Below are 576,716 nucleotides of genomic sequence, written 5' to 3' on the forward strand. Positions count from 1 at the left end.
CTTTTATAAATTATCAGAGAAACTAAACCCAAACTATGACCTAAGGAATCTGTTTAATTTACCTTCTCCTAAAAGCCTTGATCTGATAGTGACAATACTGCCCTTCCCTTACACAGCTAAGTTTTGATTTGCTACTTAGCTTTTTAAAACAAAGCAATGCATTATCCAGGGGTACATATGGAAGTGGCAAAACTCTAAAGAAAGATCAGCACAGAAATCAAGACAATGGTGATTTGTGGATGGTAAGGAAAGTAAAGGAAATAAAATTGGAAAGGGACAGATAGGAGGTCTTTCAAGATATTATAGGTTCTATTTTTAACTTGGGTGGTAGGCACACTGGTTTTTACTGTTTTATTATTCTTTAAATGATATTTGCATATTTTATAAAGTCTTCTGTATGATTCATTAAACATACGCACAATCACAGCACAGCCACGCAAAATAGAATTTCCCTCCCTTCACATTTTTGTTGATATACCAATGTCAGGAATATCCAAACTGCCCCCTACAATCCCCCAAAGCCTTGATTACAGTTCACTACTACCTGATATTGCTTGTGTGTTGGGCCACCATTTTCCAGTACAATGTGAAGATTCAGGTGACTGAAGCAAAGTCTACAGACCAGAGGAAGCCTATAGTCTATAGAGACATTTATTTGAGACAATCTGCTTTACATTTTTCAAAAACTGTTAAAAAATTTTTTTTGGTAGCAAATTGAAGTACAGAGTAAATGTAAGAAGGAGAAAATCAATCTGAAAGCACAGAATGTAAAATTTAAAAGATCTACTTAGTTCATCCTACAAAGATCCCCTTAATGGATGTAGCTGGAAATATGCCAACTCCAGCTTTGGACTTCTGAATGTAACCCAAATCATACAGATTCCTCGCAACCTGGTACCCTCTTTTGGTTAGTGGTGTGACCATCTCTCCATCATTAGGTACTCCCTAGAATGGCTGGTCACGAAAGATTTCTCTGTGGGTTTCCTCTATCAGTGTTTCCTGATCTCTTTCCCGTCGTGGCACTCACACGTGCTGCTAATTGTATGGCACCCTGACTGCTGGGGCTGCCAGGTCTCCCCGAGACAACCAACATCTCAGCACAACCCAGCCTATCTGCTCCTTCGTGGCCCATGAGGCTTCTCAGTTGGGAAGGTCTGGTCTGCACAACACAACAGCACAAAGAAGCATCTTCTGCTGAAAGCCACCGGAAGAGGAATTCTTGAGGATAGATAAGATGGGCTGACCTTCAGAGATGGCAACGACCGACAATAAAATGAATTTTTTTCTAATTTCTTCTTCTAACCCATCCTCCCTATTGCTGAAGATGTAAAATCAATGGAAACACCTGATGACTGTCACCACAAAATGTTTCAAATTCACATGCAATAAAATGGAAAAACAAAAACAAGAACAACCCAAGGGTCATCATCAAGTTTTCTGTTTTATTTAAGATTTTAGTTTTAATTCTGAAGAAAGAGGTACATTTCCTTTTTTTAGTTTTAGCATTAGGTTATAACCAGGTTTCTGTTTTCTTTTCTCCTGTCTTTTCAATACTGCACAAATGTCCAGAAACTACAGGGTTAAGTAAAAGCTGCAGGCAAGGTCGTCAGAGATTTGCTCCTGATGGTGATCAGATGGCCCCAGAGCAGTGCTATCTCAGAGTGCCCTTAGTCAGGTGAATTTAAGGTAAAAAGAAAAAAAGATTCTGACAGAGGAGAAAGATCGAAGAAATCACTTATATTTCAGCTCTTATATTATGCATAGGTATTACATCTGTGAATACTTTTTTTCTTTAAAACATTTGAATTTACTTTAAATCTAAAGCCAAAAAAATTTTTTTTCTCCTTTAAAAAATCACTTCTCCCCTCCTTATAAACTCTTTAGCAATAGGCCAGTTACTACCGCAGATCAATTTGTCTCTCCATCAACTTCCGATAAATTCTTTTGCTTAACAACACAATCAAGTCCTCTCCATCAACTTGCCAAAAGAATTAAAAACTAAATTAAAAGCATTTTCCCTGCAACAGTGATAAGCTGAAAACAAGATGGATGCCAGGACCACTGCTTTCCCCCATGCATTTAGCCATCTCATTTCAATCAACCTGGTTTTCAAACTTCTGCAGTTGATAATGCATTTACTTCACCTTCCCTATAGATTAATCATCATTTTCTGCTAAGCAGATTATGTCATTATTATGCGCAACAGACAAACAGTAATTTTCTAAGTATTGAGACTGCCCTTTGATTTCTTTTCTTTCCTCCTTAAAAAGGCATTTTTAGAAAACATTCAACAGTGTCACTCAAATGCTGGATCAACAGAAACTTTTACAATAAAAAAAAGATGGTAATGACCCTGCGATCGCATTGCATCTGGGGGTAGGGAGAAACAAAACTGACAGGAACTGGATTCTTCAGAACATAAGAGATGAGAAGGGAGCTGTGGGTCGGCTGAGAGGGCGAAAACAGGGTGGGACAAATCCTGCATTTTCTAATGAATTCTCCTCTTTCCCTAATGGCGGTCCAGTGTTGAACTCTGTAACAAATCTGTGGGGGTTTTGCTGGGGGGTCTGAAGGCTGTCTGAAAGCCTGGGGGTGGCGAGTGAAAGCTGGAAGGATTTGAAGGAGGAGGGTAGGGATTCCAACTGGCTCTGTGCAAAGGGATCTGTGTGCTGAAGGGGGCGCTGTGGTGGGCTTGTGATGGAGCAGCAGTGGGGCCGTCCATCTCTGTGAGGGCCTGAAGGGATTTGAGCCAGTGTGGAGGATTGTCATCTTGAAGAGAGTCTAAACTGTTTCCTGAAGACGCTGGAATACCTAAGGAGAGAAAAGAAAACAAGAAGGAAAATGGTGAGTTTGTGCAGAAAGCATAAGAATTTCATCAAACAAAAAATTTTAAGGCACTTAGTTTCTCCAAAAAGAAACAAAGAATTACAATTTTAAACTCCTTCCAAATAAGACCTTCTCAGTCTTATGTTCCTTTTATTCCCCACCCACAATGACCACGATTTATTGTCACACAAACCCATGCCTCCTCTTCAACTATACAGACATCATCCCCCACTGTCACAGAGGCAGAGTTGCCACAATGAGTCCCCAGGATTGCATGATGTTATTTCCCAATTGTGCTTCTCCTTCTCTAACAGGGATACATAAACAAGATAGCCTTATAATAGAGAGCTTTATTTTTTAAAGTGGAGTATGTTCCTTTGAGAGGATAAGTCAGATCCTTCTGTACTGTGAGACCTACAAAATACACACATTCTGTCAGATGTTAGCGCCTACTTACACCAAAAGAAGCAACCTAGGTACCAAATGCCTCGTTACACAACTAGGCCAACAGAGTTAACTGAGGCTACGTGACCCCGGAGAATGAAACAAGCTACTACACACTTGTGGCTTTGGGAAGATTACGTTGAAGAGACCTCTTGTTTTTAGTTAATCTGTGCTAAAAACCAAACTGATGGCAGTCAGTGGAGCTGAAGGAGTGAGAAAGTTACCTGTGATGATGGCTGGGTCTGTCCAGCTGCCAGGGCTGTCCCAACTCGGGCTGTCGGTGGTGGCAGTGTTGGACGTTGGTGCACTGTGGCTGGCGTTGGAGGGGGAAGAAGAATTGGGCAGTCCACCAAAGTTGATGTTAATGTTGGGTAGAAGTGCCCTTAGCCCGTCCTGCCATTCCTTCATATTTAAACTCTCTACAGAACTGCTGTTGTCTGGGAGATTTACCAACAAAAAAATGAAAGATAAAAAAAAAAAAAATAAAAAGCTGACGTTAGAAACATATGTTGTCCTTTAGTTGTTTAGCGGGAGAAGAATTATTCTTTCTTTATTGAGCATTTAAAATGGGTTGTCCTAGCAAGATAAACTTGGTTAGGATTTTGCTCATCAGCTCAGAGCCCCTGAAATAAGTGAGGAAAAAGTTGCTCAAGGATCAGGAGAGGGAGCTTCTTGTCCTTCTTACAGACTCTTTACCATTTTCATCTGTAAGTCAATAATCCAGTCTAAAGACTCAATGCTCCAGAGCACAATTTAGTTCCAGCTACATTATAAAGTTTCAGTTAGTGGGGCATTTAGCCAGCTGAGCTGATTTACGCTATAAAAAGAAGCAAGCCTGTAAAGTTCAATATAGGAGTGTATTCTGAGCCCATTAAATGAAAGAAAAGTCATTTTATGAAGAATAAACATAAGCCAATAGAAAAAGAAAAATAATTAAGTTCTTCCTGATTATAAAACTGATCATGTATTTCAGAGGAGAAAGGCAGTCATGTATAGGCTTTTGAATTTGAAAAGAGTATTTTTCCATTAGTCACAAAGGCCAAGGAGACAGGGGCGAAGCTACCTTTTGGATGGAATCATTTCCAGCAGTCTGCCCACTCTATTCTTACAGTTCTACCCATCATTTAAAACACAAGTCCTGGAGTCCTACACTTAGTTCTCTGGTTCTATTTACAAATAGCATCAAATATGATCAAACACTATCAAGATAAAAAGGCTTTCATAAATTGGGACTAAATTCACTTGATCTACTACCATCCAGAATCCACATGGTATATAACTAATTGGCTGGGGGGAGGGGAGGGGAAGCGTAAAGTGCAACTACTACTTAGAATAATTGTTTTATTGAAAATAGGACAGTAGGTCAAACTACCAACCGTGGTTTTTGAGAAGAGCATAGAAAATTATCTGGTTCTACAGAATTGATGAGAAATCACCACTGATGATGATGATGATGATGATGATGGCGACGATGGTAACCATATTCTATCAGGTACAGTCTATGCTATTTGGTGAATTCAGAGTTTTCTTTTTATAATGTTTCCTTTGCACCAATCACTAACCTATGCCAAATTATAACATTTCAGCAAGTGAAGCTTTTAACCCTATTGATGTTATTTATAAAAAGACAAAAAACTACAATCAAATGCAACAAAAGTCATCTCTGAATTTACTTAGATGAAGAAAAGACAATCTACACTCTACAGACTAGTCAACAGAAAGGAAAATAAATTCTTCAAACCAAATTCCAATTCACAATCAGTGTAATTTCCTAAAGCTTACCCTTCTATTTGCATCCTATCTGACATTTGCATTGTGTTGTACAATTCACGAAGCACTCTCATAGTCCATTATTATTTCATTTGATCCTCATGTTGTGAGGTAGGCAGAGCAGGGGGAATAGTGTGCATTTAACAGATAAAGAAATAGACTCTAGAATAATTTGCACAAGTCACATGACTTGTACCGTCAAGACCTGAAACCCAGACCCTGAGTTGTTTTTTTTTTTAGTAACACCAAGCTCTCACTCTTGTATAGACTATTTACTTTATATTTGTATAGACAATTAATTGGCTTTTTAATAGGTTAAATGTTTAAGGCAAATCCCAGGGGCTTGTGAGACCCATGATGAAAAGGAAGCAAAAAAGAAACACGGAAACATTACAGTATGTCCATCAGCCATGACTAGTAGGAGAAATATTTCGCTAAAGGAACAAACTGGAATTTGCAGCCAGGGGAGAAAAATTCTAATCAACAACACAATCATCAATTCCCCCCACCCCCTAATCCACTCCAGCTGCATGAGGCATTAACAAGATGACACTAATAAAGTCCTAGAATACCCTCAACTACAGGAAGGTTCGGTGGCTACATCCTAACCTTTAAAGTAGTCACACTGTCAGACTGAATAACTTAACTTGTTTTCAATTAACCAAAAACTGATCTCTAAACAAGGAAAACTTCACAGGAGGGAAATAAAATCTCCCTGATATAAAAAGGTGATGTACAACTACATGGGAAAATTTTAAGGAAGATTAATGCTCTTGAACTTTAGGTAGACAAAGTCAATTAAGAAGCCTATGCAGATGATTTGAGGTTCCCTCTTTCACTGCACAGGGAAAAAGAAAAAAACCCATAACTTAGTAAAACCCATTTTCTCCTTACTTTTGCTTTACAGTTAGTGAGAACTGGAACTAAGGAACTTTGCATTAACAGAATAACATTTGCATTTATATAAAGTTTATCTGAAAATCAGTATTACAATAAAATCGAAAGACATTTGTTCACAGGCAGGGGATATATGGGAACTCTGTACTCTCCACTCAGTTTTGCTGTGAACTTAACACTGCTCTAAAAAAATAACATCTATTTAAAAAAAAGATATTTGTTTCTCTGATTTTAGGCTAATGAAATCAAGCAAGAGTATGTTAGCCAAAGACATTCACAGACGGCGCATGATACAGAAACAGTGAGAAACTTAGATCCTCCCAGGTGAGCTATGATTATCAGATACCTTGGGGAATAAATTAGCTAGTTTGTAATTCTCACAATCTTGCCAAAAACAAAGTCATGTGCCTAGACATCTTGGGAGCCTGATAGCATGGAGGACTGGTTTACAGTGAAGTTGCGAGTGTCACGAGGAAGTGGACTGACTCATTAGCTCTGGGAATGGGACCACTATTCTAAGTAGTTTACAAGAAGAAAAGAAGTTTTCTTCACTGTTTTCTCTACTACTGCTATGCCAAGTGTTGGCACAAAGAAGGGGCAAGAAAAAGGAAATCAGATAAATGCTAACCCCATGAAAAATTCAATAGCCACACTTGAAATCACCTCCTCTACCTCCCTGCCCACCCTCCCACCCCACCTCTGACCCAAATTTGTTTTGGCTGAGAGGGCTTCTGGTAATTCCATTCCTTGCAATACATACAGCAGGGTTGATGAACCTGAGCACTACTGACATTCTGGACTACGTAATTCACTCCCCGTCGTGAGGGGGCCGTTCTGCGCACTGCAGGATGTTTAGCAGCACCGCTGGATGCCGGCAGTGTGCGCACAACTACCCCCCACCCCCAACTCTGACAATGACAAATGTCTCCAGACATTGCCAAACGGCTACTGGGGGGGCGGGGGCAAAATTATCCCTGGCTGATAACCACTGACACAAAGGAAGCTGATTCCTTTGTTTCTAGGGCTCTAAATAATTCCACTCGAATACACGTTTCCTTTTAAATAGTACCAGGACAGGACACTTGGATGCAACCTGATGCAACTTCATTTCCCTTTATTTATATAGGACTTCACACTGGCATACGATTCACTATGTACAAGTCCGTAGGTCTAATGGAGAAAACATTGGGCTGAAAATTGCAGATGGACTGTATAAGGCAACCGTAATTAATATAACCTTGAGCATGTAAGTAAGTCTCTTAGTATGCTTCATAAGAATAACATCTGCTTTCTTCTCTCGTAAGGATAAAATAAGAGAAGGGAAAGCAATTTGAAGACCATTTATTACTTGATAGGTGCCTAACAACAATTTTTTTCTAATACTCAATACTGAATAGATAGTAGTTTCCAAAAAGCCAAGGTAAGAAGATTTCTCACTTGCCAGGAACTGGCTCGTGCACCACAGTCTCCTCCTAGCAATGGAGGGATAATAGCCGGTATTCTCACAGAGGTACTGTGCAGTCAATCTAACTAACAAGCCTTCTCACCACCAACACAGTACAAAGACAAAGAAGACATAGAGAGCCCTTTAAACTTTCCATAAGCAAACTACAATGAAAATCAAGTCACTGAACATACTTTATACTAAATGATACTAATTTTATTTTTAAAGTATTTAATTAGTGGTAGTGTAATACATTATTAGGGAAGGACTGTATATTTTTAAAGGATTGCTAATATGTTTAAAGATGTTAAAAAATTAATTTTAATTTATAATTTCCAAATATGTACAAAACCACTGTTTCGGTTCTAAATAATTTGAGGGCAGGAGAGCGGGTGAAGTTGTTTGTAGTAGTTTTATTTTTCAGAGTGGAACTCAAAGACAGAATTTAAAGTACTTTCAAAATGCCATATACCACACTCTCATATTCCATTGTGTAAGAAGTACCAGTATACTTCAGTTTACCTAGCACAGAGCACATTTTATTAAAGAAGAAATTATGGTTAAAATTCTGCCAGTTTGCTGGTAGTCTAACACCCAGTCCATAACAAGTCAATCATCGCTCACTAAGCAGCTGACAAGTCTAGATTTTAGCAACAATGGCAACAACAAAAAATGTATGTGTTAAAGCTGCCGAGATAAAAGTCAAAGCAACTATTTATTGAACGCCTACAGTGTCTAAGGAGGACAAAGCCCTTAAGCCATGACTCCTGTTCTCAAGGAGCTTAAAGTCTAGATGGTGAGACAATGCAAATATGGGAAAAGCTCAATAACCACAACCTGAAAAACCAACAGAAGAAATGTCATGGGGTTGTACATGATTAACAAAGGCTATAAAAGTTTAGTAAAAAGAGAGGCCAGTTAGACACACGTGTGGAAATGTGCTGGTGGGTGAACAAGAGTTGCAGTCTTTCATTCATGGAGTTAAGTTCATGCAGTTAAAATTCATAGATGCCCTGAGCCTGAAAAACCCACGACAGGTTAAAACTATCTTTGGTATTTTTACATAACACTAAACTAGTCTAACTACTTACTAGGAAATACACATACACATTTTATAAGCAATGATTATATTACAAAATAAAATTAAGCTGTGTCTGATATCAGGCCTTTCACAGAAAATCATAAGGCAGGAAAAGATGAATGGCTTAGGCAAGAGCACACATTATAGCGGTCAAGTGGATTTCCTTCCCTTCTATTCCTCAGATTAACTGCAATATATTGTTATAAAATGTAAAACTTTGCTACAGAGAACAAGACTGTGGAAAATCTGCTCCTTATGATAAATTGTCACTGGTGACAAGCCAGTGAGTTTTTCTGGCTTGCATAAAATCTTCACCTAAAAGAACACTTTTCAAATTGGTTTCACGGACTGCAAAACCACCTCAGGAGCCACTGGGGAGGAAGGGGACAGGGTAGTAGGATAACACATCCCTCCCACCTCCTGATTTCATCTATTTCCATTTTAGGGTAGCACATAAGATTCCATTTGAAAAACAAGATCTGCTAAGAGGGAAGACAGAAGATCTATGTATAATGACAACATAGTGAAATAAAGCACACTTAAGGGGGAACCCTAAAACAAAAGGCTATTCCAAGTTTTTGTTTCCTCTAATACAGTTTATACCACCAGGTCGGGATTCTGTCTCCGCTTGGAATTTTGCCTCTACCTTCTTTTTGGTACCCCTCCACAAGGTCTTTTTATTATAAACACATAGGCCTTATTAATTAAACTAGCTAGATGTAACTACAGTCACAAATCCACCAATTTGTCCACTTTCATGTTTGGGCAGGGACAACTGGCTCACATATTCGGCCCTGATCCTTAGGCTACTCCATTCCCGACTGCAGTCCCTAGGACCAGAGACCGCTTATTTCAAGTTAAATTTCTGGTAGCAGTCTACGCCAACTGGGAAGTAGTCACTGAGCGTTCCAGTCACAAAATATTCCTAAAAGAGTTTCTTCTGTTCATCAGTTTTTAATCCTTATCTCATAGCTACTTTCCAAAGCCTCAGCCTTCAATCTGATCTTTTTTTCTCACAAGCTTTTATCTTCCTTTTCTTCACCGCTGTCCTTTACAGTTCAAAGCCAGAGGTTACTTCCAATAGGTAGGTTGCTTAGTGAAACAAATCTTTCTTGGTACAAGGGGTTGTCCATCAGAAATCTAGTTCCCATTATGGTTAATTCTTACCAGTGAGACTCTCAAATATTCATGCATTTTTAGAAGGACACACAGTACAGCCTGTCTCAGCCACTCTACCCCTCACTACACTCCCCACTCTGCCCCCAGCCCTGTTAGATACTAATTCCTGTGAGTTTGGGGACGGAGTCCATCTCCACCAGTATATGATTTCAAGAAAGCCTAAACTTTCTCAAACTTCAACATATCTCTAAGCAACTCAAATATAAATGAATTATGCTTGTCCTATATGTAAAACCAAACTTTAAAGAGCACACAAAATTTCTCCTATCAGAACTTAAAGCCTTCATGACATAGGCATGTTGTTCTTTAGGACAGTCACAAAAATCATTTCAATTTATTAACTAAAATGTGAATGAATTCTTTCAAACAGATTTATAAAATCAGTTTGTTTATGAAAAAGTGTTATGCTACTTAAACAAAAAGAACTGACCCTCAAATTTCTAGGATTATGCTTTATTATAAAAAGCAAGAGAGACCACTACTGCAGAGCAGATTTGCTGGGGCACAAAAACTTAAGGGTTTAATAGATCTGAAAGTAGAGATTAAACTATGTGAAAAATTCTAAGAACTCAATGAAAAAGAGTTCTGAGAACAGAAGAACTTGAACAAAGTATTAACAAAAAACAGTCAAATTTTATTCCCACTAGCAGAACAAGTAGAAATGACATAAACAGGAAAAGAGAGGCCTTGAGGATTAGCTAAATATGATTTAGGCTTTCTGGACTCTGTCTTTACTTCCTGCCTTTCTCTTTGTCTAGAATGCTTTCCCAATCTCTTTGACTAATTTTTACTCAATCTTCCAAAAGTCCAAGTCTTCCACTCAGATCATTCTGGATGACAGCACTGTGGTCTGAACCGCACTCATGTGGCAGCACACTGTGCTGTGACATCCAGTATGTACACCCTTATGTGTACTCACATCTTCTCTCACAACTCTAAGGAAAGGCCTGCAATAGGCTATTTTACAGATACTTGAGCATGCAGCTCAGTGTCTTAGAAACTTGATGTGCTTCAAGATATCTGCTGAGTCAAAGATCCAACTTGAGAGGAGCTGAAAAACCACCTTCCCCAAAAAATCCTATTTATTTCACATCTGTATAATGCTACGAATCAAGCTGTTCTCTCAAAAAAGATGCAAATCTTTCTGACGGCAGGAATGAGCTAAATTTGGGGGCCCAAAAGGCCTCTCTGAAAAAAGAGGCCACTAAAATGATATGATTTCAATACTGCTTGAGATGCCAAAACACAAGCAAATATAATTTTTAAAATCCAATGCACCAAAATACATAAGGAATGCTTTTAAGAAAAGATATTCTAATATTATGTGTACAGGATAGTAAACAGGCCTATTAGCTATATTCTATCCATTTTTCTACTCTAGACACTATTCACTCACTCACTATGCACCTGATGTACTTGATTACCTTAGTACCAACAATCCAATGAACTAAGTAGTAGTTTCATTTTACAAATGAGGAGACTAAGTAGACTCTGGTAGTTTAAAGAATTTGCCAAAGTTCAAAAGTGCTGAAGTCAGTAATCATACCCATTCTGACTCCAAAGTGTTTGCTCTCACCACTGAGCACACTACCAACTAGTCCGTGTCTTGGCAGGACTCATGGGCCAAGAGAAGGGGAGGTCAGACGCATTTAAACAACTACACCATGTGACAGTAAGTGTTGTTCTGGTATGAACAAAGTCCTGTGGGGCACAAAGAAGGAAATGAACAATTCTGCCATTCTGCATACAGGATAAATGATGACTGGAGAAGCTCAAGGGAAGAGAAGCTGATATGGAAAAGGGAAACGGCATTCCATACAGAGAGAGCAGGAGAAGCAGCTAATCACAAAATACAGTAGGAACACTGCACGATATATGTAGATGTGTTTTACACAATGTGTACTTTTCTCTTCTAGAATGTTCCTACGAGGATCTATGTTTGTTTTGGGGGAAGAATCAGACCATCTAATGAGAACCAGGAAAACATCTAGATGTTTGCTTTATGAAGGATCTAAGGAAGTAAAATCTATTTAAAAAAAAAAACAGGCAAAAATACCTATGGAAAGAAGTCTATATATAAAGCTGTACATCGAATGAAGAAAAAGTAAACTTAAAAGTTAATGCTGGGCTTCCCTGGTGGCGCAGTGGTTGAGAATCTGCCTGCCAGTGCAGGGGACACGGGTTCGAGCCCTGGTCTGGGAAGATCCCACATGCCGTGGAGCAACTAGGCCCGTGAGCCACAATTACTGAGCCTGCGCGTCTGGAGCTTGTGCTCCGCAACAAGAGAGGCCGCGATAGTGAGAGGCCCGCGCACCGCGATGAAGGGTGGCCCCCGCTCGCCGCAACTAGAGAAAGCCCTCGCACAGAAACGAAGACCCAACACAGCCAAAAATAAATAAATTTAAAAAAACCCAAAAAAACACCAGCTTAAAAATAATGATAATAATAAAATAAATAAATTTAAAAAAAAAAGTTAATGCAGAAGATAAATACATCTTAGAAGCATTATAAACTGGATTAGATGGAACCAAGAAACAGAACTAAACGATGGGGAGGGACAAAAATCCATTATAAGAAATCTATAAAATCTGAAATTGGAAGCTTGGAGGAAAGCATTTAAGTGAGCACAAAACTGAGAACTATGAACAAAAGCCCCGTGAGGACATCCAAGGACGACTGAAGGAACTTATCATCCAGGAGAAGATATACACATCCACCAGAATATGATTTCACTGAATTATAAAACTGCAGAGACCTGGAGGATGTCAACCACCCTGACATCTCTGAGATCTAAATCTACCAGAAGAAAATAAATCTGAGACAATTCACCTCCTGACCACCCCTCTTTCCCAAGTTGGAAACAAGGAGGGAAAATTTTATTCTGGACTTCTGACCAACAAAGAACAGGTTGGCTATTGTGAATATAATAGAAGCCCTAAGGACTTCCCTGGTGGCGTAGTGGTTGGGAATCCGCCTGCCAATGCAGGGGACATGGGTTCGAGCCCTGGTCCGGGAAGATCCCACATGCCGCAGAGCAACTAAGCCCATGTGCCACAACTGTTGAGCCTGCAGTCTGGAGCCCGCAAGCCACAGCTGCTGAGTCTGTGTGCCACAACTACTGAAGCCCACGTGCCTAGAGCCCATGCTCCACAATGAGAGAAGCCACCACAATGAGAAGCTCACGCGCCACAACGAAGAGTAGACCCCGCTCACCGCAACTAGAGAAAGCCCGCGCATAGCAGTGAAGACCCAATGCAGCCAAATAAATAAATAAATAAATTTATTTTTTTAAAAATAGAAGCCCTAAGAGTATGTGACATAATTTTAGGACTTTAAGAAGCAAGGAATGAGACTAACTAGACTGAGTTCTTGGCTGGCTGGCATCCTGGCTACTTTTGCAATCACCACAGTGTATTGCATTCACCTGTTTATATATTAGTTTTTTCGCCTAGACTGTGAGCTCCTCCAGGAAAGGGCCTTGATTTAATCCTCTATGTATATAGTGAATAGTTCCTGAACCTGAACCTCAAGAGGTATTTAATGTTTCCTAAATGAACAGCCCTGAACATTTGCTTCCAGGTTTTTTTTGAGAAAACATCTTTCCAAAGAAGGTTTAAAAAAAAAAAAAAAGGAAGGGTAGGTCAGGATGGTCCCCTGGTTACAGGAGGCAGTGATTCATAGGCTATAGAAGATGCTAAAATAATGAACATTCTGACTATGCAATAAATAATTCTAATAAGGAAAAGAAATTGGGGCGAAATCTAAAGAAACCAGTTCTTGTGCAGGGAGAATCTCATGGGATAAGATGTGAAAAGAAAGCTTAGAAAAGCTGGATAGAGTTATGTAACCTACCTGTAGATAAGAGTATCGTAATCCTTGAGGATTAAAATCAGAATCCGTAATGATCTGAAGCTTGTGAAAAATGCTGAAGGCAAAAAAAAGCTAAGTTTGGAACAGGAGAAAATTAGGAAAAGCCACTGCTCAGCCTGTCATAATGCTAAGTCCTGAGAAAAGCCAGATCTATGTAGTTCCATCTTCATTTTGCTTCCTTCCATCTTCTTTATAAAACAGCATGATCCTCAAACCAGAAAGGACAGATTAAGTAATGTGGAGAGAGAATAGTAAGTCAGAAGAGATGCAAAGACAGTAAAAGAACATCTATTCAATTTAAATAAGTTTAAAATTTCCAGGTGCAAAATGGATTCTATTCCAGGGTATTAATCCTCACAGATGTCATCACAAAACCACTGTTAAGAGAAGTTCCGGGACTTCCCTGGTGGCGCAGTGGTTAAGAATCCACCTGCCATTGCAGGGGACACGGGTAAGATCCCTGGTCCGGGAAGATCCACATGCCGTGGAGCACCTAAGCCCCTGTGCCACAACCACTGAGCCCACGTGCCACTACTGAAGCCTGTGCGCTCTAGGGTCCACATGCCACAACTACTGAGCCCACGTGCCTAGATCCTGTGCTGTGCAACGAGAAGCCACCACAATGAGAAGCCTGCTCACCACAACTAGAAACAGCCCGTGCACAGCAATGAAGACCCAACGCAGCCAAGAAAAAAAGAAAGAGAAGTGCCGGGAAAGGAAGAAAAGGCAGACTCTAGAAGCTACATAATTATAAAATGACTTCTTGGGAAAATTCTGAAACAGATTAGAAGATGGATGGTTTCTTTAGAAATGAATATGATAGGCTTAGCAAGCACTGCTCTACTGCTTACGTTTGCAGGCATTTTTTGTGAGAAATAATATGTAGCATTTTGGCTAAAACCTCAGCTCCTTTCCAAATGAAATACACAGGAAGTTTAACTTTGAGGTGGAACAGCAGTCATGGAGGCAGCTTCTACTGACAATTGTTTTCCACTGGAAATGTCCTCCTTCTAGATGCTACGGTCCATTTCCTTTCTTCTTCTAGTGCCTGCCCAAACTCAAACACTTTGCAGCTAAACTCCACTTCCATCCCACTGACACATCAATCCCATACAACAAATGGAATAGAGTGATCAATGAAAGCCAAAATGCATTTCCATAAAGAACCAGCCATATAAAAGTAATTTACCCTTTGGACAGGCTTTCTAGGATTGTCATAACTACAATAGATGTTGAATTCAGCAGTTGTTGGAAAGTTTTCTAGTGGTAACCTTTTGGTATACGATAGTAAAGTACAGCATGGATGACAGCAGTGTTTAGATGAACTGTCACAGAATTTAAGATACCGTGTGTTAGTCAAAAAAAAAAAAAAAAAAAAAAAGATACCGTGTGTTAGCCTGAAAGTTCCTGAGATAGTGCTTGGCTTATCTTTGACTCCATGCTTTTTATTATATTTAACAAAACCTACAAAGTTTATTTAAATATGCAAACAGAAAACCAATTCGAGATGACAGAATCAATAATTAAAATTATAACTATTCTTAAATTAAAATTCTTAAAATCTTCACACAAATGTTATTACTGTTACTAATAACATTTATCTATCACTTTATAACCACGTAGTTTTTCATATGATAAACTTGTAAGATGGTGATATACAACAGGATACACTCTAACTACACCAAATCCAAACACATAAAATTTAACATGTATACATTCAGATTTTAAAAAATTCATTACCAAAGTGTAGGATGGAAGAGATCTAACCAGTCATGTGTATGAAAAAAGGTTTAGTGGTTTTACTTATATCATTTGATATAACAATTGGGTAATGGAACTTCTAAAGAGGTAACATTAAGACCATGTAAATTGATGTGAAATGTCTAAATTAGCAATCGTATGACATTGAGCAAATCACAAATGATAACCACTCTGAGCCTCAGTTTTCTCATTTACAAAATAGGGATAATAACCCCACAGGATATTTTTATAAAAAGACTCTGTAAACTCTAAAGGAATATACAAACTTTAGTAATAAGAACAGTGTTAATGAAAAAGGAGATTATCTAATCACGTCTGGATTATTAAAGTGTAAGCTTCATATTTTAAGAAAGGCATTCAGGGACTTCCCTGGTGGTGCAGTGGTTAAGAATCTGCCTGCCATTGCAGGGGACACAGGTTTGAGCCCTGGTCCGGGAGATCCCACATGCTGCGGAGCAACTAAGCCTGTGTGCCACAACTACTGAGCCCGTGCACCACAACTACTGAAGCCCGCACACCTAGAGCCTGTGCTCCGCAACGAGAAGCCACCGCAATGAGAAGCATGCGCATCTAAACGAAGAGTAGCCCCTGGTCGCAACTAGAGAAAGCCCGCGTGCAGCCATGAAGACCCAACGCGGCCAAAAATAAACAAATAAAATAAATAAATTTATTTTAAAAAAAAAGGCATTCACTGTCATGCCAAAATATGTGTAGAGGAGAAGTGGACTACAGAGAGAACTAGAAACCATGTTAGGTGTGAAAAGGTTAAAAGGACTAAGGATGTTTCATCCATGTCTAGTAGTTACTAGACAAGTGGAAACTGCCTTCACATATTTGACAAGAAGTATAAATGGAAAAAAGATTTTGGTTTAGCCAAGAGAAAAAATTCGTTAACAATTATAAGTTCCCTAAAGAGAGCTCCCTACTTAGGAAAGTATTAAGTTCCCCAAACAGCTCTTCATTACCCACACAGAGAGTTCTGGAAAATAAGGTATTTATTTAGAAAGACTTTCTGAATTGTGTGCATACATATGTATGTATATGTATGTGTGTGTATATATATATATTTGTGAGTATCACAAATGAGAAATTGGAGGGTTGGAAGAAAAGTATTGGTTAGGTGAAATTTTTAAAGTTTGTGTGTGTGAAGGGAGGGAGCAATGTGTGATCCTTGGGAAAATAAGGATCAGTCAAGAGTTGAATTTCCAGAGTTCAGAGGTAAAGAAGATAGAAGAGAAGGACTGATCATGGAGTGGTGAGGGGAATCTTAACACTGAACTGAAGGCCACAGTTCAACCAAGAGGTGAGATAATTCATGTGGAAACGAATCTAATTAAGGTCTCCAGAAGTCCAGATTTAACACAAAGCAGATCCAGATCCAGGCTTTGCAGACCTCCAGAAATAATAATCAGACACTAACATTACTCTCTCAACCATGAGTTTTCATTCAACAAACATTTATCGAGTATCTACTCTGTATTATTTTCTCTGGGGCTGGATGCTACAACATTTGGCAGCAGCTTCCTAGGAGTCTTGCTGCTCTGCTTGTTTTGTATTTCTTCAACGGATCACTGGAGTTTGGCTATTCTGAACGAAGCAGTGATAGCTTTTGATCGTTTAGTGCCAATAAGATATTTTTATGCGAGTATAAGTTCCTCTTCAGGCCTGAAGAGGAACTTGCACTGAGACCAAAGTATTTTGCTGCCTATGCAGCAAATCCCCATATGGTTATACGTCTACTGAAAGTCCTAAGGTTTCTGATGTTCATAATTTTCCAAATTAAAAGATTTCTAAATTTTCTAAAAGTTATTAAAAAACATATAGCCAGTTTTTACTCCATTTGATTACACAGCTCACTTTTGACAGTGAAGATCAGTCTCATCTTTTTCTGAAAGATGGCTCCTATCTTAAGGGTTTCTATCAAAGACATAAAAATCCCCCAAAAAGAAGACTAAAATTATCCATGCTCTGAAACATGATTTTAATTGACAAATTCTTCATAACCCAACTCTGAGCTTTATTTTTAGAAAGTATGCTTTTAGGCATTAAAATAATCATTTGCTTTGTTTCTTAATTTTAGAAAAAAGATTATTTTTAGGAAACGAAGTAAATTCCTCATTATCCTGAAACTAAATGACATAGATACGGGTATAGTCATGGTAATAAACATTTCCAACCCAACAGACCAAGCATACATCTTTCTTCCTCACTATTTTCACAAACCAGAGATATTTGTTAAAGTTTGTTTTGAGGTTGTTTTATAAATAAACATTTGATTTTTCAAAACAAGAATGCAAATTTGAAATTTACTTATTTTTTAGCTATGTGAAATGTATGATTTAAAAAAAAATAAGACTATTTTGCTTCTTCTTCCTCCTTACTATTTATTCATATACTGGGGAAAATACAGAAATTTTTTGCTTCCAATTTTCAAATTATGCCTCAATTTAGAAAGACTTAGCGTAGACTGCATCCTTTCCAGACCTACAAAAGATGATACTCCTGTGGAGGAAAGCATTTCAAAAGGCCTATATGCTGATGAATTTAAAGAGCTATATGCTTACCATCAGTTCACTAAGGGGCCTTAGTTTAAAAATCATTTTTGAAATATACTTATTTAAGTGTCCATCCTTCGCTATGATTTATTATAGTTCAATTGCAAAAGAATGCCAGAGGTGGTCTTGACAGAACCAAATCTCAATCAGTGTAGAAGAAAGGAAAGCAAGAAGGAACGAGGGAAGGAAGATCATATGAATACAATCTTAAATATAAATTAGAAACTACAATTTCTATTTCACCATATCCAGGTTTATACTGAACTAGAACTAACATTTTACTGAAAAAAAAATTAGTTCTATTAAAAATCACACGTATTTGTGAAACACTGAATTTTAGTAGTATTGTCTAGAATGTATTTTTAAAGAGCCAGAATAACTTAGAAGTAGGAGAAAGTGAATAACACCAATCTTACAATGTCAAAAGTCTACCAATTTGACACTTGTTACTCAATCTACTCCAAACCCAGACTGTGCTTTCTGTTTAAATGTGCTGTTCTGATTTTAAAGAGAGAAGAAAAAAATAATATGATCACTTAAAATCAAAAGCTAGTTTGGAAATAAGACCAGTTACTGAGAAGGAAATTGGGAGGTAAATGACCAGAGACTCTGAGTAAACACTCAGCAGCCTGACAGAGCACTTTCTTCTCCTTTGAAATGGGAAAATTCAGGCCTGTCAGGGATCCTGTAGGGTAATCACATAGGTAGTGCACATTAAGATCTAGTCAAGACTGCCCCCTCTAATTGTGGTTAAATTACAGGGAGATAGAAACAATTTCTTCTTTGTCCAAAGAAAGAAAAAGAAACTGGATAGAGAGGTGAGTACAAACTATCAGAATAAGACTCCAGGTGGTCAGGAATTAAAACCTGAAAGCATGTTCTAAAACAAAGGTTGCAGGGCTGTAGGTATTTATTTGGAAGTTATGTAAGATCTTTGCTTATTTTAGTAATAAGCTTCATTCCAATCACCTACCATTTAAAATACAGGTGAGGTTTTGAAGCATTGACTACACTAAGACTCAAGAAATGTCATTCTTATTTGTGACTCTGGGGCTGGGGAAGGCCACTGTTAGGTTAATTAGTGAATGTTAATAGTTTAGATGTAAAAACAAAAACAAAAAAACAAACCAAAAAAAACCCATACCTGGTAGCAAATCATACCCTAAGTGAGGGATGAGGGAATAGGGCATATATATATCAGTAATCCATAATCACAAACTTCATAAAAACGTATTTTAATAGAGAAAACATAAGTGCAACAATGGTATGTAGCCCAACACTCAGCTTAAGGCCAATAAGAAACCTTCCTACTTTGCTGATGAAGTCATAACCCAGGGCCTCCTTTACCTTAAGCTGAATACTCAATTTATAGATGTAGTAAAGGAAAAAAATGAATGGTTTCAGGGTGTCAGTCTTCTTGCAAATGCCAACATATAAAACGACAATGTTTAAAAACATCCCAGTAATGTTCCAGATCACTATGTTCTGCTCCGTAGACACATTATTTCAGTACCCAAGACTGATAACAGAGTATAAACGCTAGTATAGTCCTTGGGAAGAGATCTCACCATATTAGGAAACATCACTAGGCTACAAAAGTTGATTGCAGTCAGCATTCCTGCATTTCTTCTTGGAGATGATGATGGTATTATCATCTTTAAATCCTTGTGGAGCTTTCCCTCTTTTTCATTATGCTGAAAACAACAACCTCCTTGATTGAAAAAAAAATCAGCAGATATGCTATCATTTTACATAGTGTAGCATATAGTAGCTCTTCAAAGATGAATCTAAAATCACCCCTTTAGTGTGGGTGTAGTACATCTTGGTGCCATTACTGTAAGCATTTTTTTCATTCTGTAATATTAGAGATATCACCAGTCTAGTGGTCATGCATGTTGATCCTTAAATGCTCTTTGGTACTGCAGAAAAATGCTGGGTTAATTTAACTCCACCTGTTTTACTGTTTATTTTGGTTCTGACATTTGTACTTTAAGTCTACATTAAGAGTACCTGCAAGTTTACAATTCCCCCCCACTAAAGTTACTCCAAGATCATTGGGCCACATTTAACACAAGGCTGTTTTAACAACTTACAGGATCTGTAATAACAGTTGCCAGCAGATACACAATCTGAAAGTCTTCAATTCATTACTTGCACTGATATTCACAGTTGAAAGCCCTTGACTTGTGAGAACTACTAAAATAAACTGTAAGACACAACAAAGTTTAGAGAAGAGATATATTCTGAACCTTGAAGTTTTTTTCTCCTTGAATTACATATACAAAAGCATATTCACAGGGTGAGGGCTAGGAAAACATAAAACTGTGGTTAGAATGTGATTATGGGCAATCACAATCCTTCTGAGCCTTGTTTATTAATAGCGTTATTATTATTTGGTCTTTAAAAGTGGATTGTTGAAGACTATATGTTTCATAGCTCTGAAATTTCATGATTCTAAAACGTCTTTTTCTTCTTCTTATCCTTTCCTTAGGTTTTCCAAAAGAGTATGACATGGGATGGATATGCTTAGTAGTGGAAGTGAAAATTGATGAGAAAAAGCTATGAAAATATTTGTTCAGATAAAGCATGACCAGGGGTGAAGTGGGCACCTGTACTGTAACCCTGCTGCATTTAAACAGGGTCTTAATTTCTTTTTAAAAACAAAAACCTTTAGAGAAAGTCACAGAGAGATGGTCTGAGATTTTTTCCTCTGCCACATTCACTAAGTGGAGGATTTAAATGAAAATTACTATATATAAACGAATGTACATGCACACACACAACACTCAACCTCACCCCAGACACAGAGCCAGGCTTATTTATTTCCCTTGCTAAGAAAGCTTTCTCTTAGGTGATGTGCTAATCAAATGTCATGAAGACAGAAGGACTATTATTACCACTAAAGAACTATTCAGACAGTTGCTTTAAACGTTTTTACCCCAGTCTAGATGCAGCTGTTACCACACAGCCCCAACAAGGACAGGCCAAAATTCTCACAGCCACAGTGGGTTATTTATTCAATTTTAACATTAAGATAATTAAAGAACAGTCCTACTGGGCCACCAAATTGTTCACTTTAAAGTAGTTAATTGTATGTTATGTGAATTTCACCAAAAAAAAAAAAAAAAAGGTACTGGGTGCTTTAAAGGCTTTATAAATTATATGGAGGGGAAAAAAACCTTTTGGGGTGTTCCACAACAGTGGGTCTTAGGACCAAACTGGAGCTGGAACAACAAAACTGTTCTAAGCACAGTATGTTCTTAGGGGTTGGGTTGGAGCTTCCAGGAACCTTGAAAATAACCATAAAATGTGAGGCGGGCTAAGAACAAAGTCAAGTCAATAGCTGCCTTATGAAGGCTCGTGTGAAGGAAGCTGGAGTAAATAGATTGGTTCTCAAGTACAATAATTTCCAGCTGGTTCATGGAACTTCTAGGTACTTCTGTACAATTCTCAAGCAGCTTATATTACTTAAGCTTGCCTTCAATTCTAAGTACCTGATAGGTATGAACTAGATTTTTATATAACTCAAACCCAGGGTATACTCTCCAAAGCACCAGAACAGAGTAGATTCACCTTAATGAATCTTGAATTCCCAAGAGTGATTCTTTAGAAAAAGCTCCTGGTTAAAGAAGCTGTGGTCTAATATGCCTAGCAATACAAGGTTGCTAACACTAATAAATCACAGGGCAGTAAGGAGATCCAAGGAGCAGCGGCTTCTCAATCCATCAACATGGTTCCACAAACTTAGCATTCTTAAGCAATAACTTATACTTTGAAGCATTATCATTTTTAAATGTCACAGGTGATATCTTAGCTGACATATACGGAACAAGTCCAGTGAATTTAAAAATATTTTAGTAGGACTTCAGGCAGGATTTTAATTTAGTCAGGAAATTAAGGATGCTTCCAAAGTAGGCATGTTTGCTATTAACTGAATGAGAAAAAAATATATATTATATATCTATATCTCCATCTCTGAGTTCAATAACTTGTAGGTTTGTGTCTATTTACAAAGCACATTCTCTTTTGGGGAAAGTTGTCAAAATATTTTTATAACCTGTTATAATAAAATTCTTAAGTTCTCTCTACTTTCACCAATCTACTGCTTTTAATTCCAATTTGTCATATAATTAAAGCAGAATGACCTAGTCCAACTAAGAAGAGATACTTTCCCTATGTAGGTGGAAAGCTGATTCTTTCCAGTTTGCATTTAAGCTTGGGAGAAACTAGTTCACACCTGTAATATGGGCTCCTCAAGCTACCGGACTCATCATATGGCACACCTACTCCCTGTCTAAACCTTTCATGTCATAAGTAACACACTCACTGGGCATACGTACACCCGTCCAATCTCATCTCTGGCTTTTCCCAGGCATTCCCTTGCACTCTGCGTTCACATTCTCCTACTGTGCTTTGAGGAAGCAATGTTTACTCCACTGTGGGACGTTTTCCTTTGAATCACCTTCAACTTATAGGAAACGTGATCCAAGTTCCCCCAGGCAATACCATGCTTTCTGCAATTCTCTCTCACACAGTCTGACTTCGTACTCTCAAAAAAGGACTGGAGGGAAAGCAGGGAGAGAAAAGACCACAGGGGTAACGAAAGCTTGCCTTCTTTCCAACCTCTAGCCCTAATGTTAGACATCTATCTACCATCCTTTCTCTCGTTCTCACTCGTCATTTAGCACTGAGTGGTCATCATACTGACCACCGTCTCCTAATTTGTCCTTCCCTTAACAATACTATACCTGTTCTTTGTCCTCATCAAAACCTAAAATCAATGAACTCCCTTCAACACACTCGCACCACTGGATATTTCCTGCTTTACTGGACTCTTCCTGGCACAAGATTATATCAGTTTTGTCTTCTTAAATATCTTTGTGTCCTTTCCTTCTTCACCCTCTAACCAAACTCTCATATTTGCTTTGTCCACTCCTGATGCTTTGTGTTGAATCACTGGAACATACAAAACCATATATATCTGGACTCTAAAATTTTAAATTTGATTCTTATCTTGACTCAGCAATTCTTAAATTTCTTTCTGATGCACTTCTAGGCTTATTCTCACAGACATTTAATTTCTTTCTTTTTTTTTTTTTTATAGGTTCCCAACTCCACTCTTTCACCCCCATTTTCTCACACAACATGCATTCAATAATTACTGATATGAGCACCTTCATCTATTCTCATTTTCTCTAATCTCACATTCTCTCTCCTAGATTTTCTGATTGTTTTTACAAATAACAAAGGAAGATATATCCCATCTCTTTTAAGTTAAACCCATAACCTAACTTGTCTCAGGAGTTTATCTCCTCCCAGCACCTACAGAAACGTGTTACTCTACTGGTTAGCCTATATTCTCTTCCGCACTATCTATGGTGTCCTCTCAATTGACTCTATGTGCTCTGCCTTTAAATATTTAGCTATCTCCCTTATCTTAAAGCAATGCCTTCTAAGATCTACCACCCATCTAATTAGCATCTTGTTTTTCTCTTCCCCTTTGTTGCCAAATGCCTTCAGTCAATGACTGCTGTATCCATATCCTTGATATTTCCTCATGAATCCTACAAATCTGCTTTCCATCTACATCTTTTTATGAAAGTAACATTTTTAAAGGTCACTAGAGACTTGGCCAAACCCAAAGCCGTTTTCCTAGATCTCATTCTTTCTGACTTCTAATTCATAATTTCTTCTCCAATCCTACTAGTTATTACTATTCCAACCCAGGCCATCTTATTTGCAATGACATACTGGAACTGCTTTCTAACTGGTCCTAATTTCAAGCAAACGTATTACAGAATTAATCTTCTTAAAATGCTACAATCAAGTTACATATTTGCCAAAGAACGTGTAGTTCTCTAACACTGACCACATCCACATCAAGACTAAACTCTTCTTCCTAGTTTTCAAGGCTTTTGCACACTTATCCCACCTTCCTATATGACCTGTAATACCTCAGACGAGTCCATCTCCTTACTATCCTTGCCTCCTGACCCTTAGCAGACCATGCTAATCTCCGTTCCCGATTCTTTGTTCAATATGTTCCCTTTACTGTATTTTCCACTTCCATCATTTAATTTCAAGCCATCCTTCAAAAGCAAAAAGCCCCACACTTTTTATGAAGCCTTTCCCTGAATCTGCTCACAGTAACTTCTTTCTCTAACTCCCATTTTTACTTTTGTATCAGCAAAGTGTCTGATTAGCTCACTAAACACTTCATGTGTGAATACCTGTATATACTACTACCATTTATTCAGCACAAGGAGACAACGTAGTAGATATTCAAATAAAAAGACTGAGAGAAGAGACGTAGCACTAATGGCAGAAGGACTAGCTTGAAACCAGATAATTGACTTGGTTATATTTTGTAGAAAAAGACATATATATCATAATTTTGTGATATCACCTCTTTAAAAAAAATTTTTTTTAAGTTATTGTGCTTTCAATTGTATGATATACATCTCTTAAGCAGATATGGGAAAGCTTCATGATCAAATAAACAAAAGAAGCTAAAACCTTACAACTCAATATAGGATAAAATGTCCCCCCATTTTTATATATGCATAAATAACATGGTGGTCTTCATTTCGTAAGATTTCAATGCACCTCCAATTCGTTCCTTTCTCTTGGCTTTCTGAGGTAAGGCCTCTGTGGGAGTAGCTCCCTATGTACCTGTATCACAGCAGAGGAGAGCTCTGTCAGTCTTGAAGGTGCTTGGAATACTGTACAAATAGGAGCCATGTCAGTAAAAATGTGCACACAATGCATTAAAGTTTTCTTTAAAAGAACATATATAGAGGAAGCTGTACTTAGTCGCCACAACACTAAGAGTAATAAGACATGAGCACACACACATGACTGAGAAATACTTAAATTAGAATAATGAATGTATGTCTCTCACGTTAAAATTTTTTTCACTCTCTCCAAATTATCATATATTTAAAAATTTCAAGTATCAGTATTCAATACCCTTTGTTGCCACTGTCAGAGCAATGAATAATGAAATGAGTCTAGACTGCTCTGGCTGTTCCTGTGGTTAAAATATATCAAGAGCTGACGCTATAGAAATAATTGAAATAAAACTGTCACTAGACTGTTATCCTTGATAATAGGATCTATACTTTATTCAGCCTTGTATCCCTCAAGATCTAGCTCAAGTCACTACAAAGAGTAGGCACTCAAATATTAACGCTTTGTTGAAATAAGAGGAGAGTATACAAAAGCACCACCTGTAAAAACAAAATGCAACAGTAGAATGAAAAGGAAAGTATTATTTATCAGAAAATATTTTCTAATGGAATCTTTAAGAAATTAAAAAGAGGCACTTGACATTCATCATAAGATCAAAATCATTCAACCCAGGTCTATATCCTACACACTGGCACTAAGAACTGCTGCTCTGAAATGTTTTTTTAAAAGTTAAGGATATAAAAGCATATAAAGTTTCCCTTGTGTATGACAGATCAATCAGGCAGGAACTTATCAAAAACTAATTTGAAGTTTTTAGAATTTCTCATTCTTTACCGTCATTTGGTTTCATCAATTTACTTGCTAAGTGAAGCAGTACTTTCTTTCACGTGTTGTGTAACCTTTTCTGTGTTTTAGTATAATTAATTCTGACTGATTTTAAGACTTCACTTTTTAAAACCGTAATATATATATTAAGTAAGCAAAACAGCGAAGCTTATTTGTTTAGGCTTACAAAGTCTTGGAATTACAGTTAGTTAAATGATAATCTTTAGCTAGTCTATGTGAAAGTATCTAAGTTGAAGCCTAATTACCCAAGAAAGCATTTTTCCGATTATGGTGTGTATGTGGAAAGCGGGGGTGGTGGGGGTGGTGAGGAGGTGTTGGGGGTGGTGGGGGGGTGTTGGCGGGGGTGGGGGGGCAGGAGGGGAAGCAGGCAGAAAGACAGTCCTGGGCTCTAGCAAGTCTGGTAAACTACCTGACAGTTTTGTGGCAATGGCCAGGAATGAGAAAGGAGAGAGAAAGCTACCACAGGAAAAAAGCCTTGTTTAACAGGTATATCTCTCAAAACGGTAAGTAAATGGGAGCTAACCACCTCATGTTTTTGTAAGAAGATCCGAGTGCTGAAAGGCTTGCACTGAAGGCTGGAGAAAACTATGCGCTAGTAAGCCCTATTACAGGGAGCCCAAGTTTGTTCACAAAGCCAAGGAGCCTCAGCACCACAGGAGACATTAAGTGGATGTCTTGGCCTCTTACAGCAAAAATGAAACCATAATCAACACATACTAAAAGACTCCATATTCAACACATGCTAAAAGGCTAACAAATCTACAATATTTTATTTGTATTTTCTAAATTTCTCATAACGCTGTCCTAAAGTCACTTCTAAATAGATGTTAGAGATTGTCATTTATGCAGAATTTTACAAAAATAATTAAAATGGCTAGATAATTAGTTGTTTCTACACCCTCAGCTAACCAAATTGAAGGATATCTAAGAATAGATTTTAGTTTACCCACTATTCCTCAGGACAAAGCCATTTAACTTGTGTATTATATCTAATAGAAAGTTATTAGACTTTACATAGAGAGGTAACCCTGAAAACTCCAACTCCAACATGATATTAAGTATCGCTCCTAGTAAGGTATTTCATTATTATCATTATTATTATTTTAAATCTCTAGGCTTCCTTTTTTGGTATTCATGCTACTCTTTTAATATTTTTTTAAAAAAATTAAGGCATATCTTTTATATCACAATGGTTTTTTGAAAATCTCAAGAGGAGATCTGACTTTCCCCTTTTTTCCCAGATGCTTAATTTAGGCAGAGCATAGTCATGTTTTCTGAACCAGCTTTTGTCTAATGCTCAGAACTGAATTCAGTTTATTTTCTTTCATTATCAGCTTTAGAACTATTTCAAGAAATTGTCTATTATCCAAAAACATCACTTCAACATTATATCCTAATAAAGTACACCACTATTCTCTGTGATTAACTAAAATTACCTATGACAACTTACGTGGCCTAATTTTAGAGGATCCCCAATCTCTTCTCTTCCACCTTAGTCTCATTCTGGTCAGGTACTTGTAATATAGTTTTATTATCACACTTCAATTGTGAAACAATGAGATTTCCAAACAAATATCCCACAGAACTACCGTTTTTCCAATAAAAATGTTACACTACTATGGTTGCTTCTGACATACAATATTTACCCCATATTCAAGTTTCTGATAAATCAACTGTAAGTTGAAATTCTGTTTCTGAGGCATTTCCCGGTATACTAGGCAGTGCATTAGAAAAGAGATTATATTGCATTTAGTCTATAATAATTATCTCTTAAGCGTCTCTATATAATTAACAACCATTCAAAAAGAAAGTGCAAATGTGCAAATGAGAGAGAACAAAGACAGTTTCTAAACATGTAATGCATAATATAGGATAAATCCATACAACTACAAACAATTGCTGACAACATCCTTCTGAGCATTAAATGACACCACCAATTTTGTTTTATATGTATTCTTTCTTCTCAAGTAGTCAAAGAATGCAAGACATTATCTTCTTAACTTTCAAATTTTCATGAATATATTAGGATATTACCATTTTTTCACAAATCAGAAAACAAGGAACTACCATTATCTTTGAATATTTTCAATAATAGAGCCAAAATAACAATTCTAGCTAATCTCACCTGGGATCTTAATTAGTACTACAAGTTTATTTGTGTGAGTTAAAAAATAGTATCACTCATGAGAAACAATGCCAAAATTATTAAGCTAATAAACTGTGTTAAAGGCCTAATGAAGAAATACTTTAGCAACTATGAGGTAACACACTAGTTGTAGGCATGAGGAACGTTTATATTGGCTCTTTTGGGTGTATACATTAAATGCAAAATCAGAAAGGAATCATGCAAAAATCCGGTTGCCCATGCAAGCACCCCAGAGTCTAATCCTCTCCTCTCAGTTCTGTTGTCAGGCCACAGTAGTGTGGAGACTTGTAGGCTGCTGTCCTTGTTGTAATGAATGGGAAGAGGCTGACAGTGGCATGGTCGAAACCTTCACCTCTTCTTCCCCTGTGGAAAAGTCAGTCATGGTCTAGTTATGGGTGACTAGATTTGTTAACAGTCCCTTTAAAAATGATTTCAATATTTGGAATACTGATACATATATAAAATACATGCGTAATGGCTGGAATGCGGGTGTGAAACAAGACATGAATTTTAAAATATAAACTTATCAAGTACCTAGAAAGTAGTTATACTCCAATCACACCCTTAAATTTAACACTATGTCAGATTTAAGAACAAATATAATAGATTTAGAATTATAAATATACAGAAAGGAAAAAAAAAAAAGAGACCAGGAAAGCCATTCTTTTCCAAGCCAATTGGACCCCTTATATATTTAGACACTCCTAATAGTAAGCAGTATTTTGTGAAAAAATTAAAACTAAATTCTCAGAAGTGAAAATGTGATTTTTTAAAAGGGAAAAATGACAAATCCATGTTTTAAAAGCAGTAATTATGTTTAGAAAAAAGAAATAAAAAGACGTAAATATTAATTTAGCAAATTACCATACAGCATCTGAAAATTCAATGTGCACTTTTGAAGTAATCAGAAAATAGTAAAATGCTAACAATGATCCAATTGACTGAAAGGGAGATGACTACTTCTAGGTCAGAGAACTGTACATGAAATGAGATCAGTTCTCCCAATTATAATTGATAATGACTACAAGTGACTTGTTTCACACGTGACTCAAAATTCAATCAAGTCACTGTTAAAACAGCTAATTCAGAAACTAAGAATTTTTTTTTAAATGCCCTCTCTTAAGTAAAATTCAAATGAACAAAAACATGAACAAAAATCTAATCCTAAACGGTTTCAAATATTTTTCTAGGTATATTCTGAAACAACAATGTTTACAGACTTAGACTATTATTTGTTTTCCAAATAATTTTTAGCATTATGGAATAAAAACATCTTGGCAGGGAGTTCTTTGAAAAACAAATCTGCAAAGTTACACTTGGAAAGACAGCTTAACTGATAACATGAAGATAAAGACTTTCAGTCTTTAGAACAGGTTATTTCATAGTTTTTCAGTAAATTGGCAAAGATTCTATAAATCCCAAATACATAGCAAGGAGGCTGTGTAAAGGAAATTTTAGACTAGAGCTCTTGGTGAGAACGTGGTACTCATAAGAACTAAGCAAGAGATTAATTTTCATCAAGTCAATGAAATTCATTCTATTTTGTAACTACAGGTCATATTCCTGAGATGGGCCAATTGTCTCATGAATAGATACTGCTGATAAAAAGGGACCTCCCAAGTGTGTGAGAGCAAAAATCACTTACTATGGGAAGAAAGCCATGTTAAAGTAAATGCCAGTAATTTTCATTTATGAAGGAGAACATCAATGTTGTAATGAAAAACCATTTCAGTTACTAAATCTGAGATCTGGGTTCTTATCCTAATTCTACTACTAATTGAATGTGTGACTTTTAACAAATTATTTAACCTTTCCAGAACACAGCTTTGCCATTCCTAAAATGAAGGAGTTGAACAAGGTAGGTCACTTTTCAGGACAAGAAAAGTCACTTTTTAAAACAAAAGCACATGGTTCCAATAATAAAAAAGGTCTGAATGGACTTCACTGTTACTGCCCACTGATCAAAGTTTTCCCTCAAGAATATTTATTCCAAAAATCCTTCTAAATTTAGCAAACTGAATATGCAGCCAAGAAAATGCTGCTAAAAAGATTTCACTTAGTTAAGGAAATAACTAATTTTAAACACAAAAATGATTTCAATTTGGCAGAGGAAATGGAAACCATGTTTCTGTCAAACCTCTGGCAACTGTCCTTCCCATGATAGGTTTCAGTGTATCAATTTTTAATAATTAACTGAAACAAACCAAAACTTAAAATTTAAATACAAATATATAATAAATATAGATATAGTTTCTGTATGATACACAGAAGACTGACACCTCTGAGTGTTTACTCCTAAAGGTCAGGAGCCTCATTTTGCTCTACATATCTAAAGAATAAATATACATGCCTTTTCCAGTACTGAATATTGTCTAAGTATATCTCAAAGTGGCAGGCCTCACTAAAACAGTATGTACTCTCCACTATGTAGCACTTAACAGCTACCCTGTGTAAGATACCATGATATTCACTGCAGAATACAGAGTTAGGCCTTTTTCAATAGTTCAACTCAAGTACAACTGAGTTACAGCTAGGGGTGGGAGGCAGATATTGCCTACCTATTAAATTGCTTCAAATAATTCACAGTTAAGATGTACACAGTTTTTCAGAATTTTAGTTTGTCATTTCTAATTGTTACTGAAAATCCTCAATCATCTGGCTACAATTATAAAACTATTCTGTTTTGAGGCTCAGCACATTCAGCTTTCTGAGGTATGTGTCAAATATTTACAAGCCATGGAAGGATTCTATAACTCTTGATAACAATTTTAAGTATTTTGGTACATTAAAACTAAAATTTCTCTGGTCATGAGAGCCTTAAAAGTAATCTAACAATAAGCTTAATCATAAGTCACCATTTAAATACCAAGCTAGTATGCACAGTCAAAAACTGAAAATCTGAAATAACAAACTCTCCCCACCTCCCACAAAATACAACAATGATTCAGAACCTATAGTCGGTGACTTCATTCTTAGAATTTCTGGGAAAACAAATGTATTTTATGCTCTATGGTTGAGTATACGGTAAAAGAAAAGAAAAGCCCACCAAGATAGGACCATAATTTAATGCCACATTTTTTTCATAAAGCACCTACTTTAGATGAAGATTTCAAATGACTAACATGAGGACAACTACACTCAAAAATCAGTGATTACTCATCACCCTTGTGGCATTTCCAGAATATATACTGGCTTGAAATATTTGGTTTAAAACTGCTCTTTTTGTACTAATGGACAATATGATAACTATGAAATCAGAAGAACAGATAATTTTTGAAGATGGTCATGTAATAAGTCAAATAAAAGTACACAATGAAGACAGCTAAGAACTAGTTCCACAAAGGCATCCTCCTTCCTATCAGATCAAGTCCATACTGTTTTGCCTCACCGTCAGAGCTCTCCGTCCTCTCATCCATTCTATGTATAAAATATATGAAGGACCTCCTGGTATAGAAGGCAGTTCTAATGCTTCTTAATGTAATGACATACTAAATCCTGCCGCTATACCTTTATTCAGGAGTTTCCATCAACATAAAAGGTTTTTTCCTTTCCCTCCTGCTAACCCGAATCCAGGATACAGATCAATTCCTACTTCTTCAACGAAGCCTCCCCAACAATTTATAGGCTCCACTGATGTGTTTTGGATTCCAGTATCATATGGTTACCACTTTCATACACAGTCTTATTTTATCTCGTCAACTACACTGTACAGTACCTAGAAATAGTAGCCATATTTTATACTTATTCTGTATTATCCACATGGCCCAGTTCATTGTTGGGCAAACAGATACCCAAATACTTATAGTATTGGTTTAATATTTTATTGTTAAATGTTTAGAATATTTAGGGGAACTTAACTTTAACTTTTAGTGTTATAATGTTATGAGATACACTACTAGTAATTTAAATGCCACATTTCTAAATGGTTGAAACAAAGCAAAACAAAACACAATTACGTTCTAATATGCTGTCTACAGTGGATGAAAAAAAGAGTACCAGGAACTGAACACTTAGTGTTTCACAAGTGAATATCATGTAGAAGAGGAATGAAAAATGTCACTCTCGATTACCTACTAACTACCATATCAAATGAACAAATAACATGAGTCCCACCAATGTGCAAACCACTACATTAGGTGCTATCATGCTTATGTGTAAATTAACTTCACTGTATCAACAGCCACAAACCATACTCTCTTAACCCAACTACTTGTCTTGAAAATGAAATGTTGTTGGTCACAAAGAGAATAGAGCCAAAGAATTTTGACGGATCTCTGTAAATTTATCTATCAACCTTGCTAAAAACAAGAGAACGAACGCTTTGCTGGTAACAGCACATTATTACAATAATGCTGTGCCATGTCATATCACAAAGGCCATGAAAAGGGATAAAAATAAATTTTATAAGTTATATAACAGAGTGAAGGACTGTTCTATTCTACTTGAGAGAACCAGGAGAGAACAAACTCTTTTACCAGTCATATCTAAAGCCCAAATTAAATTTTGAAAAACTATTAATAAGAAAGATTCCTTTAGATATAGAAGTCACTTGATCTAATAAATATCATATGGGACCTTAAAAGCCAAAAGTTCTGAAACCTTCAAGGGTAGCAGTACAAAACCAGAAGTATTCTGGCATCACTTACAGGAACCTAATATTTACCCCAGAAATAAAAACATGACAGACCAAAAGGAAAAATATCTCTCCTTGAACAATTTCTTTTTCACAGAAAGTATACTTATACACATATGTCTGTGAAACATTAATAATGAGAGTTCTCAAATATTAAGTCCTTTATTAACATATAGCACAGTTTTGATGTATGTGTGTGTGTGTGTGTGTTTGTACATGTCTATCAGTCAAAATAAGTAAGTTGTCAAAAGGAGTTAAGAGAGTGGCTTTATCCCTCATGCTCTCACTAATTACCATCTGTAAAAAAATTTTTGAACCAGTTTACTTTTAGAATGTACAATCAGAATTTTTACCATGGTGTTGGACTTTATGGCACCATAATTTCAGAGCCCATTTTTTTTCTTTGTCTTTTTGCATTTATATGCCATAAGAAAGTCTGGTAACTATTCTATTAAGTAAAATGCTTCCAAGCAATAACTAGGTATAATACTCCACCATCCTTATAAAGCTCAATATTACAAGGCATCCATCTAATTAAAATTTTTTTAGATTATGATAAAGAGTTTTTCCCATTGAAATTTCCAAGACTGATGATAAATACTTTCTGTTACTCAAAAGTTCCCTCCCTACCCACCCAACAACCTGAAGGCATGAGTTATTCACAAATTCTCAAAGGCTATAAATGAACCTACCTGCTATAGGGATCCCTCCCAGACCTGTGTTGTGCTGTGGCGGGAGATTCAAGTCCAAGAAATTACTATTTGAGGTGGGATTTGCTGTGTGGTTCAAGTGCATGATGCTATTGCGTGGAAAGGCCATCCAAGGATAGCGGGCTGCCTGGCCTGGAAAACTGAATGAATTATAAACCGCTCGGTGCTGCTGAAATTGAGGGAACCTCTGTGGCAAGACTGAAAAGGTACTATTGAGACTCGAGTTGGCATTTGTAGGTGCAGCAGGATGTAGGAATCCAGAGCCCGGACCTTTGGCGGTTGTAGTGTGTGAAGAGGAGTTCTGAAGAGATGTGGGCGAAAGGGAAGGTTGGTCTTGGACTGACAGTTCCTTTTCAATCAGGTCTGCTAAGGCTTTTCGAGTGACATCAAAGGGATCAAAACCCAAGTCATCCTCTGGTTGTTTAGAAGAACCAAAGCCAAATGCTGCTTGCCAGTCTGTAGAAGACGATACTGGGATTGTTTCTGGTGGGAAAAAAAATCAGTGATGAATTTAAAATATATAGCTCACTTCCACACTAGTGCAACATCATACTATAACACAAAGGCAAATATATGCAAAATCTACGTAATTTCTTAGAACATTACGACTGTAAAATTACAAAAGGCCTCAGATACTTCTAGCAATGATTTCATCCATAAGTTACTAACTTCAAAAACTGAATGATATAGACTGATTTTGCTGATCAAAGAAAACAAAGTACTATTCGAAACCCAAATTATACTCTCAACTAGTCATCATCAAAACCCAAAATAAGTCATTTAAATGAAATAAAGTAATAAATATAACAGAATTCAATTAGTAAAGTTTATTTTTGAAATGTATTTATCAAAGACGAAGTATAATTTTGAATATATGCTTTACATACTACTACTATAACTTAATGAAAAAAGTATCCATTTAATCTTTGTATTTTTAAATTGTCTTGATTTTGTGTTATCCTTCACATTAACGAGAACTTACAATGAATGAAATTGGAAATGTCTCAAAATGTAACTTTAAAAATTAACTAACATACTTCTTTGTCAGCTGGGGAAACATTTTAAAATATATAACTATACAAACACAAATCTAATTAAAAATTGTAAGCCCTTAATACTTCCTAGAGGAATAAGCATTTGATTATTGGAAAAATGATCTAACCCTTGATTTCTGGAGAAATTTGTCTGTTAACATGGTAAGTTCTAGGTCACAGAACTACTTACCTAAGCATCCAATTCCTTGCCATTTAAAAGTTTACATTTTTATGAAAAAGGGAGTGGACAAAAAAAGGATAAAAACACATCCAGCAAAGGTCTCATTTTAGTCTGAGTATAATTACTAACACACACAGTATTGTTATATACCTGATGTGAAGAGGCTCTGTGGTTCTGGTGCTGTAGGCCAGTCACTGGATGTCTGTGGGGAACTGGGGAAAGGAGGAAGCCCACTTGGGATAGGGTTGGGATGGCGGAAATTGTCTGAGAATAACGACTGTGACTCAGTTACTGCCCCTTCAAAAGGAGACCGTGCACTGTGATTGGATGAACTGATAGGGATGACTGGATTGGATTTTGATAAACCAGGTGGTGGTGAAGGTGTATCACTGTTAGATATCTAAATAAAATGGAAAAAGAAAAGAATAATCAATATAAGTTTATACAATGTAATAAACCATAGTTTAAAAGGCTTGCAATGAAAGGTATTAGAATAGTGATCTTCAAAAACTGGGGTACTTAAAGACTTTTTTATGAGAGCATAAATTTTCAAAAAAATCCATCAACTTACATATGTACTCTTTTATAAAACTGACCCTCCTGAAAAGACACAGCCAGTATCCTCTCCTTTTACAACCTAATTTCTCTTACTTTACAAAGACAATACTATTTCTCACTCTCTGGGATCTAACTATAGTATCTTGCCCAAGTGTGAAAACTTTCTGGGAGCCAAACAAAACTTTATTAGAAATATTAAGATTAGTGATGACACAGTGACTGACTCTAATGACTAGATTCTTTGGCAAACTAGATGATTCCCAATACTTCAGTTCTGAACAAAATGGAAAGAAGATCTAATCAAGCTATTTCCAAAAGCATCATTAAAAATAGTTTTTATAAGAAATCTTAATATGATTCTTAGGTATTTAATTCACAAGGAGTTCAAAAATTTGAGTGATATTGATATAACTCTTTCTTCCATCTACTTATTTATATGAACAAGATGTTTCAGCACCTGTATTTAGAAAAATGAAAACATGACTAGATTGCTGCTGAAACATCTCCTTGTACCAACAGATAATATTCATCCATGGATACAAAAAAACTAATTTTAAAATGCCCTATCCACTTCATTAAGAGGTAAATTTCCAATACAATTTTAGTGTTTATGTTTAATTTTTTAATCAAACTCTATACTTATATATATATTGCTTTGATCAAATCAATACTATAAATAAAAATTCAGAAGAAAGAAGTTTGGCATGTGTCAACAAAATATTTTTATTTCCAATTCAAAATTTATACATCTACTTTTATTTGAGAGAATGTCTATCAAGCATAAACTATATATATATATATATATATTTTTTTTTTTTTTTAATTTAATTTATTTTTGGCTGTGTTGTGTCTTCGTTGCTGTGCGTGGACTTTCTCTAGTTGTGGCGAGCAGGGACTACTCTTCGTTGCAGTGCATGGGCTTCTCATTGCGGTGGCTTCCCTTGTTGCGGAGCACAGGCTCTAGCCACGCGGGCTTCAGTAGTTGCGGCACGTGGGCTCAGTAGTTGTGGCTTGCGGACCCTAGAGCGCAGGCTCAGTAGTTGTGGCTCACGGGCTTAGTTGCTCCGTGGCATGTGGGATATTCCCGGACCAGGGCTCGAACCCGTGTCCCCTGCATTGGCAGGCGGATTCTTAACCACTGAGCCACCAGGGAAGTCCCAAGCATAAACTATATTGCATTAAGAAAAAATTCTGTAATGCCAGTGAAAATTAAAAAATGAGTTCAAGGAATGATGTAAAATTTCTGATTGTTAAAGAATAGCTTGTGTAAATGGATGAGGGAGAAACAAAACATTCTGATACTTAAATCTCTCAGATACTTATTAAAACCCAATGTAGCATGTTTATTTAAAAATACCAAAATTTATAATAAGCTGGAAATTACATCCTTTGCAGCTATTTTTAACTTATTATGAAAAAAAATTTAATGTTAACTTAAAATATACAAGGGGATATACAGATTTTCAAATTCTTTCATGGAAACTGTGAACAACAAGTTTAGAAAAACAATGTATTTTAGATCTCTAAGTTTCTCACACTGTGGGGAACTGGCTGTTCTTTACAGAAGAGATTAGAACTACACTTTTTTTTTTTGAAACCAAAGTAAGAGGTGTACAGAAACTTAAGTAGTGAAAAGCTAGCAACTAGACAAGATGATACAAAGCATGGTCTAAAGATCAGGACCTCATTCTGTATCATAGTGGATGCAACTTTGAACTTAACTATTTGGTTTATCATTTCAAAGCCAAAAGTCATTTGAGGGAAGGGGGAAAGCTTGGGGGCAAGTTCACTGAGAGAAATAGAAAATTAAAGTTAGTTTGGGATTAGCAGATGCAAACTATTATCTATAGGATGGATAAACAACAAGGTCCTACTGTATAGCACCGGGAACTATATTCAGTATCCTGTGATAAACCATAGTAGAAAATAATATGAAAAAGAATATATATATGTATAACTGAGTCACTGTACTGTACAGCAGAAATTAACACAACATTGTAAATCAACTATACTTCAATAAAATTTTAAAAAAAGAAAAGAAAATTAAAGTTGACAGCAAGGGACAAGGGGAGCATGGGGCAGAGAAACAACTCAAAATCAAGAATGCAGAAGGCATGTTAGTCTGGGACCATTTCATGTAGGGTCAAAAAGACCAAGAATATCAGGGACTCCAAGGACACTAATGTATTAGCACACAGTACAATAACATATGGTCATAATGATAATTCTGAGTCATCAAGAAAGGGTTAAATTATGCTCTATTCTGTGGAGAAAAAGAGGGCTAATTATAATACATTTAATACAGATGTCCACTGAAAGTGTTTTTAAATTGTTTCAGTATTTAAAGTATTTTTAACTATCTAGAAAATTCACTTGCATAGAATGTCTTGTTTCAGCAGATGGCAGATAAATGAAGGAATACAGTATCAAAATCTTACCTGCTGGGAATTATCACCATTCCCTATGCTGAGAGAATCGGAAGGTTTGTCAATGGGGCTGTAAAAAGGAAAAAATAAAGTCAAATCAGAGTACATTTATTCCCCACAACCAAAGCCAGAAAAATAGACATTTTATCATCTAAACATTTATTGGAGCACTCTGATGTAAGACATTAGGTTAGATGCTGGGGACACAAAGAAGTATAAGATAAAATCTCTATCCTTGAGCAATTTACAGTCTGATTAGATTCTCAAAAAACAACGGGTGAAACAATAGCTTATGAAAAAAAAAGTATTGCTTAAAATGGATACTAATCTATTATTTAGTTTTGTGCCCATGATAAACACTTCCCCATTAAAATTCTTGAAATAATACTCACCTATTTTTCTAGGTGCTTAATGGAGAGCGTAAAAGTTACTGAAATGTTATCTACAGGTTCTTAAAGGCAATACCTTTTTTTAATACTTCAATATCCTAATCATAACCCTAGAGAAGGCGTATGTAAGTGTACACACACACACAAACACACACACACACAGGAGACTAACAGAAAGAAACTTTTGTGCAAACTATTGCCTCAAACTAAAACAGTAAAACTTGACTTCCACAAGAGAAAATGCAGTATCACAGTAAAGTAACACAGATTTGCTAACTTCAAGTCCATTTTAACTCATCTGACTTAAAAACAAAAATCTTTATAAACATTATAACACTGACCTAGCAAGTCATTTCTACAACTAACTTTAACCCAGCACATGAACAAAAGATAAGTATTAGTACCCATACACTAATACTTATTTCTGATACAATATTATAGCAAAAAAATTTAAGATTCCAAATTTCTCAAAATTATTTTATTGCCTGGAAACATATACAAAGTCACCTTACAAATAGACAACTTACTGGTACCACATTTAATTGTTCTAGAAAAATTTAACAAGAACCCAACCTGAATACCAAGTGTATCTTCTGCAGAAACACTGCCAGATGCTCTTGAATCTGATTGATAAGTCTGAAATTTACTTGAAGAGCATCTTTACTTATTATTCACAGTATATCAATAAATCAATTCATATTATTGTCAAGTGGCTAATACAAATAATTTTAAGATACAGCACTGAGCCCACTTAATTTAGAGGCAGTTGGGGAAACAAGACAGGTACACACCAACAAATATCAGCCAGTGTCAACTATTAAATGAACTGTTTAAACACTAAATGCCATAAATCTTTAGAAAAAAGAGGAGCCACCCCAAGTGGGGCAATTAGGAAAAGTCTCCTAGGGAGGTTCACATTTAACTAGGTCCTTAAAAAGATCTGCACATTGGGAGGAGGAAGGGAAAGCGGGAAAAACAGCATTAAATGTAGGAAGAGCAAGTGTTTCAAGAATCAAAAGGTCGTAGAAAAGGTTGAGAGAAAGGTAATTAGTTTAAGCTAACATATAGGATGATTTTAACAATGGGAGGTAAGGATAGAAAGATAAGACACCACAGGTCAATGGAAATTTTTTTGAGCACAGAAATGATATGTAATAAATAAAGTAGTGTTTTAGAAAGATTAATTTGGTGATAGCATGAAGAACAGGCTGGAATATAATTCAGATAATCTGAGATAAACTTGCAATATTTTTTAAAAATTTACTGTGGTAAAATACACTTAATATAAAATTTACCATCTTAACCATTTTTAAGTGTACACTTCAGTGGTATTAAATACACACACCTTGTTGTACAACTATCACCAACATCCACCCGCATAACTCTTAATCTTATGAAAATGAAATTCTATACCCACTAAACAACAACTCCCCATTTTCCCCTCCTTCCAGCATCTACCATATACTTTCTATTTAGATGACTTTGACTATTCTAAATGCCTTGTATATAAGTGGAATCAGAGTATTTGTCTTTATTGTGACTAGCTTATTCCATAAACAATAATGTTCTCGAAGTTCATCCATGTTGTAACATACTGCAGAATTTCCTTCCTTTCTAAAACTGAATATTACATTGTATATATGTACCACATTTTGCTTGTCCATTCATCTGTCCATGGACACTGAGATTGCTTCTACATTTAAGCTACTGTGAGTAATGGGGCTATGACGTAAGTGTACAAATATCGCTTCAATATACTGCTTTCAATTCTTTTACATGTATATAAAGAAGAATTGGTGGATCATATGGTAATTTTACTTTTAATTTTTTGAGGAACTGCCATACTATCTTCCACTACAGCTGTACCATTTTACATTCTCACCAACAGTGCACAAGGACTCCAATATCCCCACATTCTTTCAAACTCTTGTTTTCTGCTTTTTTGATAGTGGCTATGCTAACGGGTGTGAGGAGAATGGGTATGAGATGTCTCATTGTAGTTTTGAGTTGCATATCCCTAATGATTAGTGATGTTGTGCATTTTTTCATATGCTTATTGGCCATTCACATACCTTCTTTGGAGAAATGTCTATTCAAGTCCTTTGCCCATTTCTGAACTGGGTTATTTGATTTTTTTGTTGTTGAGTTTTAGGAGCTCTCTACATATTCTGGTTAATAATCCTTATCAGATATATAATTTGCAAATATTTTTTCCCATTCTGTAGCTTGTGGATAGTGTCTTTCGACTTACAAATATTTTTAAGTTTTCATGAAGTCCAATTTGTCTATTTTTTCTTTTGTTACCTGTGCCTTTGGTGTCATATCCAAGAAATCACTGTCAAATTCAATGTCATGAAGCTTTTGTCCTATGCTTTCTCTTAAGGTTTTTTTTTTGGGGGGGGGGTGTTTTAGGTCTTAAATTTAGGTGCTTGATCCATTTTGAATTAATTTTTGAATATGCTGTTAGGTAAGGATCCAACTTCATTCTTCTGCATGTAGATACCCAGTTTTCCCAGCACCATCTGTTGAAAAGATTGTCCTTTCCCCAGGAGTCTGGCCTTGGTACCCTTGTCAAAAGTCATTTGGCCATATTTGTGACAGTTAATATTTATGGGCTATTTCACTGGTCTACACGTCTATCTTTATGTTGATCCCACACTATTTTGATTACTGCAGCTTTGTATAAGTTTTGAAATCAGGGAGTGTGGGTCCTCCAGTTTTATTCTTCTTGTTCAAGATTATATTCGCTATTTGGAGTCCTTTGAGATTCTATATGAATTTTAGGATGGATATTTTACCTGCAAAAAATGTCACTGGGATTTTTGACATGATTGGGATTGAATCTGTAGACTGCTTTGGGTAGAATTGACTTTTTAATATTAAGTATTCCAATCCATGAACATGAGATGTTGTTTTCATTTATTTATGTGGCTTTTAAAATTTCTTTCAGCAATGTTTCATAGTTTTCTTGTACAAGTCTTTCACTTCCTTGGTTAATTCCTAAGTATTTTATTCTTTTGATCCTACTGTGAATGAAATTGCTTTTGTAATTTCTTTTCAGATTGTCCACTGTTCATGTACAGAAATGCAAATGATTTTTGCGTGTTGACTCTGTATCTTGTTACACTGCTGAATTCACTTATTAGTTCTAACAGGTGTGTGTGTGTGTGTATGATCTTTAGGATATTCTACATATAAAACCATACCATCTGCAAAAAGAGATAATTTTACTTATTCTTTTCCAATTTAAATGTCTCTTCTTTTTCTTGGCCAATTGCTATGGCTAGAAAATACAATACTGTATTGAACAGAAGTAGTGAAAGCAGGCATCCCTGCCTTGTTCCTCACCTCAGAGGAAAAGCTTTCAGTCCTTCCACCATTGAAAAACGACTGTGGTTTTTCATATATGGCTCTTACTATGCTGAAGTAGCTTCCTTCTGTTCCTAGGTTAATTGTTTTTGTCATGAAAGAGTGTTTAATTTTGTCAAATGCTTTTTCTGCATCTATTGAGAGATCCTGTGGTTTTTATCCTACATTCTGTTGATGTGGCATATTGCACTGCTCAATTTTCACATGTTAGACCATCCTTGCATTCTAGGAATAAACCACACTTGGTCTTGGTGCATAATCCTTTTAATGTGCTGAATTCTGTATGCTCGTGTTCTGTTAAAGACATATGCATCAATGTTCATTAGGGGTTTAAAGTTTGCTTTTCTTACAGTGTCTTTGTCTGGCTTCGGTTATCAGGGAATGTTGGCCTCAAAGAATGAGTTAGGAATCATTCCCTTCTCTTCAATTTTTGGGAAAAACTTGAGAAGGATTGGTATTAGTTCTCCTTTAAATATCTGGTAGAATTCACCAGTGTAGCCATTAGGTCCAGGACTTTTCTTTGTTGGGAGATATTTGATTACTAATTCAATCTCCTAACTGGTTATACATTTATTCATGTATTTTATTTCTTTGTAACATAGTCTTGGTAGGTTTTATGTTTCTGGGAATCTGTCCCTTTCATCTAGGTGATCCAATTTGCTGGCGTACAACTGTTCACAGTACTCTCTTATAATCTTTTTTATTTTTTGTAGAATCTGTAGTAATGTTCCCACTTTAATTTCTTATTTTAGTAATTTGAGATGTCTCTTTTTTTTCTTAGTTCACCTAGCTAAAGGTTTGTCAGTTTCGTTGATATTTTTGAAGAACCAACTTTTGATTTCATTGATTTTCTCTACTGTTTTTCTATTCTCTATTTCATTTATCTCTGCTCGAATCTTTATTATTTCCTTCCTTCTGCTTGCTTTGGGCTTATTTGTTCTTCTTCTAGTTCCTTAAACTGTGAGGTTAGATTGTTGACTTGGGATCTTTCTTATTTTTTTTAATGTAATGATGGCACTTATAGCTATAAATTTCCCCCTTAGCACCACTTTTGCTGCTTCCCAGAAGTTTTACTATGTTGTGCTTTCATTTTCATTCATTTAAGTATTTTCTAATTTCCTTGTCATTTCTTCTTTGACCCATTAGTTGTTTGAAAGTGTTGTTTAATTTCCACAATTTTCTAGATTTCCTTTTGTTAATGATTTCTAATTTCATCCTATTGTGGTCAGAAAAGATACTTGGTATGTTTATCTTTTTAAATCTATTGAATCTTAATTTGTGGCCTAACATATAGTCTATCCTGGAAAATGTCCCACGTGCACTTGAGAAGAATGTGTATTCTGTTGTTGGGTACAGTGTTCTGTATATGCCTGTTAGATCTAGTTAGTTTGTGTTGTTTAAATCCTCTCCTTATGCTTTGTCTGGTTGTTCTATCCATTGTTGTGAGTGGGATACTGAAGTCTCCAGCTATGACTGCAGAACTATTTCTCCCTTCAATTCTGTCAGTTTTTGCTTCATATATTTTGATGGTCATTGGGTGTGTAAATGTTTATCACTGTCCTATCTTCTTGCTGTAATGAAACTTTTATTAACGTATAATGTCCTTCTTTGTCTCATATAATCCTGTTTTATTTAAAGTCTATTACGGGGCTTCCCTGGTGGCGCAGTGGTTGAGAATCTGCCTGCCAATGCAGGGGACACGGGTTCGAGCCCTGGTCTGGGAAGAGCCCACATGCCATGGAGCAACTAAGCCCGTGAGCCACAACTACTGAGCCTGCGCGTCTGGAACCTATGCTCCGCAACGGGAGAGGCCGCGACGGTGAGAGGCCCGTGCACCGCGATGAAGAGTGGCCCCCGCTCGCCGCAACTGGAGAAAGCCCTCGCACAGAAACAAAGACCCAATACAGCAAAAAATAAATATAAATAAATAAATAAATATATATATATATATAAAATAAATAAATAAAGTCTATTACGTCTGATATTAGTATAGCCACCCCTGATCTTTTTTGGTTCCTATTTGCATGGAATATCTTTTCCCATCCTTTCACTTTCAACCTCTTTGTGTTTTGGGGTCTAATGTGAGTCTCTTGTAGACAGCATATAGTTGGATAGTGTATTTTTATCCATTCTGCCAATCCCTGTCTTTTGATTGGAGAACTGAACCCATTTACATTTAACATTAACTAGTGATACGGAGTTATTATGTCATCATGCTATTTGTTTTCTATATGCCTTATAGCTTCCTCCACACTCCCCATTTCTTTTATGTTTGATTTTTCTGTAGTGAAATGTTTAAATTCCTTTCTCATTTCCTTTTGTGTATATTCTAGAGCTCCCTTCTTTGTTGTTATCATGGGAAATACATTTAATATCCTAAAGTCACAACAGTCTACCTTAAATTTACACTAACTTAACTTTCATAATATACAAAATCTCTGCTCTTTCACAGCTTCATCCCTATCCCTTTTGGTTACTGATGTCACAACATTACACCTTCATACATTGTGTGCCCCCAATAATTCTTTTAAATGCAGTTTCTTAAATTATGTAGAAAACAAGATTTGAAGTCACAAACCAAAGTTACAGTAATACTAGCTTTTACATTAAAGTACTGGACCTTAAATGTACTAACCTCAAGTCATATAGAAAGAAAAAAGTATAGTGACAAACCATTGTTATAATAACACTAGGTTTCATAATAGCTCACTTATTTACTTTTATTGAGATCTTTATTTCTCCATACAGCTTTGGGTTACCATCCAGTGTCCTTTCATTTCATCTTGCAAGACTCCTTGAGCATTTCTTGCAGGGCAGATCTAGAGGTCCTGAACTCCCTCAGCTTTTGTTTATTTGGGAATGTCTTAATTTCTCCCTCACTCTTAGAGGACAGTTTTGCTGGACAGAAGATTCTTGGCTGGTGTATATATGTATTTTTTTCCTTTTAGCACTCTGAATCTATCAGCCCACTGCCTTCTGGCCTCCAAAGTTTCTAATGAGAAATCTGCTGATAATCTTACTGAAGATCCCCTTCTATGTGATGATTTCCTTCTGCTGCTTGCAAGATTCTCTCCTTTGTCCTGATTATCATGTCTCAGTGTCTCACTGTGGATCTCTGAATTCACCTTAATTAGAATTTGTTAAGCTTCTTGAATGTTTATATTTAGCAAATTGTGGAGGTTTTCAGTCATTATCTCTTCAAATATTCTCTCTGCATCTTTCTCTCTCTCTTGTCTCTCTGGAACTCCAGTAATGCATCTGCTGGTCCACTTGGAGTCCTACAGGTCCCTTAGGCCCTGTTGACCTTTCCTCAATCTTTGTGTGTGTGTGTGTGTGTGTGTGTGTGTGTGTGTGTGTTCTTCAGACTAGATAATTTCTATCACCCTATCTTCAAGTTTGCCGATTCTTTCTCCTGCCTGCTCAAATCTGCATTTGACTCCTCTAGAATATTTTTCATTTCAATTATTATACTTTTCAGCTCCAGAATTTTTTAGTTTCTTTTAAAAATTTCTACCTTTTATTTATTTTTTAAAATGTTTATTTGACTGCATCAGGTCTTAGTTGTGGCACGCGGGCTCTGTAGTTGTGGCATGCAGGCTCTAGAGCACGTGGGCTTAGTTGCGCCGCAGCATGTGGGATCTTAGCTCCCCGACCAGGGATCAAACCCACGTCCCCTGCACTGGAAGGCGGATTCTTAACCACTAGACCACCTGGGAAGTCCCTCTACCTTTTACTGATGTTTCCTTTTTCGTTCACACATCACTTTCTTGACTTTCTCCACATTTTCCTTTAATTCTTTAAGAATCTTTAAGAGAGTTGCTTTAAAGACTCTGTCCAGTATATCTGCCATTAGGTCTTTTCCAGGCATGGTTTCTGTTGTTTTATTTTCTTTTGAATGGACCATTCTTTTTTCTCTTTGTACGCCGTCTGATTTTTTGTTTAACACTGGCCATTTGAAATCTATCTAGTAACGTGGTACCTCTGGAAATCAGATTCTTCCCCTTCCCCAGTGTTTGCTCTTTTTGTTACTGGTTGTTGTTTTGTTTTTTTCTTTTTTGATTGTTGTAGGCTGTCTCTGTGCTGAGAATTGGTCTTAGGTGTAAACTTAAGGTCTTCTCAGGTCTATTCTGAGCCTTTCCTGGACATGCAGTCACTTTCTAATTTTCCCCATTACATGTGGTTGTTTTCGAATGTCCTAGGTCTTTAGTGTCTGGTTCCCAAAAGGGGAAAAAGCAAAAATTAAAGGAGTATGGCAGGAGGGTGTCAGTCCTTTAAATACCCTGAAATCACTTCAGAGAGGAAGGGACTTGCAACTAGGGGAAGGTGCAACAATGACTGCCTGCCTCTTTGTCTGCACCTGTGATCGGAAGCAATAATCAGCATTCAGAGCAGAGATCCTCAATATTTGAGAACATGGTCCTCTTTCTCCACCCTGTCTCCCGCAAGCTATATGCAAGCTGCTCCAGGAACATGTACATAGCACCTGCCGTGTGGCTGGGGGTGGGGGAGGGGTAGCTGCTACTGTGCTAAGAGCTAAAATTGACCGAAGTTAACTGCCAAGTCTTTCCCTGGAAGGTGCAAGCCTTCAAAAGACCTCAGAGTTCCAAAATAGTTACATCAGACAGATTATGCAAGTGCAACTGTTGTCCAGGTGGAGAGACTGATTCCGGGTGCTATCTACTCTGCCACCTTCCCCAAATTTGCACTATTCTTATAATAAGGGAATACAGGCTTCAAGTTGAGAGGAAGGAGCAGTCATAGAAACAGAAGGATGAAATCAAGCTATTACATAGGAAGAACTTCAGTGTCTTGATCTTGGTTCACCTCCTCAGTCACCACCATTAAAAAGCACTAAATAATAATCTTCAATATAGATGAGGTCAATCTTGCTAATGTCAAGGGCAATATATGAAAATATTATGACATTCAGAATTAAATCTTGAGACTGTTTCTGGATTACAACTAATTAGGATAACTTATATCATCTTTTCCACCATGCCAACTGCAGTTTCATAAGCAGTGATTCATTAACACTTAACACTTTACCTGGGAAGGTTTTTATCAAAGATCTCTAGATCAAAATTTCTAGATCACTGTCATCAATCCAAAGACGGCTGCTGAAAAATCAGGATCAGGGCAAGATATTAGTAAGCTTAAGTTCCATTCAGTTTTAGTATATTCTTCAATTTATTTTAAGAATAATTAACAAATTCAAGGAATAATAAATGAGAGCTTTAGGAATAAGGATATAACTAGAAAGTTTTATTTTTTAGGTAAAAGGTCAATTAAAATTAAACCTGCCACAGTAAGTGCAACTATAAGTGCAAAAACGGCAAATAAAGATGGGGGACTCCCTGCAAATGCATGTATAAACCCAAAAGAAAGAAAAAGTGTATTTCTGAAGTCTAATTGCAATAAATGTGAACTTCCTGCACTCTGATGGCTGAACAGAAAACACATATCTCAAAGCTACCACTAACAGGTCAGGGTTCTCACAACTCTCCTGGCATCAGGTGTCCAAATTCCTTCTTCATTAAGCTCTGTCATACTAACAAATTTGTTGTTTTACATTCAACATCCATCCACCCATTATCATGCCAAGACAGTTAAGAAAGGAAAGCAAACTTTAATAAATATCACATTTACTAATGACGATAGAGACCTATTTCCTGGGGTTCCCTGGGAATGGCTCTAGAACAGGATCCAGCTTTAGTACTGGTCCTGGGTTTGGTTCTGGCACTCTTTGTGATACCATGCCTAGTGTGGGCTCCAGTGCTGGTCCCAGATCCAGCCCTGCTCAAGCAGTGGCTCTAACTCAAGGCTTAGCTCTGGCCCCCTGTGCCAGTGTGGGCTCCAGCTCTAATGACTCAAGTTCTGGCTCTAGTGGTTGTTCTAGCTCATCCACTTGTCTGTTAGAGACCACAATGAGCCTATGTTTCAGGTTACTTCCTCTGTTCCTGAAGATTAACTCTCTCCTGGTAGTAGCACCCAAAAGCCTCATCCCTGGGGCTTCAGGAGTAGAGGAAGTACAGCAGGTTCTTGGGTAAGTCTGCCTCAGTAAGAGGTTGGTAGTGGTGGATGACTTCAGTTAGCACGAATGACTGCAGTACCTCCTGGTGCAGGGCTGTACTTCATCATCGTTCAACCAAGAACAGGTAATACCCCCTCCCAATGATTCACTTAAGTGCAACAGAAAGGTACCAGAGATGGTCTTCAGCAGCTGGCATTCCTGGCGGTGTTGGAAAAGAATTGCTGATTCTAGGGATGTGAGCTGACCAGACTGAACCAGAGAACCAAGGACCAGGCAATCAAGAGTAGGTTCATGTTAGAAATAATCACCACACAGAGGGTATCTGTCTTCAGATCCTGGTAGGTGCATCCGACCATGAAGCTGATAAATGTGTGGTTCCTGTTGCACCCAGCAGTCCCCTATTGTTGCCCTTTCCAGAACCACCTGCACACGGCTCCACCAGTCAGGCAGGCAGAGTCCCAAATTAAACCCTGACTCTGCTCCTTCTTGGGGGACAAAGTTTTCTGGTTTGAAGTCAGAATGCTGAACTTCTGGAAACTTTGTACAGTTGGCCCTCAACATCCATGGGTTCCACATCCTCAGATTCAAGAATATTCAGAGGAGAAAACATTTCAGAAAGTTCCAAAAAGCAAACTTGAATTTCTTTTGTGCCAGCAACTATTTACTTAGCATATACATTGTATTAGGTAGCATAAGTAATCCAGAGATGATTTAAAGTACACAGGAGGATGTGTGTAGGTTATGTGCAAATACTACACCATTTTATATAAGGGACTTGAGCATTCGAGGATTTTGTTATCCTAAGGGACTGATCCCCGTGAATACTGAGGGATGACTGTAATTGATGAAGCTTACAGTCAGTGGAGACTTTTGCAGTCAGTCACCCACTGTCAGATTCCACTTCCTGGAATCTCATCAGCAGCCTCGTCTGGACAGTGAACTTCCTCCCCGTCTTGAGGATGAGGGGTCAATGGGGAGTTTAGGAAACATAGGGCTGGGTTTCTACCACAAAGGCTAGGAACAGATCTAAAAGCAACTCTGTGTATGGGGCCTTCCACAGGTCCACCCCTTTAGTCAGAAGGTCATCCTGATAGCTAACCAGGCAACTGAGTTCCTTCAGCAGCTGATTCAGGTGAAACAACTTTGCTCCAGCTGTGAACACTTCTCCAGCTGATCCAACCCATCGTCCAGGGGGGCTCCAATGCAGGTGTTTTGCTGATGGACCTTCCATTAATTAGGGTGATTAATCGGCCTAGCAGTGCTTTGGAGGCATCTAGCACCTCCTTTCTCCTTTAGTCCAGTTCACTGAGAATTTCCTGCAAAAGCTGCTGCTGTCTGGTCTGACGGGTGTCCAAAGAGGGTATTCTCACTGGGGTCTGGGTCTTATATCAGAAGCAGAAGACATCCTGCTGGTCTTTCAGTTGGCCGATGGATTTCACCAGCTTCTCCATCATAGCCCTTAATTCTAGGGTCCAGGATTCAATCTCATGATGCTGGCTTTCCACAGGTGCTTCGAGGTCTGCCTCTCCTTGCTCCGAATGAGCCCTCTGAGCCTGGATCAGAATTAAAGAGATCAAAGATTGTCTCAGCCAATTAGGTATGGCCCCAAGGAAAGGCCAGAATGTCCCAACAGAATTTTTGCAAGTTGTGCTGTAGTAACAAACACGCAAGGTCCTGGCTGCAGCCACACTCATAGTTCAGTTGGTTTAAGAAGTGGAAGAATAGCATGTTAGCCTTGGAATCATCGCTGTCCAGTAATAATACGAAGGGAAAGAGAAATTGAGACACCTGTACCACACAGTTGACTGAAAAGCACTGGCTTCAAGTGGGATTGAGAAATTCTAATAGGTAGTTAGGGTTCATAACACAATCAAGATATTATTGCCAGAAGGTAATGCTGTGTGTATAAATCCTTGCAGACAAAAATTTGTAAACGTGTTTTCATACAGTCTCATTAAAAATCTTTTTAAAGTTCTAGTCCTAAATAGTTCTGAAACCTATGGTGAAATTACAGATTTCTCAGGATTAAATATTTTCCAATTAACCCAACAGTTGGAATCTGGTGCTATGGAGCTTTTCAAAATATAAATATTTACATTTATCTATTGAAAGTATAGAGTATATATATATCTAGATTCTGTCCTTGGAGATTCTGATTCAGTTAGTCCAAATTGAGATACCTCGTGTCTGATGATCACTGCACTAGTGGAAAAGGAACACAGTGAAAAGGCATCAAGTCTCCTCAAAGTCTCTGAAGTTATTAGACTTTAGAGCCAGAAGGAATCATTAATATCAAATTTAAATACTCTGTTTTACAGATAAAGAAACCAAAATTCACAACTATCTGAAGCAGGTAGTGTGACACAGCTGTGCCTCTGTTTGGATCTTCAGATGCTCAGCCAACTCTGCTACCTTCTAACTGGCCCTTTGGGCAGTTTTGAGTTTGATTTCCTTTTATTTCCTTGGTGGCGACAGCACCAAATTCCTAAATATAGTCTCTTGGCTGCTTTCTAAAATTTGCAACATAAAACAAGTAGTCACGTAGTAGAAGAATCAAAGAAAAAATCATTTTTAAGAACTGGGAGTGGGATAGGAAAAATACTGAGGAAGTCTAGTTCCCTTGTTTCTCACATTCACAAGATAAAAATAGTAGTCATGGTTGTACTAATTTTTGTTGCATTTTGAATATAAAGTAAAATTTAAGCCGGATGTCAATATAATGGACATTTCCAAATTTCTGTCATGTTACTATATACCCAAGTACATATTCACACCGCTCCGAAATATTCCCATATTTATTGAGAATAATTCATTTTAATTTTTCATGCTCACCAGAGTCTTAAATAACTGAGATAAACATTTGCTACTGCAAAGGACGAATTTAAGTTATAGACAGGAAGCTTGCTTTTATAGAATTTATTTTGATACAGGGGCTTCAAATATACATTAACATTGAAAATATCACTTTGCTACTAAAATATGGCCACATCTTAAGTAACATGACACAATTAACATGGCAAGAAAAAAATGCCTCAATAAACCTAGACTAACTGTAGTTGGCAAATATGATTCTAATTGGAATTTTCTCATAACTCCAGGACATACCAAATATGAATGAAAATAAATGTTCTGATTACTAGTAAGCACAAAAAATTAATTATCCTTAATATTAAAACTGAAAGATGGACATCCACCATCCTAAACATATCATAAGACTGTGGCAAGCTTTCAAAAACAACAGCAAAATCTCCATCTATTCATTATAATTTTGTATTTCAGTAATAAAGTTTGATCTTAAAAAGATACTAAGTTGAATTTAAACACACAATTGCTCATTTGATGTGCCTTTTCTTCTATTCTAAGAAATAAGGGCACCAAAAACTCTATCTCTAACCCTTTCCTCCCATCCCTCCCAACATAACCCTTCCCCTCCCTTCCCCTCACTCATTACACCCACCCTCTGGAAAAAATACCAGTAGCTCTCTATCCTTTTTGAAAATATTCTACTTAGGTGGAGCAAGATACCAGAGCTGACTTACTAGTTTTCCAAGTATGTATGTGTACATGTGCAGTAACTTTATATATCCAAATACATCATGGGAATAAAATTTAAGAAAAATAAGGAAAGACTGAGAAATAAGTTCAGAAAAATCTCAAAATTCACGAATTTTAATGTAAATATCCAATTTTAGCAAACTTTACTATCTACCTAATTTACTAGTAAGCAGCCCTTAGTTTTATACAAAAATAAAAGTAGGGAATTGCAAATCATTTACCTATTTCAAAAAAGGGAATGCCTTTCTAGGGATCCATTTTACAAAAAAAATATAGGCTACCTTTCATGGCACTTGGCCATACTTTGAGAATTACTGCTTTATACTGCTCCTCCTCCAGAAAAATTTACACACACACACACACACACACACACATTTTACATAAAATTTCAGAGTTCACAGATACTCAGAAGCCTATGCGTGATTTAACACGCTCTACTGAGACTATTTTGTACAGTCTTGGACCATATCCTTTCTAAATCTCAGGGATTTACCAAATGATGTTAGGACATAAGAACAGGATTTCACGCTGTGACTACCCCCATTCTGCTAAATAAATAAGGCACTCTGGCTATGCCTTCCGTCTATCAGAGCTTATATTTGACTTTCAATAAAAATATAGTTGTATATATTTTTTAAAGATGTACATTTTCCTTCAATGTGATAAAAACTGACAAATTTCTATAGAAATGTTCCTTTCACCTTTCCTTTAGCTTATCCTCTACTGCCACCAATCTGTGGTTTAGGGAAGGTTTTGCTTAACCTTCCTTGGAATTTATAGTACATCCACTATATTTAAGCCTTAAGTACCAGAGATCTTTAAGGTCAAACTATATATAGTTATGGCATAGTTTCATTTAGTTGATTTAGTTTGATTCATGTCAGAGTTTTTAATTCATGTTAGAGTCTTAAATTTCGCCTATTCTAGACTAAGAAATGGCAGAGTGGGAGAATGAGCTTGGGCTTAAAAGTGACAGAGACTTTAGGTCAGAATCTGGTCCATCACTTATTTGTGTAGGATACTGGTAAATTATCTAAACTCTCTGAGACTTGGTATTCTTGCCAGTAGTAAAATAACAGTGATGTCTACCACACAGGACTACTGAGGAGATTAAATGAACACAGAAGACACCAAATTTCTGTTCAACCCTCTTTCTACCTAAATCTAAAGCTGAACATCTCGATTCCTTCAACGGTGGCTTCTTTGAGCCACAACATCAAGTCAGAATCACTTACCTTGAGTGATCTGCACACCCCATAATCTGTCCCCCAAATACTTGTAGGTAGGCCTATGCACTGTCCTGGGCATATAGCAGCCATCTAGCTACTACTATTCCTGTCTCAGTCTTCAGTTGGTGCACAAATAGTGCCTCAATGTAAATAAAGGTATTTCAAAGCCTCAAACTTAAAAACAAAATATCCAGTCCATAAGCATCACTACTGCATGGCTCCTTTACTCCCCATTCTTTACATTTGTATTCATCATTTCAAAGAAACTTACTAATACAGAAAAACAGCATATCTACAGTCAATACTCAATCTGACTGATACACTCTCAAACTCATAATAATGGAGATGTGTGTGTGAAGAACAAATGACACACACCCTCTAATTTATTATTCATTTAAGTGAGATAGGAATAAGACATATTGTAGAAAATTTCACTTACTAACATTAATGTGTATCAGGGGACCATGTCAGGGTTCAGTGACGATTAGTAGCTATGATACTTTTAATATTTGTACTCTGGATTAATTACAAATGAAAAAAGTACATTTTAAGTTTAATGTCAATCTATAAAGTTCCAAGTTTTGCTTTCTTGCAATTCTTCTAAAACTGCTACTCACTACACAGGAATGCCAAGAAAAGAGGAAAAGGAACCATTCTTTTTCTTTGTGTCCCTGGAAAGTCTAATTCTCAATTTATCTTGAATAAGAAAAACGTTCTCTGTAGGGTAGGACCATAGAAAGAGTTGTACTGTTCATCATTCTAACTTGGCAGGTCTTCCCTGTGGGAAGTAGAAAACTTATCTACAAATTCATCCCTACCCCTGTACCTTGTATGGTGGCAACGTAGAAATGAAGACCAAAGCAGACTTTCAGTAATACTGACAGTCAAACTTACTCTCTTACAGGGGTTGGCATGGAAAGAAAACAAGCTATAGGAGCTGTCAAAAAAAACAAAACAACAAACCCACAACTCTCTGTAACCTGGGCCATTAACTGTCCTTAGTAAATTTGGGGGACTTGCATTAAACAAACAAAAAACAACCCTTTCTCCCTCCCCCAAAAACCTTCCTATATCATGTACTTATGAAAAACAAAGGTAACTATGTCAAAATTTATTCTGGTCCTAGCTGAGGTTCAGTTGCACTGGTTTTGGGCAAAGTTATCAAATGGACATACTGTTTTAAATCCCCCTTTTTCTTCTTTTTTTCCTCTACAACTTGTGGCTGCTATGACGCTCCTCTCCTGTTACTGAAACAGTTACAAATGTGCTCTGACTACACTTTATATGAAGGCAAAGTCAATAAAATATTAGTAAATCTATTAATAAGGGATCACAAAAAAAAAAAATTTAAAGAAAGCTAACTACTGTTAAAATGCTAAAAAGATATTTGGTAAATTCCAATTTTCACTTCCAATCTAAAGAGAAAAGCTCAATAAATTAGAAATAGCAAGGTATTTTCACATTATGATTAAAAATTTATCTCAAATAAATGGTTAAAATCATATTTAAGAGAGAATAAAACACTGGAGATACCTCTATAAAAGCAATGCAACAGGATGCCTGCTAGCACCACTTTCTAACACTGTTCTTTAATTTTTAGCCTAGGGATTCTCAAATGGGAAGAGATGATGGTGGGAGATCAGATTTAAAAATGCAGGGAAAAGACCAAAAAAAATCTTTCCTGAGAGACACAAAAGACTTAAATAGAGAGATATACCACACTAATGGTTGAGAGGATTCAGTGTTATACTGTAGAGTATAAATTCTCCCAAAATTGATCTATAAACTCAAGTATTTTGAAACAAACAGACTTGGTCAACTAATGGGGGAAGCCAGTCTATATACTGCACAGAAAACACTTAAATACCAATAAAACATGGCAAAGAGATACGAGTTCACAATGCATAAGTTCACTATATTAATCAACTATAAATCAAAATGAGATTTTTTGTTTATCAAATTGGTAAATGTGCAGAAAAAAATACTCAATTCAAGGAAATAGGTACTCACAATCATTGACTCAGCGGTTCTAAGAGCATCAAAACTATAACCAAAATGTTTACATGAAAAAATGTTCATCACAGTATTATAAATAATAGCACCAAAATGAAAGTAAGATAATATACACCAGCAGGAGATTGGTTTAATAAATTTTAAATACTCACATATAATGGAATACTACACAGTCATAAAAAATTGCTTTCATAACATGGGAAAATATTCATAATAATGGGTATTAAGTTTTAAAATGTAACAAACCAATGTATTTTGTGTATATATACATTCACAGGAAGGAAAAGGACTACAAGGAAATATACACTGCAAGGAAGATACAGCAAATCATTTTCAGTGAAAACGTCTGCGTATTGAGATCACATACAATTTTTACTTTCTTCTTTATGCTTTTGTATATTTTTCAGATTTCCTTCAATAGAAACATTACTTTTATATTCAGGGAATAACAAATGTAGCAAAGAGATCATCTAAATTTTACATTTCTGCTCTGAATTCTCTAGGGGCTATAAACCCAGAATATGACTTTAATTAGAATGACAACACTTTTAATGAGAATAAAGATGTGTATTTAAAAGCATCTGAAATAAATTTTTACTACAATAACCTCATTCTTACATAATGTACTACAGAGTTAGCAACCAATGAGGTAAATAATAGCATAGGTTCATAATCAAATAAACATACGGGGTGGGGACAAAAAGATCAACGGAAAGGGTCAAAGCTTATCAACCCAAAAAGAGTTTAAACTCAGCTTTTATTCTTAGCTTTGATAAAACAAATTTCACGTAGTTTATTATATAGTAATTTTATGTTTTGCTCTATGGCCTCATATATTTATATATACATGTACATATGTGTGTGCAAATAAACAGGAAGTATTTAAATTTGAATTGCCTTTATAAATAATCTTTACTATCAAAGTGAATAGACTTAACAAGGACTTCAAGAATTTAAATACAAGAATAAGTTTTGAAGAAACTGACTCTGGTAACAATCCATGTAGTTATTATTAGCTATGTTTAAAAAATGGCCCTTACATTATTTTAGTGCTAAATAAACATGGGACTACAATGGGACTATGTAATAACCAGACATTTAAAACATCACTTAAACGAATTTAACTTTGGAATAAATTTTTTTAAAAAGAAAATCGACCTATTTAAATTAATTACAGCTATTTACTTCAAATGAATTCACTTTACAAAAGTCAGACTTAATTAAAAAAAAAAAAAAAGATCCTGACACATCAAACTTAAGGTACATTCAGAATAAAGTATAACCCCAAAATTATTGTTTTATTAATCATACCATTTTCTCACAGGCCATAACCAAATACAATCCAAGATGTGAAGATCACCATATCAGAATAAGACTCAATACATAAAATTATAAATTTGTTTAAACATCAACAGAATATAGGTCTATGCAAAAATAAGTTGTCTCCAAGATGAATAAGATCTGAATATGGGATACCCTCCTCACTCAGAGGACATAAGACTTTGGTGATTCCTGAGACTAGACAACCATGAATACTTCTATCCCCAACAAAAAACGCTTCAGATAACGCCCACTGTCCCTTTTACAGTGTTTTCCCCCTCATTACATCAGGAGGGAAACCCCAATTAGGTGACAAGAGCCTTTTAAATAACCCACATCTCTTAATTTCCTTTTTATCAAGGAGAGTGTTCCCAGGGCTCAGGGTAGTCTGCAAATCAATGCAAAGGGGAAGCATCAAGAGGCTCATCTGCAGTATTACCAGGGAGCAGCAGGCAGCAAATATTCAAACCCAGAAATTGTGACTCAACATTTCCTATATAGTACAACAATTCTGCACAAATGACAGACACTGTCAAGAAGGATCCTGCCTGAAAAAGATGTAGAATGAAAAGAGAAGATTGACAGACATGAAGGTAAGGTATCTGGTTACACTAATACCGGTACTTACGTATCATACCTCTGCAGTGGTGTCACTTTGTTCTTATTCTTATCAACTGAACCCGTAGACAGTTGAAGAAAATTGGGGTTTAATTTATATAATTCTTGAAGTAGCTTCTGTTCATATTCTTGGTGTTTACCCGCCTAGTGGAAGAAGAAATTAAAACTGCAGTGGGACTCACAAAGTGGCTGGTATAAAATGCTGATGTACTTTATGAATTACTAAACCTATTCTAAATAAAACACATAAGGATTTGTCATGGCATCAGAGAAACCTGTGAGGAAAATGTCACAGAACTTCTAGACCAATGAAAGTTCTTGCAACAAAACTACATGAGACATATTCCATTACCTAAGGCATTTCATCAACCACTTTATGTGGAGAAAAGAATATTAACAGACAACATTTTTGCTAGTTTGAAAAACTAGAGGGGCCCTTTTAAACTTACTTCCCCATCTTTCACATAAGAATTAAGTCTTCTAACAGGTCATTACAGAATTTTCTGAAAATCACTGAAAAATCAGTCTCTCTTTTCAGAAGATTGATAAGTAACACACAGATGAAGAGTTTTACTATATTTTTCATTATCCTAACACTAATTAGCACATTAATTTGTTTTTACATAAAAATTAATATATTTTAAACTTTAGACCAGAGGATGGCAATTTAGAGCCAGCCACTTTGTTTTTATAAATAAAGTTTTACTGCAACACTCATGCTCATTCATTCATGTGTTATCTATGACCTCTTTCGTGCTACAACAGCAAAGTTGAGTAGTTGCTGCAGAGATCATATGCCCAGAAAACCTAAAACATTTACTAACTGGCCCTTTACATAAAAAGTTTGCCAATCCCTGCTCTATACACAACAAAGACAACTCTGTATTTACTGGAGTTGGTAGCTGTCTATCAGAAAGCAGTGTCACAAATGTGATGGAATAAATCAGACAAAGACTGACTGTGGAAACTAGGCACATACAAAAAATAAATTACAATACAATGAAATTACTCTGAATAACTTTTTACTATCTGCATGTATATTATGACTGCAATGACATTTTTTACTTACCTTCAGGGTTGTTAATTACTTTAAAAGTGTGGTCTAAATAGATGTTATGGGAAAACCAAAACCAGAACAGAACAGATCAAAGCAAAAATGAAACAATAAAAACAAGGGCAGTATCATCTAATTGAGCACAACTGTATCATATATGTTGCACAATGCATTGTTCCCTGTTCTGAGAGGGCTCTTGCCTGTTCACCTGGGTCTATAAATATTTCATATGGTACTAAATTTTGAGTTATGCAGTAACAAGGAAAGATCTGGTTTTGCCATGATATAATTTGCTCAAGTTTCCTTTCTACATTGACCAAGTGTTTTAACGAGGAAACCCCTTTTCAAAGTAATTTTAAACTAAGATAAAGAAGAGCGAGATGAATTCAGGACAACAATATGAAATCACTTTTAAATTGTTAAGAAAAAACACAGTTTAGATGTGGATTTTACATCTTTAAAACATAAAAAGCCCTGAAAATTCTTTATGCAAGCAATACTTCAGGAGATATTATGGCTTTCGTTAGCCACAAAGAGCTCAAATTGGTATTCAAATGATTTAACAGGGGCAGTTCATAGAGACAGGTTAAATCCCATTACAAATAAATTCTAAGGGACTGTCCATCCATTTCCTTTTACTCTTCAATAATACTTAAGTGAGATCAACTGGGGCTTAGAAATTCCTTGACAGAGATTTTCATTGTAATAGTACCCATAGGTAAAGCACAGTTCCCACTAGTCAAAATTCAGCATGAAATGGTTCAACCTTAGACTTCATCCAATAGAAGAAAAAAATCAAGATGCATTTATTGGATAAGCAAGAAATAAGTAAGTCATCCATCCCCGTTAAATATCACAGAGAACTTACTTTAACACTGTTTTTAGATCATAAAGACAATACATACTGTCAAGACATCCCAATGTATTTATTATAATGGGATTTAATCTGTAGTAACTCCAAGTCAAAAAAGGTAATATTCCATTTAACAATCTGCTCTGAAAGGAGCCCCTCCTAGACTGTCTCTAGTTTGACTTGGAGAATGAAAGGCAGTAATCAATGCCCCCCACCTTCTAAATGAGAAGTATTCCTGCAAAAGTCCACAGCAACAATCTGAAGTCCTCACCTATAACAGGGAAGTGCAGTATTGTGCTTTGGCATAATCCTCATTTAATATGCCGTATGGTCAACATTTTTACTTGTAAAGGCATGTTTATACTACAAATTGAAAGGAGACAGGAGAACAGGAAATGTAAAAAAGAACACAGGAAAATAAGCCTTCAATTCACCCTTTACAGGACACTGACTCACTGGATACTTTCATGGGAAGAATCATTTTATAAAAATAATGTTAGCTTTTCAGCAGCATCTAATAGAGTATTATTTTCTAGCATGCTCTGTGAAGAGTAGAGATGGGGTGGGGGACCTCATATTTACAATATCCCACTTAGCTTTCATTTTGCTGACATTCCCCCTAAAGTAGCATTTACCAAAATGCCTTCCTTGGTCAATTAAGTCCTGGTTCTACATACCCCTCTGGGATATGTATTAGCATATTAAAGACTCTAAGAAGTGTTGCTGGGGTGGGGGGGAATCTATTTATCTTCATTAATCAAGCATTTTCAAACTTAGTGGACCACAGACCCACTTTTATTGTAACAATATCCTGCAGAACTGATATTCCATGGAACACTACGTATTTGGAAAATGCTACTTTAAAGTAATACCAGTTTAAAGAAAAAGAAAATTCTTAGTTTTTGCTTTTGTAATTTTAACTTATAAAGAAAAATACTTCCTTTTCTGCAAAGTTGATAATTCACATTACTTTACTACCTGCATTTCCTCTTTTGTGAAGCTGGCCGCCTCGTCCCCCAATTCATGTAGGTACATGCAGTCAGGCTTTGGACACTGCATATTCTTTAAGAAGTAACTGCAGTATTTTGTTGTACCTAGAGATGCCTGCAGCAAGAGGAGGAAAGCGGGGGGGGGGGGGAAAGACCCAAAATGTGAACTGACACCACAATGAAAATTTCCATATTTAGTGTTTTCATTTCACCTAAAATGAGGCACAGGCACAACAAAACAAAGTATGGCTGTGAATACTAGAGAACTAAACTATTATTAGCAGGATTTATTAAAGATGATGATCACTTAAAAGAACTAAAAAAAAAAATCTCGGCCTATGGTTTCCAGAGCTTGGGCACCCAGATCATTCCCCTAGAGGTCAGAAGAGTAGAAAGACAAAATCTGTTCCATGTTTTAAGTGGTTAGGCACATAAGGCAAATTCCTTTTTCTAATTATGCCATCCTTCTTCCACTTACTTAAAAGCATTGCTTGGTGGGACCCTTCATGCAAACCTGAACTGTTCAATGCCCAAATATTTAAGGACAACAAATCAGAACAATTATCTATTTCTGACAAGGAGGGTAATAAATCCATTTTCACAAAATAAAATATGTGTAAATATAAGGATATTTTTCAAGATTATCCCCTAATAATGAATGTGTTTACTCCTAGCTGGTAAAACAGGACCCTACATAGGTCAGCTATAAACAAATTAGCTGTCATAGGTTGGAATGGATGCCTAAGAAGAAGCAATCTTCAAATTAGACTCCCTTCATGTAATATGTAAAAGCTATGCTCTTCTCTACTTAATACATGTTATCCCTTCCCCCTTTAAAAAAAAAAAAAATCAAGAGGACCATATTACCTTAAGTGTTCTGCCATCTACCACCACATTGTTGACACACTGTATGGCTCTGAGAGCATCTTCCGACCGGATATAGGTTACGTAAGCACTGGCGCTTGGACCCTAAAGTGAAAACCCACTGTTATTAGTATCAAATTCAACAAAAACTTAACAACAACAACAACAACAAAATTATCTTGCAACCTGCCTAAGGAATTCTAAAGGCCTTTACTACTACTTTCATTAATAATAATGACAATGATTAGAAGTAGTAGTAGCTTTGATTAAACCATATACTAGCTCATCTTAAGACAATCATACTTAATGACTTTTATCTGATTTTAAGTAGACTAAAATAAATATGAATAAAATATCATCTTTGGCTTGGCATTTACTTTTTAAAAAAGTCATCTGACAGGCTCGTCAAGGTTACAAAAAACAAACTTTGAAAGTTAGATTAAAAAAAAATAAGATTTGAAGACAGATTCAAACTATGTTCTCCCCCAAATAAATGCAATCTCTAACAGTATTCTATCTGCTAATACCAGCATAACAAAGACGCTCTATTAAGTTCACAATATCTGAAAACATTATTAGAAATCATTATATAATTTAACTGCCTGATAATAGACTCAATTCCCCCTCCCCTTCAGACCATCACTAGATCTTTGTTTTACTATTTCCGTCTTATTACTATTAATTCACTGTTAAGTCCTGAAAAGGTCAAATAAGCACCAAAAATTCCCCCACCCCACCAACAGAGGTCACTACACTGCTTAAATCTTTGACCCTTAAGCTTTCTAACCACAGAAAGCAAGTTTTCCTTCTGAGCAGCCCAGGTCAAGCCCAGACCATAGGGAGGAAAGGCAAAAATCCCTATAATTAGTTACCTGTGAGCCTGCATATGATGTGCTATTATTGATGACAACTTTATGTATTTTACCAAACTTCCCAAAATATTCTGGTCGTTTTAAAACCTATAAAAGAAGAAGAAATAAGGTATAAACTGTCCCCATTTCATCAACTTTATCCTTATAATGGGGACATACACCATCCCTCTTCAGTGAAAATAAAATAATTTTTAAAGTTTTCTAGTAAATGTGACTACTTCCTAATTACAATTTGTGTGGTTAACCTACAGGAAATCATCAACAAAGTCTAAAAGCTATTCTTTATTGACCCACTGAATAGAAACTGAGACTTACTAAGTTCAGTATTATCTATTACATTCTAATATCTATACCAATAATCTAAGGGATTTTAGCTTCACAGTATTCTTAAACACAAAACAGATCAAATATCTTAACCACATTTTCATTGACAGATGATCATTATAAGAAAGTAATTCTCAGAACAATGACCAAGATTATGTGTTAAACAGAAACAGAAACTCAAGAACAGACACCAGTAGAGACAGTCTTTACTCATAAATCTATTGTACATAATATTTTATATATTATATTAAAGCATTGTTTATAAGTTACGCATTCCAAATATGGTAACAGAATGTTCTTCAAACTTCTATGCTTTATGATTTATTACTCTGTGTGTGTCAATAAATTTTCCTTATGTCAATTTCACCATTTCTCAACTGTCTCCTGTTTTTTTTTTCTCTCCTTTTCCTAATAAATAACAAATGTGAGGTGATGGATGAAAAGAAAACTGGGGAAACAAATTTATACAATATTTTCTCTACTACCTGGATACTTCTTGGTGGTCATTTTCCCTCATACTTGTGTCATCTCCTTTACTATGTGATCACTATATGCATTCACTTAGCTTCTCTAAAACTTACTTAACCTTGGCTAACCTGATACAAAAACCTCTCCCATGACTTGCAACTACCTCAAAATTAAATTTTGCTCTTTTCCTAGAATTCATCTATAGACCTACTGTTCCTACAATCTGTCCAAATAGCAAGCTCTCTCTCAATGAAAGCTTTATGCACATATCTGTTCAAGTGTGTGCAAAGTATCCTTTCCAAATACTCTTATACTCTTGATAATATTCTCACACACTTACAACTTAGCTAATATGTTCTGCATCTGACAGAACCAAAGCTTTGTGAAACAGTCTGTGATTGGGGTGTCATTAATTCTTAACAGTTTTCAACTTGATTTATATAATTTTTTTTACCTCATTTTATTTTAGGTTTTTATAAGTATAGGGTTTAGGCCTTATGTTTTCTACAGCCAATTTTAATGGATTAGAAGGTGAAGTGACTACATTGGCTTTCAATCTTTCTTCTACCCAAATCCCCCGAGGGATATGGCGGTAAGTGTGGTAAAGGCAATGACTCTTGGGTTGTTCACAAAAAAGTCTTAGAATAGAGGGTTAGGGAAGAGTATATCTTGAAAAGCTTTCTGGCCAGTGGAGTACAGAACTGTGTTCAATATTCCAGCTTGATGCATACCAACTCAGCAAAAGGCCTCAGCCAAAATACCTGCTTCAAAGGATTCAGGCTGGTTACTACAAGTTGTGCTGCATCAGCAGCTCATATCATATCCAAGTTTACGGCAGTAGTTCTCAATAAAGGCAGCATCAAGGGATGCTGGAACATTTTGGAACTCTGTGGGAGCTTTTATTAGGGGAGGTTGTCAAAGTAACTGGGAGACACTATTCGTGTTCAGTGGATGGGAGCCAGGGAAAGCTTACAGCACTCAGGCTAGCCCTGCACCACAAAGAATTGTCCTGCACCACTTTTGAATGTTCTACAAGACATTCAACTAGCTGAGAGGCCTGTTTACGATTAAGTGAACCTAGAAACAAATTATAAACATAAAGTAGTTCCCCAGTTTTGACATATGTTGAATTTAAAAGCAAATACTGTGTAATTAAGAGACAACCACAAGTGCTTTGTTTGAAATTTTACTAAGAATTGCTTCAGAAAAATCACATCATTGGCACTTCATGGTACCTGAGTTGCCAATACATACACCTGTAACAATCTGCCTTTGTAGTTGTCATATTCACAGTGATTCTACAAACAGATGCAAACACCTATTTTATTACATACTGGAAAAAAAGTACTTTACAAACTTATATATGCATACAAGTCATTTGAGAATCTAGTTAAAATACATATTTCACACCCTGAGGGTCCGCATAATTAAGCTCCCAGGTGATACTAATGCTACCAGCCCAGCAGCCACACCTTGAGTAGCAAGGTTCTAGAGCAGAGGTACCCAAGTATTTACATGCAGAAACAGTCTTTTTATAATTTCTAATTTCTCCTTCACTTTTTTCAAATTATGTATCTACACAGACAGATTATATTATCAAGAAGGCATTGCATGAAACTTAAAGGGTGTTATAAAATATTAGTTTAAAAAAAAGTGGGTACTGGGTCTGAAAAGGTTAAAAGCTGGCTTATGGAAATAAATTCTGGCCAGTATTTGAGTAACACCTTTATAACAACATAAGATTTGTACATAATTACACTGAGCAGCCAGAATACTATTTTCAAAGCACAAATCTAGCCATGTCATCCTGTTCTTAAGAATAGTTAATAGCTTCCCATTGCCTTTAAGATAAAGTGCAAACTCGTTAGCATGTTTTAAAAGCCCTTCATTATCCCTTACCACTTACCTTGTCAGCCTCCTCTCTCACCATTTCACTCTAATTTTCCAGCCAAACAAATCATTTGCAGACTGAGCTCTTTCTCATCCAGAAGCATTTGTATAATTCCTGTGCCTGAAGCACTTTACCCCAGAGATAGCAGGAGAGTACACATCTTCCCCCCAAGGTCAGGTACCATCTCTTGTGCCTCCACAGCACACAACACTCCTCATAGTGTACTGTTGCTTTTATAAATAAACAGGGACTACCTTTTTATTGGTTTATGTTCAATGTCTTACACAATGCCTGGCACACTGTAGGTACTCAATAAATGCTTATTGAAAAATTAAACTGTCTTAGTATTGAACAAAAAGAGTAACATGGGGGACTTCCCCTGTGGTCCAGTGGTTAAGAATCCGCCTTCCAATGCAGGGGACGCGGGTTCGATCCCTGGTCAGGGAACTAAGATCCCACATGCTGCAGGGCAACTAAGCCCACACGCTGCAACCAAGACCCAACACAGCCAAATAAATAAATAAATACAGATCTAAATCTTAAAAAAGAAAAGAATAACATGGATATAAAACACTGGTGGGCCTTAATGTATTAGAAAGTGGCCTATGGCTGATAAGAAATGGTTTGCCCAGGCAAGGGAAATTTAAATAATGTAGACGTTCTATATTAAGTTGCACATTACAGATTCTGTCTGAACATAAGTCAACGAGCAAAACAATACTCTAGTAAATAAAAAAGGTAAAGAGTATGGGTAGTAGGCAGAACACCTTGCATATCACCACATTACCCATATATTTAATGTCCTATATTTACTTCACAGTGAGCCAACTTTAGTACTAACTACCATATAAAAGGCCACATGATAGGATTATAAATTCCCAATGGCATAACTAATGTGTAAAATGTCTTCCTGTATATTCTTTGGGAATACAGTCAAGTGTTCATGAACACCACAGAGAAAATAAAAAATGTGGTAAGCAGATGGAAGGATGGATGGATAAATGGACGGATGGAGGAACAACATACCATTCACTGGTGTAAAATACATTGGAATAGGAGCTCTAAGACCAGGGAGGTGGGGAGGATGGGGGTGGTTTCTAGCCCTGGCTCTGCTATGAAATAGCTGAGTGATCCTAGGCAAGTCACTCAACTTCCCTGTGCCTCGGTTTCCCGTTTGTAAAATGAAATGGTTGTGTCTTTAAAGTCTTTCAGTTCCTCAAAGAAGCTGCTCTTTCACGCAGTCACGAACCTGAAACATCCTTTTCCTTATTCGCTGCCCAGCTAATCCCTAATCATTTTTAATCATCCTTTCCTCAGGGAGGCTTTTTGTGGATCTCTGTACTAGCTAAATTCCCCACTGTTACATGTTCTCAAAAAGCCCTGTACTTTCCCTGTTTATAAACGCTCGGCATGCTTACAAGTACTTAATTCTGTCTTCTCCACTGTCTGTAAGCTTGTACGGGTAGAGACTGTCTGCTTGCTAAACCACTTCATCTCCAACATCAAAGTACCTAACAGATTGTAAGTATTCAAGAGTTAATTTACAGAATGAATGAATTAGGTTCTGACAATATAAATTTTTAGGATTTAGGAGATGATCACCTCTAATCATTACCTCTAATTACCATATCTTCTAAGATAGTTTTTTTTTTTTTCTATTGAGCGATAAATGAATACATTTGACTATCAGTCTTGGTATGAAGTTTTCAGATATACAAAAATTATTTTCAAAACAAGCTTTAAATTTTCCTAAATGTTCCTGTTTTGCTAATCAGAACTCAGTCAAATATCAAACTGTCATCATCCAAAAATAAGTAAATCACAGGGATCTTCTTTGCCTCAAAAGTTACCCTAACAATTTGAAACTTCAAGTTTTCTAATGAAGCTGACTTTAAGTTTTCCAATCTGAAAGGGTTAGACAGTTACATTAAGAAAAATTTTAAAGATAATATTTAGAAGTAGTAGGATTTAATAACTAAAACACTCATCTCTGGTCTTCCTAGGCTTTCAGGAGAAATAAGAGAGAGAAACTAATGTTTAAGAAAATTCACTGTCCTCTCACCAAGCAACAATGATTTCAAAAGTATAAAACCAGGACAGTGATTTTTAAGTATATTTAGACTCATGATAAAATGTTCTCACTAGTCACCCCCTAGATTAATTTCTTTCTGTGTAATAGTTCTTCAGATTAATCTTACTAACATCATGTTATTTGAAATGAAAATAAGAAATCTCTGTACATAAGTAAAAACAAACCATAGATTCTAAAGAAGAGGTAGGACCTATAATCCAAACATCAGACTGAGACTATGGCTTAATTTTATCCAGCCTTTGGGTGGTGCTCTGTATGCCTCCAGTACCACAGGTGACTGGATTTTGTATTAAGAAAATCAAGTACATCCATATCCAAGAGTTATAAAATCAAAATAAAAGTTCCATTAATTTACTGGAGTAGCAGGAAATTCCCTGGTCACCTAGTGGTTAGGATTCCGCGCTTTCACTGCCGTGGCCCAGGTTCAGTCCCTGGTCAAGGAGCTGAGATCCCACAAGCTGCATGGTGCAGCAAAAAAAAAAAAAATTAGTAGGAATAAATAGAGGTAGGTAAATAAAAAACTTGCAGAGGCAAGAAATGCTCTCTGGTTGGAAAAAAAAGTAGTGTTGAAAGAGGGAGACAGAAGCGTTGGGACAAAGTTTTGTGGCAGTGTTCAAGGGTGAAGTGGGATTCTGCCTGTCTGGGGAGTTAAGTACTAGATTTAGGAAAAAGGGAGAATTGGCTGCTGAGGTTAGTCATAGGCCTAAAATGAGCTCTCTCCTTATCATCTCTTATTAAAGAAGTCTTCTCCAGTATGAACCCTCTGACTTTGGAAAAAACGTCTCCGGAAGATCATGTAGCCCACTAATGCCAGCATCCCTGGACCTAGGTCCTAGTAATTCTTGAGCTGCCTCCACATTTATTACCAATGATAAAGCCTTCTTAGTAAGGTCACCCTGATTTTTCTCCTCTACTGATCATGAAGCCCTTCACAGCCTCAATACATAGTAAACTTATCAGCAATAAATATTTTTTATTGTCTCTAAACTGATTTGTACAAAATCAATGTATAGACACCTTAAATTTCCTCCTTCTGGGGCCTTTAGCCCACTTAGCCAAGTTCAAAGATTCCCACCTCCCTAATCATATTCACTATAATCCTCCCTCTGATTGCGACCATCATGAGCATTACTTCAAACCCTTCTCAAGGAGTACTTTTGACAGATCCCCCAAATTCGGCTCTCTCCAACATTCTGGCTGCCAATCACTTTCTCTCTGCCTTCCCAACAATCTAGTCAGCACCTCCTGGTATATCAGAAACTAAAAGTTAGCAGATGTGCATCCATGGGCATCAAGGAAAGTTATGAGTTCAACATTATTCTAATAAGGCTGGTGGAGGAAGGAGAGAAAAGAGTTAAGTAATAAACAAAAGGGTTAAGACCTCCCCTGCCTCCAAACGAATGACAAAGAACCTGGTCCATAGTTTCCCTTCATCAAATTCTCCCTCTTTCTCCAAAACTGGCTTAAAATGAATGAGTAAAGAATGATGATACAGTATAGCAACAGTTCTATCACTGTTCTATAACCGAGGTTCACTACTTGGGCACGATTTAAAAAAAAAAAAATACGGATCTTTGGTGGGTTCATGAAACTGCATCTCCACTGTTGGTCTTTAATATAGCTACAGAAAAGAGGAAACAAACAGAGTAGTCATGTCACATTAGCCTTAAGAGCAAAATAGAACCATTATCCAACTTTCACAGGTTATTAGCACTAAAGGGGACTTCAGAGATCTAGTTCAACTGCCTAGTTTTACAACTGAAGAAAATGAGCCAAGAAAGATTAATACACTTGCCTAAGATCACAACTGGTCATTGGTTTCTTAGTGATTATTAAAAAAATATTTCCCATTTTCTCCTAAGTTTTAATATTTTCAGGTAAATCCTGCAGTTGGGCAGGGTCAGCTATTATTTCCAAATAAACAAAAAGAAAAAAGGCCAAGTTGAGAAAGAAAAGAGACTTACCTCTGGGTCTGCTAGGCGCTGAGACAGACCTACAACAAAGACGAGGTTTTTTTGTACAACACGTACACTAGCCAAATGTTTGCGATTTTCTGATATTTTCTGTTTTCTCTCATTTTGTTTCTGTTTTTTCTCATTCTTTATCCTTTGCAGTTCTTCCTGGGAGAGTGGTTTATAAACTGCTGGGTCTTCTGGATATGGCTGTAGGCATAAAACAAATATAGAAGTTAGCATTAAATAAACAGAAAACTGTACGAATAACAATTATCAAATTCTGGATGATGTGTATGCACATCACATCTCCTTTTGTTACAACTCCCTTTTTCTGAATCTTTTCAGTTTTTATTTAATAAAAGTTAAATGTTATAATACTATTTAAAATACTATTTAAACCACTTTTTGTGCTGAAACTTGAAACATCACTAAAGGTTCTAAAATTTAAAACAACAATCTTGGTATTCCCTACAATGCCTAGCACACAGTTTACAGGAAAATTAGGCTTCTAAGGTACTGTGTAAGAGGCAAAGAGTATAAGTTCTCTCATCTAAATATGGGTTTATGTATTACAATCAACAAATATTTAATGAAAACTTACTATGTGCTTGGAGATTAATGAAGTACTTATTCTTTAATACATTCCCAGTCTAAGGACACAGATGGGCAAATAAACAGCAATACATAGATCCTCTGGCCCAGGAGTTTGAACTTAGCTTCAACACTTATTATCCACGTGGTCTTAGGCAAGTCAATTAAACTCTACACCTCCATATCCTCATAAGTAAAATGAAAATAATCTTAAAGGCTGGTGTAAAAATAACACTCATAAAGCAATTACTATGTGCAACTGGCACAAAGTAATCCCTCAACAAATACTAGTAACTACACTCTTACAATGGTTTCCTCTCTCATCATTATAATTTTGTTTTCATTCCTACTGCTAATGCCAAGACTACTGATGGCCTGAATAAGAGCTGTGGACTCACACTGTCTGGCTTTGAATCTTGGATCACTCTTTACCAAGAGACCTTGGCAAAGTTATGTAATCTGTCTGCCTCAGTCTTCTATTCTGTAAAATGGGAATCAGAGTACTTTATTCAGAGGGTTTCTGTGAGAATTAAGAAAGACAACACACTTATAAAGTAATTAAAATTGTGTTCTGCACAGAAGCATTCAATAAGTCAGTTATTATAACAGCTAACCCTCCATATCTGCAGGTTCCACATCCTCAGATTCAACCAACCATGGACTGAAAATATTTGGGGGTAAAAAATTCCAGAAAGTTCCAAAAAACCAAAACTTGAATTTGCCATGCACCCAGCAACTGTTTACATAGCATTTACATTGTATTTACAACTATTTATATAGTATTTACATTGTATTAGATATTATATGTAACCTAGAGATGATTTAAAGTATATGGGAGGATGTGCGTAAGTTATACCCAAATACTACACTGTTTTATATAAGGGACCTGAGCATCCATGGACTTTGGTATCTGTGGGGGTGGGGTGTGGTGTTCCTGGAAACGATCCCGTGCAGATACCAAGGGACAACTGTACTACTACAAAAAACAGTTAATAATAAATGGAAGATGGAACACACTAAATAATAATATCTAAAAGCTGAATGTGAAGAGATCCCAGAAATGGGAAACTGTGCTGATCAGAATATCAGAAGTGGGGATTAACAGAAATGCTGCCGTCAAGAAAAAAAGTAGGGGACTTCCATAGTAGCGCAGCGGTTAAGAATCCGCCTGCCAATGCAGGAGACAGGGGTTCGAGCCCTGGTCCGGGAAGATCCCAGATGCTGCAGAGCAACTAAGCCCGTGCGCCACATTACTGAGCCTGCGCTCTAGAGCCCGCGAGCCATAACTACTGAGCCCGCGTGCCACAACTACTGAAGCCGCGTGCCTAGAGCCCGTGCTCCGCAGCAAGAGAAGTCACCGCAATGAGAAGTCCGCGCACCGCAACTAGAGGAAGACTGCGTGCAGCAACGAAGACCCAATGCAGCCAAAAATAAAATATAAATAAATAAATTTATTTTTAAAAAAAAGAAGAAAAAAGTGGGCATGAGGAAGAGAGGAGGGAGTATCCACAAGCATGAAAACTTGCATGCCTTTAACATAAAGTTACTTTCATCTTTTCATACATAAATTTTTAAAAATTAATTAAAAAAACAAACACCCTCCAATTTGTGAGCACACTTTGATTAATGCTGAAGGCAATTAAGAAAGCGAGATTTCCTTTTATGTTCCTCAATGTCTACTAGTAATAACATAAAGTCTCCAAAAATCCTGTTCTTAAATATTCAGGCATAACTCTTAGTGGTCCTGCAGGATGTAAGCGTCCATACCATTCAATTCCCACATTTAAAAATTTGAATCTATTTGGCATACTCCAACTTACTAGTGAGTGGGAGGCACAGAAAACAGCGGACTCAGTAATTTCCCTGACTTTTGCATGACATGAGGGCTTTCTCCAGGATCAAATACAAAGTTTATGTCACACATTTTAGGGGTTCAATAAATATTTGCCACCTTAATACCAAGCTACTAGCTAGAAGCGGAAATTTAGCACTACTAATTTTCTTTTTTAAAAAAAACTTATGTCGGGCTTCCCTGGTGGTGCAGTGGTTAGGAATCCGCCTGCCAATGCAGGGGACACGGGTTCGAGCCCTGGTCCGGGAAGATGCCACATGCCGCGGAGCAACTAAGCCCGTGCGCCACAACTGCTGAGCCTGTGCTCTAGAGCCCGTGAGCCACAACTACTGAGCCCATGTGCCACAACTACTGAAGCCTACATGCCTAGAGCCCGTGCTCCGCAACAAGAGAAGCCACCGCAATGAGAAGGCCACGCACCACAACGAAGAGTAGCCCCCGCTCACCACAACTAGAGAAAGCCCGCGCGCAGCAACAAAGACCCAACACAGCCAAAAATAAATAAATAAATAAATAAATAAATGAATAAATAAATAGAATTGGCTACCATCTTTAAAAAAAAAAACTTATTTCAAAGTGTTCTTACATTTTAATTTGAGGAACCAAATGGTTAAGGATCTATTACAATAAATTCAATTCTTCAATCAATGATGTAATCTTCCCAATTTAAATTTTTTCTCTCTCTCCACTCACCCTTCTGTACCTATATTATCTCCTTTCAAATCTTAATCTATCTGCCTGGATGATTTTAATCCCATGAAACTATTCAAAGCTATATGGGCACAAGTATAAAAATGAACTACATACAAACCAATTAAAATATCTTTCCACAAGATCATTTAAAATTTTCATTTGCAAATGGAAAAGCTATTTTCTACCACAGGATTTCTGGGTAGCTCCTTTCGGAGCGTTTATCATTAAGTTTATTTGAAAGCTGTTGCCCTTCACTAACATCTATAGTGGTGATAGTCTACTCCCTGAGTGCATCAAGCATATAGATTGTTCCTAGTTCCATTTCAAAGTCTAATCCATGCACTGAATCTTACCAGTCCATGATAAGAGAAGTATAAAAATTGAGAAAAAGCATTTGGAAACTTTTATAGCAACTTAACATTGCCACAACATTCAAGTTCATCATCAGTGGGCTCTGAAGAATAAGGTAGTTATCTGTGTGGTTGTTATCGAACTTAGGTCGTAAATCACATGACACAAGCTGGGTACTAGGCATGCTTAATAGGACCCTGTATCAAACACCAACAGACTGTGGCGGGGCGGCGGGGGGGGGGGGGGGATACAAAAAATCTGGTTCTGCATCAGAGATAGTCTGAAAAACACTGATGTAACTTTTAACTCTTCTGAAAACATGAAGGATTTGACAAGCACTCTGGTTTTTTTCTTTGCTAACAATCTCTGACACTGTAAAATCCTGATAAAAGATGATGCAAAGTAATATAAATGCCAAAAAAATAAAAATGCATACACACACTCAAACAAAAAAATGGAGAATGACAATTACCAAAAATCGGGTTGCAGTATCAATTCTCATCAAGTATATTACTGATGCACCACCATGTTGAGTATATAACACTGGTTACCCCAATCTTCTTCTATGTTATTCCAAGTTTTTCCTATGGAAATATACTTCCATAAGACTTCAAAGTCAACTTTAAGTCAACTTTATTGGAATATAACTGCTACATAGTGATACATTACACATACCAATACAGAAAGATACCAACACAGGAGAACAAATTAGTTTACCATGAATTCCATGATGGTTCCTCCTCCACACACATACCATCATAAAAACCTACTCTACAAATCCAATAATAGAAAATTAATAAGCTAATACAGCAAGATGAGGAAGGGAGGTAGATTAAAGATGGGAGATGAAAACACATAATTTGAATAGCTGCAGAAAGAGACCGTGACCCACAAAGCTAGTAATAGTACGAAAAATGAATATAAAGAAAAATATATCTGGTCTACTTTTTGACTGAAACAGATAGGTTAAGCCTAATTTTCTAGGAATATACGATCAAATAAAAATTACAAGTAAAAAATTTTTCTTTAAAGGTACTACTGCATGTTACAAACTAGTGTTAAATAGGACACCTGTGGAGAAGCATTTTTAATGTGTAAAATATTTCTAATTGTGTTAATTTGTCAACAAATTGCCAAACTACTAATTAAGATGGTTTATAGTCTCTAATGTAATCATTTAATTCCTTTCATATGTGTAGTTATGTTTCCACTTTTATTCCTAATTTACATGTGTATTTACATGTGTCTTCTGTTTTATTTTCTGATCAGACTTACCAAGACTTTATTTTATTCGTTGTTTCAAAGAACCAGCTCTAACCTTTACTGAAATATTGCTTTTTTCCTATTTCACTAAATTCTACTTAATCCCTACTTTCCACTGTCGCAATGTTTATTCTTTTTCTGGTTTCTTAACCTGGAAATAAGTTCATCTATTTTTGTTCTCCATTTCCTAATTAATGCATTTACAGCTTTATATCTTCCTCTTGCTAAAGACAATGAAAAATACTGTATAAAACTTTTTTCTAACCAACATCTTAAAAACAATAATGATCTGCAGTGGGGAAGTCCCAAGACAATTTTTGGATAAAAGTCAAAACCCAGAGAGATAAGTGGAAAGTCTGAGTAACAACAAATGGGAGAGAGGAACAAATGGGGGAAGAGGGACAGCATTAAAAGTCCAAGGCCAAATCAAGGTGAAGAATTTTGGGGGAGATCACTCCCACGTTAAGCTGAGACCCAGCCCACCCCCAAAGAACTCATTTTGTCTCAGGGTAAGTACAAACTACACAGAGGTCAGTACAAGATAAGAAAAAAGGAAAAGGGTGTAGAAGAAAACCATCCTAGAGAAGTTGAAACCAACCCCAGGGAAGATGTGCACCCAGGAGAACAAAAGACCTTTATGGTTGGCCAGAGCGAAGACTTTTACACTTAAGGCATCCTTAATGGCAATGTTTACAGGATCCAGCAGAAGACAAATCAAAGCCTCTCTATAGGAGGGCAAATTCATCTTGGGCCTTGGAGAACCCTACAAATAATTCAATGACAACCACGAAGCAGATACAGACAACAAATCACATAAGGAAATAAAACAACATGAATGACAACCAACAGAAACATCCCTCACAAGACTTCAGCTTCTCGAATTATTGGACAGATTTTAAAACAATAATTCTAATCTGTCTAAACAAATATATGACAAACTTGAAAATATCTGCATGGTATAAAAAGCTTTTTAAAAAATCAAGTATCAAAAAAGAACAAACGTTACTTCTAGGAATGGAAAACACAATGGCAAAATTTAAAAACTCAGTAGACTAGACCTAAAAAAAAAAATTCTGATTGATCAGAAGAGATCATCCATTAATGCATGAAAGGAAGAAAAAGAAAGAAACAGAAAAGAGATTAAAAGACATGGCAGATAGTGAAAAGATCTGGAAAATATTTAATCAGAGTCTCAGAAAGAGAGGAAAGAGAATAAATGCAACAGCTGAAGAGATAACAGCTTAATTTTTTCCAGAACTAATGAAACTCACCAAATCCACAGATTCAAGAAGCCCTACAAACACCAAGAGGAATAAATAGAAATACACAAGTGAGTTCTACTTTCTGGAACTGATTAATATATCCATTGTGGCCTAACAGTCAATCTCTGTGCCCACTATACCTGTATTTTAAACTTTTGTACAAATTTATTTGTACAGACTTGTGTGCATGCACAAACACACACATGCTTGCTAATTGTGTTAATCAAAATTTCCATTTCCTTTTTATTGTGTACTTCATATATTTCTAAAATACAGAAATTAGAAGTCTCTCCATTATGCATGTGGGTGTAGTTTCTCCTGGTATTTACATCAGCTCAATATACTTCTTAGCTCTGTCAAGTAAATAAAAGTTTTGTGACTTTAGGGGACCTTTCATCAGTAAGAAAAATATCCTCTTTATCTTTTTTAAATGTGTTTGATCTTGAATTTGATTATGACTAACTAATATCAGTACTATTATACTTTCTTTCCTATGATTTCCATTTGCCCACTCTATCTTTTTTCCCCTAGTTTCCCTGATAATTTTCTTATATGTGTTCCTAGTCAAACAGTTCTACAAGGTTTATTAGGAAAAAGAGCAGTCCCCCATATCTTTCCTCCCCCTCAACAGTTGCCTCTCCCTAAAAATAATCTATTCTTTTAGATGATTCTTCTGTCATTTACTATCACATCATTAAATAACATGCTTGTATTGCTACTTCCTGATTTTTCAGCATTAAATATTATTACATTATGCAAATTGAAGATTCAGATTTCTTTCAGCCAGCCTAATCATACATTCCAAGCCCACTTTCCAACCTTCCATCCTAATTTTGGTTAGGTCAAGGGTCACAATTACATTATTATGAAGTTCAAATATTATTTATACACTTCGACCTCCAGCCATGACAGATTAGATGGTAACAGACTAGGGCTACCAGCATAAACAACTAGAAAACTAGACAAAATATATGAAATAACTGTTTTCAGACACTGAACAACAGACAGTGAACAGCAGGTCTATGACCTCTGAGAGAAAAGAAAGAAAAAAGATGAAAACCACAAGTGTCCCAGTTTTCTGCTTTTCTGGCACTTACTGGACCTTGGCACTGGGTCCAACGGTCACAATGAGCAGAGGGGGACAGTGTTCAAAATTTGAAGAGGTTGAGGGAACTGAAATTTATTGGGCAAAATACCACAAAGGGGGAACTAGTACAAAAAGAATTCCAGAAATCTACATACAGGAATCCTGTGGTAGCCAGTTTTCATAACAGCCCTCCTGAAGACACCCTGATAGAGGGAGTGTAAACAATGAATTTAGGGAGGAAATAAAAAAGAACACCAGTCACATGTACTCTTTCAGAATATAGAGGAGGAAACATTTCCTGAAACCAATATTTCTTTGGTACCAAATCTAAAAACAACATAAAAGAAAGCCACAGATAAATACCTCTCATGACACAGACGTAAAACTCCTCCTGAAAATATTAGCAAATTGAAAATAAAAAGGATAATACATCATGATCAAATGAGATTTACCTTTGGGAGGGAAGGTTGATTAAAAAAATCAACCTAAATCACTGTTTCTACAGAACAAAGGAGATAACACACGATCATCTCAATAGAAGCAGAAAAGGCATTGGATAAAATGCAACACCCACTCATGATAAAAACTCTCTGTAGGCAAAGAATAAAAGCAAACTTCCTCAACCTGATAAGGACCATCTACAAAAAAACAGTGACATACTTAATAGTGAAATACTCAACATCTTCCCACTAAGATTGGGAACAAACAAGGATATGTGTTCATCCCACTTTTATCCAAGGTTATAGTGTAGGGCTTACCCACTGCAATAAGGCAAGAAAAACAATTTAAAAAAATAAAGGTTGGAAAGAAATAAAAGTGTCTTTATCCACAGAAGATGTGATCATCTATTTAGAAAATCCTAATGAATCTATTTAACAAAAATTAATTATTCTACATAATGACAATGAACAACTGGAAAATGGAATTTTAAAAACAGTATCATGTGCCAAAGCTCAAAAAAACACAGGGACTTCCCTGGTGGTCCAGTGGTTGGGACACCACCCTTCCACTGCAGGGGGCACAGGTTTGATCCCTGGTGAGGGAGCTGGGATCCCACATGCCATGTGGCGTGGCCAAAAAAAAAAAAAAAATCCAAAAAAAATTCCCCCCCCCGGCAAAAAAAATAGTTATAGGCAAATATAACAAAACATGCTGTACTCTGTACATGAAAACTACAGAACATTGTTTCTGAAATGTTTAAAACCTAGAAAAATGGAAAGATAAAACTTATTCATGACCTATATGAGTCAACATTTTCAAGATGTCGTCTTTCCTCAAATTGACCTGCTTATTCAATGCAATCTCAACCAAAATTCCAGTAGGCTTTTTGTACAAAATGACAAGCTAATTAAAAAACTTATGTGGAAAGGCTAAGGTTCAGATACACAGAATAAATTCTAAAAAGAATAACAAATTTGAAAGTTTTTATTGTAACAGATTTGAAGATTTAGAGTAGTCAAGACAGTATGGCATTGACAAAAAGATAGACATAATCATCAGCGGAAGAGATACAGACTCTAGAAATAGACTGACACATTTATGAGCAACTGATTTTCATGAGAGTCCAAAACCATTCAAAAGTAAAGGGGTGGGGCTTCCCTGGTGGCGCAGTGGTTGAGAATCTGCCTGCCAATGCAGGGGACACGGGTTCGAGCCCTGGTATGGGAAGATCCCACATGCCGCGGAGCAACTAGGCCTGTGAGCCACAACTGCTGAGTCTGCGCGTCTGGAGCCTGTGCTCCGCAACAAGAGAGGCCACGATAGTGAAAGGCCCACGCACTGCAAAGAAGAGTGGCCCCCGCTTGCCGCAGCTAGAGAAAGCCCTCGCACAGAGACGAAGACCCAACACAGCCAAAAATAAATAAATAAATTTATTAAAAAAAAAAAAAAGTAAAGGGGTAGTCTTTTCTACGAAAGATGCAGTAACAACAGGATATCTGTATGGAAAAAAAAAATAAATCTCAACCCCTACGTCATATCTGAGCCATTGCAGCATAATATGATTACTTTTCCTTTTCTGTACAAGTTTTTGTTTCCCATAGAGTTAATAACTGTGTTTTGTCTGATTAGATCTCTATGTGTTTATTACTAATTCAACCATCAAATTTCCTCCAATTGTTGAAATGGCTTCACAAGACATTTCTCTTTAAAAACACCAAGTATTCTTTCATTTTGATCTTTTTGTAGAGATTCCCCTTGGAGCTTTCTGATTTGCCACATTCTGGATTAACTGCCCTCTACAGGTCACATCTTTCATCTTTCCCCATCATCCAAGAAATCCCACTGCTTCTTGCCTATGTTTGATTACCTATTTCCTCTATCCCATGTATTTTTTTTCTCTTCTTCATTGCTTTATATTGATGGGGCATATCTTCTAGTAAATTTCTGAGAAAGAATGCACAGAAGGTAAAATATTTTTGAGAACTTTCAGGTCTGAAAATGTCTTTTCATAACTCCCTCATACTTAATTAAGTCAAGCAGATACAGAGTTCTGAAATGAAAATAAATTTCCTTCTGAAGTGTCTTCTAGCCTTAAGACTTGATTCAGAAAAGTCTGAAATGACTGATTCCTGATCTTTTATGTGCAACCTACTTCTTCCTCTTTGGAAACTTGTAGAATTTCTTTCTCTTTGGTATTTTGATACTTAAAAATAAAAGTTTGTGCCTGGCACTTGACGGGCGTTTTTGCTTTTTTGGTGGTTTGGTTTTTTTTGTTTTTTTTGAGGTAACACTGGTTTATAACCTTCTGTAAGTTTCATGTGTACAACATTATATTTCTACTTCTGTGTACCCTACAGCGTGCTCACCACCAAAAATTTAGTTTCTATCTGTCATCAAACAGTTGATGCCCTTTATCTATTTCACCCTCCCCCTCTGCCCCTTCCCCTCTGGTAACCACTACTCTGTTCTCTGTATCTATGTGTTTGTTTTTATTTGGTTTGTTCATTTATTTTGTTTTGTTTGTATATTCCACATATGAGTGAAATGACACAGTATTTGTCTTTCTCCATCTGACTTATGTCACTTAGCATGGACCCTTCAAGGTCCATCCATGCTGTCACAAATGGCAAGATTCCACCTTTTTGATGGCTGAGTAGTATTCCAGTGTGTGGAATACACATCTTCTTTATCCATTCATCCATTGATGGACACAGGTTGTTTTCATATCTTGTTACTGTAAATAATACCACAAGGAACATAACAGTGCATATATCTTTTTGAATTAACGTTTTCGTATTCTTTGGTGCCTTTTTAATCTGAAAATATGTCCTTTGGTCCTGGGAATATTCTTCAATCATATATTATTGAAGACAATTTTCCTCTGTATCACTGTGATCTCTTTCTAGAATACTAACTTATTTGTTATGTGACCTCCTGGACTGATCCTCAAATAAAAGTTATCTCTTCTCTCAAACATTCTCCTTTGCCTTTTTGCACGACTTGTTAAGAGATCATCTCAACTTCATCTTCCAACTCTTTGCTTGAGTTATTTCTGCTATCATATTTAAATTTTCAATAACTGTTTCTTATTCACTGAATTTTTTATACCATACTGTTCTTGTTTCATGGATTCAATATCTTCTATTATTTCTGAGGTGAAAATAATACCCTTGTTGAAGTTTTCATTTCCTTGGCCAGTCTCTAATTTCCATGTGAGCCAATGTTGTATGGTGCTACATCAGTAAACCACCCATGTTCCCACATCTGCCGTTTCCACCAGATATTTTTCTCAGACATGCTGCACTAAAAGGACATGCAAAGGCAGTCTAAGGAATGACCTGCACCTGTTTAGGGAAGCACTAAGGTCCTTTTGACCCCACTAGGCTCAGCAACTAGGACCAAAGAGAAACATTCAACTTCATATGTTTTTAAAACCTGCCTCTCTCTCTGCTTTTCAAAGCTATTAAAACAAAAGAGGCCTTTTCTGCAAACAGACAGGTTTCATCTTGTGAGCCAAAATCAGGAGCTGGCTTCAGCTAGCGCCACCTGCATCTCCAAGTTTATTTAAATCATCTCAATTTGACATCTCACATAACGCCTTCTACAGGCTTCTCCCTGCAGGGTTGGGCTGTATCTAAATTGTAGCTTCATGGTCCTCTCCAGAAACACTTGTGGTTTCCTTCTGTGTTAACACAACCACTGAGGCTGGGCTCCAGAGATGTAAAGATCTGCTGGTCTCTGACTGAGATGGGCAGCTTCATAATTATGTGTGTTCAGCACTCTCCAGCAAAGCTAAGCCAGATTCCAAGACTTTGTGTGTCCTGCACTGTCTGCCTTCCGTGATACATGCCATGAGACAGGTATGAGCAAAGTCTGGTAGCTAAGAGACTAAGGAGAGGTTCTAAGAGTTGTGGATATTAAGTGGATATTAAGTCAACAAGAAATTAAAAAACAAAGACAAAAACAAAAAAAACTCCTGGTCTGACTATTAACAATAAGTGCCTCAGCTAAAGATTCTAACTTGGAGACCCAAAAGGAGGTTGTCTCATATTTCTTTAATCTGGATTTTTTTTTTCTTTTCTTTCTATAAATGTTGGAGAGCCTTGGTGTTCATCCTTAGACAATCTCTCATTTTTTCCACTGACCCTCTCTGTGATTTAATCCAGTGTCATTAATTTATAAAAATATTCTATATATTGATTAACTCCCAAATTTATATCTCCATGCCCAAACCAAAACTGAATACTCACCTGTCTAGTCAATATCTCCATTTAAGTCTCTAATAGGAATCTCAAACTTAACATGTTTAAAACCGAGTTCCTGATCTTCTCAAAAACCCTATTCCTAGAAGATGCAGTCTTCCCCATCTCAGTTAATGGCCATTCTCTACTTCTAGTTGCTCAGTTCAAAATCTAGCAGTCATCCTCAACTCTTCTACTTGTACTGTAGAGTGGATATTAAACCTGTTAATCTTTGTATGTCTGTAAAATGTTTTATTATGCTTTCAAATCTGAATGAAATTGAGAATTCTTCATTAAAACTTATTTTCACTCAAAAATTTGGAAAAACAAATTTTTCGTTTGTGTTCTCTTTTCTATGGTTGTAAAACAAAAACACGGGCATCAGTTTTATTCTTCTTCCTTTGTGATCTATGTATTTTTCTCTCATGGACTTTCAGAACTTTGTCTTTATTCTAGATATTCTAAAATCTCACAATTATGTAAATAGATGTTGATATTTTTCAGTCATCTTGCTTCATACTTACAGAACCCTTCTAATCTGAGGACAACTGCTTTTCATAGTGAGTAATTTTCTTCTATTAGTTCTTTCATTATTTCTTCTGATCCATTCTTAGCTCACTGCTTCTAAAACTTCTCTTAGCAGAGATTAGAACCAGAGGATCTCTCTTTTACATTGCTTAACTTTTCTTTCAAGCTTTCTATTTTTTATCTTTCTGCACTATATCCTGCAAAAAAATACTCAGCACAATCTTCCAACTCGCTAATTTGCTCTTGAACTGTGTTCATTCTTTTCTTCAACCTATCTATAAGATTGTTCATTTTGAAGATCTCTGTTTTTTTTAAAAAAAAATGTTCCTTCTACATGAATATGTCATTCTCTCTTACCTCTTTAAGAGGTACCAATGACACTTAAAAAAGTTTCTTTCTGTTTGCTTACTTATGTTAGATTCTTCTATATACTGATTTTTGTGCTTCCCTTCCATAATGTTGGCTTTCCTGAAATACCTATTGATTCTTGGTTGTTGCACATGTAAGAACTCTGTCAACCAGTCTATAAAATGCTATTTCTGTTTGCCGTAGGATGTTTTTTTTGTGACCACAGAGAGGAAAAACAGCTCAAAAGGGTATGTTAATAGTTCATCTTCTGAGCATAGGAGGTCCTAGTTCCTCCAGGGTATTTCTATCCCCTTTAAGGCTCTGACCTAAATTTATAATCAGTGTTCCAACTAGAGGGCATCTGTCTCTGCTACCTGGCATAAAAGTTGGACTGTTGCTCCAATGCCTCTGTACTCAACCAACCACACTGACAGTTCTCCTAGGATCTTGAAGCACCACTATTATTACCTTTTTTCAACAGTCTTCTCCTGAATATGTTTTGAGTTAACACTTTTTCTTTAAATTGATCCCAATGGCCTTCTGCCCTCCAGATTCCTCACACTAGTCCTCCCAGAAAGGAACCCTTTTACTAACAACCAGCTTTGCTGAAGTTACTCTGTTTAGTTTTTAATCTTAAATTTTTTTCTATTTTTTACTGCACTTTCTAAGGATTTGAGGTGATTCTAGGTAATCCCTTAAAACTGAAATGAATTTCTTTGCTATTTCCTCAAATAGTCTTAAGTTATCCTGAAAGTCACCACTTTCAACATAATAGTTCAATACAATTGTCCTCTAATGGAATGATGGGGAACTGATTTTTAAAATACAACTGAATGTTTTAAAATTCATTAACACAAATTTAAAAAGCTAATGTTATCGTTTTCATTTACCTTTCCACTCACATTCTTAAAGTATATGAACTATATAAAAAGATATATATATATACATTATAAACACCTACTGTTATATAACATATATATATATATAAAAACTACATTAATTAACATTTAAATAGAGCTCACCTTTTTTCATTCATATAATATACGTTAACTGCCCACTAGATTTAAAAAAAAAAACAACTGGACAACACATTGCCTTCTGAGATATTATTTTTTTAATAATCTAGGTATCTAAAACACATTTCCAATTCTCAAAATTTGGTAATAATGAACCAAGAGCTCTTTGAATGGGTAAACAAAAGAAAGTTTAAATCATATAAACAGATATTAAAGATAAGGCAAAAAACAGCTATTTGCATTAGTCCCTAAGGTGGTAACAAAGTCCTTCAAAACAGAGATGCAGCAATCCTACTCACCCTAATAGGTCACTTACTACACTGTAATTGCTGCATCTGCTTATAAAAACAACAAAACCCAGAATACTATTTTAAAAATCATAGATTTTTTAGATTTAGAAAGGATTCAAAGGACTTGCATTTGACCCCCAAACCTACTACCCATTAGTTGATGCCTTCGATAAGTTACTTAAAAGGCCTAGTTTCCTTAACCATACAATAGGGATAGCATTATCAGCCTAGCATTGTCATAAGGACCAACAAATGAGTAAGTATTACCTTCTAAACCAGGATTTCTCTTTTCATTTTAACTCATGATCTTTTTTAGTACACATCAAAACTTCTCTACTATTTTGTACTGGAAAACTAAAGCAAATTTCCCCTCAGATGTAATACTGATTGTGTTTTTCCAATTTCACACCGTCCTATCTAATCTACTGCCTCTCTCTACCCTTAATCCTATTAAACAGCCAGCACCACCAACCTTGTCAATCTCCTCAGATAAGAAAACTGAGGCCAACCAGAGAGGTTATGTGACTTCACCAAGGTCATATACTTAGTTAACAATAAAGCCAAGACTCTGACTCCCAAGGCAAGTGTTCTTTCCACTTCATTATATCTTAAAAATACAATGCTACACATTATCTCATCTGAGGTTTGTAGATTCTTTTAAATCTACTTACTCATAGGCATGGGGAAAAAAACTAAACACAAAGTTATTTTGGAGTATTTACCTTTCTGCATGCAGGACAAAGCCCATTTTCATCAGTGCGAATTCGATGCCAACAAAATCGGCAAATCTGGTAGCCACAGGTGCAAGGGAAAAAGTTGATATCATCTATCTCCAAGGGCTCCATGCAAAGAGGACATTCCACAGGGTCTTCCTTCACATCAGGACTGCGAGACATCTTCACGTTTATTAAACAGCAGCAAAAGTTTATAATAATTTAAGGGAGAAGGAGGTTCAGCGCTAGGAACTAAACTGTAGAACTTCGAAGACCTGCATAAGAAAAAACAAAATATACTGCTTACTACTGAAAAAAATGGCATATTCAATGATCAAGAATCAAATTTCATAAAAAATTTGAAAAATATTAATCAGATCAATTTTTGCTATCTCAGAAGATGGAATTCGGTATATTCTTCATGTCAAGATAAAAGGTGTGAGGTTGTTAAATTTTTTGATTCAACAGAAACAGAAAAGAACTTCCTTTTTTTAGCTAAAACACTTAATACTAACCAGTACTAATCATAGCATATTTTAGGGGAATAAATACTATACAGAAACATCTTCACCTTAAAACATACTCTAAACTGTCTTATCTTTCACCTAAAAGCTAGTAGTAATACTGCCACATAACTAAAAGAGTACTATAGTAGTCTAAAATGTGTCCTAATTTACAAAATAAAACTAATGAAGAGCAGTTTCAGTTACCTGTAATTACATGTTAATATCAAACCATTACCACAGAAAACATAAGACCTGAAAAAAAATGCCATAGAACCTAATTGTTTACAATTAAATATGTATTAATATGCCAATGAAAAATTCACTTCTGGGAAAATACACACGTATTAAACAAAATTAAAATATTCCTTTTTATTATAGAAATGCTACAAAAAGCCTACAGAAAGGGGGAAGAGAACAAATAGACCTCCATGCCTCAAAGTCTTTTTAAAAATTAAATAATTTATCTTTTTAGATTATGGAGAATTGAAAATTTTCAGGCTAAAGTCATTGTTAAATTAAAACGCTATGTCAAAATAACGGAGATTTTTTGTTTGTTTACATAATTTGACAAACTAACTCTAAAGTTTACATGAAAGAGTAAATGCATGAGAGATGCTTTGAAACTTTTGTGGAAGAAACGTGGGGATCTGCACTATCAGATACTGAACTGTACTACAAAGCTACAGTAACAAATAATTTGATATTGGTACAAAAACAGACAAAAGATCAAAGAAACTAAATAGAGAATCTATAAACAGAACCACGAATTAATGAGATTTTAATATTTGATAAAAGGGACATAACAAGGGCTTCCCTGGTGGCGCAGTGGTTAAGAATCCGCCTGCCAATGCAGGGGACATGAGTTCGAGCCCTGGTCTGGGAAGATCCTACATGCCGTAGAGCAACTAAGCCCGTGTGCCACAGCTACTGAGCCTGCGCTCTAGAGCCCGTGAGCCACAACTACTGAGCCCGCGAGCCACAACCACTGAAGCCCATGAGCCGAGAGACTGTGCTCTGCAACAAGAGAAGCCACCACAATGAGAAGCCCATGAACCGCAATGAAGAGTAGCCCCTGCTCATCGCAACTAGAGAAAGCCCATGCACAGCAACGAAGACCCAACGCAGCCAAAAATAAATAAATAAATTTATTTTAAAAAGGGGGGGGACATAACAAATCAATATGGCGAGGATGGGCCCAATTTAAAAGCAGTAACAGGATCCTGGTCTATCCATTTTAAGAAAGAAACAGTATATAGCTGTCTCACACTGCAATCAAAATAAATCCCATATGATCTGTCTGAAGAGCTATACATTGAAATAAACTATTAAAGTGTTAGAAGAAAATAGAATTTTTAAAAATCTTGGGATACAGAAAGTCTTCCTAAGCAGAAACAGAAATTCATAAAAGATAGATATGATCAACTTAGCAATGTGAAAAGAAAAAAACAGACAAATTAAAGCAACAGAGTAAAGCAAGCAACAGAGTAAAGGATATATTCACTGTATACAAGAGTCACTATCCAGAATATATAAAGAAATCTTACAAGCAATTTTTAAAAGGCAAACAAGTCAAAAGAAAAAATGAGAACAGAATATGATGAGTAGTTCACAAAAGAATTACAAATGATTACAACATATGAAAAGATGATCAACCTCTTTAGTTAGTAAACAGTGAGGTAGGATTTTTCCCCCACCAGCCTGTCAAAGTTAGTCTCCCCGCAAAGCAGAGATTATCACTGATCTAAGTTCCTCTTCAAAGGGAAATGGGAGCACAAAGAGTACCTTGCCTTAAATTGCACAGCTATTAAGTGGTGCAGCCTGGATTCATTCCAGGAAGTCTTAGCGCCACATCTGTGCTTTTAACCACTCCCTTAAACCACCTTAGACTCTATCCTACATAAATACTCACACATGTGCACCAAGTACTCTGCTGTATGTTTTGCAGCATTGTTCATAAGAGTAGAAAACTGCAAACAATGTTAACTATCCATCAGCTGGCAAATCATTAAGTAAATAATGATATAGCCGTAAGGTTGATGTGTGTTGAATCAGAAGATGTCTATTATACAGGATTTTTTAATTTGTAAAAGTAAACTGGAGACTAACGTAAATATATACTTCCATGTAAATATAAAAACTCTATGTGTATATATTTGATTTGTTTCTCGAAGAAAATAAAGCACATTGAAGGTTATACACCAAAATGTTATCCATATCACAAAAGACAAAATGGAGGTACTAATTTTATTTTGAAAATCTGTATTATCTGTATTGCTACAACAAACATTTTTGCAATTCAAATGGCTAAACTTAAAAAAAGAAATTATTTTCATCTTTTAGGAAAATTAAATCTGACTTTTGTTAATAATTAGAAGAAAAATAAAATGAAATATCTTCTTATGAACCTATAATTATTTCAAAGTATAAGTTTTTTAAAAAGAAAAAAATGGTATATGTATTTATAAACAATTCAGGAATCCTGGTCTGCAGACCCAGTTTTGCCACTATCAGTTTCCTCATATATAAAATGAGGGGTTTAATCTTATGGTTACCAAGGGGGAAAGGGGGAGAGGGATAAATTGGGAGATTGGGATTGACATATACACACTACTATGTATAAAATAGATAACTAATAAGGACCTACTGTATAGCACAGGGAACTCTATTCAATACTCTGTAATGACCTATATGGGAAAAGAATCTAAAAAAGAGTGGATATATGTATATGTATAATTGAGTAACTGATTCACTTTGCTGTACAGCAGAAACACAACACTGTAAATCAACTATACTCCAATAAAAATTTAAAAATAAACAACCAAACAAATAAATAAAATGAGGGGTGTTAAAGACAATGCAAAAGTAAGACTGCCAACTTCAAAGCCCATGTCCTTTCCAATATGGTAAGACAGAAGTTATGATTACTGAAGGCTCAGTCGCATATTCTTTGGTATATAGTGCAAATGTCCTGAAACTAAAAGTGACATTACTTTTTCAAAAATTTAAATTCTACAGGAAATCTCTACTTCATTATCTAAGTTCTTGTTCTCTATATCACCTGCAACTAATAACACAACACAGTATAAATTCTTTTTTTTTTTTAAGTTACAAGATTTATTACTTACAAATCCCAGAAATGGGGGAGGGGCGCGGGGGGACCACAATTAGCTTGGGGAAGGGCAGTCCTCCACTTCAGGTTAAGAGTGAGCCAGAGCCAGAGAGCAGGGTAGCAAGCATGTGTTGGTTGGGGCAGACTTTTCTTGAGCTCAACTCTAAGCGGTCATTTTTTTTTTTTAATAGATCTTTATTGGAGTATAATTGCTTTACAATACTGTGTTAGTTTCTGTTGCACAACAAAACGAATCAGCCATATGCATACACATGTCCCCATATCCCCTCCCACTTGAGCCTCCCTCCCATCCTCCCTATCCCAACCCTCTAGGTCACTGCAAAGCACCGAGCCGATCTCCCCGTGCTATGCTGCTGCTTCCCACCATCTAACTGTTTTACATTCGGTAGTGTATATATGTCGATGCTACTCTCACTTCGCCCCAGCTTCCCCCTCCCACCCCGTGTCCTCAAGTCCATTCTCTATGTCTACCTCTTTATTCCTGCCCTGCAACGAGGTTCATCAGTACCATTTTTTTTTTAAAGATTCCATATATATGCGTTAGCATACAGTATTTGTTTTCCTCTTTCTGACTTACTTCACTCTGTATGACAGACTCTAGGTCCATCCACCTCACTACAAATAACTCAATTTCATTTCTTTTTATGGCTGAGTAACATTCCACTGTATATATGTGCCATATCTTCTATATCCATTCATCTGTGGATGGACATTTAGGTTGGTTCCATGTCCTGGCTATTGTAAACAGACAACACAGTATAAATTCTGACATACATAAAAATGCTCCTGCATCATCAAAAACCTCCCATGTAGTAAGTGTACAAAATAAAAATCATACACTCAAAATCATGTTCAAAAGTTCCTTATCACTCATAAAGTGCTGTATACATGGTTTTGTACTTAGGACCCTGTTCAAAAGATTTGTATAAAATACACTATAGTGGGATAGGGAGGGTGGGAGGGAGCCTCAAGAGGGAGGAGATATGGGGATATATGTATACATATAGCTGATTCACTTTGTTATACAGCAGAAGCTAACACAACATTGTAAAGCAATTATACTCCAATAAAGATGTTTAAAAAAAAACCCAAAACATAGGGCCACTACTGTATAGCATAGGAAACTCTACTCATTAGTCTGTAATGGCCTATATGGGAAAAGCATCTAAAAAAGAATGGATATATGTATATGTATAACAGATTCACTTTGCTATACACCTGAAACTAACACATTGTAAATCAACTAAACTCCAATAAAAATTAAAAGAAAAGAAAAAAAACACTATAAAATGTCAAGAACTGCAGCTGCTATGGAAAACAGTTTGGTGGTTCCTCAAAAAGTTAAACATGGAATTAGCATCTGATCCAGCAATTCCACTTTTGGGGATATACCAAAAGAACTGAAAGGAAGGATTTGAACAGATACTTGTACACAAATATTCATAGCAGAATTATTCACGATACAACCCACGTGTCCATCAACAGATGAATGGATAAACAAAATGTAGTGTATACATACAATGAAATGTTATTCAGCCATAAAAAGAATGAAATTCTGATACATGGTACAACGTGGATGAACCTTAAAAACATTATGCTAAGTAAAATAAGCCAGTCACAAAACACAAAAACTGTATGATTCCACTGATACAAGGTAACTAGAATAGGCAATTCATTGACACAGAAAGCAGAACAGAGGCTGGGAGGGGGAGGGAGAATGGGAAGTTTTTCTTTAATAAGTACAGAGTTTCTGTTTGGGATGATAAAAGGATTTTAGAAATAGAAAGTGGTGATGGTTACGCAACATTGTGAATGTACTTAATGCCACTGAATTGTACGCTTAAAAATACTTAAAATGACAAGTTTTATGTTACAAATATTTTACAATAAAAATTAAAAATGAAAATATAACTATACACACTTAAATGCAATATGTAATAAACAGCACTTTCGAAAAACCTTAAGTATTTGGTTGCTTTATTTAATTAATCCTTTAATTTTCTGCCAATGTGGCAGTGAATTTGTGATAAGTTAAATGTGTGTATGATGCAATTCCACTGAATAGTTACATAGAAATTACATTCCTGAACACATTATACACCCCAAATTATATGTACACTATAATTACACATAAGAGAAAAGCTATTTATAGATATGAAATATACACACACACACTTTGAATGGTAACTAGAATAGCATCTTAAGTTTCCATAAAAACCATAAATTCAATATATACATAACTATAAACTAATATTTTTTAAAAACCTATAATAAATTTACGTACAATACCACACAGCTTATATTTTACTTAGCCAATGTTTTATAACTAGAAATTCTTGTTTCTTTAACAATCAGTCCATTCTCAATAGAATGGAAGCTCCAGGAGAGAAGTTAACTGGTGCATCACATTTATGATGGTATGCCAGGCAGCTACAACATGACTGGGGGTAAATAGTAAGCACTCATGTATTTGATGAATGAATAATAAATAAAAGGAGGAATGAATTATTTGTTATATGTCAGTTTTGACTGACAACACTCTTCAAAAGTAGGAAACAATGCTCCAGGTTGTTCACTGTTTCTGAATTAGGCACATACTTCACAAAGCATGTTACTCATATAAACTACACAAAGGCAAAAACAGATTGAATAGTGAAAGAGCAAGGTAAGTCAACTGACTAAATATCAGCACCAACACCTCTTCGCCTTTTTAAATTAAATACCAAAATACCAATATACATATACCATGAATGTACATTTACAATGGAACTTAAGACTGCCTATACCCAAGTTAGGAAGGCAGGAAAGCTTATTTATTTTCTCATAGAAATAAACATCTCGTTTAGACATTTTCTCATAGAAAAAAAATCTACCTAAGAATTTAAAGTCTCTCTCATAAAAGGTTAAGCTGCAGTTATACAAAAAAATTGATTATGTGGGGCTGCTTTCTACCTCCCCACCAATTTGTTCTTTATTCAGTAACTTATTTGTACTTTATATTCTTTTTTTTTTTTTGGCCGCACTGCGTGGCTTGTGGGATCTTAGTTCCCCAACCAGGAACTGAACCCGGCCCCCGGCAGTGAAAGCACCAAGTCCTAACCGCTGGACCTCCAGGGAATTCCCTGTACTTTACATTCTTAAGATGTAAATAAAAATCAGCATACAAGTCATCTCACATAATATATCATGTCCCCTAAGTATCTTCTGCAGGAGAAGGGGTAGATAAGGGTGGAAGGAGACAAACAATGTTTTTCCAATAGAAAGCAACCTCCATGAGGACAGAGACTGTTTCACTTGTTAGCGTATCCAAAAATCCTAGAAGAGTTCTTGGCAGATAGCAAACACTTAACAAATATGTGTCAAATGGAAGGAAAACAAGAAAGAAGGGATGGAGGAAGGAAGGGAGTGAAGGAAAGGGAAGTACCTATTCATTCATCCATAAATGTGTAAGCACATATTGTAAGAGTCACTGAACAAAACTGTGCTAATCTTTACAAGTCCACATGTAGCAAATACACATTAGACATAGTAATAGAGTTCTGTGAACACCTCACTGAAAAGGCAAAGGTTTTTCTATTATGATGTAACACTATTAAAAAAAGTAATTTCTAATTTGCATGTAGTATTCATTTGCATAGTTAGAGCAATGTGATGCTGATTTGGGAGAACTGTTCAACAAAATCCACCAATTTATCAGCTGTACAAAGACAACAAGATGACAAACCATTTAAATCAAAGCCATAAAGAAACGCAACTGCTGCATACAAATGTATTTTCAAAAAGCTAACACTATGAAAATATAAATGTATAAAAAAAATTGAAGATGATCATTTTGTGAAAAATCAATTTTAAAGAAAAAAGGTTTGTGACAACTTTCCTTTAAATAAAAAAGTTTTCAAACACATTTAAAATGGTTCAAGTAAAAATATCTAATTCAAGCCAATTTGGTAAAGATCTCTACTATGAAAAGCATAGTAGGCAGAACTTAACAATGATTAGTCTTTTAAAGGGGGAGAGAGTTTAAAAAAAAAAAAAAGAGCACATTTAGGCTCTCTTATCAAGAAAGCTAACTGGTTATTCTAATTGTACCCAGTATACCAATAACATTACTGATTATTCTCTCTAGGTAAAAAGTTTTAACTTTATTAGAAAACTTAGATGGCTGGCCACTGAAGGTTTTTGCCATCTAAAAGTTCGTTTTTACCTTCATTCACTCAGTGATTCAATAAATAGTTATTAAGCCCTTGTTTCAAATTCTAGTCTAGGTCTTTGGGATACTTTAGTGACCCTAAGAGGCAAATATCTCCACCTTTGTTTCCTGTTCTAATTCAAAATCTAAACAAAAATCATAATAAGTCAGTAAATTATGATAAAAGGTGAGAGAAGGTACCAGAGTCAGGCTGCAATTTAAATGGGCCAGTTGGAGATTTCATTGAAAAGGTAACATTTAACAGAGGAACCTGAGTAAGCCATGCATACACTGAGAACAGACCAGGCAAGGAAAAAATCAGTAGAGAGACCCCAAGAAGGGAGACTGCCTGAAATGCTTGAAGAACAGCAAATTCAGTGTTTGAGATAAGGTCAGAGTGATGTGGCGGTCCAGGAACTGGCAAGGGTTCATCATCGGCCATTGGAATAGCTTTGGTTTTTTTTGCGAAATACATGAAGAGGACCCGAGAGTTTTAGAGAGAGGAATGGCGTGGATTTGACTTATATTTTCAAAAGATCTCTGTGGGTTCCACTTCCAGTGTGACAGTGTAAGGAGCTCCATGAGCTCATTCCCCAGCAAAACTGCTGAAAACTATTTAAAACCAACCATTTAAACTATCCAGAAACGATGCTAAGAGCATAAGGCAAATGAAGAAACGCTTATTCAAGAAAATCTACTAAAACTCAGGAAAAACAACAATACTATGTGGTATCTGACTAAAAACTGTTCTCTCTCTCCTTCCCTCCCCCTTCTCAGTTCAGTGAGACTCAAACTTCACTCCAGGCTGGCGCTGCCAAGAACACAGGGTTACCACTCAGAGAGCCATCTTCCTGGGAGGGACAGGACATTAGCATTTCTCATCCTGCCCAAAGCTACCTGATGCTGAAGCTAAAGTTCCACATTAAGTGCAGCCGATAGATGGAGGCTCCCCTCTTCCACCCAACTGCCACTCATGGGAAAGAGGACCTATGTTGCTGCTGCATGTTGAAAATACTACGACCCAGACTGCCCTCCAACCAGCTACTTCATAAAGCTGGGGTCCTGCACCAGGAAAGGCAAGACAAGACTTGAGGTTACTGTATACCCCTCCAATGAGTGCTCAGTTACTAAACTGGGAGTGTCACACGGAGAAAAAAGTGCACCACTGCCCCCCCTACTCAATGCCAGAGCTTAGCCAGAGATTTTAACAGGAAGGTAAAGCAAGTCTTAAAACAGATAGCTCTGAATCTCTTCCCAAAAAACTGACTTCATTTGTAATGGTGTCTGAAGTCCAAACCAAAGCACAATCTCAAAACCATGAAGGCTGTAGTGAAAGACAACTGGGAGGAGAGTCAGACACAGGCTGAACTGTAAACCAGCTACTTTGCAGGAAAGAATAAGGAGAATCAGGTTCTTAACTGCTGGGATGAACCCTCCTGGCGTCAGAACAAATTTCAAGCTCTGACCTCAAGAACTATGCCTTCAAGTGAGCTCAATTTTTTTTTCAATCAGGCTGAGAAGCAATTTATGTCCTAGGGCATTGTTGAGCAGTCAGCGGGCAATTTGTGGAGTTTAACATCTGGGTGTGGTCAATGAAAGAGACAGTGGAAGAGGGCCCTGCCCAAAACACTGTCATCCCAGGATGCATGTGGACATACCCAAATCTGCACGCCCCAGGAACACCAACAGACACTTAACACTGCAAGAGGGAAACAGACTTCACTAAATTAATCCACCCAGTCACTAAACAAATAAGCAAATAACAATAACAAACCCTGGGAAGGGTAGGAGGAGACTAGTACCCAGAGTTGCTATAATATCATATAAAATGTCCAGTTTCCAACCAGAAATTACAACTGTGCAAAGAAACAAGAAAGTATAACCCATACGCCAGGAAAAAAACAGGCAACAGAAACTGCATGTGAGAGCCACCAGATGTTGGATTTAACAGACAAAGACTTCAAAGGAGCCATTTTAAGTATGTTCAAAAAACTAGGGGGCTTCCCTGGTGGCGCAGTGGTTGAGAATCTGCCTGCCAATGCAGGGAACACGGGTTCGAGCCCTGGTCTGGGAAGATCCCACATGCCGCGGAGCAACTGGGCCCGTGAGCCACAATTACTGAGCCTGCGTGTCTGGAGCCTGTGCTCCGCAACAAGAGAGGCCGCGACAGTGAGAGGCCCGCGCACCGCGATGAAGAGTGGCCCCCACTTGCCGCAACTAGAGAAAGCCCTCGCACAGAAACGAAGACCCAACACAGCCATAAATAAATAAATAAATAAAATTAAAAAAAAAAAAAAAGTTAAGGATGTACCTCACATATCTTAAAAAAAAAAAAAAAAAAAAAACAAAACTAAAGGAAACCATAATTAAAGAAGTAATGTATAATGACAATGTCACATCAAATAGAGAATTTCAATAAAGAGATAGATGCTCTTTTTTTTAATGGAAATTCTGGAGTTAGAAGTACAATGACTGAAATAAAAAAGTCACTAGAGGGGCTCAAAGCCTGTACATGTAGACTGGCAGAAGAATGAATTGGTGAAAGAGAAGATAGATCAATAGAGATTAAGCAATCCAAAGAACAGAGAGGGGGAAAAAATGAAGAAAAATGAACAGAGCTTCAGAGAAATGTAAAACACCATTAAGCACGTCAACATACACATCATGGGAATACTAGAAGGAGAGAAAAGGAAAAGAAGAAACATATTTGAAGAAACAATGGTATAAAAATGAAGAACTATAGCTACACAACAAAGATGAATCCCAGAAATACAGTATTGAACAAGGAAGCAAGAAGTAGAATATAACTGTGCTCATACAAATTTCAACAGATAAAAGAAAACTTTTAGAGATGCACATAAGGTGATTAAAAAGTCAGGACAGCGATTGCCTCTGGGTGAAAGGGAGAGGGTTATGAAGAGGTGAACAGGAAGACGTGTGTATGCTTGGTGGGGGGCGGGGGGGTGGTGTGTGTTCTGAAGTACTTGAAATATTCTATTTTTTTAATTCAAGTATAGTTGATTTACAGTGTTGTTAGTTTCTGCTGTACAGCAAAGTGATTCAGTTATACATATGTATACATTCTTTTTTATATTCTTTCCCATTATGGTTTATCACAGGGTATTGAATATAGTTCCCTGTGCTATACAGAAGGACCTTGTTGTTTATCCATTCTATATATAATAGTTTGCATCTGCTAATCCCAAACTCCCAATCCATCCCTCCCCTACTCCCCTTCCCCTTGGCAACCACAAGGCTGTTCTCTATGTCTGCAAGTCTATTTGTTTTGTAGATGGGCTCATTTGTGTCATATTTTAGATTCCACATACAAGTGATATCATATGGTATTTGTCTTTCTCTTTCTGACTTACTTCACTTAGTATGACAATCTCTAGCTGCATCCATGTTGCTGCAAATGGCATTATTTCATTCTTTGTTATGGCTGAGTATATTCCATTGTGTATATATATGTACCACACCTTCTTTATCCATTCATCTGTTGATGGACATTTAGGTTGTTTCCATGTCTTGGCTATTGTAAATAGTGCTGTTGTGAACATAGCGGGGGTGCATGTATCTTTTTGAATTATAGTTTTGTCCAGATATATGCCCAGGAGTGGGACTGCTGGACCATATGGCAACTCTATTTTTAGTTTCTTGAGGAACCTCCATACTGTTTTCCATAGTGGCTGCACCAACTTACATTACTACCAACAGTGTAGGAGGATTCCCTTTCTCTAAACCCTCTCCAACACTTGTTGTTTGTAGACTTTTTAATGATGGCTATTCTGACCAGTGTGAGGTGGTACCTCATTGTAGTTCTGATTTGCATTTCTCTAATAATTAGTGATGTTGAGGATCCTTTCATGTGCCTGTTGGTCATCTGTATGTCTCCTTTGGAAAAATGTCTATTTAGGTCTTGTGCCCATTTTTCAATTGGGTTTTTTTTTGTTGTTTTTGAGATATGTGAGCTGTTTTTATATTTTGGAAATTAAGCCCTGTCAGTCGCATCATTTGCAAACATTTTCTCCCAGTCTGTAGGTTGTCTTTTTATTTTGTTTATGTTTTCTTTTGCTGTACAGAAGCTTGTAAGTTTGATTAGGTCCCATTTGTTTATTTTTGCTTTTGTTTCTATTGCCTTGGGAGACTGACCTAAGAAAACATTGGTATGATTTATGTCAGAGAATGTTTTGCTTATGTTTTCTTCTCAGATTTTTATGGTGTCATGCCTTATATTTAAGTCTTTAGGCCATTTTGAGTTTATTTTTGTGTATGGTGTGAGAGTGTGTTCTAACTTCATTGATTTACATGTGGCTGTCTAACTTTTCCAACACAACTTGTTGACGAGATTGTCCTTTTCCATTGGATATTCTTGCCTCTTCTGTCGAAGACTAATTGACCATAGGTGTGTGGGTTTATTCTGGGCTCTCTATTCTGTTCCACTGATCCATGTGTCTGTTTTTGTGTTAATACCACATTGTTTTGATTACTGTAGCTTTGTAGTATTGTCCAAAGTCTGGGAGGGTAATGCCTCCTGCTTTTGGGAATTCTGAGTCTTTTATGGCTGCATGTAAATTTTAGGATTATTTGTTCTAGTTCTGTGGAAAACATCATAGGTATTTTTGATAGGGATCACATTAAATTTGTAGATTGCTTTGGGTAGTATGGCCATTTTAACAATATTAATTCTTCCAATCCAAGAGCATGGGATTTGACTTTGCTCACCTTCTTTGACTCACCTTCAATGAAATATTCTATTTTAGACCTGGGAAGTGGTTACAAAGATGTCTGCTATATAATTAAAGTCTACATGTTCTACATGTGCATGTTTTATGTTTCTGAATATACAGTTCTTACTTTTTTCAAAGTCTTAAAAGAAAAAGATAATAGCTGCAATTTTCCAAGAATGGTTAAAAATAACCCCCTGCCCCAGAAAGCACAACATAGCCAAGTGAGATCAATAAATCCACACCCAGACACAAGACAGTAAAACTGCAGAACACTAAAGGCAACAAGAATCTCAAAAGCAAACATTTAAAAAGCACCCTTCACCCAATGAAATGATAATTAGACTTTACAGCAGATTTCTCAATAGCAACAAGTGAAGCCAGAAGGGAAAGACAATATTCAAGATTCTGAGAGAAAATTACTGTCAATCTATAGTTGTGCTCCTTGAAAACAATAACCCTTAAGAATGAAATTAAATGATAAAACAACATTTTTTGAGATAATCGAGCTTTTCACATGGACTGGTTATTAGAAGACATTAGTTAAATATGATAATAGTATTGTGTTTATTTTGTTAAAAAGCTCTTCTACAGGAGATACATTCTAAAGTATTTACAGACTTCATGTTATGATATTTTAGCAGGAAAGGAGGCACAGAATGGGGAAGCGATGAAATTAGAATAGCAAAAGTCCGTAACTACGGAAACTGAGGGATGGAAATAATTGGGTTTCACCACACTATTTGGTCTACTTTCACATATGCTTAAAATTTTCCATGATAAAAATAACTGATTTTAAAATAAGGCTAAATTAAAATTAAAACAAATAAACAAAAATAGAGACAGTTTACCAGTAAGAGACATCCATTAAAGGAATTTGTGAAGATATTCTTCAGGAAGAAGGAAAATGATCTCAGAAGAACAGTCAGAGATTAAAGAAGATGGTGAGGAAAGAATATAGTAAAAATATATGTAAATTGAATCATATTGCTATAGAATATTCTATTTCTGTATAAAATAATATAACTTGTTGGATTTAACAAGGATAAAATAAAACATTAAACAACAATAACATGCCAGTTGAGAGAGGACTGATATAAGATAAACTGCTGTAAGATCCAACTTTAAGAGCAATACAAACAGTAAAATTTCAGGGATAACCACGTATTCTCTAAGATTTACTAATTGCACTTCCTTTTATCTTTTTTAGAGAAACCAGCGCACATTTTAATGAGGCACCATGTACAAATAGTTCCAGCACTGTTTGTAACAGCAAAAAAACTGGAAACCTAAATGTCCATCAAGGAATTCCCTGGCGGTCCAGTGGTTAGGACTCTGCGCTTCCACTGCAGGGGGCACGGGTTTGATCCCTTGTCAGGGAACTATCCGGCATGCCACAGTGAGGCCACATGCACAAAAGAAGTCCATCAATAGGAAATGGCAAATTTATGGCATATCAACAAAAAGAAATACTACAGCAATTTAAAAGACTAAGGTAGATCTGTACATACAAACATACTGAATGAAAAAAGCTAACTGCAGGTACTATATGACAGTTTTTATATTAAAAAAGAAACCATATGTTTTCTTTATATACAAACATACAGATGGTCTTCAACTTATGATTGTTCAACTTGCAACTTTATCATGATGCAAAAGCGATGTGTGTTCGGAGAAGACAAAACGTACTTCGAATTCTGAATTCTGATCTTATCCCAGGCTAGCGATATGCAGTATAATACTCTCCTGTGATGCTGGGCAGCGGCAGTGAGCCGCAACTCCCAGTCAGCCACATGTCCCAGTTAGCCACACCATCAGAAGGGTAAACAACTGATACACTTGAATCATTCGGTACCCAGATAACCATTCTGTTTCTCGCTTTCAGTACAGTATTCAATAAATTACATGAGATATTCAACACTTTATTATAAAAAAGGTTTTGTTAGGTGTTTTTGCCCAACTGTATGCTAATGTAAGTGTTCTGAGCACATTTAAGGTAGGCTAGGCTATGCTATAATGTTCGGCATGTTAGGTGTACTAAATGCACTTTTGACTGACAAGATTTTCAATTTACTGGAATATAATCCCATAATAAGTCAAGGAAAATATATAATTTTATATGCAAAATCACAGAAAAAAATTAAACACAAGGTGGTAATAGTGGCTACACCTATGAAACAATGGGATGAAAATGGGATGGATTGGAAACTTGAGCCTTGTCTATGATTTTTGTAAAGACAGGCTATATTTATGCATTTCTCTATAACAGCAAATTAATTTTAAAAAATAACTTTAAGGACATTAAACTTTGACTTCTTTCCGTTTAAAGACTGTGTCTATTGTGTTCAACACTGTACCACGGGCAAATGTATAGCAAATAATAGGTTCCCACAACTGGGAGAGGTGGAGGGAGATATGGAAGAGTGACTCAAAAGAAATATACCAAAGTAGCAGACTTTTATCACTTAGTAGAGCAGTTATAAGTAGCTTCTTTTCTTCCTTTTATTTTCTTCTATTTCCCAATTTTTAGAAAATAAACATTTATATTTACAATGGGAAAAGCTATTTTAAATTAGTTAAAAACTAGGTACAATTGACAAATAAAAAGAAACAAAGTGATGAGATGAAAAAACTTTTTAATGTATAATTAGAGAATTAGCATTAATGTGTTTCCTATTAACTTAATGCTCTCTCAGAAGGCTAGGAGTATAAAAAATTAAAGGCCTAATGAAGGTCTTATTAATAAGATAAAATCAAATCTGTATAAAATCAAAGCAGAGACTAATTAATGTGCCAATTAGTTCTCTGCCATACTTGGGCAGGTTGTCAACAGAAGTAGTTGCCTACATCAATGTATTTTCAATTCAGGACAAAGAACAGATTTATTTGGGGGAAGGTGCCTGGTAGAAGTGCATGCCTATTTTATAGAGTTTATAAGAACTGACCCAGAGACTATCTGAAACAAATGCATCCAGGTACCAAAAGCTTAAAACCCTCCAAGTCACTCTGGACCTATTAAATTAGTTCTTTTAGAGAGGCTTCTGTATATCAATTTACAATATACCAGTAGTAACAGATAAGATAGAAAAAAATTAATCCAAGGAGAAATACTAAACTGAAGTGCAAGGGCCAGTATCATCCTCCCAGAATTAAAATAATAATAATAATAATAATGTTTATTAGCATGGTTAAGTGTGACCTTTTCTTTACCCAAATCTAGATTCTACCATCTCCTCAATTCTGATCCCAGATCACATGGTGCCAATCAAATGCTCCTCTTTCACCATGAGATCATTTCCAATTCAACCATCCCTAAGTTCTTTTATCCTGCCAGCACTTTGGTGTTCCCACTTCATGTCAAGCACCGACTAATAAGGAAGTACATCCTTTCAATTTTTTGTCTGGGTGAGACATAGAAGGGTACAGTAGACAGGAAAGATATGAGATAATCTGGTTTAAAAGTGCCTTTTAAATGGAAAAATGAATTGTAAACATTAATTAAGGCCTAAGATACAGAAATAATAGCTAATAATTCTCCTTTAAAAAGAAGACAAAAATTAATGTTTCAATTTGTTTTCTTCCTCCCTTATCTCGAGGTGTGTCTTGCTTCTATTTTGACGCAGTAAAATCCAGAATGGTAACAGTTTTACACTATAAAGCCAAATAAAAATAGCACACAGTTCAGAATCCTCTGTACATGTACAACTAGTTCATTCCTACTTCAAACAGAAAATGTTAAGCAAACTGTATTTCTGGAGAAAGTCTCAAAGAGAATGTGTGTGTTGGACTGTTTTAAATAATAAAACATTTTATAAACAATAAAGGACCATTGTTACACGACATTAGATCCAATACAATAGTAAGACACACATCATTACCCCCCAAGAAAAGAATTATGTAAAAAAAAAAAAAAAGTGGCTTCAAATCTGCATAGAAATGGAAACTCATTCAACCAACTCAAAGGCTGTGTTTCCAATGTGCTTGTTTTAGTAATCTTTAAATTGCACATATAAGGGAATTCGCTGGCGGTCCAGTGGTTAGGACGCTTTCACTGCTGGGGCCTGGGTACGATCCCTGGTTGGGGAACTAAGATCTCACAAGCCGCACAGCACGGCCAAAAAATAAAATATAATTAATTAATTAATTTGCACATATAAGTATACTCTATACACATACTTTAAAAGTTCATGATCGACTACAAGTGAAGCAATTTAGAAATAATGTTATACTCATTTTTTGCAGCCAAAATGGTCTATTTAAATAATTATACATCTCAGATGGTTTCATGGAATTTAAACCTATAGGTTAAAAAAAATGACTAAAATGTATGTGCATGTAAATTCTGAGATGAAGGATACACTGTTTACTTAATTGTGGAATGGAAAACATATTAACTCATCCATACCATTGCTATCTTAGAAACTAAAAGCCCCATTAAAAAATGTAACACTAAAAGAGAAGAGGTGCTAAACTAGGGGTCAGCAAATATTTTTTGTCAAAGGCTAAATGCTAAATATTTTATGCTTTGTGAGCCATACAAACTTGCAATTACTCAACTCTGATGCTGAAATGCAAAGGCGGTTACAGACAATACCTAAATAAATGAGTGTGACTGTGTTCCAATAAAACTTTATTTATGGACACTAAAATCTGAATTTCATTTAATTTTCCCATATCACAAAATACTCTTCTTTTATTTTTTCAACCCCCTGAAAATTTAAAAACCATTCCCTTAGACCTTACAAAATTAAGCAGCATGGACCCCTGCTCTAAACTAACATGGAAACCTCACAAATTTGAACATGAGTCTTAAGTCTTGGAGTGCTTTCAAATCTATTTCTCTCAACCTTCTCCCTGAGGAAATCTTTTTAGTATTTTATTAGGCAAATGATTTCCCTCCACTCTAAGCATTTACTTTTACACGTCCTGCTAAGTTGGCCCTAGTATGCTGTGAGAAAGAAACTATTAGCCCTATTTTTAAGATATTACAAATTCTTTCTGTATCTTCATACTCTTAACTATAAAATTTCACAAACTTGAAATAATTTGAGGACACAGCCTTGTTTTCCAATTAGACAAAATTCAGGGAATAAATACAGTAACTGAGAAATACTGACATGAAATACTTACCTACCACATGACAACTACAATGAAACCAAGATCATTCTCAATAATACATGTTGAAGCATTAAGTAAAACTGTCCCTAGTGATGTTAACCAACACTTACTAAACATTTACAAAATGTTCCTGATGTTGAGGGCCCCAGTAAACTTCTAAAAACTCATACTATCTGTATATAAAAATACAAAAAGTGAGAAAATTATCTAGAAATTTAGAATTGGGTGCAGTTTCATATTTCATAGAAGGAAGAAATTCTGTTGGGGGTGCAAAAAGGAGTAATAATGAAAATAAAATATGAATACCGAAAAATGCAAGAGCAAAGAAAGTAAAGGTATGGAAGTGAGATAAAAAATTATTAGAGTCTAAGTAATGTTTTAACAAGAAAGGAGAATAGCCAAAGGTAGACTACTGAGTTTAGCATCACAAAGGAAGCAGCTGGGCTTTATTAAAGAGAAGAGAAAACAGTTTATATGAATAACAGTGGTGAGGGATGCAAGGAGAAAGAGGGAATAAAAAAGCAAATAATCAAAATAGAACATTAAAATTAAGTCACCATTTAGTTACAATCCAGCTCCAATCATTTTTGCAATAGAGTTGTAGTCATTATATAGAAGTATGCAACCATTATCTTCCAATTATTGTAAAAATCACAGTATACCTATTAAGGGGAAAGTTTAAGAATCAAGCTGGTAATACAAATAATATGCATGCATAATAAACTGCTGTAGATAACTGTAAACTCCGTTACTACATTTATAACCTGTGAAAGGGTCAACTTCGATAATGGCTAGAACTTCAGCACTTATCCACCAATTTGGGGGGACGAGGCAAATTACGGTAAACTGTTTGGAACACCTACAATGCTTCTAGAAGGTTTAACGCACAAAATAAGAATTGCTTTTAAAAAAGAAAATTCTGCTTTAAAGCAATAGAAATGTATAAGAATACATTAACCAAGCAGAAATCTACATCAAACTAAGAATCAGAAAAGAACTAGCTTGAAGCTTCTGAGTAGCAACCTAGACCACAACCTACTAGGTGAAAAAAAATTGCTCAAGTAGCAAAATTAGATTTATAAGATTATGTCTCCTAAACAAAGACTAATAAGCAAATCAGCCTTACAGTAAGGAACAAGTATAAAGTGCTCTGTAGGTATAATTGAACAGAAGGATGAAGTTCGATAAAATGGGGAGGGAAGGAGAAAAGGAGAGGAAAAACAGACAAGAGGGAACTATATCATAAGCTTAGTATCAAAATCTGAGTAAAGAAAACAACAGATCATTCTCATGAAAACATAAATACAAAAATCCTAAGTACAATATTAGCAAAACCAAATTCAACAATATTAAACTAAGTAGAGTTTTCCCAGCAGTGCAAGGACTTCATAATAGGGAATTATTTATCACCTCAAAAGGTCAAAACAAAAAAACTGTCCACCTCCAGAAATACTAAAAAGTCACTTAATAAAACCCACTATCTTGTCCTTATGAACTCTCTTAATAGGAATAAAGAGATTATTCTATAACGTGATAATGGATATCTACCCCAAGACATTCTAATGATGAAATGTTAAAGGGATTCTCACTAAAATCAGGAATAAGGTAGGATGCTGACTATCATTACTATTAACATTATTCCAGAAGTTGTAGTCAATACTATATAAAAATTTTAAATTAAGCAATATTATTATATGTAAAGAACAATTAAAAACAAAATGTAGAAGACTAACATGTATTACCAATATCATAATGAAATGGGAACATTATTACAGATACCATAAGAAGAAGTAAAAGCATAAAAGGAAATGCCTAGATTCTGTAAAAACACAAGTTTCTAAAACTGACCCAAGGGACTTCCCTGGCAGTCTAATGGTTAAGACCCCACGCTTCCACTGCAGGGGGCACAGGTTTGATCCCTGGTCAGGGAATGAGATCCCACAAGCTGCGGGGCATGGCCAAAAAATAATAAATAAATAAATAAAACTGACCCAAGAGGAAATAGAAAATCTAGATTGTCCTCTAAAGGTTAATGTAATTTAATATATATTTTAAAACCTTCCCAGATGGCTTCATGGGTGAATCCTCAAAATATTTTAAAAATAAGTAATACCAAACTTAGACAAACTCTTTTAGAGAAGAGTGGAATAGGAAACACTTCCCAAGGCATTTTATGAGGCAGCACACTGTTATCATAACCTGACAAAAACATGACAAGAAAAGAAAATTACTGAACAAGAATCTTCATGAACATAGACCAAAAAAATTTCTTTAAAACTTAACAAACAGGGCTTCCCTGGCGGCGCAGTGGTTGAGAATCTGCCTGCCAATGCAGGGGACATGGGTTCGAGCCCTGGTCTGGGCAGATCCCACATGCCACGGAGCAACTGGGCCCGTGAGCCACAATTACTGAGCCTGCGCATCTGGAGCCTGTGCTCCGCAACAGGAGAGGCCACGATAGTGAGGCCCGCGCACCACGATGAAGAGTGGTCCCCGCTTGCCGCAACTGGAGAAAGCCCTCGCACAGAAACGAAGACCCAACACAGCCATAAATAAATAAATAAATAAATAAAAAGAAAATAGTCACTTAAAGGACAAAATTTTAAAAAAAAAACAAAAAAACTTAACAAACAAAATATACCAAATATATTAAAAGAAATATATCATAACTGTGATTATCCCAGGGATGCAAAATTAATTTAACGTTCAAAAATTAGTCAGTGGATAAGTGTACAAACTGCCAAGGAGAGTATACCAGGATGCCAGTGACACTGAAGAACAGAATATAATGTCAAGCAGACCAGGTGTGAAGATGGGCCTGCACAACCCAGGGCCTCAGTGAGCAAGTTCATGTGAAGATGAAGTTGCTTGATGAACATGGAATCAGAATAAAGCTGCTTGGATATAAACCTTGAATTATCAGTGGGCTCTAATGACCCATTACATTCATCCTCATTTATTCATTCATATGTATATTTAAAATGTCTTATAAAGTATAAGACAAAAAGGTATTTAAAAACTACAAACAATACTTGTGAAATAAACATTACGAGTCCACACACACACCAAAAAAAGTCAGTGGAATTCACCACATTAACCAAATAAAAAAGAATCATGATCACCTCAAAAGATGTAGAAAAGTAAGAAAATTTAACATCTATTCATGATAAAAATTCTCAGCAAATTAGAAATAAAAGGAAACTTCCTCAATGTGATAGAGTATCTATAAAAAGCCTACAGCTAACATCATACCTAATGGTGAAACACTGAACACTTTCCCTGAAGTCAAAAACAAGTCAAGACAGTCTGCTCTCAACTTACCTATTCAAACATTTTACTAGAAGTCCTAGCCAGTACAGCAAGACAAGAAAAGTAAATAAACAAATATTGTTAAACTAAAACCAGTCTTTATTTGCAAATGATGTAACTTCATACGTAGACGATCCAAAGGAATAGAAAAATTACTTGAACTACTAAGTGAATTTAGCAAGACCGCTGGATACAAAAGGAATACACAAACATCTATTGTATTTCTAAATACCAGTAACATACAATAGAGACAGAAAGTAAAACCACAACACCACTTATAATAGAATTAAATAAAACATTACTTAGGAATAAATATACCAAGAGATGTGAAAGACATCTACATTAAATCACAAAATACTACAGAGAGAAATGAAAAAAGACCTCAATAAACGGAGAGATACACAATGTTTATGAATTGGAAGACATGATATTTTTAAGATATCAACTGTCCTCAAATTAATGTATATATTCAATGCAATCCAAATCAAAATCCAAATGGACTTTTTAAAAACAGAAATTGGCAAGCTGATTCTAAAATTTACATGGAAATGTAAAGGAAAAATACCCAAGCAATCTTGAAGAAGAACAAAGTTGGCGAACTTACACAACCTGATTTCAAAACTCAGTGTGAAGTTACAGTAAGTAAAAACAGTGCTGGCATTCGTGATAATTAATTTTTGGACAGACACCAATAAAATTCAATGGAGAAAGATAGGTGTTTTCCATATATGATATTGAAGAAACTGAATATCAATGTGGGAAAAAAGTGAACCTCTACCTAACATCATATACATAATTAATTTCAGGTGAATCACAGATTTAAATTTGAGTGCCAAGCTATTGATATATATTGCTGACAAAAGACTCATATCTCAACTGTATGAAAAATCCCTACAAAAAATAAAGGAACAAATAATTCAATTAAAAAGTAAATAAGAATATACATAAAGCTTTTAGAGGAATATTTAGGAGAATATCTTCATGACTTTGGGGCAGGGGAAAGATTTCTCAGCACACAAAAGGCAATAAACATCAAATTTTTAATTGATAAAACAGACTTCATCAAAATTAAAGCCTTCTGCACATCAAAAGATGCCAATAATGAAGTGAAAAGGCAAGCTAATATTGCAAGAATACATTCACAACACATCTAACAAAGAATCCATATCCAAAATACATAAAGAACTCCTACAAATCAATAATAAAAGACAATACAATTTACACAAATGGTCAATAAGCACTTAATATGTTCAACACCACTGGTCATCAGAGAAAAGCAAATTAAAACTACATTGAGACATCACTACACAATCACCAGAATAGCTATAATCAATTCCAAGTGTTAGTGAGGACATGAAGCAACTAGAACTGCCTATTTTGGGCTTCCCTGGTGTCGCAGTGGTTAAGAATCCGCCTGCCAATGCAGGGGACACGGGTTCGAGCCCTGGTCCGGGAAGATCCCACATGCCGCAGAGCAACTAAGCCCGTGCACCACAACTACTGAGCCTGCGCTCTAGAGCCTGCGAGCCACAACTACTGAGCCCAAGTGCCACAACTACTGAAGCCCGCGCGCCTAGAGCCCGTGCTCTGCAACAAGAGAAGCCCGCGCACCACAACGAAGAGTAGCCCCTGCTCACCGCAACTAGAGAAAAGCCCGTGTGCAGCAAAGACCCAACACAGCCAAAAAGTTTTTTAAATTAATTAATTAATTTTTTAAAAAACTGCCATATTTTGGTTAGAGCATAAAATGGGACAACTATTTCTGGAAACTAGCAGTTTTTAATAAAGTTAAACACACACCTACCCTATAACCCAGAAAATCCTCTCCTAGGTATATATTCAAGTGAAATGAGTGCACATGCCTACAAAAAGATTTGTACAAGAATGTTCATAGCAGCATTATTCATAATAGCTTCCCCTCCCTCCTCCACGAAAAAAGGAAATGATTCAAATGTCCATCAAGAGAAGAGCGGATAAACTGTGCTATATTCATACAATGGAATACTACTTCACAACAGAAAAGATACTACTAATATAAATAACTACTTTGATAAATCTCAAAAATATTATGTCGAGAGCAAGGAGCCAAGCACAAAGGAGTACAAGGTTTCATTACAGAAAGTCTGAGAATAGGCAAAGCTAATCAAAAGTCAGAATGCTTGCTTCTTAGTGGGAACAGTGATACTGACTGGAAAGAGGCAAAAGTGAACTATCTAAAGTGACTGTAAATGTTCCATATCTTGATCTGGGTGTGGAAGACAAGTGTGCATACATATGTAAAAGGTCAAATGTTTACTTTTATATAAACTGTCCCTCAATTATGTACTCTGCAAAGGAAAAGAAGAAAAGGGAGGTGAAGGAAAGAAGTGCCATTTTAATCTAAATTTCAAGGTCTAAATCAAAATTTTATCTCTGAAAGGGACACCAACAAATCTTTTGTGGAAGGGAGTGTTCTCTATGATACACAGTCCCTCAAACTGTTAGGAATATATCTCAAAATTGTATTATTTTCTTTGAATAGCCCATTGAAATGCCATTATTACATGTTCAGCCTACTGACTGTCCAAGGATAATATATTAAGAGGATTTTGACAGCAGATCTATTTTCTTTCATTTGTCCAAAGACTTCTAAGTTTCAACAGAGTATCCATACTTCTAATACTATGTTACATATTAATATATTCTCTCTTCTCTTTGTGACTTAAAACTCTATTCAAGTTTAATTTTTTTCTATACCAAAAAGTCAATTATTTAATTTCACTATAAAATAATTAGCAATTACAAAACTGCAACAATTAAAAAAAAAATGTGTAAGTCACTCACAATCCAATATTCTAGTATATAAAGTTTTCTGTACCTACACACCTCAAGTACATATTATAAATGTTTGTGTGTTTTGCAAGGGGGAGGATCATGCTGCACACTGTTCTGGAATCTAGCCCCCTGCTTAATGCAATTCATATCTTCCCTTGCATAAGTCATGGGTGATGTCACTCAATGTGTAATATTTTTCTACACAGATGTCCTGTAATTTATTTAATCAGTCCCGTCACTAAAAATTTGTTTCCAATTTTTTATTACTGTGAACAATATTGTAACAAACAGTCCATCTGTGTTGATTTTCTTCATTTCTATTATTTTTACTGTAAATCTGAATGGCTTAAAATGGTTCTTTATGACCATTTAGAGCCTTCTCTATGATTCTGTTCAGCTATCAACAATTGTTTTCTTCAAAGGCCAGATAGTAAATATTTTAGGCATTGAGGGCCACGTACAATCTTTATTGCATATTCTTTTTTTGTTTTGTTTTGTTTTTACAAACTTTTAAAAATGTTAAAAACCATTCTTAGCTCATGGACCTTACAAAAACAGTCCGTGGACAGGATTTGGTCTGCAGGCCACAGTTTGTTCACAGATGAACAATTTTAAAGGTGCTTATCAGAATCAGTGGTTTTGCTAATGTTCATAACTCTTCAACTACTTTTATCAAATATTCAGAAGATACTCTTTGAAAGGCTACTGCCAACAAACACTGTACTCCCAACTGTGGCTACATAATGATTCACAGCTATAAGAATAAACATCGTCACCTAATTGTACCCATCTTATTCCATAGTGTGTCCTCGCTTTACCTATAAAATCTTTATAAAAAACAGGTGGAAGAAATACAATAAAGATAATATTAAAAAGTAAGTTGTTTACCAGTGACCTTTCAAAGAATTAAAAGAATACCTGCCTTATGAGTATATTCACTTTATATTTTATGTTCCTTTGTAAAAAAAAAAAATTACTAAGCAAACAATGTTTGAAGAAGGATAAAAGGAGTTTTTTAAAAAAGAAAACATAGAAGATAGACTTTACAGGTGTAGGCTGGAAAACTAATGGAAAGAGAATTCAATACGTTTATAATACTGCCAGCTTTGGTTAAGTCGGGGATGCTTCTAAAAATCTGGTTTTGGTTCCTTTGGTTTCTAGTGACTGGGCTGGAACATCAGAACCAGTATGGAAAGTTACAAAACATAATTAACCTACTCCAGTTTGACCCTATCTCCCTAGGTCCAACCTCCCTATAATAGGTCTACTTTACAGTCTTGCTATCTGCACTCAAAGAGAGGAAGGAAAAGGGAGAGAAGGAAAAAAGATGGAATAATAAAAGATTGGATAATTATCAACCACATATCACTAAGACAAAGACTTAAGACTCTTTCTCACAGGAAATTTCACTCTTTCCCAAACTACTTTCGGCCGTTATAGGTTCTGGCAGATTTTCTTACCAATTAAAGAAACAAACATGCAAATATTGAGCTCATTCTCTATTTCAATTAAACTCAAGGTTAGAAAGGGTCAGAAAATAAGGTATATAAAGCAGGAGATCTAGGTTACAGTTCTGATTCTTACAATAACTAGTTTTGGGAAACTGATCAAGTTATTGACTTTCTAGGGGCCTGAGGCTTCTTTGTCTGTATTATAAAGGGATTGTATTAGATAAATCACTGAGGTCTCTACTGGTTCTAAAAATTCTAAAATTGCAAAGTGATTAAACCTCCTACAATTAAGCACAAAGTATTTTAAGGGGATTATATAATGGCCAACAATAGGAATAAAATAAAATGTTAGTTAGGAAACATTTAATGATAATCCAGCATCTTGTGATTCTAAAATTCAAAATTGTCACCATTCTCAAGAAAATTGTAAGATTTATTTAATAAAGCCCAATGTTTTGATATTTAATGTTAATAAATGGCTCTTAATTTTAGTGTTAAATAGCTAGAAAAATCTAAAAAGTTACTGTATAAAAAAAGTTTTTCCTAAGTTTTTCCTATACAAACACAGTTTTCCTAATTTAGACTGGAGGAGAGTCTGAATTAGCAGAGTACTTCTTTGTATACACACTGTATCTAATACATTAGATTGCTATTGATGGCATAAATTACCAAAGATGATATGGAAGACAGCTTGGCTACTAAAGCAGACTCTTAGATTAAGTCTGGCTTATTTTCTAGGCTGCTGCTCTCTAGTTTTAGTAAATTAATTTTAAATAAAAGGATAGGACTTGGTTACATAAACCAAGAGTGCTGTATCATATATGTAATAAAACCAGATGAGAAAGTGCAGAAAGCTTCCTAAAACTCACTTAAGGGAAACTATAATTTTAAACATTATTTCTTTAAGTGTATACATTTGTGTGTATGTATAAAATTTCAGAAGTATAAATGCCAAACTGACCAGAGGAGTTAGCTATCTAAGTGATCTGGATGGGCAGAGGGCAGTGGGGTTCAATTAAGACTTTATTTGCACAGTTTGAATTTTTCTAAAACTTCATAGCTTGTGTGACTAAAGATAAATTTTTTAATTTTTAAGAACAAAGTTTTTCAGAAAAATACACTTGAAAAAAGTTATATTACTACAATACAATGATCACTGGTTGGGGCAGGTTTACATGCTATATTTAAATGTCTAGAAAAACGATAAATGACAAGAAATAAATTCACATTTTAAAAAAAGAACTTTATATAGACTAGATATTTAGACCAAATTCTTACTCCTGTCTAAAATACATTTCCATTTCTAGGAGTGAGCATTTTTAGCAGTGTTTACTTTATCTTTCACCATCTGTGAATTTTCCAGGGAACTGAAGTTCATCACTTTTAAAGCAGCAAATCCTATGTACCTACTATGTGTCAGATACAGTGCTAGGCACTGAAGAAGATAATCATAATGAAGTTGTTGTTGCTTGGGGGAGAAAAATTAATGACTAATAAATTTATTATATACTCAATGACCTTTACTCTATTTACACAGGCAAATTTCAGGTTCTTCCAGATTTAAAAATAAATCAGCTATGTTCTAAACATAGCTGTGCAAACTACTGTGCAATTCTGTCTACTCCATGCTGCCGTGACTTTCCCCATCATCACTATGAGTCAACCTTTTTTAGTTAACAGTCTGTGATGTAAAGATGTAAACTTTCCAGAAAATCTGAATGTCTGAGGAAAATAAAGGGTGGAGTGGTAAGGATGAAGTCAAGAGCAAAAAGAAAGTATAAATGCTGGTACTTGAACTGATTTATGCTGCACACATTTTTTTCTTCATCTCCTTTACAGATTTTAAAGTCACTTATTGGCTTGGAAAAATAAAATGGTTACAGATTACTTGATATGTACATTAAGATTATATTTTGGATATTTAATTTGTAGACTGAAAGCAAAGAAATAATATATTTTCCCAATTCTCAAGCAAACCAGAAAGAACTCTACTAGAAATTTTCCTTCATATTTTACATATCTATTCCTTCCCTGAAGTTTTATAATAACCACTGGTATATTTTCTACTTTCTCCTTAAAGCAAATCAGTATGGAGTTCACTGTATATCACAATCACTTAAAACCCCATGCCTTACTCCGAATATCACACCTTTAACCTTCCTTTTTAAAAAAACTACCTTATACCCAGGGAAGGGCAGAGAGAAAGAAATGAGGACACAGGACCAAGACCAGAGTGATTCCAACCTTGCAGAGACTGCAGTGGAGAAAGGGATGCAAATAAAGACCATGAAGATACTCGAGAGAGAGGTAGGAGAAAAAAGGGCATAGTTACAGTAGAGACTGAGAAAAGTGAACAAGTTTGAGAAATATTCTGGCAGGAGGATAGACTAGATATTAGAGAAAGGAAGAGAAAGAGGTTTTAAGAATGACTCTCAATATGACTCTCAGAGATGCCCAAGAACATACATTCATTCATTAAAATATTTACTGAGCATCTAATATACATAATGCACTTTCCTAAGCATGGGGGTCACTTGAATAACCCTATCTGGAGTTCAGTGATATGAGGGCTATTGAAATTTAAATTTTTAATTCAGACACATATTTAATATTTAAGGTTTTGATGATACTACCTGGGCTTTCTCGTATATGTGACTCAAAATATTCTCCTTGTGTTTAAGCCAGTTTGGGTCAAGTTTTTATGTCATTTGTAATAAAAGAGTCCTCTTCACAAGATCTTCCTTCTTTAGCCTCACCTTTAATCCACTCTTCAAAGAGCACTCAGAGTAAAATTATACACTTGATAATTTTACTCTCTCCTCTTAAACCCTTCCATGGCTTTATACTGTACTTGGGATAAATCTTCTTTAATATGACCTTGAAGGTCATTCATGGTATATAGCCTTTTAAGGTGTCTCTCACTTCCATTCCCCTCTAAACACTGGCCTTGGGAAAACAGTTTTTAATCAGACACTTACCATATAACTTAGCAATTCCAATTCTAGATATTTACCCAAGAAAAAATGAAAACACATGTCCATAAGAGCTTATACATGAATGTTCATAAACAGCTTTATTCACAGTAGCCAAACTGAAAACAACCCAAATGTCCACCAACATATGAATGGATAAACTGTGGTATATTTATTCAATGGAATACTACAATACTACTCAGCAGTAAAAAGGAACTGCTGATAAATATGACATGGACAATCTCAGAAGCATTATGCTAAGTACAAGAAGCCAGTCACAAAATTATTCCACTTATGTAAAGTTCCATTAACAGCCAAAACTAAGCTCTGGTAACAGAACCAGAACAGAGATTGATTCTGCGGGACAGATACTGAGTAGTAAGGGGCATAAGGGATTTCTGGGGTGATTGGGATGTTATAGATCTTTTTTTTTTCCCCTAAATTTATTTATTTATTTATTTTTGGCTGCGTTCGGCCTCTGTTGCTGCGCGCAGGCTTTCTCTAGTTGTGGTGAGCGGGGGCTACTCTTCGTTGCGGTGAGCGGGCTTCTCCTTGCAGTGGCTTCTCGTTGTGGAGCAGGGGCTCTAGGTGCCTGGGCTTCAGTAGTTGTGGCACGAGGGTTCAGTAGTTGTGTCTCGCGGGCTCTAGAGCGCAGGCTCAGTAGTTGTGGTTCACGGGCTTACCTGCTCCGCGGCATGTGGGATCTTCCTGGACCAGGGCTCGAACCCGTGTCCCCTGCATTGGCAGGCGGATTCTTAATCAGTGCGCCACCAGGGAAGTCCCAGAATGTTATAGATCTCGATAGAGGTGTAAGCTAGACAGGTGCATGCATTTGTCAAAACTTATATATTTCACTGCATGTAAATTATACCTCAAATTAAATATCATTTTTTTAAAAAAAGCCATAAACAAAATCTCTACTTATCAGCTCTCCATGCCTGCAGGGTCCTTACAGTTAAGCCTCCACTATTAGAATTTGGTTCCACTATTCAGCTGGTGGTAAAGACTCCTAGCAGAGCAAAGTAGGGGACGGCGGGGGGGCGGGGGGTAGGGGTTGAGGGGAGGAAGAGAGGGAAGTCTTTTAGCTCTCCCCTAGAAGTCTGAATCCTGAAATATTCAAGACAATTATCCTAAATTACAAGTAAACCATTGGTCTGTGGACTGGAATAGAGACAGGGGATTCTAGATGATAAAAAGTCGCTATGCATGCAAAACCAGAGACCACTCAAACTACTGGAAAAACTTGATATTTTAAAGAAACTTTTCTATTATAAGTGACTTTATAAGACACCTATCTTATAAAACTTGAGATTCCTCAAAAAAAATTATTAAACTATAGAATATTTTGCAATTATGAATTATTATGAGAGTAGTGACACAAGCCTAGAAGCTGCACCTTCACAACTGGTACTAAAATTGTAAATAAGTTAAGTACTTATGAAAAAATCACGTTAAGACTAATTTTAAAGAGATCTGATAAAATTATGTTTGGGGAAGCAAAATCATCAAGAGATAAGCAAAGTTAAAGGTAGAAAATAGCCGTGAAAGTGAATTATTGATTATCCTTTTCCTTCTCTTTATTCAGCTCCTATGTACACAATGACTTGTATTACTCATAACTGTCTTACGTTATATATGTGAATCTTGTAATTCAGCTAGCCTACATGCCAGTGCCTTGAAGGCAGTGTCCCTACACCTAGCTCAGAGCTGGAAGGCACACTTAGTAGCCCAATGAGATCTTGTTACATAGTATATTAAAGGTTTGTCACTACAAGTAAGTGATGGCAGAAAGCATCTAATAGCACTTAAGCAACCCTTTCAAACTAGCTCTAAAGATAATGATTGGCTCCACAAGACATTAAACAGAGGGAAAAAAAAAAAGAAACTTAAGTATGCACCTCACAAATTATAAGAAATTCTAAACAACAGTTAAAAATAAATCTTTTAAAAGATGCAATTGTAATTTCTTATCTTGCTAATATTAAAAAAAGTGATTAACCTGCCTTAGAATCAGGTTTTAATAAAATTGTTGGATGGCTTGGAGGATGAATAAGAGTCTTAAAAGTATCATAAATGGGAAAGTAAATAAAAATATTCACTTAACCTATTTAAGTATTCCTTATTTTCTAACAACTGAACTAGTGATGTGCTGAATTTAAAAGATTATTTCTAAGTTTCTCTTAAATTACTTATAGTTTTAAAAACTACATTCAAAAACAATAAAAGTGGGGCTACACTAATTTTCTTGTTAAATAAAAAAGAATAAACAAGAAAAGCTATTAAAACATGACAAAAATAGTTTTTTATTCACTTCCTTGCAAATTATATTATTGCATTACTAACTTGGCAAAGAAACAAACAGTTATTTTTTAATTGACTGAACCAAGCAGACACACAGACAGATTTAAGCACAGTGACTGTCAAACTCCTGGATAAAAGAAGCATATTATTCTATTCTGAGCCTAGAGGGACATAAGACAAAAGAACTCCTCTGTTCCAAGAGTACAACAGTACTCTTTATGACTTTCATTCCAGGGACACTCTCTTTCATTATGCTAATAACCAATCTTAACTTTTAAAGCTGTTTTGATTCAAAACAATAATGTAGTGAAGGCTGCATAGCCAAATGCTCTAGTTAGGAGTTAACATTTTCCCAAGCCGCTTCTAATTTGTTGTTCCTATTGAATTTCTACACAAAGCAAATGAAAATATAACTCCACAAGACCATTTTATTCCTAGTTAATATTTTCAAATAATGATAACTAATTCTAAAGAAAATACATTGAAATTGAGGTGTTTATACACTGCTGATGGAATTATAAATTGATTCAATCCTTTTGAAAATAGGATTGAATACAATGCAAACACAATGCAAAAGCCTTATATAATGATGTCCTCTGCTCCAGTATTTTCATGTCTGGAAACACAGCTTCGGCAAAAAATTTAGCTAAAAGAAATGTAAGCTGTTTCGACCTTGCCTAGCACTCGAGAGTCCAGTTAATATAATTTTGCAGTCAATTTAAACCAGCTGAAGTCTGGTTTCAGTCAGTGTGAAGATCAGTATTTCCAAGATCGAAACTGTCTTGCACTACTCCAAAGGCTTTATCTTTGTGGCAGATTAACCAATAGCAACTACGGAACAAAACTTTATCAAAGATATGAATAAGTCACATGCAAACAGAATTCTACATTTTAAAATCTTATCATTGGAACAGGAAGCCTCTAAAATAAAAGGTCAAAATCATGTCCAATGCTTTTAGTGAAGAAGAGCTGAAATAACAAAAGAACTGAAAGAATTCTGAGACTCAGTGAACATCACAGAGTTAGCAGTCCTATAGTATCAAACAGAAGTTGCTTACAACTTTTTCACTGATTAGCTAGGAAATACAGCATCAGCTTTTTGCCCAATTCATAAAGAATATTAATGGCAGAGTTAATAAACAAAATTAAGCAGACCATGACAAAAACTGCACATGGTAAAACATCCTACTAAAAACTGATGGGTCAACTCTTCTTGACAAAATTTCAGTGTACAATATGTAGGAAAAGTGAATTTGGTAGAAGCAACTTCAAATGAAAACTAACAAATACCAAAGCTATAATCCTCAAAATTAAGAATAAAAATCTAATCAATAAATTGTATGTTCATTCTAAAGTGTAGAAGGAAAAGAATAAATCCCAGTAAAAATAATTTGAGTAAAAAAAAAAACCTAGAAAAAGAAAGTTAAACAAATTTTAATGTCACTATGTAAGAAACTGGCCAATAAATTTAAATGATTTAATATAGTTTTCCACAGAAAATAATCTAATTAAAATTCATTCATGTTGGTGTGACTGATTGAAATGCTTGCATTTGCAGTATCCTTGGGAGGATCAGTATGTCTACTGGGTCAAAATGATACTCAATTAAAAAGGTACACTCTTGATGAATTGGGCGATTGGGATTGACATGTATACACTAATGTGTATAAAACTGATGACTAATAAGAACCTGCTGTATTAAAAAAAAAAGGGTACACTCTAACATCAAAAACTGAGAAATACCCAGATGTCCAATGGGGGAAAAGTTTTCCTACCCAGGGAGGCTCTGTCTTCTTCAACCCACTAGGGAGCTTTAAGAGTGACATACATGCAACCATGAGGAAGACATTATGCACCCAACCCACCAAGATCAGCCATCAACCCAGGAAATCAATGTGGTAACATACACAACCACACTGCCTTCCCATCAGAAACATAATGGAATATTATGTTTAATACTGGCTCTTTTAAGTTTATTTTACATCTCCATCTTATTTCAGAAAGTATGGTAAAGAGTATACGACAGTTAGGAACACTAATGGTGCAGTAAATAAACTAATACAAATATATATATATATATATATATATATATATATATATATATATATATAAAATAAAAAGATTGAAAGGAAACACAGTAAAACAAAATTTTTAACAAGCGTCAGCTTTGGGAGACTTTTCTTCTACATGTCATTTTCACATTTTCTACCGTGAATATATGCCGTAAATGTTTAATTTTACTTTTACTAGTTAGTAAAATTGATCAAAATTAAAACACAATAAGGGTACCTATTAACTTTGTTTCCACCTTTTGGGGCCCTAGTGGCAACCACTGTAAATAATTCTTACGTATTCTTCCAGATATATTCAATGTATATATAAGCATATACTCATATGCATCTCCTTTTTAAACTGAAAATGAAAAGGACTGTGTGCATTGTTCTGAACCTTCTCCTTTTCACCTAACGTACACTAGAAATTCTTCTATCTTAATACATATATCTCTACTTCTTTCCTTTCCATGGCTACAACATATTCCATCATATAGATGCACACATAATTTAACAAGCCCTACTGACATTAATTTCAGTAGTTTCAGTCTTTTGGTATTACAATACTGCAATACACACCCTTGAACATATGTTCCAGCATGTTAGTATATCAGAAACCAACCAATTCTCCAAAATTCAGTCTGCTGAATAATAAATTCACTGAAATTGCCAAATTTATATATTCATCTCAATGATCTGAACAAATCAGACACATGACCCTGATTATATTTTATATTAATATATACCATACTGGTTGACTAATACATTGTTATAATATATGTATTTATAGTATCATCTGTATGTATAAATTATTTTTAATTTAATAGATATATCTGTACTTACAGTTATCTATATGTAAAAATATTTATATTTATTAATATGGTAATAAATATAGATATCTCATACTTATTTATAAATATTTCTATAAGTATCTTATGTTTATTAATAAACAGATTTGTTAGTTTTGTATTTCTAGTCAATAAATTTACTAATCTGTCTTTCGTGGCAAGATTTAGGCCACTTTTTTCAAGTTCTTTCACACTCTTGTTTGAATGAAATATTTCATTATTCCAGTCTTTAGGTAATTTTATTAATATTCCCCAAGGCCTCAATGAAGACATTCTTAATTTTTATAGCGATTAATAACCAAAATATTAGCATTTCTTACTGATGTGGTTGTTCTAGATATTTTTCAGCACATATCTATGGTAAATACATGTAAGATTTACAGTGAAATAATAATTACCGATTGTGAAATGTTTTTCTGAATATTAAATATATTCATAAAAATCAACCAATCTATGACCCTTAGTTTCCAATATTCCTTAAAATGAGGGGGGGGAAATTGTAAACCAAATCCCATCAAAAATCTTCAAAAGCTATTAAAATCATTCCATCCAATATAAATAACTATAAATTTTAGTCAAATACATAAAAAAAACCAAGCCTGGTAGACGCCTTTTGAAACTGACAAAAGAATCCTAAAAATATCAAAATGCTAGGAAAAAAACATAAAATAACTTTTCAAAGGACTGGAAAGAAATCAGAGTAAACTGAAAAATTCTCCTATGAAATAATGCTATTTTGTCTATATTCATTAGAAAAATATTTTTCTGAATACATAGATACAAAGAATTGGTGTATGTGACAAATCAGCCTTGTAGATTAACTGACCTAGAGCCAGTATATTTGCAGAACACATTCCTAGAAGTGAAATTGCTAGATCAAGAATGGTATGTGCAATTTTTAATTTTGACGAACACTGGCAAAATGTCCTTTTAAAAGTTGCACCGGTACTTCCCTGGTGGCGCAGTGGTTAAGAATCCGCCTGCCAATGCAGGGGACATGGATGGGTTCGAGCCTTGGTCCGGGAAGATCCCACATGCCGTGGACCAACTAAGTTCGTGCACCACAACTACTGAGCCTGCGCTCTAGAGCCCGCAAGCCATAACTACTGAGCCCACGTGCCACAACTACGGAAGCCCGTGCGCCTAGAGCCTGTGTTCCGCAACAAGAGAAGCCACCGCAATGAGAAGCCTGTGCACCGCATCAAAGAGTAGCCCCAGCTCGCTGCAACTAGAGACAGACTGCCCGCATCAATGAAGACCCAATGCAGCCAAAAATAAATAAATAAATAAGTGTGTGTGTGTGTGTGTGTGTGTGTGTGTATAAAAGTTGCACCAATCTATATTCTCACTAAAGTCTATTAGAACCAAACATTTTAATCTTTACCAATCTAAAATGTAAATACTGGAATCGTTATTTTTAATTTGCATTTTTAAAAATTTGGGTGAGAGTGTATGTATTTTATAATGGGAAAAGTACTTTAATTAAATTATGAAGAAATATAAAACATTTATATAACAAACATTTAAAGTATACAACAGGGACTTCCCTGGTGGCGCAGTGGTTAAGAATCTGCCTGCCAATGCAGCGGACACGGGTTCGAGCCCTGGTCCGGGAAGATCACACATGCCGTGGAGCAACTAAGCCTGTTCGCCACAACTACTGAAGCCCACATGCCCTAGAGCCCATGCTCTGCAACAAGAGAAGCCACTGCAATGAGAAGCCCGCGCACCGCAACAAAGAGTAGACCCTGCTCGCCGCAACTAGAGAAAGCCCCGTGCAGCAACGGAGACCCAACGCAGCCAAAAGTTAAAATAAATAAATAAATAAAGTATACAACAATATAAAAACAAGTTCACATATTAATAAAATATCAAGATAACATGCAAAAATAATGAAAATGCTGTTTATTTTAGGATTTTGTAATTATAAAAGTTTTTTTCCATTCGTTCTTCAAGATTTTCTCCAGTGTTACTTATTATGCTGATTTTCCAGTAACAAAAAGTTCTAGTAGCCTGAGACTAAAGAATAATCACAGTTTTTTATGCCACCCAGGCTTTTTATTTCCTGTCAATGGCCCACCCAGTTTTCAGTTGCCCAGTGCCAAAACTTGATCATAATCTTCAATTTAGCAGTCTCCATTCTCTAAACCCTGGTCATTAAATCCTACTGACTGTATTCCTTTAATAAGACTCTCTTATATGCCCTTTGGTCGCCATTTCAACTGGATAACTAATATAGGATCTACATGAAATCTCTCTCCTCTGGAATCCAATTCACACACAGTTCTGTCTGATTAACTTCCCTTCAGACCAGTGCTTATTAAACTTGATCATGCATACAAATCACTTGAATATCTTATTAAAAATGTAGATTCTGGGACTTCCCTGGTGGTCTAGTGGTTGGGACTCTGTGCTCCCAATGCAGGGGGCCCGGGTTTGATCCCTGTTCAGAGAACTAGATCCCGCATGCCGCAACTAAGGATCCCGCACGCTGCAACTAAGACCCTGCGCAGCCAAAATAAATATTTTTTAAAAAAATGTAGATTCTGATTCTGTAGGTCTGAGGTGAGGTATTAAAATTTGCTTTTCTAACAAGCTCTCAAGTTATGCCAATGCTTTATACTCCATTCTTCAAGTCACTCTTCAGAATGAGAACCTTTAAATCTGCTACTGTCTCCTGCTCAAATTGAAGCTCTTTCTTGTATTTGGAACCCTCCCTCTACTTGTTAGTAGAGTTGACCCTTGATCAACATGGGTTTGAACTGGGGATCCACTTATACATGGATTTTTTTCCAATAAATACTACAGTACACAATCTGCAGTTGGTTGACTCCTCGGATTTGGAACTGGGGATATGAAGGGCCAGCTGTAAAGTTAGGCACCACAAACCCCCAAGTTGTTCAATGGTCAACTACTGAATAACCCCACTGCCTCACAGAATGTCCCCCTCACTCTCTCCCACAGGTCTTGCTCATTTTTGTTCAGCAGTCCCCTTATATAATGTTCCCCAGTTTCACTTCAACTTCCTTTCCCACTCCATCTACCACTCATTGAAATACAGTTGGCCCTTGAACAACATGGGTTTGAATTGCACAGGTCCACTTACATGCAAATTTTTTCAACAGTAAATGCTACAGTACTACATGATCTGCTGTTGGTTGAATCCGCAAATGCAAAACCTCAGATAAAGAGAATCTCAGAAATGGAAGAACCGCATATATTGAGGGCCAACTGTAAATTATACACGGATTTTCTTTTTTTTAATTTTCTTTATATGTGGATTTTTGACTGCATGGAGGTCAGTGTCCCTAACTGTCACATTGTTCAAAGGTCAATCGTATTATTTTTTTTCACAAGACCACACAAATTAATCCTGCCCACATTCTTTAATTACTCCTTTTCTGAATTTCTATAGTACTTCTCCATTAAGCAGCTGGTGTCTGCTGTCTTATACTATTAGAAACATTGCAGAGGTGTTCATCTTGTGCCCCATGAAGTGCCTTGAGAACACAGATTTTCCTCCCATTTAATGCAGAGCAATATGTCTAGCACATAATTCCTATTCAGTCTAAGTTTATCCAGAGAATCATACTTTGTGGTTGCCTTTTTAAAGAATAATAAAAAAACACACCATATTTCACCTTGGAGTAGTAACATTTCAAGGTCAATTTGCCACTAGTGTAAGCACAAATTACATTGCCAACATAAAAACTAGTGACTATTTAGAACAAAGAATATTAAATTTTGTTTAAAACTACAGAAAACATCAAATGAGACATGGGACATAAAAATAAAGAATTTATGAGAAATAAAAAATTATAAAGGGAGAAAATAGAAATAAATGTTAATGATGCTATACAAACCAATAATAAGGAACATGAACCAAACAGAATGGATGGGGCAGGGAGTAAGAAGAGAGTTGCATAGGGAGAGGTAGGTGGTATTCCAGTAAGACTATGTAGAGTCAAAAATAAGTAGGAGGGGACTTCCCTGGTGGCACAGTGGTTAAGAATCCACCTGCCAATGCAGGGGACACAGGTTCAATCCCTGGTCCGGGACAATCCCACATGCCGCAGAGCAACTAAGTCCGTGCACCACAACTACTGAGCCTGCGCTCTAGATCCCATGAGCCACAACTACTGAAGCCTGCGCTCCACAACTACTGAAGCCCATGCACCGCAACAAAAGAAGCCACTGCAATGAGAAGCCCACGCAACACAACGAAGAGTAGCCCGCACTCGCCACAACGAAGACCCAACATAGCCCCCCCCGCCAAAAAAATAAATAAATAAATTTATTTAAAAAAAAAAGTAGGAGAACATATATTATTTTCAAGGACCCACAGAACATTCATCTAGATAAATAATATCCTGGGCCATAAAACTTCAACAAATTTCAAAGAACTGATATCATACAGATTATGTTATGTGAGCATAATGGAATCCAACTGGAATTCAATAAATCTCCATACACCTGGAAATTTAACAAAGATACTACTGAATAATCCATGAGCCAAAGAGGAAGACTCAAAGAAAATTTTAAAAATACACAGAGCTAAGTGAAAATGAAAATACAACATATCAAAATGTGTGAAACGCAGCTAAAGCGGTGCCCAGAGGAAAATTTATAGCGCTAAATGCTTACACTAGGGGAAAAGGCCGTAAGTCGATAATCTTAGTTCCTATTGCAATAAACTACAAAAAGAAGAGGAAAATAAACTCAAAGCAAGCAGAAGGAAGAAAATAAAGAGCAGAGATCAATAAGATTGAAAACAGAAGATAAATTGATAAACCTCTAGCAAGACTAGCAAAGACAAAAAGAGGAAAGACTGGAATCACATCAGAAGGAAACAGGGGATCACTACAGATCTCTCAGCCACTAAAAGGACAATAAAGAAACACTGAGAACAACTACATACTCATAAATTCAACAACTTAGAAAAATTCTTAAAAAACCATACATCATGTGGGGAATATAATAAACAACCATGTAAATATCTTTGTATGGTGACATATCATAACTAGACATCATGGTGATCATTTTGAAATGTATAGAAATATACAATCACTATGTTGTATAAAAGGAACTAAAGTAGTATTGTAAGTCAGTTATACTTCAAAAACAAACAAATTCATAAAAAAAGAGATGAGATTTGTGGTTACTAGAGGCAAGGGGTTGGGGGGAGGGTAAATTGGATGAAGGTGGTTAAAAGGTACAAATTTCCAGTTTTAAGGTAAATAAATACTAGGGTTGTAAGGTACAACATGATGAATAAAATTAATACTGCTGTATGTTATATATGAAAGTTGTTAAGAGAGTAAATCCTAACAGTTCTCATCACAGGGAAAAATCTTTTTCTATTTCTTTAATTTTGTATCTACATGAGATGATGGATGTTCACTAAATTTATTGTGATAATCATGTCATGATGTAAGTGAAATTATGCTGTACACCTTAACCTTACACAGTGCTATATGTCAATTATATCTCAATAAAACGGAAAGAAAAAAGATAAAAACAAACAATGTTTTAAAAAACCACACATCACCAAAACTCAATACAGATGAAACAGATAATCTGAATAGTCCTTTAAGCATTAAAAAAAAAAAAAAAAAATTTGAATCCATAGCTCAGAAGCTCAGGAAGAAGAAATCCCCTGGCCCAGATGGCTTCACTGGAGAATCTTACCAAAACTTTAAAGAATTAGTTCTATTTTTATACCATCTTCCAGAAAAGAGGAGGAACACTTCCCAACTCATTTTATGAGGCCAATATTACTCTGGCATTAAAACCACAGTACCAAAAAACATAAACACTTCAGACCACTATTTCTCATGAACTTAGATGCAAAAATCCTAAACAATATGTTAGCAAATAAAATCCAGAAACGTATAAAAAGACTACTGGGATTTATTCTAGGTGCAAGGCTGGTTCAACATTTGAAAATCAATCACTGTAATCCACGAGATAAAAGGGCTAAAGAAGAAAAATCATATGATCATATCAACTGAGAGAAAAGCATTTAACCAAATTCAAAACAAAAATTCTCAGTAAACTAGGAATAGAGGAGAACTTCCTCAACTTGGTAAAGAATATATATTAAAAAACCCATAGCTAACATCACAACTTAATAGTTTCCATGCTTCCCCCGTAGCTAACATCACAACTTAACGGTGAAAATTATGTATTTCCCCCATAAGCTCAAGTTCAAGGCAAGAATGGCTGTTCTCACCAATCTCTTTCAACATAGTTAATGGAATCTCCAGCTAGCAAATAAGGTTAAGAAAAAGAAATGAAAGGCAAACAGATTGGAACAGAAGAAAAAAATATGTCCCTGTTTGCAGATGACATGACTTTCCACCTAGAAAATACCAAGGAATCTATCAAAAAAATGCCCTAGAACTAATAAGTGAGTTCTGCACGGTCAGAGGATACAAGATTAATACATAAAAATCAACCACATTTCTATATACTAATAATAAACATGTAAAAACCTAAATTACAAATACAATGCCATTTAAAATCACTCCAAAGAAAATGAAATACTTAGCTATAAATCTAACAAAATGTGCAAGGTCTGTATACTGAAAATTATAAAATGCTGATGAACAAAATCAAAGAAGACCTAAAGAACTGGAGACTTAGCATGTTCACTGACTAGAAGACACAACATAGTAAAGAACAATACTCCATAATTGATATAGATGTAATGTAATTCTTAGCAAAGTCACAGAAAGATTTTTTATAGGTATAAATAAGCTTATTCTAAAATCTGTATGGAGAGGAGATCCTACAAGACCTAAAGCAATTTTGAAAAATAAGAATTAAGGGGGAGGAATCACTTTTCCTGATATTGAGGCTTACTATATAGCTACAGTAATCAAAACAGTGTGGTACTCGGGGTTGGGCGGCGGTGGTGGGATGAATTGGGAGATTGGGATTGACATATATACCCTAATATGTATAAAATAAATAACTAATAAGAACCTGCTGTATACAAAAAATAAATTAAATTAAAACAAAACAGTGTGGTACTGATGGAGAGAGAGACATATGGATGGATGGAACAGAACAGAAAACCCAGAAAAAAGTCCACACAAATATGCCCAACTAATTGTTGACAACAGTATGCAAGCAATTCAATAGAGGAAAGACAGCCCTTCCAACAGAAGGTGCTAGGACAAATGGACTAAAAAGAAAAAAAAAATATCCCCAACCTAAACCTCATATCTTATACAAAAAGTAGCTCAAAATGGATCATACACTTAAACATAAAATGTACAACTCTAAAACTTTTAGGAAAAAACTTAACAGAAAATCTTCAAGACTTAGGACTAGGTAAAGAGTTCTTAGACTTGACACAAAAAGCACTATACATAAAACAAAGAACTAACATACTGGCCCCCATCAAAATTTAAAACTTTTGCTCTGTGAATAGCCCTATGAAGAAGATGAAAAGACAAGCTACAGACTGACAAAAAATATTTGCAAACCACATACTTGACAAAGTACTTGTATCTAGAATATATAAAGAACTCTCACAACTCAAGGCCAAAAAAAACCTCAAATTAGAAAATGGGCAAAAGACGTCAACAGACATTTCACCAAAGAGGATTACAAATGACCAATAAGCACATGAAAAGATGTTCTACATCTTTAACCGTAAGGAAATGCAAATTAAAACTACAATGAGATATCATTACACATCTATCTGAATGACTACAATAAAAAACAGGGCTAACACACACCCACTTTGATTAGAACACAGAGAAACTGAATCACTCATACAGTGCTTGTGGAAATGCAAAATCATACAGCAACTCTAGAAAATAGTCCTACAGTTTCTTTTAAAACTAAATATGCATTTACTTGATGATCCATTAAGTGTGCTCTTCGGCATTTATCCCAGAGAAACGGAAATGTATATCAACGCAAAAATCTGTACACAAACGTTCATAACAACTCAATTAGTAAAACCCAAAAACACTGAAAACCCGAACAAACTGTGATATATCCACACCATGAAATACTACTCAGCAATAAAAAAGTACAAACATTTGATATAAACAACACTGATGGATTCAGAAATTATTCTTATAGGTCAACCCAAATCTAAGCCTGCACAGCCAACAGAAATCAGGCTTATCCTCAAAACTTAGGAGGACCCAAACAGGTAAATAGGGTATTCTAAGATCCAGAAAGTTGACAGGTAGCAAAATCTTTGTTTCAGTCTATCAAAGAGTCTATCAAAATTATCCTTCCATTGAGCATCTAAGAATGTGAACTTTAGTGAGCTCACTTTTCTTCTTCTTTCCCACAATCCCTATTTTCTCTATTTCTCTATCTTTTCTCCCTAGATATCTTTTATCTTTTCTCCCCTAATTGTCATTTTCAAACCTACTTTTTATCAATTCCAGTCATTAAAAAAAGGACCTAGAGACTGTCATACAGAGTGAAGTAAGTCAGAAAGAGAAAAACAAATATCATATATTAACGCATATATGTAGAATCTAGAAAAATGGTACAGATGAACCAGTTTGCAAGGCAGAAATAGAGACACAGATGTAGAGAACAAACGTATGGACATCAAGGGGGAAAAGCGGGGGGCGGGGTTTGTGGTGGTGGGATGAATTGGGAGATTGGGATTGACATATATGCACTAATATGTATAAAATAGATAACTAATAAGAACCTGCTGGGGCTTCCCTGGTGGTGCAGTGTAGTTAGGAATCCGCAAATGCAGCGGACACGGGTTCTATCCCTGGTGCAGGAAGATCCCACATGCCACAGAGCAACTAAGCCCGTGCGCCACAACTACTGAGTCTGCGCTCTAGAGCCTGCAAGCCACAACTACTGAGCCCACATGCCACAACTACTGAAGCCAGCGCTCCTAGAGCCCGTGCTCCGCCACAAGAGAAGCCACCGCGATGAGAAGCCTGCACACCGCAACGAAGAGTAGTCCGCTGTCACCATAACTAGAGAAAGCCCACACATGGCAACAAAGACCCAATGCAGCCAAAAGTAAAATAAATAAAATAAATACATTTATATAAAAAAAAGAACCTGCTGTATAAAAAATAAAATTTTAAAAAAAATTCAAGCTTTTGGCCCAAACTTTTTTCTTATACACTTTCTTCTGAATGTGCTTTTACGTAACTTTCAATACCTAGGTGCTGTGGACTCTCTGAGTAGGTGAAACTAATAAAATAGCTCTCCAGTAAATAAATTATTTTCAAATGCCTAACAAAGCCATTTTTATTAATACCTTGATGGTAACAACATATCATGGATTACTTTGAAATATATTTTGGAGCTCAGAAATCAAAATCTCCCTTTAAATAATCCACAGCTACCCAAATGAGTTATTCACTTAAAAACTACCCAGATCTGAGCTATATGCCACTTGGTTTTAAAAACAGTTCAAGGCTTAACCCTAAAAAAAGGATTCATTGAACCCAGTATGAATCTTTTTTTCAACAGATCAAAAAAGGTAAGAATAATAAAATCATAAGCTTAAATCCTTAAAGAACTAGAACATGGAGGGAAAAACAGTAGTAATGATGCTACGGTGCAAGTTTATGAAAGTTTAAAACCTGTAACAACAGACTAAGTCAGTGCAGGTATTTTTTGCTTGTTTATTTGTTTGTTGGGTTTTATGTTCAATCAGTCTTTCCTCACATGTGAAATTTTCAATCCATTTTCTTTTTTACCAGATACAAACTGCCTTTACTTTAAATTTTAAAATTTTACATTAGTATCAGAATGATTTGTAAAATACACTATTAGTAGTCCTAATATTATCTTAAGAAGTAAATAAAAGATCAACTTTTAAATTCCTCCAAAATTCTTCCAGGCAATATACAGAAAGAATCACTATGCCTATGTAGTACCATGAGAAGGGTATGACAAAAGTCAAAAGGTTGGAAGAAAAAATTTTTTAAAAAGACAACTCCGGGCTTGAGAAAGTGAATACTAAGAAGGATAACAACATAAAAGTATTAAACTTCAGGAAAAAAATCCTTTATAATACATAATACCAAAATCATTTTTAGTGAATACATAACAGATTATTAACTGAGTTAAAATAACTCAAAGTGTTAGGACAAAGAGAAAGGTAAGTATAAGACAGCATTGTCAAAGAGAAATATAATGCAAACCATACACAGAATTTTAAATTTTCTACCAGCCACATTAAGAAAAAGAACCAGTAATTAATTTTATTTAACCCAATATATCCAAAACATTATGAACTCCACATGTAATCGTTATTTTACAGAGTACACATCTTAATTCAGACTAGCTACATCTCAAGTGCTCAATAGCCAACATGTAGCTTGTGAGTACCATACTGAACAACACAAGTCTATGAAACAGCTTGAGAAAACAGGCATATATCTACCTTCAGACCAATCTCTTGGTACCAATCTATGGTACTATGCACCATAATATGAAAAGATCTGATATCAGTAGTAATGTATACACAATATCACAACTTGTAATATCATTGCTGATCCCAGTATAAGAGAACACTCTGAAAGGGAATCAAAAGAAAACTAATTAAAGAACATTTGCCTTCAGAGAACAGAAGTAAAGACATAAAGGAAATGAACTGTGAAGTTCTTTTTTCAACTAATCTCCAAGCTTCTTTATATGTTGCATTACAGTGTAACTCCTCTAGAAATCATTAGCATTATGACAAGTACATTCAGAGTACCCAAAAAACATATCTTTCATTTTCCCCACAATTTTACACATGATTTCTTCTTCACCTATTTGTACCAATTTCCCTTTTACTGTCACGTTCAGCATCATTCTGTTGGAAACTTTATGAACAAAAGTAAAACCAACTCACATCAGAGACTTAAGAATGGGTTATCAAGATATCTGAAAAGAGTTTAGAGTATAAAATACTAATTCAAATAGAGCCAAAAGTCTTAAGAAATACAATATATCTATCTGGAAGTAGGGAAAAACAGAAAGGGCGGGAGTAGAGGGTGGACACTAAATTTGGCAGGGGTTGGAGAGAAAGCAAGTATTGCTAAAGGAGGTTAGAGGTAGTAGTGAAATAACAACAGATCTCTATTTTTTTTTTTTTTTTGGCCACGCTACGTGGCATGTGGGATCTTAGTTCCCCAACCAGGGATCAAACCCGTGCCCCCTGCAATGGGAGCATGGAGAATTAACCACTGGACCACCAGGGAAGTCCTCACAGATCTCTATTTTAAAAGGGTGGTCCAGTCTTCTACTCAAAGCAACTTTCTGCAATAGCAACCAACTCATACCTTCTCTTTCCAATTTCCTCTGGGATATAGGTGTCAAGTCTTTCTGTGTATAGGGTGGAGGAGAGGAGGGTTAGTGAGGAGAAAAGAAGCAGGCCATGAGCCATCCCTGACAACTTCCCCATCCATAAAAATTGGCAAAATCAAAGACTGCATTAAATATGCCTTCAAGATTTAGTAAGATAAGATAGACTAGAATAATCTCTAATCTTATCAATTCATGAAATTTCTTAAACTCAGAGCAAATCTTGCCATCTCATTTATGTTTTCAAAGGATCATTCTGACAGCTGTTAGTTAACAGACTATAAAGAAAAGGGTAAAAGCAGGGAAGTTGGTTAAAAGGTTGTTGCAATTACCCAGCAAGAGATGATGATAGCTATGGAGATGGGAAAAACTGGTTTAATTCTGGGTATGTTTTAAAGGTAGAGCCAACAACTTCCTGATGAAATGAATGTGGGATGTGAGAACAAGAGAATCAAGAATGATTTTACCAAGGTTTCTATCCTGAGCAACTTGAAGCTGCCAACAGCTAAAATGAGGAAGGTTTTGTGGGTGATGCAGGTATGAGAGGACAGACTTGGTGGGGAGAAGAGCAAGAATTCCATTTTGTATATGTTGAGTTTGAGATGTTTAATAATTATTCAAACGGAGATAGTGAGTAGGCAACTGGGCATACAAATCTGGAGTTCAGGAGAGTGGTCTGGACTAGAGAAATAAATTTGAGTCTCATCCATATTTAGAAGTAATTCAAAGCCATGAAACTAGCAGAGATCACCAAGGGAGTGAGAGCAGATAAAGATAATCAAGGAGTGAGCCCTGCCTGGGATCTACCAAGAAAGACTAAGAAGGAGCAGCCAATGAGTTTTGAAGAAAACCAAAAGAATGTGGTATCCTAAAAGGCATGTGAAACAAGTGTATCAAAGAGGAAGAAGAAAATAACTTTGTCAAATGTAGACTGATCGCATAAGACAAAGAACTGACTACTAGATTTAATAATGTCATTGTTGGGAGACCTGAACAAAAAAATGTTAGTACAGTGGTAGGGGCAAAAGCCTGATTGGAATAGGCTTAAGAAAGAACATGAGAAAACAATTAGAACAAGTGCACTTAGACAATGTTTTAAGGGGTTCTATAGCAATGGAAATAGAGAAGAGCAAGGAATAGTGATCAAGAGAAGATATTTTTATGATGAGAAAAATAACAGTATGTCTGTACACTGATGGGAATGATCCAGAAGAGAAGGAAGAACTGAGGATGTACAGAGAGGGAGGAGAATTGCTAGAGTACTGTCTAAAGTAAATGAAAGGGGATGGGATCTAACGCATTAGTCAGAGGAACTGGGATTAGACAGAAGCAAAGACAATTCATCCATAGTAATAGAAGGCAGGCAACGTCTTATCAGTAGGTACACAGGTGGTGGAGTCTATAAATATTCTTCTGACTGCTTCTATTTTCTCAATGAAGTAGAAAGCAGGTCCATCAACTGAGAGTGAGTATGAGGACGGTTGGAAGTTTGAGGAGAAAGGCAAAGGTATAAACTAGGTCATCTAGGAGAGGGGAAACCAAATGGACTAAGGAAATAGACTATGATTTCCAGACAATATTAAGGGCTTTTCAGTAACTTTCAGTCTTTAGTCCTTGTCAGCTGCACAGGTGCAGACATGAAGAACTCAGAGAATCTGATTTAACTAGGGTTAAGTTTTCGCCAAGGAAGTATGAAGAAGCAAAAAAGGAGCAAGAGAGGTGAGGCCAATGAAAGAGAATGAATATAATGATTGATACCTAGGTAATGAATGTAATACACTAGGTAAGAAGGGAATAAAGGAAATCAAGGTTGGCAAAGGACAGTGTAAAGGGAATACAAACTGGACTGGAGGTCCTAATGATAGTAAGCTTGTTGAGTTGGGAAGTATGTGGAAGGAGCTGAAAAGACAGACGGTGGTCAGAGAGGGGCTGCATGAACTGAAAGTCATGGTGGGGTGGGGGTTCATGTTATTGGTAATAACAAGGTGTAAGGTATGACCATGGGGACTTCCCTGGAGGGCCAGTGGTTAGGACTCTGTGCTACCATTGCAGGGGGCATGTGTTCGATCCCTGGTCGGGGAACTAGGATCCCACATGCCGTGTGGCGTGGCCAAAAAAAGAAAGATATGACCATGGAGTGGTGACTGAGATAGGGTGGAGAGCAAGATCATTAAAGAATTTTAGAACTTAAGAGGCCACAGTAATAGAAGCAACCCAGATGGTATATGTTGAAATTACCAAGAATTTTAAAAGGGATAGTGTTATTAGCAAGAATGACAGTAAGCTAAGAGCTAAAAGTGAAGAAAAGATGAGTAACTCAGAATGCAAGAAATGCCAGCAAACATAAGGGTTTTTGAACAATATAACCAGGCTCACTTTTTGACTCCTATTCCATGGAAGAGGTCAGAATGGGAAATGTAGTCTTAAATCTCAGTGCATGGACTCCCCACTGACCCCTGATGATAGTATATAAGAAAAAAATGAAAAACATTATAGCCAACACGTACAAGGCAGTGTCTTCAGAAAAGTAGAAAGCAGAGGAAGTATACAGGAAAAAAAAACAAGGATACAAGAAATTTTGCTGATGATGGAGAGGAGTGAAAAGGTAAGAAATATTCAGAAAATTGTGAGGATTCAAGTGTGTGACATGAACTGTCACCTGGGAGAATGGCAGTAACTGACATAAAAAGGGATAAAAGATATAATGAGATTAGCCCTGATGGACTTTAGGCAAGCAATAGTGTCTAGGCTGTGACTGCTAGAAGGAGGTATCAGAAGCTCCCTGTCAATGGAACACAAAAATCTGGGGAAGCACTGCCCTTTGTCTCAGTGCAAAGGGCTTTTCCTTCACCCCTAATGACGGCTTACAAGGAAACTGTAATGTACTTGTAAGGCTGTAGAGTTTTAAAAATTAATAATATAAAGAAGTTAGAACAGTTCCTAGATTCTAATAAGCACACAAATATAAGCTTTTATTAGCTAATCAAATATAAAATATAATTATTATAGGGAAAAAAAAAAAGAGATACATCTTACATTTTTTTCCCTCAGCTAAATGGGTATCCCACATGATTTCCAGGAAAACCAGTACCAAAATGGACTCAGAAAACCCATTTGAGAAGACAAAGTCTCTGAGAAGATCAACTTCTATGTAGTGTCCATCAATCTCAGAAAATTGGCTCTCCTCCAAAAATGTATCCCCACCACCACTTAAACTGATTGCCCCATCCACCCCACTTCAATGGTAAAATAATTTACTCATTCAATGAGCATATACTGAGCACCTACTATGTACCAAGTGCTATTCCAAGAACCTGGGATACATCAAAGAACAAACATCCCCATCCTAGTAGATGGAGATCAACAACAAACAGCATATATAATGAGTAAGTGGATTATATGATATGTTTGGAGAGAAGTATTATAGCAAAAAAAAGTTTTAAAATGCAAATATTAATATTAGGGGAGAGGGGCCTGGATGCTAACTGGAAATAAATAGGGCAGGCCTTAGTGAAAAGCACATCATGTGAACAAAGGTCTGAGAGAGTTGAGACAGCTATGTAGTAATTAGATAAGTGTTTTCCAGGCAGAGGGATAGTCAGAGCAAAGATTCTAAGGCTTTTCCATTTAGTTCTTACCACTACTTGGCAATAATTTTATTAATTTTTTTTTCTATTTCTTCTCTTCTATCGTCCAATCCTACTCTCTACGTTACTTCAGCAGTGGATGATAATAACAGCTAATATTTATCAAATATTTACTACATACCAAGCATTGTTGTAAGAGTTTTAAAAAGATTAAGTAATTTAACAGATCTATGAAATAACATAGATCTATGAACATAACAGATCTATGAAACAGATCTCCATCATTCACAAGGAAGAAACTGAGGCACAAAAGATTAAGCAACTTTCCTCAAGATTACAGAGTTAGCAAGTAGCAGAGCCCTGAAGCAGCATGTGTAATAAGTCTTCTGTACTGTGAAACTTAAGAACATTCAGCACAAAGACTGCCTCAAGTTTTCTCATTTCTAATAAATAGAATCTCTCATATTACACATTCAATAACTGTGAAAGCTGCTATTATAATTTGTCTTCTTGCCACTTTTATAGTCATTACCTACTATTGAATAGTCTTTAGCTACAGTCTGTACTTACCATCTTTCTGAACTTCCCGCCAATCTGATTTACATTCTCAGTCTACTGAAATCGCTCTCATGTGATTAGTTACTGTCACACACAAGCCAAAGGGCTTTCTCTATTCTCATTTTGCTTGAATGTTGCATTGAACTATGTCAATTCCTTTTTTTCTTCCTGAAGTTGAAGTGGTATCATACTAGATCTTCCTATCCCTGTGACTTCTCTCTCCTAGAAAGTCTCTTCCTTTGTTTTCTGAGACAAACTTTTCCATCTTCCTTTTACCTCTAATTGTTCCTTTAATAATACCTTTTTCAGGGACTTCCCTGGTGGTCCAGTGGTTAAGAATCCGCCTTCCAATGCAGGGGACATGGGTTCGACCCCTGGTAAGGAAACCAAGATCCCACATGCCGTGGAGCAACTAAGCCTGAACACTCTGGAGCCTGTGCGCCACAACTAGAGAAAAGCCCGCGTGCCGCAACAAAGACCCGATGCAGCCAAATAAATAAATAAATAAGTACCTTAAAAAAACAAACTGTTGGGCTTCCCTGGTGGCGCAGTGGTTGAGAATCCGCCTGCCATTGCGGGGGACACGGGTTCGAGCCCTGGTCTGGGAAGATCCCACATGCCGCGGAGCAACTGGGCCCGTGAGCCACAATTACTGAGCCTGCGCGTCTGGAGCCTGTGCTCCGCAACAAGAGAGGCAGCGATAGTGAGAGGCCCGTGCACCGCGATGGAGAGTGGCCCCCCGCTTGCCACAACTAGAGAAGCCCTCACACAGAAACGAAGACCCAACACAGCCATAAATAAATAAATTAATTTAAAAAAAAAAAAAAAAAACTGTTTCACTTCTACCCCTTTAAAGGTAGGGATCCAAAAAGCTCACTTTCCTTTGTGCTTGTCTCTGTTAACTCAGTCCCCCTTAAGGTTTATTCATCCAATAAGTATTTATTGAGCACCTACTATCTACCAGGCACTATTTGGGTCACTTTGGATACATCAGTGAACAGAATAGACAAAAAAAAAAAAAAAAAAAATCCTCTTATCCACATAAAATCAAATAAGTCTATGCTACCAAGGACACTCAAAACCATCTTCCCCTAAATACTATTTTAAACACATCACTCCCCTGACTTAAAACAAACTTGCAGTGATTGCAATGATTCCCCTCTTATCAAACACATCTAAATTTCTCTGCCTTAGTTCAAAACACTCCATAATTATTTTCTATCATACCTGTCCAGGTTCATTTTCCATTACTCCTTGATTCAAAAGAATTCCAGGTAGGTCAGTCCTTTGATTACCCCCTAAAACACATTACCTGTGTTTCCAGCTGGTCAAATAACTACTGAAAACGTATGTCTACTACCCAGACATAAAAAAGTACACTGAATAAAAAGATAAGTCTTCAAAAATAGATTTTTAAAAAATTCTTTCGAACGTATAAAAACAGCAAACACGTATCCAGGGCTTACTATATGCCAAACGCTATTCCATGCACTTTATATACATTAACTACTCATTTATTCCACACAACAATCTTAATAGCTGCATTCTACAAATGAGGAAGCTGAGGTCCAGACAGCATAAGGTAACTTGCCCTAGGTCTGACAAGAAGTGGTAGGAGTAAGATTCAGGCTCAGGCAGTCTGGTTCCATACTAAACTGCATGCTCCCAGCAGAAGCCATAAATAAAAATAGGGGGAATTGAAAGGGCTGGCAAGGAAATCTATAGGCCAGTGAAAACTATGTTCAACTATTAAAAAAATCATTTAAGTTAGCCCGTTACTCCAAGAGCAATATTTCCTTTAATATAACGTCATTTTAAAAATTACAGAATTCAGTAGTATATAATAAAAAGCACAATCTGTAAACACAAACACATCATATATTATTCAGAGTTCTCCAAAGCTGCTGAAAACATTTGCTAGGCATGACAAAAAAATAGAAGGCAACACACGACTAACAAATGTTCTTTTGTTAGCACAGCTATATTAAAGTATTTTACTCTAATACTTGTTTTCATTAGGATCAAACCGATTTGAATACAGCGCAGGGATGGTAACTACCTTAAAAAAGACTATTAGCTTTACTTTTTAGAAGCAAAATTCACATCTAGGACTAGGTCCAGGACAACAGAAAAGATTTTAGTAGAAGCAAGAAATTCCAAGAAAGTACCACGAAGCATCTAACATCAGTACCCTTCAACCTATCACCAACTCTATTGCTAAAGGACATTTTAAAAGATTTCTAAGTATTCATTTAGTACATTCATGAAACTACTTTATAACTGATTACATAAAATTAAAAATGAAAGGAAGAGGTTCTTCTATAAAACAATCTTAGAATAACCTTACGCCAATACATGAGCAAAATGAGGAGTATCACACGTATTTTCTTCTCTTTCCCATTTCCCCCTACCTTCTGGCAGATTAAAGACACAAAAATGGTCAGGTTTTGAGCTAGAGAGGTTAAAATGCACAAGCCTGGACAGGGATGCTAGTCTGACTTAGAAAAGGCTAAAGTCTGTAGCCTTCCCAACTAGAAGCCTAACTTAGAAAAGAAAACCTAAAGTATGTAGCCAAAGGCAGCAAAGGAGCCAGTGCCATCAATGCCTTAGGCAAAAATGCACCGTGGTCATTATTAGAATTTGAAGTGTTTCACTGTATTTTCTGCCTCTCCTCCCTTTTCCTAGGTTTGCAATGTACCTGCCCTCCCAGCTACCCAAGACACCCCCAAAGCCACTCACACAAAAAAGGGCTCCCTCCCAGGAATTTCATGAATAAAACTATGCAAAATACTAATAATTTGAGATTAATTCAAGTTGTTAAAATCTGGGAGAGATTTTTGGAGCATGGAACCATTTTCTCCTCTCCCCTCCACCACCCACTGTGACACTTTTAAGCGGCTCCACACTCAAGGCATTAAATTAAAAGTTCTTGGGGAAAAGAATGGATTGGCAGCTACCACTGAAAATATTCTCAAATACTAAGGTTCTCCTATACTGCATATTTGATATTTACTTCCTTCACACATACACTGGGTAGTAATGAGAAAGAAGCATAATCCTCCTCAAGATTCTCCTGCACAAAGGCGATAGCAATTCAATCTTAAATCCACAATTAAAATATTAAAGGCTCTGTTAAAACATACCCAAGGAGAAGGCAATAGCTTTCTATTCCAGTGACCATATTAGATAGTACGCATAACCCGCTAAATAAAGAAGGAAAAAAATGTCAAAAATAGTTCTGTCACATCACCAGGATTAAGGAGGTTTAGGATGGAGGGAACATCAATGAAAAACACGTATTTCCCAACAATGCACTATATTGCATCATTATCTTTATCCTTATTAATATTTCCCAAGTACCCGAAAGGTCCATGGCATTATTGTAGGTTATACCTTTTATAATAATGGGAAAGAAAATGATTGGTAAATTAAGGTAAATTTAATTTTGAAGCTGTAAGCACCTAAGCTTGAGATGTTTTCAGACTCAACTATGAGAATTCTTGAGATCCACATGCTAAATATTGTAGAAAGGGAATACATGTGATACTGAGGGAAGCAGGAAGAGAACAATGGCAATACAGTATTATTCATCTACTATTTACAAAGCCAGAAACAAGAAATCTACTTTTCCCCTGCTGCTTTAAGATAACAAATGAAATTATCCTTCACAAAACAAAGCAGCATGCTATCCAAAAATACACAATAGATGAAGTAAGTTGGTTTAATGAAGAGTGAACAAACCAAAACAAAGAAAAGAATAACTTCAAGGGTCTGAGAACTTAAAAAAATTCTCAAATAAAATAAATATGGCTGTTGTTTAACCAGATCTGTTTTTAATAATACCTTTGCAAAACAAAGTATATCAAAATAAATCAAAGAATAAGCTTTCACTTAATAATGTCCCTACATTCTTCTTTGGCCTGCTGACCTATCCTTATCCATCCTTAAAGGAGGTTGGGGCTGACAATATTAGTGCCCTATTCATCAGAATTTTATGCCATTCCTTCTGTGTTAATCAGGTCATTGTTAAACTTTAAAGCTATCCAGTAATATATACTGGTTACAAGCTGTTCAAATATACATTTCCTAATACTTCTTCTGAACTCTTACACACATAAGAAGCAGATGAGGCATCAATTTCCCTTTTACAAATGAAATATGTTCCATCTCATTATCATGTAATAAAGATTTTCTTTATTTTCCAAACTCCCAGTGAATACATATCTAAAATTATTTGAAAACACTGGTAGCTATTTTCTGCTGAATTTTCTTGAGATTGTTACTTGAGTAATCATGCATCACTTCCTTTTCAAAAGCTGGGCTTGGCTAACAAATTGCAGTTTACTATCAAAGACAAATAGACATTTCTTCAGTCCTCTATTCTCCAAAACCTTGTTGTCATTTCTGGATATAAGGACTGAAGAGAAGATAGAATCAATTAGGTGCCAAATCGTGTAGAATATCCACACCAACATCTCTCAGGTGGCCCCTTACCTCAGTGGCCTACTCATTAATTTTTCACACTCAACTCAACTGTCAACCCCAAAATATGCTGCACACTACTGAAGAAGGAATCTTTTTAACAGTACTTTCATCTTGTCATCTACTGCCCCCAACCAACTACTGGCTCCTTACCGTAGCTGATCAGATTCAACCTGACACTGAATATACCTTATAATCTAGCCCTACTCTAGCATACTAATTTCTCTGACACCATTCTCAGAAATTAACACCTTATTCTACTGAGATCAGACTCCTTACACCTCTCTCACATCATGCTGGTCCCCACCAAGTGTTTGCTCCTGCTTCCAAGCCCCACATGGAACGTATGGAATGTTCTCCTTCTGAAGATGATCTGCCTATGCAGACAGTACATATTCTTTATTCAAGTCCCACTTTCTCAAGGAAGCCCTACTCCTAGATAACCCTATACTAACATAATGGACTCAGACCCATGTATCAAAGCGTTAGTTGTATAATGCTTTGGATAGTGCTAGTTATATTATTATGAAAGTATACCCAACAAGATAATAAACTCTTAGAAGAGGTTGGGCCATTTCCCAAGAAGTAGGTCTATAATAAGTACTTAAAGACTATTTGACAAATTGATTGAATAATCCTGATTTTTTTAAAAAAATCAAGGATATTATATGTCAAAAAGAGTTCTAGTACAAATGAAATAATTGTGATGACGAGGATTTGCTTCAAAATAATCCAGGTCAAAGAGTAGGGGGACAAGGAGTAAACTAAGTGGGGGCATAGGTAAACCCAGATTGACTATGAGCTGATGATCTTTGAAGTGACACACACATAGAGATTTGTGTCTACTTTGGTTTAAAAATTTTCACGTTAGTAAGTCAATTTTTTTAACACTAATAATGTCTTTACTTCATTTTAAATGACAAAACCAAGGCATATCATAACACTTTTCTTTACCCAACAAATACCTAAGTCCCCATTTAAAGTACGAAAAAGAATTCTGGAAAGATCTAATTTGACAGGGAACTTGTATGAGCTAATTCTCAACTAAGAATTAATTTAAAAATTAAAGGAAAAAATCTAATCGAAATGGAGGGGATCTCCATCAAAAGAAAAATTAATCTTACTACCAAAAGCAATACTGCTTATATTTCAAATTTTCATTCAATTACAGCATTCACAAAAGGGTCCACCCAAACAATAGCTGAAAAATCACGAAACATTGTTAAAAAAAGAAAAAGCAAAATATGAAAGGCAGAAAATAAAAAGAAAAAAAGTTGCTACAATCAATGTTCAATAACCCGAATCAGCCAATGTTATTTCAAGAAATTCACTATCTGAAGACACCAATTGCCCTTAACAGGGATTGAATTAGTAGGTTCTTAAATAATCAGGAAAATTAGCACTTCCTCTTTATTCTGAGAACTGAAAAATATGCTTAAGAAATTTCAGATATCTGGCTTAATGACAACATATAGCTCCACCCCTTTGATATTTCAGTCTATAACTACTCTTCAAAATTCAACCATTATTTCCCTACATCATCGTTCACTAATTCCTTCCAAAAGCAGTGATACAAACATCTACTATCTTTAAATGCTGGCATTTTATTCTTCTAATTACACTGCTTCTTTGCCTTGACTTTTTTTTCCCCCCAAACTGGTTTTAGGCATATGTACAAACCAATCTGATTATTTTGATTTCCCCTTCTCCATATTTTCTCTAAATACTCAAGAGGGGAGGTTTTAGATACCATAACTAAATAACATATTTGATTGTGAACAGATATCCGACATATACAAATAGCAAGTTTTATCCCAATAGCAATACATCATCTGCCCATCACCCAATGCAATTAAAGTTTAAAACAGGATAACTCTCTTGTATAAACAGAGTTTAGAAAGAATGAAACCATCCTCACAAATAAACTCCTTAGGAGAAAAATAAACTCATACTCAAATTGCCTTGTACTTGCCCTATCTTTAAAGTTTCATTTTCCTAGCAAGTAAAAGTAATCATCTTCTTTTTAGTAGCATGTAATTTCTCTCTTCTAGTAAAAGAAAAACTGTTACGGGAAAGCTAATCTAAGGGGCCAAAATAGTATTGAAATTTTCTCTTCTATAAACTACTTTCTGATTAAAAAATAAAAGAATCATGCTACAAAAAAGAAATGTGACAAAACCCATTGGATTAATATTACTACACGTGAAAAAGTTGACATTTACTACACAATCTTTTCTAATAAAGGTCACATAAGTATCAGATTAAAAAGAATTTTGAAAAAAGTTTTTTCAGAAAACCACTAAATATAGGATTAACAGTCCCACTATCTTCTTTCATTGCATCACTAAATAAGTGAGTAAATTATGCCATCTTTATAATTTGTGTACTCTCAACTTTTGAGAAAAAAATATTACTCTCTTTAAAATATCAGTGGTATTGCCACATTTTATGTAAGAATGGGCATTTGCAGATTTTTCCTAATATCTCTGAGGTAACACAAAATTTTTTAAATCTCAAAACGTGTTAACAAGTTTTATCCAATACATGCTATTCCAGTGGGATGAAAACCATTTACAAGTTCCACTTAGATTAAGAAATCCTTTGAGAAAAGTATGTAGTACATTCTAGTTACACTATTTCTAGAGCACTAAAAATCTCTATAACCTATTTCCCTACCGTTTTTCTTTAGAACTAACTGAGATGAATGTAACTTACTTCACAAAAAGTCAAGACAGTACTATACTTAATGACAGAAAGCTAACTGAATTTTCAGCAGAGGTTTAAGTTTTCACAAATTAAAACTTTCTATTTCGGGCTTCCCCGGTGGCGCAGTGGTTGAGAATCTGCCTGCCAATGCAGGGGACACGGGTTCGAGCCCTGTTCTGGGAAGATCCCACATGCCGCGGAGCAACTAGGCCCGTGAGCCACAACTACTGAGCCTTAGCGTCTGGAGCCTGTGCTCCGCAACAAGAGAGGCCGCGATAGTGAGCGGCCCGCGCACTGCGATGAAGAGTGGCCCCCGCTCGCCGCAACTAGCGAAAGCCCTTGCACAGAAACGAAGACCCAACACAGCCAAAAATGATTAATTAATTTAAAAAAAAACTTTCTATTTCACTTGAATGGTCTATAAAAATAATAACATTGGGTTTCCCTGGTGGCACAGTGGTTAAGAATCTGCCTGCCAATGCAGGGGGACACGGGTTCGAGCCCTGGTCCGGCAAGATCCCATACGCTGGGGAACAACTAAGCCTGTGCGCCACAGCTACTGAGCCTACGCTCTAGAGCCTGTGAGCCACAACTACTGAAGCCCATGTGCCTGGAGCCCGTGCTTCACGACAAGAGAAGCCACCGCAACGAGAGGCCTGTGCACCGCAACGAAGAGTAGCCCCCGCTCGCCTCAACTAGAGAAAGCCTGCATGCAGCAACGGAGACCCAATGCAGCCTAAATAAATAAATAAACAAACAAATAAATAACTTAAAAAAAATTTTTTTTTAAATTATAATAACATTGAGTTGAAATAGATTAAATCAAGTGCTATCTGCAGGCACCAGAAAGAAAAAGAAACTTTTTTTTTAATGAAGAGTGTAGCTTACCTTAAAGCAGAAGTAGCGAAGGAGAGAAGGGGAAGATTTCTAAAATCATAGTGCTTAAACTGAGAAGATATTTTTTCATTATATTAATACATATAACATCATTTTAAAAAGAAAACTTCCCTAATGCAAGGAGTTCATCCTTAAGCAATGCCCTCTTTCTTTTACAAAGTAATAAACTGCAAGTTATCGCTAGTGCTCCAATCAGACTGAAGTTGAAGGGCATTACAAAACAGTTTTTCTGTCTTTTGCCATTTGATTATAACTGTCTCATCCTAATAAAATTAAAGATTTGTCTATGGAACTTTATGAAAACAAATTTCATAACAAGTCAACCTTAAGTAACTCATGTTCAAAAACCCTCTTGTAGAAATAATCTATTCAATTGAAGAATTCAACTACTGAAACTGGCAGAAAGTATTCCAAACTATCAAAAAAAAAGAACCCCACGAAATTATGAAGCTACAATACTCAAAATGTTACATCTAAGAAGTTAAACCACAGGGGCTTCCCTGGTGGCCCAGTGGTTAAGAATCCGCCTGCCAGTGCAGGGGACACAGGTTCGAGCTCTGGTCCGGGAAGATCCCACATGCTGCGGAGCAACAAAGCCCGTGTGCCGCAACTACTGAGCCTTTGCTCTAGAGCCTGCGAGCCACAACTACTGAAGCCCGTGCGCCTAAGACCCCGTGCTCCGCAACAAGAGAAGCCACTGCAATGAGAAGCCCGCGCACCGCAACTAAGAGTAGCCCCCGCTCACGGCAACTAGAGAAAGCCCGCTGCAGCAACGGAGACCCAACACAGCCAAAAATAAATAAATAAAATAAATAAATTTATAAAAATAAAAAAAAGTTAAACCATACAAAAATATTTTGAACTCTCAGCTCTCTATTTCCTATCAAAATGTCAAAGAACTTTAGATATCTTCTTCAGCTGTGTTACAGATCCCAAAGTAAATTGATTTTGACTTCACAGTGCTGAAACTAAGAATTTGATGATGGCAGGAAAAAAACTATAGAGTGGAGAAAATTACTTGAGAATGTTTTTATTGAAGCAAAATATCTTTACAAAAGAAAAAATGTATTAAAATCATTTACCCTCTTCTGCCAGACAAACAGTCCTCTCCTAGAACACACTGCTTACAATTCAGCCAAGTATGACTGCCAAGGGTTTCTAAACCCGTGTGTTAGGCTTGTTCAAAGTGGAAAGCTTCTCCACCAGTGTATTACAAAGAAAAATGAAATATATTTTTTGCTTAGAGTTGAAGATCAATTGTATTAAATATATTCCTACTGATAAACTAAAAGTAAGTAATATTTTTTTTTAAAAAACCTCAGGTCAAACTTAGGACAAGGTTTGCTATATAAATTGCTTCCAATTCTCAGGAAAGTCGGGATTTATTTAGTTTCCCCAAATTGTGGCTTAAGTGGCTGAAAGGAAAAATGAAGTTTTATAAACAGCTTTCCTAACCTCGGTTTACATTTGATGAAACAGGCCATTTATCGCAATCAAGTGAATATAATGTCAAATGTAAGATTCCATCAAGTATTACAGATAAAATCTGTAAAAAATCACAATAATGCAGTAACATCCAAAAGTGATTTAATGGGCAACTATATGTATTTATATTTACACTTGAGGTATTATTACTTTTGCAAATAAGAGGTATATTGCTGCATGAGATTGCTACTATGACTTAATATTTTTACATACATCTTAAGAACACAACGTCTTATTTATGTTTAAATTTGAGATGTATGTATCTGATCTACGTAATCCTGTTTGTTTTTCTGGTAATTCTTTACTTCACAGTAGTCTGATTATAGCAAAAGCTCCTTCTTCACAAAACAGACATCATAAGCCACCATTGGCTTCTAGTTTTCTGCTTTTTAATGTAAATAATAATGACACTGAGTGTTACCAAATGCATTTATGTGCACAGCTTTGTCATTTCTTTCCCAGCCCCCTTCTTTTCTATGGAAAAAATGAGATTTAGTTTTCAAAAAAAAATCGATTTTTCTTTTGCTTATAGACTTAATGGTTTTCAAGAGAAGACAATGTATTCAGATACCTACCATTCTAGATATGTTATGTTAAAAGAAAGAACTTCCCAAATCCAAAAATATCAAGTCAGTCAGATATTAGCTGGAGAGGAAATTTCCACTCAAACTATAAATAAAATGTCATCAATTAAGCTGAACATCAATAAAACTGAGTCAATAATCAATTCTCAATTTGGAAGGAATCTGTAACCCACATATAACCTGCATATAATCAAAACACCACTTATATTTGCTTGTGGAGCTCACAGATGAATTTGGTTGTGTGCCAGATTTATCTTATTTTTAAACGCCCAGGCTAATATTGGTTGGTATAATCAGAGCCCACATTAAGTATCCTGGGGAGACTCAATTCAGAAGAACGCTTGGTAGCATGGAAAAACCGGTCCAAAATGGAAAATAAAACAAAAACAAAAACAAAAAACCACGTCCCAACAGAGCGAAAAATCCACAAATAGATCACTGAAAGCAAAACGAAGACGCTCCTCTCCGGAGTAGCCTGAATAAACGAGCTTCACTCAAAACGTGTAACAGTATCCTACCTCACTTTATTCACTTCCCAACTTCCTTGACTTTTCAGGGGCCAACACGGGGCATCCCTTTTTTTCTGGAAGTGTATGCTGAAAGAATCTGTATAGGAAAGAGGGAAGGAACGGACAATACCCAAGAACGCTGTGAAACAGGTGGGTCAGAACGAGCAGCAGCATAATCTAGATACTTAAGGGGCAGCTTTAAAATGACAGATGTGGTTACAGGAAAGACTGAAAATCGGACGAAGCCCTAGGGTAGCAGATAGGCTGGGGGCTAATGGCAAGCACCGGGGGGAGCAAAGGCTAACTCCACAGTGGTAGCAGCGGAGCAAAAAACAAGCAGCAGGACGAGTGGGCAACGAGCAGTGGGATTAATGAGCCCCACGGGTCAGAGTGGAAGTGATGGCTTCGGTCTTGGGAGACGGGAGCCACTGGGGAAGGACGTCAGAGAGGGGCAAGGGGGTTGGGAAAACAGGGAGTCCTGAGACCTAAGATCCCTGCCCCTACAAAAACGTAGGGGAGAGCACTGAAGACGAGCAGCCGCCTCGGCTGCCCAATTGAAGAGATTTTCGAAGCAGTCGAGGCTCGCCGCCGCGCAGCCTTCTGCCCCGCTCCCTTTTCCCGGCGGTAACTGCTGTGGCGTAGAGGGGAGAGGGAGGAAGAAGAGGAGGAGGAAGACCGAGAAGGAGGCTGAAGATGAGGCGGGGGGTGGGGAGAAAGGGGGGTGCGGCCTGCACAGTCCCAGCGAAGCCTCCGCTCTCTCGTAGCCGGTAAGCCCCGGGTTTCCCCTAAGCCCAGCCCCGCACAGACTCACCCGCCTGCCTTGCCTCGCTTTTCCCTTATCCGACTCCACGCGTTGCTGCGTCCTCACAAGAGACCACTGAACGAGTGTCGGGGAAAAAACTCTTCAGAAACGGGCCTGATTGCTTCAGCGAGTCCGACCTTTACGGCTGAGAGAGAGACTCTCAGCTTTCGGTGGGTTCCACAGCCAGACGGGCCACCATCTTACATTAGGGTAAGACTCCTCCGGCCTCCGGTGCGCAGGCGCACGCCGATCCGGCGGGGAGGGGCGGGGGAGGGGCGGGAGGAGCGGCGGGGGACTGCTCCCGCAGCATCCTGGGAGTTGTAGTCCTCGGAGGGTAACAGCCCAGAGGCAAGCCGGGAGTTGATGTTCTCACTCCGAGGGCGGATGGGATAGCCCACCTCACGTGCCTGTTACACTATTGCCTTTCTTCGTGTTTTGCTTCCTTCTTGACCCGCGTGTGCTGCTCCGCTGTCATTTGGTCGGCGGCCTTCGTTAGCGGTTCCGTTTCCTCGGTGTTTGCTCAAATATGGGAGACCAAAACTCGGGGCCGGCGTAACCAGTTTGGGGGGAACCGACACCGTTTTCTGCTCTGCCCACCATAGGTATTAAAGAGGGCGGGGTACAGGCAGGTTGGAGGCAGGAGGAGCGCGGGATTTGATCTAGGGTGGGAATTGGATACTGAATTGGCGTTTGTTTGCGAAAAGTGTTAACTCGTTGCCCCTGTTTGCGCGTTTTGGAGTCACCACCCTCGATCCAGTTCTCACCATTAATCTCCAGTGAAGAGATATCCTAAATTGTCCTTTACAGAAGTACAAGAGAAGGGAAGACCCACGCGTTTACAAAAATGTGTTTCTGATGATATAAATTTGAGAACAGTATGCGGACTTTGCAAATTGTTAGTTCGATTTCCAGCCTGCACAGCTCTGCGCGCGGAGTTCACAAACCCTTCACACATCAATACATCCCAACGAATATAAGAACGCATTCGCAATTTCTACGAGCGCCGAGGAATCCTCAATCTCAAAAATCAGTCACACACATACACACAAAAAATCAGTCCATTTACTGGTGCCTCCCACATGCCTCCTAGAATTCTGGTGGAAGTGGCGCTCGACACAGTCGTTTTTGCTTATAGCGTGTATTCTTCACCCATTCATGCAACAAATACTCATTGAGCTCCTCCTGTGTGCCCGGCACTGTTCTATACATGGGGAGGAGACGGTGAGCAAAATAGACAAAATTCCCTGTTCCTATTCTAGGCATTCCTGTGTCTATTCTAGTGTGTGTGTTGGGGTGACAGAAAAGGGAGAGGAGGCAGTTTATAAAACATATGATTGAAATGCACAGTATATTGTAACTGATGAAAATTTCTAAACAGAAGGAGAATAGAGGAAGGTTGCAATATAAAATCTGTGAACCTAATCTCATAGTGAGAAGCTTTCATTTCATTTTTTAACAATACATTAGTTCTTTGTGCTTCAGTTTCTTTACTATCAAGCCTAGAGTCAATTATTTGGTGAAAACTTAAAATATGTAATAAACTCACAATTTATCAAAAATTTGAAATTGTAGAATCATGAGATTATTACCTCGCAAGGAAACTTGGGAAATCATTTGGATTCACCACCTTTAGGTAACTATTTAAACATTCAGTATAGGAGACATGTATTATTTTAATGTGTGTTTTTTACATTACCAATTTTATAGTGAAATATAAACCAAGTAATGAAAAGAACAAAATAAACAGAATCCTTACCATTATTAAACATAAGAACCACCGCAATAAGACTGGGAAGGATCTTAATCGTCATCTAATCCATCATCTTATCCTACACACCTTTTTTTAAGACAGTATCTTTACATTATCTCTTGTATTAGCCTAAAATGAAATTCATGGATAATTTATGAATTTCATCTACATACATGATCTTGTTTTAAATCAAAATAATGTCCTATATATGATATAAAAGTAATTTATAATACAGTGATTTGTATTTCAATATATAAATGCTCAGACATGACTATTCTAGAAAATATAATCATATCTTCATTTGCTGGCACTTATAAATCCCCATGAATGTGAAAGCTCCAAATACCAACTGACACAAGTATGGTGATTGACCACCTCTGGTGACAACGCTAATCTGTCCTCAGTGTCCACTGTAGATGCGTTCCTAAAACACTCACTGTTAGAATTCTGTAATAATTTAAAACAGCTTTGTGTTCATATGCAAAATAGGTCAGGTTTTAGGTACTGATCATATATACAGGTTTCTCACCTGCACTGGGGGCATTTAAAAGTCATGAGGGATGGGCTTCCCTGGTGGCGCAGTGGTTAAGAATCTTCCTGCCAATGCAGGGGACATGCAGGGTTCGAGCCCTGGTCCGGGAAGATCCCACATGCTGCAGAGCAACTAAGCCCATGCGCCACAACTACTGATCCTGCGCTCTAGAGCCCACGAGGCACAACTACTGAAGCCTGTGCGCCTATAGCCGGTGCTCTGCAACAAGAGAAGCCACTCCAATGAGAAGCCCGCAAACCGCAACAAAGAGTAGAGCCCGCTCACCGCAACTAGAGAAAGCCCGCGCACAGCAATGAAGACCCAGCGCAGCCAAAAATAAATAAGTTAAATTAAATTTTAAAAAAGGCCCTCTTTAAAAGTCATGAGGGACACAAAATAATATTTCATGTAAGGAACAGTCCCACGTTTTGCAGAAAGTCTAGCTTACCTGGCCCCTACCCTCTAAAGGTCAGTAATACCTCCCAGAGTATCCAACACTAGGGGGCAATCCCATACCTACTGACAGTCATTTATTCCTGGAGACTAACAGTAAGGAAGTGACATTTCCTAGGTCACCACCTAATTAGTGACAGAGCCACTATCCTCCCAGGCCAATGCTCCTTTTACACTATTTTACAAATTTTTCATATATTTATGTGTATGTATAATTTCATATAGACATCCATGTAACACATATCATTTAAAAGGTTAATTAATATGCAATTCTATTACCTAGCTGCCTAATGATTCCTCAGTGTAGGACATACCATTTACTCACTCAATAAATGTTTTTTACCTTTGAGTATTGTGCTAGGTGATGGTGGTACAGCAAAACACTGTCTCTGTCCTCATAGAGCAGGGTGCCTCTTGGAGGAGGCAGAGATGAAATAATCAGACATTTAAATAAATACAAGTGGGCCTTCCCTGGTGGCGCAGTGGTTAAGAATCCGCCTGCCAATGCAGGGGACATGGGTTCAAGCCCTGGTCCAGGAAGATCCCACATGCCGCGGAGCAACTAAGCCCATGCGCCACAACTACTGATCCTGTGCTCTAGAGCCCGTGAGCCACAACTACTGAAGCCCGTGCACCTACAGCCTGAGCTCCACAACAGGAGAAGCCACCACAGTGAGAAGCCCACGCACCGCAACGAAGAGTAGCTCCCGCGACTAGAGGAAACCCGCACACGGCAACGAAGACTCAATGCAGCCATAAATAAATAAATAAATTTTAAATAAATAAATAAATACAAGTATATACATATAATTTCTTATAGATTATTATAACTGGTGATGAGTACTGTGAAGGTGTTTACAAGATGTTATGAGACTGTTTAAGAGGGGAACCTAATTTGTTTTCTTTTTTTCTTTTTTTATAGTTTGCCTCTCCCAACCCCAAACTCCCAGTCCATCCCTCTCCCTACCCCCCAACAACCACAAGTCCAATCTCCATGTCTGTGAGTCTGTCTCTGCCCTGTAGATAGGTTCATTTGTGCCATATCCTAGATTTCACATATAAGTGATATCATATGGTATTTGTCCCTGTCTTTCTGACTTACTTAGTATGATAATCTCTAGTTGCATCCTTGTTGCTGCAAATGGAATTATTTTGAGGGGAACCTAATTTAGATTGGTGAGCAAGAGGAGGATAGTCAGGGAAGATCTTTACAGGTTAAGAGTAGAAAATATGCAGGGATTATGAATGAGGTGGGAAAAACCTTACTAGAATGCTAGTGTGAGTTATGGTAAGCAAGCGGAGGTGGGGTGTAAGGTGGATTAAATAGAGGCAAGGGCCATATCATTCCAGAGCCTTGCAGGCCATGGTAGGAAATGTGGATCTTCTTCCATGGGAAGAGGAAAGCCTTTGAAGGAAAGAGGCATGATCTCATTTACATGTTTAGAAGAGCATGCTACTGAATGTTCATCACTGAGGAAGTTATTAAGTTGGTTTTTGTACTTCCATTCTCTGGAATAATACATAGCTATATGAAAAAGAGAAAGGGAAAGAACTATATATTGACCTGAAAGAATGTCCATGACATGATATTAGGTAAAGAATAAATAAGTAAATTATAACATGATATATTGTGTATAATGTTACCCATTTTTTTAGAAATAAAAAAGAATCAATCAATGTTTATGTATAGCACAGAAAAAAGAATGGGAGAATACGAACACATCAAATATTTAGTGTGTGGTTGCTTACTTTGGGGGATTGCAGTTGGAAAGGGGTGGAGGGAGTATACAACTTTGCCTTTATGAATTGCTATATTGATCTATTATGTGTATGAATTAGTTTTATACATTTAAAAAATAGGTCACTCTGCTGTGTGGAGAATGGATAGGAGTAAAGCAAGAATGAAAATGGAGCAACTAATTAAGAGAATATTCTTGGTTCTGATTGTGGTGGCAGTGAAGATAGAAGAGAGGTGATGAGTTCAAGAGATATTTCCTGAGATTGAAACAATAGGACTTGGTGATGTAATGGATAAGGAGGAAACATTCCCATGAATAGCTCTCATGTTTTCTGACTTAAATGGCCTTGTAGATGGCGGCTTCTTTGGTCCAAGGAGAATGGTGAATATTAAAATAGCATCTGTAGAGAGAAGAACAGGTTCATCAGAAAAACAACAGCATTTCAGGGAAATAACGATTGCCCATCTGAGACTGGTGAACTTAAAAGTCATGCTGATTGTATTTTGCCCAACTTAGTGGTTTTTCTCTAATAATGCTTTTCTGCTTGGGTTCTGCCAAAGAAACAACTTACAGTTTGGCTTATCTAGGCTGGAGAAGGAGAATGAAAACAGGAAACATTGGGGGTTGTTTCCCATTTTTCCAACCTTCACAAATTATTAATATATGGATATTTTAAATAAATAAAAATTTCAAGTTATATTCTTAGGATATAGTCTCAAATGTAGACCTACTGGGCCAAAGGAAATGATCAGTTTTATGATCCTTGTTATGACCAGGTTGCTTTAATATTAATGAATATTAATGCCACTTTATATGTGAGGCTTTTTTTCCAAAAATCCATTTGCTTGGAATTTTATTGTTATTATTTATCTTTTCTAGTTTTAATTATTTAGTATTTGAGTGCTAAATATTGGGTATATGTAAGTGAGCAAAGCACTAAGCTCCCTCAGAGACCTTAGGGTTTAAAAGAAAACACAGAATATAAGTTAAATAATAAGCAAGTAAAACTCTACTTATTTGTTGGTTTAAGAAGGAAAAAGAACAGAGTAGTAGATATATCAGGAAAGAATTTACTTTAGATTAGACAGCCTCTCTAAAGAGATGACTTAATATGAAATTGGAAGGGATCACCCATTTAAAGAATGGCCTGTGCTAAGACCCCAATGCAGGAATGAATTTAGCATATTCCAGGAATGGAAAGTTAACCAGTGAAGTTGTGGCATTCAAAGAGTGGTAGGAGGTGAGGTTAGGGAAGAAGGTAAAATCCAGACTAAGAAAGGTTTTACATGGAATTTGGATTGTGTTCTAGATCAAGAGACAATTGGGGACTTCCCTGGTGGCACAGGGGTTAAAGAAACTGCCTGCCAATGCAGGGGACACGGGTTCGACCCCTGGTGCAGGAAGCTCCCACATGCCACGGAGCAACTAAGCCCATGCGCCACAGCTACTGAAGCCGGCGCGCCTGAGCCCATGCTCCTCAGCAAAGAGAAGCCACCTCAATGAGAAGCCCGCGCACCGCAACAAAGAGTAGGCCCAGCTCTCTGCCGCTAGAGAAAGCCCGCAGGCAGCAACGAAGACCCAAGGCAGCCAAAAATAAGTTAATTAATTAAAAAAAAGAAGAGACAATTGAATGGTTTGAAAAAGAGAAGTGACATAATCAATTTGTCTTTTCAAAAGATCAAGGGGGGCAGCCACATGGAGAATGGATCAAAGATGGGTGGCAAATATAGAAGTGGAGAGACCAGTTAGGAAACGATTGCAAAAGTGCAGCCTGGAGATAATAAGTAGTTTAGATTATGGCAGGGCTGGAACTAGGATGAGGTGAGGGAGGCACTTGCCTTGGGCACAAAATTTAAGCAAGCACTCAAAGATGCAGTCATCAAGGTAAATAATATTTTGATAGAACACTTTTTAAAATCAACATTAATGCAAAAAAAAAAACCATGATGAACAAAATATTAAAATGTAAAATAAAGACAAAATCTGACCCTGAGTTTTACACAACACTGCCTCACTTTCCTCCCACTAATTCTGGCCCTGGTTCCAATAAAAGTTTTTTACCAAGATAAGTAGCTGGCTGGCAAGTTCTTTGCTGAAAAGAACAGCCAAAAATAAATAATAAAATAAAATTAATTAATTAAAAAAAAAAACACTGGAAATAACCCAAATGTAAATCAATAGTAAAATGGATAAATTGAGTAATTTAATACAGTGTATTACTATACAGCAAAAAAAAAAAAAAAGGAATAACTACAGGTATACATTTCAATTTCAAAGAATGAATTTCAAAAACAAGATATAGGGCAAAGGAAGAAAATCACAGATGAATAGATAACAGTATGATACATTTTATATGAAGTTCAAAAATAGGAGAACTAAATAATATTATCCGGGGATACATAGGTAGAGTTAAAATTACAAAGAAAAATAAGAACATGTTTTATACAAAATTCAGGACATGGTTATCCCTACACGGAGAAAAAGGGACATGACCTTGGAGGGTTACACAGGGAACTTCTAAAGAACTGATGCTATTTCTTAATCTATCTTGTAGACCTACAGGTGTTCATGTTACTATTATTTTTAAGAGATGCAAATGCATTTTGTACTCTCCTTTGTGTGATTTCTTTCACGGTGAAAACAATTATATTATTCAGGGACATACTCATGAAAAAATTGAATAGTAATCAGGTTTCCCTTGCTGAAAGGCACCAAGTCTGAATAATTTTACAGGCTCATTTTGCCAATCATTCAAGAAATCGATAATGCCTCTCTTATTCAACTCCTTCACTTATGGAAATAAATGCAGTATAATTTACCGCATCAACAGATTAAAATAGAAAATACATATGATCATTCTAATAGTTGCAGGAAAAGCTCTCAATAAAAGACAATGTTCAATTATTAAAATATATACTTTAGCAAAACAGGAATAAAAAGGAACTTCCTTAATCCACTAAAAACCTACAGCAAACATTACACATAATAGTGGAATTTTAAAAGCATTTTCTTTAAAACACGGCAAGGATGTCATGCTATCATAATTACCATCCAGCATCATACTGGGGGGGGGGTCTAGCCAACGCAAAAAGATGTCAAAAGGAAACGAGATATAAGAACTAGGAAGAAAAAGGAAAAAAAAAACCCTCTTATTATATACAAATATTATGATTGTCAGCATAGAAGATTCAAGAGAATATATGAACAATGAAGACTAAAGAGGATTCAGCAAGGTCATTGAATACCATATCAACATACAAAAATCAGCAGCATTCCTATATATCAGCAATATCAGTATGAAACTGCAAATAATGCACATGACAAAATAGTAATATTTGTTAAATTTGGGTGATGGGTTTTCAACAGAGAGATTGGGATTTCTGGCTTTTGGTAACAGCATACAAGATGATTCTGACCAACCTTTCCCCTTATTGTGCAAAGCAAGCAGAGGCCCACACACACCCCTAGTGCTGCGTAGTATAAATACAAAATAAGATTTAGTGGGGAAAACATTCTGGAGATGCAGCACGAGCATTATTCCTCATTATCCCACACAGGCACATGCGTAAGCCTGGCATAAATAGAGTTGGGTATACCCCCGAAAGGAGTTTTCCAGGTGATGGACCACACTCCTCTGATGTTTTAACTACTTATACAGAATGGGAAATGGGGGGCATCTAGGCAATTATGTAACAATGAGAACCTCCTGGTTGGGGAATGACCTGTTAGAAAAGAGAAGCTTCTGGAGCTCAGATTCTGATAATAACCTTTTTTTTAATCTGTTGCGATAACTTGCATCTGCTGAGCCAGCTTCGAGTTAGGCTACTTGTATGACTAGCTATTGCAGCAAAAGTGCTGTGTAACAAACCCCACCCACAAATGCAGTGACTTAAAAGAATTATCATTTGTTTTCTCTCATACAACTGTAGGTCAGCTTGGGGTCAATGTATCTAAACTGGGCTCATCTGGGTGGCTCTGCTTTCAGCTGCAAGTCCAGTTGGGGTTGGCTCTTCTGTAGGTTGGGCTCAAGACTGCTTTCATGTGTGTTCATTCTGGGCCCAGGCTGAAGGGGCAGCAGCTTCCTGAGGAAAGTTCTCATGGCAATGGGGGAGATAGATGCAGGAGGGCAAGTCCAAATGTGCAAACACATTTGGCAACATCTCGGTAGTCAAAGCAAGTCACACAGCCAAGTTCAACATCAAAAGAGCTGGGAAAGGGACTTCTCTGGCAGTCCAGTGGTTAAGACTCCACCCTTCCAATACAGGGGATGCAAGTTGCATCCCTGGTCTGGGAACTAAGATCCTACATGCTGCTCTGCTAAAAAAGCCCTCAAAAAACAAAAAAGGGCTGGGAAGTAGACTCCTCTTATTGGGTGGAATGAATATTTGCTGAACAGTAATCTAATCTACCACAATACTGCAAGAGGGACAGGAATGAACCTCTAGGACCATCCAGATTTGCCTCTCTTCACTCCACTTCCTGGCTTTTGAGGCCTCATTAGATATGAGTCCCTTTATCCTTTCACTAAAGGCAACTGAAAAAAAGTTGGATAAATACCAGAAGCATTTACTAAAAAGCATCAAAGACATAACTGGTGGTCCAGTGGTAAAGAATCCACCTTCCAAATCAGGGGATGCGGGTTCAATCCCTGGTCGGGGAACTAAGATCCCACATGCCGTGGGGCAACTAAGCCCACGAGCCACAACTACTGAGCCCATGCACCTCAATGAGAGAGCCCACGTGCCGCAAACTACAGAGCCCATGCGCCCTGGAGCCCATGCGCCACAACTAGAGAAGACCCACACAACACACCGCAACGAAAGATCCCACATGCCTCCACAAAGATCCCGCGTGCTGCAACTAAGACCTGATGTAGCCAAAAAAATAAATTAAATAAAATTTTTAAAAAAGATCTCCCTCTTGTTAAATATGCTAAAGAGCTACTGCTTTTACCCTGGTGCCATTTGCTAATCTGAGGGGAACAGCTGAAAAGTGGAGTAGCTTCATGGACACCTGGGGTTTAAGGAACAGGGGTTGGAATTCAGCACATCTGAAGGTGGAGATCCTCTGCCCTTGACTGGGGCCCTGAAATGCCCTACTTCAAAAAGTAAGGGTAGGTACCCTTCAGTGGGTCATGTCAGTAACCCAGTCTTGCCCTTGACTTCTCGTACCATCAGGTACTTGGTAGAAGAAAACAAAAATTCGCTGGAGGAAGCCTACATTAATTAAATTAATCCTAAAGGTAATGTTTAAAATAAAATGTCTCAGAAACACTGAGAGATTATGGAATATACCTCAAGTCAAAACAAAGCAGGATTGAGCACCAGTTGCCCACTATGGTAAACTGATCATTAATGTGCCCTTTTTCTCTCTTTCCTGTCTTACTTTCCATACTTCTCCTGTACTTCTGCACTTCTTGGAATCATCTCCCACATGACTACTTTCACCCAAGTTCTTACCTCTGGGTCCGCTTCTGAAGGACTCTAAACTCATACAACAGGTATACAATCATATAACCCCCAGCAGGATCAAGATATAGGACAGTGCCCTCACCCTAATAAGTTTCCTCTTACCCCTTTGCAGTCAATCCTCTCCTCCTACGCAATTCTCAAACAACTGCAGACCTGCTTTCTATAACTATCATTTTGCTTTTTACATATTTTCATATAAGATGGAAACTTGATTTAAAATTTTTTTCATCTTATTGATTTTATTGCATGGAAGTTTAAACAGAATTTATTATGTGTGATTGAAACTGCTAATTTTGTCCAAGAAGGCCCCCAGGGAGAATCTCATTTGTATCTAACGCTAGGATTCATACAAGTATGATGCCTCTGGGAGACCGAGGGATGGCCACCAGAATTCTACCTGTAGAAGATCCCCAAAAATCTCCTGAGAGACATGAGTCTCCAGGGAAGAACCTGGTATACAGGATTGTAACAGAGCCTTAGTCATTGGAGGAACAGGGGATGTTACTGACTCATGTGTGTTACTCAGATTTGTGTCCCAGTTCAGCCCCCTCCATAAACTCATATCTGAGTAATGTGGGCACCGAAGTGCAGGTGTATGTACCAGGGAGAGGAGGAAATGTGAGCTATGAGTCAACTCTGAAAGAGCAGTGTCCCTAAAATCTCTGTGTGACATTGATATACGAGCATATCATGTCACTAATACTCATTCATAAAGCATGACATCCATAGCATATTTGCCCAGAATGCAGAGGAGCTTTGGCACCTTGAAAAATCCAGCATATCTTCCATGATGATGCACAGAGAGGGAGGCGATGGCAACTAGGGCAAGTGACAGCTTGGTGAGCACTAGCAGCCATGATGGGAGCCTTCACGTGGCTTGGCAGGTGGCAAAACCCTGAGCAATTACTGCTGCTGGAGTCCAAGAAGTAAATAATATATACCAATGATTAAGAATTTGGACTTTGGAATCAGACAGGTCTAGATTGAAACCCCAAATATTATCCCATCCTACCTACATGAAGTGCCCTGATGAGGTGCCAACTAACAGTGGGTGTCCAATTTTCACGATTCTTTCATTCATTCAACAAATACTTATTGAGGACCTACAATGTACCAGGCACCACTGAGGATATGGCAGCGAGGAACGCAAATGAGTTCAAGGGCTCAACTCCCTCTGTACTAGTATCACAAAGAATCACTCAGCCTGCTCATAGTGTCTTACTGTTTCCAAGTTATAGATCCTTTGCCGCCTTCCACCAAGCTCCCTTTGAACAATTGGATTTGAAATCTGCAGTTTTGCCCTGGATATCTTCATCAATTTCCTCTTCACTCTCTGCCCTTCCCCTCTCCTGCATGCAACCAGCTCCCATTTGCTGGAGAGAAGAGCATTCAGACATTTATCCTCCAATCGTCTTAATAACCTCATCGGAAGGAAGGAGCGTTATCTAATCCCCAGAGACCAGTGCAGCCCTTATGTACCTTTGCCCTGCTTTTTGCTTTTCTGGCCTTGCATGTTGAGACCAAGTCTATAGCCCAGTGTCAGAGGTTTTCCCTTTTAGGACCCAGTTCTGGGGATCTCTGCCCTTGTCCTTATTTCTGTCAGAGGCTGGCCCCAATCACTTCACGTTCACTGTATCAGTCGGGGTTCTTGAAGACAAAGAACAGTGATGGGTCCTGGCTAACAAAAGTGGAAAATAAATGTATTAGAAGGACATTGGATGACTCACTCAGTTGGCTTGGAAATGGAGAACCAGGATTGGAAAACAGGCAGGGACCAGGGGGCTGGCAGCTGAAGCAGTCTGGTTAAGAGCACAAATGTCACAGGCATCGCATCCATCGCCATTGTTCTGCATGTCTCAAATGGCCCTGTTGCCTCTGTTGCATACTGCCACAAGTAAATCTGACTAGCCCTTCCTCCTTGCATCACTCAGAGTCCTAGAAAGAGCATCTAATTGCAGAGCCTAGGTCACATGCATCGTCTTTAGCTGTCCAGATACTCAGGAAAAACTTGGTGGCATATTGACTGGTATTTTTGCTTTGTTGCCACCGGCTTCCCCTGGCTGATACTCCCCCAAGTTGAAAGAATCAGGATTGGTCATGGAGATGCAAAATCACGTTGGCAAAGAGGCTTCCATGGATTTCATTGCTGACCCTATTTGGACTGATCATTGTATAGCCATCCTTTGGATAGTTAGCCTTTCTTTTCAACTCAAGACTTGCCCTTAGTTCCGTTAAAACTCTCTTGCTCTTGTTCTCTGCCTTTCCCTTTGCCATGCTTCTCTGCAAAACTGTTTGAACCTGTTCATTCTACTTTGTTTTCATGACTAAGACCCTTCTCCCAGCATTAATCATTTCAAACTTGTAGTCCCATGTTTTATACCTTTTCCAGCTTTAAGGCTTTTGTACAATGGAAAAATCTGCACACGTGTAGCTGAAGTTATTTCTCTTCAACCGTCTTGTGCTGCTATCCAAACACTTCACTTAACTCTTAAACCAACCTATTCATAAAGAGAACATTCATTCCAAAAAAAATCCAGTTTTCTTTTGCATGTTACAAACCTCTAATTTCTATTATACTTCATTGTCCTACTAAATTACTAGAGATTTAAATTTTTTTCCTTTTTTTAAAAATTTGAAAATAAGTACCCCTAAAAGGGTTTCAAAGAGCCTTTTTTTTCTGTGTTTACCTAATATTATTTTCCCTCTGAAATACCTGTGGTCTGTATGTTTAGGTATATTCTTTTCAGTATTGTTTATAATAGCTGGTGATTGCTTATAAAAATTCTAAATGTCCAATGATAGACTGGCTAAAGAAATTAAGTATATTCATATAGTGGAACTCTGTGTAGTCATGTAAAGAAAGATACAGAGCCATATACGCTGGTGTGGAGCCATGTCCATCACGTCCTGGTATGTGAAAAAGAGAGACCAGAAGTATGTGTATGGTATATTATCATTTGTGAAAAAAAATTTTATGTATGTGCAAAGAATGTCTTCAGAAGGATATATAAGAAACTAGTAATAGTAATTCCCTCTGGAGAAGGAATCTGTTGCCTGGGGAAAGAGGTGAGAGGGAGAGATTATTTTCATTTCATGCTCAATGGGGTACCAAAATAAATTATTTCTACTTGGGGGAAAATTCAGACTCAGAGACAAAAACCATCATAATTTATGATTCATCTGAAAGACCTTGAGAAACAACTCCATTTAAAGACTTTGGGTTCATGGTTTCTGATTTCTCATTTGGGTTTGATTGCCACAAAAAGTTTGGGGAAAACAGGATTTAGGGTTTCACTTTTATCTCTTTGGAGAAGCTGATCTGCATTTTGGAAGAGCCATTCTAGAACACAGGAGTTGGATATCTAACCTTCTATGTTACTCTCTCTTCAACAAGTATTTATTGAACACCTGTGGGGATACCAGGGCCAGTGCTACACACTGAAGTGGCCCATATGCTGCAAACAGGTTTCATATTCTGATGAGAATAAAGTGGGAGAAAATATAAACTTGACTATAATAACTCTTGCTCCATCACTGAGAGCACAGTTCTGTGTGATTTTCTCATTCCAAGTCCTTGAAATACCAGTAAAGAGACTCAAGAATTAAAAAAAAATTTTTTATGTTCAGGCACATTTACTTCCAAACTATGCCTTTTTTTCCTCCCAATATTCCAGTAGGTATCAAATAGTTTTTAAGAAACCAGGATCCTATTTTCATGGCGCAAGCTTTTGTAGAACAAATCAAGTAAGTAATAAACTGCAGAAAATGTCATAGAAGTTTGTTTGAATATTTTAAATATGTATATTTAATTTTGTTTCAACATTTTATCACAGAATTTACTTGGGACATGAGGGATTTCAGCAAAATAATGCTGCATGTTTGGAAATAAAATCGTTCTTTTAGCCTTTTTTTCCCATTTGGCACTCTACTGACATCTAGCACTGCTATGAAAATCCAGTTCTTTAGTTCTTTTCCAAAGATTTAGACAACTATTTCCACCTTGAGACATTTGTAGAGACTAAATAAAAAGCAGCGTAACTGAGACAGAAATTTCTGGTACTTTACTCAGCCAGGTTGCAATTGTAATGTTCATCATCTTTCCACTGGGGAAGGCCAGTGAAAAATAACTGTGAGCCATAAAGGAAGCCATCAAGAAGCCACTAGGAAAGCTAATTGACCACAAAAGCCTAAGGAACAGCAGTCCCAGATTACATAGTGCATACAGATAGATGTTTCATTCATTCATTCATGTATTTATTCAGTTTAGTAGTAATGTGGACTCTGGAGTCAGACTGCCTGACTTTTAATCTTGACTTTGTTACTTATTACTAGTGTGTGACCGTGTTCCAATCATTCAACTTCTCTGTGCCTCAGTTTCCTTATCTGTAAAATAGTACGTAGTGCTTCATAGGGTGTTTAATATTTGCTCTTTGAACAGTGACTGGCCCATAGTAAACATTATAGAAGTGCTTGTTAGATTAATTTAACTCAATAGTTTAACAAATATGCATTGAGCAACTACTATGGTCCAAGCATTGAGCCTGATGCTTGGGTTACAGTGGTTAATAAGAGAGTCACAGAATCTGCCGCCTTAACTTTGAGATGACGGAGAAAGACACAATTAAACACGTGATAGCAGAAAATGTGAGGAGTATTTTGACCAGGAATGTATAAGGCATTACGGGAGCAGAGTGTGGAGGAACATCTCTAGCCCATGTCAAACGGAAGTCTGGCTGTTCTTGGGAGGAGCTTTGCAGGCACCAGAGGGGCAGTACAGTATAGTGGTTAAGTGGCCCTGAGAAGCCCAGCGTTCTGGGTCTGTATCATGGATCTCTGTCACTTACTGCTTAAGTGACCTTGAGCAACTTACTTAACCTCTCTGTACCTCAGGTTCCTCATCTGCAAAATGGGAATCATAATTGTACCTGCCTCTTAGAGTTGTAGTGCAGATTCAATGAGTTTACACATCTAAGATACTTAAACAGTACCTGGAATATTGTAAGTACATTTTAAGTGTCTTAATAATGAGTATTACTTGAGTATTAGTATTATTACTTAATAATAAGTAATAAATGAAAATAGGATGATAATACTGTAGTAGTTGATCTTTATTTTTTTAATATACATTTATTTGTTTATTTTTGGCTGCGTTGGGTCTTTCTTGCTGCACGTGGGCTTTCTTTTCTCTAGTTGTGGGCAGGCTTCTCATTGCAGTGGCTCCTCTTGTTGCAGAGCATGGGCTTAGTTGCTCTGCGGCATGTGGGATCTTCCCGGACCAGGGCTTGAACCTGTGTCTCTTGCATTGGCAGGCAGATTCTTAACCACTGTGCCACCAGGGAAGTCCCTATTGTAGTTGATCTTATCTAGCTCTCTTCTTCAGCTTTACCTCTCCTTTTATGAGACAGGTGAACATTTTAGAGCATTTTAGAGCGTTATGTTTTTCCTGCATCTTTTGCCTAAATCCGTGGTATAACTAAAAACTTCCTCCTCACTTCCTCCCCTTTGAAGTCTAGCTTCTTTTTTAAGTTTTTTTTTTTTTTTTTTGATGTGGACCATTTTTAAAGTCTTTATTGAATTTGTTACAATTTTGCTTCTGTTTTATGTTTGTTAGTTTCATTTTTCAGTTTTGTTTTTTTTTTTTTTTTTGCCTGAGGCATGTGGGATCTCAGCTCCCCAGCCAGGGATCGAACCCGCACCCACTGCATTGGAAAGCGAAGCCTTAACCACTGGACTACCAGGGGAGTCCCTGAAGTCCAGCTTTTAGTACAGGTTTTAAAAGGGATCTTTAAAATTCTAGAAGCTGGAGCCATTGCATGCATGGATAATACGAGCATGCCTTCTAATGTATTTTGGCTTTCCGCTTCTCGAAAGAGCACTCAACTTGCAGTCAGAAGACTTAGGTTTCATGCCTGGCTGTGTCACTTTCTGGATGGCAAGACTTTCTGGTCTTGGGCAAGTCACCTAATTTGTCTGATCTTCAGTTTTCTCATCTGTAAAACTGGAGAATAATAACTCCTCATTTGGGCTTCCCTAGTGGCGCAGTGGTTGAGAATCTGCCTGCCAACGCAGGGGACACGGGTTCGAGCCCTGGTCCGGGAAGATCCCACATGCCGCGGAGCAACTAAGCCCATGCGCCACAGCTACTGAGCCTGTGCTCTAGAGACCGTGAGTCACAACTACTGAGCCCGTGTGCGGCAACTACTGAAGCCCATGCGCCTAGAGCCCGTGCTCTGCAATGAGAGAAGCCACTGCAATGAGAAGCCCGCGCACTGCAACGAAGAGTAGCCCCCGCTCACCGCAACTAGAGAAAGCCCACGCGCAGCAACAAAGACCCAACACAGCCAAAAATAAATAAATAAAATAAATAAATTTTAAAAAAAAACTCCTCATTTACCAAGTTGTTACGAGGACAGATGAGAATACATAGGAAGGAAGGAGGACTTTGTAACCTGTAAAGATCCATTCAATTAGAAATACAGCTGATCTCCCTTATATGTGGAATCTAAAGTAGTCAAGCTCATAGAAGCAGAGAGTAGAAGTGATTGCCGGGAGCTGGGGGGAGAGGGGGATGAGGAGGTAATGGTTGAAGGGTACAAAGTTTCGATTACGTGAGATAATTAAGTTCTGGAGATCTGCTATACAGAATAGTGCCTATAGGTAACTACTGTATAGTTAAAATTTGTTAAGAGAGTAATTCTTTTATTTTTTTTTTGAATTTTTGAATTTTATTTTATTTATTTTTTATACAGCAGGTTCTTATTAGTTACCTATTTTATACATATTAGTGTATATATGTCAATCCCAATCTCCCAATTCATCCCATCACCACCACCACCCCCACCACTTTCCCCCCTTGGTGTCCATACGTTTGTTCTCTACATCTGTGTCTCAATTGCTGCCCTGCAAACTGGTTCATCTGTACCATTTTTCTAGGTTCCACATATATGCGTTAATATACGATATTTGTTTTTCTCTTTCTGACTTACTTCACTCTGTATGACAGCCTCTAGATTCATCCACGTCTCTACAAATGACCCAATTTCATTCCTTTTTATGGCTGAGTAATATTCCATTGTATATACGTACCACACCTTCTTTATCCATTCTTCTGTCAATGGGCATTTAGGTTGCTTCCATGACCTGGCTATTGTAAATAGTGCTGCAGTGAACATTGGGGTGCATGTGTCTTTTTGAATTAGGGTTTTCTCTGGGTATATGCCCAGTAGTGGGATTGCTGGGTCATATGGTAATTCTATTTTCAGTTTTTTAAGGAACCTCCATACTGTTCTCCATAGTGGCTGTATCAATTTACATTCCCACCAACAGTGCAAGAGGTTCCGTTTTCTCCACACCCTCTCCAGCATTTGTTGTTTGTAGATTTTCTGATGATGCCCATTCTAACTGGTGTGAGGTAGCACCTCATTGTAGTTTTGATTTGCATTTCTCTAATAATTAATGATGTGGAGCAGCTTTTCATGTGCTTCTTGGCCATCTGTCTGTCTTCTTTGGAGAAATGTCTATCTAGGTCTTCTGCCCATTTTTGGATTGGGTTGTTTGTTTTTTTAATATTGAGCTGCATGAGCTGTTTATATATTTTGGAGATTAATCCTTTGTTTGTTGATTCGTTTGCAAATATTTTCTCCCATTCTGAGGGTTGTCTTTTCGTCTTGTTTATGATTTCCTTTGCTTTGCAAAAGCTTTTAAGTTTCATTAGGTCCCATTTGTTTATTTTTGTTTTTATTTCCATTACTCTAGGAGGTGGATCAAAAAGGATCTTGCTGTGATTTATGTCATAGAGTGTTCTTCCTATGTTTTCCTCTAAGAGTTTTATAGTGTCTGGTCTTACGTTTAGGTCTCTAATCCATTCTGAGTTTATTTTTGTGTATGGTGTTAGGGAGCATTCTAATTTCATTCTTTTACATGTAGCTGTCCAGTTTTCCCAGCACCACTTATTGAAGAGAGTGTCTTTTCTCCATTGTATATCCTTGTCTCCTTTGTCATAGATTAGTTGACCATAGTTGCGTGGGTTTCTCTCTGGGCTTTCTATCCTGTTCCATTGATCTATATTTCTGTTTTTGTGTCAGTACCATATTGTCTTGATTACTGTAGCTTTGTAGGATAGTCTGAAGTCTGGGAGCCTGATTCCTCCAGCTCTGTTTTTTTCTAAGAGGGTAATTCTTCAGTGTTCTTATCACATACGCACATAGACACACAAACAACAATAATAATACTAATGATGGAGGTGGGAGGAAAATGTGGGATATATTTGTGGCTTTGATGGTGGTGGTTTCACAGGTATATACTTAACCCAAACTCATCAAGTTATATACATTAAATATGTACAGCTTTTTACATATGAATCATATCTCAACCAAGTGGTAAGAAAATTAGAAATACAACCACATGCCTATACCTCTTAGAATATCTGATCTAGTTTTCCACATAGCTGGTCACTCCTGTGGCCCATTCATGTTGCCCAATAAATCCTCATCCATCTGCCCCAAAGCTTTGGCTACTTACGTCAATTCCGGATCAATCTCAGAGTACTAACTAGGGCTTAAATTGCGAGAGGGGTAGGTTTGTGGGTATGGGAAAGAAACTAAAATTGTTTTCTTCTTTTTTACCCCATTCTCTTTCTTCTCTCTCTCCTTTACTTCCTGAAAAACCTTTGAACCACCCATTCAACAAAAGGAAAAGAGGTAAGAGGAGTTTTTCTTTCTGTCCCTTATCTGTATTTCTTTTTTTTTTAAATTTATTTATTTAATTTATTTATTATTATTATTATTTTTTGTTTTTGGCTGTGTTGGGTCTTCGTTTCTGTGCGAGGGCTTTCTCTAGTTGCGGCGAGCGGGGGCCACTCTTCATCGCGGTGTGTGGGCCTCTCACTGTCGCGGCCTCTCTTTTGAGGAGCACAGGCTCCAGACGCGCAGGCTCAGTAATTGTGGCTCACGGGCCCAGTTGCTCCGCGGCATGTGGGCTCTTCCCAGACCAGGGCTCGAACCCGTGTCCCCTGCATTGGCAGGCAGATTCTCAACCACTGCGCCACCAGGGAAACCCCTTTATCTGTATTTCTATGGTCCTTTATTTCCATCTGTATCACATAGACAGTCATGGTGTATTGCAGTTATGTGTTGATATATCTGTTATTCCTACAGATCTCTTTTTTTGTTTGTTTTTCATGGTGGGTTCTCAATAAATGTTTGTTGGATTGAGTTTACCTGAATAGAGTGTAATATAATTGAAGCTATTCAGAGCTCAGAGCATATTTCACACACTTAGATCAAGTGATTTATTCAAAAAGAGTTTCAGGGGGGTTAAAAATAGAGATCTGGATCCAGGCAGTTTTGTTCAGAGAATTTTGAGGAGGTAAAATAGCTCTGGCTGCAGGCTAGGGTCTTTGTAATGAGAAAAATGCAAATATGAAGAATTGCAAAACACCACTGGGGAAATGTCTGGGTATTTTTGAACCTTTGGCAGAGTTGTATTTCTGTCTGGAATACACTTCCTTCTCTTCCCTCATGTCTCTAATCTTAGTCATGGTTTAACCCAGTAGCACATAATAAATATGCAAAATTTATAGAAGTGTTTTTCTAAATCCTCATCCCTTGAAATTATGACCTGGCAATTTCTTCCCCCACCAATAATTCTGAATTCAACATGGAATATAAATATGGCAGCTGCATATCCTGACTTTTCCACCACAGTTTTGATTTAAAATATTATCTCAGTATCAGACTTGTTTCCTTTTTGTTTCATATTTACGGGGGTCCTATAATAAATAGTTTATGTGAGAATATGACTAAATGACATTATTTTTAAGGTATTATGATTTATTTAATTATGTTTTTAAACATAAGGTAGGGAGAGTATTTGGATTCCTAAAGAAATATATTTCAACAAATTCCCGAACTTGACCAGCAATAAAAAATGCAAGTTAAAATTAGATATCACTTTAAAAAAAACTACCTAATAACATATATTTAAAAGTTGTAATATTTAGTGTGGGTGAAGGTTGGAGAATCAGGTTCATTCTATGGAAGGAAAGTAAATTCTTTAGAACAATTTTGCAATATCTATAGAGAGCATTAAAGAATTCATGCATGTTAAACTAATAATGTTACTTCTAGGAAAACTTTCTAAAGAATATGGACAAAGATTCATACATAAAGATGTTCATCAAAGTATTTATAACAATGAAAAATTAGAAGAAATCTAAATATTCAGTATTAGAAGCTCGGCTACATAAATTTAGGACTGTATATCCATGCACTGGATTAATACGCTGGCTTTTGAATTCTTAGCACATAAATGTTCTCTGAGCAGAATGACAAAGTTGAAAACGGTGATTTCAAAGAATATTTAATGATGAAGATAATGCTCATAATGTTCTTATTAAGAACATAAGAGGGACTTCCCTGGCAGTTCAGTGGTTAGGACTCTACACTCCCATTGCAGGGGACCTGGGTTTGATCCCTGGTTGGGGAACTAGGATCCTGCTCGGCCAAAAAAAAAAACTACACATAAGAAACAATGTAGATAAGATACAATGATGTAATGTACAGCACAGGGAATATAACCAATATCTTATAACTTAAAATGGACTATAATCTATAAAAATATCGAATCACTCTTTTGTACACCTGAAACTAATGTAACATTGTAAATCAACTATACTTCAATAAATAAATAATTAAAGGTGACATTATAACCCGAAAAAAAAAAGAAACAATGTAAATACATAGTATTAATAATTTATATTAATATCAATATGTCCAGCTGGAATTAAAGCAAGATCTCTAACTATGGGATTACAGCTAATTTCAGTTTTTATTCCTTGAACTAGTTTGTGTTTTCTAAATGCTCGGTGATGAGCATGTGTTATTGTTATAATCAGAAAAAAATAATTTAAAATTATGGATGCTTAACAGTGAACCTCAACACAGAGATAAACTATTATACTAGAAGCCAGGTAGGGTGAGTGAGGGAGTCAGGAGAGGTTTGTCAAAGAAATTCTTGCCTGGAAAGAGCATTGCAGTGGACCACTCTTCAGACCCAGAGGTGAGAGCTGGGCTTTGCCTGTTGCCATCCAGAGAATATTTAAGCACTGAGAACTCAGAAAGCCAAGATCGTGGAAGAATTTGGTTTGAACACGTTTAAAAGAATTGAAAACCCCTCTGTCTAGTAGGAGAGAGGATCAGAGAAGAGAGCACCAATAGTTTAAGAAAAGCTAACAGCTATGAAGTCACACAGCAATGCAGAACAGTGTCCTGGGAAGGTCAGCCAGTCACCCAGACAGGTCCCCCACCTCTGCCCAGGAAGGTGGAAGCTAACAAATTATTCTCATTTATTTATTTATTTAAGATATTTATTAAGCACCTCATAAGTACCAGGCACTGTGATAAGCCCAGGGAATATATTGGTGAATAATATACCAGGAACACAGGTATAGTTGAACAAGTTGAGTTTATTAACTCATTGTTGCAAATGAGTTAATAACACCATGGGGGAACGAGGGGCGTTTCAGTAAGAAGGTTTTAGAAAGGACTTAAAAGATTTGGATTTTGTTTGGGTAATTTGGGGGAGGGTTCAAGGAAACAGAGGTTTGGTCTGGATTGGGTGCTTTCAGGAAGCAGGAATAATTCTATGATTCATCATATCAATCTATCTTATCTATAGGGAGGGCAGACTGGAGTAAGGCTAAAACTGTAGTTGGGAAAGAAGTGACAGTCACTCATATTAGCTGGAGGGAGGATATTTGGCATTTTATAGCTTGGAAAATGTTATCATTTTCTCTCCTATTCAGATGTGATTACAGAGTGGTCTTATTTTGGTCTTGATTCATCATGGTCACAGAGTGCCTTTATCTGCTGTTGATATTGTGTGACATTGTTTATGTTCAGTGGGAAAACATCAAGACCTAGTTATGAGTGCTGGGCCAACTCACAGCAACACCAAGGCCTAAGTGATTATATCTGGCCAGCTCCTGGATATCAGGGGGCTACTTTTTCTCACGAGTAAGTAAGTAAATGTAGAACTTCAGATTATGCTAAGCGCTATACAAAATTAACAGGATGCAATGATAGAGAATCAAGGACGGGGTGGGATCCATTTACATAAGTTGGTTAAAGAAAGCTTCTCTTAGGAAGTAATGTTGCAATCAAGGCCAGAAGCACATTACATTTTCTTATACACATGTGGATCCTGGATGATGATGTAAATGTATTTCTTATTGTGGGTTGTCAAAAGAAAAAAAGAAAAAAGGAAAACCATCGCATGGTGAAGATATGAACATGCTTAAAACAAAGAGACGAGATTGGATCCAGATCATACAAGTCCTTATAGGCGAGGAGTTTCTGTTTTATTTTTATTAGACTGATCAACATAAAGTTGTTGATTTTCACTTTTGACCAGTGATTTTGATGCTGAAAACATAGCCTCTGTGCACCGGTGCCTATTGAATCTTAGGGGCAGAGTTTTGGATGAAGTAGAAAAGAATAGCTTTATTGCTTTGCCAGGCAAAGGGGGACACAGCAGGCTCATGCCCCTCAAAACTGTGTGTCCCAACCCGGGAAGATTTGGTGAGGGGTTTTACAGCAATGGTTCAGGGAAGGATTGCTGATAAGGATTAGGGTGTGTGCAGGGCCTGCACTCCTTTAATCTGGCCTCAGGTGGTCTTCTTCTGGAATGAAGAATGATAACATCTTCCATTTGTTGGGGGTTTTAGTCCTGTAAAGAGCTCAAAGATGTTGTTATGTGTATCCCTGGAGGAGGAACCAGGACCCTGCCCCAAGGCTGCACTATTGTTTCTTGGCTGCTCCTCCCTCCCCTGTGTCTCGGCATCCCCTCCCTTCCCTGATTAGCAACTCTTCCAATCTGCCCTTTGGGACTCAGAGAAGGTCATGGAGGCTGGATTCTATTCCCTATAAACAAGTAACAGGGGACACAGAAAGGCTTCTGAGCCCAGGAGCCCCACAGGGTCCTGCTCGATTTCTATTTCACTTGGTTCAACTTAATGCAGTTAAACACCTTTAAAGGTTCTAAGCAGGGGCTGCAATGACTGGATTTATGTTTTAAAAAGATCACCCTGGCTACTGGGTGGAAGATAGATGGGAGGCAGGTCAGAGGGCAGGGAAAAGATCAGTAAGGATGTGATTGCTTTGAAATAACCCTGTTCTGATACAGAGTCCTTGCATTGGTTGACTTAGAAATCTGTTTTATTAGTTACAGCAGTGGAATGTGGGCAGTAAGGAGTTGACTCATGCTAGAAAAATTCACAAGAGAGTGATAATAGTAGAATCAAAATGCCATTTATTAATTCACAATGAAAAATAAAACTGTCAGGCAACTGAATTCTTGTGTTTATTGATTAATGCCATCTTTTTACACGGGTAGCTAAATTCAAGTCAATAGATTATTTGATGGGATTGCAAAAAATCAGAGCGAGGGGAATTAGCCATTGCTAGCAAACTTTTTTGGCATGACCCTTAGTCGGAAGTCCATTTTACATGGAGACTTAGTTTACACCACACAAAATAGAGCTGAAACAAAATTTTTACAGATCAGAACATACCCTTATTACTCATGAGACACTGATACTTTGTTGTTGTTGTTTTAATTAATTAATTAATTTATTTATTTATTTTTGGCTGTGTTGGGTCTTCGTTTCTGTGCAAGGGCTTTCTCCAGTTGCGGCGAGCCGGGGCCGCTCTTCATCGCGGTGCGCAGGCCTCTCACTGTTGCGGCCTCTCTTGTTGCAGAGCACAGGCTCCAGACGCGCAGGCTCAGTAGTTGTGGCTCACGGGCCTAGTTGCTCCGGAGCATGTGGGATCTTCCCAGACCAGGGCTCGAACCGGTGTCCCCTGCATTAGCAGGCAGATTCTTAACCACTGCGCCACCAGGGAAGCCCTGATACTTTGTTATATTCTATTTTTTTTCAGTAAAAAAAATATTGAGGCATAGGCTCAATAAATTGATTTCAAGATCTACTAATGTGTCACAGCTTGCAATTTCAAAATCACTGAGTCAAATCATCTTAATGCTAGTTGGCATCACACTGTGATAGTCCAGTTTGGGATGATGCATCAGTAGCACCTCTAGATTCAGGGTGAGGCTGCCAGCTGCCCTCTGCAACAGCTTCCTGGCTTTCACATTTCCTGGCAATGGACCCAGGCTCTGTCTCCCATTATCCTCCAAAACCTGCTGGGGGCCTTCCCTTGCCGCAGTTTTTTCCCAGTCTCTGCTCAGGCCCTAGGTGATAGGTAGCACCTTGCTTGAACTGCCTCTGCCCTCAACCTCACCTTGCCTTTACCCTGTTGAGCAACAGTGGCCTTTCTCACCCTGGATAGGACAGAAGGAGAGAATGTCACCTGCGCAGCTAACGGCCTATGCCCCAAAGTTTAACTGCGCTACTCAGCTCCATATTTCAGATTCAGCAAATTAAGGTTAGCTATAAGGACGCAGTTCCACCTCCAGCAGAGGTCCAGGACTGATTGGGTTGCGGATGAAATGAGGACTCTGCAAATTAGAGTCATGATCCGAAACACCCAGGAGCCAGGAGGCCAGCAGCAGCCCCTGCAAGTGAGGTTTCTCCCTGGAGATTTTTCCGCTTGCTACTGATTCAAGTTTCCTACCAGAACAGCAAAAAGGGAAATGCTTTCCAGAGCTCCGTTAGGTCACCCACCAGTGAGCAGTTTAGGGGTAGGGGCGATAATGCTGAGATGAGTTAGAGATCAAGAAGGCCAAGAAGGCCTGTTGCAGGAGTGACCTCTGGGGAGGCCCAGATGCAGGTGTTGTCGCTCTAACCTCTTTTGGTTGGCCCTAAGTAGAAATGTTGCCCTGCATAACTGTAGGTAGTACTGCCACTCACATCCATGTTCAGGACCTGGACTGGTTCTCGTTGTTGAAAGGATTTTGTACCTTTTCTTTTTTTTCTTTCTTCTTTTCTTTTTCTTTATTTTTTATTGAGGTATAGTTAATTTACAATGTGTTAGTTTCAAGTGTACAGCAATGTGATTCAGTTATAAACATATATATTCATTTTCAGATTCTTTTTCATTATAGGTTATTACAAGATATTGAGTATAGTTCCCCGTGCTATACAGTAGGACCTTGTTGTTTATCTATTTTATATTTAAGTGTGTATATGTTACTCCCAAACTCCTAATTTATCTCCCCACCCTCCCACTACCCCCTTTGGTAACCATAAGTTTGTTTTCTGTGTCTGTGAGTCTATCTCTGTTTTGTAAATATAAGTTCATTTGTATAAATTTTTAGATGCCACATATAAGCGTATCATATGATATTCATCTTTCTTTTTCTGACTTACTTCACTTAGTATGATAATCTCTAGGTCCATCCATGTTGCTGCAAATGGCATTATTTCATTCTTTTTATGGCTGAGTAGTATTCATTGTATATATATATAGCACATCTTCTTTATCCATTCATCTGTCGATGGACATTTAGGTTGTTTCCATGTCTTGGCTATTGTGAATAGTGCTGCTGTGAACATAGGGGTGCATGTATCTTTTTGAATTATAGTTTTGTTGGGATATATGCCCAAGAGTGGGATTGCTGGATCATATGGTAACTCTATTTTCAGTTTTCTGAGGAACCTCCATACTGCTCTCCATAGTGGCTGCAGCAATTTACATTCCCACCAATAGTGTAGGTTATCATAAAATATTGAGTAAGACATGCTTAACTTTCATTCGGTTTAAAATATCTTCTAATTTTGCTTGTGATTTTTTTCTCCTTGGGTTCTTCTCAGTAGTTTTTTCTCTCTCAATCTCACTCTGCCTTGTGCACCAACATTTTTCTCCTGTATATTCATTCATTCAACAAATATTTATTGATCGCCCGCTATGAAGTGCTAGGTACTGTTCTAGGTACTTCAGAGACAAGAGTGAATAAAATAAGTATCCCTGCCCACACAGAACATATATTTTAGTAGGAGTTACTATTTTATGATTTGGCCTGTATTTATTCCTATCAAAGGGTCACCTTCCTTTTGAAGTCTTGACATACTATTTCCTTCCAATATCTCCTTATGACTTTACAGAACTTATTTACAACTATGCAATGATACCAGTGACTTTTACATTTAAAAAGTACTTAATGCCTCTTATTTATATTATATTAAACAGTAGATTCAAACCTCCTGTCTGCATATATTTCCTAAATTTATAATCATCTTTTTGAGAGAGATGGTATTTATTGGGAGATGTGTTCTTCTCTGTCATATTTATGCCTTGTTCTGTCTGAACTCAGGAGAATGGACTGAATTTTCATAAGCATTGGCTAGCTTTAGGATTGAATCATAACCAAGGTTTCCTAACATTGTCAACAAAAAAAATTCTGGGATTATGCTGATTTAAACTTTCTCTTTTATACTTTCACTGTTTGAAAAATGAACAAAGTAAGGAGACTCTCCGACTGTGAACATAATTAACAACTTTTCCTGGTCACTTGTGGAGTGATCATAGTTTCTAAAATAATGCAGTAAAAAACCAAATACATATAAAATGAAACCAAAAAATGAATAGCTGAGAAAGGATTCATATCCACAATATATAAAGAACTTTAAAAATCCAATAACAACAAAAAATCAAATTAAAAAATGGACCGGGACTTCCCTGGTGGCGCAGTGGTTGAGAATCTGCCTGCCAATGCAGGGGATACGGGTACGAGCCCTGGTCTGGGAAGATTCCACATGCTGCAGAGCAACTGGGCCCGTGAGCCACAACTGCTGAGCCTGCGCGTCTGGAGCCTGTGCTCTGCAGCAAGAGAGGCCGCGATAGTGAGAGGCCCGTGCACCGCGATGAAGAGTGGCCCCCGCTTGCCGCAACTAGAGAAAGCCCTCGTGCAGAAACGAAGACCCAACACAGCCAAAAATAAATAAATTAATTAATTAATTAAAAAAAAAAATGGACCAAGGACTTGAATAGACATTTTTCCAAAGAAAATATATAAACGGCCAATAAGCACATGAAAAGATGTTCCACATCATTAATCACTATGGAAATGCAAATAAAAACCAAATGAGATATGACTTCATACCCATTAGAATGGCTATTATCAAAAAAATGAAAATAACGAGTATTGATGAGAACGTGGGGAAATTGAAAAGCTTGTGCACTGTTTGGTGGGAATGTAAAATGGTGCAGCTGCTGTGGAAACGTTATGGTGATTCCTCAAAAAGTAAACACAGAATTACCATATGATCCAACAATTCCACTTCTGGGTATAATTCCAGAATAATTGAATGTAGGAACTGGAAATGTTTGTACACCCATGTTCATAGCAGCATTATTCACAATAGTCGAAAGGTGGAAGCAACCCAGGTGTCCAACAGATGAATGGATAAACAAAATGTGGTCTATACATACAATGGGCTATTATTGAACCTTAAAAAAGAAGGAAATTCTGATACCTGCTACAACATGGATGAACACTGACATTATGATAAGTGAAAATAAACTGGTCACAAAAGGACAAGTATTGTATGATTTGTCTCATATGAGGTACCTAGAGTAGTCGAATTCATAGAATCAGAAAGTAGAATGGTGGTTGCCCATGGGCTGGGAAGAGAGGAGAATAGGGAGTTGTTTAATGGGTACAAAGTTTGGATGGGAAAGATGAAAAAGTTCTGGAGATGGGTGGTGGTGGTGCTTTGAGAACAGTGTGAATGCACTTAATGCCACAGAACTGTACACCTAAACATGGTCATAATTTTAGGTTATGTTCATTTTATCACAATTAAAAAAAATGAATACCCAGACTTGGTCTAGGTACTGTGCAGGTGTAATTTTAGAAACCAAGAAGCAACAATATTTCAATGCTAGAAAGTACCTTTTTTTTTTTTTACTACATTTTAAAAATGATTACCTTGCTTTGGCATTGTCACGCTTATGACTGGAGATTAAAAGTCTTAAAATCAGGACTTCCCTTGTGGTGCAGTGGTTAAGAAACCACCTGCCAATGCAGGCGACATGGGTTTGAGCCCTGCTCCGGGAAGATTCCACATGCCGCACAGCAACTAAGCCCGCGAGCCACAACTAATGAGCCCGCGCTTTAGAGCCCACAAGCGACAACTACTGAGCCACAACTACTGAAGCCCATGCACCTAGAGCCCATGCTGCGAAACAAGGGAAGCCACTGCAGTGAGAAGGCTTCGCACCGCAACGAAGAGTAACCCCCGCTTGCTGCAACTAGAGAAAGCCGGTGCACAGCAAGGCAGACCCAACACAGCCAAAAATAAAATAAATAAATATATTTTTAAAGAATCTTAAAATCACAATATACTCAACTCAGTTCTAGCAGCCACATTAATTTTCTGTCTAATTTTAAAAGCATCTAAATTAGTCTTATTACTACTTATATGCTTATTAAATGAAATGTGTAAATTAAAATGTATAAGGTTATGCAACATGGCTGAGTTAACGCTGCCATGAGAGCCTCATTAAAAGAGTTCGTTGATGCTATGCTATTATTAACACAGTCACCCCTGGGTATTCACAGGGGATTGGTTCCAGGACCCCCGACCAATACCAAATTCTGAGGATGCTCAAGTCCCTTATATAGAATGGCGTAGAATTTGCATATAACCTACACATGTCCTCCCCCCCAACCATACTTTAAATCATCTCTAAATTACTTGTAATACTTAATACAATGTAAATACTATGCAAATAGTTGCCAGCACAAGGCAAATACAAGTTTTGCTTTTTGGAACTTTCTGTAATTTTTTTTCCCCCAATATTTTTGATCTGTGGTTGGTTAGATCCTTAGTTGTGGAACCCACGGATACAGAGAGCTGACTGCATTAATACAATGTATCTTTATCAGACACTCATTCAATGGCTCCTTTTTTCTTTATTTAATCCCCATATTCTACCCTCATTGTTCTTTATACTGATTGTCCTATGACTACAGCAGAATATCTTCTAAGTATTTTATATTAAATTCATATGTTATTTTACTGAATCCTCACAGCAATTCAGGGAAAGTATTATTTCTATTTTAATGGATGAGGAAATTCAGAGAGGTTGAAAAACTTGCTTACAATCACACAGTGAGTCACTGGCAAGGTAGAAATTTAAGATTTTATTTTTTTTAAATAAATAAATAAATTAGTTAATTTATTGGCTGCATCGGGTCTTTGTTGCTGTGCGTGGGCTTTCTCTATTTGCAGCAAGTGGGGGCTACTCTTTGTTGTGGTGTGTGGGCTTCTCATTGCGGTGGCTTCTCTTGTTGCAGACCACGGGCTCTAGGCGCGCGGGCTTCAGTAGCTGTGGCTCGCAGGCTCAGTAGTTGTGGCGCACGGGGTTAGTTGCTCCGCGGCATGTGGAATCTTCCCCGACCAGGGCTCGAACCTGTGTCCCCTGCATTGGCAGGGGGATTCCTAACCACTGCGCCATCAGGGAAGCCCAAGGTAGAAATTTAGATTCAGGGCAACCTGTCTCAAAAGTCTCTCCTCAACTCCACCAGCATGTAAACCTTACACTGCTGATTAGTCCCTTCCTAAAATCTCAACTCTTCCATGAAGCAGGAAGAGAAGATACACAATACACATCACTGAAGAATGGCCCTAGGTCAAAATGGAAGCAGAGATATGACACACACAACAGCTTCATGGTAATCTGGTGTCTTAAAATCTTCTTTCTCTAATTTATTTATTTTGCATTTGTTTGCACTTGGGAATGTTTCCTATTGTCCTTTGTTTCTGAGTTTGCATCATGTCCTGAACAGTACGGTAGTTTATTTCAATTAATGCTTTCTTGTTCCTTGTACATAGTTTCACTTTGAGTATTCTTCTGATAGGATGAATGCTCTGCTTTTTCATCACACTCAGACAGAGCTCTGCTTTCCTCAGTAACTCCCCACTGTCCTTCACACACTGCTGCCCAAGACTGGAGCCAAGTATTCATGCTAATTCCCAGAATACAACCCAGACTCTTTTTTGATCAGATAAATTGACTTTGCCACCAGTACTTTTACACTCCTTTACCCCTGCTCATTTTCCTGTTCTATGTCACGCACCTCTGTGGCACATGCCTCCTGTCAGGACACAAGTTCTCACACGTATGTATAGGAAAACCTCTCGAGAGGATTCAACCAGCTAATTCCTTAGCTGGAGCCCTGGTGTTTTTCATATAACGAAGTATGGAATACCCTATCCCCTTCAGGTCCGTATTGGCAATCCATGCACGCGGAAAAGAGGGACCAGCCTTCTTTTCCTAGAGTTTTCAGGCGCTTGCAAGAGAGATGGTGGTATACGAAGCCGTTTTCAAGGAGCCCACGGTATAGTCTGGCAATGGGTAGAAGACAGCAGCTTGACCTTTCCATACCTTTATTCATTCAACAAACGTTTGTTGGCTACTAGCTGCCTCTACTCTTCTGTGTGCAGCTTTCAGTCCAGAAGGACAGACAAACTTGTGGGAGATTATAGTACATTATTGGAGAGCACAGGATGGTGTGTAGTCCAGGCTGAGGTAGGAGGGGCGGGGCAGAAGTGATGCCTGAGAAGAGTAACCAGATGAAGGGGTTAAAGTTATTCCTGAATGAGAAGATAGTGCCAACAAAGATTTGGAGGGAAGAAGTGACTCCAGCAGCTAGAGGAAATACCCCATGAAGAAGGGAGCTGCCCTGGTAAAGTGCTCCGGGAGTGGAAGAGGCTCAGAATGTGTATCTAAGTAACCGCAGTAATCACTATAGAGCCTAAGGGGAGTAGGTGTGAGTATAATTGCAGAGGCCTGAAGGGACCAGGTGGTGAACTGCCTTGTATTCCATTGTAAGAAGTGTGGACTTGCCCTCAGGATAGTGACAAGAACTTGAAGGGTTTTAGGGGGGGAAGAAGTGGGCCCTCTGGTCACACTGTGGAAGGTGAACTGGAAATGAGTGGGACCGGAGGCAGGAAGACCAGTTAGGGGGCTGTTGGAATAATCCTGCCTTTGAAGGGAGGCTTTTACGCAGAGTCATTTGCTGCATTGTGGTTGCGACTCTCTCAGGGAAAATCTGGGGAAAATTTGTTTCCTGCTCCACCAGAGAATGCCAGTGTTCCAAGGCCAGTAGCTCTGCCACTGCAACCCCACAGCTGGCCCCTGACTGGCGGCAAACATGCCGGTGAATCTGTCATGCCTGGAGTCCTCCACTGGCCGGATGTGGAAAATCACAGAACTTGAAACTCACCTAAATTTCTAAGCCTTGTCCAGAGGAATTCTGGCAGCTCTGTAAATATGAAACCTTGGACTTTGTCACTTTTTCACTGATCTGTTCCGCCACTCCCAGCCCCCATACGCTCTAGTGACCATGTAAAATTCTAGCATCTGTCCATTCATGTGCCACTTCCTTCATGTAATTTTCCCTAATTTTTATTTCCTGGACTCCAAATAAGAGTTAACTGTCCTGGGGCTTCCCTGGTGGCGCAGTGGTTGAGAATCTGCCTGCCAGTGCACGGAACACAGGTTCGAGCCCTGGTCTGGGAAGATCCCACATGCCACGGAGCAACTGGGCCCTTGAGCCACAACTACTGAGCCTGCGCATCTGGAGCCTGTGCCCCGCAACAAGAGAGGCCGCAACAGTGAGAGGCCCAAGCACCGCGATGAAGAGTGGCCCCTGCTCGCCGCAACTAGAGAAAGCCCTCGCACAGAAACGAAGACCCAACACAGCCAAAAAATTAAAAATAAATAAATAAATTAATTAATTAATTAATATTTAAAAAAAAAAAAGCGTTAACTGTCCTGGAAAGATATCTACATCCCCATGTTCATTACAATCTTATTTACAATAGCCAAGATATGGAAACAACGCGGCCAAAAAAAAAAGAATGAAATCTTGTCATTTGCGACAACATGGATGGACCTTGAGGGCATTATGCTAAGTGAAATAAGTCAGACAGGCAAAGATAAGTACTATATGATCTCACTTATATGTGGAGTCTTAAAAAAACCCCAGCAAACAGGGAATTAATTCCCTAGCTGTTCAGTGGTTAAGACTCAGCTCTTTCACTGCCGGGAGCCCGGGGTTGAATCCCCAGTCCGGGAACTAAGATCCCGCAAGCCATGTGGTGCAGCCAAAAAAACACACACAAAAAACAACCAAACGTCATAGATACAAAGAACAGATTGGTGGTTACCAGAGGCAGAAGTTGGGGGATAAGTGAAATGGGTGAAGGGAGTCAAAATATACAAACTTCCCAGTTATAAAATCAATAAGCCACTGGGATGGAATTACAGCATGGTCACTATAGTTAATAATACTGTATTGCACATTTGAAAGTTAAGACAGTAAATCTTAAAAGCTCTCATCACAAGAAAAAGAATTCTGTAACTGTGTATGGTGACCATGTTAACTAGACTTATATGGTGATCATTTTGCAGTACATACAAGTGTTGAGCCATTATGTTGTACACCTGAAACTAATATAATGTATGTAATTATACTTCATTTTTTTCAAAAAAGAAAAAAGAATTAACTGTTCTTATTTTAAGATTTCAAAGAATTTTGTGTATACAGTTAAAACAATTAATTGGAGCAATGAGGGAAGTTACAAACAATGGATCAATTAGAGGAGGGCACAGTTCTACCCCTTACCCCAGATAAATCACAAATTGGTTAATTGCTATTACTTCCATGTTTGCAGTGCACTCTTACAACTTGGTTAAACTCCTCCTAAGTAATTGACTATACCTCCACTTAGCACTTATTTTGCCTTAGAAAAAGTTTATTTTTGTTTAAACAACACTCACAGAGCACTAAATGTCAGGCACAGTCTAAGCACTTTATGAATAAGCCTCTTAACGACTCTACAGTGTAGATACTAATATTATCACCTGCGTTTTGAGATGAGAAAACTGAGCCACTAAGGAGGGTTTCACAGCTAATAAGCAAGGGACACAGAATTTGAATCCAGGAAGCCTAGCTTTAGGGTCTGTGCTCATAGCCACAATTGTGTACATATGGCCTCTCTCTCCACCAGTACATCTTGGAAGCACCAAGGTCTGCAAATTGTTTTTTCCTGAATTGTGACTGTAAGCCAGGGATGTGGCAGCAGCAGGGAGTACAAATGTAAAAAGACATAGCTGTTACTCTCTGGGAGTAAATCAATTGTTTATTGAACATAACAAACCACAAAACTGTGGTCTAAAACAGCAGCCTTTTACTTGCTCACAATTCTGAACTCTGGGCTGGACTCACTTGCCCATTTGCAGTCAAGTGATGGCTCAACTAGGACTAGAGCATCCGAGATGGCCTTACTCATGTCTAGCATCTCAGCTGGTTTAGCTGGAACAGCTGGAGGCTGGCTAGGCTTCTCTCCTCCTGGTCTTTCATTTCTCAAGGAGGTTGGCTGGGGTTTCCTTTCATGATGTCTCAGGGCAGTAAAAAGCAAAAGTGGAAGCAGCAAGGCCTCTCAAATGCTAGGCTTGGAGCTCACCCAGCGTCACTTCCACTGTACTGTTTTGGTCCAAGCAAGTCAGAAGGCCCACCCAGATTCAGTGTGGCAGATGATTACATAATGGCTTGAATTCAGAGATGTGGGTGGTGGTAACTTGGTGGGTGGTTGACAGAGGGACGTAGAAAGAAAGATAGGTATTCCAGGCGGATAGGAAAGCAGACGTACAAGTACACGGTACCAGAAAGCATGTCGTACCTGGGGAATAACAAATAGTTCAGAGTGATTAGAGTAAAGGGCACTTGAGGGAGAATAAGCGTGAGGAGGTTGAAGAAGGAGGCGGAACCAGATCAGGAAGTGGCATGAGTGCCTTCCTAAGAAGTTTCAAATGTTACCCATAAGAACTAGGTCACTGAGAAATTTTGATTAGGGCACGTACATGATATGATTTGTGTATTTGAATATCACTTTGGGAGACCAAGAGAAGGGGTGAGATGGAAATCAGGAAGACCCTTGAGAAAGCTATTGCAAAATACCAGGTATAAGAAGATGAGACCTCAATGGAACAATGGCATAGGGAGCAGAGAAGAGAAAAAGGACTCCAGAAATATTTATGAGGCAAGATGAATAGGATATGGCAATTGAAGGAAGAATATGGAGTGAATCCCAAGTTTCCAACTTTGGCAACCGAGTAGATACAGGGGACTGAGTTTTATGAGAAAAGTGCTCATTTAAGCTTTGGATCAATTGATTTTGAGATGCCTGTATGACCGTCAATAGAAGTGTGGGGTAGACAAGTTGGATATACAAATCTGAATCCTAGGAGAGAGGACCGGATTAAAGATACAGATACAAAATTCATCAACAAACAGGTGGTGGTAAGAAGCCATAGATCCCAGAAGCATGTAGAATGGTAGAATAGAGGCTGGGAATGACCAAAAGGGAAGAACAACATTTAATGATGAGAAGAGAAAGAGAAGGTGCTTCCCTGGTGGTGCAGTGGTTAAGAATCCACTTGCCAATGCAGGGGACATGGGTTTGATCCCTGGTCTGGGAAGATCCCACATGCTGCAGAGCAACTGAGCCCACACACCACAACTAGTGAGCCTGTGCTCTAGAGCCCGTGAGCCACAACTACATGAGCCTGCATACCGCAACTACTGAAGCCCACGCGCCTAGAGCCGGTGCTCCACAACAAGGGAAGCCACTGCAATGAGAAGCCCACGCACTGCAATGAAGAGTAGCCCCACTAGAGGAAGCCCGCACGCAGCAACGAAGACCCAACACAGCCAAAAATAAATAGATAAAATAAATAAATTTATTTTAAAAAAAAGAGAGAGAGAAAGAGAAGGCCATATAGGAAACTTAAAAAGAAGAACTATAAAGACAGGAGGAAAACTAGGAGGGGTGGTGCCCCGTAAGTCAAGGGAGAAAAGAATTTCTAAGGTATCTGGAAAAGTGCTTGTGGGACTTGACAATCGATCACTGGTGACCATGCTGAGAGCAGTTTTAGAGGAGCTAATAACCCAATTGCTATGGATTGAGGAAACCTCAATCAAGTGAGAGCATGCCTGTACGTGAGATGATGGGTGACGGGGGAGTTGCAGGAAGTTAGATTTCCTTAATCGAAAGTGATCTACCAAGAGGGAAATGTGTGGGCTTAAAGAGTGTGTGAGGGGAAGGCTCATAATAGATGTGCTGAGAAAGAAAATCTTCTTTGAATGCCACTTCCTGCCAAGTTTCTGCTCAATATTTTTCCCACTTTCGTGCTAAACTTCGGAAAAAAATCCCTTTACCTTTTCATTCTCTCTTCCCCTTCACTCCTTAAGACCACTTTCATTGTAATCCGGCATTTGTCTCTATATAACAATGACTTTCAAAAAAATTACCCGTGACTTTTTTGTTCCACCTAATGTACATTGTGTCATTCAATATTATTTGTTCAGAAGAATGAATATGCTTGCTATTCTTAACAATGTACTCTGTGATTTTGTTTAAATTATTTAATTCTGATTTCCAGTAGTGAAATGAGACTATAAACTCTATTTTCTCCCGATCTCAGTGGAATGTTGGAGGAGTTGATAAAGTGAGGTTGTGAGGTACATGGAACATCTATGAAGTAAGCAGCTATAATTATATTTCCCTAGTAGGATTGTTTCAGGGATTAAATGAGATAATGTAACAACAACAACATTCTTAATAAATATTCTTAATAAATATCTGGTATATGATAGCAAATTCATTTTTAATTTATTTTTTATTGAAGTATAGTTGAGTTACAATGTTGTGTTAATTACTGCTGTACAACAAAGTGGCTCAGTTATACACATATATACATACATCCTTTTTCCTATTTTTTTCCGTTATGGTTATCACAGGATATTGAATATAGTTCCTTGTGCTATACCGTAGGACCTTGTTGTTTGATAGCAAATTCTTAATAATTATCTGGCATATGATAGCAAATGGTAATGACTGTATTTTAGTTTGAAAATTAGCAAACTAAAATTTAGCAAGTGAAAAAAGAAGGTCCAGTTATTTGGGGGTGCTTAGGTAGAAAAATATTTGGTGTTTATGAAATGATATGTCTGCAAATTGCTTCAAAATAATCTCCTGTGTTGGGGGTGAGGAACAGGAACTGACCAGCTATTGAAGCTGGTCATTCATTATTCTAATTTTGTATACATCTGAAATTTTCATAATAAAAAGTTATGATTGTTTAACTGCATGCAACTATATTGACGCAATACACTGGTATATACAGTAGATGAAATGTAATGAACTTAGTTTGCAACCCATCAAATGGCTTTTTGAGGTTTAGACACCTTACACCCCACTCCACTCCCCAAAGTAAGGCAGTAACGCAAGGAAGATTTAATTTGAAATGGAGATAATTATTTGGATTTACGGCTTTCATAATATCATAAGTGGGCATCATTTTAATAAACAGTCTTTTTCTGTTCCAGCTAACCAACTTTTATCACTAGAAACAAACTACAAGTCCCAGGACGCACTGCACGACTAACGTCAACTCGAGGACCTCGGGTCTTCGAACTGGTTACCCTCGCCTGACTTGAATGGGAATTTTCGTCAATCCCGGAGAAAATTGACGTCTGTGACTTAGAGCAGATTTTGGAGTATTTGTACGCCTGGGTCGGTCGAGCGTGAATTTCGGAAGGGACAGCGGGGTCCCTTTCTGATTAGGCGCGGCCCCGGGCAGCCTCACCCTCTTCTGGGGCTTCCGTGCGGCGGGAGGGCTTCGTTAGTTCGCCTGCAAGATGGCGACGCTGTTGGCGGTAAATTCGGGTAGGTGCGGCCGGGGCAGAAGGCAAGCTGTGGGGCAGGGTGCTGGTCCGTTCTTCAGGCAGAGACGCGGGCAGTGAGGTTCCTCGGAGTCCAGGTCCGCACTTGTGCATAGTGCCCGCTTCTCCCTAGCTCTGGGCCTAGAGTCCCGCCCCCCCAGTTTGAATGGCGCGCGTCGGCGCTGCGGCTCTAGCCCTAGAGTTGGGGCTTAAGGATCGAGGCACGGAGGCTTGGTCCCCTGGAACCTGGCGTGCAGTTCTCGCAGCCCAGGGCCGAGTCTGGTCCCTTCCATTCCCCACCCCATTATGTGTCTGCGGTCCGAATTCCTGCAGGATTTGCAGTTCTCCGGCAATGAGGCCGGGAGACCTGAGATATTTTTCAGCCAGGAGCGCAGGCTGAAAACTCGCACCTCAAAATGGACACTGGGGCCCTTCTTGGAGGTTGGGTGGGTGCGTGGGGTCCTACAGGAAGAGAGGTCCCTTGATTATGAAACCTGCAATCCGGAAGGTGGCCCAGGAGTGCCGTGACTCCCAGCTCTGCGTGTGTGGCCCGTCCCTGGATGCTCCTGTACCTTTGGAGCAGTAGATCTTCGGGGAGGGGCAGAATCTAGAAGGGAGTAAAGAAACTCTGGAACATTTGGATTGGGTCCTCTGGGCAATTCTCAATCAGGGGCGGAATCCCCCCGCCCCCATCGGGGCGTTTGAAAGAGTGGGTGCATTTTGACTGTCACAATTCCTGGGATGCACCGCTGGCTCCTAGTGGGCGGGCCAAGGATGCCAAAAGTGCTGCAGCGGCCGGAGCGGGCCTGAAAATGAAGAATTTCCTGCTCAGAATGCCTTGATTGAGCTGTACTAAACTTCATGGGCGGTTAAGAGCACGTCTGTGTGGTAAATGCTTGTAGAGGATCTCACTCAAGAGGACTCTTTTCTGGGCGCCTTTTCTTTCCGTCCCTATACAGTCTTTTTGTTGCTGGTTTGTTCTTTTCACACGACTGATATTCTTGAAAACTTGTCTAAACCTGACTTTTGCAAATCAAACCATTTCGGAAACACTACGATACATTGTTTTATAATAATGAATGATTATGCTTATTGAGTACCTCCTTTTTCGCAGCCACTGGACTAAGCGTTGTACTTTCATCTTATTTAGTCCCCTTTATACAACTCTGGGGTAGCTGCTATTAAACACCCCATTTTACAGGTTTGGAAATATAGTCTTAGAGTGGTTAAGTAACTTCTCCAAGGTTATACAGCTAATGATTCGAAGCCAGTCTTTGATACTTAAACGTCTACATGCTCCTACTTAAGCAAAACGTAATTCGTTTCATTACATAGTATTTCCATATATCTGAATGTTAGTAGTGAAATTACTTCCTTAGTACTGCTGTCCTGCCCTCCCACACAGATGTAAACTTAAAACAAGGCTTGTGCCTTGTATGTGTGCTTATATACTTTTCTTTAGTATGTACTCGTCTTAAGTTACTATCATTAAACATAAATCATTGAAGGAAAAGGAGTTGCCAACAGCTGCAAAGAGTATACATTGTATAACAAGGCCTTGTGGCAGGAGTGTTTAATTGGCAACATAGAAAGGAAACATTTTTAAGAGCCCAGTCAGGAGAATATTTTTTTAAGAAAAGTAAATGTCCAGCGAAGCAACCCAAATGCCCATTGACGAATGAATGGGTAAACAATGTGGTCTATAGATATATAATGGAATGTTATTTAGCTTTAAAAAGGAAATCCTGTCCTATGCTCAGCATGAATGAACCTTGAAGACATTCTGCTAAGTGAAGTAAGCTAGTAACAAAAAGACGAATACTGTATGATTCTACTTGTATGAGGGATTGAAAGTAATAGAAGCAAAGAATGTTGGTTGCCAGAGGTTGGTGGGAGGGGGAAATGGGGAGTTGTTTAATGGGTACAGAATTTCAGTTTTGCAAGATGAAAGAGTTCTGGAGATCTGTTGTACAACAATGTGAAAGCCCTTAACGCTACTGAACTGCACACTTCAAAATGTTTTTAAGATGGCAAATTCTATGTTATGTGCTTTTTACCATAATTCAAAAAAAAAAAAAAATTAAACATCTTAGAGTTGTAGAAGGGGAAAAAAGTAGAGGTAGAGTTTGAAGGCCTATGCCTGAGTTTCAGCGGCATGATTTACTAGTATTGTGACCTGTATCAGCCCGGCTGAGTAGACCTACAGGCTTGTGAGTAAGCACCCATTAACACTGACAGTCCTTGGGTGGCTGTCTGGTCACCCCTGTCCTGTTCATAGCATTGTCTATTTCAGACCTTTTCCACACTCCTCAAATCTTTAAGCTCCAACTGATCCCTCAGTCTCGTAGTCACAGAGAAAATAGAAGCCAACAGGCATGAACTCTTTTTTTCACCCTTGAACCTACAAACCTAGATATATGTGCACTCTTTGGCGTCAGTTTTGCTGTGTCTTCCTGTCTGAGGTAAATCCCGCCCTTTACACTCTTCTCCCCGTTGTTCCCTCCTCTCTCTTTTGTTCCTTTTCTTCCCACCAATTGGCCCAAATCTTGATCTCGATCTCATGCCTCATTCCATTTACTGTCCTCTCGCTCCTCTTCACGGTCAAACCTTTCAAAGATTCATCAGTGTTCAGACCCTGTTGCCATACCTTCTCCTCCTCTAGCCACTCTAGTCTGTTCCCATCCTCCTGAACAGCTCTCAACATTTACATGCTTTTCTGTTTCACTAAGTCCACCAGACATTTGAAATCTATCTCACTTGATCTTTTAGGGTAAAGACCCAAATCCTTAACATGGGCAGGTAAGCCCTGCGTGGTATGGCAGTTGCGTCCCTTGCTGATCCCTTCTTGGTACTCTCGCTCTCTTGGCATTTTCAGGGGTTTGAGAGTGCAGCATTTCCTCTTGCCTCGGGAACCCACATGCTGTCCTCTTCTCCTGGAGTGTACGTCCACCACCTCCCACTCCTACTTTTATCCTTCACATTTCAGTCTCATTATCACTTGCTCAGTGAATCCTTCCCTTCCCTGATCTCCCTGGCTAGGTCACATTCCCCTATTATGTGATCGTTGCCCTGGGTACTTCACCTTCATAGCACATACCATAATGGATATTGCCCTTATGTATGACCGTATGGTAAATGTGCTTCCTCACTACACTGTGAGCTTACCCATACCTAGTACATGATGAATGAGTGAATAAATGTGACTTGCTGGAGGTATTCCTAAAATTTAGGAAAATAAATGTATTCCTCAAACAAGCAAATGACTTATGTTAAAAATACATATTTAGTAATTTGGAAAAATTATAACTTCCTTTCATCTGTAATCAATAACAGGGAGATATTTACCAAAATTAGTCAAACCAAAGACAAAATGAATATAAATCTTTGTTGCAACTACCTTCTGTGATGTGTCGATGTTATTGATGGACTCAGGAGGCTGGTATCTGTGGGGTTTTTTAGTGTAGATTTTTGATCTGTTATTGGATGCCTCCCCACAAAAGGGGGGAAGTGGAATTCTCTCTAGAATTCACTGAGCTTATTCAAAATAAGTATGTATAGGGCAAAGAAAGTTATTCTTCAGGGGTTCTATTGAGTATTACTTTTACAGACAGTTTACTTTTGTTAGCTTTTTGTCAGGTTTTAAAAATACCTGTGGTAAGGCAAGTTTCACGTTTGCCTACAAGTCATTTTTGATAACTTTCCTTCATCCCCTGTGCCAATCAGTTACCAGTTCTGACTTTACCAACAGACCTTGCCTTTCTATTTTACTGCCCTCATCCTGGTTAAGGTTCCATCACCTCATGAGTAGCTTACCTACCCAACATCCTTGGGTCCTGACACTTCATATTCTAGTTAGTCCATTGGTCACACCATTGTCCAATTTCATTTTGTCATCTACTACTTGAAACATTCCCATTTACTAACAGGAAAAATTCCATCTTGGCCAGGAATACAAGGCTCAAACCTACTCTGTCCTTTGCAGCTGGAAAGAGCCAAGAAAATGATCTCTAGGGAAGTCAGTTAGTCACCATCCAACTAGCACCTTACAGGCTGTCACCAGGATCCAGGGTCAGGTCCTCATTTTGGCAGGCCTGGAACTGTGATGTTTGTTAGTGTATCCAGAGTTGAGTAGATTCCAGTAATTGATGTTCTCTGATCACATTGGGAAAAGACAGATATATAAACCAGTATGTCAATTAATTGATCTTTAGTGGGAAGTACATCTGCATGGGTGCTCATTTCATCAGCACATTTTTAATTCTAGAAATTTATATGACGAGCTATATTTTTCATTAGAAGATTGGCAAGTTTAGGATCAAAACAGGAGAAGCAAAGGAGGCAGTTGGATGGTTGCTCTCTATGTAAGGTCTAGACATGGTGATTCCCATTCCTCCACATCCCCACACCAAAGACCTGATGCATAACTTCTTGCTCTGCCCTTCAGATTAGGTTAGAGTCTTCCTTTTATATGTTCTCATAGCACTCTGTACTTCTCCATTAGTCTGGTAGTTCTGTTTGTTTTTTTTTTTAATTTTATTTTTATTTTTGGCCGTGTTGGGTCTTCGTTGCTGCGCATGGGCTTTCTGTAGTTGCGGCGAGTGGGGGCTACTCTTCGTTGCAGTGCGTGGGCTTCTCATTGCGGTGGCTTCTCTTGTTGCGGAGCACAGACTCTAGGCGCGCGGACTTCAGTAGTTGTGGTGCACGGGCTTCCGTAGTTGTGGCTTGCGGGCTCTAGAGCGCAGGCTCAGCAGTGGTGGCGCATGGGCTTAGTTGCTCCGTGGCATGTGGGATCTTCCTGGACCAGGGCTCGAACCCTTGTCCCCTGCATTGGCAGGCGGATTCTTAACCACTGTGCCACCAGGGAAGCCCCGGTAGTTGTGGGTTTTTTTTTTTTTTTAATTCTTGGTTTTTTCTGCACGTACTTTAAATTTATTTATTTATTTATTTATTTTTGGGTGTGTTGGGTCTTCGTTTCTGTGCGAGGGCTTTTTCTAGTTGCGGCAAGTGGGGGCCACTCTTCATCGCGGTGCGCGGGCCTCTCACTGTCGCGGCCTCTTGTTGTGGAGCACAGGCTCCAGACGCGCAGGCTCAGTAGTTGTGGCTCACGGGCCCAGTTGCTCCACGGCATGTGGGATCTTCCCAGACCAGGGCTCGAACCCGTGTCCCCTGCATTGGCAGGCAGATTCTCAACCACTGCGCCACCAGGGAAGCCCCGGTAGTTGTGTTTTGAATCCTGCATTTAATGCCTGTCTTTCTTGTCAATCTGTAAGTTCTCTGAGGCCTGGGATCCTGTCTGTCTTGCTTGCTCTGTAGTCCCTGGCACGTGCATGGCCCTCAGTAAATGTTTGTTGAGTGAATGGATGATCCAGCTTGACTGGTTTAGTCTGTCCTCTCCCTGCACATCCTTTTAAAAAAAAAAATCTGCCCAGTAAATTGCCACCTTCTGACAACATTGTTCATAAGATTGTAATGCATTTAGTTAGGTTATCTTGCATGTCATTCTGACTGTTCTGGTGACTTTAGTGGGATTTGTGTTTTCTCAGATGGCAGTTAAACATGTTTGCAGACCACCCTTTACGGTTTAAGCTATAGTTTATCTGTTGAGTGAGTGAGTGGTTTTGATTAGTTTCTCTTTCAGAGTCTTTATAAACACAGGGGTGCCATATCTGATTGTTTGCAAACAGAAACTTTGGGCTCCCAGGTCGTGTTTTTCAAACCATGCTTAGTAGCAAAAGCTCTCTAACTATTACTTATTATTGTTATTACCTTTACAAAGCAAAATGTGATCCTTTTTATATGAGTTTATAAAAGAATTCCATATTTCTATGCTGTTTTTTAATAGCTAGTGTCCCAGCCAAAATAAAATACTTGTTTTTTCAGCTTCTAAGTTTTACAGAATCTGATTTTTTCCCCCCTATTCTTGCTTTTCCTCTGGATGATAGGGAGGGAAGGAAAGGCAGTTACATTTATTGAGTGACTACGATATGCCAGACACTATATATTTTACCTAGTTTATCTCATTTAATTCATTCAACCCTATGAAGCAGGTGATGTTCCTATTTTATATAAAAGGAAACTGAAGTTCAAAGAGGTTATTTTCTCACTCCATGTCACATAACTAAGTGACAAAACCAGGTTCAGCTGATATTCCAATTTAAAGTCAGGATTTACTTTATATTAAGTTAGGTAAAATGACGTTTATATTATTGCTTGTGAATTCTAATATTCTTTTATATTAATGTTTGGTTTGTATATATAACTCCTTATATTTAAAAGTAGCTGTGAGCATGACTAAAATGTATAGACGATAACCTTACCTTATTTTCCAAATATATGTTTTATTTGATGCTGATTTTTATTTTTTTTCTTTAAGCTGCTAGTCTGTGGGGTCCTTACAAAGACATTTGGCAGACTGTGGGAAATGCTCTTTGGAGAAGACAACCTGAAGCTGTCCACCTTCTTGACATGATTTTGAAGAAACACAAACCTGACTTCATCTCATTGTTCAGAAACCCAGTAGGAAATTTTCTTTTTTTGCTTCTTGGATTTGCTTTTTCCTTTAAAGATTGAAGGAGCAAGTACATTCTTAATGCATGTAAATGAAATGTTACTTGTTCTAGTCCATTTATTCAAGTTTTTTCTAAAAATGGAAGTTTCCTGGGAACAATTATTATCTTTTTTTCTCTTCTCCATAGAAGTTAATATTGTATTTATCTCTAGCTAGGAGATATCTTAATAGTATTTGAATACGATTTAGAAAGTTCTGTATATTTCAGAAATATGAGCCTCCTTGGAATTTCTGACTTATAGTTAATCTGTCTAAGCTTAGTAAGATTGATTATTTTATTTATTCCCAGGTACACTTCAACATTTTAACTCTTCATAATGTTATGTAAGTTGTCTTAGCAGTTAATTCTTACATATTGTTAATCACTGCATCTTGACGTACTTTTCAACCAGGGGTAGAGTACTTCAGTGGCAGGGATTCATATTTGGAAACTCCTTTCCCTGCTGCTTGACAGTTTTTTTTTATAGACCAGCAAGACCATCTAAGAACTATTTAAGAGCCCTAGCCTGGGAGCCAACTGAGCTGAGTTCCAGTCTTGGCTCTACCACTAAAGAGTTGTATGACCACAGGCAAGTCACCTGACTTATCTGGGCATCAGTTTTTCCATTCTGTTAATAGAGAAGTTGAATTAAATGACTATATGGCCTTTTTCAAGGTGTAAATACCTAAGATTTTATGATCTATCAAGTAATTCTATACTATATGTTATTTGTTAAATATTTGCACCAAGTAAGCCTTTTTGCAAATAAGACTACATTTTAAAATAACATACTAATAAGCTATCATTAGCCCTACTAATTAATTCTATAATTCTTTTCGATTTGCTATTTCCCACGTGAAGATTTATTGTTTTTATATTTATTAAAGATATAATTAGAAAGTTTCTTAGACATTTGAAAAATAGTATGCTATTTTGTGTGATTTCTCAACATTTTGTAGTTCAGAGTTTAGCAGAAGCAGTTATTGAGAAGGTAATAACAGTATAAAAAGTTGAAAGTGATGTAAGATGTTACCTCATAAAGGTCTAACTATATCTGATAGTTAGACCTTTATCTGATAAGAAATGCTCCTGTTTGTCACTTTACCAGACTGCTTGTGAATAAACTTCTCTAGGTAACAATTTACCTTGTCTCCATGTGCTATTTTCATTACATGATCCTATTTATTTATTTTTATTGTTGTAGCCAAAAAATGTTCAACAACATGAGAAGGTTCAGAAAGCCAGTACAGAGGGAGTTGCTATCCAGGGTCAACAGGGAACCCGACTTCTTCCTGAACAGCTCATTAAAGAAGCCTTTATCCTCAGTGACCTTTTTGATATTGGAGAATTGGCAGCTGTTGAGCTTCTCCTTGCTGGTAGGTTGACATTTAACTGAATCTATGGTAAGGTAGTACATAAATGTAAAATTATTCACTTGTAATTTAAAATATTATATCATTTAGATTCCAAAATAGTTTCTAAAGATGTAGTTTATTTGATATTCACAGTGTTTCCTTTTTTTTGTTTATCTGTGACTAATGGGAAGGCTTTAGTTTAGTGATCAGAGTTGTTAAAGGAAATTTAACTGTATTAAGATAGACTTTTTCATGGTAATTGACTGCAAAGAATGACTGCATCTCAGAAGTTTTGTAGCACAAAGCATTTATTGTCATATAATGAGTAAGAAGGTAAGGTCACTGCTTTTTTGGAGTTTCTTTTTGAGGGGGTGATTCAGATAATGAATAGGTAAAGAATAAGATAATTTCGATAATACTGAGTTCTAGGAAGAAAATAAAACAAGGCAATGGGATATAGAGACATGGGGGGTGATAGGGGGCACCTGTAAGTTGGGTACTTAGGGAAGGCCTCTCTGAGATTGGGACATTTGATCTGGGACCTGCCTGATGACAAGAAACCAGAGTTGTTGGGGAAGGGTGTTCCAGGGAGAGTAGACAGCTCAAGGTGTGAACAAAGGCCTGCTGAAGGATACAAAGACCACTGTGGCTGGAACATCAGGAACTAGGGAGAGTGAAGGAAGACGAGGACAGAGCAGGAGTTGGACCATAGTCTTGGCAGGCCATGAAGATTATTTGGATTTTATTCTAATTACAGTGGGAGGTTGTTGGCAGGGGCTTTAAGCAGGAGTTGCAGAATCCAGAATAACTGAAATTATTTCTCTGGCTGCTGTAGAGAGAAAAGATTGAAATTTCCATAAAGTAAGCAGTTCATTTTAATTATAGCAAGGGAACCATGTGAAGAAGCCAGGTGGGCATTTTAATTGAAAGAAAGTCTAATATGTCTGAAGATAGAATGTGGCTGCCAGAATCCTTTTTGACCTAAGGCTGCATTAAAAGAAATACGATATTGAGAATGACTAAGGTCGTTTTCCCATTCTGTGATGCAGATGTTAGCCGAACATGCTTGAATTTTGAGTTTAACTCAAAACTTCATTTAACAATTATTTTTTCTGTGCATATTATGGGCCAGGCACTGTGTTAAGACTCCAGGGATATAAAGATGAATAAAACTTCAACTAGTGTAAAGGAGCTCATGGTCTAGTAATTGAGAAAGACATGGAAACCAATAACTATGCCACCATTATGTGCATTAATGCATGGTTCAGGGATGGTCCAGAGGGGAGGCATTTAAATTGACCTCAAGTTGTACAGAGAAGTCCACAAAGATAATGAGGCTTACGGTAGTTGTTGAAAAATGAGTAGGCATATGTCAGGTGGAGTAGGTGTGCATTCAGGAAGACAGAGGGCATCTAGACAGAAGAAATCTCCTGTAAGAGGTGTGAGGCAGTGAGATGAATTTGGGGAACAGAAGGGAGTAGTAGAGTGTAAGAGCGACTGGGCCAAGGGGCGAAAAAAACCATAGGAAATGAAACTGAAACTATAGGCAAAGTAGTTCAGAAAAGACAAAGTAGAACTTATTCAAAGGAGAGCAGTTAAAAAGGGTGAGTAAAAGCTGAAACATAAGAAAATGTTATTTAATTTACTAGGGGAAGAAACGTACAAATATTTGAAAGACTTTTTGTGAAAGAGATAAAACAGTGGGTAGATGTTTGAAGTAGAGGACTCTTAAGACCCTTTAAACCCTAAGGTTTCTGTGATTTCTTTGAACTGAACTTTGGTATAGTGACTTTTGTCTCAGCCTAAACACATATGTGTTTACTAAATTATTTCTCAACTTCCTTTCCTAGGAGAGCACCAGCAGCCACATTTTCCTGGCCTCACCAGAGGCTTAGTAGCTGTTCTTTTATACTGGGATGGAAAGCGGTGCATTGCAAATTCCCTGAAAGCCTTGATACAGTCTCGACGAGGAAAGACATGGACCCTCGAACTCAGGTCTGTTTGCATGCTAGGATTTCAAGGGGTTAATTAGAAATTGCTTGAAGAATTATAATTTTAGAAACAAAAATTCTCTTTAGTATGTATAATTTAAGTGTATAACCTAAGTTGAGTAATAAATAACTCCCTTATTCTGCCAAGAATGACACAACAGTTTAAACCTGCTTTATTTTGTTTACAAGTGAAATGTAATTCAGTTATTTATGGTTAGAAGTTTATTGAAACACAATGATCTAAAAAGAATGGCAAGAGCTAGGTTATAGCTCATCCTGATTGTTTCCAGTAACCCAACATTATCATCAAAAGAGTGTTTGCTATATCCATGTGATGAGAAAGTATAAACATTACTGTTCATTATAACTTTATTGATTTTTTTCATTACAGTCCAGAGCTGGTTTCCATGACAACACGGTTTACTGATGAGCTGATGGAGCAAGGATTGACTTACAAAGTTCTTACTCTTGTGTCACAGATTGATGTTAACAATGAGTTTGAGAAACTACAGCGTGAGAGAGGTTTGGGCAGTGAAAAACATCGAAAAGAGGCAAGGGTTCAATGACATCAATTCACGGGTTGTCTGTGTCACATCTTGGAGGCAGAAAAGTCATGTCACTTAGAACATTCTTCTAATACAGGCATAGGAGAATTAACAATGCATGGGAAAGTGTGTAGGCAGTTGTGTCCATGAAATTGACTTGCACTTGTTTCAGCCTCTTTCTAGTCACTATGTGCCATGCTAGCACTTTGTCTGGAATGAGCCCTTTAAGAAATTTTTTTTTTTTTTTTTTAATTTATTTTTGGCTGCGTTGGGTCTTTATTGCTGCGCGCGGGCTTCCTCTAGTTGCGGCGAGCGGGGGCTACTCTTTGTTGCGGTGTGCGGGCTTCTCATTGCGGTGGCTTCTCTTGTTGCAGAGCACGGGCTGTAGGTGCATGGGCTTCGGTAGTTGTGGCACGCGGGCTCAGTAGTTATGGCTCGTGGGCTCTAGAGCACAGGCTCAATAGTTGTGACGCACGGGCTTAGTTGCACCACGGCATGTGGGATCTTCTGGACCAGGGCTTGAACCCGTGTCCCCTGCATTGGCAGGCTGATTCTTAACCACTGTGCTACCAGGGAAGCCCTGAGGCCTTTAAGAATTTGATTGTCCTGTAGAGGAGGTTGGGACTTAAGAATGAGGAATTAGGGGCTTCCCTGGTGGCGCAGTGGTTGAGAATCTGCCTGCCAATGCAGGGGACATGGGTTCGAGCCCTGGTCCGGGAAGATCCCACATGCCGCGGAGCAACTGGGACCGTGAGCCACAATTACTGAACCTGCGCATCTGGAGCCTGTGCTCCGCAACAAGAGAGGCCGCGATAGTGAGAGGCCCGCGCACCGCGATGAAGAGTGGCCCCCGCTTGCCACAACTAGAGAAAGCCCTCGCACAGAAACGAAGACCCAACACAGCCATAAATAAATAAAAATTAAAAAAAAGAAAAAAGAAAATGCTAAAAAAAAAAAAAAAGAATGAGGAATTAACAGTAGGGTTTGTTCAGAATTGCAGAGGTGAGATTTTAGGGTCACTTCTGGATTCAGATACATTTATATAGTTCACCTTTATGATAGTTTACATTTTGGAATAAGATCAGGCTTCAGTGTAATTTATTTATACCAATAATCATTCATCTTTATTTCTAGGTTTCTGATCTCATCAAGGAGTGCAGGCAGTCTCTGGCAGAAAGCCTTTTTGCCTGGGCTTGCCAATCACCTTTAGGCAAAGATGACACTCTGCTCCTTATTGGACATTTGGAAAGAGTGACTGTTGAGGCTAATGGCTCGTTGGATGCAGTGAATCTGGCTCTTCTTATGGCACTTCTGTACTGCTTTGATATCAGTTTTATAGAACAAAGCACAGAGGAACGTGATGGTATTGGATTTTGTACCTATTAATACATTTATTTCAAAAATCAGATTTAATTGTGGAGATAACATTTAAGAAGGGTGATTTTTTAACAACTAAGGTAAAAATAGTATATTTTATTCCTTTGTGTGTAATTCATCCATATTTGAATATTTAGATATAAGATCACATTTTTAAAGTAATTGCAGCCCCGTTAGATATTTCTGTTATCTTGAGGTTTTGGAATGGGACAGTGCTAAAGGATTTGCAGTATATGTTTGTTGAGTTAGGCATGCCTAATTTACTTGCTTGTTTTTCTTTTTTTTTTTTTTAATTAATTATTTGGTTGTGCCAGGTCTTAGTTGCGGCAGGTGGGCTCCTTAGTTGCAGCACATGGACTCCTTAGTTGTGGCAGGTGGGCTGCTTAGTTGTGGCTCACCCGTTCCTTAGTTGCGGCATGCAAACTGTTAGTTGCGGCATGCATGTGGCATCTAGTTCCCTGGCCAAGGATTGAACCTGGGCTCCCCGCATTGGGAGCGTGGAGTCTTAACCACTGCGCCACCAGGGAAGTCCCCCTACTTGCTTGTTTCTTTACTATTCACATTTTAAACCTTTCATTCTAAGGGAGGATCACTATAATTTTTAGTAATATATTATCTTTGACTTTTTTTTTCTGTGAAGTAGATAAAATTTCTCTTGGTAACCTTGTAAACAGTTACCGCTTAGAACCGAGGATCTCAAAAATGATTCCCACAAAGGAAGCTTATTGCCATTTAATGTCATAAATGTTTATAATTATTCCAACAGTTGTCCGCTGTCCGCTTTTGACTGTATCATCCCCGTCTCCTTTCGTTAGGTATGTGAGGAGACCAGACATTTCCCACTCCTCTTTGGTGATCATCCTTAGCCATTACAAAAGTCTTATTTAAAATACAACTACCCCTTACCTCCAATCAAATTGTCACATAGTACATTGTGTGTCACATAACAAGCAGTACCTGTGCTTCTCATATAGGAATGCTGCCAGTTAATGCACTGGTCAGATTTCCTGTATTGAATGAAATGAATCACAGAATTAAGTAGATGTAGTCTGTTTTTATGGTAGTATACTTATTATTTCAAACATTAATTATAATTAGTCATAATTTTTTGATGGGAATACTCTGACTTTCTGATTCTTAGACATTCCTGTATATCAAAAGTGAAAATTTCTCTACTTTGGTATAGTTGTCTATTTTTGTTTTCAGATATGATTCATCAACTTCCACTGTTGACAGAGAGACAATATATTGCAACAATTCACTCTCGTCTTCAAGACTCACAGCCTTGGAGACTGCCGGGGCTGCAAGCCACTGTGAGACTTGCCTGGGCACTGGCGTTGAGGGGGATATCTCAGCTCCCTGATGTGACAGGTAAACTGATTGTAGGTCATTTTGTTATGAGGAAATGACATATCAACATTTAACGGCATTTCAGAAAAGGTGTTATCTTTAACATGTATAAGCATGAGCCTAGGAAGATACCTAGAGTTGTGGTAAATGAAATTTTGTATTGTGAAATACGGATCTTTTCCTTTTTTCTTGTCTCCCAAAAGAAATTATTTGAAAAATTTTTTCCCTTTCTTGCAGCCAGTGACAATTCTCTTTTAGCTTCTTTTTTTCCTTAAGAGTTTTAAATTTAAAATGACAGTGTAACAGTATTTTTTTTGCATTTTTCTTTTTGGTTTTGTTCACAGACAGACTAATTTTTCTCACATTGTGTCAGATTAAAAACTACTATTATTTTACAATACAGTATATTAGGTGATATTTGGTTCAATCAATAATGGATGGGGAATCTGACTTCTAACAATCTGTTACCCACTATAGCATATCCTCTTCTGCTGTTTACGTTCATGTAATTATCATACTCATAGTGGTTTACTCTAACAGGGTGAGAACTATGCTTTTGTTGTCATTTGAAGCCCCCAAAATTGTCACTTCTGTAGGTTTTTAGGGTAAATCTGGAAAGGTTTTATTAACGTTTACAGTCCATGTCAATGTTTCCTAGTCTTAGAGTGTCAGCAGATTCCAGTATCTTATCAATTGTATGATTCCAGAACATTTTGTTCTTTAGTCTCATGCTGTTCCCAAGTGGGCTGTGGAAAGATTTTTTTTTTAAAATTTTTGAAATTTATTTTATTTATTTTTTCTACAGCAGGTTCTTATTAGTTATCTATTTTATACATATTAGTGTATATATGTCAATCCATATCTCCCAATTCATCCCACCACCACCACCCCCCCGCCAGTTTCCCCCTTTGGTGTCCATACGTTTGTTCTCTACGTGTGTCTCTATTTCTGCCCTGCAAACTGGTTCATCTGTACCATTCTTCTAGGTTCCACATATATGCGTTAATATACGATATTTGTTTTTCTCTTTCTGACTTACTTCCCTTGTATGACAGTCTCTAGATCCATACACATCTCTACAAATGACCCAGTTTTGTTCCTTTTTATGGCTGAGTAATACTCCTTTGTATATATGTACCACATCTTCTTTATCCATTTGTCTGTTGATGGGCATTTAGGTTGCTTCCATGACCTGGCTATTGTAAATAGTGCTGCAGTGAACATTGGGGTGCATGTGTCTTTTTGAATTAGGGTTTTCTCTGGGTATACGCCCAGTAGTGGGATTGCTGGGTCATATGGTAATTCTATTTTTAGTTTTTTAAGGAACCTCCATACTGTTCTCCATAGTGGCTGTATCAATTTACATTCCCACCAACAGTGCAAGAGGTTCCCTTTTCTCCACACCCTCTCCAGCATTTGTTGTTTGTAGATTTTTTGATGATGCCCATTCTAATTGGTGTGAGGTGATACCTCACTGTAGTTTTGATTTGCATTTCTCTAATTATTAGTGATGTTGAGTAGCTTTTCATGTGCTTCTTGGCCATCTGTCTGTCTTCTTTGGAGAAATGTCTATTTAGGCCTTCTGCCCATTTTTGGATTGGGTTGTTTGTTTCTTTAATATTGAGCTGCATGAGCTGTTTATATATTTTGGAGATTAATCCTTTGTCCGTTGATTCATTTGCAAATATTTTCTCCCATTCTGAGGGTTGTCTTTTCGTCTTGTTTATGGTTTCCTTTGCTGTGCAAAAGCTTTGAAGTTTCATTAGGTCCCATTTATTTATTTTTGTTTTTACTTCCATTACTCTAGGAGGTGGGTCAGAAAGGATCTTGCTGTGATTTATGTCATAGAGTGTTCTGCCTGTGTTTTCCTCTAAGAGTTTTATAGTGTCTCATCTTACATTTAGGTCTCTAATCCATTTTGAGTTTATTTTTGTGTGGTATTATGGTATTAGGGAGTGTTCTAATTTCATTCTTTTACATGTAGCTGTCCAGTTTTCCCAGCACCACTTATTGAAGAGACTGTCTTTTCTCCATTGTATATCTTTGCCTCCTTTGTCATAGATTAGTTGACCATAGGTGCATGGGTTTCTCTCTGGGCTTTCTATCCTGTTCCATTGATCTATATTTCTTTTTTTGTGCCAGTACCATATTGTCTTGATTACTGTAGCTTTGTAGTATAGTCTGAAGTCAGGGAGTCTGATTCCTCCAGCTCCGTTTTTTTCCCTCAAGACTGCTTATGGAAAGCTCTTTTTGTGTTACAAGTTTTTCTTTGGCCAAGTATTATTAATTTTTTTTAATAAATAAATTTATTTCTTTATTTATTTTTGGCTGCATTGGGTTTTCGTTGCTGCGCATGGGCTTTCTCTAGTTTTGGGGAGTGGGAGCTACTCTTTGCTGTGGTGTGCAGGCTTCTCATTGCGATGGCTTCTCTTGTGGAACATGGGCTCTAGGCGCATGGGCTTCAGTAATTGTGGCACGCGGGCTCAGTAGTTGTGGTGCACAGGCTTAGTTACTCCACGGCATGTGGGATCTTCCTGGACCAGGGCTCGAACCCACGTCCCCTGCATTGGCAGGTGGATTCTTAACCACTGAGCCACCAGGGAAGTCCCTGGCCTAGTATTTTTTTATGTTAAAGCTGGTAGATGGTGAATTAGACATTTACAGATATGTATAAATTCTGTTTCTCAACTACACCTCTTATTCATTTACAAGTCTTATTTCAGTACTTTTCTGGCATAAAATTACTGTATACTTTTAAGTAGCTATGTGATAGTTAATCAAATTCATATACTGTAAATTACTGTACCATTGGCCTAATCTTGAGAGGCACAGTAGAAAATACTATATACTTCACTAGATAAGAATAGGAATCCAGGCCTAGTTTCAAGTTCTAGATCTTTGGCTACTTAATCTCTTTAGTTTTACATGCTCATACCCTCTTATAATCTTTGAAATTAGGGGTATTATAATGAATTTTTTTTTTTTTTTTTTTTTTGGCTGTGCTGCATGGCTTGTGGTATCTTAATTTCCTGACCAGGGATTGAACCCAAGCCCTTGGCAGTGAAAGCGCGGAATCCTAACTACTGAGCCACCAGAGAATTCGCTATAATGAACATTTTAAAGTATACATTTTTATCTGTTAATTTATATTTTAAATATTACTAGAAAAGATGAATAGCTTATATTGCAGAAATGGTCATTTCTTGAAATAATCCAGACGAGTTTTAACAAAGATGTGAATTTTGAAAAATTAGTTCCTACTCTTTTTGTAGACTTCTGGACATTTTATAAAACATGTTTATTACATTATTTTATAAAAAATGTGTTTTGAATTTTACTAAACTGATTAAAATTTTTATATACTGTTTTGAGACGACAAAACTCAATTTACATTAAGATATTAGTGTGCTTTATTACCTAAGTAAGTAGTCTTCAAGTAAGTAGGCTTCCCTGGTGGCGCAGTGGTTAAGAATCTGCCTGCCAATGCAGGGGACATGGGTTCGAGCCCTGGTCTGGGAAGATCCCACATGCCACGGAGCAACTAAGCCCGTGAGCCACAACTACTGAGCCTGCACGTCTGGAGCCTGTGCTCCGCAACAGGAGAGGCCGCGACAGTGAGAAGCCCGCGCACCGCGATGAAGAGTAGCCCCCGCTCGCCGCAACTGGAGAAAGCCCTCGCACAGAAACGAAGACCCAACACAGCCAAAAATAAATAAATAAATTTATTTAAAAAAAAAAAAAAAAAGAAATAGTTCTTAATTCCAGTATTTCTGAATTCAAGTGAAGGCTTGGAACTAGTTATTGTTAGTAATATTTAATTAATATTAATAATTAATAATTTTAGTAATCATTACTGTTAGTAGTAATAAAGAATTAAGAAACTATTTTGTTCTCAAGGAGTTTGTATGATATGGGTAGATACACAGACTTTATTTCAAAATGCAAAACAACACATAAACAAAAAAAGAAAAATAACAACCAATCTCTTTTCCTCTGGTTGAGACTATCCTGGTTTATATCTATTCCTGAACCTTTTCAAGGCATTGAAAGTGTACTTTAAGTAACAGAATGTATTTGGTCTCTATGACAGTGAAGCAGAATAAGCTATTTAACATTTCTTTTTCAAAGACAGATTATCACAAAATTACCTAGTAATTTAAAAAAATATATATTTATTTATTTATTCATTTTTGGCTGCGTTGGGCCTTCGTTGCTGTGCGCGGGCTTTCTCTAATTGTGGCGAGCGGGGGCTAGTCTTCATTGTGGTGCAGGGGCTTCTCATTGCGGTGGCTTCTCTTGTTGTGGAGCACGGGCTCTAGGCGCGCAGGCTTCAGTAGCTGTGGCACGCGGGCTCAGTAGTTGTGGCTTGCGGGCTCTAGAGCACAGGCTCAGTAGTTGTGGTGCACGGGCTTAGTCCCTCCGTGGCATGTGGGATCTTCCCCGACCAGGGCTCAAACCTATGTCCCTTAAATTGGCAGGCGGATTCTTAACCACTGAGCCACCAGGGAAGTCCCTTAAGTAATTTTTTTATCACTCTTGATGTTATTGTGAAGAGTAGATGATTTTCTAATGTACTTTTTCTGTAGTTCTTTGGGGTTTGTGAGTCAATTACAGTTACACACTGTCTTATTTTGTGTACAGAACATGTTAGAAGGTTGAGAAGAGATCTGAATTTTGAACCATCAGCAGAATATTTTGAGATGTTATAATCTAGTTTAGTAATTTTTCCTCCATGTGCTGTTTTTCTAAATATGTTCCTAGCTCTGGCTGAATTCACAGAAGCAGATGAAGCAATGGCAGAGCTCGCAATTGCAGACAGTGTTTTCCTGTTCCTCACTGAATCCGTAGTGGTGTCAGAAAACTTCTATCAGGAGGAATTTTATATTCGTAGAATCCATAATCTCATTACAGATTTCCTGGCACTTATGCCAATGAAGGTAAGTGTAATAATGTAAGATGAGTAAAAAGTAGTAGAAGAATTTTATAAAATAATTTAAAATTGACTAATTAACTAACTTTATGTTTTGGAAACTAATAAAATCTTTTACTGTAGACTAATATTTGGCAGTAGTTGTTATGTTACAGCTTGTGAATTAGTTTGTGATTCATGAAAATGAAATAATGTAAGACCCATTAACTGAGAACAAGCTAAAAGGAAGAAATATTTGATGTTGAGAATGGTTTGTAATGAGAAAATAATGGGCAAATGAAAATGCTTCTGTGGGGAGAAAATTATTAACTTCATGCTACCCTGGAGAATCAGTGCTAAGGTTGTCTTATTTAATGCCTTTTATGCATGATTTGGAAGAGGTATAGTGGAGAATCTCCAGTTTTATAGTTTCATAGATAATAGTTTAGACTCTTAATTATAGTGTATAAGTAGACCTCCACATAGATACGGGTAAAGTAATGGGTTTAAGAAACTAATGCAAAGGTTGCTTTTTTCTTTCTTTTTTTTTTCTTAATAACAGGGCCCAGGGGCCCTGCCCACCTTTAGTGAGGTTACATTTGAATAAAGTGCTCGAGCTATAACCTTGATCCAAAAAGGAATTCTTAGAGCCATTTCAGACAGTTCCTACATAGCATATGTTCTGTGTACCATTTTGTGCCAAGGAAGCCATCAGAGTGGTGGCAGGAAGTAAAGGAGGGGGTAAAGTCCTATAAAACTGCCTTTTGTGTGTGTGTGCATAAAAAAAGCACCCGAAGGGTCTACGCTTGTAATACCAATGTGCAGTTCTGATATCATACCTACTGAAAAACATAAGGCAAATGGAAAAACTACCCAGAAGGGTAGCAAACAAGGAATGAAGTGCTTACTCATGATATAATGAATCAAGTGTTCATTGAGTTTCTCCTGTATTCCAGGTAACCATGCTAGGAATTGTGAAGAAAACAAATAAGTAGGGGATTGATTCTCTGCCAGCAAAGAATATATAGTCTAGTTCAGCGGTCCCCAACCTTTTTGGCACCAGGGACTGGTTTCGTGGAAGATAATTTTTCCACGGGAGCCGGGGGAGAGGGTTGGGGGGGATGGTTCAGGCGGTAATGCGAGCGATGGGGAGCGGCAGATGAAGCTTCACTGCTTGCCCGCTGCTCACCTCCTGCTGTGCGGCCCGGTTCCTAACAGGCCATGGACCACTGCTGGTCCACGGCCTGGGGGTTGGGGACCCCTGGTGTCTAGTTGGAGAAATGAGATATACACAGAAAAATACAGGTAGTAACAGTAAGTAAATGACAGATATAGACAGTAAATTACAGTGGATTTCTTAGGCTAAGGATAGCTCACTCAGGACTGGAATAGTCAAGGAGTGTTTAACAGGTAACTTGAGACCTCATCAGCCTTGAAGGATGTGATAGATTAACATCATAGAATTTTGGAATAGGAAGAAATTCTTTCATTTTACATTTGTGGAAATGAAGCCTTAGAAAGGGTTAAGGCTTTAACTTTTTCCTAGTTATTAGTCCAGAAGGGACTTTTACTATGGAAAGATAGTGGTCATCTGGAAAGATAAAGGCTGAGAGGAGTTTGAATAAACAAAGTCATATATGGTTTGGATAGGGTAAACAATGAACTTATTCACACAATTTTGGGACACTAGAATTTTGTTAATAGATATAGTACTATTTAGGTTATCTGTGTCTTCTTAAATGAGCTTTGAAGGTTTGTGTCTGTCAGTGAATTTGTTTCATTCCAGTTATCAAATCGATTGGCATAAAGTTATTCCTAATATTCCTAATATCATACTTTTTATGTCTGTATGATCTGTAGTGATGTTTCTTCTTTCATCCCTAATATTGGTTAATTTGTGTCTTCTCCCTTTTTTCTTAACCCGGCTAGAGATTTATCAATCTCATTGATCTCTCCAGTGAGCCAGCCTTTGGCTTTGTTGATTTTCTTTCACTGTTATTGATTTCTGCTTTTATTATTTTCTTCCTCTCTGCTTGGGTTTTAATTTGCCCCAATCATTTCAGTTTTTTACCACAGAAGCTTAGATTATTGATTTGAAACCTTTTTTTTTTTCTACTATAGGCATTTAATGTTATAAATTTATCTGTGATTTCTGTTTTAACTGGGTCACACAAAGTTTGATATGTTGTGTTTTCATTTTTATTCTATTTAATGTATTTTGTAATTTTCCTTGAGACTTCTTTGATTGCTGAGTTATTTACCAGTACATTGTTTAATTAGCGAATGTTTGGGGAGCTAGTTTTGCTCATTACATGACTATAGTGGTGGTATTAGTAGTTAGTAGGTAGTACCAGGGATGCTAAATGTCCTGTAATGTTTAGAATCATCCAACCTAGTGAAGAAGTATCCTACGCAAAATGTCAGTAATTGAGAAACACTTTAGTTAAAATTAACTTATCTGTAGTGGAAAATGCATTGAAGTTTTAAGATATTATAAATTATGGTTAATAATATTGCAGTAAAATTCCTAGCATATTTCTTCACATTATTAAAGTGGAATAGATATTTAAACAATATTTTTCTTTTATGTAATCACTTTTAGACAGTTGCCTGATTTTCTGATTTCTTTATTATTAACTCATATAATAAATTTACTTATAAACTATATAATAAATTTAATAGGTGAAGCAGTTGAGGAATCGGGCAGATGAAGATGCTCGAATGATTCACATGAGTATGCAGATGGGCAACGAACCCCCCATTTCACTTAGAAGGGATCTGGAACAATTAATGCTCTTGGTAAGTTGTTTTATTGGATGGACTATCATCTCCCTCTCTCCGTTATTTTTTCCCTACCTTTGGAAAATTTCAGATCTAATATCTTAAATATACAAGTGAATTCAATAAAAATGTAAATTTTTATTTAAAAGTAATTTTTGAGTTACAGGCATTTTCCCACAGTCTTTGTTTACTGTTTGCAGATTGGTGAGCTGTATAAAAAGAATCCTTTTAATTTGGAGCTTGCACTAGAATACTGGTGTCCCTCAGAGCCTCTTCAGACTTCCACTATCCTGGGTTCTTACCTTGGGGTAGCTCATCAGCGACCCCCTCAGCGCCAGGTGAGCTCCTAGTTTTTCTGCTTTTGTACTCTGGGATGGTAACTGGAAATCTTAAAAACAGGAAAAATGTTATTTCCTGCTGTTATTGCTGTTCATGCAAATGAACACTATTGTAACCTTTAGACATTTATACTTTTTCCTTTTATTTAAGGAAATTGAAACTCTTAAATTGATCTGATCATTTTGGAGTTTATATAGTCAGCCTTTTATTAGATACTAGCTATGCATCGGAGCACTAGACACAGAAAATTGTCTAGTTTCTTTATGAGTCACTTACTTGGATTTAATTAGTATTTATTAACTTACTCTGTCCTCTATAGGCATGACAAAGAATATACATCATTCTTAGCAAGTTGAGGAAGATAGGAGAGGTAAAAATACTGCAGGAAAAAGGCTTAGAAGTTATAATTAATGACAGAATGCCTATGAGTCAGTAGATAATGTAGGAGAAAGTCCATTTTCTATCCTGTAGTAACTAAAGGATGCTGTGCAGCAGCAAATCAGATGGATTGCCATATCTGTCTTCATCTCTTTGGGATTTTCTGTTCTAGATGTTTTCATGCCATATACAATTTTCATTTATGCTAGAGTCTAAGATCAGGACCCCTCTCTTTTTAACTGTATTTCTTACATTTATTGTTTCACTTTTTTCCATTTAAAAAGTTTTGGAGAAGGGTTTATTAAAACTAATTAAATATTAAAAAAAATTTCCATTATGAAAATTTTCAAACATATGGAAGAGAGAATAATTATAATAAACACCCAACATCTTAATTTATTTTTATTATTTTTACAGCAAATGCCCCTTTCCATTTAATCATTTATTTATTGACTGCGTTGCGGTATGTGGGATCTTAGTTCCCAGGGATCGAACCCGTGCCCCCTGGAGTAGAAGGGTGGAGTCCTAACCACTGGACTGCCAGGGAATTTCCCCAGAAGAATTTCTTTTTTTTTTTTTTTTTTTTTTTTTTGGCCTTGCGACTTGTGGTCCTTTGGTTCCCCAACCAGGGATTGAACCCAGGCCCTCAGCAGTGAGAGCATGGAGTCTTAACCACTGGACCACCAGGGAATTCCCCAACATCTTAATTTAATAGCTGTTAACATCTTGCCATGTTCACTTCCACTCTTGTTATTTCTACTGCTTTTATTTTGCTGGGTTATTTTAAAGTAAATTATAGGCAGCATGACCTTTCACCTCTCATTGGTTAAGTTAGTATCTCTTAAAAATAAGGATATTTTTCTGTATAATCATAAAATTGTTATACCTAACAGATTTAACAATAATTTCCAGAGATCTGTAACATTTTTGGTTCTGAGTTCCAACTAATTAGTCTGAATAATATGTTTAGTTGTTGATAATAGATTTAAGGTATAAGCAAGAGAAAAGAGAAATCTAAGAAGTGGACTTAGAGAACAGGAACGTAGGAACATGTATTGGCCAGAACACAAAACAGAATATGTTTAGGTTCCTATAAAAAGTTCTTTCGGGTTCCTAGATCTTCATACTAAATTTGACTGGGATTTAGGAACTCTGGGTTCTAAGTGTACCTTTGAATTTGCTAGTTAATTTTAGATGAGTAAATTTCTTCAATTGTTTTACATATTTAGAATGTGAGTAGTCTTATGTTTTGTGATATTAAGATGTTTTTAAAAATGTACTTTATGTTCACAAAGATATTCTATAATTGCATTAAATTGCTAATGACAAACTTGAAAATGCAGTTTTTCATAAATAGAATACCAGATTATTTTGTCTTGGGTGGGGAGTTAAATGAGAGTACTTAATTCATTTTAGTTCATATGTAGTCTTTATTAGCTAGTCCATGTTGGCTTAAAGTTAAGATATGCTTTATGTAAACTGTTGGTTTTTCCCTATTTCAGGTTGTCTTGTCAAAGTTTGTTAGGCAAATGGGTGACCTGTTGCCTCCAACTATTTATATTCCTTATTTGAAAATGCTCCAGGGATTGGCCAACGGGCCCCAGTGTGCCCACTACTGTTTTAGTCTACTCAAAGTCAATGGTAGCAGTCATGGTAAGAAAAATCTAGATGTTGTCTAAGTTTGTTGTGACATTCAGTATCCTTCTACCTATTAAAGCATATTGGTTATATGTGCTAGGTTCTACTGGGCGTATACGTTATTTTTATAACAGAGAGAAGCCCACTGCTGGCTTTATGTATGGCGATGCTTTGATTATGGTCTCACAGACTGGAGAGTTTCCATTTGCTTTATAAAATACAGTTCAGTTTAAGAAATGAGAATTAATATACATTTTTAAGAACACATCTGGTGCTCAAAGCAAAATATACACCTTTGCTACGTAAGTTTGATTTCTTTATCTTCATAAGTCCTTATTTTCTAAATTTCTGTTCTTACAGTTTTTCTCTCAACCCTCTCCCAATTTCCTCACTTAATTTTCAGACTTGAGTCTGGTTACACCAAAAATAGTGCAAAAGGGAAGAGAAAGAAATATTTATTAAACACCTCTGTCAGGTAGATATTATTACTTTCGTTTTTACATGTGAGGAAACTGAGGTTTAGCAAAGTTAAGTAATTTACCGAAGGTCACGAGTCACAGGGAAGCCATGATTGGAACTGAGATCTGCCTGGCTCCAAGACCTGTGTTTTGACTATTCTGTCAAGGCTTCCTTGTCTTATCTGCTAGGCTTTTGCTCTCAGTGCTTGGTATGTAATAGAGTACTGTAATTTGCAGATCTATACTGTAGTTCTCTCTCTCTTTGGGAATTTAATTTAAGCTCAACATTTGGGAACTACTCATGGGAAAAGCAGCCCTGTATAGTTACGTGACAACACAGAGTACTGTCCTGGATTCGAAGTAGGTAACTGACATCCAAAGTAATATACGTTTGCATTACATGGACACCACCCAGTTTTAGTCCCAGGGATAAATTGATACAGAGTTTAGTTTACAGAGGGTGTCTAACCCATTTTCAACACACAGCTTATCTAGGACAAAGGCAAACAAAGTTTACTGTTTTAAATTTATTTTCTTCCTCCATTTCCAAGCAAATGCTTAGACAATTTTGAAAGGAAATTCTGTGCTGTGTTGTGTTTCTTTACAGTTGAAAATATTCAGGGGGCAGGCGGCAGTCCTGTTTCCTGGGAACATTTCTTTCACTCCTTGATGCTTTACCATGAACACCTCCGGAAGGATCTTCCGAGTGCTGATAGTGTCCAGTACCGTCACCTTCCTTCACGTGGCATCACCCAGAAGGAGCAGGACGGGTTGATTGCTTTTTTACAGCTCACATCTACCATCATTACTTGGGTAGGTAACCCACCCACAGCATGTGAGAATGTAACTTTATTTGTGTTCTAGCACAGTGGCATTGTAAGGAGCCCCCAAGTTTCCTTATAATGCTTAAAGTTTATGAGTGATAAATTTAGCATATATATTTGGCGTTCTGTTTTTTTTTTTTTTTTGTGGTTAGTATTTTATGCTATTCTGTTCCTAAGTTCTTTGTTTCTTCACCTTTAGAGGGTATAGTTCTGGTAGCCCCTGCTTACTGCCATAAGTGTGTATGAAAATAATAGCCTAAGCCTGAAAGAAAATAATCAGAAGGGCAAATAAGAATGAGCTGTTGGATACACATCCTTCTAGAAGGTTTCCTAGCATAGGTGTGGATATATAGGTTCTTGTGTATATACATATATATATATATATATATATATATACACATAAAGAGTATTTTTAATTAAAAAGAAAATTTATTTACTGAATATTTTTTCTCATATATCTATATCTATATCTATATATCTATCATATCTTCTTAATCCATTTATCTTTTGATGGACAGTTAGGTTGCTTCCATATCTTGGCAATTGTAAGTAATGCTGCTATGAACATTGGGGTGCTTGTATCTTTTCAAATTAGTGTTTTTGTTTTTTTCAGGTATATACCCAGGAGTAGAATTGCGGGGTCATATGGTAGTTCTGTTTTTAGTTTTTTGAGAACCCTCCATAGTGTTTTCCACAGTGGCTGCACAGTTTACATTCCCACCAACAGTGTAGGAGAGTTTCCTTTTCTCCATATTCTCGCCTTTGTGTTATTTTTGATGATAGTCATTCTGACAGGTGTGAGGTGGTATCTCACTGTGGTTTTGATTTGCATTTCCCTGATGATTAGTGACGTTGAGCATCTTTTCATGTGCCTGTTGGCCATCTGCATGTCATTTTTGGAGAAGTGTCTTTTCAGGACTTCTGCCCATTTTTAGTCGTGTTGTTTGTTTTTGTGATGTTGAGTTGTGTGAGCTGTTTATATATTTTGGATATTAACCCCTTATTGGTCATATCATTTACAAATATTTTCTCCCATTCAGTAGGTAGTCTTCGTTTTGTTGAGGGTTTCCTTTACTGTGCAAAAGCTTTTAAGTTTAATTAGGTCCCATTTGCTCTTCTAGTTGTTTCTTTTGTTCACTAGAGCAAAGCTAAGTTCCTTAGTCTGACATTCTCTCCGAAGGATAGGAAGAGTGTCTTCTAACTTACTGGTTTTTAAAGTAATGGTAAATAGTATTAAAGGTCGAAACATAAAGTTTGTAATTCTTTCTTTTTTTTTTTTATTTTATTTACTTATTTATTTTTGGCTGCGTTGGGTCTTTGTTTCTGTGCGAGGGCTTTCTCTAGTTGCGGTGAGCGGCGGCCACTCTTCATCGTGGTGCGCGGGCCTCTCACTATCGTGGCCTCTCTTGTTGCGGAGCACAGGCTCCAGACGCGCTCACGGGCCCAGTTGCTCCACGGCATGTGGGATCTTCCCAGACCAGGGCTCGAACCCGTGTCTCCTGCATTAACAGGCAGATTCTCAACCACTGCGCCACCAGGGAAGCCCTGTTAATTATTTCTTGTTGAATTAAAATGGAGTGATACTTGATACCATGTGTGTGGGAGTGTGTGTGTGTGTGTGCGTGTGTGCGTGTGTGTGTATTTCCATTTTTTTCTCAGAAAAGGACAAGGTATTTTATTCATTCATATCTAACATTGTTCCAGAAAAGATGTAAAATGCCTATGTAAGATTTATGTGACCCTGGAAGACTTTCTCTGTTTGTATGTATTATTTTCCATTCTTAGAGCTGTCAAAGTAATTCTACAAAGGCTATCTTTTCTCCATTTTTTACACTGACTGAGCTAGTGATCTGATTTGATCTACTGGTAGAGTTCAAGCATTTGCCGTAGGCTTATCTTTGTTTTAGTATGTATTAAGCCTATGAATACTCAGTGTAAGTGTTAGCAATTTAGATGATTACTGGTCATTTTTCTTAGCTTTTGGAAATGGAAAGTCTCTCTTGTTCTTTTTGTATTCAATACTCAGAGTGAAAATGCTCGTTTGGCACTCTGTGAACATCCTCAGTGGACCCCCGTGGTGGTGATTCTGGGACTCCTGCAATGCAGTATCCCTCCTGTATTGAAGGCCGAACTATTGAAGACACTTGCAGCGTTTGGAAAATCTCCTGAAATTGCTGCTTCTCTCTGGCAGTCGTTGGAATACACTCAGGTAGTATTATGAGCTCTCTTATTTACATTATTACAGTTTGGAAGTGAGATTTGATAATATTGTACAAGCAAGTGCATCCAACTGAAACGTATAGTATACCACGAACTTCACAGATAGAAAGTTATGATTTTGGTCCTAAGCATAGCATCAGAAACTAACAGGCTTGGGTTTTTCTCTTGGATCAGCTGACAGCTTCACTGGGTTACTGGAGACTGGTTCTTCTCTTTGTTTTTCAGTGTTTGTAAGATTAATAAATTCCTCAACTCTGTCTTTGATACTAGGCTGATATAAGCCTTCAGAAGCCATCTGTACTCATTAAATGTGGGAGATGCCTATTTTTTTTGCTGCTTCCTTCTGTGCCCTTCCTGTCTTACAGCAGACGAGTGAAGTGTCTCTATCAACTCTTATTTCTTTAGTTATAAGCCCTATTGGAATTTTTATGTCAAGATAGAGTTATTCTATATGTGGTAAAGTAAAAAAAGGAAAATAAGAATGTGTCCTATAGAGATTTTTCTAGTAAAATGGTTAGGAGGAATATGTGTTTGTCTTAGAAATAATACCACATAAGGGAGCCTATGATTCTGACACATTGGTAAAGCTACTGTTTTGAAGCAGTATTCTAGTTGTTTTGTGACATACGTGTCCTGAAGATGTTAATGATACTTTATAAAAACAAAAATTAAGGGAGTTGGTGTGTGCTGGAGGCTTGGCCACTTTTAGTTTAGTGTTGATACTTCATTTTTTCATTCATGAGCGTGTCAGTACTTATCATTGTCCTAAGTGCTTCTTTATACCTAAGATGAAGTGTGTCTGGGTGAGATTTCATCTCATAAATCCTTTTAAGGTTCATTCCTGGAATATCTGAGAGGAAAGTTGCTGAAAACACATCTTGTGTGCACTTAGAAATTACCAGTTTTCTGAATCCCAGGTAATTGGAAGTTCTCCCTGAACCTGGACGCAATTGCTAATGAAAGTTCACCAGAGACTTCTCAGTTGTCATTTCTGATAGACATTGTAAGATGTAGGATGTGGTGGGTGTTGTATATGAATATTATTGCAAAGCTGCTTCTTTTCATTGATAAATGAGTGCTCCTAACATCTAATTCTTATTATTTTAAGATACTGCAAACCGTAAGAGTTCCAAGCCAGAGGCAAGCTATTGGTATTGAGGTAAAGCTTTCCTTTTAGTTTAAATGCTGTATTCATACATTCACATGATAAAAAGACTAAGAAAAAATATTCTTACCCTATTAGGTTTCTGTAATTTTCAACTTTAATGTATTTTCATTTGAGGGTTTTTTGTGTTGAAATGGAGATGAAACTTTTTATGAAAGAAATCAAAATACTTTTGGTTTTGGAGTTGGAAAGGCATGTTAGATGGCAGCCATCCAAACTGAAAGTTTGGTTTGAACTCAATTTAATTAGGCTACTTGGGTCAACCCTAAAGTGAGAATTTACTTGTTTTAGTTTCTTTTCTTCTCTCTACGCCCCCTTCCTCTTTTTTAAAGAAACATTTAAGGTTTCCATTTTTAACTTTTGTGTCTTTACCTCTAAATAAGAAATGATAATATCTGTGTGGGTCTTTGGGTGTGATATTATACCGATATTAATGAGTTAATGTCTGAAAAATGCTTTGCATTTTATAGCTGATGGTTTTGTGTTACGTAATTTCCTTTATTTTTCTTTGGAAGGTGGAACTAAATGAGATAGAATCCCGATGTGAAGAATACCCATTAACTCGTGCCTTTTGCCAGCTAATTAGTACCCTGGTGGAGAGCTCCTTTCCTTCTAATTTGGGCGCTGGACTGCGGCCTCCCGGCTTTGACCCTTACTTGCAGTTCCTTAGAGATTCTGTGTTTCTCCGATTCCGTACAAGAGCTTACCGGAGAGCAGCTGAAAAGGTTATGTTCAGAGAAAAACTTTTGTCTCCTTACTCATTTATTGCTGCTTTTTCTTTTATTAGAGGTACAAGATGCTATAAGCTCATTTTAGCTTTTGAAAGTTAGTAAAATTCATGGTCTTATACTGACATATCCATGGTTTGATTGGTTTACATGCATTAAAAAATAAATTAAGGCATTAAAACCAAAGCAGTGACTTTTTAGTGATCAGTAATTTAATTGATATGAAGTCATAGTCATTTAGATCCTTAATTGAACAAATTTTGACCAAAATTGAACCAAAAGTGTTACACCTTTGGCAGTTGGAAACACACTATCCTTTATTGGGATGATTTTGGTTAGGGATTGAAATAAGTTTAAACTTGCACACTAATTTCTAATGATTAGTAGCACTTCTGGGTTGTGGAGTCTGGTTTAGTGGGAAGGCATATTGTGATTCATTAGGTATGTTTGCCATGGATAGCTGCTGAGGGAGCACTGACATTTATGTACATATTTGCTCTGGTTGCAATACACTCACAACTGAGCTAAATGTATATATCAGCTTATGTAATTCTAATATTACTGCGAGGCAGGTACTATTAATATTCCCATTTTACAGATGGAGGCTTAGCAAAGTTAAGGAACTTGCTTAAGGTCCAGGACCAGGATTTGAACCTAGGACTCTGATTCCAGATCCAAGCTCATAACCACTAAGCTATGTAAGAAACCATTCCAGGTTCTGATGTAATTCACTTTAGTCTATAATATTGTTTATTGGTTCACAGACTACCCTTGGATATATCTTGTAGGGACATTTCTGCTTTATTTTTATAGTTTGCTGTTTTTGAACCTGTTGGGTTTATTTGTTGTATTAATGATTATAAAATAATATAGTTCATGCTAATTTGGGAAATTAGGAAAATATAGAAAAATATATGAAGAAATTATATCACCCATAATCCTGTTGCCAAGGGAAGGTTAACTATTATTCTTTTTCTTATGCATATCTACTTAAACTGAGATAATGAGCTGCATTAGCTTGTATCCCTTTTTGGCCACTAAACATAGTATTATGAGGATTTTTTTCATGCTATTAAAGATTCTTTGAAAACAGTCTTTTTAATGACTGCATAATCATTACTTGTATCTAGCATAGTTTATTTTTCATTGCCGTATCATTGGACATAGTTTGTTTCTAATATTTAGTCCCAAATAACTGAAGTTTATTTTTTGTCAGTTGCTTTACAAGTTTTGCTTCTCATGTGGTAGAAATAAACACTGAGAGGGGTATACATTTTATTGAAGCCCTAGAATTACCTTATTTTTATTTTTATTTTTTTTAAAGGTTAGACTTTATTTTATTGCCTAGATTCTATTTTTTTTTTAAATTTATTTATTATTTATTTTATTTTTGGCTGTGTTGGGTCTTCGTTTCTGTGTGAGGGCTTTCTCTAGTTGCGGCAAGCGGGGGCCACTCTTCATCACGGTGCGCGGGCCTCTCACCACTGCGGCCTCTCTTGTTGCGGAGCACAGGCTCCAGACGCGCAGGCTCAGTAGTTGTGGCTCACGGGCCCAGTTGCTCCGCGGCACGTGGGATCTTCCCAGACCAGGGCTCGAACCCGTGTCCCCTGCGTTGGCAGGCAGATTCTCAACCACTGCGCCACCAGGGAAGCCCAGAATTACCTTTTTAACATATGTTTCCTTATTGGATGAAAACTATAACAGCAGCCATGCCTCATTAATAAAAGTCATTTCAGATGGATAATGGATGCTGATCATTGCAATCTCTTCAACAAAATGTTCTGATACTTTTTGGCATTTCTTTTAAATATCGTATTTGCCTTTTCTTAAAAAGGTCATTATGACCTAAGGGTTTAGAGCTTTAGTCAGCAACTTTCTTTCCGTGTTTATTATTTTTCACCCATGCATTTCTATGTTTCTAGCACTGCTGCTCTTCCCAGCTACCATTTATTTCCCCACATATTACCCTAAGAAATTTTCCCTCAATTTTGTGAATTTATTTCACTAGGAAGTCTTCTTAAGGTTCAACTTACATCTTTGTATTTTAGAACACTAGCTTCTCAAAAACAGTGCTTTGGTTTGAGATAAATAACTATAAACAGAGTGTTAGAGGCAGTGTGTATATTTATTAATCCTAAAATCCATTATTATGTGGTGATAAGCATTTTTTATTTAAACAGATTATTTTGAAAAATTTGGAAAATAGAGAAAAGTAAATAATTTTTAAAAAATAATTAAAAAATGATTGTCCCAATTCTCAAAATCAGCCGTGATAAAATAATGTACAGTGGAAATAATGACTAAAGTAATATTTAAAAAACCACCATGTACAGTTACCAAACTCAGCCTTATTAAAATTCTATGCAGTGGATTTTTTAAACAGTTTAATTTTATTGTCTGTACAGTTATATATATTTTCCCTTTGGCATAAATATTTTTCCTTGTTGTTACATAGCTTTTAAAAACATTTTGAAGAGGTGATAATGAGGTCGTTTGGGGGAAGCCTACCAGTGATTCTTAACTTTTTTTTTTTTTTTTTTTGATTCTTAACTTTGGCTAGAGCCATGAACACTGGTCTGGGAATTAGAAGTGCAGGGCTGGACCTCTAGCACGTTTGCTTCCAAGCTTTATGGTCTTGGGGATATCATTCACTGCTCTGAGCTTCACTTGCTTCACCTGCAAAATAAGTGTTGATTAAATGAGATGATTTCTCCGATCCTGTCTAGCTGAGATTCTTAGAGAAACTGAAATATTTGACACTTTGGAGAGGTGTTCAAATCTGGTGTTGTTTAATTATAAATTGACTATGGCTAGATACTGAGTGCTTTAGATTATTAACAAAGCCCAAATATCTGCTATAGAAATGTTTCTTTTAGACTAATGCTTTTACAAATGTTGTACCTTGAAAAATTAGCCAATCCATTGTCCTTTAGCAAAACAAAGCAAAATGAACTGGGATTTCTATATTGCTTAGCATAAATAAAGTAGAAAGGGGACTTCACTCATTTTCTAGAGAAAAGTGGGAGGAATGAAAAACTTAGCAAGGTTATCACCTTGAACTGTTACTGTTATTGAAATATTTATGTTTTTCTATAGTGGGAAGTCGCTGAGGTTGTTTTGGCGGTGTTTTATAAATTGCTCAGAGATTATGAACCTCAACTTGAAGATTTTGTAGACCAGTTTGTGGAACTACAAGGTAATTTAATTCTGTCACTTTCAAACAAGGTGTCAGCTATTTATAAACCTATTTATAATTTATAAATTATTATACATAAGTTATAAATTATAAATTAAGTTAAATTATAATTTTATGGTTTTTGATGCATTGTTTAAGTCATTTTGATTGTTCTGAGCAAGATAAAATAAAGTAAAATTTCACTGAATGGAGGAGTAAGAACATTGCCTTACAGATTCTTTAGTGAGTTAACATGTAACATGTGAACTAACTGCTATGTGCAGATCAGCTCTTTTGGAAATTACCACTGTATATAGTTGGTGTCACTGTCTCTAAATTGAAACTTGCCTTCGTCTGTTTAGATACCATTTAATTTACAAGTCTCACATATTTCATAGAAATCAAGGGTGTGACAAAAATACTAATTCACCATCTTTTGCACTATGTTATGTTCTATTTAGGAGAAGAAATCATGGCCTATAAGCCACCAGGATTTAGTCTGATGTATCATCTTCTGAATGAGTCACCAATGTTGGAGCTTGCTCTTAGTTTACTGGAGGAAGGCGTTAAGCAGCTTGATACCTATGCTCCTTTCCCTGGTATGTGCCTGAATGTCTTCATATATTGAAAACAGTTTTGCTGGTTTTGTCTTTTGTAAACTGAAGGTTTGAAGTAGATGACCTCTGAACTTCCTTTTCACTGTAAGATTCTCTCTCTGTATCTACAGTGTTGTTTTAGTGAGTCATACAATGAAAGTATATTAAAAGTGAAAGCAGACTAAAGTACAGAGACTCTCATTATAACTGTCTTATTGCAGGATCTTTGGTAGGTAATCATAATTATCTCTTATCACTTTAACATCTTTAACATGTCTAACTTTAAATTTTTTAATTTAATTAATTTAATTAAATTTTAATCTTTGTTTTGTTTTGTTTTCTTCAAAGCCCTTACTATAGAGTGTGGTACATAGTGTTCAATAAATTTCATTTACTATTACTATTAGTTATTATCATTTATTGAGTGCATACTATGCATTTGGCAATTTTAAAAGCACGTTACATGTATTAATACATTTAACCTGTACAAAAGTCCTATGTGGTAGATGATATTATTTCCATGTATGAATAAGGAAATTGATGCATAAAGAGGTTTCACATCTTTCTCCAGGGTCAGGGCTGTGATTTGAGCTTAGGCAGTTTGGCTCTAGAGCACATGTATTTTAAATTTGAATGGTGGGATTATAGGTGACTCTTGTTTATATTTTCTGCTTCTTTATTTTCCAGATTTTCCACAATGGTTATGTATTATTTTAAATCAGTTTCTTGACCTCAGCACCATTGGCACCTTTGGCAGAATAATTCTTTAATTTAGAGGCTGTCCTGTTGTCCTCTACCCACTAGATGCCTGCAGCACATCCCTTGTTGTGACAACCTAAAGTGTCTCCAGATATTGCTATATGTCCTCTGGGGCCAAGCTCACTCCTATCCGAGAACCATTGCTCTAAATAATCAGGGAAAGGATACAGGAAAAATTACTGAGAAACCATTGCATTAAAGTAATCTGAGTCACAAAAGTTACCATGACTTGTCTGGGTGAGGAGTTTTGTGAAGTTACTGCTGAAGGTTTGAAAACTTGAGGTCTTTTTGAATCTGGAACTTGTCCTTTATCTTGTTTTCCTAAGAATTGATTATGAGTTTCTAAGATTCATGTAGAACTTTCTAACTTTGATTTTGCTCTGTAGGGAAGAAACACCTGGAGAAAGCAGTGCAACATTGCCTTGCACTTCTCAATCTTACTCTGCAAAAGGAAAACCTCTTTATGGATCTCCTAAGAGAGAGTCAGCTGGCTCTAATAGTCTGTCCTTTAGAACAGCTATTGCAGGGAATCAATCCCAGAACTAAGAAGGCTGATAATGTGGTGAACATTGCCAGGTAAGTTCCATTTGTAGGTAGAGAAATGATGAAATGAATGAGATGGCATTCTAGCTTTGATTTCCAAATCTGGTCAGATCCCTAATGCATCACTTAAAATTTTTTTTTGTCTCATTTTATTATTATCTTCTTTTGCTTCTCTGATTTTAATTACTCTGAACCTTATAATTTCTTTTTCTTCTTTTTAACTTACTTTTTTTTTTTAAGTGCATTTTTAAAAAAAATTATTTATTTATTTGGTTTACTGGGTCTTAGTTGCAGCAGGCATGCTCCTTAGTTGCAGCTCGTGGGCTCCTTAGTTGTGGCATGCAAAGTCTTAGCGGCAGCATGCACGTGGGATCTAGTTCCTTGACCAGGGATCGAACCCAGGGCCCCTGCATTGGGAGCACGGAGTCTTAACCACTGCATCACCAGGGAAGTCCCTTTCTAACTTACTCTATGTCCTAAAAATTTCTAAGTACAAAATGACATAATCTTAATATTGTTTGTCTCCTCTTGGGAAATTGGATGTTTGGAGGATAGGGCTGGGAAGCAAACTTTTCATTGTATAATCTGAACTTCTGGTGGCTTGCTGGCAGTGCTTGGTGTTCCATGACTTGTGGAAGCATCTCCCAATCTCTGCCTTCACCTTTACACGGCATTCTCCCTGTGTGTGTGTCTGTGTCCACATTTCCCTTTTTTTATAAGGATATCAGTCATTGGATTAGGGTTCTCCTTGATGACCTCATCTTAGCTTGGTTAATTATATCTTCAAAGACTCTATTTCCAGATAAGGTCATTCTGGGTTTGGCTATCAACATATGAATTTTGGGAAAACATGATTCAACCCGTAACAGGTTACATCTAGTTAGAAGGGGAAACCTTTGTCTAATTTACCCAAAAGTGCTGTATGGGTAGGGGAAGCCCTGATTCTAAATGTTCTGTATCGAGAATAGTAAGAAGCAAAAATTTCATCACATAGTTCCTCAAATGTTCTCTTGTTTTAAAGATACCTATATCATGGCAATACTAATCCAGAATTGGCTTTTGAAAGTGCCAAGATCCTCTGCTGTATCTCTTGCAATTCCAATATTCAGATAAAATTGGTTGGAGATTTCACACATGACCAGGTAACTGATTTTGTTGTTGTTATTTTTTGGTGTTTCCTGAGTTCTTATTCTTGTATGTGGAAAAATTCTGAGAGTAAGTATATTTGTATATGATGGGTGAAAGCCTACCCATGTGCTGGGCTGCGATTTGTGTTTGACGATAATAGCATTCGCAGTGATACTACATATACTACAGTATGTGATTATACTCTATATTATGGTATGTGACTGTATGGCCTAATGAGACTGTTGCTACTCCAGGCACATTAAAGTGATTATTAGGTTTGTAAATGCAACTTCTGTTTGTTTTTTGCATCCTTTGTTTCACCCTTCCTCAGTTGCCTCTGTGGTGAGTGAGCCTCTGCAATTCTGATTTCACTGTTGTGAGTTGTCTACTTCTGTGGCTTTTTGGTGACCCACATTTTTGTCACTTCATTTGATACACTGGAGAATGTTTTTAGATGTTTTCCTCTTTTAGTCCAATTTATAATAGTTCTCTTTCTATTCACTGAATAGCTATAACTGGGGAATCTGCTATTTTTCTTTCTCTTTATAGACATTTGTCCTTTTGTATTTTATGCTGGTAATCACTGCTCTTGCTAGTTGAAGAATATTATTGTCTTTCCATGTTTTGAAACAGGGACTCTTCTGGCATTCTGGGTGGGACAGATCTTCATTTTATGTGTAACTGTCCCTCAAATTGCAGGACTCTTAGCATCCCTGGTCCCCTGCCACTGTCTGTCAGTAGTAATGTCTAGTTGTGATGACTCAGAATGCCCCCACATATTTCTAAGTGCCTTCTGGAGTGGCAGTACTGCCCAGGTTGAGAACCATTATTTATAGTAAAATACAGGTGTCTAATCTGGTTTTTGGATGAAGTTCATGAAACCACATAATTAATTAGGGGATGTTGAATGAAGATTTTCAGTTTGCTGGCATTCATTTGAGTATGAATTGTTATTACCAATTTTAGCATCCTGCTAGAGTTCTTGTTTTTTATTTATTTTTTTTTAAGTGTATCTATTTATTTTTATTTTTTTTGGCTGCGTTGGGTCTTAGTTGTGTCGCGCGGGCTCTTCGTTTCGGCACGCTGGCTTCTCTCTAGTTGTGGCTTGCAGGTTTTCTGTCTCTAGTTGTGGTGCACGGGCTCCAGAGCGTGTGGGCTCTGTAGTCTGCGGCATGCAGGCTCTCTAGTTGAGGCGTGTGGGCTTAGTTTCCCTGCGGCATGTGGGATCTTAGTTCCCCGACCAGGGAACAAACCCCCCTGCATTGGAAGATGGATTCTTTACCACTGGACCACCAGGGAAATCCCCATAGCATCCTACTAGAGTTCTTAAAGGAGGTAAAGTAGTATCTAGTCTCTCAGCCCAGAAACATAAAACTGGTGTACGTGTACATTTCTAAAGAGAGAAGATGAGAATTTTATTTTATATTTTAGTTAAGATCTGATAGCATTGAGTATATAATGAAGAAGTTATGAAATAGCAATTTAATGTTATTTTTTAAAAAAAACTAGTTTGATTCTTTGGGAAAGAAAATTAGTGAAGCAAGTTTTAAAACCAATAAACTTTAAAAGTTTTTGTTTCTTTATTTCTATAGCAAGCTAAATGGCACTCAGTTAAGGAACTCAGTTTTATATTAATTAAAAATGTAACTAAAACCTAAATACTTTCCTTGGAGCAGATTTGCCTTTTTTCTTTATAGAAAAATGTTTATAAATATATATCATATTTATCATAGTTTCTCTAATATTTAGTCATTTTAAAATCTTTATATGACTTCAGAGTGTAAGTCAGAAGCTGATGGCTGGATTTGTGGAGTGTTTGGATAGTGAAGATACAGAAGAATTTGTACGTCTAGAAGAAGGTATGTCTTAGATTAACATGTGTATTTTTTATTTTATGTAAATGCTTACTATAAAGAAAACTGTTGAATGTCTAGTGGTGATGTAAGAGAAATTTGAGAATTTGCTAGCATAAAAGTATATAAGGCTTTTGGGAAACCTCTTAAATCTGAACTTAATGTAATGGCTAATCAAGGAAACCTCTTAAATCTGAACTTAATGTAATGGCTAATCAAGTAAACTAAAACTAAAGAAAACATGGAGGTTTGGGATACAAGTTTTATATTTTTCCATTTGATTTATGTTAACTTGTTATTGTTTTGTGATTTCCACATTAAGGATCAGAACTTGAAAAGAAATTAGCTGGAATCCATCATGAAACAAGAATCCACATCTTGAATCTTCTCATCACCTCTCTGGAACGCAATCCACCTAATCTTGCTCTCTACCTATTGGGCTTTGAATTGAAGAAACCTGTCAGTACCACAAACCTACAAGACCCAGGTATAGCCATTAAGACACATAGGCATTTATTTCTTTTCATATTTATGTTGCTAAATGGTCATTTATTGAATTCCAGGCTCATGGGATAATTCACTGAAAGAAATAAATAATGTATGAAAGGTAATGGGATGGGCCAATCTTTAGGACTTAGATCAAGTGTGGACAAACTAAGCCTTGAAAAGTTAGTATTTAATAAATTTTCTGTATCAATATTTGAAAGGATGTTTATGGTAGGGTATATGTGTATGGAATTTAAGTTTTATAAAGGTATTTTAAGGTTTTTAATGCAGAAATTTGAAAAGAGAAGCTGAATTTCCTTTTGGTTTTATGCAGGAGTGTTAGGTTGCCCTCGGACCTGCCTTCATGCCATCTTAAACATCTTGGAGAAGGGAAGTGAAGGGAGAACAGGCCCGGTGGCAGTGAGAGAATCTCCTCAACTCGCTGAGCTGTGTTACCAGGTATACAGAGGGCTGCACTTTGTAGCACTTAGGAGAAGAAGCTTAATTAGATGCTTGATTCCATCGCAGATATGAAAGTATAACAGTATGACTGAATTGAAATGAGTTTCATTTAGAAGTTTGACCAGTCTTTCATTTATGGATAAAAATCCTGTAGATCTACATGATCCTATATGTTGATCATTTGAAAAATAAGGGAAGTTGGATGCATTTAGACCAGATAATGTGGGAACTTTTCAAGGATGCTGTGTTTCAAGTTGTTTCTTTTTGGTGACGAGAGTAGTAGATTTGAGTCAGAAGACCTCTGGTTCCTATCTCTGCCCCTTAACTAGCTACGTCACCTTGGGCATGCCATGAAACTTCTCTGAGTTTTTAAATCTGTGAAATGGGCTGTTGTGAGACTTACATGAGAATGCAAGAATGTAAGTGAAAGTACTTTTTAAGAACCATGTAAATTATGCAGCCCTATAGCTATATGTAAGGTGGTAGACAGTGAAATTAATGTAAGTTTAAACTGTAATGAGAACTGTTGTCTTACTTGTTTTATTCTTTTGTTTATTTCTTGTTTTATTAATTTTATAAGTATTTTAAGAACTAGGCTTTATAAGATACGACTAATTTCTCAATTTAAGTGACACCCTGATTCTCATTTTCATGATAAGAAATGCGTCATTAACTTCTAGTTACATGGAGATTTTTCTTTGTTATTTTCCTGTTTTTCTTTCTGTAATTCTTTACTGTTTTCCTCTATCCTCTAGCTATCCAAACAACCCTTCACTTCTAAGTACTACAGCTAGGTCTTCCTGTGAATCCCTTAATTTGGGAACAAACTTGATGTATATTTTAGCACAGTGTTACAGATTTTGACATATTTAGGCAGAAGCAATTGATAAGGTTAATCATCTGGGCTAAAGGAGTTAGGCAGGTGAAGTAAGTGAATGAAACCAGATTTAAGACAAATAGATGGGGAGGGGAGGGAGAGGACAATCTGGCAGAGTGGAGAGCACATGCCCTGCTACTCAGCCCCTGCTCATTTTTACCCCGTTGGGATGCAGGCCCTTGTTTGCCAGAACCTCTGCTTTTCGAAACACTGTACTGGCCAAACAAAACATGTCTAAACCAGCAGTCCGCCAGTTTATTACACGTGCTCTGACTTTGCTACTCAAAATGTGGACCAGCATCGTCAGCATCACCTCTTGGGAGCTTGTTAGCACAGAATCTCAGGCCCCTCTCCAGACCTGCTGAGTCAGAATCTGCATTTTAACAAGAAGCACTGCTCCATTTTTAATGAAAGAGGCTTCCTTTACCTCTAGGTTTATTTATTTTGTTTGTTTGCTTGTTTATTTATTTATTTAGGCTGTGTTGGGTCTTTGTTGCTGCGCGCAGGCTTTCTCTAGTTGCGGCGAGCGGGAGCTACTCTTTCTTGCGGTGCACGGGCTTCTCATTGCGGTGGCTTCTCTTGTTGCGGAGCACGGGCTCTAGGCGCGCGGGCTTCAGTAGTTGTGGCTCGCGGGCTCTAGAGTGCAGCCTCAGCAGTTGTGGCGCACGGGCTTAGTTGCTCCGCGGCATGTGGGATCTTCCCGGACCAGGGGACAAACCTGTGTCCCCAGCTTTGGCAGGCAGATTCTTAACCATGGTGCCACCAGGGAAGTTCCAACCTCTAGGTTTATACTTCACTATGCTTCAGGAAAAAATTAAACCTCTAAGAAGAGCTTGTTAGTTTAAAAATAAATTTGATCATATGGAAGGGAAATAATTTGGGCCTTATTGATACTTTCATCATCTAGCAGTATGAGGTCTTCTGGTTGAAGAGTTGACACTGAGTCTTGTGCCTTTGCACTCTTCACTTTAACGATGGAGATTTTTCCTACCTGGTCTTGGGAACTAGGAAGTGTATCACGCAAACCCTTGTAAAGTGGCTTGTCATGCTTTTGGAACTCACTATTGTGTCCTTCTCCCTCTAATAGTATTACTTCTCCCATATCTGAGCATGTTTGAGCATCTGTTCTTGAATCTTCTTAACTTACCATCTAATACGAATAACTTGGTTTTGTTTTGAGAAGTTCAGTATAGAGTGTCAAAAACAATATCAAAGCTGTTTGAAAGACAAGCATACATCTGCAAGTACTTAAGCTTTACCTTGTGTTCCCTTCTTATCTTTACCTTGGGTATACATGTTATTTATTTAGGTATGTTCAGTAGACATACAGTTTTGTGTCCCACCCCCCCACCCCATAAACTTTCTATGCTGCTACAATATAAATTACACTTAGGTTGTTTCTAGTCTTTTTACTCTGCTTTACTCAACATCTTTAGTTACCTTTTGTTATTTTATATTTTTCTTAAGACTGTATTTCTAGACACAAATTGAATTTACAGTCCATTGTCATTACTAGTTGTATAGTCACAGCGGACACTGAATTGGTGAATACTGAACCATTGCTCTTTGGGAATACATAGGGTTAGATACCTGCAAGGGATTCTCTGATCCCAACATTTTTATCAACTGATTAATACATAACCTTGGTTTTTAGAAGTTACTTCTGAGTAATTTGCTACTAATAATAGTTAAAATTGGAGTTGGCCAAAAATGTCATTCGGGTTTTTCATAACATCTTACGGAAAAACCCGAACAAACTTTTTGGCCAACTCAATATTCATATATTTAGGGTGATTTCAAGATTAGTCCTATAGTACTGTTGTCAGCATTCTCCAATTGTATTCCAGTATATTTTGAGTTAGTGTGCCAAGAACTGCTTGTAACTCTGAGCTTTTATTTTATATGTACATGTGTTTATCCATTTTGCTTTAGTTGCTAATGGGTCTTAGTTTCCACTTAGTAGATTTAAGTTCGCCTTTTATCTTAAAATGTATAATATAAAAAGCTGATTTGGGAGTTTTCTTATTTTACTCTAATTCTTTAGGTGATATATCAGTTATGTGCATGCTCTGATACATCTGGTCCTACTATGAGATACTTGAGAACCAGCCAGGACTTCTTATTTTCTCAGTTGCAACATTTACCATTTTCTAACAAAGGTAGGACATTATTTTCCCTTATTATTAAAACAAATCTGTAAAATATGTGTTGAGTGATTTTAATTTCATAACAGTTGGGGGTAGCAGTTTTAGAATTTGTGGAATTCTGTTCTCATTTTATTACTTTGCTTCTTTGTTCCTTTGGGTTGCTTTTGTAATTTGTGCTTGAGAAACCTGATGTTTTAACTGCCAGCATAAAATTATTTTAAAATAGCCTGTTAAGTATGGAATTTGATCCTTTTACTAGCAAATAAAATTTTAAAATTGTGTTGAAGGGATAAGAAAATATTTATATAAGAAGATTTTGGAAATTTAGATTTTTTGAGTGAAATTATTTCATAAAAATCTGTTTTACTTTTGTTTCTTGTATATATATTGAAACCAATTCAGGTCTTGAAATGAAAAATAGAAAACTAATTACGATGGAAACTATTTATAACTTTAGTTTATTGGCCTGATCAACACAGTTATCCCAGGCTACCTATGTTTTATAGGATTCTATTTTATATAATTTTCTTTTTGATCAAGTTATAAGTTTTCTGAGTTCATATTATATCCAGACAGTAGTGGTTTTATTGAGTTTTTTTAAAGTTTATTTTGCATCATCTTTATGTTTTAGGAAATCTAGGCTTACAAATTTCATAATAAATTTCCATTACTAGTAATTATCAGCTTCTGTTTACTTTTTAGAGTGTGGTGTGAGAGACTGTTGGGAATTACCTAGTGGCAGAAAATTTTCACTTCATTTTCGTAATAAGTGTATTTTATTTTTAGCCCTCAGATTTTGTTTATAAGAAAGTTTTTAAGAAACCCTTTTTAATACCTAATTAGAAAAAAACAGTTAATATCTTGCCTATTATGCTTTGTACTTTTAAAAAATTGATCTAGCTTTGCTTGTAATCATTATTACTAGCAGTAGTAGCAGTGTTTGGTGAATTTTATATTTATAAAACTGTCATAATTTAGGACTTCAAAGCCAGGCATATTGAGATAATATTGGATTCAAAAACTTCTATTGTATAAGAGATTCCCAGTCCTAATTATATATTAGACCAAATGTCCTTCATAATCTCAAGACATCATAAAATTATGCAATTTAGATTTATTTTAGTTTTTAAAAATGTATTTGTTTTCTGAAATAAGAATCAAATTTTATGATAGTGTTTCTTTTTTTAAACAAGTTAAATATTTGAGAATTATTTGGGTTTTCTTTTTTATTTTCATGATTCAAGGATTTATTAAGTCATACATGCAAAACATACTGCTAATCGCATTAGCAAAAGATCAATGTAAAAACACTCCACCATTCTGCAACTGTCAGCTTAAAAAATTTTGTTCTAGTGGTTGAAAGGTCCAAGCTCATATTCTTGCCAGTGGGTAAGTTGTGCAGAACTTTGTTAGCATGAGCACAGGGTTGACAGAACCTCAGAGATCCCAAGGAACATCGTTCGGGCAAGGACAGGAAGCGTGTGTGCACTCAGTGAGGCAAGTGGTGGGGGGGGGTCAGTGTTATTAGTCCAGGTGCAGTGTTGGTGATCTGGCAAGGTTTACAGTTTAAGAATATCTAAAGTATTTTAAAAACTGTAAAGCTGCAACACATGATTTTTATACCTAGTTACTAGAAGACCAAGGAAAGCACTTATTGGCTTTGAATAAAGTAACATGAAAACAGGAGTGCACTTTTACTAATCTACAAAAAAATTCTAATGCATATTCAGAAAGATTTTATAGTACAAGGAGGCATATTGCTCATTAAGAAGGGGTTCTAGGGGCTTCCCTGGTGGCGCAGTGGTTAAGAGTCCACCTGCCAATGCAGGGGACATGGGTTCAAGCCCTGGTCTGGGAAGATCCCACATGCCACAGAGCAACTAAGCCCGTGCACCACGACTACTGAGCCTGCACTCTAGAGCCCACAAGCCACAACTGCTGGGCCTGCGTGCCTAGAGCCCGTGCTCCGCAACGGGAGAAGCCACTGCAATGAGAAGCCTGTGCACCGCAACAAAGAGTAGCTCCCGCTCGCCGCAACTATAGAAAGCCCGCAAGCAGCAATGAAGACCCAATGCAGCCAAAAATAAATAAATAAAATAAATAAATTTGTAAAAAAAAAAAGGGGGGGGGGAGGTTCTATAAGAAAAGCACTTACTAAGTTTGTAACTATGAGAATGACCAGGTCAAAGATGCATTAAATGCCCAATTTCAGGAGGGATAGGCAGGTTTAAGGAAAAGGAAAAGCTTAAGAAAACACTTACTGATAATACTGACCTTTGTTCATCATCTACTGCATTTGACAGAAATTAACCTTTTAAAACTTCTACCTGTGACACTTTTAAAAGTTTAATTATTACGTATACAATGTAGTGTAAATTAATCTCCATATTTTGTTAAAATACTGTCTTCATCCTCTGATCACAAGTGTTCCACACACGCCACCCAGCGCACCCACGGCCAGAGCAGAATGCTTCATCGGAGGGAGCACGGGAGTAAGAGCTCTGTTCAAAATCTCACAAAGGCTAATACACTAATTTGTTCTAGAAATCTCACTGTGAAATCAAAAAGATTGATCCAAAGAGCCGAGCTGTTACATTCGTTCATTATGATGTAAAGTACAATGTTAGGTAGTGAACATGGGCTGGTCAATCAGGATGCATTAAATGACAGCGTTTCAGGAAGGAGGCTGTACTGCTCTTCACCTCTGAAACTCATTAGCGAGCATCTGCATCTCCTGCCTCAGAAGCTACAGCCTCTTCCAAACAAAGGTCTTTAAACAGTTTAGTGGTTAGTGTTCTTAGCCCCGCAGTGCAACTTAGTTCACAAGGTATTTTGGCAACTCTTAATCTGAGCAAGAATAGGGGCTTTGAAAAATAAAGCTTTAAGGAAGCTTGTCGTTTTAGGGCTAAACTTTAATAGAATGTGAAAGTTTGAACTCTTACACTTTAAACCAACAAAACCTGGAAATTACTGATTGGTTCAAAATGGTTTTATGGAAAAACTAATCTGTAACAAAAACTTGGCATTGAGTGCAAAGTCTCCACCGTTTGAGCAAAGCGTACAAAGGGTCCTGGGGGACGGGACAGGCAGGAGGGCCCCAGACATTCACAACAGCAGGCATTTTCTCTTTCTCTGCTTGACGGGAGGTGGGCAGAGAACTGCCCAGATAGCTTCATCAAAAACTGTCTTGAGGCCTCGCTGCATGAGCACCGAGCACTCCCGGCATTTGATGGCACCGATCTCCTTGGCCATGGCAAGCCCTGCGGGTAGGTGATGGGTGTCAGCTTCTTCTCCTTCAGTTTCTCAATCGTGTCTTTATCATCCCTCAGATCAAGTTTCGTCCCCACCAGGATGATAGGAGTGTTGGGACAGTGGTGTCACACTTCAGGGTACCACTTTGCACGAACATTTTCAAATGATGCAGGACTCACAAGAGAAAAGCAAATTAAGAATCCATCTGTTTGCGGATAGGATAGGGGGCGTAATAGGTCATAATCATCTTGTCCAGCTGTATCCCACAAGCCCAGATTCACCAGTTTTCCATCCGCCATAACATTGGCAGAATAGTTGTCAAAGACAGTGGGGTATACTCTCCAGGAAAGGCATTGGTCGTGTAACTGATGAGGAGGCAAGTTTTACCTACAGCGCCGTCTCCCACCACCACACACCTGATGGCCTGCATCTGTTATGGTAGACTCAGAATCCTCTACGTCTGTGTGAAATTATTCTGTTGACAGAAACTTGATTCTCTTTTGTTCTTCAATTGCTTTTGCTCACCTTTCATACACATATACTAGTTTATTTTTTCTCCCTTGGCATCTGTTTTTTTTCTTTTTTAATTTTCTAGAGCAATAAATTATTATGGTGCCAATTTTCATAAATGATTGGCTGTGTTACATGGGAAAATATCTGGTGAGTTACGGATTTTAGGTCTGTTCTGATCTTGTGTTATTATACTGGGAAACTAAACATTCATATTTCAATTCCAGAATATGAAATATCTATGCTGAACCAAATGTCATGGCTGATGAAGACTGCCTCGATAGAACTAAGGGTGACTTCTCTGAATCGCCAACGGTCACACACCCAGAGGCTCCTTCACCTCCTACTGGATGACATGCCAGTGAAACCATACTCAGGTGAACATGTGTTAGCATTTGTGTTGTTATGCTGCTGACTGGTCTGTGTGAATGCAAGCTCAGATCTGAATCTTATGGTTAGTATGTGATTGTAGGCCAAACAAGTTCTTTCTGCCTTTAGAATTCTTTTCCTTAAAACACAAAATCACCCATAATTGCCATTTTATTATTGTTTGGAGCATTCACATTTTGCTGTATTCATAGACACAGATACACAGTGGAGTTTGTCACACTGAGCCAGCATGACCCAAGATACTCTAATATGTATTTTGCATGCCAAGTAAGCATAAGCTTTCCTAATCATCTCACTGGCATGATTGGGTCCTGCCTCTTTTGGGGTTCTGATTATGCTCTCTACAATTGTGAAGTGGATCTCATAGAGACGGAAAGAATTAGATGAATGTTGTTGATAAGTCCTCATCATCTTTGCATTTTAATTATCCATTTGCAAGGGGCTCTTTGACCTAGAAACAGTGACATAGAAATAAAATACCTTGTGTTTGTTATTTCCAAATAAATTTTATGAGTGTGTTGTTCTTTTTCTGATCTATTATTACTGATGCTCCAACAGATGGGGAAGGAGGAATAGAAGATGAAAATAGGTCTGTCTCTGGGTTCCTGCACTTTGACACTGCTACAAAAGGTAAAGCCCTTTGAACTTGTAATAAATTTGTAGATACGTTTATATTAAATTGCATAAAATTTCAAGAGGTAATTAATGCCTGTATCTGCAAATTCTGAACTGATGTAGAAAAGCTATATAAAGGATTGCTTGTCATCAAAAATAAATTTTTTTATAACTAAGATGATAGGATGGGAAAACAATATTTTTGCAAATGAATGTATTAGAAATAAAATCCAATTTAGATTTCAACACAGTCTTCAATTTCCAGACTGATGTCCTTTCTGAACATAGCGCTGTCTTTGAGGGTGAGCTGAGTACAGTGGTTAGCTCTTCTGTTCAGTGTCCCAAGTAAAATAGAACTACTTTTTATTATTTCTAGTACGTCGAAAAATTCTCAGTATTCTCGACTCCATTGACTTCAGTCAGGAGATCCCCGAGCCTTTGCAATTGGATTTCTTTGATCGGGCCCAGATTGAACAAGTTATTGCTAACTGTGAACACAAGAATTTACGGGGACAGACAGTCTGCAATGTCAAGGTGAGCGTTGCTTTAGAGCATGTGCAGTATCAAGTGGTTCAGACTTTGAGTCGTTAAGGAAAAAATAACTTTTTATTTTCTGATAGAGATATTGGTTTATTGGACTGGTTTTCACTTTTCAAACAGTCAGGAAAGAAAACTGAATAGGCCACACTGATTTTGCCTCTATAAAAGGTTCCCTATCACCTTCCTCTTAGTAGTCATGCTACCCAGCTATAACTATGGAGTGGTTTTACCTATTTAACTCTCTACCAGGTAAATGGTAATCACCTCACTAGTAGGAAGAAGCTATCCCGTGCAGTTCCACTAACTTTCCTGCCACAGACGCTCTTTGGTACCACTCTCCGGCATGTGAGGGATATACTGTTTTTGACAGAAACTGGACAGTGCCACTGTTAGATTATATATAAAGGTATCTGAAACTTTTCCCTCAAGGGCAGTTTAGAGTAATTGCTAGGTTATTGTTCTACCAGTGTCTGAAGTGGTCTTATTTTTCTCTCATTTCTCAATTATATAGCTTCTTCATAGAGTTCTTGTAGCCGAAGTAAATGCCCTTCAGGGTATGGCAGCCATAGGACAGAGACCTCTACTAATGGAGGTAAGCCCTGTTGAGTATATGTTAGTTTTAACCTTTTAACTATTTAACTACTTAAATTGCCAGTTAGAAGACAAAACAGTGAATTGACTTCTAGTTCATTATTAGTAAACTACTTAAAAGTTAAATTTTAATGGTATCTTTCACTTTTGACTTTGTGACTGTTAAAAGCTGAACTGAAGTTAATGTCTGGATGCCAGAACAAATGACATCTTTTCTGCTAAGCTAGTTGAGGATTTTGTAACCTTTTCATATTGTGTAATAGAGTTCACATGCTCCCTATCAGCGAGGAAGGAGTCATTTGTCACCACAAATGGGGAGATACGGGTAAGAGAGCAGGTGGGAAGAACCACATTCATGGAAACACAGTTGGTGAGGCCAAAGCAAGAGGCAAAGAAATAAAAGACACATCAAGGAAACATGCCATTGAACTTGGGTTTTAGGGAACTCTAGTGTTCCGGAGTAAGTATAACTAGACAGTTGCAAGAAAAGAGAAGATGGGGTTAAAAACTCATTTCCACCCACATCACCTCTGCCCCCTGCCTTACACACACACGTGCGTGTGCGTGCACACACACACACAGCCTTATTTATTATTTTTCATAGCTTTGGCCACCAGTATAATGTGAAAAGTTATCTGCTGACTTGTAAGCATGTGGAAGGTTTCCGGAGTATACTATAAATGTTTTCGGATTAACTGACAGTGTTAAAAATAGGAACCTGTTGGTTGAAAGACGTTATTTGCCTGTGTGTTAACCTTGCAATTCAATTTCTGTGGCTTTAGGAAATCAGCACTATACTTCAGTACGTGGTAGGAAGAAACAAATTGTTGCAGTGTCTTCATGCAAAACGGCATGCTCTGGAGTCTTGGAGGCAGCTGGTAGAAATTATACTGACAGCTTGCCCTCAGGACCTCATTCAGGCAGAGGATCGACAACTGATTATTCGTGATATTTTACAAGATGTGCATGATAAGGTGACATGCTCCATAAGTTACTTTATACTGCCAAACGAATATTTATATCATTTAAACATATAGTTTGCCACTCCTTTTTTCCCATTTTCCATTTGGAGTAAATAGAGTTGTGCAATGCCAGTGTTAAGACTTTCCTTGAGCAAGGTATTAACTCTGTACGGTAACGTTCTCAACCAGAGTGTGTATCAGAATTTTCTAGGAAGCTTTTTAAAAATCTACGTGACACATCTTACCCTAGGCCTACTGAGTGGGAGACTCTAGTGGTGAGGCCATTATGTTAATTTCCATGAAAAACCTCTAGGGAATTCTGATAGGGCTCCCTTCTGGTTAAGAACACATTACCCAGCATTCTATTTAAATTTCTTTTTGTGTATTAGCTTCTACTGTGTTTGAACAATACAATTCCATTCTTATATTCTTATATATCTTATATATTTTTTTAAATTTTATTTATTTATTTTATTTATGGCTGTGTTGGGTCTTCATTTCTGTGCGAGGGCTTTCTCTAGTTGTGGCAAGTGGGGGCCCCTCTTCATCGCAGTGCGCGGGCCTCTCACTATCGCGGCCTCTCTTGTTGCCGAGCACAGGCTCCAGATGCGCAGGCTCAGTAATTGTGGCTCACGGGCCCAGCTGCTCCGCGGCATGTGGGATCTTCCCAGACCAGGGCTCAAACCCGTGTCCCCTGCATTGGCAGGCAGATTCTTAACCACTGCGCCACCAGGGAAGCCCATTCTTATATTCTTATGGTAATTGAAAAGCTAAATGTATAAGACATGTTAATGACTGTAGCTGAAAGCAGGGTGCTCACTCTGATTTGTCTTTCTGCTTTAAGATACTGGATGATGAAGCAGCACAGGAGTTAATGCCGGTGGTAGCAGGTGCTGTGTTCACCCTGACCGCTCACCTAAGCCAAGCCGTTCGCACAGAACAGAAGCAACCAGTAGTCTTGGGACCCGGAGAGGCTCATTATGCTTTTGTACTTGATAACTCTTGCACCTCACCTCCGCCCGCAGAGAATGCAGTGGTGGGGTTTGCTTCTATTGGAGATTCTTCGCTTCATATCATATTGAAGAAACTGTTAGACTTCATTTTGAAGACAGGTTTTTTCATCTAAATTTCCTATAACTTACAACTTCTGTATTTGTTTTAACTTAATTTGAAAAAAGGTTTTTACGCTGCTATATTTTCCTAGGTGGCGGATTCCAGCGAGTGAGGACACATCTGTATGGCTCTCTGCTTTATTACTTACAGATTGCCCAGAGACCGGATGAACCAGACACCTTAGAAGCAGGTAGAATTAGATTTCTGTCTTTTCTGTTTTTAGAGATTGGTTACTTTAAATTAAAAAAAAAAATCACCTTTTCATCTTTTGGCTCAGCAAAGCTATAATAAATGAGTCTTTACGTAATCAAAGTGCTTGCTCTAAAGTCAAGGAAGAATGTTTAGTTTTTCTAAAATTGTGACAATAGTACAAAAGTAATGTAAACACAGACCCTCAAATACTACTTTAGCTTATATATTTTTGTAACTCCCACTCACCTCTGGTCCCATTGAACAATACGTACAGTACATATCTTTTAAAATAGCTCTGTTATTCCATAGTATAGAAGTACCATTTGTTTAACCATTTGCCTTATTCATAAGTGTTTAAATTGTTTCTAATTTTTTACTATCACAAAAAAGCTGCATCAAATATTCTTTTATATGCCTATATATTTCTCAAGAAGGATACTTCATGGTGGAATTTCCATGTGAAAGAGGGTGCACATTTTTATTTTAATATATTCTACCAAATGGCCTTCTACCAGTTTAAATTCTCATCAGTAGCATACATATGTCTTTTTGTACTAATGTGAATTTTTTCTTGGATAAATTCCAAGGAGTAGAATTTCTTGGTCAAAAGATCTGTGTATTTATAAATTTATTTATTTATTTATTTTTGCTGTGTTGGGTCTTCGTTTCTGTGTGAGGGCTTTCTCCAGTTGCGGTGAGCGGGGGCCACCACTCTTCATCGCAGTGCGTGGGCCTCTCACTGTCGCGGCCTCTCCCGTTGCGGAGCACAGGCTCCAGACACGCAGGCTCAGTAGTTGTGGCTCACAGGCTTAGTCGCTCCGCGGCATGTGGAATCCTCCCAGACCAGGGCTCAAACCCGTGTCCTCTGCATCGGCAGGCAGATTCTTAACCACTGCACCACAAGGGAAGCCCAAGATCTGTGTATTTAAAACAATGATAAATCAACTTTGTAAACTATAGTTAGCTTTTTTTCTTTTTTTTTTCTTTTTTTGGCTGTGCCGCTCAGCTTGTGGGATCTTAGTTACCCTTAGTTACTCCTTGTGCTTTCTGAGAACCTTAATGAGTATTTGTTATTTTGTACACAGATTCTTTTTTTTTTAATAAATTTATTTATCTGTTTTTGGCTGCGTTGGGTCTTTGTTGCTGCGTGCGGGCTTCCTCTAGTTGCGGTGAGCGGGGGCTACTCTTTGTTGCGGTGCGGTGGCTTCTATTGTTGCGGAGCACGGGCTCTAGGTGCGCGAGCTTCAGTAGTTGTGGTATGCGGGCTCTAGAGCACAGGCTCAGTAGTTGTGGTGCACAGGTTTAGTTGCTCCGCGGCATGTGGTATCTTCCTGGACCAGGGTTCGAACCCGTGTCCCCTGCAGTAGCAGGCGGATTCTTAACCACTGCGCCACCAGGGAGGTCCTGTACACAGATTCTTAAAAACCACTCTGTGTGTAAGACTTAGATTATCTCATATTATTCATTACTGGCTATATATTTTTGTATAATATCTCCCTTAGAATGTAATAAGAGCCAAATGATGTATTTATAGGAATTTCCTACCAGCATAAATAATGCACAAAAATATTTTTAAGGTCATTAAAAATAATAGTTCAGAGAAACTTTTTAAACAAATAGGAGTTTTTTTTACGAGAGATAATCCGCCAACACACCTCCCGCATTTTCCTCTTGACTAAAAAAATTTTTTAACGTTGTATTTAGTTGAATTGGCAAAAATCACCACTTAACCACTAGGTGGAGCTCTACAACGTGCTTTATAAGAAGTCATTATCAAGATGTGGTAAAAGCAGTGTGACCATAAAAGAAGATTCTCCTTTTTTTAAAAATCTGTTATCTTTTTATTATTATTATTATTTATTTTTATTTTTCTCATTTTGGTTGTTCCGGGTCTTAGTTGTGGCTCGCCGGCTCCTTAGTTGTGGCATGCATGTGGGATCTGGTTCCCTGACCAGAGATCGAACCTGGGCCCCCTGCACTGGGAGCGTGGAGTCTTAACCACTGTGCCACCAGGGAAGTTGCTCTCCTTTGTTTTTAATTTTCAAATGATCTATTTTTAGAGCAATTTTATCCCTTAAGTAGCTTTTTTTTTCTTAGTCATAATTACTGCTTATTTTGACTTGTTTTAGATAGATAGCAAAGTACTTTATTCCCTAGATGCTAGTGTTTTTAATTTTCAAGTTAGAAATATTAAATTTAATAAATATTTATTGAGCACATACTTTTGTGCCAGTGTACCTACTTTCTGTTGTTTTAAAACAAAAACTGAATTTTTAATGTTTATATACTTATTTTTTCATACCACTTTTTCTTTATTTTTACATAAACATATGTACTGAATACTGGGCAGCCATTTTCCCTGTTTGGTATAAAAGGAATCTGACTTAGAGAGGCTAAGTGACTTGCTTCTTTTTGACAGATCTGAGAATTAGAATTCAGTATCAGCAATGTATTTGTAGCTCATATCAAAAATGACTAATTTCTAATAAATAAAGAGCATCTACAAATCAATAACCCAACAGAAAAATGGGCAAAGGATATGAGCAGTTTAGGGAAAAGGAAATTCAGACGTCTCTTAAGCATATAGTTAATTTTCTGAAAATCCATATGGGTGGATCCTATCACTTTGAGCTGGCAATGCAGTAGATCTGGGGAGGAACCAAAGCATATATTGGGTTGGCCCAAAAGTTCATTTGGGTTTTTCTGTAAGATGATATGGAAAAACCCAAATGAACCTTTTGGCCAACCCAATATTTTTTTGATAAAATTATTTGGAGGATCTTATATGTTTCCTTAATTAAGAACAGTGTAGTTCAAATCAGACATTGCTTTTGCATATGTAATTCCTGGGGCTTAGTTGACAGCCATTGACATCATGAATATATCTCTTTGTATTTTTTTCACCTTTTTTTTTCTCTCTCTTTTCTACCAGTGACCACTAGAAAGAAAAAGTGGATAATTTGACCAGAGCCTAAATGTTTAATATGAACCCCAATTATTATGTTCTTAATTTCTCTATTGATCTGTTCCTTAAGCTCTAGTATTATAAAAATATTTCACATTTAAAAACAGATTGATAATGACAAAGATATACACTTTTCAGCATATTTTTAATCAGATTAATGTTTTCAATAAAAGCTTATAAAGCCAACCTATAAAGTTATGCTAACACCTCAGTGTAGAGGATATAGTGCATCCTCCTTACTTTTATTTCTGTGAGATTAGCCCTGTTTGAATGTTTTGTTGTAATTTCAGTAAAATGGATTATATTGCTTTTAAAACAGATTCATTTTTAACTTTCCATTTTCTAGGAGCATATCATTCAACTTTAATTTATAGTTGATTGACATAGCTGTATGGAAGATGTCAGTTTGAATTCTTAATTTTAAAATTGTTTAAATTGTAATTTTAAGCACTTTTATTAGAAGTTTTTCTCATATGTTCTATTTTCTTCTAAACTGGCTTTTCTTTTTAAGTTTGACAAGTTAATGGTATTCGGTAGTATCTTTTATTTATAAATAAGAATTAGGAATTATAATAAGAATGAGGAATTTTCTGATCTGCTCATAATTCTTCTGGGCTATTGCGACTTTTGATCAAGAATATTCCTGTTGTTCTTTGTTTATGAAACCATAATATCCAATCATCTTTTTAAAAGAGATTAGAAAAGATAATCTCTTGCTATTATTAAATTTTTTAGAATCCTATCATGAGATTTTCAGTTTTTATGGTCTAGGTGTTAGTATGATCTAGAATTATACTACAAGTACACCTCTGATTTTAGTCATAAAGTAGTGGGACTAAAAGGATTTCATAGAGCATCTTGCCTGTTGTTAACTCTGTTCTTGTGAATCCGACTCCAATAAGTGACTTAAAAAATACAGTACCAGCTACAGGAATTCCCTGGCAGTCCAGTGGTTAGGACGCTGCACTTTCACTGCCGAGGACGTGGGTTCCATCCCTGGTCGGGGAACTAAGATCCCGCATGCTGCATGGTGTGGCCAAAAAATAAAAATAAAAAAATAAAAATAAAAATACCAGCTATAGCTATATATATGTGTGTAGTGGGTGCAGGCTTTATGCTTGATGTGAATTTAGTTGTACATTTCTCACCACTCCTTTTATTTTTTTTACAACCTGAGTCAGGTCCTAGAACCTTAGAACCTGACTAAAAATTCATAATCAGATATTTAAAAAATATCTTTTAGCTTTTATTTTTTTTATTAAAAATAAATATTGATTATAGGAAATTTAGAACATACTAATAAACAAAAGGAAAAGTCACACATTTTACCCTTCTAAGATAACTATCACAACATTTTGGTTATAGCCAGCCATCTTTTTTTATTGATTTAAATCTTCCCTTTTCTCTCTATTTAGTATTTTATCAGCTTTTCCTGCCTCATTAAGTGACATTTTTAATACCTGTATAGATTTTGCCACTTATGGATGTACCATAATTTATTTAGCCTACCCATTTTTGGACATTTAGATTATTTCCCCTTTTTACAATACAAACAAAAATCAATAATCGTTTGGTGGTTGATTATTTTTAGTTGTTCCAGGAAGCAGGAAACATTAATTGGGTTCTTGCTTTCATAAAATCTTTTATCCTAGTAAAAATGGCAATATATGTGTTTATAAAACAATAAGCCTTAAATTGGATGATATAGACCAGATGCCAGCAAGCTTTTTCTGTACAGGGCCAGATAATAACTAATTCAGGCTTTGCAAGCCATATGTTCTCTGTTGCAACTACTCAACTCTGCCATTATTGTGCAAAAGAAGCCAGAGACGTATGCTATGTTGCATTAAAATTTTATTTACAAAAACAAGTGGGAGATCACATTTTGCCCATGAGCCTTAGTTTGCCAACCCCAAGTATAAATTACAAGTTTTATAAGAGTTAAGAAGAGAAAGGAAATCGAGAGTTTTGCTGGACTTTTCTGGTGGGGTTGTATTTACATAAGAATAAATGGAGGGCTTTTCAGGCAAGGCCCAAACTAGGAGGGAGTAAAGAACCAGGAGGATGTCTTAGCCATAAGCAGGGGATTAATTTGATATGAAGAAGTTGGTGTTTAGGAAAGTTTGTGTGGCACTGGTTTATATGGTATGTTGGAAGAAGGGGCAGATTGAAGTAGAAGAAATCATCTTGGTGGTTTCTAGTGAATTAATTTATCCCCTAAAAAATTAGGATTTTTTTTTTTTTTGGCTGTGCCACGCGGCTTGTGGGATCTTAGTTCCGCAACCAGGGACTGAACCCGGACCCTCAGCAGTGAAAGCGCGGGGTCCTAACTACCGGCATTGAAAGCTCAGAGTCCTAACCACTGGACCGCCTGAGAATTCCCTAAAAAAATGAGGATTTTAGGGACTTCCCTGGTGGTCCAGTGGTTAAGACTCCGGGCTTCCACTGCATGGGGCGTGGGTTCGATTCCTGGTTGGGGAACTAAGTAAGATCCTGCATGCCGCGCGGTACGGCCAAAAAAAAAAATGAGGATTTTAAAGAAAGGACTTTTTTAAAAAAAAATTCTTTTCCATTATGGTTTATCCCAGGATATTGAATAGAGTTCCCTGTGCTATACAGTAGGACTTTGTTGTTATCCATTCTATATAGATAATAGTTTGCATCTGCTAACCCCAAACTCCCACTCCGTCGCTCCCCCACCTCCCACCCACCTTGGCAATCACAAATCTGTTCTCTGTCTATGAGTCCGGTTTAAAGAAAGGTCTAATTAAACTGTAGAATTAGATTTTTCTTATTTCTAAGTAGTTCTGTCAGTAGTAATATTGGAACTTTGAGATCTATTCATAGTTTGAAAACTGAAATCAAATATTTCTTTGATACTTAACTGGTCTTCTGCAAGCCATTGTTTTTCAGATTTCATTGTGAAGCCCTAGGGTTCTTGCAGGGGTACCTGAGGGGTTATGTGGAAGAGCCTCTAGAGTGATGTGCCAGCATCTCTCTACCCTCATTTCAACCACAATGTTTGAACTAAGGAATTCATGGCTAAAAAATGTTAAACCTATAAAGTAGTGGCTTTCAGACTTTTGTCCAAAGCCTTTATTCAGATAATTTTGTGGCAATCCTATGCGTAAAACAGAAGAGGAGATGCCGTAGCTCCTCAGGCTGGGTTCCTGAAAACCCACCCACCGTGGTACCCGACCCTGAGAGCATCTGGTGGCATCCCTGGAGCAAAGTTTCTAAACTTGCCTTTAAGCTGTCAATCAATCAGTAATTAATATTGGAGCTTCTACTATGTGCTAGACACTGTGCTAAATTCTGGAGAAACAGTGGTAGACAAGACAGCATCCCGTTGTTAATAAGCTTACATTTGATGTGAGGAGACAGAGATACAAGCATGGAAACTAAAAAATAACATAATTTGAGTAAATCTGATAAATAAGTACTGTGGAGAAGATAAAATAGTACTGTGATATATTGTGTGTGGGGTGGGAGGAGGAGGGAAGCTGGATGTACCTGAGGAAGTGATATTTGATAGAGGCTGGAATGATGAAGAGGAGGCAGCCATGCTAAGATTTGGGGAAGAATATAAAGAACAGCTAGTGCGAAGATCCTGAGACTGAAGGAAGTGCTGAATTTGAGGGCTAGTGTGGCGGCAGTGTCGGGGTGGAGGTGGAGAGTGGAGGGAGGTGAAATAGAGAAGTAGATGGGACCAGGTGACCGAAGGAAGTGACACAGTTGAGAAAATTAATAATCTCATACCCTGCTTTGACACTATTGGAAATTAAATATGACTAAAATAAAATCAAAGTAGTGGTAAAGATATTTTAGGGAGAAAATATCATTAAAACTCTGAAGGTTTGACTGCTGCAAACTTTATAGTGGAATATAGGCCACGTTGTGTGTTACTTTTATTTTTCATGGTTAAACCTGCTTTGTTTTGTCCTCCATTCTGATCACCCTGTCTTGAGAATCTTTCCTCAGTTTAAAAACTGCTACCATTGACATATATACACTACCAAATGTAAAATAAATAGCTTGTGGGGAGCAGCCGCATAGCACAGGGAGATCAGCTCGGTGCTTTGTGACCACCTAGAGGGGTGGGATAGGGAGGGTGGGAGGGAGGGAGACGCAAGAGGGAAGAGATATGGGAACATATGTATATGTATAACTGATTCACTTTGTTATACGGCAGCAACTAACACACCAATGTAAAGCAATTATACTCTAATAAAGATGTTAAAAAAAAACAAACTGCTACCATGTACTAGTTGGGGAAAAGTCATAAGATTAGTTTCAAATACAGATTATTGCTTTATGTAGTGTATTTATGAAACTTTTCTAAAAGGTTTACAGGAATCTATGTAAAGTATATGATCCTATCTTTAATCAGTGTTCCTTGAATTAAATTAAATTAAATTAATTTAAATTATCTTCATAATGAGTATACCTTTTCTTTTTAATGAATATTTCAATTAAAAAATATAAAAGAATAAAATATCTGTTTTTTGGAAGCAGATCTTTGTCCACTTTGTACCTGCTCCTTTGTAGCCAAATTCTCATAGATCTCAATAAAAGATAAAACCAGATTGATTAGTGAAATAAATACAGGAATGTTTCTCCTGGGGTTTCATAATTCATTTTTATTTCTTTAAGGATAGTTTATCCTTTTCCTAATACCATTGTTATCTCAGTGTACATTCATGGAATAGTGCATTGTGTTCTTAAAGTTTACCTGCCTAGACTCATCGGTTGATGGGTCTTTGTGTGCAGGTAATAATGGAAGGATTTTTCTGTTGTCATGTATGAGGTGTAATTACTCTGTTACCAAACTGCTTTTTGCTGGAGTGTTTTATATGTCTTCTATTGTAACCCTTTAGCCAAGAAAACCATGTGGGAAAGGCTGACCGCCCCTGAAGATGTGTTTAGTAAATTACAGCGAGAAAACATAGCCATCATTGAGAGCTATGGGGCTGCCCTCATGGAAGTGGTCTGTCGAGATGCTTGTGATGGTCATGAGATTGGAAGGGTACAGTAACTCCTGCTTAGTATTATAATTGGATAGATATTTTGACTTATTAAGTCATAAACTGGATCAGCTTTTCAAATGTATGTTATATATTGGGAATTATTTTCTGTAATATATTTTAGTGAATTTTCTTATTTACTATAATTTGGAATTTCTGTTTTGTTCATTCATATGTTTTGTTTACTTATGTTCAGAATCCTTTATTAGTTCAGACTGTACCCTCAGAATAATCTTTTTGCTAACTTTGAGATTTGCCTTACACTGGTAGAAATTAACCAGCAGAGATGCTGGTTAGTCAAGATCTTGGCATAGGAGAATGCTGGATACGTAGCTTTTATACTGAATGTATCTTCCTCTGCTTTTTCAAGGAGTATTTGCATTTATATGTCTTTAAAATATTATGTCATACTGGTGATAATACAGTGAGAAGATAATTTCCTGCTGGTGGAAAATTACATAGCATTTGAATCATGTAGTACGCTCTCAATTATGTTAAAAAAAAATTTGGGAAGACATAGAACAAAGTAATCTGTGTTTATCAGATAATGTATTTTCTGTATAGTTTTTTGTTTTCTACAAGGAGCATGTGAAACTTTACAATTGGAAGGGAAAAAGCTATTTTTCCCCAAAAATCCCTTTCCTCCAACAAGTAATGTTTAGATTTTGCTAAAATATATTTAATGCCATTATTTTAATGTGTTAGGTTTTGTTTCAGAAATATAACTTTACCCTGAAATTTTTTCTTTTATTAATAAATCAAGATTCTGGATACGTACATACATTTTTCTCAAAAAAAAAAAAAAATGAGAGAGAGAGAATTGTATTGCAGGCAACCATTCTCCTTGTAAGAAAACTTTTAAACATTTCCAGATAAAGGGAGTTACTGTTGTTGATTTTGGTAGCCATCTCCACATTTTGGACTTTGATCTGTTCTTCCGTCAGATGCTGGCACTGGCTCTACTTGATCGGATTGTCTCCGTAGATAAGCAGCAGCAGTGGCTTCTCTATCTTTCTAACAGTGGCTATTTGAAGGTGCTTGTGGACAGCTTGGTAGAAGATGACCATACTTTGCAGAGCTTACTCACTCCACAACCTCCCCTTTTAAAAGCCCTTTATACTTACGAATCCAAAATGGTAAGGCTTTATATTCACTTGAAGTTAGATCAACAGGTCATTTCCCCTTGGGGTTAAGGATATAGTAAAGAAAATTAACGTGGCCTACATTTTGCATGTTTCTATCATACAAACTGTAATCATTTCTAAGGAGTTTTAAATTTGGGGACATGTGCTAGAACTGTATCTTCTGAGCATGCCAAAGTTGTGTTGAAATGGTCCTGAGAGGGTTAGTTGGGTACTGAGACTGCTGCTTACTCACTTCGATTGCTGGTGGTGGCAAAGTGACATGACAGCCAGTGGCCTATGAGGAGAAGAGTGAGCAAAAATGTCCTTCTGCAACGAAAATCAGACTGTTAGTTGCCTGTTGAAATTCCAGTGTAGATGTGCTGGTTCTACTTTAAACACAGGATTTTTCAATACAGTATATATAATTCATTTCCTTTCCTCCAAATCTGTTTTAATTTGTTTCCTCCCGCTTAAAAATACCACAAATGTCACAATAAGAGAAGCACTAAAGTCTTAGATTCTTCATTAATTCTGTTTTCCCTCCTTCCTTCATTTATTCAACGAGTATTTATTAAATATCTGTTACATGCCAGGTATGGCACTAGGTAGTAGAGATACAGCTGTGAGCAAAACAATCTTCCCTGCCCTCCATAAGCCCACATGATGATTTAGTTGAATGCTTAATCCATGCAAGGCATATGTAGCACTTCAGATATGCTGTGCCATTTACTCCTCATAAAAATCCTATGGTTAAGGTGGTATAATATGCCCCTTCCTAGCTAGCTCAGAATTTCTCTTCACCAATGATTACACATCAGAAATGTGCTATGAGAAAGTCTCATTTTAATGTGAGACCCTTGGCTATGATCTCTGTACTGATGATTTTTGTTTCATAACTTCTTAGGCATTTCTCACAAGAGTGGCCAAGATACAACAGGGCGCTTTAGAGCTGCTGAGGTCTGGGGTGATTGTGAGGCTGGCACAATGCCAAGTCTATGACATGCGCCCAGAAATGGACCCACAGGGGTAAGCATCCATATCAATTTCTTTTTTTTTTAATGGTTTTTTTTTAAGTTTTTTAATTTTATTTTATTTATTTTTTTATACAGCAGATTCTTATTAGTCATCAATTTTATACACATCAGTGTATACATGTCAATCCCAATCGCCCAATTCATCACACCACCATCCCCACCACCCTGCCGCTTTTTTTAAAGTTACCAGTAAAGGATTATTAAAGAAAAAAAAATTTCAAACATAATTTTGCCGTTTATAATTCTGTTGGAGCAGTACTCTCATCTTGATGGTTTTGTTTGGTCATATACCCCTGCCATTAACTAATAAATGAAAGTTGCTAATAAGGGTAAAAGTGGGTAGGGACCTAGTGCTTTCCATTTTAGAGCAGTAACGTAAGAGGGAAATGGGAGAGCATTTTGTTAGATGTTTTTCTTCCCAACTTTATTGTTCTGTTTAGTAGAAGTAAATATTTTCAGTTATACTGGTCTTTTAAAGTATTGTAATGAAATTACAATTTGTTGTGGATTTTCTTTTCTTGATGACTTGAATAGTATTTTATATTTTTCTCATTTTAACATTTTACCAACTGCTTGCTAATTTGAAAGCTTCAAGTGAAACTATTTTAAGTTTCAAACTTTCTAGCAGATTTCTCAGTTGAGTTTGAATATGAATTTTTTCTTTTTTGTCTACATGGCTGCAGCATTGTTAGGGCCTATAGCATACCCTCCTACTGTTAAATAACATTTAGGTCAGTTTGAGTAATTTTCTTCAAAAGATCCATTGCCAAATTGTATGTTTGAGTTTTTCAGGCTTAACTATAGAAATATTTTACTTCTAGAAAAGAAAATTTTTTTAATATCACTTTCGAAGATTTTAAACATGAGAGTTATTACTTTCACCTTAGGTGAAGAGGATTGAGTAAATTGTATTCCTCGGTTCATGGCACATTATTATTGCCTGTCTTTGGAAAGCCTTTCTGTTATTTCTTATTATTTCCATATTCTGCTTTCATTCTTTTCTCTTCAACAGGCAACCTTTTTTTTTGTTCAAAAATTTAAATAGAAATATTTACAATAAATAATAGTTTAATAATACAATGTTCTGAGACCTAATCTTAAAGGTTAAGTGATTTTACAATCTCATTTTAATTTTTAAAATCTTGTTTTATTTTATATAATGGACAATGTAGATTCATTTTTGGCTATGGATGTACAAGAGGGAAATTTGGGGAGAGTAACTTTTGTTTCTGTCTGTTTCTCACACATAGTCTCTGTGGCCCATGGGAACATTTAGAGTAGAATAAGTATGTTTGGGGAATTTTAGCACTGTCTTTTCAAATCTATGCAAATATTCTTTACAAAGATTTTAAAACATTCAGATAACTGTTTTCACTAACTGTACCTCTGGGATACAGAGTCCTCATTAGTAGCTTCACATCTTAATTAGCCACCTGTGATTGTTTGCCATGGAGATGGTCGGGGACTGTTTTAACTGTTGGACTGTTGCTCTCTCCTTGTTCACTGGATGTGAATCAAGCATGTTTGTCCTGAGAGATGCCCCAGTGTTCATCCCTACTCCAGTGGACCGGTACCGCCAGATTCTGCTTCCAGCTCTCCGCTTGTGCCAGGTCATCCTCACGTCTAGTATGGCCCAGCACTTGCAGGCAGCAGGGCAGGTAAGAGGAATCCTTAGTGTAGAAATCATCAAGTGCAAAACCTTTATTTTACAAACGCAGAAGCCCTAGGCATAGAACGCTTGACGTGAATTTACCTTAATCGTTCTGTCTGTGGCAGAGCTGGGTATTGCAGATAGACCCCTTGCACTTTGCTCTGAACTTCATTGGTCTGTTTTTGTACTCTTGTTTGAATGAAACACCACAGCTAATTAATAGAATAGTGAGATGGAAGGCAAGAGATCTAAATTTGTTGTTCTGCAAAAGGAAGCAGTTATTGTGATAGAAATAAGCTGGCTTCTAAAATGTAATTTAACCAGGTATTTTTATTAGAGAATGCTGTTCCTTTATTAGACCTTGCAGAAAATACAAAAGATAGATGATAATGCCACATTTAGTTGTGATATTTAAAGAATGAGTAATTTAAATAAGTGAGTTTCTAATAAAATATTTTTCCTTCAAACACTATAAATTAGTTTTATTTTCAATGCTTTTCAGTGAAATCTTCAAAAATATGTTTGTTTCTTAGACTAATAATGCAATATACAATTTAACCTTTCACTGATTCATTAGGCTTATCACTAAGAATCTGCAGTTTTTTATTGTGTTGGTCTATTATTATGATACCCTCAGGAATTCGGACACATCCTAATAATTTATGGTGATTTTATCTGCTTTCCCTGCCATCAGTCTTCAGGCATACCTTCCCAAGATAGAATGCTGCTGTTTCTAGTGTGGTACCTGATTTTATATTGCATTAGTCTAGGTGACATTCTACCCCTTTCATATGCGGCCTTTGAGTCAGTTCTTTAACACTCAAAAACTTTGTCTTCTGCTTTCTCGAGATTAAGGTTTTTTAGTAGAAGTGGGACATTGTGATACAAGGCCAGTCTTATACTGAGCGTAGCGGAATTACCTGAAGAGCTTCTTTAAAAAATGCAGATTACTGAGTTTCATGTCCAACAATGATGGGCTGAGGCCAGGAATCTGTATTAAAAAATAAAAGGGGCACAGTTCCTGAGAGATTCAAATGTTCAGCCAGTTGTGGTGTAGTCCCTGCCTTCAGGGCATCTATAATCTAGTTAAGAAGCTGTTTGAATGTGAAAATGAGTGGAGTCTTCTATGATGGTACACTGTAAAATGCTAAGCTGAAAGGGCAGAGTTTGGAGGTCAAGATTTGTATCTCATTTATTTTCATCATATCAAAAGGAGAGTTAGACAAAAGCTTTTATGTGACTGTCCCCATGTCACACTAGTCAGACTTTCACAGAGCAAACTTGAATTCACTAAGTCATTTTTTAAAAATAAATAAATAAATTTATTTATTTATTTTTGGCTGCATTGGGTCTTCCTTGCTGTGCATGGGCTTTCTCTAGTTGTGGCGAGCGGGGGCTACTCTTTGTTGCGGTGTGTGGGCTTCTCATTGCAGTGGCTTCTCGTTGCAGAGCACGGTCTCTAGGCACACGGGCTTCAGCAGTTGTGGCACGTGGGCTCAGTAGTTGTGGCTCGTGGGCTCTAGAGCGCAGGCTCAGTAGTTGTGGTGCACGGGCTTAGTTGCTCTGCGGCATGTGGGATCTTGCCGGACCAGGGCTCGAACCCGTGTCCCCTGCATTGGCAGGTGGATTCTTAAGTACTGAGTCACCAGGGAAGTCCCAGTAAGTCATTTTTGTACACACTCATTTTAAATTCATATTCTAGTTCCATTTAGACAAAAATAAAAAATATAGGGGTCAAATAATAGTTTTCATACAGTAGTTCCAAGTTATATTGTACTCTTCTATAGTAGCTTCTAAGTGTATTAATCTCTAAACTTCGAAATAATCCTTATCTTTAGCTTTCTTATGAAATTTAGTTAGATGTTTGCTTCTTGAAGAAATAAATTACGTAAATGCAAAAGACAACTGCTTATCTAATACTCATTACATTAAATTACTTGCTTCAATGTTATTAAACAGATGGATATAAATTTATAATACAATTTTCTACTCTTCCACCTCTGTTTTTCCATTTCCCCTCCTTTTCTTCGTCTTAGGTGTTGCAGTTTCTCATTTCTCATTCTGATACCATACAAGCAATCCTGCGCTGTCAGGATGTTAGTGCTGGGTCTTTGCAGGAATTGGCTCTGCTGACAGGAATTATAAGTAAAGCAGCACTTCCTGGTGAGTTGATTATGTTGAATGGATTTTTACCAGTGCTTTACAGACTGACATACACTTAATAGAATGAGGTTATTATTACTTTGCAGCTATATATGACTTATTTGAGATTGGAACTAACAGAGTTAACTGCCTTTTTTAAAAAAAAAAAAATCTATTTATTTATTTATTTTATTTTTGGCTGCATCGGGTCTTAGTCGCAGCACGCAGGATCTTTGTTGCGGTACGTGGGATCCTCTGCTGCAGCACGCGGGCTTAGTTGCCCTGTGGCATGTGGGGTCTTAGTTCCCCGACCAGGGACTGAAGCTGCGTCCCCTGCGTCGGAAGGCGGATTTCTAACCACTGGACCACCAGGGAAGTCCCCTTAACTGCCTTTATTTGAAGTAATATGTTTATAAAAGTGATATATGGTCAGTATAAAAAATTCAAAAAATTCAAGAAAATAATTAACACTCAAATCCCACTATCTAGAAATTATCAAATGTTAACATTGGTAAGTAGCTTTTCAAACGTTGCTCTATGTATATGTATGTATTAGTGGGGTGGAGGGGCGGTGGAGAGAAACAGACATACAGAGGTAATTTACGAGAATGGGATACCTTTTACATGCAGTTTTAGAAAACAACTATTTAATTTTACGTGAACTTTACAGATGAAAAACTAATTGAAGAGAAACTGAAGACATTGATGAATTCCAGACAAATGTTTCTTTACTACAAGTGTACAAGAGATATTAGTTCTTAAAAGATCACTATGATTAAGAAGAAAAAAAGATTATGATAAATTACTAAGATATTTTGGTCATTAAAAAAATTTTTTTTTACTACATATAAATTTTAGACAGAATCAACTAACTCCTGATGTGAAAGATGAAGTAATGAGTTATTTTACACTACTTCTTCCACCCTCATGTTGTTTGCTTGTATTATTTTTACTTTGTCAAGTAAATATCATTTATATTCAGTCCTGCAACCATAATAACTTCAGCTATTTAGTTTTACTTATATATTTGCATGGATTCACAGAAAAACACCAATTCTTTTTTTTCCTCCTATAGCTTCACCATTTCTGAGTTCTTTCTTTTGATTTATCTCTTGGTATTTTTAATTCATATTGAGGTCCCCTCCCCTAAGAAAAAGTATATAATCTTCCCTGAACTCTCTAATGTTTACAAACATCTAAAGGTTGCCTTTATTCTTGAATGACAGCATGGCCTACTATTAATAATAATGTCATATGTTTTACAAATGAGGAAACTGAGGCACAGAGAGGTTAACTTGTCCAAAGTCACACAAATAATACTGTAGGGTTTTTCATGCAGTGTGGCTTCTGAGTCTGTGTGCTTAACTACTAGCCTATACTACCTCCATCTTTATATTGCTGTGGAGAAGTCTGAGGCCAACTTCTGATTCTGCCCCAACACCCGCAATATTTTTTCCTCTCTGGGCATGCCTCAGTGCCTGAGCCCTTTGTGTTGGGAGAAGGAGAGAGTTTGGCAGGGCGGAGTGCAGTGCATGTTAAGGTACTTAGAGCCTGTGCTCATTCTGAGGAGATCCCAGGGTCAACTCCACCCAGCCTTGGAGTGTCTTAGTCCTGTGTGCTTATTATGTTCATTTCCCCACTTCATTTCAGTGTCCTGAGATGATAACAAGACAGGCCACCCTTCTTGCCTTTACTAAGGTCCCATAGTGCAATGTAGTGTTTCTTCTCCAAATGGTTTTTACCTTGATTTCTCCTAATTACTAGTTCTCCTAATTACTTAATTTACTTAATCACCCGAATATGCTTCTTTGCAAATTGCGGGGTCTCCATGAGAATTTGCAAGAGTTTGTTGGCTTATCTTCTTTTCTCTGTACTGCTTCTGAGGGGTGGGATGAGGGTCATGAGTTGAATTATGCTACTTACTCCCCTGGAATTTTCTTCATCTCCCCCTTTTTTTTTTTCCTTAACCACCACCATGCTTTAGTATTTATGGCGTTAGTTGGCCCCTTTCCCTTTTTGGTGAATTTCATTTATTTGTAGGTTGATTATAGAAGGGACATTCTATGATACTACTTCATTCTGCCATCTTAATCCAGAAGTCCTGAGTTAGTACAGAGAGAATTTACCTTTTATCAGATCCTCTGGCAAGGTGATTTTATTGATGAATTTTCCTTTCGTTACTTTTTAAAAATACTTGAAATATTCTGTATTTTGCTAATAGCAGCATTTAACCCTGTCACTGTATTAAAGTTATATTCAGAAAGGCACAGTTTATTTTAACATGCTCATGATATATTCAAACAAAATAAAAGAATAAAGTAAAAGCACCCTGACCAGCAATTCCTGCTCCCTAAAAGGAACCAATTATCAATTTATACTTTGTTTTTCCAGCAGTTTCTCTGCACGTGGTGTAAAAATTTTTTCCTCCCTACACAAATGAAATACCATACACACTGCTCTGTAATTTTTTCCCCGCATTATGTCTTGGGGATTTTTTCTCATCGGCATGTATAGTTCCTACCTCACTCTTTAATTGGTGGAATAGTTTTCCAATTGTGAGGTGGTTACCCAGACCCCTATGACACGTTGACTGTTTCCGATCTTTTTAAAAATTTCAAACAGTGTGGCATTTAATAACTTTGTGTGTGTGTGTGTGTGTGTGTGTACGTATACATATACATTTTTGTATATTTGAGCTGGTAGGCTTGGTAAGTTCCTGGCAGTGCTTGGTCAGATATAAATATACTTATATATATATATATATATATTTATACATATATACCATTACATACATGTGTGTGTATATATATACACACACACACACTTTAAAATAATTTTAAAAGATAATGCCAAATACCCTTCTAATTTTTAAAAATAACGTTTAAAAATAATTTATACTCCTCTTAACCCTACTCTGCCCAGTTCAGCCCTTGATTACATATGGTTTTGTATTATCCTATAATTTTACTATATGGTTTTGTCTTAAATGCTTAGCCCAGTGCCAGATATGTTGTACCTCCTCAACTACTTATCATCAGGTTAATTTTTTATCTGTGACCCACAGATATTCTGTAAAGTGTTTTGGAGTTGAGGATGATATATATGGTCCACAGCACTCAGGTGGCATGTAGTGGAAAGGTCTTAAGAATCTGAGAATTGGACTTCCCTGGTGGTCCAGCGGTTAAGACTGTGCTTCCACTGCAGGGGACATGGGTTCGATCCCTGGTGGGGGAAGCTCCGCATGCCACTCGGTGCTGCCAAAAGAAAAAAGAATCTGAGAATTGCTAGGTTTTTAAAATAGAGGCAGCAGTTGGTGTGCAGGAGGAATGAAAAAACTGGGGAACAGCAACACAGGTCTCAGATCAGAAAGGTTAGAGACAAACAGGAAAAAGCCAAAGTTCCATGATAGTGTTAAGTGCAAACTCCAGCTTTCGAGGGGTTAAGATGGAAAAGGAGGGCATAAGAATCACAAGCAACAAATGGAGAAAAAAATATTTCAAGAATTTGATATTAACCAGGTTTTTACTTGGTTTTGTTTTGTTTTGGAGTACAAGGGAGACCTGAACACATTTTTAGATAGTGCGGAAAAATCCTCTGCGGTAGGGTAAATTTTAGAAAGTAATTAAATAAAGTGATTCTGGGAGCCTACTCCCCGTGGAGGTGGAGGTGGGAAAGGGAAAGGAGCTAGTAGAGCAGTGAGGTGCAGGTGAGGTAACAAGCCAGCATGTGCCAAGTGATATGAGTATTTTCTGTAGGTTTGTGTAGAGGTTGATGGGCTGAGAAATCTAAAAGGAGGAAGGCTTGTCATTATAAGGAGCAAAGGATAAGGTACCGGGTTATGTGCTAGGGAGTGTATGCTTGGAAGTAAGAAATGGATTAAAGGGATTGTGAAAACACATGGATAGTTAGTTAGGGTGGCTAGGACAGGATCAGCTGGGTTCTCCTCATGGCTACAGTCATGGAACAAAGAAATAAACCAGTGGAGAGAATGACCCATGGCTTTGCTTGGAGGGCTCAATAGAAATAAAGCGAGTCCATGGTACTATAACAGGTTGATCAGCTTTAGGGATTTCGTAATGGGTCCAAACTGAGAAATTGAATGGCAACTTTTTTGTGTATGTGTAAACTGTACTTTGCCTAAGGGAAAAGAAAAAAAATCAAATGGTACAATACATAGAAGAGATAAAAGAAAAAAGAAATGCATTTCATTCTTAGTGTTTTATATTCTGAAGTGTTGCATGAGAAAGTAATTTACTGCTGAGTTTAGAAAATTTTAACTTTTATGTTTATAAATAAAAAGTAGATTTTTCTCAAAAACTTTGAAGTGCCTTTTTGAATTACTGATTCAGTCTAGATTTAGCTTGCATATGACTGAATATGTGGTGTGGTACACTTACATATTGTGTGGTGGTGGTATGCAATCTTTGTAAAGTCATATTTCTCAAACCTCCTTCATGGTAGAGTCTGTGTCTATTTATGCATATATATATATAAATATATATATTTATACATATATAAATATAAAATAGTAAAACTACCATTCCTGGTTTTTTAATGTTTTTATTTTTTTGATTATAAAACTACATTTAAAAGCATTCCAAATGTTATAGGTATACTAAGTGAACTTGATGTTGATGTAAATGAAGGATCTCTAATGGAGCTACAGGGACATATTGGAAGATTCCAGGTAACTGATTCTTTCTTACTTCTTTTTTATTTTTTAAATTAAAAAAAATTTTTTTACTTCTTTACAGAGCAGATGTAAGACTTGTAACAAAATACAACAGTCCTCTCACTGATCCTCCCCACTCTGCTCCCTGAATTTGGGTAAACCCGGCAACGGTTTTAATTGATTCTTTCATATCTCTAAATAATATGCTTATGTTACTACTACTTGATTTTCCAATTTTAAGAGTCATCTATTGACCTTCCATCGAGAAGGATGAGAATTTAGATCTCTTTACTCCTGTTCTTCCGTCATACAATACGTACCTCTCTCGTAACGTGTCCCCACCCCCAACTCTAATCGTATCATAATTTCGATTAGATTAATATTTAGTGTTATATTATTATTACTATGAAATGTCATTTATGAATAAGCCATGGATGGACCATATGTTACTTTTCTATACATTATGTTTTTCCTAGAGTAAGTAATTGTTTCTTTTTTTTATTTGCTTGGTTTTATGTACTTATTTCTAATTTATTCCCAAACTCTCCTCCAGTTATGTAATCTCTTTTCAATATATTCAAACATAGTAGATAGCTTATCAATTAGATATTTTATCACAGTCTTTCTGGGAGCCTCCTGGCCTGCTTTGATTTGAGCACCTTCACTTTTTTTTGGCTGCAGAAGAATTATATTTATATAGTAGAATTTATATTCCATTGTTTTAGATACAGTAATTTTCTTAACCAGTCCTCTTTTCATGAGCTGTTTTTCAAGTTTCCAAAAGAAAAATGCTACCATCAGCATAATTGTTATCACTGGGTGCATGGGTATACAAGTAGTACATTTTGAGTCATTGTCAAATAGCACTCCAGAAAGGCTTGTACTCTCTCTAACCAAGCCAAAATACTCTGTTTTTTTTTTTTTTGGTTTTTTTTTTTTAAGCCTTCTAACTTTTTTCATTGGTGGGGAGAAAAAAATATTTTTGATGCATCTTTCATAAGGTAGCCTCTGGAAATGTGTTAGTGCATCTGTTTTTGTCTGTAAGAATAGCAAACAGCCAGTTTTAAGTTTTAAAAAGAGTATTTTGACAAATTAAGTTTATATTATAATCTCCTTAGTATGTTTTGCCTTATCCATACATCCATACTTATTATTTAAACTAACATCAGCTTAAATTAGATATTATATAATATATATGGATGTATATATGTAGGGGTGAGTGTGTGTATGTGTAATACCAATGTTTTAAACGTGTTTTTATTGTGCACTTACTATGTGCAGAACACTGTACTAAGCACTTTAAATACAATTCAATGTCTCAGGTAATCCTAACAATAATCTTATAAGGTAGGAATTGCTATTATCACTCTAGAAATATGAACACAGAGGCTTGAGGAAGTTAAGTAACTTGTCCCAGGACATATAGCAAAAAGTCATGTACCTGTAATTGGAACCGACATCTCTGATTCTGGACCTACTGCCAATTTTGCAAAGCTTGTCCTTTCCCACTGAGAACCTTAGGAACAATTATATTCTCAAGTGAAAAGTACCAACATTTCAAACAAATGAGCTTTGTGATTTATCTGCCAAGGTTACTTCTGTGTTCCCAACTCCTTTTTGAAGTCCCCAGAAGCAGCCACAGGAGTAAGAGCCTTTAAATTTGAGCCTTAGTAGACAAAATTATCACAAATCTGCTTCTGTTTGCCATCTCATTTTGCTTCTCATTGTTTACTGATTAGTATTTATTTAATGGGAATCTACTAAGAAATTGTTTGGTGTGATACAAAAAATCTTTGGCCAGCACTTAGATTTTAGTGGGGGTTAACTGCTAAAAGAATTAATATTCTTTTAATGAGTTGTCTGCCAAGTAAATACATTTGCAGAAAGGTAAATTTTAATATTGCTAACTTTAGTTGAGTCAGTTGGAAGTAAGAAATTAGATGCTTTAACAAGTGATTTCACTCCCCACTGAGTTTTTCTTTTTTATCTCCCTCAAGAAAGATAGGTCACTAACTTTAAACATATACAAATAGATATGAACAAAAAAGTATCTTTCCTTTCCTTAGCGCCAGTGCTTAGGACTACTAAGTCGCTTTGGTGGCTCTGACAGACTGCGTCAGTTTAAATTTCAAGATGATAATGTGGAGGGGGATAGAGTGAGCAAGAAAGATGAGATCGAACTGGCTATGCAGCAGGTAAGAGGAGTGAGAGTTGTGTAACTATTCTTTAAGCTTTTTATGTTTTTGGAGATATTTGAGAAAAATAATAGATGTGGGTAATTTTACAAATTGATTTGTAACTTTGTTGTAATTTTACAAACTGATCTATAACTTTGTTCTCCTTCAAATCTGGATTTCCATGATATGAGGCATTTGGGGAGCTAATATTTTTGTTACTGCTTGTTCTTCCTTTGTAGATTTGTGCCAATGTCATGGAATATTGCCAGTCACTCATGTTACAGAGTTCCCCTACCTTTCAGCATGCTGTGTGTCTCTTCACCCCTAGCCTGTCAGAAACCATTAATAGAGATGGGCCCCGGCAAGGTGAGCTAGCTAGTTCTTTCTTTCTGTATTTGAGGAATTAAGTTGCCAGGATTATGACAAGCTCTAGTTGGCCCCAGTAAGATGCAATTTTTTTTTTTTTTTTTTTTTTTTTACCACCAGTAATGAATGGGAAATTTTTAAAACGACTTCTTTAAGAAGGAGTGATGAGGAGGTACTGTTGTCGGACCTGTGGATACAGCTGGAGAACTGGAAAGAATAGAGAAATTTGCGATTTTCTGAGGATGAATCTGGAAGAGCCATGTGGGGAGAGTATAGTTTTATGTAGCGTGTGAGACCCTAAAGGCTCTAGGATTGGAGAGTAAACTAGCCAGGTGAAAAGTATGAAAATAGACAGTTTGTATGTTAAATCATGTTAAGCTGAATTTAGTGTGTCAGTTGGGTTTTGTATTCAGCTCCAAATTTCTGTAACATAGCAAAGTAAAATTTCGATACTTAGTAAGCTGATGTAGCCTATGATTCCCTAGTGACCCAGTAGGGAAGATTAGGAATATGAGGCCAGATTATGGATTGGTTAAAGCTTTTGTCCCATGGGACATTCAAAAGCCAAAGCCCGTTTGGATCTTGGTGGTTGTATTGTGATGGACTGGTGGTGATCTCAAGAAACCTTTTGTTTGAGATTTCTGTGAATCATTTTGTCACATTTTCATCATCTTCAGGATCTTATTTTCTCTGAAAATTGCTTAATCACATAAAATATCTATTTAATAGAATAATATTATGAAAAAAATGTTATGCTAAGAACTCTTGTTTGTCTAACTCCATTATAAAATGTCCTAGCAAGTGGGATTAAGAAAAATTTTTTTATTGAGGTTTTTTATTTACATACAACAAAATTCACCCATCTTAGGTGTACAGTTTGAGTACTTTTTGTAATTTTATGCAGTGTGTAACCACTACCACAACCAAAATATAGAATAATTCCCTCATCCTTAAAAGTTTCTTCTTGTCCCTTTGCATGTGATTGTTTCCTTTGGCCCCTGGTCAAGGTGTCTATTATTTTGCCTTTTCCAGAATTTTATATAAATGGAATCATACAATATGCAGTCTTTTGTGTTTTGACTTCTTTCATTTAGCTCAGTGTTTTTGAAATCCATCCATGTGTGTATTACTATTTTGTTCCTTTTTATTTCTGGCTGGTATTCCATATTAAAAATATACCATAATATATCTCTTCACTAGTTGATAGACATTTGGGTTATTTCCAGATTTTTAGCTATTGTGAATAATGCTACTATGAATATTTGGATATAAATCTTTATGTGGACGTAATGTTTTCATATATTTTGATTAAATGCCTAAGAATGCAATTGCTGGCTTCTGTGGTATGTTTAACTAAATAAGATACTGCCATTCTGTTTTACAAAGTACAGTCATTTTGCATGCCTACCAGCCATGTATAAGAGTTCTAGCTGATCCACATCCTTGCCAATGCTTGGTTTGTCAGCCATTCTAGTGGTTGTGTTGTGATATCTCACTGTGATTTTAATTTGCATTTCCTTGATGACTAGTGATGAGCCTGTGTCCAGTTTTAGTACCATTTGTTGAAAAGATTATCTTTTTCTGTTTGGATTACTTTGATACCTTTTCTCAAAAATCAATTGACCACATAAATTTGGGTTTTTTTTTGGACTCTCGATTCTGTTCCATTAATCTGTATGTTCTTTCTCTTAATACCACACTGTCTTTATATACTTTATACACACTGTCTTTATACACTTATTCTTCAATAGCTTTATATCAACAGTAAGTCTTGAAATCAGGTGGTATAAATCCTCTAGCTTTGTTCTTCTTTTTCAAAATATCTTATGCTTATGGTTTACATGGTTTATTTCTTTCTGTCCATTTATTTTCATCCTATCCATGTTTTTATGTTTAAAGTGCATCTCTTGTACACAGCAGAGAGTTGAGTCTTTTTTTCTTTAATCCATTTTGACTATCTCTGCTTTTAGTGGTGTGTTTAGTCCTTTAATATTTAATGTAATTATTGATATGATTGGATTTGGGTCTATCATTTAATTGTTTTCTACTTATTATTTGCTTTCTACCTCCTTTCTCTGTTTTTTTGTTTTTGTTTTTCCTTACCTGCTTTTAAAAAAAATCTGTTTTATAGAATTTGATTTTAATTTTACCATTGGGTTTTTACCTACACTTCTTTGTATTAATTTTTTTTTTTAGGAGTTGCCATAGTTTTTCACAGCCTGTTTATTGTTAATATAGTACCACTTCATTCAAAATTTACAACTCTTACAACTGTATAGGCCCACATTCCCCCCTTCTTTTATTTTGTAATTGTTACATGTATTACATCTACATACACTATAAATTCCCTTAGACAATAATTTTTATCTCAAACAATTTAATGCTTTATAAGTAAAGAACAAAAGGGTAAAAAAGAAAAAAATAGTCTTTTGCATTTATTTAGATATTAAACACATTTGATGCTCTTTATTCTTTCTCAATGATCAGAGTTTCCACGTGGTGTCATTTCCCTTCAGGCCAAAAAATTTCTCACATAAGTACGGGTCCGTTAGTGATGAATTCTCTTAATTTTCTTTTATTGAAAATGTCTTGATTTTGCCTTCATTCTTGCAGGATAATTCTGCTGGGTATAGAATTCTGAGCTGGTAGTTTTGTGCTTTCTGTACTTTAAAGATATGGTTTCACTTTCTTTTGTCTTCCATGATTTCTCATGAGAAGTCAGTCATTGATGGGAATATTGTTCCTCTATATGTAAAGTGTTGTTTTTCTGTTGCTGCTCTTGAGATGTGCTCTTCCTCTTTAAACAGTTTGACTGTTAACGTGCCTTGGTGTGGGCATCTTTGTTTTTATTCCGTTTAGTGTTGTTGAGAATTTTTTATCTATACATTTCTTTGTTTTATCAATTTGGGGGAAATTTTGACTTTTTTCTTCAAATATTTTCAGCCCCATTCTCTTCAAACATATATTAGATGATTTGATACTATGGGGTTTTTTTTTTGTAATGCTTTTTATTTATAAGAAATTGGATGAGAACATTTGCTATACTTTATTATTTGATTTACTATCTCATGTAAAGTTGCATTACAGTTTATGTATGTTAGCATGATTTCAAGGCCCTGAAGGTAAATGTAATGGGCAGATCATTTATTTTTTGCAACCATTCCTCCTTGTAATTTTTTGTTTATGTTTTGGTATCATATGAATATGTAACTTTTACGTTAGCAACTATATTTACAGATAATTGAAGACTGGAATTTTTTTCTTCCAGTTTTATTGAGATATAGTTGACACACAGCACTGTATAAGTTTAAGGTGTGCAGCATAATGATCTGACTTACACACATCATGAAATGATTTCACAGTAAGTTTAGTGAACATCCATCATCTCATACAGATACAAAATAAAAGGGGAAAAATTCTTTTCCTTGTGATGAGGATCCTTAGGATTTATTCTCCTAACAACTTTTATGCATGACATAGAGCAGTGTGAATTACATTTATTGCATGGTACATTACATCCCTAGTGCTTATTTATCTTAAAACTGGACGTTTGTGCCTTTTGACCACTTCAGTTGCTCTATCTTCAAGTTCACTTATTCTTTCCTCAATAAGCTCTATTTGGCAAAATATATCCAGTGAATTTTTTTTATTTCAGAAATTGTATTTTTCAGTTTTAGAATTTTTGTTTGATTCTCTTATCTCATTTCTATTTTCTCTACTGAGATTAACTATGTTTTCATTGTTTGTTTTCCCTCAATTAGGATAGTTATAATAGCTACTTTAAAACGCTCATTCATTAGTTACCAACATCTGGTTTATCAGAGATTAGACTTGCTTGGTATCCTTGTCTCTTGAGAATGTGTTCCATTTTCTTAGTTGTTTATATGTTGGGTATTTAAAATTGTATACTGGACATTACAAAGGTTTGAAGGTTCTAGATGCCATTATTTTTTCCCTGTATGGTGTTTTTCTTTTGTTTTGGCTCAATTACCTTGGCTATTTTGACCCGTGAACACTGATTCTTGGGTGACAGGTGCTGCGCCAGTTTACGTCCTTTGCCTTTAGCTGAGATATTTTGAGTGTGTTGCCTGCATGGTTCAGCGGTCAGTTAGCGATGTGGGTGGCCATAGGGATCCCCTCTCTGCTCTTCTGGGAGTCCCCTAAAACTCTCTTCACTGGTCATGGTTTCCTGGCTTCTCAGCTGCTCCTTTTTTGGTTTGTCAGGCGTGAATGACTGTGCTTTTTCCATCAGCACTCCTGCTTCTGCATTGTGTTGCTTGTGCTACTGCTGGGTGTACTTAGCCCCAGGCCGAAGGCCATGAGCTGGGAGCTTAGAGTTGTACAGGTTCCATCTGCCCTCTTTCCAGTGCGCCTGCCTTCCCTACCAGCGTCTGTCTGCTTCTGTTTACTTTGGTAACTTCAGGTAGTTATTTTTTGTGTTATGTCTAGGTTTTTTATTTTCTGCTGTGAGCAGGGAGTGGGCTGTTGTCTGGTATGGTCTTAGTTTGACATATTTGGAAGCAGAAGTTCTTAAAACCTAGTAAGATACCTTTACTTAAAAATACCTGTCATTCAGTGATTCATTTGGAGTAGCCTTGGGTGAGAGTATGTCTTAAAGAAATTGAGGAAGTAACTATAAAGATTTATAGTAATATTTTATGGAGTAAAGTGCTTAAATCATTCAAACTGGATATATAAAACAATTTCTTTGACTTAGTTAAGCAAATTAATTCTACGTAGTTCTAGCTTTCTCCTATATTGAAAAAGTTTGCTGCCAGGAAGATCACTAGACTACAAAGGTGCAGCCTCACCAGCATGAGGGAAAAGTGCTAGTTCAGGTGGCTCAGCAAATCGGAAAAAGGAGGTCTTCTTCACTTGGAGGGGCATGGAATGATTGGGAATCCTACTCAAAGAGCCCTTTTCATTCAGAAGAGTGGTTTTCCTACCACGTAGCAGTGACATTTAACCTGCTGTGTCCCCTTTCTGTCTGGGAGTTTGTAACTGAGCATGAATCTGTTTACTAATCCCTGTAGGTCTGTAGCTTGATGTAGACCTCTAACTCTGCCTCAAGAGGGCAATCCTTTTCTTCGCCCTTTGAATCTAACTTTTTAAAACAAATTTAACCTGAGCATAAGATTTTTCAAACAAAATTGTAATTTTGTCATTTATTCTTCAAAACATTAATATCACTAATAATTATTAAAATTTCATTAGTTTCTTTTCATTTTGAGCCAATCTTTTGCATGCCATGTCATTTTTTGATCTTTAATACTTAAAGATGAACTTTATGAAACCTTATAAATTGGTCTTTATTTTTCTTCAGACTCTTTTAAGGGTTAATAAGCATATTCTTCTCTGCCAATTCTAGACATATGAATGGGTAGGTATCTGGCAGGTTCTAGAATATTTAGTTATAGAGAGATTGTTTAACCTTGTGGTTAAGAGCACAGACTGATGATGAACTGCCTGGATTTAAATCCCAGTGCTACAAGTGACTTAAGAAAAATGACTTATCTCTTTGTGCCTCAGTTTCCTTGTCTATAAAGTGGAAGTAATAACAAGCTCCCTCTGATGAATTATTGTAAGGATTAAATGTGTTAATATGTGTAAAGTGCTTTAGAACAGTGCCTGGTGCTTGGCATGACATCAATGTTAGCTATTATTATTCTTATTATTGCTCTTGTATTATTGTTATCCTCTAGTATATTTACTATTACTTGTGATCAAGGGACCCTTTCCTGTAGCACTTCTACTTCTTTGACTTCATGGTCTTTTCTGCAGAATCTGTTTCTGTAGTTAAATATCTCATGAGCCATCCTCATCTGATGTCTAAGTCTGGTGCCTCTGAGTGCTCTAATATTTTCTAGGCTTAAGCAAGTTAGTATATAAGAACTCCTGAAGTGATTTGGAATACTCTCAGCATTAGGCCATCGTACTTATGGATAGCTTCCTACCAAGTTGAGGTCACACAAATGTTGTCTGGGGACCAGCGTACCTAATTTCACTAGAAGAAGGCTCTCTGTGATGACCTGTATCATAAAGATTGTCACATCTTCACTGAGACTGGTGAAGGAGAATTGGCAAATCAGATGAGTATAGGATATTTTTTTGGTGGCAGAATCCACTGACAAGGGACTCTTTTCTCTTCTCCCCTCCACATGAAGGTCTATGAGATCGGACTTTGGAGCAAAGTTCAATGGGGTGGCAGTGAAGGAAGCAAATGTAGATCTCTCCTTCAGTATTCATGGCAGTTGGGGCCATTAAACAAAGTTTATCTCCAAATTAAACCTGAAATTGCCAAGGTGTTTCTCAAAGAAATCCCTCAGTCACAAGAGGAAATTGCTTTACTTGTACCACACAAACCATCTCTATCAATAGAATAGTAACATTATTGCTCGCCTAGTTTTTCTTCCCTCTACAAACAACTTTTCCAGCATCACATTTTTCCTTTATACCTTCATCAGAAAGTCGTCAAGTAAAAGGCAGATCATTTTGTTTTGCTATCCAAATGGAGTTATTGTGGTAGAAGACTTATTAAACTTTAAATTTAATTATCTATTTTTAAACTATTTGTTAGTATTCTCCTTGTCTCTTTGGAAGAATAACTTTGATCTGGGAACTCAGCAACCAGAAAGGTGCAGACTGGAAATGAGTCCATATAAGTAGAGCCACAGGGCAAGGCAGGAGTTATTCACCTGGGGTCAGGAAACTATAAACTGTATTTGTGTGCACGGGGTGGGGGTTGGTGGAGAGATGGGTGTAAAGGTTTATAACTTCCATAGAGTTCTCAAAGAGGTCTTCACCCAGTAAAGGGTAAGCTGTCTCAGTGTCCATCAGCCAGATTTCCTTATTGTCTCAAGGCTCCAGCCTTATGTACCTACCTCATTACAGTAGCTCCTAACCACTCCTTTGAACTGTCAGTGGTATTTAAAAGTAGTCTTGGATTGGTTTTAATAATAGTTTACATGCCCTTAAATTCCTGGGCTTTCCTTTTTTTAAAAAAACAGGTCATTTGAGATTCATATAAAATGGCTGTAAGTAGAATATTGTTTTTTATCAACTCTATTAGATACCCAAGCTCCAGTGGTTCCATACTGGCGCCTACCTGGTTTGGGCATTATTGTCTACCTGCTGAAACAGAGCGCTAATGATTTCTTCAGCTATTACGACAGTCATCGACGGAGTGTCAACAAGCTACAGAATGCGGAGCAACTTCCTCCAGATGAGATAAAAGAGGTATAAATCTTATAATGAGCGGTAGATACTTTTACTTTTTAAAGATTTATTATTTATTTATTTTATTTATTTTTGGCTGCGTCAGGTCTTAGTTGCGGCACTCGGGCTCTTCGTTGTGGCGTGCAGGCCTTCTCTCTCTAGTTGTGGCTTGTGGGCTCCAGAGCACCTGGGCTCTGCAGTTTGTGGCATGCAGGCTCTCCAGTTGAGGCGCACGAGCTCAGCAGTTGTGGCGTGCGGGCACAGCTGCCCCGCAGCATGTGGGATCCTAGTTCCCTGACCAGGGGTGGAACCTGTGCCCCCTGCATTGTAAGGCAGATTCTTTACCACTGGACCACCAGGGAAGTCCCAAGCGATGGAGACTTTTGAGAAGCCATTGTTCTTACTGGTAAGGACCAGGGGTCTGGTGTCAGACTTGTAGGTAAAGGTGATTCATGCAGTGAGATGAAAGGAATTACAATGACTCAGAGCTCTGTGTGGCTTGAAGAAGAGTTCCTCACCTAAGCACCACACCTCATGAGCACAGAAACTCTTGACTGAGGGACAGGAAGTTGTACCTGTTCAAGAAAACCACCTGCTATTCAGTAGAAATTTCAGCAGCTGGCCTTTGAATAAAGAGTTTGGTAATTTATACTCTAAAAATCTGTGCTGAGAAACTTAGGTGCAGATGCTTTTTCAGTTAGAAGTGATTCCTTAGGTAAGATGTCTCTGTTCCTTCAGCATTTTCAGTATCTGTTAAGTGAATTTTTTCAGAGAAATGAGATGGCGTATCAGACTTGACTGCCTTCTCTCAATGATCCAGTATCATACCCTGGCACTTATTTGTAGCTAAAGATGCTGAGTTACTGGGCCTGCTCTCTAAGTAGCCTGCCTTTCTTTCCATTTGGCACAGCTGAGCTATAAGGCTTCCCTTGGCCAGTGCTGAAGCTTCGTGGTGTCTTTTGTGGCAGCCTGCATGTTGAGCCATTCCTGGTTCACACCAGGTTTTCTGAAAAACACCATGTCACTCTTAAGAGTAGTCAGAGCCTACTCCCTTTTACCATTCTTATAATTCTAGGGGACATTTATTGAGAGTTTATGATGTGCCAAGCCATGAGCTACATATTCTACCTGAATACCTTAGGCAGATATTGTTGCGTCTCCCATTTCTCAGATGAGGAAACTGAGGCACTGAAAGATTGACTAACTTATCCAAAGCCACACAGCTAGCAAGTACAGGCTGAGGCAGGTGTTATTGACTGGGTTCAGGTAATCCCTGAAATTGTGTGGTTTACACCCGGCAGTCCTTCCCCTTCGTGCACAGCTCCTGGGTGATGCTAGTAGGCGCGGAAGGAGCTGCAGCATCACAGTAAAGCGTGTGGCACTCCACCAGTCCCACTGCAGAACACCTGCTGCCAAACCCAGTGTCTGCACGTTAAATTGACCCATTGTGCTTGCAAGTATGCCAGATGGAGAAGGGATCAGGGGAGGTTCTGGTTGATGATCATATATTTATTACGCTCTGCAAGTCTAATTCACATTTTCTTCAGAAGATACCTGACAGCTGTTATAGAAATTCTCCACACGGCATTGTGACACTTACTGCTTGGAAATCCCACTGTTTTGTTTTGTTTTAATTTGACAAGAAATTCAGGATTGGTTGGCCCATCAGCAGGTTGGAAATGTCTGTTTCAGGGACTGGACTTTCAAAAAGCAGCAGATGAACGTTCATTTGTGAATTCAACTGCTTCTTCGGCTCTCGTTTTTTAAAATTACTAGCTTCCTAATTAGATAATTAACTCTTGTCTGCAAGGATGTTTAAATTTATTTGAATGTTTTTCACAGTACGTATCACAAGTGACTACTTATAGTATATAGATTTTCATTAAATTTTTGTTACAATATATGTCATTCTTAATACTGTGTTTGTTTTTTTTTCTTAGTTGTGTCAGTCTGTGATGCCTGCTGGTGTTGATAAAATCTCCACTACGCAGAAATATGTTCTAGCAAGGCGGCGTTTGGTGAAGCTGATCAACAATCGAGCTAAACTGCTCTCCCTTTGTTCTTGTATCCTTAATGGAATCATAGTGGGGCTTGAAGGGTGACCTTTAAGAGAATTTTCAAATGTGGGAACTGTTTACTTATTTTCACATTATTTGTGTATCAGAATCATATGGAAAGGGACAATTACTGTTAGTTTTTTTCTAGTTAAATGTGTGATATATTTCTAAATTGAAAATATTTTTCTTACCTTTTAGAGTAACTAGTAATCCTCATAATATACACAGACACTTTCTGTCCGGACAGGAGACAAGGACACTGAAGGCTATGCTGGCACAGCATCCCACGGTTTCCACCTCCTTCCTCTCAGCACATCTTGCTGCTTTCTGGAAAGACCTTACGTCCAGTTTATTAGACTGAGGCTGTGGTACATCACTGAATGGTGCAGTCTCTTCTTTTCCCGCCTGCTCAGAAACTGTTTTTTTTTTTTTTTAAATATTTATTTATTTATTTATTTATGGCTGTGTTGGTTCTTCGTTTCTGCGCAAGGGCTTTCTCCAGTTGTGGCGAGCGGGGGCCACTCTTCATCGCGGTGCGTGGGCCTCTCACTGTCACGGCCTCTCTTGTTGCGGAGCACAGGCTCCAGACGCGCAGGCTCAGTAGTTGTGGCGCACAGGCTTAGCTGCTCCACGGCATGTGGGATCTTCCCGGACCAGGGCTCGAACCCGTGTCCCCTGCATCGGCAGGCCGACTCTCAACCACTGCGCCACCAGGGAAGCCCTCAGAAACTGTTTTGCAAAATCATGTGACGAGATTGTTTTCCTTTAATCTGAGCTCTCCTCTATAGTTATCATAGAGACCTGCCTGTTTATTCTCTGGCGCCATCTGGAGTACTACTTGTTACATTGCACACCCACGGATTCTCAAGATTCCTTATTTGCCTCCAGGACCTTACTCAAAAGCAGAAGACTGCAAGGTAAATTTTATTCTGAAAATTAGTGAACCATAAATGCCTATAGATTTTAGCACCTTAAAAAACTAGTTACATTTAATCTACTTTTTACTGTTCAGTTTACTAAGGGTGTGCTAGGTAATCAAGAGCTACTTAGTTGCTAGGCATAGCTGTGCTTTGTATTTTCCCTTCTGTCCGTGGGAAATTGTGTGGAGCGCAAGAGCATTGTAGAGGCTGCCTTCAGCTGCTCCTCAGCTTCTTGCAGTTAATGGCTGACCCAGGTCCAGAGTCCTCTGGTCACAGATAATTTTCCAGAAGAATGGAAATGGGTCAGCCTAGGCCATGATTCTTGTTGCTCGAGGGACCTTCTGTGACTGATGAGCGTGTATTGGATCCCTTAGGACCCAATAAGGGAGAGAACCCTGGCCTAGAACAGCGAAATGCTTCCTAGGGGCTTCCATTTACTGAAAGCTGAAATAGAGTTCTCAGTCTTAACCCATGCTTTTCACGGCACTGTGGTTCATTGCCATCAGGTTCTTCCATTGTGTAGTAGACACACACCTGCAAAGCTGGTTTGACTGTGTCTTTATCTCTAGATTCCTTCGCTTCAGAAAGCAATCTGGATTTTAGAAGTGGGCTGACTACAGTGAGCCAACATGATATAGACCAGGTAAGGTTCTATTCTCATACTCTTTTTTTTTTTTTTTTTTTTGAAAGTAAAAAGGGAAAGCCTGGTATATTAGTAAGATAATAGTTTTCAAGTTTGCATACAAAGACCTGGTTTGAATTCTAGCTTAGCCACCTATTAGCTACGTGACTCAGAGCAATTTACTTAGCTTCTGAGCCTCCATTTCCTCAGCTCAGAAATGGGAATGATAATTCAGCCTCTAAGCATTTTGTCAGAATTAAATGAGGCTTCATGTGTGAGACTCGTAGGGTAGAGCCTAGAACATAGTAAGGGTTCAGTAAGGGTAGGCATCATGATCTGGAAACTCCGTATATCAACAGTTATTGCTATTTAAAGCAAATTTTAAGTTTTACACATTTATACAACAAGGGAAAGAAGGAAAAACATAAGTATCATACCAATAAATTCTGGGTTGGAAAATGTGAATGTTGAGTTAATCTGGCACATGGGAAAGGACCACATTACAAAAATTCAAAGGTATTTTAAATAGGAAGACATAGAATAAAAGAAGTATTTGAGACTACTTAATAATGAAATGTCACCTGTGTTACCTGTAGCTTCAGGCTGATGCCATCAGTGCTTTTGGAGAATCACTACAAAAGAAACTTCTGGACATTGAAGGATTGTATTCAAAAGTTCGATCTCGCTATAGTTTCATACAAGCTCTTGTCAGACGTATCCGAGGCTTGCTGAGGATATCACGGAACTGAGAGCCTGTGTGTATGCTCTTCTGAGGAAGAGAGGAATTGGGGAAAACTGTCTCCTTTTTATAGTTTCTTTCTAAATTATGACCAAAAGATATTTTGCTATTTCTTTCTTTATATATGGACTTCTTTTCTGTAAACTTCTTTGCCTGGTTTCATCCTCACTAGTAAAAATAAATAAATAAATAAATACTTTTTAAAAAAACAAATATGTGGTCGGTCTCTTGAAATTTTATCTTCTAGATAAAATGGTCAATATTATCTGGAATTCAACAAATAATCCTTCCACAGTGATGGTTTTCCCCCAGGGGTATTATTCGGAATGCTAAATTAAAGGCATAGTCTGAAAATTCTAATTTTTTCTCTCTTTGTAGCTACATTACACTTTTTATGATAATGCTCTTTAAAGTCAAGCCATCTCTTTACTAAAATTATTTTTTCTTTTCTGCATGTAAATGACAAAATAATCACTTGCATTTGTTCCTTAAAATATTTGTGGAACTTTTCAAATAAATCATCTGCCTGTATTTCTCATATAGTTAATAGGATGGCTGCAGTTAGAGAAAAAGAATTTACCCAATCACCACTCTATTTCTTGCCCGATAGTATTTATGTGCACGTGACTACCTCATCTGAAAGTCTGTTTTCCCGTTTCCAGCCAATAATTATTTCAGCCTGATATATAGAAGAGACTGCTGAGAGGGAAAAGTCTTGACTCTCAGGTAGTGGCAGAAAATTAACACTTAGTTCTATGGTGTTATGGGTTTTTTTCCCTTAATCTTATAATAAAATTTCCATGGCTTTTTAAGCATTTATAAAAGGCTTTGTCATTGTTATTGTATTTTGAAATTAATCTACTGCCTACCACTTATAAATATCAAGCCTTAGCTGGAAAGCATCCTGTTAATAAATAGCATTCTTAGAGGGATGTGAATGAATAATTAACTGGTCCCAGATATAGTAATACTGACTGTTGCTCCACTTGTGAGGCATATGGTAAACTTTATCATGTGGAACACAGGCATGAACACAGAAATAATCAAAAAGAGCCTGGGGCACAGATTCAAAGCATCTTATAAACCTCTGAAGTGTGAAGCCTTCTGCAGGACAGAGATATTAGCTAATTTGGAATTAGTTAAGATTTGGGATTTACTAAGCTTCTTTATTTTGTTTTCCCATCATTTCTTCCAAAATTACAGCAGACTGGGGGTCAAAAGTTAGGGCAGTGGAGAAGTGTGTGGGAGGGAGAAGAAGGAAGGATTGCAGCTGCTCGTATGCTACTTAAAAGACTGACCAGAAATGCTGTTTGTGTAATAAGTACGACGGGGAGAGGCTAGCACTCGAGGCACACGCCGCCTGACTCAGCACTGTTCCCTGGGGCATGGAGAGAGGCTACTGGATGCAGCATGTGCTCTTCAGCAAAGCAAAGAAGATTGAAGGAGATTTTAGATGGCTTGTTTAAAAAAGTTTTAGCATTTAAAGGTAGATTCATCTATTCCTCAACAATACTAAATAAATATAGGATCTTAATATGTTGTTTTTACTGAGTTAATTAGTTTGGTGGAATTAGAAAATCAAAAAGAGGTGAGTACCTTCTTCCTAGTTATTAGTGCTTTAGTTTTGATAAATTAGTGATGTTTAAATATAGCTTTCTGAGCTTTAGCTGAGCTATTTATAAAAGCAGTCATACACAATCTAGTCTTTTCTAAGTATTTGTCTATTGTTTTCCCAACTTATTTTGACAAACTTTGAATCTTCATAAGAGTTGAAAGAAAAGTAATGAACCCATATGCCTTTCACCTAGCTTCATCAGTTATCAACATTTTGCACATTTGCTTTATCTCTTTTTTTTATGTGTATATATACTGGTTTGCTTCCTTAACTATTTGAAAGTAGGTCGTAGACATCATGACACTTTATCACTAAATATTTCAGCAGATAAGAACAAGGATATTTCCTTCCTAACCACAATACAATTATCACACTTAAATACGTTTGCCTTTTTAAATTTTTTTAGCTGTATCTCACAGCTTGTGGGATCTTAGTTCCCCGACCAGGGATTGAACCTGGGCCTTTGGCAGTGAGAGCGAGGAGTCCTAACCACTGGACCACCAGGGAATTCCCAACAATATTTTCTAATGTTTAGTCTATATTCACATTTTCTCAGTTGCCCTGAAAATGTACTTTTAGAACCTTTTTTTAAACCCAGGATTTAATTATCACACTTCTAGAACTTTTTTAAACCCAGGATTTAATTATCACACATTACATTTAATTATCTCTTTAGCTTCCTTCATTCTGAAACAGTTCCTCTGTCTTTTGGGGGAGGAGAGGGTCTTTTACAACATTGACTTTTTTTAGCTGTTTTGAAAAGGGTATTTGGTTTTTCTTTATTAGATTCAGGTGAAACATTTTTGGCAAGAATACTGCAATTATTCAGGTGATATGCCTCAGCGTGTCATATCAGGAGGTACGTATCAGTTTGTCCCATTATATTGTTTGATCATTTGGTTATGGTAGTATTTGACAAACCATCTCTGTTGTAAAGATTCTCTGTTTCCCATTGCAATGAGTAATCTGTGGCTTGATACGCTGAGACCATGAATATCTTGTTTCTAAAAAATGTTTCAACCATACCTTTTATCATTCATTCCAATTAAATATTTTTATTAAATTGCATACTGTTTCAATCATACAAATAATATAGTCAAGGTAATAAATGCCCATCTGGGTGTTCTGTTCACTCTATCATTTCATACAGCTAATTTTATCAAATCTTAAAATTAATTATATTTGCTGTATATCTTTCTAAAGAAAGAAATATGGGGAATGTAAATTGGTGCAGCCACTATGGAAAACAGTGTGGAATTTCCTTAAAAAACTAAAAATAGAACTATCATATGATCCAGCAGTTCCACTCCTGGGTATATATCCAGAAAAAATGATAACACTAATTCAAAAAGGTACATGCACCCCAATGGTCATAGAAGCACCATTTACAATAGCCAAGACATGGATGCAACCCAAGTGCCCATCAACAGACAATTGGATTAAGAAGATGTGGTATATATACAATGGAATATTAACCATAAAAAATGAAATACTGCCACTTGCAGCCACATAGGTGGACCTAGAGAATATTATGCTTAGTGAAATGTCAGACAATGAAAGACAAATATTATATGCTATCATTTATACATGGAATCTAAAAAATAATACAAATGAATGTATATGTGAGACAGAAACAGACTCAGATACAGAAAGCCTGTGATTACCAAAGGGGAGAGAGAAGGGGGAGGGACAAATTAGGGATATGGGATTAACAGATATTGTACAAACTACTGTATATAAAATAGATAAGCAAGAAGGATATACAGTTTAGCACAGAAAATCATACCCATTATCTTATAATGACCTATAATGGAATGTAATCTGCAAAAGTACTGAATCACATCACTGTGCTGTACACCTGAAACTAAGACAGTATTGTAAGTCAGCTACACTTCAATTTAAAAAATATATAGATACAGTTGAGGCTCCTGTGAATTCTCTGATCCCATTGCCCTCCCTCCTTCTCAGAGATAAACATCAAGAATTCGTTGTTGTTCTTTCCCATTTATGCTTTATACTTCCACTACATATGTGCATTCATAGGCATTACAAAGTATTGTTTTACAGGTTGTTAATTTATATATGTGTATCATCAGGTTTTTTTTTTTTTTTTCTTTTCTTTGGCTGCACTGCATGTGGGATCTTAGTTCCCTTACCAGGGATGGAACCCATGCCCCCTGCATTGGAAGCGTGGAGTCTGGACAACTGGACCGTCTGTGTCATCATAGTATGTCGTCATATTATGAAGCAATTTGCAGGTTGGTTTTTTTGTTTGTTTTGTTTAACATGGTGTTTTTGATAATCCCTCATGCTCATTTATTATACTTATTGAATTATAGTATTGCATTTTACAAATACCCTAATTTATTCATTCTACTATTGGTGAGCTGGTAGACATTTAAGTTCCCAATATTTTGGTATTACCAGCAGTGCTACAATAATGATTATCATACATATAAGAGGGCTTCTCTGGATGATGCAACCAAAAATGGAAATCCTGAGTTGGAGATTAAATGCTTCAATTTCACTAGACATTGCAATATTTTTCTTAGGGATTGTACCAATTTTCTCCTACCCATAGGGTGAGAGCTCCTGTTCGTCCACACCATTGATAACACTTCCAATTGTCATACTTTTTTTAAGAGCAATTTTTGTTTTACAACAAAATTAAGAGGAAGATACAGAGATTTCCCAAATACTCCCTATAGCTACACCTGCATAGTCTCCCCTGTTATCAACATCACTCACCAGGTACATTTTTACCAAGGATGTTCCTACATCCTATACTGACACATCATAATCAGCTGAAGTCCATGGTTTTTATCTTAGGGTTCACTCTTGGTGTTGTACATTCTATGGGTTTGGACAAATGAATAATGACGTATGTCCTTCATTGTAACATCGTACATCATATTTTCACTGCTCTAAAAATCCTCTGCGATTTGCCTATGCCTAATCATTTCTCCACCCGCCCTGGCAACCAACGACCTTTTTATTGTCTCCATAATGTCATATAGTTACCTTTTGCAGAATGTCATATAGTTGGAATCATATAGTAAGTAGCCTTTTCAGATTAGCTTCTTTCACTTAGTAATGTGCATTTAAGCTTCCTCCATGTCTTTTCGTGGCTTGATAGCTCTTTTTTTTTTCTTTTAAGCACTGAATAGTATTCCGTTATCTGGATATACCAGTTTACTTATGCATTCACCTACTGAAGGACATCCTGGTTGTTTCCAAGTTTTGGCAATTATGTTCCAAGCTGCTGTAAACATCCATGTGCAGGTTTTTGTGTGGACATAAGTTTTCAACTCCTTTGGGTAAATACCAAGGAGCATGATTGCTGGATCATATGGTAAGAGTATGTTTAGTTTTGTAAGAAACCACTAAACTGTTCCAAAGTGGCTGTACCATTTTGCATTTCCACCAACAGTGTATGAAAGTTCCTATTGTTCCACATCCTCTCCAGCATTTGGTGCTGCTATCAGTGATCTGGATTTTGGCCATTCTAATTGATGTGTAGTGCTATCTCATTGTTTTAATTTGCATTTCCCTGATGACATATGATGTGAAGCATCTTTTCATATGTTTATTTGCCATCTGTATATCTTCTTTGGTGAGGTGTCTGTTAAGGTCTTTGGTCCATTTTAAAATCAGGTTGTTTGTTTTCTTATTGTTGAGTTTTAAAGTTCTTTGTGTATTTTGGATAACAGTCCTGTATCAGATTCATCTTTTGCAAATGTTTTCTCCCAGTTGATGGCTTGTCTTCTATCTCTGCTGATAATGTCTTTTGCAGAGCAGAAGTTTTAAATTTTATTAAAATCTAGCTTATCATTTATTTCATTCATGGATTGTGTGTTTGGTGTTGTATCTAAAAAGGCACCACTATACCCAAGGTTATCTAGGTTTTCTATGTTATCTTCTAGGAGTTTTATAGTTTTGTGTTATATATTTAGGTCTATGATCCATTTTGATTAATTTTTGTGAAGGGTCTGTGTCTAGATTCATTTCCTTGCATGTGAATGTCCATGATCTAGTTTTACTTTACTTTTTTCCCATGTGGATAATCATTTTTCTTTTTATGATTCATTGAATAGCCCATGCTTTCTCACCGATCGGTAATATTGCCTCTGTCATATGCCTCAGGTATGTAGGAGTTCTTTATATAAAGGAAATTAGTCCCTTGTCATAGGTACAAATGATGTTTTTCTTTCTTTCTTTGTTCTTTTTCTATTTGCCATACCAACACTTTGCTTTTTTCCACTTATACTGAAGATCTTTCTATATCAACACATATAAAACCTCTCCCTCTCTTTCTGTCTCTCTCACAAACGCACATATACACACAGTATTTCAGTGTATGTATATAGCATGATTTACTCAGTTACTTATTAACATTTCTGTTTGTTTTTTTTTTTTTTTGCCACGATGAATGTTTTTGAATATACACAAGTTCATGCGATTGCTGAGATAAAGGATATGCTCATTTACACTTCTGATAGTTTTGGCCAAATTGTCCTCCACAGAAGTTTTTAACAATTTGTTTCTGGACTTCCCTGGTGCGGCAGTGGTTAAGAATCTGCCTACAATGAAGGGGACACAGGGTCGAGCCCTGGTCCTGGAAGATCCCACATGCTGCGGGACAGCTAAGCCCGTGCGCCACAACTACTGAGCCTGTGCTCTGGAGCCTGCGAGCCACAACTACTGAAGCCCACACGCCTAGAGCCCGTGCTCTGCAACAAGAGAAGCCACCGCAATGAGAAGCCCACGCACCGCAACAAAGAGTAGCCCCCGCTTGCTGCAACTAGAGAAAGCTCACACGCAGCAACAAAGACCCAACGCAGCCAAAAAAAAAAAAAAAAAACAAAAATTTGTATCCCCATTAGTACTGTATAGCTATGCCTGTTTCCCTACTTTTTCCAATACAGTGTGTAATCAAGCTTTTTGATTTTTGCTAATCAGGAGAAAAATGACACCTCATTATGGTAGTAATCTACATTTCTCTTAGTGTGAATGTCACTGAGTATCTTTCCATATGTTTGAGCCATTTGTATTTCCTTTTCTATGAGCTGTTCATATCCTTTGACCACATTTTATTGGATTGTTGGTCTCAATGAATTGTGGGAGCTCTTTACATAAAGAAAATTAGGCCTTGTCACTTATTTTACAAATAATGTTTTTCTTTCTTTCTCTTTCTCTCTTCCTTTCTGCCATACAGAAAATTTTTTATTTGTATGTAGTTGATTTTATCAGTCTTTTCTTTTATGGCTTCTGGGTTTTGTACCATGTGGGTCATGTGAAAAACCTTAAAATTTGGAAATTATAAAAGAATTTCTCCCTTTTTAGTGATTTTAATATTTCTTTTTGTTTTGCTTTGTTTTGTTTAGGTTGTTATTTATCTGTAACTTATTTATGTGTAAAGTGTGAAGTAGGAACCCAACATTATTTTTTCCAGGTGGAAAATAACAGTGAACCTCATTAGATAAATATCATTTGTTGAATGATCCATATTATACTCATTTGATGCTCAGAATCACTGGTATGGAACTGAAAAATGCAGACTGATCAAGAATTAAAATTTTGAAAGGCAAGTATCACAGAATGGCAATGGATATGAAATTTGAGGCTAATGGTCCTTGATTGAAGTTCTGATCTCTTGGGGGTTTAGACCAGATAGAAAAGGGTGAAGCCAGGAGGAAGCTCATAGCTTGTGAGAATGTGGAACAGCTGAGAGACTGGACATCTGGCTAAGGTCAAAGAGTTGATAGGATAGAAGGTAGGATTTTGGAATGTAATACTTCACAGGTAGAGCAGGTCCAGGAGGTGACAAAGTGTGGGTTATGAACATGATGGTGGATTGCTGAAATGGTGTGGGGATCAAAGTCATTAGAGGTAAGGATTCTTTGAACATACAGGTGTTCATGGCCTTTGAAGTCACCCATGATGATGATAGCTTGGGACTGAATGGAAGGCTGTTAGATGCCAAACCTTCAGTGAATGAGGGGACTGCCTAGGAAGTCAGTAAGTTAAGGCATTGTGAAGGGGTAGAGGGAAGACATGAATTTTAAAGGAGGTTTTTAAAATATGAGAACATTTAAGTAATAACCTGAAAGTAGTCAAAGAATCCTGCCTTTCTTTTCCATGCCTCATGGTTATTTGGGGTTATGGAGAGAGAGCCTTTGAAAAGGCCTTAGGGGAAAAGCCAGACTTCATTTAAGGCTTTATCTGTAAGAAGGAGACAAGGTTTTATACAAGGAATTTCAATAAATATTGTGTTCACTTTCTGGGCACTAGGAATGGAGTTGTGAACCAAATAGATAAAGTCCTCACCCTCATGTAGCTTATAGTCTGGTGTCTTGTAACTCAAAGCATCGTTCACAGACCACTAGTAGCAGCATCTGTTAGGAGCTTAGTAGAAATACCGACTCTCAGGACCCAACTCAGATATGTTGAATTAGAATCTGCAGTTTAACAAGATCCCCAGGTTATCTGAATGCACATTAATTTTGAGAAGCCCTGGTCAAAACTTGACTGACTCAAGTTTTAACCTAGACATATTGGAAAGTAGAGTGTGTTACAGCCATCTACCAGCATCTCCTTCCTCTTGGCAGCCACTTTAGTTCAAAGAGACCCTGTCCCTTCTAGTTACAATTGATTGGAAAGCAACTGACACCAATCATCGTTCCTTTCCCAGGTATTTGAAAATGGTAATGAAAGAGTGATCCAGTCTTTCTATTGGATGGACCATTTAATGAGTAAATTTAAGTAACAGTGGCCATATTCTGGAAAGCAGAAAAAAAACGTGAAGCAAAGAGAACAATGAGACAGATGTATGGAGAAGGGCAGAAATGGAGAGAAAATGCTGCTAAATTCCTAATAGCTTTCCTATTCCTCCTTGTTGTCTACTGTATAATACACTCTCATTTGGTTTAAGCTAATATGATTTTGTTTTTATTATTTGAAACCAGAGTTCTACTTAATATAGCAGATAAGGGTGAATTCAAAAGGCTGAGAGCAAAGAGAAGACGGTGGTCTTGCTTTGTAAGTGTGTGTGTTGATGGAGGTTGTGGAGGGATTCGAAGACCAGGAGTAGGAGGTGGCAGCTCCGTGTGCAGAGAGGCCAGGAAGAGGTCTTCCAGATCTCACTGTCCACACCCGACACACGACAAGCATTTATGGATCCCTTACCTTGTCTCATTTGATCCCCCTACAGTTCAGCAAGGGAGCTGGTGCTAGCCCCATTTACACTGAAGAAAAACAAACTTCAGGGAGGTTAAGTAACTCGTTTCTGGCTGCCCCAGGAAGTGCACGGCAGTCATGAATTGCACCCAGCTGTGCCAGACTCCAAAGGCCTCCATCTTACTAAACCTCTATCACAGATCCTCGACGCAGGTTACACAGCGTATCTGTGGAGCTTTTGAAAAATACAACTCTGCTTGGGGCCCCAGTGGAGTATATCGCAAAAGCTCCACGGGTGATTCCGCTTTGCACGTGGGGATGGGAACCACCGCCTGCTGTGATCCTTCTAGGTCAGGGAGTTCTAAGACTGGCTGTGCATCGTAAGTGTGGCGATGCCGGTTAATGATACAGATTCCTGGGCCCCGACCCGGCTTTACAGAAGCGGGATTTGAGGACTGGGCCTTGGAATCTGAATGTTCAAAGCTAATGCAAGCCCGGCTTGGGGCTTGGGACTTGCTCCTAGCCGACCCCGAACGCTCGCGCCGGGCGGTCAGTTCAGGAGGTGATCCCGAGGAGCTCCGCCAGGGGGCGCCCGGAGCCGCTTCCGGGTGAGGGGAGGCGGGAGGTGCCGAGGGGCGGAGCGGGGCGTGAACCGGAAGTCGGCCGCGGGCTCCGCCCGTCGCGCCGGGGGAGGCACTTTCGGACGGCCGACGGAGGGGCAGCCGACCTACGAGTCTTCCTTGCTGACGTTATGCTCCAGTTCCTGGTGAGTGGAGCTGCCGAGGAGCGAGCTGGGGGCCCTGGGCGTGGGTCCCTCGGGTCCCACTGCCTCCGCGCCTGCTAGTCGCCTGTCGGGGTGGGCCTCGGGGTTTTGTTTCTGCCTCACCCAAATCCTTTTGCCGGCATTTTTCTGCCGCCCTTCAAGTCCCTAAAACTTTTGAGGGGTCAGAGCGTGCGTTTTCAAAGCTCTTCTGTGACGTGCCCGCGTGCTTTGTGTATTCCTCGAGTTAAGGCTCCCGGGGTCCTTAATGACTTTTCTGCCCTGCCACCACCTGACGTAGACACATACCCCGTCCCCGACTTAGAGCCCTGCTGGTTGGCGTCTTTGAGAACGTAGGAGGGCCAGGAATAAACTCTAAAGGAGTAAACCGCTAGAGTTAGAGGCCTGGGAAGCCCTCGTCAGACCTTTTATAGCTTCCAGACGGAGGATGGCTGGTTGCTGGCCTGAGTCAGGCCCTGGTGTACAAATAATTTTTCCAAAATGCTCACTCTAGGGTAAAACGACTGTTACCATGAGTAAACAAATTATTTTTCATGGGTCTTTACTTCAGTTAAAAACGGGTTTTCTGGCAAAGCCCCAGTGTGTTTCAAAGATTGCCTGGTTGAAGGTTTCAGGAGGACCTGCCAAACTTCCAGGTGAAAGTCTTTCTTCCAGGTTTTCGTGCCTTCAAAACTGGATGTTTAAATTCTGATTCTGATAAGAGGCAGGTATTCTAATACCTTCCAGGTGGCCGATGGAAATTGAGTGCTCTTGGGATGAGATACTTTCCCAAATGTTACGTTCTTTATGAAAGAGATTAAAGAAGAAAAGGTGCCCCTCTGTCCTTTTTGAGATGGTAATTAATTTTTCAATCTCTAGGCCGAAAGAGAGTATCCTTGACGTAAACTACCCAAACAAGACATGGCTACACCTCTGCTTCTGGAAGTTTCTCCAGTGTCCTAACTGGGTATTAGCTTAGGAGTCAATAGAAATAATTACTGCCATATGGTTGTAGGAAACACTCAGGTTAAAAACAGTGTCAGCCCCAAAGTGTAAGAAGATGTAATTGAGTCTTCCATACAGCCGTAGCTCATTGATAACTGGGAGGAAGGACATGGATTCATTTACACTTAACTTTGTAAGTACCTTTGCAGTACCTTTATTTGGTTTTTTTTTTTAAATTTTATTTATTTATTTATTTATTTATTTTTGGCTGTGTTGGGTCTTCGTTTCTGTGCTAGGGCTTTCTCTAGTTGTGGCAAGCGGGGGCCACTCTTCATCGCGGTGCGCGGGCCTCTCACTATCGCGGCCTCTCTTGCTGCGGAGCACAGGCTCCAGACGCGCAGGCTCAGTAGTTGTGGCTCACGGGCCCAGTTGCTCCGCGGCATGTGGGATCTTCCCAGACCAGGGCTCGAACCCGTGTCCCCTGCATTGGCAGGCAGATTCTCAACCGCTGCGCCACCAGGGAAGCCCTTTATTTGGTTTTGAAATAAACTTTTGCTGTGTATGAATATGGATGTGACTGATATGCAAATTCAGAATTCTCAGCATTTAAGGAGAGATGCCGAAGCCATTCATTAAATTCCTAGCTCAGAAGTAACACGGATGTTCTCCCACCTCCTCATTACATTTGTTGAAAGAAGTGATAGCATTACTTTACCTTGATTCTACCTCTGTCAAATGATTCACTAGCTCATTTGAACTTGGGCGAATCTTTCTCCTTGCTTTCAGCCATTTCATCTATAAAACAATGGGGTTGATGTAGATGATCCCTAAGATCTCCTCGAGCTTTTAACCTGTGACCAGCCATCATGTCCTAGTGCTTAAGAGGTCAGATTCTAGAATCAGACTCCTGCCTTTGAATCATCATTTTTAAGCAGTGGGAACTTGGGCAAGTTATTTAAATTCTTTATGCTTCAGTTTCCACATCTGAAAATGGGGGCCTACTTCATGGTTTTATTGTGAGGATTAAAAATGAGTTAATACATTAAAGTACTTGAAACAATGACAGTAAGGACTCAGATATTGTTCAGTTTCTCTTGGCAAGGTATCAGTTGTACTCTGAGTTTCTGCTTGGGAATGGGGATCAGTTTTCCTCAGAAGGGTAGTGATGCAACAGGTTTTGGAAGTGACGGGATAGTCACAAGTTAAATATCTTGGAGGGTGCTCTGTCATCACCCATTTTGGAACCCTCCAAGATGTTTTCTGCGGTTGTCATTTCCTGGAACAGTATTTGAAAACCACTGCACCTGATTGTGTTCCTTATATCTTCTTTTCATTGTTCATTTCTCCTTGGATTAAAATATTTGCCCATCATCCCTATATCGAAACTTGCTGCTGTGGTCCTGCTGCCTCTTCCCCCTTGCCTTTACTGCAGTAGCTTCCTTAATTGCAGCATGGTTTAGCCAGTTTGGTGTAAGGAAACTTTTGAAGCTTTTAAACGGAAACCTGATATGACGGGCACTGCTCGTGGCTTGTGTACACTGCCTGTTGTACTGTTACTGGGGTAATGCATTGCTTTTTCTTATCTCTCAGAGCAGCAGTACCTGGTACTCTTAATCACCTCTTTAATCCCTCCTCCCTCGGCTTTTGCATACTGCATCTCAGTGCTTTCCAATATTCTTACACATTGTAACACACATGGGCTTATTTTTTTTTTTAATAAATTTATAATTTTATTTTTGGCTGCATTGGGTCTTTGTTGCTGCGCGGGGGCTTTCTCTAGTTGCGGCGAGCGGGGGCTACTCTTCGTTGCGGTGCGCAGGCTTCTCACTGAGGTGGCTTCTCTTGTTGTGGAGCACGGGCTCTAAGCGTGAGGGCTTCAGTAGTTGTGGCACGTGGGCTCAGTAGATGTGGCACGCGGGCTCTAGAGCACAGGCTCAGTAGTTGTGGTGCACGGGCTTAGTTGCTCCGCGGCATGTGGGATCTTCCCAGACCAAGGCTCGAACCCATGTCCCCTGCATTGGCAGGCAGATTCTCAACCACTGCGCCACCAGGGAAGCCCTGGAAGTCCCAAATCTTACTGTTTTTTTTTTTTAAATAGTTTTGAGATACAGTTAGTTCACATATCATACAATTCACCCATTTAAAGTGTAGGATTTAGTGGTTTTTTAATATGTTCACAGAGTTGTGCAAGTGTCACCACTATCTAATTTTTATATCTAATATTTTATTGCCCCCCACAAAGAAACTCCATACCATTAGCATTCATTTCTCATTCCCCTCACACCTAACCCTGGACAACCACTAATTTATTTTGTGTCTCTCTGGATTTGCCAGTTCTGGACATTTCCTATAAGTTAAATCATACAATACGTGGTCTTTTCTGACTGCCTCTCACTTGGCGTAATGTTTTCAAGGTTTATCCATGTTGTAGCATGAATCAGGAGTTCATTCCTTTTTATGGTTGATTATTATTACATTGTGTGAATATGCCACGTTTTGTTAATTCATTCACCAGTTGATGGACATTTGGGTTGTTTCCACCTTTTGGCTGTTATGAGTAATCTTGCTGTGAACATTCATGTAGTTTTTGTGTAGGTGCATGTTTCAGTTTTCTTGGTTGTATACCCTAAAGTGGAATTGCTGCGTCAGATGGTAATTCTGTGCTCAGCTTTTTGAGGATTTGCAAGACTTTTCCAAAGTGGCTACATCATTTTGCATTCCCACCAGCAGTGTATGAAGGTTCTCCATATCCTTGCCAACACTTATACATCTTTTGGATTTAAGTCGTCCTAGTGGGTGCGATGAGACACCTCATTGTGGTTTTGATCTGCATTTCCTTAATGACTCATGACTAATGATGTTTTCATGTGTTTGTTGGCTGTTTATTTGTATATCTCCTTTGGAGAAGTGTCTATTCAAATCCTTTGCTTCTTTTAAAATTGGGTTGTCTTTTTATCATTCAGTCATAAGAATTCCTTATGTATTCTGGGTACAAGTCCCTTATCAGATATATGATTTGCACATATTTATTTCATTCTGTGTGTTCTCTTCACTTTCTTGTTGGTATTCTTTGAAACACAAATGTTTTAAATTTTGATAAAATCAAATTTATCTATTTTTTTCTTTTGTTACTTGTGCTTTTGGTGTCATATCTAAGAAACCATCGCCTACCCCAAGATCATGAAGATTTACTCGTATGTTTTCTCCTAAGAGATTTACAGTTTTAAGTCTTACATTTAGGTCTTTGATCCATTTTGAGTTAAGTTTTGTTTATGATGTAAAGTAGGGGTCCAACTTCATTCTTTTGCATGTGGATATCCAGTTGTCCCAGCATTCTTTCCCCACTGGATGTCTTAGCACCCTTGTTGAAAATCACATGACCATAAATGTAAGGGTTTATTCCTGGACCCTTTATTCTATTCCATTGATCTTCATTGATTTTAAAGAAGAAAAACAATTCATTCCTGTTTGGTTGCTATCCCGTGTGCCTTCTCTAATCTGTATATTTTCAGCCTTTTTTGGGAACAGCTGTCAGGTGAATGCTTACAAAGCAGTGCTTTCATCATGTTGCTGCTGGTAAAGAGCAGTCAGCGGCTCCCCACCATTTTGTAAATGAACTAAACTCCATTGCTTGTTTTTTGAAGTCCATCAGCTAGCCCTACCCAGCCCTCTGTACTAGTATGTCTCTCCATTTTTTAGTTCAAATCCACTTTTCTAATTGGGCCTGTTTCTTTTATTCAGGTCATCACATGTCATTCCTATCTTGTACCTTGATTCTCCACAGTCACGTCCCTTTCCAGTTTAAATTTTAACACTTCCTCAGCATCTTTAGAACCTTTAATAACAAGTTGAGGTACACCGATCTCTTTCAGGTATGGTTTCTTAAAAGAATCACTTCTGTATCACTCATTTTGTTACTTAATGCACGACCCAGTTCTGGTTTTTCATGCATCTATTACATTCAAAGTCCTGTGCTGGGTGCTGCTTTCTGTTGTTACATAACTATTTTACTTATATGTAGCTTTTCTTTCTATACATCATATAAATTCTTTAAGATAGAGACCGTTTTATAATCTTTTCACAGGGCTGGATATGAAATTGATTTTCAGGGTATAAGGGACTGTAATCCTTTAATCAAAACCTTTGGAGGCCAGATGTATTTGGGAGGATTTTTTTCAGATTTCTTCTCACTTGTTTGTCCTCTACATTACTTCGCTCATGTCACTCCTCAGTCCGCAGACTTCTGGTGTTTCACCATTTATTGTCCCCAATATGTTTGTGAGAAGAAGCTGCGTATTCCTAAAGTCTCAAAGTGATGGCAGAGAGGACGTAATAGTGATGTATTTAGTGTTGAGCTTGGGAAGAACGCATTTCCCTTCCTTCTGCACTATCTTCTCTGCAGGGAGTACTATGGGGGGACCGTGTGATGTGGAGGAAGACCATGGTGATAGCATCCAGCCATCCGGATGGACCACTGAGGAGGCTTCCAGGTCTTGGCCTGGAGGAGGTTAAGCATTCTTGGCCTGCAGAGAGGCTTCAGACTCATTCGAGACGTTTTGTACTCTGGCTCCAGTCTAACTTCTCAGACTAATGAGTCCCTGTTCCTCAGATTTAGATTTTATTTTTTGAGATCCTTTATTTATTCAGATTAAAATTTTTTACCTGTCTAAACTTGTCTATTGAGTATCCCATGAACAACATATGAATGCTTTTCTGGTGTCATGCATTTTCCTCAGATTTCTCTTCATGTGCCCATTTCTCTCATGTTGTGTATGTAATTTTACAATATCCCATTGGTAGACCTAGCAGTATTCTGAAACTGGAATTGGATATGACTTGTCTAGAGACCCATGGTTTTTGTTTTGTGTTTTAAAATAACTGCTGTTTTTTTCATGTGCCCTGATGCCTCGTGAAATTGCCATAATGAAGACACATTAGATATGCCATATTTATTTTGAGACACACGTGGTAAGAACCAAGAATCCTAGAATGTTGGAGCTAGAAGGAACATTGTTAGTATAATGTTTTATAAATCAGGAAACTCAGATCGGCAAAGCGCCAAGGAGGTTAAGTGTCATGCCTAAAGGTACACAGCTAGACAGTGGTAGAACCAGAACTCTAATTTATTTTTCTTGAAATATTTCAACCCTCTGTTCTTTCTGTTTGGTGTTAGAGCTAACATTCTTAGATGATTTTTTTCCCCTCTTTTTTTAAGCAAATTTAATACTCTTTCTGGATTTGGAAAACTTCTGACTGCCTGGTTTCAACCCATAGGAGTGAAAAAAATCATTTTGCTTCTTGGTGCACACTGGTAAAAATATTCACAAGATATGTTTGATTAATCAAATGATCAGAAAATGGTCTATGATTAGACTTGATAGCCTCTTTTACGCTTCTTAACTTACAACAAACCTATTTAAATTATGCTTTTGGTGTTTAAAGCTTAGTAAGCTTAAAACTTATTAAGGATCCAGCTGTGTTCTGAAGTTCTCCAGCTTGAAGACAATTCGACCACACCACATATGACCATTAGCGTTAAGTGCTGCGCTTTGTTTTTCTCTGTTAACCTCTGCTGTGTATTGCATAGGAGCGACACTGATTAAAGAAAATGATGAAAAAAATCAGATGCCAGTTCAAATTTATAAAATTAGAAGTTAGGCGTTCAGTTGGAGATTTTTAATTATTGGGGGAAAAAACCCAGGAAATTATAGATCATCATTAAAACTCCAACCTTAAGGAACTTTGAAACTCTTTTGGTGTGAAGGGAGCGCTTTAAATTTTCATGAAACAGTTTTTGTTCAGGAAAAGTCACCCAGTGGGATAAACACTTACAGTTCTCTAAAAATCGTGCCCGTCTCTCTTGTCACTGATTAAGAGATGGTTAGGGTACCTGTGTTCTCTGCAGGTCTTAAGTGCCCTGCCCGTTAGACTCCACCCATGGCAGAGTGCTAAACCATGTGCTGTCTCAGTTGCATGTCAGCTTCCTGCTTTATGTCATTGTATATTTTAGTGTTTGAGTGTGAATCTAATTTAGGTTGTCCTGTGCTCCTGTTATGAATGACCCTGTCCTAGGCCTCAGGTGCCTCTTGCAATATGAAGAGATTGAACTGTGAAGGTCCCTTCATTTTCTAAGATCCTACGATTTAGCTGAATACTTTTTAAAATTGAATACTTTTTACTTGATGTAGCAAGAAATAACAAATCTCATAACCAAAGAAATAAAAATAAATAAACGGGCTTTTAACAAAAATCAGAATTTTGGCTTGAGTTTCTAGAACTTACAGCCAAATATTTATAAGGTCGGTGTGTTCAGTGCTACCGTATATTCTTTCGTATACTCTTTAACCTTTTGGGAGGATATTTCTGTGTTTATTTTATAGAAGAAAGATGTGAATTTCATGCTATGCACGGCCCTAGCCTGGACACCGGGGTCTTATAACTGTCCTGCACTCCCTAGGAGAATATTATCCATGTAATCTGGTGTGGTATCGGATGGCACAGAGCTCCGTCTCCAGTGTGACTCTTCCTGTTCTATCCTTACAGCTTGGATTTACTCTTGGCAACGTGGTGGGAATGTACCTGGCTCAGAACTATGACGTAAGTGACCATATTCACGTCTTCCTTGATTTCACGTAACTAATACATAGTGACTTGTGTTTGCTGAAGTCAGGTATGCCTTCCAGCATAAACAAGGTCCATAGGTCTGAGGAAAAAGTCCTGAATTTTGTAGAAAGATTTTCCATTGTTTGAAAAAATAGCAGAACTCACAGAAGCGCCTGTCACCATAAGAGTGCAAAATCCCATCAGTTTAGGTGGTCTCATGGTGATCCTGAGCTGGGTTTGTTAGCACAGAGTAACACTGTTAGATTCTTACAGTTCTGTGGAAAATCATGTGAAGTGATACTTTAATTGGACAATCTTTTCAGCACCCTCCCCAGTAGTAGAGATGACTGAGTAATTTGGAGGTGGATTCATATAGTGCAGCACATATAAGGAGGACAGCATTTTGTGAAGTAGGGAGTTGTATTAGCTTCACTTTACAGATGGGGAAGTTGAAAATCAGGTGGCACAAATGCCCATGAATGGGGATCTTAAAAGGTAATGCTTACTTTAAAGAGATAAGGAAGGGAAACATGATATTAACTTTTGATTTGTTTTATAGTGAAGCTTTTAGTGTGATAAAGGGAATTCCCTTTGTCAACCTTCACTTGAGTCATGTGGTTTTCTAGGCAGGTGCTTGTTAATTTATGTCACGTTTATTGTTTATATGTACAACTTTTACTTGGCACTGGATTGAGGGGCTAAGTGGGTATATAAAAGTAGAAGTCAGGGTCTGGCTTTTGGGGAGGGAGCCTACTTTAACTTACATCTTTTGGTATTCTTCTTAGGCAGTTATGAGGCTAAGAAAGACCACTGTTGAGCGGGTTTCTTTTAGAGGAAAAGTAAAAAAACCATTTATATTTAGAGGAAGAGAAATGAAAAAATATTGATTAGGTAGATGTGAAATGATAATAATCTCTTTTCTCTTTAAAGATACCAAACCTGGCTAAAAAACTTGAAGAAATTAAAAAGGACGTGGACGCCAAGAAGAAGCCCCCTAGTTCATGAGGCCGACTCCAGCACTGCCTCCTGGATAAACTGATTCTACTGTTCTTGAGGGCCTCGTTTACCATCTGAACCAAAAGCTTTTGTTTTCATCTCCAGCCTCAGCAATTTTCTTCTTTGCTAGACCCTGCATTGCCTTACAGCACAAATGGGGCCACAAGTTAAGAACAGCCCTTACTTTTCCAACATCCTCACTTCTTCCCTTCCTCCTTCCAGCCACTTGGGAGGTCCTGAGAATGGAATTATGGTGCTAGATTAGTAAACATGACCTTTAATTAGTAGTCTCTCCCTTATTCTTTGGGATTTCTACTACCGTTTTCAGAAGAAAAATTGATGAGTTTTGTATAGCTGATGAGATATAAATAATGCTGATTTCACAGTCTAGCAATTATATTGGGTGTTTAAACCTTTGGTACTAAATTATGTTGTTTCAAAGTAGTAATTAAAATGAAAATCTAGAAGCCAGTTTCTGGTGAATTATCCACTAATTTTATGTTGTTGTCAGGAAGCTCCATAGTTGCTAATTTAACCAATAAATCCATTTGCTGTTCATTAACCAGGAAACCCTGTTCTGAGAACCCTATCAGGAACTGGGGAATTCAAAAGTATTTAAAGTAATGGCCTTTGTCCTCACTAGAATTCATAGTCTAGTATGCATGTTTTTTCCTAATGATGCATTTGATCTGGCTCTGTTCTCTCATAAGAATCATACTTATTTTATGGGATTACAGGCACATTTGACATTACATGGTAGATAAATGAGAAGTTGTCTATAAAGGAAATTTTATGCCTTTTTACATTTAAAAAAATGTATTTAAATTATAACTTTATAGAGATTCCCATAAGAAGACTTATTGTGTTTTTCTTTCTGCAACCATAAATTACCCTTGTAATTTTTCAAGTGTATAATCAGTCCATTAATTTTTCAAGTGTATAATCAATTAATTTTTTTTTTAATTAAAAAAGAAGTTTAAATACCTAACTTTCCCCCTGGGTCAATACAAAGTGATTTGCGTTGTCCCTCATCTCCTAGTTCCTCTCCCTGGAGTCAGGCACTCACTAGTTTCCTGTATCCTTTTGCGAAAGATTTTGTGCCTGAACAAACACATGTACATGGGGGTTTTTATACAAATGATAACAAACTATATACAGTGTTTTCCCCAGTGGAGGTCATTCCATATCAGTAGGTAAGGAACAAAGAACCTCTTTTCTTTTTTTTGGCTACATAAGGTTCTACTGAATTAATATACCATAATTTATTTAATCTGCCCCTGAGGAACATTTAGGTTGTTTCCTATCTGTTGCTATTACAGTGATAACCTTGAACCTAATGTTATTATACATATCTGTGCAGGGGGATAGCTCCAAGCTCAAGTCCTGGAAGTGTATTTTGCACTAAATATAAATAAAGGCCCATTTCACTGGGTGTTTTGTTCCAGAGGGCTTGTTAGACAGCTTCACTGATGTCGCCATTTCTGAAGACATTTCTGAATGTCTGAAGACATTTTAGCAGAATTAGTAAACTGGAAGAATGGTTTAGAGACCTTTTTTTTCAGACAGTGATGCCACTGATACTAAATGTGATTATAAAATGAAGTGATCTACTTCTCTTTGGAAACATGGATCTTTCATACATGGAGATAAGTTTTGTCCCTGTCAAATTGTACTGGTGCGTGAGACAGGTTAGGATCATATTATGGTTGGCTTCTCCCTTGCAGTGTGATCAGGGGCAAGCAGCTTATTTTTCTGAAACTGTTGTGTTCTCTGTAAGATGTGGATAAAATACCTACCTCATAGGGCTTCCATGAGAAACAGTTGAAATAATGTATGTGATGTGTAGCACAGTGCTTTGCAATGTCCAATAAATAGTAGATATTAGTCCAAACATGTTGCTTTTGGTCAGAATCCTTTTGTTTTTCTGCACTCACTTTTGGAGCCAGTTTATGAACTGCAAAATTTGTCATTATTCTATGGTCACTCTCTTTGTTGATGAAAATCTATAGTATGCACCTTGATCATACCACCTGGCTTACAAGGTTTGATCTTGAATGACCGAATTGTTAGCAGAATGAACTACAGCCTCGAAGGCTAGAGGTTTACCATCCTTGAGGGTATTCAAAAGGGTTTTTCAAGCCACAAGCTTGGAAAACTGTTTCCAAAGAGGAATCCCTTGTTATCAGCCATGGAGCATTGTTATTTGTGCGTGTGTTCCTCCCAGAGTGGCTTCTTCTTTTTTTTAATTTTTTGATTTATTATTTATTTATTATTTTTATTTCTGGCTGTGTTGGGTCTTCGTTTCTGTGCGAGGGCTTTCTCCAGTTGCGGCAAGTGGGGGCCCCTCTTCATCGCGGTGCGCGGGCCTCTCACTATCGCGGCCTCTCTTGTTGCGGAGCGCAGGCTCCAGACGCGCAGGCTCAGTAGTTGTGGCTCACGGGCCCAGTTGCTCCGCGGCATGTGGGATCTTCCCAGACCAGGGCTCGGACCCGTGTCCCCTGCACTGGCAGGCAGATTCTCAACCACTGCGCCACCAGGGAAGCCCCCAGAGTGGCTTCTTTGAGGGTCACTTGGATGTTGGAAAATTAGGTCTCTATAATTATATATTGTGAACAAAGCTTGTTTGGACTTGGAGCTTCCCTCAGGAGTGACACCTCGATGACAGGATCATTTCTGCCAGTGGGAGCCACCCAGCAAATCACCTTCACCATGTAAACTGCTACACAGTGAACGCAGGCTGACTTCCTGGTCACCATTCAGAGCCCCTCTCCTAGTTTTAGGTTCTTGCAGGAGTGAAAAGGAGCTCGGAGTTCTCAGGCAGGATTATCTTCACTGAGATATAGTGTTGGAGGAACCCAGAACCATCATGGATTTTAAGGGGTGTGGTGATTGTGATTGTGGCACTGAAAGGTACGTTCCCTGGGTATTTTGTAGAGGCCCTTGCCTTACAAAGCAGCAGAGGGATGGGAAGAACCACTGCAAGACATGCCTTTTTTTTTAAAAAGGTTTGAAAACTACTGCTGATGTGACTTATGGAAACTTTTTGCTACACCTGACCTTAAGAAGGTTACATAAAATTCTACTGAAGGTTACTCACATGTGAAAAATAAGACTTCAGGGTTTATGTTGGGAACCTAAAAAATACGTTGAACTGGAAAGCTTATTCTTAAACTGTAACCCTCCCAAACAAAAAAAAACCAAAGGGAGAGAAAAAACCAAAAGAACCTTACTTAAAATTGTTAAAAGGCACTGTATTTTATGAGTTGAAGTTACCAGTTGATGTCTTTAGATGTCTCTTCTGATTTAGTGTTTTATACAATTAAGCAGTTTTGATTTAAAGGGACAATTTTATTTCCTTCTTTCTAACTCATAATGAACTTTTAAAAAAAAATTAATTTATGGCTGCATTGGGTCTTCATTGCTGTGCGGGCTGTCTCTAGTTGCGGCGAGCGGGGGCTACCCTTCGTTGCGGTGCGTGGGCTTGTCATTGCAGTGGCTACTCTTGTTGCGGAGCATGGGCTCTAGGGCGCATGGGCTTCAGTAGTTGTGGCACGTGGGCTCAGTAGTTGTGGCACACGGGCTTAGTTGCTCCATGGTATGTGAAATCTTCCTGGACTAGAGCTCGAACCTGTGTCCCCTGCATTGGCAGGCGGATTCTTAACCACTATGCTACCAGGGAAGCCCCTTCTTTCTAACTCATTTACTCAATTTTCATTTGTGTGACTCCAGAGAAAAGTTAGGATGTGTGGGTTTTCCAGTCTTCTGTACTTAACGGGTTCATGGAGCATATGTAACATGCATCATGTTTTCACTTCCACTGGGCAGTTCACTCCCTTGGTGCTATGCTGATGTTTGTTTTTCTGCGGAGCTCTCCCACATTTTAAATGCTTTTTCTGTTACTCCTCCTGAAGGAACACTATTTACCGTACTGGAGCATATGAGGCTTTTCTTCAGCTTCCCGGCTCGGACTTTGCACATAGCATTTCCATGCCTTACACAGATGAATGAGTTCTCCTTTCCCTACTGACTGTTAGGGCCTTGCCTTATGGAAAGGAACAGGGCGGTGAAGGGGAAATATTTTGAGACCTTGCCTGGTCTTAATAGGGAGTCTGTGAGACTTGGATTTTCCAGTGTTCAGTTTATACCTTTCCTAAATCTGGGTGCAACGTAGTCAAGTATTGAAGACCTAGCGGATGGCATGTTTTGAGGCACTGGGAGAGAAACAAAAGAACCCAACGGTGAAGTGTCTTGGAAAGTGCATGGGGCAGGGTGGGACATTGCAAAATCTGAGTCCTGCGCCTGCTTATGGAAAGTGCAGTGTGGTCGCCTGGTTCTTACCTGTACAGCTGTACAGGATTGGGCCAAGCAGAAGGTGCCCTGTAAATAGTGCGGGCGGTGTGCTGGGCGTTCATTCTGTGAGCACAGTCCCGGGACAGCTCCCTGTGCCCTCGGGTGCTGTCAGTTCCCTTTGTCTTTTAACGGTTTGGACGTCTTGCTAGTGCCGTGAGGGTGATTCTAGTGTTCAGATGTATTTTTCAAACAGGGTCCTAAAGCCACCTACTTTATTTGGGTTCAGCTAAATAAACAGGTATCTATTTTGACAATGGAGGAAAATCTAGCTATTTTTTACTTACTAAGATGGCATGTGAGTCTTTTTCATGTAAATACTAACATAAAAGATAGTATACCGTGTACTTCATGGGTGACTTAAAGGAATTTGAGAGACAACTTTAAGCAAATTTGATGTATAATCAAGAATAAGATGCAACTCTACTTAGCGTTTCTCCATTTCATCATCTATGAAATGAGCTGGTATAAGATGATCATTTATAGCTTTTCTGCCCCTGTAGAGTTGTGATACGAGAAGATAAAATCAAATTTAATATATTTGCAAGTGACAAGACTAGTACAGCTATTATTGTAGTTCCTGTCCAACAGCAGAGGGATTTTAGAAGACAAAGAATTGTTAGTCATAGCTGACATTTGTTAGTCATATCTGGAATGAGCAATCTTCTTTGGCCTAAATCTCTGGTCTGGGGAGAGAACAGTGCTGTTCAGTCTACTGCCCAGACCGAAATAAACACCCTTTCTGAACTGGCTGCTTAGCTGATTGGGGGACCTGGCAGCAGCTGCAGGGGGGCTCCACTGCCTTCCCTTTCGGAGTGAGTCAGGGTCTCAAATAGCTGAACAGGGACCAATCTTTCTAAGTCAACTTAATTCTAAGTCAACTTTTATTTCTCCTTTTACTTTTTTATACTCCCAGAATCATCTTCTCTGTGCCTTTGTCTTATTGTCTGACTTTAAGGCTTGGTGTCTAAGTTCTGTAATAGGTCAGACATTGGAGGATTTGGCTACCCTGACATTAGGAGTGACATCCTGACTCTTCTGAACATCTTAAAGCAACGTGACTGTAGTGATCTGGCTTCGTCAAACCAGACGTAGTGTACCTAATACTGGTATTTCATATGGGCTCATTCACTTTTATAAGTGGCCAGATAATTTGGCTTAAGCTAATCGGCAGAAGCAGTAATATTCCTGATTAAATCTGGTGCAAGTTTGGCACAGAAGAATTTTATAACTCACAGATACTTGATAAACTAAGGGAGTGACTTATTGGTTAATTATTGTGGGAAAACTGCACGTGCTATCAATAGTAACTTAAAATCAGTTCAAGAAGTGCAGCAACTATGGGGTCCTCCTTTTCCCATAGGGTGTATTTAGCGAGTAACTGATGGTAGAAATCAGAAATGTGTAATGCCTGAAGACCGGAGGGCCTGGGAGCTTCATCCAGTCCTATAGCAAGGACCTCTGTCTTGAGGGAAAGGGTGTAGTACAGGAGGAAGGAGGAGGCCTGGATTTCCAAAGTGATTTTTCTCAAAGGAAACATTTATTGAGCAGGTACAGTTTACTATATTGTATAAGTTGTTGGGGACTTTAGGAGACATAAGACATCTCCCCTCCCCTCAAGAGGCTCATTAACTTGTAGAAAGTGACTGATGTGTTTGGACCTTTCTGTGCTTGTCTTCTCAGGGACGAACTACTCATTACCTCCAGAAGAAAGTCCGTCCAATATCGTTAATAGTGCTATGGTCTTAATCACAGTTTCGGCCTCCTTAATAAGACAAGTATGAACGTTTTTTCTCCCTCCCGACACTTAACCAGCACGGTGGTATTGATGGTTAGTGATGAGTGAAGAGAGAGACACTAATCTGTGTCTTCTTTCTCAACTTCCTTTTCCTTTGACAGAGAGAACAGCACCAGCCTCTTCCTGAAGGGGACACTATTTCTTTACAGGAATTTGGTGCCAAGGTATAGAGAAGCCATTGAAGAGAGACGCTTAAAAAGGAATCAGAGTAGTGATAAAAGAGTACTGATTGCCACAAAGAGGACTTACTAAGAACTGCCTTTTTGTGGCGAGAACTTACGATAGAAACGCTTGAGAGAAAGGAGCCAACATTAGGTCTCAAGTTCTAGGTGAGATTTCCCCCCAAAGAGGAGAAGTCACTGGTTTCACTCTCTGCGCATAGGTAGGATGATTTGGATTTCTCCTTCTACTCCTACAAGGGATTGAGAAATTAAGAGTAACATCAAACCCAGTGAGACTAGTCAGTTTGTGAGGCTTAGCCTCTGAGGGGCAACAAAGACGGGCTTTTGTCTCGTCCTGTCTTCAGAAAGAGCTGATTGGAGAGACTAGGTACAAGGAAGTGAGAACGGTTTTAGGTTTCCTTGAGCTGTGGTGCTAAGGAAGGAGGGCAGAGCAGAAGACACTAACATCCGAGCCTGTGCATTTGGTCGTTGTGGGCTCCCTGCGCTTCACTCGAGGTGGTAGCTGGCGGACTCCTCTGCTGGGGGTTGTGCACTCCTGGTGGTTTGCTTGGCCTGTTGGTCAGATCCTGCCGGGTGCTGGCAGCTCCTCTGGTTGGGCCGTTTGCCCACTTGTGTTAGGCCTGATCAGTGATGTTACTGACCTTAGCCCAGGCGGGAAAAGTGTCCAGGTGGAAGAGGCTAATTCCCCATGTATTGATGGCCACCATCACTATCACCAGGCCAATGACATTGACCCCCAGGCCAGCTTTCACCTGCAGGAGACAAAGCAGCAGGACACACAGACTCTAGTCACCGTGAGCAGGCAGCAGCGCAGATCCCCAGATGCTCCCCACCTGTGTCCCCTGCCTGAGCCTCACCCCTGATGTGATCACAGCCCACCTGCGTGGCCCTGATTTGTTCCAGTCACTGACTGGGGTGCCCTAGTGGTGCCTTGTAGGGGGCACAGGACTGTTGAGGACAGGAGAGCAGGGAGGACTTGGGGCTGGGAGACGGCCGTTAGAACCTCCTCTATGTTTGTAGCACTCTCGCTATTACATGGAGGCCTAGAAGCTATGTACTTGGAACACCAGATCTTGGGATGTTAAGTTATGCTAAAAAAGAGTTCTGTAGCTACATAATAGGGAAATGTGTTCATCAAGATTAAACAGAGCTTGTAAAGCAGGAACCTCTCAGAGCCTTTAATGTGCTGACACATAAGACTCGTAGGAGAGCCTGTATTCTATGATTGTTACCTTTTTTCCCCCAAGGAACAGTTCATGGAAGTAGTGTACCTTAGGTTCACCTGGGGCAACAGGTCAGCTGCCTCCCCACCAGCCCTTCCACAGGAAGGTGACACAGGCACCCTGGCTGGCATGGGGCCTTTGCTGCTTTCTCCTGAGGGAATGTCACCTCCACAGCTCTGACCCCTTCCATTTCTGTCATGGCATTGACACTCCCAGGTGGAAGGGGGACGTGAGGGATGGCAGAGCCAGGGCCATTTGGAAAAGTGTGCAGTAAGGATGGCTGGCATCCTACCAGGTGATGACCAAGTATACAGCGTGTCACCACAAGTCCACTAGCTGGGACTAAGTTGGGAAAGTTGCGAGGGAAAAATGAATGCTAGGAAATTGTTCTAAGCAAATGACTAGATGTGCCTTTCTGCCTTCTGGCCCAAGCCCTGGACTTATTAATCACCCTGGCCTCCTGGGCCTTTTGGCCTGGAGAACTGCCCATGTTTCCTAGCAGATGAGAGGAGGCAGGTCCTAAAGGAGCTAAATTAAGGCTGTTTCAGAGCTGAAAGGGGCCACACAGAGCATCTAGTTTGAACCTCCTCACTTAGCAGGTGAGGAAAGTGAAGCCTTGAGTCGGTGCCCAGGCTGGGAATAGAACCCAGGACCGGCTCCCTGCTCGTCATCCAGTGCCTTTAAAAATGACTGTGTCTTCTTAGAGGAAAACATAGGCAGAACACTCTATGACATAAATTACAGCAAAATCCTTTTTGACCCACCTCCTAGAGAAATGGAAATAAAAACATAAACAGATGGGACCTACTGAAACTTAAAAGCTTTTGCACAGCAAAGGAAACCATAAACAAGACAAAAAGACAATCCTCAGAATGGGAGAAAGTATTTGCAAACGAAGCAACTGACAAAGGATTAATCTCCAAAATATACAAGCAGCTCTTGCAGCTCAATATCAGAAAAACAAACAACCCAATCCAAAAAATGGGCAGAAGACCTAAATAGACATTTCTCCAAAGAAGATATACAGATTGCCAACAAACACACGAAAGGATGCTCAACATCACTAATCGTTAGAGAAATGCAAATCAAAACTACAATGAGGTATCACCTCACACCAGTCAGAATGGCCATCATCAAAAAATCTACAAACAATAAATGCTGGAGAGGGTGTGGAGAAAAAGGAACCCTCTTGCACTGTTAGTGGGAATGTAAATTGATACAGGCGCTATGGGGAACAGTATGGAGGTTCCTTAAAAAACTAAAAATAGAACTATATGACCCAGCAATCCCACTACTGGGCATATACCCTGAGAAAACCATAATTCAAAAAGAGATGTACTGCAATGTTCACTGAAGCACTATTTACAATAGCCAGGACATGGAAGCAACCTAAGTGCCCATCAACAGATGAATGGATAAAGAAGATGTGGCACATATATACAATGGACTATTACTCAGCCATAAAGAGAAACGAAATTGAGTTATTTGTAGTGAGGTGGATGGATCTAGAGTCTGTCATACAGAGTGAAGTAAGTCAGAAAGAGAAAAACAAATACCGTATGCTGACACATATATATGGAATCTAAAAAAAAAAAAGGTTCTGATGAACCTAGGGGCAGGACAGGAATAAAGATGCAGACGTAGAGAATGGACTTGAGGACACGGGGAGGGGGAAGGGTAAGCTGGGACGAAGTGAGAGAGTGGCATGGACTTATATACACTACCAAATGTAAAATAGATAGCTAGTGGGAAGCAGCCGCATAGCACAGGGAGATCAGCTCGGTGCTCTGTGACCACCTAGAGGGGTGGGATAGGGAGGGTGGGAGGGAGGGAGACGCAAGAGGGAGGGCATATGGGAATATATGTATATGTATAGCTGATTCACTTTGTTATACAGCAGAAACTAACACATCACTGTAAAGCAATAATACTCCAATAAGAATGTTAAAAAAAACAAAAGACTGTCTCTGATCACTTGATTCCAGGGTAGAAGGCTGGGGGTGAGCAGCGAAAGCTCATGGCAGAGGGAGTGGGAGTGGGGGAAGCGGCGGGGGGTGGTTCGTGGGAACAGGAGAGTTGGGGCAGAGCTCAGTAGGAGCAGACAGGGTTGTGTAGTAAGATCTGAGGGGGACAGAGGGGTGGCTGTGACCTCCCTTCCCTGAAGTAATTCAGATGACTCAGATGAGCAGTTTGAAAGTAGAAAGGATCTGAATATCTGCTCCCAGCCTGAAGCTCTTCCTTTTCTCCATTTGGTATTTACAGGGCTGCTGAGATCAAGTTTGGATTTGAGTGAACAGTAAATAGGCCCTCAGCAAGGGTGAAGGGGCCGGCTTTCAGTCAGCCCGGCCCAGTCATCTGTATTAGTTTCTTCCTCCTTTCCCAACCCCGTCAGCCCTGGGTATTAAAAAGCATAGCAGTGAGCACAGGTTGAGGGGTGGAGAGTGGATGCGCTGCACACTAAAATCAGCGGCAAAATGTACCCTCAGAGCTGTCTTCCGTGAGCCTTGCTGAAAACTAAGAAATGGGCTGTGAGTGCTTCATTTTGTAGTTGTTGCTTCGGGGGTTCCTTGCTTGGGGGAGAGAGTTGAATAGAAGGATCCTGTTCTTATCACCCTAGGTTCATACAATGTCTCACACTTAACCTTCTGTGAATAAACCAGCAACTCTTTGAGTGAATATCCCCAGAGTCCAATGAAGAAACTGAGGCAAAGACTAGAACAAGCTCTTACCTTCTGGAACTGGGTCACATCCCATGTCTGTCCCAGCTTTTTCTGTCCACATTCCCACTTTCTCCCAGATTAGGATTGGGAAGAGCACATTTCTGCTATTCTTGGTGCTCATGGACCATACAGAAATCTTTTACCAGGACCATTCTTTCTGCCACAGCAGATTGAGCTATGACAGGTCAAGGGCACCGCTTACAAAATAATAAACTTTAGGAGAAGGCCGTGGGGCCAGTCATCCCTGTCCTCATGGCAGGTGGGCCTGGCAGGAAGAGGACACCCACGACTCACCATATCTTTAATCTGGCAGTGCCCATAGCTGAAGACGATGGCGTTAGGGGGGTTGCCCACTGGCAGCATCACTGCAAAGGAGATGCACATGGTGACTGGGATCAGGGTGTAGAGCGGATTTATGTGCAGCGTTTCGGACTAGGAGAAGAGAGAATTCACAGAAGTGTTAGCCTTGAGATGAGACTTGCATTTCCTGTGCTTACTCTCATGAATGTGCTTTAGGTGATGGCTTGGTGTTGGCTAGCCTTGGCTGGACACCATGTGCTGGGGGCAGTCAAATCACGCCCTCAGAAGCATGTAGTGCTGGGCTACTTGGACGGGCTCCTGCTGCTGCTCGCTCACTTCCCATGGAAACATGGGCTCCAAGTTACTTCCCAGAAGGGATGTTTCATTTCTTGGTGCTGCTCTAAGGAAGTAGTTTTAAAATTTTATTCTTTAGCTGAGAAATTCTTCAAACACAAATCTCATGAATAAGCTGCTTTGATGGGAGTAGGCATCTCTCGCTCTTGGGGTGCAGAATTAAGGGTTTTTTTCCCTAGGTAAGATAATTGCCTTACGTGGGACTTGAACCCGTGGTCTTACCCTCAACGTTGCCAAGTTTTAACTAAGTGCATTCCCATGCTCACACAGGCTGGATGATGGAAGGGAGAAGTTGGAGGGAGTCATCTGATCAATGAGCAAAGAGTGGCTGGGAGGAGTTTGGGGTTAGAAAGAGCAGGAGGATATTATTTTGTTGGCAATGAGAAGGAGCCTTCATTTTATAGGTTCCACCTCACAGAATGGGACAGAGGCAGCATTTTGTTTGGTGCATTACCTTTGGGGCTGCTTAGCCAGGCTGAGATCTGGCAGTTGCTCCCTCCCCTATTCCATTAATAACAAATTGTTCTGAGACCGTTGAATGAGGCTGGCATTGCTCATAATTCTCAGAATCTCCTGGACAGAGAAGCTGGGTGGAGGCGCTGATGACAGAGCTGTGGTTTTGGTCTCTGCAGCCGAGAGTACTTCTGGGAGCATTTTGCCTCCATTTTCTGTAGCTATTTCTCCTGCCCTCCTGTTAGGTCTCATCTTAGGAGAGAAAGGTTGATGATGATTGTGGGGAATTAGAATCCTAGGGTTTTAAGGTTATCTTGTCCACTCTTGTTTCCTTTCAGGGCTGCCCCTAAACTAAGCCTAGTCCTTTGGAAAAGGGTTCTAGAACTCTTGCTGTTATTAATTATCTCTTTACTTATCAGTTACTATTTGAAATAGACTTCATCTATCAAACTATGGCTTGAACACCAATCAGTGAAGGCTGTGGCAATGACCGGAAGAGAGAGTCCAGCCGTGGAACTGCCCCTGGGCCCGGGCCTGCCCCTGTCTGTTCCTGTGGTAGCCGGTCTGGATATCTGGGAACCCTGCTCTACTCACCAGGCTGCACAGGATAGGCAGGAAGATGGTGATGGTGGCCGGGTTGCTCACAAACTCTGTGACAATGGACACCAGGATGCACGCCAGCAGGGTGACAGCCCACGGTGGGAGGCTACTCAGAGACAACATCTGGTGCCCAATCCACGTGGAAAGGCCGGAGCTCTGCAGGAGACAAGGTGATGCAGTGAGAAGAAAGCGGGAAAGGCCACCCTCAGTGGAATTCTTAGCCTCCAGAAGGTCAGGGGTGATGAGGGGCTGAAAGGGACCACCAGGAGCCATCTAATTTGCTTCCCTGTTTTCAGGCAGACTGGACCCACAGGCATTCCTGATTTTTTATGATTAGATCACTATGTAGCCCAGCAACTTCTTTTTTTTAATGATTGTACACCATTCAGTCTAATTAGGGCCTCCTGGTCAGTCATTGTCACAGGGCACGGAGAGCCTCTACTTGCTGAGATCCTCCTTAGCACTGATATGACTTGGCAGGGGTTGGAGATCTTTGGGGTGATCAGCCCCTCAACTTCAAACTTGTTACTCTTTCTCCAGCCTCTGACAGTCTCATGCTGTGCATTCAATCAACAATGCCCTTTACACAGATTGCCAAGTGTAATCCTTAATCCTGCTTTTGAAATCTATTTCTCTTATTTTATCACCCGTGAAATGGGAAAAATTATCAACATGTTTGGATAGTAACCTTTCCTCTGGTTTTGGCGGCCTTGAATGGGCAAGACTGAACATTAGAAGTTCTACATGAGTAATGAAGGAGAGAGGGATTACAGGTCTATCTCCATGTAGTGGGGAAGGTGCCACGTCACTGGCCTAGAAACAGTCATTCAGTCTCGACCTGTGTTAGGTTCAAATCTCATCGTGGCTGACATCAGGATCTACCATCTGCCCATGCTTTTTGGCAACACGATATAAAGGCATATTGCCACGCTTGAACATTTTCCATTAGCAACACCTATACACATCTACTCAAATCAATGAATATTCCCACTTGGAATAATTCATTAGGTTGGAAGATGTTCATCTGCCAATGATGAGGGCTCTCCCCCTCCCCTAAAAATGAAGGGCACAATTGAGTTTATGTTCTTAAAAAACCCCAGGTTGCCATATGCATTCTCCAGCTCTCCCCACCCTCCCTCCTCTCCCTTCTATGGTTGACAAGCTCTGACTTTTCCTATTTACCCTCTAGACTGCAAATGCAATAAAGAAATGGGCAGTAGGGCAGAAAGCAAGGTGAGACATTTTATGATTCCTCAAGCTGTAAGCCCTACTCATGTTTTACTGTTAAAGACTGCCTTACTACACTGTCAGCAGGCCACCCTTTCTCCTCTTTTCCAAGTTCATCAAAGCCTCATTTGATCTCCACAGCACCCTGGCCACTTCATAGCATGCTCATAGATGACCAATGACCAAAGGGCTTCAGAATTCTCTCATGTAGCCATTTTTACCTTGGACCACTTCCCTTTCTTTTTTCTCAACTGACCGAGAGCTATAAATCCAGTATGTGGGGACTACCTCAATTAATGGTGGGTGCAGAGCCTCAAGGCCTACAGGAACTCTGTAATTGTTATCTCTTGTGACACATTAAACTTTGCTCTCTGGACAAAGAGGGGAGGGAGAGCAGTTAGCTGAGTGGGAACAGTATGTTTTATAAAGAAATGGATTTTTATTTATCATGTTTTCCACATAGTACTTGTAAGTAAAGTGAAATAACTTAATGGCAATTTTTGTTTTTCAGAAGAACTAGTTTATACTATAATGAAATAAACTGGTAAATTAGACTGCAAAGTTAGGGAAAAAAACACAACAAAGGAAACCTTAATTTTTTAAACCCTTGGTATGAAAACATTTTTTATTGGATTTTCCTCACTAATGTTAAGACTGAAATTATTTGAAATTCAGTTGGAATCACACATATTGTACCTGAATTATATTATTAAAGTAGTAGTCAGTAGGCTCTACAGTTATACCAACTATACATGCACAATTTTGGTTAAAAAAGAAAAAGAAAAGAGATCTTGCCAGGCTAGGCTCAGAGGCCAAAACTAACCACTGAAATTCAACAAAGATAAATATGATATCGTGAACTTGGAATCAAAAATATTGACAGCATATATACAGGATTGGTTGAAGGACTTGAAGCTTAATAGTGGCTAACAATGAAAAGAATGAAGCGTTTTAGTTGACTGCAGTTTCAATATAAATATTGACATGAATGACAATGAAACCTTATAAAAGTTTCCATAAAAATACAGGATGGGGCTTGGGTAATTAACTATTCTACTCTGCACTAGACTGACCACCCCTGGACTGTGTTTGAGCAAAGGCAAAGTGGTCCTAAGGGGAAAGACCAGCATGGTAAGGGGTCACTACTATGAGGAATGGTTAAAGGAACTAGGCAGTTTTAGTTGGAAGAAAAAAATGATCTCAGGGACCTGATTGTCTTTGTTGCTTTAATAATTATTACAGGAGAGGAGAGGCTTCCTGAGAAGAAAGCCAGAACAAAGAGTGGAAGACATCCAGAAGACCTGAACTGAAAGTAAAGAACAGTATTCTTTGTTGGCTGTGCAGGGCTTGCCCTGTCACTGGAGGTGTCCTGGAGGGAAATCTCTATTTGGGTGGGAAGATGGGACTCAGTGTCCTCCATGGCTCCTTCCAAGTGGAGGATTCTGTGACTTTGTTACTGATGCAGAGAGCATTTAGGCCCGCAATGAATGGGCAGTCAAAAGTGAGCCAAGTTTAGAATGGGTGAATGTAGATAGATGAGGTAGGGGAAGAAAACAGGGAGACCCCTAACCTGCTTGATTCTTAGGGCTGTTTATTTCAGGAAGGGCTAACAATCTAGGAAAATCAACTATTTCCCACCAGCCCCCTTTAAAAGATCTCATCCCGAATCCTCCCAGTCAGGAAGCAGGGGGCATTTACATCTGCTTTAGTATACATTCTCCAAAGGGTCTCAATATATGCATATGGAGTCCATATGCATATAGACTCACAATTTGCTGTGAGTCAGTCTGGAGCAACTCTGGGCCCTTACACCTTACACCTATCACCACTGTCAAAACTCCAGAAGGACATGCCTACAAGTCCAATACATCTTTTGCTTGTAGCAGTGTGGGCCCATAAGTGAGGTGTGAATGCCTGTGTGCCGTGACTGTGGCACAGCTATCTGTAACTCTGTTCCCAGTAGTGCCAGCTTAGAAGGTGGGACAGGATGTCCATTCCTGGCTGAACTGCTTCCCTTCCCAGTGACTTGGGTGAACATTCACCTCTCAGTGCCTTTGAATCTTCCTTCCCAGCACCATAATGACTCATTAGGTAAAGCTGCCGGAGAAATATTGGACCCAATAAGAACAGATTCAAGGGTTACCTTGCTGCCAGAAGCCAGAGCATAGCCTCCTCCCACCAGAATGACAATCTCCCAGGGCATGGTCTTCTGGAAGTCCTTCCACGTGATGATGGGCTCCGTCCCCAGTGAGGGCTCCTGGTCCTCCCCTGGATCACAGGTAGACAGCGAGGCAGAGCCAGATGAACCCTAATGGGTGTGATTTGTGGAGACAGGGGCCTAATTGATGAACCAGAGGATACTCTGCTATTCTGGGAGGAGTTGGAAGGGCTTTGGTAAGGCTCCTCCCAAAATTCTGACTTCGACCATTATTTGACTAGAGCCAGCCCCAACTTCTTCTCTTGAACTCCTCTCACCATCGTTCTTTTTCCCGAAGCAAGGCTTCTTCGCTGGAATCAGGAAGAGGAGGAAGCCAAGGAAGACAGAGACTGTGGCGTCGGTGCGATAGCCCTTCCTGGCGAAGAGACAAGAAGAGCTGGGGAGAGGGTCAGGAAGCCCAGGGGTAACACCGTGTCTCAGGACAGCCTGTCTGAACACAGCGCCTCTCTTGAGGACCTAGTCTAGAGGGGACGTCAACCTTCCTTCTTGCCAGTTGCTGCCATGCTGTCCAGTGGTGGATTTAATGGGCAACGGTTAATGTCTGGAGGCAGGGCCTGGTTAGGGTAGATGTCTTAGTGTGAATTTATGGACCTATTAAAAGGAGTGGTCAGGAGTTATTTAGATAAAGGAGACTAGAAAAGGATGAGTTCTCTTTCCTGGGAGGGTCACAAGCTGGCACTGAGAGCTTGTGGCCTGTAGCCCTGGCCCTCGGGAATATGTAGGGGTGGGACAGGCCTCGGCCACGACGGCCATGGTCTTTACAGGTGGTGTTTTACTCTACAGACATATTCTCCTTTAACTCTCATAACAGTTGAGGTTCCAAGAGCTTAAGTAACAAGACCAAGGTCATGTGGATGGTAAGTGGCAGCTCTTGATCCCAAGCCTGGACTCAGACTCCAAAGACTATTTTCTTCCTGACTCCACACTGCAGCTTCCCTAAAAAACGGGGACTTTCAAGGGAACAAAGTGCTTCCTGGGTCCACGACTATCCCAAAGAATCTAAGAGGGGACACCGGCGGGTACTGCCTGAAGGGTTTGGGTTAGGGGGTTGTTCTCAGAGACAATATCCTTTACTTTTCAAAGAAGGAATCCCAACCAGGAACAAAGCCAGGCTCCCGGGTAAACCACAGCACCGTCATCAGGATGAAGAAAAATCCAGTCACCATTTCCGGGTAGCTATAAAAGAAAACAGACCCACTCCAGGAATTGGGAAGTATCTGTTAGCTTTCAGACTTTGCTTTGGGATGCTCCTGTATGCAGAGCTCCAATAGTGGGGACCTAAAACGCAGCTACTGCTTAACCACTTGGACTTGGAATACAGCAGAGCGGAAGGGTGGCCCTTAGAGTCTGGGCCAGCTTGACTTTGGCGTTAAGTAGCACCTCTAAATGCCTGGATTCGTAGCTGAGGAAAATTCCCCCAGCTCAAGGGACCGCTGAGAACAAGGCTGCTTCTGTGCACACTTTACCTGCCACGCTTTCTCCTGGGGAAGGAGAGAGGGTGAAGGGCTGATTCTTACGTAATGGCTCCCAGCTTTTCATATTCCTCTTGGATCCTCTTCTCTGATAACTCCTCCCTTTTGGTCTTCTTCTTCTTACTCAGAGAGCAGGTCTCTTTAAAACTGAGATGGGAGAATGAGCAAAAGAATAAAGGAAGCACACTTCTGAGGCCCAGAGGAGAAGAGGTCTTAAGCAAATACTAAACTACTGGCTGGCTGGCTGTGATGGCTCTTCTCTCCACTCGCCCTACCTATCATGTGACTTGATCTCTTGATCTGCCAAGTTACACAGCCTCTCATCAGCCTTCTCCCCAGCCTTTCGGGTATGTCTCTGGTATATAAATGTAAAGTCATGTCTCATGGACTTGTGCAAGTGTACTTATGTGGGGTTGTTTCTACACACTTGTCTTCTTTATTTTTTTTTGCCCAGTTGGGTTTTTTAATTAATTAATCAATCAATTAATTAATTAATTAAATTTGGCCACGCCACGCAGCATGTGGGATCCTATTTCCCCAACCAGGGATGGAATCCGCACCCCTGCATTGGAAGTGCAGAGTGTTAACCACTGGGCCACCGGGAAAGTCTCTACACGCTCGTCCTTTACATAAGTGAGAATCAATGTGATGCGGCATATGTGTATAGATGCTTATATATTTGTGTGTTGCACACACACATAGATGTATGTGCATCTGTCTAGAGACAAGGCTTGTCTGGGGTGAAAGTGGGTGTTACTTTTCAATTAGCAACACTGGAGGCTTAGAATTATACAGTTATCTTTGATTTGATAATTGTCTCTGAGGTGTTAAAAAAAAAAGTCAACTCAGAGAACATTCCCTGAGCAATGGGAATGTTGGGTCCCCGGACTAATAGCAAAATATCATATACATCTTCCCTTTATGTGTTCGGAGCTGATCAAATTTGGAGTAAGCATCCGTAATGAGTAAAAGCCTGGCTAAGCAAATTAATATTAGAAATAATATTGCATGGGGAATGTCTAATATTATTTTGAGGGATATGAGCATATTTCATACAGCTACTAAGTATAAATCAGTCATGTCTATAAAATTAAGCCTAAGGGAACTTCTACTTGGCATCACTTCTTTAGAAATTAGTTCAAATTACTCTGTATGGAACTACATTAAACACTCTCCGATTCAGACTCTTTATGAATCCAGCACTTCCCCTGAGCAGTTGGCTGAAATTAAGAACATTTCATTGCAGAGCTCATAGAGAAGTGCAGAGTCCACGTATGTTTAGAGTGTCTAGAAGATGTGATGCCTGACTCCTCATCTAGTCCACTGCATCCTCCTCCGGGCATCCTCTGTGGTTACTTGGCAGCTCCCCGCTGGGTGGCACCCTCCAGGGCTTGCGCCATGGCCCTGGATGGACAGGAGAGCCTTGATGGCAGAGCCCTGGGACTCACTTGCAGCCCAGGAAGAGCCAGTGCATCCAGAACCAGCTGACCACCAGCATGATGAGGGAGATGGGGAAGCTGAAGAGGAACCAGGTGCCAAAGTTGACCACTTCTGCTGCTGGATACTGGCTGGAGGGGAAAGAACCAGGTCAGTGATTAGAAAAGGATGGATTTCCATGTGGTATTTCGGGGTAATAAGCTAAATGGTCCTTAAGAAGACAGAGCAGAGCTAATGGTAGAGATAATGATAAAAATATGGTAAAAGATTATCTAGGACTCACTTGGCAGCTGCAACTGTACTGAGCCCTGCCAAGAATTATGAAATAAGCTAAAAAAGCATCCAAGCAACCAAAATTGATACCACTGAAGTGTATATACTTTGCACTCAGGAGAATCACTCTGGGTCTGTTTGCTCTTAATTTATGTAAAGATTCTGATCTGGTTTTCAAGACAACAGAATAGAGGAGGCAATCTGATGTACTCTGTTTATAATGTCACTGAAGGAATGGTTTTTTAAAAAAAATTTATTTATTTCATTTATTTTTGGCTGCGTTGGGTCTTCGTTGCTGCGCACGGGCTTTCTCTAGTTGTGGCGAGCGGGGGCTATTCTTCATTGCGGTGTGCGGGCTTCTCATTGTGGTGGCTTCTCTTGTTGCGGAGCACGGGCTCTAGGCATATGGGCTTCAGTAGTTGTAGCACACGGGCTCAGTAGTTGTGGCTCAGGGGCTCTAGAGCGCAGGCTCAGTAGTTTTGGCTCATGGGCTTAGTTACTCCGCAGCTTGTGGGATCTTCCCGGACCACGGCTCGAACCCGTGTCCCCTGCATCAGCAGGCAGATTCTTCACCACTGCGCCACCAGGGAAGCCCCCAAGGAATGTGTTTTGACTGGGGGACACAAGGCATCAGTTCTGGAGAACTTCGGTCTCTAGAGCCTCGTGAAGGTTCTGGATGTGAACTTTGCCCACAGGAGAACCATGGCTTGGAATCTCCAAATCTGTTATCAACATCCACTGCTTAGGGGGCCTCCTTGGTCTTAGGGGGCCAAGAAGGTTATCTGGTGGACTCCTTGTTCATCATTGGGCACAGCTGTGGCCCCAGCCCAGGTGTCCACCTGGACATGTCAACCTCTGTATCAACATTTACTCAGCTTTCCCCTCATTTATGTCAAGGGCAACTCTGCTTCCCCAGCTGCTGAAGCCCCAAGCCTGACAATGAGATTTGGGCTTTCCCTTTCTCAGGCCCTTCCTAATCCTACCCAGGCCGGTCGAGTCTCCCTCTGAATCTCGCTCAGATCTGGCCATTTCTCCTCCCACTGCTGCCCAGGCCACCATCAGCTCTCTCCTGGGCATCTGTAGCTGTGTCCTGGATTATCTTCCTGCTGCCTGCCTTTTCTGTTCCAAACCATTGTCCATTTTAAAAATCCAGAATGAGTTTTCAAAACTGTAAATATGATAACCTCACTCCCTGCCTAAAATTCTTCAAAGGCTTCTCACGGCCTTTCGGATGAAGTCCAAGTTCCTTAGTGGGCCCTGCGAGGCCCTCTGTGATCTGCGCGTCCACCTCCCTGGCCTCCTTTTGCCCTCTGTCATTTTCTTTTATGTGCTCTGCTCTCTTGCCTCTGAGCCTACTACACTGTTTTCTTTGTCTGGAAGATCTCTCTTCATCTAGTTAACTCCAGCTTGGCCTCCAGGTCTCCACTTTCATCGTTGCCTCTTGGGGGAGTCATTTCCTCCCTCTAGACTGGGTGGGGTCCCTCAGCAGGGCTCCCCCAGCAGAATCCCACCCTTCTTGTCACATTTAACTGTAATGACTTGATCATCTTTTTTCCCTCTTGGTACAGAAACTGTTCTGGTTCGATTTTCTGTGTTATACTCAGCACCTGGTTCTGTCCCTGACACACAGTGGGTGGTTAGTAAATATTTGTTGACCGAGTGAATTACTTACTTATTGAAGTGTTCCAAGAAAATGAGGCTGGTGGAGGTGCCAATGATGGTGGTCAGGCCCCCGATGGTGGCGGCGTAAGAGATGCTCAGAGAGAGGCACTTGCAGATCATTTGGTCATGCTGGGACTTGTACTTTCTTTTGAGTTCCTGGTTCCTGGGGCTGGGGGTCAGGACTGGTGGCTTTTCCTACCAAAGGAAAATCAGTGAATTTCTCCAACCCAGCTTGGGCTGTCTGGCACACAAAGCATGAAAAACAGGGGCACCATTGTGCAGTGGAAAGCTTGGGTGTCAGAAAAACAAATCCCAGTCCCAGTTCTACCTTTTACCAACTTGGGCAGCCCCATCCCCGCTGCAGTTTCTGTAAAATGGGGAAAATCCTATTTTCTCTGCCAGATTGTTTTGAAGAGTACATGGAAAGCACTTGGAACACTTCCTGGCATTTAACAAATGGTAAGCTATTATTATTTTTGTTGTTATGAGTATTAACAGCACGTTCTGATTTTTACTTGAATTCCAGTAAAACTGACTGCTCTCCACTTTGTGTCTAAATACCAAATAGAAGGTGGTTATTCTACGTGGAATTAAAATACAGTCCTGGTTGGGAGATGACTAAAAAATAAGCTTTGCATTATAGAAAGAGTCCAGCTTTCACTGGGCGGAGAGTCAAAGTGTGTGATTCTCTCCTCCCTTCTTTCTCACTTTTTCCCTTCTTGCCTATTGGCTTTTCCTTCCCACTTTCCCCTCCCCCTTGCATATAAACCTCAGCCTGGCCATGGTCCTCTCAGGCCCTGCGTGGTCCATGTGACGGCCTTTCAGGGTCCGTGGTTGCTGACCTCTGGTCTCAACTGTGGACTAAAGAAGCAAGTGCCCCTCTGTCCTGCCAGGCCTGGCCCCAAATCGTGAGACTAGGAGTAGCCTGGTACAAATGTCAGCAGGCCAGGTCATAGGAAAACCAAGGGGAAGAGGCCACCCTGCCACATTTCTCAAAGCCCGTAACCACTGCCCCATCTGCCTAGGAGGGCCCTGGAAAGGCTGGATCCCACCACATTTTCCTGAAAGATTCATTGATTATAAGAGCTGGAGGAGACCTCAGAGATTCTCTGGTCCAGTGGTTTTCCACAATCCTTTCTCCTAATGAAAATTTACATGGACCTCCAATAGAGAAAACAAACGTAGCATTTAATGGGCAAACATCTATTTTTTAACTGAAAGTAGACACATAGGGTCAGGGAGACTTGGATTTGAATCGAGGTTCTCCTCTCACTAGCTCTGAGGCCTTGGGTACATGATTTCATCTCTCTGCGTCTCTGTCAAAATGGAGTTCAAAGTTGCTACCTCACTGAGCCAAGACTAGAGAGCAAATGCTCAGCCCAGTGCTTAGTATTTAATAAACAATGGCATTTATTCATGATGATATGGGTGCTACATAATTGAGATGATTTTGATGAACACAAAAATTTGAAATCAAGGGTTATAAGTGATGGTTGCAATTTTACACCACCTTCGACGTCCATTTTACTTCTGCATTTTGTTTCAGTGATAAAGTACCAGGAAAATCAGGGAACAGAAAAGCAGTTGCCTTAAAATCTCAGGATACTCGAATAAAATATTTGCAATGCCCCTGAAGCACCTTTGAGGAGTGGTTTGAACACCTCTGATCTAGACCAAGTCTCAGTTTTTATAGCTGAAGAAACTGGGGCTCAGACAGTGGAATGACTTGCCAAAGTCAACAGTGAGCGGGATGTCTTATCTCCGTGGCACACGCAGGCCAGACACACAGATGGATGAAGTGTGCCTGGCGACAGCCCGCTAGCCTGACACCCTCACAGCTTCACGAGCAGTGCCCCTTGGGAAGCTCAAGGCGCTTCATGTAGGAAACAGGGTTAGGAGGTGCAATTCCAGTACCTGAGATGGGTGCTGCTTCTTGTCCTGGTGGTTTGCTGTTCTGGCCGAGTTGGTGATTGTGGGCATGCCATTCAGGTTCTGTCGGGACACAGACCGTCACACTATCACGAGGAGGCTGTGGGGCCTGGAGGAGCCCCCTGATCACCCTGGGGGCACCCACGCCTCCCCCCTGTGGGACTCGGAGACCAGAACCAGGGGGAGCAGGCGGTAGAGAGCCACCCCTACCGGGCCTGCCTCCTTCTCGCAGTTTTCCCATTTGAAGGGGCTTTTGAAACTTGGAAAAACATGGCTCTGTCCTTATAGGAGAGCTTGGCTTTCTAGAACTTCATTAGCTAACGAAGAACCCTTCATTTTTCTTTAACGCAAAGAACATGGAAAAAAAAAAAATCGCACACAACCAAGTCCACAGTTTGGACAGATCAAAGCCCATCCATTAGGACTGAGGTAGGAAGAGATGTAAAACCAGCCCTGGGCGAGGGGGCGAGGCCGCGTAGAGTGTGCAGGGAAACTTGGCTTTCCCCTATAAACGTGTCCCCTTTTTGTAATAAGATTTTTGTAAACGAATCCCTCCTGAAAGGGATCCTGAGGCTGAATACATGGCTCTTGAATATCTGGATGGCTGAATATTGGGTTTCCGCGAGGAAAGGTTAACCTGTCCTTTGTGAAGCTAAGCCCAGTACCCAGGGCTGGGGCTCAGGACTGCCCAAAGCCTCACGCGTCCAGGCTCAGGGGAGCACCTCTGTGCCCTCGACAAGCTGCCAGGCTTCTCTGGCCCTGAGTTATCTTGAGGGTCTTTCAAGTATCTCAAAGCACAGAAGAAACCCAGGGCCATACCTTGTTCTGCATCAGAGAACTGAAGTCTGCATTCGACGTGCTGGAAGAAAGCAAAGGAAGTGGGAAAAACGACAGTGGCCCAGACTTGATGAGATGGGAATTCTCCCCACATTGGTGTTCGGTATTAGTGACCCTTCTAGACTCAGGTGTTCTAGGCTACAAAGAAGACGAATCTCACCTTCCAGAGATGTGGTAAGGATTTGTGGGAACAGGGGCAGGGCGTTTCCTTTGGAGGGAAACCGAGACTCCTAATAATAGCTAACATGGAGTGCTTATTAGGTGCTGAGCACTCAAATATGGACTTTAATCCTCACGACAGATCTAAGGGGCGGGTATCACCACCTGCATTTACAGAGTAGGAAACTAGGCAGAGAGAGGTTACTAACTTCCCGAGGGCAGCGGGTGCTAAGTGGTGGTGCCAGAGGAAGCTGTCTCTGCCTCTGCCTGGAGAGCCTGGGCCCCTGACCGTGTTCTCACTGGCTCACTTTCTAGGAGGAGAAACATGAAATGCTTATCTAAGGCGACAGGAGCAGGGAGGGCCAGGGCCACACATGGTAAAAAGCATGTGAGAGCAAGAAGATGGGGGTGAATTTCTCATCAGCAGCTGCACCTCAGAGGGTGGCAGGCAACGCGTGTGCTGAGTCCCTCCCACTCCTACTGGTCCCCAGTCTTTGCCTTGAGGAGAGAGGAAGGTGGGGATTTAACTACCAGCATTACGGACTTACACTGAGCACTAAATGCATGTTTCTGGTCTGTCCTAGTTCTGAGGACGGTGGGTGCTATGAGCTCAACTGTTGGGAAGGCCAGTGAGAGGGGCTGGACACACGTGCAGGAAGTGGGGGCCTGGGGTCATCACCCACCTCCAGGCTCTATCAGGGAAGGATAAGGCGTTGATGGGGCTCAGAGGAAGCATTCACCGGAGAGAGTCGTTAGGCTGGGAGGAGTATTGTGAGGTTTCCCCGCCTTCCTCCCCAAATCGGGTGAGGAGGCTGGCATGGAACCCCTCGGACAGCATGGGAGGTGCTGGTGTGAAAGAAGACCGCCATCCTCACACCATGACAGCCCTGGATGCCCCCTGCACGCTGCTGAGGAAGTCCGGGACAACTTGAGCTTTGGCTTTGGAGTTTGGGGACATGTATTTTCATCCAGAAAAGAACAAAGGCAAGAGGCCAGTGTGCGCTGCCCAAGAGGCCAGAGTGAGGAGAAAAGGCCCGCTGCTCTGGGAGCAGGCTGTGCTCTCAATGTCCGGTGGCCTTTACTGGGGGCGGCACAGGGAAGGTAGCTGGGCTACTGCCACCTTGAAAAGGCCCTGCCCAAGGGGCCAGAGGTGTCCCCAGAATAAAGAGGCTGGGGAGCAAGCCACCAGAGCACAGAACCGAGGGAGCCCAAGCGGTCATCCAAGAGCACCTCGTGCCATGAGGCCCAGCCTATGCAGAGGTGGCCTCAAGGGGGCACTCCGAAGACCCTGAAGGTAAGTGCCCGACGTGTAAAAGAGTCGCGGCCTGAATCTCAGGGCACTGACCGCACTCTAGAATACCTCCAGCCAAGACCCTCTTTGCCCCTTTATCTTTCCTGCTCCCTACAGCCTCTGCCCTGACCCTGGAGAATTCAGACGCAGAGAGTTGGTGAGGGGAGAGGAAGGAGGGTGAGGGAAGAGTAAGAGAAAAGTCAACTGTCTCCCCTGCTCACTTCTACCTCTTATCCTGCAGACTGAAGGGGGGTTGGGTGAGAGCGTGAGAGGAGGCGGGGAGAAGCTTCGGATGAGGGATTGAAGTTTTGATATGAGTCTGGACTAGACTGCCGAATATCTAAAGACGAGATCATTCTAATATCTGAAAGGAACCAGAAGAGCTATAGGATTTGCCTGAGATATGGTCAAGGCTGGGGAGGAAAGTCCAGTATATTATGATTGGAGCCAGTGACGGGAGGAAGATAAGCTGATGGCACCCTTCTGCCTCTGTCCCTTCACATCGTGCTGGTCTCACTCAGTGTGAGTTCTCCATTTTTTAATGAAAAGAGCAAATAGCAAAACTGAGCTCTAGTACAAATCCGATTTTCAAAATGTCCTATTCATCCCAGTATTCCTTGAAGACCACATTTTGATACTAGATCTCCAAAAGAAATCAGCTGTTAATGGATCTACCTCACATGGGTGTTTGAGACGATATTTCTCCTTTTCTAAAAGCTTCTTTTTTCATCAGCACGTGGCTGTCTCACCAACTGTCCTCGAATCCCCTACCTGCCACCTAGTTTTTCTTTGCCATATCTAATAAGACCAAATCTAGTAAGACCACATCTAATATCTAAAAAATACTTTGTGATTCTCTAAGAATCTCCAGTGACATCTAAAATGTGAGCCTTTTTTCATTAGTAGATTAAATATATTATTCTCCCAAGAGGGACATCAATTTAGCTGAAATTCTACTTGGTAGATGTATAGATAGTCCACATACTCCCTCAGAGTCGGTGTAGTCTTTTCCCCTCTTCCCTCAGCCCTGCAATACGCGGTGGTTAAGGGAGTTGCCCTCAGGATCTTGGCAAGTGGCTCCCTGGTATGGAGAGGAGATCAGGGCGGGGGGAGGTGGTGGTGTGGCAAGATGTGAGCTTGGCCCGTGAAGCTGAAAGAGGCTCTGTCTGGGAGGAGGGCAGTCATACTCACTCTTCATTGACAAAGATGAGTTCCAGGGAAGGTTGGCTGTTGTTTACATCGAGATCTACGGTAGCAAAGGAAAGCAGGAAGTGAGATGTGGAGTCTGGACCTGACCCTGGAGGGCAGGGGCTCTGGGCTGGGGCTGGATGAGGAAACAAAGGCATCAAGGCTCCTGCTGGGCCTGGTGCCTGACAACTCCCCTTCCCTCCACTCGGAAGGCATAGTGGGACTCAGCGACACGGACAGGCCTGGGGTCTTGTCGTAATCCTTCAGTGTTTGGGGGAAAGGAGCAGCGGTGGCTGCTCTAAGTAGGGCAGGAAGAGCTGGGAATGGGGGTCACAGGGAAGCTTCAGGTTACAAGGGCTGGTACGGGGTAAAGGGCCAGGAAGGGGAAGAGGCGAGACGAGAGGCGGGACGCAGGCGAGGGTTGGTGGGGGCGGGCGCAGAGCTGCGCAGTGTCACTCGGGTGGAGGAGCAAAGGGGAGATGAACTCCAGCAAACTGTACTGATGGGCTCGGCCTCTTCGGCGCTGGAGCTGCCGGCCACGAGCTGCTCCTCCTCGGCCCTGACCAGCTCCTGCAGCACGGCCTCCACGATGGGCATGACCATGGCGGTGGTGGACGTGTTGGAGAGCCACATGGACAGCAGTGTGGTGCAGCACATGAAGCAGAGCAGCAGCCTGGAAGGCAGGGAGGCGCGGGGGGTGCATCACAGCGTGCCCGCCTCCCCGGGTGAAACTTCCGCCCTCACACGGCTCCCTCGGGGCCTCCTGCAAGCCTGCTGGTACTGGCATTTATCCAGAAAATGGGGGTTTTATGTCATACATTCAGCTTTGTACTCCCAGGGCTTGGTACAGAGTAAACATTAAATAAAGATGCATCACACTTCGTGGGCTAGTGGCCTTAGCCAAAAAAAAAAAAAAAAAAAAAAGAAAAGCCCTTGCTTAAGCAAAGAATAGCTTTGGTGGTAGGGTCACAGGGCATGGACTTCCTGATTGCTCTCCTCTGTGGACATTAGCTTGGTGATGATGTGTGTTTTTTGTGTATAAAAGAATTCTCTTTTTGGCCCTTGCAGCCAGCAGTCCTACGAGTACCATACCATTCCTTGCTTTGCAGCTAAGTCACCGCAGTTATTAGCGACCAAATAGAGACTAACGGACAGAGCTTACAGTTCCACCCACTACTTGTCCCATTACCAACCGCTGAAAGCATAGCCCCCAACGGCCCAGCAGTGTCCCATTGCACTGTGTGCACTTTTTCAAGGCTGTGTCTATGAGTTGACACTTGGAGGAAAACACTAACAAATATAACTCTCAAGTTCTCCTTGACTTTGAAAACATGCACTGTGTGTTTGTACAGATATAGTTCTTATTTCCGTAAGAGAAGCCAGCATAAAGACTACCCGTGTTGATCACCCTAGGTGGGATCATTGACTTTGCACAGTTTGGGGCCAGCACAGCTGTCCTGTGGATCATGACCGGGTAGGTGCCAGGGCCCTGATGGTGTCTCTGTTTAGGCTGACGGAGACATGAGTTTGTCTGCCCTGGACATGCACCGGCAAACAGAGGGCCCCGTGGTGGGTGGAAATTTGCTGGAGGGTGCGGTAAATAGAGACGAGTAGAAACGCAATGGGATAAAAATTCTTGACGATAGTACCCGGGGGTTTCAAAGAGCCGCAGAGCCTCAACATGATGTGGGGAAATGCCATTGCGTGTCTAGGAGGTCAAGTGTGAAGTACAACACCTCAGGTTATTACTGAGTGATTATGCTCTGAGTTAGGCTGTGGTTAAGTGGGAGACAGGAACATCTTTTTAAGTATAACATGTCTTCATCTAATGACTAGGGATGAAAACTAATACCATATTATTTATTTATGCTCTGTTGGACTCCCAGGAGAGTCAGGGCAGCTTACATAAAAAGTGTTGCAAGAAAGTTGTAAACTAGGAGATGAGGACGATATTCCAAAGGGAAGATAAGGGCAGGGTTATCCAACAGAGTGGGAGTGAGTTCATACAAAACGTTCAATCCTGACCTTCCTACACATTCCCGAGTGGCCTTCTTGACAGCAGAGAGAAAAGAGGAAGCAGCTGAGGGCCTGCAGTGCCCTGTAGATGCTGGGTCAGATGCCACATTTGACAGGCCTCTGGTCTAAACCAATGACAACAAGAACTCAGGGTAGATGGGAGGAAACCTCCATGCCTCCTTAAATGACAGAGGAGAAGACACCACTTCCTCATCCAGCCTGTTCCCTGATACAAGGGAAAAAGGTTGGGAAACAATTTACATTGGTCCCTCTTGTTTTACCAGATGAGCCCCTTAGATCTTGTAACCTGCTGCCCCGGCAGTCTAGGTTACTCAGGTTATTTAGATTGTGCCAATAGAGGACACCAAAGTCACCCACTCAGGTCTCCATTCCATGGTCACAGGCCCTCTCACTGGAGGGGGAGATGGGAGCCTTGAGGCCCTGGTGTCCTCCCATCCCCACTGGTAGAAAGCCTCAAGTGGACGTCCCTCTGACCGTCCAGGGGGCCCACTGGGAGCTGAGGGGACGCACTAAGTGTGACTTACATGCCCGGCTTGGCTCCGGCCATCAGGACCATGCGCAGAGCGATGCGCTTGTGCAGGTTCCATTTCTCCACAGCCGCCGCCACGCAGATGACACCCACCAGCAGCAGCGTGGTGTTCTTGAAGTACTCGGCCGCCACCTGCAGAGACCAGCTCGGGTCACCCCTACCCGACCCGGGGCCCAGCCCCCGCCCGACTAAACTCACGCTCAACCAGAGGCTAGCAAGCAAAGAGCAGGGAGATGAGGGTTATTAAAATAGCCAGTTGTTGTATATATGTATATTACATATATATATAATTTTAAATTAAAAAAATTTTATGTATACGTACATACATACATACTACCTTGGGCAGGCACTCTGCTAAGCACTTTACAAAGATTTCATTTAATCCTGCCAGCAACTCTATAGGGTAGATATTCTTCTCCATTCTAATTGCGATATGAATACGATTTCAAAGAATAAACATATTTACAATTTTATCTTAATTCTTAAAAATTATGAAAATAACCCTGGGTTTTTCAACTAATCTCATTTTCTTTAGCTTTTTAGAAAATTATGTTCATTTTTTTATTGGAAAGTTAATACATGTTCCTTATGGAAAACTTCAAAATATAGAAAAATTAAAGATAAAATTACCCTTTATCCTACTACTCTTAGTACTGTGGTATATTTTCTTCAATTTTTTAATGTCTATATAGATACATAATTGGATTTATACAGTTTGTACTGGTTTATACCCTGCTTCTTTTTTTCATTTGACATTGTACCCAGATCATTTTCTTATGAGACTTAAATTTACTGGAAAAATTCATGCTAATGGCAGCATGAAGAACCATAGAATTTACTTAGCCGTTTTCCTTTTGTTGAATATTTAAGTTGATTTCTTTTTTTCTTTCTTTGCTGCAAATGGAGCAAAGAATAATTTTCAGCTTAAATCGTTAACCTTATATAAATGTGATTATTTCCTTAGGACAGAGTTCTTGAAGGTGTCTTTATAACCTGCCTTAAACCTTTAAAAAAACTTTATATTTGAATAACTCTTTAACTCCAAATAATTCCAAAGTTCCAAAGGGTTCCAAAATGATAATAGTGCAAGAAATAGCCATCCACTGTCTGTATAGGTTTTTTTTTTCTTTCCTGAACCTTGAGGGTAAGTCATATACATTTTGGTCCTTTATCCCTAAATACTTCAGTGTTTATTTCCTAAGATTAGGGGTTTTCTCTCACACAACCATAGCACCAGTTACCAGCTTCTTACTCTTGCTTTTTAATGACGAGGAAATTGAGACCTAGTCCTGCTCAAACATGTTTCCTATGTTTGGGCTCCAGGACCAACTCTTCGTTGATTCCCTCCCTTGGAACATTCTCTCCTTATCTCCACTTTGATGAGACTTGAAAGCCCAGTTCAGGCCTGGTGGCATCCAGAAAACCTTCCTTGTGACTCTAGCCTCTGACTCCAGAACATTCCTTGTGGGTACTATTAACTCTACACATCACAGAGCACATAGGGCAATGCTTGAACTGTTGCTTCATGCTTGTACTGTTTATTTTTTTATGTGTATCTCTCTTGTCTCTTAACTGAATTCTAGGCTGCAAAAGGCCAAAGACCATGTTTCTTTCTGTATCTCTTAGCACCTAATAGGATAATATGGAAAAGTCGATGCTCAATAAATACTTGTCACATACAAGAGAGTTGTCCCCAACAATGCAACCATGATATAAAGTGGGAGGAAAAGATATAGAAAAGTTTAACTCCTAACTTAGAAATCCTCTTAAAGTGAGAAAACAAGAACATTTTTAACTGCAAGAAAAATAAAAACTGAACAGGGAAGGAAGTACAAATATAGTAAAATCTGCAGTGTTGGAAGTAGACAGAATTTATATAATCATACTGTTAAACTTTGATTATTGAATTATATGCCTGTACTGGGAAGGTAGAGGGAGGAGAATTGGGTGATGGAAGAGTACAAAATCCTCACCTGCTATAATCAGAAGTCAACTGATAATGTCTAAAAGTGATAACTCAAGAATTAATATAAGAATATCATATCGGACCGTGGAGCTTAATACCAGAAGAAGCAGTTAACAAAGTTAAGTTATTGACTCTGGGTTGGAGGAGGTGGGATTTGGTGGAGGGAGGGGTGGGGAAGGAGTCTGCTGTTTTTTTTCATTGTGACCTTTTCAGTATTATTTGAGTTTTAAACTCTGCATGGAACACTTTGGTAAGATAAGAGCCCCCCAAAAGGTAACCTGCTCCATTTCTCCCTTCTCTCTTTTTGCCCACAGAGATTTCCTTGTGTCTGGTTGATGAGTTCTGTGCAACAGAAGGATCATCTCTCCTCTCTTGAGACCGTCTCCTGGGGTAAGAGCCCTCTGCTTGTGGTTAATCTAGTCCTCGTCCTCGACCCCAGTCCTCATGGACACTGTCACTAATGCTCCCGGAGGGCAGAGAAGCTCTGCTGGGCTTGTGACTCCGGGGCGGAGTCCGCGCTGGGAGGGACAGGAAAGCCTCGGGCCCTGACGGTGGGTGGAGGTGCTGCCCCCTAGTGGGAGGTGGAAGCACTGCTGGGATGGGAGGGCTGGCTGAACTGGGGGCCTAGGACCTTCCTCACTGCCCACTCATGTTCCTAGGCAGCTGAGAGGCAGCTTTGTGGTGGAATTGGTGTTTTAATTTCATCCGTTCCATTCCAAGGAGAGGAACCCACAGAAGACCTGAGACACCATTGTCCCCCTGGGTGATGGTCCCCCACTGGCCCCATGACTCATGGCTCTCTGTGAAGCTTTTAAAGACTCAGTGCTACCAGGGTTACTTTCCTAGGGGACTGACTGACAACATTTTAGTTTTCTGCCTCTTTGGCACATATCCTAATAGACCCCAGTTGGTGATGGCCTTTTAGGGGGCTCAGAGCCTGCACAAGAGGTGGGGCTACTTTCTCAGGGTTCCTCTCAAGGGCGAGGAGAAAGGAACCAACATGTGGTAGAGTGCCTTTTACATGCCAGAAATGTATTTTGCATTCACTTTCTCGCTTAAGGTGAGGAAACAGACTCAGAGAGGTTAAGGAAGTTTTCCAGGGTCACAGTGTGAGGGGGGCAGTTGGGATATCAATCCAGGTCCATCTGAATCTAAAGTTACTATTCGACATGCCACTCAGGGTGGCCAAGTAGAAACCACTCATCTAATTCAACTCCAGGGGAAATTCTGGGTACCCCAGACAGCACGGGCCAGCCCACATCCCTCATCTTTATTCATAATCACAGCCCTGACACTGGCCCCAAATACCTGGGCCCGGTCCAGTGAGAGCCCCAGGCCCAGGTTTAGTGGGATATTGGCCCTGTGATGTTTTCTTATTTGGTGTTTGGTGTGCTCAGGTCTGTTCATGTGTCCTTCCTGCCCCCTTGTAAGCGATGCCACGTGTTTGGTGATGTAGCCTGGGTGTAGTTTGTGACTCGGCTGTATGCTGGGCAAGTTATTCAGCCTCTCTGGGCTTCATTTCTCTCATCTAAAAAAATAAATGAGGATTATATGAGTCCCAATCTTCTGTAAAGCTGTTGTGGAGATTAAATGACACATGCAAACCAGCTAGCGTGGCCCGCCACGTTGACAGCCAGGGCTCCTGGTGGCTCTTCTGTTACTACGTTTTCCACACAAAGGCTGACCTGGTCTGAGGCCATTAGCATACAGAGAGGGCCCAGGCAAAATAAATAAAATCTTGTCCAATGGTGTTGTTGGTTAGTTTTCTAGCCCACTGATTTTTTTTTTTTTTCTTTACAATAAAACCTTGGTTATTTACAACCCCTCTGGGAGTTCCAGGATTCTTGAGGATTATTTTAATCGTTTTCTAAAATGTGTTGCGTCCTCACACTTGCCATGAGCATTCATTTCCCCACTATCTAATTTCCAAGACTAATATTCTGTGAGTTGGGAAACTAGATAATGAAAATTGTTAGAACTATTTGCAAAGAGAAATTAGATTCTAAAACGAGTGCTCCTCCCATGGCTAGAGTGCCTGGATTTTGTGACATTTGCATTGGCAGTGTTATCGCCTTTACTGCTTTTCTGCTCTGTGGTTTTTCTCAGCGTGCCAAAACCCCAAGTTTGGAGAGCAGAGATGTTTCTGGACTGTGTTTAAGATGAGATGGGCTCAAGGAGGCCACTCTGAAAAGGTGGAGCAGAGGATAGCAAGTAAGAACTCAACCTGGGTTCAAATGCTTGCTCCCCACAGATGAGTTGTGTGTTCTTGGACCAAATACTGAACCCCTGTTCCCCCATCATCTCAACCTTTTAAGTAGTAATACACAATACATTGAATCCATATGGGCCTTAAGTAAGATGATGCAAGACAGGCCTGGCACATAGGAAGTGCTCAGTAATGGTCCATTATTATTGTTAAAGAAGTGAAAAGGTGAAACGCTTCAAGATGAGATTGAGGGTTAGGAATCAGGTATGCCAGCATGACCACGTGGGGGAATAAGAGAAAGAAATGAAGAAGGAGCAAGGTGGACCTAAAAGACAAAGATTCCCCCAAACTTTCTTAAGTGAAGGGTGAGTACATCTCAAGAGTTTTCTAACCCAGCCTGGATTGAGAGGCACAAGGACAGAAGTGTTGACCAATGTAGTCTTTTAACGGACCAGTTCACTGTTAGTAAATTGCAGGTAACATCTGTTAGTGATGAGCTTTTAAAAACATTGCTCTCTTTGGTCACGGAATTCTTTATTGCTCTCTGGATATGTCAGGTTTTAATTTTTTTACAAAGTTTTTTTTTTTTTTTTTAAATGGGAAGGTGAGGGGAGTTGTGGCTTTAATCCTAGAAGTTTGAGGAGAATGGAAATCTGGATGTTGATCTCAGTTCAGTGCTTTTCTCACTAAGAACAGGGCCATCGTCAGGGAGGAAGACAGATGGACCATTGAATCATTCGTGCAGATAAGCTGGGTGCTGTGATGGGCACTCTGTCCCTCAGGTAGGTCTAACATCCTCGCAACTCCCCATGAGGTGGGTGTGCCTATTATTCTCATTTTCCAGATGAGTAAAATGGCAGTTTAGAGAGGTTACACATGTAAAGAAAAGAATGTTGCCCTCCATTCCAGTTCTATAAGGATCAAGCCATTAACCACTGCAGTTGTGCACCCTGAGGGGAATTCAGGATGGAGAAAAACAGGAAGCATTCTGTACTTTGGGTACTGGCCCTAAATAGTTAAGATGCATATCTAAGGGATCATTTCAATGACCCCAGATTCTTACTTCTTCCCATAGATAGAAAAGCACTAAAATCATTAACTTGAGATGTCTGTTGCGATTAGCAGTGGTCTTTTGATGTCTGACTACATGCTTTTCCAGAAAAAAACATTCATATATTTCCTGGCTCCTACCTTACCTCTTCGGAGCAGTACCTCAGTTACCTAAGAGGGTATCTCCCAGGCCATAGTCCTCAGTAAGTTCCCCAAATAAAACTTAACTTGCAACTTTTATTTCAGTCAACGCACAACTTGCTCAAGACTAGTTAGTGAGAAAACTGGATTCAAACTCAGTTCTACCCTACTCCCAACTTGGATCCTGACCCTCTCCACATTGCCAGTGTCCTTGCTCATGGCGGTGGCAGCCAGAGACGGGCAGAATGCGTGGATCTGAATGTGTCCTGATGCAGGCATTGGCGGCGTTGTACGGGCCCCGTCAGAAACGCAGCCAATCGGCACGCTGCTGCTTGCTGCACACACCTAGGCTATCCTTGCAAGTTGCTGTGGGTGTGCCTCTCACATGGCAGGAATGTGGCATTCCCTCAGGAGGCCAGTGGTGGTCTCTGGAAACGGACCTATTTTGAGGCTCTTTTGGTTCATCTGAACAATTTTGCTGTGACCCCAGGATGGGATGCGTGGGCTGGCCCCCCTCCGGGCTGAGCTAAACCCCCATCAGAGCTGAAGCCCCTCACTACACCATTGCAACCACCACCCTGGCAATGCAGCCAAGTCCAGCGTGGTTGCCTCTCTGCCTTTCCCTGGGGGCAGGAATGCTGTTTCTGCTGGTAAGTCTCTGCGGGCTCAGACACCCTCCTAACCACCTGTCTGTATTCCCTGAGGACGGAGGTTTTCAAACCACTCACTGCCTCTGCAACTTCAGCGGCAGCTGCGGGAACAGGGTGGCCGTGAGGTATTGGGAGGGAAGGGCCCGGGCAGCCAGGGCTCTGGGCCCCCATGCCTGATCAGAGTAGGACTTCCCCTTCCATCTGTTTCATGTATTGATTTTCCTAAGATTTAGTTTAAAGGAAAGGTTTTGTTGCTTAAAAAACATTCTTTGTAAACCCTACCCTAGAGACGTCTAAAGCAGAGAGACCCAGATGGGTGCTGACCTGACCTGAAGTCAGCCCAGCTCCTGCAGAGCCTGGAAATGCTGACTCATAAGGTGTCCCGAGTTTCTTCAGGACTGAATGATCTGCCCCTGTAGCTCTTCCTATGGAAACATTAGCTTGGCCTCAAAAGGCTGCAAGATCTGTAGGTTCCTGGTATCGGGCCCACGGATGGCCTGGGTGTGGGCTCAGCTCTGGGCTGTGTCTGGATGGCTGTGGGTGAGGGTGGGTAGCTGGGCACAGATGCTCAGCCTGTGTCCTCACAGGCCTGTGTGTGTGGCTGGCGGGTGGAGGTAGGGGTGTCAGCCTCTGTAGTGAGTAGAGGCCAGAAAGGCAGAGTGGAAAGTGCTATACAAAATGGCCCCAGGTTTACACACAGAAAGTCAGGGTCTAGGCACTGGTCAGGAATCCAGTGGGTCAGAAAGATGAGGAACAAACAGGGAAGCAGATTTCATGACATCAGACTCAAGTATCACTTGGCTGTAGAGGCTGTTTTGTTTTTCCAGCTGGAGCTGCCCTGCTGCCTCTCTTGCCTTGGCAGGAGCTAGAATCTCAATTAGACTTGCTAGAAGCCTGCAGTGCAGGGCCACTGAGACAGCAGAAGAAGCGTGTCTGCATGCGCGTGCGCACGTGGGTGCATGCGTTGGGGGGGTAGATAGAGAGCAGGTGTAATCACTACCAGAAGTAGTTCCTGACCCTGGGCATCTCTGAGGCTCTTTACAAGTCCCAGTGTTCAAACCATGCCCTTTAGTTCCCCAGAGAGCCACTTGGTCCCCACATCTATGCCATTCTCCTGTAAACAGTGAATCTCAGCTCACTTGATTGACACAGGTACTGTCCCCAGCTACGGTAACACAGTAGAAAGGCTTAGAGGACTTTCAAGGCATATATGATGACAGTAACGAGAGTCACAATGGAGGCAAAACAAAAAAACAGACCTAAAAACAAACCGGAAATACAGGACTGAGCTCTGTACACCAGCAGAGGGGAGAAGAAGCTGGATGCTTACAAGCCGATCGAATCCTAAAGTCAAGGGAGCCTTAGAGCCCAGCCCCTCTCCCAAGGCACAGAGTCTACGTCTAGTATCCTTGACGTGGTCATCTGGCTTGTGCTTCTGGGGACAGGAACACCAGGACCACGTGTGGCCCCCGTTTCAGGGTCTTCCCTGCCAGAGAGGGGATCTACCTTACGGTGCTTTGACTCTGGTTCTGGTTTGACCCTTTGAGCCTGGTATGTTGAGCTGTACAAGCCAGAAATCATGCCCCTCTTGAGGCTTTTCTTCATTCCTCACGTGACTTAGCTTCTAGATTTCAGACATCTTGGCTACCCGCCTCTGAATGAGCTCCTTATCCAGAATTTCCTGCTCTGAACACATACGTTTATTAATTGAGCAGATTTCAGTACATACTGGCTAGCAGTTAAGGGTGAAAGTTCTGGGGTCAGGCAATTCTGGCTTCAAGTCCTGGCTCTACTACTTACTAGCTGTATCACCTTGAGTAAGTTACTTAACCTCTCTTAACTTCAGTTTCCTCCTCTGTAAAACAAAGATAAAAATAATAGCCGCTTCCCAGAGGATTAAGAGATACAGTGCATGTAAAGGACCTCCCATTGCGCCTGACATGTGGTAAAGGCTTGGCATTTTGGCAGCCACCCTGGACAGAGAGCCGACTCGCACTGAGTCTATGCTCAGCTGAAAGATCTTTTTCACACAAACTGCTAACATTTATCCTTATTAAGCTTCCTTTTGCCTGGACTTCCCTTCCAGTCCGTTGTCTCTTCCTGGCAGCATGGATTCTGTCACTGTACAGTAGCTGGTCCATCTAGCTTTGAGTCATCTGCAATCCGATAACGTGCCTTTCTTATTTTCATTTGTGCTCTCTCTCCAGCGCGACCCCAACATGTTACTCAGATTCTTTCGGTTCAGCTATTCAACCAGCACTCAAGTTACTCAACTGTGCTATCACCCAGCCCACATTTCTCTGATTGAGAAATGGTTATCCCTGGAAATATCGAAGGCTCCAAAGAAAAAGTTAATTTATGTTCAGCAACATTTGTTTAAAAGACCAGGGAAATTATAAAGCTTTGTGGAAAGACCTCAGTCAAAAAGTGGTCAGTATAAAGTTTGGGCACTCGACAGGGTAAATTTCATTTATATAGAACATTCCCTCACGTGAAATTGTGTAAATTGGGGTCTGCAAGGCCAGAAAAAGAGGCATTACTGCATAGGGTCTTCTGTGTTATTCCATGTGGTTTATACTTTCTCCCTGCTAGAGTAGAAACTTCTCAAGGTCAGGAGCCATTTTGACCATTTTCTATCTCTTTTCAGCGCCTGAGTTCGGCTGATAGAAGACAGTCTAAGCTTTGCACACAGTGAACTCTTAAAATCCTGCAGACTGACAATTCATCGCTGTAAAATTTAACCATTTATATGCACACATCCAGCCCCAGGGGGAACCCAAAGCATTAGCTATGAGATTCAAGAGTGCAGAAATGACATATTTAAAAAAATTTTTTTTCTTTTTTTTGGCTGCACGACACAGCATGTGGGATCTTAGTTCCCAGACCAGGAATTGAACCCGTGCCCCCTGCATTCAGAGTACAGAGTCTTAACCACTGGACCACCAGGGAAGTCCCAGAAATGATATTTTTTTTCATTTTTGTCACCTGCAAGGTATCTGTAACATCCCATATTGTATTGCACATGGTAGGTACAGCACTCAAAATATTTTTCTGAATGTTGACTGAATAACCTGAGGGACAAAAGCCACAGATTCAGGGTCACACTGATCCTATTCACATGCTTTCCTTCATATGGAGAGTACACTACTGACACACCATCAAGAAACATTGCAATCAAGAAACGTGAACTAAGGGCTAGTGCAAGAATAGCCCGTATGCGTAAGACATCGTAAATCCTAGAGGGTGTGAAATCTGGGTGGAGAGAGGACGTGTCCACAGCAAGTGTATATCTGATGTATCTCATGTACCGTTTAAAGGACAGAGGTATCAGGGGGCTCCAAGGGATGGGAACAACACTTTTAGCTGAGGTTTTTGGAAAGGCTTCAACCAACAGGGTAATTGGGTAGGCTCTTAAAAGCTGAAGGAATTAGAGAGAGCTTTCCAAAGTGGAAGAATGGCCTGAGTCCCGGCAAGGGGCTGGGCAAGCACAAGGTGGGTTTGGGGAGTGACAAGTGGATGATTTGTCTGGAGTAGGGGGCTCCTGCAGACCCCCGGCCTAGCTTTTCCCAGGGAGCCATGGCACATGCTGGTGTGGGGGAGAAGTCGGTGACTGTGGAATAGATATTTTCTCCGTCTGCAAAGTCAACTGGCTCACAAAGGGCTGTAACCCATTGTCCTCTACCCGATCGGCATGTCCTTCAGTCTGAGTTTAAAAGGCTTGCTAAACAGATTATATCTGGCCTTAAACTGCTCTCTGGAGCTCAGCTGTTAAATATCACCAGCCAAAGCCACTTTATCAGACAGACGGGGTAGGGTTTTTCACCCCAAATGATAAAATTGGCCCCTGGCTTCTCCAGTGTTTTCCACCTCCAGCCCCAGCAATAGCAACACCCGATCTCTCCCCGGAAAGTCTTCTTTTTCTCCTTACAAAGTCCTGTTGCCTTTGAAAACAACTGCCTCCCTAGACTCCTTATAGGTTGAGCCTTCCTGGCTGTGCAGATGGGCAGGCCCTAGGATGAACTGTTGCCTAGCAACATCCCTAGTGTGCGGAGGGGCTGATTGGCCCACCTGTCTATAAGATTCCGCTGCAGGAGGCCCTTGGGGAAATAGAGGCATCATCTACTTTAAGACTAAGGCATACTGTTGGCTTTTGGACTGCCTGTAGTGAAATACAAAGATATTAGTCTTTTAATGAATAGTTAGCTCACTTTAAAAATGTTACTTAAGTTTCAATTCTTTCTATAACTTCATTTCTTCCTCTGCTCTCTACTTTCACCTCCCGACTCATTGGCTTTCGCTTTCACAATTTTAAAGAGAAATCTGCAGGACAAGTTCATTTATGTTTCTCTTAAGAAAAGTAATATTGGTGCTTGTTCTTTTAGGCATGCACACAGACCCAAACTACCTGCTCTCTTTCGACAAAGGAAGGGGGATAATTGGAGTGACTGCCTGGCGCTTCAGGTCCCAGGCTAGCTTTTATGTGGGTCCCCAGGATATTGGTGTTGGACCCATCTCCAGGAATAAAAGCACTGCTGAGGGTTTTGGGGATGCTATCCTTTTTGGAGAGTCTGAGGCTATTATGATTACTAAGTGCCAACAAACGAACTAATGTACCAACAGCCTCCAAACCAAACTGCCCCAAACCAAAACAAACAAACAAAAACCAGCCAGTTGAGTCCATGCAGTAGAAGGACAACTTGTTAATTTGTAGTCAAGTACAGCAATTAGGGGACGGCCTAATTTTTATCTCTGGACTTTAAAAATAATTCTGTTATCCATGGTTAAGGCATCCCATGGACCCAGGTTCATTATTCCTTCCTCACATCACACAGGTGAAGAGATGTACAGTTCTTAGTATTAACTCACCATGAAGCTACATGATACATTATGGAGTGTTTTTCTTATGGTACAGTAAGCAAGTGCATAGACTTTGAAATCTGACAGGTATGAGTTTGAATCCAATTCTGCTGTTTCCTACTATGTGATCTTGGGTAAGTTTCTTAACTCTGTGAACCTCTTTCCTCATCCGTGGAATGGAAATATTAATATCTACCTTGTAGACATCTCGGGAGTATTAACTAATACAGCACTTCTGGTGTAGTGCCTGATTTTTAGTAGGAATTCAAACATTAGTTCCCTTTCCTCTTTCTTCGGTGCCTCTGTCCTTAACTAACCTCTACCATTCAATCTCCTTCAGAAACCCTAAGCGGAGACCAGGTGCTATAAGGAGATAATCCAAATGGAATCAGGTGTTAATGAATGAAGACCATTCTTCATCTTGCTCCAGGTTTCTGGCTGTGATTTTCTTCTTTCCTATTTGTGGTGGGCTTAACTGTTTGCACTGGCACCACCCTGGGTTTCCTGTTGACAATTTCTGTTAGAATTTTAAGAATGCCATAGAGAGAGAGAGTGAACAGAGGACAGATTCTAGGTAGGCAGCAGTCAAGGAAAGAATATGCAGTAATCTTGAGTTGGGGCAGTAGGGACAGAAATGTTTTTTAGAGAAAGTGAAGACATTGTCAGGACTCAGGGAAACATGGTAAGTCTCTCTGTCGGCAAGCATTTATTGAGCACCTACTCCATACGGGCTCAGCTTCATCATGAGATTCCAAGGACCTGGGAGGCCTGATTCCTGCCTTTGAGTGCTTAGAGTCTAAATGGACAATCAGAAGACAGAGGAAGAGGAACAGCAGTCTGGTTGAATGTGCCAAGCATACAGTTCCTAAAGGGTTTCAGGCTGAAGGAACAATTGGATGTGATTAACCAAAAGGCTTCCTGAAAGAGGCAGTTTGACAGAGATGAAGGTCATGGGTTGAAGGAAAGGAGCTCAGGGTCCAGAACAGCAGGTGCAAAGGCTTAGTGCTAATGGGTTGTTCCAGAGGGTGAAAGAAGCCCCCTCCTCAACTGCTTTGTGAATCTCCCTTCACCTTGAGCCCTCTTTCACTGGCCCAGCAGGGACCGAGCAGGGGGCGACTAATGGTCTAACCTCGCTGGATCGCAGGACTCCGAAGAACGGGTAGAGGAAGGCAGGCACCAGGGCTGCAGCTCCAAGAGGCACCGCCTCGGACACCCAGTACACAGCAGTCACGATCAACACGTAAGCACACGCAGCCTCCTGGAAGGGGAGGAAAGTGGGTGGTTAGTCACAGGGATAGCCACTGCCACCGAGGATCCAAAAGAGACCCAGGGCACAGGCAGGAGGCACACGGACTCAAACATGGGCGCTGGAACACAGCTCTGGGAGGTGCAAAGGTGGACTTGGCAGAGAAGTTTGGTGGATACGTGCCATCGTATTTTGGTGGTGAAGTTATGGCTGCTCCTTGGGGCGACTGATGCCTGGCACGTGGCTTGCATTGGTTTGCAACAGGGTGGCCACCGGACTGTTATGCTATCACAGCTTGGTTGGTTCCTGAAACTGAGCAGGGTAGGGACTGAAATTAACTGCGGTGTCCAGATCATATACTATAAAGGTGGAGTTCACAGTTTTAACTTGGTCTAGGCAGGATATTTTGGTGTCAAGTTGATCAGATACTAGAGGTTCTTGGGGTAGCTGAAGGTGGGGATTAATTTGTGTAATTGATTCACATGTGAGTTCTGAAACTGGCCCGTTTGGGGCTGGATCACTCCTTGCCGGGTTGGTGGGGAGAGCTGTCCTGTGCACTGTAAAATGTTCAGCAGCATCCCTGGCCTCTACCCACTAGATGTCTGTAGCACCTCCCCAACTGTGACAACCAAAAACGTCTCTAGACGTTGCCAAATGTCCGTTGGCGGCGGGGGGAGCGGGGGCAATCATCCCTTGTTGAGAACCAGTGCCCTAACCAGTGTCTGGGACACTCCACTGCCTGATGCACATGGAAGCTTCCTTCTGACAAAGAGAGTAAGAGTGCTGTCTATCTGGAAGGGAAGGCCTGGAAATTTACCAGGGTTTTCCCCAGCCCACTCCCTTTGCTGGTTGTACAACCGTGGGGTGCACAGAATAAATAAGTACAACATTCTTATTAAAAAAATCGGTCCTCCTTAACCTTAGCTCCAGTAATCCTGGTTGCCCCGAATGGTGCTGATTAATGGTGGTGAGAAAGGTCACGGGCTTACTCTTGGGAGAGGTCACTGTCCAAGGGTTTTAACAATGGACTCCGGAGGGCCACTGAATAGAAGATCCAAGCTGCCTGTGGACTCCTCCGTTTATACCTAGTTCTAAACCCACTGGGCTCAGGTCTGACCTGCCCTGAGGCTGGCTGGTGATCAAGGAACCTGACAAATCTTGTTCTGTTTATCTCTCCCTTGGGTTCAGAACAAGCGTCCTCAAACTCTTACACAAAAGTTACAAAAGGTCGCCACGATCAGTGAGGGGCGTCAGGAGTGATTAACCCAGCCTGGCTGGCTGGAACTTTGTTCCCTCCTGATATGCATGGATTATGGGGTTGGGGGTTGAGAAATGGGAACTGGGCACAACAATTGTTGACTGTAGCTCCCACTGAGATTTCCTCTGGGGCCAAAAGATCAGAGAGAAGTTAAAGCTTTTGGAAGTGCTGATAAGACAACAGAACCAATACTGGGGGGAAAAAAGGGCTCCATTTGAAAAAGAATGCAATTTAGAGAAATGCTCCCTTTACTGCAGAAATAAAAATACCTAAAGGAGTTCAAAGCCCTTCAGCACACTTGAGCTCACTTATTCCCATCTCCTTCCTGGGAAAGAGACAGAATGGCAGGTGTTGTTTCTAGTTGAAGAAAAGGAGATAGAATGTCTTTCCCTCACTGAGAAGCCCTTATTCCTTACAAAGAACCTTCAGTCTTTCTTGGCTTGGTCATTACAGGTCCAGGAGTGAAGGAAGGAGAGAAAGGAGAGAGAGAGAGAGCAAGAGCTATTTCCTTCTACCATGCATCGTTTTGGTTTGAATTAGGAGAATTTGGGTAAGCCAAGGTAAACTTTTTGATTGTAATTTTTTTATTGTTAGGAATTAGAATAAGTTACTGGAGGAAGTCACCAAGCCACCTTCATCCAGCAGTATTAAGAACAGGATAAACTGCCATCATTTTTATCTGAACGTTCCTTAGAGCTTTCTAACTTTCATTAGAAGAATGGCCAAGAGACCACCTTCAGATGGCCTTTCCATCTATTTCGCACTCAGTACACCCATGGAATTTACATAAACTTCCTTTTGCCTCTTCTCAACTGTCTCAAAATTCAGTAGGGAAGCTTATAATCAGATAATCCAGAATACTCTGTGAAGTTTGTTTACAGGATCCTGTGTTCCTGCATCTGGCCGAGGTCTGGCAGGTAGCTCAATCAGTGTTGGTGAACTGAACTGGGCTCCTCTGCTGGCTAACAGGTCTCTCTTATCTACTGGAGAAAATATTCTAGAAACCCACAGCCTCTTATCACTGCCACTGGTCAGCAGGAATGTAGGGATTGGTGCGTACTCGGGCAGTGCCTTTAAGGGATAGTGTTGTCAGTTCTTTTTTGCTCCTGTTGACAAATAAAGGAGCGAGTTCAAAAGTGGCATTTCCCCACAGTGGATGCTTCCTGACCCTGCTACTAACTGATGTTTGCATCTGCTTCTTTCCCTACAATCCGACCACCCCGATGAAATACCATTCAGACTCCACTGGAAGGAGCTTGAGGTCACGTAATTTGGTGTCATAAATGGAAGGTCTTTTGAAAATTTATCCTGGGAGTTGGGTGTAACTTTTATCCCACCGGGATGCTGAAGCCGGGCTTAGTTACAGATGCCCCCCTCTTGACCCTCCTCTTCTGTATATGGGAAATCAAGTCTGGGCCCCTGGCTTTAGAGAGCTGGGCAGGAAAAAAGGGGAGGTCATACTAATCCTTCCTAAAATGCAGATGCAGCTTGTCACTTTGAAGAACCATCAGAACTGCAGACCAGGAGCTCTTGCCCAGATCACTTCTCTCAGTTCCAGCCCAGAGCAAACAAGGCTATTTAGGGATCTTAAGGATTAAATATCAGAATCTAAGTGTGACGCAAGGGGGCCGAATAGATGAGAGCCAGTCCCCGTGGTGGTTTGTGCCTACTGTGACCTCAAGGTGCTTCTGCGTCATTGCAGAGGAAGAAGGGCAGCGTCTTACTGACACGGTGACACACGGAGGAATCATCTTTGCAGGGCACACTGGGGCGAGTGGTGAGCAGGCTGCATCCAGGTCCGAGGGCTTTGGCCACCCGGGCTCCATCTAGCTGGCTGTCCCGAGGGCTACCCCATGAGCACAGACTGGGAAGCTCTGAGGTAGCATATTTCTCTTTTCTTAAGGCACTGGTTCTCAACTGGAGCCAATTTTGCCCCCCAGGGAATATTTGGTAATATCTGGAAGCATTTTTGGCTGTCACAATTGCGGGGGGTGCCTGTGTGCTGCTGGCACCTGATGGGTAGAGACCAGGGATGCAGCTGAACATCCTACAATGCACAGCACAGCACGGCCCTCCCCTCACGACAGAGAACTATCTCCCCCCACCCCCAAATGTCACTAGTGTGGCTGCTGAGAAACCCTGCCTTAAGGTGAAACTCAGTTGGACAGAAGGGGCTAGGTCAAGGAAGGGCAATGTCTCTTGGTCTCAGTGAGTCCATCTTTAAAAACCTATTCAAAAATTTTTATAGACCCCAACAGAGCAGAGGCTTACCTTTCCTTCCTTGTCTCTCCTCTTTTTTTTTTTTTTCCACAACATCCCTCTTCTGTCACATTTATAGATTTTTTTTGTCTACTTCAATAATTTGTTATTTTGTTTTCTTCTTCACATGGATACTTCTCACTAGTCATTGGTAACTGAGAAGCTCCAAGACAGGCTCCCAGAATTAAATGGCAGCACTACCCCCTGGAGTCATGGTCCCCAGAGATGGGGCTGACTCAGGGGACACGGGGGGTGCCTGATGCTGCTAGTGAGAAGAGCAGGTGCCACTTGGTTGGCATTCCCTTAACGTGTCTGACATTGAGTAAAACAAAACAAAACACAAACATGAAAAGAAAAGAAAATCAACCTATTGGGACAAAGGAAATGGACTAGTGTATACGCCGAGCAAACTTTCAGCACCAATCACTGTCTGCTAATCCCAGCCCGGTTTTCATCAGCAGCTCCCTGGTGCTCTGAGTTTTTATTCTACTAAAGATTTAAACCAGTTTGTTTTTAAAAAACCATTCTAATCCCCTTTAACTGTATAATTTAATCTTGGTTATGAAGTTACTCTGGGAGCTAAGTGGAAGACACCCTTCCCCTCCCACAAACAAGATTAACCTTTCTTAGCTTATTTTTCCTAAAGTCTCAAGGGTAGTGCCAGCTAGGGGAAGGGGTAAAGCCACCGGGAGGAGGAGGGAGGGGAGGAGGGAGAGGGAGGGGAGGAGGTAGAGGAAGGGGAGGAGGAGGGAAAGGGGGAGGGGGAGAGGAGGGGGAGGAAGGAGAAAAGGAGCCGGAGGAAGGCAAGGAAGGCAGATGATGGTCTCAGAAGCAGAGCCAGAGCTCAGGCTCTTCTGCTCACACAAACCTGGACAAAACATTGGGCCACAGTCTAGAGTTGGGGGCTCTTATTCTTTTTTATCAAGTCATTTGCTGTCTCTCCTTCAAGAGCACAGAGAAGAAAACACAGAGGATACAAATAATCAAAGGGCCATATGCATGGGACCAGGGCAGGCTGCCAAGCTGCGCAAAGTTCAGAAAGAACTTGAGAGATTAAGAGTTTCAAATCCTGGTTACCAGAGCCCACCGTGGTCACCCACAGACCCTGGCTAGATGCCCAAGAGCCTGGCCGGGGACCCCACCTCAGTGCACCTCAGGCCGGGGTCCACGGTCCCCTCCCTCCCCCATCCTCCTCCTCTCCTGGGAGGTCTTCCTGCATGTCCAGTTGCTCTCCCATATGGATGGTCACATGTTGACTCCTGGCAAATACCGGCTCTCCAGAGCGCCCTTCTCTTTACCGGGTGTCCGCCTGGCCCCTGCCCCCGAGCAGGCTGGCCCACTGCTCTGTGTCACACAGATCGGCCACTCCAGCCATCGCCCTTCCTCTTATCTCACTCCTGGCTGGGGGCCGTGGGGCTGGGGGACTGGGAACGGGGTGAAGGGATGAAAATGGCAGTTTTTAGGCAGAAAGTATGTTAGCCTCCTCCAGGAGAGCATTTCCGTTTCTTTACACCAACAGAAGAACGCTGAGGCGCTGCACCAGCACCGCGCTCCCTCCACCGGCCTCCCCTCTGACCTCCCCCCTGACCCCCTGGCCCCAGGAGGGGACCGGCTGGTACTCACGCTGCTGGGGTGGAGCATGGGCAGAGGCAGCAGCAGGAGAGGCACGAAGACGACGAGCAGCAGCTTCCTGGCTCGGAGGAGGCCCTTCAGCAAGCCCATCCTGGACCTCCTCCCCTCGGAGCCCGCGCCAGCCAAGTGCCTGCGCTGCTGGCGACGCCCGCCTCCCTCCAGAAACACTCCTTCAACCTTTCTCGGCTTCCAAGAGCCCTCTTTCGTCTTAAGAGCAGAACAGGAGGGCAGGTAGAACCCCTGTTGGCAACGAAGGCCGGCCTCCTCGCCTTCGGTTTTAGGTGGGATTGGTGAGCATAGTTTTATGCCCAGCAAAAAGGAAGCGGGAAAGGATGACAAACGGGGGCATAATGGCTCTCTCTCTGCTTGATCAGTAATGGAGTAACCTCATTCTAAAGCTCAGCAAAAGCCCCCTTAATCAATCAAGATTACACCTCTGCTGCAGCTGTCTGGCTGCCGTCTGTTGTGCCCTCCATCATTTTTCCTCTCTCTGATGGCCTGTTTTGGGCAGTACCACTTTCGCTTTCTACCTGTGCTGGCTGTACCCCCTTTCCTTAAAAAAGTCTAGCCCCCCCGCTTCCCTTAAAACAAACCCCCGAGTTTGTCAGCAGACCACGGAGACTTCAAATAGGGCTGGTCTCTTCTCCCAGGACCTGGCACCTTAACTCTGTTCAAATTGCTTTCCTTCTAATTGGTTTCCCATTATAATTTGCCTTGAGCCTGGGCCTCCAAAGCAGAAAAAAAAAGTGCCCAAGACCTTCCTTTTTGTCACGGGACAGACTCTTGCTGGAGGCCCACCTTAACTTTCCTTCACCTATGGGACGCAGGACAGAGGCAGTAGCCACGCCCATTCCTCACAGCCAATCAGCACGTTGGAAAGAATGAGTCAGTATCTCTTCCAAAGGCAGTTCGGGATTGGTCCCAGCAGGGGCCTGCTGATTCTGCAGAACCTAAGCAATTTGCAAAGCTTATTTTTGTTTCTCAAACATCCTAGGGGCTGGAGTGATGACCATCACCGTAAACATAATCCCACTTCCTCAAGCACTGCTTTAACGCTGCAAAGCATAGGACCCTGAGTTTTCTCTGGGAGGGCTACTTGCTGACCTAGTCCTTAGGAAGATGAAATGTCTGGTGGCAGGGAGAAAATGAAATATTAATCCTGGAGAAATTTACCCCAGAGTATAGAATATTAAGTCTTTTAGATTTCCCTGGTGGCAAAGGTTGTTTGCTTCAGCACCCGGGTGAATACAAAGCATCTGAGTCAACAGAGGATGTTAGCCTCTCAGAAAGACCACAGACCCTTTTAGGGAGAATGGGAAGGGTACTGCCTCTCTGGAAAAATCTAGATACCAGTCTCATTTCAGAGGCCCTTGGAGCCCAGACATCTGTGGTCTTTCTGGCTGGAGTAGGTGTTCCAATGTCCCTCTCTGAGGCTCTTTACCAAAAAAGAAGCAGGAGGCTTCCTTTGGCTGGAGGTGGGAGGGCAGGAAAAAAATTGATGGGTTCAGGAATAGGGCCTTTGCAGCCCTTGGACGCTGGAATTTCTGCTGTTTACAGTTCAGGAGAAGCATTCTCTTTTCTCTGAAAAGTCATGTGGATATGGGGCAAGGAAGAAAGAAAAAAGAGAGAGAGAGAGAGAGAGAGAGAAGCCCCCAAACTTATATATTTGGTGGTCCTTGGCATTGCCTTGATCTGAGAGATGCTGAGCAGAGTCAAGGGTTATGAAATTCACGTTCGCTTGAATTCACAGAACGCAAGGAATGGCATTCTAGGGTCTGCAGCTATGCCAGTTGGAAATAATCCCCAGGCTAAAGGCAAAGTGACTCCAGAAAGGTGACTTTAGAAAACCAGTTCTTCTTGACCTCTAACGCAGGAGCAACTGTGGCCGACCCAGTTTGAAATTTTCTTGCCATTGTAGGATGCGCTACGATGACTCATCTCTTTAAATGCATTTTAAAGACTGGCTACTGTATTTACTACATTCAGGCCTCATTTTGTGATGATTTGGAAACTCAGAATGAGCAAAAACACATGTGTGATGTTTTGGTGGCAAATATCAAAGAGACTGGGTACAAATAAACAGCTGTGGAAGTCAACATTCTCTGTTAAACCCATGAGCCACTTCAAATTCCTTGGTGAGATAATATGAGATAATAAAGATTCCATTAAGCCTGGAAACTCGATCATGACATTTTTATTACACCATAAGTGAATATTTGTTAAATAAAATTATGTGAGTGACATAGTAAGACCAGTAGTTCTCCTTCAGGACTCTATCCACTTTTTAGATAAAGAAAACATTTTCCTAAGGAAATTTTATACATTGCTTAAGAAATGTAAGACAAATTCCACCTATATGAGGTATCAAAAGTAGTCAAACACTTAGAAACAGAAAGTCGAATGGTAGTTGCCAGGGCCTGGAGGGAGAGGGAAAAGCGGAGTTGTGGTTTCATAGGTATCGTTTTTGCAAGATGAAAAAGTTCTGGAGTTCTGTCACACAACAACGTACATGTAGTTAACATTACTGAACCGTACACTTAGAAATGGTTTGGATGGTAAATTTCATATGATGTGTTTTTTAACCACAATAAAAAAATGAAAGATATTAAAATGGGTTAGGAAAGTCAGGGGCACCGTGTAAAGTCATTTAACAAGCATTTAATTTTAGGCCAGTGCTCTGGCCTTTACCACTTATGTGATTTACCACTTATGTGATTCTCCTTTAGTTAGATTCAAGGTGAGATGACAGAGCAATGAAGGTTTCAGCATATAGATGTTTTTCAATGTCTCTTGAGTGACACCAGAGGTAGCCATGAGAATGCCAGCTATAGAGGAAACTTGCAGAATTTTTAGATCTTAAAATTTCCCAGCAGTCTAGAAATGGCAGAAGGGTTCCACTGAGTCACAGGCAAGCTTCCACTACTAATGTCACACTCTGAATTATTCTTTGAGTAAATATGACAAAATGTGACTGGGTTGTGATGGTGGTGTGTACAGTGCGGCATTAATGAGGCAAAATGGGAGAGTCCGTTGCTGCCCAGGCTACTCCCTCACTGCTCACTGGGCAAAGAGTCGGGTTTTGGGGTGGTGGTGGTGAGGAGAATATTTGATTTTGCTTGTAAATGAAGTCATTGCTATAAAACTTTTTGTGGGTAAACAATTCATTTGTATTCAGCCTAAAATAGTGTTTAAGTATCTAGTTACTAAAAATGAAATTTTCATTTGTCTTTAAAAAGGTTGTGCCCTTCTTAATTCTTTTTTTTTTTTTCAATTGCTTGCCACGTAAGTATGGACCCAATTTATCAGTACAAAAGTGCCTTTAATTTTTTGTGGCAGGGTGAATGAACTGCCATTGCTATCACTGGTCCTGGGAACCACCCTCCCATTCACGGATCTCCTACCCCTGGGTGCAGCCATGTATATCCTAACATGGTAAGCAGGGACGACAAGGGTGGGTCTTTCCTCCTGGTGACTAGAAGAAAGCTCTCAGATCCATTCTGATAGGGGTGGAGCGCCAGGGTGGATGCAAGACTCTGACAGAGTATTGCCCAGTGTCTAGGGATTGAGGCCCTGCTGACCCCCCTCTCCAGCCCACATCCAGGAAAAGCACAAATACTGAAGGTAGGCCGTGAGGCTAATCTGCTTTCTGGGCAATTCCAAACTTGTCTGTACCTCTGTCTTGACTTTGTTTTAATCAGACAGTGATCCCCAAAGGAGACGGTGAGCAACAGAGTATGGGCAAGTAGAGGCAGCAGAAGAAACTAGGAGATGCCTCGAGGAATGGATATAAAGATAATCAGAACGGGACCCAAAGACAGAACAGCAGAGACACCAAATACAATGAAAAGAAAGAGGCAAGTGGAGTGACTACGTCAAAGAGAACATGCAATCTTAGAAAGAGAAAAATTGAACAAAAAAGCATATATCAGAGTCTGTATTTGAGGGAGGTAAAAGAGCAATATAACCAGGGAATGAGAACCAGAGAGACTGATTAACCTTCTGAGCCTGAGAACATCGGGATGCGAAGTGGGATTTTTCTCTGATGATAAACACCTTGTTCCTGCATCCTGGTATTACTTCAAAAGATCATGCAGTTTGAGCTGCTAGGCAAGGCTCACTTATTCAAAGATTCTAAAGAAGTCCAGACCAGCTTTCGTCTTCATTCAGTGGCAATTGTTAAATACCCATTTCAGAATAAAAAATTTAGCCCAGTGAATCCTTGTTTATTCAAAGATAAGACTTCTTGCAGCTTTAGCCTCCAGAACCCAGCTGTAAACCTCGGAGAAACTGGAAAGATCTCTGAGCTGGTGAGGAATCTTTATTAGGACCCAGGTGCTTTACTGCTAGCAGGGACCTTCATCTATTAACTCTTATTTAATGTGGAATTATAACAAGACTTGCTATCTTATTTTTCAGGCGATGCCCAGTAAGAAAGAACAAATTGCAAAGGGCAAGTTATGTTGGTAGCAAAGAAAAGTGCTACTTTTATCGCCTGACAGTGAGGAAGGCAACAGAAAAACTCACACCAGATTCAGAGTTAAGAAAGCCTGGGACCTTTCAGGGTTGATACAAACAGTCCAGCAGAGACATCTCAGGTCCAGGGGTCCTCCCTGTAACATCTCACAGTTAGTTAAATGCTTGTGAGAATTTCAGAAGTAGAAGAATCTTAGAGATGATCTCATCTAACTCCTTCATTAGAATGTTTCCAAGATACTAAATTCAAGCTTACTGGCTTTCATATCTATCCAGTCAATATTGCTAAAATGAAAGTTTTGGCATTTGAAAGGGTAAAATTCTGTCATCTGAAAATCATTTTTATTTGGAGCACTTAATTCTCTGATGATGCTAAATAATTTTAGCATTAGGATAGGCAGGCCGTGGCACTGGTGCCACCTCTTTCGTTAGGATGACCCTCTCTGCATTAGCTTGGTTTCTCTGTTCAAAAGGCAAGGCATGACAGTAGCATTTCTGTTGGCCCCCTTCATGTTTCTCCTCTACATTAGACCAGACTTCAGGAAAGAAGAGTCTAGATATATAGGTCATAACTGATTTTCTGACTGATTCTTTTTGGGGACTTTTGGAAAAGTTGAGAAGTATATCCTTGGTTAACAATGCATTTATTTGGCTATAGCTCTAGTTTCTTTATATCTTACTACAGAACTTTGGAAAGATGTTCATTCAATCCAGCACCCTGATCTCTTAGGACCAAAGAAATCTGTCCCCCACTTTCCCACCATGCCCAAACTTCTGTTATGTCTCTCCTGGCTCTGTCCTCACTCTTGGGTGTTTGTGTTACAGTCACTCAATGTTAAAGCACATCTTAGCCTCCTGCAATTCACCAGGCAAACCATTCAGCCTCTGGAGGCATCTTGAATTACCATTCCAGCCCTTTTTTCCAGCCCAGGTCACATTATGATATGAATCACAATCTCATGCTTGTCAAGAAGTTACAAGGGGCAAAGGGCATCAGTGTTTCTTATTTTATCTTTGCTGCTCTGAGTTGGTGGTATGTGTTTTGTGGCTGGTCTCTGTAAACGGAGTAGAGAATGAAGACTTTCTGGATTACTGTGTGCTGGTCCCTGCTCCGTGGTCCTGGTGCCAGCCGGTCTCTCAGGGAGATGCTCTGGGACATGGGGACCGCATCAAGTCGTGCCTCAAGGCATGGAAGAGGCTAAGGAGGGACTGGGCCCAGATAGCCTTCTGATGCCCTTGGGCCGAGGCTGTGCGGTAGGCTGTGTAGGCCAGGGTCAGCGCTGTCCTTTCGAAGTCCTCTTTCTTGAGGATGCCGGGGTGGCTGGAGAGGCTGGCGCTCAGCCGCCGGATGGCTGTGATGCTCTTGGGGATCACATCATTGCAGATGGCGCGGAAGTCCGAGGCCTTCCGCAGGGAGGCGAGCTCCTCGTCCTTGATGGAGATCTTCAGGTCAGGGCTGATCTCAAGTTCAGCCAGCAGGAACTGGGGAGAAACATCGGGTGTGGAAAAGCATGAGGCACTCATTGTTGTTGAGGACATCACTGGATTCATGATCGCATGCGTTCATGTAGGGAGGTGGCTTGCAAAGAGCTTTGGAATCAAGAGACCTGGGTCCCAGTTCTTTCTTTCCCCACTACCTGTGTAACCTCGGATGAGTCACTTAACTTCTCTCAGCCTCATTTTCTTCCTCTGTGAAATGATTAATAACAATACTTCACTGGCATATTGTGAGGAGTAAATAAGACAAGTATGAGCAACATCTATCACTGTGCCTGGTACAAAGCCAGTATTAAGTGACTCTTTGTTGTTTCTAGTGTCCCGAATCACCCCCTTCTCTCCTTCCTCCCTCCCACCCACCAAAGATCTTCTAAAGCGCAAACTGACTATTTGGGATAATTTAAAATCAGAAGCTGGGAATTAGAAGGATGCAGAGAATTGTGCTAGGAATTAAGTGTGCTACAGAGATTTGTCCTGATTTCTTGACTGTTCTTTAAGAGTAGGGGTGAGGTCTGTCATAGGCACCCCCTGCTCAGTGCCAGGCTCATATCAGGAACCTAATCAGTACAATTTAGACTCAGAGTCCTAACTCTCCCCTCTGTCTCCGGCTTCCCCCGGCTCTAATCCATCCTGCGTGCTACTGTCTGTTATCTTCCTAAAACAGGTCTCTTGCTCAGACTCCCATGTTCATGACCTGGCAGAGGCTATGCATTTTCCAGTTTGTTCCCCGAGGCAGGATTTGAAATCTTCTGCCTGGCTCAGCTGCTTGACTATGGCAGGCTGTCTCCTTCTTGGTCAGACAGTTCTAGTACATGCAGGGTGTCAGAGGACGTCAAGGCAGGAGGGGAACTTTGATGATCTTGGAGTCCCTCATTTAACAGCAGAGGAGATTCAGGCCCAGGGAGAAATGGTGGCTTATGCAAGGTTACATAGCTGATGGGCGGCAGAACCAGAACTAAAGCTCAGGTCTTGAGCCTGGAATTTTATCTCTGAACCAAACCAAGCGGCCTTGGGAAATTTACCTGTGGTTTGGAGGAGGAGTGGGGTCTTGGTGCCAGAGGTGTGAGAGGCAGAGGGAGAGAGCCTTTGGGGCAGCCCCAGATTCAAAAATGGGGCTGTCACAGTATGAGGTTACTGAGACAGGACTCCACTCAGACAATAGGTTTGGCATTGCCTGGGCACTGCTGATGAGTCCTGGCTTAAAGCTCTGGCTGGGGAATATTGCCCCGCTCTGTTGCTTGGGTGCAGGTAGAGGCACCTCTGGGCCAAGCCTATATCTCTAATTTTTCCTCGACTAAACCCCTAATGCCATCCTTCCCTGGGACGGCATGCGGGAAAGGAGAAGGGGGTACGAGGAACACTTTCCTTTGGGATGCGCAGGATTCCACAACCTCCACACACAAGTCTAGGCCAGTCCCCGGGCAGCAGAGGTCCATCATTTTCAGGGACTCAGGTCACTTCTCCAAAAAACATAGAGAAGGAGCAATGCCTTTTGAGTTACTTGAGTGGCCCACTCTCCCCTCTGCCTACCTCATAGAGCAGCTCTACTTCCTCCAGGGAGCTCTGCAGGACGGGGTTCAAGGGCACCGACGAGGATCTCTTTGGCCGGTGGGCGGCAGGGAAGAGCACCGCTGAAAGAAAAAAAGAGTGAGCTCGCGGGGCTGCTGCGTGCACTGGCTTCTCCCGTGGGTGAACCCCAAGGTTAGCCATCCAGTCTTGAAAGTGACTGAATCCAAGTGGTGGTGGAGCTGCGAGAAAAAGGGGCAGCTTCTTCAAGACACTTGGCTGTGATCTACCAGAAAACTGGGCAATAACTGTAAAAATTGGTGAGACCTCAAGGTAAGTAGGGTCCCCTGAAGTTGTGCAAAGCGCAATTTGCGTAACCATACATGACAGCTCTGCTTCTTGATAATGGCGCCCTTGGGCCATCAAGATAGGGTCCAGTGATGTCCAGAGTACTGTGTTGAAGAAGGGAACTGCATAAGCAAGGATTTCTATTAGAAGTGATAAGAATGGAACATCTTCAACGTAAAGGACATTTCCTGAAAAGCTCACTGGTAGGAATCTCCCACCTCCTGGAAAAGCTGGTTGGCTGTAGTATTGCTGTAATATTGCTTTCTCTGTAATCCATTTATTGTCTAGCCCACAAGTTCCTCAGGGGCTTGGATCAATGTGCTTTCATGTTTAGGCCTGTGCAGCGTAGCCTGGCAGGTTTCCAGGGTGCACACACAAGGTGCAGCAGTTGGCAGACCGCGTCCCTGCATTGACGGGGGCCTTGACGGGCAGAGGGGTAGCCCTGCTTCCGCAGACCATCTCGGGGGATGGCGCCTACAGACTCCAGAGCAATAGTTCCTGGCCTAGAATTTTAGCAGAATTTGTTCTCTTTGCCAGAAAAGTGCCCATTTCCCACAGAATCATAGATTTTAGGACGTGAGAAGGCCTTAGCCTCTGCTCACTCGCAGCCTCTGCCTCTGGTCTCAGGTGGAGCTCGGGAGGGCGAGGCATCTCCTACTCCGCGGGTTCACAACCTTGACGGTACATTAGAGTCACCCAGGGTGTGTGGGTCCCAGCTCCAGTAGTTCGGATTTCAGTGACTAGGATGTGATTGAGACAGTAAATGTTTTGAAAGCTTCCTAGGTACTTCTGATGGCAGCCTAGGTTGACAGTGAGAAGGTGCTTGACCCAAGGCTGTGTAGAAGGAGCTGTCCCTGCTGCGTGGACACTCCCGATTTAGCCCAATGCTTCTCAGCCTTGACTGTGCGTTAGAATCACCTGGGGGGAGCTTTATAAACCTGCATGCCCAAGGCCGCCTCCCAGGCCAGTTCGTGGGCATCTACGGGGTGGAAGTAGGCATCGGGACTTCTGACAGCTCCCGGGCAGGCAGTGTCCATAACCACTGGGTTACCCAGACCCACCGCCAAGCAGCTGGTGCCCGGCTAGAATTCAGAGCTCACTCCCATCCGATGAAGCCTTATAGGGGCATCTGAAGAGACCAAGGCCCTCGTGTTCTCGGAGACAAGAGAGTGGCGGCACAAGGAGGGGTGTACTTTGACCCTTCTTTCTCCTTGGTGGGAGGCGACACCAGGACCAGAACTGGTCCTGGACCAAGATGTGGCCTATTCCTTCTTACCATGAACCCCCTTTTCAAGGTAGGATCTGAGAGCAACTCCTTTATGTCTTCTCTGTTATTGTGAAATGAAAGGTATTGTTCCCTTTAAAAAAACTCACACTGCAGCAGGTGAAGGGGATAGGAGGGAACAAGGTCCTGGCACAGGGCCCTTTCTACTGCCTCCCGGGAAGTTATTCAAGGCCAGACCTACACGCGCTTCACTCAATTGCTTCTCTGCGAACAGCCACTTCCTTTAACATGCACACCCCTGGTGGACCCCTAGTTCTCAAGAGTTGGGAAGAAAATACTTCCTGATGCAAAGCTGGGCTTAATAATGGAAATGTTGTTTCCAAGAGCCCTTGTTCTTGTAATTTTTAAAATAATAACACAGTTTGGGGAAGATTGTTAGAAAACAATTCAGCCTCTGGACTAGGGCTGATTATTGCTTCAGAAAGTATATGTGGGGAGCACCGGAGTCCCACAGATGGACCCCTTCCCCTTCTACCCACCTTCCACAGGTACCCCTCACGTTGCTGTGGCTGCTTCGACGGTGTGTGTGGGGCAGGGGCTTTTATGGCCCTCTGGGCTCTGACGTGCAGCCAGCTCTGGGGCAGGCGTCTCAGCAGCTGCCCGTGTCTGACTTCCTGTGCATGAGGCTAGGTCTGGAGACCTGAATTCATCTCCACTGGAGATGCTGCCAGTGGTGGGCAAGAAATAAGCTGTGTCTGGCCCACGTCGAAACATTCAGGTAAGAAGTTAAACGACCAGCCACTCCAGATCAGATGTCCTTGTCCATAATGACAGAGGCTGGACCCTGCCAGAACGCAAATGGCCCGACCGAGAGCTGACCAACTCCAAGAGGTACGCATGCAAACCTTTAAACCAGACCGGCTCCCACGTGGTTAGAAGAACAGCCCTGTGCCCCTAGGAAGCCTTTCCCTGGGACCCCACCGTACACTGTTGTGTTCCTTCTCCATCTCCTTAATTCTCTTTGTATCTTCTTCTTGCATCCCTTCTGCACATTTCACATCTTGCTGTCTATTGCTGGCTCCTGGGAGGGAATGAATTTTATGCTTCTGCTTGACCTCAGTGTCTGCGTAGAGCTCAATATATATACTGAGTGCAGTCTCAATATATACATTTTGGAATGATTTTAAAAATAAACTAGGTATTAAAACAACAACAACAACAAAACAGAACATCCCTGGAGACTCTCCAATTCAGGCTTTGCTGGTTTTCCTTCCTTTCCCTTCTGCCCCATCTCCCAAATTTATGAGGTCGTTTTAAGTTCGGCTCCCTCCTCGCTGCGAGCGATCATAAGCGGCTTTGGGCAGCGCCATCTTCGTGAGGCTGATAGTTCTGAGGCCTGAATGCTCCCACTGGACAGCTGTTAGCAGCTGCACCCTCTCGGAGGGAGAAAGGAGAGAGGGGAACGGGGTGGGGAGGCAGAGACTGGCAGAAAGATCCCACTCCCTCTTGGGCACCACCTGAGTGCGGAGCCTTGGGCAGGAAGGCTGCTGGGACGGTGTTGTTAAGATCACTGACTTTGTGTGTCTTCTGTCTGGTGTAAAACTAGGCCGATTTGTTTCTTCCTTTTTCACTTAATGCTCCACACCCAGCCCACACTCCGGCTATTTCTTCAGGTTGTGAATATGCCCACAAGGACCACTCGGTGTGATCAGGGGACACCAGAGACTCCCCCATGGCCTTGCATGAAGGTCTGCTGTACTGGCCAGCCTCGGGCAGGGGAGCCAGCCCCTCCTCCCCGACCCCCCGGACTCATGAGCCTTCAGGGGACACTGAGTATCTGTGATACACTGGACCAACCCGCATGGAACAAAAAATGTACTTGCTAAAGTTCACGCCACATGCACTAACTTAGTTCAGGAACTGGATCCAGGGATTCATGTGTCTTAGCATGTTCTGTCCGTGTCTTCTATTGAGAGACACATTTGGACCTCAGGCCAAAGTTGTTCAAATGTGGAGCCCAGACATCCTAACAGCTTATGAGCTCACTGTGGGTCAGGTCAGTCAGCATGCTTGGTGCTTTCCTTATGTAACTTGTGAGGTAAACATTCACATCTCATTTTATAGATGAAGAAACTTGGAGGCTAAGAAACTTGCCCTTGGCCACCCAACTTGTTTGTAATAGGACTGAGATTAAAATCCAGGTCTCAAGGGCTTCAAAACCCAACTGCTGTATTTAAAATAGATAACCAACAAGGACCTACTGTATAGCACAGGGAACACTGCTCAATATTCTGTAATAACCTAAATGGGGAAAGAATTTGAAAAAGAATAGATACATGTATAGGTATAACTGAATCACTTTCCTGTATACCTGAAACTATCACAACATTGTTAATCCACTATACTCCAATATAAAATAAAAGTTAAAAAAAAACGAAACAACAAAGAAACACGCAAACAAAAAACCCCCAATCTCCCCAGTAGGGTGAACCACGCTATCTTCTTGTAGGTGCATCTGCCCCAAGACTGGGCGTTCTTCAGTTGTGTGTAACCCCGGGAAGGATACATGTAGTTAATTAGGAATGAATGAATGCGTACGGTATAAAACATACTCTTAATGAATCACACATATTTAAACAAATCTCTAACTTTGGCTGATAATGTGATATACAAGGTCAAATTTCTACAGCCTTGTGATCATTCTCTTGCACAAATCCTCATCTCCTTTGCTCCCTCTTTGTTCCTTTGCAGTCACTAGGCAAAAGCACACCCCATCTCTTTACCTGTTCCACATCTGCACCTGGGTTAAATGGTCTCACTTGAAATTCGTGATCGTTATTCTCAGGAGGGGCCCGAAATGCTGCCTGACCATTACCCATACTTCCTGATTCCTCTCACTCTATTTCAGCGTGAAATGGATGATGATTTCACACCTCCTCCTTTCTCCTTAAACCAGTTACCGGCCTCTTGCCCAGATCCTCTGACTTCCCTTCTGTTATCGTGTCCCTGCTCTTATCTCGAGCCAACTTTTCCCCGCGTGCACGAGGTCTCCAATAAAGATGTCGCTCACCTTTCCACCTTTCTCTCCCACGTCGTTAATTTTCCCCTCTCTACTGATCTTTCAAGCCAGCATGAAAACACGTTGCTGCTGCTTCTTTAAAAAAAAAATACCCCCTTGCTGGCCACTCTTCCTCCTCATCCATCTCTTCGCATTGCAGACTCCTGGTCTCAGCCTGGGTCTCTCCCCTCTCACTAGCCACACTGACTTTGTACAGATGTTCTGCTGTGTATTTCTGGGCCTGACTTCTAGATATGCAACCGCCTGCAGGAGTCCCCTTTTGGATTCATAATAGTTGTCTCTCCTGATCCCCAACCCAGTCCCAACCCCCGCCATCCATCACGCCTGCTCCGCATCTCCTGCTTTGTCTGCTGTCTTCCCATCTCTTGTAGTTGCTCAGGTCAAAACCTGGGAGTTGTCAGTCATCCTTACCTTTTCTCTTTCTTTCACATGTCACACCCCACTAATCAGCAAATCTTGTTGGCTCTACCTTCAGAATATATCTGGAATCTGGCTACTTCTTACCGCATCCCAGCTAGCCTCCTGGTCCAAAACTTGAACATTTCTCCTAATGGTATCTCTGTTTCCATCCTTGGCTGGCATCTTCATCCTCCTCATTGTATTCTTTTTTTTTTTTTTTTTTTTTTTTTTTGCCATGCCACGTGGCATGCGGGATCTTAGTTCCCCTGCCAGGGGTCGAACCCGTGCCCCCGGCAGTGGAAGCACAGAGTCTTAACCACTGGACCTGCCAGGGAAGTCCACCTCATTGTATTCTTAACACAGCAAGTAAAGTGATTCTGTGAAAACATAGGTTGGATGATGTCAGTTCTCTGCCCAGAAACCTCTATGGCTTTCCATCTCCCTCAGAGTAGAAGCCAAAGATCTTCAGATGGCCACCAGGTACTACGCGACTTGACTTCTTACTACCTCTCTGCACTCATCTGCTATTATCCTCTGGCTCATGCCCCTCTAGCTGCAGGCCTCCTCACTGTTGCTTGAGCTCACCAAGCATGCCTCTGCCACAGGGGCTTTGCATTTCTGTTCCATCTGCCTGGAATACTCTTTCCCTGGAGACTGCATGGCTCACTCCTGTGTTTCCTTCAGGTCTCAAGTCACCTCCTCAGTGAGGCCCTCCCTGACTCTCCTATTTAAACTTGTGATCCTTTATACCCTCTAATCTGTCCCAACTTTACTGCCATCCAATGAACCAGATGTTTTATTTCTATATGTGCTTATTGTCTGTTTCCTTTCACTAGGATGTCAGCTCACAAGGGCATGGGATTTTGTCTGTTTTGTTCACTACTGTATTCCCAGTGCCTAAAATCCTGCCGATGACTGTTGAATGAATAAACAATCCCATAGAAACACGTTCACTCTCCTTGTTACTCAACTCCATTGTTTTCAGAGTGCCTCACCAAATCCTTCTCTTTTTAACAGGGTGATTCTAGAACTTATTTGCAGTTACAGGTCCTGGATAATTATCAGAAAGTAGATGTTGTCTCCTGTCTCCGTCACACCCTCCCTTTATCTATGAGGAACCCCTGTTTGGGTCTAGGAGAAACTGATTTTTTTTTTTTTTAATTGAAGTATAGTTGATTTACAATGTTACGTTAGTTTCTGGTGTACAGTAAAGTGATTCAGACATATGTATATATACACACACACACATATATATTTAGTTATACATATATATTCTTTTTCATTATAGGTTATTACAAGATACTGAATATAGTTCCCTGTGCTGAATAGTAGGTCCTTGTTGTTTATCTAGTTTATATATGGTAGTTTGTATCTGCTAATCCCAAACTCCTAATTTATCTTTCCCCCACCCCTTTCCCCCTTTGGTAACCATAAGTTTGTTTTCGCTGTCTGTGAGTCTGTTTCTGTTCTGTAAATAAGTTCATCTGTATCATATTTTAGATTCCACATATAAATGATATCGTATGATATTTGTTTTTCTCTGACTTACTTCACTTAGTATGATCATCTCTAGGTCCATCCATGTTGCTGCAGATGGCGTTATTTCATTCTTTTTTATGGCTGAGTAGTATTCCGCTGTGTATATATGTACCACATCTTTATCCATTCCTCTGTCGATGGACATTTAGGTTGCTTCCCTGTCTTGGTTATTGTGAAGAGTGCTGCTATGAACATTGAAGTGCATGTAACTTTTCAAATTATGGTTGTCTCCAGATATATACCCAGGAGTGGGATTGCTGGATCATATGGTAACTCTATGTTTAGTTCTTTTAGGAACCTCCATACTGTTCTCCATAGTGCCTGCACCAGTTTACATTCCCATCAACAGTAAAGAAGGGTTCCCTTCATACCCAGAGAAGCTACTTTTAATTATCTCAGTCAAGGCTTGCACCTGCACCTGTCTTGCTCCCCAAGCCTTACCTCCTTCAAGCTTTCTTGCCCAGACGTATAGGCAGAAGCCTCCCTAAATGGAAGAGCCTATTTTTGCTTTGAGCCTAATCTTCTCTTTGACTTTTTATAACCTGGGATAAAAATCTCTTCTTCCCTCCCATCTCCCAAATAGGTTAAAAAAAACAGAACAGTATTAAGGCTGACCATGGTTTCCATGTAACTGTGCACAGCATCTGTACCAAAGAGCTTATTGGAAAGGATTCACATCCTTTCCAATGGATTCACATCCATCCAAAGGATGACCATATCATACCAAAATACAACCATATTTTTAATGAATCAGTTGACACAACTCTATGGAAATGACCGTGGGTGTGGAAAGGAAAAGCTCTCATTTATAAAAGGTCTTTTGCCAGATCCTACTGATGTCATTTACTTTTTTGCTCCTGGACCAGCCCTTTGGAAACACAGTGATGTCCTGAGGGAGCCAGGATCTTGGCCCCGTGTGTTGGGGTCCTCTGGAGTGCTTCTGAAAGGGCTGCTGTGAGTTGGCTCCCCTTGGCCAGAATGTGCCACCACCCAGGGGGAGCACCTGGAAGGGATGCAGGGGCGTGGATGAGGACATTGAGACTCTGCCTCTGCAGACTGGGTTGGGGGAGTGAGATCCAGCTCTAAGCTTCCAGCTGAGGGATCTGGGGAGTGCTAAGTTCTCCCCCATCCTCCAGCTTTCTTACCTGTTAGTGGTCAGAATAACGCCTCCTAAGGCAGTGACCATGGAGTGAATGAGGTGGCTACTTAGTCATGCTGGACCGGTGAGTCAGTTGACACTTACTGAAAACACCCACCCGGGGCCCTTCCCTTCACAGAATATTCACGACTGAAAACACACACAGCACTAAACTGGACACCTGAAGATGACATACATTCCACCACTGAAGGGCCACCCTACCTTATGAAACTGCTTTTCAAAGAAATAACATATGTATTTAATAAAAATCAGATACTTATAGGAAATAATACGTGTATGTTTTTTTTTAAAGACTGGCTAGTTCCCTGCAGCCCCCCAGGCGGTGTGCCGGCAGGACCTGGGTGGGGCTGGGACTTGGGCCAGGTGTGTCCGCTTCCCAGAGGCCTTGCTAACCACAGGTGAGGCCCTTGGTCTTAATCAAGTCCGTGGGGCTGGCGCAGCCGTCCTGGCGCAGGGAGCTGCCTCCCAGGGCGGAATCCTAGAGAGCGCGTCCAAGGGAGAGGCTGGGAGAACGGTAGGAAAAAAAAGATGTCCTGATGGCAGGGTGTATTCCTTTTGGGTTTATTTCCACATTTCTACCCGTGGAGGCAGGGGATGGTGCTGAGGGGGATGGAGGAGGAGGGTTTTGTAGGGAGAAGTCGCCCTCTGACTGTTTCCAAAGGGAATTCTTCTAAATTAGGCCTAGCACTGGGGTGGGGGGCAGGGTTGGGGTAAGGATGCAGGCGAAAGGAACAGTTAATACATTTGGAAAAATTGGTTTTTCTCTGGGTGTGACTCCCATTCCGTCATAAAAAAAGGGCAATTGTGTATTCCTTTCATGATTAGAAAAAAATGTTAAAAGCGAAAAAAAAAATCAACTACGTGGAAGACTTTTGATGATGGTTGGAAGGGCTCTGCATCATGTGTTGGCCCTGAACACTGATATGAACGGCTAATCCAGCACTTAACATCAGCTGCCTCACCATGGCCTCTATTTCAGCTGTGTTGGCCTTGTGTCTTTATACAGATTGTTATCATTATTGGGGGGCAGACCCTCCCCAGTGAGGAGGGGTGTAGCCAGAGCAGCTGCTCTCAGGATGTTGCTATAGAACCGATAGGTTTTCTGCTGAGAACCTCAGACTTTCTTTAATGAAATTTTTTCATTTTTTAAGTAGTAGGTAATAGCTGACATTTATATAGCTCCTCATCACTTACAAAGCGTTTTATTTACATTTTTCAATATGACCCTCACATGACAACACAGTGAGGGTCAGTTTTTGTTACTGTTAATATGTTACCTGTTCATGAACTAAAGCTCAGAGAGGTTAAGTCTTCCCAGACATCACACAGCCAATTAGAGGCAGAACTTAAATCTGTGAGTTCCTTGCAGGATAGCTCATCATGCGGCTATTGTGTTTACAAGCCTTTTAACAAATCAAATCATCTCATTTGGCTTTCTAACAGCCTGTGCATTAAAGAGTGGATGTTATCATCCTTTTTTAATAGGCAGATTAAGGAAGGCCCCCAGTGTCACACAGGGGTAAGTGGCAGAACACAGTGCCAAGGTCTCTTTGCTCTGTGCTTCCGAGTGTTGCCCCCAGAGTTTGTGCACGTGATGAGCAGGGAGGTGCTTACAAGTGAGGGAATAAAAACCCTAATAAGTGCATTGGCTTTTTCTTTCCCCCATTTCACATCTGCCCTGTGCCCCAGCTGGCCGCTCCTTCCTTCCCTGACACTCGCGTTGAGGACCAGGGGTCTCATCCTCTTGCTGCTGTGCAGTCGTCACCCTATTTTGGATCTCTGGAAACACCAGTGAGCCTGACTTCTTTTTCCAGTTCTTTCCAGGAGAGAGACCTCAGTTGACTTTAGGCAGTGGAAAGATTTCAGTTCAGATCGGTGTGGAGCAGTCAGCACTATTGGTCCCTTGCTTCCTAAGTGATAAACCCTCACTGACTGGAGGTGCTGCCAGTGTCTGCCCACAGGAGCCATAAAATATGCCAGGCCGGCTCTCAGGAGCTGTGTCCCGAGAGCAAGGAAGTCGGCCGTGGGGAGCAGCCTTGCTGGGCTCCTTCCTTTCCGAGGGGGCTGGCCAGGGCGGTAGCTGCCAGGCAGACACGAGGATGCTGAGGGGCTACTCGTCCTCTCCTGCTGCTGGACCAGCTCTCTCCAGCTGGAAAGATGTGTCCACTCCTGCTCAGGAAGCAGCGTGGAGCCCTCCATGTGGACACCCCGCTCCCTCCAGGTAGCAGGCCTCTTGCCGGCCAGCACCCCCAGTCCCTTCATGTCAGTATCAGTCCCGAGCACCTGCTCTCCGCACGCCCTGCCCAGCTGCAGCAGCCTGGGGGGAACTCAAGGGAGTCTGTCCACATTCTACGAAGCAAAGATGACTTCCCTCTGGCCTGTCAGAAAGGGATGCTCTCCGCATTCTCCCCCTCGACCCAGTTCCCTCAGCGACTTTGAGTTTTTGGTGTCATTTCCCCCATCACCTTCCAATACCTTCTAGCATGTCGAGAAGCATAAAGCAATTGGCAGAGATGAGATAAAAGCAGGGTGCAGGGCTTCTAATTTCCTCCTGCTCTCTCCATTCTTCCCCCCAAATTCCTAATTGTATTGAAGAAAGAAGAATGAGCATCAAGCAGACAAATAAATTAAAAGCAACTCACCCCTGCTCCACCTGTGCGACAGAGTGGCCTGAGCATCATAATACAACAGCAGAAGCAGCAACGTCTTCCAACACATCTTTTCCTCCAAAAAGGTGAAAAGTCGCCCTCAGACCCAGTGGGACCCCAGGAGCTACAGGTATGCCCGTACTGGTCCTCCCAGTGTGACGATATCGTTCTTACCTCCCCTTCCTTTTCAGACCTGCAGAGATGCCCTCTCCTGCCTCAGAAGGGTAGAGGCAAGGGCTGCCTCCTGGGGAGAACAGGAGCGGGACCTCTGTTAATCCTACTCTCTCTGGGATTGGGGGACTGGGCTTCCACAGAGAGACTCTGTTTTTGAGCACATCTGGAGTGACTCACGGGGCATGTGATCTCCTTGGCAGTGGGGTGGATAAATATAATTTCTGTACTTGAGTTCCATGTGTTGGATGCACCCACTGGAATTTTTCTTTAACAAACAGACTTGCGGAACTTGTTAGAGAGCCCGGCAAAGAGCTGGCCACTGTCCCCATACATACACACACACACACACACACACACACACACACACACACACACACACACACACACACACACACACACACACACACACACACACACACACACACACACACACACACACACACACACACACACACACACACACACACACACACACACACACACACACACACCAGCGCCAGGGGCGAGGGCTGCAGCAAGAGCCAGGTGGCTTGCCTGGCAGACGCCGGGGCTGACTGAGCCCAGAGTTGCCTTCAGGACAGCAAAGTCATTGTGGTGTCTGGGCTGAGTGTCACTTGTTCCCTTCCCTGGAGCTAGCCCTAGTGAGGAGCAGGAGAGAGCTACCGTGGTGCGTGGGGATTGTGCAGGCAGGTGATGATCCAGGGGCCCACAGGTGACCCCATTCACATTCGTGACCCCCCGATTTCTGGACTGTCTAGATCTGGTAGCAAATCACTTTGATCCTCTCAAGCAAAATGGTAGTGTTTTTCCAAGATCATTCTTTTGGCCTTAATTAATTTTTATTGAGATATACTTGACATATAACATTGTGTAAGTTTGAGGTGTACAGCGTGTTGATTTGATACACGTCTCTGTTGCGAGATGATTACCACCATGGCTTGAGCAACCAAATTCATTGCATCACTTAATTATTCTTTTTTGTGGTGAGAACTTTTAAGATCCGTGACCATTTTTAAAGTTCTGCCATAGACACCTTGATTTTGTCCAACACCACTTCCTCGCCTTCTCTGAAATTATAGACGTACAATGCTAAAGCTTGCAGGATATTTAAAGTTGATTTCACTCTGTGGGTTTCCAAGCTGTGGAGGTGGTGCCAGGGTGAATGAGCTGCTGGAAAGGACACCCCTTTGCTTCAATCAGAAGTGCTTTTTTATCTGTTAGAGGAAGTTGCTTGAAAAAGAAAACTTGGCTACACCATTTGCAAAACACTGATCTTTCTAATATTAGGAATAGCTGTTGGGTGCTTACTTTGTTCCAGGCACTGTGCTAGGTGCTCTCATTGTATTCACTGATTTAATGCTTGAAGCAAACTATGAGGTCAATATAGAACAGCCCTCTCCAATGGAAATATAATTCGAGAAACAAATGTAATTCAAAATGTTCTAGCAGCCATGTCAAGAAAGTAAAAAGGAACAGGGAAATCAGTTGTAGTAATACATTTTATTTAACCCAATATATCTACAATATTATAATTTCTACATGTAATCAATACAACTTTGAGAAGATATTTTCTATTCCTTTTTCATACCAAGTCTTTGAAATCCAATGTGTATTTCACACATTTCAATTCAGACCAGCCGCACTTCAAGTAATGGCCGCATGTGGCCAGTGGCTACTGCATTGGGCAGCGCTGGGCTAGAAGGTAAGGGGGCAGGTTCTGCAGCCAGAGGACCACAGTAGGTTTTTTTTTTTTTTTTTTTTAAAGACAGTAGTCTTCTTTTCTTTTTTAAATTTATTTATTTATTTATTTATTGCCTGTGTTGGGTCTTCGTTTCTGTACGAGGGCTTTCTCTAGTTGCGGCAAGCGGGGGCCACTCTTCATCGCGGTGCGCGGGCCTCTCACTATCGCGGCCTCTCTTGTTGCAGAGCACAGGCTCCAGACGCTAAGGCTCAGTAGTTGTGGCTCACGGGCCCAGTTGCTCCGTGGCATGTGGGATCTTCCCAGACCAGGGCTCGAACCCGTGTCCCCTGCATTGGCAGGTGGATTCTCAACCACTGCACCACCAGGGAAGCCCACCACAGTAGGTTTAATTAACGTCCATCACCTCACATAGTCACACATTTTTTTCCTCCTGTGTTGAGAACTTTTAAGATCTACTCTTTTAGCAACTTTCAAATATACAATACAGTGTTATTAACTATAGTTACCATGATATACGTTACACCCCCGGAACTTATTTATCTTATAACTGGAGGTTTGTACCTTTTGACCACCTGCACCCATTTCTCCCCCCTCCCCCAGCTCTGGCAACCACCAATCTGTTTTCTGTTTCTGTGAGTTTGGTTTTTTAAGATTCCATGTATAGGGACTTCCCTGGTGGCACAGTGGTTAAGAATCCACCTGCCAATGCAGAGGACACGGGTTCCAGCCCTGGTCTGGGAAGATCCCACATGCCGCGGAGCAACTAAGCCCGTGCGCCACAACTACCGAGCCTGTGCTCTAGAGCCTGCGAGCCACAACTACTGAGCCCACGTGCCACGACTACTGAAGCCCGTGTGCCTAGAGCCCGTGCTCCACAACAAGAGAAGCCACCGCAATGAGAAGCCTGCGCACTGCAGTGAAGACCCAACGCAGCCAAAAATAAATAAATTAAAAAAAAAAAGATTCCATGTATAAGTGAGATCATATAGTATTTGGCTTTCTTTGACTTATTTCACTTAGCATAATGCCCTCAAGGTCCATCCATGTTGTTGTAAATGGCATAATTTCCTTCTTTTTTACGGGTGAATAATAGTCCACTGTATTTTTACATACCACATTTTCTTTATCCATTTGTTGATGGACACTTAGGTTGTTTCCAGGTTTTGGTTATTGTAAATAATGCTGCAATGAGCATGGGGGTGCAGATATCTTTTTGAGATAGTGATTTCATTTCTTTGGATATATCCCCAGAAGTGGGATTGCTGGATCATATGCAAGTTCTATTTTTAATTTTTTGAGGAACCTCCATGTTGTTTTCCATAGTGGCTACACCAATTTGTATTCCTACTAACAGCGCTTAAGGCTGCCCTTTTCTTGGCATCCTCACCAATACTTGTTATCACTTGTCTCTTTGATGATGGCCGTTGTTGACAGGTGTGAAGTGATATCTCGTGGTTTTGATTTGCATTTCCCTGATGATTAGTGGTGTTGAGCATCTTTTCATGTAACTGTTAGTCATTTGTACTTCTTCTTTGGAAAAAACGTTTATTCAGTTCCTCTGCCCATTTTAAAATCAGTTTGGTGTTTTGCTATTGAGTTGTATGGATTCTTTATATGTTGTGGATATTAACCGCTTGTCAGATACATTATTTGCAAATACCTTCTCCCATTCCATAGGTTGCCTTTTCATTTTGTTGATGGTTTCCTTTGCTGTTCAGTGTACTTCCTTTTTAAATCTGCAGAGCTTGCCCAAAGGACCTGGCACAGGACTGGGTGCTTTGCAGTTGCCCCTTGAATGTTTGTTGATTGATGCTGAAGCTGAGAAAGCTTCCACTCCCCCTGTTCTCTTGCCAGGAGAACTCCCATGAGCGAGGAGGTTGCTGGGGAGGGAAGATGGACATGACTGGCCTGGCCACTGGTCCTGGAAACCAGAACCAGAAAGCACAGTCTTGACCTCCAGTCCTGGACTTTCTCACCTTCAGATGCAATCATCAAACTGTCACCTACTAATTACTAAGCTAGGATGAGGATTAGCTTTTGGATCTGGGCTGGGAACAAATGTGTTTGCTACTCATTTCATTTGATAAGGCAGGCCCTCTCTCCCACCACTTCACCCCAGCAGCAGGAGGCGAACCTGTACAGTTTCTCTAGGAGCCTGATGGAAGTCTTGGGAAACCTTGGCCTAACACACTGATTTTTTTTTTTTTCTCCATGTTTTTCTTGGTCTTGCTGCAATTCCATGCACGCTGGTTAAGACTGGCAAGTGAATGCAAGCACTGCCTTTTCTAACAGCACAGTAAACCCACAACAGTGGAGTTTCCCACAGCTACTGATCATGTGTAAAATACTTTTTTGGGGGGAGGGATGTTCTACTTAAGGCAACAGTTGTCAAGTCCATTTTCACCTCTGAACTCCCACTGCACCTACCTGTGTATCTCTTGTCAGCACCGTTTTCCAGCTTAGTGAGATCTACCGTTTACTGAGTTCTGACCATGCACCTTATTTCATTCAATGTTCACAGCAAATCTGTTCAGTGGATGCTGTAATAGAGTCCATTTTACAGAAAACTGAAGCTTAGAAAGGATAAAGAACGAGGTCACACAACTACTGTATGGTAGAAACTTCCATATACTGCCTATTAGGGACTGAGATGAAACAAATACCAATAAAGCAGCTTCTATAGGTTGGAAGAATGATCAGTAGAGGGAGAGCTGAGCGGGGACCCATGTAATAGTGATAGTTGTGTGTGAGTGGGGGGGGGAATTCTGTTCATTTTGAGGGCATCTGACTTTAGCACAGAAGTGGCCCAGTCAACCCCCATTTGATTGTCATTCCACTCATTCATTCGTCTACTTTTGGAGCAATAGGTATAGGAAACCAAATAAGATATGGTTCCTGCCATCAAGAATCTTCATTCTACTGCGGGAAATAGCTCCACAGAGATTTAGAGCACGTGATATTAGATTTAATGGAGGATCCTATGGTGGGAAATGAGAGAGGAGGGGGGTCAGGGAAGGCTTCTTGGAGGGGTTGACACCTGAATCAAGATTTTAGGCATGAGCTGGATTTAACTAGATTGTGGGAGAGGGTACAGTGAAAGGTGGGACAACCTGAAAAATGGCACAGAAGGGGAGAGATGACTTGATGTGTACGAGGAGCTAAAGGGGTTTGGCCTTGTTGGAAGATCAGGGATGGGCAGTGGGAGACAGGCTGGCGGGAAGGCAGGGCCCGGTCACACCTGGACTATACCCTCCTGGGAGGAAGTGGTCAGGGAGGGTCGCCCACAGGGGAGCGAGGTGGTTGGCTTTCTGGTGGCTGTGCTGTTGAGGGTGGATTTGCCAAGGTAGAGACCAGTCAAGGAAGGAGCGGATGCAAAGTTTAGGGAGAGATGTAAGGACCTGAAACAGGGCAGGAGCTAGTGGTGAAGGAGAGGAAAGCATGGGTTTGAGAAAGATTGAGGAGGTAAAATCAGACACACACAATGATTTCGCAGAGGAGGAGCTGAGCGAGGGAGAGGGGGAGCAGATGAGACATGCTGGGGTGTCCCCAGTGAGTCTGGGAACACAGAGCGGGAGGCGCTGCTTTCACGGACATGGTGATTTCGGTGTTGGGTGTGTTGAGGCTGACTTGTGCGCTGGCCGTCTCTGTCCCTGGGTTTCCAGGGCGCTTGCTCCCTGCCATGCCCTCTGCGACGTGCTGCTGCTCTTTACCTGTAGACCTGGGGACGGCCTCTTGCTCTCTGATTTGGGTGCTCTCTTCTGCACCAGAGTTCTCTGCTGGGGTCTGCAGCTGTGAGGACAGGAGACAGTGTAAATTCTTCCTGGAGAGAAGAGTCACCTGTGGATGGATTAGGATATGAACGAAGGTAGATCTGCCTTTGGGGGGAAATAGGGATACTGGCTTCCTTCTTCTGGGTCTTCTCCCTTAGCCGGGGGCGGGGGTACCTTAAGATCCCCTCTTTATCTGGTTGACTCCATTCATCCTCCACATTCTGGCTCCGGTGTCCTCTCCCTGGGAAGCCCTCCCTGACTAGAGTGACTCCCCGAATAAGCATGTTCAGGGCTCTGTGAACCTCTCCTTTGTATCGCATCCCAGTTGCAATTTTACTTTGTGATATTTTGATTCAGCCAATGAAATGGCAGACGGTAAGCCCTATGAAGGCAGGGACTGTGCTAATGTTTGCTCACCACTGTATTCCCAGTAACTTACAAGGTGCTCCCAGAGCACTTACAAGGTGCTCTAGGGCAGCCAGGCAATAGGGGTCTCAGTCAAGGTCCTGGCAGGAAACAGGTGGCACTTTCTAAAAAGGAATTGAAAAGACTCTAATGAAGGGACTATTTATTAAGGAGTGAAAGGATTAAGGGAGCAGTCCAGGGACTAGCCATGGTGGGAGGCTGTTACCACTTGTTAGGGATTGAAGTATGTCCTCCAAGGAGATATATATATATTTCTTTTTTTTTTTTTTGGGCTGCGTCGAGTTGTTGAGGCATGCGGGATCTTTTGTTGCAGCGTGTGGTCTCTTCGTTGTGGTGCTCAGACTTCTCTCTAGTTGTGGCGTGCGGGTTTTTTCTCTCTCTAGTTGTGGCGCACGGGCTCCAGCGCACGTGGGCTCTGTAGTTTGTGGCACGCGGGCTCTCTCATTGAAGTGAGCGAGCTCAGTAGTTGTGGCACAAGGGCTTAGTTGCCCTGGGGCATGTGGGATCTTAGCTCCCCGACCAGGGATTGAACCCATGTCCCTGCATTGGAAGGCGGATTCTTTACCACTGAACCACCAGGGAAGTCCCTATATTTCTTAATTAATTAATTAATTTAGGCTGCACCGGGTCTTCGTCGCTGCACGTGGGATCATCGTTGTGGCATGTGGGATCTTTAGTTGCGGCATGCGGGCTTCTTAGTTCTGGCATGTGGGATCTAGTTCCCCGACCAGGGATCAAACCTGGGCCCCCTGGCATTGGCAGCATGGAGTCTTACCCACTGGACCACCAGGGAAGTCCCCAAGATGTTTTGAAGTCCTAACTCCGTTTTTGTGAATGTGATCTTATTTGGAAATAGGGTCTTTGCAGATGTATTCAAGGTAAGATGAGGTCATTAGGGTGGGTCCTCATGCAATCTGACTGGTGTCATTATAAGAGGAGACATAGGCAGAGACACACAGGGAGAAGACAGCTGTGTGGTGATGGAGACAGGGATTGGAGTGATGCACCTATAAGCCAGGGAACACCAAAGATTGTTGGCAATCACCAGAAGCTAGAAGAGGCAAGGAAGTTTCCCCTACATGTTTCAGAGGGAGCATGGGCTTACTAACACCTTGATTTCAGACCTCTAGCTTCCAGGACTGTGAAGCGATACATTTCTGTTGTTTTCAGCCACCTAGTTTGTGGTACTTTGTTACCGCAGCTCTAGAAAATTCATACACCACTTCTGGGCCTGAAGGGACGAGGGGAAGAAATGAACCATTTGCAATGATCTGCAGCAGAGGGGCCACCTGCCAGGAGCTATGGCCCAGGTAGAAGAATGCAACTACTGCAAACCCTGGCCGATCAGGGAGGGAACAGGGGAATAAAGGCATTGACCTCTCACCTCTCCCACTTTCTAATTTCCATCTCCTGCTCCCCTCAGCCTAACCCATCTGGCAGCCAGAGGGCAAGGGAGCTTGATGATGTGGTCTGTAGAAGTCAGCCTCCTAGACACAGAGCAGAGAGGCTGGGGAGAGTGATCTGGAGGGCAGGGAGAGTAGGTCTCATAGAGGAAGTAAATAAAATATTGAATGAATGAATGAATGAGTGAATGAATGAGTGGGAGCATGATGGAGACAGAACTGCAAGTTAATTCGCATTTCTAGTTTGGGAGCAGATGACTTTGTGGCACTGCCCAGTCTCCATCACTAGGCGAGAAGAGAGGAGTCATAGGATTTTCACAGTTAGGACTTTTTGGGTCGAGCTTGCAGCCCTGCCCTCTGGCTCAGCACCCAGCTTTTGAGTCTTGAGAAGCCTCCCTCTTTGTTTGTTCAGTCAGCAACTTTAGGCTGGATTCTATTTTAAGGCTCTAAGTGAGGTAATTTGGTACAACAACAGAAACATAGCTGTAATTATGAAGTGCCAGCCTCCGAAGCAGAAATGTCGTCGGCCCTCAAAGGTTGCCAACGTGATTGGCTCAGTCGTACATGCAGGCTTGTGCCAGGCAGGCCAGGCCGTCCCCCTGAAACGTGCACTGAGCAAAAGGAACACTGGGGTAATTCAGCTCCTGTGTTGACCTGGGCCCTCAATAGCCAGGTGCTGCCAGCTCTGCCAGCTGGAGCAGTGATACAGGGGAGTCAAGGTAGCCCACCGACTGATGGGCCAATTGAACAAAATGGGCCAGACCTCTCCTCTGGCGGAAATACTGTCAAGACCAGGCTGTACTGGCACAGCCTCTGAAGCTGGGTTTACGTGTCACTAAAACATCTGCAGTGTGATCAGGTCAGCTACTTGGCTTTGTGTAGACCCGATGACTGCCTCGTCTCCATTCTCCATCAGGTGGCTTGACTTGCCCAGCCCAGGATCTTTTTCTTTCTCAGATTAAAAATAACCAATTATACCCTTTGCTTCTAGGGTTTTTTGTTTGTTTGTTTTTGAGGGAGGTTGCTAAAACAGGGACATGGCACGAGTAGAGATTTGGATGGAACAAGTTCTCGGTGTTCCCCATCCATTGCTCAGGTTTTCTGACTATGCTAAGAATGCTGTGAATTCCTCTCAGAATTATCCCAGATGACAAGCATTCACTGGTGTCCACCATGTTCAAGCCACTCTGGGGAAAACATAAGCAGTGGCTCTGCCCTCTGAGAGATTACTACTTTTTCCTTTTTTAGCAAATGGAACTGCCAAACAGTTTCTGTAGAAGCTGAACCGGAAGGGCACCTCAGGGCAGATGTCGAGACTCCTCATTTACTAAACAGATATAAGGCAGGCAGGAGACCTTGAGAGGAGAGGCAAAATGAGTTCTTTGAGAAGCCTCTTTTGGTGTGAAATGCTCTGGGGAGAAGGTGGTCTAATTTGCACAAGGAGTCCCAGGGTATTCAGGGAGGGAAGGACTGGATATTAACTTTATTAGTCAGGATTTGCAAGGTTACGCTGCTTTAACAAATAGCCCCAAACTTTCAGTGGCTCACAACAACAATAATACAGGTTTGTTTCTCACTCATGCGACGTATGCATCCTGAGCTGGCCATGGCTTTACTCCATGTTGTCTTTGTCCTGGGATCCTGGATAGTGCAGCAGCTTCTATATGAAGCACTGTTTGGTCTTCATAGCAGAGGGAAAAAGATTCATGTAAACCACACTCTGGTTCTTACAGTTTCTGCTCCAAAGTGACACACGTCCCATATTTCAATTCCTCCCACATTTATCAATAAATGGCTAAAACAAGTCAGGGGGCAACTCCTGAGTTCAGCAGGGCAGGGATGTATAATTCTGCCATAGGATGGAAAAATGGAATATGTGGTGAACATTAATACAATCTGCCATATATATTTGCACCTTCCTCCTGAGGTTCATAATTAGGGAGATGGGGGTATAGCTCAGGGGCAGAGCATGTGACTGCAGAATTAGGGAGATCGATTATTGTTGGCATCAGGCAGCTCTCATCATGGCCAGTTGCAGAGATGGGCAAGTGGATTCCCAAAATGAAATTACCAGGAAGTTAGAGAGAGAGAGAGAGAGAGAGAAAAAAATCTGATGGGTCCACCTGAGTGAGGCTGGAGAGACGGGGGTAATGGTTCTGGGTCCATGAGGTGCTTGCTGGAACCCATCCTGACCCAGTTCTCCAGGGTTTGGCTCACCCTGAGAAACAGCTGAAGGAATCCTTGCGAGAGGAGCTCAGATTTTTGGTGTAGTTTTCTTTTTTCCCACAGTTTTATTGAGAAATAATTGTCATATATCCCTGTATAAGTTTAAGGTGTACAGCATGATTGTTTGACTTATATATATTGTGAAATGATCACCACAATAGGTTTAGTTAACATCATCCATCATCTCATATAGATACAATAAAAAAAAGAAAAAGAAAAAGAATTCTCCTTGTGGTGAGAACTCTTAGGATCTACTCTCTTACCAACTTTTCTATATATCATACAGCAGTGTTAACCATAGTCGTCATGTTGTACATTCCATCCCTCATACTTATTTTATAACTGATACTTTGTATCTTCTGACCACCTTCCTCCAACTCTCCCTCTCCCTGGTGTAGTTTCTTGACTGAGCATAGGCCAGAGGGTGGCTTCCAAGGGACACTTTGCTTATCCTGACTCTACACCCAGGGAGGTAAAACTTTTCTCCATCCACCAGCCTGCCACTGCTGTTGGCACAGCTAGAGAAGACTAAATAAGATTTGACCCCTTCCCAAGGCTTCTCATTTCCTTTGCATTTTCTCCCTCTATCCCCTACCTACATACTAATCAGAAGTCAGATATCTTTGGATATAAAGAGGCAAAGGAGTTGGGGTTTTGAAAAATACAGACTGGATTTCTAGCTACTACCAATTCTGGGACCTGGTTGAGGCTATTTGTACTACAAACTGTAAAGAGGGACATCTCAGTTACATAAAAATGTATAAATCACAATTCCTCCAAGAATTATGACCTAGAAGGCAAGACATATAATTTAGAAAAAAACTCACAGTCAAGGCAATATTTGCTAAGAACAACAGGTATTAAATGTGAGAGACAAATAAGCCTTAGTATGCTAATCCACTGAGATGTTGGGAATGTCTGTTATAGCTAGACTGTAACATGACTAATGTAGTGTGTGTGTATGTGTGTGTGTGTGTGTGTGTGTGTGTGTGTGTGTGTGTGTCTGGTGTGGGGAGGTGGGAATAGACGTCAGAGATCCAGAAGGAATTTCTCAGAATGGAAAGTTCTCTGGGGTGGTCATCTTGGCTGCTCCTTGACTAGATTCCATAGAAGGAGAAGATAGTGCTGAGACTTTATGGAAGAAGTGGTCGGTGTCTCTGCAAGTTAAAGCCCATCTTCTCCCCTAAACTCTCGCCTGGAAGGGATTCGATGAAGTGGATGTGAAAATACACTATGAAGCTGTAACTTACAGTAAGTGGCCCATCGGACCAGCCCGTCAGAGCCAGTGGGTGGCCGGGAAGCCAGGAGAAATAGCCGGGGAGGAGTCTAGTTTCCTGATCCCGGCAGGCTTCAGGAAGAGAGGCTAGTTATGCACGGAATTTCCTGCCTTCGAAGTCCTTCATGCCAATAACCACAGCTTAGCAAATTCACCTCCTGGCTACTTTTGGGAATTTTCAAAAAATACCTCAGAAGCTCTTTTAGGTCTGTCCTTAAAATCCAAACCCGGTTCAGGACTGGTTCATTTCTGAATCAGATTTTGGTAAGAAAAAAAAAAAACCCAAAACCTGACAATTAGTTTATTTCATCAGCTATCAAAATGGAAGAAACTCTTTTATCTTTTCTTCTTTATTTGGAAATTCTGGGGTGGGGGGAGAATTTGTTCTTGAAAGAACAAGAGGTGGGTGGAGGGCGGGGAGAGGTTAGAAAAATACCTTGGTTTCTGGATGGCGCCGTCAGAGCTAGGGCCGGCCAGGGGCTAGGATAAGGCTGATTGGGGTGGGATGAGGCTGTCGGCAGCCGATTATACACGGTATTGTCACTTTAAGAAAAGGGGGAGGCCAGTCAAGGGAAAGGAAGGAGGAGTCAAGTAACAGACAAGCACCACCCCTGCCTGTTTTGAGGATGAGAGACATGTGAGCTCAGGGGCCTGGACCCGATCATTAGGATCCCAGGGAACTGTTTTGCTTCCTATCTTAGAAAAGCAAAGTGGGTGGGAGGTGAGAGGTATGTGTCTTGATTTGAAGGAGCTGGGAAAACAGTGATGTATTAGGTCAGCTGGTGCAGATGAAGTATTCCTGGGGTACACGCGGGGTAATTTGAGGGACAAGCAGTGCTTAAAGGGGAGATGGGTGATCTGAAAGCTTGCGTAAAGGCTATTTAGTTGTGACATCTACACCTGGTTGTCCTTTTCCCTTTTCTTGTGAACCCCTAAAGAGTGGCGATCAGTAGAGAAATGGAACTAATTAGGAAGAGAAGAGGAGAGGTGTGGGAGAAAGGAGAGATCAAGGGCTGAGCTAGGAGGGATGAGAGAAGCCCAAGAGAGAATGAGATGGAATTTGTGTCTCCTCCCCCTGCCACCCCCCCCACCCCCCACACTGCCCTGTCACCTCCCACCACCCTTTCTGTGGTGTGTTCTGTCCCAGGAATGTGTGAGGAGGGGAGGACTTCGCTGGTCGGTACCCAGGCTGGATGTTAGTACAGTAATAATGATTCAGACCATTAGGAGTTTGCGTCTTTGTGGTTCAATCAATATTTGTTGAATAAACCTTAAGGCAAAGTGATTATTTCTTATGTGTATCATCCAAATGATTGTTCCCAATCTTCTTTTTTTTCTCTCTCTTTTTTTTTTTTTGCCCACCCTACGTGGCTTGCTGGATCTTAGTTCCCAACCAGGGATTAAACCCCAGGGCCACGGTAGTGAGAGCACCAAGTCCTAACCACTGGACGGCCAGAGAAATCCCCCCCCACCCAATCTTTTCTTTGTATGGGCAAGAAAGACCCTTTCTGTGGTTAAATGGCCGCCTGACTTTGTGCTGGATTTCAGTGTGCACTGCAGTTAGACTTACAAGGTGTAGTATGGACATGTTTAAAGCTAGTGTTGGACAAAATAAACAGCAGAAGGAAGAAGAATGAGTGGTGGGAATTCACTGAAGGGTCCAGCAGCTCCATCTGCCAGAAATGCTTTGGAGACCCAGTTCACATTCCCGCTGTGAGCCTTGCTCTTTCCCACATACCTCAAGGGAGAAGCTGCTGTAGTTTTCCATGGAGCACAGGAGAGCTGGCTGACGTAGACACCTACTTACATCTCACCATGGCAGCTGGCCCCTCTCCAGTGGGTAGAACAGGAGAGCATCTTTCCTTCATGAATAGATGTCATCTGGTGAAGAGAAATGGGTGTATTTCTTGTACTTGAATAAGACCTGTTGTCTTTGTTGGTGAACTCATAGGTGCAGGAGTCATATCTCTGTTTATGAGGAAACAACCACTCTGCTCTGCAATTCAGAGAAAACACTGTCACAACCCATGTGAAAGTAGGTGGTCCATAGCAGCTCTTAGAGAAGAGGCTGAGTTAGAGGACCTCAGGGCTGAAAGGACTGTCAAGGTCAGCTGGTACCTCTTCCTCTCTCATCATGCTGTGACCGATGGAGGGTGGCTCTCGTTCAAGTTCATTTGAATAGAGAATTAAAACAGGCACATGAGACTAATTAATTAAAAAAATCACATGAACATAGTAGCCCCAAACTGAAAACAGTGCAACTATCCATCAATAGGAGAATGGATAAACAAAATGTGGTATGTTCATACAATGGAATACTATCCAGAAATAAAAAGAACAAATTACTGATACATCATGGATGAACCTAAAAAACATTACCATATTGAGCAAAAGAATACGAGGTTGATAAGAGGTTCGAGAATAGGCAAACTATACTATGGTGACAGAAGAAAAAAAAAAAAAAGGCATTTACTTCTTGGGGTCAGGGTGGCTATTGACTGGAATCAGGCATGAAAGAACTTTCTGGAATGATGGAAGTGTTTTATATTTTTATCCAGATGCATGCTGCATGTGTGTGTGTGTGTGTGTGTGTGTGTGATTGAGCTGTATACTTAAGGTTTGTACATTTTACTGGATGTAAATTATACCAGAAAAAAAAAAAAAAACCCCAAACCAAAACCCAAACAATGAACAATACAGAATGGGAAATATGTGGTTCACTGACTAAGGAACATTTACTGTTAATAAGCTCAAGGAAGCAAACTGAATAGTAAGCAACACTAATAGAAGTCCCCTGACCTAGCAGTTTAAGTAACTTGGGCCTGTTACTTAATATCTCTGAATTTTAGTTTTTCTTTTAATAAAAAAAAAAAAAAAAAGGTTTCATTTGTTCCTTGCACACAGAACCTGCCACGTCAGATGGCACTGGTCTAGCAAGGGGAGGACACAGAGACTCCAATTGCAGACCTGATTGAATTCTGCCAGTACAGGGAGCCCAGTAACACAGAAATCAGAGTAGCTGCCAAAGACAGCCCTGCCCTGTCTCCCTTTCCTGCCTTTCTGGTTACAGCCAGCACTGCGGGAACTGTGAAAAGGCCTGCGTTTAGGGCTAGATGCGAGCCTCTCTCCTTCCTCCAAGGGGCTGGCTCCCCCTGTGCTCCAGAGCTGCTCTCAGGCTCCTCCAGCCCGACAGCCCTGAAAGGCTCTTTCTGTTTGGTGAATGAGTTTGAAGCCAGGGAGGGAGGGAGAGAGAGAGAGAGAGAGAATGAATCTGAGGGCACTTGACCCACACCCAGCCCCAGTGCCTAAAATATGTGGCTAAGAATCCAACTAACTACCCTGTAGGGAGACGAATGACAAAGGTCCTCCTTCAGGCAGTTCCAAAGCCCTATAAAGAGGTCCTGATGCCTCTCCTCCCCTCAGCAGCCCAGGCCGCTGAGCTGGCTCTAAGCATGGTCCCTCCTACCACTTCACTTCCTCAAAGCCCCCCAAAAGGGGGAAGAGTGGGGTGTATGGTTTGGACCTGGTCACCAGAGCAGCATCTGGGTAGTTTTCCATCTTGCTTCATTTACTCCATCCTTTCTTCTTGACACAGGGAGGCAGACAAGTTGTGTCTCTTGTTTGCTGATGGGAAAACTTAGGCTCTGAGATAAAGACCTCCTAATGGCAGTCCTCGGGCAGAGGTCACACTTGCCCTCCCCGATTTACCCTCAGGATCCACACAGGAAGCCAGCTTAGCTCCTTGACTTGGAGCAGAGTCAACAGACCTTGGTCAAGGCATTCTTCTCACAGGAGCAGAGTTCAGTGAAAGTACAAATACTGACCATGAGAGACCATAGATTCTTACGCAGGAAGGGATGTGGAGATCGGAGACTCCAGTGCCATTTTATAGATGAGGAAACTTAAGCGGTGGATTAACTTGCTTAGGGGTAAAAGCCAATCAATGGTTGAACCAGGAAAAGAACACAAGTGGCCGTGTGGACCCAAATTCCTCAGCCAACTGGATAGAACTGACCACAGCATATTTGTCCCACTAGACCAGGCTTCTCAAGCTCAGCGCTACTCACATTTTGGGCTGGATACTTCCTTGTTGGGGGGCACTGTTCTATGCATTGTAGGATGTTTAGCAGCATTCCTGGCTGCTACCCACTAGATGCCAGTAGCACCCCTTAACCCAGTTGTGACAACCAAAAATGCCCTCAGACATTGCCAAATATCTCCTGGGGGATGGAATAGTCTGTGGTTGAGAACCACTGCAATGCAGAGCCTGTGCTTTCAGTTCAACATGCAAAGATGCACCGTGATGCACTTACTCTTTGTAGAGCTGTTCAGGTATTAGTCTGTGAGTTTTTTGAGGGCACAGACAGGGTCCGATTCCCCTTTATGTTTCCTGTGTCTTGCACAGTATCTGGCAGGTGACAGATATGCAGTAAAGGGTTGTGAGTGAACAAATGAACCAACTCCCTGGGAGACACTGAAATTTAAACTTCCATTCCCTGGAAACCTGTATTATATTAAACATCAGCTGGGCAGTGGCTGGCGGAGGGGCAGGAGACTGACCGTCATGACCGTCTTTCGGAGGGAAGGGGGGTCTCCTCTTCATCTGCTTTGTCATCCACTGTCCTGGCTCCACATAGGCATCTTCTCCTTGAGCTCCTTTCCTCGTGCTCCAGGCTTAATTATGTGGCTTCTTTTCCTTCTTGCAAAACAATAGAAATAGACACTACACCAAAGAGATTTTTCTCACCAGGAGTAAAGCCAGTATTCTGGAATGTTAAGCCTGAGATTCTCATAGTCAGAAGCCAGAAGCCCCTAAATACTGCCATTAGCAGCCATGAAAGCCACGGGAGGATTTTTGTGATGGAGTCATAAAATTTTGGCATTGGGAAAAGTCATACGTAAAGTATAAAAGGAAACATTTCTACCACAAAATCCTATCTTACTGTTTTTCTTAATCCCAGAAAATTTCACAAATGTTGTCTTTGGGCAGGTGACTAGACTCTTGTGTGTCTGTTTTCCAAACAATTAAGTGCATGAGAAGATAGAGTTCTTTTTGGTAAGACGCCCCAAAAAAAGAAAAAAAAAAGATTTCAGAGGACCTTATATGTAAAGTTATAAAATATAAGTTCCAGTGAATTTTAAGATTCTGGATTCTTGAAATTCACTGGAACTTTATGGTTTACTTTGGGCAGAATAAAAATGGAAGGAACGGAGAGAAAACATAAGCTGTTAGTTACATGGATCTTATAGGGGAATTAATTAAAAAAAAAAAAGATGGACAGACCTTTCCAAAACCTTTACTGGCCAATTAATTCAAATGGACAAATTGACTTGAATGTAAATGGTGAAAGAGGACACAAACAGAAATAAGGACAGAAAGGGGAATAAAGAAATGGCAGTGAGAAGGAAGAATGATTTTGTTAGAAGAATGATTGGGTACTATTGGCCTAATGTGATTTGATTTTATTTATTTATTTATTTTTAAACTTTTTTTTAAAAAAATTTTTATTTATTTATTTATTTATTTTTGGCTGTGTTGGGTCTTCGTTTCTGTGCGAGGGCTTTCTCTAGCTGCGGCAAGTGGGGGCCACTCTTCATCGCGGTGCGCGGGCCTCTCACTATCGCGGCCTCTCTTGTTGAGGAGCACAGGCTCCAGACACGCAGGCTCAGTAGTTGTGGCTCACGGACCTAGTTGCTCCGTGGCATGTGGGAACTTTCCAGACCAGGGCTTGAACCCGTGTCCCCTGCATTGGCAGGCAGATTCTCAACCACTGCGCCACCAGGGAAGCCCAACGTAATGTGATTTTATAGGTGAGTTTTGCCAAGCTGCTGAAGTGCATCCAGGACCCTACCATAGACCCATCATGTCTGGCCTCACAGTGTTGGAATCTATATGATTGCTTTTCAGCCTAAATTTTAGTAGGTCACTATCAGGGATAATGACTGTTTTTTTAAAATTTTATTGAAGTATAGTTGATTTACAATGTTGTGTTTAATTTCTGCTGTACAGCAAAATGATTCAGTTTTTAAATATATATATATTATATATATATATGTATTTCTTTTCCATTATGGTTTATCATAGGATATTGAATATAGTTCCCTGTGCTATACAGTAAGACCTTATTGTTTATCCATCCTATATGCAATAGTTTGCATCTGCTAATCCCAAACTCCCAATCCTTCCCTCCCCCATCCGCCTCCCCCTTGGCAATTACAAGTCTGTTATCTATGTCTGTGAGTCTGTTTTTGTTTTGTAGGTATGATCATTTGTGTCATATTTTAGATTCCACATATAAGTGATATCATATGGTACTTGTCTTTCTCTTTCTGACTTGCTTTGCTTAGTATGATAATCTCTAGGTCCATCCATGTTGCTGCAAATGGCATTATTTCATTCTTTTTAATGACCGAGTAATATTCCATTGTATATATGTTCCACATCTTCTTTAAGGGATAATGATCGTTGCTTATTTTTGACCAGTTGCTCTTGGGGATGCAGGAGATAAACCCGTGAGATAGACCAGTGAGAGAGCCAGAAGGCTTGAGGTCCCAACTCAAAAGAGGACCTCTGAACAGGACCCATATCTGAGATGGGAGGGAGAGGCTGGGGAGGTGGAGAAGTGTCAGAGGTTTCAGGAAGAGCTGGGGAGCAATTTGTTCTCGGACTGCCACTGAGAGAGGAGTTGGGGCAGGAGCTGGCCCCCTGGGTGTCCTGGGACTTGAGCAGGTCTGGGCAGCACATCCGGGGGGGGGCGGCGGGGAGACAGGACTTTCCAGCCCACCAGGGGTGCAGACACTCACAGAATTTCGAACTGGAAAGGTCTTAGGAATCTAGTTGAAACCTCACAATTTTTAGATTGGGCCCAGGGAGATTGACATATGCAAGCAGGAGGCCTCCCTCAAAAATTTCACCATTTCCTCTAGAGAAATGGTCCCTGTTTTCTCTGAGAGCATAGAACATATTTATTGGTTTTTTAGATGACCTTAGGAAAGCAAGTCTGAAGCAGCCAGACATGAAATGTCTCCCAGTGAGATTTATCTCCGATGCTCCTCAATGCTGAACCTGGATGCATATCATTTTATATGCTTCTGGTGTGTACGCACATAAATCCTCATCTGCAGGTGACCGGTCCAGGACTGTGTGGTGACCAGAGCCAGCTGTGGGGGAGGGTACAGGAGATGCGGGTGGGGAGGGATGATGTGATCAGTTTGCCAGACTTAGCACACAAAAATCCAGGACGCCTAGTTAAATTTGAATTTTAGATGAAGAATGAATGATGGGTATTTTTTTTTAGTATAAGTATGTCCCCCGTATTGCATGGGATATACTTACATACTAAAAAAATTATTCTCTGTTTATTTGAAATTCAAATCTAACTAGGCTTCCTGTGTTTTATCTGGCATCCTTTCTTGGGACCCTCAGCAGCAAAGAAGTCTGGATCCTTGATAACGGTGGTGATGTTGAGGGCATCCTGCTCCTCCTGTATCAGATGGAAGATGGCTGCCCCGGTCCTCTTCTCTCGAAACTTCTCTCATTCACCTGGGGTTTCTAGAAGAGACAGGAAATCCTATTGCCTTGTAGATGTCCAGGCAGTAAAGGAAGGACAGAACAGCGTTTGTAGGTCATTGCTACCACAAATTTCTTTCTCCAGTTCCCTTTTGTCTTGCTCTAGCAAGAGGAACAACTCGGTCTTTAAGGATTTGGGGACAGAAGGAAACGTGGCTGGATAAAGCTAGCACACACTGACTGGAGCATGTGTCCTGGGGAGATAATGGCTCTGAACCTACTAAAATAAATGGTCTGCTTTGTTCTTGAATAATAATCATTTGGCAGCTTTGTTCTCGCTTCCCGGCAGCTGGATGAGGGGATTCTGATTTCAGAGGAAATTGGGTGACCTAGGGCTGACCATTTTGGACAGAGGGGGAGGGGAGATTTATCACACCAGGGAGCCCCACGTGGTGATACAGCTTCTGCTGCAAAATATTTCCCCAATGCCTGTCTTAATGCCCAAACGTCTGCCATAAGTCTTAAGGTTAATGACCGTCACCTTAAAAAATGCATATTTCCCTGAGAACCAAATCATATTAAGTGATTATCCTTTTGGAATGAATTGGTTCCTTTTTCTTTTTTTTAAATAAACTTATAAGCAATGGAAACTTATTTCTCATTGAATTAGTTCCTTCGAGTCTTCCTAACCACACATTTGGCTGAGAGCAGGGTCTTAGGCTTGTTGGATCCTAGGCCAGACAATTCTTTGGGGGACGGAGAGATAGAGAGGTTGACCCACAGAGGAAGAATATGACAAAAGCCTAGAAATTAAGGGTCTGGGCAGTTCAGGAGGATAAGGGAAGGGGGAGAGGGGAGGAACAAGAGGAGAGGAGAGCCAGAGGGGAGGGGACGGGGTGAAACTACCTACCTTATTTGCTACCATCTCTGCCGGGGCTCTGTGGACAGAAGCATCCTCTACTTTCCAGACAAATTTGGGCTGGGCACTGCTGAGGTCAGGGCACTGAGTTCCTGGCCTGCTCCTCTGTGTGAGTCGGGGAGCCAGTCGGCTCCACTTACTTTTCTTGACCCTCCTCCCAAGTGCCAGGAGACAAATGAGAGCACAGAGAAGGAAGGCTCTGCCTGGCTATAGCTGGGAGGAGTGTTATTAGGCTGCAGGGAAGGGAAAACTCACATCCAGTGGCTTGAACCTTATGGGGTTTCTTTTCCTCATGTGACAGCAAGTCCAGAGTAGTCAGTATGGGCTGACTTAGTGCTTGAGCGTGTCATCTGGGATATGGGCAACGTCTGTCAGCCTGCGGCAGAGGAGGTCAAGGGGCTTGGTGTTCAGTAAGCTGCAGTGGCCCAGAAGAAAATCACTGGAACATATTCAAGATAGCTCTGGCATTCTGGGCCTTTCTCTTTGCCACCTGGAGAAAAGTCCACCATCCTGATGTTGTGCTTTCCAGCACCATTCCTCTTGAAGTGGTTGAATGTTTCATTTCCTCCACAGATATCTGAGCCCGTCTAGGTGACACTTCTGTCTTCCCCTCTATTTGGGAGGGTACCAAAAATGCTGCAGGGTCCAGTTTGGTGCCTGGATCTCAGTAGACTCTCTGGACACAGGATTACTTTTTCATGAGCCTTCCATCCAAAACCTACTTTCCAGGAGAGCAGTGGTCACAACTCTTGCTTCCCCTACCCAAAGAATTCTTTCGCCACAGTCAATTCAGTACCATCTTATTCCTGAAGACTAAAGCCTGAGAAAAGATACAGTGGATGACTTGAAGGTCAGAGAGGTGGGCTAGCTAGAGCAATGCCTGCAGCTTTCCATTGAGAATGAACTTTCCTCCTCCCCCTAAAATGTCTGTAAGTCCCCGAGGTTGCCCTCTGCCCAGTCTTGGCCAGCTGACTGAATACTATTTCTAATTCTGATAACAGCAGAATTTGGAGTGTGATGAAGCTGGTTGCAAACTTCTCTCCATGGATGGATAGATCACGACGTAAATGGGGGTTAGTGGTTCCAGGAGCATAGCCTGCTCTCTGACTGGAGCCAGCCGTCCTAGAAATGTGTCCTCTAGGTTCCAAAGGATAAAGAATGTGCAGCATGTCCTCTCCATGTGGCAAAAGCTGCCTGATTTAGTGACAGTAAGAGCTTTGGAATCAGGAGGCCAGGAGGTAAGCCCTGGTTTCTTCCCCTCTCTAGTTGAATGGAGCCATACAAGTACTTAAGCTCTCAGAGAGATTGTTTCCTCCTCTGTAAAACAAGGATAAAAATCCTGGATTGCTGCTCTCATGGGAAGGTCATGGATATGAATGTGAATTTCAAATGCTGAGCTAGTACACAGCTTTAAGTAAGTACAGTTTGGTGATTGTGATCACAATTGTGGATGGAGAGTGTTAATTTCATAATCAAGGGACAGTCTGCTTGGCCCCTGATTGTCTCTGACCAAGACAGTGATTTCTAGAGCAGTGCCTTGACTGAAGTAGCTGCTAATCAAAGTAAAAGTGACATGAATTAGTTCAGATGAACAAATGTCAAAGGCCCTTTCTTCTCTGTTTCATCTCACCCCAGGACTAGGGTCGCTGTGGATTCAAAGGGATTGTCCATTCTGAGACACCACACATCACTAAATGTGCCCGTGAGCCAGGGCTGACCACCAGTAAGGCAAAGTCCCATTGAATGAATCCCTTCTGCCTGAAAGGACATGAGAACTGCTTCCTGGTGGACACCTTTGTTTGTTCTAGCTCTGGTCTTCCCCAGGAACTCTTCTTTGCTACTAGAAAGTATTTTTTCATTTTCTGGTTACAAGAAGTACATTAGTGTAAAAAATCATTGGCTATCTCCAAAATGATTAAATGAAGGCAATCATCCAGATGACTCCAGTAAAAACCTTAGTGGATCCAGGCATCCTGTGCATGGACATGGGGAATGCAAATGGACAGAAGAAACAATGGCTAATATTTATTGAGTAGCTACTATGTGCCAGACACTGCATGACATGTTTACATGTATTATTTACATGTAAACATTTAATTCTCACATCAACCCACTGGGGTAACTACTATTGTACCACTTTACAGATGAGGAAACTGAGGTGCAGGGAGATCAGGGAACGTACCCATACAGCTAGGAAGTAGCAGGGCTGGGGCCTAAACCCAGAACTGTCTGATTGCAAAGCCCATGCTCTTAACCACCATGCAGTTATTTACCTCTTTGCCTTTTCTCCCCAACTTGTGATTTCCAGTCAACCTAAGAGATGACATATCCCTTTTGCCCTCTGACTACCCATGTCTCCTTTCTTCTGTCGGGCAGCTCTGGGTTGAATTCCACAGTGAGCCTCTGCTGAAAGGAGAATGGGCTTTGGTGTTGAGCTCTGGCCCAGGCAGGCTTTGAAGCTATAAGCAGTCTGGCCCCTCTTTGGCAATGACCATGCCCCTGGCACTAAGGGTGCTGCAGATGCCCCTGGCAATGCTTGGTGGGGGGGCAGGGCTTAAAGGTTCAGGGACAGGATATTCTGCCACCATGGGGCACTACCTGAGGCAGGCGGGTGTCCTGCCAGCACTGTCCTCCTAACCCCAACCCCACAGGCAATCCAAGGACAGAGCTGGAGTCTCTCTTTTCACTTTGTCCTTTGAAATGGGCATAATGATGGGATACCAAGGGATAAAAGGTTGAGAACATGTATTTTGCCAATTGTTTTAAAAGGCCCAGAATCAACCCCATGCCTCCCTCCTGTGCAAGTCTTGCAGAAGTGCTCCTGGCTGCTACTTCCCATCTTAAATCAGTGCTGGAGTCACACGTCCAGGAAGTCTTCCCTGAAGACCCAGGCTGGGTTAGGGCACCCTCTCTCTGTGCATTCTGCTATCATTGTGCGTTATTAGCGCATTAACACTATTAGTGCATTTATTACCAGTTTCCTTATCAGTCTCCTCGGCTCCTTGAGGGCCAGACTACATTTCCTGGCATGTAGTAGATTCTTCGGCATGTTTGTTGATCTGAACCTAAACTGAGTTGAAGAAAAGATCAACATCCATTTCAAAGGTTTTCTTTTGTTGTTGTCTTTCATTTGTTTTTAATTATCTGATGCTTCCACCCTTTAGGCAGAGCTATTCCTCAGAACTTTAGACATCTTTGGGAGTTTCTTTGCCTCATTCAGATCTCTGGGTCATGACTTAGTGTTCCAGGGAACTCCAGGGGGAAAAAAATCATTTGCTTCTGCAAACCCTAATGTCCACTGTTCTGATAAAGGATCCCAGCTGTGACAAGGAGATTATTTACTCGAAACTAATGAGTAAAGCTAATTACTGCAGTAGATTTGGGCAGGAACAGAGTGTACCAGAGCAGGCTGCTGGCAGATGTCCCCAACCGGCCAACTTGGCAACTGAGCCAGCAAGCCCACTAGATGTGCCAGTGCCTTTTGGTCCTTGAATTGCATGTTCAATAGCAAACAGACTTTAGGATTGTGGTTTGTGGCTCAATTTTCTGAGAGGAGCCAAGAATGAATTTCTGTGGCTTGTTCTTTTTCTCCCTGGTTCCAATTTTGGTAAAATATATAATAAAACAAAGTCTGACCTTTTTGAGGGTGTGGGATTAGAGGTCCACCCACCGCTTCCACAACTTCATTCTTCACAACTCCTACATGGCTCCTGTCTCCCAGAACAGGAAACCTACTTCTTGCCCGCTGCTCACAAATGCCTGCTTCCCGTAGCTCAGGCTTATCTGTTTCCTTCTCTGCCTGCAGTCAGCGCCATGTCCCTCCTAACGCAGCTGCAGCTTACCTGCCAGGAAATCACTGCCGTTGACCCCACCTGATGCTGTTCATTCCTTTATCTGGCATCCTGAGCCGTGCTTGTCCCAGATGCCAAATCCCATGCTACTGAACTATGTGGGGCAGCCAAATTCTTTCCCTTTGGTGGAATTTTGTTAAAATTAGACCTGAGAGGGAGTAATAGTGGTATAGGATGAGAATTAAATGGATGAATTAAATAACGTATAGTCCTTAGTCCTGTGCCTGGCACAATTTATATACATTTAAAATATATATAAACTGAATCACTGCTCTACAGCAGAAACTAACACAATATTGTATAAATCAGCTATACCTCAGTAAAAAATAAAATATGTACATTTTTAGACATTTAATTTTAATATGCATCTTTAGAGTATATATTGTGAAACCCAACTCTGTTCTCTACACTGAATGACTACCCACCCCCCGCTCATAAACCATAGTCTCTGCTCTCAGTGTGTTTGCATTTTGGAGGGAATGACAAGAGACATGTGTCACAAGCTAGAAGCAGTCTGCGTGTGATGCACAGGCCACAGGGAGAGAGGTGGTGTGGAGCACAGGCAGGATTGTTGGGATTTAAAGTGAGGCAAGGACAGCCGTGGGTGAGGTTCACTGGAAAAGGCTTAATGGGGAAGGATAGTCTGAAAGTGTAGGTACTGTTTTGCCAGAGACTGTTTTGCCAGAGAAGGCACCCTAGGTGTGGGGAAATGTGCGGGGAAGCCCAGAGATCGTTAAAAGGATGAGAGGGCAAAAAAAGGATGAGAGGACTCTGAGGTGTGCAGGGTCTGATGGGCCATTGATGGGGTCTGTAGGAGCTGAGGATGTGATGGCCCCTGGGGTTGGATTGTTAGTGAAACTGAGCAGCAATGACTTCAGAGAGGGGTTGGTAGGTGGTGGGTATTTCAAAATCGGAGTTAGGAAAACATTGGTTTTCCTTGGAATTCTGGAGAGAGGAGCGTTACCCAGCTTAAGTTAGAAGCAGTCAGAGGAAGAGAGTCTATGTGTTTGAGAGGAATGGGACTGAGATGTGCTCTGGAAAATGGCAAGTTCAACCAAGATGAAGTGGAAAGGCGTGCAGATGGCCGACAACGAAGGCAATTTAGCTCTAGGAAATGGAGCCTCACAATACGAACCACGGAGGCTGTAGCAGGAAGCTCTGGGGCAAAAAAGAGTGGGCACCCAGTTTTTTGTTTTTGTACTGAATTAGCAAGCACACACTATGCTTTGTGCTTTCAATCCTTAAGGACAAATAAGAAATTTTGATGGATCTAAGTTCTTGCATTTTTAAAAACTTACAGGGATAAGAGAGATTCTTATCCCATACAATTGGTCAAAATAAAGAAAAAAAAAGTTGACAAATCAATATAAAAATAGGACCTATGTATCTTAAGCATTTTAATTTAAAACATAAAATGTACATTCCCTAACATTTTGATATTCAGCCTAGGCTTTTTCTCTGACCATGGGGATGCTGATTGGCGTTCTCTATTTTCTTTCTTATATAAACAGCGTTCTTAATGAGTCAATAATGGCCCCAAATCCTTTGCTACTCCTTCCATTGAGGGGTGGAATCCAATTCTCCTCTACTTGCTTTGAGCTTACCTTGGTGATTTTCTTGACCTACAGAATGCAGTGGAAGTGACATTCTGGGAATTCCATGTCTAGACTTTAAACTCCCTGCTGGGCTCCTTGGAATGCTCTTCTGGGAGCCCTGAGCTTTGGGAAGCTCATGGGAGCTGCCATCTAAGAATTCACTACCTTGTGTTCCCCTGGTTTGAAAGGCCACATATGGGTGCTCCAGAGGACAGTTCCAGCTGGGCTTAGCTTTCCAGGCATCCCCATGAAGCCACAAGACGTGTGAGTGCAGCTGTCCTGGGTCTCCTTCATTGATACCATGTGGAACAGAAAAACTGAATGGCTGAGCCCTCTCTGAATTTCTAGCCCACAAAATTGTGAGATAGTAAAGTGGTGGTTGTTTTAAGCCACCAGTTTTTGGGGCAGTTTGGTATATAATAGATACCTGGAACTTTGTTTTAAAGAAGGCTGGGCACGTATTCGTAGAGCTGGGAGAGACTAGAGATCAGGTAGTTCAGCTCTCTGATGTGCACATGAGAATTCTGAATACTGGCAGAGGCTTCCAGAAACTGACATCAAAATGCCATGATCATACAGAAGTGCCTGAGCCTCCAAATTTCAGCTTCACCTTTCCTGCCCTTGAAAGTGAGGGGTCTCCTGTGTTTACCTTTCCTGGATAAACTTGCTGGAAAAGCACCAGCAAGCCGAGTTAGATATATGGAGTCAGCCCCATCATCTTGGCCATGGAAAGTTGTTCCAAGAATCTGTTCTCCAGCAGTTGGTGTCTGCCTTCCCAGGGCCCCAGAGAGTCTCTGAGGTCAGGGACTGCATTTCCTGTTTATCTGACTTCACTCTCCTTCCCACTCCTTCCGCAGGATAGGCTCCCTCCAGCCCAGTGGGGGCAGCAGCCACGCTTAGGGAGAGCTTAGAGCTTCTTACCTGAATGCTAAGTCTTCCACAGATGACCCATGACCAGGTCCAGCCCCATGGACATGCGACCAGCATGGTTGCTCAGAGCCCAATACAGAGAGGAACCTCAAGCTTGCTTTAATGCTCTGCGGGCGCCATCTTGAAATTCTTAATACTTTTGAAAAAGGGGCCCTGCACTTTCATTTTACACTGGCCCTGAAAATTACGTAGGTAGTCCTGCCATGGCTCATGCCACCTGTGGTTGAGATCAGGAGCCATGGCTGTTTCCTTAGTACAGCCTGTACTATCTCACTGAGAACTGGTGGAGGGGTGGTCAGTGAGGAAGGGAAAACCATGTGGAAAAATGAATGCTGTATTCCTGTTTCCCACATTAAAAGATAAACGGAGGCATATTAAAAATTTTGAGAGTTTATTTGAGACAAAAATCGACTGGAATCAGGCAGCACCAAACTGGAAGTATGGTTAGGAGCTCCCTGACAGGCAGGAGCTGGGGAGAGACTTACAGAGAGAAAGTGGGGAAGCAAAGTAAGGGAATTATTTGATTGGCTATAGCGTAAAGCCTGGCTGGGTGTTTGTGATTGGTTGTCCCTAGCATCTTGATTTTGTGACTCTGAGGCATTTACGGGATTAGACTTTGGTTTGAGTAGGCTGCCATGGCATTAGAGCCTTGTCAAATGGCCTCCTTGTTTGATTACTTTAACACCCTCTGTAAGACAGAGCCCCTTCCCTGCGCCCACAGCTGACAAAATGACCCACCCCGGGCAGGACTGACTGGGTGTGAGGGGTGCTTGGCTGGGGAATGAGTTTGGAGGCAGACAGTGCCCTGCAGCTCAGGCCAAAACCTAGATGCTTTCTCAGTCCTCCTTCACTAGGAGCCAAGGGGAGGAAGGGCCTTTCTCACCAGCCCGGTTTTCCTACAGAGGGAGACACAGGCAGTGAGGGGCAAGAGGCGTGGCAATAACTGGGGCAGGGCTGGGCCTGGGGGGCCCGGGCACCCACAGCGTCTAAGAGAGGGAAGACATGAAGAACTAGGTCCCACCCAAGGCCTTGACAGAGGCCTAGGAAGCTGGGGCAGGGGTTAAGAAGACCCACACCCCCTCCTGCCGTAAACGTGAATCCCACTCACCCTCTGGCTAAGTACGCGCTCCTCATGCAAACTGTTCCACCCTTGGCAATCACTTAAGAACTCTCTTCTGCCTGCTGTCAGCTTGCCCTTTCACATAGCTGCTCAGATCCAAACACAGCTGTCTTTTCTTTGTCTACCACCTGTGTCTCAAAAAATCAATCAGGCTGGGCCTGAGGTTCCACAGCGGGTGATTCTTCGCCTTTTCACTTTCTCTTTGCTCTCCTAGAACAGTGATTCTCCAAGTGGCGTTCCTGAAGTGGCAGCCATCATCCTTCCCTGGTAAATTGTTAGAAATGCAAATTCTTGGACACCACCTCAGACCGACTGAATCAAAAACTCTGGGGGTGAGGCTGGTGATCTGTTGTTTGACAAGCTGTCCAGGTGATTCTAATGATCACTAAACTTTGAGAACCCCTCTCCTTGAGACCCATGGCTGAAATAAGACCCTCTACCCGAGCCTACAGATTTCAGCACCGACACCTGTGTGACAGATGCGGCATCTTTTTGCAGAGGAAAGCAGTAGTAATTCTTTCACGTATAAAACCCCTCCTCCACACACACAGACACACAAAAATACACATAAAAAGGAAAAATGCTTTGCTTCTCATTCCTCCTCTATTTAACATCTGTTACCCATGCTTTGAGTCCTTTGAACAAGAGCATCGGAGTTAGAATAAACTTGCTTGCAGGGTGTCTGGAAGGCAGGTGAGGCCTGCCACTTTTCATGCAAGCTGAGAACAAACACAGCATACTGAGCCCCAGCCAGCCTTCTGCTGTTAGAGACAGAGGTGGAATTTATGTTTTGCTGGGATGAGACCCCCTAAAGGGCTGCCTTACCTTGAGGCCTTAATTAGAAGCAGCAGCGGCCCTCGGGCCTGCTGAGTTTCTATCTGATGTGATTGCACAAAAGAGCTGGACCTTTTGTTATTTAACATATTCTGAAAAGCTTTTTCATAAAAGTCCCTTTCCGGTTTCTTATTTCCTGTCACACACACCAGGGTAAATTTAAAAAGATTTATACAGGGCAAACAATTAGTGATATCTGGTTTTCCCATGTTTGCCATAGATTATCAGATTTAATTTATGTCATTTCGGCCCTATTTTCTCTCTCTCACAGGGTCCTGTCCTGCTCCAGCTACCTTCCCATGCATTCATCACTGCCCTTCCCTCCCTCCTCCCTGTGGCTCTCTTTCCTTTTTCTTTGCATCTTTCTAGAGAGGTCGTAGTGTCTAGTATTAGCTTGGAAGCTTGAACATATAAAAACAAGATTCAATATAAAAGCGAGAATTTCCCCTGGAGATGTCGGTATTTTAATTTCATGATTGCACCTCCCTGATAAGTCAAACTAAAGAGCTACAGAGATTTTCTTGTGCTTTTCTTTATACCAATATAAGCAAGAGAGGACATGCCACATGCTGTGAGATGTCAGCTGTAAGCTATCTGAATGGCCAATAAGGAGCTGGAAAGAACAGAGATGTGACTGTCTTCCTTGATCTGCCACATACGTCATGTAAATGAGTTCATGGGCTTAGCCCATTGCAGCTCTTGGCTCGTGACAAGTCCTAGCTAATTGTCTGCTATGTGGTACTTGGCTGCATAGCAGAGAACCCTTACCCTGGGTTAACAGGAAACACACAAGAATGATGTCTTCTGACTCAGGAAGGGGGTCTTGCCCCAGGATCTGTGGATCTGCATTGATTGGACAAAGTCTCTCATTGCTCTCTGTCTTGATTCTCTGGGTTTTCAAATCATGGATTACTCTTTTGTTGTTGTTCTTGTTTTTAAAGTCACTTAACTCTCCTTAAGCACAAAAGGGAATTTATTGGATGAATACTGGAGTATCTCAAGAATCAAGGCCAAGAACTATAGCCTGAGCTTCATGAAAACCTGGAACTAGGAACTGAGTGGAAAGCCATCAAGAACCTAGTAGTTATTTCATTCTCACTTTTCTCTCTCTCACTTGGGGCCAACTGGACTCTTTGCTTCTTTCTCAAGGATGATTCATGCTTCTTTTTGTCTGTAGACCAGCTTTTACTTCTTTGGCATGAGCATGGATAAACATGGCTGCCACAAAATGGCACACTTTGCTCCCTAGTTCAAAGGGGAGTCTTGAGGATGGTGTCCCAACTCCCAACACCTGGTAGAGAAGCTGAGCAGTGTAGGTTGGGTCAGTTGTGACCTAGGCTGTGAGTCATGTGATACCAGCATTACTGCCATTGTTTAGTTCATTAGGTGGGGATTTATTCTGTTAAGAAAAATTATCTCAAATTTGGAAATAAGGCAAAAGAAAGACAGCTTGTCCATTCAATGTCATATTGGAGTGTTGCTTAACCACCTTAGGGTTCTTTAATTATCTAGAGGAATGTATCTTTATATGACTCACTTTCTCGTACTGATTAAAGGCCCAGACTCTGAAATTACATGATAACTTATAGATTTTGTCCAGTAGATATTCAAATGATTTCTATCTGGTAGAAAATATAACCAAAGTTTTTGGTTTTATTGCCCATAAGCATGTTAACTAGTTTTGTACCTAACCTAACAATCTTATTCCAACATTTTCTTTCTTTAATGACTGTATGTTCCTTTAACTTATACTTCTCCTTTGAACCAGCCTCACTATACTGCTGATTTCCTCAGTAATGAAGTGGGCAAATCTTGACATATGTTTATTTTGTATTTGTATGAGAGGCATGTTGTTAACTTTTTGAACATTATATATTTTTTTAGTTTTCAGAAAAAAAGGGGAGGAGGATTGAGTTGATACCTCAAAGTTATCTACTATAGCTTCTATTTTGGTTCCTATGAATTTCCTGTTTTTTATTGGCTTCCACAACATTTAGCCAATGATCTGGTCTTTTGCTTTAGTGAGAGTCTGCTGTTAGTATACTTTTTCACTCTTTGCTGGTCTGAAATATATTTATTTCATCCTTGTTCCTAAAAGGAACTATCATTGGATATACATTCTAAGTCGACATTCTAAGACTCTCTCTTAGGTTTGTTTGTTTTTTTTTTTTTAATAATTATTTATTTATTATTTATTTTTGGCTGTGTTGGGTCTTCGTTTCTGTGCAAGGGCTTTCTCCAGTTGCAGCAAGCGGGGGCCACTCTTCATCGCGGTGCGTGGGCCTCTCACTATCGCGGCCTCTCTTGTTGCGGAGCATGGGCTCCAGACGCGCAGGCTCAGTAATTGTGGCTCACGGGCCTAGTTGCTCCGCGGCATGTGGGATCTTCCCAGACCAGGGCTTGAACCCGTGTCCCCTGCATTGGCAGGCAGATTCTCAACAACTGCGCCACCAGGGAAGCCCTCTCTTAGGTTTTTGAAAATATTATTCTACTGTCTTCTGGCTTTATTTGTTGCTTTGAGAAGTCAGAAGTAAATCTAATTGTTATTCTATCATAGGTAATTTTTCTTTTCTCTCTGGTTGCTTTTAAGATCTTCTTTTTTTCTTTGGTATTCTTTGACTAAAAAAAGTGTGGATTTTTAAACTTTACATCTCTTGAGAGTCATAGGGCTTCCTGATTCTGAGGATTTGTGGTTTTCATCAATTCTTTGAAAAATTCAGTTAATATCTCCTCAAATGTTACTTCTTCCCATTATTTATATTGTTTTATTTCAAAATTCCAAGTAATTATATGTTAAATATTCTTACTTTATCTTTCATGTCATTTAACTTCTATTTAATCATCTTTCCCCCCCATTCTGTGCTGTATTCTGGATAGTTTCTCCAAATCTATCTTCCAGTTTACTAATTCTTTCTTTAACAGTGGCTAATATTCTCTTCTTCTTGAGAATAACACATGAAAATGTATTCAACAGCATTATAAGCAGGAAAACGCAAATTGGAATTATTACCTTCTCATCAGAATGGCTAAAATTGAAAAGAAAAACAGTTCCAAATGTTGATAAGAATGTAGAGCAGTAGTTACACTGCTGGTGGAGTGTGATTGGGTACAACCCTTTTAGAAAACAATTGTCATTATTTACTCATGTTGACGCTCCTCATACCCTTTGAGCTAGTAATTCTACTGATAAGTGTATAATTAACAGAAATAGAGGCACATATTCACTAAGAGACTTACAAGATTATTCATAGCAACATTATTCATAATGGCCCCAAACTGGCGATAACTCAGATGTCCATTAAGAGTAGGATGATAATTAATCATGATATATTTATACAATGGAGAATTATAAGCAATTATAACAAACTCTAGTTATAAACAATAATGTGGATGCATTTCACAAGCCTAATGTTGAGTGAAAGAAACTAAATTCAAAAGAATATACTCCGTATGAACCCATTTATAAACAAACAGAAAACAAACAGAAAACCAAAACAGTTTGGCAAAACTAAACTGTTGTATTTAGGGGCAAACACTTTGGAGTTAAAACTATGAGAAAAGGAAAAGATAACCATAAAAGTCAGGATAATGGTTAGCTTTGGGGAGGGGGGGATAGTATAAAGATGGGAAGGGATGCTCAGGGGTTTTCTGGGGTACATGTAATATTCTATTTTTTGACCTAGTTGGTGGTTACTTGAGTGTTCATTTGGTAAAAAATCATTGAACTATATGCTACTTTGTGAAAAATAAAATACACACTTTGACTTGTAAATAATGAAAATATTATATATCTAAATTTGTGAGATGCAGCTAAGGTGGTATTTGGAGGGAAATTTATAGCTTTAAATGCTTATGTTACAAAATAAGAATGGCTAAAAATCAGGGAATTGAGCATTCAATCTAAGAAGTTAGTAAAAGGACATTTAAATAGTTAAAAGAAAGTAGAATAAAGAAAATAATAAATATTTGAGAAGAAATTAATGAAGTAGTAAACAGAGTAAAATATAGAATAAAATGATGATCAATACAAAGAGTTTGTTCTTTGATATGACTAATTAAATTGACAAACTTCCAGAAAAATTGATGAGACAAAGAAGGAAGACATAAACAGATATGAGGAATAAAAAAGGGACCATGCAGGGCTTCCCTGGTGGCGCAGTGGTTGAGAATCTGCCTGCTCAATGCAGGGGACACGGGTTCGAGCCCTGGTCTGGGAAGATCCCACATGCCGCGGTGCAACTAGGCCCGTGAGCCACAATTGCTGAGCCTGCGAGTCTGGAGCCCATGCTCCGCAACAAGAGAGGCCGCGATAGTGTGAGGCCCGCGCAACGCAATGAAGAGTGGCCCCCGCAACTAGAGAAAGCCCTCGTACAGAAACGAAGACCCAACACAGCCAAAAATAAATAAATTTAAAACTATTAAAAAAAAAAAAAGGGACCATGCAGCAGATACAGCAGAGATTAAACATAATAAGAGATTGTTATGAACAAATTTATACCAGTAGAACTTAGGTGAAATGGACAAATTAGTGGGGAAAATATAACTCAGTATTGAAGTCAGTATTATAAGTCAGTATTGAAACTGACTTAAAAGTAATAGAAAAATTAAATAGTTCTATAATCATTGAATAAAATAAACTGAATTATTAATACGGACTCTTCCCATTAGGAAAATGCCAGCCCTATAAGTAGGTTTCACTAGACTTAAAGAAACAAATTATTAAAATATTACACAAACTCTTAGAATAGAAAAAGAAAGAACACTCTGTTTATGATGCTAGTAAAAATCCTTCATACCCAAAGCAGATGAGGACAATATGAGAAAGGAAAATTGTAGGCTGATTTTACTCAACGAACATAGATACAAATATCCTAAACAAAATATCAGCAAACTGAATGAACAATATATAGGGCGACAACAAATCATGACTAAATTGGAATAAGGGCTTAACCCAGAAATCCAAGACTGGTTCAACATTTGAAATGGACTGATATAATTTACCATGTTCACAGATCCAGTGAGAAAATTCACATGGCATTCTCTCAGTAAAAGCAGAAAAACTGTTTGACAAAATCCAACGTTAACTTAATGATAAAGACTCTTAACAAATCAGGAATAGAATGGAATTTTTTAAACCAGATAAAGACCATCAGTGCACAAAGAAAACTTACAGCAAATGCCACACTTAATGATGAAATTGAAAAAGCAGATCCTTTAGCAAGCAGGAACAAGACAAGAATCCCTGCTTTTACCACTTCCTAGCCAGTACAGTAAGGAAAAAAAGAAAGATCTATAAGGTATAAGGATTAGAAAGGAAGACACCACACTATCATTATTCACAGATGATATGATTGTTTGCATAGAGTCATAGACAATTTGTTAGAATAATAAGAGTTTGACAAGGTTGCCAATTATAAACACGATATAAACAAGGCAATTGCATTTTTACACACCAGTAACATTTGGACAATTTAATTTGATAAAGTTATCATTTACAATAGCAATAAAAATGTAAGGAAAGTATGTCCATTTTTCCAAATTTGAGCTCGAGATTTAATGCATTTCCAGTAAAAATACCAACATGGTTTTTCATGGAAGTTGGCAAGCTGGCTCTAATATTTATGTGGCAGGGCAAAAGTCCGAGACTAGCCAACACAGTCTACAAGAAAAAAGAACAGAGAGGAGGGATTTGCCTTCTTAGCTATCAAGCCTCATTATAAAATAATAATAAAGAGAGTGAAGTATTAGTGCAGGGATAGACAGAAAGACCACTGGCACAAAACAGCCTAGACACAGACCTTAGCATATTTGGAAATTTGATAAATGGAAAAAGTGGCATTACAGAAAAGTGGGGAAGTGCTACACTATTCAATAATTATTCATATGGAAAATAAATGAAATTGGAACTCTGTATCACTCCACGTACAAAAATCAATTCAGAATGATTAAGGGCTCAAAGGTAAAAGACAAAATTCTAAGCCCTTTTAGAAAAAACACAGAACATCTCTAAGGCTTCAGGGTAGGGAAGGATTTCTTAAATGTTACACAAAAGTGCAAGGCAGCGAGGAAAAGACTGATAATTCTACCACCTTAAGAACTACTATAAGACTATAAAAAGAGTGAAAATAAAAGCTCCAAGCAGGGGGAAAGTATTTGTAGCACATATAAACAAAAGAGATTATTATCCAGAATATATAAATAACTCCTAAAAACCACTAAGAAACAAGTAAACCACACTATACAAATAGAGAAAATATAAGAGCAGGAACATTATAGGAAAGGAAACACGGATAACAACATATGAAAAAACGCTCAATTTCATGATTAAACATGGACTGTAAATTAAAACAAGGAGGAAATACTATTTTATGCCACCAGACTGGCAAAAATTAATAATTCAGACAATACCATGGATGTGAGCAAAGCACTACTGGTGGATGTGTAAATTAGTACTTTGGGGAAAAAATTGGCTTTATCTAGAAAAGCTAAAGATGCCACATGGCCCAGAAATTCCACTATGTACCCCTTAGAGAAATTCTTCCATATGAACTCCAGGAGAGGAGCACAAGAATCTTTGTAACAGAACTGTTAAAAACAAAAGAAGAAAACTGGAAACAACACAAATATCCACCCAGGAGAAAATGAATGCATAAATTGTGCTATATACACTGAAAAATGAATGCATGACAGCTCATGCATTAACTTGGGGAAAAAAATCTCAGCAACAATGTTGAGTGAAAGGAGCCATTCATGAATGAACACATGACTCCATTTCTATAACGTTTCCAAAAATGCGAAAACCAAACAAAGACTCATTCAGGGATACATATATGTGCTGAGATATTTGGCAGGCGAGCCTCACAATAGACACATTCTATTGGCTAGGCTCCTGGCTGCCTACCATTTTTGGCAAGAGGACTCTTACCTGCTTTTCTGAGAGATGAGGGGACCCTGAGTCAGGAGCGCAGGTATCCTCAGGCCTGCCCACGTCCTGGATAGTCATCACAAAGAACTCCTGACCATCTGAATTCTGCTCACTCTTTGAACTCAGTGTCATCAAGTTCAATGAACATCAGATTTACAAGCCCTGAATGAGCTGCCATCCCAACAGAGGGGGCCAGTTGATAGGTTCCATCTCCATTCTCAGTCCACTGCTGGGCTCTGGAGTTGAGCCAGACCCTATTTGAGGCAAGGAAAGGTGGGGCTCCAAAATCTCAAATTAGATGGCTTGACATGAATTTAGTCTTGTTCAAATCAATCCCCCTGTTTCCAGGTTTGTTTTGTTTTTTTTGTAATTTTGCAACTACATCATACCAACATACTACTTTTTATTCCAAAAACTAAGACGTGATCTGAGAGGTGTACCAGGTCACATTGGGTTTAAGCAGCGTGAAAGGCAGTAAACTTGGTCCTGCCTGTTCTGAAAGACCCATTTTCCAGCCACGTGTCCGGGCAGGGATCCTGTGACTTGTGGGCTGCAGCTGCTCCTGCCTCCTGTTGAAGGGCTCCTGCGTCCGTCCGCCCTTCCCTCCTTGCCAAGGCAGCTGTCTGGTGATATGAGGAAGGGAGGAGGGCAGGTGACAATGGAAGGCAAAGGAGGACAGGGAAGAAGGGAGGAGAGGGGAATGTGGGGGGAGGAGACCCAGGTGGACCTGGAAGTGAAGCTGTTCAGTTTTGCTTCACTGAAGCCAGGATTGCTTTTGAAATACACCAAGACCTTTCAGCAAGTCCTCAGACAGACCCACCATTCATCTGGACAGTGTGTTTTTCCTTGCAGAAAATAACCTTCCTCAGCCAGCAGCTCCTGGAATGTCAGCCAAGGAACACAGTCCAGTGGGCCGGACCTCCTTTGTCCACTGATGCCAATGGCCATCCGGCGGCGACATCAGGGCCTAAAAATAGCCTCCGCCTCACCCATTCCCACTCTGGGCCCTACTCTTTCCAGGGACTCCCTCTCTATATTGACTTCGTTTGGGAGGGGAGTATATTTCTCTGCAAGAAGGAGATTTCTATTCTGAGCTGCTTTTTCCTTCCAAGTAAGGCAACCTGAAAACACTTATCTTCAATGAGACATTCAGTAGGAAAAGATTTGTGAGTTCTACCAAGTTTGAGCTCACAAACTCAATCAAAGGCCAGGGTCCTGTCAGTGGTGTGAAGTGAGCCAGGCCAACACACACACGTAATTATGGGAAAGCCAAAAGGTAAAATGGGCCCATCAGCAGATTGGCGAGCAGAGCCCCTGGGAGCAGCTCGTTCAGGGCTTGTAAATCTGATGTTCATTGAACTTGATGACACTGAGTGCAAAAGGAGTGAGCCCCCAAATGACAGCCTTTACGCCTTTTCTGAGCTTATAGGCAATGGACTTAAAAATCATATATCATAGAAGTTGTCACTGAGTTGAAATATGAAAACACGTTCTGATGTGGGAAAAGTCCAGTACCGTGGACCATAAACACAGGCCGGGGTCTTTCCTCCAGGTGAAGATCCACATGAGGGTATTTAGTACAGATGATTCTGCCATCACCTCAATGGGCTACTGCCCACATTCATACTCATCTCGTTAGTTAACGTCATTAATCATCTTTGCATCCCAAATCCGAGCTTCCTTTCCCAATTACCCACTTCCTACCAGGGGAACTCATTGCCTGTTTTTCAGATGTCTCAGAATCTTCTATGATAACTTCCCTGCACGTCACACCTGGTCCTTAATCGGTCCTCCAGGCAGCAATTATTTTCTTCCTTAGAAATGAAATATTTGCCTTGACTCTCACTCCAACTCCCATCATTTTAACAGCACTTCACTGAGCGCCCTTGATCAGTCTAGCATCTTCCCAATAGGTCTTGCACGTCTCTGTCAGATTGATCTTATCAACACATTGCTTTTGCATCTCCTTACTCAAGAACTCACAATAGCGCCCGATTGCCACCTCCACCTGTTTTTCCTTGGCTGGCTCTGTTCAAATGAATTTTTTTGTGGTTACCCGTTGTGTGGGCTTTATTCTTCAACTTTAGGTTCCCCCTCTAGGTCATAGCCCAGCTTTTCAAGGGAGGAGTAGGGAACGAGAAGGAAGGTGGCAGGGAAAGAGAGGCTCATGTCCACCTCTGTGACTGGCCGTCCTACCCACCCTGCCGTTTGCCTCTGTCCACTCTTTCCCCGTCTTCTCCAACAATCCAGGTCTTGAACTTCCTTTCTTTGAGACTCAGCTTCCCATCGGGGCCTTTGCTATTAGTAACACCTTCCTCCCCAGTCTTCTGATCTTCTTCAACCCCTGTGGGTACAGCTTCTATGACTCAGGAGCTCTATGGGGAAACATGCTGGTGCCATTGTTCTCCTACTGGTCATGTCCACTGTCCATGGAAAGTTAATGATCCACTTAAAGATTTGCCACCAGAGATTGAATTGTATGGACCACCCACGTCCCTGGGCAATTCTCAGGCTTCCTAAATAATCCTCCTGTATTTGCTATCTGATGGTAGAAGAAAAATTGGACTCTGCTGTCTCCTAAGCATTGGTAGGTCAATTTCCTCTCTCTGACCTCATCATTCATTTATCAAACCTTTGCTGAGCACTACTGTGTGCCAGCTGATACATTTCAGTCTTTGAGGATTCAGAAGAAGAAGGCACAGCTTCTGGCCCCAGAGAACTTCCAAACATGTTCTTGCTTTGCGCACAAGTCAAGGGAATAGATATGTCAACAGTGGGCTGTCATGAAGGGCCGCCACTTCCGCCATTTTAACTCAGAGAGTGACATTGTTGCTTAAATAGCCACTGTTCTAATGGAAAGAAAGTATTCAAAAATCTGCCTATGTTGTGGTATCTAAGAGATAAGAACTGACCTTTGGGACTTCCCTGGTGGCACAGTGGTTAAGAATCCGCTTACCAATGCAGGGGACATGGGTTTGAGCCCTGGTCCAGGAAGATCCCACGTGCCACGGAGTAACTAAGCCTGTGTGTCACAACTACTGAGCCTGTGCTCTAGAGCCTGTGAGCCATAACTACTGAGCCCACGTGCCACAACTACTGAAGCCTGTGAGCCTAGAGCCTGTGCTCCGCAACAAGAGAAGCAATGAGAAGCTCACACTACTCTTCTCTTCTCTTGTTGCAACAAGAGAAGTAACAAGAGAAGCCACCGCAATGAGAAGCCCGCACACCACAACAAAGAGTAGCCCCTGCTCGCCGCAACTAGAGAAAGCGCGCACGCAGCAACGAAGACCCAACACAGCCAAAAATAAATAAATTAATTAATTAAAAAAAGAAAAAAAAAAAAAGAACTGACCTTAACACATCAAATAGTAAGTGCACAAGTGGTAGAGCATGAAATGTTGCTTCTGAGAGAATTGTAGACCAGACCACCACCGTCATGTGTAAAAGTACAATTATGGAGAACCAGTGGGAGGTATCAGGTGCATTTAGGCTTTTTATTCTTTTGTATTCTTGCCTAAAAGCAATTTCTATCTTAAAATATAATTGTAGATTATTTAGTTGTAGCTCCATAATGAGTATTGAGTTTGCGTAAACTCATTAAAAATTTACTGTATGGTTTGGGAAATAAGCTTTAGTTTCTCAAAGAAAGACTTTCTTGGGCCAGTCTATCTATTTTTGCATTTTTTTCCCCCACTAATCCAGGGATGGTTAGGGTTTGGCTCCAAAACAGGGAATGTGAGCTGACAGTTCACTGTCCCCACCTTGGGGGCTGAGACCCACGGGCTGGGAGTGGAATGCCAGCACAGTGGCCCCCTAGGCAATATGCAGAGAGTAGCCTAATTTTATGTTTGTGAGAGTGGCTTTAACAACCTGTGTTAATCAAAGGAAATACCATTTAATCGCCCTTGTTCAGCATATTCTTTAAAAAATTACTATTTTCTTTTTTAAAATAGGTGATACATTTACATAGTTCAAAAATGAAAACTATAAATAGATATGGTAAAATGGCTCCTTCGCAATTCTCTCCCTTGTCCTGCCAGCTTCTCTTCCTCCAGCAGCTATCCCATATTATTTGTTTCTTGGTGCATCCTTTAAGAGGTATTATTAAAGCAGGTACAAACAAATATGAATATACAGCCTTTCCTCTCCCAACTTTTAAAAATCAACTAACAGTGTTCCTTACATTTTGTACCTTACTTTTTCCTCTTACCATCTTATCTTGGAGACTTTTCCATATCAGTTCCTTAAGAGTTTTCCTATTCCTTTTTAGAGTTGCATAATATTCCATTTTGTGGCTGTGTTACTGACTCGGGTCCTTGGACTCTTTAATCAATAGAAATCGATAAGAGGCAAAGTGAGAAATTCAGGCAAAGCTTTACTGGGACTCGTGCTCTAGCACAAAGGAGCGAAAACAAGTAACACGTGCCCTTGCTTGCTCTCTGAGGAAGAGGGCAGCCTCGTTCCTTAAATGCGGTGAGGGTAGGGGTGGGTCAGGCCGGAGGGGTGGTATAGGTGGTCTGCCCGCCGCCTTGGTGGTGCTGTGTGCAGGGATCTTGGGCAGTACCCTACTTTTGCTCCCAGCACCTCTGAAATGGCAATTGGTTTGTGGCCTTTTTGTCTTTGTTCATGATTGCCCCAACTGCGCATATGTGTATTTTTAGTTCCTATAGTTTCTTTGTATTCTGTTGTCCATGGAGACAGGCACAAGTGCAAGCATTCCGGTAAAGGGTCCCAGGTCCCAGCCTATCTAAGCTGCGCCATAATTTATTTAATCAGGTTCTTATTGATGTACATCTAAGTTGATTCTAATCTTTTGCTATTGCATACAATGCCTCAGTGAGTCACTTTGTACACAGGTCATTTTGCATGTGTAAAAGAATGACTGTGGGATGAATCCCTGCAGGTGGAGTTGTTGGGTCAGAGGGAACATGCCTTTGTGATTTAATAGATATTGCCAAATTGCTTCCAAACGGATTGTATCAATTTATACTCCCACCAGCCATAAGTGAGAGGACCTGTTTCCTCTGCAGGCTTCTGCCTTATTAAACATTTGGATTCTTGCCAATTTGTTAATTAAGAAAATGGTATCTCAGTGGCTTTAATTTACATCTTTTATTATGAGTGAGGTAGAGCATTTGTATTTCCTTTTTATGGGGTATCCTTCACCCATGTGACTCTAGGCCATTGATCTTTTTATTTGTCATTTTGTGAGAGCCTTTTGTATATATGGAATGTGAGTTGCAAATATTTTTCTGTTTGTCATTGGTCTTTGTCTATAATAGTTCATTTGGCTATTTGTTTTTATTCATGCAGAAGTTTCAATTTTTATAAAGTAAAAAATTTTAATCTTTTCTTTCATGACATCTGGATTTTGAATCATTTTAGAAACGTCTTAACCATTCTAAGGTTATAACCTTAAAAGAATTCTCTTGTTTTCAGATTTTTTTTATCATTATATTTAAATTCTTGATCCATTTGAAAATTTTCTTCGTTTATGGCATAAGGTATGGCTTACAAACTATTTCCAGATGGCCTAACTAGTTGTAATAATATCTTTTATTGAAAAGTCCTTGTTTTCCCCACAGATTTTCCAGATTTATTATATACCAAATTCCTTCATGTATTTGAGACTATTTCTGGATTTTCTACTGTTACATTAGTCTGTCTGCTTATTTATACACTAGTAATACTAAATTAAAATTTTGGTAATACTACTGTGATCATTAATAATACTAATGTGAATACTACTCATTGTTCTTTTCAGAATTTTCCTACTTTATTTGTCTCTGAGGACTTTAGCATCATCTTGTCTAGCTCCAGGAAAAAAAACTTTGTTGGTATTTATATTGATATATTAAATTTATTAATTCCTTTACAAAATATTGACATATCACGACATAGTATGCCTTTCTGTTTGTTCAAATCGTCTTCTGTTTCTTTTCAGAACTGTTTTCAAATTTTTTTCCTATAGGCCTTGAACTTTTTTGGTTAATTTTATGTTTTTTCTCTCTAGTTCCTCTTGTAAATGGCACCTGTTTTCCCCATTATATCTTCAGAGGGTTATTGTTTGTTTATTAGTTCTGGAGCCTGCTACCTTACTAAATATTCTTATTGTTTGGATAGTTTTTCTGTCAATTTTTTTGGGTTGTTTGGTGTATCATCATAGAATCTGTAAATAGTGATGTTTTACTTCTTCCTTTCCAATTTTTTTATATCTCTACTTTCTTTTGTCTTGTGCTAGGAAAGTTAATGGAATGGTTCTTCAGTAATACATGTGCAGAGCAAGTTCACTGTAATGGAGAGAGTTTGGGGATATTTACATATGGAGCACAGGTGTCTCCAGAGAGGGAATGGTTTGAGACCCTTATTCCCTCTTTAGGAAATTTAATGTTGTTATAACATATGTTATAAATTGAATTGCCCAGCAGGTTAGATGGCAAGAAAGGATAACAGAAGACTCTGAGAGAAAGCTCACCAGAGGGTTGGGGAGTCTGGCCTAGGACTCAGAGAGGGCTAATTTTGGCCACAGTATTTGGCCTTTTCAGGAACTACTTTAGATCCAACTATCTTGGAGCCATGAATATGATTTTAGGGAGAAAATAACTCTGTGTGTGTGTGTGTGTGTGTGTGTGTGTGTGTGTGTGTGTATCTTCCTGCATGGACAGATGGGAAGAGTGGGTTATTGGACCTGTAACATTTGAAGTCCAAGTTCCCACCCCCTTTCATAGGATGCACCATGGGATGCTGGGTGCAATGCTGGGGGATGAGGAGCCCCTGCATGTTTGCAGCTGAAGGGAGCACTGTGCCTTGGGGCGGCTTTATCCCTGTGGATTGCAGTCTCCGCTACGTTGTCCTGATGACTCCTTAGGTGAATGGGCCGGTCCTGGGCTGTTGGGCCTCTTGCATTGGAGGTGATATCATGTTTTAGGAGCAGAGGCATCAAGGATGGAGAATGGAACTATCGGGGTACTGAGTAGAGCACAGAAGCTTCTCCACCTTCAAATCTCCACCTGCAGAACCCTGCTTCAGAGCTGAAGTGCACCAGCTCTGCCTGCCCGCAACAGATGGCAGGAGGGGAGGTCACACAATGTCCTTTCATAGCAGCCATACTGTTTTTTAGTTTAGTGTGTTTTGCATATGTATAGTGAATTTTTACGAGACAGTAGGGACGGTTAGAAGAGCAAAGTGTAGATCAAGCAACACGTGAGGTATTTGTCAAGTCACAGGAGAGCAAGAAGAGCAACTGGTGAAATCAGAGACATTTGCCTCTGTGATGAGAGGATGAACACCATTGTCGGAAGTCTTGGCTTAATGTTGGTTCAGATGAGAGCTAGGAGTTTGTTCAGGACCTTAAAGCCTATAGGTGGTAAAATGCTTCTCCTGAACCATCACAAGCCACACGTGGCCCATAGGTTCAAGGCCTGTTCAAATCTGCTCCACATCGAAGAGTGAATTTGAGGGGCTGACAGCAGACACACTGGCCTGGAGATCACAGATATTAAGGATTTTCTTAGGATACTTGCAGAGATCATCCGGGGGCGGCAGGGAGCGGGGTGGGGGTGGGGGATTACCTGCTGCAACAGGCGTTCAGTGTAGGTGATATTGGCCTATTTATTTATTTATTTTCTAGATTTATTGAGATGTAATTGACATATAACATTGTGTAAGTTTAACATGCACAAAGGCTCTTTCTCTCTCTACCTGCAACCTCACTGTGTGGCCCCCCTGTGTGCCGTGTAATTTCCAGGACCTGTAAGTAATAAACTTTGTTTTTTTCAAAGTTTAAAAAAATAAAATGCACAACGTATTCATTTGATATACTTAGATATTGCAAAATCATTACCATGATAGTATTACCTAACACTTCCATCCCACAAAATTAATATTTCTTTTTGGTGATGAGAACATTTAAATCTACTCTCGGGCTTACCTGGTGGTGCAGTGGTTAAGAATCTGCCTGCCAATGCAGGGGACACAGGTTCGAGCCCAGGTCTGGGAAGATCCCACATGCTGCAGAGCAACTAAGCCCATGCACCACAACTACTGAGCCTGCGCTCTAGAGCCCGTGAGCCACAACTAGTGAGCCCACATGCCACAACTACTGAACCCCACGTGCCTAGAGCCTGTGCTCTGCAACAAGAGAAACCACTGCAATGAGAAGCCCGTGCACCGCAAAGAAGAGTAGCCCCTGCTCGCCGCAACTAGAGAAAGCCCTCGCGCAGCAACGAAGACCCAATGCAGCCAAAATAATAATAATAATAATAAGTTAAATCTACTCTCTCAGCAATATTCGATATATGTTACAGTATTATTAGCTATAATCACCATGCTGTGCATTAGATCCCTAGAATTTGTTACTTATATAACTGGAAGTTTGTGCTCCTTGAACAATACCTTCCCATTTCCCCCAATACCCCACCCTCTGGTAACCACCATTCCTCTTTCTGTTTCTCTAAGTTCAGCTTTTGTAGATTCCACAGATAAGTGAGATCATATAGTATTTGTCTTTCTCTGCCTGACTTATTTCACTTAGCATAATGCCCTCAAGTTTCATCCAAGTTGTAGCATACAGCGGGATTTCTTTGTTTCCATGGCCTAACAATATTCCATCGTGTATATGTACCACATCTTCTTTATCTGTTCATCTGTTGATGGACATTTAGGTTGATTTCATGTATTGGTTATTGTACATAATGCTGTAGTGAACATGGGAGTACAGATCTCTTTGAGATCCTATTTTCACTTCCTTTGGATATATACCCAGAAGTGAGATTGCTGGATTGTACGGTAGTTCTATCTTTAATTTTTTGAGGAAACTCCATACTGTTTTCCATGGTGGCTGCACCATTTACATTCCCACCAGAGGTGCACGAGGGTTCCCTTTTCTCCACAGTCTCCCCAACACTTGTTACCTCTTGTCTTTTTGATGATGACCACATTGGCTTCTTCTGGAGAAGACTGCCCCAAAGGACACATATTATCCACAAGTGGTGTGAAAGCTTCACGTGGTTGAATCACAGTCCTATTGATGGCAGTGAATCCAGAGGTGGCTTCTTAACTTTAGACTAATGGCCCTTTGGAACCGGATCTGCTTTAAGTAGGAAAGCTGTGTGCTTAGCTGCTATGTGCTGAGAGTAGGTGGGACTGCCCTTTGGTGTGCATAGGCAAGCCTGGGATGTTTTGGAATGGTTTTTGGAAGGAAGTTCTGGAAGTACGTCTTGATTTCTTACTAACTTAGGCAGCTAGGGGCTTAGAGACTTTATAAGAAATGTGGGAGTTGGGGATCAAGATGGCCGTGTGGAGTTAGCATGTCCCCACAACTAGGGCGTCTGCCAGCAGCTGGTGGAGGACTCTGATGCCCAAGGAGACGGGAGGAACCCCAAAGTGAACCAGTAGGACGTAGTGGGGCTGAGGGGGCAGGAGAAGTGGAGGTCAGACAGGATCGGTGCCCCTGAGGCTGGGGAGATCAGGAGAGGCAGGTGGGAGGGACTCTCCAGGAGGAGCGGGAGAGGAGTGGAGGGTGATTGCCCCGCCCACTCTGGCCTGGGGAGCCTGCTGAGCTCCCAGGCCAATCCCCTGCCCTCCAAAGCCCCCTCCAGGCCACGTGGGTCCTTGGGGGCATAGGAGGGAGGCTGGGAGATCAGGAGAGAAGGGCAGGAGTGGCCCTCCAGGGAGGGGCCCTCGCAGACCGGAGGAGCAGGAGAGGACAGGAGGGCATTTGGCCTGCCCACTTGAGTCCAGGAAGGCTGCTGGGCTCCCAGGTGAGGTCCCCTGCCCTCTGAGACCAGGGGTGGGGGGCACGCCAGGGCCCCTTCTGTTCCTTGAGCCTAAGCCCCAACCCCCACAGCCCCCAGGGCCTTTTCCAGCCCTGTGGGTCCTGAGCATTGGCCCTGCCCACCACCCAAACCTCACCCTTGCTTAGGCCCCACCCTCCACAGCCAAGGTCTTTTCCCACCCTTTTTTTTTTTCTTTTCCCTCCCCCTCTTTTTACTATTGTGGTACTGATGTACCTTCTGGCTGTTGATTCATCTATATTTTTATTTTTATATTCTTCCTAACATATCTGTTAGTTTCCTAGTCTAATTTTATTTTTTACTTTGTTATTGTTGTATTTTGTTTTGTTTTGCCACTCCAGGTGGCTTACGGGATCTTGGTTCACAAGCCCTGGCAGACCCCAGGGAATAGTCATCGGAGTGAGGGATCATAGAGTTCCTCATCTCAGCACCAAGACCCAACTCTACCCAATAGCCTACAAACCCCAGTGTTAGAAGCCTCCGGCCAAACAACCAGTAAAACAGGAACACAATCCCATTCATTAAAAAAAAAAAAAAAAAAATGAGATGGCAAAAAAATATGTCACAGATGAAGGAGCAAGGTAAAAACCCACAAGACCAAATAAATGAAGAGGAAGTAGGCAATCTACCTGAAAAAGAATTCAGAGTAATGATAGTAAAGATGATCCAGAATCTCGGAAATAGAATGGAGGCACGGATTGAGAAAATACAAGAAATGTTTAACAAAGATCTAGAAGAACCAAAGAACAAACAAACAGAGATGAACAACACAATAACTGAAATGAAAAATACACTGGAAGGAATCAATAAGAGAATAACTGAGGCAGAAGAACAAATAAGTGAGCTGGAAGACAAAATGGTGGAAATAACTGCTGAGGAGCAGAATTAAGAAAAAAGAATGAAAATAATTGAGTGCAATCTCAGAGGCCTCTGGGACAACACTAAATGCACCAACATTCGAATTATAGGGGTCCCAGAAGAAGAAGAGAAAAAGAAAGGGTCTGAGAAAGTATTTGAAGATATTATAGTTGAAAACTTCCCTAACGTGGGAAAGGAAATAGTCACCCAAGTCCAGGAAGCACAGAGAGTCCCATACAGGATAAACCCTAGGAAGAACACACCAAGACACATTTTTTTTTAAAATTATTTATTTATTTATTTATTTAATTTATTTATGGCTGTGTTGGGTCTTCGTTTCTGCGCGAGGGCCTTCTCCAGTTGCAGCAAGTGGGGGCCACTCTTCATCACAGTGCGCGGGCCTCTCACTGTGGCAGCCTCTCTTGTTGCGGAGCACAGGCTCCAGACGCGCAGGCTCAGCAATTGTGGCTCACGGGCCCAGTTGCTCCGCGGCATGTGGGATCTTCCCGGACCGGGGCTCGAACCCGTGTCCCCTGCATTGAGCAGGCAGATTCTCAACCACTGCGCCACCAGGGAAGCCCACCAAGACACATATTAATCAAACTAACAAAAATTAAATTCAAAGAAAAAATATTAAAAGCAGCAAGGGAAAAACAAAAAATAGCATACAAAGAAATCCCCATAAGGTTATCAGCTGATTTTTCAGCAGAAACTCTGCAGGCCAGAAGGGGGTGGCAGGATATACTTAAAGTGATGAAAGAGAAAAACCTACAACCAAGATTACTCTACTCAGCAAGGATCTCATTCAGATTTGATGGAGAAGTCAAAAGCTTTTCAGACAAGCAAAAGCTAAGAGAATTCAGCACTACCAAACCAGCTTCACAACAAATGCCAAGGAAACTTCTCTAAGCGGGAAACACAAGAGAAGAAAAAGACCTACAAAAACAAACCCAAAACAATTAAGAAAATGGTAATAGGAACATATATATTGATAATAACTTGAATGTAAACGGATTAAATGCCCCAACCAGAAGACACAGACTGGCTGAATGGATACAAAAACAAGACCCATATATATGCTGTCTACAAGAGACCCACTTCAGACCTAGGGACATGTACAGACTGAAAGTGAAGGGATGGAAAAAGATATTCCATGCAAATGGAAATCAAAAGAAAGCTGGAGTAGCAATACTCATGTCAGATAAAATAGACTTTAAAATAAAGGCTGTTACAAGAGATAAGGTGGGACACTACATGATGATCAAAGGATCAATCCAAGAAGAAAATATAACAATTATAAATGTTTATGCACCCAATATAGGAGCAACTCAAAACATAAGGCAAATGCTAACAACCATGAAAGGAGAAATTGACAGTAACACAATAATAATAGGGGACTTTAACACCCCACTTACACCAATGGACAGATCATCCAAACAGAAAATAAATAAGGAAACACAAGCTTTAAATGACAAAATAGCCCAGATAGATCTAATTTATATTTATAGAACATTCCACCCAAGAGTGGCAGAATACACTTTCTTCTCAAGTGCACATGGAACATTTTCCAGGATAGATCACATTTTGGGTCACAAATCAAGGCTTGGAAAATTTAAGAAAATTGAAATTGTATCAAGCATCTTTTCTGACCACAATGCTATGAGATTGGAAATCAGTTACAGGAAAAACCTGTAAAAACACAAATACATGGAGGCTAAACAGTGCGTGACTAAATAACCAAGAGACCACTGAAGAAATCAAAGAAGAAATAAAAAAATACATAGAAACAAATGACAACGAAAACACGATGACCCAAAACCTATGGGAGGCAGCAAAAGCAGTTCTAAGAGGGAAGTTTATAGCAATACAATCCTACCTCAAGAAACAAGAAAAATCTCAAATGAAAAATCTAACCCTACACTTAAAACAACTAGGGAAAGAAGAACAAAGAAAACCCAAAGTCAGTAGAAGGAAAGAAATCATAAAGATCAGAGCAGAAATAAATGAAATAGAAACGAAGAAAACAATAGCAAAGATCAATAAAACTAAAAGCTGGTTCTTTGAGAAGATGAACAAAATTGATAAACCCTTAGCCAGACTCATCAAGAAAAAAAGGGAGAAGACGCAAATCAATAAAATTAGAAATGAAAAAGGAGAAATCACAACTGACACTGCAGAACTACAAAGGGTTATAAGAGACTACTACAAACAACTATATGCCAATAACATGGACAACCATGAAGAAATGGACAAATTCTTGGAAAGGTACAATTTTCCAAGACTGAACTATGAAGAATTAGAAAATATAAACAGACCTATCACAAATAATGAAATTGAAACCATAATAAAAAATCTTCCAACAAACAAAAGTCCAAGACCAGCTGGCTTCACAGGCGAATTCTATCAAACATTTAGAGAAGAGGTAACACTGATCCTTCTCAAACTCTTCCAAAAAATTACAGAGGGAGAAACACCCCCAAATTCATTCTACAAAGCCACCATCACCCTGATACCAAAACCAGAAAAAGATATCACAAAGAAAATTATAGACCAATATCACTGATGAACATAGATGCAAAAATCCTCAACAAAATACTAGCAAACGGAATCCAACAGCACATTAAAAGGATCATATAGCATGATCAAGTGGGGTTTATCCCAGAGATGGAAGGATTCTTCAATATACGCAAATCAATCAGTGTGATACACCTCATTAACAAATTAAGGAACAAAAACCACATGATCATCTCAATAGATGCAGAAAAATCTTTTGACAAAATTCAACACCCATTTATGATAAAAAACTCTCCAGAAAATGGTCAAAGAGGGAAACTACCTCAATGTAATAAACACCATATATGACAAAACCACAGAAAGCATCATACTGAATGGTGAAAACCTGAAAGCATTTCCACTAAGATCAGGAACAACACAAGGATGCCCACTCTCACCACTCTTATTCAACGTAGTTTTGGAAGTCCTAGCCATGGCAATCAGAGAAGAAAAAGAAATAAAAGGAATACAAATTGGAAAAGAAGAAGTAAAACTGTCACTGTTTGCTGATGACATGATACTATACATAGAAAATCCTAAAGACACCACCAGAAAACTACTAGAACTAATCAATGAATTTGGTAAGGTTGCAGGATACAAAATTAATGCGCAGAAATATCTGGCATTCCTATACACCAGCAATGAAAAATCACAAAGAGAAATTAAGGAAACACTCCCATTTACCATTGCAACAAAAAGAATAAAATGCCTAGGAATAAACCTGCCTAAGGAAGCAAAAGACTTGTACTCAGAAAACTATAAAACACTGATGAAAGAAATCAAAGATGACATAAACAGTTGGAGAAATATACCATGTTCTTGGATTGGAAGAATCAATATTGTGAAAATGACTATATTACCCAAAGCAATCTACAGATTCAGTGCAATCCCTATCAAACTACCAATGGCATTCTTCACAGAATTAGAACCAAAAATTATACAATTCATATGGAAACACAGAAGACCCCAAATAGCCAAAGCAATCTTGAGAAAGAAAAACGGAGTTGGAGGAATCAGCCTCCCCGACTTCAAACTATACCACAAAGCTACAGTAATCAAGACAGTATGGTACTGGCACAAAAACAGAAATATAGATCAATGGTACAAGATAGAATGCCCAGCAATAAACCCCCACACATATGGTCACCTTATTTTTGATAAAGGAGGCAAGAGTATACAATGGAGAAAAGACAGCCTCTTCAATAAGTGATGCTGGGAAAACTGGACAGCTACATGTAAAAGAATGAAATTAGAACACTACATAACACCATACACAAAAATAAACTCAAAATGGATTAAAGATTTAAATATAAGACCAGACACTATAAAACTCTTAGAGGAAAACATAGGAAAAACACACTTTGACATAAACCACAGCAAGATTTTATTTGACCCACCTCCTAGAGTAACGGAAATAAAAACAAAAATAAACAAATGGGACTTAATTAAACTTAAAAGCTTTTGCAGAGCAAAGGAGATCATTAAAAAGACAAAAAGACAACCTTCAGAATGAGAAAATATTTTCAAATGAAACAACAGACAAAGGATTAATCTCCAAAATATACAAACAACTCATGCAGCTCAATATCAAAAAAACAAACAATCCAGTTAAAAAATGGGTGGAAGATCTAAACAGACATTTCACCAAGGAAGACATACAGATGGCAAAGAGGCACATGAAAAGATGCTCAACATTACTAATTATTAGAGAAATGCAAATCAAAACTACAATGAATTATCACCTCATGCTGGTCAGAATGGCCATTATCAAAAAAATCTATAAACAATAAATGCTGAAAAGGGTGTAGTGAAAAGGGAACCCTCCTGTACTGTTGGTGGGAATGTAAATTGATACAACCGCTATGGAAAACAGTATGGAGTTTCCTTAAAAAACTAAAAATGGAACTACCATATGACCCAGCAATCCCACTACTGGGCATATACCTGAGAAATCCATAGTTCAAAAAGAGACATGTGCCACAGTGTTCAATTGCAGCTCTATTTACAATAGCCAGGACATGGAAACAACCTAAATGTCTATCGACAGATGAATGGATAAAGAAGATGTGGCACAATGGAATATTACTCAGCCATAAAAAGAAAGGAAATTGAGTTATTTGTAGTGAGGTGGATGGACCTAGAGTCTGTCATACAGAGTGAAGTAAGTCAGAAAGAGAAAAACAAATACCATATGCTAATGCATATATATGGAACCTAAAAAAATTTAAAAATGGTACTGATGAACCTAGTTGCAGGGTAGGAATAAAGAGGTAGACATAGAGAATGGACTTGAGGACATGGGGTGGGAGGGAGCAGCTGGGGCGAAGTGAGAGTAGCATCAACATATATACACTACCGAATGTAAAACAGTTAGCTAGCGGGAAGCAGCAGCATAGCACAGGGAGATCGGCTTGGTGCTTTGTGATGACCTAGAGGGGTGGGATAGGGAGGATGGGAGGGAGGCTCAAGAGGGAGGGGATATGGGGACATATGTATGCATATGGCTGATTTGCTTTGGTGTGCAACAGAAACTAACACAGTATTGTGAAGCAATTATACTCCAGTAAAGATCTATTAAAAAAAAAAGTGTATACTGCCTGGCTGCATTTCTATACTCTTTGAGAAGAAATACAATTTTACTGTTTCCTTAAAAAAAAAAAGAAATGTGATTTTCTTTTGCATCCCTGGCTAGTGAAGTGGAACATAGTGGTTACATTGTGCCTTTTCTTCAATGTGTATTTCTCCGGGGGCTGTTTTCTCCTTTGCACTGAGGAAACAGAGGCAGTGTACTAGACCCTGAAATATGCAAAATATGCAGTAGTGAGGAACCACTGTTGCTAAACCACCAAATTTGGCCAGAAGCTCTGCTGGTAGCAGCCCACTCAAACAGCAGACACATGATCCCTACTTCCTAGCCGAAATCTGGTATCCAGCATTTAAGGGTGAAAAGAACCACAAGACTTGGTTAGGAGTCTTCAATTCGGGCAACACTTCAGACTTCTAAGAGTTCAAGGAGTGTTTACAAATTCAGGTTGCTCAGGCCTCTTCTCCCAGAAATCCGCATTCAGTGGGTCTGGGTTGGGGCCCAGTGAGTGACTCAGACGTCTAGCCAGGGTTAGAAACCTCCAGTCTAGGCTTGTCCAAATGCAGTCACTAGGGAGCTGAGTGACATTTGGCAAATCACTTTACTTCCCTGGACTTCAGTTTCCTTCTCTCTAAAATAAATACTGGGATTGGAAGTGTCCAAACTGGCTGCAAATCAGCAACTCCCAGGAAGCTTTAGAAACACAGATTCTAGAGTCCTGCACCAGATCTACTGAGTCTGAATCTTTGGGACCAGGGCCCAGGAACCTGTATTTTTAAAAATTGTGGTAAACCACCTCCTAGAGAAATGGAAATAAAAACAAAAATAAACAAATAGGACCTACTGAAACTTAAAAGCTTTTGCACAGCAAAGGAAAACATAAACAAGACAAAAAGACAACCCTCAGAATGGGAGAAAATATTTGCAAATGAAGCAACTGACAAAGGATTAATCTCCAAAATTTACAAGCAGCTCATGCAGCTCAATATCAAAAAAACAAACAACCCAATGCAAAAATGGGCAGAAGACCTAAATAGACATTTCTCCAAAGAAGATATACAGATTGCCAACAAACACATGAAAGGATGCCCAACGTCACTAATCATCGGAGAAATGCAAATCAAAACTACAATGAGGTATCACCTCACGCCAGTCAGAATGGCCATCATCAAAAAATCTACAAACAATAAATGCTGGAGAGGGTGTGGAGAAAAGGGAACCCTCTTGCACTGTTGGTTGGAATGTAAATGGATACAGCCACTATGGAGAACAGTATGGAGTTTCCTTAAAAAACTAAAAGTAGAACTACTGTACAACCCAGCAATGCCACTACTGGGCATATACCCTGAGAAAACCATAATTCAAAAAGAGTCATGTACCACAACGTTCATTGCAGCTCTATTTACAATAGCCAGGACATGGAAGCCACCTAAGTGTCCATCAACAGATGAATGGATAAAGAAGATGTGGCACATATACACAATGGAATATTACTCAGCCATAAAAAGAGACGAAATTGATTTATTTGTAGTGAGGTGGATGGACCTAGAGTCTGTCATACACAGTGAAGTAAGTCAGAAAGAGAAAAACAAGTACTGTATGCTAACACTTATACATGGAATCTAAAAAAAAATGGTGCTGAAGAACCTAAGGGCAGGACAGGGATAAAGACGTAAACGTAGAGAATGGACTTGAGGACACGGGGAGGAGGAAGGGTAAGCTGAGATGAAGTAAGAGAGTGGCATGGACATATATACACTACCAAATGTCAAATAGATAGCTAGTGAGAAGCAGCCACATAGCACAGGGAGATCAGCTTGGTGCTTTGTGACCACCTGGAGGGGTGGGTTAGGGAGTGTGGGAGGGAGACGCAAGAGGGACGAGATATGGGGATATGTGTATATGTATAGCTGATTCACTTTGTTATAAAGCAGAAACTAACACACCACTGTAAAGCAATTATACTCCAATAGAGAGGTTAAAAAAAAATTGTGGTAAAATACACATGACACATTTTACCATCTTGACTATTTTTAATAGTTCAGTTCAATGGTGTTAAGTATATTCATATTGTTGTGCAACCAATCCCCAGAACTTTTTCATCTTGCAAAACTGAAACTTTGTATCTGTTAAACAACAATTCCCCATTCTTTCCTCCCCCAGCGCCTGGCAACCACCATTCTGCTTTCTGTCTCTGTGAATTTGACTACTCTCATAATAACTGGAATCATACAGTATTTGTCTTTTTGTGATGGGCTTATTTCACTTAGCATAATGTCTTCAAGGTTTTTCCATGTTGTAGCAGTTGTCAGAATTTCCTTCCTTTTTAAGGCTCAATAATATTCCTCTATGTGTATAGAACACATTTTGTTTATTCATTCACCTGTTGGTGGGTACTTGGGTTGCTTCTACCTTTTGGTTATTGTGAATAGTGCTGCTATGAAGATGGGTGTACACATATCTCTGAGACCCTACTTTCAATTCTTTTGGACATACACTCAGAAGTGAAATTGTTGGATCATATGTAATTTATTTTAATTTTTTGAGGAACCATCATACAGTTTTCTCCAGCAGCTGCAGTGTTTTACATTCCCACCAACAGTGCCTTAGGGTCCCAGATTCTCCACATCCTTGACAATCCTGATGGGTGTGACACTCTGTATGCTTAAGAAGCTGTCCAGGAGGTACTTTTGTAGTCAGTCCCTGGGTAGGCACCATTCCAATGGACTCAGGGATGACTTGGGCTCCTTCTAGCTCGAAAGTGCCTGAATACATATATAACGATAAATTCAAATGGCTAAACTTATAGTGTCAGCAGTTGTATGGTTTGCCTCCATGCTATGTCTGTTTGAGATTATTCTCTAGCTGTTTTAGGTGTGAGAACTTTTCCTCCCTGTTGACTTTGAACTGCTGGCATCAGTGCCTGGCACATGATAGATGGCTCAAAAACAGAATGAATCAAGGAATGAACAAATTAAGTCCCTAAGGCAGAGAACAGGCCTTCTGTTTACTATGAACCTCTCACTGTGCCAAGCAGAAGTGTGCTAACACAGTTGATACTAGTAAGTGTTTGAGTGTGAAATAGACATGCGTGGATCATTTTTGCTAGTATAGGAGTTGGCATATTGAGAAGGCTGAATGCAGTGTGGACCCCAGGCGACAACGCTTGGGTTTCTTTCCTTATAGGAGAGTTTTTTGGTCAAGGCAAAAGCCTGTGTAGGCAGCATCAGAATGCAGGGCGTCTAGGAGAATACACCTAGATGAATCTGTGCATTTCTCTTCCCTGTGCACAGAGGTCCCAGAGCTAGTCAGCTGTTGGCAGGCAAGAGAGGGCGATACCCTGGGGCAGAGTCCGTCATTCCAGGGGAGCCTCCCGTTCAGTGATGGTCTGTCCTGCCCTGCAGGACCGCTGATGTCAGCGTTGCTCAGGGGAGCTGGAGTCCTTCCTTGTTGGGTGGTCCAGAGAAGCAGGAGGGGAGACTGGTGCTTTGTTCTCTGGAAGGTGGAGCAGGGTGTAACGCCACCACTCTAGATGCCCTGGAGATTACAGCCTTGGGGACGTGTCTGGGGCTGCATCCTGTGGGGTCCCCCACTGCCTGCAGCCCTTCTTGTCTGGACGGCAGTCATGGAGAAAACAGCCCCACAGCCTCCTGGCCAGCGTGGCCCTCACCTTGGGTGCACCCAGCAGGGGTGGGGCACTGGCTTCATCACGGCCAATGTGCTCAGCCGTGATGCTCCCCTGGTTACACATCAGATCTTCCCTTGGAGTAGACAGCCTTCGAGTTTACATACAGTGTCATATTAAATCATACACGGTGGGTTGTTTATTAGCTTTGCAGGGTGGCGAAGTGAAAACGCATATTTCTTTGACAACCTTGGCCAGAAGCACTGATGTCATCCGCTCCCTTAACTCGCTAATTGCAGGCTCTGCTCTGCCTTTCACTTCCCCTTGTTCAACACAGAATATTTATCAGAACAGCAGGCTCTTCTGGCTTCCTGAATACTGAGTTTTCTCTTGGAAGTTGACGAAGATTGAACTAGTGAACTGATTTAAAAACCAGGATGCATCTAGGAGAAGGTCGTTAGCGAAGAACGTACGTATCTATAAAATTAACAACAATACATTTGCAACCATAGCTGACATCGACACAATATGTTCTCAGAGCTGGCTGTTCTGAGTCTCTTGCATCTCACAGAGGAGAGAATGGAGGCCCTGAGAGGTGAGTGATTCACCTGCTGTCACACAGCTCGTAGCAGAGTTATGTCCTCTGTATCTTGGTCTCTTGCTCCTCTCACCACTGTGCTGCTTCCTCAGATGCCTTCTGCCCATTTATTCTTTATTCCCTACTCCATGCTCCCAGCACTTAGAAGAAAAATTGAGGCAAAATGCACATAACATAAAATTAACCATTTTAATGGGACTTTCCTGGTGGTCCAGTGGTTAAGAATCCGCCTTCCAATGCAGGGGACACAGGTTTGGTCCCTGGTCAGGGAACTAAGATCCCACATGCCACGGGACAACTAAACCCACGTGCTGCAACTACTGAGCCTGCACGCCATAACTAGAGAGACTAAGTGCTGCAACTACAAAGCCCACGCGCTCTGGAGCCTGTGCGCCGCAACGAAAGATCCCAGGTGCGGCAACTAATACCAGACTCAGCCAAAAATAAATAACCATTTTAACCGTGTACAATTCAGTGGCACTTAGTATATTCACAGTGTTGTGCAACCATCACCTCTATTTAGTCCCAGAACATTTTCATCACCCCCAAAGGACACCCTGTACTCATTAAGCAGTCACTTCCCTTTCCCTGGCCCGCCAGTCCCTGGCAACCACTGATCTGCTTTCTGTCTCTATCGATTTTCCTATTTTGGACATCTCATATAAATCAGATCATAAAATACATGGCCTTTTGTGTCTGGTTTCTGTCACTTAGCCTGTTTTCAAAGCTCATCTATGTTGTAGCACATATCAGCACTTCATTCCTTTTTATGGCTGAATCATATTGCATTGTGTGAAGACACCATATTTTCTTTATGCATTCCTTTGCTAGTGGCTACTTGGCTGTCGTGAATAGTGCTGCTATGGACGTTTGTGTACAAGTATTTGTTTGTATACCAGTTTTCAATTCTTTTGGGTATATAAGTAGGTATGGAATTGCTGGGTCACATGGTAATTCTATGTTTAGCTTTTTGAGGAACTTTCTAGCACTTTTGAGTGGAGCAGTTCCCTTCTTACACTAAGAAGAACGGAACACGCTTAACTGTCTTTCCACGATGCCAAATATCTGAATGAGAAGCCAACTGTGTGTATGCCCTCCATGGTTTACAATCCAAATGTTTGGCTCTAAGGGAACCCTAGCACCTGTGTGCATTAAACATACAGAGGCGCAGACAGTTAGATGAAGATGAAAAACTCAGCAAATACAGAGACCACAGGCATCTGCAGAGAGAAAGTGGCCTGGCTGGCTGTTCTTCAAGCTGTTTTAGGCTTGTGTAGAGTACAGAGCGTCCGTATTTCTTGTATCAATGCAGACTCTGACTAAAGACCAATCCAAGTGGAATGAAATGAGAATAGGGGTGGGTGGGGAATGGGGCAGAGTCTAACACCTGCTTGTCGGGCGCACCTCTCTGGCCGCTGCTTCCAGCTTCTGGACTCAGGGGCATGTACTGACTTGCACAGCCTCAGTAACCGGCTTTCTCGGCTCTGGCGTAAGAGGGCAAAATAATTCCCTTATCCCGACATACCACAGCTACTTAGATGTGGAAATTTAACTTCTTAAAAACAAAATCCCGTGACTCACCCCATCCATCACTAAACTGGAAAGAATATAGCCTGAGAGATTGATAGAAGTAGCTAGCTGAAAATATCTCATCCATACCTCATCTTCTAAAAAACTGAGACCTCTGTTAAGCTGGTGATTTCCTGGAGTAAGTGCTTTTGGAATAGACAAGGGGCTTCCACACGCAGCAGTGCTCTTTGTAATTTTCAGAGTCCTCATTGCCTTTGGGAGGCAGTGGAAAGAGAAGGGACTTTGGCATTAGACCGAATTGGACCCCCAAGTCTTGAGCTTAACACTTCCCAGTTGTGTGACTTTTCTTCATGAGCCTGTTTTGGTATGTTTTGTTTTTATTTGCTTATATACCAGTTACCATTGGGCTGTTGTGAGGATTAAATGAGATAGCGTGTGTAGTTAGTTCTTTTCTGTGTCAAGCACGTTAGTTTCCCATGCGCCCACCACTCATCCCGACCCCATGTAGAAGTTATTCTTCACACCAGTTGTATCTAGTTGTCCATGGTTTAGGGTTAAAAGATGGAGAACACAGCACAGCAGCATGACCTGTCCCTGTTCACAGAACAGTATATAAAAAATTCATTCATCTCCATAGAATGTTTTCATTCTATTGAGATATTCCATGAGTCTTGCTTCCTTCTGCCCTTTCGTTTCCTTTTCATTCTTCTGCAAGATGAATTAGATCACCCAGAAGGCACATTCTTTATCCAAAACATCAACACATCCTATTTCCTTTGAAGAGCAGAATCAAAAGAAAGCAAACAAGCGACCCAGAGAAACCCATTGTGCGGGCTGGGAAGATCTGGGTTGCCTAGGAATGCTTGGGTCTGAGCCCTTTAGTCCTGCTTTGGCAGTTTCAGCCAAGTAGAGATGCTCTCTGTTCAAGTGCCATCTTCCATCTAGGGTGCAGTGACCTCTGCATTCCAAACCCTTGACTTTTCTTTCACGGTTCCAAGTTCATGATTGCTGTCTATCTCAGCTCATGGGGACTCCCTCCTTCTTTCCACAAATATTTGGTGTGTGCCAACCATGTGCTATCCTTGCAAACAGCCAACTGGTTGGAGTTGCATTTCCGAATGAATGGATCCAGTGTTAGTTATACCACAATGATTTTATTAGCCTTAGGCAGAGGGGTGTCTTAAAGTGCTTACATGTGGACATTGCCAAAATAGTCAGATTTCCAATAGCATGGGGGTAAATTCTCAATACCCGAGCCTTCAAAATTTAAATAAAGAAAATTTCCAATTATTTGTAAATAGTAAAATAAACAGCCCTCTAGCACTCTGCATATGTAGAAGTCATTTGATTAAAGGCAAACATACCCAGCCAGGCTTCCTTTTAGAGAGGGGACAATCTCTCTCAACTGTCCACCCCACGTTTCTCCCTGAGCTCTTCCACACTTTCTGAAGGACCAGGGAGGAACCTGCCTTTCTCTCCCTCTCGCGCCTGACCTTCTCCACAGGAATGGGGCAGGGTGACATCCAGCTGGTGAGGTGGGGAGAAGGGCCTCTGAGCATATGTCCTGAAGTGGCTTCTTGGCTAACGAAGGTCAAATGCTGTGTCAGTGCTTGCTCCAGGACACGACCTCGGAGCTTCCCACGTGGAATTTACATTTCTCCTTCCATCACAGAACCCTCTATAAGCCGGATGCCAGCTGGCCCCACCTCCGCCCCCCGGTGTCACACCATAGAGCTACACTTGGCTGGAATCCCCTGTTCAAATTCCAGGGTGGAGAGAGGCTGATGTAGTCGGGGTCACTGCAGCCTCCAGGGCCCCAAGTCTTTGGATGTGCTCAGCTGCCCAGATGTGACAACAGCTGCTGCTTTAGCGGCCAGAAAGGCCCATTCAGACCAGTTGAATATGGTTCCTAGAGCTGGGTGCTCGCAGAGAGGGGGCGTCGCCCCTCTCCACGCAGCCTTCCGTCATCTTCTGACTGCTCGCTGTCTCCTTTCTTGTCTTTCTTTTGACCTCTCCCTCCTCCCCTCCCTCCCCACACCCCACCTGCCTCCTCCCCAGCAGACGCCCCGGCTCCCCTCCTTGGAAGCCCTTGTACCTACTATAACCACAGCCCTCAAGGGCTCACCTTGCAGCCCTAGTCCTCACCAGCTTACTCTTCCAGAAGGAGTTTCTGCTTGAAGAGAGATGTGGTGACAGCTCTTTCAGATGATAACTTTACCCCCAGCATCGATTATACTGTTTGTATGGTGTATCTCCTGTCCACAGTGGTGGGGTCTGTGGCCCTTCAGGAGGTAGCTGGGGGTTCTGTGCAGCCCCTGCTCACAGGGAAATGCCCCGACTGATTCTGTTCCGAGAGCCCTTGGTCAGGGACCCAGTTGTCCCTCTCTGACCCCATAGAAAGGGTCCCTTACCTCAGTTCCCCACCTGCAGATCAGGGGGACTTACCTATGTCTAGGATGTTATTCCAGGAGAACTTAGCTGCGTCCTTCTGCTTGGGGCCGCTCGCCTTCCTCTCTGGACCTCTCTCACAGAAAGGCCTCCTTTCTACCCTTTGGAGTGCTCCTCAGCCCTCTGGAGTCCAGACCACCCTCCACTCCTGTTTTCAGTGGCCACCGTCTATTCTCTCCCCTTCCTCGGGCCTCTGAGGAGGAAATCATTGTCTTTCACTTAAGTGGAAGTCCGTTTTCTTTGGACTTTTGTTTCCGCTTTGGTGTAACCTGGGGAAGAGAAAATGGCCCTGTGGTACAAGTGAAAAAGAGGAGGAAAGGGAAATACACACACAGCCACATCAGGGTGCACAGGCTGTGCACTGCACAAATCCAGGGTCCCACTCATACGGACTGTGACATGATATGCAAAATGGGGTTTGCAACCTTATGAAAATGCTTTCTTTGAGCTCTGCCTTCTCTCATTCATGGGCAGTATGGATGCATGGAGAGGGTGATGTGCTTTGAGCCCAAAAGATCCCAATTTGAATCACCCCATTTCTGTCACCGCCTCATTCAATGGCTCTGGACACCTCTCATAACATCAGACTCCAGTTTCCTTATTTGTGAAAGGAAAATGATCGCACCTCCTTTACAGAGTTGCTGAGAGAAAGAAATGAGACCTGATATTAATCAGATGGCATGTATTAGGTGCTCAATAGATGCTATTTCCTCAGGAGGGTTGTCTGGTTGAAGGAGTGTTTGCCAGCCTCACTACTGGCCCTTTTCAAGTGAAAATAAATAGGGCCTTCCAGAGATGCTGGGGGTATATCTGTTGGAGGCTGAAAAAGATACACTTTTCCCCTTGGAGCTCAATTGAAGAAAATAAGAAATTAAGATATGTGGGCTATTGGGACATTCCAGAAAGTTGCAGTCTTAACAACAGACACGACAACTTATTGAGCACATCCCGTATGTTAGGTACTCTTTGAAGCACCTCCACGGATTATTGCTCTGGTGAAAATCAACTCTTCTGGGACACAGCATCCCAGACCCTGCCCCCAGAATTCTGTGTCTTTGTAAAAGGGTGAGAAAAAACTTTTCTTTGCTTCTCAACCCCCTTCTGGCCTTGCCTGGTACTTTTGCAGATCTTTGGGTCCCCAAACCTGGTCTTTTTACATCGGCCCTTCTGTCCCTTTTGACAGTTAATCACATTTGAGCGGTGAATGGGACTCCATAGGTGAGCACAAGACCCAGGTCTGCGAGCCGGTGGTGTGCTGGAGCCAGCTTGTGCCCCCTGCTGGAGCCCATGGTCTGCATCTCCTCCCAGCTGGGCACCAGTGATGTCAGTCTGGTCCTTGAGATCAGCCGTCGCAGAAGTATTCGCAGCAGGGAAAACAGCAGATGCTATAAATTGGGACCAGCCCCTCCCTGCCTGAGAGCTGGTTGACCACCCCACCACTGGCTTGCTCACAGCAACACTGTGGCTGGAGAAAACTCAGCAGAATGTTCCAGACTTGAATGGAGGTGCTCGTAGGAAAACTTTAATTCACAGACATGTGCTAAATGGAGAATTTCAGGTAGGCAGATTTTCCACTTCTATTAAGCTCCAAATTGAGGAAGACAGGTAACAGGTTTTCAAAACTACACTTGAAAGTTACCCTCCAGGGACCAGGTACATCTCTTTTTTTTTTTTTTTTTTTAATTAATTAATTAATTTATTTATTTTTGGGCTGCATTGGGTCTTTGTTGCTGCGCGCAGGCCCTCTCTAGTTGCGGCGAGCGGGAGCCACTCTTCGTCGCGGTGCGCAGGCCTCTCGTTGCGGTGGCCTCTCTTGTTGTGGAGCACGGGCTCCAGGCGCACGGGCTTCAGCAGCTGTAGCACGCGGGCCCAGCAGTTGTGGCTCGCGGGCTCCAGAGTGCAGGCTCAGCAGTTGTGGCGCACGGGCCCAGTCGCTCCGCGGCACGTGGGATCCTCCCGGATCAGGGCCCAAACCCGTGTGACCTGCACCGGCAGGTGGATTTTTAACCACTGCGCCACCAGGGAAGCCCAGGTACATCTTTAGTGTTTTAGTGTTTAGCCTTTTGTACCTGGAAACAGCTTCACATGCTCAGGGACACCTTTCATTTCTTATAATGCGACCTCTCAGTGTACTCTGGAAATGAAACAGGAGGGCGCAGACCTAGTAGAAAGTTAGTGAAGTAGAAGAAAAGAATGGGTTGGCACATCCTGAACTTCAGTGTTTCTACACAAGATGGCGCTCACTTCTTAGGAGAAGGGGACTGTCAGAAAAATGCTGACTGCTGAGCAGTCGGGGGGAATTGGGCTCATCTGCGCGTTGTCATTTATCACATTAGGGCTATTGGCTTGAGCTGAGCAACATTAAGGTCAAAGTCACTGGCCTGCTGCCTTACAAATCCATCTCTGTGATCGTGTGAGTCAGCATTAATTATTTCTGCTCCTGGGGGAAGGGGCGTAGAAAACCCCCAGCCCTGCTGCAGGCCCGGTAGCTTGTGAGTCTTACGTTCATAGACGAAGGAGAGGAAATTATAACTGATCCTTTACTTCCCATAAGTAACCAAAGGGTTCCTCTGTCTCCAAATGTAGACTGAATTCATGGTTCCCTCCTGTTCCTCTGGTCTCTGCTGCCTATTCTCCCACCCTTTGCACATCACCAATTCACAACCACAGTGAAATCCTGCTGTAAGTTGCAGGGATTCACAGAAAGCAATGCTGCTCAGATGAGATAAATTATAGGCGCAGCTCTAGCTCGGCGCAGATGTGGGCACTGACCCGTCCACCTGAGGTCTCCCGTCAGTGGTTTCCTCGCTGTAACTAACTTGCAGGCCCTGGCATTCCCCCTCTCTCTGGCAGCCCACTGTGCCTGAACCCCCAGCCTGAGGCCAGGCTTTTACCTTTGGCCCATTCTGCTCACAGACGCCCCCTCTCGCTCCCTGACCCAGGCTGCACCAGCTGTGCTGGAGGCCACTTGTCCCGCTGGCCTGGCTGTGTTCCCTCCAGCCGTCACCTACAGCACCGTCCGCCGACTATGGCCCCTCAGTCTCTTCCTCGCTTCTCTGAGCCGAGCCCTGCTCCTGCTGTCCTTCCGAGAGGCCGTGTCCATCTCTTGGCTCCCACTTTCCTCGTCTGCCCATTGGGCATGCCTTGTCCTGTTCCCCAAGCCCTTTGCTTCAGATCAACTCCTCTCAAGTTGTTCCTCTGCCTCACCAGGAAACCAAGAGCCTTCCGAAACGTCACGCTCTGCTCTCAGCATCACCCTTTCAGCAGGAATCATCCTGCGGAAGCAGAGTCTTAGGAATTTCATGAAATGAATCTCTCATCTCCATGTTAAGTTTTGAGGAGGCTGCAGACATCCTGTGCGTGTCGGATTATGCCACATGTCAGAGTCAAGAGTGAAAAATACACAACGACCTCATATGTCAACCCTTGCAGCCTTTGCCAATGACATAGGTAGACCAAGATCCCACCTTGCCTCTCCCTGCCTGGTCATGACCAAGTCCTCTGCTCCCAAGTTAAGTCTCACTGTGCTGGTTTGAAGGGAACCACCATGTAAGGTCGCTAGTATTCCTTGCTTCCCATCTATTCCTTCTATTCCTTCCATTTCAAGACTACCAGTAGCTGGAGAGGCATAGGAAGTCAAGTGAGAGTTTGTTTAAGGTGGAGAGATCATATTTGAAGGCTGAAGGGAAGGAGCCAGTTGGTAGGGAAAGCAAAAGTATTTGTGATTGCCTGCAGTGAAGAGCAGAATAGCCATCCTTCACCCAAGCTCTCACTGTTCACAGGTGTAGAGAAGGAAAGAATGAGCTATGGGGTCAGTTTGAGGAACATCGGCCTTCCTAACATGAAAAGCTCCTGTCTCCTGGTGACCAGTTCTGTCATTTCCTTCCTAACATTACTGTGGAGATTGCCTTCCTCAATCCAGATCTCAGTCTGCCCTTGATTCCGATCTCTTTCGGCCTTTTTTCTTTCAGGGCCTGTGACAGACTGATGTCATTACTAGCCCCCATGAGTGATCTCTCTGTATCTATGCCCTTTGCTGTGTAGCTGTGCAGTCTCCACCCTCTCTGAGTCTGGGACACAGAACTTGCTGTGGCCAACGGCACAGGAACAAACTAGATGAAAGTACAGACTTGCAGAACACTTGTCTGCTTTCTTCTCCATCTTCAGCTCCTGCTACCTTCTGTGAACAAACCTGGACTAGCCTCCTGGGGGGTGAGAGGCTATGGCGCTGAGTCATGCCAGCAGAGGCCCTCTTAAACCAGCTGGCCCTCAGCTGACCTGCCAGACACGAGCGAGCCTGCTCAGATGTGCAGGATGGCCCGGCAATCCATTGGCTCATGAGCAAAAAGAAAAGTCTGTTTTTGTACTCCACTGAGGTTTTGTGGTTGTTTTTATGCAACAACACTGTGGCAATAGAGAGCTGTACTGGCGTGGAGTGTATCATCAAAGGTATTCTTACCCGGAGATTCTGCGAGTGATGGGGCCTGCATCTTCCCTCATCTCTCTGTCACTCTCGGCTACTGGGAGTAGATTGGGAAAGTGCTGAGAGATTCTGGTGACATATTTTCATAAAAAAGAACACAGAAGATCATGGCTCTTTGAGCCAGATGTATGTACGAGTGGTATCTATCTGAATACAGGGAGGGACTTTTGTAATCCTCCCCTGCACTCCATTATTGACAACTCCTGGTAACTAGACTTTATTTAGCCTCTTCAGTTGAAGAAGTGAGCAACTCCTGCATGTGAAGTGCACTCGTAGACTTTGGGTTTATCACATGTGATGCAGCACTTTGTCCATATGGAACTAAAGTCTAACAATCACGCTTCATCACCTGGATTATTGCAATAACTTCTTTTTTTTTTAATTAATTAATTAATTAAATTTATTTTTGGCTGTGTTGGGTCTTCGTTTCTGTGCGAGGGCTTTCTCTAGTTGCGGCAAGCGGGGGGCCACTCTTCATCACGTTGCGCTGACCTCTCACTATCGTGGCCTCTCTTGTTGCGGAGCACAGGCTCCAGACGCGCAGGCTCAGTAGTTGTGGCTCACGGGCTTAGTTGCTCCGCGGCATGTGGGATCTTCCCAGACCAGGGCTCGAACCTGTGTCCTCTGCATTAGCAGGCAGATTCTCAAACACTGCGCCACCAGGGAAGCCCCTGCAATAACTTCTTAACTTGTGTCCAGACCGACACATCCTGCCCACCATTGCCAGATTTATCCATCCCAAACACCATTTCACTTCTGAATTTTCTATTCTCTACTCAAGGAAATACAGTGGCTCTCCATAACCTGCCCCATCCTAGTTATTTACTCCCATCTCCCACTGTTTCCTCCTGCTCCCATGTCCCCACATACGCTCTGGCCCCTGCCAGGCTCCAGGCCTTTCCCGATTCCTGCCCCTCACTCCTGCTTCCCGACCCACTCGCCCCACTCCTCATCTCCACTCCACCTATGCTGAGCCTAGTAGGCTACCCTGCAAGGTTCCGCTCAGCCCTCAGCTCACCATGAAGCCTCCTGGGCATCTCTAGAAAATGTGGATGTTTGACTGTCGTGAGAACCTGTAATACTTATAAGTGGAAGTGAGTCTCACAACCTTCCCTTCCCTCAGTGACCAGTCTCCAGAGGACAAAGCCAGTAGCAGAGAATTTAGATGAGTCCTCATTAGAATGGTCGGTTCAAAGCTTCTCCTGTACCTGAGGGAACAGGTGCTAAGGAACATGTAATCTGTTTCCCATTCTGTAAGCCTGCAGAGGAACACATGCTGGAAGTATAATCGTAGGATGTTCTAAACTTATGGATGGAGACAGCACCGTGGAGATTATGAAACAGGAAATATTTCCTTCCTAGTAGAAGCTACTGTCTCTGAGAATTAATGTTTGTGCCGTGTGTGTGTGTGTGTGTGTGTGTGTGTGTGTGTGTATGCGCCAGTGGACCTGTTTCAACAGGTGCAACAGTTAAAGAAACAGTCATGCCTATAACCCATTCAGGTGAGAGATGCAAAGGCAATCTGACCCAGAAGACCCTTCTGGCCCCACAAGGAAAGCAGGCATTCCAAAGCTGTAACCACTGGATGCTCTGTGCGATCTGGGGTGTTAGTGGACATCAGTGATAATTAGAAGTGTCAGTACCCTCCTTCAGACTAAGTGATTTAGACCTGGGAAATGTACTACGGGGGAGAAAGGAGATGGTGGTGGCATCATGGTCCCTTTTGGTGTACAAGGATCTGGTTTACCCCAAAGGTCATTGGAGATTCCAGCTCGGGAGGTTTGATGAAAGAAGATGTTTTGAGGAGAGATATGGGAATTCTATGTCTGGGAGCCAGGTTAGGGACTAAGGGTGCACCCCTGAGGGGCACCTATGTGGAGGCATTAACACTTTAGATGCTGTCCCTTTGGAGTCTGGGAAAGTCCCACTTACTTAGTGATGGACTTTATCCTTTCCCCTCCAACATTGGGTTCATCTTTTTAATTGACCTAATTCTTCTGAGCACACCCTGTGCAGCCCTGCATGACGTCGTAGGGGTGAGGGAAGGTCAGAATGGAGGGTTACGAGTACACCTCAGCCCTCTCAAGGGTTTATGGCTTCTTTACAATCATTTTTTAACTTTAGGATTTTAATTCAGTGAAAATCTGAAAATGCTAATCTAAGATCTTCTGAATGACCATTTTTTAAACCCAAACTGTCATAATATTTTCATGCTTGCATTTACACTTTTATACCCAATCTCCATTTGCACCAAGTGAAAGCCAAATGAAATTGCAGCGGTGGTAGGAATGAAGCTTTGTAGCTTCAAATAAGGAAGGGAGGTGGGAGGCCTGAATCATCTCCTGGCTCACAGTGGTGCAGGCGTTTCCAATGCCAGAGAATTGCGCCTGCGCCGTTGCAGCTTCACGGGCGCATTAACCAGGCTTCTCCAGAGAAACAGAACCACTAGGATGTATGTGCAGATGCACAGAAAGAGATTTATTATGAGGGAGTGGTTCATGGATGATGGCGGCTGAGGAGTCCCATGACCTGCCAACTGCAAGCTCGTGGCCCAAGGAAACTGGTGCTGTTGTTCCAGTCCAAACCCAAAGGCCTGAGAACCATGGGAGCCAATGTGTAGGTCCCAACATGAGTCCCAGTGCCTGAGAGCCAGGAGCACAGATACTGGAGGGCAGGAGAAGATAGATGTCCCAGCTCAAGCAGAGAGCAAATTCATCCTTCCTCCACATTTTTGGTCTATTCAGGCCCTTAATGGATGGGATAAGGCCTGCCTGCAATAGTGAGAGTGATTATTTTTACTCAGTCTATTGATTCAAATGCTAATCTCTTCTGGAAACATCCTCACAGACACGCCCAGAAATAATGTTTTACCAGGTATCTGGGCATCCCTTAGCCCAGTCAAACTGACACATAAAATTGACCACCACAGCATATAAGCAGATATATCGTGTGGCTCATTTGGGTTGAGTACTTTGCAACTTGTAGTTTATTATAAGCAAGTATAGTAGTAAATTTACAATACAGAATTCTTCTTCTAATACAGTCAATAATCGGAGGAAATTTAATGTAGACTCAAGAGTGTCACAATGTTAATCTTATCTTCAACTGAATTTTAACTTCACAGTGTTATCAGATGAGATATCATTAAAACAGGCATTTGAGAATTGCATGCAGCAAGTTTTGGCTTAAGTATGAGGTCTTATTATTCTGAATGAGCAGACAAAGCCTTGAAGCCATGAATATAGTTTTGACTAGCACTCTTGTGTAAACAGGCCCTCTCTGAATTAGTATTATGGAAGTTAAACTACAAAGCGAAGCCGATTATATAAAGAACCAGACCCAAGGCTCTCTCTTTCTATTATTAAACCCAACACCACTAATTTGGTTTCAGCAAAACAGTATCATTAAATTGGTGTTAATCTGAATATTATTGGGTTTTCAGGAATTTTTTTTTTGTGGGGGTGTCATTTTAAATTTGCTTTGGTACTTATAAATTTTAAAAATTTACGCCAAGTTTTATGTTTATACGTATTGAAGTAACATTATAAAAATGTTTAGGTCAAATTGGAAGGTCCCTGAAAAGGTTTTCCTTTTAGGGGACTATTCATTCCTCTAGTTTGAGAAAAACTATGATTTGGAAGAAAGATCTCTGGGTTATGTATGCGCTACTGGCATTATAGATTTGTCTCATATTCTTCTCCAATTAGTCTTTTGCACGATAAACTTGGCTCCCCAGTTACTTTATTATGCTTCTTTGTTTACCCCACAGCACTAGGCCCAATACTGGGCAGGTAACAGGGGTGGGTAAATACTGGCTGCATAAGAGTGGCCTGGGCTCCATGAGTGGAGTGTTTTTTTCATTAAACATTAAAGAGGGTTTTGCCACATAAAGAAAAGCAAACTGAGGTTGCTATGAAAGAGATTAAAAATTATGCAAGACATCACTGAAAAATTAGTATCCTCTGAAGTTCACATATTCAGAGTAAATATATTTGAATTTTTTTCAATTTCCCTTTTGTCAGCAAACATTACTTAATGACATTAGTGACATCTTAGATGTTTGTGGGGACCAAGATAATAGAAATCATTGTCCCTCAAAGAGCTCGAAATCCCATAGATTGTATGGCAGCATCAGAGGTATAAAATTCAAAAGGACATAATTTCTCCTCCATTTCTTATTAAACAGTTAATGTTCTGGGAAAATTCTTTAGCTAGGCTGTAAGTTCTGATAGTACAAGGACCTCTGTATCTCCCATGGTGCTTAATACAGAGGAGGTGCTCAGTCAATACTTCTGAAGTACAAAGGTCTTAAACTTGACAAAAGGAAGAAAAAAATAAACAATGATCTCCAAGAGTCCTGTCCATGTACATCCAGGGAGTCCACAGCTGCTGTACGTCCTAGTATACGCCTCTACTCCTAAGTATACACATTCACACACAGACACACACACACACACTCTTTCTTTTTTTGCAGGGCAGTGTGATGGTCCGAAGTAGAACACTATGATGGGGGAGGCCATCTGAAGCCTTGTCCCCAGAAGACCTTCCCTGCATCTGGAAATCTGACCTGACCAGCTCAAAGGGGGTAATCTAATCCTGGTCACAGTTTCAGTGAGTTCTCAAGTATCAGCAGCCTTCCTGATACATACCCAGGGCTGACTTTCCCCATGGGCTAGCCCAGTCTGGCTGACCATTTCAGAGCAAGAATGGAGCTCCTGTGGGTGGGGCTTGACTGCAACCTATTGAATACATGGTGGGCAGCTGGGGCAGCTGGGCCCTGCCGGGGGTCTGCTACATCACTGTTAGTTAGGGAAACAAGCGAGCCCTGGTGGGTATGCCTGTTATGGTCCCAAGAAGTGGGCTCAGTGCCATTTTCTAGGATGTGTAAACAGAGTAAAAGGGAGAGTCCAGCTTCCACCCACTGGAACTCCAGGGCTTTGGGTTAAGACTGGTGGTTAAGGCAAAACCCTCAGAGGCTGGGAGCCAGGAATCTAAAGTTTAAACAAGATCCCCTGGTGATTCTGAAGTGCTCTCAAGTTGGAGAACTACTGAGTGTGTTAAGGCCATCCATTCTGTTGGCCCTTCCCGCCTGGCTGAAGTGCAGAGTTTCTCCCCTGCACTGGCGAAGGGCCGCCCCGAGATGGCCCAGGGTCACCCTAGAGGGCTGGGAATCGAGCAGTCGCCCGCTAAGCTCCCTTTACCACTAAACCAATTCCTGCCAGCTGCTGCTGCTGCTGCTGTGGCCATCAAGATGGGAGCTGCTCTGACATTTGTATCCCACTCTCCTGATCTAAAATGTCTTAATCACCACTGGAACCTCGCCCTTCCCTCCTGGCTGCCTCCCTGCCTCTGCAGCTGGCAGCTGCATCTCCCTTTTCTTTTGCAGCCATCACATGCCTGTCGTGGAGAGAGACAAGGGTGAAAGTGGTCACGATATCATATCTCTTGCCCGTGTCTTGAGCTGTGAGTCTCGTCTAGATCAAGGGCTCTATTATCAATATTAGTAGGCCGAGGGCCAAGGGCCAAGTGCCAAGCATGACTCCCTTCTCCAGTATGGGCTCAGGAAGAAGGAGATTAGGAAAAGGAACGTGAGAATTCTCTCTGTCCTGTCCTCTTTCCTTCCCGCCTCTGCCTTCCGTCTGATCCTCCCCTCCCCGTCACATCACTGCATTCTGGACCCGACGTGAATCTAGAACGCATGTAAGATAAAAGTTCCACTGGTCAAGGACACAGATAGCTTTATCTTCCTATTCCTAGGCTGGTCTTGTACCCTTAAGAGCCAAGCCCCCTTCCCTGTACCTTAAAGCTGGTGGAGGGATTTGTCACTATCGGGTTCTTAATTTAGTATGCTTGACACTCCATAAATAATAATTATTATCCTGAAGGGCAAATATAGCCATTCCAGAAAAAACTAACCTGATAATGAGGAAGACAGGAATCAGCCAGATGAGGCTTTCCTCCCATGGACCCAGACAGCTAGATGTGTCTTACTTTTAGCACACTATTTCTTTTTCTGATTGGGTCTACTAGGCAGCTGGATTTCATTGTGCTTTCAACAAATTGAGTACCTACTGCATACTGTGCCCTGCCAGTGGTTTCTAATGCTGGCTTCATTCAGTGATTAGGATCATCCGGGGAGCTTTAATAAAGGATAGTTTCTTCCTCATTGAGGCTCCAGTTCAGTCAGTCTGGGATGGGGTCCTGGTATCTGCATTTTTCATTGTGATGAGTTTGGGAACCACAACCCTACACCATGGTAAGTGCAGTGGGGATACAAAAGGATTATGACTCCACTATTGCCTTTGAGGAGCTTACGGTCCAGTTGGGGATGGGCATTTTAGTCATTCTGTAGCATTACGTTCTATCAAGTTAATAAGAATTATGTAGAGCCCATGTTGGAAAAAAGATGGAGGGAGTAGGATCTAGGTGGGTCTTTCTACTGTGTGTGTGTGTGTGTGTGTGTGTGTGTGTGTGTGTGTGCGCGCGCATGTGTGTGTGTGTTTAGCTGCGAATTTCTCTTATTTTCCTTCACCTTAATCAGTCCATTGTTTTGTTGAGGATTGGAGGTAAGCATGCAGGCTTGGAAGTTCATTGAGCTAGGAAACTTATCTAATCCAAATCCCTGGGTTTACAGTCAAATACACTGAATTCCAGAGAGATGACATGACCTGCCAGAGGTCACACAGTGAGCTCCTGGCAGATCTGGAGGAGAACCTTGGGCTTAAGCTAGATTCACAGCATCCGGTGTCTAGGCAGAGACAAGCGCCACCCACCACAAGCAACTTCCTCTCAGGAAGGAGCAGAGTAGAGAGCTTTGTCACAGAACCCGCTTCTGAAAACCTCACCAACTCTGATCAGCGGGTTTCACAGCATTCCCATACTTGGGGCTTCATTTCTGTCCACCTCTGCCTCGTGTAGCTGTCGAGTTGAGGAAATTCACAGGAAGGGCTTTTGGACTTGGGCAGTTAGAGCCAGATTTGCCACCTGCAGTGATTGCTAAGTGCATCTCACACTGGGGTTCTAGAGCCATCCCAAGGGCACTGGTAGGTCCAGGACCTACCAGACTGGAAGGGTATCCCGCTCTGACCTGTAGTCCTCCTGTTCTGGGAAAATCTAGTTAAATACTCACAGCAACATCGAAACAGACAGAGCCCATATTCGGATCAGCCATCAGTAGAATTTCTGGGGAACAAGAGAGAAGCTAGAAGGAAAAGCAGTCTCAAGAATGAGGAAGGGAGTGGGAGTGAAGAGTATGGAAAAGAACAAGCCCAGTTGTTTCTGGAAGCCAAAACCACTGTCGCCCTTCTGTCTTTGGTGACAGGGGAGATAGTGCTAGGAGATGGGCTTTTTCTATGTAGGCTGGGGGTTCCCTTCATCACCTCCTCCACCAACCTGCTATGGTCTGAGTGATGTGACCCAAAACAATTACACCAAGGTGATATACTCTAGGGAGGGCTCTGCTGCCCCTTATATTTCCGTTGGATTGTGGACTTTACATTTTTCACCGTTGTAACGTATAGTACTGTAATTAACATCTCATCAGGTCCAGGGGATAAAAGGAACTGGTCTAGCTGTAAAAATCAAGGACACACATAGACACACACAAATCAAAGACAAAGAAAGCAGATGGGCATCTCCATGAATTAATTAGAGGATTCTTCCACCTTTTGGTATTTGAATGTATGCAGAGGGGAAATATTGCTAAGACAAGGCCATCTGTGAACTATGCCCCCCTCTTCCTGCCAAATTTTCTGCCTTGAGCTTGCAGAAAGAAGTCTGTGAGGACTTACCTAGCTCTTTCTCTTCAAATCAAAAATTTTCCAGCTGGAGACACTGGAACACACCCAATTCTCAGTCAAGAAATGCTAAGGACCCCAATTCAGGAGCCCAGAAGACTCAACATCTAGCCAACCTTGCTCCAGACTGCTTTGACTTTGTGGGTAGAGTAACTGGGTTTCTGCCTTATACCAGGAACTATGTGTCCACTCAGTGCCCCTTCTGGGAGCTGGTTTGTGTCTCGTTGTCTCAGTCTAGAATTTCTGCCCAGTTCACTTACCTGCTAGTCCTGTCTCAGGGACTCCGAGGAGTTCTTGTCAGTGCTTCTCAGGGTCTAGGGTCCTGTCCCTGAACCCAAACCTTCTGGCTAGTTCTCTTGGCTTTTATACCCTGTTGACGATCTAGGTGGTTCTATCACGGTTCAGGGAAGCCATTTAGCATCTGTGGTAGGCTGCATGATGGCCCCCAAAGATGGCCATGGCCTCATCCCTGCACTTCTGAATGAATAGGTTGAATTACATGGCAAAGGGAACTTCACAGATGTAATGAAGGATTACAGATTTTAAAATACAGTCTTTTAAATGTGGATAATTGGATCCAGGTGAGCCCAATCTTACTAATCAAATTCCCAATTTTCTGGGTTCATCACCCCCTCCCAAATGTATCAATATTTCTCCTAGTGCCTCATGTTCTTCTAACCCAGTAACTTTCTATTGTTAAAGATGGGCAAGGATTACTGTGAGTGAACCTCCTGTGATAATAACGACTATGTCATGAGTGCTTATTATGGTCCATTAGCTTTACAACCATCGCTTCATTTTCTATACACAACAACCACATGAGGGAGTTGTTATTGTCATCATTTTACAGATGAGGACACTGACATTAAAGCTCAGAGAGGTTAAGGGACTTGCCCCAGGTTGTACGTTTGTTAAGTAACTGGGAACTGGGATTCAAACCCAAGGTTGTTTGATTCAAGGCCTATGTTATTAACCACTAGATCTACTTCCTCTCATAGTTAGGAATGTTTTGTCCCTTGGATTTACCTTTGTGCATCATCTTCTTTTTGGAAAGGGGAGTGTTCTGTTTTTAAACAGATGACCACAATTTCTTTGATCTCCTTGAAGAGGTGAAGCTTAATTTCCCTCCTTCTGCTTGGGGCTGGGCCTGGTGACTTGCCTGTAATGAACAGAATAAGGTGCAAGTGATCATGTGTGACTCAGCAACTAGGTCATAAAAGACATTGGGGCGTCTCGCCTTCTCTCTTTTCTTGGATCGCTCACTCACTCTGAGGGAAGCAGGCTGCTGGGTTGTGAGCCTCTGTCTGGAGAGCTCCACGTGGTGAGGAAATGAGGCCTCCAGCCAACAGCCAGGGGGAAACCAAGGCCAGCCAACAACCATGTGACTGAGCTTGGAGGGGTTCCTGCAGCTCCAGATTGTGTAGCCTCAGTCTGCAGTGGCAGCAACCTCCCAAGAGACATGCTGGGCCAGAACCACCAGCTAAGCTGCTCCCAGATTCCTGACCCATGGAAACTATGAGATAATTAATGTTTATTGCTTTAAGCTGCAAAGTTTTGGAGTAACTTGTTATGCAGCTAGAGATAAACAGAGGGAGCATGCTTATCCTCTCTCTGCTGTGGAGCCTCAGAATTAAACTCTTTCATGAGTCACAGATATTAGAACTGAAAGCACCTTTGGAGATCAAGTAGTTCAACCCACTCGTGTCTGCAGTAAGACAGACACAGTCATGTTTACTTCACCGGGCATTTGTGAGAATTAAGTGAAGAGACAGGAGCAGTATGTCCAGTGTTTGAACTGAGTGAGCCTTCAGGGAAAGCCACACCCCTCCCACTCTGGGTGAGGATGTTTGGGGCCTGAGAGGTGAGGTGACCTGCCAAGGCCCCAGTGCTCAGCAGCTGCAGAGCTGAGTCCTAAAAGCAATTTCCCAGATGCCCAGCTCAGTGTCCCCCTTCCTCCCACCCCTTTCCCCACCACTTCTCTACCTCATCCTTGTCCATCAAATGGAATAAGGGCACCAATGAGTGATGTCGGTGATATTTGAGGGGTGTGAGCAAAACATGTGAGGAGGTGTGGAGGGGGCAGCCGACCAGGGGCTGTGCTGTGCTGAGGACATTGTATATGGTCCCCAAAAGCCAAAGTAGTTGCAGGAAATTCTCAAGGCAGTTGTGCTGGTTTGAAGCCTGAAGTTAACGAAGGTTATGCTGGCAGTTGGGATGAAATGGAGGGGGAGGGGCCAGTAGCCAGGACACTGATGACAAGGACAGGGAGGTTGTTAGCAGCGTAGGTCCAGCCCAGCCCTGTGCCGGTTTGTCACCCCAGCATCTGGCACAGTCACCTTGCGCAAAGCAGGCGCTTAATAAATGTGTGCTGTCCTGGCTGTGAGTCACCCTGCTGCCCTGCCTCCAATGTGCTTCCCCTCTCAGGTCCCAGGTGCTAATGCTACCCAGTCTTCAAAATGCAGCTCAGATACACCATCTCCACACACAGCATCGGCGGCATGGATTTCTCAGAGCCACAGAGTAGCTCACCTTGGACTTGCTCTGCACCAGCTTGCTTCTCATCAGTCTCCCTCTCCCAAGAGTGGCAGGAGCTCCGAGTCGTGAACAGACCCAGCTTGCCCACCTGGGTCTTATACTTTACACTCTGATTCTTCCCTGTCCTTCATAGGTCATTGACCTTCGCACTGGTGAGCACTTGGGTGTGGGGTGCTTGGGGGGAGGGGCGGGCAGAGGGACGGGGCTTTGCTTCCTTGAAATGGCATCATTTTAACATTGTAAAAAGCCTTTCGTATCAAATGTCTCAGTGTGTGAAGTCGGGTGTTCGCAACTGTCTTAAACGTAGGAGCCGCCGAGAACGCAGAGGGGTCAGTACCTTACCCAAGCCTCACAGGGGTGGGCAGCTGGGCTGCAGTTAGCCTGGTTGGGAAGAGCCGTGTCTGAGGCGAGCCTGGGCCACGAATGGCTTTGGCTGTGCACAGCCCAGTGGGTGTCCCACAAAATGACATTCTTCCGTGCCTGTAGATTTTACTGTGGGCTCTCGGTGGCCCAGTTCCTCTGCAGTGGGCTTGCACCTTACATGTGCTTCAAAGTCATCAGATAAGGTAAGAGTCTCAGATTCAAAACTGTCTTTGAAAAATCTCTGATGTTACCATGAAACTATTATGTGTGTAAAATCCTGGGCCAAATTATTTGGTAAGAATGTCTAATGGAGAAAGTAATGTCCAGCATATAGAATATAGGAATGAGTATAATGAATATAGGAATGAGTATAATTTGCACCACATATGAGTATAATGAATTTAATATATATGAAATTAAATTCATATCATGAATTTAATTTCATGGTATTTTACATATAGCCTCCCCACAAAGAGAATGATTTTTCAACACAGGAATCACGCTGTTAGGGAGACCAGCTCTCCCGGTTGCCTAGAACTGTCCTGGTTTTCGTGCTGTAAGTCTGTGTCTCAGGAAACCCCCCAAATCCCTGGCAAACAGTTGGTCACCCTACGTCAGCACCGGGAGCCACTCACATTGTAAGAGGTGGGAACTGAAGCCGGCAGTGGGCTTTGGGTGTCCCTGGTAGGCCAGACAACAAATCAGCCTGCAATTCCTTCTCTTTCTCTCTCCATCCTCCTACCCACAGTGCATGTAATTGAATTTGCACCACCTGTAGAAAATACCCTCAACCTCCTGGTTCTACTGGAAAGTAGCAAAAACACAGGCTTTTCTAATGCTGAGTCCTTGACGTCACTTGCATAGAAGAAAGTCAACGTGTATGTGCTTGTGTGTGTGTGTGTCTGGGTCTGTGATAGGTGTGTGTATGTGTGATTGAGGGGGGAGGGGTGTAGATGTGTGTGAGTGTGTGTATGGGGTGTGTGGAGGTGTGTGTGTGTACATGTAGGGGTGTGTGTGTGTGTTTGTGTGTGGAGGGGCAGAGCATGGTAAACCAAGAAGCAGTTTCTGGCAGGTGTCATGGATTCCCTTGCTTATGAGGTTCATTCTATCAATACCAATTCCTGATGAATGAAGTTGACACTTTCTGGCTGGGGTTGCTCCTTGAGTCGGGATGTCTTACGGCAGCAGTCAGCCAGTGCCAGGGGGGCACGTCTCCTTGTCAGATCTTGGGTGGGACAGGGAACAGGTGACTGACAGCCACTCCCTGTGTCTGGCTGGCACTTGCACCCTCAACTTGGCGGTGGTATCAGCGATCGCTCATCAAACATTTGCGTCGGAGTTGCCTAGACAGAAGGCCACTTGGAAAGGTTCCTTCTCCCTCCTTCCCTATCTGGAGTTGTCTAGAAAAAACTGGCAGACGGCAAGGGGGTTTTGACAGGAGAATGACATCCAGTTCTGCCAAAGGGCTTTTGTTGGGGGGGGGGACCAAGCCACTGCCATGTCTGCAGAGGGGGACTGAAGCGAATAAACTCACGCACTGTTCCTTCTCTGATCTCCCAATGGCTAATGAAGGGGGTTTAAGCAATGCAAGGAATCAGGAGTCTCCCAGGGGCCTAACAGTGGGTGAGGTAGGACCAGTGCGGTAGCCAGAGACTGGGACAGGGACAAGTGAGACAGGCAGCCCTGAGCGTGCCCACCACACAGCTAATGTGTCCCCTGGAAGAAGATAGGAGAACACTGCAGCCTGGATTCTGCACCAGCCCAGAGACTGCACGCCAGCCCCTCTTCTCTTTCCTCTGAGAAATGGGCTCTGGGAAAGCCCCTGGGGTCTGCATTCTCACACCAGGTGTATTAGTGGCCTGGCAGTCTAATGAGTGTGTGTGTTTTGGTTTTGGCTGGTTTATATGTAATTAGGCATTTTTCTCATTATCTTGAGAAATACAGGAGAAGCATCTAAAAGCCTTCTTCTGTACATGGATATACTGGAGTCTAAGACCAGGTGTGGGGTGGGGGGTATTCATGGAGGATGGGAGACAGGCTGTGGGCACCAGCAGAGGAACGGGGCTTCAGGGCCACATTTGTTTCTGGCATCAAGGGCAGAAGGAAACAGTGGGGATTACTCCAGCTCTGTGCTATGTGTTATCTTTTGGGCCCACTCAAGCTTCAGCTGTGGTTAGACGGCCTCTGCAAAGCACTGCTCATACATTTCCAAGTTTTCGTGTGTCACTCCATTTCACCACATCCTGCAAAACCTGCCTAAAGAACTCCACGGGCCCAGCAGCTCCCTGGGAGCGTCTCATCTCGGCACCTAACACGCATTCTAATTAGATGTATGTTTGTCAATTTATTTGCTGAATGCCTGTCTGCTTTCTACACTGAAGTCCAGTGAGAGAAGGACTACAGCAGTTTTGCTCAGCATTGTAACTCCAGCACCTAGCACAATGCCTGGCTTAATGTATGTGGGGTTTAAACATTTACTGAATAAATAACTGTTCTTTCCCATGAGGTTCTGCTGGGGAGGCTGGCAGAGCTTGCTGAACGCTTGTGCCCATGTGTGAGTGAATATTAAGCAGAAGACTCAAGAATACCTATTTTACTTTTAGAGAGTACGTATTGTACCCGGTGATGTTTTTTCAGTCCCTTTTGGTCTCCGTTAAGGAGCTTAGAATATGAGATAGAAGAGTCTGGAAGCTGTTTGCCTTTCAGTCCTTTTAAATGAGACGCAACAGGAGGTGGTTCTGGGGACTGAGGAGGAGGGGAACTCTCTGTGGCGGGGCTTTGGCATGTGGAGAGCAGGTTGGCCCCGACGGGATCCTTCCAAGCTCATTAAAGATAGTTTGCTCCCAGGCCTTGCGGCCGTCCCTTCCGAAGGAGAAACGTGGCAGACTAACATCTGGAGAATTCAGAGGCCTGCGACTTAAGCAGATGAGCAGAGGCTCTGCGCTGCGTGGGAGGGAGTGAGGAGGGCAGAGGTGACATCTGTGCCACTCGCCCTCCCAGTTAACCTGCCAGTGAAACCCTCCTCCGCCAGGCAGGAGGCGGAAGCCATCTCACCGACCTCCTTGAATCCCGGCCACAAACAGACCTCAGTCGTTAGCGGTGCCCACAGGCCCTGCTGTGGGCACCTCGCTCTTTGCTGTTCCCCGAAGGGCTCTCTCGGCCTCGTTGGCTGCCTGGCATCATGGGCCACCATTTCTGGGCCACCATTTCTAGGCCACTCGTGCCAAAGAATGTCATCTAGCGCCGTCGGAGGTGCTCGCTGAAGGCCCATCTAACGGTGGAATAAGTTTAAATTTGAGGCCCTTAAGCCAAAACTTCCCTCTCATGCCTTAGATAGAAAACAGGCCAGTCACCCATGGAACACGCCCTCCTCCTGCTCTTACGCAGGGATCCCTGGGGATCGCGATGTCTGTGCTGACAAGTGATTCATCAAACTGGTGCTTTTCCAGCATGGCTTTGGCTTTGTGCTAAAAGTGTCAAACTGTACATTTTAGGAGTAATGAGGCACTCATGTGGTTTCTGAGCCCTCAGTGGGGACGGATGATTAGACAGAGCGATGATTTGGGATGTTTTCTCACGGGGGGAGGCTGTGCCCCGTCAGGGCTGGATTAGGCACTTACGGAGGGTCTGTGGTTCATACGTATAGCAGAAGAATTGGATCAGGATGTACTGAGCTCAGCAGAGATGTGAGAAGCAAGAAGGAACGGGAGCCGACGGTTTTGAGGCCTGTGAAGGTCCAGACATTGTCCGAGCACTTTATGAAGATTGGCTCCATTTAGTCTGTGATCGCCTTGATCCTTTTGGAAGCCCGGCCTCCATCCACCCGGCACGGGAGCAGGAGGCAGAATCTGACCAGAAAATGACTTTTAAGATGTTTGGAGTGTCAGCGATTGGGGAAGCAACACACTAGCTCCGGGATGACTCCAGAAGTCAGAATTCCAAGCGCCAACTTGGCCATGGCGCTCACCAGTCACACGGGCTCTCCTTGGCTTGGGGTCACGGGCTCCGCAGCTGGGTTGCAGCTCCAGGGGGAGGAAAGACACCCGGTGTTTCTCTTCCTCCAGAGCAGCGGTTCTCAGGCTAGCCGGTGTCAGAGTCACTGATGGCCGGGCCCAGCACCCCACGTTTCTGGTCAGTAGGGCTGGGGGTGGGGCTGAGAATCTGCCTTTCTAACAAGCTCCCAGGTGAGGCTGCCACCGCCGGTCCACGGACCGCACGCAGAGCCTCCGCTCCGGAGCACCCGCGAGAAGGAGGGCCCGCTCAACACTTGCAAAGGGCCGGGCGTTCCGGGGAGGGGTTGCTCCTTGCCGGAGCTGGATGGTGGAGTCCTTCAGGCCGCCCTTCCCCGCCACTCCCCCTCGACTGTCCCTTTTTACTGAACAGGAGGGCAGGGGCAACAGTGGATAATCTTCTCTTTCTGATGTTTTAGAATTCAATCCTGTCAGCACTTTGCAAAGCCTTTTTATGTCTTTTGTTAAAATGAAAAGGATCCTGGGGTCCTTGAAGACAGATGTCCTTTGAGCTTTGCTTTGGGGGGGCTTTTAGCTGCCGATAAGGCAAACATCTTCGGGAGCCTGGCCACTTATGTGTCTGGCAGGGGAGCCAGTGAACAGTCACTCCACTCCCAGAGGTCAGGCCAGGAGCCCCAGTGTCAGGAGCACTGAGCCCCCTGGCCACTATTATCCTGATACCAAATGTTCTACATCAGCACCCAGGGAGAGGCTAATGAAGGTCAGTGCCAGACTCCAGGAGGCTCTTGGCAAACGTTTATTTAATAGATAGAGGGACTAAGGGATGCAGCGGGATTGTGTGTGTGTGTGTGTGTGTGTGTGTGTGTGTGTGCGTGTGCGCGCGCGTGGGTTGGTCTCCTATTCTCATGTCTGGGGGGAAACTCTCATCTATAGCAACAAACTTATTTCCAAGTCCTAGTTTCACAAATTGACCCTACTGGACAGAGGGGTGAAGGTCACGGTTAAGGGCATGAGCTCCACCCTTCCAAGTCTCCTTTATAAACAGGGCATAATGAAAGCCCCTACTTGGAAGGGAGGGGACCCCTTGAATATTTAGCCCCAGGCCCCGCACGAGGCCAGCGCGTCATGACTAGTGGCGGCTCTGCTTGTGGATTTATGGCTCTAAATAGGCTTCTTCCATTGGGGCGTCAGATGCACTTGGGAACGGGGTCTTGCTGTTCTCAACTCTGAACACGACCGGGGCAGATGCGGCGGCAGCAGAAGGTTTTGATTATTAACTGGAACCAGAGCAGCCACACTGGGCTGCCAAGACTCCAAGTGAGGCTTGAGTCTGAAGTCTCTGTGCAAGTCACCGCCGGGCCCTCCAGAAGAACCGGCCAGGCCTTCACGGAGCCCCCGAGATGCGGTGGGAATCTGAAGCCACGCCCACTCCTCCCCTCCCCCTCCTGCCTCACCTCAGACTGTGCAATGCCTTGGGGGTGAGTGCTCACAACTCTGTTGGTTTTTCCCTGGTGGCAAGTGGGAGAAAGGACCGTGTGAGGTCGTGATGGACCATCTCCAGCCGGCATGCCAGCCACTACACATATCCTCCTCCTGGCACCCACTGAAGAAATGAGGGGCCCTGGAGATCTCAGAGGCCGGTGGGTGCTGCGGTCCTGATTTGCCCTTTGACAACTTTCTGCTCTAGGTATTCCCTGTCTCAGGTGGCCCCTTCTCAAGCCACCACTCTGCACTCTAGTCCTTCTCTCAGATTCCATGTCAATGAGCTTCATTTCAAAATGGGCCCTCTTTTGTCTCAGTCCTTCAGGTCCTATTCCACAGTCTTTTCATAAATTCACTCACTCCTTCATTCATTCATCCATCCCTCCATCCATCCATCCATCCATTCCTTCATCCATCCATCCATCCATCCATTCCATCATCCATCCATCCATCCATCCATCCATCCATTCCTTCATCCATGCATGCATCCATCCATTCCTTCATCCATCCATCCATTCATTCCTTCATTCATTCATCCACCCATTCATCAATCTATCCATCCATCCATCCATCCATTCATTCCTTCATTCATTCAGCAGTAATTACTGAGTGCTTCCTCTCTGGGCAACAGCCTGCTGATCAGCCTGTGTGATGAATGAAGCCAGGACCTAAGTGTTGGGCCCGCCAGGCACATAGGTGGTAGTGACAAAGTGGGTCTCTGCCTCTTGGTGTGCCATGTGCCTCAGGCCCAGATGGCAGTGGCCTGGGGGCTTGGCCTGGCTGCCCACAGCCTGGAGGTGTAAGGCAAGGCAAAGGTGGAGGAATAGACTGTGACCATCTCTGTCAAGAAGGAAATGCCACTCCACACTAAAGCCCAACGGGGAGCTCTCATGCCGCCTGGCTTCTCTCTGGGTATCACCTATTTGACTGGGAGACTTGTTTCTCTGAAACCAAAATTGCCTTAATCATTTTCTGTGCAGGGAATGGCAACACCAGCCCTGGGAGTGAGTCTCCCAGCCGGTGTGTGTGGGCAGATGTGAAGGAGGACCAGAGCCTTGGAGAGCCAAGTCTCTACTGCCCCTCAGGGCTCTACCTGGCTTTGTCCAAGGTTGGCCAGATGCCCAGCCAGAGGAAGTCAGCAAGTGCTTTCTTTAGTCTTCTTTCCAAGGGGTCAGCATGGACATTTGAGGGCCTCCTGGGGGGCGTGAGGGGTACTATCAAACCTAAGGCCTCAGATATTTTGACACAGAGCTGAGTCCCCCTCCCCAACCCATGGTACTGAGAATCACTTTGTGTAAAGAGATGTTCCTAACGGGGGTGTGACGTGCTTGTGAATGACATGGGGCTACAGGAAAGGGAGAGAAACGCTGCCTGCGTTCTTTCATTCATTCACCTCCAGAACACTCATTGAGCCCTTGCTAGGTGTCTGGCACTCTCTTCGGCAATGGAATATTCACATGAAGAGCAGGCTGAGAGGAAGTATGTGCTGGCATCCTTGGGAAGCTTGCCATCAAGGTGAGCCTGTAAGAACCTGGTTGGAGAGAAAAAGAGGCCGAAAACCCCTCTGTTAACTTTGGAATTTGTCGCTATCTCTCTGGGGACTCCACCCCACATAAGATGCTTGGAAGTCAGGAATGTTCAAAGTGCTTTCACCAGAGTTTTTTCACTCAGTTGACCAGAGCTAGGTGCCCAGAAACTGGGGTTGTGAGTTTAATTCCCAGAGATAACAGGTAACTGATCAAAGAGGGAAAACCATTCACAGGCAGGCATCTTGCAGATTATGTCCTTGGTTCTGGACTCAAGTAGCCCTACACACTCCAGGAAAACAAACAACTTGAGTACAAGTTATAGAAGTGAACTGAAGGTCTAGAGTGAGGCATATCCAGGGAAGCTGGAGGACTGAAAGAGGCCTCCCCAAATGGTATTGATATTGATGACCTCCTCAGGGTGTAGGGTCTGCCCCTAGCCTTATGCTCTCAAAACCTGATTCAGTCAGCACCATGAGAGCAGATCAAATGCCTGGGAAAGATTTGCTCTAACCAAACGCATAGGCTTGTGAATCAAATCAGAATGTCAGCTTCTTGATTTATGCTGAAAAACACAACTGTCATGCAGGTAAAATACATTGTGATGGTCTGTATCTGTCTCTTTCTATAGAACCATCTTCAAGCCAATTGTCAACAGTAGATTGTTTGGTGAGTTTGAAATCAGAACAAAGGGATTTAGTTAGATGGTTTTGCTACTTAATAGCCTTAAATTGTGAGAGTCTGCTCAATCATAGTTATATGTAATATATATGGTCACTGGCTCTGATGAATTTGAAATGGGCAGAGCATCACTCTTGAACGCACCTTGGGTCGGGGCTGCCAACTCCATTTCTGATGGCATGTTCTTGTTTCATCTCTGTTATGCCTTCAGTCCAGGCTTATAGGTTTGGGAGTCATTCTATCACTCCACTATGGTCCTTCTTGCATAGAACTTATGGTTCAACAGGACAACCTTATATCCTTGGAACTTTTTTGTTGTCCCCATGTACTGCCAAACAAGAAAAAGTTACATGCCATCCTCAAGCACAAAGACCAGCCCATTGATCGCTGATTTTAAATTGGCCCAGACTTGGGTCAGAAATTCCTTTTCCTCTTGTAGATGGTAGAAATTTGTCAGTAAAGCGAAGAAGTCTGACTTACCCTAATGCATGTGACTGGTGAGTTTTATATTACCATGTCACCAGAGAGATTTCTTTTGGGGTGCTGAATAAAACGAAGTTATTGCTCTTTGTAAAGTAAGAAAATTCTGGGATAATGCTCTTGGAAGGGGAAAGGCGTGGTGGTAGGGAGACACAGTTTCTCTGAGGAACTGGAATAGAAATGGAAGGACACCTATTGGTATGGAGGGAGTATTAAGAAATTCACAGGGACCAGGTCATGAAGCTACTTGCAAGCCATGTAATAGAATCTGAACTTTACCTTGAGAGCAACGGGAGGCCATTTGTAGGTTTACAGGTAGGGCTTTAGCATTATCTGATTGGTTTCCTTCAATTAGCACATGGAGAACAGATTGGAGAGAGTGAGGGCAAGACCAGAGGGAAGGAGCCCAGCTAAGAGACCCGCTGTCACTGGGCTGGGTGGCTCTCAATCTTGAGAAACAAGAGAAGCACCTGGCCCTACCCTGGCCCCAGCTGGGACCAATGACATCAGAATCTTTGGGGGTGGAGTTCCCAGGTGATCCCAGGGTGCAGCCAAGATTGAGAACCATTGATCCACATGCTACCAAATGGCAGCCTGAGTCAGGAAGGTAGCAGTGGGGCTGAAGAGGAGAGAGAGATTTAGGAGGCAGAATAAGCTGGATTTGTGGGAGGTTAGGAGAGAAGCCTTCCCTCTTGGTTACTGCTTTGACCCTCAGAGTAGATGGTGGTGCAATTCATTCATTCACTGAGAGGACTTTAACAGGAGGGTTAGCTCCAACCCTGCAGGAGAGCAGTAAGCACTTTCTCCCAAAAGCTGCCTGTTGTTCAAGGAGGCTTTGCTCTGGCATCTTGTGTCTGCTTTCCAGGTTTCTGACCTCCCTTCCCCCTGCACTGTCCTCTGGCACCACTTCCTCTTCTGCCTCTTGAATACTTGCCTGGCTTCTGACTTTTGCTTCCATCATCTCCCCAAATCTAGACAATACCTTGGCTGCCTCACCCGTTCTGGCTGCCACGTTACACCCACAGTTCAGTGATGGCCACAGATGTGATGAACAAAAGGAGAAAACCTAGGTTGCTGTGACATCTCCTGGGGTAGAGGCATGGGGTCTCCCTCTCCCACAAGGACCATTCAGTCATTCAGTCTGCCAAGAATGGAAGCTTCACTCTTGCTATTTGTAGGCTTAAATGGAACAAGGCTGGATAAGCTATCAAATATAGACTCTTCATTAAAAAAGAAGCTCGCTGCTTTTTAGTTAAGGTGAGGAGGGATGCTCAAGGCCCCAGCCCCAGTGAAGGAGGGCAGAGGGCTCCTTCTTGGCCTCAAACCTATTCCCCTAATCCTGTTCAGGCCCTGCCTGAACGTAATTTTTCTCAGGCCTGCTTCAATCTCTGAAGAGCAGAACACCTGACCGGTGCCCTGTGTTCCTCTTACCTTTTAGGCAGAACTAAGTTCCCACCTAGGGATTCTCTTCAGTCCAGTAAGTTATTGCAGTTAAGTCCAAGTGTTCTGGAGAGGAAATCAGCCTGTACTTACAGAGCTTCTAGCACATGCTCAGCACCGAGTGAGAATCTGGAAAATGCACAGGTCAAGAAAACATCTACACCTGCTGGGACCCTATCTGTCTGACTCGGCAGTCAATGGCCACCTGAGAAAGGCAGAGAGTCGATAATGCTCGGGGTTTATACGGAACTTTCCCGAACCGGCTGGCATTTCTTTTTCTCGTCTTGGTTGTGACATCTCAGCCTTTATCCTCCCACGTGCACAGGTTCCTGGGCTTTTTCTCCCTGGGCGGATGATAGGCGTTTCTTGGCTAGGGTAGCTCACTTGGTCTAAACTGATTCTTACTGCAGAGGTTGCAGTGCCCATCGGTGCCACACCAGGGTGCCCTTGGGGGAGCGCGGCTGTCAGTCAGGCGGCCGCCAACTCAGGGGATCAGATGTGCGCTGAGTCTCTGTGGAGCCCGGGCCTGCTTTGGCCGCAGGGACCTGCGGGGATGGAGCAGGAGCGTAGGAACCATGCTGGGATGGCTGGTGAGCTGACCAGTGCCAGGGTGGCCTCAACAGCACACAGTGAGGGTTCCAGGGACCCAGGGCAGCCGAGGTGGTGATGTGGGAGGTGCTAGAGAGGCTCATGGCAGTGGTTATTTACCAAAGGGTGACATCCATCCTTTTCCTTCCCTCATTGTAGCATTCCCTTTCCCAGCTGTTTTCGAACAGATTCTCTAACTGAACCTCAAAATGCAGGTACTGGAGAGCTACCCTCATTCCTGTTCCCATATCCTTGGAGTTTTCCTGCGTATGGAAAACACGAGGACAAGGAACTGACCAGTTGCCTTTGATTGACATCGTATTTGGGGAAGAAAATGTTTTTAACCAACTAACCATAAGCTATTTAGTTAGATCCCAAATCCTCACAACCATCCCCGGCATTGATCTTAATGGGACGAGGCCACGTGGGACGCATACGGATCCAGGACCCCAAAGCCTGACACTTGTTTCCCTTCCTTCTCTGGCTTCCAACCCTGCCATGGCAGCCCTTCTCCTGTCTGCTCCCAACAAGCCTGTTGAGAGTCTCCACGGACCAGTGATATCTTTGTTGGGAGCAAGCTGCAGGAATCATTCTGTCCAGATGCTCCCTGAGCTTGGAGCTCCACCCATTTCCAATCTAGGCTGATGTGATCGAGCCCCAATTTGTAGTCTTCTCAGATGGGGAATGGTAGTGAGGCTGTTAGGCAAGGGGCTGGCACAGACACAGATGACCAGTCGGGCCACAGTCAGCACGTGTCTGCTTAACCCTGTCTTCACCAGTACCAGAGGACTGGGCTGGCCAGTGCTGTTGTCACAATACCAAACTAATAATATCAAGGACATGGGGGTTCTATTACGGCCAGTGCTAATTAGTTTCAATAGAAGAAAAGCCTCCATCTTGTGGACACAGATGCATTTCTAATGTCACAGATGTTCCCTGGTCCCAAAGGAGATTAGAATAGAGAGGGGGTGCTGGTTGGTGGAACCTGTCCTGATACCCGGAAAAACATCCTGGAAAGCGTGTTCTTTTGGTGGTGATCATTTTCCATAGTCTGGATGATACTTCACAGCAGAGAGAGAATGTGGGCTGCTAATTAGCAGGAGAACAAAACACTTTGCCCTTGTTTATTCTGATCTCTTGACTTTGTTTTTTTCCCTAGATCAGGGATTGCAAACTGGAGGCCAGGATGTTGACCCTGGTCTTCAGATGGATTTTGTTTGGCCAGCACATTTTTTAAACTTGCATTTGAAGGCCTGCAGGTGGTATGTGTCTCTAGTTAGGCCCTGACTCACATAACGTTACCTCCCTGGCCTTTATCACATGATTTTGTCCTGTAAACTTTATGCCAGGTGTGGAAACATCTGCCTCACTAAATCTGTTCCTTTATGACTGATCCTCACGAACCCTTTCAGGACACATGTTAAGATCATAGAAAACATCTCTTCATCTGGAGGGGCTTCCCTGACATTTAGGGCTTTCGTGGTGTGACCCAACTCCAGGGCACGGCTCACATAGAGCGTGACACGCGTGGAGGCCCTGGTGCTCTGTTAGGATGCTTTCAGCTCTAGTCTGTCGGGCCGCTGTTACTCTGCCCAGTTATGTCGGAGGCTTCTGCCCCCTTAGGGGAGTGGGCACCCACACTCAAAACTATAACCTGAACAGATGAGCATGAAGCCACTCACCCAGGACTCATTTTGGACTTGGGCTGTGGAAGGTAGGACAGGCGCCTCGTGCCTGGGGAGGAGGGACCGAGCTGGCCGCGGCCCAGAATGGGTTCAGAGTGCCAGGAGAGCCTCAGTCCTAAGCCCAGACCACTGCCCGCCTCGCCCACACTGAGCGAGGGCCTGTGCTGAGCTCTGTCTTTTCCTCATTTTGTCTCTCTTTCAAATCTTTTCCTGTGTGAGTGGGGAGATGCACCTTAACTTCTCCCAGGCCTCTTATCCTCAATTTTCCTCAGGAAAGAAAGGGTTAGGGGAGGCTTAGCCAGGGAAAGCAATTCATTTCAAAAACTCAAGCTAACCTGTGCTCCCCTTCCCGACCTCCAGACTATTTTAATCTTGTGAACGGTAATGATGTGTGTGGGGAACAGTTTTGTTGTTTACTGAAGCAGCTGAGTGATGATTGCAGAGAAAGGAGAAAGCGGAAGGCTTCTCCCACATCCTGCATTTCTCTGCCATTCTCCATGCTAATACAGGCCCCGATGTTGTGTTCTGTGAATCAAGATGACAGACCAGGAAAGGGAGCACAGCAGTGGGTGAGGGAAGGAGGGAGGCAAGCCTGAGGCCTGGACCCCCTCCCAGCGAGGGAGTAAATGGGATTGGACAGTTGCGGGGTTGGCTGACTCCTCAGGGTGGCACGGTAAAGAGGGTGGCGGTGCAAACAGCTCTCGGTCCACCAGATGGGGCGCTGGGTCTTCTGAAATAAAGCCATGATGGAAAGTGCCTTCTGGTGTCAGATCAAAATGTATTCTGCTACAGCATAAAAAGGAGGAAGGTAGACCAAGTGGAACAAATATAAAATTATTTTATTTAACCTTCTTAGGTTAATCTGTCCGTTTCTGTGTGACTACTGTTCATTAAAAATTCATCATGCTTGAAATTATCAACACCATATTCCTCTTTAACAATGTACATCCCTTAGATGAGCTTCTTGTCACTGCCAGATATAGAGTGTATTGAATGCCCAATGTATGTAGAAGCCTGTGTATACACTGGGCTGGGAAGCCAGGGTGCAATTTACAGTCATGTTGGGTTGAGAGAGAACTTGTGTCCCATAACCGCAGCCTGCTTTACATGCAATAGAACACATGTTAAAATGTTATAGATGTCATGCCTTGAGTGACGTGACTGCAGAGCAGCCTGGGATATGAAGAGGTAGGGTCAGTGGGGAACAGGGAAGGCATCCAGAGCTGTCCAGGACTTGGTCTGGCAGATGGTTCACCCAGAGTCGGGTTGAACAAGATGGGGTTCACGAGCTCTTCCACTAGAGTCGCCCAGGACGGGGATGAGTGGATGAACTGGGCACCTGGCACAGAATCTCCAGTGGTGGGCACGGCACTTCACTCTTAACAAGCTTGCAGGAATCCTTGTGCACACTGAAGTCTGAGAAGCTTTAAGCCATAGGGTGTTTAGGTGTATTAGGGGTGGCGGTCCACAGGCTTGTGGAGGGCAGACATGACAGTAGGCAACCCTGGCAGCAGGCCATGGTTTTAGACTCTGGATGATCTGTCCAATGAAAAAGCAAGCCCCGCCCCTGACGGCAGATACAGGGCCCACTCCATCCCCCAGAGAGGGGAACTGACAAAAGCAGACCAGGGACTGGGGCCTTGGTGCCCTGGGGGAAACCCAGCTGTGTGGCAGGGCTTGGCCGAAGGTCATGACCTGGGGGGCGTGAGAAGGTTTGGGCCTCCCAGGGTAGGTACACGTTTCCACATCCCATCTGCTGGTGGGCCTGAGGCTCTGAATCTCTTTCCGGCCTTGGGAGGGACTGGCTCCAGGGCTGGGTAAGGCTAGACCTGCAGGTGAGGGGCACCCGCAGGTAGGACTGAGCAGCGGGGGCAGAAGCGGGGAGCCCAGGTCAGCAGGACAAGGGTGACCTTGGAATTGAAGACTAGAGATTTTAAGGAAAAGCTTTCTGGTGGAGCACCTAAGTTCCTAAACAAACCCACAGAAAAAGCAGGAAAACTCTCAAATGTTGAGACAGAAATGTTGTTACAGGACATAATGTTCTTCCTTGGACCTGCTTGGGTGGAAAAGGAGTCCATAAGCGCAGGATTTCCTAGTAGGCCTGACCATGTCCAGGCAAACTTGACTTTGCTAGAGTTGCCGACAGGAGCAGGGTCATGTCAGACAGAGGAGGGTCCAGTGGGCTTCTTTTCCTGATATTGGTGGAGGAGGCATCTCTCAGCCCTTTACTCCATTCTTAATCTGAAATCAGGCCCGGCTTTAAGAAAAGATGCTCAGTTTCAGATCGCTATCATTTTACATCAAAAACCCCAGACTTTTTCTTGTTTAAACTTCTTTTGGTTAAACCTTCCCTTTCTCGACTAATCCTGCGATGAAATTCCTACAGCAAGCCTGTCCAATTATAGGGTATTTGACTCTCAGAATTCTTGTCTAAGAGAGACCAAATCCTCTCTCACCTAAAAGCCTGGACTCTGTTACCCACAGCCTCTTGTTTGTTCTGTCTTTTCAAACAATCCCTGAGTCAGAATAAAGGGAAATTTTCTGGGACAAAACAAACAGTGCCTGAGAAAGACTCCCTTCTCTTTTGTATTGCTTACAAAGCATCCACAGACACTTCCCTGAAGGTAAAACTTCTCCTTTAATTGTGCCCAGCACACTTAGCCAAGGCAAACTCTGGATCCAGACAGCCCCGCCCTTCTAGGTCAGCACCAAGCCATTATCCTCTGGAGCAAAAGTACAGGGAATGGGCGGGACTTTGTATTGCGGCTCCTGTTTGGACTTAAAAGTTGAGTTTACGAAACACAATTTCTTTTGGCTACTGCATCTATGAACTTGCTCATTTACTGATTTTTTTTCCCCCAGTAATTTTCCCTATCTCCCACTCTTCTATCATCTGGAGACCTGTACCTTCAGTGGCTTTTGCTTCTGGGGCATTTGCTGTGGGAGGAGGTGGGTGAGACCTTAGGCCCAGCTAAACTTCAAGTCAAGCTTGCCACTTCTCCTGTTCCCATCCTTTGTCTCCTCTGAGGAAGAGCTCAGGTTTCTCTTGAATGCGAAGAAAAGAAGGATGGGGTAGGCGGCTCTCCTCTGGACTGTTTCTCTGAGCCCCCAGTTCAATCACTCTGAAATGACCTAAGTAACACACATTCACACACCCACACAAGCAGGGAAGGAAGAGAGAGGCAAAGGGAGCCGGTTCTGAGGTTTTGAAGAGGGTGATAATTCCTGGAGAGTCTGACGCAGCGGACCTGACTGGGGCGGGGCAAGGGGACTCCATGGAAGATAATGAAAACATTACGTTGTTAGAGAAGGTTTTGGCCCCCAGGCTCCTCGGGGAGCACCTGGAAAATGCTGAAGCAAGCGGCTCCTGTACCTCGCTCTCCTGCCAGCAAAACACCTTGAATTATCAGGACATTCACATTGCTCTTCATAATAAACCGATCACCCTTCCCCTCTTAATCCTATTTTATCCTTCTACAAGTATTAGCTGAATACATTATCATTTTTCAAAGTTCAGAGAACATAGAAATAGATTGTCTGAGTTCAAATTCCCTAGAAAAATGGGCCGGAGGCAAAGTTTACTGTGCTAATACTTGGGATGGAGGTGGGGAATCCCAGGGAAGCGAGATTGAGAGAAACGGAGACGTGAAGCCAGGGAAGGAAGAAGGTAAGGTGGGAGTTACCAAGTAGGCCACAGGTTCACAAGAAAACAAGAGAACTCAGATGGTCTTGGCTGTGCGGGACATCGCCAAGGAGCCAGTTACACCCAAGGAAGCCTCCTGTTATTTCCTGTCTTTCATTTGTCAAAGGTTGTACCCTGGTTATATTCCTCGGGCTGCTGTAGAGGCCCAGAACCTCTATGGGCTGGGCCGAGCCCAGCACTTTCCACTACGGCAGGAGCCAAAGGCAGAATCTTGTTGGTATGGGAAACTGAGATAATCCTTCTCCCATTTGCCCTCCTCTCTTCAAAACAACTACTCTTAAGAGCTTAGCCTATATCATTCCAGGCCCTTTTTTATGCATTTGTACACATGTCTTCATGGGTTTTAAAAAACATGAACTAGATAATTTAGTATGTATCATTTTGCAATTTCCTTTTTTCCCTCTAATTATACCTTGTAGATTTTTCATGTTTGTACGTTCTTTTAAATCCCTGTGTAGCATTATTTATTATAGTATGGATATGCCATAATTTATTCCCCTTTTGCTGGACCTTTAGATTTTTCCAACTTTGGCTATTATAGTCAGTAATTGCAATGAACATGATTCTTTGTGTACATGTGAGGCTATTTCTCAATAACAAATACCTTGAGGTTGTACTTTTGGGTTAAATGATCACCTACAAAAATCAAATAACTCCCTTCTTGTCAGGATCCTTTAGATCCTGGAAGAATTTAAAAGTGGAGGTCACTTGATTCAGTTGGTCGGAGCATGAAGCCAATGAGCTTGGGAGATACTGAACTTGATCCTCAATAAATAATGAGGAGGACCATTACACCCCATGGTCACAGACTGCAGCCCGAACCTTGGCTAGCTGCTCCTCAAACGTTTATCGTTGATCGTGAAGGGGAGAGAGAGTGCCTAACCCTACAGAGTGGTTCTCACGGGGTGGCCCACAGCCCAGCGCTACCCAGAAACTTATTAGAAAGGCAAATGCTTGGGTCCTGCCTCAGAGCTACTGAATCAGACATGCTGGGGGTGGGTCCAGAAAATCAACGTTTTAACGGGTCCCTCCAGTGGTTCCAATGCATATAAGGTCTGAGAACGGCTGCCCTTCAAAGCCCATCTCTAGTACTAGGAGAAGAAAACACGAAAGTCATAGAGCTCCGTCCCCCTGTTTTTGGGTGAGGAGCAGCAGATCCATGTCGGGCACATATGAAGCTGCTGCAGGTGGAACCTTCCTTTTTCTGGACGATTTGGCCCTTTGGATCTTCGAACCCGGATCACAGTCTCTCCCTCTGCATGCACTGCCCCTGCTGTCAGACCAGAGTCACCAGAGGTGTCCAGCAGCTTAGGGTGTGTCTTGCTGATAACCTCACCTTCATGACATCATCCTTTGGCTTCTTAACTTCTGTGGCCTTTGATCTTGACCCTGGAAACCCCCTGCCTCCTTCAGCGCAAGCTTGAGCCCATGAGCCGCAGTCCACTGACCAGTGATGGAGCCCAGCGCCTACCTATGGAATCTTCTATTTCCTTTTCTGTTCAACCATGTGGGGCCTGCTGATACCTCTGCTAGGCTGTGACAGTTATTTCTGCATGCAAAGGATGGCATTTTTGTTTTTTCATATTACACCACGGACTACAAATCCCAACTCTGTACATGGATACATTTAAATCAACTGTCATTGCTGTGATGCAAGAAAAACTGAATTAAAAAAGGATTTTGGCCAGCTTTCCCTGCCAAGGAAAGTCCCCTTTAGTTTCATATTTATTGCATCTGCCTCCAGTAAAATGAGATCCTCACCAACCTCAGAATATGAGTGGAGATCCCATCCAGCTGACTTCAGTTGCCTTTATTGTGACGTAGCAAAACCGATCTTGCATAGATTTTTTCCTTTGATGCGTCTCATTGGTTGAATTTGTGCCCCCCCGCCCAGTTCATCTGTTGAAGTCCTAAACGCCAGTACCTCAGAATGTGGCTGTATTTGGAGATAGGGTCTTACAGAAGTAATGAAGTTAAATTGAGGTGATTAGGGTGGGCCCTAATCCAATGTCCTTATGAAAAGGGGAGACCTGGACACAGACATGTGTGCAGGGAGAACGCCATGGAACATGCAGGCGGAGATCGGGGTGATGCTTCTATAAGTCAAGGAACCCCAAAGATTGCCAACAAACCACCAGAAGCGAGGGGAGAGGCATGGGCCAGAGTCTCCCTCACAGCTCTCCGAAGGAACCAGCCCTGCCGACACCTTGATCTTGGACTTCTGGTCGACAGAACGATGTGAAGATAAATTTCTGTTCAGTTGCCCGGTTTGTGATGCTTTTACAGCAGCCCTGGCAAATGAATCCAACATGCCTGCCATCTTTTCCTTTTCTTCTCAGAGGCATCCTGCCTTTCCAATCTCATCAGCTCTGACATGGGCTCCTGTGAACAGCTGGTCTCCCTGACTCAGGCTCCCCACACTCTATCCTGTCCAGCAAATCTTCGTCAGAGCAAGCTTTTCTAAGAGCGTTTTTCATCTCCTCCAGCACTCTATTCTTACTACTTCGAGTCTGAATCCCGTGACCATAGCCTGCTCCCCAAACTCTTATCCTCACCCCCACCCCCTACACGGCCTCTGCTCTCTCTTCAGATGGGCCTTCTCACTACCCCATGAATATATGTCACATCCACCTGCGTACAACTGCCGTGCCCTCCTTCCCAAGTTCTTCAGAAGCCCTGCGGCACTTAGTCAAGGGGTTCTCAAACTTTGCTGCATGTTAGAATCACTTTGGGAGCTTTGAAACATCCCAAACTCACAGGCAGCTCCCTATACCAGTTATCTAAGAGTCTCTGGCATGGGATCCATGCGTCAGTAGTTTTGCTTTTTTTTTTTTTTAAATTAATTAATTAATTAATTAATTAATTTTTGGCTGTGTTGGGTCTTCGTTTCTGTGCGAGGGCTTTCTCTAGTTGTGGCAAGCGGGGGCCACTCTTCATCGCGGTGCGCGGGCCTCTCACTATCGCGGCCTCTCTTGTTGCGGGGCACAGGCTCCAGACGCGCAGGCTCAGTAGTTGTGGCTCACGGGCCTAGTTGTGCCACGGCATGTGGGATCTTCCCAGACCAGGGCTCGAACCCGTGTCCCCTGCATTAGCAGGCAGACTCTCAACCACTGCGCCACCAGGGAAGCCCGCATCAGTAGTTTTTAAAGCTCTTGGTGATTCACTGTAGAGCCAAATTTGACAATCTTAGCGACTTCCCCTTCCGAATCACCCTGGCACCTCTCCAACCTCGATGTACACGCAAGTCCACAAGGCATCTGCAGGGCCTGAGCTCTGCCTTTCTAGCAAAAAGCTCCCAGATGGTGCCAGCGCTGCTGGTTCAGGGACCATACTTTGAACGGTGAAGTAGTACACAGCTTATAACTCTGTGTTTGTACTCAGCTGGGCTCACAGAAGATTTAAGATGGTTTACGGGAAACACATAGGCAAAAATTGGCAGTTAATTTTATTTCATTCATCCAGACATGCTTACAAAGGTCCTTGGAGAGCATCTAAGAGAAACTGGCAAAGACATGCCAAACGGTGAATGCTAGAGAGAGGAGAAAGCCTGGAATAAGCAGGAAGTCCACCTGCACTCCCCTCCCCCCGGCAGCTGTAGACACAGGCACCCCATGTAGCAGTAACGGGGCGCAGCCACGAGGAGCCCTTTTGTCCTGTGATCTGAGGTACGGGGTACTTTAAGGAAAACTTGGGCTTTTAGGTTTAGGGAATCTCGGGCCCATTTCTGTGCACTCTCTCTTGTTTGGGCTGGGGTGTGCTTTTGCTTGGGAAAAATCTGTAATTTTAGAGACAGTGGAGTGAGGATGCAACACACATGGGTGAGCCTGGCCAGTACTGTCATATCACGTGATTCCTGGGGGCATCAGCGTCAGGGAATATAACACGGACGGCACCCCCTGCATTTGCCAATATAGAGCCTGTGGCCAGGGCTTGTTACTTAAATTCTTTGAGCTGTGGTTTCTTCATCTCTAAAATGTAGGTAATAATACCTACCTTCCAAGGTCGTAGAGGTGATTAAATGAGATCAAGCATGTAAAGCCTCTAGCACTGAATCTGATGCATAGTGGAAGTACTCATTAAACGGTTGCAGTGATTATCACCATAATCACCTCTATCAACGCTTCATTGCTAGGGCCAGGGCAGTGTCCACATGCCTGTGAGCAGAATGGTTACTCAGGACGTGCTCCAGGGCTCTTGAGGTTTGCATGTTTCTTGCTCAGCTGCACGTGCAAGGGCAGAATGGTAACTGGGCATTTCTGCAGCTGCTCATTTGGTTTCCCTTTTGTTCAGTCAGGGCTGCATTATAATTTCTGGAGTTCTTGGAAATGTTTGCCTTTCTTGGGCCTCCTTTTGTATAAAAAAAATTAAAACATATTTTGCGATTGCATTGATACAAATGTGAATGCAATTCAGATTGGATTATATTCATTTTTTTCTCCTGATTTTACAAGTTAAAACATATTCATGGGCCCCTAACCTATCACAGGCTCTGGGCACTATGCCCACTCTGGCCCCCAGATGGTCCGTCAGGCCTGCCTGTGCTGACCCTCTCAGCAGCTGAGCACACACGGCTCAGGGGGCAGGAGGGCCAAGAGCCCCAGCGTAAGGTATCATTTTACATGCAAAGTTCTTTCTTCTTAATTAGGTCACAGCTACCTCCAGAGCAGGGATTTTCCTTGTTAAATTCCCTCCCAGCGCTGAGAGCAGAGCCGAGCACTAGGGCCGGTTTGCTTATTTTAAACGCGTTGCAACATGAATACATTTTGCTGCTGATAATTGTTAGGAGGCTCCTTCCCAAGCCTTGGGAACCAGTTGCTCTGCAGCTTCCACGGTCATTTTCAGACTCAGATGGGCCTCTCCAGGCCTTTCTGTGGCACGGCCTTGAGAAACTGGCCACAATAGGCTCCCACCACTGATGGAGTCCATTGTCACCCAGGCCAGAGGAATGAGGTGATGCGGAGGTGCCTGGCCCTGCGTCCTCAAAACTGCAATTCAGAGTCACGTGGAAGCTCCCTGTGGGGGGCCGAGCTTCACCCCCACGTGCTCCCTGTGAGGGGCAGCTGCCAGTCACCTACAAGATGGATTTCCCGCTCCCTCCCTCTGAGTGGAGGTGGCCTGGCAAGGACACTGTCTGGGATTGTCGCACAATTGTCACGCGCTGCTGCTCTTCCCTAGATCCATTCAGTTGGGGAAAACAGCACATACCACAGGCAACACCCACCAGTACCTGTAGGCTCCCAGGGTCACCGTCCACCCCAGTAGTAACATTTGGGGGGGAGGTAACAGGGGCATGATCCTTGGAGGGATGTGTCATTTGAAGGTGCCCCTGGGGCTGCCTGACTGGGAAGCTGGGGGGAACGACAGCTGGGGGTCGGTTTTCTCAGCTCTGTTCCTATGTTGGTTCAGCTGGGAGTGTGTTCACGTAAGCTGTCCAGCTGATGCCGAGGAACTGACAGGACGGGGACGGTGGAGCTGGGGACAGATTACAGAGGCTGAACAGTGACAGCTCTGGAGCAGACAGCAGTTTTGCGGTTCCTTTTGGATGCTTGTTTTGATATGAAACTTATTATTTCACACCTTATTTATAATAAATTGCTTGCTCATTAGTTTTTCTTGATGATCTATTACGTTATCTCTGAATTTCTTTTATACAATTTGAGAGCTGCCAAGACGCTTAGTCACTGTTACTGAATGTACCCAGTGGCAGCAAAATGTAAATATTGAGCTAAATTCTTAGTCTGGAGATGCAAATTCTAGTTACTAATTAACCCAAGTCCTCCAAAAGTTGTTAGGATGTTGGCTTGTGGTGCAGCATTGAGGGGGGGATATAAAAATTAGGATTAGGGCCTGGGAAGTAAGATGGGTAGGATATAAAAACCCCACTGACGGTTTCAAAGAGGAATCTCGAGTTGCATTGGAAGCAAAGACTGTTTGAGGACGGGTGATGGACTATTTTAAAAGAAGGTTCAAAGCCTTATGAGACTCAGACCAAAGAAACAGTGACTCAAGAGCAAGGATAATGGAGGGACTTCCCTGGTGGTCCAGTGGTAAAGAATCTGCCTTCCAGTGCGGGGGACACAGGTTCGATCCCTGGTCGGGGAACTAAGATCCCACATGCCATGGGGCAACTAAGCCCAAGCGCCACAACTACTGAGCCCGCGCGCCTCAACAAGAGAGCCCGTGTGTCGCAAACTACAGAGCCCACGCGCTCTGGGGCCCACACACCACAACTAGAGAAGAGAAAAACCAGCACACCACAACTAGAGAGAAGCCCGTGCGCCACAACTAGAGAGGACCCCACGCAGCACAACTTAAGATCCCGTGTACTGCAACGAAGATCCCGTGTGCCGCAACTAAGACCCGAAGCAGCCAAAAAAACAAACAAACAAAAAAGAACAGGGGTAATGGAAACACCAAGAAAGTTCCTCCATCCATCTGTTGATTTTATAAATATTGTCTGAATCCTGGCACAGAGAGGGGGAGGCAAGTGTGGTTACGACACAGAAGCGCATCTGTGGTCCCACAGGTGAGGGGGAGGCATCGTTTGGATGGTTGATTTGGTGAAAGAGACGGGTCATGAAGGTCTTGGAAGGCATGGAGAGGCATTTGGATCTTGGACTTAGGGCAGCGGGGAGCCATTGAGAGCTTCAAGCAGAAGACTGAGGAGGGCGTGTTATTTGGGAGCGTGGCCAGGGTCACGGAGCCCGTTGGAGGGTGTAGTGATCCAGTGCTACAATAATCGAGAAGAATAATTCCACCATAGGAACTAGGAGCCTCAGCAGCAGGAGGCTTAGCTGTGTCTCACGAGAGGGGCTGTTGAGTGTGGCTTGGGGTTGGCGGGAGTGATAAGTTTAGTTTGGAAATATTGAAATTGAGGGGCCTGTGGGACTTCCCAGTGTCTGCTTGCATCTGGGGTAGAGGTGCAGATTTGGGAGTCACAAGAAAATAGATGGTCACTGATGAAGTATAGGAGTGGCTGAGGTCACCTCGCTAGATGATACGGAATTGGAGGAGACGAGGCACTAGGATGGGACTCCCTGAAGAGGAGTATGTCAGGGATGGGCCCAGGAAGAGGAGCTCTTGAGGGAAACTAGAAGAGAGAGTCCCCGAGACTAGGGTCTTAACACAGGGTCACCAACACCAAGGGAAGTGATGACTTAAAGAAAGAGCAGGTCACCATGGGTGTCAAATGTTGGAGAGAATTCATATAACTTTATCTATTCGATTTGGAACAAATAGATCTTTAGTCTCCACATATGGGAGTTTATTTTTTTCAATCAACGAATATTTCCTGAACATCTGCTCACTCACACCAGGCACTGCTCTTGGCTTGAAACTTCCATTCTGGTAGGAGAGACAAGCAACCAAGAAGTAAACCAGTAACCGGGCAAGGTTATTTCAGACAATGATAAGAGCTATTGAGAAAACAAAACAGGGTGATTGATAGTGGCGGTGGGTGATTGGTGATGAGTAGGGAGCTTATTTAGATTGGATGGGCAGGGAAGACTGTTTGAGGAGATGACATTTGATCTGAATCCTGAATAAGAAACATTTGCATAAAGATCCAGGAGGCAGAATATTCCAGGTAGATGGAACAGCTTATGCAAAGGCCCTAAATCAGTGGTTCTCAAGCAGGGGTAATTTGCCCCTAGGCAAAATTTTGTCCCCTAGGGGACATTGGGCTATGTCTGGAGACAAAACACAACTGGTGGTGGGGGGAGTGTTACAGACATCTAAGGGGCAGAGGCCAGGGATGCTGGTAAACATCCTACAACGCACAGGACAGGCCCCACAGCAGAGAATTATCCAGCCCCAAATGTCATTAGTGCCAAGGATGAGAAATCCTGCCTTAAATTAGGAACAAGTTTGGTTCATTTAAGGAGTAGAAAAGAGGTCAACATCTGGGAAACAGGGGACTTGAGTTAGAGGGGCAGGTAGGGCCAGATGACAGAGGCCTTGGAAGGAGGGCTTGGTAAGGGATATTTACTGTTTCACTTTTGGAAGTGCAATGGAAAACCATTTGAGGGTTGCCAGCAGGGAAATGATTTGATCTGATTTACATTCTGAAATGATACTCTGGCTGCTGTAGAGACAGGATTGCAGTGGGCAAGAGTGGGACCAGAGAGGCCAAGCAGCCATCCAGGTGAGGAGAAGAGTGGGATATAAGTGGACAACTAGGTAGAGCTGATGGAATGTTTCTGATGGACAGTTTGAAGGTTGAGGAAAAGTGAGGAATCAAAAATTACTTCTAAGATTTTGGTTTGGACAATAGGATGGGTATATGTACAGCTCACTGTGATGAGAAGATGGGGCAAGGTTTATACAGAGAAGAGAAAAACAGTTTGAAATGCATGCTAAGGGGATTGTCAAGGTAATGGATGAGGGTTTAACACTCATCATGTTTATCACACAGCTGTTTGAAATAGTTGCAGTCAATCTAATTATCCAATTATAGGAGATTAATCAAATAAATTATGGAACCAGTATAAATTAATATTACAGAGTATAGTAATTAACATGGAAATATGGGCACAATGCAATAAATGATTGTAAAATAGTATGTAGAGTATGATATATTGGATTCTCATTTCACTTTTTATACCAGAATATGTACTCCATGAGGTCACAATTTAAGTATAGAGGTAAAATTATAAAAATAATAGAAGAAAATAGGATGAATATTTTTATAACCATGGAGTGGTGAAACCTTGTATAATATATTATTAAAACCAGAAACTATGAGGAAAAGATGGATATACTTGACTATATGAAAAGTTAAAACTCTTGTGGGGGGAAACCCATAGACGAAGTAAAAAAAAAAGAAAAGAAAGAAAAACTAGGAAAAATTATTTGTGATAAGCATGACAGAGTTAATATCTCTATTAGCTAAAGAAATTTTATAAATTGATAGAAAAGACAAATGGCTCAGCCACAAGATGGACAAAGATGGGTAGGCAATTCCTAGAAGAATAAATGGCCAATCAGCATATGAGGAGTTCAGTCTCCCTATGAAAAAAATGCTAACTGAAACAATGAGTTCATTGTTTACCTATAAGATTGGCAAAAATTAAAAGATTGATAATATTCATTTTTGGAGAGGGTGAGGGAGAGTACCCAATACAATCTTTTTAGAGTATAATCTGGTACCATCAAAATGTAAATGTGCTTATTCTTTGACCAAGCAAATCTACTTTTGGTTATTTAGCCTACATGAATAGACAACTATTAAAAGATATAGGTATAAGATGTGTAGATCTCAATAGTGATAATAAAAACTTTGAAATCACTCAAATGTTTCTCAGCAAGGAGATGCTTAAACAAATTTTGGGCCATAGTAAGTGATAAAGCAATATTCATCTGTTCAAAGGAGGGAGATCGATCTGTACGTCCTGATTTGGAAAATCGCTCATGACACTGTTAAATGAAAAAAGCAAGTTCCAGAGCAGTCAGCGTGATATAGTCTCATTTTGTAAAAATAACTAAATAAAATTATGTATTGATAGATATGGTTCTAAATGTTTAGGAAAAGGTCTGAAAGGCTTACACAAATTTATTCAGTGTTGTCTTTTTCCAGGGAGTCAAATTTTTAGTTCCTATTTTTTTTACTTTTCTCTATTTATTTATTTTTAACATAGTGGCATGTGTCTAAAAATGCTCTGTAGTAAAAATTATATATTGGCATATTGGTAAAGATGGACTTAACACAATTATGAGGGTAAAATATGTTCCCTATGTCAAAATCATCTTAAAATTTCCACCATTGTCTCTTCCTATCTTAACATCACAATATATGTACTTAGAAAATAAATGAAATAACGGCTTAATGTTTGATAAAGTGTTAAGTAAATATCACGTCCTTTGCCCCTACTGTTTTCTGACATGTAAATAGATGTGCCAAGTTGTCACAGAGTGCCTTTTTTAATAACAGAAGCTAACACTTTCATAAATCTTTGGATAATGCAGAAGCAGCAGGAAACATAAGCTATGGCCATCTCCTATTATGTTGTTTTTGTTTGTTTGTTTTGTGAGCATTCTACTTACACCTGCAAAATACTTGTGAAAATACACATGTAATTTGTACATATACGTATGTATTATGTAGTATATGTATAATATGAATTCAAGTTTTAAATTAGCATTGCTGTAATAATGAAAATCTTGAAATAACTCAAATGCTTATGCGTATGTGTGCATGTGTGTGTATATTCTCTGTGCATATATCTCTAAATCTACACATGAATATACACACAGAAGGTAATCTAGGATCTACATTAACCTACTAACAGTGGTTGGCTTGGTGTGGGTGGGTTTATGGATTTTATTTTTTAATGTTCATTTTAGTTGCTTGAGGTTTCTAATTTTTCTGTAATGAGCATATCTGCTTTATGATAAGAAAATTTATTTTGAGAAAAAAGGAAGAAAAAAATAAAAAGATGTCAGCGGTGACCTTGTCCAGAGATGTTTCTGGGCAGTACAGTAAGTCCCCTACATATGAACCTTCAAGTTGAGAACTTTCAAAGATGCGAACGTGCGTTCTCATGTCCAATCCCGTGAGTTAGTTCACGTATCTGGTGTACATTGTCACGTGCAGCTGGCCCTCCATCTCCTGTTGCTGACGATCCTTCAGCTCTGCCATCTCCCACCTCCTCTCCCTCCTCCAGTCAGTAGCTCTTCTTGCCTGTTCACTCGATGCCAGCCCCTGTACGCCAGCTGTTGTACTGTACTACTGTATTTTTTAAGGTACTGTACTGTAAAATTAAAAATGTTTCCTTTATTTTTTGTGTTTTTTTAATGTGTTATTTGTGTGAAAAGTATTATAAACCTATTACAGTACAGTACTATATAGCTGACTGTGTTAGTTGGGTACCTAGGCTAACTTTGTTGGACTTATGAACAAGCTGGACTTACGAAGCACTCTAGGAACGGAACTCATTTGTATGTAGGGGACTTACTGTAATGACAGGGCAGAAGCTAGATGGCTATGGGAGATGATGAAGTAGAGGCAGGGAGTGTGAAAAACTCCTTTAATAATCTCGAGTGAGGGAAAGAAGATAAGGTCAAGAGGGAGAAGCTGAAGATACAGGAGAGAGGCTGGAAGTTGATGTAGAGTCAAGGGGAGGTTTCCGCTTCCTCTGTCTAGGCATGTCCATCTGTCTGTCCATGGAACATCAGTGCTCATGCTGAAGTTTTCTTAAAAGCAGTCTTACTCTCGTTTTCCATTGTCCCTTTAAATCTGTTCAGGTTCTGGTCATTTCTTTGGTTCCTTTTTCTTAAAGTTCTGAATCATGTTAGGTTACAATCTCAGTCTCAGTTAGTTCATTTAGAATGTCTGCTCCAAGATAACAGTCAACACTCTGCAGCTGGTTTAATGTTCAATCTTCTCACGTGCACACCACCCCCCCTCCCCGCCCCTTGCCCCACCCCAGATGGCCCCTTGCTGTGATGGTGGAGGCTGGCATGGCCCTCCTCTCTCCCCCCATCCACAACTTTCTCCTCGTTCTCTGCTTGCCAGCTGTGCTTCTCCCCCCCAGGGTCAGAGCTAGGAGGAGGGATAAGTGGTGAGGCTGGCTCTCTGGTAGGATGGTGTCGCCTTCTCTGGGGCAGCAGGTGTGTACAGCAGACTCTCGCTGGGCATTTCCATGGGTTCCTTGAAAGTTCACCTGGTGGGGCCTTCCAGCTGCAACTCTTCAGCTGGCCTTGTCCTATCCACCCTCAGTTCTTGGCCCAAACCCACGCCTACCTCCCAGTACCGCTCACGGTTTCTTGCTCCTGGAGGCCTCTTTTCTGGGAGCCTCTCCCTGAGCAAAATTCTTACAATTTGATCCCCAGGAGTGAAGTTACTTCCCAGACCCAGCCTTCTACCCTGCTGCCTGCCTTGACCTTCTCAGGCATGAGTAGGTCCCAGTCTTTCTAGCACCCGACTGCAGGGGACATGCATTCATCTCTCCAAGCTGTCCCATTAAAGCATCCTCACTAGGCTTGAGAAGAAGGCAGAGATCCCCTTCATCCTTCCATCCTTGGGGTCTGAGACCCACAGCATCCTAATGGCTCTACTCAAGAATCCTCTCGAAACCCCACTCCTTTGACTCTTTATCCTCCTGCTGAATGAGGGAATTTAAAAGTCATAATACTGGTTCTTGGTTATTCTACTTCGAAATTGCGCCTATGGTCTAGCCCATCATTTGAAATGTAGCTTTTATTATATCTTGGTGCTTCACAGTCCCAACTTCTAACATGACATTTTGTTATATACAAATGGCGATGAGCCACAGCTAATACAGAGGGAGACTCTGAAGATGCAGGAGAGGGGCCGATGGAGTTGGGGTCCCAAGCCTTGGTGGGGAACTGGCCTAGAGGGAAGAGGGCCTCTTTCCCATTGCGACAGGAGGGAAGGGAGAAGGCAAGTCTTAGATTAACGGAGGCAAGCAAGGAATTGGTGGAGCTTCCATCTGATGATGTGATGATTTCTATTTTCTCCATGAAACAGGAGGTCAGAGGTTTACTGGAGCACAGCAAAGAGGAAAAATCCTGATTGAATCAGTCTGAATAATTGGCATGATGGAATTCCGAGGGAATTTCCAGTCCAACTTAAAGTTGTGAAACCCGATACAACGGTGTGGGCTGCTGAAAGGGCTGCTGAGTTCCTCCTGCATAAGGAGGAGTTAAGGTTAACCCTTCCCCAGCTGGGCTGTGGCTGTGGCTACCAGGAGAGGAATGATGAGAGTACAAATACTAAAGAAAGAAGGGTATTACATGACGAAGGAAGACCAGAAAAGCCCAAAGATAGCCAGCATCCCTGGATTAGAGAGGAAACTTTTATCTTTGCAAATAGACTCAGAGTTCAGGTTTGAATGTCCTGAGTCACAAAAGCCCCAACTATACACTAATCAGCTCCCCCGCTGAATCCTACAGCTCAAAAGAGGAAGGTGGTATGAAAGAGAAGTCGTGATGTGGTCTGCAATTACTGACTGGTGGGGGGGAAGGATGAAGTCCTTTGGGCTTATTCAACCTTAGAACCCAGTCTCAGAACCCCTGATTTGTTCAGACCTGGTAGACTCTCTTGATTTTGTTTCAGGGGAGTATGTGGATATCCACGATTGACACTGAAATTTTCTGATGTCTCAAACACCTTTATCTCATTGAAGTAAGGGTGATTGGGGCTTTATTATTAAGTTGGTATCACATATGACCAAATGCTCTAACAGCGCCTTTAACTGTAGGAGATACAATTATAAGAACTGAAACTAATATTTTGGTGGTAATCTAAGGCCAGGGGAAGAGGGAAGAAAAATAGAAAGTGAAGCATATTTTCTCAAAGCTAAATGACTACTCACAATCAAGGTGAGTTAATAGAAATTAATGAGCTACAATTTTAAGTAGGGACCCCTTTGCTGCACTCCCTAAAATAAATAATCACATGGGCAAGTGCTATTAAGCCTAAGTGATGGGCTAGTCTTATTAATAGCGGGTCTTAAAAAGGGTGCTTCTACTGAGGATGGTCACTTTAAATTGTCCCAAAACCTTTCAGGGATTTTCATGGGGCAGTTAGGTCACCAAGAAGCCATTTGAAATGTGTACAAAACCAAAAATTAATTTCTAAAGTGGAACTTTGCTTTTTCTTTGGAACTCCCCATTCTAGACTTGTCACATAGGGGAGAAACTTGGGATGGGTCCCTGGCACTGTTGCACTGAATGTATGTCTGTGATCTGCATGTGATTTTCTGTAAAGGGATCAAAATCTTCAATCTGAACACGGTGCAGTATGTTCTAGGGATTCTTAAAAGCATTGCCACCCGTGAGGGCAACTCCTTAAATGTAGTAGAAATAAAGGAAAGGACACAGATTTCCTCAATAAGGATCAAAGCTTTTTGATTGCAATCCCGTTAAACTCTCCAGTGCTAATTATTGCCTGGATTCATTCAGCCTCGAAGCCCCGGAAGTCTACTGGCTTGAGCATGAGGTACTCCATTTTAATGTTTCAAAACCTCTTAAATAACCACAAAAGCAACTGTTGATCTCAATCTTCCCTTCAAACACCTGCTTACTGATGCTCGATTATGTGTTTTGAGGCTTGTGATTGAGAGTCTTAACACCTGGCTGATTAGGCTGATGTTTGATCATGTTTTGAAACGCAATCTTACTGTTTCGTGTGTAGTTCCAGGCTGCAGTGCATTAAGTGGATTTGATGCCTCAAAACTCTTATTGTTGGTTTTAAAAAATAACCGTTACAGAATAATAGCTTGTTTTCATTAAAGAGGAAATGAACTGTAAAATGCTTACCCTCTGATGTGGCCTTGGTCTTTAAGACAGTGGGTTTCAAAGTGTGGGACTGGTATGGGGTGGGGCTGGAGGGCAGGGGACCTACCTTTATTTCCTAGACCTACTGCATCTGAATCTCTGTAGCGGGGCCCAGGATTGACATTCTGAACTCATTCGCTTTGTTGAGAAATGCTGCTTTAAGAGAAGGCACCTTTCAATTGGATCCTGAATAGGAGCTTTCTGGGTAGAACCTTCTGGTTCCTACCTGTGAAATGCACCTGAACTAGAGCTGAGAGGTTTTGGCTGTTCCCTGGGAGAGTACGGAACATGCGCGTGAGCTGGGGTGTGGGCCCCTGTGCTCAGGAGTCTGAGAGGTGAGGAGATGTGCCCTTAGGACCGTGATAGGCGCCCACTTTCCCCCTTCACTTTACAAATGAGAAAACTGAGGCCCGGAAAAGTATAAGGACCGACTGAAGGTCACTCAGTGGCAAGCCGAGGCTAGAACCCAGGATCAGGGTCCCTGCCCATTGCTCTAGTTCCCGGGTCAATGAAGTGAGGCCTCTGTAAGAGGCCAGGCCCCTCCGGGACCCCGCCCTAGCCTTTCGCCCAGCTCGGTACCCGGGAGGCTGACCTGCTTAGCTTGCAGCCCAAGCGGCCTGCCCTCCGTCTTCTGGCTGGGTTTGGAAGACAGGGAGAAGGAGCCCATGGGTGGCCTGAGGGCACCACTTCAATCCGGAGAGGGGAGTAGCCTGTCCAACCCTCCTAGTCTGTCTGGACTGAAGGGTTTTCCAGGACACGGGACTTCCAGTGCTAAAACCCGGACAGTTCCAGGCGAACGGGAGTGGACGAACGCCTTTAAAATTTGACTAGAGAAAAGTTTGAGCAGGCTCAGGACTGTGGTTAATAATCATGGAAGTGTAGTTGTTGTTGCCATTTAAAAAATAGCCACATACTTTATTATTTTTTGATTAAAAAAATGGGAGTTTGTGATAGAAAATTAAAACGTTTTAAAGGGGTATATTGCTAAGTAAGTCCTTCCCACTTTTGGCCTCTGTCAGCTTTCTTCTTCAGCGGCAACTGTGGCCAAGTTTCTTTGTGTATCCTTCCAAAGGTATTTTATGCACATTAAAGTGTAAAAATATATCATTCAAAGCATCCAAATGGTAGCATACAGTGTTCATTACCTTGCTTTTTTCACTTAACAGATTTGAGAGTGTTCTACCATAGGTAATAGCTGCCATATTCTTTTTAGTGGTTGTATAGTGTTCCTTCTTCTGTATTTATTGTCTTTTATAAACGTATCAAGCCACCTATTAATAGGCTTTCAGTTTGCTTCTAATTCAGTGCCATTATTATTTTTTAAAATTTATTATTATTTTTAAAAAATGTATTTATTTTTGGCTGCGTCGGGTCTTCGTTGCTGCGCACAGGCTTTCTCTAGTTGTGGCGAGCGGGGGCTACTCTTTGTTGTGGTGGGCGGGCTTCTTGTTGCAGTGGCCCGTCTTTATTGTGGAGCACGGGCTCTAGGCACATGGGCTTCAGTAGTTGTGGCACGCGGGCTCAGTAGTTGTGGCTCGCAGGCTCTAGAGCACAGGCTCAATAGTTGTGGCGCCCAGGCTTAGTTGCTCTGGGGCATGTGGGATCTTCCCAGACCAGGGCTTGAACCTGTGTCCCCTGCATTGGCAGGCAGGTTCTTAACCACTGCGCCACTAAGGAAGTCCCTCAGTGCCATCATTAATACAAATAATGCTGCAATGAATATCCTCGAGTATCCGGGTAAAAGGGAATGTGCATTTAAAACAGTGAAAGCCAGTGTCAAATTGGCTTCCATAGAGGCTGCACCAGTTTACACTGCTCCCCTCTGTACAGAAAAGCGCCTGGTTCCCGCAGCCCTGCCAGAAGTACACCCTCCAATTCAGCTATGGTCAAGGCCTGGGTAAGCAAATACTAATTTTTGCTAGTAAGTCAGATCCTCTCCCATTTTACTTCCTTACTGGTCTCTTTCCGGCTACCAAGGCAAAACTATCCTCTAGCCAGAGCCATTTCCTGCCTTTTTTGCTGCTTTTGCTGTGTCAGCTCATTAGCTTTAATTGTCTTCCAAATGATCTCCAGCTGTGTCATTCTTTCCAGCCCTGCAGAGTTTTGGGAAATGCTGTCAAAGCTAGGGTGTGTCTGTAGGGGTAGAGCGAGGTCTGTGCAACCAGTAGCCGAAGTTGGCAACTGGAGAGTAAATCAGCATTTTTTGCTCTGAAAATAGGTCACATCCACAAAGGCAGTGAGGAGCTGGAGAGCTTCATGCCAGTGCAGCCATACCAGAGTTTAGGCTTCCTTTTAACATCTAGAAGTATGTGTGAACGCACAGGACATGTTTGTGGGACAGCTGGATTTCCTGACCCCAATACCTACCATCCCTACCTCTCATCTCCACATATTTTGTACAGGTGGAGAACGAGATGTGACCTTCTCCAGATCTCCTCCAGCCAGTAGTGTGTGGGGAGGTGGGGCGGGGAGAGGGATCAGATCATATCAGCATTTGAGAGCCGGTTGGTAAGTTTTTAGGGATTTTGTGGGCTGCTTGTTAAATACAGCCATTATTAAAAATTACATAAGTGTACAAGTAAATGTATTTATTAAAAACAAAGGTAATGCTCAAACATATCACTGCCTAATTATTGCACGCATTTTATTTATGCTTTTGAGTTTTTTACATCGACTGTATCTGTCGATGAAAAACTAATCAACAGTTGATCTAAGAAAGAAATGAAAAATTTTATTCAAGCCAAACTGAGGATTATAGCCGGGAACAGCTTCTCAGAAAGCTCCGGGAACAGTTTCACCTGTTAGAGGACTAAAGCACAGTTATGTAATTTTTTGAGACAGAGGTCTCTACATTAAGTGACATATTATTGACAGTTTACACAATCCAGATCTACGGGACAAAGCAAGTAGTGGGTCATGGGTCATCGTGGCTCTTTACAAGATTAAGAAGGAAGGCTATCTCCTAAGTAGTTGTGACCCTTTATGAGATTAAGAAAGAAAGTTATCTCCTAAAGAGGTCTGGTTAATGCATTGTACAACATACACTAAAGGGGAAGGAGGAGGCCCTAAAATTTTATGTTATTCTTGTCTTGCCATAAAATATGAATTTTATTTCAATCTATACACTGGAAATACTAGGTACTAGTGCTGTGTGTCTCTTCTCTACTTGGTGGTTGGTGACGTCATGCTGGTAGCTTGAAATTGTCCACAACGGGAATATGTACACCAAGGAAATTGGCAAATGCTATAAATCAGGGCTTGATTTATTGCTTTGTTGCTTGTCTAGATTTAAGAAAGTTAAGGAGAAAATATTAATAATGCAGATTAAACTTAAAAGTCTGAAATGACTAGAGCCGAAGGTGAAAGAGGATTTAGTTCAATGAACATTGTTTGTACAAGGGTGAATTTATCCGTAGATCTTATCATATGTAACGACAATAAATTTATTGGGAAAAGAGCAGACTGAGATGCAACTCTATATGTCAGATCATGGTTGAATTGCAACCATGGTTTGACTACGGATTCAAGAGCATCCTGGGAGGAAAATCAACTGTATGGGATCTGCAGTAAAGACAATTGTGTATTTTATTACTATCTGTAAATTGTGTATTGTAAATATACATGATTTATATCAGTGAAACTTACAATAGCCTTATGTCTATATATACAGACATTCACTTTTTCGGTTTTTTGAGAGCTGGTTGTTAAGTATTTACCTGCATACCACCACCTCCAGCTTCAGAATTCTGTGACTATATCTTGAGTTTATGCTATTCTCTCAGAAGGAATCTTGCCATTTTCATTAGTCTGCATTCTGTGCAGTGGGGATAAGACACCATTTGGCTCCTTTTCTAAGGAGTAAAGCTGGGCCTGAAGAGCATCTTTACCCGGACCTCAATGTGCTGCTAACGGCTAAGATGGGGATTAGGCCTGGAGCTGGGGAGCTTGCCTGGCTTGGAGCCAGGCCCTTTTTGCTGAACCTTCTTTCTGTTCAGTGGCCAGAAGTTTTCGGCATTTTCCTAACTCAGGGGTTGGCAACCCTTCTGAATTAGCAAGCCAAGTCCTCATTTATTCACTCTAAGGTGGCGTGTGCCAGGAATACATTCTAACTTTTAAAAGTTCTCTCTGTTAATCCAGGTTCTGGCCAAAGTCACTATATGGAAGAATTCTTTTATTATGAGAAAACCCACTGAAACATAAGATCCAAACTACACCATTTCTTTAAACTTTTGACATGAACTGAATAGTTATCATTTTGTTCCTCACCTGAGGGAGAGTTTCATCTTGCCCCACGTGACTTGAGCAGTAGGGCACATTCCTTGCACTCACGCCCCCAGTCAATGCTTCAGGGCCCCTGAGAAGCCGTGTTGGCAACTCAAGGGCCAGGGTGAATGGGTCGGTGCCAGGGTTGCTCCTGGGAATGTATCAGGGATTAGGGGGTAGGGGCCTGTGATAGTTCTTTTACTTGGTGTATCATCCAGAATTCATCAAGGCAATCAAGAGATACTACTTCTGCTTATGAAAGGGGTAAAGAGACTTACTAAAGGGATATTAGATAGGTCAAGTCCCTTCAGAAGGCTATAGAACCAGGTTTGGAGAGCAGGCTTGAACAAGAGGCTAAGTATCAGCTAGGACCACAGCCGCAGTCACATTCTAAACAACAGCCTGGTGAAGACCCTGCAACTGCTTTTTGCCATCATTGAACACCGGGCACCTCTGCTTAGACCAGCTCTGCTGCTGGCCCAGGGCACTGGATGTTCTTGCCCCCAGAAACTCTTTCTGTTGTGTTGTACTAAGGCCTGACTCAAAGTTCAGCATGTGTGAGTCTAGGCCCCTTGCCTTTGCTGAACTGCAAGGGAGCCTGGGAAAAAGGCTATTTGGCTTTTTACAGGATCTCTAGTGGGAAGAAGGCTCTGCTTTCTGCTGAAAAGCACAAGGGGGATGTGCTACACACAAAGGGCAGGGATTGGCTGCTGGGTATGTGCTACACACAAAGGGCAGGGATTGGCTGCTGGGTAGCCAACAAAGGAAAATCAGATGTCCATGACACTCAGCCACATGCTCTGCAGATTCATATGCTCTCATTTGTCATCTGGAATGTGCTCGTCTTCTGCTTCATGGGACCACTACGCACTGTGCCTCCTCTTCTCTAAGCAGGATACACTGGGACCCCTTCTCCCCTTCTGTAGGCTCGGGGGTGGGTCTGGAAGAGATGCTGGTGCAATGCTATCCTGCTGTGTGCTCTCTTGTCCATCTCAGCACAGCACAACCTGCTCGATGATGTCCTGGGTCATGACGCTTCCCCTGCCCCATTGCCCAGGTCTCCCCGTCCTCAGCCTATAACGCGTCTGTAGTCTCATGAACCAAAAGGGTGTGAGAAACAAGGGGTTGGGTCCTGACACCCTTGTGCTTCCTGGGGAGTCCCCACTGCCCCTGCAGTAGTCCTCTCAAAACCCATGGCCCACATTGCCTTGTGTATCACAAGGGGACAATCCCTTGTCCTGGTGTTTCATTTTGAAAAGTGCCTCATCCTTACTTTTGGTTAGATAACTATCAAAACAATATATTACATTTGTTTAGTGCTGCAGAGTTTTCAAACATTTTCATGACGATGAACTCCTTTTATTGGCTGGGCTCCCCCGTGAAATATCAATAGCTGTTATTATTCCCATCATGGAGTCAAGCCTCTGAGGCCCAAAGGGCCCAAGGTTGCACAGCTGCTAAGGGACAGGCTTGGACTTGACCCCAGTTTTCCTTACACCTCACTTGCTGCCCCGTGGACAGTATCATGGTGTTGTGGTCATATGTGATGACAATGGCATGTGCTGCTGTGATGAAGCAATGACCCAAGAATCAGTGTCCTTGCTGGACAGTCCTGCCTCCGTGGAGTTTGCAGACCCCTGCTGAGCTCTGTCTTGCCTTTTGGGCCAGATCCGGTGAGCTAGGCTCCCCTGTAAGTGGCGAGGAACTTGCAGCAAGAAGAGTCCTGGATTGATTTCCAGCCCCACTTGGCCTGTAGCTCTCACTCACTCTCTACCCAGGATTTTTCTCCTTCCCCACTAGTCGTGAACCCTCTCAGAGGCAAGCCAAAAGCAGCTGATGCAGTGGTCACAACCCTCTAAGAGGAGGCCGGTGGGTGGAATTCTCAACAATCCCAACCCTGAGGTTTGGAAGACAAACGACTTCTGTTTCAGACAAATGGGAGTGTCAAGTTATTCCAGCCTGATGAGATTACAGCTCGGAGGATCACGAGGAATCAATTCCTCCAGAAGAGGAAAAAAACAGCTGGCATGGGAGCTCTGCAGGGCTTTCTGCTAAGGGTAACGTGGGGTCATAGGCTGGAAGGTTCCAGTTGATGACGGGGTTAGGGTGAGAGGGGACTGGCACGTGAAACAAGCCCAAAATATAGTAAATGATGAACCCAGGACACGTCAGGAGGGTTCGCAAACAGAAGCATGACTGACGATTCCGAGACACCAGCTTCTGGGTCCCTTCTCTCTGTCCAGAAGCAGCAAAGGAGACACAGGAGGAGTTTGGACTCTCAAAGGAGAACAGTAGAAAGATAGAGGAGACCAGGAAGAGGCAAGAGAGGAGAGCGAGGCACTTCCCTTGGTCACAAAATTTAAGGGGGAGCCCCAAATCTCAGAAATCAAGATGAATAATATTTCAAGGCCGTATTTACAAAAATCAAAATTAATGCAAAAACCATCTGTGATGACAAAATACCAGGATTTTAAAGGAAGACTGGACAGCAGCAGGGCTGTATGGAGCATATTGGAGCCTTAGGCAAAGGGAAAAATCAATAATATCGATCCTGTCTTTACTCAAAATTTTGGCATTTTGTTCATCATGAATTTTTTGCTTTCGGTGAAGTACATATAACACAAAATGTACCATTTTAACCATTTTCAAGTGCACAGTTCAGTGGTATTGAATGCATTCACACTGTTATGCAACCGCCACCAACATCCATCTCCAGAACTTTCTTCATTTTCCCAAACTGAAATTCTGTATCATTAAACACTAATTCCCCACTCTTTCCTCTCCTGGAAACCACAGTTGTGCTTTCTGTCTTTATGCATTGGACCGCTCCTGGGCTCCTTCTACAAGTGGAACCACACAGTATTTGTCTTTTATGACTAGCTCACTTCATTTCGCATAATGTCCTCAAGCTTCATCCATGTTGTAGCAGGTGTCAGAATTTCCTTCCTTTTTAAGGCTCAATAATATTCCATTTTGTGTACATACCACATTTTGCTTATTCATTCATCCAGAGATGGACGTTTGGGTTGTTTCTACCTTGGCTGTTGTGAACAATGCTGTGATGAATATGGGGATACAAATAACTGTTCAAGTCTCTGTTTCAATTCCTTTTGGGTATATACCCAGAAGCAGAATTACTGAATCATATGGTAATTTTATGTTTAATTTTTTGAAGGACCACCAAACCGTTTTCTATAGAGGCTTTTGCATTAATTTTGATTTTTAAAAATATTGCATTAGAATTTTATTTATCTGAAGTACTGAATTTTTCAGGACTTGCTTCAGCCTAGTCTTGGCCCTGGAAATACAATCCTTAATGCCTGGTGATTCATCCGCGGCACTGAATGGAGCCACAAAGCTCTTTTCCAGAACCATGGAAGGACCTCTGGGCTGGCCTGTTATTTAGTGCTTTGCCCTTATTTGGGAAGATGATGCTTTGGGTTGTTTTTCTGGTTGTGAGACCAGGTAACATAGACCCACCTGCTACCTTGTGACACTGGCATAGATCTGTGGAGTCTGTGACAGTCTGTGACAGATACTATTCTGGTAGATGGGATGTTAATTGTTCTGAGCAGGAATTGTACCTGCTGGCACTCTTGAGCCTAAATTTCATTAGCAGCAATTAATTCTACATTGTCCCCACGGTTTTCTTAAAAACCGTGAGTTTTTAAGTGAGTTTCTCTTCCATTAAACAAACCAACAATATTTTGATCCTTTCTCCAATCTTTTTTTTTCTTGTAATTGGTAAAAAGAAGAGCGGCCTCCCCACTGGAATAAAACATGACCTGTGTTCTGCCACGACACCCTTGGACAGCCCGAGCACATTCTGGAATTACAGAAACAAAAGTTCATCTGAGAAGCAAAATGGCTCTTTTCTATTTGTTTTTCCTGAGAGGAAAGTGGAAGTGCTCACTGATGCCATGGTCCCCAGGTCCTCTGGGAGCAGATAGTGCCTTGGGAGGAGGCTCCAGACATGTGCTCACCGTTTGCTTCTTGGGAATTCTCCCCAACAGGGCAACTCACTCTCTGACTTTTTTGGTTAAATATGGGGTTTCCAGGTAGTAATTTCCATCGCCATTTTGGAAGGTCTCTTATCCTCTGGATGAGGCTCTGCGCTCCATGAAGTTTGGTGGATGGTCTCCTTTGTCTCCTTTCCGCTCATCCCAGGGTGTGTTTACTCTTCATCTCGCACCCTGGGGCTTTCTCTTCTCTCACTTGGTTGGAAACTGGGTAGGGAATGGTTATGGGTGCACAGAATGACATTTCCCCATTGACTTGAGGGGCAGTGACTATGAGCCACTCAATAGCTTCGTGCCTCAGTTTCTCCAATGGTTCAACATTAACATCTGACTTCCCACGACCTTTTGTCTCTACTGGGAAGAGTACCTTTGATATGAGAGGAGGAGATGGTGATTAAATATAAGGGTGTATGGCTGGCTGGTTGCATGTATTAATTCTACAAATAATTATGGGAGTCCCACTTTGTACCTGGCACCCTTCTAGGCACAAAAGGTAGAGGATTGCTTAAACGTGGCTAGGGTACTGTTGGGGATGTAGACAAGTAAAGGGATTTAATGAGAGTATATGTTTAGAACAGTGGCTAGTACAGCTCAACAAATGGTGGTCCCTATTTCTATATTTCCCCCCCCCCCCACCCCACCGTCATCACCGTGCTAGGCTTTGGGGATATAAAGATGAAAAAACCTTAATTCCTTCCCTTAATTTGCTAATGATCTAGAGGGCAAGGTAGACAAGTGAACTACAATTTATGTATGTATGAGATTAAAGCTAACCTACCCATGTGCCTCCTCAGTTACAATAACTGAATCAGCTGTACATATACATACATCCTCATATCTCCTCCCTCTTGTGTCTCCCTCCCACCCTCCCTATCCCACCCCTCTAGGTGGACACAAAGCACTGAGCTGATCTCCCTGTGCTATGTGGCTGCTTCCCACTAGCTATCTATTTGACATTTGGTAATGTACATATGTCCATGCCAATCTCTCACTTCGTCCCAGCTTACCCTTCCCCCTCCCCGTGTCCTCAAGTCCATTCTCTACGTCTGCGTCTTTATTCCTGTCTTGCCCCTAGGTTCTTCAGAACATTTTTTTTTTTTTTTAGATTCCATATATATGTGTTAGCATACGGTATTTGTTTCTCTCTTTCTGACTTACTTCACTCCGTATGACAGTCTCTAGGTCCATCCACCTCGCTACAAATAACTCAGTTTCATTTCTTTTTATGGCTGAGTAATATTCCATTGTATATGTGTGCCATATCTTCTTTATCGATTCATCTGTGTCAGTGGACACTTAGGTGGCTTCCGTGTCCTGGCTATTGTAAATAGAGCTCCAATGAACATTGCGGTACATGACTCTTTTTGAATCATGGTTTTCTCCAGGTATATGCCCAGTAGTGGGATTGCTTGGTCATATGGTAGTTCTATTTTTAGTTTTTTGAGGAACCTCCATAATATTCTCCATAGTGGCGGTATCAATTTACATTCCCACCAACAGTGCAAGAGGGTTCCCTTTTCTCTACACCCTCTCCAGCATTTATTGTTTGTAGATTTTTTGATGATGGCCATTCTGACTGGTGTGAGTGATACCGCATTGTAGTTTCTATTTGCACTTCTCTAATGATTAGTGATTTGAGCATCCTTTCATGTGTTTGTTGGCAATCTGTATATCTTTGGAGAAATGTCTATTTAGGTCTTCTGCCCATTTTTGGATTGGGTTGTTTGTTTCTTTGATATTGAGCTGCATGAGCTGCTTGTATATTTTGGAGATTAATCCTTTGTCAGTTGCTTCATTTGCAAATATTTTCTCCCATTCTGAGGGTTGTCTTTTCATCTTGTTTCTGGTTTCCTTTGCTGTGCAAAAGCTTTTAAGTTTCATTAGGTCTCATTTGTTTATTTTTGTTTTTATTTCCATTTCTCTAGGAGGTGGGTCAAAAAGGATCTTGCTGTGATTTATGTCATGGAGTGTTCTGCCTATGTTTTCCTCTAAGAGTTTTATAGTGTCTGGCCTTACATTTAGGTCTTTAATCCATTTTGAGTTTATTTTTGTGTATGGTGTTAGGGAGTGTTCTAATTTCATTCTTTTACATGTAGCTGTCCAGTTTTCCCAGCACCACTTATTGAAGAGGCTGTCTTTTCTCTATTGTATATTCTTGCCTCCTTTATCAAAGATAAGGTGACCATAGGTGCGTGGGTTTATCTCTGGGCTTTCTATCCTGTTCCATTGATCTAAATTTCTGTTTTTGTGCCAGTACCATATTGTCTTGATTACTGTAGCTTTGTAGTATAGTCTGAAGTCAGGGAGCCTGATTCCTCCAACTCCATTTTTCTTTCTCAAGATTGCTTTGGCTATTCGGGGCCTTTTTTGTTTCCATACAAATTGTGAAATTTTTTGTTCTAGTTCTGTGAAAAATGCCGTTGGTAGTTTGATAGGGATTGCATTGACTCTGTAGATTGCTTTGGGTAGTATAGTCCTTTTCACAATGTTGATTCTTCCAATCCAAGAACATGGTGTACCTCTCCATCTGTTTGTATCATCTTTAATTTCTTTCATCAGTGTCTTATAGTTTTCTGCATACAGGTCTTTTGTCTCCTTAGGTAGGTCAAACCCAGGACATTCTGATGCCAAAGCCTGTGCTGGTCTGTCTTATGGAGATGATGGTCAATGTTTGTCAAATGAATATTCATTCATGAGATGTATGTGAAAACTCCCAACACAGGCAGAGCAGAGGGCACAAGAGGTGCTTAAAAGATTTTAAAAGAATATCTGAATTTTTTTCCCTCCTGCAATGTGTACATATAAAGAAAAAGGAGTGGAAACAGCAACTAAAAACCATCTTCTGTGAATCAGGAGCAGAGAAAGACATAGACTCAAAGACTCCAGATTTCTCAGAGGATTAGATTACCAGATGATGATTTCAGAACTGACAGCTGAAAGCTGTTTCCTCCTTTCGGGATGATTTGGATCTATTGTCCTTACTTTTACCCTATACTGTACAGGATAATCTCCTCGTGTTTGTTTTGTATCAAGGACTTGTATTTGGGTGAGTGACAGGGAAGCAGAGGTGGGCAGACAGCGGAGAGAAGAGGAAAAGAACTGGTGGTTCCTTTCCTTTCTTAAGAGTATTTGATAAAAGCTTTGCACCCTCTGGCTGTCAGGTCTGTCTAGGGAATCATAAAATAGGTTAGCATATTCTGAAGTGACAGTTTTTCCCCCCAAAGGAAAATTGCTTTTTTTAAATTATAAAAATAATCCATGTTCCTTGAAAAAAAAAAAAAAAAGACACAGAAAAGTATAAAAGAAGATGAACATCATTCATTTTTCTCTCACCATGAGATGCACATATACATGTACCCACACATATTATATTAAAAAAATGGGATCACACTGGTAATAGGTACCACTTGGGTACATGCACAATAATTTTTCTTACTCTGGGAACATCCCAATAATCAGAGTTGGGTGGGTCTTATATAAACATAAAATAACATGTTTATGTTATTTGATGAACCAAAGCTGATTGGTTTTATTGCAGACATCTGAGCCAATCTAGACCAACCTAAAAATTTTGTAAATTTTTTTTCTGCTGAGGTCCCTGAAAATATGCTGGTTCATATCTTTTCTTTGTTTTTAGTTGTTTTAGGCTTTCTTCATCCATGAAATAGCCCAGCATATTTCCAGTAAATTCCCCCCTTCCTCCTCTCCCCTCCTCCCATCCTCTTCCCTTCCCTTCCTTTCCTCCCCTCCTTCTTCTGTCTCTCTGCTTATGCTGGTCAGAATCAGTTCCTCTTGCTTACAACCTGAAGAAACTTAATTAATACAATATTATATTTACTTCTTTCTAACCTTTTCCACTTAATAATGTGTTTTGGGCATTTTCCCATGTCTATAAATATAGAGTCAAATGTTTGTGTGTAATGGCGATGTGGTATTCCACTGTATAGACGTACCACAACTTATGTAACTAAAAGGAAACAGTTTTCAGCTGTCAATTTTGAACCTAAAAATCAACAACAAAAACAACAGCAAAAAAGGACTCAAAATCCTTTATATTTGGAAATCGAGAATATTCTCCTAAATAATTCATGCATCAAAGAAGAAAAATCACAATAAAAACTTTAAAATATTTTGAACTGGATCATAATGAAAATACAACAGATCAAAACTTGTGGATGCAGTTGAAGCCTTGCTTAAAGGAAAATTTATAGCACTAAAATGTACATTTTAAAAAAGAAGCCTAAAAAGCAATAAGCTGAGTACCCACCTCAAGACGTTGGAAGCAGCAGCGGCGGCAACAAACACAAATATTCACTAAAGATACCTGTAGGGTCATCTTCAATGAAGATTTTGTGTTTGTTTATTTTCTTGCTGTCTTCTTATCTGGAGTTTTATAATTATTGTTGATGCTTCCACCTGGCCTTTCAGGCTCTCAGTCCAGAATCAAGCCTCAAGATGGTATCTTGGGGTTCCTGCTCCATGGAAATATTGGGGATGATACAAATGATACAGCTTAATTCCTGATCATGAGGTTCTGGCTTTGTCCCAGGCAGCAGGTCCATGGCCTTTTTTCTCAGCTTCTTTTCACAAAGCAGGAAATTCTCATCTCCTCCTTCCCCAAGTCCCTTCCCCAAACCGGCTTCCAACAGTGAATGTGAGGCCACTCCCCTCTGCTATGGCCTGAATGTTTGTGTCCCCCCTCCAAAGTCCTACGTTGAAGCTTAGCCCCCAGTGTGGCTTACCTGGTGACGGGGCCTCCAAGTAGCAGGTTAAGTGAGGCCGTAATGGTGGAACGCTTATAAGAAGAGATGCTAGAGAGCTCTCTCTCGTCTCTGTCCCTGTCTCTTCATGCACAGAGGAAGGACCCTGTGAGGACTCAGAGAAAAGGTGGCTGAGACTTCTCACCAGAAACTCAGAGAAAAGGTGGCTGAGACTTCTCACCAGAAACTGAACCCTGTTGGACTTTGATGTGGGACTTGCAGCCTCTAGAGCTGTGGGGAAATAGCCTTCTGTTGTTCAAGCCACCCGGTCTGTGGTACTTTGTAATGGCAGCCCGAGCAGGCGGCCACACCTTCCTTCAGCGTGACTGAACCGTCTGCGGCCCCTGCCTGCGTTGAGGCTCAGTAGTCTGTATCCGCTCTTTAGGCCTGAGAGCTTTGCTTTGCAACTGCTCCACAGAGGTGTTTATCTTCTTTTTGAGTCCAACTATGACATTCAGGTTTTTCGTTTGTTTGTTTCACATATTTTATCTGTTGTGAGGTGAGTTCACGAAGTGTGGGCATACTGTTTAAGATCCTTCGTGTATTGTAATAAGAAAGAATCTCAAGGAGACAGGTGTGCCATTTAATTTTGCCCTAAAAATTAGTAAGAGTCAAGGGCCTTACTACATTACTTTTTTCCTCTTATGGGCACAACTGTTTGGAATCAACCAGTTACTCCTCCATAGTGACTAAATAGTCTGAGGTTCGCTATGAACCAGTGTTTTCCAGATCATTCTGGGGGGGAGGGCTGTCAGCCATTCCTTCCCCTCGCCTCACCTCCCAGTCCGCTGATCCCAGCATCTCTCCAACCACAGCTCACTCCAGCTCTTTGTGTTTCTCTTCCCACGTTACCACCAACTCCAAGCTCCACCCTCCCAAGCAAAACTGGCAGAGTTGCATCTTTATGTACCTAAATGAGATGCAAGTTGGGAAACAAAGCTACAGTGAAGTATTGTTTGTGATGAATGTCTGTGTGTACATATGTGTTTTCTTAACATCACTGCTTTTGAAGTGTGAGGGGATGTTATGGATTCTGCCCACGTAGGGCAGATGCACCTGGACAGGATATGTAACTGTTGGTCCCCTACCTCTGCTCACCCATTGGTGGCTTCTTAGCTTGTAGATACAAACTGTTACTTGCAGGCCCTGTAGTCATTTGTGATTCTGGCTTTCAGACTTAAAGCAGAACTGGAGCCTTTTCTTAACATTACCTTCTTTCTCAGCACTGCAAGATTACATAGATGTGTCTGTGGTTTTCAGCATGTGGTGTTAAAAGTTTGACAACCAAGAATCAAATGGAACAAATGGCTTCATATGTGATTCTTTTGAGTCCCGGGGGGCTATGTAAGGAGGTGGAAATATGATGGACTTTTGTGTTGCTCAAATCTTATTCATCCATCCATTAGCTGTGTGGCCTTGGACAAGGTCTGTGAGCTTAACCTCTGTGAGTTCGCTTGTAAGAGGGCCCTTATACTGCATACCCCACAAGGTTAGTGCGAGCGTTAAATGTATGTCAAGCACCCAGCCTGTGCCTGGAGATGCTCAAGGTGTATTACTTTTCTTTCCTCCCTCCCCTGCTCTCTCAATAGCTAGATGTCAGCCCTCAGCAGTCATCCCATCCCCCGCACCTCGTCTTTCTAGGCGTCAATGTAAGACATGTGGACCCAGCAGCCTGACTACAATGATGTCCTTCTGTTTCCATAATGCTGCGGCTGCCATCCGACAGCTGTTGATCAGGCTATGTAGGCGGTCTGTCTGGTTTGTGCCCCTCCTCCCGGGGGAGCTAAGGAGCCATGCAGTTATTTATGACTATACTGATTAGGAGAAAAGAAGAGATCATTTTAAAAAGGCTTAAAGGGAAAAGGGGGTTGGGTTAGAACCTGTCAGCAGAGGGTGTGAAACTTGAAATTGCTGAACAGAGCAATGGGGACATCCCTTCTCCACGCTAGAAGGCTGACTGAGCAAGCGAATCTCTGCTCTTGGAGAACTGGCTGGGAGGACGGGCGGGAGAGCCGGCTTGCTATGCTGGCACGTTTTCCCAGGTATAAACCCTGGGAAAACTACAGAAAAGTTGGATTCTGTCCTTGACACAATGCCCCCTCCTCGTTTTGTGTCCTTCCTCCCCTCCCCTTCATTCTGTACTCTGTGGTACCCCAATAGGCCTGGCTTCCTCAGTTCTCACAAAATTTACCTCTTCTTCCCTCAAGTTAAGTATTCTCTCAGTACCCAATTGTCAGGCTTCCCACAGAGGAAGGAGATCTGAGAAATCAATTCCCAACTAGGTTCCTCTCTATAGTGTTATTTATAAACTCTTCCAGAGGCATTTACATATTTAAAGAACTGCTTCTTAATGGAATGTTATAGTTCACTGGGCTATTCCATACTAATTGTGAAAGGAATTAATAGTATGGTGTGATTTACCTTAAGAAGGCTGCATTAATATAAACACAATGTGAAGCAGGAAAGAGGAGTAAATCCCAATCTAACTCCATGGGGATCAGACTTCTCTTGGAGTTGTTACATATGGTCTTGGACTCCTTGCTGTAAGAAACACCTAGACATAATGGGATATGTTTGGATCAGTGAAGAGTAGAGAGATTCAGCATGGCCTGGAGAACTGCCTTCCACTCTCATGAAGGATGGACCTGTTCAATAGCATGTTGCCAAGAGGTGGAACAAGGACCATTGGGTGAAACATACAGGGAGATGTGTTCCCCCACCCCCCAGTGTGAAGATGGCTGATTTTTGCATCAGAACTGCCCAAAGAGGCAATGGGCTGTGAGAAGGGTCAGGGAGGTCCCAGCCCAGATGAGTGATCTGACCCATTCATTCCCGGCTCTTCCAACCCAAATCATCAAGACTCTCTTTGAGTGAGATCCTGGAGATCAGCATGTGGATGGCGTAAAGTTTTGGACTGGGGAAGATTCCTTCCCAGGGATATATGTCATTTTCTCCAGGCAAGTGCAAGGCTGAGCCTTGAACAGGGCTGGTGTTATCTAGAAGAGAGGAAAGAAGTGACTGCCAGGGGCAAGGATTTTATTTCCTGCATTCATATAACAACCCAGCTGTGGGAAAAGGACATTTCATTTATTTGCGTTGGTGGCAACTCTCTGTAGGCTGCTGAATGTTTATGAGTATGAATCATTTTTATTTCATCTCTGTGGACTGAGTCCCTAGCAAGATAAGAAGACATCTTGACAAATCTAGATGTGCTGTTTAGGTGATGGAATAAATTTAAATTTTTTGAGGATCGAGTTATTTTTACTTTTGACCCCAGACAAACTCTCTCTTCCAAAGAAAATTAATCTGAAAGATTTATATAAGGTATTCAAGGTTCTTTGGATCTTATGCAAGCCTGAGTCAGTCTTACCCAGGTGAGTTTGTAGGTATAGTAGAACTTTGAGAATTACATTTTCTGTGAATTAGCAAGAAATGAGAGGAAGCAGTACTTGATATGCACTTGGGACTCTCACAGTCCAGAAACTTAAAGCCAGTGTCGTTTTATGGGCAATATCTCAAGCTCTGTATATACAATTGTGTTCTTTTCATTTTTTCTCTCTTATTAGAATTCTTTCTTTCAAGAATTTAAATTGGTATTTAATAAACCATTATTTATCAGAATGAAGCTTTCTGAAGTGCTTATGACTCAAATTAACCAGACAATACATTACTTAAAATCACATAAAATCAAACATATAGATGTCGTTACAATTTAAAATTCCTACTTGACTTTTCTACTATCCCTAAGTCCTATAAATAATACTGACAATACTGAAAATTAAATATCTTTTATGAGTAACAGAAGTTCTTCCTAATAAAAATTTTTTATGATTTACTGATGGAAATTAAGAATATATAAGGATAAAACAATAGATGCATGAAATCAATATCCATCATAATGAAAACTCTTAGCAAACCAGGAACAGAAAGGAACTTCTTCAACCTATTAAAAACCTGTATACACATCTATCAAAAAACCTATAGCTAACATCATACTTAGTGATGAAAGACTGAACGCTTTCTCCTTAAGATAGGGAACCAGGCTGATATCTGCTCTCACCATTCCTATTTAACAACGTACTAGAGGTTCTAGTTGGTGCAGTATGGAAAGTAAAAGAAATAAAAGGCAGACAGATTAGATGAAGAAGTAAAATAGTCTTTACTCACAGGTAAAGTCATCTTTTATGTAGGAAACCCCAAGAATCTCCAAAAAAAGCTACTAGAACTAATATCTTGTATTTGCAGGATAGAAGACTGATAAAAAAGGTAATTATATTTCTATATTCTAGCAATTGGACACTGAAATTTTTTTAAAGTGTCATTAATAATAGCATCAGAAGCATAAAATATTTAGGAGCAAATTTGACACAAGATGTAAAAGACGGACACGCTGAAACTACAAAACATTGCTGTGAAAAATTAAAGAACCCCTAAGTAAATGGAGAGAGATGTCATGTTTATGGATTAGTAGTACCAACATAGTTAAGATGTCGATTCTCCCAAATTGACTTATAGATCCAAAGCAAACCTAATTAAAATCCCAGCAGGCTTCTTTTTTGGGTAGAAATTGACAAGGCAATTCTAAAAATTACAAGGAAATTCAAAGAATATAGAATAGTCAAAACAACTTTCACAAGGAAGAACAAAGTTGGAGGACTAACACTACCTGATTTCAAGACTTATAAAGTATAATAATAAAGACAGTATGGAATTGGCATAAAATAGACATGTAGATCAATGCAACAGAATTGAGTCCAGAAATAGACCCACACATTTGTCAATACCATATGGTCAATTGATTTTCAACAAAAATGCCAAGACAATTCAATTGGGAAACAATAATCTTTTCAACAAATGGTGCTGGAAAAATTGGATAGCCATATGCAGAAAACCAAACCAAACAATCAAAAAGACACCTTAACCCCTACCTTATACAATCTACAAAAAGTAACTTGACAGTCATCATAAACCCTAATATAAGAACTGAAACTATAACATTTCCAGAAGAAAACATATGTGAAAATCTTAGTGACTTTAAGTTTGGCAACGATTTCTCAAATAGGACACACATTAAAAAAATCAATTAATTGGACATACTCAAGATATGCTTATTTTTCAAAAGACACTGTTGTGAAAATAAAAAGGCTCATCATATATAGGGAGATATTTGCAAAACATATACAAAGAATATATATCTTATAAATCAATTATAAAGAGGCAAGTGACCCAATTTAAAAATAGAAAGTTTAAACAGACTCTTCACGAAAGAAGATGTACAGATGGCAAATAAGCACAAGAAAAGACAACATCATTAGTTGCTATGGAAGTGCAAATTAAAACCACAAGGAGATTCCCTTATATACCCACTAACATGGTTAAAATTAAGATTGAATATGCCTTGTGCTGGTGAGGATATGGAACAACTGAAACTCTCGTACATTGCTGGAGGCAATGGAAAATAGTATAGCTACTTTGGAAAACAGTTTAGCAGTTTCTTAAAAAGTTAAACATGTCTACCAAAATACATAGCTATATATTTCTTTTTACTCCTAGATATTTATTCAAGAGAAATGAAGGCATATGTCCACCCAAAGACTTGTACACAAATGTTCATAATAGCTTTATTTGTTTTTTTAATTGAAGTATAGTTGATTTACATGTTAATTACTGCTGTACAGCAAAGTGACTCAGTTTTACATATATATATATACATTCTTTTTTTATATTATTTTCCATTATGGTTCATCATAGGATATTGAATATAATTCTTTGTGCTATACAGTAGGACCTTGTTGTTTATCCCTTCTATATATAAAAGCTTACATCTGCTAACCTCAACCTCCCACTCCATCCCGCCCCCCATCCCCTCCCCCTTGGCAACCACCAGTCTGTTCTCTATGTCCCTGATTCTGTTTCTGTTTCATAGATAGGTTCATTTGTGTCATCTTTTAGATTCCACATATAAGTGACATCTTTCGGTATTTGTCTTTCTCTTTTTGACTTCCTTCACTTAGTATGATAATCTCTAGGTCCATCCATTTTGCTGCACATGGCGTTATTTCATTCTTTTCATTATTTCATTCATTTCATTCTTTTTTATTTTCTCACAGATCTGGAGCCTAGACGTCCAGTATCAGGGTGTCAGCATAGTTGGGTTCTAATGAGGACTATTTTCCTGTCTTTCAGATGGCTGCCTTCTCTCTGTGTGCTCACATGACCTCTTCTTCGTGTGTGTGCATAGAGAGAGAGAGAACGAGCCCTCTGTAGTCTCTTTTTAGAAGGGCACTAACCCCATCAGACCAGGACCCCACCCTCATGACCTCATCTAACCCTAATTACCTCCCAAAGACCTTGTCTCCAGAGATTGTCACTTTGTGGGTTAGGGCCTCAACATACGAGTTTTGGGGAGGCACATTTAGTCTGTAGCACTTGGTATTCAGTAGTGCTCTTAAATTGAATATATACTGAGTAATCAAAACAGACTAAACATACCTTTAGGAAGACCTGTGTATAAGACAACTTATTCCATCTAAAGATATTGTTTGGTGCACAAATGGATTTTGAATAACTCCTTGGACCTAAGTCAAGCCCAGATGCTGGGAGCCACTACGGTCTTTGCCCCATTCCATCAGCGGAGCAGCACCCAGCTACTATGCACCTACTCATCGTGGGTGCACTGAGAATTATGTACCAGAGACACAAAGGTGAATAGGCCATGGCTGTTGCCCTTAAAGAGTTCACATCCTGCACAGGGAGCCCCTGGAAGGCAGGTGTTGCACCTGGTTTATCTCTGTGCCTCGATAGAGCCTCAGCACAGAGCCTCACACAGCATCGCTGCTCTGTTGACATTTATTGAATGAATACATCTAAAATATGGCAGTTCCTACTGTTTGACCAAGACCTCTTTCTCAAGTAAAGGAAAAACCTTCTCCCAACCTTTTGTGATTCCCTCACTGGCTTAAGGTTATATTTTGTGAGTCAAATAATCCAGAAAATTTGGGAATAAGGCTCAGAATCCAGGCAAGCATGTAAATGGGGAAATTTCCCTAACTTCCATTCTCCTTTTCTGTGTCTTATCCTGAAGAACTTTATTCATCTAAGGTGAGAGTCAGCAAGTATTTTCTGTAAACCGTTAGGTAGTAAATAAATTAGACTTTCTGGGCAATTGGGTCTCCTTTGAAACTACTCCGCCCTGCTGCTATAGTGCCAAAGCAGCCATTGACACTACAGAAACAGAGGAACATGTCTGTGTGCCAGTAAACTCTATTTATAAGAACTAGCATTGGGCTGAATTTGGCCTACGAGCCATAGCTTGCTGACTTCTGCCCTAGGGTTTGAATCTATTAGCCAGCATTTGTTGACGTCATGGAAGCTACACTTTAGCCTTTAGGTAATAGAACTGATATTCAGTAAAGGCCATCTGGTTTTCTGAAGAAATTTCTTGAGACATATCTTGAATCATACATGAAAGTACATGATCCAGGTGGTTGGAAAGCCATGCTGGGACTGACTACACTGATACTCAGGACATATTTATGATACCCAACTCCCACAACTCATGTGTGTTGTTTGATACAGATGTCCACGGTAAGCACTGTTTCAGTGGAGTGGTATGAATGGAAGCTGGGTTGCATTTGGTAGCAGAGTAAATGGGAGGTGACACCAAAATGGGAGGCAGGTATAGACCATGTGTCAGGGGTCCCCAAGTCTTCCATGTTCAGAGGTATGTTAGAAGCACCGGCTGCCCGGACGTGACTTCTAGGCTCCTATTGTTCTTATGTTGCTGCTTGTATTAAAAAATCTAAACTATCTGTCTACTTCCTATTTTACTGAGAAGGTCAAGGCCATGTTATTTTCTTAATCTCATTTACTTATCTCATTCCACCATTCCCTTCATCTCTCTTGACTCAGAATATAGCGTCCCTCTTTCTGTGGAAGGTCGATGCCACTGCCTGTGTCCTAGATCCCATCATCTAACCGTCCCCTCCTCTCTAGGCTCTTGCTCCATCACTTAGCTCCCCTCTCCTATATTCAACCTCCCCTTCTTTACTGGCTTTTTTACCCTTAGCACACCAACATACTGTATTTAAGTCTTTCCCATCATTAAAAACATGCTCAAACAAAACCTTCCTGTGACCTCTTTAGCTGCTGTTCTTTCTCCTTCCATTCTCATTCAAACTTCTTGAAAGAATTATTCTTTAATCATCTCCTCCTCATTATACCATTTTTAAATCATCTCCCCGATTCGATCTTCATTATACCACAATTTGACTTCTACTTACACAGTTCTATTGAATGTTAGGAGCCTATGAGCACCTAATTGCTAAATCCAACGGGTACTTTCCATTCATTATCTTCCTTGACCTCTCTGCTAAATCTAACACCATTAATCACTCCTGCTTCCTGGAAACTTTTATGTTCCCTTGGCTTCCCTGACATACAGAAAAATGTCCTGGTTCTCATCATCTCTATTTGACTATCCCATTGTGGGCTCCACTTTCTTCACCTACTATCTAATTGGTGTACCCCAAGATTTTATCTGTTGTGCGTTCATCTTCTTCTTATATGTATTCTCTCTGAGCAGTCTAACCACTATCTGGATACTGACAAATACCCAATTTATATCATCAGTACAGACATCTCTCCCAAGCTCCAGACCCATATATTCATCTCCATCTGGATATTCCAGAAGAACCTCAAATTCATCTTATCTATAACTGAACTCATCATTCTCTAGTTCTGGGATTCTCTACCTCATTTAGTGGCACTGCCACTCACTAATGCATAAGATAGAAGTCATCAAGTCATCTTTATTTTTTCCTTTGTTCACATGTTCCATCTCTCTTCAATCACCAAGTCCTATTGATTCTGATTCCTAAATGTTTCTCAACCTATTATCTCTTCATCTCTGTTACCAATACCTTAGTTTAGGCTTCCTCTATTCTTGTCTGGATGATTCCAAAAGCTTTCTAATAGGTCTCCTTGGCACCCGTCTTACCTCCAGCAAATCCATTCAGTCAAAACATTTATAGAGCACCTACCATATGTACTACTGGGGTTGGGGATTTACTGGTAAACAGAATAGAGCATGTGTTGGAGTGATAAGTAAGTTACTATATAATTAAAGCTATTATACATTAAATAAATCTACATTAAATAAGATAATTCCAGATACTAGTAAGTGCTCCAAAGACAAAATAATAGAATAGAAGCTAACTGATGGGTTGAATGAAATTTGGATATTCAGAGTAGCCTTGTCTGGGTGGGTAACATCTGAGCAGAGACCTGAATGATGAAAAAGAACCCGTCTCTGGAATACCTGAAGAATGAGGATTCTGGGTAGAGAGAACAGCATGTAGAAGGGCTCTGAGGCAGGTCCATGTTTGGTGTGGCTGGAGGATGTCAGGTGAAGGGAAGAATAGTCTCGGATGAGGTAGGATCGTGCTGGGCCATATAGGCCATGGATAGGTTTGGGGATTTAGGATGCAAGGGGGATCCATTGGAGGATTTTCATCAGGAGAGTAGCCTGATCTGATTTACCTTCAAAGCAGATTACTCTAGCTGCTGCATGGAAATAGGTTATAGGAGCACAGTTAGAAGTAGTTAGGAGGTGATTGCATTATTCCAGGTAAGAAATGATGGCTGCCCTAAGGGACTAGCAGAGGAGATGGAAAGAAGTGGATGGAATTGAAATATAATTCGGATGCAGAATCAATAGGACTTGAAAAGGAAAGAATCAAGGATGTCTCCTCCAACCTCCATCAGTGGCTCCAGAGTGATTTTCTAAACACAGCTTAAGCCATATGGCTTCCACAATGCAATAACCCTTACAGTTTCCTTGCCGCTTATCAGAAAAATTCTAAACACTGTAACCAGAGATACTGATACAAAGCCATCCCTGGTTTTTTCCTCCTTTTCTCTCCAGAAGACTTCCTTGGTATCCCTCCCTCCCTAGCTATTAGATGTCTCTTCTTGGTGCCCCAGAGTCTGGGTATTTGGTGTCTCTATTGTAGCACCAACATTGTATTGAAATTTCCTATGTGCCTGTTTATAATCCTAAGGTGCAAAGACTTTGTCTTTGTTGATCTTTTTATTTCTGTTGTCAGCTCTTTGCTGCTTGAAGTTTGGCCCTTGGACCAGTAGCATTGACATCACCTGGGAGCTTGTTTGAATCTGCATTTTAGCAAGGAGATGCCCAGGGGACTCATATGTACCTTACAGTTTGAGAAGCTGGCTGTTTCCTGCAAACAGTAGGCACTCACTGAATGTTGAAATTAATGGAACCAGCGATGCAACGCAGACTCCTCAGAGCACGGCAATGATTTCCTTTCGCTGAAATAGATCCAAGTCACACAGTTAATGTTAATGAGGTGGATTAAGTCCTACTAGGTGCTATGGATGTATTGAAAATGTCTGTCACCACATGGCAGATAACATCTGTTTAAAGTAGCATAGGATCCGTGGTTACATTTACTTCAAGCAGAGGAACTAGAGTATCAGCCATTTTAGACTGCATTGACTAAATGTACTTTTCTTATAAAATATTCTGTAATTTTTTGTGAAGTCACCCATATAATCTAACACCTAACTTTTTCCTTTAAATAGTTAATACTCTATTTAATTAAGTGTCAAGAACAAACTTCTAAGTACCAAAGGCAGGTACTCTGGTCCCATATGAACTATGAACAAACAATCCACAAGTGCTAATTAGCTCGTTAACACTTCACTGTTTTTCTTTGAGATGCTCTCAGTTTTTTTCCAGCCTAAATAAATCCAGAAGGTCAGAAGTTCCCAGTTTTGCCTTGTGTTTCTTGTAAACTTGGAAAAGTTGTCGAACCTCCTCCGCCACAAACCACAAAATGGGACTCAGTCCATTCCCTACCCAGCTCTCCAAGCCCTCAGGGTGATGAAGATTTAGGGCCCTTACAGGCAGGGATTCTGATGCGCTTCCCAGGCCGCCAACGTGGGTGGCCTGAGGATAGTTGTGCCAGGTTAGCTTGTAGTAGAAAAAGAGGCAGGGACCTTATCTCCTCAGCATTATAGGGGCTTAGGGAATTCAGTACTGCTTGAACTCAGAGGTGTCTCTTAGATATTAACTCTTAAGACTCCAGCAACCTGAACTAGCCCTGCAGTGGACTGAATGCTTATGCTTCATAAAACGTTCATACGTTGAAATCCCAACCCCCAGTGTGATGTATTTAGAGGTGGGGGCTTTGGGAGGTAATAAGGTAATGAGGGTGGAGCCCTCTTGAATGGGATTAGTGCCCTTATAAAAAGGACCCCAGAGAGCCCTCTTGTCCCACTTCCACCATGTGAGGACACAATGGGAAGTCAGCAGTCTGCAATATGGAAGAGGGTCCTCTCCAGAGCCTGACTGTGCTGGCACCCTGATCTCAGATTTCCAACCTCCAGAACCATAGCAAACAAATGTCTGCTGTTTATAAGCCATCCAGTCTATGGTGCTGTGTCACAGCAGCCCGACTGACTAAGACCATTGCCTGGAGGCCAATGCTTCACCTGCTCAGAACAGCTCTCACTCCCCATCTGAAAATCTCAAGTGAAGCAGGAAGTGGCTCTTTTCCATGAAACGCTTGGGAAATTCTTGACCCACCTGCTGCTTAGCTTGAGGAAAGTCATGGTGAAAATCAAGTGTTTCATTTTTAAGATGGGAAAATTTACTTCCTTAACAATGGAATGAAAGCAATGACTGTCTTTTGCTTGTTTTTTTGGAGTCTGTTTGGGACTTTGCAAAGAATGGTGACCTGGAGATGAGGGATCTGGGTCTTGTCCTCTTTGTCTGTAACTGGCAGTGTGACATTCCTGTCACTTCTCTTGGCCACAATATTTTCACTAGGTGACCTCTAACATCCCTTCCAATTCCAACATTTTAGGACTCTTTGTTTCTATCTTTGCTGGTCTTTTCTGGAGAGAAATTAAAAATAAAATAGCTCAAGCTTTGACCCTTTCTGAATGTCTATAAAATCTTAAGAATTCAATAACAAGCTTGATGTGCTGGTGAATGTTTAAAAACTGGCACTGATCTGTCGTATATGCCAATTTCTGTGGTGTAAATCATCTCACCATGGCTGATTTCCAGCTATCACGGTGATATCAACCTGCTCACAAAATTCTTGAAAATTTAACAGTCAGCTCTTACGAGCTGCACACCATTGTGAACAAGCCTCCTTGTCCATTATTCTGAGGGGAGCAGGACTTACACAGTAAGGGGCAGAGATGCTCACTCAATCTTGGCTGTATGCCTGGCTACTGGGAAAAGTCAGTGTGGACATCAGAAAATTATAGAAGATTGACATTGAAATGTGTGGTCAAACACTGAATATGGGAATGATTCCTATTTATCAGGATGTCTGACAATTCTCCTGGGGCCTTCTGCCAGAAAGTCATTGTGTCTTTATGCTTGTAGAAGCGCACACAATGACACTCAGAAATTGGATCGTCAATAAGAATTGTTCCAAGTTGAGAGATGGCATCTTTTCCCAAGTGCCGGGTGGAAGAAAGATTGGGAGTCAGGTGGGGCTCGATATTATGCTCTGTGGAGTCTCACTTATTTAGTCTTATACTCATAAACTGAAATCAACTTTTTATTCTGGGCTGGCATTTATTTTCCTATATATATGCATTCCTTTCTTGTTCCTATTTCTGAGGGCTGGTGCTCTAATTTTACTGTCTTTGTTAAAAAAAAAATTAGTTTCCAGGATATGCTCAGGGAAGGCCTCATATTTCCCTCTTATTTAACTGTAACCAGAAGCATAATGGAGGTCTTATTTCCAATTCAGCAGCCAGTGAGTTATACTGAGAGCAACCTTGTCCCCTGGCCATGGATGTGATGTTTAACTGAAAGAACTTGAAATAGAAAGGGTGTTCCATACATACTCTGTCTCCTAATGGGGACACCAGTGTCAGGTGGGGCCCTGTCCTCAGCAAACCAGAGCTTAGCAGACCTGTAATGTCAAGAAAGAGCTCAGTTTGCAGATGCTAAACACTGACGTGGATGTTTTTGTGACAACTGGGGAGGACGTCTTGTTTAATGCAGAGCCCTGCAGTTCTTTGTTCCCTTCCCAGGGTAGCATGGAGCAACTATTAAGGTTCATGGTCAAGGCATACTGAAAACTAAGCAGGTGAATTACGAGTCCATATCTAGGTTGATTAGGAGGCAAGGAACAGGGAGCCTAATCTGAAAACAAGAAAGATTTGACATAACCTCGACCATCCATCTTATACATAAATGTTGTTGGTTTCAAGGAAGATATGGCAAGATGAGGTAAACTGGCTCAATGAGTCCCATCTTCTTACTGGACAGACAAACACACCCCTCAAACAAAAGTACTCTTTCTCTCTTTTCCAGACTATGGATGAGGACTCCAGGAATAATCTGTGTAGGAAGGATAGTACACTACTGAGGATTTGCCTGGAAGATAGAGATGAAAATTAACTTGTGTGTGAAGAAGTGTTTCAATGAGAAGGGGAGTTTACAAAATGGTGCCTGTGTTGGGATTATAATAATGGCAAATATTTACACACATGGATAAAATTTGGAAGAGGATGCAGAGAAATGAAAGTGAAGGTGGGCTGGTAAGATTGAATATTTTACAACCTTTTCTTTCCTGATTTTGTCATGTTATTTGAATATATTTAAATCTTTTGTGAGAAAGATTTTCTATCTTCAGAGAGAAAAAATGAGCTGGAATTTCCCTGGAGAATTTGAAATCAGATGTAAGAAAAAATTTCTTTGTGGGATGCTTAGACCCTGGGAAGTACTTATAGGAGAGCTGAGAAACACCTTCAAGAATGGAATTCCTCCTTCACCTTGTGGAGACCGTGGTGGTCCCTGGCATGGGGGATAAACCAGATTGCTGCTGGAGGATTCTCCCATCTGGAGAGTCTTACATTATTCCCATTTCACAGATGGGGGTCCTGATATGTAGCGTTAACTGAGATACAGATGTGACTCAGTGAATTGATGGCAGAGCTATTAACAAGCAAATTTATGAGCTAGGGAAAGACCGACTCTGATAACTGCTTTAGGGTTGCTCAAGCTGCATCCCCCATTCCTGTAAATGATCTAGATCCTCCCAGCAGCCACAGCAGTGAGGAACCAGATTAAGCAATCCCTCCCCACTAGGTCAGTCTAACATGAGAAATTTGCAGAGACTCTTGAAGTTATAAATATTTTAAACAACCTAAAGGGACACCTCTTGGGTGCAGGGAAAGACATTAGGAGCAGCTTTCTAGGTGGGAAAGTTTTTTTTTCCACCACAGGGGGAGGGGGCTACCGCCTCTGTACCCTCCCACTCAGGCCATTCATCTGCTCCAAGTTCAGTGCTCCCCAGTATAAATAAACTCCTTTTTTTCCCAGATAGGAAAGTTGTTTTGTTGTTGTTGTTTTGGTAACTTGGATAGTACTATGGACATATCTGGTTAGAAACATGTTACTTTCCTGAGATATAAAGTTCCCTTGGAGTTAAAGGGCACTTGTCTTCCCATAAGGCACATTTGTGTAACAAAAGTTCATGTCTGAGCTTCGGATATGACAGACTCAATTTGAAGCTGAGCCTCACCACTTGCGATCTCTCAGAGCCTCAGTTTTCTCATTTGCAAAGTAAGGATATCAATACCTGTCACACAGGGTTATGGAGGTGAAGTGTGCAAATAAAGTGCCTGGCATGTAATAGGCTCTCACTAAATGTTAGTTTCTTGAATGCCGTAAGCGTCAACAGAGAGGAGATACACATTTGGTGCCCCTGCACTGCTTCCTGTACTCAATCATGACTCATTCTGAATATCCAGAAGGTGTCAAACAACAGACCTCACCAGCTCTAGAAAGTAACACATGTTTTGGGTGACTGGCACCCTTCACCATGACCCTTGGGTTTAACCACAGATATCACCAAAGTCTGTTTCAAATTCACTCTGGGGCCTCCTCCCCAAGAGCCCCTGTGAAATCCTGTGAATGCATCTGTTCCTGGTCCTCAGTCAGTCTCCACCAGGGCCCGGTGTTGGCTCTGAGTGCTTGGCACACCCTTGGGACAAGATGGCTGTTTTAGACTTTCCGGGCCAGAGCTCGCCAGCCCTTGCGTGCTGGCGGATGAGGACCGGCAGCCTCAATGCTGCTTAACCCTGCCCAGGAGCCCAGGGTACGGATGCCGGTGAGTGGGAGAGAATGGGAGGCTGCACTTCTGAAGCTGAAGCTCACCTGGATCTTCTCTTTGTTGGGTTGGGAAGGACAAACGAGTCCATCAGAGCAGAATAGGCTAGGACAGCCCAAGAGGCTGACTATCCCAGATTGATGTAAGACCCCAAAATAGTCATCTTTCAGGAATAGTGGTTAAAACACAGGCTTTGATACCAAATGGACTCCAGTTGAATACTTGGCCATTTCCTACGTATGGGACCTTGAACATGCTACTTAACCATTTAAACCATGAGACTGGATGATCTGACAAGGGAGAGAGGGTGAATGGAAAAGATGAAAGATTGTCTAAGGGTGAATTGCAGGGTTCGCCAACATTTATAGAAAAAAATCCAGATGAAAGAGGCCTTTAGGGGCCACGCTCCTTTGGGGCCTCCAAGTTACATGCTTTAGCTGAGCAGTTATTGTTGTTAGTCAGGCCAAGAGTAATTTTTAAAAAGTTTCTTGTTGACTTAACATAGCCACAACTCCTAGAACCTCTGCTTGGTGTCTTGACTACCAGACTCTGCTCGTACCTGTCTCATGGCTGGAGTGGGTCATGGGGTCAGACAATGCAGGCCACATAGAGTCTTGCAGTCTGAGACCTGGCTTAGCTTTGCCAGAGAGTGTACTGAACACACGTAGTTATGAAGCCGCCTGTCTCCGTCAGGGCCCAGTGAGTCTTCAAGTCTCTGGAGACCAGCCTCAGTGGTTGTGTGAATGCAGAGGGAAACTACAAGTGTTGCTAGAGGCCCCAAGAGGCCCCTGAAGCCACCGTTTACACGTGGCCCAAACCCGTGGGGAGAGGCCTGCAGAGGCCACTCTGTGAAGTGGCAAACTGAGATGACTGAAGTCAACTTGGAGATGCGGGCGGGGGTTGGCTGCAGCAAGCTCTGGTTTTGGTCCCCAAGAGGAAACCTGCCCTTTTGCAGGAAGGGCCTCCTTTGGTTTCAGAGCTTTGAAGAACAGAAATAAACAGTTTGAAACCAAAACAGGGTTTAGTGTTCTTGTCCAGTCTTAGGCCTGGTGGGGTCTAAAGGCGCTTAGTGCTTTTCTTTACGTAGACACGGGCCACCTGGTCGTGCCGAAGACTTGCTGGCGAGTGGGATGCAGCCTCTGTGTCCTTTTGGTGTGACATTTTTAAGAGGAAGCTGGTAGAATGGTTGGGCGTGGGGTGGAGGGGGTGCACTGAGGTGGCATCATATAACCGTAACTCATGGAGACAATTAGTCCCTGCAGATCTCTTTCAGTCTTCTTGGTTACAACAAAAGAGTTATCAGGGCGCTGGTCTTTAACACCTCTCTAACTTTGCTAGTCTTCCTTCTTCATGCAGAGGAAGGCTCCAGGATCAGAGCCTTGGGAAACCAACAGGAGCCATTCAGAACTTGAAATCATCGCTTTTGTTTTTTAAAATTATTTTATTTTCATATTTGCCTTTTACTTTATCACAAAATATAAAAGTAAGAAAAAGTGACTTAATTTAAGGAAGAAATGGATAAAAAACAGTACAAGCCGTTTGTGGTTGTGGCAAACCCGTGGCGGTAGAAGGTGGGTGACTGAACCCGGGTGGAGGAGAACAGCGCCACAGTAACATCTCACATCTGGGTGCATGCGGCACAAGTGCCTTTAATAACAGAAAAGATTTCTAGGGCAGAAACCGTTGTCCCGAACTACTCTGAAGACATTACTCCATTGTCCACCGGATTCCAGAGTTGCTGGGGAAAAGTCAGAAGTCACCCAGACTCCAGACCCTTTGTATGTGATTTTGTGTTCCTCTCTTTGGAAGCTTGTAGGATCTTCTGTCAGTCCGCAGTGCTCTGAAGCTTCCATGATCATGTGCCTTGGTATGAGCCCAGATCACCTGTGTCGGCTCTGGGATATTTTCTTTACTTTTTTAAAATTTGAGATTTATTTGCCATACAACATTGTGTAAGTTTAAGGTGTACGACTTACTGATCTGACACATTTATATTGCAATGTGATTGCCATTGTAATGTTAGCTAACACCTCTGTTGCATCACATAATTATCATTTCTTCTAGTGCTGGGAACAATTCAGATCTAGCCTCTTAGTAAGTTTAATGATTATAGTACAGTTTTATTCTCTCTAATCACTGTACTGTGTACAGATATTCCTTGACTTACGATGGGGTTGCCTCCTGATAAACCCATGGTAAATTGAAAATATCATTAGTCGAAAATTACTTTAATATATCTAACCTACTAAACAGCATAGTTTAGCCCAGCCTACCTCAGACGTGCTCAGAACACTTACGTAAGCTGACAGTTGGGCAAAATGATCCAACACAAAGCCTATTTTATAATAAGGTGTTGAAAATCTCAGGTAATTTATCAAATAGTGGGCTGAAAGTGAAAAGCAGAATGGTTGTCTGGGTACAAAATGGTTGTAATTGTATTGATTGTTTACCTTTGTGTTCACATGGCTGACTGGGAGCTGCGGCTACTGAATGCATATTGCTTTTGCACCATCATTAAGTCAAAAAATTGTAAGTCAAATCATCGTAAGTTGGGGACTATCTGTATAAGGTCTCCGGGATTTATTTATCTATTAGTTGCAAGTACGTACCCTAAACAACCGCTCTCCCATTTCCAGGTACCCCCCTCACCCTCCAGCCCCTGGTAACCACCATTTTACTCTCTGCTTTTACAATTTTAGGTTTTTTTTAGATTTCACGTATAAAAAATATCATAGAGTAGTTGTCTTTCTCTGACTTATCTCACTTAGACTAATGTCCTCTAGGTCCATAGATGTTCTTGCAAATGGCAGGATTTTCTTCTTTCTTATGGCTGAATAATATTCCATTGTATATATATATATACCATGTCATCTTTATCCATTCATCCACTGATAGACACTTAGGTTGTTTCCATATCTTGGCTGTTGGGAATAATGCTGCAACAACATGGGAGTGCATACCTGTCTCTTGGGTAACCTGTTTTCATTTCCTTTGGATATATACCCAGAGGTGGGATTGCTGGATCATATGGCAATTTTATTTTTAAGTTTTTGAGGAACCTCCATATGGTGCTTCATGGTGGCTGACCCAGTTTATAATCTCACCAACAGTGTGCAAGCGTTCTGGGAAATTTTCTTGATTGTAATAAAAATTTATTTTCTGTTATTATTTATGTTATTTTATTAATATTTTTGTTACTTTATTTTCTGTTTCCTCTCTCATCTATAGAGCTTCTATTTGCTCAGATGCTACCTCTCCGCTTTAGGGTTTCTATTTTTTTGTCTTTCCCCCCTATTTTCATCTCTTTGTCTTTCTATTTTCTGGGTGATTTCCTCAACTTTTAAAATGTTTATTCATTGAGCATTTTATTTCTGTCCTTATACATTTATTTCCTAAGAACTACTTTTTTGTTCTCTCTGAGAATTCCATTTTTAGAGCATACTATTCATATTTTATAGATGCAGTGCCTTCTTTTTATCTTTCTTAGGATATTCACAATTTTTTTTTTTTGGTAGTGTCTTTGTCTGGTTTTGGTATCAGGGTGATGGTGGCCTCATAGAATGAGTTTGGGAGTGTTCCTTCCTCTGCAATTTTTTGGAAGAGTTTGAGAAGGATGGGTGTTAGCTCTTCTCTAACTGTTTGATAGAATTCACCTGTGAAGCCATCTGGTCCTGGACTTTTGTTTGTTGGAAGATTTTTAATCACAGTTTCAATTTCATTACTTGTGATTGGTCTGTTCATATTTTCTGTTTCTTCCTGATTCAGTCTTGGAAGGTTATACCTTTCTAAGAATTTGTCCATTTCTTCCAGGTTGTCCATTTTATTGGCATAAAGTTGCTTGTAGTAGTCTCTTAGGATGCTTTGTATTTCTGCGGTGTCTGTTGTAACTTCTCCTTTTTCATTTCTAATTTTATTGATTTGAGTCCTCTCCCTCTTTTTCTTGATGAGTCTGGCTAATGGCTTATCAATTTTGTTTATCTTCTCAAAGAACCAACTTTTAGTTTTATTGATCTTTGCTATTGTTTTCTTTGTTTCTATTTCATTTATTTCTGCTCTGATCTTTATGATTTCTTTCCTTCTGCTAACTTTGGGTTTTGTTTGTTCTTCTTTCTCTAGTTTCTTTAGGTGTAAGGTTAGATTGTTTACTTGAGATTTTTCTTGTTTCTTTAGGTAGGCTTGTATAGCTATAAACTTCCCTCTTAGAACCGCTTTTGCTGCATCCCATAGGTTTTGGGTCGTCGTGTTTTCATTGTCATTTGTCTCTAGGTATTTTTTGATTTCCTCTTTGATTTCTTCAGTGATCTCTTGGTTATTTAGTAACGTATTGTTTAGCCTCCATGTGTTTGTCCTTTTTACGTTTTTTTCCCTGTAATTCATTTCTAATCTCATAGCGTTGTGGTCAGAAAAGATGCTTGATATGATTTCAATTTTCTTAAATTTACTGAGGCTTGATTTGTGACCCAAGATGTGATCTATCCTGGAGAATGTTCCGTGCGCACTTGAGAAGAACGTGTAATCTGCTGTTTTTGGATGGAATGTCCTATATATATCAATTAAATCTATCTGGTCTATTGTGTCATTTAAAGCTTCTGTTTCCTTATTTATTTTCATTTTGGATGATCTGTCCATTGGTGTAAGTGAGGTGTTAAAGTCCCCCACTATTATTGTGTTACTGTCGATTTCCTCTTTTATAGCTGTTAGCAGTTGCCTTATGTATTGAGGTGCTCCTATGTTGGGTGCATACATATTTATAATTGTTATATCTTCTTCTTGGATTGATCCCTGGATCATTATGTAGTGTCCTTCCTTGTCTCTTGTAACATTCTTTATTTTAAAGTCTATTTTATCTGATATGAGTATAGCTACTCCAGCTTTCTTTTGATTTCCATTTGCATGGAATATCTTTTTCCATCCCCTCACTTTCAGTCTGTATGTGTCCCTAGGTCTAAAGTGGGTCTCTTGTAGACAGCATATATATGGGTCTTGTTTTTGTATCCACTCAGCCAGTCTGTGTCTTTTGGTTGGGGCATTTAATCCATTCACGTTTAAGGTAATTATCGATATGTATGTTCCTATGACCATTTTCTTAATTGTTTTGGGTTTGTTTTTGTAGGTCCTTTTCTTCTCTTGTGTTTCCCACTTAGAGAAGTTCCTTTAGCATTTGTTGTAGAGCTGGTTTGGTGGTGCTGAATTCTCTTAGCTTTTGCTTGTCTGTAAAGCTTTTGATTTCTCCATCAAATCTAAATGAGATCCTTGCCGGGTAGAGTAATCTTGGTTGTAGGTTCTTCCCTTTCATCACTTTAAGTATATCATGCCACTCCCTTCTGGCTTGCAGAGTTTCTGCTGAGAAATCAGCTGTTAACCTTATGGGAGTTCCCTTGTATGTTATTTGTCATTTTTCCCTTGCTGCTTTCAATAATTTTTCTTTGTCTTTAATTTTTGCCACTTTGATTACTATGTGTCTCGGCGTGTTTCTCCTTGGGTTTATTCTGTATGGGACTCTCTGCGCTTCCTGGACTTGGGTGGCTATTTCCTTTCCCATGTTAGGGAAGTTTTCGACTATAATCTCTTCAAATATTTTCTCTGGTCCTTTCTCTCTCTCTTCTCCTTCTGGGACCCCTATAATGCGAATGTTGTTGCGTTTAATGTTGTCCCAGAGGTCTCTTAGGCTGTCTTCATTTCTTTTCATTCTTTTTTCTTTAGTCTGTTCCGCAGCAGTGAATTCCACCATTCTGTCTTCCAGGTCACTTATCCGTTCTTCTGCCTCAGTTATTCTGCTATTGATTCCTTCTAGTGTAGTTTTCATTTCAGCTATTGTATTGGTCATCTCTGTTTGTTTGTTCTTTAATTCTTCTAGGTCTTTGTTAATCATTTCTTGCATCTTCTCAATCTTTGCCTCCATTCTTATTCCGAGGTCCTGGATCATCTTCACTATCATTATTCTGAATTGTTTTTCTGGAAGGTTGCCTATCTCCACTTCATTTAGTTGTTTTTCTGGGGTTTTTTCTTGTTCCTTCATCTGGTACATAGCCCTCTGCCTTTTCATCTTCTCTATCTTTCTGTAACTGTGGTTTTTGGTCCACAGGCTGCAGGATTCCACAATTTTTTTGCTTTGTTTTCTTCTCTCTGGATAGTCTTTGTTTCCTCCAAGTTTCTTTTTTTTCTGTTTGTGTTTTGTCCCTCATTATAAATGCTTTCCTCAAATGTCTGGTGATCCTTGATTGTCACTTCATGACTATGAAGAATTAAAAAGTGATTGGATTACCCAAAAGAGTTGAAAAGAGGGACTCAGATGCTTGTATACCAGTGTTCACTGCAGCATTATTCATAATAGCCAAAAAGTGGAAACAGCCTAAGTGTCCATCAACAGATTAATGGATAAACAAAATGGGGTATGTACATACAATGGAATATTATTCAGCCATAAAAGGAATGAAATTCTGATACATGCTACAACATGGATGAAACTTGAAAACATTATACTAAGGGAAATAAGCCAGAAACAAAAGGACAAATATTGTATGACTCCACTTATATGAAATATTGAGACTAGGCAAATTCATAGAGACGGAAAGTAGAATAGAGGTTACTAGGGGCTGAGGGGGAGTGGGGAGTGGGAATTGTTGCTTAATGAGTACAGTGTTTCTGTTTGGGGTGATGAAAATTGTGGAAATAGATGGTGGTGATTGTGTAACCTTGTGAATGTACTTAATGCCTGTAAACTTAAAGTTTACTGAACTGTAAACTTAAAACTGGTTAAAATGGCATATTTTATGTAATATATAATTTACCATGATAAGAAAAAAAAAGGTGATTGGCAGCCCTGAGCCCATTAGTAGGGTTTATTGACTGTCAGGGTCACTGTAACGGGTTCTGGCTGGGCCAGTTCCTGCGGGACCCTGAATTTCAGAATCCTTAGGTTGAGATTTGCCAGTGAAGCCTCTTTCAAGGTCTTGCCTGAAGCATACAAACCTGGCTACTGGCATTCTGAGAGTCCAGGAAGACCGCTAGGGCTGAGAGGAGAGAGTGTCAATATTCAGTATAAGTTTGACTGAATCTGCTGTTTTCGGTATTAAAACCTTCAGCCATGCCTAGTGTGCCCTGGGCCAGAGACCCACTGCCTTACTGTCTCCAGCAAATGCACATCCATCTGGGCTGTTGGACGGGAGGAGATGGGAGGGGCGGTCACTGGCTGAGCAGAGGGAAGGTAGCCTGAGGGCTACATGCTTCCTAAACCCACTTGCAGTCAATCCTCCTATTTGCAGACCTTTCTCCATCCTTGCTTCCTGGTTACCATAATGTCTAGATCTTTTGGGAGTCCTGAAGTCAAAAATAGGCTGCTTCTCACTTTTTCCCCATTGCAGCTTAGGAATTAGATTTTGTGGATAAATATATAATCAGTTTGTTGTTTTAATGAGACAACTTTCTTTAACCCATGACTTATTTATGAGCACATTAGTTTAAAATAAGTTTCAACTATCTTTTTATGTTTTTGGGGATGATTTCGGATTTAACTGAGTTATGGTCAAAGATGTGATCTCTTTATAAGAGTCCCTGAAATTTTAGGGAATTTCTTTGTGATCTACTATGTGTTCACCTTTTATAAATGTTCTCTTAGGTAATAGACCCTTTGATGTAGGCAAGATGGAATTATTATCCCCTTCTTATAAGCAGGTAATCAGGGCCCAGAGAATTTTAAAGACTTGTGCAAAGTTCCTCAGTCAGGTTGGAGCAGAACTGAGGAATGTGAAGGAAGGGGAGCCTAACGGTTAAGCACATGGACTCCATTCCATTTACCTGGGTTGCAATCCAGGCTCTGCTAGTTACTAGCCATCTGCCAACTGGGGATTATAATTGTTCTCGCTTCACAGGGTTCTTGGGAGGTTTACATACATGGCACACAGTAAACACTCAATAAAAGCTATTATTATTATTACTATTTTTTACTTTTTATCTAGGGTTCATGGTGCATCTTGTACAGAAGAGTCATTCCATTAAGGATCGCATCTTTAGAAATGTTTACAGCTACTCCTCAGCGCAGCAATTTATTTTATATTCTGGCCACTGTGCCTCAGAGATTATGGCCAGAAATACCACAATGTCAGTAGAAAAGCTTTCTGGACGTTATGCACTGAAGGCACGCAAGTCCTTTTTTGAGAGCCTACTATGTGTTGGTGCTCCATTCCTAGCCGAGAGGTATTTTCTATCTTCTGGGACTTCTTTATGCCTTAATCAAGGTAGGTACTCAAAAAAGCCTTTGTAAAATGAACAACAGCAATGACAGAAATGCTTAGAAGCACAGAGTTGAAAGATGGCGGGGAAAGTTGGGGTGGGAGGGGGTTGGCCACCCACTTTATGGCGGATTGTCCTAAATAAGCAGAATTATCTGGGCTTCCCAGACCATCAGGTGCTAATCCCCACGATAATCAGGCTCGAAGCCCTCAGAGCCACAGAATCAACCAGCTGGGAGGGAGAGCGACCACAGGGCTGTTCACGTGGAAGCAGCGTCCCCTCTTTCTCTTTTGTGGACACAAACAGCTGACAGTCTTAAAATAAAGGCGCCTGGCCCGCCTCTGAGCTGGACACCTGGAAATAGGCCAGCGCTCAGCTCCCTTATTGCGGATTCTGTGTTCCACATCAGTCTCCATGAAATTAGCTTTTAAATTTGTCTTTTGCTTTGAATCTTTCCGTTTCCTGGCTCCATCTCTCCTCCTGTTGGGTGGAAGAACTGTGCAGTTACTCCCTTCTACACCATCGCCCCACCCCGCCCCCCCAAAGGAAACATGGTCGTTGATTTAGTTCTCTATTCTCACTGCTATTGCAAGGTATGGGATGTGAAGGGACATTTAGAGAAACTTTTTATTTTGAAATCGTATTAGACTTAGAGAAAAGTTGCAAAAAGAGCACAGAGCATTTCAGATATGCTTTACCCAGCTGCCCTAATGTTGACATCTTATCCAGCCATAGGACAATGACCCAAACCAAGAAATTAACATTGATACAACACAAATAACATAACTATAGACTTTATTCAGATTTAACCCGTTTCTCTGTTACTGTCTTTTTCCTGTTACAGGATTCAATCCCAGATCCATGTTGCACTGAAAGGTCCTCAAATCCTTCAACCTATGACAGTTCCTCAGTCTTTCTTTGTCTTTCATGACCCTGATGTGTTTGAAGAGTACTGTGTTTGAAGATGTGTTGTTTCACAGACAATGTGCGTTTGTCTAATGTTTTTTCATGGACAGTTTGTGGTTATATATTTTTGGAAAATGCTGTGGATGGAATTGTCTCCCCTCCAAATTCATATGTTGAAGCCATACCCACTGTGATTGTGTTTGGAGATAGGGCTTTTAGGAGGTAATTAAGGTTAAATGAGGTCAGAAGGGTGGGGCCCTGATCTGATGCCAGGGTGACATGACCTCAATAAATTTTATGACTAGTGCTTTTTCCTCAATCCCTGATTTAAGGTATGTCTGAAGGGTGTTTCCACTGTAAAGTTACTGTATTTCCTTTTGTAATTAATTAATGTCTTGGGGGGATACTTTTAGACTATGCAAATATTGTTTATCTTAAGCTTTTGCCCAATAATTTTAGCATCCATTGGTGATTTTTTGCCTGCAGTAATTATTACTAACGGTGATTTTATATTTCCTTCTACGTTTATTAATTAGAATTTTTTTGTAAGGGCTATACCTTATTGCCAATTTACTTATTTGTTCAATTATTTTAAAATATGAGAATAGACTCATGTATGTTTACTTTAGTCTATGGATTACAATTAAATATTGTTATTTATTTTATTGTTCAGAATGTGCCAGCTTTGGCCATTGGGAATACTTTCATGTTGGTTTCTATGCTCTTTCATCCTTTCTGAGCACATTCTTACCTTCTGGCACCACAAAATGCTCCAGGATCATCTCGTGTTTTTCTTGCCTAGACCTGGAATCAACTACTTCTTCAAGGAGCCCTGGTTCCTTTTGTTGGAGAATCGTATTTGGAAACCAAGATCTGGGTGCTGGGTATGCTTGCTGCTACTGGGGTGTCAATGATAAAGAGACATTTTTTTTCTTCTAAAAATGTTTGTCTTCGTTCCCATTTGCCATAGTGCCTAGAATTCTGAGTCTTCTAGAAACCTGTGTGATTGAAAATAAGGTATCCTGCTATATTCCAGCTGCCTTAGGGATGAACTATTGAGTCTGGAAGGTTCTTCAGTCCCCAGTTAAAATGCAAACATCCCTGGATTACAAGATGTTATGATGATGTAACACTAGGTGAAAGCAGATTCCTTGTGAAGGAGGCCCAGGAGTAGCCCATGGCTGAGGGCACCTGTGACACCAGGAGCAGGAGATGGATGTTGAAGAGGAAGTGTGTGTTCACCTTGAGCCATTACAGTTTATGCACTTCCGGAAGGCCAAATCTACTCTTCATCCCAGCTTTTCACGTTCCCAAAACAGAGAATAGTTCTCCTTCACTCTTTTTTGGGAATGTGCAAATTATTTTGAGTATTTGTGGTCAGAAAGTTGCTGAGAACTAGCAAAAATATCTAGGGAACCCTTCAATAATGCTTTGAACTTATCTTTGTTCCTCTATAGGTATTTTTTTCCTCTGGCTTCTTTCAGAATTTTTTCTTTATCTTTGAATTTCTGCAATTTGAAAATGATATGCCTAGGTGCAGTCTTTTTTTTTTTTTTTTGCATTTATCCTGCTTGGTGTTCATCCTCTGTGCTTCCTGAATTAGTGGTTTGATGTCTGATATTAATTTGGGGAATTCTCAGTCATTATTGTTTCAAATATGTCTTCTGTTCCTTTCTCTTTCTTCTTCTTCTGATATTCCCATTATGTGTGTATTACACCTTCTGTAGTTGTCCCCTAGTCCTTGGATATTCTGTTGTTTTTTTTTTTTTTACTTTCAGTCTGTTTTTTTCCTTTCTGGTTTGAAGATTCGGTTGATATAGGCGCTAGCGCCAAGATTATTTTCTCAGCTGTGTCCAATCTACTAATGAGCCTATCAAAGGCATTCTTCATTTCTGTTACAGTGGTTTTTTTATCTCTTGCATTTCTTTTCTGGTTCTTCCTTAGGATTTCCATCTCTCTGCTTACACTGACCATCTGTTCTTGCATGCTGTCTGCTTGATCCATTAGGGCCCTTAGTGTAATAATTAGAGTTGTTTTAATTGCTAATTAAAACACTGCCTGATAATTCCAACACTCCTGCCATATCTGGTTCTGTTGCTTGCTCTGTCCCTTCAAATTGTGTTTTTTGCCTTTTGGTATGTCTTGTAATTCTTTCTTGATAGCTGGACATGATATACCAGGTAAAAGGAAGTACTGGAAATAGGCCTTCAGTAATGTGGTGGTGAGGTGTGGGGGAGGGGAAGCATTCTCTAGTCCTATAAGTAGGTCTCCGTGTTTTAGGGAGCCTGTGCCTCTGGACTGCAAACTTCACAAGTGTTTCTCAGTTTTATCCTCCCTTCTTAGGTGGGACATGAAGGCTAGAGTGGGCCGGAGTTGGGCATTTCTGTTCTTCCACGTCGAAGCTAGAGCCAGCTGGAGCTGGGTGTTTCCCTTCCCCAGGTCAGTTAGGCTCTGATCATAATACCCCAGCGGGTCAGGCTCTGGTTAACTGGCTTCACCTGAGGGCAGGCCTTGTTGAGAAGATCAGCAGCTCCGGTCAATTTAAAAATGGTTCCTTTGCCCCTCCCTCTGCGGGAAGCTCACGGGAATTTTTCTCATATATTTGCTGCGGGAAGTGGTGGAGCTCCTGGCGGGAAGTCTCCCCGTATGTTGTGGGCCCACCGTGACTTGGTCACCCTGAAGTTTTTAGCTGTCAGAGTTGTCCACACTGAGCCTCCAGCAACTCGCTCATTGCACGCTTCCTACCTGCGCACTGGTTCCTGCTGTTTCTTCTCCTGAGTCTCTGCTCTGGTAAGTTGTGACTCCTGCATTCACCCGTCTGTCTCTCTAATAAGGGCAGTGGTTTGCCCTGTGTCCCCCGCTCTTGTACCGATTCAAGAAGTATTGTTGAGTTTTTTCAGTCTGTTCAGCGTTTTACTTGCTGTTAGGAGTGCTGACTTAAAAAATATTCACAACCTAAATGTTGAGAGTTACGTTTTATTCAGCGGGAATTTTTCGGACTTCAAGCCTGGGAGGCAGAATCTCAGTAACCCTGAGAGAACTGCTCCCGAGGAGGCGAGGGGGGAGCCAGGTTATAGAGAAGTTTTGCAACAAAGGGCAGGTAGTCTGACCGTCAAAAGATGATTGTTAATGAAAGAAAACCAGATATCTCAAGTTAAGGAATTTAGCGCTTTTCTATGTATGGGAAGATGCAAGAGTCTGGGCTCACTGAAATCATACCTTTGACATGGACCTCAGCTATCTGGGGCCAGTATCCCTGTGTTTTCACATCCTGAGTTTCCTCAGGGCTCACTGGCTCACGTTGGAGGGCAGCAATCACTGATGACCATGACATCCTTTGTTTACTGATATGGCAGGTAATATGCCATTTCTCAGTATGGAGTGGTGACTTCTAAGCTCCTTACATATGGACCTGGAAACTGGAAGTTCCCCTCTTTCTTCTTTGGCTTCTAATTACTTTCCAAGGTTGGATTCCCCACACTGCACCTCTCCTCCCCCGTCCTAACCCTCTAAACATCCAGTGGATGATCGGAGGATTTGTATCCTGAGGGTACAGCCCAGGAAATAGCTATCTTGCCGTCAGGGAGGCTAATTCACATGCTTTGGAGAATGTGGGTAGAAGAGGTGGTGGAAGAGGGGCAATGGTAGGCTGACAGAGTTGGAACAGCAGTAATGTTCCTCTGGGCGCCTTCCCTTGCTCTGACCCTCAGAGTCACATGGTGGACCCTGCAGGCTCTCTGCGTGTAGCATCTTGGAGGTCTGGACAACTTCTTTGCTGAGCAAAGGTCTCCCACCTGCAAAGCATTGGGCTGTTTGAAAAGCCCACTGCACAGCTCTATCACCTGAAGATTTGTGACACACGTTAGTCGGCCTGACTCTGTTGGAAGGAGTTGGCACTTTGAATTATCAAGCACCCCTATGAATAGGAGAGGACAGGAACTCCCCCACTTGGCATTTGTAGTGGCAAATCATGTCTTGGAAAGCTTTCAAGATTCTCAGCACTGGCAAAATCCTGGGGAAAGGAGATCAGTCAACTATCATTTATTTATGCTTTCAAAGGGCTCTGGAAACACAGGTAACAATGGGGTAGAAGAACAAGCCCTATCATGTATTATTAAACACGAAGCCTGATAACAGTTAGGAAGACTCCCCTCTTGGATGGGTCATGGGGGACTAATAAGACTCCCTGAGGCTCCGGGCTGGGGCCCTTCTAATGACTTCTTAGGCTACTGGAGAAAGAGAATGGCATTTCCCCCTCTTCAGCCACTTTTGTCTGAAGAACTTTAAGGTATTTCATTAGTAATTTCTTTAAAAGGAGGCAGATACTGCTTTACTTAGGATGGACCCAGAACAGATATACCTGGAGGCTGGATTTTTAAAATGAATTAAGTAAAATATTTATTGAAAGTTTATGAAATGCTGGACATGGTGTGAGGCATTGGGACACAAAGATGAACACAATGGTCCCCGGCATGTTGCTCACAGCCTACCTGAGTATCCCAGGTCAAGGGCAAAGCATGTGTAAAGGCTACTAGATCAATGAATCTATGAGTACTTTTAGAGTATCTGTATGCTCAGGGGAGGTAAAGAAAGTTTCATAGCCCATTTCTCCAGGTGCTTCTGAATTGCTAGGGAAAACAGAATGAAATCTACTTGGTAGAGTAAAAGGATACTTTAGTGGAATCACGGGCAGCAGGACTTTGAAGAAGGGAGAAGTCAGTGTAGATTTGAGTTTAGAAAAGGTGAGGAAGAAATAGTGGGAGATACATTTGTAAAGAGAGGATGATGTGGGAAAGGGCCTCAGGAGCCAGGCCAAAGAATCGCACTTGATGTAATGAAGCAATAGGAAGCCACTGAAGGTTTTAGAAGGGAAGGGGGTTGTACTAGTCTCCTAGGGCTGCTGTCACAAAGTAGAACAAACTGGTTCACTTAACACAACAGAAACTTATTGTCTCATAGTTCTGGCGGCTAGGAATCAAGGTGTCAGAGGGCCATGCTCCCTCTGAGACTCTGGGTAGAATCCTTCCTCATCCCTTCCTAGCTTCAGGTGGCGGCCATCCATCCTTGAGGCTGCCTCACTCCAATCTCTGCCTCCATCTTCAAGTGGTGTCCTCCCCTCATAGCTAAGCATCTTGTAAGGGCACCAGTCATATTGGATTAAGGGACCATCCTACTCCAGTATGACCTCATCTTAGTTAATTACATCTGCAATGCTTTTGCCCAAGAAAGTCATATTCTGAGGTACTGGGGCTTAGGACTTCAGCATTTACCTTTTTGGGGAACACAATTCAACCCATAAGAGGGATGAATTTGGTAGAAGTGGGATAATGATAAAGTTAGTCTAAGTGTAGTGTGTTAATTGATTGGAGAGGGAGGGCCTTTCTGTTGGGGGTTGTGACAGTATCTGGACCTTCAAGGGGAGGGGGAAGGGGCACTAACGTGAATGGAGAGTTAAGCTTGGCCATGGAGGGTTTTTAGGGAAGAAATGACTACAAGAGAAGCTGAAACTTAGGGTGTGTAATCAAGCAATTTTGATGAGGTTTTGAATCTACATGATTTTAAAAAATGATATTGTGATATATATTCAATTAATTGGTTTTCATAAACGTATTTAGCAGGAATGAAATGTTTTCTTTTTGTGAGTGGGTGGGCAGTGAGGATCATAGGTTTAGTTGTGGATGTAGAAAGTAGTTGGAGGTCAGGGCCCAGAGCTTGGGTGAGATTTCAAGAAAGATGTGGATTTGGGAGTCATTCTCCTGGTGAGGGCACTCCTGGAGCTCTTGAGTTATTGTCTGTACCCCTGAGCTGGCTTTGGGGTTGCTGTTTCTTGTTTTGATATTAAACATCTGTGTAAGAACTCTTCTAGTTGTGTACAACTCTCTGCAACAGGGTGGAGAGTCCTGGCATAACAAATGAACGCTAGGTATCTTGGGTTGATGGTGTGCTGGGCTTTTTGTGGAGATATCTCCTTGAGAATGAGATGAGATGTTAGGAGTTAGGATGCAGAAGGGCTCTATCAAGTTGGCCTGAAACTCTTGTTTCCAGGGTATTCTTGTTCATGCCTCCGTGCTCCTGGAACCCTCCCTGTTGGGATTGGAAACAGGATGTTTTCAGATCTCCTAAAACCTCACACAACTGCTTTCTCAGAATACATTGTCTGTCGTTAAACGCCTGGAATCATTTCACAACCATCTTGTGCTGCAAAACTGGCATTCTATCAGGGCTCTCAGTGCCTTCTTCTTGCTTGATCACCCACATATTTGACTTCATTAGTCAATCCAGTTTAAATCTGGCGGTACTGCTCATCAGCTGTTTACGTTAGTCCTTGGAGGCCTGGGGGGTCTTTTTTTTTCTTTTTTAAATTAAAAAAAAAATTAATTTTTGGCTGCGTTGGGTCTTTGTTGCTGCACACGGGCTTTCTCTAGTTGCGGCGAGCGGGAGCTACACTTCGTTGCGGTGCGTGGGCTTCTCATTGCGGTGCGTGGGCTTCTCATTGCGGTGGCTTCTCTTGTTGCAGAGCACGGGCTCTAGGCGCATGGGCTCAGTAGTTGTGGCTCACAGGCTCTAGAGCGCAGGCTCAGTAATTGTGGTGCACGGGCTTAGTTGCTCCGCGGCATGTGGGATCTTCCCAGACCAGGGCTCGAACCTGTGTCCCCTGCATTGGCAGGCAGATTCTTAACCACTGCACCACCAGGAAAGCCCCAGCCTGGGTGGTCTTAATGGATCCTTGTTAGACCCAATAAGCATCATCAAGGGAGGAAGCAGGATTGGGTAATGAGGACCTCTTAATTCAATTTTGGTTGGATGGATTTACTTATGGACACAAGGAACTTGGTTTGTCATTGGTGTGAGAACTGTGTCTGAGTTCTTGGTAATCACATTTCAGCTCAGCCGGGTGTGAGCTCCTGGACAAGTTTATCTAGGATGCCAGTTCATCTGTATGTTAAGTCTCAACCTTGCAGGAAAGGACAAAACACAGTGTGAGCAAAGGAAGTGCTTCTCCACGGGGATCTGCTTGAGTTCATCCTCAGGCAGCCCCTCATCCTATACCTGGAATCTGCTTCTCTTTGACATGTTAGCCAATAGGCTTGTGAAAGCATATTTTTTCCTTCTTAACAAGGAGACAACAACATCAAAGAGAAAGACTGGGGCCAAAAGTATGGATGTGATTTTTGGCAAAAAAGATTGTCAAGTTAATTCATGACATGGCAAAACTCCGAACATAATTCTTTCCTAAAATATGTCAGGAAGCACAAGGTAGTATAACTCAAGTAACTGTGGCAGGAGAAAAATCATAATAAAGATATTTTCTCTTTGTTCAACACTCCACAATTTAGGAGGCATGTGAAGTCACTCTTGTATAGCGAAGTGATTCAGTTATACCTACATTCTTTTTTTATATTCTTTTCCATTATGGTTGATGGTAGGATACTGAATATCGTTCTCTGTGCTATGCGGTAGGACCTTGTTGTTTATTCTGTATATAAAAGCTTACAACTGCTAATGCCAACCTCCCATGCCACCCCTCCCCCAACCCCCTCCCCCTTGGCAACTACAAGTCTGTTCTCTATAAGACCTCCTTTTAAAACATACACCTTTAATCTCAAATGAGGGAGTTTAAATTTTTAAGATAGAATCCACTGGGTCACACAACCAAAATATACGCAGTTGGTTTGCTTATCCTCAGGAAGAATTCCCTTTTTTCTTCCACGTCGTCAAACCTCAGCCATACCTCCTGGGTGAGTGGTTCGGTTGTCTGGGGCAACTGGGTGGCATATATCCAGGTTTTAACTGGGGTTTGTATTGATTCTTATCATCATGAAAAGAACTGCTGATAATGACATGAAACAAGATTTAAGCTCATAGCTACCGAAATGAGATGAACACAGGATTTATGTAATGGTTCATTCAAAATGAAAAGGGGGTAAGAAAAAGATGACAAGCAACTCTCTAGCATTTTGTGCTTAGTGTGAGGAGTAGATATTAGAAAGCACATCCTCCTTGAGGTGACAAAGCCTGGGGACCTCGTTCCTATTTTGTAAAGCAAGCCAAGCGCTGGTCGACCTCTCCCTGGACTTGGAAGCATTAGTAGCTCCCTACAGAGAGCGCTGAGCTTCTGTCTCCCGCGTGGTCCCATTAGGGCAATCGAGTTAGAGAGCTTGGGCAGGGTCCTGCTGCTGATGCTGTTTGATCAGTGAGCACACACAGCGCAGAGAGATGGCCTTGGAGAACTGCTGCAGGGCAGGCAGGGTCATTAGTGGGGTGCCAGGCGATCCCCCCACCGGAGGGCCTGCTCAACGTCTTGTCTGGTCTCAGTGCTGCTGCCATCTGCCACCTCCCTCCCATGTCTTAGCCTGCATCAATGTTACCCGACACAATAAACCGAAATGTGGAAAAAATCTAACCACGTGGAGCTTTACTTACCTGAGGCCCAAACATTTCCCTCGAAGGTATAAACACCTTGAATGTCAGAAACCAGTAAGACGTAGGCGAGCCAGGAGGTCCTCCAGCACCCTATGGTGTGTACTGGTTTTATTTAGGGAGTAGCCGTTGCCTTTTCTCTCCTCCTAGGACATAAGCCCTATCTGGGTAGGAGTCATGTCCGTAGTGTTGACTGTTATGGCTACAGTGCCCACCACGGGGCCTGACATATATAGATCCGCAATAAATATTTGTGGAATGAACCAATGAGCTCACAATTTAGAGAACTGACTATCCTCACTACCTCCCTTTTTGCCCCTGTAACCCGAGGCATTTTTAGCTTCTGGAGCCACTGTGGCTGGTTTGGGTCTCAAGAAGGCTGCTTTGAAACAATTCCACAGGTCTTGACTGAGAGAGAGAGTGCTGGGAAGTGATAAACAATTAAGGGTGAGGGACGTTTTGCTGCTGTTGCCATTCTGGATGCAGCTCTCACGCCCACACCCTGCTGGCCATGGTTGAGGGCCCCCTTGCCTTCATGTCTGGCAGGAAGGCCAGCACTGGCTCACCTGGCAGTTAGCGTGGGAATCACAGACGAGAGTCTTAACCCCTGTGGCTCTTCTTTATTCCATGCCGTGCTGCCCCCTTTTTCCACCCCCTCCCCATACTATTTAAGCTGTTACTTTGCCATAAAGCCACTAGCTTGGCACGGGTGTTTGGCTCATACCAGCAAATCCCCATTAGCCTTTGACTCCTCCAAGAGGCAAAAGGAAAACCTACCAGGATACGAGAGACACTTTCTCTGTCTGGGCAGATAGAAAGGGATAAAAAGGATTCTGTAGAAACACAAGAGTTTGTTATTTATAGCACTTAACCTTTCCTAGACAGAAAGCCAAAGGTTTTTGCTTTTAACCTATTTTTCTTTTCTTCAAGAGTCTGAAAGAAAAGGAAATCCTGGGCCCTTAATTGTATTTGTTTGTATCTCGCAGGTGTGTGTATTTTAAAAATTCACTTTCTTTTTAATTAGACATGTCTTCTTGCCCCCAGGTAATGCTCCTGATCTCTCCTCAGTAGATTTCCTTCATCTAGGGTGTTGTATCAGTTGTCTCTTGCTGCATAAAAACACCCCAAAAGCTAGTGACTTAAAACAACCACTGTATATTTGTCCATGATTCTGCAGTTTGAGCTGGGTTCAGCTGGTGGTTCTTCGGATCTCACCTGGGGTCACTTGTGGCTGCAGTTATCTGGGGGCTAAGCTGGTGTTGGATAGTCCAAGATGGCTTCACGCACCTGTCTGGCGGGTAGCTGGGGCTGTGGACTGGGACACCTCAGTTCCTAATGTGGTCTCTCCTGAGGTATAACTCTGGACTTCTTTCCATGCTGAGACCTAAGGGGGCATGCCCCAACAAGGAAGCACTTGTTCATGCTTCTGCTGTCCCATTTGGCCCTGGTAGGTCACATGGCCAAGCCCAAGAGTCAGTTTGGGAAGGGGTTGCACAAGGGCCTGGATACCCAGGCATGATTCACTGGGGATCATTACTGTAACAATCTACCCTAGGTATGAAGAGAGGTGCATTATTTATAGGCTTGGCTTTTAATTTGCTTCAATTAACAGGTTACATTCTCCCATGACTTGCTAATCACTCTCTAATTAGGTCCCGGCCAATCCTACAGAGTTTTCCTCAACCTATCCCAGCTAAACATCTATATCAGGAGTTGGCAAGCTTTTTCTGTGAAGGGCCAGAGAGTAAATATTTTAGGCTTTGTGAGCCATAAAGTCTCTGTTGCAACTACTCACCTCTGTTAATGAAGTGTAGAAGCCATAGATCATATGTAAGAGAATGGGTATAAGCTGTGTTCCAATAAAACTTTATTTATAAAAAACAGGTGGTAGGGCAGGTTAGAGCTGTGGGCCATAGTTTGCTGATTCTTGATCTATGTCATAATAATTCTAGACTGTCAAAAAAGTATATTACATTCAAGTATTGTTATTTCTCAAACTGAAAACTAAATTTCATCTCTGCAGAATTTGATTTCATCATAAGAAGTGATTGATCAAGGCATGTTACATGATATTTTTCATCTAATTGCTTAAAATCATAAACAAACTCATAAAATTTTTGCTAAGTATCTTTTTAAGAACTTGGAAAACACTGCGTTTACTGAATAAAATGTCATAGGTTGGTTCAGTGAGAGTTGGAGAGGCAATAATAAGGTGCAGAGAGCACAAACTTTAGAGTCAGACTGAGTTTAAATCCAGACTACCACTAACTGGCTGTGTGACCATAGGCAAGTTACCTGACTTCTCTGAGCTTTAGTTTTCTCATTGGAAAATAGATAACAATAGTCCTACCTCATAGGGTTTTTATGAAGATTAAATGAGTCAGTTCACATGAAATACTTAGCATGATGCCCAGACCACAATAGATGATCAATTAAAATGGTGAAACAAACATCAAAACGTCATAAAACTCTAACTCCCTTAAATAGTAATTTTTGATAAGCCTGGGTATATGATAGGGTTTCCAGGTTCATAGTGTTACAGTTTAATTTCAAGAACTTAATTTTAATTTGTTAGAACTAATAGGCAATTTCAGTAAAGTCAAAGGACACGAAAATCAACCTACAAAAACGAGTTGCATTTCTATACACAAACAACTATCCAAAAAGGAAATTAAGGGGAATTCCATGGCGGTCCGGTGGTTAGGAATAAAATTAACCAAAATGGTGAAAGACTTGTACACTAAAACCTACAAAACACTGACAAAAGAAATAAAGACAGATGGAATGATGTCCCGTGTTCATGGCTAGGAAGAATTAATATTGTTAAAACGTCCGTATTTACCAGAGTGATCTATAGATTCAGTGTAATCCTTATCAAAATCCCAATGACCTTTTTACAGGAATAGAAAATCTTAAAAGTTCATTTGGAATCATAAAAGACCCTGAATAGCCAAAGCAATTCTGAGCAAGAAGAACAGAGCTGAAGTGCTCCCTCATTTTAAAACGTATTATAAAGCTACTGTAATCAAAAACAGTATAGTACTAGCATAAAAACAGACAGACTATGAAACAGAATAAAAGAGACCAGAAATAAACCCTGGCATATACGTATGGTCAACTAATATTTGACAAGGGAGCCAAGAAGACTCAATGGGGAAAAGATAGTCTCTTCAATAAATGGTGTTGGGAAAACTGGATATCCACATGTAAAATAATAAAATTGGATTCTTATCTCACACCATATACAAAAATCAACTCAAAACGGATTAAAGACTTAAACACAAACCCTGAAACAATAAGACTCTTAGAAAACTTAGGGAAAAAGCTTCTGACATTGAACTGTACAATGATTTCTTTGATATGGCATCAAAAGCACAGGCAACAAAAGCAAAACAAGACAAGTGGGACTACATCAAACTAAAAAGCTCCTGCACAGCAAAAGAAACCATCAACAAAATGAAAAGGCAACCTACGCAATAGGAGAAAATATTTGCAGACCATATATCTGACAAGGGGTTAATATTCAAATATATAAGGAACACCTATAACTCAATAGCAAAAATAAAATCCCAAAATAATCTGATTAAAAGATGGGCAAAGGACCTGAATAGACGTTTCTCCAAAGAAGACATACAAATGGCCAACAGATGTATGAAAAGGAGCTCAGTGTCACTAATCATCAAGGAAATGCAAATCAAAAGCATGAGATACCACCTCACGCCTGTTAGGATGGCTATCATCAAAACAAAAACTCACAAAGGACAAATGTTGGCAACGATGTGGAGAAAAGGGAACACTTGTACTTTGTTTGTGGGAATGTAAACTGGTGCAGCTACTATGGAAAACAATATGGAGGTTCCTCAATATGTTAAAAAAAGAATTACCATTTGATCCAGCGATCCCTTTTCTGGGTATATAGCCAACAGAAGTGAAATCTGGATCTCAAAGAGATAGCTGATAGTTGAACGCACTCCCACGTTCCTTGCAGCATTATTCATGATCACCAAGGCATGGAAACAAATGTCCGCTGATATACAAATGGATAAAGAAAATGTAGTATGTACATAAGGTGTAATATTATTTAGCCTTGGAAAAAGAAGGGAATTCCGCCATTTGCAACAACATAGATGGACCTTGAGGGCATTATGCTAAGTGAAATAAGCCAGAAAAAGAAGTTATGTGTGGAATCTAGAACAGTGAAACTCACAGAAGCAGAGACAGAATGGGGATTGCCAAGGGCTGGGGGAGGGGAACATGGGGAGGTGTTGGTTAAAGGTTACCAAGTTTCAGTTATGCCAAATAAGTTCTGGAGATCTATTGCTAAGAGAAAAAAAAAAAAAAAAAAAAAAAAAGGGCACCAGGGCTGCAGAGCCTGTTTGAGCTTTCTGCAAGGGAGTAGGTATGAGCATTGGTTTCAGATATATGGGTGAGAACAGCTTTTACTCTTCATTTAATTTGAAGGAATGTGGGCTCTAAAATCGGACAGAACTAAATTGTACCATTCATGAGCTGTTTACTGCAAGTTTTTTAACCTTAGTCTGTTTTTTTTTTTTAAACATATGATTATTGTGAAAATTGAATAACGTAATGTGGTAAAAAGTTCTCAGCACAATTAACTGTAATACAATAACTATTTAAAAAAATTTTAGTAGTAAAATTAATATAAATTAACTTAGATCTGAGTACTTTCAAGCCTACTGAAATTTGACTAGCAAATCACCAGCAGTGGCACATAGCTAGACTTGGTGGCCTGCCACAGGGGGTGTGCATAAACACATGGGACATTACTAGATATCCGGAGAAGGATATACAGATACATTCTCAGATTTGTTAGTAAAACTTTAGTAAAACACAGTTTCTTTAAAAAAAAAAAAAAAAAAAATCTAGTAGTATCTTCAGTATCAGCATCCAGTTGCTAGGAATTGTCTATGCATTATTTTCCTTTGTGTGATAAGATGCTGTGGCCTGTCAACGTTGCCAGACATGTGACCCATCATTCTATCCAAATGGTGTGAATAAGACTACCCTTGCTGCTGCAGCTGCTGAATGCATAGAAGTTGCTGGGGTGACCAGACAGTCCTTTGTGTTGCTACTCTATTTACAGCTGTGCTTTAGTATATGCCACAAATAGCTCAGTGACCTGCATTTGACCCCATGGTCAGCGTTTCCTCAGTCAATCTTTGTGACTGTGATATTTGTCCCTACTTCATTGATTTGGGTTTGCAATTTCAGTAGTACTTTTGAGGCTGCTTGGCCAATATTTGAGTACAGTGACACTTAGGTGTAGCCCCATGGTCCCAAGAGCCAGTAATCCTTTAGCCAGGATTTACTAAAACAAAGCTTACCTCGCATTTGACTGTATAATGGTTTGACGTTAGTTCAGAACAAATACAGTGAATGTCTGCCATGTATCAGGTGCCATTAAAGCTGCTGGTAAATTCTATTTTCAATCAGTAATTATATTTCAATGAAGTAAAAGCCTTGAAGAAAGATATCCTATGGCTGATGTGTGATGATCCGGTTAGTGTCTGGGGAAGATGGTAAATTTACAACAGGAAATGGTTCGCTGGCACAAAGGTGGCTGTTTCTGAGCCGGTGGTGCACCCACTGCAGTGGAGAATCCATGGCACTAATGCCAGCCCAGGGGAGCAGAGGTGAAAGCAGCAACTGGTCTCCCAAAGGGCTCTCCTGCTGTAGGACTAGCTAGGCAGAAGCCGACAGGGGCACAGCTAAGTGATTAGAGCCCTGCCAGTGACCCACAATGTGCTCAGCATGAAATAAGGACATTCATGACATTATGTCCCCAACGTCCTTGCATGCTCCCCTCACTCCACTTTGGAACTCAAAGAAAGGACTTGGGCAAGGCTCAAGCCTCGGCAATTCAGCTGTGGGGACTGTAATCCCATAGCTGGGGACTATGGAAGTACTGGCCATGGCAATTGATGGGACATCCTTCAGGGAAAAATCCCTAATAACGAAGGGTCATTCTTACCAGTGTTACATTTTTAAGCCACTGTTATATCTTAACCCGACTTCTTTTACCCAGAACGTAGCTTTGAAGCTCATCTTAAGATTTTCTTGGGTGTCCAGAGTTTTGCTGTCTCATGTGTTACGGCTTCCATTTACTCTCTAGAAAGCCACCCTTGATGACATCCTATTTAGAAGCTTTTTGACTATTTCTTTTTCTCTTAATTGTCTCGTACAAATGTGTGTGCATCAGAATCACCTGGAAGGCTTATTACAACACGGATTGCTGGGCCTGGCCCGGGCTGGGCATTTCTATCAAGTTCCCTGGTCGTGGTTGCTCGTCCAGAGACCACATTTTGAGAATCACTGGTCTTAACAGGAAGAGGGAAAAAAAAATCTAACAGTCTGATATACTGTGCTATGTGAAAGTTCTGTGATAGCTTAAATGAGCATATGAAAGGATTAAAGAGGTTTACTGTGACCCTGTTTTCTTTAACACCTTTTAAGAACCTGACAATCTAGCATTTCCTAGCTAAAGCTTGCTCCTAGTAACTACTCAACATTTATTACAGGCAAACAATTTGTATCAGGAAACTGTGAGAAGAGCAAAACCTCTAGATGAGATAAGTAACATAGTTTATTTCTATTAAATCTTTCCTATGTCCTATTTTCTTTCCACTTATTTTTTTCCAGAAGTGGGATAGAGGAGGAAAATTCAGATTAATTAAAAGTTTGAGTCAAAGCACCGATACAGTTGTAGAGAAGTCTGGAGGAGGACAGGCGACAGTAACGGAGTGAGGAAAACGCTGACACGTTGGCTGTAGCACAATTCAAGTTTATTCCATTTGTTCTTGCAACACAAAACTTCAACACGGTATTATTTAGCATTCTGATGTACATGAACTAGGATAATATGAGAAACCCAATTGTGTCAAATGCATTACACTGTGGAATAAATGAACTCAAATATATCAAAATGCACAAAGCACTAGTCTTCCTCCATTACTGCTTAGAAAGATATGATTGTTTCTCCATTTACAAAATAGAATCAGGACAACTTAAATTTTTAAAAATTTTGCATGCAAAACACTGCAGTTGCTTATGCAGGAGGGCACTCTCACCAGCTTCTTCTATACACAATCGAGTATACAGTATTGCATGGAAGAAAACAGCAGCTCAGTTGAAGATTTAGGAAAAAAAAAAATCAAATAGGTACATATAGATTTGAAATCCATTATTTGGGGGAAAGAAATCAATGAATGAAGGGCCTACTTGCTGGCAGCTTCCACTCACTGCACCCACCTACCTCTCCTTCATGCCCCACTGGGTTTAGAAGGTGAGCTGTGAACTACTGCATCGATTCTGGTGCCATAGCTCAACTGTAAGTCTACAGATACCAGCCTGAAGCCGCAAGGGGGAAGCTGTTTGTTAGTACACTAATGTAGACAGGTAAACCACCTGTTTTCACCTGATACAGTGCATACGATATGACTGACTTAATACAAAACTACAGAACATGCAAGATTTTTTCTGAGATGTTAAATATTACTTCAGTGGAGAACAAAACTTACTTAACCTTTTACTAATGCATGTAGTACCAAAAAGCAGACAAGGTTTTAGCTTCCTTTAGTCAAAATATGAACATTAAGTGTTGTGAATTTCTTTGCCAAGTGGTTCAGAAGTACATTATAAATAACCTAGTTAAAAAAAAGAAACTGTAAACCATCTTGGTCAGTCTATTCTATGTTTATCTGTTATTTTCTCAAGCAACTGCTTCATAATTATGGGGTTTACAAAATGGCTGAGAAAGAAGAGGGAAGGCAAAGTAGCCTCTACTGCATTACAAGGAACATGAGGATAAACTGTACAAAGAATCACGTGGTCTCTAGACCAGGTGACTGTGAAAGCAGACCAGGTTTAGGAATGACAGGACAATGCACTCTCTGCAGGAGCCAACTACAAAAAACACTTTGAGAGTAAAGGTAAAACTGCGTCGAGAGTAAAATCCAAGCCTTTTAAACAGCAGTATGCCAAGAAGTGGAAACAAAGGTATCCAAACATCTTGCCACTACGCTGACAGTTACAGTCTGATAGAGTGCCCTCCATCTTCAATGAGGATAGCTCTGTGTTTCAGTTCAGTGATGTTATGAAGTACTGATTACTGACTCTTAATCGAACTCTAATAGGCTGCATTAAGACAGCAGAATTAGCCAAATGTATCAAAGTATTTAAACCAGCATTTTGTGATTGTTTTCTTGGATGCAGGAAAATTACAGGGTTAGGCTAGTTTTAAGTGAAAAAGCCACAGGATAAAAAAAGGGTTCATGGGGAAAAATATACACACACAAACCCACACACCAACCAACCAATCAGCAAGTGGTCAATAAGACTTGTTGGTCAGGCTGATTGTTCTTGGTACTAGTTTAACCCTGCTGTAGAATGCTACATTGCCTTAAAAAATCATCACTAATTCTTTGTTATCCACAATCTGAGTAGAAGTCCCTCACCCACCCTCCCCCCTTTTAAAAATTTGAGGTACATTCAATTATTGCATGACATGGCTAAGGAAAAACCCTTGTATTTTTAGTAAGCTTATATGGATGGCAAGTCAAAGGAATCTTAATATTTTATATGCAGGACAGCAAATTTAAGGGTATATGTTTTAATTAGCTGTACTGCTCATGAAATAAACATTAGAAAATGTGTCTAAATATTTTCTGCAGGTCCTAAGAACACCATTTTAGGGCACTGTATTTTAAGAACAGAATATAATTTGAAGTTCTCACATTTTATGCAATGCATAATATAGAAAAGAAAAAAATATATATTATGCAGGTGGGTTGGCATACATTCAGCAGAAGCCTATCAACACCTCAGGGAAACTTGGTAACACGCATATTTTTAAGGGATGGGGTTAAATTTGTCCAAACAGTAAATCTCACCCCAGTGATAGCTTTGGTGCAATAAGTAATCAGCATCCAAGACGGGTCTGAGAGAGGCATTCCAAAGAATGTTCCTTGATTCTCCAAACGTAACTGAGGCCAATCCATTCAAATAGCAAATGAAGAAAATCCATAGGTACTAAGACAACAACTGTTCTCTCTTTATGATACTAACAGGCTTATGGCTATGATTCTATTTTTAAATCCCCTTTTACTACCAGCAGGAGTTTGGAAGTGTTTTCAATGTTCTATAAATGTCTGAATCTAGAGGAAAAAAAAATATGCATACTGGAATGATTTCTCCTTTAGACTTCCAAAATTTGAGACTTTTTATAAATAAAACTAGTCAGTTTTATCTAAAGATACATGAAATCCATGTGAAGGGGGAGAGGAAATCCAAAGTTCAGCCGCCCAGCAGTTTAGGAGTGTGCCCCTCCTCGCCTTAACTGAGCTCTCACGTAAAGCTGGAAGTCACCGAGGGAAGATTTGGTCACCAACCACAGGCAGCGCTCTTAACTATGCCGGGAGATCCCCACTAGAGTGAATCTTAAGGCAGGAGGCTAGAGCTAATTGCTTATCTCAGCACCCTAATTTACGTCACAGCAGCCGCTACTGCTCGCACAGATGGGGCTACCAAATGTATAGTTGGCCTTGGTATAGACAGACCCTCAACGCAATCTAATTAATAAATTAGCTAGGGAGCTGAAAAGGTCAAACGTTAATGGTATATTTTGTCTTTGCTCTCCCATGGGTATAAGCTGTGTTTTTTTTTTTTTGTTTTTTTTTACTGGAAATGGAAAAGAGGCTGACCTGATCAGGAATCCTAGTAAAAGCCTGATCTTGTTTTTCTCCTCTCCTCCCAAACATTGTTTTTTTCTGGTAGTCTGATTTGTTATGAATTTCTCTCTCCCCTCACCCCTCTAGAAGTATTTTAGCTGAAGAAGCTGGCAGATAGAGAGTGACAGACAGACAGGCAGCAGTGTGAGGCCACAGGAGAGTCATTCTTCCAGAGCTGTTAGCCCATCCGTCCATCACTGAAGAAGGGCTTTGATTGCCTGGTTGTCAGTGGCTTCAAAGGCAGTCAGTCCATCTGGACCTTTCACAGTCTTATCAGCACCCTGGAAAAGAGGAAAGAGCCTTTATCATTAAACGAGGCCCATAACCAAGAGAAGAGAATGAAAGCCAGGTCGCTTGGCAAAGGCAAAACTCCTTTACTACCAGAGTCCATTCTATTGAAGGAAAAGCCCCGAACAGCTGGCAAGGTTAGAGATTAAGCTGTAAAAACACCAGATTATTTTTCAGGCACTAGAAATGTAAACTAGAAACACAACTTGCCAATAACAGGCAATGACTGACTTTTATTTATACTATCATCATATATTTACTCAATTAAGCTTTAAAAAAGAAGATCCCTATGTAGTATACAACAGGGAGGGTTGGGAAGGAAATCACTTTTGCTAAAGAAGAAAGTATTACTGTGACAAAATTATCTTTTTTTCTTTGCAACACTTTTTGGAGAGTGCATAAGTAATACACACATATTTGTAAAACCTAGAACTTACAAACCTTTTATTTTAGACAAATTCCTAAAGAACATGTACAATATTGGTCATTATACTTACAAAAACTTAGCAGTAAATGGCTGGGATGTGGGCTAGGAAAGGAGGGTCCCTGCTATACTCTAGGGAAATTCTCTCCAGCTTGCTCTCAATGCTTCATGCAGAGTGCTGTCAAGGAACATTTTACTTGCAACATGGCACTTTAGTTTTGAGAACGTGTAGGCATACCTTTGTGTCTATTGTTTTTATCTGTCTTCCCTTATTAGAGTAAAAACTCAATGGGAGTAGAAATCTTGTTCATATTATCCACTGTTGTGTCCCCAGTATCTAAAAAAGTACCTAGTGCATGGTGGGTGAATTTGCTCCCAAACCAAGTCTGAACCTCTCTAACTTCCACAGATAGCAACACTCCACCATGGAAAGCTTCTCTGCTAGCTCCAGCCCAACCTGTATTTATTCACCAAATAACCTCTTGTGTGTCCTGTCCTCCTCCCATTGCCAAGTCTCACTCATTCTTCTGTTTCTGAGGCCTACGGAACTGTCTAAACTTGGCATACATGGTCCTGTAGAGACAAACTCTAGTCAAATTCACCAGTCTCTTTTCCCATTCATCTTTCAATGCTCTAATCCTCTGGAATGTCACCATTCCTCAATGTACCAGGTGCCATGACTTTACACTTGCTGGAATATGGAATGCCTTACCCCCTTTCTGCTGGCAAATCCATTCACTCCTTCAACAAATATTTACTGAATGTTTGATGCATAGACACTGTGTGTAAGGGGCTGGAGAACCAAAGAAAAACAAGATAGAGCCTGCCAGTTTGGCTGGTGTGAGAGACAGACAAGTCAACCAGTAGGACACAGTGGGATGAGAACAACAGCGTTATGCACAGTGATGAGTGGTCTGTAAACCCGAATGGGATGTGGTAGGAGAGTGTAAGGAAGTCCTTCTGGATGAGGCATGCTTGAGCTGAGCCTTGAGTAAGCACAAGTTGATTAGGTAAACCAGGAAGGAGATGACAGACATTCTAGCAAGTGTTAAATTATCACAAAGTCCTCCTCAATATGACTATATAAGTCTGTTTTCTCTTTTTCTAATTGAATTTAACTGCATTATGGAACACATGGAACTTACAGTTAAGTGAGAGAGAAATCTGTGAGTGAGAACTTCAGCGTGGTGAGCACTCCAACATAGGTTAAGTGACAATAATTGGGACCATTGTATCCAAAACAAATTTTAAAATTTATTTTTTATTGAATTACAATGTTGTGTTAATTACTGTTGTACAGCAAGAGTGGCTCAGTTATACACATATACAGTATATATTCTTTTTCATATTCTTTTCAATTATGGTTTATCACAGGATACTGAATATAGTTCCCTGTGCGCTACAGTAGGACCTTGTTGTTTACCCATTCTATACATAATAGTTTACATCTGCTAATCCCACATTCCCACTCCTACCCTCTCCCACTGCCCCCCCCCCGCCCCAACCTCCTGCCCCGGGGCAACCACCAGTCTACTCTCTATGTCCCTGATTCTGTTTCATAGATAGGTTCATTTGTATCATATTTTAGATTCCACATATAAATCATATGGTATTTGTCCTTCTCCATCACACTAAGTGAAGTAAGTCAGAAAATCTCTAGGTCCATCCATGTTGCTGCAAATGGCATTATTTCGTTCTTTTTTTATGGCCGAGTAGTATTCCATTGTATATAGGTACCACAACTTCTTTATTCATTCATCTGTTGATGGACATTTAGGTTGTTTCCGTGTCTTGGCTATTGTGAACAGTGCTACTATGAGCATAGGGGTGGCGTGTATCTTTTTGAATTATAGTTTTGTCTGGATATATACCCAGGAGTGGGACTGCTGGATCATATGGTAATTCTATTTTTAGCAAAACAAATTATTTCTTATTCAATATTGATAACTGTTTTTATGACTAGCATTGTAAACTGTAATTCTGCATCAACAAAAAGTTAAATATCGTAGTGAATATCTGTTGCTTTTTAGCTGCCAGACTTCACTTCCCTTCTTTTGATAACAGCACCCTAATTTCATTCTGGGGAATCATTTGTCCCATTGTGTGGACTCCTAGAACCGTAACTTAAGGTGCCATGTACTTTCCTTGCCAGGCATCAAAGCAGGACACTCACTTCTGGATTTTGAATCTTGATTAGAGAGAACAAAAGAAAGACAACAACAAGTCAGAGCTCATTTATTTCTGTGTTATCACCCAGAAGAGACCGTTGAGAAGTTCCTGCTATCTAGAGTCTTACAGCTACCATAGCTCTGGCCTCTTCTGAGCCTGGTCCTTCAGCTTTCCTATTGATTCTATGACTAGTCCAACATCTTCAAAAATTCCTTTTCTACTTGTTACAGTCAATTTCTGCTATTTGCAACCCCCAAAATCTGATAAAAGTATTAAAAATTTTATATAAATCATCTTTTTTTTCTAATTATAATACAAACTAATCACAGAACTCAGAATACACACCAAAAAACTCCCTGTAAAACTCATAATTCTATAAGCCAGATACAACTAATGTTAACATTTTAGTGTTTCTATCTATATTCTCTTGTCCTAAATAAGTATGTGTACGTATCTCTTTTAAAAATAAATGAGTAACCGTAAGAGAAATAGAGTGACTCTGTATCAGACAAAATAAACTTTAAGATAAAGAAATATTACTAGAGACAAAGAGGGACATTTCATAATATAAAAGGCTTAATATTCAAAATTTAAAAATAAAGCCAAGAAAAGAATTCCACTGATAATAGCATCAAAAAGAATAAAACGTTAGGAATAAATTTAATGAACTCAAACCAGTTCTTCTAAAAAAAAGAATAAACCAATTTTGTCAACGTGGAAAAGGATATTAAAAGAGAATGATTTTTTGATACTTGATGCAGTTATTGGAGAACTTAAGTATATCTGGCCTCACCCCTTTCCTGAGGAAACCACTTTCAGTCGCTATTAGTTCTGGTGGTTCTTTCCATGGCTCTAAGTACTATACTCATGCCACTATTTGAGTTGTTAACATCAGAGGTCACCTTCTGACTCCCTGCTGGGTGGGGGCTGCTCTAGCAGGGAGCACACCCCTTCCCCACATCCTCCCAATGTCTTACACTTCAAATAGCAGCTTCTGTGTCTTTGTAAATTTTTTTGTATTTAAAACCTATGTTTCTCGTTCCATCAATTTTGACGGTATTTTATTCCTCTACTTTATAAAATACTTTCTCTACCTTCCCATTACTCCCTCTACCTCTTAAATTGCCAGCTTTTCTATTTTGTCAAGATTAACTTTTATATTCGGTTCTGTAAAAACTGTTTTGTTTATTGGTTGATTTTTTCCCCCTATAGTCACCATACTGTACATTATATCCCCAGGACTTACTTATCTTATAAATGGAAGTTTCTACCTTTTGACCACCTTTACCCATTCCTTGCCCCCCCCCCCATCTGTTTTCTGTTACCTGTGAATTTTGAGACTCTTCATATAAGTGAGATAATACAGTATTTGTCTTTCTCTGTCTGATTTATCTCACTTAGCATAATGCCCTCAAGGTCATCCATGTTGTTGCAAATGGCAGGATTTTCTTCTTTTTTTAATAGCTGAATAGTAATCCATTGCATTATGTGTGCATGTGTGTGTGTGTGTGTATATACACACCCACACACCCACCCCATTTTCTTTATCCATGCATCTTTTGATAGACACTTAGGTTATTTTCCTGTCTTGGCTACAGTAAATAATGCTGCAATGAACACAAGGTGTAGATATCTTTTTGAGTTAGGATTTTTGTTTCCTTCAGATAAACCCCCAGAAGTAAAATTGCTGGATCACATGGAAGTCCTATTTTTTAAGTTCTTGAGGAACCTCCATACTGTCTTTCACAGAGACTGCACCAATTTACATCCCCTCCAATAGTGCACAAGGGTTCCCTTTATTCCACATCCTTGCCAACACTTATTATTTCTTGTATCTTTGATGCAGCCATTCTAATAGGTAAGAGGTGACAATTCATTGTGATTTTGATTTGTATTTGCCTGATGATTAGTGATGTTGAGGAACCTTTTTATGTGTCTGTTGGCCATCTGTATATCTTCTTTGTATAAATAAATGTCTATTCAGATCCTCTGCCCATTTTAAAATCAGATTTTTTTTTCTATTGAGTTATATGAATTCATTATATATTTTGGGTATTACCCCCTTATCAGATACATGATTTGCAAATATTTTTCTCCCATTCTATAGGTGGGCTTTTCATTTTGTTGATGGTTTCCTTTGCCTTTAGTGTCAAATTCAAAAACTCATCACCAAGACGAATGTCAAAGAGCTTACTATCTATGTTTTTTTCTAGGAGTTCCATGGTTTCAGGTCTTATTTTAAAGTCTTTAATTCATTTTGAGTCGATTTTTGTGTATGGTGTAAGATAGCGGTCCAGTTTCATTCTTTTGCATGTGCCTGTCCACTTTTCTCAACACCATTTCCCATTGTATATTCTTGGCTGCTTTGTGGTAAATTAATTGACTGTGTGTGTGTGTGTGTGTGTGTGCGTGTGTGTGTGTGTGTGTGTGCGCGTGTGTGTGTGTGTGTGTGTGTGTGTGTGTTTCTGGGTTCTCTATTCTGTTCCATTGATCTATGTACCTGTTTTCATGTCAATACTGTTTTGATTCCTACATACTTGTAATATCGTTTGGAATCAGGAAATGTGATGCTGCTAGCTTTGTTCTCTTTTCTCAGGATCCCTTTGGCTATTCAGGATCTGCTGTGGTTCCATAAAAATTTTAGCATTGTTTAATCTAGTTCTGTGAAAAATGCCACTGGAATTTTGATGGAAACTGCATTAAAGCTTGCTTTGGGCAGTATGGACATTTTAACAATATTAATTCTGCCAATCCATGAAGCACAGAATATCTTTCCATTTATTAGTGTCTTTAATATATTTCATCATTGTCGTACGGCTGTCAGCATAAGAGTCTTTTGCCTCCTTGGTTAAATTTCTTTCTAGGTATTTTATTCTTTTTGATGCAATTTTAAGTAGAATTAAAAAAAATTCTCTTCTAATTTGTTATTAGTGTATAGAAACGCAACTGATTTTTGTATATTGATTTTGTATCCTGCAAGTTTACTGAATTAGTTGAACAGTTCTAACAGTTTTTTAGTGGCGTCTTGAGGGTTTTCTATATGGAGTATCCTGTCATCTGCAAACAGAGAACATTTTACTTCTTCCCTTCCAGCTTGGATCCCTTTTATTTCTTTTCTTGCCTAACTGCTCTGGCTAGGGACTTCCAGTACTATGTTATAAGTAAGTGGCGAGAGTGGGCAACATCATCTTGTTCATTATGTTAGAGGAAAAACTTTCAGCTTTCCACCATTGATTATGATGTATAGCTTGTGGCCATAATATGGCCTTCATTATGCTGAGGCACGTTCCCTCTACACCCACTTTGTTGAGGGTTTTTATTATGAATGAACGTTAAATTGTGTCAAATGCTTTTTCTGCATCTACTGAGATGATCATGTGATTTTTATCCTTCATTGTGTTATTGAGGTGTTCACACGCATTGATCTGCAGATGCTGAATCATCCTTGTGTCCCCAGAATAAATCCCAGCTGATCACGGAGTATGATCCTTTTAATGTAGTGCTGAATTTGGTTTGCTAACGTTTTGTTGAGGACTTTTGCATCTATGTTCATCAGGGATATTGGTCTGCAATTTTCTTGTGGCATCCTTGTCTGGTTTTGGTGTAGGGGTAATGCTGGCCTTGTAAAATGAGTTTGGAAGTGGTCCCATCTGTACTGATGTGTTTGGGAAGACTCTGAGAAGGACTGGTATTAATTCTTCATTAAATGTTTGGCAGAACTCACCAGTAAAGCGATCTGGTCCTGGATATTGATAGAGTTTTACAGTTAAAGTATATAAACAATGCTTAAATTACTTCTGGGTAAACACTGCTCACTGTGGCACCTAGCAGACAACTATGATCAGTTTTATTTCTACTGTTCCAATATCAAAACACTGTGCAACTCTCCCAAGTGGTAGAATCGGGAGATCCACACCCAAGTTTTCCCCAGTCCTGTTCATTCATTTACAAATAACAACTTTTGACCCTATTTGTTACGGTTTGGCTAAACTGCTATAACAAAGAGAGGCTAAAACACAACGTATTAAACTAAGTTAATTTATTTCTCTCTCATAAAACAGTCTACTGCTAAGTGTGCTCACCTCCACATGTGCTTCCACAGCCTGCTGGATGTGGGGGTGAAAGTCCCCAGCAAGTGGCTTCACATTTTAGGTGATGATCTAGAAGTGGCACACATCATTTGTGCACATCCCATCAGCCCAAACTTAGACACAAGGTCATATCCACTGCAAGGCAAACTGAGATACAAGGACTAGCTAGGCTGCGATGTATGCACCCAGTTAAAACTTGGGGTTCCCCTTCTAAAAGAAAGAGTAAAAAATGGACATGGAAGGCAATTTATAGCCTAATCTATGCTGTCCTGAACATGCTTTAGAATATTATCTCCAAGTTCTGTCTGTCTAGCCTGCCTCTCCTTCCTGCACCCACTACTTCCACTCCACCCTCCTCCCCTTTACTTTCTCTCTGTTTAAATGCTGGATTCTCCATGGTTCTGGGCTTTGGCACTCTTCACCACCGGCTCAATATGCTTTTTGCCTGATCTCATCCATGTTATGATTTAAGTTCCAACCTTTATACTCATTTTTAACATCCACCCTGATCTTTAAACCCATGTATATATAAACATATATACATGCCACTAAGACTTATCTACTTTAAGTCCCAAAAATACCGCAAACCCTACGATTCCTAAAGTGAATCCATGATCTTTGCCTACAAACTTGTTTCTTTTCCTGGAGTATTCACTATCATGGTAAGAACCACCTTCCAGGAACTGTGGAGACACTATGCAGTTCTTGTTTACTTCACATGTTATCAGTCACCAAATCTTTAGACCATAATGTTCCTAACATTTTCCACCTGTCCTTGCTACCACTACTTTCTTAGTTCAAGATTTTCATATGAAAATTCTAATGCAAGCTAGCCTCATCCACCAGAGGGCAGAGAGTAGAAGCAAGAAGAACTACAGTTCTGCAGCCTGTAGAACGAAAACCACATTAAAAGAAAGACAGACACAAAATGAAAAGGCAGAGGACTATGTACCAGATGAAGGAACAAGATAAAACCCCAGAAAAAACAACTAAAAGAAGTGGAGATAGATAGATGATAGGCAACCTTCCAGAAAAAGAATTCAGAATAATGGCAGTGAATATGATCCAGGACCTCGGAAAAAGAATGGAGGCAAAGACTGAGAAGATGCAAGAAATGTTTAACAAGACTTAGAAGAATTAAAGAACAAACACCTAGAAGAACTAAAGAACAAACAAACAGAGATGAACAATACAATGACTGAAATGAAAAATACACAGAGGGAATCAATAGCAGAATAACTGAGGCAGAAGAACGGATAAGTGACCTGGAAGACAGAATGGTGGAATTCACTGCCACGGAACAGAATAAAGAAAAAAGAGTGAAAAGAAATGAAGACAGCCTAAGAGACCTCTGGGACAACATTAAATGCACCAACATTCGCATTATAGGGGTCCCAGAAGGAGAAGAAAGAGAGAAAGGACCAGAGAAAATACCTGAAGAGATTATAGTTGAAAACTTCCCTAACATGGGAAAGGAAATAGCCACCCAAGTCTAGAAAGCACAGAGTCCCAGTCAGGATAAACTGAAGGAGAAACACACTGAGACACAGAGTAATCAAATTGACGAAAATTAAAGACAAAGAAGAATTATTAAAAGCAACAAGGGGAAAACGACAAATAACATACAAGGGAACTCCCATAAGGTTAACAGCTGATTTCTCAGCAGAAACTCTACAAGCCAGAAGGGAACGGCACGATATATTTAAAGTGATGAAAGGGAAGAACCTACAACAAAGATTACTCTACCCAGCAAGGATCTCATTCAGATTTGATGGAGAAATCAAAAGCTTTACAGACAAGCAAAAGCTAAGAGAATTCAGCACCACCAAACCAGCTCTACAACAAATGCTAAAGGAACTTCTCTAAGCGGGAAACACAAGAGAAGAAAAGGACCTACAAAAACAAACCCAAAACAATTAAGAAAATGGTAATAGCAACATACATATCAATAATTATCTTAAATGTGAATGGATTAAATGCTCCAACCAAAAGACAGGCTTGCTGAATGGATACAAAATCAAGACCCATATATATGCTGTCTACAAGAGACCCACTTCAGACCTAGGGACACATACAGACTGAAAGTGAGGGGATGGAAAAAGATATTCCATGCAAATGGAAATCGAAAGAAAGCTGGACTAGCCAATACTCATATCAGATAAAATAGACTTTAAAATAATGTTACAAGAGACAAGGAAGGACACTACATAATGATCAAGGGATCAATCCAAGAAGAAGATGTAACAATTATAAATATATACGTACCCAACATAGGAGCACCTCAATACATAAGGCAAATGCTAACAGCTATAAAAGAGGAAATCGACAGCAACACAATAGTAGTGGGGGACTTTGAACACCTCACTTACACCAATGGACAGATCATCCAAACAGAAAATTATTAAGGAAACATAAGCTTTAAGTGACACAATAGACCAGATAGATTTAATTGACTTTTATAGGACATTCCATTTGAAAACAGCAGATTACACTTTCTTCTCAAGTGCACATGGAACATTCTCTAGGATAGATCACATCTTGGGTCACAAATCAAGCCTCGGAAAATTTAAGAAAATTGCAATCGTATCAAGCATCTTTTCTGACCACAATGCTATGAGACTGGAAAGCAATTACAGTAAAAAAAAACTGTAAAAAACACAAATACATGGAGGCTAAACGGTGCACTACTAAATAACCAAGAGATCACTGAAGAAATCAAAGAAGAAATAAAAAAAATACATAGAAACAAATGACAACAAAAACACGACGACCCAAAACCTCTGGGACGCAGCAAAAGCAGTTCTAAGAAGGAAGTTTATAGCAATACAATCTCACCTCAAGAAACAAGAAAAATTTCAAACAATCTAACCCTACACCTAAAGCAACTAGAGAAAGAAGAACAAAGAAAACCCAGTCAGTACAAGGAAAGAAATCATAAAGATCAGAGCAGAAATAAATGAAATAGAAACGAAGACAACAATAGCAAAAATCAAAAAAACTAAAAGCTGGTCCTTTGAAAGCTGGTTCTTTCTTGCCTCTGCGACCTTCTCACATTGCTGCTTCTGCTTGGAAAGGTACTCCAGTTCTCTATTAGATTCTTGGACACTAAGTTGCTAAGATTCAACTCAAGTGTCAACTGCTTTTTGAAGTTACATTTGTGGTACCTAAAGTTGTAATGACATCCTTATTTATAACACACTATGCCCTTGACTCCCAGGACCACACGTGACCTCTTCTTCCTTTAGATCTCTGCTGTTACATATAAACTCCTGTCACAGCAATCACAACACTTTGTGCACTTGTTTTACATTTTACTAAATATGGTGACAGCAGTAACCAAGTTTATCAGTCTCTCAAATCACAAGGCCTTGCACAGTGTCAATAACAGGCTATCAAATGATATTACAAAAATTAAATGTTTTTTAAAATTAATTGATATAGACAGGGACTGTACACATACAATAAAGGACTAGGTCAGGACTAGGCTCACCTGCTTATAGTTACGGCATGGTTCAGGCCGTGATAGTTTCCTGGAGGAGGAAACAGTTGCTACAGCCAAGTTAAGTGGCCCAAGTAGAGAGACAGGCCATTTGTCATTCTAGGGAGTAAAAAAGCTTTAAGGCCTTACCAGTAATTTCTTCATTTTCAAAGGTTACAGTTTTAGACAAACAAGTATTATTTGATAGTAAGTTGTAGAATATGGGGAATGTTTAAAAAAATTCATCATACTATCTCTGCCCTTGAATAGAATAGTTTACAATGTAGCTAGAAAGATAAGATATACTGGCATGAAACAAGAGTGTATCTTTATCTACTTCTTACTTCAGATAGCCCAATTCTGCTTTATACCACCAGTTTTGTGTGTGTGTGTGTGTGTGTGTGTGTGTGTTTTAAAATTACCACCAGTTCTTAATCTGGACAAATAGGCCAGAAAACTGGATTAGTAACATTTTAAGAATGAAACTGTTAAACTTGTACTGAGGTTATCTGACATTATCTTGACAAAAGGCTTTTGTGGCAAAGATGATGATTATAATTATACTAATCAATTGTTAGAACACTAAGCAACTTTGTTTCAATGCAAAATTTATCAAATCAATTAAAAAATTAGCATTTAGATACACACATGACATCTTGGCGGACATTTCTGTATATGTTGCTAGATACTGTTTCACAACCTTAGAATATAACCACTATCTCAGAAATAAAAATTTAGCAACCATGGTTTGGTATATTCAACTCACTTTTGGAAAGAAAGTGGGTTAGAATCAAGTACAAAAGGAATGCCTGAATAAATATATCTGATATTAAATGTCCCACAAGGACTCTTAAAATGTAAAGGAACAAAGCAATTCTTTGTGCTCTCCCTTTAACCATTTGATTAACTCTTATTCAGTTGTTTCCGTGAAGCCCTTCTGGAATTTCCAGGACAGTTGGCTCCCCCTCTTCCTGTATGCCCCCTGGCACGTTGCTGATCATACTTCAAGGTGTATATTGGGTTGGTCAAAAAGTTCGTTCGGTTTTAAGTAAAAATAAAAGACACATTTTTCATTTTCACCAAGAACTTTTTTGAATGGATTCATTAACCAAATGAACTTTTTGGCCAACCCAATACTACAGCTTGGCTCATCCAAAGTCTAGCACAACCCCCTTTTTTCTGTGCTTTCCTCTCCTATAGAGGCTGAAAAGGCACTGAATCCCCAGACTCCCTTAAAGCTACAGGTGGCCATCTGGCACAAAATTGGCGCCTCTCGTGGATAGCTTTCCTTTTCCAATGGAGCCTCAGGGAGGAGAGTGTCCTTAACTCTTTCCCTTCTCCCTGCCCAGAACAGACACAATGCCTTGAGGTTCCGCAGTCATCCTGCAACCGTAAGGAGTGGGGAAGACAGGGGAGAAGAGAGTGCGGGGCGCTGAGGACAAGCAGAGCCAGCTGCTCAGCCCGGGACTGCGTACCTGCAGGCATTTCATTAAGAGCCACTTGTTTCTTTCCTAAGTTGAGATATAATTGACATAGACCATTATATTAGTTTTAGGTGTACAACATGATGATTTTGATATATGTATATATTGCAAAATTTACCACAATAAGGTTAGTTAACATCCATCACTGTAGAGTTACAAAGTTTTTTTCCTTATGTGAGAGCTTTTAAGCCTTACTGTCTTCACAGCTTTCAGATATATAATACAGTACTAAGGATAGCTACCGTGCTGTTGTTGCATCCCCAGGACTGACTCACCTGATAATTCTAAGTCTCTACCTTTTGACCCCACACAACCTCCACCTACCCACCTGCCTCTGGCAACCATCAATCTAATCTGTTCTCTGTATCTGAGTTTGTTTTGTTTTTGTTGTAGATTTCATACGGTATTTTTCTCTGTCTGACTTATTTCATTTAGCGTAATGCCTTCAAGGTCCATCCATGTTGTCACCTAGAGATTATCATACTAAGTGAAGTCAAAGACAAATTTATGGTTTCACTTTTATGTGGAATCTAAAAAATAGTACAAATGAACTTATTTACAAAACAGAAACAGACTCACAGACATAGAAAACAAACTTATGGTTACCAAAGGGGAAGGGGAAGGAGGGATAAATTGGGAGTATGGGATTAACAGATGCACCTACCATATATAAAATAGATAAATAACAAGGATGTATGTATAGCACAGGGAACTATATTCAATATCTTGTAAGGGAAAAGAATTTTAAAAAGTATATAGATATACACACACATATATATGTATAACCAGATCACTTTGCTGTACACCTGAAACTAACACAATATTGTAAATCAACTATACTTCAATTTAAAAAACTTGTGAATCACTATATTGTACACCTGTAACTTATATAATACTGTACATCAACTACACTTCAAAAAAAGAAAAAGCAGGTGGTGTGGTTCAAGGACATACTGAACCTGGCCACCCAATTTTACCACAAATTAGCTGTGTAACTTTAGGCAAGTTCCTTAACCTCTCTGTGCTACTTTCTACAAATAAAATGGTAAACCTAACATGATTTCGGCAGAAACTCCTGGATCAAAAATTCTCTTAATCTTTCTTAAAAATAAGAACTAATTATACAATGGAATATTATTCAGCCATGAAAAAGAAGAGCCACTTTCTTGTTTAAATCTCTGTAGTAAGAGTTTTTGTTAGTTGAATGCTACTTCTCTTACAGCACTTGTCATAGTCCTTAATTATCTGTTAACTGTGCTTCATTGGCTATGAAACCATAGGACCAGGTGTTAAATCTTGCTTTTCTAACTTCAGTGCCACGCTCCTCATCTGCACCCCCTCTCCCTCTCTAAACAAACGTGCTAACCATGCAACAGGGAATGACATGTATTCTACATTTCTCTTCATTTTATTCCTCATTTGGAGACAGCGACTACAGTTCATTTTCAGTTGCATATATAATGGTCTTAGATTTGTTCTTATGTTACCCCTTGTGAAAATATGATTTTTAACATCTCCACTGCAGTCATAGCTAGCAAAAATAGAAAGATCATTTCAAGGTTTCAGAGAGAAATTCATCATGGAAATACAGGGATGGGAGAAAGTATAAATGAGCCTTCAAATTACTTCTCTCTGAAGACATTCAGATAGTGAGCCAATATATTACCTGTGATGTGGTACATTGTAAGTTTTGGATGAAAAAGTTTGTTTATATTTGAAACAGTCATTTTCATAAAACTTGCTTTTCAGGGAACCCTCATTCTTGCAGCAAGTCTTCCCTTTTCTGAGAAATACATCAAAGTTATCTGCATCAATCCTAACTGGTCTTAGTATTTACTGAGAATTTATGATGAGCTCAGTATTGCCGCCAATGACTTGCATACAGTATCTCTTCTAACTACTTGGCTACACTGAGAGGCAGTGTAATGTAGTGGTTACAGAAACAAGCTCTGGAGCCAAAGTGATGGGGTTTGAATCCTAACTCCCCTCCTATCGAGCTGTGTGATCCTGGGAAAGCTTCCTAATGCCCTGGGCCTCAGTTTTCCCAATGGTAAAATGGGGGATAAAAATCGTACCTACTTCATAGGATTACTGTGATGATTAAGTGAATTAATATATGTAAAGCACTTAAATGACATTTCCTATGTATAAGTACTATTTTAACTATGAGCTAATTTACCTGCTCATCAACTCTATGTGATAAGTACTGGCCCCATGTTGCAGAAGAGGATGCTCAGACTGAGATGACAAGGAATTTATTCAAAGCCACAAAGCTATTAGGAAGGAGAACTCAGAACCAAACTTGGGGGTGTGTGATGCCACAACACACAGTTTCTGTCACCAACAGAAACTATCTAAAATAATGATGCACTCCAGTCTAAAAGAGCTAAATAGATAAAAAAAACAATGAGCTTACAATGGGCATACTTGTGGATGCGATTTGTGAAATATATCAAAACAGTGTAACAACTGGTTTCTTCAGTTATTTAGGGGGGTAAGTTTTCTAGCTGTATCAATTCTGCTAGTCCTTTTCTAACGCAGTTTCTTAAACTAAGGCAATTCAGAAAGGCATTGCTCAGTTCTCTGCAGGTCATCTGTCCTAAAATTTTTTTGAAACCAAACCTGCCCATGTTATATGGAACAGAACTCTGCGGATTCCAAGTAATCATAAAATGTGTGCTTGAGAATGTGTGAAACTGTTTAGATTTTACTGGGAGTGGAATAGTGAGTAATTTGAGTAAAAAAATGTTTCTACCTACCAGCACACCTACTTATTTAGGCTGAAAAGGGTTGACTTCTAAGCCCTTATATCTTACACACTTGATTCTCAATTCAAGCAGCAAAATCTGTACCGTAGATACTTCTTGAGGATTTGACAATGCTGGTATTTGAGAGGGGTATTCAAATTTTATTATTAACTGGCCGCTTGATTTTTTTTTTAAAGAACTCTTTTTTAAAAAATTAATTAATTAATTAATTTAATTTTGGTTGTGTTGGGTCTTCGTTTCTGTGTGAGGGTTTTCTCTAGTTGCGGCAAGCGGGGGTCACTCTTCATCGCGGTGTGCGGGCCTTTCACTGTCACAGCCTCTCTTGTTGCGGAGCACAGGCTCCAGACGCGCAGGCTCAGTAGTTGTGGCTCACGGGCCTAGTTGCTCCGCGGCATGTGGGATCTTCCCAGACCAGGGCTCGAACCCATTGTTCCCTGCATTGGCAGGCAGATTCTCAACCACTGCGCCACCAGGGAAGCCCAGGCTGCTTGATTTTTTAGAATACAGCACAGAAAATACATTGGGCAAAATCATCAATGTTATCAGATAAGGTGGTTTTCTGTATTTTCTTAACAGACTGATTTTTAGTACTTTTTATTCTCTACAGCAATTGTACATAAGACGTTAATCATTTTGACTTTCTTTTTATAAAAGGAAGGTTGTTGAGTAAATCTTTGTTTCTCACTCATTTATCCCACACAATGAATGTACAGAGTGGTCTGAAACAGCTGTGCGTCACTAACATCAGAGTTGCACAAGCATCAGTGGTTACATATTTCCGTTGTAAGGTTACAGCAGATATCCTAAGGAGGTAAATTCTTTGACACAGTATGAAGCAGAGAAATGATGGAAAACAAAAAAAGTTTCTTTTGGACTTTTCTCTCTCAGATATAGCTTAGTATATCACTAACCACAAGTGGGTTTATAATAACAACAAATGGGTTTATAATAACAAGTATATTGTCAGTTTGTTTCTGTAATCTAAGTATAAAACAGTAATTATAAAATGTTTTAAAAACGTTCATTAAATTTTCAGTTCATGAGATTTGTGATTCTCTCATGCTGGGGTAATTTTTCTATTTATTTGTTTAAAAGAATTCTTGTTTTAATAGGAGGTTGACTGGTCATTTTTAATAGCAATATATAGTATATAAGGGACAGAGTATAAAATGCACTAGAGTAAATGACTGAAAGCTTACCTGTCTAAATTCTAAATGATAGCAAACTTAAAGGTTAACTTGTATTATCTTTTAAAGATGTTAAGTATTTCCCCTTTCCCCATAATATCCTTTAGTGGATTATTTAGAAACAGTTTTCCTTAGAAAATAAGGATACTTGACTTTTTTTTTTCTTTTAAAGGAATTCCTTTATTTTTATTATTTATTTATTTATTTATTTATTTTCGGCTGTGTTGGGTCTTCATTTCTGTGCGAGGGCTTTCTCTACTTGCAGCAAGCGGGGGCCACTCTTCATCGCTGTGCGCGGGCCTTTCACTATCGTGGCCTCTCCTGCTGCGGAGCACAAGCTCCAGACACGCAGGCTCAGTAGTTGTGGCTCACGGGCCTAGTTGCTCCGTGGCATGTGGGATCTTCCCAGACCAGGGCTCGAACCCGTGTCCCCTACATTGGCAGGCAGATTCTCAACCACTGTGCCACCAGGGAAGCCCAGAATACTTGACTTCTTAAAAGCCTTTATTATCAAAGGAATTACATAGATTTAAAGAATTTTAATAAATATTATAGAAATTTAGTATATATTAAATACTATATACTATACTGTTAAAGGAAATGTCTAACATGATAGTGTATTAATGCTACAGGTAAACTATTCTCTTAGAGAATTGTTTAACTACACAGAAACTAGATGATGTCAAATTATATGTAACTGTGAAAAATAAATGAATTTTGGACTTATGAACATCCATTGGCTGTAATATTATAGTTCAAGAGTACCACTTCAAGATTAACTCTCTTCTAAATAATGTGTTCATGCAACACTGCTATTATTCGGGCATTTGAGATTCTAATCAGGAAGATCAGTTCAGTAATATTTTTATATATCTTTTAAATATCTCTTTTATTCCAAAAATTTCCTGTTAAGATTTTTTTAGGGCAAAGGAGGAGGAACCTTATTCAACTGTGAGATAATTATGATTCAAAATGACAGGTGCTTACACAGTCTGACTGTTTTTGCTTTCATAACATCAGGCTGAAGTCTGTTAGGCTTGGCCTTTTTAATGACTGCTGTGCAGCTGCCACTTCTTCTGTTTCATACTCTCACTTGGGCTTCTTACTCCCTGGGACCACTCAATTCCCCAGGATGCTTCTCGAGCCTGCATTTTTTACCTGCTTCATCAGTTTCCTTTCACCAGTTTTACTGATGTTTCTCATGTACTCTGGATTTGGTGAGAATACCAGCAGCTTTGTTCATTTCCCTTGCTTCTTGTTATTATTTAACAGTTCTATAGTTTTAGCTTAATTAATTAATTAATCTATTTATTGGCTGCATTGGGTCTTCATTGTTGCGCGTGAGCTTTTCTCTAGTTGCGGCGAGCGGGTGCTACTCTGTTGCAGTGTGCGGGCTTCTCATTGTGGTGGTTTCTCTTGTTGCAGAGCATGGGCTTCAGTAGTTGTGGCATGCGGGCTTCAGTAGTTGTGGCTCACGGGCTCTAGAGCACAGGCTCAGTAGTTGTGGCGCACAGGCTTAGTTGCTCTGCGGCATGTGGGATCCTCCCGGACCAGGGCTCGAACCCGTATCCCTTGCATTGGCAGGTGGATTCTTAACTACTGCGCCACCAGGGAAGCCTGTTTTAGCTTATTTTAAACGTTGTTTGTTTTGTATTTCAATATTTGTTTAGATTTATTCACATACTGACTTCTTGCTTACCTCCTTCTTGCATCTCAGTCTTCACCTCTGGGTCTCATTTGTTTCTTCCTGAAAGCACATCCAACTCTTCACTCGTCTGTTGCTCAAGGGTACTGACCACTTCTGGGCTTCAAGCCGCCTTGGATCAACTCCTACCTTTCGCAACAGTCCTCTCTTGCTCGTGTTTGGGAACGTTTTCTTCTTCAACTTCATCCCACCTGCTTTCTGTCTCTCAAGGCTTCATTATAATTTCTTGTCTAACGAACTCTGCCGTCTTATGGTCTAAAACAGATGTTGATTCATTCATTTTAAAAACATCTTTTCTGTCATCAGAGGGCAAAAAGGGGATACCATGGCATGTGCTCAGACCTCAATCTTCAAGTGGAAGTCCCACAAGTGTTGTTCGCTACATTTTTTTTCATTCATGAATGTATCAATTAAAAAATCAGGCCAAATATCTTTTACCTGCAGAAATATACATAATCATTTCTCATAGCTGCCCCTGACAACAAGTCTGAAAGCCACTCTCAAGTAGTAGAAAGAACATGGGTTTTTGAGTCTTATAACTTGGAGCAAATCTTGATTTCATTATATTCTGTTAGACTTCAGGTAGTTATTTAACCTCCTCAAGACAGATGGTCACCTCATCCATTAAATGGAGATGATTATACTTATGTATTTGGAGATTATATAAACAAAGATTATATTAGATTTCCCACAGTTGTTACTTTCCTCTTTTGCTATATGGACAATAAAGAATTAAATGTTTTAAATTTTTACTTGTGTCATAAACTTCATCTTCCATTGCATTAAAATTAAAAAAAAAAGTCCAGTAAGTGATACAGCATATAGCACAGAGTTTGATTTTATACATTCTACCATTCTTTTGTTTTCTATTAGTTGTGATCATATAGAGTTTTAAAATTTATTGTTTTGGCTTTTTTCCTATGCTAATGATATACCAGTGGAATAATGCAGTCGACCGTTGAACAGCGTGGGGGCGGGTTAAGGGCGCTGACCCTCTGTGCAGTTGAAAATCCACTTGTAACTCATAGTCGGCCTTTCATATCTGCAGTTCCTCCACATTTGTGGATTCAACCAACCATGCATGCATCGTGCAGTATACGCAGCATTTACTACTGAATAAAATCTGTGTGTAAGTGGACCGGTTCAATACAAACCTTTGTTGTTCACGGATCAGTTGTATATTAGAGATGTCAATGAATCTGGAAAACTTCTAAACTACATACTTTTAAAATGAATTAATAGTAATTGATAAAGATTCTACTTTTGATAAAAGACAGAATAAACCAGATTTCATAATACAAACATGACTGCACTTTAAAAAAGTGCACTGGAACAGCCTTATTTTAGCAATTAAGGATTTTTTAAAGAGCACAATTTCCCCCCTCAAAAATTTGGTTAACAGAACTACAGGGTACACATTAAAGGAGCTTATGCAAAAATAAAATCGAAGGAATTAATTTTGAAAAAAAGAACTAAATTTTATGTTGCTTTCAAAAAGGTTAAAAAAAAAACCTTTCATCTAAAATAAATAACAGCTCTACATGGTTACAAATGATCTGCCATCAATATAGCCATCTCTGAATGTCACTTGTTTAGCTACAAAAATTAAGGATCAGACACAAATGAAAGAATATTATGGGCACAAGTAAAATTTAAAAACTACTTAAAAGTCAGGAAACTCAACTTATAAGCAGTAATTCAGCAACACAGCACATATTTATAAAGACCCTTCTGGGATAACATATCAGGGGCCTAATGTACATTCAAATCAAGCCAGCTTTTCAGGAACTTATTTAATGTAGAAGATCCTTTCTTTAACAATGGAATCTTATAGCCACAAGGTCTCGGTGACCTAGAGCATCATGTTTTGGGAATACGAAATATGGAACAATGGTTTTGGCTCTCTCTATCATAAAAATAATTACATCTTGTTTTGTTTGTCCTAGGAGGAAAGAGAGGCTTATCAGAAAGAAATACCGTTCTGATCTATAGTCTGAGATCTGGCTAGGAGGGAGGAGCTTGCTGAGGGGCATCTCACTTAGTAAATGACCAGAGCCCTAAGCTAAAAAGGATCCCATGGAGGTTTTTATTTTCAGAGAAGAAAACCCTTGGCTAGATAGAAAAGGTCAGGGAAAGAGGGAGAAAGAAGGTGAAGGAAGGAGCCATCCATTTCTTGTTTGTTTTTATCCTGACTTATGAATTTATTAATTTGTAACTGAGATATAGCTGACATATAATACTATTAGTTTAAGGTATACAACATAATGATTTGATATGTTTATATACTGTGAAATGATTACCACAATAAGTTTAATTAATATCACCTCACATAGTTTCAAATTTTTTTTCCTTCAATGAGAACTTTAAAGATCTACCCTCTTGGCAACTTTCAAATATATCAGTAATACAGTATTAACTGTTTCTTTTGCTCTACACTTAGCACACAGATTGAGGCCAGGGGCATTAAGTCAACACTGAGGAAGACAGCTGAGAAATATACAAAAAGAAATCAGATGCTGGTCACGTGGCCTATGCCCATGGACAAGCTGTGCCTCGGCCGTAGACCTATGTGAGTCAACACGATCTCTTTAATGCTGAAGCCTGTCTGAGCTGGGTTTAGTTACTTGCAATACAGAGTCCTAACCAATAAAATATTGAAATTATAAAAATTTTTCATGAAATGTAAATTAATATCTGTAGCCTGCGACAACCAGTTTTTAACATAATATGCAAAAATATTCCCCCAGGGATGAAATTATCCAGTAGTTTTCAAAGGTACTTTTTAATCTTTTCATGGGTGTTGGGGAAGAATAGACAGTAAGGAGAAAGACAGTGGCTGGAAATCTTTGTGAGTACATCCTACCACAGATTCTGGATCCATTACAGTGGCAAAGAATAATATCCCCCTTTATTTTGGCTTTTCATATCAGTACTATGTATAATATGGAAAAACTCCTGTTGCTACATGCCAGAACTTCCCAACCCCTCCCCCTCCCCAAACTTTCAAAACCCACCACCACCACACATTTAAAGGAATCCGGTAGTTGTGTTTAACATGAAGGTATGGGTAAAACCCCTAGTTTTAGAGGACCTGAATTAACTGCTTTCAGACAGTATCTTTGAAAAGTTGTCAATAAAGTGTTGAGACAAATGTGCTACTTTCTTTCTCAATGTTCTCCAAATCTTACTGAAGTTGAATCTATGAAGCATAAAATCCTCTTTAGTCTTAGAGGTAATAAAAGCTACTATTTACTGAGTACTTATTATGTGTCAGATACTGTGGCAAAACGCTTCATATACATTTACTCATTTAATTTCTAATTCTTTCTTGCTTCTTTTAGCAGGGCTTATTTTTAAAATTCCAAATGAAATGTTATCAACAGCACTTTCCAGAGTATGGCCATGAAATGATAACCTTGGGATTGATACTGGTGCCTTATTTTATGAAGATTTCTTGTCTTCCAAGATTTGCAGGTCCCATCTCATACACCTAGAATGGCTGCAACTGATTGGTTAATTTCTGAGGCTGGACGTTGAACTTCATCTAAGAGCTTGTAATAGCAAAGGCAAAACACTGGAAAACTCCAAATTTACCATGATCTCAATCACATCAAGAAACCAGATGACTTGGAAAGCCCTTACAGCAATCTGCCTCTAATAATCTTGCTCAGTACGTACTACAGAAAATGAAGTTTATACAAATTTCAAACCAGCGTTACTCAAAGCGTGGTATGTGAATATGGTACCAGTCTGCAAACTGTTACTAGCATGGGACAGCATTTTCTATATTACTAATTATTAACTACAATGCCTAGATTGGCTAACTTTTTTTAAATAGCAAGATATTCTTGATGAAGGAGACTGTGTTGACTTATTTTCTAGCCCAACCTCTTTACCCACCATGAACTGGTAACAAACAGCTTGTGGACCAGCTGTTTTGAGCAACATTGCTCTAGACCTCAATTTTGGTATTACGTCTAGTTTTTCTGTCCCTGATGCCACACAAAATTTAAGTAAATTAACAACCAAATACTTAGCTTAAACAGTTACATATTAATGGAAAAAGCAATAAAAATCAGCAATTGACCTCACCTTTGACAGAAGCAATTTCACACAGGAAACATGACCTTCATAGACAGCAGACAGAAGAGGTGTAATATGATGTTTATCTGGAGCCTATGAAATAATAGAGAGATAGATCGCCTCATCCATTTTTCATTTATTCCTTCTTTCTAGATCTAATTAGGGAATACTCATAAATATTTCAAAATCAGTGTTTACCCATTTTTAGCCTCTTAGGAGCTGCTAGAGGCCCGAGGCCACAAGAAGTTTCTCATTGGGAGTCAGACTAGTGAAACAGATGGAGCAGGGCTTTGACCCCATCTCAAATCTGGGCTCTGCCACTTACTGCATGACTAATTACTTAACCTCTCTGAGCCTCAACTCCGCATTACTGTAGACGTGCCAATGAGGTGCAGGAAGGGAATCTCGAGAGGGGTGGAACATAGCCAATGAAGAGGTAAAAGATTGCCACAATTGGACCACGTGACATGGTATTCCCTGAGATGTGAAAAGTTCATCTCACTTGCTGTCATGGTTACTTAAACATTTTTCTAAAACTCTGAAATGCAGTAGCTACAAAAGGCAAGAGTCAAGAAATGACTGCTGTCTGACTTTTGTCCAAAAATCCAGTTTAGATTTCTCATATGACTGCAGAGTCCTATGCTCCATTGGGTGATAGCTATTTGCCACCTACAGATAGTGCTAACTCTCATATTGCTTTAGAACTTGAAAAGGAAACATCTACCCCCCAGTTTTATCAGTTAAAAAAAAAAAATCAATTTGTTCTGCTTATTAAAAAAAAAAATCACAACTATGTATTTCTAAGTTACAGAAATTTGGTATAATTTCAGACTATATTCTTACTTCATATGAGGTTTCCACCAGTAACTATTTTACAAATCTACAGAAAACAATTACCCAAAAGAATACAACAAGAATTTTTTCTAGAATGACAATGTTCTTTACATACATTAATATCTGCTCCTTTCAGCAGCAGAAATTCCAGGATTTCAAGCTGCCCACAATCTGCTGCATAATGAAGAGGCTTCCTTCCACCTTCTAGTGTCCGGTTGACGTCTTCTCCCTTATAAAAGAAGCCAAATGAAAACAATATTCATAAGGATGGTAGACTGAAGAAGGGAAATGAGGCACCTGCTATTTTTACTTTCTTAAAGCTGCAAGGGTTTCATGAAAGAATTACATTTCTTGCAAAGTGAAATAAGTAACCAAGAACTTTAAATTCTGCACAAATAGCACACAGCATGACAGCAATTCAAATCATGATTAGTCAAGCTGAAAACAATAAAAAAATGCTAAATGTAATGAAATCTATTATTGTGCTCTTTCTAAGGAGTTCAATCAGCACGATGTCAAGATGTGGCCACCAAAGACTGATGAGCTCAAATACTTAGATTTTACACAGATCATATGACATGTATTTTAATACTTCAGAGAAAGCATCACTACTTTGATGGAGGCAGACATCATCATCACAAGGTAATGAGTATTAGCATTAAGAATTCATTTCCTTCATTCAGCATTTAAGCACTACTGTATGGCCGGCTCTGTGCACAGAGGGGACAATAGTGAGCAAAATCAGGAATGGCTGCTGACGGCATGGAGCTTACCATCCAGTGTGGGAGGCAGATTTTAATCAAATAATCACATGACTAAACATAATGGAGATAACAATACCTACATCTAATGGAGTTGTGGTGAGGGTTAAACTAGATGATCCATGTAGAGCACTTAAGATATTATAGCTAATATTAATAGAAATATGATTAGCTATTATTATGTTATCTATGTACATATGAGATATACTCAAATACTGAATGAAATCCATTACTCAGTCTTTTTAATGTTAAGGGTCACTATAAATATAATGCATCAGTTTTTCAAACAATGAAGTTATTAAATTCAAACAATTTGAAATCTTTAAATATATAGAGGTATTTTTTTTTCCGTTAAGGAAAATGTTTAACTTCAGGGTTTTATATCCTTCAGTAAGTATCAGAGTGAGCTATATCATCTTACTTATTATTCAAGGGCTGGTACTTAAAAAAAGAGCATTCCAAGAGGTGAGATCACCTGCCTGTCACAACAATCAGTGGAGGCATCAGAGCTTTAAGTCAGGAAATGAAATTACACAGAGTGTTCCCGAGTTCCAGGCCAGATGTATATTTCAAATATATTGTCTCTGTGGAGGATCAAGAATTTCATCAAAAATAATTGTCCTCTTTTGAATTACTCAATGATAAAACAACCCTTTTCTGTTAAGAGTACTTGAGTAATTCACAGCAGTAACTTCTAATGGGTTGTTTATTCAAGTCAACATGTGATATTTACAGTAAAATAGGGCCTCTTATAAAGTATATGAATATAGAAGGAAGGTGTATAACATGCTTAAGATCAACGAAGGCTGGGTTAGAGCTCCAATTCTACCAGTCAGTTGTAGGACCTTAGACTAGTTACCTTCTAAATCTTTGTTTTCTTATCTGTAAAATGGGACTAAAAATAAACCTCACTGGGTTTTAGTGTATCATCAAATGAGATAATCCATGTAAAGTATCTAACACAGTACCTCACAGGGTAATATGTTTAATAGAGGTTAAGTATTATTGCTGTGGATTCCTAATGTTGGTTTATACTGGTTCTAAAAGATTATCCAAAATTAGGTTAACGCAGCTTTCTGCATAATGGTTGAAATACAAAGATATGATTTATTATAATATACTTTATATTCAGAAACAAATTGAAACGTAAGGGAGACTTGGTGTACCACCTTAGTCTTTATTCACAACTGCAGAAATGTGAGGCTTTGAGGCAAAGAGGTACTGCTTCAAATGATTTGGATAAAACTAGTTTTCCTTTCATTATTATTTCCTTTCCATTAGTTACATTAACTGGAGAGGATTAACTGGATAGGTCTTTTCAGTGAAACAAAGTAAAGAAATAACTGCAGCAAGCATTCAATAAGATAGCTTTGTCAAAAAGATATTCTCCTGAGTCAAAATATGCAGTATCTTCCTTCCTTACTTAGTACAAGCATGCAAAATGCATATGAAAAGGAACTGTTGTGAGTTTAAACTTTCTCCTTTATCCCTGCAGACGCGGCCTTACAATTCTTATTTTAGCAGACAAAAATGACAATACTGGAAAGGCTTTGTGTGAATGACAGGAAAGAAAGGATTTTCTTCTGCAGGCCTTTGCAAAAGCAGTACTTACTGAGAAATTTATAGTACTAAATGCCTGTATTGGAAAAATAGAAAGGTCTCAAATTAACAATCTTTGTACTTCTACCTTAAGAAACTAGGGGGAGAAATGACATATGGAAATCTCTGTACCTTGCTCAGTTTTGCTGTGAACCTAAAAAATGCTCTAAAAAATAAAGTCTATTAAAAAATTAAATTCAAAATAAGCAGAAATCAATGAAATGAAAACAGAAAAATAGAAATCAAAAGCTGATTCTCTGAGATCATACAACTGATAAATCTCTAGCCAGAATGATCAGAAAAAAAATGAAGACAGAAAGTGCTAATATCAGACTTAACAGACTATCTTCCCACAAAGAAACTCCCATGCCCCAGATGGCTACACTGGTAAGTTTTTACCAAACATTTAAGAAAAAAAGAGTAATACCAATTCTACATACTCTTCCAGAAAACAGAAAGCACCCAAACTCATTCTATGGGGTGACCATTACTCTGATTCTAAAACGAGACAAAGACTTACAAGAAAAGAACACCACAGGCTAATGTCCCTCACGAACACAAATTCTAAACAAAATTTGAGCAAACTGAATCCAACAATATATAAAAAGTATAACAGACCATGACCAAGTAGTGTTTACCCCAGGAATACAAGGTTGGTTGAATATTTGAAAAAGTCAGTCAACATAATTCATTATTTTAACATCTAAACAAAGAAAAATCATATAATCATCTCAAAAAGTATCTGACAAAATCCAACATCCTTTACTGATAAAAACTCAGTAAACTAGGAAAAGAAGGACATTTCCCTGGCCTAATAAGGGGCTTCTACAAAAAAAGTACAATTAACATCATACTTAATTTGTGACAGATTGAATGCTCTTCTCCTAAAATCAGGAACAAGACAAGATGTCTGTTTCTACCTTCTATTCCACACTGTACTGGAAGTTCTAACCAGTGCAACTAGGGAACAAACAAACAAACCCCATCTCTTTTGAAAAGGAAGCAGTATAATTGTCTTTATTTGCAGATGGTGTGACTGTCTATGTAGAAAGTCCAACGGAATCTACCAAAAAGCTACTAGAACTAATAAGTAATTTTAGCAATGCTGAAGAACAAGAGATCAATATACCAAATCAACTGCATTTTTATATAGCACTAGCAATTAATAATTGCAAATCAAAACTAAAACCAATATTATTTACAATAGCATACAAATTTATGAAATAATAAGTCTAACAAAAAATGTACAATATCTATATACTGAAAACTACCGAACACTGTTGAGAGAAATTAGAGGATCTAAATAAATAAATGGAGAGATACACAGCATGTTCACGGGTTGGGAGACTCAATACTGTAAAGAGGTCAATTTTCCACAGATTGATGTATAGATTCAATGCAATACCAGTTAAAACCTTAGCAGGCTTTTTAAAAAGAAATTGACAAACTGACCCTAAATTCATATGGAAATACAAACAATCTATAACAACCAAAACAACTTTGAAAAGAAAGAACAATTTGGAGGGCTAACACTACCTGATTTCAAGAATTATTAAAAACTGCAGTAATCAAGAAAGCATGGTATTGGCATAAAATTATAAAATATGCAAACATATATACTGATAGAAAGCAGATTAGTGGTTGCTTATTTGGGGGTAACAGAAGGGAGGGACTACGAAGGGACACTTGAGGGTAATGAAATCTACCAGTCATTATCTTGACTGTGGTGATGGTTTCATGATTGTATACGTGTCAAAACTTATCAAATTGCACTCTTTAAGTATCTGCAGTTTCTTGCATTTCAATTACACCTCAGTAACATAGATTCTCCTAAATCAAGTCTCTGTGGCTCTAATTCTTGTAAAATGAGATGCTAACAAATCAATATTTGAAGAAGAATAGGGGTAGGAATGACTAACAGTACCTTCATGGGAGACTTAAAGAGCAGAAGCTATTTGAGGTCAGGTTCCTTCATTGTTAGTGCTGAATGAAAAGCTCCTGACCTCTGTAACTCAACAAACTACATGGAACAAGAAGTTTTAAAGTGGGATAAGAGCAGATCGATATGACTCCTACTAGCTGGGTGGGCTTCAGAGATCAAAACAATTGTCTGGATCGCTGAAAAAAACCTCTTACCCAGCACCCCCAACTTCCAGCCCCATTATGCCTACTCCATCCTTTACTCTGCAGCTACAGGGATCTTGCTAAACACACAATGTGGTCACATTATTTCCCTTTTAAAAGTACCCTGATGACCACCCATTGCTCCTAGAGAATAGGTCTAAACAACTAAACACAGTTTACGAGACTTGGAGTGGTCTATGTCCAGTGATTACCTTTCCAGCTTCAATTCTCACAAGCATTCCTCCCCACTGTCCTTTGTTCAGTTAATTCCTACTAATTCTTTAGAATCAAGCTATAATCAAACTTCTTCTGGAAAGTCATCTTTTAACTACTGCAACTTTGAGTCATACTACCTTCACAGGGGTAACCCAAAGCACCTTGTATTTCCCTGTCACATTCTACTTAATCTGCCTCTGTCTGTATCCTCTATGAACACAGGTCAGGTATCATGTCACTATTATTTACTTTTGCAGCTCCAGTGCCTAGTATACTTTTTGACACATACTAAATTTTACATAATAGAAGCTTTCAGACTGAACAAATGGTGAAATTGCTCAAGCAACAGACTTGGAAGTAAGTCATCTTCTATTTCAAAGCAAATACTGATAATGCATTAGTTATCCAGTAACAGCAGCAGTTACTTGAGATCAGTGGTATGTTTACGGATGTAGGGGTTTGAATGACAATTTCACCAGCTTTCCAGCAGTCTGGATAGGTGGTAACTTCAGTAGTGGTGGTGAAATAGGGAAGGAAGATAGTGCTCTATCTAGTTCCTTTCTCCTCACCCTTGGCATTAGTGAGTTACATCAGAAGAGAGGACGTTGGACACCTATTCTGTAATCTTCATTCTAACTTAATGAAACATTACCAGCTACAGAGAAAAATTTAATCCTAATTTTGTCTCCCAGATTCTGGGGATAGAAGAGAGAGATGCACAATTTCAACAGGTCCCTTAGCATTACCTGGCAATCTTACCATGTTCCTTTTTGTCTTGCTTTTCTACCTTCCACAGCAACTATTTTAAATCTCTTTCATTTTTCATAAGCCTCCTGCTTCCTTTTCATTCTCAGCAGATAACCTCATATCCTTCTTCAAACAGAAAACTGTCTTGGGATGTGAACTTCCTCCCGAGCTTCTCTCTACCACACCTTCCTGCAACTGACAAATCCTTTCCTGTCGAAAGCCAATCCCTCACCTAAGTTTTGGATATCATCCTTTCTTGTTTTCTTAAACTTATTTCTTTATTTATCCCTTTTCTTGCCTGTGTTTTCAACCTCTCCTGCTGTACTGGCTCCTTCTCATCAGAATATGCCATTCGCAACTCTTCGGCTAAAAACGCAAACAGCAACACAAAAACCTATCCTTAGACCTGATATTCACCTTTTAGTTACTATTCTCTTTCCTCCCTTTCATGGCTGAACTTGCCAAAAGCATTGTCTATATTTGCTATCTCCAGTTTCTCACTTCTTGTTGTAATCTGGCTTCCACCCTCAATACTATACCACAGCCATTTTTGCTGAGGTCAAAGACCTCCACGTTGCGAAATGCAAAGGTTATCTCTTAGTCCTCACCTTAACTGACCTCCCAGCAGTGGCAAAGTTGATCACTCCTTCCTTTTTTAAGCACTCTCTCTTCCCTTGACTGCAGGGACACCACATTATTGTAGTTTTCCTCCTACTCTCTGACTATTCCTTCGTTGTTTCCTCTTCTGACTTGTCCACTTCTACTAGATGTTTAAAACAAATTTTTGAGATCCTGGTTTTGAATTCAGATTATCATCATATATTTATAATTCAAACAGTTGCTAAAAATGGGTTAGCCTTATAGTCTTGTAATAGTATCTTTATAGGAATACCTTGATTACAGAATTTGGGGGGATTTCCTTAGTGACAAAGTTTATGTGTTTTTAAAGACATCATCATGCAGTAATATCACGTGTCACAGAGCTGGGCGGCAACAAATTCTCACCATGATATGGGTGTAAATAACCAGGCAGGTGACAAATAACTCTGCACACAGCTTCCATTTGCCATATACAGTTCAAGTAAAGCAGGCTGACAAATCTAACTTGTCATCACATCCAGGCTTGTCTAGCTTCACCTTTCCCTTTTTAGCAAGAATAATTTAACCAGTTTCATTTTACTCTCCTTCCTGTCATTGCAATATGAAGCCTGTTGGTTGTTAAATATACAACAGATTTTTATTACATTAAAATTGTACTTTTTACCATATTTTTCTTGTACCAAGAAAGTTGTTTTGACACTATTTTAATTTTTTTCTAAGTATGATATATTCCAGATATGTTATATATGTATATATAACATATATATGTAATATTGGAGATATGAAATAATACTGTTTCATGATATTTTCTGGTGAGTAGTTTAAATTAATATACTCTATCCAGAACCACTATAGTGACCATGAATGAATGCTTTAGGATGTGTTGATTCCTGATGCTCCTCAATAATGACATTATTGGCATTTGAGAAAGCTGGTCATGTTTTTTTTACTTCTCAAGTACCATTGCTCTAAATAACCATGAGCCTCAACTATACTGATAAATTCTCTTATCTGACTAGAAATGTATTGTTACAGTGATCTAGTTCTATTTTAATATCAATAAATCAACTAGCATTTACTGAGAAACCATGTTCCTAGCCTTGTGCTAGGCATGCTAAGGGTACAAGAAAGTGGAATTGTGGGTCTCTGCCCACAAGAACTTTACTCTTCACTGATTAACTAATTTGACAAAATATGTATGAATTCCTATCTATGATCTATCTGTCTATCTAATACACTCACAAAAATATAAAATAACCTGCCCTACTAACTCTCTACCCAGTACTTTTCAAACTTTTTCATTGAAGTACTCCAAATAGCAAAGGATAGAAAATATATGCTTCTCTGAGTCTGAAAGCAGAATCCTAAACAAATTAAAAATTCATTCAAATATATCTGCACAAATATGCATGTATCATATATACATATGTATGTTTTGTTTGTTTTAATATAAAAAGCCACAGCTCAAAACCCATAGCTACTGCTATGGGTTTTGCCCAAGGATGCTTCAGGAATTTGGGCCATGTGTACTCTATGGCTTAGAGTAACTCCTTGGAAGACCATAAGCTGACTATTGAAGAGCACAGTACAATTTAATTCAGTCTCATCTATTTCTGATGCCATGAATATAGTATGCTAATTTGTGTACCTTTCCTCTTGAGATCTACAGACCACCAGGCAATGAGTGAACAGACTTTCAAAAAGCTTACTAATTCTTCATGTGTGCATAAATTTTCTAGGTAAAGAGTCCATGCCACTTTTCATCAGATTCTCAAAGGGGGCCATGACCCTTGAGAGGTTAGGAACCCCTTCCTCTAACGTTCACTGCCTAGTTTTCTACTTTATGAAGAGAAGTAGTATTAAACGGTGGAAAGAACACCAGACAGAAGCCCTCGGCTCTAAGTTACCTCTGCTACTGCCCACAATGGGGAAGTAAGAAGCTTGGAAGACCTTAGTTTCCTCACTGAAATATCTGTGGCTGGAGGAGATGACCTCTAAAGTCTTTTTTTTTTTTTTTAATTTTATTTATTTATTTATTTACGGCTGTGTTGGGTCTTCCTTTCTGTGCGAGGGCTTTTTCCAGTTGCGGCAAGCGGGGGCCACTCCTCATCGCGGTGCGTGGGCCTCTCACCGTCGCGGCCTCTCTTGTTGCGGAGCACAGGCTCCAGACGCGCAGGCTCAGCAATTGTGGCTCACGGGCCCAGTCACTCCGCGGCATGTGGGATCCTCCCAGACCAGGGCTTGAACCCGTGCCCCCTGCATTGGCAGGCGGACTCTCAACCACTGCGCCACCAGGGAAGCCCTTAAAGTCTTTTATAGTTAGCTTACTTTTATGGTTAAATGCATCTGGGAATAATTGTTCCCCCCGCCCCCTCTTATATTCTAGACCAGAGAAATAGGTGTTTCTGTACTTCTGGCCATGAAAACAAAGTAGTTCAAGAGACTGGATGCTGAAAATGGTTGCTACAGTACGTACATTTAACTTTCCACAAAAGTTGGATCAAGAAAGAAGATTTAATACAACAACATGAACAATGTAAAAAATATATACATACATTTCAAAGTTAAAAATTTTTTCTTTCAAATCTATTATTACTTTAAGTTGTTTTACTAACAAAAGTAGGCATGGATCTAAAAAAGATGAAATACGGTATTTGAAAAAGATATACTATTTACAATTAATTTAATTCAACAAATACTTACCGAGCCTACCATAAGTTAGGCACTGTGCTGCTACTTGCTTGGGATAAAATAGAAAGGCCCAGCTCTGACTCAAAGAATTTGCTGCCTTCTTGGGAAGCTAGCATGCAAATAAATGAATGCCATTTAGTTGAGTACTACAAAATACAGAAGGGCCTTAATGAAGAGAATTTTCAATAACTTAGTGTTAGTGTGTGGGCAATTCATCTTTTACTGCCATTTAGTTTTTCATGTATTTATATCTTGTGTTGTTAATTAGATTTTAAAGGTCCTTAGGGGTCAGAAACTACATCTTACACTTTTTCATTTCTACCATAATTCCAAATATGGTATTTTTAAACCTCAATAAAAATTTGTTTTGATTGCTGATTATAATAGCATAGTATAAAATGCTAAATTAAGAAATAACTGTATTCAACAGGGTGTCTACTGATTTGAAGAGTGTGGAGGTATGCATATGCGAGAATGGTGCCTGGAGAAATTAACTGATATATTACGGTGTATGGAATTCTCATAGGCCAACTGGAAATCCAAGAGGTGCTCATTTGGAAAGCATCTACTATACAGTGCTGTTTTGAGTCTTCACTGAAATAACATAATGTACCTGTACAGTGAGCACTCAATAAATGTCAACCAATATTGTTATCATTAGAGGCCTCAACAGTTCTCATTTGAATAGTTTTCCACTCAATTTTCTGACCTTCAACAATTCAACAAATGTAAATCAAGTAAATTAAAGTTCCTAAAGAGTAACACTGATCACAACTCTTCCTCATGCAAAAAAATTTCAACTGCTCCCTTCTGTTGAATAGAAAATCCTCACCATGATACTCAACTCATCCTCAATTCAACACCAACTTACTACTCTGGCTTTTTTACTCTCAAACATTGCGCTCCCAACACACCAGCGCTTTCCCACATCTGGAAAACTTCATGATGTCGCCTTTCTTTGCCATGGTCACCCCACTTCCACTCATGTCTTGGTGTACTGAAATTCCACTTACCCTTCAAGATCTATTTTCTCTCTCAAAATTTTACCTGATACTCTCCCTGCCCCCTGCCCACTATACTCTTGATATATAATTCCCTCCTTTTAATCCTCATAGTTCTTATTTATATGTCTCTTACTACATTTACATTTATTTAATTAGGTATTTGTTATTTATGTATTTCAATGATATAACTCCATTAAATAAAGGACAATGCCTTACTTATATATATTGTCTACAATGTCTGTGGGTGACTTGTGCATAAAAGTCCAATTTAAAGAATTAGTGTAATCATTTATACCATCTTTGTCATATTATGTAACCTGTTGTTTACCAAAACATATATACAAAACAAATATAAAGAGGTATTTAAAAAACATTGTTAAGAGTGTCTGAAAGCCACATAATCTCATTGTTGGAAAGGATTCTGTCATCTAATTCAACCACCCATATTGCGTTTGAATCCCTGCTTGTGTATGCCCAACACATAACTGAATCCCTCTAATGAAAGGCAATTCAAGACCTTACAAATCAGTCTATTCCTTATTTAAATGCTGGAAAATTCACTGTTTACAGGTTCTGATCCTATCCTCTGGGGACACATGGAACAAGCAGTCCCTATTTTCATGTTAGATTATTAATTGTTTAGCAGTCAGATGACATGGTAACTAAAATGAAATCTTTTCTATACGACTTGCTGTTATCCTGAACTTGAATTACTGACTTTTTGAGTATACATGGAGGGCCATTACATTAACTGCTACTAAATTGCATCTTAAAATGGTCATCTTATTTTTCCAGGCTGCCAAGTTCTTTCTTTCTAGAGTCTTATTAAAAGGAATTTGTTAGTCCTCATCTGCCCCTCCCTCCAGTTGCATCTCACCTATCTTCATTATGGTCACCTAAAGACATTAAAATTAAATAAGACTAGGGAATGAGCCCCACCAGTGTCAGGAAACTTCCTTCAGTTTGCTACATAAAGAGATAGGTAGTGTATTTGTTTGGGTACTACTGTTCAAGCAGTCTTAAATCTAGTTCATCACACTCTCATCTAACTATCCTTTCCCATATGCCCCCAAGCATATCATTAAAACATCCAAATTTCAATGAAATGCTTGAGAGTTCCTTTATCTAACAGTCTAGGAACTGCAAAAATGGAAATTAGTATGGCAGGACTTAGGTCTAAATGATCTCTTTGTAAGTGTTACAAACAACCCTACTGCTAACATACACACACACTTAAAAAGTAACATGATCAATAAATAAAATTTGAAAAATAAGAGATGTTTCTTCTAGTGAATCCTGCAATCCAAAATATGACCATTATTACTACCTTGCTGTACTTCTGTTTAATTTTTTTCTATGAAAGTAGTTGCTTGAAAAAGTTATAATCACACTATTATTTAATATATGAAATATCTTGCTATCATTCTTGAAAGCCACATAATATTCTGTCAAATAGATGTGCCAGTTTACTTAAATATTCTCCTAATTCTGGACATGTAGGTTAATACCAAATACCCTATAATATTAAAGTTCTTATTTTACAGAACATAACAATATCATATTTCATAAATTCCAAAGCACATATTTTCCTGTATTTTTAACATGTCTGAAATCAGGTCACAAAATAGAAAATAAAGTCTTACTACTTTGCCTTGGTGAGTGGGGAAAGGGGTTATGGGTTGATTATATGCTTTGTAAAAACACTAACAGTCATTGCCTATGCCTGGCTTTGCTACAGAAACTAATAAATGACTGGATCAAGATGCTAAAATGTGAAGTACAGAATTAAATTATGCTGGATTTGGAGAACATAATATGGTGAAATTCATGGAAAGTAGGACCTGTTGATATTATTCTTATGAAATTTGGGTGAGTGTGCCATCAATTAATTTTAGTTCAAAAATTAAATAGAATTTTCATACTTTAAATGTTATTTTATATGATTTTTATATAATGAAATATTAAATAAGTTAAACCCTAATGCTAATACTAAATGTTTGGAAGTTCTGACATCATCTGAATTTTATGTTCACAGACTTAAAAGGAAAGCAAACTGAACTCTAGTATAAGTAATATATTCTCAGGGAAACATTCCCTGATACGCCTGTCCTAACTTCTGTGAAAACAGACAGAAAAAGACTACCCTAAAAAGCTCAGAAAACCAAGCATATTGGCCAACTACTTGCATATTCATTCTTACCTGCAGGGTCTGCTCTGGTCAGAGGGAAAAAAAGTGACCCACTATTTCTCTACCCACAAAGGATCATCTTAAGCAGAGACAGAGTCAGAGAGACATAGGCACATTCCTGCCTTAAGACAGAATTTTTTACATAGTGTATTAGAAGCAGGCAATAGAGAGTATAGAAGATCTCACATCAGGCCAACAAAGACACCCCAAACTAGAATTCTTCTAGCACATATGCAGGTGATAAGTATGGTCAGAAGCAATCCTCACATCCTATCTGTTCACAACCCTGAATCTGGATAGCTTTCCCTCTTTAATAGGTGAGTAACTGGGACTTTCCTGGCAGTCCAGTGGTTAATACTCTGCGCTTCCACTGCGGCACGCGGGGGGGAAGGGTTCAATCCCTGGTTGAGGAACTAAGATTCCACATGCCGCATGGCGTGGCCAAAAAAAAAAAGTAAGTACCAGAAGAAAAACAATATGGGGTTGTATGAAAGCTAATCATATAGCAAAAGAAAAGGAATATCATACTGAAAACTCAAGAAACAATTTTAGAAAGCACAGAGTTACCAAAATGGATTCCAAAAGACATGGTTTCTATGAAAAAGGTATTTTAAGAAGAAAACAGGCAAACATACAAAGTGAACAACTGAGATGCCAGCTGATAGGAAAAGGAAACTGGCTGAGAGAGTAAAATATAGCAAGGAAATTAAAATTGCAATTGCAAAATTAAAATCTGTACCAAAGTCAGTAGAGTTGGGCAGCACTACTCAAATTAAGAAAATTTAATTAAATAAAGAATTGAGAACAAGCCTAAGAAAATTACCCAGAATACGGAGCTGATAAACAAAGAAATAAATATAATTTTAAAAAGAAGATGAATGGTGTAACTAAAGTTCAAACCTATAAATAATACAGAACCAGAACAAAGGGAACTGAACTAGTTATAAAAGTAAATTTTTTTTGAGCTCAAGAAAGACCTGAGCCTACAGATCATAAAAGCTCATTAGATTACAGACAAAACTGAATAGATCCCCTCCATTAATATAGCTTTACAATTTCTCTTTTATAAGAATAAAACAAAAACTAACAAAAAGTAAAAAATACATTAACAGGAAAGAAAATTAAATTAGCCCGATCTCTTATTTTTGACCTCCCTACAACACTGAATTCTAAAGAAGAGGGAGAAACTATCTACAATAATATCTGGAGGAGGCTTGGGTATCAGGTATAATCCCCTGAGGAGAGTTACTGACACTTATACTAATGGGAAATGTGTGAGGTGTTGGACTAGGCAGAAGGTTGAGAATTTCTGATTTGCAGTTTGGAAAGAATAAATTATGCAAATCAATATTCATGTGTAAAGGCAGTCTTGGGTATTAGCAAATCAGCAGGTATGTCACCCGTGCTCCCTTGAGAGAGGGAGGCAAACGTGAGGGGAACCTTAGACTTCTAGTGCAGTTAATTCTCCAACATTATAGTCTCAGGATCCCAGGGTTTTCTTTTTTTAAAAATATGGGTTATACCTATAGGTACTGATCCAATTTGAAATTAGAAAGCCTTTTAAGTGTTTATTAATTCATTTAGAAATAACAAAAGACATTACATGTTAACAAATGAAATTTTAATAAAAAATAACTATACTTCCCCCATCCCAAAACTGAGGAGGATGGCACTGTATTATATTGGGTTGGCCAAAAAGTTCGTTTGGTTAGCGAACACGTTGTTCAATAAAGTTCTCTGAGAAAATGAAAAATATGCCTTTTATTTTTACTTAAAACTGAATGAACTTTTTGGCCGACCCAATTTTTTTGGTAAATTTTTAAAATGTTCGCTTCAATAGAAGACAACTGAATTCTAATATCTGCTTCCACATTCAATTTGTTTTGACATACTGTTTTGGCTGAAATATATGAAGAAAATTTGGCCTCCCACAGATATGTAGTTGAACAAGTAAAAAAAATTTTAAGTCTTTTCAGTCAATTATGGATATTCTTCTTTGACACTATATTAAAAACTCAACAAGTGGTAGTTTGTTAAAGGTTATTTACAATGTGGAATCTGAAATTGTATCAACGAACTTCATACTCTGTTACATTAAAATGTAACATACTCTGTATTTATTTATTTAATGTATTTATTCATACTCATAAATACATTAAATGTATTTAATGTAGCATACTCTGTTACATTAAAATCCATCCATCTACTTACACTCTGAATAGCTCTTTTATCCATGCAGCATGATTCTGTAATCTCATGCATTGGTAATTTAGAATATATTGGTTTACTGAGTTATGCAGATCTTCCAAATGTTGACAAATTTCTTTATACAATATCAAAACATCACATTCATTGATATCATTTCAGATCTCACTGGAAAAGTCTTTAAATACTGGGAAGCTGTCAAACTCAAAATGGCAGATATAAATGTTCCAAATTTGAATTTTCTCTTAAAGCTTGAATTTTGTCTTTGGCAATAAAAATTATCAGCTGTTTTCCTTGAACTGACAGTCTCACTAAATTCATTTTCAAGACAATATCTGCCACATACCCAAGTCTGAATAACTGAATTTATAAGTTGTCAGTGGGTTTTTTTTTTTTAAATGGTGTTTCATAAAAAAAGCAGCTAGTGCAAGCTGTTAACTCCAACGAATGTAGAAGTACTTTATGAACACTTTCCATTTCTTCACACAGAATACTAAAGATGTGTACTCCACAATCAAGATTTAGTAGAAGTGAATTATTATTCATCTTCATCAAGGGGATATTTTTAAACTACACATGTGTGTAGGTAAAGTTCACAATGACTAGCAGTCATACAGTTTGGTGCCACTGCCTTGATTCACACAGCAGTTTTACTCGCCTTTGCTTTTGCACCATCAATAAAAGTATGATCACAATCAAAAGAAAAAATAAAGTCTTAATAGTATTATGAAAAGAGTTTTGACCTCATTGAAAAGGTCTCTGGGGCCCCTGGAGATCTACAATACTCTGAGAACTGTTGCTCCAGTGAAACAAAAGAGAGGAATTCAAAATTAGAACACAAGAATGGGGAGTTCTGGCATAAAAGAATTAATAATGAAAAGTAAAATTAAGTGAGCCTTTACTTAAGCATATATGATTAAAAAATAAGTCTTGAGAGAGCAGATATACAATTTAACAAGTATAAACAATCACACATTTATATAAAGTAGAAAGTAGGTGAGGAAATAAAAAGCCTACTAGATTGTCGGACACAAGGTCTTATTAAGTGACACACTGACAACTAAATGCTGTACATGGGAGGCTTTTAAATAAATGATGGCAAAACCTCCATGAAATACTATGTGGAATCACTCAAAATGAAAATGAAGAGTGGCTTATACTCCTTGAATGCTTACCATGTGGCACGCACTGTTACAAGTACTTTTCAGGTATTAATTCACTTAATTATCACAAAAGCCTTAGGAAGCTAGTACTACTGTTCTTGTACAAGGAAACTAAGGCACAGAGAAGGTAACTCACACAAGTTCTGTATTGTTGAAATGCAAGATGACCATGTTATTGAGTCAGTAAAGCAGGTACGATCCTATTTATTTCAAAACTTAGAAAAATATGCTTATACATAATCATAAAATTTCAGAGAATACGTACAACAAATTTATTAGTAGTTACCTTTAGAGAAGAGGATTATGAGAATATTCAGACTTTCTTATTTTAGTAGTATTACATTTTTTAAAAATGAGCATGCATTACTTTTATAATAGATTAAAGCAAGATAGGTATTTTTGTTTTGAAAAACTAAAATCAAAGGCTACTGCTTAGCAAAATCTAGACCTAAACATTTTTTTGTTTCCGATGAAATTTAAGTTCTAGTAACTTTTTGTAAGAAAAAGAAGAAAATAAATTCTGACAGCTAAAAAAGGCAAAATGAAAGCAAGTTTAAACAAAGTGAATTCAAAGTCTAAAAAGCAGAAAATTTAAACTGATCAGTTATATCAATAAATGTGAATAGGTTTATCTATCAAAGATAAAGAATGAATCTTGGATTTTGTTAAATGACAAAAAAAAGAAAAGCAAACAAAAAATCCAACTAGAAGCTGTTATTGAGCAATACACCTAAGAAACAAAGTAATATGAGAAAATGTGAAAAATATAAAAGAATGGGCAAAAATATATCAGGCACATATATCTAAAAAACTAAGAAGAGTAATATTAATATATGACAGAGTAGAATTAAAGGCAAAGAAAAGTAAATGGGAAAAAGATGTTCATTTTACATTTTTAAAAATGCAGACGTTAGTCATGAATTTTTATCTGAAGAATATCAAGAAAACGACTGACAAAAATAGTGTTGTACACAACTCAACATTAAAAAAAAACAAAACAAAGAAAAACCCCAACCCTATTAAAAACGGGGCAGAAGAACCAAATAGACATTTTTCCAAAGAGGAAATGCAGATGGCCAACAGGCACATGAAAAGATTCTAAACACATCACTAATCATCAGGGAAATGCAAATCAAAACCACTACAAGATTGCACCTCACACCTGTCAGAATGGCTATCATCAAAAAGAATGTAAATAACAAATGTTGGTGAGGATGTGGAAAAAAGGGAACCCTCGTACACTGCTGGTGGGAATGTAAATTGGTGTACCCACCATGGAAAACAGTATGGAGGCTTCTCAATAAAAACAGAACTACCATATAACCCAGCAATTCCACTCCTGGGTATATATCCAAAAAAAACCAAGTACACTGATTTGAAAAGACACACATACCCCAATGTTCATAGCAGCACTATTTACAATAGCCAAGACATGTAAACAACCTAAATGTCCACTGACAGATGAATGGATAAAGAAGATGTGGCGTGTATGTATATGTGTATACACACACACACACACACACACAACAGAATACTACACAGCCATAAAAAAGACTGAAATTTTGCCATCTGCAGCATCATGGATAGACTTGCAGGGCATTATGCTAAGTAAAATAAGCCAGACAGAAAAAGACAAATACTCTATGATATCACTTATATGTGGAATCTAAAAACTACAACAAACTAGTGACTATAACAAAAGAGAAGCACACTCACAGACATAGAGAACAAACTAATGGTTACCAGTGGGAAGAGGGAAGGGGGGAGGGGCAATACAGGGGTAAGGAATTAAGAGGTACAAACTATTATGTATAAAATAAGCTACAAGGATAACTGTACAACATGGGGAATATAGCCAATATTTTATAATAACTATAAATAGAGTATAACCTTTAAAATTGTGACTCACTATATTGTACATCTGTAACTTACATAACATTGTACAGCACCTATACTTCAAAAAAAAAGTCTATCAATCTCCTATAACCATTGCTGAGGAAAGAGGAAGAAAGAATCAACAAAATGAAGTATACATTAAAAAAACAGCACTGGAGTGAGGGACTATCATAATAATCTCAGTCTTTGGCAGGTAAGAATATAGCCGGGCTTGATTAATAATTAATGAGATTGAATTAATATATATCAAACTCTCGACTCTATGGAAACTACAATTCTATTTCCACTGAGTATTAACAAAACTCATTTATAATAGACCGAAGAAAACCTCAATACATTCCCAAGTTTAGGAGCTTATAGAACCCATTCTCTAATCCCAATGCAATAAAACTAAAAATTAGTACCAAAAGCTTTAGCACAAACACAAAACAGAACAAAAAAACCAAGGGAACAAACAACAAAAATAACACACAAAACAACACACAAACACACACACACAACCAAACCAACACTTAATGTCCTAAATTACTGACGGAGTAAAGAGGAACTCAATACTAGAATTACAGACTATTTTGAAAATAAGGTAAAAATGTTAATTATATTAAAGAATATTACTTATAGACAGAACCAAAACTGTGAAAAACCAAGTGAGCTTTTGTGAGATGGTTAGTTAAATTAAAAGTATGGATTTTTAAAGTCTGCCACAATTTTTTTCCTTCACATTAGATTTTGAAAACATTTATAATTCTGCTTAAGTCTTGAAACAACAACAAAAATTTTAAGTACACTAATTGTGATAACTTTTCATATTAGCTGAAAGGTAATGACAATCTTTACAAATTTAAAAGTCCATAAAAAAGTCTGTATAGAAACACCATTCAATCCATCTTGCTTCCTAAGAAAATTAACCTCAGAACATCTGACTTCAAAGATCTATCCTTCTGGGCTTCCCTGGTGGCGCAGTGGTTAAGAATCCGCCTGTCAATGCAGGGGACACGGGTTCGAGCCCTGGTCCGGGAAGATCCCACATGCCGTGGAGCAACTAAGCCTGTGTGCCACAACTACTGAGCCTGTGCTCTATAGCCCGCGAGCCACAACTATTGAGTCCACGTGCCACAACTACTGAAGCCCGCACGCTTAAAGCCCGTGCTCCGCAACGAGAGAAGCCACCACAATGAGAAGCCCACACACTGCAACCAAGAGTAGTCCCCGCTCGCCGCAACTAGAAAAAGCCCACGCACAGCCACGAAGACACAGTGCAGCCAAAAATAAACAAATTAAATAAATTAAAAAAAAAAAAAAGATCTATCCTTCTAGTTTTGTAAAAATCAGTGTTAATAAGAGTTCATTAGAGTTCCTAATGCTTGAGAAACCCCCCAATATTTATATATATTTATAAATATATATATACATATACATATATTATATATCCATCAATATTTCCTTTAGAATAATTGTTCCCAAACCTGACACTGTTCAAAATATATATATCCTTATAAAAATGAACATTCAGAACAGAAGCAAGAAAAGAATTAAGAACAATATACAGCAATTACAGCACCAACTGCAGAAAATCTCCAAGCTAATTAAAAAAAAAAAAGTCTTAATATTTTGAATCAGTCTAGGAGCCAAAGTACTTGCTGAATTCATCTTTCATTTTAAACAAAACTGGCAAACTAATACCTGGCTTTGGTGGTCTTGTGTAGCAATTTGACTGTTTCCTCTTGAATAACAAATTAGGGGGAAAAAAAGAGCAACATTCTGTGCCAAAGGTAAAGAAGTCTTACAAGGACTTAAATTATTATTTAATTATGAAGCTTGAAATGCTGAACCACTTTTTTACATGATTAAGTCAAAGCGGCCTGGCATCTTTTTTATTTGATCTCCTTGTCCTTTGTCTTACTTACACCTTAGAAGTAGTTAAAAGTATCAGAGAACACAGAACCCCCCTAATGCACTGGGTGACAAGAGTTAAATCCTGTAAGGATGTTACTCCCCCCGCCCCTCCCTATTCAGACACCCTATCTGCCAGTTTGCTAACGTCAAGAAGGAGGTGAATTGGTTCACTTGGACTCTGCTAATGCCCTCTTTCCTATTCAGACTTTGGATGCTCTTCTTTTCCTGTCATTTAGACTCTAAATTTTACCAATGACTTTCACCTTGACCTGATACTCCTTAATCTGATCTTGATTTTGCCTTCTGGATAGAGAATAGCGGCAAGCTCTTTCTACATAAACTCCTCTTACCCTGGTATACACAGCTCTAGATCTTTCATCAGACCCTGAAGCTTTAAAGAGTTTTTCATTCACTAGTCATTTATTTAGTCATTCATTCATTCAACAAATATTTATGAGCTCCCACTATGAGCTATACATTATTCTAAGTGGTAGAAATACAGAAGTGAACAAAAAAGGCAAAGTTCATCAGGTCAAGTAATGGCCTGTAACCTGCTCAGCATGAGCTGGACTATGGTCACTGTGGTTCTAAAAGTTTCTCTTTTGACAGCAGTTTGTGCTAAGTCAAACAAAAATTCAAACTCCATTCCTCCTCTCCCTCCTTAATTAAAAATAATAATAATACTCATGTTCCTGTAATGGAACAAGAGTGCTTTCTGGAATCTAACAGATCCAGAAATAAATTCTGGCTCTGCCATTTACTAGCTTGGTTACCCTGGGCAAGTTACTTGAATTTCTTCAAGTCTCATTTACCTCATCTGCAAAAAGAGTCTTTTATGGTCTTTTTTAAAACAAAATTTTCTGACAATTAAACAAAAAAATGTAGACCAAGCACTCAGTAAACAACCTCACATTAAACAGTGGCCATTGGGATATTGTGATTATTGTTATTTTATAGCACAGTGCAAAAATTAGGTCTCTAGTCATAGAAAACAAACTTACGGTTACCAAAGGGGAAGGGGGGTTAGGGATAAATTAGGAGTATGGGATTAACATATTCACACTACCATATATAAAATAAACAACAAGGATTTACTGTATAGCACAAGGAACTATATTCAATATCTTATAATAACCTATAATGGAAAAGAATTGAAAAAAAATTTATATATATATATAAAAAAAAAGAATCACTTTGCTGTACACCTGAAGCTAAAACAACATTGTAAATCAACTATACTTCAATAAAAAAGAAAAAAAAATTAGGTCTCTGGTTTGCTTTATCCGTGTTCTAGGGATATTACTAGTCGAATTACTTATATGGTCCAGAGAGTAAATTTTCTTCTGGTAGGCTGCTGTTACTACTTCATTGCAAGCGCAGCTACTAAAAGTTTAAGGCAAACAAAGGGTAATCGGTTAGGTACACCAGTAAAGAAATTTCAAGGGGCTTTATGATAGGAAGTGTTCTATCTCTAACACCCACAATCCAAATACAGAGTAAATCAGGAAGAGTATAGTTTACTTAGTATTCCTATTTTTTTAGATGTCTAACTCTTCCTTTCACTAGATTTCCCCTAGTTTTTCTCAATCGTTGCCTTCCCCACTCTCCTATATGGCTTTAATATGGAATAAAAACATATCTTTAATAGTTTCAGATTTCCTATCCTTAATAGCAACGTTTTTAAAATGCATCTCAAAAGTGTAGTTTGGTGGAGATAGTTACTATAGATCCAGTACTTCTTACAGGCCTCTACTACACAGGATGAGGTTCATTTGAATAATAAACATTCAGATGGGATAGTGTTCTTTAAAATATTTCTAAATGAAATGGTTATCTGGCTCCTGCAGAGAACTACTATTTTAGGCTTTTCCTACTTTTTTAGGCTTTTCTTCAGGTGAAAAGAAACGAACAATTCTCTTCCTTTGATCCCTAAGATATGAACACATTGCTGCAACTGAGCTCTAAGGCGTAAGTACATACTCTACTGTCACAAGAAACCAGTGTCCTCAAAAGCTACTTAACAAAGAGTAGATTAAATTAGCATACATGTGACCATTTTGTAGTGCAGCATGTAAATTAATACTGGACACCTGACGGATTGTAGAATGCAGCAACACTATTAAATTTAACAAATTCTATACAGTTGAGTCAATGTCCCCAATAATTCAGTTACAGCTAAGTATTAACTGTCCCCACTTAGAATTCAGAAGACTGTAAGACTGGGGTGTTTAGTATTTTTATGATGACAGATCCTTTTGGGAACTGGATGAATGCTATGGACCTTCCTTTCCTACGACCCTCCCTCTGTCCTCCTCCCCCCGCTGCCACTCAAGGTTAAAAGTCCTTACCTTAGGATATTACTTTGCCAAGAAAAATCATATATTACTGCATTGGTGACATTAGTGGGTAAAACCAGTACCAGAGTTATAAATACCAGTACCAGAGTTGCATATAATATTATATGAAACTTTACGATACAGAAAAAAGATAGATGGCACAACAGAAAGGTAGAAAGTCTGAGAAGAGTGTAAAATAAAATCAGCTTGCTCTTAGTCTACATAGCTTCTACAAAGTTAACAGTAAAGTTCTGTCACACCAAATGCATCAAACTCTCAATGTTATAAATATGAACTCATTTCAAAGTAATGAACAATGATACCCATAACAAATAATCATTTAATGAGCATCTGTTTAATAAATGTAATATATGAAGATACAGCTTCATAAAACACTTTAAAATGTTTTAAACAATAGTTTCTTATTACTAGTTAAAAATCCATACTAGGCTGATCCTGACCAAAGTGATCACCTTCTAATATCCAACAGATCAGTCACCTCAGATATGTTCCCAAATGAGGGTTATTTTCACTGACAAAATTACTATGAGTGATAGTAATTCTGACACACTTCAATGGTTGTGATGGCTGAGAATCTGGCCAAAAAGAAAAAAATTGTTTGCAGTAAAAAACAAACACAACACATATACCTTGTTTAAGGATGAGAGCTACAAAATAAAATGAAGTCCTGTGTTTTTAACACCATTTTACAAATAATTATGTATCTCTGTCTCTGGGACTCTTAACCTAGGACTATTCAAGGTTCTGAAAGTATGTATTCAAATTATAGGTTCATTTTCATTAATTTACTTATTAGCAGCATCACACAGAACTAACAGAAGGCAAAGAAATAAAATGTGCACAACATGTTAAGTACAGATGTGTAAGTCTTTATAAGTATTTTTAATCCATTAAAGTGTTAAGCATCTATCTTTCTTACTAACAAAAAAACCGTTTAAAGTGGAATCCTGCAATAATTAAGGTCCCAAATCTTATGGTATGTTACCATATATACCATCTATACATCTATATGGAACTTTCAAGTTGTTTTTCTCTTTCAAAATGACTACTTCAGGCATTTAAATTAGTTTTATATAGTTGATTTACTTATTAAAAGCACACTTTTCTTCTTTGAAAGGTTTAAAAGCAATTAGATTTAGACATTTTCTAATTGAAAATAGTGAAGCATTAAAATTTTTACTGGTGGTATAAAATTACAATTTTAACAAAATACATATTTCTATATGAAAACTACCAAAATTAAGAAAATCCATCCAAAACATTATAGCAGTATCTCAATGTGGAAAAAAGATTAGTATGATCAAAAAGTAGCTTCAATTTCAAGAAACTAATTCATGGCTCCATAATTGGAATAAATTCCTAAAAATATTATGTAGCCTGGGAAATCCCTTGTATTCTGTTCCAATGGTTTATGGTTTATGGTTTATATTCTTAAAGACTGTATCTGGGGCTTCCCTGGTGGTGCAGTGGTTGAGAGTCCGCCTGCTAATGCAGGGGACATGGGTTCGAGCCCTGGTCTGGGAGGATTCCACATGCCGCGGAGCAGCTGGGCCCGTGGGCCACAGTTACTGAGCCTGCGCGTCTGGAGCCTATGCTCCACAACAAGAGAGGCTGCGATAGTGACAGGCCCGCGCACTGCGATGGGGAGTGGCCCCCGCTTGCCGCAACTAGAGAAAGCCCTCGTACAGAAACTAAGACCCAACACAGCCAAAAATAAATAAATGAATTTAAAAAAAAATTTTTTAAAGAAGAAAAAAAAAAAAAAAAGACTGTATCTGTAAATAATCCCATGATAAGGAGAGAGAGGGAGAAAGGGAGGAAAGGAGGGGGCAAGAGAGAAGGGAAGAGAAAGAAAAATTCAGTCCCTAAAATTTCAGGCATGACCTCTGTAGAAATCTGCTGAGTGGGAAGGGGGTTATATATTTTCTTAAGATTGTTTTTTTGTCGCCATCATACATGAATGACAACTTAAATATATTTCTTCATATCTTTTATTCCTGACATAACTGCTTATTTCACTGTTTTCCAGTACCATCATAGAAAATAACCTAAGGTAAGATGATTTTTTTTTAACCCCTTGGAAATTGTTATTTTGCCCAGAAGCTTATAGACTAAAAAAAAAAAATTTCATAGTTAATCATTTTAGCCAGCATGTATCTTGCTCTTCATTTGGGTTTATTAATTTTGAATAGAAGAGTAGGGACCATCTATTTCCAATCTGGGGTCTTTTTTCTGAAAACCTGTATTTCTATTTATCCGTTCAAACTTGTATGTTCTTCCCTATCTTCTGCTGGTTTGATCTCAGTGTTTTACCTACTGTAATGCTTAATCTTCATTTTTTTCCATCTAGTATTTCACATGTAGTTCTGAAACATTTCATTGCAAATGATGTGGAAAGAATACTCTTCTAGAACGAGTCAGATCAAATCCAATCCTTCCACTCATTAGTTGTAGGATTGCAGGCAAGTTACTTAATTTCCATTTCCCTAACTATAAAACGGAGATAAGGCCTACCTGGGTAGATGTGAGGATTAAATTTCATACATATCTGTATGTATATTTATTTATTACGTGGGACCATGCCTGGCATAGAGTGAGTACTCAGAGAAAGCATTCTGTTCTCATTATCTTCCATTTTGAATGTGATGTTCTATAGCGTTCACTCTCCTCTATATTGCAACCAAATATGACTTCTTGGCTCTTATAGCAGTCTATTCTTTTTATACAGTTGTATGTTTTCTTAACACGTTTGTATAGTTGCTTTCTAAGTTCTTTTCATATGTCACGTATTAAATAGAGAAATAATTTATTGAGAACCCATACAACTATCTATCTTATTTGTTGTTTGTCCTGTACACCCTTTTATCTGAACCTACCAAAGAAAACTCATCCTCAGAAGACTTACTGAATACACTGGCCAGCACTGTAGGTCTCAAATGATATTTGATGAATGAACTGTGACTGAACCAGTGAGAACTGTGCTAACTAGCCTTCTCTTTCACTCCTAGAGTTGGAAATCAAGCCAGGTCACGCGACTGGCACTAGGGCCGGAAAGAGAAGAATTCCGGCACGTTTTTGGTGATGGATGACCTTTGATAGCTGAGAAGATTTTGTAAAATTCCCTGTCACAGTTTAAAGATCTAAATTAGTTTCTCTTTGCATGTTTATAAGTAATGATTCCTAATTTTCAGAATAATTTTAGGCCTCTTGCCTAAAGGTTCAAATTTACTGTAGAAACACTATACTTTTTCTTTTAAAGAATTTCATTCAGCCTCTCTTCTCTCTTCCCCCTATCTGTACATGGCTTTCCATGCCTTGCTTTTCCTTACAGTTCAATACCTTTAAACCATAAAGATCATATTTTTGGAAAGGCTGATCCCCAAAATAAGTTTTTTTTAAAATAAATTTATTTATTTATTTATTTTTGGCTGTGTTGGGTCTTCATTTCTGTAAGAGGGCTTTCTCCAGTTGCGGCGAGGGGGGCCACTCTTCATCGCGGTGCGCGGGCCTCTCACTGTCACAGCCTCTCCCGTTGTGGAGCACAGGCTCCAGACACGCAGGCTCAGTAGTTGTGGCTCATGGGCTTAGTTGCTTTGTGGCATGTGGGGTCTTCCCAGACCAGGGCTCGAACCCATGTCCCCTGCATTGGCAGGCAGATTCTCAACCACTGCGCCACCAGAGAAGCCCCCAAAATAAGTTTTATGTTTGATCATATATTTTAATTATTTTAGATTTCAAAAACTCAAGGGGAAAGAAATGAAATTTAGTTTATCGAACAACCTGGTTTTTGTAACTTCAATGTTATGCAGGAGTGAGCAAACTATGACCAGTGGGGCCAAACCTCGTCTGCTGCCTATTTTTGTAAATAAAGTTTTACTGGAACACAGACATGCTCATTTGTTTACATATCATCTGTGGCTGCTTTTAACAACAGCAGAGATGTTGTTAGATGTGATAGAGACTGTATGGCTTACAAAGTCCAAGCTGTAAGAGAGCCTTGATGTCTCTAAGCCTCCTCTTAGGAAAGGGTCTAAATAAAACAACACAAATAGCAAATATTTACTAAACAGTTACAATATCTTAGGCACTGCTTTGTTAAATTTTACATTAACTATCTCTTTTAAAAATCCGGTAAAATTTTTTTTTTTTTTTTTTTAAAGATCTCAGAAGTCTTCACTGAGGAGGTAGTATTTGAGTTGTCTTTTATTTATTTATTTAATTTATTCATTTTTATTTTTATTTTTGGCTGTGGTGGGTCTAAGTTTCTGTGCGAGGGCTTTCTCTAGTTGCGGCAAGTGGGGGCCACTCTTCATCGCGGTGCGCGGGCCTCTCACTATCGCGGCCTCTCTTGTTGCGGAGCACAGGCTCCAGACGCGCAGGCTCAGCAATTGTGGCTCACGGGCCTACTTGCTCCGCGGCATGTGGGATCTTCCCAGACCAGGGCTCGAACCCGTGTCGCCTGCATTGGCAGGCAGATTCTCAACCACTGCGCCACCAGGGAAGCCCCCGGTAAAATTTTTGCATAAAATTTATGGCTAAAACATGTGAATTGGGTACTATTGTAATCCCTATTTTCAGATGAGAAAGCTGAAGTGTTTTTTTTTTAAATTTATTTATTTTTGGCTGCGTTGGGTCTTCATTGCTGTGCGCGGGCTTTCTCTAGTTGCGGCGAGCGGGGGCTCCTCTTCGTTGTGGTGCGCAGGCTTCTCACCGCGGTGGCTTCTCTTGTTGCGGAGCATGGGCTCCAGGCGCGTGGGCTTCAGTAGTTGCGGCACGCAGGCTCAGTAGCTGTGGCTCACGGGCTCAAGAGCACAGGCTCAATAGTTGTGGCTCGCAGGCTTAGCTGCTCTGTGGCATGTGGGATCTTCCCGGACCAGGGATCAAACCCATGTCCCCTGCATTGGCAGGTGGATTCTTAACTACTGCATCCCCAGGGAAGTCCTCTTTTTTTTTTTAACAATTTAAGTTATATTGGTATTAAATGACAATTTAAGGCAATTATTAATATATATAGCAAATAAAACAGAAATACTGGGGCTTCCCTGGTGGCGCAGTGGTTGAGAATCTGCCTGCCAATGCAGGGGACACGGGTTCGAGCCCTGGTCTGGGAAGATCCCACATGCCACGGAGCAACTAGGTCCATGAGCCACAACTACTGAGCCTGCGCGTCTGGAGCCTGTGCTCCGCAACAAGAGAGGCTGCGACAGTGAGAGGCCCGCGCACCGCGATGAGGAGTGGCCCCCGCTCGCCACAACTAGAGAAAGCCCTCGCACAGAAACAAAGACCCAACACGGCCAAAAATAAATAAATAAATAAATTAATTAAAAAAAAACAAAAACAAAACTATGTCTCACATTAAAAAAAAAAAACAGAAATACTTACATTGGAGACATTTATAGATTTTAGTATTTTCCTCAATGAGTAACAGTATTTTCACACGTCTTTAAAAGCACTTTTCATATATGTAATCTTATTTTTTTTTAATTGAAGTATAAATGACCTACAACACTATGTTAGTTCCAGGTGCACATCATAGTGATTTGATATTTCTATACATTTCAAAATGATCACCATAATAGTTACCATCTGTCACCATACAAAGTTATTAAAATATTATTAACTATATTCCCCACACTGTACATTTCATTCCTGTGACTCATTTATTTTGTAACTGGAAGTTTATAACTCTTAATGTCCTATTTCACTCACTCCTCCCCTCTGGTAACCACCTGTTTGTTCTCTGCATCTATGCATCCATTTGTTTTGTTATGTTTGTTCACTTATTTTGGTTTTTAGATTCCACATCTACGTGAAAATCATACAGTATTTGTCTTTCTCTGACTTATTTCACTTATCATAATATCCTTGATGCCCATCCATGTAGCAAATGACAAGATTTCATTCTCTTTTATGGCTGAGTAATATTCTACTGTATATACATATACCACATCTTTATCCATTCATCTACTGATGGACATTTAGGTTGCTTCCATATCTTGGCTACTGTAAATACTGCTGCAATGAAATTAAGAATTTAAAAATTCTTAACTGAAATTCTAAAATGATGGCCACGAGAGGTTACAAGTGGAAGTTTGTGTTATATTTATACAACTGCTATCACTATTACTGTATTTCACAACTATTACAGTAGTGCAGAAAAAGTGAACAGAGTAAGTTTGAAAACTGAGCTATTTTTAAGTGAGGAAATGAAGGAATATCATTTACACTAAGAACATCTGTTTTAAAGAGGTATGTGGTAAAACAACTTTGAAAATAACAAAGCAAGGAAGGGTTAATTCCTAGAGATATGGCTTCAACTCAAATTTAACTAAACTATAGGTGGATAAGAGACAATGTGATAAAGATTGGGAATACAAAGATACCTTCCAAAAAATTCATCGCTCAACAGGGGACAGGCAGGTAAAAATTAATATGGGGTTCTTAATTGCAAGCAACAGAAACCAATTCATACTGATCAACAGAAATGTAATGCATTAAACAGGTATTAAAAGTAGCTCTCAGAATTGCTGGGAAGTTTGAAGAACCACACTCAGTAAATGGGCAGGAACTGAGCGAGAAGGCTTAAAGGCAAGAAATAAAAATCAAAATCTGTGACATGAACCACCTGGGTACAGAAGAGATGTCACGATGGGCACATCACTACTTCTCCTTTTGGAAACTGGATGCTTTATTGCTGCCACTACATCTTTTACTGTGCCCACACAGGTTCCAGATAAAAGCATCCAATTAGCCATGTTTGGGTTATGGGCCAATTTCCTAAAGTTTGGGCACGAGAAAGCAATTTATTTGTCCTTTTTTGCTTTTGTGTAGTGGGAGCCAGGGCTTGCACTTCACCAAGATTCACACTACATAGCAGGGAACTCCTCAAACACAGGAAGGGGCTTCAAAGGCTGGGAAGCCCCACCCCCAAGAAAACAACCCCCCCTCTACAAACACTGTATCTTAAATCAAGATTTGCAGAAATATTTTGAGGGGGGAGTCTCTGTGTGCTCAAATACCTATTCAAATACTTAAATAATAACAAGTGATATACTCCTATACTTCACCTTTGTTTTTTTAACCAGTCATTAAGACAAAACTCTTTTTGAACATTCAAAACTTAAAGACATATTTCACAGGGTAAGATTTGAGTTTCTTAAGCCACTCAGTTTTTCAAACTCAAGTCCAGGGACTTGTCAGTCAAGTCAGGAGCCCATAGCTCTCAAGTTTAAGAAACTACACTAAAACATAATATAATAAGAAAGCTCTATATTAGATACCATGTTGGCATAAACGAAGGATTAACTACAGTCACGGAATGCTATGCAGAACAAAAACTTTAAAATAACCAGAAATTTACCAAGCAAATGGGGTGGGGCAAAAAAAGAATACTCCAATAGAGGTAACAGCCAGTATAAAGCACTTCATTAGAAAACACTGTAGTGTAGTGAAAAAGGCACCTGTTCAGGTCAGGAAAAGTGAATTAAACTCTTAAACCTAATTAGCAGCATAATCTGGGTCAAGCCCTTTAACATCTAATTTTTCCTCATCTACAAAATAAGGGAGGTGGACTAGATGATCTTTAAGTAGTTTTGCTTCTGAACAAATTTCTGGCTATTATTATTAATCACAATGGTTAACATTTATTGGCACTCACCATATGGCAGGGAAAACAGTATACAGTTTACATATATTAAGCAGGTATCATTATCCCCATTTTCCCCCATTGAGGAAACTCAAGTTCTGAGCAGTTAACTAACTCATTCAAAGTGATCCAGTTAGTAAGAGAGCCAGAGGTGGAGGATTTAATTGCAAAGCCAGTATGTTCAATCATAGTTAAACCAATAACAAAATTCCAAATTCCGTAAGGACAAGGAATTTGCTACTATGGCTTTTATTATGCTATGGGTAATATGTTTATTATCTACCTTTTTCTGATATCTAAATTTTTCAGAGGGCCAAGAATTTAGACCCAAGTATCAAAATATTCATTACTTTATATGGTCAAATAGAAATCTTTCCAAAATATACCATACACATCTCTGTTTAAATAAGAGAAAAATAGATCAAATTTTTACTTTTCTTGAAGCTCAAGGTTACATTTACACATATTAATTATTGTACGGGTCTGTGGAACTTTAAGGTAATGTGACTCTTTTCTCTTCATTTTCTTGGGTCAGCTTATGTTTTTGTTTCTTCTCTCACTGCTTTCATTAGTCACAGGTCCTCTACGCCCTTATAATGGTTTCTGGACTAAAAAAATAAATCAAGTTGCAAAAAAATTACTTTCAGCCATATTTCTCATTACAAGGTGGCTTTTGATGTAGTACCATAAAGTAATTCTTAATTATCAATTCAGCTGTGATTTGATGACTTAAGCACAACTTTACTGTTTCAAATACTTTGACACAGAATATTGCCGTACTGTACCATATCCTCCTATCTTAAGATACTTCATAAAGAATTAAAATCTAAAGCATGTCTTCACATGCTGCCAGCGAGCCAGAAAAAAAAAAAAAAGTTTAATGTTTATGAAGTCATATGGGTTAAATGTGAGGTAGGTTCCAAAAATGCTCATTGTTTCCTTGAAATGATAGAAAAAAGGAAAAATCCTTATAGGAACCCTCCTGCAAAAATTCTAAAGAGAATATAAGAGAGAAAGTGGCTCTATCCCATACTAAAACATATTATGAAACTACCATTAAAACAGTTTAGCATGGATAGAAAAAGAGCAAGAAATCCAAACACATATTGGAATTTTCTTTATGATAAATAGTTCAGATTAGTAGGTAAAGAGGAATTACAATAAATGTAGAAACTGTTAAAAAAAATATACAAACTATATTATTTCATGCCTTACTTCAAAATAAGTAACAGAAGGATCAAATGCCTAAAATGCAAAAAAATGAAAAACAGAAGTTCTGGAAGATAGACCAAATTTATTCACAATCTGATAGAGGAGAAGAAACAGGTCTCTTTAAATAGGACACAAAATCCAAGTCACAAAAGGGGGAAAAAGGGATATATTTAATCACATAAAAAGTAAAGACTGTTGTAAAACAACAACCAAAAAAATGAAGCCAAGAGACAAACTGGAAAAAATATTTGCAAAACATATGATAAAAAAACTAACTTCCTGGACTTCCCTGGTGGCTCAGTGGTTAAGAATCCGCCTGCCAATGCAGTGGACACAGACTTGAGCTCTGGTCCGGGAAGATTCCACATGCCGCGGAGCAACTAAGCCTGTGTGCCACAATTACTGAGCCTGCGCTCTAGAGCCCACGAGCCACAACTACTGAGCCTACATGCCGCAACTACTGAAGCCCGCGCGCCTAGAGCCCGTGCTCCGCAGCAAGAGAACCCACTGCAATGAGAAGCATGCACACCGCAATGAAGAGTAGCCCCCGCTTCCCGTAACTAGAGAAAGCCCACACGCAGCAACGAAGACCCAACACAGCCATAAATAAATAAACAAACGCAAAAAACTAACTTCCTTAATTTATAAAGGGCTCATACAAATCAATAAAAAACAGACCAATTGCCTACTAGAAAAATGAACAAAAGATATAAACAAGAAATCTGAGGAAATGAATACAAATACTAATAAAGTTCTGATGTTTGATTCCCTCATTAAAGAAATGCAAATCACCTATTCAAATGGCAAAAATGCAATGTCGTTAGGGAATGATCAGTCTCAAGTGCTACTGATGTGTGTCTAAGTTGATAAAATGCATCAGGAGCATCATCCAGATATAGCCTGAGAAGCTGTCAAGGATATGTACAAAGGTAATCATGATAACATACGCTGGAAAAAGATGTTTATCATGGAGCATTAGTTAAATAAATTATGGTATATCCATAAAATGGAGGTATGCACCATTTAAAAAGGCGGGGGGGGGGGGATGAATAAATTTCAATGTAGAATCTAAAACAAACTATTAAGGAATTTAAAAAAGCAAAGTGCAGAAGTGTGTATAGAATTTTTTTTAAGTGGGGAAATGGATGAGTTAAGCGGGTTTTCCAATGTTTCTCTGGAATTAATTATGTGAACCTGTTAAGAATGGCTAACTTTGTTCACACGGACTGGGGCAGAGAGCCACAGGTCTCGCATTTTCTAATCTGTTCCCGAGTTAATGTCACTTTTTAAAGTTAATAGGAATTATCTACAGAGTAGAATTGTGGGCCAATTTTTGCCTTTTTTTATACATTTCTGTCTTAAAAATACCTAATAAAATCTATATTTTAAATTTAAAAAACCACCTGGGTAGGGATAATGGGCAATGGGACACTTTGTTGCACTTTATTCTATCAATACAGCTTTATCTCTTAAATAATCAGCATATATCATTTTAAAATTTAAATCAGCTTTAATTTATTACACTTTAAGTTGTTTGCCCTAGTTTGATAATGTTTAAAATCTCAAAGCAAAACACTACATATGGACATCTGAGTGAAAACTTGTCTTCCAATGTTAAAAAGATCTTGCATTATTTTAAATTCAAAGTAAAAGACTAATAGCAAAGTATCTATACTAAACTTTCTGTATCTACTGAGGGCACCTTTTTATACAAGCTGACCTACTGGCTTTCTGACTGGGTCACAAGCCCTGCTGCAGAAAGGGCATAACACAGTGACAAATTTTTATAAGAAAGAAACTGATCATTTAAAAAAGAAGCAAACAAACAAAAAGAAACAACAAAAAAGGAAACTGCATAGAACTGATACATGTAAGATAGTGTGAATCAGGACCTCTTTTCAATTGCCTATTTTATTAGGAAAGTGAAAAGTGATCCCAATAAGTCATGCAATTTCTAAATATTAGAGTTGATACTTTTCTCTCAGGTTCAAGAGATCATTTTCTCTCACAAGGTGAACAATTGTTGCTTTTCAAATGTACCAGAGTGTCAAAGGCAGGTGTAATTAGATTGGGGGCTGGAGAGGGAAAGGAAACCACCGAGAAAGGGAAGTTAGAGGCCTGATGTATAGTATTTCACAGCAAGTGAAACAGAAGCACATGTAAACAGAGTATATATATCAGACCTACTGGAGATTCTAAGGTACTACTTATCAATACAACTCACAAGCATTCACCTCTAAGAGAGTTGGATCTTCAAAACTAATCACAAAGCTCACCTCTAAGTAGTCTCAATGGATAATTACCATCCTGCTGTGATTATTTTTAATACTTAAATACTCAATAATACAGTACTCCCTGAGTTATCTAGCATTATTGAGAAATGAAAGTCAATGGTATGCTGACATAAATAGCAAGGAACTTTGAAGTCAGAGAGACCAAGTTCAAATCTCAGCTTCATTACTCAAGAGCTTTATGACCTTGGGCAAGTTATTTAATCTTTGCCTCTGTTTCTTCATCTCTAAAATCTCTAAAATTGGGTTAACAATATTAACTATGTTCATGGGTTGATGTGATAAATAAATGAAATTATACCTGTACATGGCATCACAATACTCAAATATATAAAGTTTTAAGAACATACCTTTTGAAAAAAGTGCTGTTTGTTTAATTTAAACCATTCTGAATAGAAGTCTCAATACTTCAGTTAACTTTTGTTTCTTCTTAAGGCAAACAGACACAATTTAACTTTTCCTGTACTGTACAGGATCGTAATTATTAATACAAATTATAAGATTACGCATAACTACACATACAAAAAATTTCCACAAGCTTTCAATCAATCAGTTTTTTTACACTTTGAGAAAGACAGCACCTGACAAGACTTAAAGTTTATAGAGATGTCTCCATGCTAATTATTTCCAAATGTAACAATTTTACAATTAAACAGTTAAAAATTTTAAAAACTGTAGCCCTTTTACTATGTCCTTATTCACAGAGATAACTTGTGCTTGCCTCTTGCAAGCCCCATTCTCATTTTCTTAATGTGCTCATACTAAGCAACTGTGAGCTAAGAAGCCAGATAACCATTTCAAGGCAGACTGATCTGGTGAAAAATATATGGGCTGTAGATTCAGACAGCTCTGGGTTTAAATCCCAGTTGTGCTACTTATTTTGTGACCTTGTTAAATTACTTAACTTCTCTAAGCTTCAATTTCCTCATCTTTAAAATGGGAATACTATTACCTATATTGAAAGGCTGTGGTAAAAGGCAAATGAAAATTTACGTAAAAATCTTACAGAGTGCTTTCTAGTACCTGGCAATATAAGTCATCCTGTCAATGGTAATTATTATTATGTAACTAATGCAAGATGTTGAAACTATATGAAATTAAGAATAAAAAGAATTTCTTACTTGGAACATATGCTTTTAATGTGTGAAATTCCTTGGCACTATACTAGAGATACAAAGATGAAAAAGGATATATTATCTATCCTCCAGAGGCTCACAGCCTTTAATTAAAGACAGACATATAAACAAAATCACAGCAATCTGATAAGTGAAACAGTAAAAGAAGCAGCACTCCATTTGAAGTCAAAATGCTTCTCTGGAAGAGATATTATTTAAGCTAAGAGGAAAAATAGCTCACCAGGTTGGGAGTTAGGGACTGAGGTGAGCTGACTTGGTCAAGGAGGATGAAAGAGCACATGTGAAGATACACAAGTAAGAAACAGCCTAGCAGGGTCTGGAGCAGAGAGCGTGTAGAGAGTGTTTAAAAAGGCAAGCATAAGCCAGATTTTCACGATTTAGTATGCCAAACCAAGGAGGAGTTGGCCCTTTTTAAAATAAATAATGGGGAATCACAAAAGTATAAGGGCAGTGAAGAACGTTGGCTGAAAAAGGTAAGATGCTCAGATTCGTATTAGAGAGAGATCCCTCCAGCTGAGATGTTCAAGTTGACCAGGAGAGAGGGGGAAACTACAGTCAAGGAAAATACAGTCCAGTCAGTTAAGCAGCAGCAACTAATCTAAAGTAGTGATGATAAGAATGCAGAGTAAGGAATGGATGAGAGAGACTAAGAAAGGGAGTCTTGAGAACACTCAGAAATTTGGGAAAATTCCCCAATTTCTAGTTTGGGCAAATGATTGGGTCATGATGTCATTAGTCAAAATGGGGACAAGAGAAATAGAAACAATTTTTGAGAAGAAAATGTGAGCTCAATTTGGAATTTTTCCGAATGGCGCTATCCATTAGGCAGTCTGGAGCTCAAGTGAGGGCCGAATTAACTCCAATGGGAGAAATTAACATAAAGGCAGAAATGGAAGGCAAAAATAAGGCACCAAGAGGAATCATACAGATTGAAAATGGGTGAATATCTACTGTTACTGCTCATGAATATCTTACTTTGCGACTCTCTCTTGTTTTCCAATTGGAGAAACTGCTTACGTAAGTGAGATGTTACTTTTACTTTGCATGCTACTTTAAAAGCATGAACGCTTTTCCACATAGGTCTGCTGAATATAGACATCTGAGTTTTCTGAGCATTGTGTCCAACTTCTTCACTATTATGCCAGGCTTAGAAAAGTGCTGGGGGCCTGAAAGGTGCCCAAGAAAAATGGATGAATTAAGTAACTATGGTCTTTTGATCAGTCAAGAAACCAATTTGTTTCAGATACTGTTTTAACGACACAGGTGAATACTTAATAAGGAGTAATCTAAGTTTTTCTTTATATGCTGCTTTTTCCATTTAGGAACATACAATTTGCAATGGTTTTGGAACTCAACTTATTTTTCAGAATTCAAGAAGTTACCCCAAACCAACAATTTATGCCTATCCATACTCCAGATTTCTGTAGAGAAGTCAGAAGCAGATAGAAAAATACAATTATTGTTTTTTAAAATATTAATTTTAAAAAAGGGAAATACTAAAATGCTTCACCCACAGGTCCATTCTTAAATGTTAGCAATGTGAGAGATATTCACAGGAGTACTCAGAAGAGTATTTTAAAGATTTCACCCCTTAGAAGGAAAACTAGACAAGTCCAAATGTTTCTTTACGTACTTTCTTTGTACACGCTCAGATAAATGCACATTACATAAACTTAGAGAATAATAATGTGTGCATAAATTGGTGGATGAAAAAGGTAAATCAGTGAATAAGCAGGGAAGATAGAGTCTGAGCAGAAGAAACCATGTTATGAGGGCTTGAAATGTGAAAAGGCACAATAAGGGAGCTCAGTCAGAAAAAAATGGAGTGCTAGTTTTTGGTTGTTCTGTTTTTTATTATTTTTCATTAACAAAGCAAAAGATATTTGAAGAGACTCAAGTTACCCAATAAAAACTAAGAAAGGAAAAAGCTCAATGGTCTGTTCATAGAATTACTTTAGAGTCAAACCTTTTTGGATAAACTAGTTCTTAACACTTTCTTTTACTTTGCTTTGACTGTCTCTCCTTCCCTCTCATGCACATCTTTTTTGTTAACGAGAGTAAGCAGTATGGTAGTAATAGGGAAAAAATCAAAATCAAACTGAATAGAATGGCCTAATTTAAAAACTAACTGAAAATAAATTAATCCATTGGTATTGGCACATATTTTTACAAAAATGTTTTTGTGTGATTGAAAACTATGCATAATCTGCCTGGATGTGGACCTTGGGAATGTCCTGCTAGAAATCTTGATATCATAAATTTTCACAATTACAGTTTAGATTGTGAGAGACTGCATGGAGCAGTTAAGGAGTCTTAAGTTTGGGAGTCAGCAGTTTCGTTCTGCCTTCGTTTGTTCTCTCTATAACTTTGGATTTTTTTTTTCTCTTAAGTACCCTGCATCTCAGTAATCTTATCTGTAAAATGGGACTAATAAAAGGACTTACTTTACAAGACTCACAGGATGATACTAAATAATATAACAGGAAGACACTACATAAACTTATTTTTGTAGCTGCAAGCTCAGTACTTAAGAACTTTTCATATCTCAAGAATATCAAATAACCTAGGTTCCACCATTAACAGAAAAACAAAAGCCCACTCACTTCCAGAGTACTTCAGTGTCCCACCACTGGAACCATACCATGGATTGAAGTCTTACAAGTAATTTCCTTCCTTTAATCTTAAGGGAAACATCGAAAAAGTCCGATTTCAGACTATGCGAAAAGTCTAAATTGTAATGGTACTAAACAGAGTAAAAACTATCAGTAGTTTGCCTTGCACAATCCTGTAAGTTTTAAGAAACTCTGCTTCTGGTTACTTGTTTCTAACAGAACTCTGAAGCAAAAACACAGCAACATACCAGTGGTCATATCCTCTGAAGAACTAAAATCTGGATTGGCTTCTTACACTTTTAGAAGTGAGCAAGATGCCCTCCCTGATCATGTCATAATGCTATACTCTTTAGAAGCAAAATGTGCTCCATGCTTAGGTAATAAAGTCATACTTTTGTTTTGGAAGATTTCTTTTTAGATCATCACCATATTAAAATCACATGTAAGCTCTCTCCTAATTACACAATGCACAATTTCAGGGTCCAAAGGCAGGCCAGCTTGGAATTTTAAGTTTACCACTTGATCACAATGTGGATTCACATCTGGGTTTAGGTTTGAGATTAGTTTTCTTCATCATGGTTTTACCCCCCAAAGTACTGTGACTAAACTACCTTACTATTTATCACACATGTAAGCATTTCTGATGGAATCAAGGAGAAAGACAGAGTAACCAAAGTTCACACGCTTGTTTGAAAACTGCTCAGATAACTTAAAGACGCCCAGATGCTAAATGACAACCTTACCACTGGAAGCAAAGAAGTTATTTGTTTTAGCGGGGGAGAGGGAAAAGGCCACACCCAAAGTTAAGACTTCACAGTGAAGTGATACCAAGTTTCAGAATTTTAACTATTGCTATTTTCGGTACTCTTTTTCACGGTCAATGAATACTGTAAATTCATAACAGGCCCAAAGTTAAAGAAAACGTTCCTCTGATCCTAATCACTTGTTACTTCATTCAGTTGTGGGCAGGTCCAAGATGGAGAATTACCTCGTCCAGAAAAATATTTAAGTGTAACTCTGGCGTAGAAGAAGGCCGAACTCAAGTCATCAGGGCTCATAAGTGACTCTAAAAGAGCGGGTCACCACTCTCCCCTCCCCCAAGAGGTCGGGAAGGCAAGAGCCTGACTGTGTCACCACGGCAGTTACCTGACACAGAACGCGACCGCGCTGCGTGGACCCATCTTTCAGTTTGGACGCTCCTTGCCTCCCGGCTCTCTCGGTGCCGCCTCCAACCGGGAGGTCTCCCCCACCCCCGCCCCCGCCCCCGCCAGCCCAGCTCCCAGCAGCTTCCTCAGCCTCTCCTCCACCCCACCTCCGTGCTCTCGCCGACTCCACTCATCCCCACGTACCTTGGCCACATAGTCTTTCACCTCATCCAGGTCTCCGTTTTTCAGGGCCCACATGAACTCCTTGTCGCACATCACTGCAGCGGGGCGGGCCGGCTAGCCGGGCAGAAAACGGGGAGGCGTTGGCAGCAGCAAGCGGATACCGCCGGGCGAGCGGGAGACAGGGCCGCGCGGAGCCGGAGCGAAGAGAAGGCGGGGTGGGCTGGCAGGCGAGCGAGGCAGTTGGCCGCGGCGACTGTTGGGGCGGGAGTAAGAAAGTTTTCTGCGGCCACCGGGCCCGGCAGAGCAGGTTCCGCCTGGCCGAAGAGAAGCTGGAGCGCTTGCACTTCCGGTTCACTCCAGCTAGGGCCCTCCCCCAACTTCCTCTTCCTCTTCCCCTCGGCGGAACGCCCCGCTCGGGACCCCGCCCCGAAGGCCCGCGGCCGAGCGCCGCGCGTGCGCAGGCGCAGTGGTGGGACGGCTGGCGAAGATTGCTGGGGGAGGAGTGGGCGGGTCTGGGAGGCCAAACAAGGGGGTCGGAGGTCAGGAAGGGGAGAAACCGTGTGGCGGAAGATTTAGGGTATTCCAGAGGGGATCAGGACGTTTCTGCGCCCCATAAACGGGAAAAACTTTAAAAAACCCCACAATCTTGGAGGGCATGTTGCTCACCTTCGTAGTGTTCAGTAGGAATGTTTGATTTGAATTCGTTGCCTTCTCTTTTCTTTCCCTCCTTCCCTCCTTTTCTTTCTCCTTCCCTCGCTTTCTTGCTCCTTCCCTTACTTCCTGTACTGTCAAGCATCCTTTAGGCTCCTACTGCATGTCAGACTCTGCTAGGCATAGAGGCTATAGTAAAAAAGATGGCGTAAACCAATTCTTGTCCTCAAGGAACGCTTCCATACTCATGACAACAATGTGAATTCAGTGTGCCAACACTACGTGTAATGTTCTGTGGAGGGAAAAACTCTACTCATCTCCCCGACCAGCAAATGATGTCCAGAGACTAGGAATTCAGTTTGATGCCATAGGGCAGAGCAAACTTAACTGACTGGTACAATTTGTGTTTTTTAAATTTTTTTGTTCGTTTGTTTTTAATGCTTTGAAGCTTCAGGACCGTTCAAGTGAAACCGGTTCTACTCTTCCTAGAGTTTGGCTGTAATACCCTGGGGCACAGCCACCAAGTGAATTGTGCCTCAACCCTAGTGACCCAGGCGTGCACACATGAACATAGAGCCAATATAAATTCTTATTGGAACTATTACATATATATGTATAGTCCATTATTTATGACCCACTAAATGGATAAATGATAAACCAAACTACTAGGCTTGCCATATAGAATACGGGTTCAGAACACAGACTGGAACCAGAATACTTAGTTTTGAATACAGGACCCAACCTTTATTAATTTGTGTCACCTCAAGCAAGTTATTTAACCCTGCCCTGTTCAGTTTTCCATATCTGTTAAGGGGATATGACAGTAGTGTTCAATAAACGCATATATATATATGCCTGTGATTTAGAACTAGCAAATAGAGATCGGATTCAAATCAAAAGAAAAATCTCCAAATATTTAATAGCTGCCTTGATTGTTATTCTGTTAATTTTACTTTCTGACAGAAATACAACTTCACATACCTAATGATGATACATTTCTGGGAACAAATCTCAAGGATGAATTTGCTAGGTAAATACTGGAGTTCCTATCTCTTTTCTAATTCCCACCTGTGTGATCTTTGAGTTACATCCTGCTGACAGCTCTTGGTTTATGTCTCTAGCCCAGACTTCTCTAACGTGATCCATTCTCATATTTAACTTCTTACCCATTTGAATGTCTCAAACTTAACATGTCCAAAATAGGATTTGGTCTCTTCTAGATTCTAAACCTAGTTGTTCCCTGGACCACCCCTTCTCTGTGAATGACATCACCAACTACCCTGTCACTAAAACCAAATTCTAGCCAGGCCTCTGTGAGCCCTCTTGACTAGGCCTCAACCTTCGTCTATAACGACTTGAACAAACATGAACATAGGCCCTATCAGCTCAAGGCCACATCCTACAATAACGCCAGTCCCCCTTAAAGTGCCTGCATGAGAAAATTCAAGGCTGCCAAGGCCCCTGTTTGTTCCAGTCAACACCTGAGGGTGGGACCTCTCTCTCCCAGTCTGTGTAGGAGGGTAGAACCCTAACTTCAGTGATTGCCACTAGCAGACACAGCTGGCCTAATTGCATTTACACTGACTAATCTTTTGTAATTTTTTACTTCCCTGACTCTACAGAGCCCCCACTCCACCACCCCTCCCTCATTCTCCCTTTAAAACACGTATTCATCTCTATACAAATGGAAGTTTTGTTCAGTTCATGTTGGACTCTTTTTCCCTATAGCAATATTTCTTACTGATAAAAATCTGTCCTTACCACTTTAACTAGTGTCCTGCTTTGTTCATCCTTGACAATGGGAGTCATATATAACCCCTGCTGCTCCCAACCTTTCTCTTATTCCATCCATCAGTAAGTCCTTCAAAATATGTCTTAAATTGTTCACTTCTCACCATCTTCCTGGCTTGCTAGCCCCCCAAGACCCTTCCCAGCCCTGTCATCTCTGCACTGATACAGTTGCCTCCAACTGGTCTCCCCATTTTCACTCTCACCCTTTTCCAATTAATTCACCACATAGCCAGTTACCTTTTTAAAACGTAAATCAAACATGCATTTCTTATCTTAAGACCTTTCAATGGCTTCCTATTGCATTTTAGGATAAAATTCTAAATTATTTGCTATGGCCTTCAGGGCCCTCTGTGATCTGACCCCGATGGTCTCTCCCATCTCATGACACTCCCCTCCCACCCCATTGCTTCTTTGTTTCCCATAGATCTCATCTTCTGTCAGTTACAGAAAAAAACAATCTTATGCCACCCTAGGGCTGTTATGCTTGTTGCTTCTTGTCTGGAATGTTCTTTTAATTCTTGCTCACTCCTGAGGTCTCAGTGCAAATGTTACCTCTTCAGAGAGGCCTCTCAGACCATCCACTTTAAACAGGTCCCTCAATCATGTCTACCATATACTCCACTTTTTTTGTTTTTAACCTCTTTAAGTTCACTTATAAATATTTTCACTATTGTTTTTTGTTGTTGTTACCTATTTTGGCAGGTATCCAACAAATATTTCCCTTTGTCTGCCATCCTAGGCATAAGAGAGAATTGCTCTTCCTGGCTTCCTTGTGGTTGGATAATGTCATGTAACTAATTTTGTCCTATTAGTTATGAGCAGAAGTAACATGAGTCACTTCCAGGCTTGCCAAAGCAAGACCCTTCAGAGTGCTTTATTCCCTCTCCCACAGCAGCCAGCAATATTCAAAACAGTGGCTGCGGTCAGCCTGGGTTCCTGAGCAACTTACAATGAGCAGAACTCCTCTTCCATCCCATAGTGGATATCCAGTAAAATAATAATTAAACTTTTGTTGTTTCAAGCCACTGAGATTGTGGTGTTTATTACTGCAGCAACACTGAGTCAATCTTGACTGACACAGAAATTATTGTCAGAAGTGAGCTGTTACTCGAACAAAAACCTTAAATAGATGGCATTGGTTTAGGGGCTAGGTAGTACGCAACAAAGGAAGTGATATTGGAAGCCATATGGATAGTGAGTCATATTCACAGGATTGAAACATTTGGCAAAACAGTCTCCTGTGATAGCATGGTGATGCATGGAAGACAGATAATGTACCCTGTAAACTTGTAGCTCTAGTGGAAGAGGCTGGGAAATGGAAAGCTGGTGGCATGTGTTGGGAGCTATTTTTGTGTGTTGCCTGGGGTGGAGGGGAAGGGGAAGGGGAAGGGGAGGGCGGGCATGTTTTTATTTACTTTCTTTCCAGTTTTACTGTGATATAATTGACATATAACATTGTATGAGTGTAAGATATACCACATGGTGATTTGATATGTGTATGTATTGCAAAATTATTACCTCAACAAGGTTAGTTATCACATCCATCACCTCATAGTTACTTTTTTTTTTTTTCTTTTGGTGAGAACTTTTAAGATTTACTCTTTTAGCATCTTTCAAGTATACAATGCAGTGTTGTTAAGTATAGTCACCATGCTGTACATTAGATTCCCCAGAACTTATTCATCTTGTAAATGGAATTTTGTACCCTTTGACCACCTTCACCCATTTCCCCCACCTCGCAGCCCCTAGTAACCACCAATCTATTCTCTGTTTCTGTGAGTTTGGGGTTTTTTAGATTCCACATGTAAATGAGATCATACAGTGTTTGTCTTTGTCTGACTTATTTCACTTAGCATAATGCCCTCAAGGTTCATCCATGTTATCACAAATGACAGGATTTCCTTCTTTTTTTTATGGTCCACTGTATACGTATGTCACATTTTCTTAATCCATTCATCTGTTGGTGGACACTTAGGTTGATTCTATGTCTTGGCTATTGTAAATAATGCGACAATGAACATGGGAATGCAGACATCTCTGATATCCTGTTTGAATTTTATCATGAAAGGATGTTAAATTTTTTCAAATGCTTCATCTGTGTCTATTGAGATGATCATATGATTTTTATCTTTCATTCTATTAATGTGATTTTTCACATTTATTGATTTGTGTATGTTGAGCCACCCTTGCATCCCAGGGATAAATACCACTTGACCATAGTGTATGATCCTTTCAATGTGTTGTTGAATAAGTTTGCTAATATTTTGTTGAGAATTTTTGCATCTATATTCATCAGGGATATTGGCCTGTAGTTTTCTTTTCTTGTAGTGCCCTTATCTGGCTTTGGTATCTGGGTAATGCTGGCCTTGTAAAATGAGTTTGGGAGTGTTCCCTCTTTTTTATTCTTTTTTTTTGGGGGTGTGTATGTGATGGCACATTTGTGGGGTCTGTGATGGGAGGTCTCTAGAGTCAGTGATGGGGGAATCTGTAGGGTGAATGATGGGGATATTTGGAGTGACGGGAGGGTCTGTGGTTGTGTGATGGGGGGCGGGTCTCTGGAGTCAGTATTGGGTGAGAGTGAGTGTTGGGAGGTTTATGAGGTCTGTGACAGGGTGGTGCTATTGAATGATGGGGATCTGTGGGAAAAACAAATGTTCTTTCCCATTTTTCTTGGCTACAGCATGGCCATTTTACCAGCTGGCATTTATGCATTTCTAGCCTGATGATTTGGTGAACTTTCTTTTTTTTTTTTGAATTTTTGAATTTTATTTTATTTTTTTATACAGCAGATTCTAATTAACTATCCATTTAATACATATTAGTGTATATATGTCAATCCCAATCTCCAAATTCATCACACCACCCACCCCCACCGCCACCACTTTCCCCCGTTGTGTTCCCTCTTTTTCAATTTTTGGTAAGAGTTTGAAAGAATTGGTATTAATTCTTCTTTAAATGTTTGGTGGAATTTGCCATTGAAACCATCCGGTCCTAGACTTTTCTTTTTTGGGAGATTTTTGATTACTGATTCAATTTCCTTACTTCCTTACTTGTTATTGGTCTACTTAGATTTTTTATTTCTTCATGATTTGGTCTTGGTGGGTAATATGTTTCTAGGAACATATCTATTTCTTTTAGGTTGTCTAGAACAACCTAGGCATATAATTGCTCATAGCAGTCTCTTATGATCCTTTATATTTCCATGGAATCTACTGTAATGTCTCCTCATTCATTTCTATTTTATTTCAGTCCTCTCTCTTTTTTTGCTTGTTGAGTCTAGCTAAGGTTTGTCAATATTGTTTATCTTTTCAAATATCCAACTCTTATTTTGTTAATCTTTTCTATTGTTTTCCTATTCTCTAAGTTTATTTATGCTCTAATCTTTATTATTGCTTTCCTTCTGCTAACTTTGGGCTTATTTTGTTCTTTTCTAGTTCCTTGAGGTATAATGCTAGTTTGTTTGAGATCTTCCTTTTTTCATGATGTATGGGTTTATATCTGTAAACATTCCCACTATAACTGCTTTTGATATATCCCATAAGTTGTGGTATGTTGTGTTCCACTTTCATTTGTCTCAAGATATTTTTAAATTTCCCTTTTGATTTCTTCTTTGACCCATTGGTTGTTCAGAATTGTTTTGTTTAATTTCCACATATTTGTGAATTTTCCAGCTTTCCTCCTGTTACTAGTTTCATGCCACTGTGGTTGGAAAAGATACTTGATATAATTTATATCTTCATGAATTTGTTGAGGTTTGTTTTACTGCCTAACATATGATCTATCCTAAAAAATGTTCCATGCATACTTGAGAAGAATGCATACTCTGCTGCTATTGAATGGAAAGTTCTGTATATGTTTGTTAGGTACATTTGGATGTTGGTAATTATTGATTACATAAACTATTATAGGAAAAGATGAATCAGAAAATAGTTGTTGATCTTGCAACTAGAAATGGAGGAGATTACAGAGAGTCCAGAGGCTTGGAGACTTGCACTGTTGGAAGATACAAATGATTCTCATCTTTAACTGAGATGAGCAACAAAGGCTGATTAGAACTCATCCATGTGTCAAGGATCAAATCAAGGATATGACTGTCATACTCATGACTAAAACCTCTGAGTGGGTTAAAGTGGTTCCCAGTAAGTTGGGTTTTTTTTTTAATTTTTTCATTTTATTTTATTTATTTTTTTACACAGCAGGTTCTTATTAGTCATCAATTTTATACACATCCGTGTATACATGTCAATCCCAATCACCCAATTCATCACACCACCACCCCTACCACCCCCCCCCGTGGCTTTCCCCCCTTGGTGTCCATACGTTTGTTCTCTACATTTGTGTCTCAATTGCTGCCCTGCAAACTGGTTCATCTGTACCATTTTTCTAGGTTCCACATATATGCGTTAATATACAATATTTGTTTTTCTCTTTCTGACTTACTTCACCCTGTATGACAGTCTCTAGATCCATCCATGTCTCAACAAATGACCCAATTTCGTTCCTTTTTATGGCTGAGTAACATTCCATTGTATATATGTACCACATCTTCTTTACCATTCATCTGTCGATGGGCATTTAGATTGCTTCCGTGACCTGGCTATTGTAAATAGTGCTGCAGTGAACATTGCGGTGAATGTGTCTTTTTGAATTATGGTTTTCTCTAGGTATATGCCCAGAAGTGGGATTGCTGGATCATATGGTAGTTCTATTTTTAGTTTTTTAAGGAGCCTCCATACTGTTCTCCATAGTGGCTGTATCAGTTGACATTCCCACCAACAGTGCAAGACGATTCCCTTTTCTCCACACCCTCTCTAGCATTTGTTGTTTATAGATTTTCTGATGATACCCATTCTAACTGGTGTGAGGTGATACCTCACTGTAGTTTTGATTTCCATTTCTATAATAATTAGTGATGTTGAGCAGCTTTTAATGTGCTTCTTGTCCATCTGTCTGTCTTCTTTGGAGAAATGTCTATTTAGGTCTTCTGCACATTTTTGGATTGGGTTGTTTGTTACATTAATATTGAGCTGAATGAGCTGTTTATATATTTTGGAGAGTAATCCTTTGTCCATTGATTCATTTGCAAATATTTTCTCCCATTCTGAGGGTTGTCTTTTCGTCTTGTTTATGGTTTCCTTTGCTGTGCAAAAGATTTGAAGTTTCATTAGGTCCCATTTGTTTATTTTTGTTTTTATTTCCATTACTCTAGGAGGTGGATCAAAAAAGATCTTGCTGTGATTTATGTCAAAGAGTGTTCTTCCTATGTTTTCCTCTAAGAGTTTTATAGTGTCCGGTCTTACATTTAGGTCTCTAATCCATTTTGAGTTTATTTTTGTATATGGTGTTAGGGAGTGTTCTAATTTCATTCTTTTACATGTAGCTGTCCAGTTTTCCCAGCACCACTTATTGAAGAGACTGTCTTTTCTCCATTGTATATCCTTACCTCCTTTGTCATAGATTAGTTGACCATAGGTGCGTGGGTTTATCTCTGGGCTTTCTATCTTGTTCCATTGATCTATGTTTCTGTTTTTGTGCCAGTACCATATTGTCTTGATTACTGTAGCTTTGTAATATAGTCTGAAGTCAGGGAGTCTGATTCCTCCAGCTCCATTTTTTTTCCCTCAAGACTGCTTTGGCTATTCGGGGTCTTCTGTGTCTCCATACAAATTTTAAGATTTTTTGTTCTAGTTCTGTAAAAAATGCCATTGGTAATTTGATAGGGATTGCATTGAATCTGTAGATTGCTTTGGGTAGTGTAGTCATTTTCACAATATTGATTCTTCCAATCCAAGAACATGATATATCTCTCCATCTGTTGGTATCATCTTTAATTTCTTTCATCAGTGTCTTATAGCTTTCTGCATACAGGTCTTTTGTCTCCCTAGGTAGCTTTATTCCTAGGTATTTTATTCTTTTTGTTGCAATGGTAAATCGGAGTGTTTCCTTAATTTCTCTTTCAGATTTTTCATCATTAGTGTATAGAAATGCAATAGATTTCTGTGCATTAATTTTGTATCCTGCAACTTTACCAAATTCATGGATTAGGTCTAGTAGTTTTCTGGTGGCATCTTTAGGATTCTCTATGTATAGTATCATGTCATCTGCAAACAGTGACAGTTCTACTTCTTCTTTTCCAATTTGTATTCCTTTTATTTCTTTTTCTTCTCTGAGTGCCATGCCGAGAACTTCCAAAATTGTGTTGAATAATAGTGGTGACAGTGGACAACCTTGTCTTGTTCCTGATCTTAGAGGAAATGCTTTCAGTTTTTCACCACTGAGAATGATGTTTGCTGTGGGTTTGTCGTATACGGCCTTTATTATGTTGAGGTAGGTTCCCTCTATGCCCACTTTCTGGAGAGTTTTTATCATAAATGGGTGTTGAATTTTGTCAAAAGCTTTTTCTGCATCTATTGAGATGATCATATGGTTTATCTTCTTCAATTTGTTAATATGGTGTATCACATTGATTGATTTGCGAAAACTGAAGAATCCTTGCATTCCTGGGATAAACCGCACTTGATCATGGTGTATGATCCTTTTAATGTGTTGTTGGATTCTGTTTGCTAGTATTTTGTTGAGGATTTTTGCATCTATATTCATCAGTGATATTGGTCTGTAATTTTCTTTTTTTGTAGTATCTTTGTCTGGTTTTGGTATCAGGGTGACGGTGGCCTCATAGAATGAGTTTGGGAGTGTTCCTTCCTCTGCAATTTTTTGGAAGAGTTTGAGAAAGATGGGTGTTAGCTATTCTCTAAATGTTTGATAGAATTCACCTGTGAAGCCATCTGGTCCTGGACTTTTGTTTGTTGGAAGATTTTTAATCACAGTTTCAATTTCATTACTTGTGATTGGTCTGTTCATATTTTCTGTTTCTTCCTGCTTCAGTCTTGGAAGGTTATACCTTTCTAAGAATTTGTCCATTTCCTCCAGGTTGTCCATTTTATTGGCATAGAGTTGCTTGTAGCAGTCTCTTAGGATGCTTTGTATTTCTGCAGTGTCTGTTGTAACTTCTTTTTCGTTTCTAATTTTATTGATTTGAGTCCTCTCTCTTTTTTTCTTGATGAGTCTGGCTAATGGTTTATCAATTTTGTTTATCTTCGCAAAGAACCAGCTTTTAGTTTTATTGATCTTTGCTATTGTTTTCTTTGTTTCTATTTCATTTATTTCTGCTCTGATCTTTATGATTTCTTTCCTTCTGCTAACTTTGGGTTTTGATTGTTCTTCTTTCTCTAGTTCATTTTGGTGTAAGGTTAGATTGTTTATTTGAGATTTTTCTTGTTTCTTGAGGTAGGCTTGTATAGCTATAAACTTCCCTCTTAGAACTACTTCTGCTGCATCCCATAGGTTTTGGATCATCATGTTTTCATTGTCATTTGTCTCTAGGTATTTTTTGATTTCCTCTTTGATTTCTTCAGTGATCTCTTAGTTATTTAGTAACATATTGTTTAGCCTCCATGTGTTTGTGTTTTTTATGTTTTTTTCCCTGTAATTCATTTCTAATCTCATAGCATTGTGGTCAGAAAAGATGCTTGATATGATTTCAATTTTCTTAAATTTACTGAGGTTTTATTTGTGACCCAAGATGTGATCTGTCCTGGAGAATGATCCGTGTGCACTTGAGAAGAAAGTGTAATTGGCTGTTTTTGGATGGAATGTCCTATAAATATCAATTAAATCTATCTGGTCTATTGTGTCATTTAGAGCTTCTGTTTCCTTATTTATTTTCATTTTGGATGATCTGTCCATTGGTGTAAGTGAGGTGTTAAAGTCCCCCACTATTATTGTGTTACTGTCGATTTCCCCTTTTGTTAGCAGTTGCGTTATGTATAGAGGTGCCCCTATGTTGGGTGCATATATATTTATAATTGTTATATTTTCTTCTTGGATTGATCCCTTGATCATTATGTAGTGTCCTCCCTTGTTTCTTGTAACATTCTTTATTTTAAAGTCTATTTTATCTGATATGAGTATTGCTACTCCAGCTTTCTTTTGATTTCCATTTGCATGGAATATCTTTTTCCATCCCCTCACTTTCAGTCTGTATGTGTTCCTAGGTCTGAAGTGGGTCTCTTGTAGACAGCATATATATGGGTCTTGTTTTTGTATCCATTCAGCAAGCCTGTGCCTTTTGGTTGGAGCATTTAATCCATTCACGTTTAAGGTAATTATCGATGTGTATGTTCCAATGACCATTTTCTTAATTGTTTTGGGTTTGTTTTTGTAGGTCCTTCTCTTCTCTTGTGTTTCCCACTTAGAGAAGTTCCTTTAGCATTTGTTGTAGCACTGGTTTGGTGGTGCTGAATTCTCTTAGCTTTTGCTTGTCTGTAAAGCTTTTGATTTCTCCATGGAATCTGAATGAGATCCTTGCCAGGTAGAGTAATCTTGGTTGTAGATTCTTCCCTTTCATCACTTGAAGTATATCATGCCACTCCCTTCTGGCTTGTAGAGTTTCTACTGAGAAATCAGCTGTTAACCTTATGGGAGTTCCCTTGTATGTTATTTGTCGTTTTACCCTTGCTGCTTTCAATAATTTTTCTTTGTCTTTAATTTTTGCCAATTTGATTACTATGTGTCTTGACATGTTTCTCCTTGGGTTTATCCTGTATGGGACTCGCTGCGCTTCCTGGATGTGGGTGGCTATTTTCTTTCCCATGTTAGGGAAGTTTTCGACTATAATCTTTTCAAGTATTTTCTTGGGCCCTTTCTCTCTCTCTTCTCCTTCTGGAACCCCATAATGCGAATGTTGTTGCGTTTAATGTTGTCCCAGAGGTCTCTTAGGCTGTCTTCATTTCTTTTCATTCTTTTTTCTTTAGTCTGTTCCGCAGCAGTGAATTCCACCATTCTGTCTTCCAGGTCACTTATCCGTTCTTCTGCCTCAGTTATTCTGCTATTGATTCCTTCTAGTGCAGTTTTCATTTCAGTTATTGTATTGTTCATATCTGTTTGTTCTTTAATTCTTCTAGGTCTTTGTTAAACATTTCTTGCATCTTCTCAATGTTTGCCTCCATTCTTTTTCCAAGGTCCTGGATCACCTTCACTATCATTATTCTGAATTCTTTTTCTGGAAGGTTGCCTATCTCTACTTCATTTAGTTGTTTATTGGGGGTTTTATCTTGTTCCTTCATCTGGTACATAGCCCTCTGCCTTTTCATCTTGTCTATCTTTCTGTGAATGTGGTTTTTGTTCCACAGGCTGCCAGATTGTAGTTCTTGCTTCTGCTGTCTGCCCTCTGGTGGATGAGGCTATCTTAGAGGGTTGCGCAAGTTTCCTGATGGGAGGGACTGGTGGTGGGTAGAGCTGGGTGTTGCTCTGGTGGGCAGAGCTCAGTAAAACTTTAATCTGCTTGACTGCTGATGGGTGGGGCTGTGTTCCCTCCCTGTTGGTTGTTTGGCCTGAGGCAAACCAACACTGGAGCCTACTTGGGCTCTTTGGTGGGGCTAATGGCAGACTCTGGGAGGACTCACACCAAGGAGTACTTCCCAGAACTTCTGCTGCCAGTGTCCTTGTCCCCATGGTGAGCCACAGCCACCCCCTGCCTCTGCAGGAGACCCTCCAACACTAGCAGTAGGTCTGGTTCAGTCTCCCCTGGGGTCACTGCTCCTTCCCCTGGGTCCCAACGTGCACACTACTTTGTTTGTGCCCTCCAAGAGTGGAGTCTCTGTTTCCCCCAGTCCTGTCGAAGTCCTGCAATCAAATCCCACCAGGCTTCAAAGTCTGATTCTCTAGGAATTCCTCCTCCCATTGCCGGACCCCCAGGTTGGGAAGCCTGACATGGGGCTCAGAACCTTCACTCCAGTGGGTGGGCTTCTGTGGTATAAGTGTTCTCCACTCTGTTAGTCACCCACCCAGCAGTTATGGGATTTTATTTTACTGTGATTGCGCCCCTCCTACCGTCTCATTGTGGCTTCTGCTTTGTCTTTGGATGTGGGGTGTCTTTTTTGGTGAGTTCCAGTGTCTTCCTGTCGATGATTGTCCAGCAGCTAGTTGTGATTCTGGTGTTCTGACAAGAGGGAGTGAGAGCACGTCCTTCTACTCCATCATCTTGGTTCAGGGCCGGTTCCCAGTAAGTTGGATAAAATGGTCCAGGTCTTCCCATTAACAAAGCCTGATGGGCTCAAGTTACCCACAGAAAGAAATAAAAGAAAAAATTTGTGTCTCAGAAAATATAGTGGCTGTGACTATGGCACATGGGACTGACGAATCAAATATAGAAGATGACTAAATTTTTAGGGTAGTGCCAAAATATCTACCAGTAAGTGCTAAAGGCAACTGTGAATGAGACTTAAAATGACCCTTGGGCCTCAGCTTCCTGTGGTCAGGAAGCAGTCTGAGAAAGCTGCTCAAAATCTAAGGAGGACTTATTCTTTCTGCTCACTTAGTATAAGGACATGGGGGGATGATGGAAAAGAACTTCCTTAGAAGGTGGAAGGTCAGCCTAAGGATCACAGAAAAACAATGCAAGGGGGAAGGGGAGCCTACCATGGATCAGGACTGGGGCCTAATCAAGGAACATTCCCCACACTAGTGGAGAGGATCCTTGCAACGTCTGCCTGGTAGGATTCCACAATTGCCATAGACTAGTGATTGCTATCTCTATCCCATTCTTCACCATTTCAAATGGGAGCATTTATGTCAGTTATCCTGTTCCTACTCTGCCATTATCTATTAGGTATGGGGTGTGGCACAGATTTTTTTTTACCTCATACGTCTCCAGATCAAGAGATGATACAACTAGGCCTGACTACTGTGACATCCTGGACTTTGAGCTTGATACTGTGATAGGATAAAACTTTTTGTGTTATTTCTCTATAAGAGAATATGCATATATTTTGCATGTGGGAAGAAAAGTAACCCTAATATCTGATGATCAGGGTGGATTGTGGTGGTCACTAGTCTTGCCTGCTCATGCTCCCCCTTTTGGAGCACTTTCTGGCCCCCTAGTGATTGGGTAGGGCTATGTGACTAGTTCTGGCAAATGAGTCATGAACATAAGTGATATATCACTTCTGGGCCAGAACTTTTTTTTTTTTTTTCACCATGCAGTGCAGTGCGGCTTGCGGGATCTTAGTTCCCCAACCAGGGATTGAACCCATGCAACAGCAGGGAAAGTGCGCTGAGTCCTAACCACTGGACAGCCAGGGAATTCCCCAGAACATTTAAACATTTAATTGGCATTGTGAGTTCCTCCAATATACTTTTTCAATAGGGTGGCAACCCTCAGCCTGAGTTCCTGAATAACTATGAGAAGCAGATTCCCCTGCCAACCTGTGATAGACATGTAGTATCAATGAGAAATAAGTCTTTTGTTTTAAGTCACTACAATTTTGGTGGTTGTATATTACTGCAGAATAATCTAGCCTATCCTGAATAATATCTATTTATTGTCTGCCATTTGCATTATAAAGTAGGCCTAATGAGGACAAGAATCTTGTCTATCTTGCTGTAAGTTATATACCAGATATTTATCACTACACTGGCTCATAGTAGGTGCTCAATAAATATTTCTTGAATTAATACATGGGTGAATTCTCTTAGCATAATTAGGGACCTTAATTTTAATTAACCAAGATTCGTGCCTGAAGAGTCACCTCACTTTTGCATGATGATGAGCCAAGATAATGCCAGCAAACAGGGCCTAAAGAGTTTTCAAAACAAATTTTCAGGTTGCTTCAAAATACACACAGTAAGAATTATCTTAAGTAGGGCCATAACAATTTTACCTAAGGCCATGTTCTTTAATTTCCATTTAAAAAGTACTACATGAATGCATGCTTATTTTTTAAATTTTAAGAAAACATCACCGTACATAGAGTAAAAAAGTGAAAATACCCCTTCTTGCAGTCTCTGATATCCCTCTTACATCATTCCACGTACTTTCCCATAGGTCAGCACTGACAGAGTTCAGCAGAACTGGTGAACTATGGTATGCACTTTAAATTTGAGATAGTAAAGCATATAAAAATGGATTTATAAGATTATTGTGATACTGTGATTTATAATTAGAAATATATATTTGGTCTTTGTCTCTGACACAGAGCTCCTGAAACCTTTGGAATTTCCTGAGTGGTGAGAGCTATAAAGGTGAATTATATTATGTTAATGAGATGACTTTGGGACCCCCACCTAAGGATGGGGGCTGGTTGCCAGGAGAACCAACCATGTGATTAGAGGGTTGGAACTTTCAACCCCACTCCTTGACCTCAGAGGAGGAAAGTGGGAGCTGGGGGTTGAATCAATTGCCAATGGCCAATGATTTAATCAATCATGACTCTATAATGAAGCCTCCATAAGAACCAAAAGGATTAGGTTCATAGAGCTTCTGGGCTGGTGAATGTGTGGAGGTACTGGGAGAGTAACCTACCTGGAGTGGGCTTGGAAGCTCCATGGCCTTTTCCTATACCTTGCCATATGCATATCTTCCATCTGGCTGTTCCTGAGTTATATCTTTTTATAATAACCTGGTAATCACGTAAGTAAAATGTTTCTCTGAGCTCTGTGAGCTGCTCTAGCAAAGTAACTGAACCTAAGGAGAGGGTCAAGGCACCCCTGATTTATAGCCAGTCAGTCAGAAGCACAGATAACAACCTGGGCTTTCGACTGGCTTCTGAAACTGAGGGGGCTGGGCAGTCTTGTAGGACTGAACCCTTAACCTCTGGAATCTGATGCTATCTCCTGGTAGATAGTGTCATAATTAGGTTGAACTGTAGGACACCCAGCTGGTATCTGAACATTTCTTGTTGGTGTGGAGAACCCCTCTCTCACCCTCCCCCCACCTCCTCCCCATATACAATGGAACTGGATACAGAACCCTTATTTGTGTGTGTGTTAATTATGCCATTCTCTGAGTTATGGGAGTTTGGTTGATTTCTTGCTTTCTTCCCTATACTTTCCTGTATTTTCTAAGTTTTCTATCAGCAAATATTAATTTAAGAATCAGAAAAATAAAATTACTTTTATTAAGTCATGTATCTAGGTAGAGCAGAACTTATGTCCAATTCAATTAAATGAGTCATTGTGATAAAACAAAAGTGTATAAAGTGAGGTGACAAGAAAGAGTAATGAGGTGGACATAGCTTTATCAGATATTCAAACATAATATGAATTTACAACAAATAATTAATTCAATAAATATGCCTGACACTGTTTGGAGAATTGAGAAGAAAGTGGTGACTAAGATAAGATACCTGTTCTCAGGGAGATAAATAGTCTAGTGGAGGATAATAAACAAGTAAATTAGTAAGATAATTTAGGTAGTATTTAGTGCTATGAAGAAACTAGAGAAAGGTGTTATAATAGTGAATGCTGTTGGAGGGGGGCGACGTTAGCTAGATAAGGTGGTG

General features: G+C 40.1%; 6 protein-coding genes, 2 long non-coding RNA genes, 1 other non-coding gene and 3 pseudogenes across 16 annotated transcripts; 4 read left to right on the forward strand and 8 right to left on the reverse strand.

Annotated features, from left to right (window-relative positions):
- Nucleotides 1–1,438: 1,438 nt before the first annotated feature.
- Nucleotides 1,439–142,159, reverse strand: CNOT4 (CCR4-NOT transcription complex subunit 4). Of its 7 annotated transcripts, none has more exons than XM_068549513.1 (12): nt 141,953–142,159; nt 81,623–81,888; nt 66,947–67,144; nt 60,208–60,294; nt 59,339–59,440; nt 58,461–58,586; nt 55,595–55,719; nt 37,064–37,121; nt 34,218–34,467; nt 32,835–33,335; nt 3,495–3,707; nt 1,439–2,811 (listed from the first exon to the last, which is right to left on the reverse strand). In XM_068549513.1, the coding sequence occupies exons 2-12, from the start codon at nt 81,794–81,796 to the stop codon at nt 2,510–2,512; spliced, it is 2,136 nt and encodes a 711-aa protein (XP_068405614.1). In that variant the 5' UTR covers nt 81,797–81,888; nt 141,953–142,159; the 3' UTR covers nt 1,439–2,509. The 7 variants fall into 7 exon arrangements, with proteins under 7 accessions (XP_068405614.1, XP_068405612.1, XP_068405613.1 ...); XM_068549511.1 differs by having other exon boundaries at nt 55,586–55,719; XM_068549512.1 differs by lacking the exon at nt 141,953–142,159 and adding an exon at nt 141,151–141,233 and having other exon boundaries at nt 55,586–55,719.
- On the reverse strand, nt 46,317–47,134 carry LOC137768724 (signal transducer and activator of transcription 2 pseudogene; annotated as a pseudogene).
- On the reverse strand, nt 47,535–48,534 carry LOC137768725 (signal transducer and activator of transcription 2 pseudogene; annotated as a pseudogene).
- Nucleotides 142,160–178,530: 36,371 nt separating the features above from the next.
- NUP205 (nucleoporin 205) lies at nt 178,531–260,251 on the forward strand. The gene is made up of 43 exons (XM_068549519.1): nt 178,531–178,586; nt 184,956–185,098; nt 186,335–186,506; nt 188,336–188,480; nt 188,868–189,027; nt 190,156–190,384; nt 191,605–191,769; nt 196,510–196,685; nt 199,340–199,456; nt 199,639–199,776; nt 201,658–201,808; nt 202,859–203,064; nt 205,102–205,284; nt 206,404–206,454; nt 206,976–207,185; nt 210,285–210,384; nt 210,825–210,962; nt 212,105–212,294; nt 213,283–213,403; nt 215,167–215,248; nt 215,565–215,729; nt 216,063–216,187; nt 219,112–219,226; nt 223,204–223,353; nt 223,925–223,996; nt 224,358–224,515; nt 225,033–225,113; nt 225,895–226,086; nt 226,919–227,186; nt 227,279–227,377; nt 235,222–235,370; nt 236,313–236,504; nt 237,397–237,518; nt 239,046–239,184; nt 241,214–241,340; nt 245,930–246,006; nt 248,058–248,186; nt 248,408–248,534; nt 255,604–255,770; nt 257,690–257,813; nt 258,595–258,723; nt 259,296–259,369; nt 259,945–260,251. The coding sequence occupies exons 1-43, from the start codon at nt 178,559–178,561 to the stop codon at nt 260,095–260,097; spliced, it is 6,039 nt and encodes a 2,012-aa protein (XP_068405620.1). The 5' UTR covers nt 178,531–178,558; the 3' UTR covers nt 260,098–260,251.
- On the reverse strand, nt 222,320–222,896 carry LOC137768572 (ras-related C3 botulinum toxin substrate 1 pseudogene; annotated as a pseudogene).
- A 9,285-nt stretch (nt 260,252–269,536) lies between the features above and the next one.
- On the forward strand, nt 269,537–280,073 carry STMP1 (short transmembrane mitochondrial protein 1). The gene is made up of 3 exons (XM_068549520.1): nt 269,537–269,644; nt 277,127–277,180; nt 278,117–280,073. Exons 1-3 carry the CDS (start codon nt 269,630–269,632, stop codon nt 278,189–278,191), a joined length of 144 nt encoding a protein of 47 aa, XP_068405621.1. The 5' UTR covers nt 269,537–269,629; the 3' UTR covers nt 278,192–280,073.
- A 5,050-nt stretch (nt 280,074–285,123) lies between these two features.
- On the reverse strand, nt 285,124–323,773 carry SLC13A4 (solute carrier family 13 member 4). The gene is made up of 16 exons (XM_068549521.1): nt 323,675–323,773; nt 318,418–318,546; nt 306,414–306,550; nt 304,353–304,525; nt 303,856–303,910; nt 301,197–301,236; nt 300,363–300,440; nt 298,459–298,643; nt 296,525–296,644; nt 295,122–295,223; nt 294,679–294,780; nt 293,862–293,959; nt 293,530–293,654; nt 290,154–290,315; nt 288,747–288,884; nt 285,124–285,261 (listed from the first exon to the last, which is right to left on the reverse strand). Exons 1-16 carry the CDS (start codon nt 323,771–323,773, stop codon nt 285,124–285,126), a joined length of 1,881 nt encoding a protein of 626 aa, XP_068405622.1.
- Nucleotides 289,312–296,724, forward strand: LOC137768174 (uncharacterized). Its single transcript, XR_011074720.1, has 4 exons — nt 289,312–290,329; nt 292,629–292,698; nt 293,882–295,423; nt 296,323–296,724. It is a non-coding gene; the product is annotated as an uncharacterized lncRNA (long non-coding RNA).
- TRNAQ-CUG (transfer RNA glutamine (anticodon CUG)) lies at nt 315,308–315,380 on the reverse strand. The gene has a single exon. It is a non-coding gene; the product is annotated as a tRNA-Gln (tRNA).
- A 4,112-nt stretch (nt 323,774–327,885) lies between the features above and the next one.
- On the reverse strand, nt 327,886–341,881 carry FAM180A (family with sequence similarity 180 member A). Its single transcript, XM_068549522.1, has 3 exons — nt 341,551–341,881; nt 331,184–331,284; nt 327,886–329,638 (listed from the first exon to the last, which is right to left on the reverse strand). The coding sequence occupies exons 1-3, from the start codon at nt 341,624–341,626 to the stop codon at nt 329,294–329,296; spliced, it is 522 nt and encodes a 173-aa protein (XP_068405623.1). The 5' UTR covers nt 341,627–341,881; the 3' UTR covers nt 327,886–329,293.
- Nucleotides 341,882–352,320: 10,439 nt separating this feature from the next.
- Nucleotides 352,321–482,946, forward strand: LOC137768178 (uncharacterized). 2 transcript variants are annotated; one of them, XR_011074721.1, is made up of 4 exons: nt 352,321–352,508; nt 471,647–471,873; nt 481,406–481,684; nt 482,524–482,946. It is a non-coding gene; the product is annotated as an uncharacterized lncRNA (long non-coding RNA). The 2 variants fall into 2 exon arrangements; XR_011074722.1 differs by lacking the exon at nt 471,647–471,873.
- A 14,846-nt stretch (nt 482,947–497,792) lies between these two features.
- On the reverse strand, nt 497,793–561,301 carry MTPN (myotrophin). The gene is made up of 4 exons (XM_068549523.1): nt 560,956–561,301; nt 523,379–523,492; nt 522,439–522,522; nt 497,793–501,033 (listed from the first exon to the last, which is right to left on the reverse strand). The coding sequence occupies exons 1-4, from the start codon at nt 561,025–561,027 to the stop codon at nt 500,947–500,949; spliced, it is 357 nt and encodes a 118-aa protein (XP_068405624.1). The 5' UTR covers nt 561,028–561,301; the 3' UTR covers nt 497,793–500,946.
- Nucleotides 561,302–576,716: the final 15,415 nt, after the last annotated feature.

Source organism: Eschrichtius robustus, chromosome 8, assembly GCF_028021215.1.
Source record: "Eschrichtius robustus isolate mEscRob2 chromosome 8, mEscRob2.pri, whole genome shotgun sequence".
NCBI lineage: Eukaryota > Metazoa > Chordata > Mammalia > Artiodactyla > Eschrichtiidae > Eschrichtius > Eschrichtius robustus.

Coding starts and splice junctions, on each gene's coding strand:
- CNOT4 (XM_068549511.1), bottom strand. CDS start 81,796: ATGTCTCGCAGTCCTGATGTGAAGGAAGACCCTGTGGAATGTCCTCTT. Junction 60,295..66,946: donor AGCGCCTAGCAGACCCAGAG/GTAAGTCTCTTT, acceptor CTTCTTTTATAG/GTTTTAAAACGACCAGAATA. Junction 58,587..59,338: donor TAGATGGCAGAACACTTAAG/GTAATATGGTCC, acceptor CTCTTGCTGCAG/GCATCTCTAGGTACAACAAA.
- NUP205 (XM_068549519.1), top strand. CDS start 178,559: ATGGCGACGCTGTTGGCGGTAAATTCGG. Junction 190,385..191,604: donor AAGCACAGAGGAACGTGATG/GTATTGGATTTT, acceptor TTTTGTTTTCAG/ATATGATTCATCAACTTCCA. Junction 207,186..210,284: donor ACCGGAGAGCAGCTGAAAAG/GTTATGTTCAGA, acceptor GTTTTTCTATAG/TGGGAAGTCGCTGAGGTTGT.
- STMP1 (XM_068549520.1), top strand. Junction 277,181..278,116: donor ACCTGGCTCAGAACTATGAC/GTAAGTGACCAT, acceptor TTCTCTTTAAAG/ATACCAAACCTGGCTAAAAA.
- SLC13A4 (XM_068549521.1), bottom strand. CDS start 323,773: ATGGGCTTGCTGAAGGGCCTCCTCCGAGCCAGGAAGCTGCTGCTCGTC. Junction 290,316..293,529: donor CTCTGGCTTCTGGCAGCAAG/GTAACCCTTGAA, acceptor TGTCTCCTGCAG/AGCTCCGGCCTTTCCACGTG. Junction 285,262..288,746: donor ACTGCCAGATTAAAGATATG/GTGAGTCGTGGG, acceptor TGTCTCCTGCAG/GTGAAAGCTGGCCTGGGGGT.
- FAM180A (XM_068549522.1), bottom strand. CDS start 341,626: ATGTGTTGGAAGACGTTGCTGCTTCTGCTGTTGTATTATGATGCTCAG. Junction 331,285..341,550: donor GTCGCACAGGTGGAGCAGGG/GTGAGTTGCTTT, acceptor TTTTTCTTTCAG/CGGTGCTCTTCCCTGCCGCC. Junction 329,639..331,183: donor AAGTAGAGCTGCTCTATGAG/GTAGGCAGAGGG, acceptor GTTTCTCCCCAG/TTCCTGCTGGCTGAACTTGA.
- MTPN (XM_068549523.1), bottom strand. CDS start 561,027: ATGTGCGACAAGGAGTTCATGTGGGCCCTGAAAAACGGAGACCTGGAT. Junction 523,493..560,955: donor TGAAAGACTATGTGGCCAAG/GTACGTGGGGAT, acceptor TTCTTTTATAAG/GGAGAAGACGTCAACCGGAC. Junction 501,034..522,438: donor TGAAATTGCTTCTGTCAAAG/GTGAGGTCAATT, acceptor CCTCTTTTCCAG/GGTGCTGATAAGACTGTGAA.